We start from the raw sequence: 540,984 nt of genomic DNA on the forward strand, positions 1-540,984 counted from the left end.
GTTCCTTCTATCTGGGGAGTTGAGTAGTCAAAATCAGAAGGCTGATCTTCCTGGCTGGAGCCTCTCCCACTCCCTGCAGTTTCCTGAGCTCACCTTGCCTTTCACTGCAGTTTCCTGAGCTCACCTTGCCTTTCACTGCAGTTTCCTGCTGCCCTCCAGTAGGCCCCATCCAGGCTGTTAACATGGCACAGGTGGGCTGGAGAAATTTCTTCAGTAACCAGGTTAAGCTGGCCCGTTACAAACCGTAACAATGGCCATGGAAAGAATGTTGGCCTGGAGGTGGAGGCTGTGGCATGCAAGGCGGTCCAGACGTAGATGGAGTGGAAAGCGGGCTGTGGACACAGTTCTCAGGAGGTCATTGTCAGGCCATGTGATGCCTCGGTAGGCATGTCTGACAGGGCTTGGTTTGGGACAATGGTTGTGTGTAGCTCCTCTTCTTATACAAATAGATTGTTCCCTCGTCTGTCCCTCCAAATGATGTGCTAAGTGGCTGATGTGGGGTAGCTCTCTAGAGCAGCAGCTCAGCATATCAAGGGAGTCGTGTGTGTGTGGGCTCCCACATCTAGCCATCATCTGCATCATATCTGCTTCTTTTTGTTCTTCGACCCCGCTGTGTGAAACAGCTAGCTGTGGTGGGCATTTCAACACATTCCTTGTATATACCGTCTGGTCCTTGCTGTACACAGAGTGTTGCCTGGGGCATTGGCCAACTGTACTTGCATCCTTGTTTTGATGGTGTGGTGGGGACATGCCCGATGGAGTCACCAGATCAGTAGTCATCCCTGGAATGACTCTTTATCCCCAGCATCTTGTTGCTGTTGAGTGGCATTTTTGAAGTCATATAGATGACTGCAGGCCCCCGGTAAGACGTTTAGTGGCATCCAACAAGCAAATGGATGTTTGTAGCTGGTTACTTCCAACCAGCCTTCCTGCAGGGATGACTAGTTTCCAGAGTCATAGATGGCTGCATGGCCATAGCCAAGTGCCAGGTAGCTGGGGGTGGGGTAATGGAACTGTCCCTAGGATGAACATCTGGCATACTTTGGTCTTGCTTGCCAGCACTGTTTGTGGCATGCATCTGCTATGGGTCCTGTGAGTTCTGGTTGCAATTCAGAGCTGTGATGTGGTGCTATCCTGTAGTGTGATTTGTCAATGATGCTGTTGTGTGTTGGGATTAATAAGAAAATGTGTGTTTGTAATCTGTGGGGGTGTCCTATTTGAAGTGGTACTGTGTGTGTAGACATGTATAATCCCCAAGACCTCCTGTAATGTGGGATTTCAAATATGAAAGATACCTTGCTCTCTGACAACTGTGTATACAACTCTTTTTTGACTCATACAATAGCAGAGCTCAATGGGTGATGAAGCCCAGAACTGTATGTGCAGATTCTGGTTACTTTGTGGTCCTGGGGTCTACCTGCTCTACCTGTTGGAGGAGGAATGTCACAGGACAGTTCCTATGACCCACAGCAGATTTGAAACAAACAGGTACTATAGAGGGCCCATGATGACAGAGCATTTAGGTGGTTCTGTCTGGTGATGCACTCAGATGTCTCATGGTCATACTTGGTGGTATGCCTTTGTGTTGGTGTCTTGCATAGCTGTTAACCAGGTGATCATTTTGTGCATGAGCTGATTGCAAATGTTGGCAGAGGAGGAAACATCTGAGTGGCAGAGTGGACATCATATGCAAAGTGAGTATCAACTCAACAATTACCAATCCCAAATTGCTGCTTCCACCTATTCTCACACATTCACAGCTAGTGAAAGTTGAGGTGACCTCAGTTACCCTGATGCATATCTTCTATGATGTATAATATCACAAAGCACTGTTCTGTTCACATTTACCTTATTGTGTTTGTCTCTGTAAGGCTCTTATGTAAAGGCTGTGCTAGGCATGGGATGAGAGCCAAGATTTTGCAGGTGTGTGATATAAATGCTGGAAGATGAGTTATAGTAAAAGAAAAATACAATCAAGATGGTTGCTGATGTTTTAAACCAGGACTTAATCACTTTTTTTATTTGCAAAAAATATATTTAAGGAATAAAATTAAAGACTATTTTACCCCAGCTGATCTCGAAATGTCAATTTCTAAGCATAATCTCAATCACAGGAAAGTAGAAAATCTCTCAACAGGATTTTGGCACTCCAGTCCATTAACTATTTACATCTACAGGTGGACACTGGCTCACGGTAAGGGTGAAAATTCAAGTAGCAAAAACAACACTTGTAGCTCTGTCACATGGAATGTCGTTTAGTTCTTCCCCAAAGTTCAATTCTCTTTGTAGTGAGCAGCTGGGCCAGTCCACTCAGCAGCATGATGAAGATGGTGAAAACCATCACAAGGACATAGTGGCTAATGCTGCAACAGAGAATGTTACAGGTCAGATAAGACAAAAATATTTTAAACCCTTGTAGTAGAAAACTACATTAGTCAAGTAGCCTTGGTAACAATTTTATTACGTAATTATGGGTCCAATCATGTATTTTTAGTAAGGCTTAGAGGTGAGCAATTCCAAGGAGATGATACAGTGTATTTTTAAGAGAGATGTTTTATCTACATATATGAAATTGGCTACTCTTTGGTTCATATTCCTATTAGTAGCTCATCTACTTCACTTTCATGTTCCTCCAGCACTCTTGGATGAACATTATACAGCTCTGATGACTCACTGCAATTTAAATTATCACTTTGTTCTGACTCCTTAACTTAACAGTACCTAAAATTTATTACCTAACCCAGAACTACTCTTTGAAGACATTTCCCCCACTGGCTTGTGTCAGACTTCATCACAGAAGTAGTTTAGCATCTCTCCAGTGTCTTTTTCCTGCACAATCATTCCCTTTGCTCTCAGATAGTCTAGCAGAAACACTAACCCTCTTGCAGGTTTCATACTTCTGATAGCATTTAAGATTTTTTAAAATTTGTATTTAGGTCCTTGGCTAGTTGCCAAGTGAGACCCATGCTCACCTCTTTTTGTACCTCTAACATGCATACGTGTGATAGTATCAGGGCTAGAAATAAGCATGTAAAGGGGAAAATCTGCTGGAAAAGGAATAAAAAGATATTAACTGAAGATAAACACTAATTTTAAAAAGATTTAAGTGGTCCTGACAGTTAAGGAATCCACACAGCTCCAAATGTCTGTTTTTTCCAGAGGTTTGGGGTGATTACTATCAGTCACAGTGAGCATTTCTATATCTACATCTTGAATAATACAGTTGGGTTTGGGTTACTAAATTCAAATCCAGCTCTTCCCAAAATTCTCAGGAGCTCAGATCTGGAATTTGGAGTCCGTCCATTAGGGAAACAATGGCCAGCTATGAAGCCTGAATCAAGAATCAAACTTTCCCAATGTTTTGGAACTAGTGTGGTTGAGGGCAAAGGTTGCTGGATTGTGAGCAGGAGACCTGGGCTTTATTCCTAGCTCTGCTACTGACCTATTTTGTGACATTGTCACTTCACCTTTCTGTGCCACCACGTCACCTCCCACTTTTTGCCTGTCTTGTCTATTTAGATTGTAAGATCTTTGAGGCAGGCAGTGTTTTGTAAGTTTGCACAGGGCTCATGCAATGGGATTGTTATCTCAGTTGGGATCTCCAGATGCTATTGTAATACAAATCAGGTTGGGAGGAGCGGTGAATCTGATGTGGCTATCTTCATATTCTTTCCCCAGGATTATAAGTACAGCTCCGTGTATTCCATAATCATGGAATTTACTGCAGAATCCAGCCCTTGCCACAGCACTGTACTCCAGAGTTTAAGCTCTCATGATTAAAAAAAACAAACAAACAGAGGTTAATCACGTCATACAGTAACTGGAGTCCTTTGAGATGTGTGTCCCTGTGGTTGCTCCACTTATGGTGTGCCTGTGACCAGAGATTTTTGGTAGCAGTGCTTGTTCAGCCCACGCATGCACCCCGTGCCTCATGCTAAGGCTATTTGGGGCTGTATGGGAGAACCACCCTGAGTTCTTTCTCCACTGCAAAAACCCACAAGGGAGACTCCAAAGCAGACAGGAAGGAGGGTGGGTAGTGGAGCACCCAAAGGAAAACATCTTTCAAAGAACTTTAGTTACTACTCAAAGGGAGTAACTTCTCCTTCTTTGAGTAGTCCCTTTGTGGGACTCCACTTCAGGTGACTCCCGAGCAGTACACCCACGTGAGAGATTTGGAGCAGAGTCCAATACAGAAGAGAGAACTGCATTGCCCACAGCAACATCTGATTTTGCCGCAGGTACCAAAGCATAATGATTAGAAAAGATATGAACAGATGACCAATTTGCTGCTCTACAGATGTCTGCAACTGATACATCCTTAAGTAAGGCTATAGACATAGATCACTCTGAAAGAGGCTTGAACATGAGTTCTGTCATAACAAATATTAATATAACCAGAAATCCATTCTGATAACCTCTGTTTCGAAATTACCAAACCCTTGCTTCTCTCTGCAATGGATACAAATAGTCTAGATCTTCTAAATGGTTCAGTCCTATCTAAGTACAGGGCTAATGCCCTCCTGATACCTAGGGTATGGAATACAGTATGGAGCCATACAGTACAGCCAGTACAGTGCAGTTTTGTTTGGGAGATGAATGGTTTAATATAAAATTCTGTGGACACCTTAGGTAAAAATCTTGGACATGCCTGTAAATGAGAGGTCTTGAACACCATATAAGGGGAGAGTTGCCATTAAAGCCCCCAATTCTCCCACCCTTCAGGCAGAAATGATTGCTACCAGAAAGGCTGCCTTTATTGATAAATCTAATAGAGAACCAATAGCTAGTAGCTCAAAAGTATGTTTCATAAGGCAATTAAATACTATGTACAAGTCCGAGCTTGGAGTAGGATTGGTAAAGAGTCTCAACCAACCAATGAACAAGGTCTTACAGCATCCAAAAGGAAGGAAGTGGAGTAAGATGTTGCAGCTGTATTGCAAATTCGGAAAAGGATCGGGATATCCTCCAGGGAGATTTGGATGACCTTGTAAACTGGAGTATTAGTAACAGGATGAAATTCAATAGTGAGAAGTGTAAGGTTATGCATTTAGGGATGACTAACAAGAACTTTAGTTATAAGCTGGGGACACAGCTTAGTTATAAGCTGAGGAGGAGAAGGACCTAGGAGTCCTGGTTGATCAATGTGATGCGGCCGTTAAAAAAGCTAATGCGGTCTTGGGATGCATTAGGCGAGGTATTTCTAGTAGGGATAAGGAGGTGCTAGTCCCGTTATATAAGGCGTTGGTAAGACCTCATTTGGAGTATTGTGTGCAGTTTTGGTCTCCCATGTTTAAGAAGGATGAATTCAAACTGGAACGGGTACAAAGAAGGGCCACTAGAATGATCCGAGGAATGGAAAGCCTGTTGTATGAAAGGAGACTTGAGGAGCTCGGTTTGTTTTCCTTAACCAAAAGAAGGATAAGAGGAGATATGATTGCACTCTTTAAATATATCAGAGGGATAAATACCAGGGAAGGAGAGGAATTATTTCAGCTCAGTGCTAATGTGGACACGAGGACAAATGGATATAAATTGTCAGTCAGGAAATTTAGGCTTGAAATTAGACGAAGGTTTCTAACCATCAGAGGAGTGCAATTCTGGAACAGCCTTCCGAAGGAAACAGTGAAGCGAAGGACCTCCATGACTTTAAGATTAAGCTAGATAAGTTTATGGAGGAGATAGTATGATAGGATAACGGGCTTAGTCAATAGGTCAATTAAGTGCCACACTGGTAATTAGTACAATGGGTCAATGAAAGGATATTGTTAGCCTTTTTCCAGAGGGTATGGCTGGAGAGTCTTGCCTGCATGCTCGGGGTTCAGCTGACCGCCATATTTGGGGTCGGGAAGGAATTTTCCTCCAGGGTAGATTGGCAGTGGCCCTGGAGGTTTTTCGCCTTCCTCCGAAGCATGGGGCAGGGGTCGCTTGCTTAAGGAGTGGGTGGATCGGCTTATGTGGCCTGCATCTTGCAGGAGGTCAGACTAGATGATCATAATGGTCCCTTCTGATCTTGAATTCTATGATTCTATGATTACCAATCCTACTCCAAGCTCTGACTTGAAAATAGTATTTAATTGCCTTATGAAACATACTTTTGAGCTACTAGCTATTGGTTCTCTATTAGATTAATAGATTGATTAACTATTACTGGTTAAGACTCTTGACCAAGCCATTAAATCTGTTGCATGGAGGACATGGATGGCTGAGAAGATGTAGCTGAAGATGAAGGAGGTTTCTTTTTAAAATATCTTCGTCTATTGACTGGGGGGTACAGAGGGTTTATGATATGTTGACTAGGGGGCTGGATGTGCTCTTTGTGCTATCTGGACCTACTAAATCTCCTTTTATTTACAGGAGTGTAAATATCTAGGGATTGCAGTATGGTTCTCGAATCCTTTAAAGTGTGGAGAGATGGATCCGTTGAGTCCAAGAGCTTGCAACTATCAAAGGGGAGGTCTTTGACAGTACTCTGAACCTCTCTTAGAAAGCCTGACAGTTGTAGCCAAGATGCTCTTCTCATGCCTTCTGCAGTGGAGATAGACTGTGCTGCAATATCTGCCACATCTAAGGAGGCCTGGAGCAATGTTTTTGCCAGGAGCTGACCCTCTTGAATAATGTTTTTAAACTGGTTCTGATGTCCTTCTGGCAGATGCTCAATAAAAAAATTGAATGTTATAATTTAAGTAGTCATATTTGGCCATGAGCACTTGATGGATTGCTATCCTGAACTGACGTGTGTCTGAAGCACAGGGTTCACGACCAAAAAGACTGAGCCTCTTGTGGTCCTTTATGTACAAGTTGGACTTTGAGTTATGTTGTCTGCATCATTTATTAATGGTCTCCAACACTAAGGCATTTGGAGCTGGGTGAAAAAATAGAAAATAGAAACTCCAGTTCCCTAGCTAAAACAGAATACTTTTTATCCACTCTCTTGCAATAGGCAGTGCGGTAGCAGGGGTTTTCCAAACCATCTTAGCAGGCTCCATAAGAGCTTCATTCACTGGAATAGCAATCTTCAAAGATGTCGAAGTGTGTCAAATATCTAGGAGTTTATGTTGTTACTCCTGAACCCCCTCAAAGGGACTCTGCAGTCTGTCAGCATCCTGAAACTGCTTGACCTCATCTGCAATAGAAGGTGGTGAAGACATGATAACTTCATCAGGAGATGAGGAGGAAATATTAGTAAGTGGTGTCACCTCCTTATCGGCCCTTGCCTCTTGCTCCTCAAAGGTCTCTTCCTCTGGCACAGGTGATGGTAAAGGGGATTCAGGAGAATGGGCTCTTCTCTGTTCCCTCCGGTGTTGTGAGGACCTCAGTGTAGATTGTTAGTGACAGCATGCCCATGGATCCCAGCAAGGCTACTGAGGAGGCACAAATGGCATAGGTGGAGGCAGCCATCTTTGTCCGGCCATGTGAGTGTCATCTGAGGTTTCTTCTCCTGGAATATGTCAGGATGGAGGGAAAGTGAGGTGTCCTAGAATAGGTAAGGGAGCCCTACACCAAAATTTGAGTTTGATGAGTACTCTTCCACATTCTCTAAGCAGGGAGATAGCTCTTTGGCTTGCAGAGTAGATGAGGGTGAGTGCGGTGCTCTACATGATAGAGGGTTTGGTGACCTAGAAATCTTGACATTGTCAAATCCCCTACGCTTGTTAAGAGAGGAAATTCTGGCTCAGGAGAGATCATCAGATCATTAGGATATTTAGACTCTTGTGGTATTGATGGTAACAAAGACTGGACCAAGTGGGAACCTGTGGAAGATGGTTTCAGTACTGATGCAGCTGGTACCGAGTGCTTGGTATGGGATTCCCTTGGTACCATAGGTAGATGAGCTGTCTTTGGTATCATTAATTTTCTTATCAGTACTGAATGTTGTTCAGGGATGGGCTTGATCTTTTCAACCCTATCTCTGCCGGTATGGGTATACAAACTCAGTAGTGAGTCTGTTTTAGATTATTTACACCTCTTTGCCTCTGCAGTACTGGCCTCACACAGAGTCTTCACTGAACACCCCTGGGGATCTGAACTATTTGTAGTCTTCTTGTAAGATGGTGACTGAGAGCTTCTTGGAGATATACTCCTTACCTGCTTCTGCTTAGTGGCAGATGTAGATCAGGAGTTTGGTAATGTAAATGTGCCTGGTTCCACAGTACCACCTACCTCTCTACCAGTCTCCAGTGACAGAGATATCAATGGAGATCAGGCATGAGCTGAACTATGTACAGGAGATTCTCTGCTCCTCGATCCAAAGCTGGACATAAGTTAAAACTCCTAATGATGGAGCAAGCTTTAATTCTCTACTTTTTCAGGATCTACCCTTGAAGGAAGTGCAGATCTTGCACATACTGGGGATATGAGTATCACCCAGACAATGGAGCGTCTGTCACTTATTCGAATCGCCTCCCAACAGGAGAGGCACCTCTTGAATCCTGGAGAGCCTGGCATTCCGAGCAAAACTAACAAAAATTTAACCCTTAGAAGAAAAAATCTCCTAATTATATAATTATCTCTGTGAATGAAAAGTTTTGTTTTTGTTTTCAGAAAGAAAAAAACAGGAACAATTGTTCCATCAACTATAACACTATAAGGTATCTATCTGAGAAAAAACTAAGTCTTAGAGAATAGGCACATAGGAGATTCCTTCTCAGGTCAAAGGTAGCTAAGAAAGAACTTTGAGCAGTTGGCCTGCACGCCCCCATATAGCCTCAGCACAGGGAGCAAAGTGCATGCACAGGCCAAACGGGCACAGCTACTAAAAATTTCTGATCAAAGGAGCACGGCACAGGCACGCTTGAAGTGGAGCACCCACAAGGATACTACTTGACAAACTCTATTTCTTATCCTCACTATTGCGAGGGAAACCTCAAAATGAACCAGATGTAAAGTGATAAACATTGCTTTATACAGTCTGAAACAATGGCACTGAGGTGATTTTTGGTCTCAACAGTATATTAAACTCAAACCTAGAGATGACAATTTAAGCATCAGCACTTAAACTCAGTGCTGATCATTTTAGCAGAAGCATCCAGCTAATATGTTTATCACACACAATCAGAACTTCCCTCACCTTGCATGATTTCAAATGCCCCAGCTACTGTCTTGTACTTAGTTACCAAATCCTCCAGCTTCTCCTCTGGCAAGTACTATGATAAATTATGGGTTGTCAATACAAAATCTTTAGCACACTGGAAATGTTGAGACAGTATTAAATACACTAAATTTATTACCAGTCAATAAAGGCTCTGATACTGATTGTGCTATTCATTGATAAATTGTTTTTTAATTCTAAGTGAAGCAGCTGCAGGACTTTTAGTTTGCTACAGATCCATGATGCAAAAGTTAAAGCCAGATTGCCATTGAGCACACAGACCTTAGTTATATGGCTATTTATGGCAGCTGAGTTTTAGTTATCTAGAACAAAGACTATAGTAACAGTGACAGGCAGTGATTTAGTGTAGTAGTTCTTGAGGTAAACCACCAATCATCAACAGATGTGATGAGTTTTCTAAACTCATTAACATTTCAAACTAAGGATTTATAAAAATGACTGTTCACCTATGTTTACTATGGTATTCAGAGACATCAATACTTTTGCAAAAGGACTATTGAAAACATTAGTGTTTTGTCTTTATAGACATCCCTACCTCCTGGTGCATCTATTTCTCCATCTCCTCTCTCTTTCTATCTCTCAACACAGATGGTTCTTCAGAAAGGGCAGGTTAACTTCAAATTCCATGAAGTCTGAGTTTATTTACAAAAAGGATTCCATGGACCACTTGGACGTTTAATGATCTGGAATTTTTGCCTAAGGACCCATTTTATTTGACACTGTAGCAGTGAAAGAGCAGTGAGGCTCACCATCCTGATGCAATCAATTTTTAAGACACCCCCCACCCCCCAAGGTTGTGACGACCTCAGTTCAAGACTTGAAACCAATGGGGCATAATTTAGTTCTGTGAAGTGTAGAAACACTGGATCTTAACTTGGAAAGCCTGGACACTGACCAGAATGGAAGAATAAAACTATTACCAAGGTTTCCATTGAGAAGGAAAATCTACAAACACCGGGCTATGAATACCTGCAGGAGTTGGTCTACCCAAAACTGATCCAACTTCTACCATACCAATTTTTTTCTATTGCATTTCAATTAAATAAGAGATAATAATTGCCAGACTTTATATTGCTCAAAATATGTATAAATGAAAAAAAATCAACTAGCACATATAGCCGAGGACTCAGTGATCACAGTCCAACTGAGCACCCTACTTTACAAGTCTCATAAAACTGCAGATTGGATCTGTGCAAGCTACCAATCACACATACTGTAATTAAAATATAAGTACTTCCTAAAGTGAAATAAATGGCAACTCACTGAAGGTTTAGATTATGTACGAGGAGCCATTTGTCTCATATTGTTTCTCTGTAAAGAAAATACTCCTCCCCACCCCCCATTTTAGCTAAACAGACACTATACTACATGTTTTATGCCCCTGCTATGCTTCTACAGAGAATGTGCAAGTTCAGAAGCTGATAATGTTAAATCTGCTTTGTCAAAGTGCACACGGCATTACTTAACATCCCGGTCAGCACACTTTGGACTCTGCCGTTCACAGGAACACTTGCAATATCCAGATAACATGACTCCCTCTCAGGAGAAACTCCTAACCCTGGCTAATCCGGCTGTCTGTATTATATACTTGTTCTAAGTTTCAGTGTGGCAAAAGAAAGTACTGTAATTAAAAACAAAACAATCACACTCAAAAAGCAAGAAAACAACTTTTCTCAACATTATAAACTAAAAGCTGAATCCTAGCCCTACCTGCCTCCACGGTGTGGTGCTTGCCAGCACTGATGGACTGTATGACCCCCTCCCCACCCCAGATATAGGCACAATCCTGCTCAGGGACAGCCCTATAGCACTTTAGTGTTGCCAGTTCTTGTGATTTTATCACAAATCTCAGGTGATTTTCTTAAAGCCCTAGCCCCTGGAGTCTTGTGATTATGTGAGAATTTTGGCTTTCATGGAAAAGAAAAATGAAAGTTTCTAGCCCTTGCAGAAACCACATAAAGAAACATAAGATTTACTATTTCAGAAATAATTTTTAAGCCAATTTCAACATTGTGTGGAGCCTGATTCATGATTTCTCAATGCTCGGTGATGGCAATACTGCACTTATGCAGTCACTTTATTCTTCCCTACTGCTCAAAGATTGAGTCAGAGGCTTTGACACACCTGGTTGCTAAGAGATGATGTTGCGGAAGCACAGGACATTAATTCCCTGAACTGACTGATACGTAGCTAAGGAGAAACACTGCACACCACAGATTCTCCAGTCACGCCCAGGTGACAGCTCTGAAATAGAAGACAAGGCACAATCTAACTGAAGGATCCCCGTATCCCTGGTGACCAATAATTATAGAGGGGAGAAGAATTGACACAGTAATAGCCACCTGCATAAAATATTTTCTACTTTTCATAATATGGGCACTTGGATACCGATTGTATCCAATAATTTGGATACCTCCTTTCTTGCCCAGATGCAGCTCCACAGGCATTATTACAGCCTTAGTGCAGTAAAATAAATGAGCTCAGCACAAGGAATGGGAAGGACTAGGACATAGGGGGCTGCTTGATGGGGCAGAAAGCTAATTTATTTGAACTTCTGGGCCTCTAAGAAACTCCCTGTCCAGGACTTGAGAGTGAAGAATAACGCCACTCTCTCCCCGCTTTGCTCTGGGATTGACCATCCTCTCCAGCATCAGCTGACTCAGCACAGTCAGATTAAATGGCAATAAGAGGCAAATACATACTATTGCATAGCTGCTTACACCAGACCAGGACTTGTCTCCAAGGGAACTAGTGTCACAAAAAAATGATTTTTTTTTTTTGGTTCCTTTCCATCACAAGAGACTGTTAGTTAACACTATTTCTAGGCTACAGATGAAGGACTCTTTCAAAGTTATCTTTGAAATACACACATGACTACTAAATGCAATAGATAAAGTCAAACTACAGTTTCAGGGTATTAGCTGCTTTCTTTTCTCCATAGTGCCAGCCCTTTAAAAAATACCAGAGATTGGTTCCTTCATGCATTTGTAAAGAAAGGAAGTGTACGTAGTACTATATCCATTCCTTGCATGTTGCACTACACTGACTGAATGGCTGTACTTCTTAGCTAAAATATCAGAGATTTGAAAGAGGAAAAAATCATGCCCCAAATACAGTGCACTGCTCTAGCCAATTAAAAGCAATGCTAGTCCAATTGTTATCACATACTGGCACTCTGCCAATATATCTGAGGATATCAGCAACTAGTACTGCAGTGATGCAGAGGCAGCTCTGCTTGGAAAATTAGTTTAATGCTGGGATAATGTTGTTATTTTAAAAAAGGAACAAAAATTTCCAGAGTGAAAGGCAGTATTCAAGCTGTGACAGTGGGGAAAGTCTTAATATCTACATGCTAAAGTGCCACATACTTGACTGAGTCTGTGGTTACAATCTATGACTGGTAATAGCTAATACAAAATTACTTCATCTGAGGCTAATTCAGAAAAAATAACTGTGGGGTTTTGGGCTTCAGGTGAGAGATCCTATAAGTTAAATATGTGTAAGGGAATAGTATGCAGCGTTGCTGTATAGTAATAGGACAGGATCAAGATGTGGCAATGCTTAGAAAGAAGAGAGGTCTAGACAGAAGGGTTGGGATGGGAATACAGTCATGGCAATGGAAAGAAGGGTAGAGATGTCTGGAGGAAAGGCTTAATGAGAATGGGGCCAAGGGCAATATGATGTAAGGAAGGCCCTCTCAATATAAAGGTGAGTGTCTTGGAATGTGATGATCAGGGCTGAAGACCAAGGCTGGGGCTGGGCAGAAGTCTAGATAACAGGAAGGGGCACACAGTTGCCCTGGGAAGTAGAAAGGAGACACTCATCACAACAGGTGCTATTCAACAGTCTGTCTTCTCAGGCCTGGTCTACACTAGGCGTTTAAATCGGTTTTACGAGCGTAAAACCGATTTAACGCCACAACCGTCCACACTAGGAGGCACCATATATCGATTTTAATGGCTCTTTAAACCGGTTTCTGTACTCCTCATTAACGAGAGGAGTAACGCTAGCATCGGTATTAACATATCGGATTATGGTTAGTGTGGACGCTGATCGACGGTATTGGCCTCCGGGAGCTATCCCACAGTGCACCACTGACCGCTCTGGACAGCAATCTGAGCTCGGATGCAGTGGCCAGGTAGACAGGAAAAGCCCCGCGAACTTTTGAATATTTCCTGTTTGCCCAGCGTGGAGCTCCGATCAGCACGGGTGGCGATGCAGTTAAAAATCAAAATAAAGAAAGAGCTCCCGCATGGACCATGCGGATGTGATCGCTGTAAGGGCAGGCAAATCTGTTCTATCAGCGCTCCGTTACAGAAGACGAAATTCAAAATCATTTTTAAAAAATCTCCAGACAGACGCCATAGCAGGGGCTCAGCGCACTGCTGCGTGACAAACGTAACGGAAAGCCCAAGAATCAAATGGACGCTCATGGACTGGAGGACTCAAGCTATCCCACAGTTCCTGCAGTCTCCAAAAAGTATTTGCATTCTTGGCTGAGCTCCAAATGCTTCTAGGGTCAAACACAGTGTCCGCGGTGGGTCAGGGCATAGCTCGGCAATTTACGCACCCCCCTACCCACCCCAGAAGTGAAAGGGAAAACAATCCTCTCTTGACTCTTTAACATGTCACCCTATCTTTACTGAATGCTGCAGATAGACCCGATGCTGCAGCACTCAACACCAACATCCTTGCTTCGCCCCGCCATGGGTGGCTGATGGTGCAATAAGACTGGTACCCGTCCTCATCATCAGCCTATTGGCAAAAGGGGCAGTGCAAAAGGACTGGTAACCATGATGACCAGCATCTGTTAGGTCGATCAAGGGTGCCTGGTCCTAATTTTTCATGGTAGATGGTGCAATATGGCTGATAACCATCATCGTCATAGAAACGGGGCTGAGCTCCATCAGCCCCCACCCTTCATGTGTAAAGAAAAGATTCAAGTGCCCCTGAACTAGCAGAGGGATGCTGGGCTCCTCTCCTACACACTCCTTACTGTCCTGTCTGGACTATCATAGCAGCTGGAGGCTGCCTTCCACTCATATCTCACTAACAAATCACTGTGTCTTATTCCTGCATTCTTTATTACTTCATCACACAAGTGGGGGGACAATGCTATGGTAGCCCAGGAAGGCTGAGGGAAGAACGGAATCAACAGGTGGGGTTGTTGCAGGAGCACCCCCTGTGAATAGAATACAGCTCATAATTTCTGCAGGATCTGACACAGAGCAGCTGTGCTCTCTGGTTCTATGATACACTGGTTCTCTAGTACACTTGCCCATATTCTAGGCAGGACTAGGGGACTTGCCCATATTCTAGGGGACTTGCCCATATTCTAGGAAGGACTGATTCTATTTTTAGATACCAAAAGGAGGGATTGACTCAGGGAGTCATTCCCAATTTTGGCTTTTGCGCCCCTGGCTAAGAGCAGCCAGGGGCACTTATGACAGCAGCAAATGGAACAGTGCAAAAGGACTGGTAGCCACAATCATCTTATTACCAATTTATGGTATGGTAGATGGTGCAATATGGCTGATAACCATCCCTGCTATCATGCAAAAGCAAAAGCATGCTGCTGTGTAGCGCTGCTGAATCGCCTCTGTCAGCGGCATCTAGTCCACATACGGTGACAGTCACAAAAGGCTACACAGGCTCCATGATTGCCATGCTATGGCATCTGCCAGGGCAATCCAGGGAAAAAAGGCATGAAATGCTTGTCTGCCGTTGCTTTCCCAGCGGAAGGAGTGACTGACGACATTTACCCAGAACCACCCGCGACAATGAATTTCTCAACCCGGAAATTCAAAGGGGCGGGGGAGGGGAGGCGGGGGAGGCTGTGGGAACTATGGGATAGCTACGGAGTAGCTACCCACAGTGCAATGCTCCAGAAATCGACGCTAGCCTCGGACCGTGGACGCACACCACCGATTTAATGTGTTTAGTGTGGCCACGCACACTCGATTTTATAAAATCTGTTTTACAAAACCGGTTTATGCAAATTCGGAATAGTCCCGTAGTGTAGATGTACCCTTAATGTCATATAACAGAGCTGGATAAGGGAAGGGGCGAGAGATAAGCAGGGAAATGAGGAAGGAAACAAAAGGTAGAAGAGGAGAGGATATAGACAAGGAGGAAAAAAGGAAGAAAAGAGAAAAATGGAGAAAACCCATCCTGCTCAGAACAGCGTCAGGCAGCCACAGCACCATTTTTTCTCAAAAACAGCTGACTCCAGTATCACGGGTAGTAGGAGAGATAAAGCATAGGCCTTACATAAAAGATATAAAAACTGGAATTTTAATGAAAACAAACCAAATGGATAGAAAGGAGGGATGTCCATTTTTTTTGTTCATTAAAAGTTTCTACATGACATATTTTTAACATGTGGATGGGAATGAGCCAGGGTCCTTACTCCAGACCGTGATTGTGGATTCTAAACCTACCACAATTTCAGCTTCTTACCTACTTTGGCCCTTCCACCCACTCACTCCCCCAACCCCAAGGAACCCCCATTTCACATGAAATTAATTGCAAAGCCAGTGTCTGCCAAATGTTCACCATAAGCTAGTGATGATCCAAAGTTCACCACAAGGGTTCTCTTGTTTCAGAGATCTACTGATAAACAGTCTCCGACTCCTTTCATCAGTTTCCCATTTTAAAACCTTCATTGTAATAATCAGGTCTAGAGTTTTCAATTTCCAAAATTACAACTACTTTACTATGCATACCAGTGAGTGTAGTGCACAGACATCTGCTAGCTATTTTACTGAATTGTTAAAAAAACATGAATTCTACTAAAGCAATGGTCTCCAACCTTTTTAAGCCCAAGATCACTTTTTGAATATAAGGGCAACCAGGATCTACCCCGCCCCATCCCATCCCAGAGGCCCTGCCCCTTCCTCAAAGCCCTGCCCCACTCACTCCATTCCCCGCCACCCTCTGTCGCTTGCTCTCCCGCACCCTCACTCACTTTCACTTCCAGGCTGAGGCAGGGGGTTGGGGTTCCGGAGTGGGTGTGGGCTCTGGGCTGGGGATAAGGGGTTCACAGTGTGGGAGGGGGCTCTAGGCTGACTCTGGGGCAGGGGGTTGGGGTGTAGGAGGGGATACAGGGTGCTGGGAGAGGGGTCTGGGCTGGGGCAGGGGGTTGGGGTGCAGAAGGGGATATGGGATGCTGACTCTGGGATGGGGGTCAGGGCTGGGGCTTGGGGTGCAGCAGGGGGTTTGGGGTGCAAAAGGGGGTATGGGGTGCTGGCTCCGGGAGGTGGATCAGGGCTGAGGGTTGGGCTGCAGGAGGGGGGTTGGGGTGCTGGCTCTGGGAGGGGGCTCAGAGTGGGGCTTGGGGTGCAGGAGGGGGTTCAGGGTGCAGGCTCTGGGAGGGGGCTCAGGGATGGGGGTTTGGGTGTAGCCTCCTGCTGGTCAGCACTTAGCTCCAGCTGCTCCCGGTCAGCAGTGGGCACAGTGAGAGTAAGGCAAACTCCCTGCCTGCCCTGGCCCCACACTGCTCCTGAAAGGGACCAATGCACCCCTGTGGCCCCTGGGGGGGCAGTGGAGGGAACGTGGCTCCATGCACTGCCCCTCTCTGCAAGCACCACCCCCGCAGCTCTCTCGGCCAATGGGAGTTGCAGGGGCGGTGCTTGCAGGCAGGAGCAGCGCACAAAGGGAGACCCCTGCATCCCCTCCCCCGGGGCCATGGGGCAGCACTGGCTACTCCTGGGAGCGGTGTGGGGCCAGGATAGGCAGAGAGTCTGCCTTAGCGGAAGCCACAGTGCACCACCAGAGATTGTGATCGACTGGGAGATCCTCTAGGATCGACCAGTCGATTGTTATTGACCGGTTGGTGACTACTGCACTAAAGCCACTTCTAAAGCTCTTCCATAGATTAAGGACATGTCTACACTGTTGCAGGGGGGGGATGGTCCCAGAGCTGAACGTCTACACCACAGTTAAACATCCCCAGAACCTGAGCCCTGTAAATCTGACTCAACTGACACTGGTCAGCTGTGGGTTTTTAATTTCAGTGTAGACATATCCTTTGCTCTACATTGCTCAGTGGTGTGAAAAATCCACATCCCCTGAGTGATGCCATAAAACCGACCTAGCCCCTGGTGTAGACAGTGCTTTGTCGATGAGAGGTGGAGTACCTAGGCCCATGGGAGAAGCCCTCCCGTCAGCATAGGCAGTGTCTTTACTGAAGCGTTAGCAGTGCAGCTGCTCCACTGCAGCATTTTAAGTGTAGAACTGCCCTTAGCTACCCTCACAGAGACCTAAAAACAGCTTCCTGCACTGCATCTATGCCCCATGGATTTTGAACCTGCAGTAGGAGAGTTTAAATTATATCTATTTCTGTAACTTCTGGCAACCCAGTTTTACTATTGTAAAAACAGGGAGTGGCTGTATAGTGTATCATATAAAAAGGGATTTATTCTTTTATTCCTGACAATCCAAATAGTCAGCTATTTGTGCATACTGTCGGTGAATGCCTTTTAAACATTAAGACATTCTCATTGCAATTCAAAATAAAAAAATGGAGATGTTCTGTACTCTCTCTGTAAGGCTGTTATTCAAAATATGAGAATCTGTCAGAATAAACTTCACATGTGCACACTGCAGACAGATCAGGACGCAAATACATGAAAAGGCACAAAAAGGCTGTAGTTTCCTAGAGGCAGAACTTTAAAAAAAATGTAATGAGGGTTCCAATGCACATTATGCAGTTTATGAATATCTCAGAGTTCCTAGGGTGTAGGGTTTAAATAAGCCTTCTTGTGCAGATCATAGAGCCTGTCACAGGAAACTATTGTTAAGAATTCTGTGGGATAGCTTCAAAGTTTTACATTAGTAAAACCAATTAAAAAAAAAAACAACCTATGAAATCCTCCTTGCAAAACAAATTCAAATCACCTTGGATCTGAATATTAAATGAGAAAATGGAAACTTTCTAAAAGACAGTAAACAAATAAGGTAGTTGACAGTTTACTGAGCAGGGGGAATCTGTGAAACTGACAATTTACTGAGCGTTGTGCCATAGGGATCAATGTGAAGGTCTGCTGTCTCTTAACATCTTCATTAATGATCTGGAAGAAGGGAGTAAAAAACAGCAGCCTAGTTAAATTCACAAATGATACTTAATTGGTAGAGGATGCAAACACCAGTGAGGACAGAAACATCGTAAGGTTAGAAATGCGGATAGGACAAAGATAAAATTATTTGCCATTCGGGAAAATTCAAGCTAATACCTATGTAGTTTTTGTGGGTTTCATTAAACCTCAACTAAACTGTTGTGACCTCCACCCTTCATTTAAGATAGCTGTGAGTGGCCTCACCTCAGACAAAGGGGATATGTGTCAGCCATCCAGTAATTTGGACTTTTGTGGGTCAGGGTCTGTGCAAGACACAGAGAGACAGAAGCTTAAGCTGAAGGCCCACATAGGCAGAATCAGATGAGGAAAAAAAGGCCAAGCACACACAGCCTGGAAGGAATGTATGTGGCCCTAGAAGAAGCTGAGAGAGATGTTATGGGTCAGAATATTGGCTCAAAGAGTTTGGTGCTATGAGCAAGGAAGCGGTCTCCTGTGTTAGGTTCCTCCTGTGTTTGGAGAAGCAGGCCTTTGGTATTCTGCCTGATGCAAACTTGATCAATTTCTTATCACTCTAGGAACAGTCTACAGGTCTCCAACTTTAACTATCTGTTCATATCAAAAGGGGTACCATAACCATAGGTACAAAATGGGGAGGGACGAGAAACATGGGAAACTTTTATTGAAAAAGATCTGGTGTGATAGTGGCCAGCAAATCCGATATGGATATAGTATCTGCAATGGGATATGGCAAGAGAAAAGACAAATGCAATTTCAGGCGCACACACTTCATCTCTTAAACAGAGATGTAATGCTGTAGTCCCTTTCTAAAGAACTCTGGTGAGACCACTCCTGGAATACTGGACTCAGTTCAGGATAGTTCCCTTTCAAAGGGATATGGACAAACTGGAGGGAGATTAGGGAAGACTGAATAGTTTGACGGTGGTGATTTGACTTGTGAATTAAAATAAAAATAATATTCTTGGCAAAACAACAATGTTGATGGAATTGAAGGGAAATAATTACAACTATGCTGATGTTCTCCAAATGTACACATACCGTATAAAGGCCACACACACACTCTTCCTGGGGTTTGGCTTTTCTGGTAACTCAGATAACAGTGACAGAACATGAACCTCACACAAAGCTCTCTCTCCAAGTTTAGGTATTCCCTAGGGTCTCCATGAAAGAGTTTCCCTCTGACAGTCATTCCAACCCCCTTCAAACAACCCCTAGATTGGTTGTATCTGCTGTAGCCTCAGAAGCAATTACTCTGCATTAGAGCTGGTTGGCTGGGAAAAAAAGAAGGGAAATTTTGCAAGCTTTTCTTCGTGCTTGTGCCACAGACAAAAATTACAGGAGGAGCTAATAATGACCCTTATATAGTTGCCTAACACTTTCCTTTATAGAAGATTCTTGCAATCTTTTTTTTCAGCAGCACTAATACCTTATTGTTTGCAAAAGGCCTTTGAAATTGACAGGGGGTAAAGCCCTCAGGTTAGAGAAGAGTCTTTTCTTTGTCACAAATTTCTATCCATGTTTTGAGGGGATATAAACTATTGAAAATCATGATTTACCTAGTCACACTTGCATTTCTCAAGAAAATTTGTGCAGCATCCAAATAATAAGTGAACATGGATGTTCCAAGGCTAGGCTCATGCTACTACCAAAGCAGCTGCAGAGGGAGGGATGAGATAAAGTGAGGCAAATTATCCTCCTCCCCAACGCTCCCTGGCAGTCTTCCTGAACCCAGCAGGTGACCCCTGTCATCCAACCCTTCTCTGCAATAACCGCCTTCGCCTGCTCATGTATTTAGTCTTGTAGTTCAAGTGGCAGAGGTCTATCCTCAGTGCTCAAGGTTCGGGGTTCAAAACACCACTGACGATGCATGGTTGGGGGACTGTTTCAGTTGGACATAATAATTCACCTTTTTTCTTAAAACCCTTAGGAAGTTACATACAAAAAGACTAAATTGAAAAAATGTAATTTAGTTTGCAAAGCCAAGCACTCAAAAGTCAGAAAATGCAAAGTTTAAGGTTGCCTGTCCATTCTGCCTGATTGTGCATATGCTTTATGATACAATCTTTAATTACATGGCCACATATGATCTTTTCCACGGGACTCTTAACTCACTCATTACACAGGATGTATACACAAAGGGGAGGAATACAGGTTGTATGTAATCAGCTCCCGGATGACACCCCTCACCTCCTGCACCAAATATAACATGGCAGAGCAGAGATTCGGGCTAAGACAGGTACAAGAACATGAAACAGCTCTAAATGCTATGCTCTGAAGAACACAGAAACAATAAGGTGATTGACTTTTCATATTTTTGAGAGGTGGTTTTTTTTTTGGTCACTCAAAACAATCTATACTTTTGCTCACTGAATCCTACAAGTCTTATTATGACACTAACATTCTTGTTGCCATAAACAGGGCATCCCTAAGGTCTTTCACATCTCTCTAGAAATTCATTTCTAAGTCCACGTGTGAAATTAAAGGACCAAAGGAAGAGACCATTTACTCAATCATAAACGGAGAATATGAAAGTATGAGGGTAAAATACTCTTTCCACTATTTAATCTACTGCAATTTACTCACATTGGGAACTTTGGAAATGTGGCTAAGTGCAAAGGCTCAAACAGCCCGAAAATAGGTGGAAGGGGGACAAGAGTCAATATACTTGACATAGCATGCAAAATATTAATAGGTCACTGTTCAACTTTTATTTGAACAAGGGTATCATGTGATAATTAGCAGGGTTCATAATGCAACATAGTTTCTATTAAAGACAGACTAACAAGCTATTTCCGTGATTTACTTAGGCATTTCTAATACTACTAAGGAAGTCTACATTGGAAATTTGTACTCTTAATGAAATACTTCCTTCCATTCTGTGTATGCTGGTTTTTTGTTGCAGGAGTGGCCACAAATAAGGCTCCATGGCCCCTACGCTGCACTGGAATCTATGTTAGGGAGACTAGCATAGATCACAAAGGAGGACTTGGGGGGGGGTGTCTATATTAGTCAGAGCCCTGATTTCTGAGACAAAAACTGTGACTTACTTTTCTTCCCCATGAAAAGCCATGGTATTTGTCATCCTTTCCAGCATGATTCCTGCATAAATTTGGACCTATAAATGTACAATGTAGGAGTGTATGGGATTTTAAATAGTTGCCAACTATTAAATGATTTTTAACAATTTTTATTGTAAAATAAAAGATTTGACTTCTTATAATTTCCAACGATAAACAATAAGAGAGGAATTTAAAAATTGTGTGCCATGCCTCTTCTATTTAAAAAAAAACAACTCATATTTTTTGCCATGCTAACCAATATTAAACATGAGTTCTAGGATGATGACATTACTAGGAGTGAGGAAAGCAGCAATGAAACGCTTGCTTTGGGGGAGAAGGGCAAGCAGTTGGAAAGAATTGCAGGAACACTAACAGATAAATAATAACTGACTAATCTTTGGCACATACCAACCTGAGGCTATCCTTTTAAGAAAGCACTGGAGGCAAATATACTGTACCTTGTTCCAATATCCAGCCAGCTTCCATAATCTTTAACCAAAAAGAAGAAGTGCTGTGAAATAAGAAAATAATGTTGTTTAGTATATAAACATTGCACAACTTGAAAGACAAGACTAAAACCAATGTTTCCAGGTTGTTTACTCCAGGTTTCTAACTTTTCAAGTGGAACAAGGGCAAGACCTTTCACGAAATGTTCATTTGGACTAAACTAAACAATATTCGAGGAGCTAGTGGAATCAAACACGAACAGCTAAAGAGGAACAAAGGGTGACTAGTTCTATCAAGATGTGCTCTGAGGAGCACAAAGGATTTCTAATACAGAGCATTCTTCAAGAGAAGAAGCCCCCAAACAACTTTATTGTTTGGGACACTGGTTCTCAAATTTGGCAGTGACCTCAGGATAGGCTGCATAGCTGTTTTATAGGGACTCTAGCACAGATATCGTGTATGACCATGTCTCTCTGTGTGCCTCAGTTCTTCATCTGCAAGATGGGAATAATAGTACTTCCCTACGTCACAGGTATTTTGTGAGGATAAATTACACTGAAGAGTGCAAGGTGCTCAGCTACTATATAATTGAAGCCATATAACTATGTAAAATAGATTTTTTTTAATAAATTGTCCTGATTTACAGAACACCTTCATAAAGCAAACAGTTGACTTAATTAGGGTAAGCAGATACTCAGCAAGGAAGACTGTGCAACTCATATAATTTTTCATTGTATATATGTACATACACACATACACACACACACACACATATATATAATGCTCTTCTGTTTTTTGTTTAATATGTGAAATTATCAATTTTATATGGACTAAATGTCAATATTTTCCCACCTTTGGCCATGACTACCAAATTTAAATAATTAACCATTACTATACATTGCATTGTGGGAGATTTGGGTGAAACAACAAGAAGGATTCTGGGATGGAGTCTAAAGGGATCTGGGATATAGAGTAACAGAAGAAAAAGTGTGTCATGTTGGGGTCACAGGTGAAAATGTTTGAAAAGCTGTTTTACAACACAGAGAATGTGTATATTTGTCCGCTGTGAGATACACAGATACCTCAGTCCCTCTGACTTTCCCCACCCACACCTAATGTGATGTCACCCTGTTCCTTACCTTTTACCTCTACGCAAAATAAGAGACAAAAGAAAAACCAAGATCCTCCCAACTCCCTATGAAGCAACAGAAAAAAAACCTTGCCCTGACCCCTCCTTCTTACTCCCTCCACCCCACAGAGAGGCTAAAGAGTTTCATCCCAGGGCCTGATTCACACAGCTACCAAGCCCTGGCTGTCTGGTCTCCCCTTTTCCTACCAGTTAGACAGTCCTGTGTGATCTGTCCTTCCCTAGTGACTCTCAGGCTAGAGATACAAGTTGGGAAATGGCAGCATGGAGAAGGGGGTCATGTCCTCTCAGTGAAGGCGGTGCACGATTCATCAGAAGCAGAGATTTAGGGCAGGTAAGGACTAGTTTCGCCTCCCAGTGACCAGAAGCCCTCTTTCCCATTGCTCACACACAACAATCTTTAGTGACCAACAAAAAAACTTTAGCAATTAGCTGATGTACATCTTAGGTTAAACTAGCTTCTTAAAGATTATTTCAGACAGAAATCAGGGCAGAAGATTAAAATCAGAGACTTCACCATCTGAAAAGGAGCATTTAAAGCTGGTGGGTTGAGTATAGCAAACCTTTAAAAAAATAAACTCAAAAGCTACTTTAAATTTCTAAAAACTGCGTATTTTAAAATCTTTCATAAGATTGCACAACAGAATAATGATTCTTGATACTCTCCCTGAAGTGAGGTATGTAAGGAACTCAATCCATTTAAAGGATCACGCTGAAAATCTGCTGTATTTATACTGCATTTATAATGCAAGTTTAGCAAATAACTCCTTATTCAAATAAGTACGTCCAATACTTTTGTCTTCTTCTCAGAATTTGGATGCTACCTCTACTAACTGTGTGGTCAAACACCATTCTGGGTATATGCAGACAAAAGAACTTGCACCTGCAAGGTTCACCAAGTAATATCACAACAAAGAAAAGATTCCACACAGTTAGTGGCTGCATTAAGTGTTTGGTAAGAATAAGAACCATTACCCATTCCACTTTATTTTTGTTGCTATAGTCGTCTTCTTGTTTCATAAATATATAGATGTGTATATGTACATGCATAGACCACACACACAATTTCTGCATGTCAAAACTCTGTAGTTCATTGCATATGTGTAGTTTATTAATATTTTAATTATTTTCCTTCTGAAATTATTAAATAAAAAACAGTTTATAATAAATCTGTATGTGAAAATTAGATAAAAATACTTTTAGGACTTCTAGGGGCCAGCCTGCTTGTTACTCTAAGATCAAACTAGACATCCTGATGTCTTATACCTGCTATTTCTCTTATATGGTAAAACTTCTTAAACCACACTGCAATGTGAAATGACATAACACAAACAGCAGGTTTTGTCACTTTGAAGTATACCTTCCAAAACAGAATGTGGGAAGTGAGAGCAAAAATAGTATAACTCCCTGCCTACTGCTTTCAGCGTGTTTCCATTCCAGTCATGGTATAATATAGCAATGCACTGCTACTGTCGAAGACACTTTTGGGGGAATTAATTGTGTCTCTTTAAATTTATAAAGATTTTTTTTTAAGATGTCTCTATTTAAATGATTTTGACCATGAGTCTACAATTGGCTGGGATGAATTTTCCCCACTGCCTCACACAAAGGATACGATTGCTCTACAAAAGATACCTCTCATATATTTTCCAGCCTTTCGCTGATAATTCTGACAACAGGTTTGAAAAATCAGTTCAGTGTCTGACACATTTCTCTCTCTCTCTCTCTCTCTCTCTTTTTCATCTTTTTTCTGGCAGCAGGCAAGAAACTGCTGAAAAATTAACTAGACCAGGCACCCAGGTAAATCTAGCATTCCCTTGTGCTCTCATACTTTTAATTTGAACATTTGATTTGCAATACATTAAAAACCAGGAATACTAGGTTTAAAACAGCAGAGTGAAAGAACTGAAGTAAAAAAAAATTACACCTCTTAAGAAGCATTCCTTACATGACATACAAAGCATGAAGATGGGGATTTTTATCTGTAAATTATACCAGGATTTTGATTCAATTCACTGCCCTAGCTCTAAAAACTTTGAAGTCTGAAACTAATTCAGATATCTCTTGATTGAATTAGCTGAGCACTCTGCTTTCTTGATCTTATTTGTACAGAATGTCCAATGGTAGCTTACCAAAGCCATAATGTCTGAAATCACAAGAACGATGAGAAAAAGGCTGCAAAAAAGGAGAGACCATAATTCTTAACTCATAGCCACAGATGCAATTACAAAGTTATTAAACCCCCAAGTACAAATATGAATTACTATATTATATGACTTCTGGCTTTTTCATTCTCTGAGAGATACATTTCCAATGCACTTCATGGGAGAAGTTAACACACAAAACAGGGCTGATATGCCTAACATGTTTGGAACATACAATTTTATCATGACGTTTTGACAAGAGACTTATTCATTAATGTAATTACAGTTTCACAATAGGGTACCCCAAAAATGAGTTATTTACCAGCAAACCTGAGTGGCTTGTCAAATGATAAGTGCTCCCGATATATTCAAAGAATATTAAAAACAGTTTAAAAATCTGTAACTGTGTATACCATGAATGCACAGTGGGTGACATCCACTCCTTACTGCACAAGGCCTATGCACCACTTCAAAACCTCAGAGTAGGAAGGCTTGGAATCTCCAGAAGGATTCAAGAATGACAAAAATGCTTGTGAGCATAAAATTATCTTGAATATTCTTCAAAAAGAGCTGATCGAATCTGTGCTGACAAACCAGTCTTACAGGGTGGACAGCTGCTAAATGAGATTACATGAGCCGCTCCTCCAGCTCCTTGACTGACTGAGAGTAAAAGTGCTCCAGAAGTTCCCAAAAGCTTTGGGAGAGTGCTCCTAAATCCCTTGAATGCACAAAAACCCAGGAGTGTGAACCTACAGTATGTAGGATTACTTTTGGAAAAGCAGATTTCAGTAAGTAAAATGACTAAGAGGGAGGAAATAGAGCTAATAAAGCTTTTTCATTTTCTTAATATTTTACTCTGTACATTAAGGTTTTGAAATAGTAGATCACATGAAAGCAGTTATTAATGACTGGCTTGTCAGTTAACGGCATTAGAGCAATGCTGCAAAGAGCTGACCCACCACTAGCAGTCAGGTCATTAACTGTAATAGTTTAATTTATACAGCATTATCATTATAAAATATAATCAATTTACAGTGTGAAACTTCATTAGAAAACATTATATCATAGTGCTCTGCAAGCATCTGCCCTAAAAACTGATTTATCCCTTTGAGAAAACTGAATTTAGTGCTATATTTTCTAGCACTTTCTTGATAAATCAATTATGCTTCATTAGTTAATAAAGATGTGGCAAATTCACTATTTTCTGATTCATCTACAAGCATCTTTTCCATTGGAAACTTAGTATTGATCTAAATAGCCAGCGATGTCACAATCTTGCAATATCTAGCAAGCACTGAGCTAAGGTACCACATTGACGGGAGATGTATAAGAGCCTACACAGACAGAAGATTCTCATGAAGAGCATGAAGTATGCTTCCAACAATGAGCAGAGAGACTGAAAAGCTATTCATGTGACTACCAAAAATCTTGCCTCTTGATATGTACAAATATACCTACCTGGAATGCAGCAAGGATTTCATAAAAGAAGAACAATGCTAATCTCAGTGCTCTCTTTTCAAAAAGAGAAAGTTAAAAGAACACTATTCAGGTTGCAAAGTCAAGCCTTCAGAAGTTAGGAAATGCCAGAATTAAGGTTGCCTGTGGAACTTTAATTCGCCTCCTTTGTGCATATGCATTCTGACACAGTCTTTAATTACACGATCACAAGCTTTTTTCCCCATAGAACATATGTCCCATTTAGTGCAGAGGATGGACCTATACAGGGGATTATTAGGATTATGTTGTAAATGGGGCTGTTGTCATATCAGAAGTTGGAAGGCATATTATGAATGAAACAGGGGGCGGCAGAAAGAGAAAGGATGGTCTCGTGGTTCAGGCAGTTAAATGTGGATCTGGAGAACTGGATTCTCTCCCTTCCACTGCCACCAAGTTCCCGTGTGAGCCTGGGCAAGTCACATAAACCCGACTTTTCACAAGTCGTCACTAATTGCATGTTCTGCATTTTTTTGGTGCCCAACTTGAGACTCTGATGTCTGATTTGCAGAAGTGCTGAGCAACTCACACCTGCAAACTGAGAAAGTGAATCTGTGCTTTGAGTATCTAATGGTAAGTACTCAGAAAAATCACATCTTTGTCTCAGACTGAGCACTCAAACAGAGTGGAAATGTTTTACCTTAATAATCACCATACCTCAGCTCTCCATCTGTAAAACAGGGATAATAATGCCCTCTCACCTTACGCGAGTGTTGCAGAGATAGACTGATTAATATTTGTGAAGATACTATAACGATAAGCTCCATAGAAAAGCCCATGGGAGGATATTAATAATTCGCTTTTCAGGGCAAGGTTGGAATAATACACAGTAAAATAAGGCCTGGAACCACAAACTGAACAGGCAGGTGTCCTGTGGAAAAAATACCATGTGAAATGTATTTAAAGATATCAGAATGCATACACACACAGGGGGTGATTAAAGTTGCACATGTAACCTTAATTCTGATATTTTCTAATTTCTGAGGGCTTGATTTTGCAATCTTACTAGTGTTCTTTTAATGTAGCCTTTTGTGTGTAATTTCTTACACAGGATCATTGGCAGGGTTGGAACCTTTAGATCCACCACACAGACCTCTACCACTTGAGGTAATGGAGTAACTGCTAGTAGTAGGTTGATATCCTCTATGTTAGCCAGCACTATAGTGGGTGAGACATATGGGTTTCACATATATTTGCTGACAGCAGAGGAATGGTGAGACTCAGGAATCTGGGTTCCCATTCCAGGCTCTGGAGGCGAGTGTGCTCTAGTGGGCACAAACTTCTGCTTGTCCCTCCCAAACTTAACCTCTTCTGCTGTTCTGTCTCTTAGCCATCCGGGCTCCTCATCCTAGTCCCATTCTCCTTGCCTACCCAGTCCCAGTTTCCTCTTCTAAGGCTTCTCATTCCAGTTCAGTCTCCTTGCAAAGTATGTACTAGTCTTTCCCTCTGGGTTTCTGTTCGGGTCCCAATCTCTACTCTGCCAACTCCCAATGTCTCCTCCTTCCCACACCCAGTCCCAGTTCTGCCCTGCCAGTTCCCAGTCTGATCTCCCCTTCCATTCCACTGGCTCTCAATCCTTGTCTCTCTCCTCAGGCTCCTCATCCTATTTCAATCTCTCCTTCCCTCCCCACACACTCTCTCCTGGGCTCCTTGTCCCAGGCTCTTCATTGAGCCAGTCTCAGTTCTCCTCCAACACCCAGCTCATTGTCAAATCATTCTATTTCCCCCCTTTACCCCCATCCTCTCCACTGGTTCCTAGTCCCAGGCTCCTTGTTCAGCTAGTTGTAGTCTCCCCCACCCCTCCCAGACACTCGCCCAATCTCCGTGCTCAGCCCCCAGTCTGCTGGCTCCCAGTCTGTTCACTGTTTCCTCTCCTGCTCCCAGTCCCAATCTCCTTGCCCCACCAGCCCGAGTCTTCCCTCTCCCTCAGCTCTTAGTCTCCTTGCCCAGTTGGTCCCAGTCTTGTTTCTCTCTCCAACACCCATTTCAGTTCCAGTCTCACCAGTCTCCTTGTCTCAATCTACTCCTTTCCCTCCCCGCATCTGTTTTTTCTCCCTTCTGCAATTGAATTAGACGTCTTTCTCCTCCATTCTGCTCTCACTGAAAGCACAGGACAGACAAGCTCCCTGTTCTCACTTCTGGAGCCCAACTCCACTATGGCCTGGAACAGCTGGGAGCAACCATTCCCAGGAAAGTCTAGCTTCACCCCTGTAGCCCTGGTCTGGAGCAGTCCAGTCACAGGGAGGCGCTGTCTGATCAGCACTAGCAACTATGATAGGCTAGACCAGGGGTCGGCAACCTATGGCACAGGTGCCAAAGATGGCACGCGAGCCGTTTTTTAATGGACGCGACTGCCTGCTGGGACTCCGCGAGCAGGGAGTCTCATGGTAAGGGGTCTGGGGCCAGGGGTTGGGTAAGGGGTGGGGGCAGTCAAGGAACAGGCAGCAGGGTGGGTGGGATCCCGGGGGTAGTTAGGGGGAGTCTCTGGAGGGGGCAGTCAGGAGCAGGGGTTGGATGGGGCATGGGAGTCCCGGGTCTGTTAGGGGTGGGGTGGATAGGGGTCAGGGCAGTCAGGGAACAGGGAGCAAGGAGGGTCAGGGGGGCAGTTAGGGTGGGGGTCTCTGGAGGGTGCTCAGGACACAAGGAGCTGGTGAGGTTGTATGAGTCGGGAGTTCTGGGGGGCTGTCAGGAGGAAGGGGTGTGGAGAGGGGTTGGACAAGCAGGGAGCGGGGCGGGGGGGTTGTATGGGTCCAGAGTTCTGGGGGGGGTCCTGTCGGGGGGCAGGGAGTGGTTGGATGGGACATGAGAGTCCAGGGGGTTCTGTCTAGGTGTGGGGGTGTGAGTAAGGGTTGGGGCAGTCAGGGGACAGGTAGGGGGTAGGGTCCTAGGGGGGCAATCAGGGGACAAGGGGCAGGGAGGCTTAGATAAGGGGTGGGGTCCCAGGAGGGGGTAGTCGGGACAAGGAGTGGGGGGGTTGGGGGTTCTGGGGGGGCAGTCACCCAGCCTTCTGCCCTGAGCCCTGATCGCCCCTCTCCACACAGCCAGTCCTCTGCCCTGAGCTCTGCACCCCCCCACACACCCCAGGCCCCTGTCCTGAGCCCTGTACCACCCAGCCCTCTGTTGACTGCTTCACCCACCACCCATGACCCCAGCCCTGACTCTGGCACCCCCACACATACCCAGCCCCCCTACCCTGACACCTGCACCCCCCACATCCCCAGCCCCCCCACATCCCATGCACCCCGCACATCCCCACCCCCACCCTGAGCACCAAACGGGAGCTCCTGCACCCCCACTCACATTCCCACCTGCACCCCTCACACCAAATGGGAGCTGCCCAGGTAAGTGCCCCCACACCCAAACCTCCTGCCCCAACCCTGAGCCCCCTCCCTCATTTTAGCTCCTGGCCAGATCCTTCACCCCCAGCCCTGTGCTCGGTCCACTCCCACCCTCAACTCAGTGCAGAGAGAGGAAGAGAATGGGCCAGAACCAGGGAGAAGGTAGCTACCCACTGTATGTGGGCAGGGCCAGGACCCCAGACCAGCAGCGGGCTGAGCGGGTCTGGCAGCCGGGATCCCGGCTGGCAGGAGCCAGCAGATGGAACCCCTGAGTGGCAGCGGGCTGAGCCGCTCAGCCCACTGTCGGTCTGGGGTCCCAGCTGCTGGCCCCGCACAGCCCACTGCTGGTCTGGGGTTCTGGCTGCCAGATCCTTCCCAGCTGGGGTCCCGGCCGCAGGCCCCAGTCAGCCCACTGTCGGCCTAGGTGAACAGAACCCCAGACCAGCAGCAGGCTGAGCAGGCCAGTGGCGTAAGATCAACATTTTAATTTAATTTTAAATGAAGCTTCTTAAACATTTTGAAAACCTTGTTTATTTTACAATACAACAATAGTTTAGTTATATAATATATAGACTTGTAGAGAGAGACCTTCCAAAAAACATTAAAATGTATTACCGGCACGCGAAACCTTAAATTAGAGTGAATAAATGAAGACTCGGCACACCACTTCTGAAAGGTTGCCGACCCCTGGGCTAGACCATGCTCAGAGACGACAGACTCCTCAGATATTTTGGCTGTTAAATCAAGGAAGTCATTTAACTCATATAGATCATGTGATATGAGCTGGATTACCTGCACTCACATCTGCCAAGAAAGACCAAACATGGGAGGGTAGAAGATTGAGCAAGGAGTGCAGTGTCTTAAACGTCAGGCTAGCATTAAATTACTATGGAGGGGCAGAAAGAAATCCATAATGAAAGTGTCTGGTCAAAGACTTGTTTGAGTCCCTTTTTAAAAAAATGCAATTTGTGGTAAGGTCAGTGCTACAAAGTTTTAATTTAGCTGGCTTGTACATACAGACGCTCCCGGGTTACGCAAACCCGCACTTACGGAAAAAGTTCCATAAGCTCTTTTTTTTGGGGGTGGGGTGAGAGGGTGGGGGACAGCGTAATTGTCAGGTACACGTCCCCAACTTACTCAAAATTCGACTTATGCAAGGCGTTCCAGAACGGAACGCTTGCGTAAGTCGGGGAGCATCTATATATTTTAAATAAACAATATTTCTACTACATGGAGATGCAATTTAAAATATGAAATTCTAATTTAAATATTGCTTACTTTTTCTACATAAAGAAAAAGTTTGTTTGTTTGTTTCTCTCTTTTGTGTTTTAAATGCAGAAAACTAAATGTTTGATCATTCATACTGGGCCAAACTTTAAAAATCACCATAATTTTTTACTCATTTGTTACTGAGGTAAATTCCCACTGAAGTTAAGGAAGTTTCAGCCTGTGTAAGGAGTGAGCAAAAAGTGAGCTAAGTCATCAGAGTGGCTCATTGGTTAGTTTAGTCTGAGATCTGATAAATCCAAATTCTTTCAAAGTGAGTGAACTGGTGTACAAATGGAGTCTGATTCAGGGTATTTCACATCCTTACTAATTATACTGTTTGGCTGATTTCCATAATCAAACCCACTCCATCTACTGAAGTAATAAAACATTTGCTGTACCTTTTAGAAGATAACTGGGTTGTGACTTGAACAGCTTCAAAAGCACATGACACAAGAACAAAAGGGATTACAATCTGTTTAAAACATAAATTGCATTATGGTTTAGAGCAACATTTGTAAAACAGCCTATCAGAACACCACTAATGGTCATGGAAACATTTTCCAGCTTTTCAAATTGCCATTATGGGAAGCTTCATTGTAGCACATGTTATAAAAATGAAACATTGGCAAAGAAAGGGTGAAAACTCATTTGGCAGAGAATATACTTAGTAAACTGATACAAAATCTATGGCCATGGCCTACCTGAAGTGAAAAACTCTGAGGCACCATGCAACTCAATGATTAAAACATATTAATGATCCTTGTTTCAGCTGATCCAGTCTAGCATTCATGATAAATATTTGAGCAATGCTGTAACACATAGAATTTGCAATATTTTACATGGTAGTTCCCAGAACTCCCAGTGTGAAAGGGTGATTTCAGCCCATGCACAAATGCCTGGATGTGGGAAGAATTGAGCCAAAAAAAGAATAAATACTCCACTCACTGTCCTCCAAGAGGACACAACTAAGTCAACCTGCACAACTTAATGAATTAAAAAAAATAACCTCTGAAACGTGTGCACTGCATTTTCTTTTTTTAGAACTGACCCACACTTCTTTAAGGCTAGAAGTACACAAAGAATCCACCTTTTAAAGACTGAACCTGTCATTTCTCAGCTCCTGCCTTTACAGCTGTTGGAAAGTACAGGTTGGGATGCAGATGTGGTCACATCTGGGGCAGAAAGGCAGCTGCAATTCCGCTAATGGTAAATACTGCCCAGCATCCAGCAGGTTTGGATTCAACAAAGCCCTGGACCAGACTCTGGTTGCTCCTCCAACCAAGTCTTCTCCTTGGGAAAAGAGGTGGCAGCGTGAACATATCACTGACTTTAGGCATAATCTAGCAGCAGGTTGTCTGCGCTGCTGTCCCTTAGTGCTGTCTAATGATTTCTGCCCTAGATATCATCAGAGAAGCACTCCTAAACATTCTCTTCAAACAGGGAATGACAGCATGGGCAGGGAAATGGGAAGTCCAATCTTTAAGAGACTATTTAATTTGTTTATTTTAAAAAAAATCAGATAAAGTTTGCAAAAATGACAATAGTAAAAAAAAAATCAATACATTTCTATTTAATACAATCTGGATGAATGGAGATAATATATATTTTCCCCACTTCCATTTGGGTATTATAAACAATGGGGAAAACATAATGTTTTAAGTTATTTAATATCTATTCAATGCTTAAAATTCCGATTTAAATATAATAAAATATATTTATCATGAGTCAGTCATGTATTCTGTATACTGAAGTCAAACACCCTTTATGGGTTTTATTTTCAGAAATTCTGTAGAAGCAGATAGTTGCACACAGGATAAAATGGGTTAATGAATCTCAGAAACATATATATTTTGTAAATTGAAAAAGAATTCCCGCATGCATGATGTATTTGAGAGAACTGCACAAAGATGCAATTACTAACCTTCCACACCAGCAAGCTTCCCATTACAAAGGGATTGAACACAGTCAGGAAGCAATAGATAGAGGCAGGGTCAAAGCTAGAGAACCATGAAAATAATAAAATAAAAATTATTAAAATGCATCTTTGCAAACAGTATTTTCTATAAAAAAAAAAGCAGAACATTTCATTTTTCCTGCTAATGAGACATTTTAGATTTTGTTCAAAATATGAGCATGCAAGCCACTGTTGTTCAATTACTATTGTCCAAGCTCAAGTACAGTATTACTTAGCCTATGTATCTCAGCTTTTTCTTTCTCTGTGATTATTTACAGCCCAATTCTTCAAGGTACAGAGCTCTTCCTCAGGACTGAGTGCTCTCAACACCAACTAACAACTAATAATAGGAATTAAGGCAACTCCGTATCTTGCTGGACTGGTCCCTTACACCAAATACCATAGAAAATAATACTTAAATACAATCACCACTAGATTATTACACTATTCTTATTATTTTGCTTATGTTGGGCTGTTTTGCTAGGCATGTGCTATTTGAGTATTTTTTGCACTGTCTTCTCTTTTGCACTCAACTTCTCTCAACAGCATCAATAAGATTTACCTGTTAACAGAAGCTATATTTCCAGTACCAAAAAAAGCCGTCACGATGAAGAAAACCTAAATATGGCTAAGGAAAATCCAACACAAAAGTTACATAAAAGATCAAATAAAAACAACATGCTGAAAATTTCTTTTTCTATACCTGCCAATCCAGCACTATGAGAAGCTCATTTACTATTGTTATAGATTGACATTACATTTAAAAGTATGAAATCAGATATCCTTGCCTGACTGAATTTCCAGATCCTGACTAAGTCAATTCTGACAGAGGGGAGCCCATGTGCAAATCAGGTTAGTGACCGGTCTGTCCCAAAACCTGTCTGAGAGACCTAGGAGTCAGCATTTTTTCTTGTTCAACTGTGAAGGGGATACACTTCTTTATAACAATACAGTTACACATTCAAACGTATGCACTTTTGTACATTTTCATGTGAGTGCTGTCCATATATCAATGTATACACATTTGTCTTTGTTGGGGAATTAGCTGTGGTTGTTGGTTTTAAAAATAAGACTAAATATTGCCAGCCTACCCTTCGACACTTGTTGTCCATATACCACAGCCCATCCATTATCTCATTGCTGCCTCTTACCTGCCGTTTTTCCTTTCTGCACATTCCACAAATATAGAGACAAGAGAGGTGGGGACAAAACCCTGATCTGATGGAATCTGTGTAGCTAAAAGGGTCTAAGGCATATTCTTTTCATACAGGTAAAACCTAGCTGCTACATAACCCCACGGAAGGGTGAGGATGGAAGGTTCCTACCTCCCCTTAGTGGTGAAGCCAAGGAGGTATCGTTTCTCATACCTCTTTAATCTGGCCACAGTTCCAGCAACCTTCCCCTAACTGTGAAGTGGGAAGGTAATGAAAAGGGACTCCTGCCTCCAGGATTCCCTGTGGGAGAAGGCAGAGGCTGGGATTGCCTCTCCTGACCCTGTCATGGAGTATTAAAATATCTCAGTACAAAAATTTCAATATTAACTATTCAATAGGGTCTTCAAGAATTTGCAAGCACATTTTTGGAAGGAATATGTGAGCACAAATAATGCAATTCATAGCATCTAACTCCCAAAAGAATCACATTATTTCAGGTTTAGTAATCTAACAGTCTAACAATATTGCAAAATTCTTCCAGTTCAGATTTACAACAGCTACAGTTCTCTAATAAAACAGGAAAAAGCCCAATGGGCTGGGCTGCCGCCTAATCAAGATGCTAAGCATATGCAATCTGAATCTCCTTCTGGAAGATCAGGCTAACAAAGGCCTGAGGCTCCTCAATACAGGCCAACTCTCAAGCCCTAATTGGGACTCTTGATATGTTCTTTTAATTTAAAATAATTTCATGGTAGCAATATTACAGTTCAAGTTGAGAAGTCATTTCTTTCTTCACCACTATATAGTCATTAATAATATTCTAAACTAAAAAAAACCCTTTTGAGCTGAAATTCATTGTACTTGCTCTCATTAAAAAGGTGAACATTTTATTGAAACTGAACAAAATATATTCAGTTCGTTTAGTGTGCCAAAGGAAATACTACATTTGAGCTTTAAAAACTGTTCAATATTTTTTTGCTTAATCAAAGAAAAGCTTATTTTTAAATTTTCAAATATGACACGAGGCCAGGACTAAATACCCCATTAATTTTGCTAAATTTTAAACGTTTTGTTAAGAAATAGCAAAGCTGTAAAGGAAAAAGATAACCTTACTGTACAGTAAATAAAGTTGCTTTTAAAGTACCCACCTAAATCATATTCAGGTTCAGGATGCTCTCTGAACCCAGAAAACCATTCGCTCATTCTTTCCTTAGCTCTGATTTTCCTCCACAAGGACAGCATCAAACCTCCTGGACTTTCTTCTGGGCCCTGGTGTTCTACAACAATGGCACTCACAGCTGTACACAAGTTATGCATGGGGCGTACCACTGGCAGTGGAGAGGAGCAGCAGCACTGGCCGCCCCACTGCTACTCAGCTTTGGTCCCACCAGTCCTCCAGTGTGACAGGGGAGCTGCGGGGCCAAACCAGAGTAGTGTTGTGAGCCCCCCGCCCCCATCCATGGAGGCCACAACACTCAGTTTTGGCCTCACGGCCCCTTTGTCACAACAGAGGAGCTACAGGGCCAAATCTGAGTGGGCACACTGGGCAGAGGGGCTGCCAACACTGCTCCTCCTCACCACCAGCTCCTGCACCAGGGCTCCCTCTCAGTGGCCTGTCCAGACTTGCCCCACTTCCAGCAGCCCATGTCCCCTCTCAGAGATGGCAAGTGACAGTACATTTGGGCAGGTCAAGCTGGAAGGCAGGGGCTGAGCATTTGGTAGCAAGGTGGAGTTTCAGCAGCTTCAGCAGGGTTGGCTCCACAGGGATTGATGGTGTATACAATGAGAAACATTTGTTTTGGGGCACTCCATTCTATGAATTCAAACTTTGTATGCTCTGGGATTTTGGTTTACCCTCCTCAGACTGGTGCCTACAAATGAAAGTGCTGTGTACTCCATTGAGCACAAACCAAAGCTCGGGAATCAGGCTGCCAAACATGCCAGGTTCTTTCTAATGTAATAAAAAGTATGCTGGGGTCCTAACTCTTTCTTTTCTCCTCCCTCAGCCCCACCCACTACGATAAACCCATTTCCCCACTGACCTCATGCTAATTCTTCCTAGAAAACCCTCTAATCTTTCTTGTAATTGACAAATTCACTACAATGGATTTCAAATCTCCCTCACCTACCCCCAACCCATTGACAATCATATCATTCTTTCACAGCTACCCCGTCTTCACAATAAAAAAAAGAGGAAGGGGATTATTAGAAACAATTTAGTTTTAGGAATGTTTAGTGTCTGAAGGATCCGGCCCTATGTTTGCTTATCATCCCATCCACGAGAGTCAATTTGTGACATTAATAAATATAAATATAATATAATATAAAAACAGTAATAATTTTAGCATAAACCTTTCTTAAGGGACAAAGAAAGGAGTTTCAGGTGGGTACAGTTTGAACCAGCCTGTGCATCAGCAGATCAACTGAGAAATTAGCCTGGTATTTTGAACAAAGGCCTTTAAAAGAAATCCTTCTTTTAAAAGACAAGACCTTCTAAAAATCTTTAAAAGAGGCTGTTTGTGTATGAATTCAGCAGTAACCCGAGCAAGATTGCTAAATACAGTACATTCTGAAATTGACCATTGTGCCACTGTCCAATCTTTTCACTGGAATCTAAATTACTGTGTCATAATCACTGCTTTCCAAACAAGGCAAAAGGATACAAAGAAAAAAGATCTGCGGATATCATCCAGGTGGAGTTGCCGAAACTGAGTTATATCAGTAGTATAGGAGAAGTTGAGAACAGCAAGCTGTGAAGATAGCAAGAAGAAATCAATACATTATGTCAGGTGGTTCACTTTGATACTAAGAATATATTTTAGTTGATTCAATGAAAAATTAACTCACTTCCTTCTCAACAGACAGATCCATTTGTGATGAAGCCTGTAAACTTTTCCTATAGTTTTCTTATATTTTAATGAGTCTGCCAGAAAGATATTGTATTAAGTAGAGTGACCATTGATCAAATGAACCCAGCAGAGCTTCTGATGCTGTCTTCGGTAAGAAACAACTCCCCGACCTTTGGTTTACTATTTTGCTCCCTTTTCTTTTCCCCTGTCCTAAGTGTGTGTTTGTTTTTAATACATTTTCACTGCCCACAAAAACAGGTAGATAAAGATCTCCTAATATAAAGACTGCAATTATCCCCAAGGTGAGGTATGGTGTGAATGAGGATACTGAAAGAGTCTTCAGCTTCTATACGCTGCTCTCAACATGACACCTCTTGACCTGGGGAGAAATTGTCTTCAGAGTTTAAGAGGGCAATGAACTTCTTTTCAATGGAAAAAGAAAATCCCATGTGATGGATCTGAAATACAGGCCACCTATTGCTTAAAAATAGTCTCACATCAGCAGAGACCTGACTGGATTCCTAAACGCAGGACTTTTTGGCAAACATTAAAGGTGGGGCTCTAGAGGTGTTGTGTTGTACTGCTGTTGCTGTTTTTGTTTGTTTTAAGAAGACTAGAAAAATAAAGTGAAAGATTTCTTCTCACTGAAAGCAAGACAAAGGTCACAAAATGTAAAGGAAAAATGATAATGCTACCAAATCACTGTCTCAAGCTTACCTATATTCTTTTCATTCATAGTCGATTCATATGGTCTCATAAGCAGAACCCAAACCATGCATCTTTCACACTGTGCTTGGATTTCTACTATTTAAGCTTTAAGGAAACAGGCCCATGTGATACATATAAGCCTCACCTTGTTAAGTTATGTAAACAAATGTCAATATTCACCATTTGCATTTCTAATGCTCTGCCTTGTATCAATAAATGTTATATCTGAAGTTTTAAAATTGCATCCCTGCAGGTAAAAAATACAGTAATTGCCAGATCAGCGCTTCTGAATGCTTCTGCCTCAATTTTACCCCCTGACTTTTCTCCCTGACTAAGGCATTATTAATCTCTAAAATCTGCTATCCCAGTTTGTAGCTCAACATGGTATCAATATGCCACTGAGCTGACTACATATAGACTACAAAAGCAGTGAAGGCTCAGAACTGTAGCTTCCCCTCTACATAACTCTGGCAAATTCCAAAGCATCCTTGCCATTGATTCTCTATAACGATCATCAATGACGATAGATTTCTGGGAAATAGGGAGGGCATGGTATTATACCTCTTGCCCAGCTCAGAATGGCTGCAGATCTCTGTAATAGGCATTTTGGTTCTAACCAACTCAAGGGCACAACAGCAGCTTAGACAAAGAGTGGAATTGCAATGTGACCATAGGTTCAGAGCATCACTGACATAATAAATCTCAAAGGCAAGGAAATTATATTGATACATAGTGTAAACCCCTTCTGAGGGCAAATCCAAGAATTTGCTAGCGTAAATTCAGTTAGCAGCACTGTCTGCCTGATCAGAAGTATAAGACCACACTGATAAAGACAGGCAGGCAGAAATTAAATGACTCTACAAATATTTCCTTTGGGTAATTTCAGAAATCAAATGACTATTTCTTCTCAGCCTCCGTCACCATACCCCTGTGCTAGTCATTTTATTTATTTAGAATTTCACATCTGAAAAAACAGACAGTATCATTATACTTATCCTAGGAGGACTTTCACTCCTTATTTTGAATTAGCATTAAACTCAACAGTTCCAGCTCTAACCTACAGAATATACTACTTCAGTCATATTGATTTCCTTCGGTCTTAGAAATAGCTCTACTATGGACTATATCAAATAAAATATTTTATAAATCTCTTTTATATTTCCTTAGGAGATGGACACCTGATATAGGTTTTCCATACTCAAAGAATATGTATGTGAGCTTTGCTACAAACTGTTCAACAAAAACTGCTAAAGATATTTAAAAGAACATAGTGTGCCTAAAAGAAAAACCATGATGAAACAACTACAGCCATCACTGGGCAATCACTTCATACTTTTCTAGTGGAGCAGTTTTTTGATGATGAATCAAGAATAACTGTCTTGAAATGCTACCTTTGGTTTAAGTGAATCGCCATAGTGCTGTAGTACTTCTTTTTCCATATATATCCAAGAAAACATCAAACCAGATAATACCAGGGGAAAGAGAGCTTCATATCTGAATAAAATGATTAACATAATATTAAATATATACATATAATCATAATAAGCATAACCTATTCAATTATACAAATAATGTATGTACTTTGAGATTGACTCCCTGTTAATCTGAACTATATCATGTCAGAGATCTATAAAACACTTTAATTTTGTCTGAGGGGAATGCACGGTGGGAATTTAAAGATGCTGGAGTCAACTAGCTGGAGGTCAATTGACGTGCAGTAAGATGGGAAGAAGATGTTAGTTTGCTTTGGACAGTTTATGTTTTGCAACTTCTCTGTTATTATGTTTTTAAATGTATGCCAACGGTATACATTTAAAAAAGAGAGCCCAGGGCTTCAGATGGGCACCTTTTGGTGTGAACTTTCTTTAGAAAGAAATTGAAACAACATAAATAGAAAAACATCTCTCTCTCTCTTTTTTTTTAAAAGGTTTGGATGGTATTTTTTGCTAGTTCACTAAGGCTCTAGAATGCTCAAACTGTCTTAAAAGCTACCTCCACTACCTAGTCAGTCTGATCATTTATGGGTGCAAGTGAGTATTTGAGCACCCTGAATTGTTGAGATTCCATCTAGGGGTACAAGAACTATTTCTAACTTATACTTCAGTCTAAATTTGCCAAAATTATTCCTACGGGCTTGTCCAGAGGTAAGCTGCTATACTGAAATAACTCCCCATCTAATCACTTGTATTTCTGAATAACAGTGTCCACACGGCAATTGCAGCTCCAGTCAATTTCCCCAAGTAGACTCGCCTAAAAGATTATGGTTTTTTTTGCAAAGTGTAATCCATTCCCCATTAAATATGCCCTGAACAGGATAGTGAGACAGAAAAAATGTGGGACCCTTATGACTGGCCAGTACAAGGTCATCTTCATCCTGAGGTTCTGGAGAATCATCTTTTAGATATAATGCAGGCTACTTTCTTAATAGGGTCTATCAGTCCTTTGAAAAAATCTGACTTCACTGGAAACTCCCCTTGGAAGAGATTTCCCCCGCCTTCAAGATCATCTGTTCCCATCATGCTCCATTTAAGCCAGGGGTCTCAAACTCAAATAACCACGAGGGCCACATGAGGACTAGTGCATTGAACTGAGGGCCGCATCACTGACACCCCCCCTCGCTGCCTCTGGACCTGCCCCCGCTCCACCCCTTCCATTAGGCCCCACCCCTGCCCCACCTCTTCCCACCCCTTCCCCACCCCAATCCAACTCCTTCTCCGAAGTCCCCACCCCAACGCTGCCCCCAGGGGGTGCAGAAAGGGTGCAGGGTGCTGCGGGGGCTCAGGGCAGGGAGTTGAGGTGCAGGTGGTGTGCAGGGTGCAGCAGGAGCTCAGGGCAGGGCGTTGGTGGGTGGGATGCAAGAGGGTGAGGGGTGAGCGGTAGGTGGCTCAGGGCAGGGAGTGCAGGAGCGGAGTGGGATGTGGCAGGGGGCTCCTTCCCCCTCCCCACCCGGCCCGAAGGGGCATGCTGCCAGCTGCTTTAGACAGTGGTGCGGGGCTCGCAACGCCACAGGGAGCAATCCCGCGGGTATGCAGAGGGGCGGGGGGCACGCAGGGAGCTTGGCGGGCCACACGCAAGAGCCCTGGTGTTTGAGACCCCTGATTTAATCCATGGCTACACATGAATGTCAAGCAACTCAGAGAGGAAAATTCCTTTTTCTGATTGAGGATGCACCAGCTTTAGCCATGACAGAAAGACTGGATTCAGCACTTCCATAAATCTGGGTCTGAGATGACAAAGAGAAAGATATAGGAGGGACACTGACTGACATCATCTTGGCCCACTGAGGAAAAAACTAAGTCTGTGGAGCCCAGCAGGACATTTCAATCCAGAATTGTTTAGAGGATGTGCCATGACTTTCTCTACACAAGAGAAGGTTTAACCACTGCTCTTTTATAAGGACATTACACAAACATTTTTCGCTCCTTTGTTTTGTAGTTGCACCAAAATAACAAAAGATGTAAATTAAAACCAATTTTGTTATTTCGGTCCAAGTTTGTATGTGTACACATCCTACAACCCACTGCCTCAGGAATGTTGGAGAAATAAAGTGCATGTAATTTAAGAGAATTATCAGCATTTTATGTAGTTCATTCAAAAGGTAAACTGTGGATTTTACTAGGGAGCAAACTTTCCATCTTTATAAGAACATTCACAGATTTAGTAACTTTTTCACATTCAACACTTAAATATTTTATTAGGACAATATGCACCAAGCTGTAATAAAAAAGGAAGTACCCTGTGCTGAGGAGCAGGTAGGGTGACATCAAAGAGAGAAGTATGCTAAGCAGTCGCTGGAAGAAAAACGTGGGACTCAGTAATGGCACAAACAAGGATGAGGCTGTAACAAACAGAGAACCATATGTCATTAACACAAGAATAAGAGATGTATTATCCTATTTACACTACAAAGACAAAATGTCACACCTTTGCAAATATTATGCATGGAGGTTCAAGCCAGATCATATTTGCCCTGGTCCATTTTCTGGAGTTACTTTTGCTAAATAATTTAAGGTACTAAATTATTTAGTTTTTCTTAACATTTACTAAAATAACTCTGTATTCTCTATCATATTAATTGTTGAAGAATATTGTCAAATTTTGAAAATGCTATTGAAAACATTTTATGTGTGAAATAATATCTATTTATCAATTTTCAGTCTCGAATGAGCAAAAATAGGAATATTTAAAGAAGCTACTGGTGGCACATGGGAAATTGTAATGAACAAGCCTCTCCCTTTTGAGACCTGGATTAATATCAAAATTATTTCCCTAGTGAAACAGGTGACTTTCTTCAACCAAGTATCGAGTCCACTTTCAGCCTTGCATCGTAACTTGTGGGATTCTATGCATAATGCAAGCTCTGAACAGGGAGGAGGGCAGGTCAGGACTGGCAGTAAGGAAGTAAGCATGGCACTTGCCCTCATTTTACCCATCTCATGTGATTACAATGTTATGGTTTTACAATGTTAGGAGAGATTCCTTTCCCTATCATGGATGGCACTGAATGCTTGGCAGACTATGTTTTTTATCACATCTCTGAAACATCAAATCAAGTATTATCATTGATGGTGTGACAATGAAAGTCCAGACACCCCCAAGGGCAGAACTCAAAAACTGAAACCCCAGAATAAGGGTTACACCAGCTGACTGAATACTGTATTACCGTACTATAAAACTATACCAAGTAGGGTCTTTTATGAAAAGCTTGTAATGTGCTGAAGTTAACTGTCATTATGAGATCCGTATGCAGGTTATGGTTATGAATGTATGTGTATATACAGAAAATTGTAATTGTGGTGCAACTTCAGCAACATGTTGGCTGGACAATTGCTAGGGCTTGAATCCAATCTCTTCTGGTTAGAGAGGCAGTCCTTCCCTGCCTACCTCCCCAGCCCGAAGTGATTGGATTCAAGTGCCCAGCCATTGTCCAGCCAAGGAAAAAACAAAACAAATAGGAACAGCTTGAATCTCAAGGCTTATCTACACTATCTACGCTGACAGGAGGGCACCTCCCATTGGCATATGTTATACACCTCCCTGAGAGGCGGCAGCTAGGTCAACGAAAGAATTCTTCCGTCAACTTAGTGTTGTCAACAGAGGGATTTAGGTCTGTTTAACTACGCTGCTCAGGGATGTGGATTATTCACAATATTATGGTTCTGCTGAAATATTCAACACATCTGTAGTACAGGATATGGAAGAATTTTTGTACAATTAGCTTTATTTTTGTCATATAGCCACCCACTCCACAAACATCATCCTCTAGGGTCTAGGCACATGAGCAGAGGCAATTTCTAGCATGTCTTTCCTTGTAATTCTAATAATCTACCCTCCTCTACCCAACTGGCTTCCAATTTAAAAATATTGTTCTCTCACTTGCTGCTGTGAGTAAAAAAATCACACAGAAAACAAGCTAAGACTGCAGTCCTGCACTGAGATCACTGCAGGTGGACCCCAATGACTTCAATGATTTTCTTCACTGGTAGCGATTTGCCCACACAAAACTCACCACAGAATTGAGGTCTAATTTATAATACAAGATAAACAGGAGAAAGGATGATAGTACTGTAAAATGCTCAAAATAAAACTGAAAAGAATGAGAAAAGCATATCTTCCCTAATAATGTTCAGTTGTACTAATCTTAGGTATTATTACTGTAGACTATTAGGTACATAATGCGCAGACAGAAGCATGATTGTTAAAATTGAAAGTGTCTCTTTAAGATATAGCAATTTCACCAATATAAAAATGCATACAGCATATAAAACATCAAGTAACCAGACAACAAAGGTCAACATTCTAGTAATAAACAAAGGTTACATTTTTGTTTTTGAGTTTTAGCAGAAAATTGCTATCAAGCCTTAAATGGGATTATTTACTTCTGAAACAAATCCCTACATTCCTAAATTACTATAGTCATGGATAAAGATAATTTTGAAGTCTCCCTCTACCAGAACGTCTACAAATGCCATTGGGAGATTACTATGGAGATTACTTTTATAACAGAAAGACTGATGCTTTCATGTTACTATATTTCACATTATCAATAAGTACAACTGCTTATGGTCATCATAAATTCTTAATGTTAGGATCATATGAAAATCCACAGAGTTCTATGTTGTTTGCTCCTTTATTAATGATATTAAGCCTTTAACAGATGTTTAACATATACTACTATCTGACCACAAATATTTTCTGAGGCAGTTTTGAACAGTTCTACCACGTGCTCACTAATGCACCCAATTTTCTTTGCTGTAATGTTTCAGTAAAAATTGAAACCACAGCTGATGCAAATAATTTTCCCTGAAACAACATTGTATCACTTTGCTTTGTTAACTGTTTTGCATGTAGACTGTCTTAGATTGCTTTTCCCTGGCTACAAGTTTTAAAAAAAAAAAGCTGTGTAATTACCAGTAATTTGTTTTAAAAAGGCATAACTAGAGCTGTGCAAAACTTTCATAAAATAAAAATTATTTATAACTCGAGGTTTTCACATTTCATTATGAACTTAAACTTGAGCCATTTTTGTAGAACGTTTTATTGTTTCATATTTCCTAGGGAAAACTGACCAATTTTAAAAATAAAAAAAGGCCTAGATTTTGAGCAAGGATTACTTTTGCAGGATGAACAGAGCTACATAAATTTAAAGTATGGTGTGGTCAACAAAACAAAATTCTAAAACAAAATTTACAAAATTACATGAAAACAGAAAGTGTTAGTACAAAGATCAGGGGGAAAAAATCTCTTCTCCTTTTCCTGAAAATTATCTGTAAACTGGATCTGGATAGAAGGTCGTCTTACCTAGTGTTGTCCAACTAATGATTTGATTAATTACAGGCAGTCCCTGCTTATGATGAAGACTGCTGTGGGTACTGTTCACAACATATGTTGAAAGTGCTATGCTCAGCATCTAAAAGGAAAAAAATACTTCAGACTAATAAAAACAGACAGTTAATCTGGTGGGTTCTCCTAAACTAAATGAAGAATATGTAAACTATTGTTTCATGCTTGAATAACTGCCTCGCCCAGATCAAACCGAATCATTATAAGAGAAGGGAGGAGGGAATGTATGAGAGCAAGACAGATTTAAATATCAAATATTAAAATAAAGATTTATAACAATAGAGGTACCTTTTGTGTTCTTATCTTTATAGATCAGAGAAGTCTTACAGTGGATCATCAAGCAAGAGTATTTAACATATTGTTTTATACTCAGTTCCAATGAGTCCCTAATGTTTGTCCTTACCTCTGCCCTATAAATGTTGGACTTTCATTCTAATTACAAGAAAAATGGCTCTACTTATCTCTTGCATTCAAAGTCTACCAAGGCAGCATTTTCCCTGTTGACATTTAGTTGTACTTCGGTTTATATAAAAAAATATAAAAGTGGGTGGAGGAGTCCTGCAGTGCTTAAGGTGAGATTCATTTTTAATCTACTCTCCCCCAGCACCATCAGCAAAAATCAGGGTGGGAAATGCAAAGGGAGAAGGAACTACTAGGTTACAAGAGGTAAATTTCTTGAACTGGCTATTCTTTAAAGATTGGTGTCCTTTGATTTGCTGTCAGATAGCTATAAAATAACACAAGAAAACTCCTCGATGACCTAACTAAAGATGGCTGTGTTACTTTGGAACGAGACAACAACGAATCAAAGAAATCATTCCAATTTGAATTTCAATTATTATTATATAGTAGCAATATTGTGGTAGTGCTAAAAAGCAAAATCAGGTTCAGCAACACAGTGCTAGGCGTTTTACAAGCAATATGAGTTTTAAATGATATTAAGCCAAGTGAAAGAGAGATGCTAATTATTACACCATAGTATTGCTTATTGTTTGCTATTGTAGGTATCCTTTGAATATCTGCCATTCACACGCCATACACAGTGACATCTAGTGGTAATTGCAAAAATCACATGCTTCATAATAGGGAACTTTTATGGCCTGATTTTCACAAGCGCAGAACACCTGAAGGACCTATTTACTTTCATCATTTTTAAAAGTCAGGCCATAAGCGTATACAAGAGATATAAAATACATATATATTTCTGCATACATCTATACTGGCTAGTAATAAGTGGTAGACCTCAAAAAGCTCAGAGGATCAGCTCAGTCAAGCATCCATACATTGGAAAACACTTGCAGGATTTAGAGCAGCTTGATAATCCCCCTTCCCTTTAATATTCTTCTTCTTCAGCTTGGAAAATAATTTGGTACCCTAGGGATTTGGCTGCCTTTCAGCCATGCCCTACTCACTAGTGAAATCAAATCACACCCACTAAGGGATATTCCCCATAGAGTACACGTCACACCTCTGTGGTGACCGGGGCAAGTGAGTAAACCTGCCAGAATGGCATCAAAGTGGCATCAAAGCTTTTGGGAATACCTAATTCTGGAGACATAAAAATGTTCAGGCCCGTTGCAGCTTTCGTTCAAAAAAAGTTTCTAGTGCTTGTGAAAACAACTTTGAAAATGTAAACACAGAGCCAGAGTTGAAAAGCTTGTCCTTGATTTTTCCTAAAGCTCACAGGTTATTCATGATTCCAGCCCTACAGCTGCTCAGAGCTGGCCTCTGGGGTCTGTAAAAAACACAGCCAGAGGTCTCAGCTTCTGAGAGGACACCAGACCAATTCAGGGGTAAAGAAGGTGGTATCTGAGCTACTACTATTGATGCCTCCTCCCAGTCAGCAACTGAGGCAGTTCGTCTGCTAAGCAACCAACATGATCTACAGACACAAGGAAAGAGAATGGTGCAAAAGAGAGCTTGGAGTAAGCCTAAGACTGGTAGCCAAGAACTCCTGTGTTCTACTGCCAGCATTGACAATGACTTCTATTGTGGCCTTAATCAAGTCACAGTCTTTGTTAATTTCCCCATCTGTAAAATGAGATTAATAATTTACCCGTTTCACAGGGAATGTGATACCTTCACATCCACATGAAACTCAGGTCTCTTAGGAGCCATAACTGAGCCCCATGTTAGTAACAAATGGACAAAACAGCTTCCTGTACTACACTGGCTTCTGTACACAAATCTGCTGTGACACCTCTGTGATTAATTTAAACTAATGTGCACTCCAGTGAGAGAATTTTAAGAGATTCAATAAACACTGTATAGTTGGCAAATGATAAGTATCCCACATTTTTCCCCATTCCTGAAGTCTTATGATTATTGATTTTTTAAACACAAAACTGTATTAAAAAAAACAATACCCTACTCTCTATATTGAACAAAGTGGTTTAACACCATCAACAACAAACCTTTGTTTGCAATTTTTATCTTTATAGACTACAAGGGAGTAATTAGTACTTTATAGCTCAAATAAACAGTGAATCGTATCAAGCCGGAGAATTAGGCCTAAAACTGAAGTCAATACAAGAATAGGGCTCAGGAGTGGAACAAAAGGGTCTATCTTTGAGAATTATCCTGCTGCCAGACAGGAAGGAGTGGGTTGACCACAAGGATGCTGCTAGAGATAAAATACATGCTGTCACTGTTTTTACCTACCCTGAGACTCCTGCTGCCAGATTGTAGAAAATGCTGATAGTAGCTTCCTCCAGTGACCTATTGACATAGGTGGCACCAAGTCTCCACATGGATCTTTCCTGCTGAAGTAGAGAAGTGGGCCATCAAGGCCTGTCTGCCACCCCACCACTCCAAAAGGTCCAGCTGACAAAAGGTCCAGCAGTTCACCAGCGTATTCCTTATCCCTCAAAAATCCATGCTGTTTGCAGGCATGGAAGGCTATGAGTGCATAGGCTCACAGCACCTCAAAAAGCTAAATGGTAAGAAATGTGCCACAAGACAAAGCCAGACTGCAGGGTCCTATGTCAAAGTGCCAACCTAAACAGGGGAAGGGAAGTGGTCACAGTGGCAGCATCTGCAGTAAACAGTGGACTAGGAAGATGGGATGTACTGGAACGGGAAAAGAGTAGGAAGATATTTGAATCTCCTGTCCCCCTCCTTAATAAAGAAGGTTGATTCCCTAAGATTTCTTCAGTCTGGGCACTGTCTATCCAAATGCCACCAGAACATCCAAACAGTAACGATTCATGAAAGTATACAAGAATCATGAAGTTCCCAAACTCATCCACTAAGGCTGGGTCTTCTTTGGACACAGAAAGGGCAACAAACCAGATGTAATAAGCCTTGATCCTCTCCAGAGATGTTACCTCAACTTTCTAGCGGCTAGTCCTGAGCCACTTGGGCAAATTAGTTCTGTGATGTACTCTAATGATTGGTTCCTATGTAGGAAAGCTTTAAAAGTCCTACAGAAGTATAAATTATGCCCAATCTTTCATTTCTGACTTTTGGGTTATGACACACACTGGGAGGGAAGACATCCTAATTCAGATGAAATTCCAAAACACCTGCAGCAGTAAGGTCAAGCAAATAAAAATATCTTCCATGCCCTTGTGGAGAGTATTACAGAGTTCTTGGCATGAAAGCAGCTCTCTTAACCAAACAACAGCAGAAGAAATCACCACAAGAAACTTTAAGTCAGTTGAAGTCAAAAGACTCAAAAGGGGGTGCACATAGCCTCTAGCAAAACTGCTAATTAAGAGAAAGAGGCAAAGGATGAATGACAGGATTTAGGACACCCAGACTAGGAAAACAGGATCAGGAGAAGAGAAACCGTCGTCTCTGACAGATCCATCTGAACAGAAGCAGGAACATGCTCCAAAAAGCAAGAGGCCTGAAGAGGGAGAACCACCATTCTCTGTTGAGAAGAGAAATTCTGCCCCTGCTGTTTAACTCATCAGCTCTGGAAGATGCTGGCAGAGAGACTAAAAGAATCTTTAGCACATGATTAAAGCTGTTGATGGTCAAAGGACACAGAATTTTTTTCTCAGCTGATACAGGTACCTCAATGAACCAATTAGTAGCTGATAAAGAAATCTCGAGGAACGTAGCTGTGGCAAACTGAGCCACCCTGCCCCTCAAGTCAAAGATCCTTCTAGAAATATAAACAAACAAAAAAACAACCTATGTCTTATTCACTGGGTCCTATAGAGAAATGTTGGTGTCCAGAGGAAAGGAGGTCTAGCTTTTTCTGCCATGCTGTTACCATGGAGTGCACTTCCTAGGACACTAGACAAGAAGCTGGAATCTACTACTGAGTTTGTACAGTTTGGAGATGATATAGGAAGAGGTACTTTGGAGCCCAGAGTGACAGAGGTTTGTCTTCAAGATTCTGTTCAGAGAGATGAACAGGTAAAGCTGTTTCTCATCTTCCAGGAACACCAGCAGTCTTCTGAAATCCTTTTTCCTTTTGAGCGCCTACAGCTTGATAGCAACTAATACATTTTTAACAATGAAGAAAGATGCATTTGTGAAAGTCTGTGTAAGGCCTCTGTAATCTGCTTTTCCAAATCCAAGTCTGAATTAACCTCTCCTTTCTCACACTCTGAGGAAGAATGGAGGGATGAGAACCATGGTCTGGAGAGAGACTGGGGAGACTTTTGAAATAAGATCTAATGGAGACTACTGATTAGTTATTAATGAAATGGAGGAACCACTACTCAAATGGAGGAACCACTACTCAAATGGAGGAACCACTACTCATTTGGGGAGCTCCGGAAGGTCTTCACTGAACAACCAGAGAAAAGTTACCTATCTCAGAGAACTGGAAGGGACCCTGAAAGGTCATCGAGTCCAGCCCCCTGCCTTCACTAGTAGGACCAAGTACTGATTTTCTCCCCAGATCCCTAAGTGGCCCCCTCAAGGACTGAATTCACAACCCTGGGTTTAGCAGGCCAATGCTCAAACCACTGAGCTATCCCCCTCACCCCCGATGAAATCAAGTGTTTGAGAGTGGGTAGAATTTCCTGAATTTGCTTATCTTACTCACGAGTGGTCTGGCATTTTCTTTCCTTTCTAACTCCAGGTCCGCTTCCATGGGATCCTCCACTAGCCCCTATAAGGCTGCATTTCCAGGGACCTGGGGTACTACAGCACTTGTTTTGAGACATGCAACTGAGAGAGCCACTGCCTGCCAAATGACAGTTATGAGAATTTTAAATGTTTAAATGTGGAGCTAAAAAAAGTGGCCCTGGAAATTCACACACTTCTTTTCATGGCACTGAGCCAAAGAGGCAAAAAATGTTACCTTTGTGCACATATGCACACATCTTTTAAAGAGCGACAAAGAGTCTTGTGGCACCTTGTAGACTAATAGACGTATTGGAGCATAAGCTTTCGTGGGTGAATACCCACTTCGTCAGATGAACACGTATTCACCCACAAAAGCTTATGTTCCAATACGTCTGTTAGTCTATAAGGTGCCACAGGACTCTGTCACTTTTTACAGATCCAGACTAACACGGCTACCCCTCTGATATTTTAAAGAGGCATTTTAGGCACCTGATTTTTTAGTGTTTTTTAATCTGTACTGTTCAATCTTCAAGATTAACTCCATGATGTACTGAATGCATTGTTTAGGTCAGTAAGAAATTTCAACAACGTAAAATCATTCATAAGGCTTAAAAAAAATTATTAGAACTTAAGTCGGGGGTAGGGTGGGGGACAAATGCTGTAATAGATTTAAAAATGAAGACAACAGATGTGCAAACTTTCAAAATCCTTCCTGTAATTTATAATTAACATATATTGTGAAAGAAATACCCAACAATTTCAGAAAGCCATAGGTAATTCTCAACTTTGCCATGATAAAATAAATGGATTTAACCAGCAGAAAAGAACTAAATTACAGATTCATGTTATTCTTCAAGTTCAAGCCAGAAATCAAAAAGACAAACCCTTATGACCATACTGTGTCCTTGAATCAGCAAATGTAGTTTACTCAAAGGTCACTGAAAGTTACACATGTGGATTGAAGGTAAGACATTGACCTTGAAGAGGAAGGCATATAAACATATGTAAATGTGTGTGCGTACGTACACGCATCAATATACACACACAGAGAATGAATATCTGATACTGCAAATATTACCACATTTAAAAGTGCTTACTACTATGAGTATAGTCTCATTAAAAAGTAGTCAATTGGATAACTCCTGATAATAAACAGAACTTCCTGATAGAGTTTGCAGGACTGGGTCCTTAGACAGTACATACAAATATACATATAAAAATTATTTCAAATTTATTGAAAATTAGCAACTGACCTGAAAAAGGAGTATTGTCAGATCTTTCTTAGGCACATATTTATTTTTGCTTTTACAAAGACATGCCAGGGAGAGGGAAGAGATCAGGAGAATCACCAAACCTGCTACTGTTCTGTTAAACAAACAAACAATTATTAAAATGTCCCTCTTTATAAAATTCTCATAAGAATGATTTTCGTATAGGATTTTTCTCACAGGAATGAAACTAGTCATCTTACAAAATTACAGCTAGAAACATTCAGAAAGCATCTAAAACCCATCTTTGGGAACCAGAGCCAAGGGGTTAAAATTAATGATGTGACAGATGTTTTTTGAAGGCTTGTCATCCATAAACATTCACCGTGGCCTTCTTTTTTCTCTATCCTAGGTCTTTGTTTTGTTTGTGTGTCTTGTTCATCATGTTAACATAACACCCATCATTCTTCGCTTTCTTTGAATTACTTCCTTTGCAAGTCTATGAGTTGAATTACAAAGATCTGTGATTTAAAGTAATTTGCTTCAAGGTTTTTTGGGTCACATTAAGAAATTGCATTTAAATGATAATATATATTAGTGGTAGTACAACACTCTGATTCTGATAGAAAGAATGTCACTATTCATCATATGATAATTTCTTTTTTCTTAAAAGACAGTTTCAACTCACTTGAATAGAATAATCTAAGTTTTGTTTTATTTTACAGTAACTCCCCACTTAACATCCTCTCGCTTAACGTTGTTTCAATCTTACGTCCCTGCTCAATTACAGAACATGATCCATTTAAAGTTGTGCAATGCTTCGCTATAACGTTGTTTGACTGCCTGCTTTGTCCATAGCAGGCAGCCCCCCATCAGCTCCCCTACGCCCCCCTTCCCCAGCGCCTCCCACCCGCCGGCAGACACCGTGGATCAGCGCCTTCCCTCTCCTTCCCCCACCTCCTGCCCGTGGCAATCAGCTGGCTTGTGGTGTTCAGGAGGGAGAGGGGAGGAGTGAGGACTCAGCACGCAGGCTCCCCCTCCCTCCTCTGCTTCCCGAACGCCACAAACCAGCTGATTGCTGTGGGCAGAAGGCAGGGGAGGGATGGGGGAGGTGCGCGGCATCCTCGCTCCTCCCCCGTCCCTCCTGCTCACGGCAATCAGCTGGCTTGCGATGTTCAGGGGAAGGAGGGAGGGGGGAGGAACAAGGACTCAGCACGCAGGCTCCCCCCTCCTTCCCCTCCCTCCTGCCCATGGCAATCAGCTGGCTTGCGTCGTTCAGGAGGCAGGGGAGGGAGGGAGAGCCTGCGCGCTGTATCCTCGTTCCTCCCCCCTCCCTCCTGAACGCTGCAAGCCAGCTGATTGCCACGGGCAGGAGGCAGGGGAAAGAGGGGGGAGGAGCAAGGACCTGGCATGCGGAGTAAAGGGGGAGGTGGGGGGGAAGAAGAGGCTGGTTAAGGGTGGGGGCTTGGGGGAAGGGGTGATGTGGGCGGGCCGAGGGGATGAGTTCCCCCACCCCTGGTGCTTGCAGAGTAGGGGAAGCTGCCGCTGGAGCTGCGCAATGTGCTTAGGGTTAGTCCACAGCACCTTCAGCCTCCTTGCCTGCCTCACTGTCTCCAGTGCCAGTGGGCTGTGCCTGTGTGGGGTAAGGCGGGGGCACCTCCCAACTATAGTACTGTACTGAAAAAAAAATTTCCTGGACCCTTACCCCCCTCATTTACATTCATTCTTATGGGGAAATTGGATTCACTTAACATAGTTTCACTTAAAATCGCATTTTTCAGGAACATAACTACAACGTTAAGTGAGGAGTTACTGTACTGTTATAAAAATGAATGAAAATTAAAAGAGCCTGACTGACAACAGGGACAACTGAAGTTCTCCACTTAGTCATAAATGTAGTTAAGTTTAACACCCTTGTAAGGGGCAAAATACCAAAGAAACCCACCACAGTAATATTTAACTTCCAAAATGGGAATGACACAAAAATTAGGAGGCTAGTTAAATAAAAATTAAAAGGAACAGTCACAAGAGTGAAATGCCTGCAAGTTGAATGGAAACTTTTTAAAATCATCATAATAGAGGCTCAAACTGGATGTACATCCCAAATTAAAAACAAATAAACAAACAAAAGAAAAAAACCACAGTAAGAGGACCAAAAAACCCACCACCATGGATAAACAAATACCAGAATGGCTAAACAACAGAATAAAAGAGGTAGTCAGAGGCAAAAAGACATCCTTTAAAAACTGGAAGTCAAATCCTATTGAAGAAAATAGAAAGGAGCATAAACACTGGCAAGTCAAATGTAAAAGTATATTTAGTCAGGCCAAAAAAAAAAAAAAAAAAAGGATTTGAAGAGCAACAAGAAAAGGACACAAAATCTAACAGTAAAATTTAAGTACATCAGAAGCAGGAAGCCTGCCAAACAATCAGTGGGGCTACTGGACGATCAAGGTGCTACACGAGTACTCCATGAAGACAAGGCCATTGTGGAGATGCTAAATGAAGTCTTTCCATTGGTGTTCACAGCAGAAGATATGAGGAAGTTCCCCACACCTGAGCCATTCTTTTTAGGTGGCAAATCTGAGGAACTGTCCCAGATTGAGGTGTCAATAGAGGAGGTTTTGGAACACAGTGAAAAATTAAACAGTAGTAAATCACCAGGAAATACCCAAGAGTTCTGAAGGAATCAGTTAGGAAACAGCAGAACTTACAACTGTGGTATATAACCTATTGCTTAAATCAGCTTAAGTCAGATTGGTGGATAGCTAATGTGACACCAATATTTAAAAAAGGCTCCAGAGATGATCCTGGAAATTACAGGCCAGTAAGACTAACTTCAGTACCGGGCAAATTGTTTGAAATGACAGTAAAGAACAGAATTATCAGACACATAGATGAACGTGATACGAAAGAGTCAACACAGCTTTTGTAAGTAGAAATGATGCCTCACCAATCTACTAGAATTCTTTGAAGGAGGGGGTCAACAAATGTGCCCCAGGGTGATCCAGTAGATACAGTGTACTTGGACTTTCAGAAAGCCTTTGACAAGGTCCCTCACCAAAGGCTCTTAAGCAAAGTAAGCAATCATGGGATAAGAGGGAAGTGTCCTCTCATGGATCAGTAACCAGTTAAAAGATAGGAATAGAAATAAACAGTCAGTTTTCACAGTGGAGAGAGGTAAGTAGCAGAGTCCTCAAAGGGTCTGTACTGAAACCAGTTCTGTTCAACATATTCATAAATGAGCTGGGAAAAAGGGGTCCACAGTGAGGTGGGAAAGTTTGCAGATGATACAAAATTACTCAAGATAGCTAAGTCCAAAGCTGATTGTGCAGAGTTACAAAGGGATCTCACAAAACTGGGTAACTGGGCAACAAAATGGCAAATGAAATTCAATGTTGAGAAATGCAAAGTAATGCACATTGGAAGACATAATCCCAACTATACACAAAAAATGATGGGGTCTAAATTAGCTGTTACCACTCAAGAAAGAGATCTTGGAGTCATTTTGAATAGTTCTCTGAAAACATCTGCTCAATGTGCAGCGGCAGTCAAAAAAGCTAACAAAACATTAGAGATCATTAGGAAAGAAATAGATAATAAGATAGAAAATATCATAATGCCACTATATAAATTCATGGTACACCCACACCTTGAATACTGCATGCAGTTCTGGTCACCTCATCTCAAAAAAGATATATTAGAATTTGAAAAAGTACAATAGAGGGACAACAATAATGATTACGGGTATGGAACAGCTCCCATATGAGAGATTAAAAAGACTGCCACTGTTCATCTTGGAAGAGAGACGACCAAGGGGCAATATGATAAAGGTCTATAAAACCATGAATAGTGTGAAGAAAGTGAATAAGGAAGTGTTATATCCTTTCACAACACACAAACCAGGGATCACCCAATGAAATTAATAGGCAACAGGTTTGAAACAAACAAAAGGAAGTATTTCTTACACAACACACAATCAACCTGTGGAACTCATTGTCAGGGATGTTGTGAAGGTCAAAAGTATAACTGGGTTAAAAAAAATTAGATAAGTTCATGTAAAAGTCGACCAATGGCTATTAGCCAAAATAGTCAGGGATGCAACTCTATGCATTGGGTGTCTCTAAACCTCTGACTGTTAGAAGCTGGGACTGGACAACAGGGAATGGACCACTTGATAAATTGTTCTGTTCTGCTCACTCCCCCCGAAGCATCTGGAACTGGCCACTTTTGGAAGATAGGATAGTGGACAAGACAGACCACTGGTTATGTTTATCTTTATGTTCTTTTTCTTGTAGCAAAAACTCAGCAAGGGTAGAAGTACTGCAAGTGTCCCTGGACTATTCCTACAACATGCCTTGATGTAAAGGATCAGCCATAAGTAGTAATAAAGTTGTACAGTTCTAATACCCACTCATTCCCTGAACTCTCTGCAGAGACTACCAACAAAGAAACCTGTCAGACTGGTTTTTGTGATGTGGACCAATACACAACAAGAAACGAACACACAACAAAAAATTAACTCAGGCCACTGAACTGCCATCATGTAATGACTTTCAGGTACTGATAATAACCAATATTGAAATTACACGAGGGCTATCTAGTTTGAGTTTTCAAAATACTGAAGGAAACTTGATCTTGGATTTGGGGCTGCTGGGGTCATAGCTTTGGAACGTGTGCATTTTGCCCACACAGGTGTAAAAAAATCACCTGGATCTCAGTGAAGCTCTGGTTTATTTATCTTTGTAATTTCTCTTCTATCCCTTCCCTTAGCTTCATGTGTTCCAGGAAGCCATGTATATTTTCAAAATCCCCAAAACCCAAGACAACACTCAAACAAGCACAAAACATTTCAGAGCTGTAAAGACGAACTGGATGAGGGGGACCAAAAGGATACCCAGCAAGGGCCAGTTGCATTAGGGATCACTTGCAATGAAAAAGCAGGGAGAGAAAGAAACTGGAGTGACTGGAGGAGCAGAGTAGCAGATAGAATCCAATGTGCATAAAAAAAAAATGAACTAGACTGGATTGGGGGAAATGTATGCATACATATGCAGCCAAAAGATGCTAATAAGGTGTGAAAAATCCTCTTACATATTCCTAAAATGCCTACCACAATGCAAAAGATGAGTGGGTAGGCAGTAGATGGGGCAGAGTTGGATCGAAAATCTGTTAGGATGGACTAAAACTCAATGAGCAGTGTTGGAATTACGTCTGGGAAAAGCATCAATACCTCTGAAAATATTTGGGATCATAGCTCTTCCCCCACCTTCCAAACATCATGCTGCATAATCCAGGTATCAGAGCTCTAATGGTATCTCTTACTCAAGCACAGTGACAGCACGCTAAAGTGACTCCATTAGGCACAATGTGTTGAGCAGAGAAAGAAGTGTTGAGTGAAGTTCAAATCAAGCATTTTCTTTCTCTGTATTAAGTTCTATACTACATCTAACCAAACCATGCTGGGCCAATCAGTGGAACTGGCAAGCAGACTGGTGAGAGGTGATGCCTGCAAGATGAAGTGGTAGTTCACAGTGAGAATGGAGTGGATGATGGAGATAATAGAAGTACACAAGAAAAAACTGACAATGGCTCAGTGGGGGAAGAGACAAAGGAAAGAAGAGGAGGAAACGCACAATATGGGAAGGAGATGCCAAAGAGAAAATCAAGAAGGAAAGGATACAGGAAACAGGAAAACAACAAAGAAAAGCTACATAATATCTACATAATAAAAGAGAAAAAAAATCCATCCCATTAATGTGAGTACTTCATAAGCTACAGACTTTTATTCAATGACAAATTACTTAAAATTAGATATGAGAATTTAAATTTGTGAATATTAAATGGAAAAATAAAGAGCTTTAATCAACAAAATGTACTTACACCAGAGAAATATTAGGCTCTCTTCCTACAACAGGCATCAAGGGAAACATTGCCAAGAGTAAACATAATAGAGTCCAGCTCAGTGTTGTTACCTAGAACAAAGAAACAAAGAACAGCATCTTTGGAAATCATGCCTGCAGACAAAACTGACTGCACAGAGAAAACATTTCTGTATTTGCTATAGTGAGCTAATAGTATATACAGCCATTGGAATCCCCATCAGAATAAATGGTTGCATGCATCATGGATAGGATAAACTGACAAAAATTGACAGGGACATTTATACTACAGTACTTTGACGCTGATTCAGGCAAGCATTTTAATAATGTCTAAAGTCCTACTGAAATCAAGAGGAAATAATGTTAAGAGTGTGTTTAAGTTCTTTCCTGAATTGGGGCCTTTGAGCACAATTTGTTATTCAGAAAACCGGGTTGATCTATAACTTTATGGAAATCAGTGAAATGCAAAATGAGATCCCAATAAAACTAATATTATCACAGATATTCTATACTATAACTACTCAGAAGAACAAGTAACCATTAATTGTCTTAAATACATTAAAAAATAATTAACAGTCAAATAGAAAGCTGCCACCTGGACAGTTTTACAATGCAAAGCAAGACTCAGGAATCTCTCTTATTTGAATACAAGAAAAAACAAGGATTTTTAGAGTTGTCATAATACATTTTAAAAATTAAAGTTTGCTATGTTTTTTTAATTAAAAAGGGTTCTGAATAAATTAACAGTGATGGCTGACATTGAAAGCTGCAGCTTTCCCATGCATTCAAGTGGAAACAGTGCCACCTGACTCCCACCCCACAGCACCAGAATAGAGTTTTTGCTGAGAAACTTTAGTACAATGGCAGCTTCAGAGGTGAGACGAGATACACTGTTTGGTTACCGAGATAGTGAAACAGTGACAGATGATTATAATAGCTATTTTAAAAATTAATTTTCAAGAAATATTTGTATTTAGTAAATAGCTACATGCCTACAGTATTATGACTAATCATTGTAAACTTCCTTTAAGGACCTCAATGTTTATAAAACTGTTACATTTTAGTAAAATATCTGTGCATGTTTCATGACCATTTTCATGGGATTTTATCCCAAGTACTTTTAATTATTACATCACAGAATACAACAACTGAACACTGGTAACACTGAAGCTAGCCTGAAAACAGGTTGGCAACATGACACAGCTAACTGGGACACTAGACTTCAGCAGAAATCTTGGATTTCCCAACCAATTTGTTGGACCATTATAGTGACTACCAAAAGCAGTGTAGACACACTACACACTAGGATGTGGAAAAATTGGAAAGAGTCCAGCGGAGAGCAACAAAAGTGATTAGGGGGCTGGAGCACATGACTTATGAGGAGAGGCTGAGGGAACTGGGATTGTTTAGTCTGCAGAAGAGAAGAATGAGGGGGGAATCTGACAGCTGCTTTCAACTACCTGAAAGGGGGTTCCAAAGAGGATGGATCTAGACTGTTCTCAGTGGTACCTGATGACAAACAAGGAGCAATGGTCTCAAGTTGCAGTGGGGGAGGTTTAGACTGGATATTAGGAAAAACTTTTTCACTCAAAGAGTGGTGAAGCACTGGAATGGGTTACCTAGGGAGGTGGTGGAATCTCCCTCCTTAGAAGTTTTTAAGGTCAGGCTTGACAAAGCCCTGGCTGGGATGATTTAGTTGGGAATTGGTCCTGCTTTGAGCAGGGGGTTGGACTAGATGACCTCCTGAGGTCCCTTCCAACCCTGATATTCTATGATTCTATGATTTCTACAGTCAAGATCAGCTTACAGTCAAGTGTCACGATAGCGCTGCTCGGTCAGCACCCTTACTGCTTGGCCTGTGAAACTGTAACATCAATAGATCCAGGAAATGTGGCATTATCTTGTCCTGCTTGATGTTAGCCATTACAGTGATAACAGGAAGTGCATTACAGGAATGAGAATCAGGAGACCACAGTCCAAAAGAGGAGACTAAAAGGTAACCAACTACCAATCAATTTAATGCCTTTTGGCAAATCATTACTGTACCTTTGCCTGAGTCCACAGTCGTGTGATCAATGGCCAGCCAGCAAAGGCAATGAGACCAAAAGTAAGTGTAGAGCGATAAAAAAAGCTGAAAACCTAGTAAAAAATTTCAATAAGAAAATGAAAAACAAACTTTAATAAAAGCAACATTTCCTCAAGCAGATAAAAAGCTAGCAATGAGGTCCTTTATAAATACATATTAATAAAGTACTTACTAATATTTCAATTCCTAGAGCACCAGCTAGTAAGAATCCAATAGACTGACCCAGAGGAAATACCAAGACCAATGACGCAAGGTCTTGAATAACTCTGAATCTGTTTAGGAAGATTGCACAGGATAATCATTATCTTTAGTTAAAACAAATTAGACAGAATCACTGCCATAAATTAGGAGGTTTAAGAGTGTAAGTGCTCAGAAGCAGCCCTCATTTTTTTAACTTTACACATTATTTTAACATCATCAGAACTACCTTCATCTCTATGGACTACTGAGTTTACGATTATTTACATTAAGTTCAGCATCCACTGAAACTGATGAAAAATTCAAAAGCGTTGACAAAAATATGCCTGGTTAGCTTTATTAGTGTTTACTTAAATAGGTCATTACAAAAAGCCAACAGGAGCATGTCCAGTTTTCTTTGAATAATACAAACAGCAATATGTCAGGCAGGTAATGGCAACCGCAAACTTACAAATATTTCCATAAGCGAGAGCATTTTTTCAGCATAGGCCAGAACCAACAACCAATTTTGTAGAATTAGAGCCTGATCCTGAATGGTGCTGGGTGTCCTCAACTGCAGTGGGGGTTGAGAGTGTTCAGCACTTTGGACCAGACTTAGTTTGAAAAATCACTGAAAAAAGGAACGTTTTGCCCAACTTATGAAATCAGTTTCTGCAAATTCCACTCCAACACATCAGGAACTTGCTTCAGGGGTTAGACTCTAGGGGAAGCTTCTCCCACATCCTGCAATGTTATTTTGTTTTTGGAGAGTATGAGACCATTTTTATTGGTCAAAATTTTTTCCAAACAGAAGAGGTATCTACTAGAAGGGCCAAATATAGCTGTCAGTTTGGAAACCCCACTTCACCTGCTAGGGAGAGATAAACCAGAGTGTCCTGGAATGTCCTGGAAAATGAATACTTCATAAAAGGAAGAAAAACATTTCTCAATGACTTTTGCATAATTTGATTGTCAACAAAGGGTGGGGCGGAGAAGACAAGCGAGATGAGTTTATGAATCAGCTTGATTCTTTACTTACTCTTTCACAACTGCATACCATACTGGCACCGGTAACAGACAATATATGTAATACGTCCACGGACAGGTTTGAATCAGCAGGAAAAAAGCTATTAATACTCCAATAGCTGCAAAACCATACAAGAGGAGAACAGTAGATGCCTGAAATGCAAATGATTCATATAAACATTCCTGAAACAGTACTCTAATATTTCAAACTCCAAAATACTATTTCCCAGTTATCTGATGCACAGTACATCAAACATTATTCCAAGAAAGCAGCTACACTAATGTAACAAGGCAGCTCATCAGCGAAACGTATAGTGTTTCCAGGCAGAAAAATACTTAGGAGTGGCATTTAGACATGTAGGGCTGAATTTTCAAGCAAAGGGACTTACAGTAAACTGCATGTGAAAAATGTCTCTCCACAAACTGGTACATACAACACTGATCTGTGCATGCACAACATACTTGAAAATCGAAGGGAGTTACAGTTACTCAGTATTTTGGAAAATAAGGACACTTCTATTTAGGTGTCTAAATATGCATTTAGAAAAATAAATTTTAGCACCCAAGTTTGCATACCATTTACTATGTCCAAAAGTTTCAACGTAAAATTCCATGTGCACATTTGTTTCTTTTGTGTAAGAAATTAGTAATCAAACTGGAATACAATTCTTTAATTACTATTGGAAAATCCAACCCTCTTTTCAGGAACTACGGACTGATTCTCCACAGCCTTCTCTTATGTGAGTAAGGTTTTTCTGTGTAAGGCAGGTCTGCAAGAAGAGGCTTCAAGTTTGCATTTATTTGTTGAAATTAATTTATTTGGTATTAATTCTCTTTTTTCTAAACCTTTTTGGATTTTGATGTTAAGAATATAAGAACATAAGAACGGCCGTACCGGGTCAGACCAAAGGTCCATCCAGCCCAGTATCTGTCTACCGACAGTGGCCAATGCCAGGTGCCCCAGAGAGAGTGAACCTAACAGGCAATGATCAAGTGATCTCTCTCCTGCCATCCATCTCCATCCTCTGACGAACAGAGGCTAGGGACACCATTCCTTACCCATCCTGGCTAATAGCCATTTATGGACTTAACCACCATGAATTTATCCAGTCCCCTTTTAAACATTGTTATAGTCCTAGTCTTCACAACCTCCTCAGGTAAGGAGTTCCACAAGTTGACTATGCGCTGCATGAAGAAAAACTTCCTTTTATTTGTTTTAAACCTGTTGCTTATCAATTTCATTTGGTGACCCCTAGTTCTTGTATTATGGGAATAAGTAAATAACTTTTCCTTATCCACTTTTTCCACATCACTCATGATTTTATATACCTCTATCATATCCCCTCTTAGTCTCCTCTTTTCCAAGCTGAAGAGTCCTAGCCTCTTTAATCTTTCCTCATATGGGACCCTCTCCAAACCCCTAATCATTTTAGTTGCCCTTTTCTGAACCTTTTCTAGTGCCAGTATAATGTTCATACAAGAATCCAAAGAAGGTGGCTATTTTTATTTGTATTGTGATAGCTCCTAGAAGCCCCAGCCCCATTGTGCTAGCAACTGCAAAAACTCATCACAACAAAGATGAGCCTTGCCCTGAAGAACTTACAATCTAAGTATAAGACTATAGACAAGAGATGGCTATAGCTAACTATTGTTTAAAAGCTTCTAGACACAGCTAGCCCTGTTAATGATTTAAAAAAATTGGGCTTCTCCAAAGAATTTATAACCTAAAGAGAATATTCCTTTTAGTAGGTAAGAGAGAATGCAGTTTGTTTTATCATGCTTGTTTATTGCGGAATAAAGGGCCTGTACGAAAGAGGAATTTCAGAAAATATAAAACTCTGATGTACATTTAGAAATGGATGAAATTTTCTAAACTGGTAGGCTACACTTAAAATAGCACTAGTGCATATCCATCACCTCTATGTCTACAAAGAGGAACATTAAATAAACATTTTCCTTTCTTGTCACAGCTTTTATTTACACTGATTCAGGAACCACTCACTGTACTCTGGGAACATTCTGATATTTGAAAGGTTAAAGTTTTATTAAATCTTTTTGTTCTGAAGCCCATTACAACTTGACATAACATGCAAAAGCCTTAGGATCCAAGGGCAGTCTTTGGTACATTTTATGCTGACAAAGCCTAAAAAAACCAACAACCCTATCTATTTTTTTTCTTCTATAAGTTGTGTCAACTTCTTTGAAGGAGTAAAAATATATAAAAGCAGCAATGAGTCCTGTGGCACCTTATAGACTAACAGACGTATTGGAGCATGACCTTTCGTGGGTGAATACGCTCTTCGTCAGATGCATGTATAAAAATATATAGTGGGATATGCAAACATATTAAACATGTAGGGGAGAGCAGCCCAGGTAGCTAGTGTAAAGCATTCATTCCTCTTCCTTCCCCTGTAATTGACATAAAACTGTTTCCATCTAAACCAGAGGTGGTCAAACTACGGCCCACGGGCCACATCTGGCCTGTGAGGCTCTCCTGCCCGGCCCCTGAGCTACTGGCCCCTCCGCCCCTCTGGAGCCTCAGCTCACTGTGCTGCCGGCATGGCTGGCTCCAGCCGGGCGGTGCGGCTCTGGTGCAGACTTACAAGTGAACACAGGGTGCCCTGGCCCGGCCCCCCAACAACAGGGGGCCCCAGGGCCGAGCACTCGGGCAGCTCAGCACCGGTGCACCCTCCGCAGGGGTTGGGGGTGCTGCACTGCGGGGGCAGGAGAGCAGGCAGGCAGTGCGGGTTGCAGGACCCCGTGGAATGCGGCCGGAGGACTCAGGAGGAGCACCAGGTGGCTGTGCAGCCGGCCAGAGAGAAGTGGAGCTTTGAAGGGGGACCACCGCTTCTCTTTGGCTGCGCAGATGTCCTCCGCCCATGTTCACAGGGCCACATTCTGAAAGGGGCTTGGGAAGGGGGGGTGGATAGGGGCTGAGGTCCCAGGGGGGTGGTTAGGGGCAGGGGGTCCCGAGAGGGGGCGGTCAAGGGACAAGGGGCAGGGGGGGTTGGATGGTTCAGGGATTCTGAGGGGGGCAGTCAGGGAGCGGGAAGTGGGAGGAGGCACACTGGGGAGGCACAGCCTTCCCTACCCGGCCCTCCATACCGTTTCGCAACCCTAATGTGGCCCTCGGGCTAAAAAGTTTGCCCACCCCTGATCTAAACTGACAGGAAGTATCAAATCTAAATGACTTTTAAAATAAAATTTCTGGTATGTTATGTCATCTTAAGTTAGGATAAGATATGTCACATTGAAAACTGACCTAATGCAACTCATTGTGTCAAAAATGTTAATATATATCTGTCATAACTATAAAGGGAAGGGTAACAGCCCTCCTGTGTACAATACTATAAAATCCCTCCTGGCCAGAGATAGCAAAATCCTTTTACCTGTAAAGGGTTAAGAAGCTCAGGTAACCTGGCTGACACCTGACCCAAAGGACCAATAAGAGGACAAGATATTTTCAAATCTTGGTGGTGGGGAAGGCTTTTGTTTGTGTGCTCTTTGTTTTGGGGTTGTTCGCTCTTGGGGCTAAGAGGGACCAAACATCAATCCATGCTCTCCAAATCTTTCTGAACAAGTCTCTCATATTTCAAACTTGTAAGTAACAGCCAGGCAAGGCGTGTTAGTTTTATCTTTGTTTTCTCAACTTGTAAATGTTCCTTTTGCTAAAGGGTTTACCTCTGTTTGCTGTAACTTTGAACCTAAGGCTAGAGGGGGTTCCTCTGGGCTCTTTGAATCTGATTACCCTGTAAAGTTATTTTCCATCCTGATTTCACAGAGATGATTTTTACCTTTCTTTCCTTAATTAAAAGCCTTCTTTTTAAGAACCTGATTGATTTTTCCTTGTTTTAAGATCCAAGGGGATTGGATCTGGACTCACCAGGAATTGGTGGGGGGAAAGGAGGGGGAATGGTTAATTTCTCCTTGTTTTAAGATCCAAGGGTTTGGATCAGTGTTCACCAGGAATTGGTGGAGAAGTCTCTCAAGGCTACCCAGGGAAGGGTTATAGTACTTGGGAGGGAGATATTCTGGGGGGGGAAGTAGACAGAGTTTCTCAAATAACTCATAATTTGAGTGGTGGCAGCAAAACCAGATCTAAGCTGGTAGTTAAGCTTAGAGGTTCTCATGCAGGTCCCCACATCTGTACCCTAGAGTTCAAAGTGGGGAAGGAATCTTGACAATATCTTTTGGCTCCACAACTTGGTCCCAAACTGCAGATGAAAGGAGATTCACATTTTCTGTGGATGTTTAAAAATAGGAAAAACTGATAAACTTAGAATTCTTCCTAAATTAAATAACACATTGTTTTAAGGGAAGTGTTTTCGTGAGGAGCATAAAAATCCACACACAGTTTTAGGAGATGTTTAACATAAACAGTCCTATTAGTCAGTCTGGATTAACAATCAAAAGATATTTTAATATTAAATAATTAGAATTAAGGGCGACTATGTATTTACACTGCTATGTTCTTCTGATGTTAAGCCAATATGAAAGAAGGGAGAAGTTAGTTTATATTCTCCTACCTCATACAGCATTACCAGCAAAATGGTTGTCACTAGCATTAAATAAGAAAGGCCAATATTAGGGAGAATTCCCCCAAGTGCCAATTTAAGCCTTCATTTCCAAAAACATTGCCCAATACTGTACATGGAAAGAAATGTGTCTGTCTGAGTGTGGTTTCAGAATGTGACTGAGCAAAATACAAATAGTTTTCCTTCAATACAACTACACTACATTTCTAACACATGGTCATGAATGACAAGCAGTGGGAAATATTGAAAACACAATCAGAGAACCTCTGACCAAAATTCATCTCAGTAAAATAATAATAAAAAAGAACAAAAGAAATCTGGTAAAGAGGAGGGAAAAGAGCAGTGTCATGAAAAGGCTAACAGAGTCTCCACTGATGTGTAGACTGACCTGGTTAAATATGGATACATGGTCTGTATTTCTTCACTTTAATGAATCAATGTATACCACAGTTGCTGTGAACTACAAACCTACTGCAACTAGAAGCAATGGAATCTGTCCAGTTGTCCTCCTCATACGTTACACAATGGCCCATCTTTTCAGATGTCCTGAACCATACCTGCAGGTTGGTGAGGGAGATTTCCCTCAAACTACAAGTAGTTTCTGCTGGCAAGGATCTTTTACTCCAGCTTTGCTTGTGGTGGTATCAATTGGCCTACTGTTTTTGTACAAATAATACTATGCATGTATAAACTGCTAATTAACCGGGCAGCAACATCACTGCATATTTCAACCTACCTTATCGTGGGTACTCCTAGTCAGACCAGTATGTGTCTTGACAATCAGCAAAATCACATAAGATGTCCAGCCCACAAAACCCATGACAACACTTATGCCCAAGAACAATCTGTCGTAAGTATGGTAATATGACAATCCTTCCAAAGCAAGGCTAATCAGGGTTTTGCAAAGAGATACCTTTAGAGAAAAACAGAACAGATATCATAACAATTTACAACATAATCATGTAGAACATACTCATAAAATAAACTTAACAAGAAAACATATAGCAAAGAAAAGTTTCTTATCTTACAGTAACTAGAATTCTTTGAGATATGTTGTCCATATATTCTAATCTTGCTGCACATGCACCCCCATACACTAGACATTGGAGTCTTTTGGCCATCAGTATCCATTGGGCATGAGCCCTAGGTGTTCTGCTCCCATACTGAGGGCATAAAGGACAGTGTGGACCCAACTGCCATTCTGTCCCTTCATCACCACAGAACCCAGATGTTTCAGAATTCTGTAATAGTGGGGGGGGGGGGGAAGTCATGGAATATATACAGACAACACACCTTGAACTCCAGCTACTGTAAGTTAAGTAAGTTTTCTTTCCTAAAGTGCTTGTCCACAAATGTTCCACTCTGAAATGGAAATGCTTTGCAAGGCAGCTGCATAATGGAGTGAGTCCTAATCTGAGAGGAAGGATCTAACCTAACTAGCTCATAATAGACCCTAATACATCACAATACCCAGCTGGATAGTTTCTGGGCTGATACCGCGCTACCTTTCATTCTGTCAGCAAATGCTACAAATAGCTTTGAGGAGACACTGAGGGATTTGGTCCTTTGTAAATAAAAAGGCAGGGCTCTGCAAACACCTGAAGTTTGAAGCCCAGTTTCTTCCCCTTGTTTAGAATGTAGCTTATGGAAAAATACTGGTAAATGAATCATTTGGTTCAAACGGAAATCCATGTCTCTACTTCCACACTACCTTGGGTAAGAACTTGGGATGGTGTGTGAGTGATACCTTATTCTTATGAAATATTATACTAGAAGGGCCTGCCATCTGAGTTTGCATTTCACCAATTCTTTTAGTTGATGTGACTACTACTAAAAAGGACTTTTTCATATATAAATAACAGGGAACAGCTTGCCTGTGGTTCAAATGGAGGGCTCATTAAGCCTTCTAGAACACATTATGGTCCCATGGAGGAAGTTCCCTTACCAGTGGAAAAACATGAATAAAGCCCTGAAGAAACTTAACTATAGTGGTATAGGAAAACACAATATGGCTCTGGAGGTTGTGGTCATATGCAGAAATGACTGCCAAATACAGTCAAAGCTTTTTCTGAAAAATTCATAGCTAATAGTCCAAGACAGCAGGGATGCAGGAGTTAACGGGTTGTAAATATCATTATTCACACCATAACCTGAATCTCTTCTATTTAGCAGCATACGTTAATGTGGTGGAATCCTTTCTATTTTGGATCAAGGTGTTCCGGACATCTGAGGAACATGATCTCTCTGACATCGAGCCAATAGCCAAGTGGTGAGGTGGAGGGAGATTGGATTTAAATGTAAGACATTCCCACTATCTATTAAATCCAGTAGAAGAGATTTGAGTCCCTTTGAGATTTACCATGACGACAATGAGACTTCTCTTGAGTCCATTAGACCCCGTGCCTGATGATGGCCCAGATGTGCTCTCAACCCAGAAGGGACATACTCATCACAAAAATCTTGGTTGAGAGAGGCAAAAAAAAAAGGTACTCCCCTGCACATCTGGTTAGGATCTTACTATCTGTTTATTAATGTTAGAATGTTGTGAGGGATTAGTAGAGTGATGTCCTTATAGTGTTTGCTTGGCATGTATATCAATTTTAGCCAGCCAATAGTATAGCACACTGTGTGACGAATGTGCAAGCGGCCATGTGCCCAAGAAGTCTTACCCAATTCCTTACAGTAGTATGAGGATGCTTTTGAAAATAAATGATGAGGTTAGACATGGCTTCAAATCTGTCTTGGGACAGATAAGCTTGGGCTATTGTGGAGTCTAATAGTGATGACTGCTAGATCATTGGTAAACACCACTGGCACTGCAGAAAGACCACAGGGCAGTACTCTGTACTGATAATAGTTCTGTCCCATCTGAATTCTTGAATACTTATAAGGGGATGCTGGAAGTATGGAGATTGGAAGTAGGCATCTTGCAGATCAAGAACCCCAAACCAGTCTAGTGAATCTAGTGATGGAATTGGAGAGGCTACGATTTCCATTCTGAATTTGAATTGTCGGTTGAAGGTAATGGTCCCCTCTCCAAATGCCAAACTAGTTGCCACCCTGACTTTTTCTTCAGTATTAGGAAGTAATTAGAATAAAAACCCTTCCCCCTGACTTTTAGCTAAATCTCTTCTATACTCTGAGAGACAGAAAGGACTCCCCTTCCAGATGTAACAGTGTCTCATGAGCACAGCCCCTTAAAAGGGAAGGAGAAGGGGGTAGGGATAGGTATAGTATGCATCTGTAGCGAATATCTGACTGAGGCTATTTCAAGAACCCAGCAGCCCAAGGTTATCAGGTTCTATGACTCCTTGAAAAACTGTAGATGATTCCTAAGTGCGGGCAAAGAAGGGTGTAGATCCAGTAGACTGACAGTAGAAAGACACCTTACCAATCTGTCAAAGTGATTATTTTGACACAGACACAGAATGGGATGAAGCCATAGCAGAGGAGGAAGGTCTTTTTAAAAAAACTCTTTCTTGTAGGTGCAAAGGCTCTTTTTTGGAAAAAGGTATCAAATGATGGTCTCTGTCTAGCATAAGTGCATGGTCTTCCCTGTTTTCCTTCAGAAGCCAGTATATAAACTCCAAAAGAGAGGGGAGTGTGGCCCAGGAGTCCTTCAATAAGAGAAGAGCTTTATCAGGTTTTTGTACTAAAAAGACCCAGGCCTTTAAAGTGAAGATCTTCCATGATCAATGCATCTCTCTCAAGATGCCAGAATTTGGGACCCAGAATAACAACAGCTATCACCATGGATCAAGAGGCAGTATCAGTAGCATTCAGAGTTGCCTGAGAAGACATCCTTGCAATCAAAGATTGCCTCAGAGATCAAAGATTTAAACTGCTCCCTGTTCTTTCAAGGAGTTTGTCAATAAATTCTGAATTTTTTGTATGCAGTGTTGTTGTAGGTCCCAGGATATTACAGAGACAAGGTGGGTGAGGTAATATCTTTTACTGGACCAATTTCTGTTGGTAAGAGAGAGACGTTTTTGAGCTTACACAATTTATTATAATTTAAGAAGTCATATCATGCCAGCACCACCTGATAATCAGCAATTGAGAATTGCAGGCTGCAGACAAATAATTCATGAATGAACAAATCAAGCTGCTTAGGTTCTTTATCTCCCAGAATCATCCTTGGTTGTTATTGTCTGCTCTTTTCGTAAGCTGCCACAACTGCTAGCTAGCCAGATACTGGATGAGTGTAGATACTCATCCCTGGCCGACAGCACCTACTACCTCTTATCAGCTGTTAGAGAGAGGTCAGAGTTACAGTCACTGGCGTTTGCCAGATATGCTTTGCCAGCTGTAACAAGGCTTTATTGATGGGAAGTGCCAAAAGCTCAAGCACAGAGCCATGAAGAACATTCAAGAGCTTATATAAGGTCTTTTGTACCTCCTCTCCTTGTGCCTGGTATCTCAAGAGAACTGGCTATATGTCTGAGCCGATCTTGGAAGCTTCTGTAGTTATCCAGGTAAAACAGGAGCAATTCCTCAGCTGGGGATGAAGACGACATAGCAGGGGATGAGGTTTGTACCCTAGAAGGTAGTGCAGAAGTGTAATGCCTTGTGCGGTGAAGACCCCAGGTGTGCCAATAAGGCCATTTTGGAACATTATATGGAAAAGGGCCTGGGTGCCAGGGAGAAAGATACCAGGGCATATGCCTACTCCTATACCTATGCAATCTAGCCATGTAAGAAGACCTCAACTTTCTTCAGACTCATAAAACTCAAAAAAGGACCCTCAGAGAATATGTACGGGATCCCTCCCCACTGTGATGGGAGTCCAGCTTGGAGTCTTCTTCGATTAGGAGCAGTGAGGTGTCTTGGACCTCGTTTGACTGGGAAATCTCAAAGGGGATGTGCCCCTGCTCTTCCCTGGGGAGCAATATTCCCCTCTCTCTGAAAATCTGACTTTTTCAGTCCTACGCAAGTCTGAAGCTAGGCCAGCCTTTGATGATGAGGCCTGGGAGCTAGTGGAACCAGAACTCAAAGGGGCACTTTCTGGCCTGAGATGGAACTTGTCCAGAGGGGTTTGCCCCACCTGGTTTAGAGGTCAGCTGCCTAAAGTAATCTAATAAAATGATTAGGCATGCCTCTCTCACCTTCAAAGTCCTTTTAGAAAAGGACCTGCAGACAGAGCATTTGTTGGAGATGTGAGCTTCCTGAGACAAAAAAAGCAACTGGTGTGCCCATCACTGATTGCCTCTCCAGAGGGACAACACTTAAAGGTGACTTAGGATAAGACATCCATAAGGCCCAGTACAGGGAAGAATTCCCATATCAGAGTAAAATAAAAACAAAGTTGGTAAACTACCAAAAAATCTTTCTGATGGACAAAGTATCCTAATTAAAACTACTCCTAAGTACACTAATATATATAAATGTTTACAAAGGACTGTGAAAAAAATTGCAGAGACTAGACACTGAGGAGCTCCATCTCACAGCTAGGGTCATCAAGAAGGATCTGAATGGTGGTTAGACCCAGACTGCCATTTATGCCCTTGATACTGGATCATGAGGATACCCAAGGAATATGCATGGCCCCAGTGGACACTGATGGTCAAAAGAGTCTGATCGCAAGGGTGTGCACACCAAGAGCAGAAGAAAACATAAAAATAAGCACTCGGTGTAAACTTGTTATAATCTGGGTCTTCCTTATACCAGTTAAATCTACAGACTATGGAGAAGTTAAAATATAACAGTTGTATCAGGTGAGGGAAAAAACAAACAAACAGGGATTTGTGATCAGAACATGGCCCCATACATTCTTTTTTCTAGATATGCCGCTGGTTCAGTGTGTGATCTTGGGCAAATCCTTTAACTTTGCTGTAAAGTACCCATCTGTAAATGACATTTACCTACTGTATCTCACAAGAGTGCTGTACCTTATATCTCACAGGGTTGGTTGAAATTCTTGATTGAAAGGTACTATGGTTATTTTTTCATATCTGAGCACAATATATCCACCACCCTTCATAAAACACTGAGCCAAATTCATCCACATGTAACTGCACTGGCTTCAAAAGAGTTACACCAAAAATAAATGTGGTTCGTTTGGTCAGAAACATCAGCAACAGCAGCAAACAATTTAAAAATATTCAAAAAAACCTGTCACTTTTAATATGCAATCAAAATTATTGTTTATAATTGAATGAATGGAACTGTGAGGCTATGGAGACTTACAATAGGATGAATTTTATGTTAGTAAAAGACGAGTCAGTAAAAGGAAAAAAAATCAGGCGGCTACTTAAATGGAAAATAGAAAAAAGACAATGGAAGTCCAAGATTTATTCTAAGTTTTCAAAGATTTGTCACTGTATGGTGATGATTCACTTACCGCCTCATGATATTTTTCCTGATGAATATAAGATCTTGCTTTTCTTAAAATGTTTATCTGTTCAGTATCTGAAAGCAACCTATATCAAATACAAAAGGTCCATTTAAAATAAATGTTGCTTTTTTGGTGGGAGGGATTGGGAGCATGAAGGAAAATAATGTATCTAATTTAGGAATCTTAATATAAACTCACTGGCCACTCTGTTAAAAGTGTACCATATACCCCCAAAAAAACAGAGCAATTTAATCACAGGACGTCCTGAGCCTTTCTCTACCTGCATGCTGATAAATTAGTAAATTATGTTGATACTGAATTCACTTTGAGAATCTGTATTAAAAACATTTTCTTACTTTAGAACTTCCACATAAATGTGTCGGTGGACATTCCCTGCACCATTTGCAACACGTGCATTATTACTGTTCCTGGCTGGGAGCACAGACCAAAAAATAAGAGAGTCAGTCATACTTCTATTGGCTGTACAGATGCTATAGACCAGTGTTTCCCAAACTTGGGACACCGCTTGTTTAAGGAAAGCCCCTGGCAGGCCAGGCCGGTTTGTTTACCTGCTGCGTCCGCAGGTCCGGCTGATCGCGGCTCCCACTGGCCACGGTTCGATGCTCCAGGCCAATGGGAGCTGCTGGAAGCAGCACGGACCGAGGGACGTACTGGCCGCTGCTTCCAGCAGTTCCCATTGGCCTGGATCAGCGAACCTTAGCCAGTGGGAGCCGCAATCAGCCGGACCTGCGGACACGGCAGGTAAACAAACTGGCCCAGCCCACCAGAGGCTTTCCCTAAACAAGAGGAGTCCCAAGTTTGGGAAACAATGCTATAGACACATCTTTAAATGGCAAGCCCTTCAAGGCAGGGATTGTTACTTTTCTACGTTTAAATACTGCCCATAGTAATTGGGCCTGAATTCCAATTTGGGCCCTCTGTGCTCTATGCTAATAATAAATGATATTACAGCAACGAACCTTTTCCTTGAAGAACTAGCATTTATCTTCACTCAAACATAGCGATCCTCTAATGGAGCCTAAAAACTGCAGGTGAAATACTGACTCCATTAAAGTCAATGGCAAAACTCTCATTGATTAAGGTGGAGTCCTGGCTCCATTGAAGTCTTCCTGAGAATTTTCCTGTCACAGCAAGTGACACAATACAAAAGAGGGGAACGGAATGGGATGGAACAGAGTGAGCCCTAGCTCATTTTTTTCAGGGTGGAGCACTGTAATGGATCAGAGAACTTCCATGCCTGATTACTGAGCCGTCCCCAACTTTTATTACTCAGTGAACTTCCTAGTGTGTTCTGCCACCGCTCCTTCATTTGCTTATACTACTTTCTGCCTATTTTATCCATGTCATCTTCAACTTCAACATTGAATAAGTTAAAAAAGCATTCTTTTAGTCTTTTATTTTTATCTTTCACTGCAGATCATCCCGTAGAGTCATTTAGCCTCTAATTATTCTTTAATTCTCAGTGAATAACTTTATTATTAATAAAATTGCTATTAATTGTCTTTGCCTTTTTCTTGCTTCCTAGATGACAGCTCCCAGGATCCTCTGCATATGGAATGGGTACAATAGAATAAATGGAGCTTTCAAGCAGTACAATTTTTGTAAATCGGTGCAGAATGCAATTATTTTGTAGAATGAGGGTAACATTCCTAAGTGCATTGTTAATTTGAATAGACTGACTATAAAAACATACCCTAAATATTACCCCACTTCTGCACAAATGCTTTTATAAGACACCAGACTCTGTTTACTGAAGTGCCAATGAAGATGTTTCAAATAAATATGGAGGCACTTTGAATTAGGTGAAGTCCTGCAACTGATTGACTGGCTGCTGGTGCACCCATCTATATGCATGCTTAAATGAGACTCTGCATGGGTGCAGGGTGGCACTCACATGCAGTCAGTTGAAGAATCAGGGCTGTGAGAAGCAAGGGAAATAAATATAATGAATCCTAAGGAGAAAACTAAGCAGTAAGTTACTAAAAACCTAACAACATAAGGAAAGGACTTTAAATGGAACTCATTCAGGACAAAAAATAGTAATGCATTGCATGGAAGGAAGAAAAGGTGATCAGGTTTGGGCAGGACTAGGGTTCACGGATGAATAATTACTATGATTAGTTTTAACAGAGCTTAATACATGCTGGATTTCAGTCCAAAAGAATAAATAGCACAGAATCATCTGATCCCATGTGATTTCCACCATTTGGAGCCAAAGTTCATGGGAAATGCTGAGGTTTAAGCAATATCTGAACATGAACTGGACAATAGGTCAATTTGGTTTTGGATCTGACTAGAAACCAAAACCACGGGATGGATTCAGATCTGGGGATTCAAAACCACATATCCCCCCAGCCTCAGCCCTGACATTTTAAGGGTTTCAGAGTCCAAAACAAGCACATTTATTTTGGCCACAATCTGAATCTCAAGTTATCCCCACACACTTAGTATGTAATGGGTCACACATATGCTGCAATGACAGTGTATATTGCGTGCTTTTATTGTTTGCTTTCCCCTTTTTATTACATGTTTACAAGTAATGTATTTTAATATTATTCAAATAGCTTATAAAGTGACTGGTTTCGCAAAAACATTGAGCACTTGAAAAAAATTTAAAAATTAAAAGATATAGCTTAGTGGCCCTACCTACCAACACCAAGCTTGTATCTTTTACAAGCTAAGATGAAGAGAGGGGATAGTACATCAGTTATATTTTGAAAATGAATCTATCCAAAAGGTTAAATTAACACAGAAGAAATTTGTTTTTTCATTCTTTCCCATGAAGTAACAAAAACAGAACATGCAAAGAGAATGAGGACAGTGGACTCATTCTTTCCTCCACTCTTCTCCAATATTTTTGGGAAGAATGAGACCTGTAAAATAAACCAAAAATGCCTATCACAACTTCCTATAGCATAGAACTCTGAGGCTTAAACTCATGAAAACAAGAGCTCATAGGTAATTGTACATATGTAATAATATACAGTCTTGAAAGAGTTGAGATTATGTTCCCCTGAAAAGGTTCAAAAACAAACACGCAAATAACCAAGAAATAGATTTCTACTTCAAAGAGGACAGAGAACAGCTTCATCCATGTATAAACACAATTAATTATGTAACAAAGCAATTGGGCTAACTGTGCAATTACTTGTAAACTGTCCCTAAAGAGATGTTAGCTACTCTTGCCATTAGTAAACCTGACAAATTTAGTATTTCCATCACATCATTCATACCTCACAAAGAATGGTGCTTGACAGCATTAATACAATGCTGCGATGAAATGAAGCTACTGCTGTTATCTCAAGGGGACTCTGTTTGGCCAGTCAGTGATTCCTATCTATCAACATTGTTCAGAGGAAACCATCTCTAACAGCATAATTCCATTTATGTAAGACATTGCAATCAAGCTACGAAATAAAATCCCAGAAAAGGAGTCACTCACAAGTACATCTGAATACACCAGTGCTAGTACACCTCTTCCTGGATATAACGCCACCCGATATAACACGAATTTGGATATAACGTGGTAAAGCAGTGCTCCGGGGGGGCTGGGCGGTGCACTCCGGTGGATCAAAGCAAGTTCAATATAACATGGTTTCACCTATAACACGGTAAGATTTTTTGGCTCCCAAGGACAGCGTTATATCGAGGTAGAGGTGTATGTTTATTTTATTATGCCTGTTTGGGCATTTATTGATATAAACATTATTGTACAATAGATTTTCCAGAATTAGGCTAAAAACTAAAACCCTATGAATGCAGTAGTAGAGCAATGATATTAAAAGGATCCTGAATTTAACAATGAATGACAAGATGAATGACTAGGGAGAGAGGTTAGCGGAATGGTTTCCTTTGCAGTACTTGTATTGCTGACACTGGAGGTATATATTCACTGCATGGTTAATCAAAATGGTCGGCATCCGGCTTAGCCTAGCCCAGGTGTGAGAATCCTCACAGCAAAGGCCTACTTGAGTTACTGTGTCTTCATTGTCTCTGTCTCACCCATACGCATCTGCATATTCCATGACTCTGTGCAGAGATGCTCTAGGATTCTTTCCCAGTCAATTGTGTCAACTGCAGGAGAACCTGTCTGTCTTTCAGTGGGACCTGTGGGAAGGTCAGTGGAGGATCAGCATTTGAGTGATTTTCCCTGCATCCTCACTGAAAAGTGGGCTGATGCCAGCTCGAGTTAATCTGTAGCCTGGGGTCTAACCTATACGTCCAGTCAGGTCAGCTAGCTTAGGCTTAAACATGGGCAAAAGGTTTTTCTGTTTGCACAGTAGAGGGGTGTGGGCTAAACTCTCAATAAGAGCTTTGGTTAACTGTGCAGTGAACCCCTAGCAGTTTAAAATATCTTTACCTCAGCTGCTTCACCCCCCCCCCCCACCCCACTCATTCATTCACATGGACAAACACGAACAAAACCATACAAGTAGGCTATAAAATATTCAACTATTTCCACTAGAGCAGAGGTAGGCAACCTATGGCACGGGTGCTGAAGGCGGCACGCAAGCTGATTTTCAGTGGCACTCACACTGCCCAGGTCCTGGCCACCAGTCCAGGGAGCTCTGCATTTTAATTTAATTTTAAATGAAGCTTCTTAAACATTTTAAAAGCCTTATTTACTTTTCATACAACAATAGTTTACTTATATATTATAGACTTATAGAAAGAGACCTTCTAAAAACGTTAACTTTTTTTTAGAGTGAATAAATGAAGACTCAGCACACCACTTCTGAAAGGTTGCGGACCCCTGCACTAAAGGGTGAGAAAGAAGGCAAGGTTACTTTTTTTCTATTCCTAAATACTTGGAAGATACAATAGTGTTGAAGGCTATATAATCTATCCTACCACTCTCCACTCTACGTATCATCTCTCATTCACTAGCGAGATGCTGACTCATGTCTCCGATAGGTCCATGAAGCCAACCTAAATCACCTACCTACTTGTTAAATTTTCAAATAAGCACCTCCGTGCTTTCTCCCATGCCCCTCATGCTTGGGAGTAGCTCCCTGTAAACAACCACAAAACAAATGCATTATCCTCCTTCAAGTCTCTGCTTAAAACTCATCTTTTTCATGATGCCTACAAAAAAATTTGACAATAGCAACGTTGCTGTTCTGAGACCACCATCTATCTTGCTGACCAATATTGTTTCACTGTTTCTTTATACACTCCCCTGTCTGTCTGTCTCCATGTCTTATATTTGGAATTTAGACAGTTAGCTCTTTTGGGTTAGGGACCATCATTTTTGTTGTGTTTGTACAGCACATAGCACACTGGGGTCCTGGATCATGACTAAGACTCCTGTGTGCTATAGTAATACAAATAATAAAATAATAAAAATAACAATAATAATAATAATAAAATAAAATAATAATAAAGTAGCAGTAGATTGTCATCCTATAGCTACTGCATACTTTTTGCCAGGTCTCTAATATGTGCTGCGTTCAATCCCTTTGAACTACCAGCCATTGCATTCCTGTTGCTAACTCCGTCACACCTCTTTCAACTATGGTTGAAACTATGGTTTGCAGCTTGAGTATCTCTATAAAGACATCTGACTATGGAAGGAATTAACAGTGTAGTTATAAACTGGCTTATTTTTGTCACTGCATCATTTATTTTAATGATGTATGCCAGATGCCATACAAGTTTGGTGTGAGCAGGATCGAATACATGATGTAAAACCCTGACATGTTTCCACCAGGAGCAGATGATCTTCATAAAAAGATAAAATCGCAAATGATGCTACACAGTCATAAGATCATTCAGTGAACTGTGGAAAACCTGGTGAAATAAATATTTCAAAATCAAAGTCAGGAACTACAGTGCTTATTTTCAATCAAACTTCTTGTACAGTACAGTTCTTGTTGTATGGTGCTGTGACACAGCCAGACCAGTGGGGTACAGGAGTCTGGTCTTGTTGGTATCCAGGAAGTGGCTGAGCTCTAAGGACCTCCCCCTAGTCCGGTAGAAGGCAAATATACTGGCCACTACATAAATAGTTTTCTGTTCCCTGAGTGACCAGAGCAGGGGCTGCACTAGAGTAATCAGGAACCTGCTAGAACCAATTAAGGCAGCCAGGCTGATTAGAACACCTGCAGCCAATCAAGGCAGGCGAATCAGGGCACCTGGGTTTAAAAAGGAGCTCACTCCAGTCAGGGAGGGGGAGCCAGAGGAGAGGAAGTGCGTGTGAGGAGCTGGGAGCAAGAGGCGCAAGGAGCTGAGAGTGAGAGGGTGTGCTGCTGGAGGACTAAGGAGTACAAGCGTTATCAGACACCAGGAGGAAGGTCCTGTGGTGAGGATAAAGAAGGTGTTTGGAGGAGGCCATGGGGAAGTAGCCCAGGGAGTTGTAGCTGTCATGCAGCTGTTACAGGAGGCACTATAGACAGCTGCAATCCACAGGGCCCTGGGCTGGAACCTGGAGTAGAGGGTGGGACCGGGTTCCCCCCAAACCTCCCAACTCCTGATCAGACACAGGAGAAGTTGACCCAGACTGTGGGGAAGATCACTGAGGTGAGCAAATCTGCCAAATAAGCACAGGACTCACCAAGGTAGAGGAGGAACTTTGTCACAATGGATGCAGAGTTGTTTTGTTGAATCTGTGTGGAACACTAACTTCATGAGAGGTGGGAACCCTCCCTTGCTCGTGTTAATGGCGTGTTGCTGATTAATCATCCTGGATCGTGACCACTGACTCCTGGAATCTGTGCAATTCTTGTTGCTGTAAATCAGCCAGTCCAGCTGCATAGCTATACTCAAATAGCTCTGTGACTCAGTGCTTCATTTTACTAACAGTTTACAAGTAATGTTGACTATAGCAAACACTGTGAAGCAAAGTAACAAGCAGATTAACAACTGGAGTAACAAAACAATAGGAATTAAAAAATTCTGTTTCAAACTCCTGCTATTCTATTTCATAGACCATAGTGGTGTGAAAATAGGGGGAAAGTACTTCTAGCGGTCAACAAGACCCCAAGAGCATCTCTATACTGTTCTTTCTAAAGAGAGAGAGAACAGTAGGACATAAATGAAATGCCATAAAATGGTCTGCCAGATAATGGTATAATCCTGGACTTTCAAATTCTACAAATTATATTTGGCTTTTCATTTCCCATAAATCAGTGTCCATGATGCAGCATATTCATGTATTCAGTAGTAAATGCCTCAGGTGACTTCTGAAAGTCCCTTGGATAGCTAAGATAAGAGACAGAAAAATGTGCAGGCATGTTAAACAACCTGCTGCCAACACACTGATCAGAAAGAGACAATTAAGATGGTTGGGCTACATATTTGCATATTTTGTATGCAAACTAGTATCACAAGAGTTAAGGTCAACTGGAGGCCAGGAGGAAGAAAAACACTCTGTGTAGCAACTCCTCTGGCCAACTCAGAAACAGAATTGATACTCCAGTGGAAGATGGATCTAGCTGTTTTTAGCCCGAAGGATAGTAGACAGGATGTGGGACCCTTGAGGGTGGTTGAAGCTTAATGGGGGAGTGGAGGAAGATCCTTGCATGATGGAAAATGCATTTAAAAAACTATAATTTAGTATTATAAAGGTCATGTGCTGGCTGGCTCATTAAATAAAATGGCTATACCATTTAAATAACTAATCCTTGCTTGCTATAAAATGAAAAAGTAAGCAAACTGTATGTGTATAAAGTTATACTGGGGATACATTATTAGATACATTATCTCTTTTGCTCATTCTCAACCTTACCCTTTTCCCTATTTTATTGTAAATCCAATTGTCACATTTTTCTGTGCTGGCCAAAAGCAATTCCCAGTGAGCTTTTCCTGTAAAAATTAAAAGCAGCTACAAAGTGCTATTGAAACTGGAAAACATCAGGAAGCCTGATGTGTAAGAGGGATTGTTTCATCCCCCGTTGAAGGCTTTGATTCAATGTTATCTTTTAAAACACTGCTTAACTGTGAGCTTTATGAACAATGTATTAAGTAAAACAGATACTGACTGACATTTTTAGCTGTGGTTTATGCACATTATAACCCACTCACTCATTTTTTTTCAACCCAGGAGGTAATCACTCTCACTTTCAAGAGTAACTTCTATCAATATATTGCAACCATTTTTAGTTAACCCTTTTTGTCTCTCAGGACAATATGGGAGTCTCCACAAATACAGAGATGTTCTCACAACCTGGAAAACAGTGAAGAACTGCCAACCTACTTCTGCAAAGACAGCAGGATAAAGGTGAGCCTGTTGACCAGCTTGCACAAGGCCAGCCAGCACAGAGAAGCAAGCTAAAATCTGGGTCCCCACTTTTTAACAGGGTGAAGAAGAGGCCACACAAACAGACTACTGGCTCTCTTTCCAGAGATAGCCGACAATGGGGAAGCACCCTCCCCTCCATCTAGAACACCAGCTGACTCCCCTGATAAATTAATCTATTTGCATCCCAAAGCCTTCACATACATGGAGTTGGACTGTACATTTTTATTGCACTGTAAAATGAGAGGCAAATAGAAGAGGAACAGTTCCTGCATTAAGAACATTTCTCTCTGTTACAGTAGCTTCTTTCTCACTCCTGTTTCTTTCTGACACCCCAGAATTCTTCTCACCAGCTGTCACAGTGCATTATGGGAAGTGCCATCTGTACTGGCATTTCCTGAATTAAGAACCACCACAAGATCCTCTTTGTTAATACTAGAGTGCTTCAAAGGAGGCACCAGCGGCTCTGGTACCTCCAAGGACACAATCTCAGATTAAAAGGATAGAAAAAAGTCACCACCTTTTCTTTGCACCAACTGTCAATTTTGCAAGTATACCATACCAGTTTTGAAAGAACATCTGACAAAAGGGAGACAAGGCAGTTTTACATCTTCAGCTGTCAGATCAAGAGTAAAGACAGAATAAATGTGTCTGTGTATATGGCATTTCTTTGAAGTTCCCAGATTACTTCAAAGGTGCACTCCACATTATAAAATCCCCATTTTCTTTTCTGTAACCATGGCAAATAATGCATAATTCTGCACAAAGACTCGCTTTGTGTGATCTAACATTTTCTAGGTTAAAACCTGGCATATATTTAAGAGTGTTACATTTTAAACTAATACTGAAAAACAAAGACCGAGGGCTACATTTTCAGTGTGGTGCATGGTGAGGTATGGACCCAATTCTCATTGAACTATGGTTGTGGATTGAACCCTGCATGCACTACACTAAAGGTGTACCAGATTACTGATCTGTTTTTTCTTTTTCTTTTTTTTTTAAAAGATCTCTGTGGTATACCTAGGTTTAAGATGCCAACAAATTCAGTGATCTGAAGATTATCATATCAGATGTGAAAATATCTCATATGCAACAAGATATATGCTTATTGTTAAATAGTACAAAATGTCTGAGTTATTTCCCAATGAAGAATCCTATTTACTAAAGTAATATTACTGTAGGCTTTAAACAAGAAACTTGATTACTGAAAAGCAAGTGGCAATTAAAATTCACCTAAACTTCTGTTCTTTGTATTGAATTCCTAAATTACTGCTCCCTCCATCTGATTGTGAGGCAATCAGAAAGCTAATTGCTGGAAGCAGGATTTTTCCTGAAAATATTGTGTACAAACAGGCACGTGCACAGACAGTCCTATGCTTTTGGTAATTTAATATTTTAACCTCTCACTTGTCAGAATAATAATTTACATTTATCGAGTAAGAAGGTTTTAGTGTGGCACTTGATCTTCCATCTATTCATTTCACTATATCAGTCTTCCTGCTGTGCCTTTTATGAATACTTCCTGCTGTGCCTTTTATGAATACTTTCCCAGCCAGAGATGCCAACCTTTGAGTATTTTTGCAACAGTGGCATCTGGTTCCTTAGCACACTCCTATGGCAATTGTGCCAGCTTTGCTCTTCTGCAGTTGCCTCAGGGAACATCAAATGGTCAGACTGCTAATGAGATAGATTGACAAGGTGGATGAAGTCAGGGGGGAGACACTCTTCTTCACGTCTCTTGAAAGCTTGTCTCTCTCACCAACAGAAGTTGGTCCAATAAAAGATATTACCTCACCCACCTTGTGTCTCTAATATCCTGGAAGTGACATGGCTACAACCACATTGTAATGAGAGAGACTGTTTCCCCGGACATCAATTTTTACCTGCTAGCAAATCCTGGGATTTATTTTACTATTCCTCTTCCTTTTATTTTTAGTATCTAGCACCTTGTTACCTTCCTTTCTTATATGCAAAAATCAAAAGGTCAGAATTTGGAAGCATGTGAATAATAGGAATGTCTCCTGTTTTGCTAAGCAAACAGCTTTTGAAGATTTTTCTTCTGGATGGGAGGGATGGGGGGGGGGAAAACTCTACCTAAGAAAATGGATCTTTTCTTCATGTGACCTAGAAGTCTAAGAAAATAATCAAAGGGATTTCCAGTGGCATGAACCATACAATGACTTTGCACACAAGTGAGAGACTCTATCAATAACATGATTCATTCTTGTGGAAGCAGGTCATGGTCTTGTTCAATCTGCAGCAGACTTGTAATTGGCAAGTAAGTACTTCCTGAGTTTCACACTTGTAACAGAGTCTCATAACTAGACTCAAGGTATAATTTTGTTCAGATTTGATCCTCTGTAAAAGTGTCTGCCAGACTTTCAGGTGTGAACAATATTGTATCACTTGGAGCCAGATGCTTCCTTATAAATAGCTAGGGCTGTCTGAGAGTTCTAACTCACCTCAATCTGGGCATGCAGACACCGCTCAAATTATGATGGCAGTGCAGTGTGGTCACATCTGTCCTCCGCAACATTTGACTGCTGAATCAAACAAAAAAAGTGGAATTGGGATCCACATGCAAAAGGGCAGAGTTACAATCTTCCCTGTTATCTTCTGAACATTATGCTAGCCACAATTTTCCTAGACAATAGATTACTTGTGGAAATCAGACGACTTTTGCTTCAGTTCAATGTAATCTCTCTCTATTGCCAAAAGTTAATGTAAATTGGAGTAAATTTCATTGAGTTTGGACTCTGTGTCAACATTAAGTGATTAAAGGGTCTTAAAGCTCTCAACACTTTCATATTATTATATTCAGCAGCACAGAATATATCAGACTCTAGCTTTTGAAGCATGAAATCTGGAGTTGACACCCAGGGCATTTGGTAACAAAGTATCTGGAAAGTAGAGCTGGGTGGAAAAATGGTTTCTTTTTCCATAAAAAGCTTGACAAAAATAAAAAAAGTTTTCTTTGAGAAGTCAAATTTTTCAGATGCTTCCTTGAAACTTTTCAATTTGTCAAACTAAATTTTCTGTCAACAGTTTCAAAAGAAAATGTTTGACTAGCCCAATGGGGAAATACAGAATTTCTTAAGCAGAAATTTCTGATTCAGATCTGTTCCAGAATTTCTGAAAATTCAGTTATATGGAACAACTTTAAAAAGATTTCAAATCCATGTTCCTTGTGGTATGGGCCTAATATAAACACCCACTCAATCACATCCTTAAAATCATTTTAAAAGGGACTTATTAAAGAACTTCCTACACAGACATTAAAGTTGCTTAAAATTTACATTAAAATGAATAATATTCCAAAAATGGAATATTAACATTTTGGATTTCTACACTATCTTTCAGAGGCTCTCAAAGCACTAATTAATAATGACTCACAGAAGGCCTATAAATTAGGTGGAAGTAGATTATTTAATTGGTGTGCACTCTTTTTCTGTATTGCAATTTTCAGATTTTTAGCATCAGAAATAAAATGCAATTAAATCCATTGCACAAATTCACCACCCATCACTGAATAGTGGGGGAAGGGAATTATTCTTACCTTAATGAGAAGGACAGTTGTGCCTGGAGGGAATGCAAACACAGAACCCTGCTTATCTGCAACAGCAGACAAGAGCAATCAGATTAGCACAATCTGTGTGTAAATCTTCCATTAACTCCCTACTTACATCTCCAAATACTGTATATTTTCAATGAATTTTGAGCCATTGGGATGCAGCTGTACCATTTCCAATTACAATCAAATACAACGTACCAATAATTTCTTACACCAAATACATTTTGACACACTCATCTGTGGCAAGTACCAGAGGGGCAGCCATGTTAGCCTGGATCACTTTTTACTCATCTGTGGGACAGCACAGAGGTCAAACCACCCCAGCTTTGCTATTGCTAACTCTAGTCCTGTAGACCAGGCTGCACAGAGGTTTTTGGGGGCTTGGGGCAAAAACTGAAACCAAGGCACCTCACCTTACTCACCCTAAAACTGAGGCCCAAAAAGGGGGCAGGAGTTGACTGCCCCGCACTCACCCCATATTGCCTGTGAGACTGGCAGACCAGGTCATGCTAAAGTGTATTCAGGCCAATTCGCTTGTGTATTAATATAGATCAAAGTGATTGTTGAAGGTAGACGAGTGTATTTAACTTCATAAAAGTCATAAAGACTACATAAAACTAGTGGGAAGTTACTTGCATTGTTTTCACTTGTCTGTATCCTTTTATAATGCAGAAGCAACCTTTTACATTGTGTATATCCCTTTAACTACATAACCCATCAGAGAAGCCTTGTGGAATGCTAATGAAGGACTTTAACAGAAAAATGCTAATTCTAAAACAAGTAGCCACTGTGTGTGATGACCAGAGGTCAAAAACTCTAAGTGCCATCCTCACTCACTGAAAAAGCTCATGTTGTTTTTTCCTGTCAGAAGAAGCTATAAATATGGATTCAAGGAAAGATCCTTCACCTCTGGACTGATTCTTACCTGTATTTTGTGTATTGTATTTTGTAGTTATATGTGTGGAGGCTGGTAGGGGCAGTGTGCTGGGAGAGAAGCTGAGCCCTGACTAGGGGGCGGGGCTTCTCTGCTTAGGGGTCCTATAAAGGTAGCCAGCCAGTCTGGCAGTGGCATAGACAGCGGCACAGGAGCCAGCAAACAGAACTGTAAACAGGGGAGTTTCAGTGGGAGTTTGGGGGGGAGACTAAGAGACCTAGGCAGAAGAATTGACAGGCTACTGAAGGGAGGGGGTGGTGTTCTGTCGGTGTTCTGGTGCCTGTTCAGAGTTTGTTTTGCTGTAGGTGGTGGTGGTTTGCTTTGGTTTGTGTTTCCTGGACTAACAGGTTTTAGGTGGGAAGGCTACGACCGATACAGAGGCAGCAGTGAAAGACACAATGTGGATGACTGGATGTGGAAGCTGCGGCATGTACATGATCCTGGAGGGGGTACCTGAAAAGAGTTCCGTTTGCATGAAGTGCCACCTGATAGAGCTGATGGAAGAAAAGATCCGAGGACTGGAGATGCAGGTGGAAACTCTGGTTGAGTTTAGAAGGGGGTTCGAGCAGATGATGGAGCAAAGATATGAGGAGGCTGAAGGGATAATCTCAGACTTGCAGATGGAAGCAGGACCAAAGAATTCTGAGGGGAGACTGCTGGGTGAGGAAAGTGGACGGTGGAAGCATGTGACTAAGAGAACCAGGCAGAGGAAAAGACGGGCCAGTGAAGGAGAAATAGAACTCAGGAACAGGTTTGCAGAGTTGGAAAATGAAGAAGGCACAGCAGGTGGTCGCTGAAGGTGAGAGGGCAAGGAAGAAGAGAAGAGCAGCTAGTCGTATAGGAAGAGGCGAAGAGTCAATGGAGACAACACCAAATATGAGCCCCAGGAGGGTACAGGATGGGTTGCAGAGGATTGCAAGGGACAACAGAAATCGAGAGGACTTGTAGCCAGAGGGAACAGGAGATAGACTGGAGAATTGCACTGTCACCAGGAAAAGGCAGGTCTACATGACTGGGGACTCCTTACTGAGAAGAACAGACAAGCCTGTAACTAGGGCTGATCCGGAGAACAGAAGGGTGTGCTGTGCTAAGATACGGGATGTGGACCTGAGGCTGAAAAGGATCCTAACAGGAGCGGGAAAGAATCTGCTGATTGTCCTTCATGTGGGAACGAACGATACGGCTAGATTCTCGCTGGAACGTATCAAGGGAGACTATGCCAGACTGGGGAAGACGCTTAAAGAAATCGAGGCTCAGGTGATCTTCAGTGGGATTCTGCCTGTTCCTAGAGAAGGGTGACAAAGGTGTGACAAGATTATGGCGATCAACAGATGGCTCAGACAGTGGTGCTATAAGGAGGGCTTTGGGATGTATGGCCACTGGGAAGCATTCATAGACAGAGGACTGTTTTCTCGGGATGGACTTCACCTGAGTAAGGAGGGAAATAGACTTCTAGGATGGAGGCTGGCAAAACTGATTAAGAGAGCTTTAAACTAGGAATTTGAGGGAGATGGTTGGGAGATGTCCAGGTAATCTCCACACCGGAATTTAACATTGAGAGGGAAGAAAACAAAGTAAGAAAGGATACAGCCATGGGTAGGAGAATGGACATAAGTAGATACCAGTCTAATAGGTGATACTGGTGGTAGAATGTCTGTGCCTAATCAGGTAAAGAATGTCAGTGAAGCCAAACAGCAAAAATTAAGATGTTTGTACACAAATGCGAGGAGCCTAGGTAACAAAATGGAGGAAATAGAGTTACTGGTGCAGGAAGTGAAACCGGATATTATAGGGATAACAAACATGGTGGAATACTAGTCATGACTGGAGTACAGGTATTGAAAGGTATGTGCTGTTTAGGAAAGACAGAAATAAAGGCAAAGGTGGTGGAGTAGCACTGTATATCAATGATGAGGTAAACTGTAAAGAAATAAGAAGTGATGGAATGGATAAGACAGAGTCTGTCTGGGCAAAAATCACATTGGGGAAGAAAGCTACTAGAGCCTCCCCTGAGATAGTGCTTGGGGTGTGCTACAGACCGCCGGGATCAAATCTGGATATGGATAGAGACCTCTTTAATGTTTTTAATGAAGTAAACACTAATGGGAATTGTGTGATCATGGGAGACTTAACTTCCCAGATATAGACTGGAAAACAAGTGCTAGTAATAATAATAGGGATCAGATTCTTCTGGACGCAATAGCTGATGGATTCCTTCACCAAGTAGTTGAAGAACCAACAAGAGGGGATGCATGCCATTTTAGATTTGATTTTGGTGAGTCGTGAGGACATCATAGAAGAAATGGTTGTAGGGGACAACCTTGGTTCGAGTGATCATGAGCTAATTCAGTTCAAATTAGATTGAAGGATAAACAAAAATAGATCTGGGACTAGGGTTTTTTATTTCAAAGAGCTAACTTTAAAGAATTAAGGAAATTAGTTAGGGAAGTGGATTGGACTGAAGGACTTGTGGATCTAAAGGCGGAGGAGGCCTGGAATTACTTCAAGTCAAAGTTGCAGAAACTATCAGAAGCCTGCATCCCAAGAAAGGGGAAAAAATTCATAGGCAGGAGTTGTAGACCAAGCTGGATGAGCAAGCATCTCAGAGAGGTGATTAAGAAAAAGCAGAAAGCCTATAAGGAGAGGAAGATGGGAGGGATTAGCAAGGAAAGCTACCTTATTGAGGTCAGAACATGTAGGGATAAAGTGGGAAAGGCCAAAAGCCATGTAGAGTTGGACCTTGCAAAGGGAATTAAAACCAATAGTAAAAGGTTCTATAGCTATATAAATAAGAAGAAAAGAAAGAAAGAAAGAAGTGGGACTGCTAAACACTGAGGATGGAGTGGAGGTTAAGGATAATCTAGGCATGGACCAATATCTAAACAAATACTTTGCCTCAGTCTTTAATGAGGCTAATGAGGAGCTTAGGGATAATGGTAGGATGACAAATGGGAATGAGGATATGGAGGTAGATATTACCACATCTGAGGTAGAAGCCAAACTCGAACAGCTTAATGGGACGAAATCGGAGGGCCCAGATAATCTTCATCCAAGAATATTAAAGGAACTGGCACATGAAATTGCAAGCCCATTAGCAAGAATTTATAATGAATCAGTAAACTCAGGGGTTGTACCGTACGATTGCAGAATAGCTAACATAATTCCTATTTTTAAGAAAGGGGAAAAAAGTGATCTGAGTAACTATAGGCCTATTAGTTTGACATCTGTAGTATGTAAGGTCTTGGAAAAAAAGTTGAAGGAGAAAGTAGTTCAGGACATTGAGGTCAATAGTAATTGGGACAAAATACAACATGGTTTTAAAAAAGGTAGATCGTGCCAAACCAACCTGATCTCCTTCCTTGAGAAGGTAACAGATTTTTTTAGACAAAGGAAACGCAGTGGATCTAATTTACCTCGATTTCAGTAAGGCATTTGATACGGTTTCACATGGGGAATTATTAGTGAAATTGGAAAAGATGGGGATCAATATGAAAATTAAAAGGTGGATAAGGAACTGGTTAAAGGGGAGACTACAATGGGTCGTACTGAAAGGAGGTTACTAATGGAGTTCCTCAGGGATCGGTTTTGGGGATCTTATTTAATCTTTTTATTACTGACCTTGGCACAAAAAGTGGGAATGTGCTAATAAAGTTTGCAGATAACACAAAGCTGGGAGGTATTGCTAACACAGAGAAGGACCGGGATGACCTTGTAAACTGGAGTAATAGTAATAGGATGAAATTTAAAAGTGAAAAGTGCAAGGTCATGCATTTAGGGATTAATAACAAGAATTTTGGTTATAAATTGGGGACACATCAGCTGGAAGTAACAGAGGAGGGGAAGGACCTCGGAGTATTGGTTGATCACAGGATGACTATGAGCCGCCAATGTGATATGGCCATTAAAAAAGCTAATGCGGTTTTAGGATGCATCAGGCGAGGTATTTCCAGTAAAGATAAGGAGGTGTTAGTACCATTACACAAGGCACTGGTGAGATCTCATCTGGAATACTGTATGCAGTTCTGGTCTCCCATGTTTAAGAAGGATGAATTCAAATTGGAACAGGTACAGAGAAGGGCTACTAGGATGATCCGAGGAATGGAAAACCTGTCTTATGAAAGGAGACTGAAAGAGCTTGGCTTGTTTAGCCTAACCAAAAGAAGGCTGAGGGGAGATATGATAGCTCTTTATAAATATATCAGAGGGATAAATATCAGGGAGGAAGAGGAATTATTTAAGCTTAGTACCAATGTGGACACAAGAACAAATGGTTATAAACTGGACACTAGGAAGTTTAGACTTGAAATTAGACAAAGGTTTCTAACCATTAGAGGAGTGAAGTTCTGGAACAGCCTTCCAAGGGGAGTAGTGGGGGCAAAAGACATATCTGGCTTCAAGACTAAGCTTGCTAAGTTTATGGAGGGGATGGTATGATGGGATAGCCTAATTTTGGCAATTAATTGATCTTTGATTATTAGCAGGTAAATATGCCCAATGGTCTTTGATGGGATGTTAGATGGGGTGGGATCTGAGTTACTACAGAGAATTCTTTCCTGGGTGCTGGCTGGTGAGTCTTGTCCACATGCTCAGGGTTTAACTGATCGCCATATTTGGGGTTGGGAAGGAATTTTCCTCCAGGGCAGATTGGCAGAGGCCCTGGAGGTTTTTCACTTTCCTCTGCAGCATGGGGCATGGGTCACTTGCTGAAGGATTCTCTGCACCTTGAGGTCTTTAAACCAAGATTTGAGGACTTCAATAATTCAGACATAGGTTAGGGATTTGTTACAGGAGAGGGTGGGTGAGATTCTGTGGCCTGCATTGTGCAGGAGGTCAGACTAGATGATCATAATGGTCCCATAAGGTCCCATAGACCTTAAGTCTATGAATCTATTTATACCTGCCTCTGGAAATTTCCACTACATGCGTCTGACGAAGTGGATATTCACCCATGAAAGCTTATGCTCCAAAATGTCTGTTAGTCTATAAGGTGCCACAGGACTCTGTTGCTTTTTTCAGATCCAGACTAACACGGCTACCCCTCTGATACTTCACCTCTGGACTCTTACCGGGATGTGTACCAGACACACAGCAGAAATCCCCAGAAACAATTTGGGTACCCTGAAAAGACTTCTGGGAAACTGGAAGTTTATTATATCACTGCCATCATTTGGAATTGCAAACTGTTATTCACCTGTACATATATTTTACCTGCTTTAACCTCTCAGTAATTGCTCTTGGGACTGGGAGCAACCTGATGTGGTATGACTTTTGGTTAAGTGACCATTATCAAAAAGTTCAAGTTCATCTGGGTGGCAAGGTAGGCTGGAGAGTGTGTGACTCCATGGTGAGACTGGTATAGTGATCCAGGAGTTCACACTTGTTACCAGCTTGGTGAAATCTAATTATAAAACATACCACCAGCTTGGGGTATCTGCTCTGTCTTCTGACAGTCTGCCCTGAGGTAGGCACTCACACTATCTGGAGTCTCTCACAACTGTGACAGTGGAGGTTTCTGTCCTGCAGGGCTGCGCCCAGGTCCCCTCTCTGACCATTGTGACCTGGCACCAAACCTGAGTGGTGCTGCAACCCTGTGTGCCAGGTCACAGTGCCACTCACTCAAATTCCATGGACTGAGGGCCCTCTCAAATGGGGGGCCTGGAACAAACTGCCCCTTTTGCCCTTCCCTCGGGGCAGCTTTGCCTGTAAAAGGTAGTTTGTGCTTGTGCAATTCGTTTCCCACTATTTCCAAAAATAGGAGGAAATATAAACAAACAAAATGTTAACTGATTTTTTTCAGCTCCAAGGATTTTTTTTCTCCTAGTACAGAATATTAATGTAGCAGTAAAATGTACTTTTTGTGAAATCTTATCCAATTTAAATACGTATGAAACAAGAAGTACTGTGTCGTCAGCTACTGATAATATGTACACTGCAAGACAATAGTCACGCTGCCTTTTGGGGCCTCATTCCTGAAAGATGCTGAGTAGAGGGTCTCTAATCCAATCAAGCACGTAAGCACATGTTTAACTTTAAGCCACAAAGTCTATGAGGCTACTCATATGGTTAGAGTTTAGCATGTGCTTTGCCAGATCAGAGCCAAAGTGATGAGCACACTGCAGAATCAAGCCCTGGTGTCAAGTAACCTACCTAACGGTAAGTTTTTAGGTGGAAGACTCTTGGAAATTTAGAACTATTATGAGAGCTGGGTAGTGATTCTGGTCAGGCTTTTCAGCCTCCTCCCCTAGAATGAAGTTGGAAAGATGATCAGACCGTAGATCAGTGCACTCATCTTCAATACCTCAACAAGACAAGAATATTTATCTTTAATATAGTAAAGATGAAAGGTTAAAAAGATCCATATAACAAACTGTCATGTGCTAGTCCAAAACCTTTCACCATGCAGGCTATTTGCATGCTCATTTGCACATTTATAGGATTTTGTTTGTTTATTTTTAATACACACAAGAACCCTAGAAAGTCATTGATGATTAGAATTATTACTGAATCAATTGAACCAGATACTATTAAAGAGAATCTCAAGAAATCAATCGTTTGTTCTGTTTAATGTTACTTGTACAACAGACTGTACAACAAAATTACTACAGGCTCATATTAAGTTGCAGAGGAAAGGGAGGTCTGGTCCTCCCTACTCTCCATGTGCTGCCACAACTCTCACTAGGAAAAGCAGCATAAAGGAAAAAGAAGAACAGGAAGAACATTCCTCCCACTCCCACCCCCACCCATATTTGTTAAATTAAAATCCCTGGGATTTCCACTTACATTGATCCAAACAGATACAAAACACTGGCCTATCATGAAATCAAAAGCATTTATATCTTCCTTAAGGTACATTCAGCATTAACGTAAGAGAAAAGTATCATAATACAGAACTGGACAGGTCTTTCTGGAAAAAAATAGAAAACAAAGGAAATATTCTCATGGCAGATCCAGACTGAAATAAAAACCTAAATGCCCCTCCTTCCCATATGGCATTTTTGTTCCACGTGGATTCACAAATTCTCTGATAACAAAACTGTCATTTCTAATCAGAATTAGATTTAATTTGATTAAAACTTTTTTATATGCTTTTGAGACTGCTTTGACTGGGGTCTGAAAGCTTAAAGATCCTGAACCTTTCCCTTTGAGGAAGCTGTGGTATAAAATACCACAGCAAATAATCTCTGTCTACAAAGACAGGAATCTTATTTAACAAATTTAATCTACATCACAAAAGAGATATTTAAAGCTTTTAGGATTTTACAGACTCCAGTTAAGTCAGTCTCATTTCCTGAAGGAAAGGCAGCTGCTCCAAATGACAAAACATTTTTGGAGCACTCCAGCAACTGAATACAGAACTAAATATTACTGAAGACAATCTCATGGACCTAATTCAAGACTGAAATCCTTCGGGGAAGAAAGTAGCTTGAACTGAGTGTATAGTCAGACTGGCCCCAAAGCAGATTATTCTCAGAAGCACAAACAACCTACAGTAACTCCTTGCTTAATGCTGTAGTTATGTTCCTGAAAAATGCTATTTTAAGCGAAACAATATTAAGCGAATCCAATTTCCCTATAAGAATTAATGTAAATGGGGGCTGTGAGGGTGTGGTGAGGTTCCAGGGAAGTTGTTTTGCCAGACAAAAGACATATATATATATATATACACACACACAGTATACGTTTTAAACAAACAAGTTAATACCGTATACAGCAATGATGACTGTGAAGTTTGGTTGAGGTGCTGGAGTCAGAGGGTGGAAGAGGGTGGGATATTTCCCAGGGAATGCCTGGCTGCTAAATGATAAACTAGCATTCGGCTAAGGCCTCCAGGGTTAACACATTGTTGTTAATATAGCCTCACACTCTACAAGGAAGCATGAATGAAGGGAGGAGACAACAGAATTTATGTATGCTGACCCCACTCTAAGTACACTACCTTTTTAAGTAGATCAGCAAGTTGAGACAGCAGCTGCTGCCAGCAAGCTCTCTCTGTCCTGAGCCCTGTCATGTCCCCACCTTGCTCTGTGGAGATGGGGTACAGGAGCAGGGGGAGGAAGACACCCTGACATCAGCACTCACCTTCCCCCCCACCTCCTGCACAGCAAGCAGGAGGCTCCCAGGAGCAACTCCAAGACAGAGGGCAGGAGCAGCACACAGCAGTAGGGAGAGGGACAGCTGAATTGCCCAGCAATTGATAGCCTGCTGGGCAGCTGCCACACAGGGAACTTAGGGGAGCTGATGGGGGGCTGCCGGCCCACCCTGGTTCCAAGCCCCCACCAGCTGGCTCCAATGGGCTGCTCTTCCTGCAAGCAGTGGACAAAGCAGCCAGCTGCCAAACAACGTTATAAGGGAGCATTGTGCAACTTTAAACGAGCATGTTCTCTAATAGATCAGCAACGTAACAACGAAACATTAACCAGGATGATGTTATGTAAGAAGTTACTGTATCTGAGAGGAAGGATTAACAGGTGAATGGGTGTATGCGCTAGAACACATCAAAAGCCACTTCAGAAGACCCTACATCGCTCTAGAAATGGAAGTCCTACAGAGAGACTGCATCTCTGTGGGTTAATGCTTGTCTGTCATCCCATAAATTCTTATTAAATACTTATAATTGAAATACTTACCAAAATGAAAAATAAAATATTTTTTATTCAGTTAAAATATAAAAAATTTAAAATGCACTTACTGAAAAGGTGTAAATAGAAATGATAATGTAGTTTCCTTCTTCTGAGTCATCTTAATCTGCAAACAAATTACGAAATCAATGAACATAAAAGCTGTAATTAGAAATTAATGTTAGTGAAAGGTTCTTAATGCTGTAAAAAAGCAACAAAGGTCAAATTTTTACCACAATGGATGGGGTTTTGGGTTTTCTACTCTTGTAAATAGTTAAGAGTTCCATACAACTCCTTGCACAGTGCTGAAAGAGTACCCCTAAAGATTCAATCGTGCTCTTAGAAAGGCAAATGTAAGCCACCTACCAGAAATTCTCACAGTAGGACCTCCACAGTTTACAAGGTAAGAAAAAATAATCAATGTTTACTGGCTGGCTCCACTTTGAGCACAGAGTCAAAGCTAAATACAATCAAGGAATCAAATCAATGATTTGATCATACCAAAGCATCGGTGTTGACTCCAACAGACAGGAACTAATGCACTGCTGTAAAGACGTGAAATGGTGCTACTGGACTTCTCAAACTGGATGTGCACAAAAATGGGAGGCTCTGATGCAATCATAGTCACTCAGCCTGGAGGACCTTGAAAATATCTTTCAGGCTTCCTGCACCAGTTTGACCTGGGGCCTAATGGATGCATACAAGAAGCAAGGGAATTTCTAGTATACTGCTTCCAGGATCTGACAGCTTGAAGCAACAATCTCCTACATAGCACACATCCATTCAAGACAAAATCCTCCCCAGGAATACAAGTAGTGGTCAGGTCTGTCCATCACAGGAAACTTACGGATTATGGACTGTAAAAGTAAAAGTAAGCATCTCTTTAAGCTGCTGAACTACAGCTGAACTACTTCCCATTAATATTGAGTTATCTTACTTTTCCTTCAAACACACACAACCTATGCCCCTAGCAAACAGGAAATTTATCACTAGAAAAAGACAGGGTAAGAGTTAATCAAAGCCAAGAACCAGGAACAACTTTGGGGTGTGGGAGGAAAGAAGAACACCCTATTAACTAAAAAGGTGAATTTACCTGCAAAAAAGGTGACGAACACCATCAATACTATAGAAATAATGGTGTTGTGGAAAGAAAGAAAGAAAAAGAAAGAAAGAAAGAAAGAAAGAGGCTGGTTGAGACACTTACTGGTCATTATGAGCAGATAGGTACTTGTTACCTTCTGATTAAGTTGTTTATTGGCCCTGAACTTTGAGCTTGGAATATTCCAACCCAGTTGCATAGAAAACAGATTCCCTACTCATGATCTATAGCAACCTACTTTCTTTTCAGATATCACAATTAAATTTAGGGCCAATTTCTGCCCTCACATAAGCAAGCATTGCTCTCATTGACTTCAATTTGAGCTGCATACACAAACCCAAGGTCCAGCTGGACTCTTAGAAATTAAATTCTCTACACCAGTATAATTCACAATAATTATTACTGAACTTCATTTAGGCTCAGGGCAATAAAAAGAATTATTTATTTAAAAAAGTTAACGTTTTTCTTAAATTTAAACAAGAAATTTCCAATCTCACACAGATCTGCTTTTTATCTATTTCATATCATATAGTATGTACATGTGATTTCCCTTTTACTCTGACTTCCAATATGTCATCATCAAAATGTTATCTTAGCTGTATATACTATACTGTAGTACCTTTAAAATAGAGCGGTATGAAATATTTTTCATTTTACATGTTTACTTGAATGTTAATTTACTTACCTTAAATTGCTCAAGAATCTGAACAGCATTTGTAAAAATGCTCTCAGCTTTGAAATGAGCACTATTATTCAGATAGTTCAAAGGCAGAATTCCCTGCAAACATTAAACATGAATTAACAAAATTAATATTTGGTCAAATAATCCAAAACTAGACAAAACAAAGTAAAACTAGTTACAATTACTCAAATACCTATTGTTATAAATTACAACAAATACTCTTCCTATAATTATTCCACTGTATCAGACCTAATCAATATAAGAAGTATAAGATCTATCTTTCTCAAACCTCACAGAAAAAAATTCTGAACAGAAGAACATATATTTTATATTATATAATTTATATGCAACAAATTAACAAGCCAATGAAGGCTGAAGAAGTGAAGCTTAAAAGTAACTAAAGACAAAGAATGATCTTTTGGCAGAGAACTGGGATGCAGAAGATCTCGGGGACAATCCTGTTTCCATTCAAGTCAAAGAAAGCTTTCACCAATTTCCTTGATTTTAGGATTGAGCCCCTGGGGGCTATTACTGATTGGCCACATATTTGAAGTGGAATATCAGGTAAGTCACTTAACCTCTGTGCCTCAGTTTCTCTATTTGTAAAATAAGACACAGCACTTGCACAGAGATCATCATTTAAAGGTCTCTAAGCACTTTACAAAGATGCATAGATATCATTATCTCTATTTTACAATTTGAGAAAGTGACATACAAAAGAGATTTTTTTTCTTTTTTTAAGCCCTATGGAGAATGTGTATATTTTACTGTAAATCTGTTGTGTATTTTTGCATCTTCATATGAAATCTCTCTAAAAGACAAAGGTCCAACTTTTTAACTAGTGAGCAGAATCTTTTGTTACACTAATACGAAGTGACTATTTTTTGTTTAATTATTACAAGTTCTGGGCCCATTAATATTCTCTCTTTGTTCTCCTCCTCCTCCTTTCTTAATAAATCCATGTACCATCTACACTATGTTTCCAAAATGTATCTGTTTCCCGCTAAAGGTTCAGATTCTTTCCTTTGCCAAGATCCATTTAGTGCAATAGAATGGAGCCAGGCTGGAAGGGAACTGTTATTGCTCCCTAAAGGCTTGTCTACACAGGGAAATTCATCAGCATAGCTTATTTTTGTAGAATAACGTCATTTTTATTCCCACACAGAATGTTCACTTGGGGGGGGGGAAAGGGTTATACCAACATAGCTACAGTGGAACAGTTATTCCTGTATACCTATGTGGTCAATTTCCCCATGTAGAAAACCCTAATTCTCAACCTTGTGAATCTCTAGCCCCGGCCCCAGCGTAAATCAAAGAATCTCATATGTATGTTTTCTAACCTACAACATCAGCTGGCAATGGTCCTCAGAGGTCTTCCAGTGACACCCTTTACTTGGGTTGAGAGGAAGAATGGCATAGGAACTGATTAAGCTAGCTTTACACCAGCAAAAAACTCTCCCAGCACTAGGGGAAGTTTCAGCTGACCACATATGGAAATGGAGCACAAAGAGGCAGGACCAGAAGCCAGAATCTGTCCAAAGTCTCCAGAAAAGTTTTTTTATGATTTTTTTTAATATACACATTTGCTTTTTCCCCTCTTAACTTTTGTTATGTACTGTATATGCATATGTGAGGTAAGCAATATAAAAGCAAATTAAAGCTTTATTTGTTAATTAGGGCTAAATAAAGAAATTTTGTTCTGTTATATGAGACAGCCATTGAGCGACAGAAATAACGAATACAAATAGATAAATTACAAGGTTAAAAAAGATCTATCCCAAATAAGGAATCAAATCATCAATTAACCTAATGAAATAAAATATCATCTCAAAATATCTCAGTAAACTAAATAATAAGATTAAAAATAACTTGACATTAAACTTCAGGAACTATTTTTTTTAACAGTTTCAGCTCTTACAATTAAAAATAAGGAAAAAGAACAATACCTCATACCCTATTGTATCCTTACAGAAAATTAACAGAGTATTTGCATGGTTTAAGTAAAAAGGTGGCTATTTAATACTTTCAGAATTACAGGTTACAATGGATCAACTACTTTCATCATTTAAAATATTATGTTACACATTATAAAATAATATAAAAGAGGCAGATTGTATCTACTTAGGCCTTAATGCTGCCAATACTTATTCTTATGCTTAATTTTACATCCTTGACTAGTCCCCATAAACTATGGCAAAAGTTTGCAAATTTATCTTTTTTTCATCTTTTTCCCCCAAGAACATGCAGCCTTTTTTACTTTTTTTTATTTCTTACCACAGAATTAAGGGGAAAAGGAACACCAATAAGCGAAGCCATCAGCGGTGCTATATCAGCCTGTGCAAACAAAAATGTTCTCAGTTGAGCATGCTTCAAAATGTTTAAAGTATTCATAAATTTAGATTAATTTTAAGACTGTATCTGTATTTTGAAATGTGAATAGCATCCTATCTGATAGAATCTATCACAGCATTAAAGTAGTCCAGCAAAGTAATATTTTTCAATGTTCAAAGTAATGCTCTTGATTCTGAAGGGAATCAAAATTTGAGTTTTCAGAACAAGTTTTAATGTTCTATCAAATTAAACCCGTTTGATAATTAACAGATTTATATATTAAAATTTCACATTTAAAAAAAAATAAATTCACTTTTAAAAGTCCATTAAAAACCCTACATTTTTTAAATTCAAAATTCGATATCTCCTTCACTGTGTTTTATCAGAGAAATTTATGGGTTTTTTTCATTATTTTCATCAAAGAATTATTTTCTTCATACTTTTTTTTTTAAAGTGGCACACCAAGTATAATATGTAGAAAAAGCAATTCTTAATCCCTTGTTTTTAGAATGTCAGCTATTGACCAACTTTTACTATTTAGGGCTAGGTTCCAGTACCCTTAGTCATGTTGAGTTCCCTCTTATTCCATGAATTGTCCCTTAACTTTCAATAGGACTACTCATGGAATAAGGTACTATTCATCATCTGGATCTTAGTACTTATCATTTCTATTTTCCTTAACATAAAAAGACTAGAAATCAATTTCCTTAGCTACACTGGTGTAAATCTGGACTAACTCCACTGAAGTAAATGGAGTTACTACAGATTTACCTATGCACCAAAGGAGAATCTGAGTCACTATTTATATAAGTAAAACACACAAAGTCATATCGTACCATTGATTTTTAAGCAGAATTTTTCACTGGAATTTCCGGAAAGGAGTAATGCTTAAAATAATAACATACTATTTGTCACAGACAAAACTAGCTTTATGTTTCCAAGTCAATTATCAAGTACACATTGAAACTGAAAAAAGCGGACTCTTTGCCGCTTTTTACAGATCCAGACTAACACGGCTATCCCTCTGATAGTTGAAACTAAAGACTCCTTTCTACACTTATGTGGAGAGAAGATTTCATAACGCTTACAGACCTAAGGACTAAAGTTAAATAAATAAATAAAAATAACTCTTCACTATGTTTTTTCCCCATTACTACAAATTTCTTGCTATGTAATTTATTAGCTATATTGCCAAAACAGCTGGGGACAGAGTAATAAAATTTCAGCATGAAAACAGACGTCACTGAGAAATACCTTTCAGTACTCCAGTGAAAAGTGGTTTTGATTTGACAAAGATAGCAGCATTTGAAAATTACATGCAGCACATGCACTGAAATGTGCAGTTTTTGAAGGCCACATTGCACAGTCAGGCATGGCAAACTTCTTTGTATAATACGGATGATCATGGGCTGAGGCAATTACCACATAACATCTTGCTTCAGTCCCTGGGTATCTTTGTAAGGTGGGCAGGGAATGAGCTACAGACTCAGCCAAGCAGAACCTGTAAGTTTCACAATGGTTGGGGAGCACTGCCATGCACTTCTTAAGATCTGCAGGTAGAATCCCTTTCTGAAGCCCTAGATGTTATGCAAACTCTATATGAGTGGAGTAGAGGGATTCCATACCACAGACTTTTTACGGTTCATGAGACAGGGTATTCACGTGGTATGGAATTTACATAAATTATTGCTACTGTTTTTAAAGTTTGCCTGTGTCAGTATCATCACACAGGTCTTGTATTCATTCAAAAAGAGTATGTGATCGTGTCCTTAAAAACTGCAATGTAATGCATCCAGAGAAAGGGAAAGTTGCACGTAGTGGTTGCATTAATTGATGCAGATAACAGCTGTGAGTGTCTGAGGGTGGAATTTTTCCCAGACACATGTAGTTTCCGAGGGCAGTGGTCTATGTCATTTAATATTTAAGCGGCAAACTCTGGAAAAATATTATGTTAGCACAATCACTCGTTCTTTCATAAATTCCTTTATAAATCTGGTGTGGGAGATTACATTAATTCAAAGAGGAAAGTTAATGAGCTTTTGAGTAGGAAATATTTAATACCTGGTTGACATCCAGCCTCTTCCATTTCTCCAGTTTCCATTCTAAAAGCAATAACAGAGCACATAAGCAGCTGATCCAGGCAGATTTTAGAGCAGTGATACTCACACTGAGGCTCACGAGCAACAAATGGCTCTTTAGTGGGTCTCCTGCAGGTCTTTGCAACACGTTATTAAAACACTGTGTGATTTAATTATTAACCAGTCTAAGTTATTAATCAATCAGGATGCTTTTACTATGTTATTAACCAATTGTAGTTGATAAAGTAATACTATTTGGTCAGTTATTTTGCTGTGAGAATAATATAACTAAATATTTCTGCTGTCATACTGTTTAAATATGAATATATAGCACTATAGTAAATGAAACTATCAGTTCACACAACTGTGGCTCTTTTGGCTCATGTTGATGGCTAATTTGGCTCCTGAATCACTGGCATCTGAGTATCACTGTTTTAGAGAAATAATTAATTTGACTCTTAATGAGTTTCCAGTACTTTCTGTAAGGATTCTTTCCTCCTAAGAGAGATTTATACTTTGGCTTCAGTGCACAGGTCCAAGGGAGAGTACAGGCAAAAAGAACAAAATCAATTTCTTTCAGACTAAATTTTCTTTCACCCACAAGGAAAAACCATTGGCTGTACTTGTGACTACAGTCATCTGAAAGAAATCTCTCGCCGCCCCCCCCCACTAAAAAAAAAACCTATATACTTGTATAACAGGAACACACATGCATAACTTCCTGAGAAAACTAAAGGATTCAAAGTGAGATTTGGAAACAGGGTATCTATATCTCACAGGCAGCCCTGAAAATGTAAACCTCTAACCACTAGAAGCACCTCCTTAGCTCACAGGCACTGAGGGGTAGATTCATTATTATTTGTGGCAGACAGTCAGACAAGGCTCAGAAAAATCCTATTGTTTAACAGCCCAGGACATACCAAAATGCTGGTCTGGACAAAGTCAGATTTAATTATTTACTGCTAGCCAATTAAGCTGATGATCTCATATAAAGGGCTCTTTTTCCCCCTGGCCCCAAACAACCTCTAGTCTATTATATCTACATTTGCCTCTTTAGAAAGAAAAAACTGGGAGGGTGTTTGGGGGCCATTTTAAAACTTAATTTAGCAATTTATTTTTTCATCACTGCCTTGGTTTCTAATTTTTGAATTAGTCCTCCTAGCAGTGATGTCACGAGCAGAGGAGAAGAGGCAGTTTGCCCATCTTTTTGCAGAAGTCTTCCCACAGTAACAGAAGGAGAAGTAGGGGGAAAGTTACAGGGGTTAAAAAGAGCTGTAGACTGCAACTAGCATTTTAAGCATGATGCCATGTACTCAGTCAAAGCAGGTCTCAGACAAGGTCTCAGACAGGGTGTTAAAATGCCAGTGGTAGCCTCTCTATTCTAGGGAGCTGAACTAATGGCAGCAATGGGGGAAAACCACTTTAAGTTCCCTCAGCATAGACAAAGCCTGAATAGACCAGATAATGTTTTCCATCTGCACATGCATCTTCCACTGACATAAATGGATACCACACAGAGATCAAAGGCAGGATTCTGTCTGTTACATCAGATGAGTCAGACAGAATCAGTTCACCTTCACAATATTTTCTATTTAATAAAGTTTGTAACTAATATGGTTCTTCATAAATGAAAGCATAAATCAATCAAATTTATTACAACCATCAGAGAAGCGCGGATATAACATCATGAACAGTTCTAGCTCAGTCTGTTATTTATTGTTAAAATAAATATTAAAAATCCTAGTCAAATCCTCCCAATGTCGCCTATGTACTCTATCTTCTTCTAGCTTATTTTCAGCGCTTAGTTCAACCAGTGACTATATTGGGGGGTCTGATTACACTGCTCTACAGCCAAAATGCTTCTGAAATAAATGTAGTCCAACTTTACTAATTCTGGGTCACTGAGAATGAAAATGATGCTTAAAATTGTTGATTGGATCTAGTTTTCAATATATGCTATTGGGTCGGTATATACGACCCTTGACTTGGGAATAGCAGAAGATAAGTGAGTTATAAAGGGAAAGGATCTCAATTTAAACCAGAAATGACTAAAATACATCTTTGACTGGATCTATGAATAAATCTATGACTGGGTTTGGACAGTACTTGCTTTTTAGGCAAAACAATGAATGATGCAATCTGAAGCTGGTATTGCATCATCCATGATATGAATTGCATCATGTTATTCCTAGAAGCCATGGATGATGCAATCGTAACGAAGCTTACATCACTCTGCTGAACAAATTGCCCTATATCAGCTCTAGAAATCATACAGTGTCGTGCTCTCTTATTTGTCAATGTTTGATTTTGCAAAGGGACACATTTCTGTTTAGCCAAAGTGAGCAGAGATGCCTTGTACTTGTGTGAACAGTGCAGATAACTTCTGCTATGTTTGTGGTGAAGTGACTTTTGCATCACAAAAGCGCAGTATAACCACTATGGTTAAGAAAGCCTATCACCTTTATTTTGGCTGCAAAATTGGAGATCAGGACAAGAGGTGGGCCCCACACATATGCTGCAACACTTGTGCAACAAATCTTCGCCAGTGGTTGAACAGGAAAAGGAAATCTATGCCTTTTGCAGTGCCAATGATTTGGAGAGAGCCAACAGATCATACCAGCAATTGTTACTTCTGCATGGTGCCTCCAGTTGGGAAAGGTGTGTCAAAGAAGAAAAAGTGGACTATGCATTATCCAAACATTCCATCAGCTAGACGCCCAGTACCCCACGGAGAAGGACTGCCGGTTCCTGATGCACCAGAATCATTCTCACTTGAGTCAGACGAGGAAGAGGAAGAGGATGAAACTTCTGGTCCTGAAAAATCAATGTCACAGGACCCACATTTTCTCCCATCCTCCTCCTCTGAACCACACCTCATAACACAAGGTGAACTGAATGACCTTGTCAGGCATTTGGAACTACAAGAGTAAGGCAGAGCTGTTGGGCTCCAGACTACAGCAGTGGAATCTCCTGGCAGGCGATGTTAGGGTTTCCATGTTCCGTGACCATCAAAAGGATCTTGTCCCATTCTTCTTCATGGAAGGTGATCTTGTAGCCTGCAACAACATCGATGGTGTGATGGCAGCCCTCAACATCGTTCACGATCCAGATGAGTGGAGACTGTTCATTGATTCCTCGAAGACGAGTCTTAAAGCTGTTTTACTGCATAATGGCAATGTTTTGCCATCAATTCCAGTTGGTCATGCAGTCCATATGAAGGAAACCTATGACAACATGAAACAACTTTTGAGGTGCATAAACTATGACCAACATCAGTGGCAGCTTTGTGGTGATTTGAAGGTTGTTGCTCTCTTGCTTGGTCTGCAGACTGGATACACAAAGTACTGCTGTTTTCTCTGCGAATGGGATAGTCGTGCAAGAGATTCCCACTACATCAAGAAAGATTGGCCACTCCGACAGTCATTGGAGCCTGGGAGGAAAAGTGTTCAGCATCCACCACTTGTTGAATCAAGGAAGATTTTGTTACCACCCTTACACATCAAGCTGGGTCTGATGAAGAACTTTGTCAAGGCCATTGACAAAACACAAGCAGCTTTCAAGTACCTCTGTGGAAAATTTCCAAGGTTAAGTGAAGCTAAGATAAAGGAAGGTGTCTTTGTTGGTCCTCAGATTCGTGAACTTCTTCGAGATGATGCATTTGACCATGCACTGCGTGGCAAGGAAAAGACGGCATGGAAAGCCTTCCAGTTAGTGGCAATAAATTTTCTCGGAAACAACAAGGCAGACAACTACAGGTTGTTGGTGGAAAACCTCCTCAAGGCATACAAAAGCCTTGGTTGCAACATGTCACTAAAGATACATTTTTTGCACTCTCATCTAGATTTTTTTCCACTGAACTGCAGAGCAGTGAGCGACGAGCACGGCGAGCGATCTCACCAGGACATTGCAACAATGGAGAAACGCAATCAGGGCAAATGGAGCCCATCAATGCTTGCAGACTATTGCTGGACAGTGACAAGAGATGCTCCATTTAATGAATACAAGAGACGAGCCAAGAAGCGCCGAGTAGACACTGAATAGGACTAAACTATGTACATAATAGTTTTTTGTCTTTTGTTTCATAATAAATTTTATTTATATAACCCTTTTGCTGATTTTTGAAGTGTTACATAAACAGGACAGGTGAAATATTATCATGTAAAGCAACCATAAACACATGAAAAGACCTAGGTTTACAATTTATGATTAAAACTCCACTATCTACACAATATACATAGACTTAAAATGTAAAAACTTAAATATCTTAGAAACAGTAGCCAATCAGTTGTTTTAATTGTCATATTTGAATTCAGCACATCAAAATACATAATAAATAGCACATTTTATCTCTGAAGCAGACGACTTCTCAAAAATTGTAGACCAGTGTTATTGGTGTAAGTTTTTCAAGTGTCTCTGCTCTCAACTCATATACAACAGCTATATAGCTTAACAGTAAGAAACATATTTACAGCTAGTTCCGGTAACACATGAAGTGTATTATCAGTATTAGTCATATATTCATAATGATATACTTGTATCAAAATAAACTGAATTAATTTCCATGAGACTCTCACCTATATTTCTTTTCCCTGTTATGTAATAGAACAATTTTGTTTTCTCATAATAAGAACACTATAGTGCAGAGGAGACACAAAACTGATGCATTGACTACTCACACTGCAGTTCATGGAGGCTGCTCTATTAGAAATTTTTGAAGCTATGAATGCAGTACTTTCCCAGGAAAATGCTTCCAAAGATACAACACTATTTATCTCTCTCTCATAGCTTTTTATGGCACCCATAATTAGTTAGATCCAAGAGCTGCTGGGACACTGGAGGGTACCTGCAGAACTGGCCACGGTAGGGTTGGACTCACAGGAGCACAAAAGAGAAACACCTTGAGAAAAACACCCTCCCATCTAACTGCAAACTCTGCCTTTTTTTGTTCTTATCTGCCATTTCAGGTGAATAAAGCATGGGCTCAGTATAAGGTACCCAGAGCAATTTTCTTGCTCTTGGATACGGCTTACTGGTGGACAGGATACAAACACTCTTACCCTGTTCTCCAAATTTCTAGCTGAGGTCTGCTGGGCAGTCAGCCGCAAAGGGAACAGAGGGAAAGTAGTGTCAAAATAAAGGGGGCGGGGGGATGGACGGAGTTTGCTAAGGCCCATCCAATCCAAAGGAAAAACCCTCTATAACATCCTGTAGATAGGGCACAGAGTTACTGTGCAGAAACAGTGAACCTGAGCTCCCTATATAAGGGGAAACTCTGGTTCCAGAAGCTTCTAGCAGAGCTGCCTCCAGAAGCTGCAATAGGGAAGGACAACCCATCAATTCTCTGTTTCCTTTGGAATGGTAAAATCTGTATGCGAGAACAACATTCTGCTCCTACTGAACTCAATGCCAAAACTCTAACTGACTTCATTGGGAGCAGGCCCTAAATCTGTGTAACATTCATTTCACCAAGGAATCAGAGAGCAACTTTTCAGAAAGAAGAGAGTTATACAGGAGTCATTATGATAGCCAAACAGATAATGTTATGCTTTGCACAAAGCAGACACTGATATAGGTGTGCTGTCAGGATTCTTGCTAAGCCGGTAATCTGATCAGCCTCTAGGGGAGGCAAAATACAGGTGAAATAACTGATAAGGGAAAGGCTGTCATCTCAGAGCAAGCAGTGTGCCTTCTAGCCATATGAGAAGTACACCAATCATTCCATACCAAATTGGATAGGGTAACTCTCTGTTGCAGCCACTGCCTCAGGTAACATCCACCCTTGATGGGGGTGATGGGACAAGGAAAAACTCACTAAACGGCCAAAGAACTGTTTGCCATAAACAGAGAATAAAAAGTTTGCAGGTATTAAAAACAATTGTGTTGTCTCCTATGGATTCTTGTATATTTGAGAAATTCAAAAGGATTGTAAGCAGTTGCATGAAATTATGCCTGTGCACCAATGTATGCAATCTTTGGGGGAAAAAAATCACAAAAATATCAAAATGTTCTAAAAAAATACAAGGATTTTAGATTTTCTCATTTTCTTTATGCAACCTTCTTAAACTGTTTTGTTTGTTTGTTTTTGGAGGGTGGGGAAGAAAGGGGTCAAGAGAACTGTTAAATTCAGAGATCTTTCCTTTCACATAATATAACAACTTTATTAAAACCACATCACTGGGTATAATAGCTTAGTGGTGTAGCAGAGATGCTCTGTATGAACTTACAGGAGAACATTTTACACTTGTATTCTTTACTTCTCAGCCCACCAGGAGTTGCTGTGTAATGCTGTCGAAGCAGAACACTGAGCCACAAGGAGTTCTTATCATGCAACAATGATTATTCATGGCAATTAAGTAAATTAAGTAAATGCAGCTCCAAAAGAGACCCATCCGGTGTTCTTTGGTTAGGAGATTAGTGACTACAATGCAAGCCCTTCAATGAGGGAGTGTTTGAAGAAGTGTTTCAGGGGATTGAAGCATAAAAGCGGAGGAAACCCCTCAGATGAGAGGACAAAATATTCCCCACAGTCAATAATCATTGTCTTTCCTCCTTCCACAGCAGGGTGTCAATTTAAGTACCCAATTCACCCATAGTCTATTTACATGCTCCAATACTTCCATCAGAATTTCAGTTAAAATGCAGATGTTTATACTAATTGAAAAGAATCCGAGAATTAGATCAGGCAAAACTGGGATAGCATATACCCAGTTTGTAAAACTGGTCTTTTACAGTAAAAATTAATGTTATTAGGGCTATACATTTTGTACTTAGAAGTAGGAAGTGTCCTTGGCGTTTCTAAGAAAGACAGGATAGGTGAGCTAATATGTTTGGCCAGCTTCTGTTGGTGCAAGGTACAAGCTTTTGAGCTACACAACATTCCTCTTCAGATCTGGGACACACTGATTTACTTCCACAGACCTGAAGAGGAGCTCTGTGTAGCTCATACGCTTGTACCTTCCATCAACAGAAACTGGTCCAATAAGAGAAGGTTACTCATCCTTTGCAATAACTGTGGTTCTTCAAGATGTGTGTCCCCATGGGTGCTCCATTCTAGGTGCGCATGCACCCCACACGCTTCAGAATCAGAGATTTTAAGTAGCACTATCCATTCAGCTTGTGCATGCGCCTCCTGCAGTCTCAAGCCCTGCATTACGGCTCTACAGAGCTACATGAGTGAACCGCCATCAGTTCCTTCTAGACCACAGAGCTCCACTGTAAAGAACTCTGAAGCATGAGGAGGAGGAGGGCAGGTAGTGGAACATACATAGGGGAACTCATCTCCAAGAACCACAGTTACTGCACAGGGTGAGTAACCTTCTCTTCTTATCTGAGTAGTGACCCTGTATGTGCTCCACTCTAGGTGACTACCAAGCAGTACCCTCAACAGAGGTGTGGGATTTAGGAGTCAAGTCAAAGACTGAAAATAGTACAGTATAGCTAAACATGGCACCAGAAGGTGAGGCATGATAATATATGAATGGAGGTCCAAGTCACTGCTCTACATATTTCCATGCCAGGAACGTTCTTAAGAAAGGCTATTGAAATAGAGAGAGATCTCATGGAGTGAGATAATACTCTAGAAGGAGCTTGAAGATTGTGAGACTGATAGCAGTAGGTAATGCAGTCACATATCCATCTAGAGAGTCTTTGCTTAGAAATTGGAGATTCCTTAGTTCTGTCCACAATGGAGAAACAATCTGGGAGTTTTTCTAAAGGGCTATATAAAAGGCTAATGCCACCCTCACATCAAGTGTATGTAATGCCACATCTCCTTTATTCTGGTGTGGGTTAGAGACGAAAACTGGACGATAGATAGGTTGGTTTATGTGAAAGTCCAAGGATACCTTTGGTAAGAACTTGGGATGTGGTTGCAATGTGATCTTATCATTAAAACAAGACTAAGGGGAGAGGGATATCAGAGCCATATCTCTCCAAATCTTCAAGCAGAAGTAATGTCTATGAAAACAGCTTTTCTAGTAGCCAAGTGTAGAAGGAAGCAGGTAGCCATAGTTAAAAGTAGGGCCTGGTAAGGCATCTGAATGCCAAGTTGAGGTCTCATGCTGGTGCAAGGCATCTAATTTGTGAAAAAAGGTTCTCCAGTCCCTTGAGAAACCTCCTTGCTGTAGGATGAGCGAAGATGGAGAAACCCTCTACCATATGATGGAAGGCCATAGTAGCTGCCAAGTGTACTCTAACGGATCTTAGAGACAATCCTGTCATTTTTATCTCTAGCATGTAATCCAATATAACTGATAGAGAGGATGTAGGTGAAAGATATCTTAGGGGGTCACGCCAGTGACTGAATCTTATCTGCTTTTGCACATAGGTACCACAAGTGGATTGTTTCCTACTACATAACAGCACTCTCTTTAAATCCTCAGAACAGGTTGTTTCTAAACCTGCATACCATTTATTAACCATGCCTTAAGTCAAAGAACCTTGAAGTTGGGGTGAAAGATTTGACTGGTATCCTGAGACAAGATGAGGAATGGCCCGGTTGACAAAAGAGCAAGTTGGGTGAGGTAAGGAAAGCATGTTTATGCCATGTCTGAACTACTAGAATAACTCTGGCCTTGTCTTTTCTTATCTTGAGCAGCACCTTGGCCATCAAGGGAATTGGGGGAAATGCATACAGCAGGCCTGAACTCCAACAAAGGTGAAAGGCATCCCCCGCAGGGAGTGGTGACGCAGTCTGTCTCTCAGACAGACCTGGGAGCACTTCTTGTTCTTAGCTGTGGCAAACAGGTATATCTGCGGGATGCCCCAACATTGAAATATCTGGTGGAGTATAATGGGATCTATCTCCCATTCACAATCTTCCAAGAAGCACCGGTTGAGGGCAGTTGCTGTGATGTTTTGTATGCTGGGAAGGTAAGCTGCTGAGATATTGAGCTGGTTTTGTGTGCACCAATTCCAGAGCCTCACTGCTTTGGCACAGAGGGAGTGTGGTCTTACTCCCATGATGGTTGATATAAAGCATTCATGACATACTGTCCAGCATGATCTTCACATATTTGCCCAGTTCAGCAGAAGGAACCAGAGACAGGCATTTGACAGCTCTGAGTTCCAGCAAGTGGATGTGCAGAGAGGACTCGAGAGGAGATCACCTGCCTTGAACAGTGTGAGTTTCTAGGTGGGCTTCCCATCCCAATAGGGATGCATGACATTGGAGATGGATGAGCAAAGGAGACCCCCGCACAAACACCGTGAGTATCCTTCCACCAGTCAAGGGAGTTTTTCATGACCAAAGGCATCAAGGCTAGTTTGTTCAAACTGTGTTTGGTTGGTGAATGAACAGTTCTATGTCACTGATGAGGATAGCCTCTTGGCATGAAAGGAAGCATTTAAAACCAGGAGAACTGGGCATGCCCTCCCAGCATTTAAGTTCCCCCGAGGGGAGAAAAAAAATAGTCACAAGGACAACAGTTCCTATCATAAAAGTAAAATCTCTTCTTTTTTTCAAATATTTTTGCCATTTTTATTTTTTTTAAGTTATAAAATTAGTATAACTAACACAAAGTAAACATTAAAAACTACCACTAAGTAACTAGTAAGATACAAGAAAAAAAATACAGTTGAGGTAAGCTCAACTCAGACACTGCTGAGACTCCATCTCAGGCCGAGGCAGTTGAGAAGGAACCGAGGTCAGTTTGCCCATGCAGCTCTATATAGCCACAGGCAAGAGGCTGCAGAGGACACGTGCACAGACCGAATGGATACTGCTACCTAATATATCTGATCTGAGGCACCTAGAGTGGAGCATCCTCTCGAAGAAGAAAAGATTATCTCACCTACCTTGTCTCTTTCTTATCCTGGGACCAACATAGCTATAACTATACTGAAAACTACTTGACGTTTCCGGCTGTTCAACCTAGGCCTCAAAGTCAGCCATTTTTGCTTACTGTCAATATATTATTTCGTGGCTTATTTTCAAACCTATTGGAGATGTAATAATTTTGTGCAAATACTTGATTCTAAAAAGTGAAATGTTAGCACCATCTATACCCAGAGTAGTCAAATTTATTTAGTCTCTGCCACCAATACTCTTCTCAAGCACATGCAGAAAGAAAACTTCAGGACTGCTCATTTTTGCCTCCTTACTCCCCTCTCTAATGTAGCCTGACAAAGAATACAGCAACATAGAAACTTATTACCGCACTGATCCTGAGCAGTCTTAGACCCTTAGGAAGTCTTGAGAAATGAAACAGATACAAAAATGGAGCACAAGGGAAAAAGAAAAGCAAGCCAAGTGCATGATGTACTATCTCAAAACATACATGGCAACACAGAACCGCAATGAAGTTTCAATAATCCAGTATATTAATATACCATGTGTTTAGAATATTAAATATGAACTTTTCCATACTTCATATATTAGCACTTTGCAAGGATTGCATAATTTTTCTGAAATAAAAAAAATTTTAAGTGAAAAAAGAAAACATAAGGAAGGGTCATGGCAGTACTTTCTTCTACTCCAAAAGCACAACTACCTTAAGTTCCACTATAGCCACACAAAGGAAAATGAAATTGAAGAGACCTCAATTTGCAGAAGAGTGTGGGAGGAAAGCAGTGTTTCCATGGTTCAACGATTTCAACAGAGAATAAGGAAGTCTCTCTGTGCAACAGACATGCATTTGGGGCTCAGGAGATTTGGAAACCGTGGGCTGTTGTCAGGAAGGGCTAAAGCCAGAAATATAGCCATACTCTCCATTGTATTCTGTTCACCTGGAAACCTGCAGGATTACCCAATCAGTATTTTATGCAGGCCACTCCATCCTTTTAACAAACCCTTGGGGGTGGGGAGTATACTCAGGCCATCGGCAAAAAACAGACCATGGCAGCATGACTACTGCTATGCTATGGTGGGGCTACAAGAAAGTCTGGAATCAATGTAGAAGTATTTCGCTTCTGTGAAGATAAATTAACCTCAGAGGCATCCTCAGAACCATGCTTCAGCTGTGCCAGCCAAAGTTTTTGGGACATGAACATCCTTGTTGCACTGTTCGGAAGCCCCTGATACGATGATTGGAAGGAAACTCTGCAAGTGTGATTTTGCTCATGAGACAAGCCTTCCACAACCATCACCACATACTTCCCCAACTACCCCTTTTTCTTGTAATGTAGAACACAAGGTCTCTGCGGCAAATTCTGCCTTTGTTTTCTTGCTTACAAACCTTATTGATCCATAATTTCAATGCAGTTTAAATCCGATGGATGTGAGGTTCAAATATTGCCTTTTCCATTGAAAATTAGTGCAACAAAACAAAAAGTAATTTGGTGATTTGTTTACATACCTTTTAAAAAATCATCTTCGAAGAACTGGGATGTGACTTTCTGTGGATAATTCACTCCAGCTCCCCAAGCAATCAATGGTGTTAAAGTCTCTGAGGGATGACCAGCCCCATGAGAGCCTACAAATATGACAAACCAAAAGCACAATGACTTGATAAGCAAGGCAAATAGTGCTCTCACAGAGCCAAGTTTAAATTTCTGCCTAGAAAAAAAATCCTGGCTATATTCTTCAGGCAGGCTACACTAGAACCACATGTTATTTTACTGCAACGACGAGACATTTTAGAAACCTTTCTTTTAAAATTTGCACCTATGTAGTGACATCTATTTGAGAATCACAAAGCAATTTACAAACATTGGCTAACTTCAGTTTCACCACACCCTCTGAAATAGATACTTTTCTTCATTTTAAAATATGTGGAAACCAAGGAACAAGGAAATTCAAGTAAAAAATTTCAAATTTGAATGCCCAAAGTTAAGCACTTAGTCTCCAAACCTTCAAAAACATATACATGTGCCTAACTTGCATGTGCCATTGAAACCAAAGGGATTACTCAGGTGTGTAAAGTTAAACATGTCTATAAATCTGGGCAAGTTTGGGATCTTAGGCACCTAAGTGACTTGATTTGCAAAGGCACAAAGTATCTGCAGCCTCCACTGCCCTTTTCCAGTGGTGAAAGGTGCCCACTGAACAAGCTGGGGAATCATAGGTGCCCTGTCCTGTTCCCAGTATATCTTACAAAACATATTCTACAAGGTGTGTGTGTGTGCGCGTGCGTGCGTGTAATGAGAAGGGTTTGAAAGAATATCAAATTTAATTACCGGTATGTAATTAAAGATGAAATCTTAATGTATATGCTCCAGAGATAGAGTTGAGGTTGCATGCGCAACAACTGCTAGGATACAAATGAAAGGTTAAAGTTTGCTAACTAACTCTGCTTTCTTTTAAGCCACTTTGAGCCTAAAAACCTGCAGGTCTGGGAAGGATTTGTGGATTTAAGCCCCGACACACAAAGTTCTTCTGCTTCCCTGTTTTGATGATTGAATCAGAGCTTCTTGTTAATCCAAGAAGGAGAGCAGGTTGGGTACAAAAGAAACTAACTCTGAACGAGAGGGACAAAAGTGCAGGAGCAGGGAAGAACAGATGCTGTTTATCTGCATGGGCTCACTAAGGGAGATCTTCTCCCCTACCTGAACTTGTTTAGATTTTTTTCTCATAGTGCAGGTCTTGGCAGAGAGCAGACTGGCAGAGGTTCTAAAACTCCTCTCTCTGCTGCTGTCCCCAATAGACCACAAACTAGCAAACTGTTTTCTAGCAGAGTGAGAGGACTGGCTCATAATGGAAGCATGATTATCAAGCAGAGAAGTCAGGTTGTAGTCAGGTGCTAAGAATACCCTTCTGAATCCCTTGGTGTATCCCAAATCCATGGTTCAGCAAAGCAGACGGCTGCTAAGCAGCTGGCTGTGGAAATAGGTCACCTAACATCTCCCTGGAGTGGTAACCACCCTGGGAAGCTTTTGATGCTAGGAAAATCTGACCCAACCACTGCATTCCCTTCCAGTGCAAGATTTCTTTTCTTTCTGAGTTCATAAGCATGAGCCTTTTGAAGTTGCTGCAGCAACTGTTCAGTTTCTACAACTACTATAAGGTCTTGGGATGTACCACTAGGATTTGGAAGTCCCCAGACCCCCACATTAAAGGATGTCCAAGATTTTCTCCCTCCCATACAAAACATTTCCAGTGGGAGGGGGGGGGGGAAAGAACAATATTTTTCAGGGGAAAGAATTCCTTGAAAAATTTCTCGCACAGCAAGCAGAAGAGGCAACATTTGCTCTTCTCTATAGAGTATAGAGACTGGGAAAGGACCAGATGGGGAATTTTCAGTTTCAAAAAGGGAGCTCTGCCTCCATTCATCAGGCATGAGCTAGGACCTCTCTCCAGTGTAGTGAATCCATCACAGGAGAAAAGCAAATTTTGGGGTGCATTTTTTTAAACCCACTGCCTCATTCTCATTATCCCTTTCCTCGTACCCAACTCTTTGCCCCTTATGTGTGTGTCTCTGACCATCACTCCTTGTGTCATGTCAAAATTAGATCATAAGCTCTTTGTGGCAAGAACAGTCTCTTTACTTGTTTTTGTCAGGTGCCGAACACATTTTGAATGGACTCAAAATAAATAAAAGCAGAACCGTTAGTATTACAGCTCTAATAAAAGCACTGATCTAAAGCTTTTAGACTCCTGGCTATGGTCCGGATGTGTTTTTTTCAGGCTTGAAAATCCTGGAATTATTAAAGTCAATTGTAAAGCTCCAACTCACTTTAAGGTATAGGATCAGGCTTTTTTATAAAGAGGGACAGGAGAAATCTCTCAAAAATGCAAAGGAAACCCCCATTTTATAGAATCATAAAAAAGTAAGGGTGGAAGGGACTTGGAGAGCTCATCTAGTGCTGAGGCAGGACCAAATATATCTAGATCAACCTCAACATGTATTTGTCCAATCTGTTCTTAAAAACCTCTAAGAATGAGGATTCCATAACCTCCCTTGGCAACCTATTCCAGTGTTTCACTATCTGGAGTTTTCTTGTAATATCTAACCTAAATCTTCTTTGCTCCAAATTAAGCCGATTACTTCTAGTCCTACCTTCAATGGATACAGAGAACAATTAATCACCATTCTTTTTATAAACAGTCTTTAACATATCAGAAGACTTATCAGATTCTCCCCCTAACCCTAACCCCCCCACCCCAAGTCTTCTTTTATCAAAGCTAATTATGCCTAATTAACCTTTCCTCACAGGTCAGGTTCTCAACTTTTTATCATTTTTGTTGATGTCCTCTGGACTCCCTCCAGTTTGTCCACATCCTTCTTAAAGTGTGGCACCCAAAGTTGGACACAACACTGCTGAGTGCAGCAAAACAATTACCTCCCATGTTGTATATACAACACTCCTTTTAATACACCCCAGAAAGATTTTAGCCTTTTTTTTGCAACTGCGCCACATTGTTGACTCATTTCAAGTTTCTTCCTTTCCTTCTACTTTCAAAAGGCCTTGCGTAGTGATCAATAACCTCCAAGCTAAAGAGAGCTAAAGACAGCTTCCTGCAGAATCCCTAAATATTTTTCCAGGATTCCAGAAGCACTTTCCACAAAGCTAGTTAATTTTCAGCTAATGAAACAAAAATCAAAAATATGCATTAACAAAAAAGCTAAGTCAGGCTTAGGAAGATGATAGTGACACCCAAAGTCTTTTTATTGTGGTGAATGCTGCCTGTAAGAACAAAAAGGAAAAAATTTATTCTAAAATTCAAATGTTCCAATATAAATGTCAGCTAGCTCAACAATAAAATGTAATATTCAAACAGACCTTTGTTTTGCATATGAGCAAATGATAATTGGACTGATTGCTTTAAAAGATAAGTATAAATAAACTCTTATAATATCTGATGGATTATTAGGAGTAAACAAATCCTGTTATTCCATCTCTGAACAGTTTGTAGTTTTATGCAAAAGGCAATAATCAAACGCTGTATTTTACTCCTGAACTGTACCTGAAGCATCAATGATTCAATGATTCAAAATACCTCATGCTAATAATTATAAATATACTGCTATTCAAAACAAATAGCTTCCACAGATGCTGGGTAGGAAAGTCTCCATGGCTTACCACCCACTAGAACAGAATCTTCCTTCGAGGGGATTAACCTTACCTCAGAATTACAGAATGCTAATGGTAATCATTTTTCTGCCATACTTCCAATTGGACACACATAGGACTGGCCCAGTGAACGCTCAAGTAAACCCACATTCTGCATCCCAAACACAACTAAGTAGTAACATATAAAACCAAGAGATTGATTCAAATTGCAGTTTTTCTTTTGTATGAAGAAAAGATATTTTCCACATAGTGCCAGCTTGATACACAAACCTCACTTGTGATATTTGGCAACAAAAATACAACATAGTACTCAATTTGATTACATTTCTGAAACCAGATGATTCTTTGCTTGAATGGGCTACTCACAACAAGAGAAAACCTTAGAGGAGAGCACACTCTCCCTTTACCCTTTTTAGTTTATGCTCCTCCTCAGAAGGCTATTAGACGATACAGATGCTTTTTGGAAGAAAGATTCTTTACTGGAAAGTTGCAATTTCTTTCCCCTGGAAGTCTGACTGTCACCATAGTGGTACATTTGACCAAGGTCCTCCAAAAAGAAAGACTAAAGTTTCTCTGAATCTCATATTCCTACACTACAGCACAACTGCTGCCAAGACCTTAGACTGGTAAAATGTACCTCCTTTTTGGCAGCTGACATGATTATTTTATGGTAATTAATTTTGTTGGGGGGTGGTCATATTTTATCAATCTTTAAGAGAGCATATCGCCAAGCTTTTTCACACATAAGATGAACGTGCCCTTTGGTGTAACTGATAACAACATGTATTAATAGGACTTTCACCACACAAAATATTTTAAGTAGAAAATGTGAAGTGATCAGAGGACATATGCATTAACATAGCTTTTCGTATGCAACTGGAAATTAAGGCTAGGTTTGTCCCCTTTAGTTGACAGGACAGTTTTTGACTTTCACAGAAAGGTCGGAGACTCATTTAAATGGAAATTCCACTACAGTAAACTCTCCCTCTCCATCAGTCCTGAACTCCATCACTCCAGAATCTTCTCCTCCTCAGCCAAAGTTGCAGTGAGTCATTTGGCCCTGTACAAATTAAGCACCTGGCACAGTGGAGGCTGCAGAGCTTTCATGGTGAGTGAAGCCCTCAAATCTGCTCATATTCTAAATAATCAGAAACTTGCCAATAATCTCAACTGCTAAGTAACTTTAGAGATTTAAAAAAAGTGTCACCCCAATCTGTCATTCCATGGTCAGAAGTTAAGATAAAGGCAGTTTTTCCATCATTTCCATAAAAATCCTCAAGCATTGAGACAATGTCATTTATGCCTTCATCAACTTTTCTGATATTGTCCTTGTATTCTCTATAACAAAGAAAGAAAAATATATTATTTGACTTACTGTGACCTCTGAATTACAGATGGCAGAATACATTGTATATGATAGAGTACCCATTGTCATTAAGGCAAGCCTCTTGATTAGGGCCAACTTCATGATTTACATGGCCTCAAGCTGTCAAAGGGAATCTAGAGGTGCCTCTCACTTAGCTTGTTAAGGTAGGCATTTAGCTTGCATTTTATCTTGTATTTCTTTTGTAACCAATCCTGACCTTATGCCTCATTACTTGCAGTCACTTTAAATTTTTCTCTTCTTTCTGTAGTTAATAAACTTGTTTCACTGTTTTATCTAACCAGTGTGTTTTGATTAAAGTGTGTGGGAAGCTCCATTTGGGATAACAAGGCTGGTGCATATAATTTTCCATTGATGAAATGATGGACTTTATATGTGCTTGCATTGTTCAGTAAGGTGCTGGGCAATACAAGATGCACATTTCTGGGGACAAATCTGGGACTAGAGAATCTGCTGGTGTTCTTCTGCAGTGTAATTCATGAGTGGCTAGCTAATAGCACTCAATAATGTGCAATTGGAAGCAAGTTTCATGCTGGAGCCTGTGTGTTAACTGACCCAGAGTGGCTGTTCACCAGTAAGGCAATGTAAAAGGCATCCCAGATTGGAGAGCTGAGAACAGCTATTCAGCAATCCAGATTGTACCTGTGTAATGTTACAAATAACTATAGATACATCTCACAATGATTATTAGTCTTGATAAGTTACACGCTTTCTGTAGATACCTTACATGTTACTCCTTATGGATAAGTACCCTGCAAGACATGTGTTTGGTGCAGTGCCTTTGTCCACTCTGAGATAATAGTTCTTTGTTTGCAAAGAACAACATTTGGCAGGTGGTCTCCATGTCACAATAATTTAAAGGTGAACTGCAAACCTTTAAAGAATAAAAGTTTTAAAAGAGCCCAATGTATTAACACAGCAATTATAGACTTACATGTGAAAATTTTAAAATTATTTTTTTAAGTTACTATACATATCAATAATTGATTTCATGATGTAGTGCTTGTCTTCAGATTTTGGTGAGCCTTGGATTCTGTGGGCCCCAAACACCCTTGTGTGTCTGATGGTTGGCCATAAATCAGTAATTTTTAAGGGGGGGAAGCCACAATGACTAGCTTAGCACCAACCAATCAATTCACATTTTTCTAAAAGGCTAGAAAGTATATCCTTTTAAAATAAAGACAGAGAGAAGCACGAACACTTTGATTTAGAGGGCTCACAGTCATGCGGTTTGCCTGCTTCAAAGGTTAGCCCAATTCCTTGCACTGTCTCAGGTGGAAAAGGGAAACACAGAACTCAAGAGAAAAATCAATGGGATTGTCATAAATTTTGTTTCAAAATGTTTTTGTAATGATGTATGGCCTTAAAACTTTTTCTTTTTTCAATTGTCAATCCAAAAAACTCTGCAGTTCACCTACAGTAAGGCTGCAATATTAGCCTTGTTATTTCTGGATTTCCTGTTTAGTGTGGAATTAAGAGGGACTCTGAACTTAATTTTGGGCAAAAGGAAAAACAAAATCTGCCAAGTTTGCTACTGTCCTTGATAATTAGAATTAAGAGATGTATGGTGTGACCCTAAAAAACCCACAATGTCAACTAGGCAACTCTATGACAGCAACTCCTAACAAGCCAGACAAACTCACTACAACTAGCACACCACTTTCATGGTATTTATCCATGAAGATATCATGTGAGGTCTTAAATGAAGGCCGGTGTTAAACTGGTTATGAATATTGTTGTAAGATGTACCTACAGATGATATTTAAGGAGCTGTATATCTACTGAAAATATACGTTTTGAAGTCTGTCACCAACCAAAGAGAAAAACAGGGTTCTTCCAGACAGGAGATAAGATGTGTATCTCCCTGTAAAATGTAAATTAAGCATTGTAAACCAACACAATGAAAGCCTTATTTATATATGGAGTCAACAGGAAAGGAGCACATCAGAAAATGAACCACCTGGGGTTGCCCTGTCTCTGAGGCAGACAATGACTTTGAGGAATACAAGTGGAAAGCAAAAAGGCATCCTTTTATCCTGCACTACAGGAAGTAATCAAGACATTGTGATTACATTAATGAAAACAGGATCCCAACTTGTCCTGGTTGGAAGCACTGTAAAAGACACTTGGGTGAGACAGACTTCCTTAGACAGAAGATAAGCTTCTTAATTTAATCTCTAGAGAGTGTGTTAAGATTTTGTAACATTTTCTGTTTTACATGTAACATTTCTGTTTCCATTATCATTACTCTCTATCTCTTGAATCTTAACCTTTGATGATAAACTTCTTATTGTTTTCACTAGAAATCTATTTCAGTGCTTTGATGTTAAATAGTACCTGATTTGGAGCTGAATCATCCAAAGCAGTTGTGTACTGTTCCCTTGGGGATAGCCAACCTGGTATTTCTGAGAGGGTTCAAGTGCATAAGGGGCTGACTACTACAGAGAAATGCTTCAAAGGGGCTAGGGACTAGGATGCAGCTATTGTTAATCTGCAAGGCAAAGACAGGGCTGGCATAGCCCAGAGAAAATTGTTTAGGTGCTAACAGACAGGAGGCGTCAGGGAGCCAGCAAATCTCCCTCTTGCTGGAGGCAGGGAGGAACAAGGTGAATCTCAGTCCTTGGCAGCCTGAGAACAGTCAATTATGCTAATATATCTGTATATGCTACAGTAGCTATATGCAAATTAATGAAAACTTAAAGTTTAATTTTTCATGGCAACTTAAAACTTTACCCCTTGTAAAACTGCAAGCCCTTTATGTGGATTGGTAAATATTGTTGCAGAGAAAAAGTTGACTTAGGACAAAAAATGTTGTGTGTTAAATACTAACAAGAAAGTTATATTTAGCATGTCAAATTACCTGGAGTTTGGCCGATGAGCATGTCCATTTGTGTCTATCCCTAGCAAATGCAGGAATAGAACTACTTTTTCTTCATTTACTTTAGAGAACAATGTTTGATTACTTCTGGCAGCGTGGAAGAAGTTCTATAGGGAAGAAACCATCAAAAGGTTATTCTGAGAAACATGGAAAAAAAGGAGAGACAGCTATTAAAATGCAGATTTTATTTAATGTTTGTATCAGAGGAGTTGTATTGTGCAAAACTATGAAACAGCAAATTAATTACTATGTAATTCTGCTTATCTGAAGATACTATTCCAGTAAAATTTTCACTGCTGGGGCTCACCGAGAGCAAGACTGGCAGAAATCTTCCAGTTCTTAAGCTTTTACGGTCCCTATGAGCAGTGATAGCAGGTAGGATTGAGAGCTATCCTTTCCTTCTTTCTTTTGCATTGGTGGTCACACACTATACTGAGCTTAACTGCTGCTTTGTAACCTTCCACTCATTTCTTGATATGAAATGGGAAACACAGGCATCCCAAAGAAGAGTGAGAAATGACTCTTCCTAAATGACCATTATTAAAGTAAATGTTGGTGTTAGCTGTCACATGACCATTATTTTTGCATTCTAAACAGCAAACTCAAACAAGGAACATCCCAAACACAAGAAAAATTCTAGGGAGTGGGATGATTTGGGTTCTCCTACTTTGGAAACAGGTTTTGCAGGACTGACATACCAAAACATGGTTCATCTCCAGAGACCAAATCAAAGCAACAGTGTTTTGTAAATGTATGGAGTGTGGAACATGCATCTGCCTTGCATATGTCCGAACAGAGACTTCCCTGAGGCATGAACTGGAATTCATTCTGTCTCAGAACAAATGAGCCTTGGCATGGCCATCTGGTTTTACCCCAGCCATATTACAGTAATGTGAAATGCAATCGGACAGCCATTTTAACGTGATCCTCTTAGTGAGACTGCACTGCCCAGGGAAATAGTGTCAAATGAAACAAGAAGCTGGGTAGACTTTCTAAGGGTTTTTGTCTAAGAAGAAGAGGGTTTCTCAAACAGGGGTCACCACTTGGGTGGGGAAAGCTCCTGGCGGGCCAGGCCGGTTTGTTTACCTGCCCTGTTCGCAGGTCCAGCCGATCGCGGCTCCCACTGGCAATCAGCCAGGCCAATGGGAGCTGCTGGAAGTTGCGCAGGCCGAGGGACTTACTGGCCGCCGCTTCCAGCATCTCCCATTGGGCTGCCCCCTGGGTTCTCAGCTCCCACTGTGAGGCAGGTTGTGCCTGCCTAGTTCCTTCGAGGCTCCCAGCTCTCCACTGGGTTGCTGCCTGGGCTCCCCCCACAGGCAGTCCAGCTGCACCATGCCTCCCGGCTCCCCGCTGGAAGCCCTTAAATTGGCAGGGGTTTGAAATGAAAGGCAGCCAGAAAGAAGGCTGGTGGAAGCCTAAGAGAGACCTTGTGCTTGTAGGCAGGCAGCTACTGGTGTCAGGGCTCTGAACAAAAGCTGCATAGCACAAAAACACCCAAGATTACAGGCAGGAGCGGCGCCAGGGTTTCTGGCGCCCTAGGCAGAATTTGGGGGGCGGCATTTTGTGCGGTCCCCACGGGGCACGTGGGAGCTTCCGGTTCCGCTCCCATCGCGCCGCCGAAGAAGGACCCTCCACCGAAATGCCGCATGCGACAGCGGCAGTCATTGAGCTGCTCAACTGCCTGCCACTGTTTTCCACGGCACGTCGGCAGAAAGTCCTTCTTCGGCGGCGTGACGGGAGCAGAACCGGAAGCTCCCACGCGCCCGTGGGGACCGCACAAAATGCCGCCCCCCGAATCCTGGCGCCCTAGGCGACCACCTAGGGTCGCCTAATGGAAGAGCTGGCCCTGATTACAGGGCAAGCAGTGACAGAACCCATTACTGGTCTGGATGGTCCCCAAAATATTACATCCACTCACTTAAATCTGCATATAAGTGGCATTATTATATAGTCTGCTCCTAAGTCCTTAATCAAGAAAACTATAACTGAAATCACTGGGTATTTAAAACATGAAACAAACAATAATATATATTGAATAGGGACACTGTAACTGATGGAATGCTTCGTTTGCCTGCTTTCTACAAACAAATTCTTGCAGGGGTCCACCTGCACATATTTGATTGCAGGATCAGAACTCTTGCAAGGACTTCCAGACCACAGCTGCACTACCAGTGCTATATTTGAACGTAGGAAAGAGAAAGCCTGCTTTTATGACTTAAAAAAAATAAATCAAGTACAAGGCAAATTTAAGTTTCAAATTCCTGAAATTAAAAACTTCTTTAAAAAGTGGATAACGTTTCAAGGCAAATCCTTTCAAGGTCTAATTAGCCAGAATGCCATCTGAAAAGAAGGAAATATAGACCTGTGGTTCTCTCTTTCGTTAGCTGAGTTCCCATGACATTTCAAAAATCTCAGAGAAAGTCTGATGGTGGGGGGATGGGGGGAGAGCGATGACATACCAGCAAATACTGATTTATAATGAAAAACAGTTACCAACAATTTTCTGGACACTCTTTTCTGCAACTTGGCAGTCACCACATTGACATTCAATCAATCTAATAATATGGAACAGGGTAGAGAAGAGGAGCCATGCAGCTTTGAAGAAGTGTTAATTTTCCAGATTTAAAGTTTCACATGCATTCATATGTAAGAGCAGGGAAAGCGTGTTGAGTGTGGTACTAAGGAAGTGTAACAGGAACAGGAAGTAAGGCTTATTTTACAAGTTCTGGGGTGCACATTCCATCTAGCTTTATGTGTACATTACGTGACATTGCACAGTCCGAAATCAATGCAGGGTTACACATAAGTGTTACAACAAAGATAGGGAAGAGTTAACGTTTCACAGTTTTGCAAAAAAGTGGGTTACAATTTTTAATTCAGGTTCACCTTCTGAATTATTTATTAATACATTAGTTGCACATATTAACAAAATATATAATGTTATCAAATGGATTAGTAACAGTAACAGAACTTCTCATAAGTCATAACTATGTGGATTTCGTTGAAAGGGTATATATGCCTGTTTAATATAGAATGTAAAATTTCAAGCACCATAGCTCTATTAAAGTTTCTCAAATTTTTCTGAATTAATGAATTTCTAATTGAAACTTTGATAATTACTTCATTGATTTTTCCTATCAATGTTTTCATTTGAGAGCCAGAATACTGTAGATTTGTAATATGCTTTTCTTTTTAAAAAATTAAATCAGCTGGTGATCAGAAAAAAGTAAAAATTCTTCTAATTAAGGAGAATGGAAAAGGCATTAAGTCATTAATACAACCTTAACCAACAATCAATGAATTTACATTGAAATACCCATCTGTTAAAATATTCAGGAAAGTGATGTGAACAATGGAAATAAATTAATCCACCCACAGTGAAATAGGCAGATAACTTGTTATCTTGTAAAATGTGTTAAATATTTGAATGATCAACTGGAATCACTCCTGCATTTTTAGTAGTTTAAGGTTCTGTGTCATATGTCATTGCAAAAGATATTCTGTGTCATATGTCATTGCAAAAGATATGCAGTAGGAGAAACAGTTTTTTAAAACTGGCTTTAGAAAAAGCACTAGAAAGTTTACTGCAAGGAGCACTCTTACACTGACAAGGGTATTTTCTTCTATTGCCCAGTTGCAACCTGTGTCTATAATGCATAAGTGATATAAAACAGAGAAAAATTTATTCACCTTAACATGGTCAAAAACCCAAGTGTCTAGTTTAGTTGCATCTTGTGCTCCAAAGTCTTCCTTTTCTGCAGTGTAACAGTATGTATAAACGTGATCCCCACTGGCACCTGCAAAAACAATACAGATGCAATATTGGGTGGAAGCAAGAAAATTAAACTTTTTTTCCTTAATAAAAAAATATAGATTGCATGTTAAAATACAGGACGCGAGGGTGAAAAATATCGATAAACCTATACAAAGACAAGAAAAGAGATTAGAAAGAAGAAAATGCCTCTTGAATAATCTTAATTTGCTCCTTATTTTATGTTCTATTGTTTCTTGAGTTGTATAACTATTCTCTTATCAGCCAGTGTATCGATAGTACCAACGTCAGAGATGTCCTTATGCCTGAAGTTCCTTCAGTTCCTGGGAGGAAATAATGTTTGGAAAAGCAAAGATTGAGTGAAATACAATCCAATTTTATCAAAATGAAATGGGCAATATAGAATTTATTAGAAAAACAAGAGTTTGGAAAAGGGCTTGTCTACATGAACACTTAATTCATGGTAAACTGGGGTATAAATCTACCTCACACTAGCCTGCCATGCACTAAACAATATGCCTATACATGGAGATGGGGATATGATTCCCAACTCCAGGAGACTAATTCACTTTGGAAGTGAATTAAACTAAACAGAATTAAGGACATTTTACTTCTGAATGAGAGAGTGTACACACAGGGGTTTAATGCAGTTTAATTAATCCACTTCTAATTCACACCTTTAGTTAATTTGGATTAACCTTCCTCAGCACCCCTATCTAGACAGCCCCTAAGAAGACGACTTTTTCACATAAATAATAAATGCTTGGTGTCGTATTTGAATTTAGATTTTCAGATCAAACAGATTCTACTGGACTGCTTCTATCACTCTGACACAGATTAATAACCGGAAATTAAGAAAAGATTAAGAGAAGATATACCCAAAGGCCACTAAAATGCCATTTTACCTCAGATGTTGCACGATGCTGGTCAAGAGGTCAAAGTGCAGATCTCTATTCTGGAATTGGTGATTAAAGGTGCAAAAATCAAATATAAAACATCTTTACCTCTAGCTTTGATACACAAAGTCTTCTAACTTCCAGATATTAAACCTAATGTGAGACCAAGTGAGACAATGCTATATCATCGAGACTTTAATACAAGAAATTATAACACTCAGATTTAAACAGAAAAAAAATGGGTAAAGAAAGCTCAAGGAAGGATGCAGATTAGTTATTTCCAATCAGTAGGGCAACCCCACTACTGTAATATGCAAGGATAATTTGGGAATGGATTGGGACCTGCACAATCTTCAAGGTCTTTATCTTTAAAAATTAGGTCTGATTCATAAAAAAGGCAGGCCTCACTAAAAATGAATGCATTTTTCTGAAAATTCTCAAACGTGCACCACCGTGTCCACTGATGTGGAAAAATATAGTATCTGGACAAGACAATCTCATTTTGTACACATTAAAGACTATACCATGCTGTCCTGTGAAACAGAGAAAAGAGAAAACACATCAAAATACTGAATTTTTGAAGTCCTGATGAGATCTGAAATCAGGTGGAACTTATAGAAATTCTGCAGTCTGGCTGAGCTGTTGAAGTCACAGGGCTCTAAACAAGGCTATTTCTATTATTTCTGCATAAATTCCCAATGGGGAAATGTTCTTCTGTCAGTTCATAGCAACATAGAAACCAACTGATTTGTTGGTTGTTCAATTATATAGTGCAATTTCCAGGCTTGAGGGTGAACTAACATATGAAGTTCAAGAGCTAGCATTTACCTGGATTATACTAAAGCCTAGCTGAAGTGTCACACAAACTTCAATACCATTACAAAGGGATTTTAGGACAGGAACTTGAAAGCTGCAGAAGACCTTCATGCATCATCCTTGTTTTGCAATGGGGTTTATTTAAAAATCCAGAACAGAGTTTGCTGAGTTGCTGTCAGAATAGTGAGTAGAGTACTCTAAGGCACTTTTAAAAATCTGTTTATTACTGTCAATGGAGTTGAACTGAATGGATAAAGTATACCAAAAAAGGAAGCAGAGCGCACCAGCCTTGGTGGCTGTTGCAACCGTCCTTGTTGATATTATGTGATGATGCATTGTTGTACCATCTTCTGGTGATGGGATACAGCAAGGGAAAGAAATTGGGGCTCAATCTGAAACAAGTTCCTGTCCCTGAGAAGTGCCAGCACCAGGAAACCAAAATTAAGTATGTGCAGTATGTGGGCTGATTAGAGGTACACTCCTACTACTCCCCACCCTAATTTCTACCCGGATGAAGAATTTGCATTAATGTAAAAACAAATAAAACAGAGGGTGCAATGGTTCCTTCCATAGAAAATTTTGAAACACTTCACTGCATTTTAGATTCTATTATGACACTTCAAAAGAGATGATATGAAAAATATCTACTGTGTATTAAGTACTGTATCTATCTTTGGAGACTGAACTGACAGAAGAGGGAAAGCCTCCTTTTCCCTCTATTCTGCTGGAGGGAGGAGGTGGCAGGGATTTGGGGAAAAGAACTTCCTTTAGAAGAGATGAGAAAAACAGGGGAAGCTCAGCTAGAACCCTTCTTCCAACCATGAGCTGTTGCTGCTCTTTCCACTAACTAGACAGACTGGGAGCCCCAGAAACTACCCAGCAGGTATCAGCTCCTCCCACATCAGATTTCCCTGTCTGATGTGTCTTCTCACTAATTGCATCCTCATGGTAGTGAGCAGAGTCCTATTCAAAGAGCACAGAAGTGGTTTGCAAGGTCAGCATCTTAGGGGGTGATGCATGTCAGTGTTCAAGCTGAGAGCCGTGTATCTAGTTCTGCTAGTCATTAATAGCAGACTCATTAGGCATCACCTGCTGTTAAAACAGTATGCCAGGCATGCTATATGTGAACTGGCAAAGGGTAGGACCCTTCAAGGAAAAAAACCAGCAGTTACTCACATAGTAAGTGTGCTCCTTTGAGATGCTTGCTTTCATAGATTGCGTGTCAGTGATGCAACTTGGAACTTTTGAACAGCAGTGTTTGCTGAGGATGCCCCAAATGCAGCCTGTCTGTATCTCGGAACCCCACAACCATAGTTATTATAGTTAGCAGCATTAGAATTCTTGGCCTCATCTAGTCTCCATCAAGGCTCCAATGAGTTGTTCACATATTATTGCAGACCTACCTAAGCATGGACAAAGCCAAATATAACATTATGTCACCTGAAAAGTAGAGCTCCTCACTCTGTTACTGCAGCAGTTCTCTGTCTGATGAATTCCCCATGGTTCACCAGCGGAAACACCGCTCTAACAGGACATCTATGTGCCCTGGAGTCAGGAACTGATAGGGAGGAGGCACAGATAGGATGAAGGCAATAGGCAGTGGTGAGCTGGAGCCGATTCGCACCGGTTCGCAGGAAGCGGTTGTTAACTTTAGAAGTCCTTATAGAACCGGTTGTTCCAGGACAACTGGTTCTATAAGGGTTTTATTTAACAAAAGCTCCGGCACTCCGCCCCGGCCCCAGCTCACTTCCCGCTCCTCCCCCGAATGCTCCGCCCCCCTCCTCCTCCCCTCCCCTGCTTCCCGCGAATCAGATGTTCGCGGGAAGCCTGAAACAAGCAGAGGGCAGGTAAGCTGGGCCGCAGGGGGAGGGGAGGTGTGACTGGCTTAGCAGCTCCCTCCAGCCTGGCACCCCCGGCCGAGCGCCCCCAGCCCCAGCCCGGTCTGGTCCCGGCCCCAGCCCCAGCCGAGTGCCCCTGGCTCCAGCTCCATGGCTACCTCCGGCCCCGTCCTGGTCCCAGCAGAGTGCCCCCAGCTTCAGCCCCGCGGCACTGGTGCTGGTTCCTGGCTCCCGTGGCGCCAGTGCTGGGTCCCGGCCCTGTGGCTCTGGCCAGCCCGGCCCAGCCTCCGCAGCGCCGGTGCTGGGTCCCGGGCCCCGCGGCTCTGGCCGGTGCTGGGTCCCATGGCTTGCGCCGGTGCTGGGTCGCGGCTCCGGCCGGCCCGGCTCCCGCGGCACCGGTGCGGGGTCCCGGCCCCGCGGCTCCGCCCGGCCCGGCTCCCGTGGCACCGGTGCTGGTCCCGGCCCCACGGTTGCGGCTCTCGGCCCGGCCCGGCTCAGGCCCCACGGCATCGATGCTGGTGCTGGTCCCGGCCGAGCGGCTCCAGGCAGTGCGGTTAGGGGGCAGGGAGCAGGGAGGGGGTGTTGGAAGAGGTCTGGGAGTTTGGGGTTGCGGGGGTGGATAGGGGTGGGGTGGTCAGAGGGCAGTGAACAGGGGATTGCATGGTGGCACGGGTCCTGGGGGGGGGCAGGCGGAAGGAGCCGGGGGTGGATGGGGTGGCGGGGGGCAGTCAGGGGCCGGGATTCCAGGGGCAGTCCGTGGACAGGGAGAAGGGGTGGTTGGATGGGGCAGGGGTCCCTGGGGGCAATCAGGAATGAGAAGAGGGGTTGGATGGGGCGGCAGGGGATAGTCAGGGGACAGGAAAGGGGGGTGGATGGGGCAGGAGTCCTGGGGGTGGGGGTGGCCACGACCACCTCCTGGGGTGAGGAGAAGGGAACCTGTTGTTAATATTTTGGCAGCTCATCACTGGCAATAGGCACTTAGGAACACAGGCTGTCTGTGATGGAATGTGAGCCAAGGGATCCTGGGCAGCAGAGGAGAGCTAGCATCATCTAACAGAAGTATCTGATGGATCTGAGCAGTTGTGTTTTCTTGGCATAAAGTAGTAATGATGGACTAGGAGGGAAAAAAACCTGCTTTTTCAATTTAAAATTTGAGACGTGGTCTGTGACTGATATGTACTGAAAATGGGTGAACTGGAAGTTTGGGGCTCATGGGGACTGTGGTGGTTTAGCTAGTTTCAAGGCCAAATTTAAAGAGGACCATTTTTAAAATCTTTCCTTGGCAAAAATTAATATATATTTGACACTAAAATATTGTAGAAACTTCAATTATTCTCTGGAAAAATAGTGTAAAATTCCAAGACTAAATGCATTCATTAGAGAGAGAGAGAGATTTTAATTCTGCAAATATATTGTTCATTAAAGTACAGAATTGCTATAGGCATTTCAATGACCAATGGAAAATAAAAGACTAAATCACCTGGGTCAAAAAATCTTTCAGAAATTCAGATTTCTAAGGATCAGTATTTTGGTATTTAAGAAAAACAACAATTAATAACTACACCTGTACCTCGATATAACACGAGACGCTATAACACGAATTCGGATATAACACGGTAAAGCAGTGTTCCGAGGGGGCGGGGCTGCGCACTCAGGTGGATCAAAGCAAGTTCAATATAACGTGGTTTCACCTATAACACGGTAAGATTTTTTGGCTCCTGAGGACAGCGTTATATCGAGGTAGAGGTGTATTATTTTAGTTGGGGACAAAGAATCTACTACATTTAGTTGGGGTCAAAGAATCTACTGAAACATACAATAAATCCTTTACTGTAATGCACTTTTCTGACAAGACAAGGAAATGTCCTGGCAAACTATATTTAAGCATTGTTGCAGATAGAGCTTTGCTAGCTAGTATTTTTCCCCTGGTTAGCTTAGATTGGAATAGACAACCATTGTGTAGAAGTTACATTGAAATTTGGATGATCATACAAATGTTTGAAAAGTCAAGGATAATTAATTCAATTATGGAAACTATAATCTAACTCATTGATGATTATTAGGCAGCAGGCTTTTTATGTGAGTATTCTGACTACTTAGCTATAAAGCTGTCAACAAGTGGTATAAAGGACCATAGTTTGATATTTTATATTGTTAGCATATAAAACAAACATTTATAGTAAGCATTTACTTTGGGAAAATAAATACCTCCACTAATATATAAAGGTGAATTAACTCCTTAGAAACTACTTATTCCAACCCATTTCCCAGAGTTGTATATGCTCCTTAATGACTTCAGTGTGTGATTGTACCACAAGTTTCTCAAGTGATATGGTAAATAGCCATTTACCTTCTTTCTCAAACAAAGCCAGTGGAAGATAACACAGTACACTAAAACTGAATTCCACAAATCTTTTCCCAAGAACACATGGCTGCAAAAATGTAAACAATCTGCCAATGGGCTGGATGCCACATTCTCTTCCCATCCCCCCCAAATCCAAGCTTCAAGCAGAGGTCCTGGGAAAGACAGATTCCCCAGAAGAGATTATTTTGCAGCTAATCATAAAACTGTTTTTCAGATTAACGCAAAAGTGGAAAAAAGGAGGGGGGTGGGAAACCAAACTATTCTTTCTTAATCCAATCACTGAAAATAATGGGGTTCAGGCAAAGTACAATTATTGTCATCATGAAATATATTTAAAACAATTCTCTCAATTCTAAAATTATCTAGGAGGAGGCAACACTGGAGTTTACTTTATTATTCTGGTTTCATGGATTTCAAATTTAGCTACAACAGTAGAATGTACATTCTTCTTGGGGGCTGGGGGGATTCTGCCACATCCTTTTCACAGTCCCCAGGATCCCCAATTTGTAATTCCCTCTCAATCTCCTGTTTATATTCCCTACTCTAAATCCCCAGAGCGTAGCCACCATCCTTCTGAAGAAGACCGGGTGGAATTTCCCTTACAAGTCCCTTAATTGGCTGACACATCACCTGAGTGAAATGCAAACAATATGTAGGACCAAGCACACTGCTTCCAGTGTACTCCCAGCCTTTACCAAGCCAGGGACTGAGAGTGCAGCACTAGTAATCTAATCCTGAGCTCAAGAATAGCATCACAACACTACATGTTTGCATTTTCATATACTGTATTCCCACTTATATTTTACTAATCTAAAATAGGAGTGAGAAAACGTATAGTAAATCCCATCTCCATTTAATATGGAGGCACAGGAACAACAAAATGAGGACAACGATTGTTAAACTCAGTTTCTTAATGAAAGTCATAGCTATGTCAAATTTAACAGTAATTTTTTAAATTACAGAAGTTTCAGAATTGCAACAATATATGCAATTTTTATATCACACTCATACTGGACCAAAAAAACTACACTTGAGGCTAAATTGTGTTAGGCCTGAATGAAAATATTCCAGGCAAAACAGTTATGCCAACCTGACTAAAGTCAGGCTAAAAGAGGTTTCTGGGTAATCCCAGAGTGGAAAAGTACTGAGAAGCAGCATTGTATTACAGAGCCTTGGAAAACGTGAGATAAGCCTGAGATAAGCCAGGGATTGCATTCCTGGCATACCATTAGCTGTGCTAAGGACAGTGTTTGAAGAACTGATGATAAACTCTAGCATCCCACGGTTCAGATTCTAACTCTTTGGGTGAGTTATAGGTTTGTTTAAAACTCCCCTGTATTTCTAACTTTTGGGTGTTGTTAAGATATAATTAATAATCTAAAGTTGTAGACATAAAGTCTAGGCATGTGTGTATATTAAAAGTGTCTAGTTTTAAGTTGTTAAACAAAGGGGGGTGGGTTTTGCTCAAGTGAGTGATGTATGACGTAATAAAACTGTCTATATAGGCTAATACTAAGCTGAAAAGTGTTGCTGGTTCTCACTGGAGACGAGCAGCCCTTTGTTGATGCGTGCACTTGTCAATAAAGGGCTTTTGATCGGACCTTGCTGGTGTTGCCTGTCTCCCTGTGAACAGACAATGAATTTCGCTGTCGGGGTTAAAGTCCCCAACATCTTTGGCGACTCCGCCGGGACTCTGTCTGACTCTCCGGCGGGGGATGCAACGCAGCGCGCATCCTCTGGTTTAGAGGAGCCTTGCCTGGTAATCTGATCTCTGCGTCGGTGATAAGGCGAGTCCTGTGAACCAGCTGAAGCTCGTAGAAATCCAGCAACATCCACCTACCCGTTGAGTAGGGTCAAGGTTGCCTGGGTTAGAGTCCCAGAGCAGATTGTCGGGGTTCGAGTCCCTGACAACTTAGGTCTGGGTTACAGTCCCAGTCCAGGTCTGCACAGGATCCAAGTAGTCTGGGTTAGAGTCCCAGCCTGGGTTTGAGTCCCAGTCCAGGTGTTCGAGTCCCCTGGAGAGGTAAGTGAGCGCTCGACGCGGGAGGTGGGGGTTAGAGTCCCTTTACCTCGACACGGGGAAGAGGGGTTAGAGTCCCCTTACCAAATGGGACAAGTTGGCAGTAAGTGCCTGGGGGACGCCCCATTGTCTCTAATACTTAAAGATTGAAAGAAGATTTCTGGAACTGGGTAGCTTTTGGAGCTGTATGTTTAAAGCTGTATGGAGAGCTCTTGTAAAAAAAATCCCCCAGCTTATGCCCCAGAGCCACACTGGGAGGAAGACTGTCCGTGTGGACGTCTGTCTCTGATGGGCTCATGCCATCTGAATTTATTGACTGTGCAGTAAGATAAGATGCATCGTGGTAATAGGAAATAATGGCCTTGGTGTGTGTGTGTGTGTGTAAGTGGAAAATGGGGGAGGGACAGTCTAAACATTCCACCTAACCCCCTAAGGGTACCCCAGCATGTTACATGTACGTACATTATGGTCCTAAAACCTGCAGGTATTTAGAAAATTGGAATCTGTACACGCGTGAAAATTCATCTAAACAATGCCCATTAGAAGGTACCTTCAATCTAGATAAGATCATATATCTCAGAGGAGCTTTTAATCACCAAAGAAAAGCCTCTGACACGGTGTGAGCAATTTGTCTAGGAATGGGTTAATTTGAAACTCAGCTAAGCCCAGAGATAAAGAGAGAGCTGCTCTGCGTATAAGGTTAAAAATCAATGCAGACTATGCTAAGTACAAAGAAAAACCGCTTTTGGCCCCAGCTGGCCGTGGGAAAATATAGACAGAGGTAAACTAAAGGCAATATAAGTTACAGAACTGAGATTGCATTGGCAAACCTTAACTGTTCTGTGAGAATTAACAGTCTTTGCAACCCCAGAGCTGGTGTGGCTTGGTGACCTGAACTGGAACCTCTGAAAGAGACATTGCAGGAGATTCCAGGGTGTAAAAGAACAGCTCTCCCAAGAGTGGAAGCATGTTAGAAATTCTGGACAAGCTGTATACAGGATAATCTCCCGTCCACTTATTCCCCTTCTCTGAACGTTATACAGACGTGGCCAGTTTGGACATGTGTGAGTATTAAAGTGGCTTAATGGTTGAAGTATTCATGTTTTTCCTGAGTGATGTGGGAGCGTTCCCAATACTCTCCATTGTTGTTTTATTGTTTTTAATGAAGCTTTAAAGTTTGGTTATATGGTGTGTTTTATCTTCCCCCAACGTCCTGCAGTAGATAAATTGGTAACAGATTTGTCACAGTTTGGTGAGTAATTGAGAATCGGGGAGCCCTATAGAATTTACACCATCTATCTGTTTTACCTTTGTTATTTTGTGTTTCTTTTGTTTGGTACTGTTGGTGTTATATGCTGAGGGTTGCATGATTAGAGGTGAGCCTACTTTCAGCTGCAGTAAGTCTGAGAACTGGAAAGGGGTTTAGTACTCCTCTCTCCACCCTGGTTGACCGGCAAGGGTGTTAAGTGGATCTATCCCCAGTTGTAGCAGGACTGGGCAATAGAGTAGTTGGAGAAAAGGGAAGAGATGTGTACTTGATAACTAAAATTGAGCAATTAAGAGCATAGATCATGACCCAGGCAGCAATTCAAACCTGCGCCCAGGAAAAGTTGCAGGCCTTGAGACAGGATTTCCAGTTAGAAAAGGAAGCCCTGGCTAAGCAAGTACCAGTCCTTCAGGGACTTGCCAAAATTTAACTATTTGTGCTCAGCATACACCGTAACAGCAGTGTGTTTGCTACAAGAGGAAATTAAATAATTAAACACCAGTGGACCATGCGTTTTGCCCAGGTGGCAAGCCTCACAAGGGAGGACTCGGGTAGTCTTGTGAGTTAAAATGTTTTAGGGACAAGACCAGAAGGGTGGGGGCTAGTTGAGAAGCCAACCCCCCTAGTTAAAACTGGTAGTGGAGCAAATTGGTGTCTATGGAAGGAACGGTTCAGCTAGAAAAGAAGGATCGGGCCCAGGCGGACAGGTAACAGAGAGAGAGAGATTGGAAAACAGGTTGGAAACTTTTGAGGGTCTAGTGGAAGAAAGGAGTAAATAGGTATAAATATGGGGATTTCAAAAACCCAGGAGGATACTTGGAATGGTGATTTAAAGTTGAGAAAAGTGGTTGTTGGAGAACAAGTGAGTGATTTAAAGGCAGAGTGAAAAGTTAACTCCGTAGTTGCTGGAGGGAACAGCAGTTAAACTTTGTAAAAATGCTAAAGAGAAAAATTCATGGTGTCTTTGAAATGTTTGTAAATAAATTCAGGCAAATAAATTATTAGATTGCAATCATTTGGTTATGACCCATTTAGTTGAATTATCTAAAGAATGTATATAGTGCTATGTAATTGAAATCTTATTAGGCTCTAAAGGCACTATACGTGGTGATGTTTTCTTTCAGTGTTTAAAAGCAGGAGTTAAAAGTAAAAAAAGCAAGCCAGAAAGCATCTGTGATGATTGACTGCCCAGAAAGGGTAGACTTCTGTTTTTGTCTTTTAGATAATCAGAGAAAATTGATGCTAGCTGAACAGCATTCAACATACCATGCCTTTGATGGCACAGTAAAAATTATGTTTTGTGTTCTATGTTCTGTCTTGTGGTGTTTGTCTCGTGGCCAAAATTGTTTTGTTTAATATTTTTATGGGATGGTCTAGTTTGAAATCAGGCGAAAGGGTTAGATTGGAATGCAAATACTTGTTTGTTCAACTTGGAATACAAAGTGTTTGGATAAATTAGGAAAATGTGATATACTAAAGCCTAATACATTTCCTTAAGTAAGAGAAAGAGAAACTTTATTGGCCAAATCCTTTAATTGAAAATTGTTATTAGAATTTGCATACCAACGGTCTTTAAAACCAGCGACATAAAAAGTTAACCCACTCCCCATATTGTACATGGGATCCTTCTGGCTACCTCAGACTTCTAGCCAGAGGGCTGGGAATGGTGAAAAGCTATTGGACTAGAGTTTGTATTGAATGAACTCATCAAAGTGGGTGTGCTTGTCTTGGTTTGTTGTTCTAAAGTTCTGTAGTAAGGTTATTTTCGTGAAAGGGTATATGTGACATACATTGCATAATAAGACTGATGTACTGTATAACAGCAATGTATATGTGTTCATTGTTAGAAAAGGTGTATAAGTGAAAACTAAGTTTCCTTTGTAGGTTAAAAGAAGCCAAAAAGGAAGAAGAATGAGTTAACTGAGGAAAAATAGCTAACATGCTCAGTTTAAGGATAGGGCATTGGCCCCGCTCAAGGACACTGTTCTCAGCTAAAACTTAGCTAACAACCAAGAAAAGGGGGGCTTAAATGTGCCCACATAGCTGTAAAGTCTGCAAATCGCTGACAGGCACTAATGAAATATGTTAGGTTTCTTTTTTTACAGGTAAAGATGCACTACACAAAGACCCTAGAAAGCCCTGCCACTCCTTGGAACCAGGAAACTGGATTAATGTAAAGATCCACTAAGCGAAAGACTGCTTTGGCTCCACGCTGGAAAGACCCTTATTAAGTCCTGCTGACCACCAATACCATTATGAAGTGCCAGAATCCAGGATTTCCTGACCAAAAAGGACATTAAGGACTGACCCTGGTGAAGAAACAAAGAATTATACACTGGCAGGAAGAAATTTGTGGGACCCTTGTTTGGGAATGTGGTATTGATTGGATTTTGTGGTTTATTCTACAGGCTGCACCCTGTGTTTTGGATAAATCCTTCAGCATGTATTGCCCTCCCTCATTGCATTTTAAATAACATTGTCCTTATCCAGTTTTCAGATTGCTTTTACATACCCAGATTGCTCATAAGGGGCTGCCATTAGATTAGTATAACAGAGAGCCTGGGCTATTTCCTCTGGGGAAAAAAAAAGGGACCTGAAAGCCAAGAACATGATAAGAAATTGGGCCAACTAGAAAAGGCCACTAGACTTGTTTTTAAAGCTCAGCTATCCCAAGTACAGGCTGGAGTTGGTGAGTTGCATGTTCTTTCAGCCCTTAGTTCTGTGACCCAGAAGTTACTGCAAGAGATGGTATTAAATATCACTGAGGCTGGGAAGGTACTGCAGTGGGATCTAGTATGTTTAGAAATTCAGGCTTTCCTGAATGACCAGCTGATGGCCATTCCAATTGATCTTGCGCACCAGACTTGGCCCACTGCCCTTACAGACACCCAGGAGTACCATCTGATCTGTGGTCATGGAAACATACTTGGACACTTTCTGGATGAAAGTGTGGACATCACCAGTGCTCCTTCCAAGCATATGGACCGGTTAGGGTGGGTGTTGGCTCCCACATACCAAATCCTGCTGGGTCCATGGGGAGGATGCATGTGGGACAGAATTACTCACCGGGACATTTGGAAACTTAAACCACTTGGTATACCTCACTGATTTATAGTCAGTCAGTGCCCCAGACCAATGAACTGTTACCCCTGAAGGCAATTTAAAGCTTTGTTTGCAACTGAACAAACCGTAACTCGGTTGTGCACTGCCAAGCGGTAATTTGTTGTCCCAAGAGTCCCGTTGGTCCTCGAGGGACAAAGGGGGGATTGTTAGGCCTGAATGAAAATATTCCAGGCAAAACAGTTATGCCAACCTGACTAAAGTCAGGCTAAAAGAGGTTTCTGGGTAATCCCAGAGTGGAAAAGTACTGAGAAGCAGCATTGTATTACAGAGCCTTGGAAAACGTGAGATAAGCCTGAGATAAGCCAGGGATTGCATTCCTGGCATACCATTAGCTGTGCTAAGGACAGTGTTTGAAGAACTGATGATAAACTCTAGCATCCCACGGTTCAGATTCTAACTCTTTGGGTGAGTTATAGGTTTGTTTAAAACTCCCCTGTATTTCTAACTTTTGGGTGTTGTTAAGATATAATTAATAATCTAAAGTTGTAGACATAAAGTCTAGGCATGTGTGTATATTAAAAGTGTCTAGTTTTAAGTTGTTAAACAAAGGGGGGTGGGTTTTGCTCAAGTGAGTGATGTATGACGTAATAAAACTGTCTATATAGGCTAATACTAAGCTGAAAAGTGTTGCTGGTTCTCACTGGAGACGAGCGGCCCTTTGTTGATGCGTGCACTTGTCAATAAAGGGCTTTTGATCGGACCTTGCTGGTGTTGCCTGTCTCTCTGTGAACAGACAACGAATTTCGCTGTCGGGGTTAAAGTCCCCAACAATTGCACTATTAGGTAGGCAAGATTAGGAACGCATCAGAATAGACCATAAACAGTAGTGAGAAGTTATGCTCTATTTAAAGCTTGTTTTCTTTACTGGTCTGTGATGAGGAATTTTTCCACCACACTCCCAAATTAACAGGCTTCATACTAGAAAAGATGTGTTAGCATTCACAGTGTTAATAAAGTCACAACCACCATAAGCCATTGCTGGAGAATTTGATTTACCTATTGTAAAAGACCAGGACTTATCCTACTCCTCTCTGTAGTATTTCTGTAAGGTTTTGTTTTTATAATTTGTATGTAAAATGTAATTTATAATAATACAAACAAATCCCTACAGAAATACTAACTACTGATAAATCCTGCAAATACCTCTCTGACTAATGTACTTAAAAAACAAACAAACGTTTAAACCACATCATAACTACCAGTGTAGTGTTTATCAGCTAATAAGATGCACCCCATTTAAGCTTACCTTTAGCAAACATAGGTAAAATATCTGGACTTCCCCAGCTCCAAGTATATTTACTTTCATTGAAAACTGAATCAAATTCCACTGGGTTCTCCTTCCATCCTGTCAAAACAAACATTAATGTTAAAGGGGTTGTTCAGGTCTAACAGAGGGCCTGATTTGGCCCATTGTCTAAAGAGGAATAGTACTAGAAAATAGGGAACATTTTAAAGTCTTTATTATAATATTTAATAGTAAATGCTAGAGTTAAGATTACATTTGACATCCATTGAAATCCCATTTGCTTATGCTCATAAATCTGGGGGTGCTTTTTTGGCTTTGTAGTTGGTTTCTTGTGTCAACGGTTTTAGTAAGTCTAAACAACAACCGTCCACTTTTTTTTCCATTAAGCAAGGATGACAAACAAAATTACTCATTTTTTTCCAAAGTAAGATAATTTAAAGACTTTATTTTGTGCACGCATAATTCAAAAGTGGTTGAACTTTATTAGTACCCACGGAAGAGTAACCTCCAGGCTAATAACTGCATTAATAAAAGAGTTATAAGTGATTGAAAGTTTGGTCTTTTCCATGTGTAGTACAAAGTTTCTACTAAGTTGAGAGTTCAAATATTACCTATAGGACTGGAGAATAATGTGAATATCTGATGAACCTTATAGCATGACTGGAAAACTATTTGTTGCCCAGGCATCTAAACAGAGGGGGAATTTAGAAAGAAGGGAGGGGGGGTACTTCCTATTAGAGCACTAAAGGGTATGTGTAATTTCATTCACCTTTAATGGAACAAGCAATCTATTTGTTATAGGAGTTAATGATTGGAGATAAATTTTAAAAATTGTCAAGGCATGTAGAGCACTGGCTAGATGCTTGTTAGTTAAATTAATGTCTTCTAATAAATTTAAAAGAATAAATAAATAAAACACATAATCTAGTTGTTTTATAGTGATATGAATGAGGTTGATTTGCACAGCTGTGTACTGGTCTATCTACATAACTATGGAAGTACAGAGTGAAAGCTCTGCAATATGTACTTTGAGGATAAATCCCACGTCAGCCCAATGGGGATGGATTACAAGACTCTGTTTTGAACAGCACTGAAAAAACACTGCCAGCACTCAAAAATTAATAGTAGTCTTATTTCTTTCTAGCTTCTATAAATGTCTTTGACACAATCAAAGGGACACAGGGAAGAAATGAAACAGTTTGTGCCCCTCTGACACTGGAAACTAAATAGTATTTGTCTCATCTCCAACAATCTGGGGAGACATAATTGGGATTTCCCCTGCCCATACCCTCAGCTCTTATTTTTATAAAGTAAAAAAAACAAAAAACACAGCTCTTGTCAAAAGAGCTAGACTGATTGCCTTGAAGACTGAAGCCCTCAGTACATGTAATTTAGCCCTCAGTACATGTAAAGCAGTCAGAGGCAGCTCATGCTTAACCCAGGCTATCCTGCCAATGTACCTCAACTCTGATCTGTAGGGACTAGTTTATTCACCATGTCCATTCAATTCTTGGCCTCTCTGCTGAGACTGAATCCAAGCTTGGCCAGTTGTGAATAAGGACACCTATTCATTAGGATCAGGACTAAGACCATCAACTAATTTTATTTAGGCAGAGGTTCAAATGAATAAATAAATAATCATTTTTAAAAGATCAGTCTTTATAATAGGTTTGCCATCTGGCTCTCCTTGAGGGCCAACAGCCTCCTGTATTCTATGTTCCTGTCCCTTGACCTTTGGCCTCAATCTCTAGATTTCTAGTGAGTAAATCCCTCCCTGTGAGGCACATCACCACTGAATTTAGAAGAAGCCACTTTGTGGGAATAGATTAATGATGAGTGGTACAGCAGTGATGAGTCCACTAAATTATCCCTAACTGAGAAGCTCAGTTAGCACTCCCAAAAGCTAAGTCTCAGAAATGACATCTATGCTTTCCTCTCATACTGGAAAAGCCAAATCATACTTAGTTACAGGCTGATTGCATATTACTTCTGTCTTTATATTTGAATTTTAATACTTTAAAGAGCTCTCTAGTACAATAATTAACCCTAAAGCAGGAATAAAAATATACAAATCCTATTTTCACTAATATTAATAGTGGAAAATTCTTCAAAAATGAATTCATGTTTTTCAGTCTATTATGTAGACATTTAGTGACCAATTTTGAACTTTACTATACCACCAAAAGATCTTATGGTGATATAGTAAGGTTGTTATCAAATTTATTGGAACCTGGGACTTGCATACCTTTAGCAACTGCACTGACATCTTCATAAAATCCAGCTATCAGTGCCACATGTCCTGGTCTAGATTCTGTTGGAACATGAGTATGAGATACTCCCCAGCTGCCGTTGTATTCTATGATATTCCTGAAAAGAAAATACAAGCAATTACTTCACAAAACTGTGTGTGCATGCACAGAGTAGTTTGTAGAAGAAAAAGTGATGACTAGATGCTGTTGGCATTAAATTCAAAACTCTCAGATTTAGTCAGATTTAGTCTTGAACTGTAACTGTTAAACTACAAAGTAGTTACCATAAAATAACTAAAACACCCACCAGGCACAATTATCACTATAGTCAGCCACCATCGTGAAGATAGGAGGTTAATTGGTGTGATCATACATTACAAGTTAATACATTATTTTATTTCTACTTTTTTTCCCTAATAGGGGTTATTCATTTTTTTCTTGTAAAGGTTATTCTTTTTTTTTCCTCTCAGAATTTTTTTTCCTAGTTTTTTCTCTCTCTGTTCCTTCATTAAACCTGTAAATTTCCAGATTAGGGTTTTTTCTCCTCCTCAATAAATAAAATATAGCCAATTATCTGTAGTTCTTGTGATAGTGTCCTTTTTCTGGGCTAAATTTCAGAACTGAAAGGGGTCACTGAAGAGGGGCAGGGAAGGGAGGTAAAATGGAGTAATCCAATTTATAACCTCTAACACCTACTACTTGGATGTAATCTTCTCCCATGAAGATTGAAAGTGGGAGAAAAGTTCCCAAAGGGAGAGAGGCAGGTAAAATGGTGCAGCTGGAGAACCGAGAAGCAGGGTTGTTCCAGACCCTTGACCAAACCATCAAAACTGATATTTTGATTATTATTGTTGAGTAGTCAAAGAGGATATAGTGGGTGGACTCCCTTTGAAACCTTGTTTTCTTCTTTTTAGGCAGCTCAGTAAGTCTCTGGAAACCAGAAAACTGGATAGGGTGGGGTCTCTGAGCCATCTGGGATCTACTATATCTTTGTTTAATTACAGGCATAAAAATCCCAAACTATTGCAAAGCAGGCCTGGAGTCCTTCAATGTGTGCAATGTTTCATCGGCGGTATCAGCAAAGAGTTTCAGAAAAGGGGAGATTCTGGATAGTATTTTGGTGCTCTCTAGAGAACCTGGAGTCAGGATGCCCAATGCATGATGATTGCCATGGAGATGGAATGCACTGCAGTGTCAGTTGCTTCTAGGGAGGCCTGTAATGATATTTTAGCCAGAAACTAACCTTTGGCTATTATGGCCTGGACCTGCTTGCAATGTTCTGCCAGAAGGCATTCAAAAAACCTGGTGAACTTAGAGTAGTGTGATTGTATTTCATCATAAGAGCATGGTAATTTGCAATCCTAAACTGATGGGTCGCTGAGGAGTAACTCATGGCCAAAAAAGTCAAGGCGTTTTTTGTCCTTATCATACTGGGTAGATTAAATGTGGTGCTGTCTGCCACATTAATTTACTGCTTTAACAACCAGGGAGTTAGGAGAAGGATGTGAAAATAAAATTTCACAGTTCTCGGCTGGAACATACTAATTCTTAATGACACATTGGCACGTGGGTGGTACCATTAGTACGGTCTGCCAGATGGTCTTGGCAGAATCCAGGAGGGCCTCATAAATGGACAAAGCCACTCAAGCAGAAGGTATCACATGCAAAATGTCCAATCACTTGTGCTGCAATTCTAGGACCTCCTCTAGGAGGATTTGCAGTGAGTCCGCAACACATTTCTTTAGCTCCTGAAACTGTTTAAAGTCATTGGCCACAGAAGGTGGAGAAGGCACAGCAACCTTATCTGGGAAAGATGAGGAAATACTAGTTTACAGCACAGAAGCCTCCTTGTCTGCTCTGGCCTCTTGCTCCTCAAAGTTTTCCTCCAATTGTTGAGGTAGTGAAGAAGGAACAGATGGAAGAGGAGACTGCCTCCCAGTGGTCCCGACTAGAAAGGCTAGGAGCCTGAGAACTGTTGTCAATAGGTAGCTAAGGGCCCCGATATGACCACTAAGGAGTATCACAGGGTCTAGGAAATGGCTTCCACTGCCTGAAAAGAAGCCTGGATTTGTCTCTCATGTGAATCGTCCCTATCCTTGAAGGCATCATGGAAGGAGCCCCTATTTTGATAGGTAGGGGAATCTTACACAGAAATATGTGAATTTGAAGAGATATCTTCCACATCATCCAAAGGGGGAGCTCTGCCCAGCTCAGATAATTGTGGGGAGTCAGGTGCTACCAGGGAGCAAGGTAACACTACATCAATTTAAACTCAGTTCATGGTTTAATTATTTTCTTCACAATCATGAAGGTTGAATTTTTATTCATTTATTTTTGTGGAACATAATTCTGCAACATACTGCTCAGCCCTGGAATCACAGAGGACCTGGGTATAAACCACCACTATTTCTGAGGCTGTTTCTCTTCTCCCTAAGAGAGGCAATTTGGTAAAATGTTTAATGGTTAACTTACACCATGACTTACAATTTTAGGAATGGAAGTGTTATCAGACACACTTACCTAAGGTAAGGTGCTTGAGGAGTACCATTATCATCTAATTCATACAGTGCATCTGCCCGCAAGCCATCAGCAACAAAAAGCACTAGTCGCTTTGCAGGTGGTGGCAATGGAGTACGCTGAGGAGTCATGCCATGAACCAAAGGAGAGGTGAAGTAGATGTCAAAAATGGAGGCCAAGAACACACAATGCACAAGGAGACCAGCAATTATGAAGATCAGCATATTCATGGTGACAGGTAGTTCCTAAAGCAAAGTTCAACACTGAGAGGGGGGAAAAAAAATACAGGAAGTGAGTTTAGTCAGTCAAATGAAACTTATTATATCAATACTTATTATGGAAAAGCAATAACCCCACCATAGTTAGAGACACAACCAGCTCTCATTATAAATCCCTACTATATAGTCTGCTCCTCTCTCCCAATAATTTTAGCCTGAAAATTATCACGTATTCTAAAAGCAAAGAAGAATGTTTCAAAATGTTTTCGAGTTCCAGGTCATTAAAAAGCTATCCTGGTTTCCTCAATAAATAGATAAAGTGTTTATTGTCTCAATCAAAAATACTAGTTACTATTCCTTCAAGATTTTCATATAGTTACTAAGTTTTGGAAATTCATTTGTGGTCTGTAGTTTGAGATCCAATGATTTCAGTGGGAATGCCAAGCCAAGCCAGCTCCTGTTAAATGGAAAAAGACCTCAAATGAAATTATGTCAGTGACATCAGGATAAAATGCTACATATGTCTGTAAGAATTGTGTAGGTGCAAAACATTACTAGTCACATATTTTAGATGAGGTAGCTCAAACACAAAGAAGTTCAGTGACTTCTTGGTTGGGAGGCACTGTGACCTTAGCTGTGGACCCAGAGACTTATTCTTGAGTTGGACATTTTAAAAAGTGCATAAAAAAACCAAACACAATTTTTTATTAATGTTTGGAGTTAAAGTAAGCTGAGGTGCACAGGTATGCATTGTTAGAAACATGAACATGAATATTTTGTAGGTGCACGCACACCTCATCCAAAGGCCTCATCCAAAGCCCACTTAAGTCAATGGAAACATTGCCTCCCCATCCACCACCTCATCAACAGAACAGGGATGTTGACCCTGAACAGCAGGGGATGTGACACAGTGCCCAGAAGGAGATGATGCTGCAAGAACACATGCTTGGCAAGATTAGGGCTGGCCCCTTCCCTTCCTCAGGTCCTTTGCCTTCCCATTAGCTGCAGCAACCATGATGGCCACATATCCCACCACCATCTATACTCTCCCTGGCTTTTCAAAAGCTTTCCACCCTCCTTCCCCTTAGGATATGTCTTTTCTTGAGCTGGAGATGTCATTTCTAGCTTGAGCAAACATATGTGCACTTTGATCACCCTAGTGCACTAAAAATAGAAGTGTAGCTGCAGCAGTGCGAGTGGCAGGATGGGCTAGCAGCCCAAGCAAGCATCCACCATCCTGAGAAGCGTTGTGCTCAGTGCAGGTAGCTCATTCCATTGCCTGTCCCGCCGCAGTTGCATTTCTATTTTTAACACAGTGGCTCAACAAAGCTAGCTCGGGTAAACATATACACATTAGAAATTACAATTCCAGCTTGAGTGCAGGTGTACCCTAATTGTTCTGCAGAAGCTGCATTTTCAGGATGCTACAAGTCTGACCAATTTTGGGGGGCTCAGGAAGAATTTTTCCCCATTGTGCTAAATTTTCTGAGGCCCAGAGGTATTTTTTTGCATGCCTCAAAGTATCATGGAGACAGGATCGGGCTGCACCCTTCCTGTGTACATTGTTCATTCTCTAAGGCCTGGTCTACACTGGGGGGGGTGTGTCGAACTAAGGTACGCAACTTCAGCTACACGAATAGCGTAGCTGAAGTCGAACTACCTTAGTTCGAGTTACTTACCCGTCCTCACGGCGTGGGATCGAAGTCCGCGGCTCCCCCGTCGACTCCGCCACCGCCGTTCGCGGTGGTGGAGTTCCGGAGTCAACAGGAGCGCGTTCGGAGTTCGATATATCGCATCTAGATGAGACACGATATATCGAACTCCGAGAATTCGATTGCTACCCGCCGATCCGGCGGGTAGTGAAGACGTACCCTCAGTATATTAATCAACACCTACTGACTTTAATGGACTTTGAATCAGGGCCTGAATGAGGCATGGCTCTGTAGGAACCATTGTCAGCAGGTCCCAAACTTCTCACATTTGTATTTAATATAACAGGTGGTCTGTGCACCCTCTTAAATGGTGTCTTTATTTACATACACAAAAGAAAAGATAAAGATGTTAGGAATAACACATGAGCTGGAAAATTCCAAATAAGAAAAAAATAAAACCACTTTCAAAAACCAATTAAGGTTGTTAAATGTCATTTTTCACACCATTTACAAAACCCAAACATTTAGAAGCAATTAAATGGATAGAAAAGGACATCAGAAATCTTACATTAATTACATACTTAGAACAAAATTCTTGTTAAGTAAAAAGAAATGCACATTTCAATAACTTCTGACTAAAATAAATTACTATTCTTTTATCAGGAATTTCAAAATAGAAAACAAAACCATCCCTTATAGAAAATATTAAAGATATACGTACACTAATGACATATTGATCAACATGAAATTCAAGTCTACTTACATAGTACACAAAAATCCACCATCACTGATAATTTTATACATTTTCCCTATTAAACTACATATACAGCAATATTCAAGGAATAATAACGAGTGTTTGATCAAAAATGTTAGTAGATAAATACTTTAATATTTCCCATCTAACAGAAGATATGTAGACTAAAAATCAAGATAACAAAATAAAGCATTAAAGAGAGAAAATAAATCCAGGGATCACAATTAAGGTTGCTGTGTTGTAATTAAATAAGCAATTCTTGTAACTAAACAGAACAGTTTAGTTCTTACTGTGTAGGCAATGTAAGATTTAGAATATTTCCATTTCCGTCCTTTTAAGTGCTTGGGTTTTGTGTATGATTCAAGAGATAAATCTGTTAGTTCCTTAGCAACGTAACTGTTTCTTTTAGTGATGATCTTGGTACTGGAATATTTTAAAAGGAAATACTTACGTTTAACTACAAACACATGATATACCAAAAAAATTATCTCAGGGTATATCTACACTGCAATTAGTTACCCACAACTGGCCTGTGCCGGCTGACTCAGACTCGCCAGGCTGAGGCTAAGGGGCTGTTTAACTACTGTGTAGGCATTCGGGCTCGGTCTAGAGCCGGGGCTCTAGGACCCTGCAAGGTGGGAAGGTCCCAGAGTTTGAGCTGTTTTTAATTGCAGTGTAGACATACCCAGTGGTGAGCTTGAGACGGTTCGCGCGATCCGGTTGTTAAATTTAGCAGCCTTTTTAGAACCGGTTGTTCCAGGACAACCAGTTCTATTAGGGCTTTATTTAACAAAAGCTCCGGCCCAAGCTCACTTCCCCCTCCTCTCCTGCTCCGCCCCCCTTCTCCTCCCCTTCCCCTGCTTCCCGCGAATCAGATGTTCGCGGGAAGCCTGAACAAGCAGCAGGCAGGCAGGTAAGCTGGGGCCCGGGGGGGAGGGGAGGTGCGGCTGCCTCAGCAGCTCCTGGTCCCAGAGCGCGGCTCCCTCCAGCCTGATCCCGGCCCCTGCTGAGCACCCCCAGCTTCAGCTCCACAGCTCCAGCCCGGGCCCCGCGGAGCCAGTGCTGGTCCCGGCCCCCGCGGTTGCAGCTCCGGCCCAGCTCGAGACCCGCAGCTCCGGCCCGGCCCGGGGAGTCGGGCCCGGCGGCTCCGGCCCCGGTGCCGGCCGAGCGGCTCCAGCCCAGCCCGGCCCGGGGAGTCGGGCCCCGCGGCTCCGGCCCCGGTGCCGGCCGAGCAGCTCCAGCCCAGCCCGGCCCAGTGCCGGCCCAGGGAGTCGGGCCCTGCGGTTCTGGCCGAGCGGCTCGGCCCCGGTGCTGGCCCGGGGAGTCGGGCCCCGCGGTTCCGGCCGAGCGGTGCCTGCTCTGGTCCGGACGGGCTCGGGGAGTTGGGCCCCGCGGCGCCGGTCGTGGTCCTGGCGGAGTGGACCCGGTCCCGGCTCCAGGCAGTGTGGTATGGGAGCTGGGAGGGGGTGGGTTGTGGGGGGTTGGATAGGGGTCAGGGCGGTCAGAGGGCAGGGAACAGGGTGAATGAATGGGGGCAAGGGTCCCGGGGAGCAGTCAGGGAAGAGCCGGGTTGGATGAGGTGGTGGGGGCACTCAGGGACAGAGAGAAGGGGTGGTTGGATGGGGTAGGGATCTTGGGGGGCCCTCGAGAATGAGAGGAGGGGGTGGGTGGGGCGGCAAGGGGCAGTCAGGGGACAGGGAAGGGGGGGATGGGTCAGGGGTCCCCGGGGGGGTGTGTCAAGGAACATGAGGGGTTGGATGAGGCACGATCCCCCCTGGGGGGGGCGGGCACGACCCCCCCCGGTGGGGGGGAGGAGGGAACCGGTTGTTAATATTTTGGCAGCTCATCACTGGACATACCCTTAGGGCAGTGGTTCCCAAACTCTGGGGCGCACCCTACTAGGGTGCAAAGGAACTTTCAAGGGCACAGGCAGTGGGGCCCGAGATAGCTGCCATGGGGAGCGAAAACCACCCAGCTCTGCTCCGATCCCAGCCGCAGCTCTGTTCTACCCCCAGCCCAGCTCCTCCCCCAGCCCCAGTTCAGCCCCCACCTCTGCCTTTAACCCAAAGTCATCAGCTGAGCCAACTGTGCAGTAAGGGAGGGGGGGATGCAGACAGATTCCATTACTGGTAAAGGGGGTGCGACAGGAACAGTTTGTACACCACTGCCTTAGGGGTTTGTCTATACAGGGACACCAGAACGGTAAAACAAGTTAACTAACGATGCAGTTAGAGCACATTAAAGCACAGACAAACATAAATAGAGAAACGTCATCAAATTGAGCACATGGCCCCACTTCTCTTGATTAATTAAACTCTGTCCCGCCCTCCCACCCCAATTTTATATGATTTAAATTGATGTGTTTAAATACCATACTCAGTGGAGAGGTCACTTTAATCAGATGCTGCTGCATCTTCCTAGTGCTCAGATTCGACAGTGATGGGACAGAGTAGAAGAATTTAAATAAAATAGAATGCTGTTGTAGTTAAGACTAATAATCAGTTACATTACCACATTATGATTTTCAGCACAAGATGACACATTATTTCCTTAGTTCTTTTCATGCATTGGGTCTGACAATCACTATGTAACTACTATTGTCTAGTCAGATTACTTTAATCCACAAAATTAATTCAAATACAATTCTTTTAATTTATAACCACAGTTTAAATTACATTAGCTCAGACTATACCTTTAGGCACAACACATCCAATTATTCATCGTTCTCAGAAGCCTTCAAGACAGGCAGCTCTCAGTGCAGTTCTTCATACTACTTCTCTCATTCATTCACTTCCTGCTTCTAGTCTGCTCCAATTTACCCTCTACCTGTCGCAGTGCTGTATATTATCACTCTAAAATCAAGGTATCAAAGCAAGCCTTCATATTACACTTGACTTGACATATATTTTACACCTTAGGGGAAAATTATGATACACTTGGACAAATTCAAAAAAGCTCTTAAAATAATGCTTAATTTGACTTCGATAAGATTTAAGCATATACTTAAGTACCCTTCCAGAATCAGGATGTTTTCCTTAATCTGGGTCTTAATTAATAACTAGCAGGAAGTTGTATTAGGGCTCATACATTGATGCACTTATGAGCATAGATAAGGCCTTAGTTATTTAAAGTGAAAGGACACAAATCTTTTAAGAACCGTCAACACAAGAAGGTTACTCACCCTGTGCAGTAACTGAGGTTCTTCAAGATGGCTGTCCCTGTGGGTGCGCCACTTGAGGAGAATCTACATCCCTGCATCTGCGATCGGAGAATTTCAGTAGCAGTGCCTGGATGGGTCACACAAGTACTGTCACTGTCCCGTGCTGCCTCTGGCAGTTACATAGCGCTGTATGACCAAACCCCCCTCAGTTCCTTCTCTACTGCAGTGTCCCTAGCAGGAAACACCAAAGTAGAGGGGCGGAGGGTGGGTAGTGGAGCACCCATAGGGACAACCATCTCGAAGAACCTCAGTTATTGTACAAGGTGAGTAACCATCTCTTCTTCTTCAAGGAGTGTCACCGTGGGTGCTCCACTTTAGGTGACTGTAGAGCAATGCTCATCATTGGAAAGAAGGGGCTTTGGAGTTGCATTTGTGACAGATGATAAAACTGCAAGTCCCTGGAGAGCATCTGATGTCAAGTCCTGCTCTACTGCATAGTGCTCTGTGAACATGTGGCTGATGCCCAGGTTGCTGCTTTGCAGATGTCCGTGATGGATACATTGTTGAGGAAGGCTATTGACGCAGAAAGCGATCTGGTGGAGTGTGTGCGGGTCCCCAGTGCGGGTGATAGAAGATGTTGGCAGTAGCAAAGGTCAATGCACCCAGAGATCCATTTCAAAAGCCTTTGCTTGGATATGGCAGCTCCTTTAGATCTTTCTGTGACAGAAAGAAAATAACTTTGGCGACTTTCTGAAGGGTTTAGCCCTGTAAATGTAAAAAGCTAGTGTCCTTCTGACATCCATGGTTGAAACGCTGATTTTTGTTTGTTCCCATGAGGTTTTGGGAAGAACACTGGGAGATGGATAGGCTGGTTCAAGTAGAATGAAGAGCTATTTTAGGTAAAAATTTCGGATGTGGCCTTATCTTGTTTTTGAAGAATACTGTGTATGCGGGGTGTGCCACGAGAGCCCCACGTTCTACTCATCATGCAAATGGGATAGTGATGAAAAAAGCCACCTTCATCGAGAGGTGTAGAAGTGAATATGTTGCCAAGGGCTCAAACGGGGGTCCAGTAAGGCATCGAAGCACTAAATTAAGGTCTCATGGCTTGTATTTCATGATAAAGGTTACGAATACCTTTGAGGAATCGTTTAGTGGTAGGGCAAGTAAGGGCTGAGAACTCATCAACTTTGTGATGGAAAACCGTGATTGCTGGGAGCTCATTATATACTGGAATTTAAGAAATCAGGTCTATCAATCTAATACCATTGGTAAAGGAGAGGTAGTCGCCACTGTTTGTCTATTCTGGCACCATATGTGGAATCTCGTCCATTTGTGCAGGTAAGTATATAACGAAATAGACCTTCTGCTATTTAATAGTATGATCCTTACCTCCTCCAAACAGGTCACTTCATTGCCATGGAACCATGGAGAAACCATGCCTTCAGGTGGAGTATTTCTGGGTTCAGGTGGCAGACCTGGCCTGCATCCTGAGACAGATGTGGAAGAAGAGGAAGAGTGCATGGTGGGCATACCGCCATCTTCAACAGGTCAGGGAACCACATTTGTCTGGGCCACATGGGGGCGATCAAGATGACTGGATTTGTCTGTCCTTATCTTACGTATTGATCTGGATAGGAGAGGAGTGAGGGGAAAACATGTACAGTAGAGGTGCACCACATTTGAGGAGAAAAGCATCCCAATCCTGCTCTCAAGCAGAAGTGTGGGCACTTGTCATTCTGGGCTATAGTGTAGAGGTTTATAGTTGGAAAACTCCAGCTTTGATATCCTCTGTAGTACCTTGGTGTTTCTTTCCCATTCATGGTCCTGAGAGGATGTTCTGCGCAACATATCTGCAGTGATGTTTTGGCATCCTGGTAGGTAGGAGGCTGAGATATTGATGTTGGATGCATCAGTTCCATCATCTCATCGCTTCTGTGCACAGGGAGTGCAACCAAGCCATCCCTTGTTGGTTTATATTAAAACATACAAGCAATGTTGTCCTCTTCAACACTTTTATGGTCTTGTTCCTGACCATGGGCAGAAAGTGTGAGCATGCACTGCAGACTGCTCATAGTTCCAGTAAGTTTATGTGCAATGTTGATTCTGAGGGGGACCACCTGCCCTGGATTGTGCAAGTGTGCACCTCAAAATAGCAGATAAGTGTCCATTGTAAGTATAATTGATGGGGTCTGTGCGAAGGGAACTCATGCACAAACACTGTGTGGTCAAGTCCACCAGTGAAGAGTTTTTTACTCTGACTGGCAACTATCACTGTTTTCTGTGATTAGGCTCAGAGAACTGAGATTATTTCCTCACTTCTCTCACAATCAGGAAAATTCCAGCCAAGGAAATTTCAGCATTTTTGTATCCTTTCATATCTTCCTGGGCACTCCACCAGTCAGTTACTTCTGTAACTATAAAGATGGAGTCCTTATTCAAGGAAACTATTATTCTTATTCAATGTTAATTTTAATGCATCATTTAGTAGTTTAGAGGAAAACATATAACTTGACAGACCAAAAGAGCCTGCTGTGTTTTCCAGCCCCACTACACGCAGTTCTAACATATCTAATTGGCATAAAATTTCCCTTACTGTCCAACAGAACACAGAAATTGCTATATTCTGGATCAGACCATTAATCATTACTGTGGTCTTGGGCAATAATGGATGCCTCAGATAAAGATTTCTTCTTCTCTCTGGCCCTTTATTCAGAATGTCCTAAACTGTATCCAAACCTAATAACAACATAGTCCAACCTTCACTTCACAATACTGGAACAGGTTTGACGTTAAACACAAAAAGTTAGTTCAAAACTTAAAATGACAGATGAGCTGACGACTCCAGGCTGGGCTTAATTCTTTGGTAGAGGAGAGATCCTCACCAATGGAAAAGTTCGCCATTGAACAATTCATTGCAAGAGGTGGAAAAAGCAAGTGGCAGAAGATTATCACTACTGAAGGCTACAAAAAACTATGGCAAATACAGTGCCTACAACCTCTCAAATTTACTGGATTCCATTCATTGTTGTATATAAACATGGAGAGAAGAAGAAAAAACACTGTGAAAAAGGAAAGAAAAAAGCCACCAAGAACATAGAGACCTACCAGATGAACACTAGACTAAGAACAGTGATGCTCACCAATATGACTCATTCAGCTAAGGCAAAAAGACAGCCACAGAGGTAAACAGGAGGTCCCTGGGGCAGATATGGGATCTTGGAAGTACAAGGTGTTCAAACAATTACATTTAAACGTGGCAGACAGGCATAAACTTTGGGATAACAAGTGTTAAGTGGGTTTCCTGGGAGTGGTTAATGTATAGTCCACAACGCCAGTTATGCAAAACCTCAGTCTTTTGAAGCTACGTGCTGAGGAGAGAGCCATTGACTAGTCATTACCTGTTCCTGGAGACTAGATATCAAAGGTCGGAGCTGTATAAAGAAACAGCTGAACTGTCCAGTTTTGGTTCTGGTTCCCAATCTAAAAAACTGACATGAACTTGTAACCAAGGGGACAAACCCAGTTGTGTGGTTTAAAAAACTGACACCTACCAGAGCCTAGTGTTGGAGTTGCAGGTAAACTCTAGTAAACTTTTAGCATGCATCCAAGTTCTTTTACTGTATTGTATGTTTTCTCTGTAATGCTTTTTATCTTAAGAATAAAAGTGCTTGCTTAGAAAGAGCTGTGCGATAACCTGTAACTGCTGGCAATATCCTGTTCATAGCCCTCAAAGAGAAATCAAAGCACTGGCCTTTAGGCAGACAGGCTTGCTGGGGATATCACTGCGTAAGGCAAGGAACTGTACAGCCTTAAAACCACCTGATCTGAAGGGAGTGAGACATGGGTCCCTACTCAGAGACAGGTGTCAGTAAGACACCTGAGATCTGACTAGGAACTCCTGGAGTGTACCACAAAGGGAACACAGGTGCAGTTACCTGGAAACTGTTACAGTCCCAATAAACACTAGAGGGCATCACAATGCTGAGACTTCACTGGCAGTTACTTCCATGAGTGACAGGAAGAAGGGAATGAACCTAAGATGGTGGCAGCCAGATCACACAGAATTAAGCATTCTAGCTCCTTTCAAAGAGCAGTGTAATTCTGCACAGCCCAGTCTCTATAAATTGATATCAGGGTCTTGAGAATGGTCATGAAAGAACTCACATTCTCAGCAAGTTTCATGCAAAGTATATGGCTGACAACACTATGTGATAGAATGAATAGGTCTGCCAAAAAAGTAATATTTAATAACTAAGTTTTATAAAAATTCAACCAAGACAGGTGAAACCACCTTACTCACCAAACAATGGGACTTCAGAAACCACTTTACTTGATGAGCAGACTGGTCTCTGAAACACAGTCTCTAAGATGGGCTTTTAAGCATTTGAAAAGTAGCTATCAAAGGTTGCTGTATCCTCCATCGACCATCTTATAGTCCTTAGTGAAAGCAGGAAGTCCAAAACTCTAATGTTTATGTAGGTCAGGGGTTGGCAACCTTTCAGAAGTGGTGTGCCAAGTCTTCATTTATTCACTCTAATTTAAGGTTTCGCATGCCGGTAACACATTCTAACATTTTTAAAAGGTCTCTTTCTATAAGTCTATAATATATATACACAACTAAACTATTGTTGTATGTAAAGTAAAGAAGGTTTTTAAAAAATTTAAGAAGCTTAATTTAAAATTAAATTAAAACGCAGAGCCCCCGAGACTGGTGGGCAGGACCCAGGCAGTGTGAGTGCCACTGAAAATCAGCTCGCGTGCTACCTTTGGCACACGTGCCATAGGTTGCCTACCCCTGATGTAGGTAATAGGAGAAACTCAGTTTGGAGAACAGGTGCAGCTACCCTAAATAGTGGGAGGGGGGTCTGGACAAAGTGATACAAAGTAAGGAAAAGGGGGAGTAAGTATTCTGGAGACCATGAAAGGAATCTTTCTCTCAGGACATCTTGGAGGTTAAGACCCTGAGACTGGGGCCACAGCCTCAGATTGCTTTCTGTAATATGTAAATAAGAACTTGTGTTTCCGTTGTGTAACTTAAGATGAGACTGCATTGCCTACTTTATCTTATGCAGTATATTAACCCACCCTTTTCTTTTTTGGTTTTACTCCATTCTCTCTCTTTTTCTAATAAACTTCATTCTTATTAAGAAACCTCTTGTTGTGCAGGAGAAATGTTCACACAGTCCATCCTGGAGGAGAAGAGACACCTTGCAACCTCAAAAGAGGTATGGGACTCAATACACTTCTGGAACCCAACTCCTCACCCCACCCAACTTCTGTTAATAAGGCACAAAGATGTGATGAAAAGGGTTGTAAATACCCAGTGCCATGTCAACATGAGAGTTAGCAGTGGAGTCAGGTAACAACTAGCGACAGGGCAGACTAGGTCCAGAGGCACTGCTGGAGGCATTGCGGCCCTGCCTCACAACCCCCCCCACCCTTCCCCCAAAAACAGCAGAGGAGAAGTCCTCCAGGCAGCCTAGAGTGGCTCAAGGGAAGCAGCCAATCAGAGGCCAGAAGGGACATGTAAAAGGAAGCAGCGGAGGTAGAGCAGTCAGTTGTTGCCTGGAGCTCAAATAGGGAGCATCAGGTGCCTTTTTCTTCTTTCATATGGCTGGTGCAGAGCAGCAACTACAATTTCACCTGAAGTTGATCGAGCCAGATGGCTACATCAGGAGTAGCAGAATTTATTGCATATGCCTCCTCTTTCATATTTATAAACTGCACAGTAGGTGGTGAGATGTTTGATGGTCTGTCATAGGAAGCCACACACGCACCAAGGAGTCCTTAATTTTCCATTTGTGCATTAGATATCCATATCTACTATGGTTGGTTGGGATTCAGTTCAGAGTTGACCAAGATTTCCGTGGAAGGTCAAACCCGGGAACCTTTGTGGGATCCATCATGAGGTGCTTATTTTTAAAGTCTTGTTTAGCCCAATATGCTTTCCAAGCCTCCTTCTGATCCTAGCCCGACTGCATGAGGCTAAGCAAATGTTCCCAGAAAGGCTTGCGGGACTTAAGACATTGGGGGGAGGGGGACACATTGTCAAGTCTTGGTGGATAGGAAAACATCTGTTTTCCAGGATTCGCTGAGCTTCGCAGAGTGTCGCAGCAGTTTGGCGTATCGGTGGGGGAGTAATGTTAGACAGAACAGGTAGCCATGGTGTTGGACTCAACTTAAGGGTTCCAGTGACGCACCTCATCACGTATTCAGCTGAGTTTCAACAAGTCGCGTATGGCTGCATCTACTCCATATGATTGACAATATTCAGTTACTGAATATACAAGTGCTATTGCAGATGTTCGCAACACTGATGCCGATGCACCCCAGGTTGTACCTGCTAGTTTCTGAATTATGTTGGCTCTTGTATTTATCTTTACAGTTGTCTTCTCAAGGTGATCACGGAGGGTGTGGTTGAGTTTCACTCTGAGGTATATTGGGGTGTGATCATGTTGCACATTTTTATAACAGAAAGCTACTTTCAGTTTGTTTTTGGCACTTATATTATCAAGATGAAATGCACTTCTTATGGTTTTTCCAGGGTTTGGTTTGAGCCTCCATTTCTGGAAGTACTATTCCATACTTTGGAGGTCCTCAGCTAATGTTTTCTCAATGTCATGGAGCTTTGGTGCTTGGGTTGTCATGGCAAGATCATCTGCATATACAAATTTTACTCCAGGTGGAATTCTGGAGTCCACGCATAGTTAATGAGCCCTGCAGATTTCTATTTTTTGCACAGAAAAAAAGCTTCTGCCAAAATGTTGCTGCAGTTCTGCCTTTTCCCCACCAGAAAGCGCTGTGGCACTAGAACAAAGCTGCGACTCCCCACCAGCGAGGGAAGAGAGCTGCCTTAGCAGCGCTTGTCATGCTAGTTCAGGAGACATGGTCTGTGGGGTGCTTGGGGTGGAGCGGTCAGACAGGGGCTCATAAGGGCTAGTGGAGGAGGACAGACTGGGGCAGGGGCTGAATGAGAGTGGAGGCAGAGGGCCACGGGAGGAAGGAGATGCAGAGACACATGGGGACAGGGGGACGTGGGGCAGAGCTACACAGAGACAGCGGAGTGGCTGAGTGAGGGCACAGAGATACATGGGGACAGGGGCAGATGTGCCTGACTGAATGGGAGAGGCTAGGGGTCAGCCAGGGTCTACATAGGGGAAACTCCCTAACAATCCCTCCCACACCAAAAAAACCTGTTCCATACTTTTCCCACCCATACTCAACAGCCCTCCAAGTTCACACCCAGGCTTCTGCCCAGCAATTTACTTCCCTCCATTACCCCTGACTCCCCCAAGCCTTTGCACTGCTTCTGAGGGGTGTGGGAAATACGGTTCTGCATTGTAGTTTAAATGAATTATTACTCAGAGTTCCGTATTAATATGCCTAGTAAGGAATCTATTTGTCAAAAAACATTGCCTGGATCCTTTTTGTCATCTGTATTGTTACAGACATACTTGCTGACAGGTATTTTGAAATAAATGACCAAAAATAACTGAAACTGATATGATTATACTGGGTTATTTTGACAATAAAATATGCAGAATTTTAAAATATTGTGCATAGAATTAAATTTTTTGTTGAGGAATTCCATCAGGAGTAAAATTTTCATGATTTAATTGGAGGCATGTCACTTATGTAAATATTAAAAAGTGTTGGTGTGAATTCAGGAGCCTGTTGTTTATGATATGGGGTGAGCTGGTCTTATTATCCAGGTACCCCTGTGGACATGTGCTATTTAGTATGGTCCACAGCAGGCAAAGTGCTTGGTAGCAAGATATAATTTTTGCAAGTTTCAGCATCAGGCCTTAATCCATACACTGTCATACACAGATGACAGATCGACAAATACTGCAGTCTTTACTTTTTTCTGATAACCAGCCTCAATGTGAGTTCTGAGTGCCAGAACTGGTCGCAACAACTACGCTTTGGCCAGAAGCCTGCCTGAGAGGGATCATTGGCTCAGTAAAAGGGCGATATGTTCAAGAAGTTTATAGGTCATGCATACTTGATAAATTGGCCTGTAGCTTCCCACTTCATTAGTGGGCTTCCCAGGCTTTGGAATGGCAATTACCATTCCTCACATCATATTTCAGGGATCTCAATTGTCCTTAAGGTAGAGGGACTACAACGTTGCTAGCCATTGGAGTCCTTTGGGGCTGAGATGGTGGAGATGAGCCCCGGGAAGGCTGCCAAAGACCGGGTGCTGGGCTGGCTGGAAGAGCAGCAGGACCATGAACAGCTCAGTGCGGGCAGACTGAACCCAGGAGACTGAGACCAGAACCTAGACAGACTGGGCGAGGGTACCGTGATGGGCCCTGTTGGTCTGGTTGAAGACTGAGCCCAGGGAAGGCTGCTGAAAGAACACCAACTGAGGGCACCCAGATGGACCCCTGCTGGGCTGTTAAAAAGGCAGTGTCTCTGAGAAGGAAGCCTTAGTGCTACAGCCCCATGCCAGGGCTGTAAGAAAGAGCTAGTGACTGTATACCCCAGAAGGCGGAACAGTGTGTGTGACTCAACTGGAGAGCTGAGTTGCTAATGAACCACAGCACAACCATTGGCCAGGGGGCGCTCCATTGTAAGGATTGAAAGAAAAGCAGGATCACACCATTGTAAAAAACTGAGTGATTGCAGGCCCTCATCGGCCATAAGGGGGGCACTGGTGGAAAGGTAGGTGCTGATGCTGTTACACAACCCTACTCCTAAGGTCTGTGAGAGTAAAGAAGAGAGGGCTTTTGGCAGAAAGATTTATTACTGCTCCAGAATAGAGCATTTTTGGTAGGATGAGTAAAGTTTTTCAGAGCTCTCATATGATAAAAGGTTGAACCATCCTACCACCCAGCCTCGTAATTGGAAATGGGAAAGGCCCCTTCCCCTCCACACTTCCAAGGTATTAAAAACAAACACACCAAAAGTCCATATTGCTGTGCTATAGGTCTGTCAGTTTCCTTACCTGAAGTCACATAGCTATAAAATCTGTATTAACTCTTATAGATTGTATATCAGTTGGGGGGGAAGAAGAGGGGCAGAGTCCAAATAATCAGGACTGGAGGCAATCATCTTATTTGCATGAGCTCTCCTCTTTCCAGGCAGTTCCATAACTTGCTCAAGTGAAGTGCTCTGCCTGTTACAGAAGCTATATCCTCAGCCTTGTGCTGAATCAGGTTCTTTAAGATTAAAGTTAAGGCAGCATAAGTAATTAAATGCAGATCTAGTTTCCCCAAAGCCATTAACACCTAGTGTTGTAGTTCTTTGAAATTTTAATCTCAAAACAATATTGATGCTTATTTTGCCCAATTTAAAAAGAGCACAGTGTAAGTCTTTGGAACAAATAATGTAATATTTTCTATTTTCTGTTTTCAAATATGTGGTGACACATATACAAAACTCTATTAATATGGAATTTGTTATGTTGGTGGGAGGATATTTTTAAAAGGTAATAAAATGTCAAGATGAAGATCAGAAAACTTTAGTCATCTCTTTTGGAAGGAGCATGCTCCACTGAGCATTCTATGCCTGTTGTGTAAAATTAAGAGGCTCTATTTGGAATACATTTTCAATAACTATCAATGGCTTTGGCAAGTATCTTTTAAGGAGCAAAATAAAATCGGCAAGACTGACTGTGCTATTTTTCTGGATGACAGATACATTTTTCAGCTAAACACGATTACATAATATTTAATTTAGATTGTCAAAAAGAGTAGCTGTACAATTTGTCCACACATAAAAATGATCCAATCTACCTAGGTAGGAGCAGAGGGAGGGAGTGGAAAACTCTGGTGCAGAGAGGGTGGGATTTTACATGGCATTGGGACATTACATAAATATTTAAACACTAAATTGGTTCTCAAATCCAGCACGCTGCTTCTTTTTGATAACTTAGACATCAAAATTTCATACTATGCAAAAATGCAATTCATTGACTTTTAAGGTCACACAATATATGCCTATTGACAGTAACACTGAATTTATATGACTGAAAACACACTTACCAACCAATCTCAAATTAACCTTCTCTAGGATCTGTATGCAGAACCCAAACATATTAAATTGAAATTTGTCATCTTAACAATCCAGAATTACACTATGAATAATATTGGGATGATGATCAAGCCCCTTTTTCCCTCCTTTTCAGAAACCTGATTTTCTTTTTGAATTGAGGCATAATACACAACTCTTTGTCACACAATGAAACTGCAAATATAGTATTTCTACTTGCTTTTACATTTAAATATGCTCGTGACTCAGACCATCTGCTTTAAATTATTTTATGTTCAACATTTTCATTGAATATTTTGTACATTACAATAACAAATGACAACTGTTTTAAATTGTAAATGTGGTTCAGCAATGCACAGCTAAACCCGAGGCAAAAAGTTCACGGAGAATTAAATATTCTGTTTAATATCACTCTGATTATCAAGATAACTCTGCATCACTAACTCCTATGCAAAATCTCCAAGGGATAAACATGATTATCAGCCAGTCTACCTTGTAGGTCATGAAATACCAGAGATGTCTTGAACTCCTGGATTTCTATAAACCATTTACAACAATGGCAACCTAGCTTTTCTCCAATCCCCGCTGTAAACACTGGAAATAGGTTCCCTATAGCAGCAGTTCTCAACCAGGGATCAGGGGCCCCTTGAAGGACCATGAGCAGGTTTCAGGGCAGCCCCCAAGCAGGGTCAGTGTTAGACTTGCTGTACCCAGGACAGAAAGCTGAAGTCCCACTGTGTGGAGCTGAAGCCCGGAGCTCCCAGCCCTGCCACCTGGAGTTGAAGCTGAAGCCTGAGCAACTTTAGCTTTGTGGGGACCCCCTATGGTGTGGGGACCTGGGCAATTGCTCTGCATGCTACACCCTAATGCTGCTTCTGGCTTTTAAAGGCAGAAAAAGGGTTGTGGCACTGGCAGGCCGTGGAGTTTTTACACCATCCGGGGGGGAGGGGGCTCAGAAAGAAAAAGGTTAAGAACCCCTGCCCTATAGGACAAGGGTTGCAGATCTCCTACCCATATGGCTGAGAATAATGCTAAAAGGAAGATAATTTTGAGGGTACGAAAATGTATGGGTACTTCCCTTGAGAGGAAAGGATTATATTAAGAGTGAAAGACTACATTACGGCATCCTGAAGGAACCAAACGCGCCACCCTTAGGTGACGTTCACTTACTACTTGGGAAAAATGAACTATTAGAAGGAACCTGTGACACTGCACCCCATAGTCATTATAGTAATATTATAATATGGTTATGGCATAATTATTATGCATTTTGTACAAGATAAGTCACGTGAGGGGTCATTGGAAAAGTTATGATTTGCTGAATATGATTATCCTATTTGTATGCATGTATCATTTTTGTATCTGAAGTTATAAATACTATTTATCTGTACTTCAAATGTAGTTATAGCTGGGTAACACCTACTAAATAGCTGGTTGTAAAGGGCCTATTGAGGGTAATTGGCCACTAGAAAGAACAATAGGCCTTAGGAGAAGCTTATCCCACACTGGGTTAGCCTTTCTGAGAACACTCCAGACAGCATGTAAGTAATGGCTATGACTCTACAAGGACATGTGACCAGGTCACATGATCCTGGACTCCATCGTGGGATGTCAGTATTTTTCCACAAACTGGTCTGGGAACCAAGCTTTGAAACAAAGGTTTCCTGCCATATGCTGAAGTTATACAGGGCAGGGTGTGATATCATCTGTGGTTCTTCACTCCCCACACAAGAGAACATTTGGAAACACCTGAGGAATAAAGACTAAAGCGGGGGAAGTGCTGGACCCAGGCTAAAGGGCTTGTGTATGAAAGACCTGGGGATTCCAAGCTGTAAAGTAAGTGCAGCTTGTCCCATAAGAATCTGCAGCCCACCTGTATCATCAGCCAGGGTGAGAATTTGATAGTTCATATCCTATCTTTCTAATATCTTAGACTTTGTTTGCATTTTGTTTATTTACTAGGTAATATGCTTTGATCTGTTTGCTATCACTTAACATCTATCTTTTGTAGTTAATAAACTTATTTTATGTTTTTATCCAAACCAGTGAGCTTTGACTGGAGTGCTTGGGGAAAATCTCTGCTTGGTTACCACAAATGTGTATTGTTCTCTTCACATTGAGGGAGAGGTGCACTGGGTATTAAACCCATATACTAGCCAGATTTGACAAGGGCAGGATGGTACTTCACTGAGATCCTAGCCTGGGAAGCTGGTGGTTAGAGAGCCTGTGTGTAACTGCAGCTGGGTGTGTCCCTACCTGTGTGAATGCTGATGAAAGTGCAGGCTGGAGGGCTTTACAGCTTGTCACGGCAGCATAGTGTGAGAGGGAGCCCAGGCTGGTGGGTCAGAGGGCTCAGTGGTACCCCAGTTCCCAATGGCATCCCAGAGGGAACCCATCACAGAACCTATCATATGAGACACTGCCTCAATCTGCACACAGTTAAGGCTGCTTACTGAATCTGAAGAGAACTAGCCCAGATACCCTTACCTAAAGTACCTTACAACAGAACAAAATTTCTCCATAACTGATAAAAGACATGGAACATTCATGAGATTGCAAAAGCATGGAAGTCACCCAGCCAGAGCAGCTTTGCTGTCTCCAATGAGCCATATCAGACAACCTAGAACTCTGAGCCCCTCAGACATTTTAAATGTTACTAGCCACTTCAATCAGCTCTTCATATTACTACTCAAGCTATCTCATCAGCCTGCCCTCCCACAAGTACTGATATCAACAAGATATTGTGAAGTGCATGAATGCTGCAGCCTGCTTTTTTAGTCTCCTTTTTTCTGTGCAGTGCAGCATGTGGTAGTCCCAAGCTATGCAGAAAGAAGGCAGCTGGAAAAGAGGCAAGCCCACTCAAAAAGTGAAAGAATGCAGGTGGCACAGCTCCTTCCTTATAGACCAGAATGGATTGGGGGAAAAGCCAAAATATTCTTGTGAATGGCACAGCAAATGTGAATGTAGAGTATGAAGGGGGCAGAATGGAAAGAGAGTGACCCCAAGTGGCAAACAAGAATATGGTGAACTCACCTCAGATCCATCTTGTAACAGAAAGTAGAACTAAAAACTTCAAGTGACTGCACATCCCACCTTGCAATCATTTAAGAACTATTCTAAATAAATACAGGAAAGAAAGTTACTATATATGGAAGAGAGCACTGGTTAAAATGTGTTCTATAAGAGCTAATACGCAAGAGAGGAAAGCTTTAAAACAGAGTTTAAATACAAATCTACATATCTAATTTTAACCTCATTTTCTTATTAATATCCATTTTGCTTATTACCTAAGATGAATATTTAAATAAGTAATTTCTTCTTATTAGCCTATTTTTTCTACCTAATGAATCTTGAACTAACATTATAATGGTAATATTGTAAAATCAGTCATCTTCAATATCAAACAGCAAGAGAAAAGGGCTGTGAGAGAGAAACTACCATTAATTCGCTAACTTCAATAACAGCAAGGGAAATACAGAAAATAGCAACTAAGTAAACTGCTGTTTGCATCTTCCTTCAAGTTTACTTCAACGTAAAAATTGCTCAAAATTAAATTCTCCCAGTGAGGAGGAAAACAGTAATATTTATAAAATGCATACCACCGTTTTTGAGAAACATAAATAGGGTCAGTCCAAATTTGCATGGGAGGGAAGGGAGGAAGAGGGCTTTTGTTTTGTTTACTGAACACAGATAAATAGATAAAGACAGTATTACAGCTTTCCACAGTGATTTTGCCCTTCATTTTTTACTCGAAAAGCAGTACTTTCATGGGGGAATCAAGGGAAACAGTACTACAACATCTTTTTTGAATAATGTGCCCAATGAATTTCATTTATATAATTGTGCCTTTCATAAACATGTGCATGTGAATGACAGCTTGTTGCTCTCCAAGGTCCTAGGACTCGCTTTGGTCTCTCTGAATGTGAGCCGCTGTCCCAATAGTGACAGGTTTCAGAGTAGCAGCCGTGTTAGTCTGTATCCGCAAAAAGAACAGGAGTACTTGTGGCACCTTAGAGACTAACAAATTTATTTTAGCATGAGCTTTCGTGAGCTACAGCATCCGAAGAAGTGAGCTGTAGCTCACGAAAGCTCATGCTAAAATAAATTTGTTAGTCTTTAAGGTGCCACAAGTACTCCTGTTCTTTTTGTCCCAATAGTGAGGTTTAAACAAACTGAAGTGATTCATTTTTTCGGGCTTTGCAAGATACCATAATTTAGGACCTAATCTAAGAGTATTTGGTATTTTTGAAAGCTGGGCCACTCTTTTTATTAGTCCATCATCTTGTACAAATTTCTGGATGCAACAAAGGCACCTTTGTGCCCTACAAATATGATAGGTGTATCAAAGACATTTTACTCCTGAGGGAATTCTGCACCAAAAAATTTAAAATTCTGTGCCAAAAATTAAAAATCAAGCACACAATATTTTAAAATTCTGCAAATTTCATTTGTCAATAAATAAATGTGGCTCCTGCATGGCAGTGGGGAGCACAGGCCATTGGCTGTATTGAAGTGGGAGATCACCCTGAAGCCCCAGGGTACAGGGACTTGGCAGTGAGGCTGCACCTGACCCTGGCACAGTGCAAGGGCTGGTGTTGCCCCAGAAACACCCTGGGGGAGCCTGTTCCTCTGCGCCAGGTGTACCAGGTGTGGGTGGGCAGACTCAGCCCTGCAGGAGCCAAGTGTGGAGGGTCTTAGTGCAGAGGGATCCAGATGTGGGGTGAGAGGTTTCTGTGTGCGGCAATCTGGGTACAGGCGGCTCAGTGGGAGATCTGGATGCACAGGGGCTCGCTGGGGGGTTCTGGGTGCAGGGGCAATGGAACTCTGCAGGGGATCCAGGTGAAGGTGGTTGGGGCTCAGTGGGAGGGTCTGGGTGTGGGGAGAAGGGGCTCGGCGGGGGGATCTGGGTGTTGAGGGACTCAGTGGAGGAGTTTGGGTACTGGGAGAGTAGGGCTTGATGGGGGTGTTCAGGTGCAGCTGCTTGGGGATTAGGCTGAGGAGACGCCGCATTCTGGGCTCCTGCTTACCCCCCCATTTGCCCTATCCCCTTTACTTCTCCTTCCCCCTCCCCTCACTCCCACATTCCCCTCCCCTTGCCCTATTCCATTCCCTTTCCTTCCCTACTGCCTCTTCCTCCTGCCCCCTCATCCCCCTTCACCCAGCCCCACCACCAGCACTCACTGTTGCACAGAAAACAGGAAAGGCTCCCAGCATACAGAAGGGGAGCTCGACTGGCACTAGGACCCAGGAGGTAGCGTTCAGCTGCAGAGTCAGCAGAATTGAGACAGCCTCCTTCAGCTGGGCAGCTCTGCGTTGCGCAAACAAGGGGGGGCAGAGGCATGTAATCCCATGTGCCCCCTGCCCATGCCTCGTCTCTGTTTGCGGGGGAAGCAATCTCCTCCAAAAAACTACACCCATGGTCATTCCTCCTGTGCTTCCCTGCAGTTTTCTGCAGGGAAGCACAGGAATTCTGCGGGGGGGGGGGGCATTTTCTGTGGGTGCACAGTCAAGCAGAATCCCCCAAGGAGTAAATTTGGACAACAGACAGAACTCTAGACTGATTCAAATGGAAACTTTTGTCTTCAGAACAATCCTTGATAAGACTTTGCTTAAGAGTGTGTTTGGAAGAAACTACAAGATGTGTATAGAAAAAGCCTCAAATTCAACAACTCAACAAGCAAAACAAATGTTACTAGGAACTCCAGAACGAAGGTTGCAAAATATAAGGGGGGAAAAGGGTGAGCGGCTTATACTAGCTCCAGACAGTGTTAAAATTCCATGCTGGCAGAAGAACATTAATCTCATTCTGAATCAAGGACAATGCTTTGAAGATTCTTAAACTATTTTAATGCAAAGAAATGGTCTTCGCTTTGTCTCCTTGGATAGTAGTAATAACTGCTGAGTGCACTTTTTATAAATGCTGATACAAAACATTTTTCTAGCTTTGCATAAACCCTAAAGCCAGAATATCAACTATTTAAGCCCGAAAGTTTCCTACACATTAGAATAAATCTTTATTTTTGCTCAATATAACAGTCAGTTCTCACATGGAGACTAATGTTACTCATCATTTACCAGCTGTGAAATGATAAGCCCGCCTGGGTTGAAACGCTGCACAGCTTATATTAGCAGGCTTTAGAGCTAGTCCAGAATGCATTTCCATTATAGACAGATATAGATGTTATTAAGCTGCTGTATCTTATAGGGAGACCATGCAGCTAAAAATCAGTTAACGCTATCTGAGGAAACAATGAAAAACATGGGCTGCCCTGTAAAAGTACAGCTAAATGGTTAAAAGTTAGATCTTGCTAACAAGATCCCAGACCTAATGAAATACATTAATATAGTCCATAAATAAGAGAATATTAGTAAAGCCCTGCACAGATACAAAATCTGTATCACATCCAATCCGTGATCAGCAAAAATGGTCTGTGGATATTCACAGATTTGCAGGGATCTAGTTTTTTGGGAGCTACCAACTAGCTGTGCTACTCCACACCTGTCACATGTGGGTATTGTTAACCTACAGTGAAACCTACCAATGGGTTTTGAAAGTTTCACTTTGCAGCTGGGGCACAGAGTACACACTGTGGAAAGCAGTTGGAAAAATTAGGCAGAGGTAACAGGGCAGATGTACAAACCTGGAGAATGTAGAGGGGAAAAAGAGAACAGAACAGAAAGGGGAATATTGCTCAAATTTTTATAAAAAGAATACTAATTAGAAAGAATTAATAAAAATGACTCCGTTCCCTGCTCCCTAGGCCAGCAGTAACTGGTAATGCTGAAAGGCAGCAAGCTCAGCCCACGAAAGGAAGATTTTGATATCACTCTATAGCCAGACCCTACCTTTGTATTTTTGGATGGACAGATGAGGCAATATTTGAGCCGCTCACTTATAAACATGATGTCCTGGCCTCAGTCATCACATAACTATACACATGGCTAGCATTAAGATTATAGAGAAAGTTGATTATTCAGTTCTTTGTAGCACTCCCTATACTTAACTAACTTCTCCTGTAGTAGAGAAGCAGTACCCAGTTGTTCATGCTTGGGTTTGTATCATAGTTGTCAACATTTATAAGTGTTTCAAGTTAAATTCTCCAAAATATTTAGGAGCTAGGGAGCACTAGGTCTCGATACTACAGGGTTACAGGCACACAATGTTGGCTTGTTCCCAAATTTCCATAAAATATTGTTGAGTAACCATGAATATGCCTGTTTAACTGACTTTTTCCCCCTGTCAGTACACCACATACACTATTTCACCAAAATTATAAAGAGATACTGAAATGGAGGAATTCTTTGCTATAGGATAGAGATTAATTTTGTACTCCACAGCAGTTTTTAGCCCATGGGGTAAAATTCAATGCTTAGTGTAAGCAGATGCATCTCTGCTGATTTTAGTGGAGTTATGTCAATTTACAGCAGAGCTGAATTTGCTTTCCAGAAGTTAGCCAACGAGTCTAAAGTACAGGTTAAAACTGCAGAGTGCACTGAAGGCCACTAGAAGATGCTGCAAGTTGAGACTATTTTTTCTTTTCAATTTTCACTTCAAAAGCAAACAGTCACGATAACAAATTTTGAATACATTCAGTGTGTATACATCGTCACTTAACTCTGCAGTGTTGTATAAACAAGCAGTATAAAACTTCTGCACCAGTAAATTATATATTGATTAAAACATGCTAAAACCAGATATAAAAGCCAACACACATTCTGACTAAATACGTCCCAGGATTCCCAACTTCATTAAAAGAATTCCTCACTTCAATTCATGTCCTCTGTTCTCTTTGTCAGTGCCCTCTTAGACCTAAAAGTCACTATTTTTAAAACAGAATTTTCAGGATGCTGTCTTTTTTGCAACAAGTGCATTAAGGTGCATTATTTTCTGGTCTTTTAAACATTGCAAACATGTGGCCTCCAATAAACTTATTTTAAAATTATGAAAATGTATTATATTAAGCATACTGGATTGTGTGTGTGTCAGAAGCCATTATTTTAAGTAAATATCTTAAGTAGACACTTCAGTTCTTTTACATTACAGAAAGAGGGTATGGATTGACAGTATGCTACCATATTCTTAGAAAACTATTTTCCTTGTTATTAAATACATTTCAAAATGCCCTAAGGATGGGAAATTAAGTTAATTCTGTACTAACCTAATTTGCACAACCATAATTTGCAAACATTCAAAAACAGCCATATCTTCTTACTTCTCAGCAAAAACTTCATACTGTAGCCAACTGCTGTAATGAAGTCTTTTATTACTAAGGCTTCAGGCCCAATCTTACACCCACAGAAGAGCAAAAATTCTATTGAGCTACCTTTACAAAACAGAATACAGAACATTTGCTAGTATAGTATAAAATACAGACAGGGCTTCATACTGGAGGAAACATGCAAGGAACCAAATCTACCAGTGCTATATCGTGTATCTATTAAGTTTAAATTTAAGTCAGCACTCCTCATGGAGGAAGAGAGCCTGTCTGTATGTAGGTTTGCAATTTGGGGGTCTTCATAGATCCTTAGATGCTCAGGTACTAGCTGTGTCCAAGAGCACTTTATTCACTGTCTAGCAAAGAAAGTGAGCTTTTATTTTATATGTGGAACTTGCTAGTTAACCATTCCTTTTGTCAACTCTAGCTTAAACTTCTCTAATGTAACTCACATCGAGCTACACCTTAAAGGCATTCAGAAGATTGAATTAGCCGCTTCCAATACACTAAGCAAAGCTTTTTGAAGACAGAACTTTATAATGCTGTGCCATAGTTAACTTATTTCTGAGTAGCTTCCAGGGGGAGTCTCAAATGTTGATTTTGACTTTACAAAGACCTAAACATATTGGGACCTGACTAATCTATGGCATGTCTACAATATGGAAATTTTCTAACCAATTTTAAAGACTGTTCAGCCAAACCAGTTAGAGTCGTCGATTTTAACAGCAGCTAGAGCCAGAGTGTAGCTCCAGTTTTAAGTGATTCTGTAACTATAGGTCAGGCTGCCTGGAGTCATCAATACACAGATCCACCTTACAGTGCTAACTAGTTTTAAAATTAGTTTAGCTGAACTGGGGGTTTAATACTGGTTAGAAATCATCCCCCATATAGCCTCTTCAAGTAATATCTTCAGTGTTGTGATCTTTAAGAGGCGCTCAAACAGCTGCCAATTTACAGTTCTTGGAACCCAATCAAGTAAGGATTGAGAATTTGTCTATACTGAGAATTGGCACCAATTATAGCCACCATAGATAGGTCCACTGGTGCACATCTTTTGGGTAGGCAGGCCAACATTTGTAACTAATACAGCTTTTTTACTTAGCTAGATCAGAAACAGTCTGTGAGGTGTAATGAACAACACTTTGGAACATACCTGCTATTTGACTGTTAGACACTATTAAAACTAGAGGGTCACACATTTTGTTGTGTACATAGGCCAAACTATACACCCAATAAGAGATTGGGTTAGAGATTTCCTGTAATGTACAGGCAGAGAATGGGGTCACCAAAGCTATTCCTCTGCCTGTAACACGCTGGGGGCCTGAATTTCCTTTCACTTACACCAGTGGAAATCAGGCATCAAGTTTTCCAATTTTCACCAAAATGAACAGATTTGTGCCCCATGCCATCTAGAATATTCCCTGAAATTTTGGAGTTGAGGGGATGCAGTGTCCAAGTTATTACATTAGTCAGATGAACAGAGAAAGATTGAGTTGAGCATAGACCTCACTTAGCTCAGGCAATACTGAGCAATCATGATATTATCATAGTTTTCTTGGGGAAAGGCAAGTGTGGAAGATTTGATGCTTTTATTAATTATTTTTACCTCTGCAAAACAGTCATGAAAATTTACCAGTTCTATAGGAGAGTGAGCTGGCCTCCACTAATAGTGCATCAACAATCAACAATTCTTTCCTATCAATTTTTACTGTAGTCAATGCAGCTGAACAAGCATCACACAGCACACATTTGGGTCTGGAGAGATCTTTATTACTGGTGATACAAAAAAAGGAAAGAACCCAGCTAGACTCTCTGAGCCTAAGCCGAGTTTGTAGGAAAGGAAGATGGGGGGGAACCAGCTCTGGTGAGCAGGACAAATTTCAGCTTTCAAATTTCATTGAGAAAAGCAATGTGTAAGCACACTGCAGCAATTTAGCTCAAACTGCCACTTTGCTTTGGCCCTCCAGCTAGTTCTCACTGTAACCCAGGGAGCAAAACTCTACCTGCTCAGGATAGTTATTGATTTCTGGACATCTGTAGTGTTGTTGGAGCTGTGTTGGTCCCAGAATACTAGTATCGGCTGGTGAAAGAGACAAGCTTTCAAGCTACACAGGCAGGAAGCTTGACAAGCTTGTCTCTCTCGCCATCAGAAGTTGGGCCAATAAAAAAAAAGTGTTACTTGACCCACCTTGGCTCTCAGTTATCATGGGTCACTGTAACCTCGCCCCTCCATCACGGCTGCCAGTATCACAGGGCTGCCTGTATCCGGGGGAGGGATCTCCTGCATGGGCAGCACTCATGCCGGGTTATGTCTGGCTGCTGCTGCCATGCAAGACCCTAGGGCTCGTGTCCAGCGCCGGGCACCCTGCGGGGCTCTGCACAGCGGTCCCCCGAGGGCAGCTAAGAGGCTGTCTCGGCGGCGGCTCCCTGGCTGCCCGCTCTGAGGGGCGATAAACCGGGACACTGGGGATGAGCCTGAGCCCGCAAACCAGGCGAGCAGCCGCCTCCCGGCGCTATCCGGACAGGCAGCAACGCTCGTCCCCGCCCCGCCCCACCGCTAGCGACCGAGCCAACCACCGCCCCGGCGCCGCACGCCCGGCCCAGCACGAGCCGCCCCGCAGAGCGCGCGGGAGGCCCAGCGGCGCGGCTGAGCTGCTACAGAGCAGGAGGCGCAGCCGCTCCGGCGCCCCACTCCCAACCAGAGGAGCGAACTGCGCAAGCGCCGACCCCACAGCTACTTACTAGCTCACGGGCTGTCCGCGCCGGCACCAACGTTCGCCCCACGAGGCCGTTCCGGGTTCGCGGACACTCTCGCGAGACCCAGCAGCCTATCGCTCCGCCCCTAGCTTGTCTCTCCTCCCAGCCACTGATCCCGGCTGTCACCACCCACCCACTTCCGCCTCCAGGCCGGGTCCCTTTCACTTGCAAAAGAGGTCAGTCCCCTTCCACAGGCCAGGCCCCGCCCCTTTACTGATCCCGCTCAGCCCTTCCCACGCTGCGTGCCCCTCTTAACATAAACTCCGCCCATCGCCCCAATATTTCCTTATGGCTCCAGCCTCTCCCGTGTCTCCGTCACCCGTAGGCCCCGCCCCCTTTGCCCTAAACCTCGCCCTTCCCAGGCTTCGGCTCAGGCCCCGCCTCCACCTGACAGGGGAACGGGGCGGAGCCTCCGATTCCGGCCCCAACCGTTGCCTGCGGTTGGACGGGGAAGTCTCGCGAGAGTTGTCACGCGGAAGCCGGCAGAGGAGGGTGAGGGAGACGGGAAGAGAGTCGCCGCTGCTTCCTTGCTAGTGGCGGCGGCGGTGTCCGTAGTAGCGACCGGGGCGGCGCGCCCGGGGCAGGTCCCGGCGCCGCGGGGCTGGAGAGGCGGCGCAGCGGCAGGGGCCGGGGTGTCGCTGGGCCGGCCAGGAGGGCGGAGGTGGCTGCGCGGCCCGTGTCGCGCTGTAAGATGGCGGCGGCGGCGGCGGGCGGAGGCAGCAGCGTGAACCCGTTCCTCAGTGACTCCGAGGAGGAGGAGCCGGAGGCGCCGAGAGCCGGCGGCAGCAACGACCCCGGCCTGGGAGGCCCGCTCTCCCGCAGCAGCACGAAGAGGAGGAGGAGGAGGCGGCGGCGGTGGGGGGTCCCGGGGCGCTGCCGGGACTGCGGGCGGCGGCCCCCGGGGCGGCCGGCTGGGCCGGGCCCGGCGCAGGAGAGCCCCCCCGGGTGCCTATGGACGCGCTGGCGGCGCAACTGCTCCGGGACCAGTTCCTGCTGACGGCGCTGGAGCTGCACACGGAGCTGCTGGAGAGCGGCCGCGAGCTGCCCCGCCTGCGCGACTATTTCTCCAACCCGGGCAACTTCGAGCGGCAGAGCGGCACCCCGCCCGCGGGGGGAGCCCCGGGCCTCTGGGGAGCTGCCGGCGCGGCGCCGGGGGGAGCGGCAGCCAGCGGCAAGGAGCCCGGCCCCGGGCAGCTCAGTAAGTGACCTTCGCTTGCCACAGGGCAGAAGGGACGTGTGCCCTGCTGGAGTTTCTGTGAGGCGGGAGTTGGCGGTGGGAGGGGTGCGACGGGGGCCTAGAGGGAGAGATGTCTGGTGGCTGGACCTAGGTGTGTCTGGGGAGCGTGCGGGGGACTGGGTGTGTAGGGGGCTTGACGTACCTGGGTGCTGGTATGGGCGTGGGTACAAGGGTTGGATGCTGCGCAGAAGGTGCCTCGTGGAAAAGACTGAGCATGAGACTGGAGGGGATGAAGTAAGCGGGATCATGGGGGGCGGGGGCGGTTGCTAGTAATGCAGCAGTGTTAAAGCCAGGCTGTTATATTTTTCTAGTGTAAGGTCAGCAGGACTCAGTAGAAAATCTCTAACCATGTTAGCGTAGAAGTCATCTTGTTTTAAGTTGGGTGTGATTAAATTTTATGGCAATCCTTGTGGGGAGAGAGAGAGGTAGGCATTTCTGCTTTAATTCCGGCCCATTCTCATGTTTGGTTTTTCTTATCTGACACACCAGTCAGATCACACGTTCATGGTTCCACTGGGAGTGAGTTTTTCTTGGGCTGGGAATAGGAGGAAATATATTTTGGCTTATGACTGACGATCTTAAAGTCTATAATTTCCAACATGCACTGTCAAAGTTTACTATGAAAAGGTCGATGTATTGACCCTGGCAACATAAGAAACAACGTTCGGAATACTCTAATACTTTTATTAAGTTTCAGGGGTCTTAGCTGTTGAACCACAGAGTACAATGACTTCCATAATTAGTGCTAGCAGGTTTAGAGAGCACCAACGGTCTATGTCCTGTCATCTCTCTAAAATGTTTCGGAGGGAAGTGTGTATAATCAGTATTGGGTGGATTTTTTGTCCTGTTGGTACCCAGGGAGTGGGCAGGCAAAGATAGTGTTTGGGAAGTTGTCATAGACCTTACTACTGCTAAGTATCACTGTCTGTCTTTATTTATGGATGAACAGATGAAACTATACTTGCGTTACTTACATAAAATACCTGCTTTTCATCAAGACTCTCATGGCGATGACATGAGGTCTAAAACACAAGTCTTTAAGCTAACTAAAAGATCAGATGAATTCTATAAGAAGAAATGGTTTCCCCTCTCTCAGTCCCTTGGCTTTTAATTTGTGATTTACTGAAATCTTTATATTAAATGAAAGGGATGAAAGTGTTTGCGGTTAATAGAAACTTGGATGCTATATACATATGTTCTAGTTCAAAAGAATATACATCTTGTGTGTAAGATGTCTCCCAAATAATGGGGCACCTTCATAAATAACATTACTGGCACAAAACCATGTTATAGACTTAAACTTTGGAAATGGCTTTTGGGTTTTCATTTAATATCTCAGCCACCCAAAAATTAAATTTGTGAGCTTGTACTGCTTATTGTAAGAAGCAGACTAATACATGATTATATCTAAAATTATATCATCGCACCCCAGTTATTGTATTATTGCTTTTGAATATTATTTTTGAAATATTCAAGACATTATTTGCTTCTTGACAAGTTTAGTGGGTTTTACAAAGACTTGTGCTTTAGGGCCACATAGATGCTAAATTCACTTCCATCTGATTAAAAAGTGCCCATTTTAGAAGTCTAACTAGTCAGATTACTTAATTGATTTAATAGTCTCATTGCTTTGTTAACATGAAATCTGGTTACTGTTGGAGATAGAATACTAGACTAGATGGACCCTAAGTCTGATCCAGAAAGTTAAGCAGGGGCAACTTCTACTGGGCAAGATAAGCCCAGCCCTACCCGGTAACTCAAGTATGGGGTTTCTGCCACAATGTGAAGGGGGAATTCTAGGCCATATCTATGGTGCTGCAGCTGGGCTGATGTAATGCTGTAGGAGGCATCTATGCTACATTGACTGAAGGGGATTTTCCATTGAAGTAGAGTATGTCTGCACTTAAGACACACAGCTGCACCACTGTAGCACTTCAGTGTAGAGGGTTTCTTCATCAACAAGAGGGTTTCTTCTGTCACTAAAGGTAATCCACCTCCCTGAAAGGCAGTAGCTAAGTTGATGGAAGAATTCTTCCATTGCCCTAACGCAGTCTACACTAGAGACCGGGTTGGTTTAACTGCGTTTCCGGGGGTGTGGATTTTTCACACCTCTGAGACAGCCATGTCAATGTAACTTTTCAGCATAGACTAGCCAGAGTTAATTCATCTCCGAGATGTGGTAGTGAGGCCACCAGAAGAATTCTTCCATTGACCTAGCTGCATCCACACTGGGGGTTAGGTTGACTTAAGTGCTTGGGGGACACAATTTTTCATAGCCCTTTACAATGTAATTGGATCTAATTTCTAGGTTTAGGCCAGGTGGCTTCACTTGCAGGAGATCTCAGTTAAAGGGGAGCCAAGTATGGGTGAGTAGCAGCTTTAGATTTCCTTTCCTGGGCTTTTAGTGCTTTGAGAGCAACCCCTCTAGAAGATGCTGAAAAAGACTAGCTAGAGAGAGAACAATAGTGTTTTGACCTAATTTAAGAGAGCCCTCTAATACCTCTGGCGAGGCCTACACTAAAAATTTAGGTTGGCACAGCTACATTGCTCAATTAGCCTAATCCTCCTCCCCCCCTCCCACCCCCCCCAAGTGTAGACAGCATTAGATCAGTGGAAGAATTCTTCTGTTGACCTAGCTACCACCTCTTAATGAGGTGGATTAACTAGAGTGACGGCAGAACCTTGAAGCGCTACAGTGGAAACTGTTTAAGTGTAGACATGTGGTGATGTAGAAATTGAGAGCGTGTTTACACTTAAAATGTTGCATCAGCACAGCTGCACCTCTGTAGCACTTTAATGACGACACTCTAAACCAGTGGTCCCCAACGCGGTGCCCGCGGGTGCCATGGCGCCTGCCGGGGCATCTATGTGTGCCCGCATACTCCTCGGCGGACGAGCATCCACTGAAATGCTGCTGACAGCAGCAGCATCCAGAGGTATTGCCACAGAAATGCCGCCAATTTTCGGCGGCGATGCCTCTGGATGATGCTGCTTGTTGGCGGCGACGTCTATTGACATTGCCGCTTCTTGGCGGCATTTCGGTGGATGCTCATCTGCCAGCCACGGTAAAGGTTGGGGAACACTGCTCTAAACCAATGGTTCTCAACCCGTGGGCTGCTTGTGGCCTGATCAGCACACAGCTGTGGCCCATGTGGCAGCCTCAGGGCAATTCAGGTAGTATATGTACTGTGTGGATCTGGCCCACGAACCGCACATAGAGCTGCATATGGGGCCCACAGTGGTAAATAGGTTGAGAACCACTACTCTAAGCCAATGGGAGAGAATTCTTCTGTTGGCGTAGTTAATCCACCTCCTTGAAGAGGCAGTAGCTATTTCAACGGGAGAAGCTCTCTGGCCAACAGAGCACTGTACACAAGAGGTTAGGTCACTATAACTACATAACTCGGGGTGTGGATTTTTCACATTCTGAGCTACATAGTATACTGATATAGGTCGCTAGTGTAGTGTAGACTTGTGTCTCTAAAGCTATGTCTATGATACAATTGCACATCTTTGGTGCTGCAGGTGTGCTGCTTTAGTGCCATAGTGACGACACCTGCTACAGCAGTGGAAGAGGATTTTCCATTCAGTAGTTAATCCACCACTCTGAGAGGCAGTAGCTAGGTTGAGAAAATTCTTCCATTGGCCTAGCAACATCCACCCTGGGGGTTACAGAAGCTTAATTAGGTCTTTCAGGGTGTGAGGTTTTTCACACCCAGGTGATGTAGCTAGGTCAATCTAAATTTTAGTTGTAGACCAGGCCTAAATCACTCATGTTTGGTGATCCATTTGAAAAATGTGTTTCAACTTGGCCAAATTTATTAGAGTTAAAAAGGTACTTTGCTTATGCACTGATTTTTAAATTGCAACTGGATATATTTTACCAACCCTCAAACGTTCAACTCATATTATGCAAGTTACGTGAATTTCTCATTCTGTAGCAATCTCAGTGTTTTATTGGTGAGGTGACGGAGTACATAAGAAAGTTGAGTGGAATTTCTCAATGTGCAGATAGATGCATCTCTTCTGCAGTCTGAGAGGCTTTGTACGGAATGAGGCAAGGCTTTATAACAGGGGTCGGCAACCTTTCAGAAGTGGTGTGCCGAGTCTTCATTTATTCACTCTAATGTATGGTTTCGCAAGCCAGTGATACATTTTAACCTTTTTAGAAGGTCTCTTTCTATAAGTCTATAATATATAACTAAACTATTGTTGTATGTAAAGTAAATAAGGTTTCAAAATGTTTAAGAAGCTTCATTTAAAATGCAGAGCCCCCCAGAGCAGTCGCCAGGACCTGGGCAGTGTGAGTGCCACTGAAAATCAGCTCGTTTGCCGTCTTTGGCACATGTGCCATAGGTTGCCTACCCCTGCTTTATAATATGCATGTATATAGAATAAGATTGAGGGCCTCAATAATCATTTACTCACTGAACAAATATATCCATTTAACGACCCAAAGATTAAGTATGCAATGGAATTTGGTTTTTTTCACATTTCTTTTCATAATGAAGAAATTCTTCTGCTCAGAATAGCCCAGTCAACCTTATATGGAAGACTACTGTTAGGATAATGCAAAATAGCAGCTGGAAAAGACAGCTAGTAAGTAGCCTGTGGCCAGTAACCTGTCTGTTGTTCACCAGCAAGTACTTTACAAACCACTGGACCATAAAAAAGATGGGAGCTTTTGAGTTTTCAGAAACTTGCTCTGACTTCACCTGAAACTGGTCAAATAGAACTCCCAAAGACAATTAATATTCAAATGGTTGCCGTTTTATATATTTCTGAAATAGTGTTCTCCATTATCAGGCAGCAACAATGTATTAGGATGCAGCTGTAAACAATGAAATAGAAACAATGGTACTATTAGAAATTCAGATGCAGACATTCTTTGCAACAACCCTGCCCTTTCCAGATTGTTAATGAAGATGCCTACATGAATGTAGAGCTAACTCTATTACTTGAAGTACACCACTAAGGGCTTCACTTTAATGCTTTACAAAACTTCATTACCCTTTACAGTCCTCTGATTGGTTTTCAAGCTCTGTAACAGTGCTCACACCCAAGCAAACTCAAGATAATTTTGCACCCACAGTCTTCTCTGCAGCAGCACTGCAATATCAGTTGAGGCATACTGAGTTTACATAAAATTCCATTTCCGATTCCTGAATCTTGTTTTCCACCCCCACAAACTTTTGGTGGCGCCTTTGAGGAGGCATGGTGTTCACTGACAGCCTTAACACCAGTGTACCTTGAGAACAGCAGGTCAAGAAATAATACTGACTGTGTGGAAAAACTGTGCTCTTCAGTGATGTTTGATGCATTCTTTCAACAAAGAGCCCAGAGAGCATTCAGCCTGTAATGTTTGAACCAGCTGGAATCCTAAAAACTACCAGCAGGTTTCTTATGGTCATGGCTATGCAAAACTGCCAAATCTTTACAGTTATAAATTTTAACAAGGGACAGATTTTTTTTCTGCTCCTTCTCCCCTAAAGTGAAATTTGTATGCGTTTTCCAACAGTCATTTCAGATTATGGCAATATTATGAGTTGTTAAATCTACTACAAACAAATACAGGCTGTTAACACCAATTCCATTCAGTAAATTCTTTAAACTGCTTTTTCAATTGTTGTGAAATTCTCTGTTTCAACACTCAGGGTCTTCAGTCCAGGGACTGCACCAGGATAGCTATGATGCTATAGTTATATCAATATAACCCTGTAGTATAGATGCAGCATACTGTGATGGAGGGTTTTTTCCATTCATGTGGGATCACCAGCTCCACAAGCATCTGTAACTGGGTTGACAGACTCATCCTTCCCTTGACCTAGCTGAGCCTACATTGGTGGTTCGGTCAGCATTGCTACGCTGCTCAGAGGCATGGAAATTTCACACCGTTGGAATTATTAATATCTGAAATTATTAATATTTGAAACCAACAAACACTACAGTAACCATAAATTCCTTTTTAAATGCAAAGGCCAAATGATATTTATACAATTGCTCTAAACATGCCTGAAAAGTCTAATAAGCAATCTACTATATCCAAACAGTAACACAAGAATTAATTATTTGAATAAGATACTTACAAATAGGCTAAACCTGGGGGTGCTTTAGACCCATATTGGCTGGCTCCAACATGGTTGGCAGGTATTAGGGCAATGAACCCTTTAAGAGTTTACTACTTATACCCTTTAACAAACAAGTGATGTCATTGCCAATTACTGTCTTCAGCTAAAAAACAATTTGAATCAGTTCACCCTTTTTTCCAGTCTTAATCCAGATAAGATTTACAAACTCCTTTTTTCCCAAGGCTCTTCCTCCTTATCTCTTCCCCACCTTCCTGCTAACCAACAGTTTTTCTTTGCACCTGGGTTTACATATGTTTTAACACTAGTGTGTGGTTTAGGGAAGGGCTGTGTTGGCTCATTTTAAAACAGATTCTTTGTTTTAATTTAAAACCATCTGCAGTCACCCCTGTCAGTCAGCGGCCTTCTTTTTCAAAACTTCACCCTATTCATTAGTTATTTTTTGAACCAGATATCCTCCCTATTTCATTCTTTTCGACCTTTATAATTCATTCTTTTCAAGGCCTTCCTTCTAGTCAGGGCCCTTCTTTACAACACACACATTTCCTTAACCAATAAGCTAACTTTACTTCTTTAATTTTATACTTATCATACAACATCTCTGACTGACATAGCTGTGTCCAGCTACATTTTATGCTTAGATCAGACCTTAGCCTCTGAACTCCAAATGAGTGGTACTGAAAACGATGAAAGAAAGCAAGAAAGGTGTGAATATGCTGTAAGAAGAAAGGAGTGTTTTGCTGGACACTTTCTAGTAACAGTTCTCAAACCTAAATCATAGGCAAAGTGATTGAGGCGAGTACATAATTGTAATAATTGCTTTATTGTGCTAGGCATTGTACAAATATATAGTAAAAAGTTTCCTCTCCAAAGAGTTAACAGTGTAAAGTTAAGCTGTAGAAAGTGGGTGTAACAGTCAAAGGAAAAAGGAGCAGATGAAGGTAACGGTGATGGTCACTTGTCATTGCATCAGTGACCTATATGCAGTTTTTGATTATTGTCAGCTTTTATGATAAGTGAGAGTGTGCTAATAAAATTTGCAGATGACACAAAGTTGGGAGATACTGCAAATATGGAGGAGGACTGGAATATCATACAAGAAGATTTGGACAACTTTGTAAAGTGGAGTAATAGAAATGGGATGAAATTTAATAGTGCAAAGTCATGCATTTAGGGACTAACAAAAAGAATTTTTGCTATAAGCTGGGGATGTATCAGGTGGAAGTAACAAAGGAGAGAAAAACCTGAGTGTATTGGTTGATCACAGGATGACTAAGCTGCCAGTGTGGTGCGGCCATGAAAAAGGCTAATGCAGTGCTAGGATGCATCAGGAGAGGTATTTCCAGTTGAGACAGGGAAGTATTAGTACCATTATACACAGAACTGCTGAGATCACACCTGAAATACTGTGTGCAATTCTGATCTCCCATGTTTAAGAAAGATGAATTCAAACTGGAACAGGTGCAGAGAAGGGCTACAAGGATGATTCAAATTAGAACAGGGGCATAGAAGGGCTTAGGATGATCTGGGGAATGGAAAACCTACCTTATGAGAGGAGACTCAAGGAGCATGGCTTGTTTAGCCTAACCAAAAGAAGACTGAGGAGAGCTATGATGGCTCAATAATATCAGGGAAGAGAGGAGTTATTTAAATGAAGTGCCAATGTGGACACAAGAACAAATGGATATAAACTGGCCATCAACAAGCTTAGGCTTGAAATTAGGTGAAGGTTTCTAACCATCAGATGAGTGAAGTTTTGGAACAGCCTTCAGGAGGGTATAGTGCGGGGGGGAAAAGCCTAAGCTTCAAGACTGAGCTTGACAAGTTTATGGAGGGGATGACATGATGGGACTGCCAATAATGCCAGCCTCAATTCCCCATTTGTCCACTTGTCCCACAAGCACCTAACAGCAAATACCTCCAAGGGCTGGTGAGGGGACACTAGATGGAGAGGACCCTGTTTCCCAGGTGTCTGGCTGGTGGATCTTGCCCACATGCTCAGGGTCTAACTGATCGCCATATTTGGGGTTGAGAAGGAATTTTCTCCAGGGTCAGATTGGCAGAGACCCTGGGGGTTTTTCGCTGTCCTCTGCAGCGTGGGGAATGGGTCAATTGCAGGTTTAAATTAATGTAAATGGTTCATTCTCTGTAATGTGAAGTCTTTAAATCATGATTTGAGGACTTCAGTAACTCAGCCAGAGGTTATGGGTCTATTACAGGAGTGAATGGGTGAGATTCTCTGGCCGGCAATATGGAGGTGGTCACACTAGATGATCATGATGGTCCCTTCTCACCTTAAAGCCGATGAGCCTAATTGGCATTTTCCTATAGAAATTGTAGCAGCAATGGGGCTTTATTGACTCATTTGGGGAGGGCATTTCATTCATAAAGGGCAACATGGAAAAAAGTGAAAAGGTGATTGTGAGAGAAGTGGATAAATGGGGAATTCAGGTAGGCATTATTGGCAGAGCAGAGCAGGTTGGAGACCGTGTAATAAAATAAATAAGGGGCAGAATTGAGACGGGTGCAGTGTTTAAAAGGTGAGGATAAGAGTCTTGAATTTGATGCTGTTGTGAAAGAGAGGGAGGCATTTCAGAACAGTCTCAGCAGCATTTTGAATGGACCTGCAGAGGGTTTGAGGATCAGGAGGGCCTGGAAGTGGGTGAGGCTTAAGGGTATGCCTCTACTGCAGTGTAAGCCCAGAGTTTGAATACAGGTTTAAGCCTAAACCTCCCGTCTGTCTATACACACATCACAGGTCCAACCCTGAATCAAGACTCGACCTGGGGTTCTAACTCCTATTGCTTTGCAGTGTAGATGCACTCTTACTCTGTGAGTCCTCCAGAAGTCCCATGGGCCAACCTTCTTTGTCCTCTGAACAGTCAAGTTTGATGGACAGTCAAGTTTTTCCACACTGTGCTACAAACAAAGGACTAGAGTGGCCACATTTTAGGAGGACGCCTGGGGATGTGTATGGTTGCACTTGGGCCCACACAATGCAGTGTAGATGCTGGAGACCCAGGTAGGGACCCAGGGTTCAACAATCCCTAACCTGGGATTACAAATGAGTGTAGATACTCAAGCCCTAGGTTAACAAACCTAGGGTCTGCTAACTTGAGTTCTACTAACCCTGGGCTTACATTGCAGCATAGACATAGCTTAAGAGGGAAAATTCAGAGATAGAAGCAAAGTTATGAACCTGAGTGACCGTTATACGGATGGTGTTAACTAGTGGTGTTTTGACAGTGTTTTCCCCTGTCAAGTTTCAATTGACGTACATTTACAAGGAGATGACTGAAAGACCAGGGTTTTGGGTATGAGGTTGGAGGTAGGGTTTCCAACTCGGTAATATTTAAAAATCAGACACTGCCTCTTCCCCTGAGGCCCTGCCCCCATCCACTCCTCTCCCCCCGCCCCAATTGCTGTTCGCCTCCCACCTTCACCCCACCACCACCCAGGTTAGGAGGTACTTGCCTGCAGAGCCAGGGCTGGGAGCTGCAGCCACCAGACGAAGGTAGGAGGTGGCGCTGGCTGAGTAGGGGCTGGAACAGGTGATGACCCAGCACCTCTCCTGCTTGCCGTAACCAGACTTTGGGTGTCCAGTCAGTATATCTGACCAGATGCTGTCAGGTCCCCTTTTCGACCAGACTTTCTGGTCAAAAACTGGGCACCTGTCCACAATAGTTGTAGGAGAGGAATTTGAGGCAACAGTTGTATAAGACACATTCCAGTGAGTTTAGAGATGAAAGGAGAAAGTAGCTGAAGGAGCAGGTGGGTTCAAGGGTGGTTTTCTATGATGGCATGACAACAACATGATTATATTTTGAGGGGAAGGAATCTGAGGGAATTTTTAAGAAGAAATTCGAAGGAGTTACCAAGAGAAGTCAGCCAGTGGGAGCGAATGAGCATACTGAGCAGGCTTAGGGGTTAAGAGAACTGCAAGTAATCTCCAGGTTGCAAGGGAGCAGGTGTGGTTGGGGGAGGTGACATAGGATCTTGTCAGCCTTCTTTTAAAATATGATTGGGGGTTGGAAGATTTTTAGAAAATAGGCAGCTAGAATTGGGTGGGAGTCAGTGACCATGAAGAAGCAGTGCTGCTTGAACAGGAAGATGTCCTCCCCCTTCAGTTCTGCCAAACTTGTTGTGGATGCTATCCATGTATTATTATTTGTATTGATCACAGCATTTTATCCACAGATCCTCAGGAACCTTTGTTTGTTTGTTTAATAAATGAAAGATTTTAATATCAAGAAGGTTTATTTTGCAGTATTTGAACTTGTTAAAGTAAAAAACATAAAGTGGTAAACTAAACATCAAGACATAAGAATTAATAGAAGAAATAATGCAATTCTAAAAGTTATTCTACGTAGAACAAACATCACCTTTCACTTTAAGGAATATATAGCATAGTGTATGATGAATTGTGTGTGATGAGTGGGGAGTGGCATGGTGAAAGAGTAAAGAATGGTTGACAGATGCCTGGTCTTATGCAACACACCAAAAAAAAAAATGCTTCCGAGTATCCAAATACTATTTACATAACTTACTCGTTTTTCTCCCAACATTGGGAACTCCACACTCCTAACAAGTACATTTATCCACAGATCCAAAATAACACCTCACTTCAAGCATTGATTCTTATGCTGTGAAAAATGAAATCTCTGTTGACAGCAATAGAATTCTGAAACATAGCAGCTTCAAAATGTGATCTGTTGCAGTGAAATGAGTCAAATGCATTGCTTTTGCCAGTGTGACAAAGTTACAGGAAGACATTCACTTGTGCTGCTGCTTGTTTAATGGCAAAATCTAAAAAAAGAGACTTGACAAATAACCCCTAAAAGCAACCTACAGACTTATATTTTGCAACATTTACTGTCTGATGTGCATCCCTCCCTACCTCTTACTCTTGGGAGCAACTGTAACATTTTTTACTGTTGCCCCACATATCCCAGAATTTCCATCTGTGGAAGAAATGCTGACTCTGTATGCCTAGTACTTCGGTGCTGCCTGGTTAAAAAACTACATTGCAGCATCCAATTGAGGCTTCTGCACAGTACACCTCAGTTACATCCAGGCAAGGCCAGGGTGGTTCATGTCATCCTTGGTCATCTCTGTGCCTGAGCAGCTAATAATTTTTATAACTACAGTGGGGGAGACAGAAAAGAGTAGAGATGGAGGCAGCTGTGTTGGGCATAACATGAAGAGACTTGGCAGAAGCGTGCCTGCTCACCAAACCATCTCACATGGGTTGCTACAGTGAAAGCTTAGGAACTACTGGGATAAAAGCACTGTCATTATTTCATCGGGGAAATATTGCTCCCCTTTAGAACACTTACGTGAAATTTCATATGAAGTAAAACTTTGAGAAAATTAGAAACTAATGACATACTGCCTAGTCATTTTCCAGAATGAGGAACTATTTTTGCCATTATTTTTCTCTTTCCAAAACAAAGCTTTGTGTAGTGACACCATACTTGCACTGCTCTTGGGTGGTGTAATAGAAGCAACAGATGAGTTTTATAGCCAGGGATGAAAAAATTATTAATTTATATATTTCTAAATGTTAAACTTTTTAATCAGTTGGCCAAAATAATGTATGTTGGACAACTCAGTCTCCAATATTCAGTTACATCGTTAGTATGATTTTTTTTATATTTTAAGGGGAGGGGAGCTAAAATCTTTTTGGATATCATATTTGTTAAAAGAACTGAAATGTTTTGTAAAATTGTTAAGTTGCGATTATAGTCTGACAAACAACTCGGTGCAGGAGAGTTCCGAGTTTAGTGACCCTAAGACATCTGTTGTGCTTACAAGAGAAAAGATGTTCTTTCTGACTGCCAGACCTACAAACACAGTGTGCGTTCTGCATCAAGCTGTGCTGTCTCCGGCATATGCATCAATAGTTATAAAAATTCTCCCCTGTGTTTCACTGGGATTGCTCAAAGTTTGGCTCAGTAATTGGAATTTAGATAAGAAATCTGTTTGTGCCAGAATGGAATTCAGTTTGCATTCTTAAAGCTGTTTTGTCTCTGCAGTGATACAAAATACGAAGTACTAGAAATGTACGTACAAACTTTGCATCTTTAAAGGATGCAGTATTGGAGTTGTGTTGGTCCCAGGATGCTAGAGAAACAAGGTCGGTGCAGTAATATCTTTTTGATCTAACTGCTATTGGTGAGAGAGATCAGCTTTTGCACTTAGCTCAAAAGCTTGTGTCTCTCACCAACAGAAGTTGGTCCAATAAGATATATTACCTCACCCACCTTGTCTCATCTTTAACGTAAGAAGTTATTACTGAGTACACACCAGGTTGAACTTTCTTTAATATGAAGATTGTTTAGAGCAGGGACTTTTTTCATATTTGTCTGTAAGAAACACCCAGCAAATGTCTGCTGCTGTACTTTAAAGTTGGTTGAATTGAAGCCTACTCACCCTAGACTTCAGCTGTTAGACTGTGTAACAACTTAAGGCTGGAACACTTTTCTTTTATAAATCGCTCCTCCTAACATACTTTTTGTCAGTGTGAATTTGTAAGTGAAGTAGATCATTTTAAAAAAATGGTGATGGAATGTAATCAGCTTCAGAAACCAAATACTTTGTGGTTAGAGTTGTACTGGTCAAATGGTAAAGCTTCTTGGACAGTCTCTCTACTCTGTGCTCTTCATGTTGTCTACTTAGAGTAGACTCTGACTAGTTATTTAGCAGGCAGCGGTAAATCAGTGTCGCTATTGCCTCTCCAGAGCAGGATGCTAGTGTGAGCTACTACCTGCTATCATACAAAGTTATTTTTCATTATTGCTATGGGTTATTTTGGTTCTGACTTTGCCCCATATGCATCAGGATTTAAACCAAACTGTCTTTAGGAAACTACTACTTCGTATGATCTAAAACTTCTAAAACGTGTGATGACATTGCTTGTTTGTGGAGTACTGTCATTTGCTTTAAAGGTTTTAGTACTTGGCAGACTCCATTTTATGTTCCATCCCTAGGGATGGAACATGCCCTCTTTAAAATATAACCATTTGTCTCTTTTTATAATTGGTATCTTGTGTAACCATTAATTCTGTTACTCTTGTCCATAAACAATCATTAAAACGTGCCAAAAATAGTAAGAAAAATAATATGCTCTTGATCAATGCATTTAATCTAATCTGGAGTGGCTATCATGGACTACTATCATTTGACTAGCTTGAAAGAAACCCATGGCCCTTGAAAACCCTTTATAGAATTCCAGCCTGTTAGTAGGTGGCTTGCTAACTTTCATCGCTGCTCTAATTGCTCAAAAAGTTAATTTCTTCTGAAGATTTCTGAGGGTTTCTCTTCATTTGCTTCTGTTTTAAAAGTTTTGGCTCAGTGACCATCTAAAATGAATACAGTAACTCCTCACTTAACGTTGTAGTTATATTCCTGAAAAATGCGACTTTAAGTGAAATGATGTTAAGCGAATCCAATTTCCCTATAAGAATAATGTAAATTGGGGGTGGGGGCTAGGTTCCAGGGAAATTTTTTTTAGCCAGATAAAAGGCATTATATACATTTTAAACAATTTTAAACAAGCAATTTAATACAGGTATAAGTTGCAAGCCATTTTAAAGAAACAATCATCATTGCTGAGCATGAAGCAATGGGAGGTGCCCCCGCCTTACCCCACACAGGCACAGCCCACTTGCACTGCAGTCGATGAGTCAGGCGAGGAGGCTGAAGGTGCTGTAGACTAGGAGAAGCACATTGTGCAGCAGCTGCAGCTTCCCCTACTCTGCAAGCACCAGGGGTGGGGGGCTCAACCCTCGGCTCACCCATTCCACCCCTTCCCCCAAGCCCCCACCCTTAACCTTCCTCTTCTCCCCCAGGAGACGGGAGGGGCAGGGAGCCTGCGCGCCAAGTCCTCGCTCCTCCCCCCTCCCTCCTGAACACCACAAACCAGCTGATTGCCGCGGGTGGAAGGAGGGGGAAGGCACTGATCGTGGGGTCTGCCGGCAGGTGGGAGGTGCGGGGGGGGGGGGGACGGGATGTAGTGGAGCTGATGGGGGGGCGGGGGGGGGTTGCCAGCTGTGGACAAAGCAGGTAGCCAAACGACGTTATAGTGGAGCATTGCATGACTTTAAACGAACATGTTCTGTAATGGAGCAGCGACATAAGATCAAAACAATGTTAAGCGAGAGGATGTTAACTGAGGAGTTATTGTAGTATAGTATCTTCTAGTCTTGCAAGTCTTGCACCCTGACCTTATATAACAGAATGTCCTAGACAGGACAAAACTGAATTCTGCATTTACAAAATAAGGGAGGTTCATTGGAAGCTCAGTAACAAGTTAGCATTTATACCGTGTTTATCTATATTGCTGAAACATCCATAGAATTCACCATCTTCAGTTAATGAAGATGTTAAATGACACAAATTGAAAAATATTGCACACTTCTAAGTACAGCTACCTAAGGTTTCTCGGTAATTTTGTTTTCACAATTGACTTTTTGAAATTTCTATCTACATTTAAAGCCTGTTTCAAATCTTCCTTTTGAGAAGAGGGACTTGTTTTTTAAATAGTTTTCTTCACTTAAGTCTAGTGTTTAATTTACGTTGTGTAATGCAGATATCTATTCTACTTGCTATTTAATGTGGCCAGACAAATTCAGGCTGAACTAGATTACTTTGTCTATAATGTTATTTATTTGTGAAAATTACATATGTACTTTGTGTGAGTTATCTGTGATATGCGCCTCTTCCACTCCCATTAAATAGTTTGAGTGAAACCCCATTGAAGCTTTTTTTTCAGTTTTGTATCTGTGGCAGATTCTATCCTTGCTTCTAATTCAAGGATTCTCAAACTGAGGGTTGGGACCCCTCAGGGGGTTGTGAGCTTATTACATGGGCGGGGTCATGAGCTGTCAGCTTCCATCCCAAATTCCGCTTTGCATCTAGCATTTATAATGGTCTTAAATATATTAAAAAGTGTTTTTAATGTATAAGGTGGGTCGCACTCAGAGGCTTGCTATTTGAAAGGAGTCAACAGTACAAAAGTTTGAGAACCGCTGCTCTAATTCTCCAGAGCAGCATTCAACTGCTTTAACATGCTACGAGCTTTTCTCTTCTTCCAGTCCCAGGCTCATTCACTACACGTTCCAACTTCTGCAACAAATGAAGCTGGGGTCCTGTGGGTGAGAAGAAAATAGAATGTGTTAAATTAAAGACGGTATCATAATGCAGACACACAAGGGGGCTGAATTAAGAATGCATAGGCAACCTTCAGTGTGTCACTTTCTAACTTTTCAATGCTTGACTTTGCAACCTTCATGTTCTTTTAACAGTTTTGGTATGTAACTATAAATGTGTGACTTTAGGTTGCAAATATACAGTAAGCATACAGAAAAAGATGGGTTTTCTAAACTTTTTTTGCAAAATGCACACATTAATCTTTATAAAAAGTTTCCTGCTGTAGAAATTTTCTTAACTTTTTGCTCCCATTCTCTTACGGTGGTTTTGGTGTTGCCTATTAAGGCTTGTCCACACAGAACAGCAATGAGCACTATAGAGAAGCATTTCTTCTGATTGCAATATATCTGTTGAACTGCCTCAAAACATTAGAATAGGGAATAAAGTAAAGGATTCTAGCAGCCACAAACCTGCATCTCACTAGCAATTAAAATTTCTAATGCAAACCGAGCTGGTATTCTTGAAATCCATTACAAAGTAATTAGACCATATGTATAACAGCAAAAGGATATAAACAAAAAAAACTCTGTGGCACCTGACGGAAAAAGGATTGCTGTATAGCCAACAGAGAATTAGTTTTTTCCTGACATACTTTATTGGAAGCAAGAATGTTACATTTTTTCCCCTCCCTGTTGCATGTTTCCCTATAGTCAGGATAATCTTGCTGTAGTGCTCTTTTTAAAAAAATAAATAAATAAAAAAAATCGAGCTCTTAAATATCTTGTTTCGCTATTATACTACTTTTTGTAAACGTTTGAAGGTTTAAAAAACAAAAATTTTAACCATACACAATACTTGAGTAACGATCTATTTCAAAATTTCTAAAACCCCCCCAACATTTATTTTTTGTTCATTGAACTGTTGCAATTTTTAGGACTTCTTACAAATGATTAAAATCCTGTTTCACCTCTTGTAGATCGAGCTGGAAGCATTAGTACCCTTGATTCCTTAGACTTTGCAAGATACTCTGATGATGGAAACAGGGAGACAGACGAACGCGTAGCAGGTGAGTAGGCTTTTGTGTGGGATGGGAGCCCTAGAATACTAGGGTTACCGTATGGCTTCATGGGGGTTTTTTGGGCAGCAGCATTTCCTTTCCAGCAACATGTTAAATATTGTACTGGATTGTATTTTACTATCTCAGGTTTATTCCAAATCATCTTTCAGTTAGCTCAGCTGAAGTGCTGCTGTTAAGTAATTTTAGGAATGAAGAGGAGCAAAATATATCCCCCTTAATGCCCTGTACCCAGAATACATGAGATTCTATGCTGTACTGCCATCTCCTCAATGTATTGTTTGCCACAACCACAGGGGTACTTGAAAATTGTCAAAACCTGCACTATGAGAGCAACCATTGCTTACTGATGATTATTCCTGTGTTAATTTGTCACTGACAGGTTACCAGTAAGTGACTAGACAGTTAATGCCAATGTAACCCCAGTAAGTATGCTGGTCATAAATTCCCCCTCTTTTTTTTTAGTTCCCAGACAACTGTCATAAGGGGAGACTTCATTTTTCTACTACCCATTGCTGTAGACACTTAGTGTGGTGGTAAGAAAAGGGACCATGTTAAAAATGGCAACTCTTTTCTTTAAACAGATCTGCTCTGCCCAAGTATTTGGTACCTGCTTGTATTAAGTGACACATACCTTTTCTTGTCAACGATGCAGAGCCAATATAACATTGGGAGTGTGTACTGGATTATTTTTGGTCTTACCCAAAACCACCCTTTTAATTAGGTTCTAGTTGTGAAATGCATTAGTGATGCAGAGCCATGAGGGGGAAACAACCTAGATTTTCAGTTGTCACTGTTTTCAGTGTCAGCAGGTAGAAAATTGGGTACTTGTAACATAAGAGACTTGATATAACAAATCACTGAGGCATATTGTACCCAACTATGATATGTGCATCACAGAGTATAAGCCTCATTTTAAGATAATGGTGAAGCCTAAAATACATTCTTAAAATGCAGCTGTCTCCTGTAGTCTTATCACTAGATCATTTTCTTGTTACTGTTATATAAGCTATGCAATAGTATGGAATTAATCTGACCTACCTTCTCAAAGCTGGATTTCAGCAGATGAGCTATTTAATGAAGACTAGCTGGCCATAGCAACCTTATGAAATTAAGGATCTGTGTTTATCTACCAGGTACTTTCTATCAGCTTAGCCTACACCCAGGCCAGATAAGCATTATCTAAATAAAAAACATATATATGAGAGGTTTCTCTTTGATCCCAACCTCAAGTGTAATTGATATCTTTGATATCTGCTCTTTTCTGTGAATCACAAGATGTTGGATGAGGGAAGCAACAGGAAATGGCAAGGATAGCTGCCCCTTTTTAAGGATGTTTCTCTACCTTTGGGGGAGGGATAGCTCAGTTGTTTGAGCATTGGCCTGCTCAACCCAGGGTTGTGAGTTCAATCCTTGAGGGGGCCATTTAGGGAACTAGGGTAAAAATCTGTCTGGGGATTGGTCCTGCTTTGAGCAGGGGGTTGGACTAGATGACCTCCTGAGGTCCCTTCCAACCCTGATATTCTATGATTCTTTTATCAGAGGGGTAGCCGTGTTAGTCTGGTTCTGTAGAAGCAGCAAAGAATCCTGTGGCACCTTATAGACTAACAGATGTTTTGCAGCATGAGCTTTCGTGGGTGAATACCTACTTCTTCGGATGCAAGCATTAGTCTATAAGGCGCCACAGGATTCTTTGCTGCTTCTATGATTCTTTTGTTTGCAATCGAGAGGGGTCTAGAAGTAGGTCCAGCTACAGTTACGTGATCATAGAGCAGCAATGGCCAAGATTACTTTTTGTTTTTTTACGTACGGTTTCAACAGCTTCTCTCAGATGTGACGCATGTTACTGTCTTTTTACTTTGAAATTAAACCGCTGAGGTGTGTGTCACGCTGTCTGGAGTGACTCACCACTGTGAGTGCCAACCTCAGAGTAGACTGCCAGGAAACAGGGCAAAAACTCCAAACTGGTTTTATGTTCTGTAATGAGATTTTGCCAAGCCTGTAACAAGTTTATAGTGCTTTAGGAGTATAAACGTAACAGTCTTACCATGGGGTCACAGACAGACTGGAATGCCCAAGGCGACTATTTTGCCACCCAGGCAAGCTTGACTTTGTGATAGATGGTTGCTTTATAGAAAAAAACCCACAATAATACTCAGATTACCCCCAGTCCCAAAGGATGAGTCACTTACCCTGGGTCAGTTGTACTCAGATCTCAAACCAAGGACAACACTTATCACCAATCCTGTAACAAACCAACTAAAGATATATTTAACTAGGAAAAAGAAATGAGTTATTTACAAAGTTAAAGCAGGTGCACATACACACACACACATGAGTGAGTCACCTTTCGAAAGGTGACTGTAACTTCTATTGTAAGCAGACTCTGTATACCTATAGGGCTAACCCAGCCAAAACAGGTGGGGACTCCTGGTTATCCTTAGAAATTCTTGCCCCTCCGAGTTCAAGCAGCATAGGAATAATTTCTCCTTAACAGGCATTTTACTTCCTTCCCACAGTGTTCAAGCTGTGACAGGATAAAGGCTTGGGCACATACCCTCTTCAGGGCTGTGTGGGAAGCAATCAACAAAATCTTTTGTCCGATGTCTGTAGACCTGCTTTTGTTGGGGAAGAGATAACATCTCTTGTGGTGAACTAGTATTTCACACTTGGTAATGCTTCTCCCCTGACTGGATTTACAGTTTCAAAGCAAACATTTTTGCAATTACAGAACAAACACTAAATGTTACCTTATAGGAAGGGTTACAAGTACAATAAGCAAGATTAATACATGTAGCAATTTACAAGCATTTCATAAAGTCTAAACACATTGTTACAAGTCTAATACCTATTTTAGCAATAACAATACAAAGGTGAGTCAAACTGGTTTCCAGCTATGCATTTGATAGTATAAACTTGAGACCTAGGGACTTTGGCATGAGCTGGCACTGGTCTACCAGTGTCACAATATGCTGTTCAGAAGATTGTTGAAACTGGTGCAGAATTTGGCAACCAACTTGTTGAATGGTATTTCTTGCCATGAGCATATTGCACTGGTCAACCAATTAAAGATGGTGGTTGTCTGTCTGATGGCCATACTTTGCTACATACACACTACAAGTTTCAGTTTCTATTATGCATTTAGAATTGTTATCCTTCTCAGAATGTGTTACAAATAAAGTACTCCAGAAAGCCCTGACATTTGTAGCTGGTGGGGTTTTTTTGAATGAAGAAATTGAATGGATAAAGTTATTTTCCCCCCAACCCTGCTGTTGAGAGAACTACTGTGGACTTTGCCCAGTTTTATCATACACTCCAGAACGCATAAATTGCGTAAGAGCTACTTGAGGAGAGATGGGGAAATTTACCCCAATCAGAGCATTAGCTCTGTTCATTCACAAAAAACTACTTTAATACGGAGATAAGTTTGCTTGATGGTATATTGTCCCTTTGCAAAATATTAAGTTGAGTAAAACTTCTGAAAACCAGGAAATGCACTGTTAAGGTTGCTCATACAGCCTTAACTCTGCCTTCTTTCAGCAATGCCCCATTAATACAAATACCTTTATTCTGGTACCTCCCCCTCCAGTTGCTGAAATGTATAAGCTCTTCACCTTCTTCTACAACCCATTCACTCTCATCCCCAGGATTCTAGCTAATACTTTTCAAGGACAAATGTGAGGGGCAGGGAGAAGGGGGAAGGTTGATCATGCCACCCTCTTCGAGCAACTTCTCAATATGCCTATATTCACACTGGCTCTTGTCACTGTAGGCATCAGGAGGTTACGGATCCTGACATACTCGCACATTTAGCCAACCCCCCAGAAAGATTATCATGCCTATACAATTTAAGAATCACTTCACAGCCTTTTGCATCTCCCTTACACTGCTTCACAGGATACTATCTCAACCTTCCGTTTCACTTAACAAGCATTAGGTCATCTCATATTCCATCTCACTGCGGACAATGTCCTTTGTAACAAAAGCTCTGTGCCCTGCTCCTGAGAAAACCTATGCAGTTCTGCAGAGAAATGATACCTGCTGCATGCTGAAGGTAAACATGCACCTCTTCCCTTTCCTCACAAACATGATAATGGAAAACCTAGATCTAAGGCCATAATTACAACTGTGTCATGCACTCCAAGTAATTCACAGATCTTGCAAATACACCTCTACCAAGCAGAGCTAACTACTGCCTCCATCATTCAGCATAGCTACACCAGGGGTGGGTAAACTACGGCCCGGGGACTGCATCCAGCCCTTCGGACATTTAAATCTGGCCCTCTAACTCCCGACGGGGAGTGGGATCTGGGACTTGCCCTGCTCTGCGCGGCTCCCGGAAGCAGCGGCATGTCCCCGCTCCAGCTCCTATGCATAGGGGTAGCAGGGGGCACCGCACGCTGCCCGTGCCCCAAGCAGCGCTCCTGCAGCTCTCATGGGCCGGGAACCATGAGCATTCGTGGCCTGTCATATAATTTCCATACCCAGATGTCTCCCTCAGGCCAAAAAGTTTGCCCACACTCACTTTACCTGGAGTGCATGCAGATAATAAATGCTTAGACTGCTGTCATATCCCAACTCGCTACTCAGTATCCTTCATGCTAATACCCCTGTACTCTGCTAATTATATTATGTACACAAGTCTGCACTGAAATGATGCATTCTGCATCCTGAAGGTACACATGTAGCTTTTGCCTTTGCTCAAACACATTGGAGTTTGCGAAATATAGATCTCATAGTCTAATCAGAGCTCTTACACATGTCAAAGTAATTCACTCAAGTCCTCATATCAAACACATCTTTACAAAGTAAGCCCAACTACCGCCTCCACTACATAATGTAGGTACATCTAGTGCCTAACACACTGACTGCACATGGAGTGTATCCAAATAATTCCCATTGGCTACTGCCAGATCCAGGGGATTAGAGGGAAGGTGGCATGAGCTGTTACTGGCCAAAGATGGCATCTGGAATTACAGGAATATATCACATGCCCTTACATAGTTTATAGCGGGTGGCCATTGGCCCCTTGAAGTCTGAGGTGTCCTCAGGAAGAGCCATCTGGGCTGGATGAGTTTCTTCTCTGGTCCACTGTGAGGCCTTTGATAGGCCATCAATACATAGCTGTCTGGCCCTAACGTAAATTCTATCGGGTGGGTGTTACCCAGGAATACAACACCTTTAAAATACCAGTACATAGCCTATATATAACTTCAGATACAAAGATGATACATGCATATAAACAAGGTAATCATACTTAGTAAATCATAACTTTTCTATTGACACCTTACATGACATACTTTGTTCAAGATTTATTGCAATTGCATATTGTAATATCAATTATATAAATGGTCATACTCAATCATACAGCATCATACTGGCATTACCTTCAGTAAAACTCCACAGGTTGAGACCATTTTGATGCACATCAAATCCATAGTTTGATCTCTGGTGTGGCGCAAAAAAAACCCCCTAGAAACTTTTTGAAAAAATGGCTACTTTTTTCTGGGCTTATATCACTGCTGTCCTTAGTTCAAATGAACCCAAATTTGGATCGCTAACCATACCTTTCACCCTCCTGAGCTCATGAAATTCCAAAGAAATCTGAGTAAGTATGTAGATTTTAGAGGTTTCAATGTGGTCAAATTTTACACAGAAGTCTTGATGCAACCTTAACTATAGTGGTGCTAACACACCATTATAATACTGCATCAGTCGCTTTTGATCAGAAATGATGGAAGGAACCTTAATTACAGAAAATTTGATAGCACTCCAATGTAAAATCTAGAAAGCCTACTCCAAATCAAAGTAAAAATTAAGAGTTTTTAACTATAGCAAGGGGCATTTTTTTAAATAACTGAAAGAAACTCAGATATTTTTGGGCCTTCCTTGTAACTTGGTATTAGTGTAACAGATCTCATTGGTCCTTCTAAATGTGATGTTACAGAAATGGACTATAAACTTAAGTAATAAACTAGTAGCACAATTTTGCATGACATTACTATGTCAGTGGTAATGTATACAAAATATTTTTGTCTTAAAAAAGTGACTTAAGAATTTTGGAACAGGTGCAAGTTTGAATACTGATCCTTTGTGGCTAGGACCATTTAAAGTTTTCAAAAAGATCCAGTGAGTTTGAATCCTAGTTTAGCTAAAGGCAGCACAAATCTCTTTCCCCTGCTGCTGTGTGAATGATCCACCCAAATGATGATCCAACTGTACAATATGCAGTGTTGTTGTAGCTGTGTAGATCCCAGAATATTAGAGACACAAAGTGGGTGAGCTAATATATTTTATTGGACCAACTTCTTTTGAGAGAGACAAGCTTTCGAGCTACACGGTGATGCACAGTTCTGTCAGAAACACACAAAATAAACTACTATAAAAGATTGAAAATAATTTTATTTAATCTTTAAGTGTTGTTTTAGCATAGGGAGAACTGTTTCCAGCACTGGACTTTTCTTTCTTTTTTTTAAATTTTCAGTGTCCCTTTAAATAAAATCTGAGCTACAATTGTTGTTCTTAAAGTACCTCTTAGTTGCAAAGACAACCTGTTTTTAAATTAGCAAAATAAACTTGACTAACTTAATCCCTCTTCTTCTTCTTCTTCTTCTTCTTCCTTTCGCTCACTTTTTCTCCTCTTGTCTAAGGAGACACTTTGATATCATAGCCCTGGTCTACACGAACTGGGGGAACTGCGAAGCCAATTCAGCTACGTGAATAACGTGCTGAGCTAGCTCTGTTCGAATGACCAATCCCAGGGCTGCGGGGAGCGAACTCCGGCCCATAGTGCTCTTAAGAGTTTGAATTTCAGTCTTGGGAAGAAGTGAGGGCATAATCTAATATACAAGGCTCCTTTTGATAATAGTTCATCCCAGCTCTTGGAATTAACTACCTTTTCATACTGCTATCCTCCCTTTTAAAGATTTCTCTAGACAGAACCTATAATTTCTGATTTTATTGTTGTGCCCCTTTGAAAGCAGTAAGAAAGAAAGCCATTGTATTCATCAGTAGCTAAAATAAACTGGTCCCGATTTGTTTGTAAAATCAGAATTGTGCCATGGCTAGTTACTATTAGAACCCACTTTGCTACATTCAAAGAATATAGTGGCAAAAATTTGATACCTGCCAAATGGAAGTCCTTGTATTGCTCTTCTTGCCATAATATACAGCACTCTCCTTATTTTCAGACTTCTTATTGTAATAGTTCAAGGCATCTGTTTATTTGTCTATTCCAGTTCTCAGTATTGATGTTCAGTCTTCATTGGTGAATTCTGTAAGCAGAAAAGAAAATGGTCTTGTGCACTTCAGTTTTGCCCATCCATTTGATCCTATCTGTAGTTAAAGTGGCTGGGGGCGGAGCGGAGGGCAGGGTCTCATATGAGCTTATCTGGGGAATCTGATGAAGAGGACCTGTACTGTGACTGAATTTTTTTCATCTTCATTTCTTTGCGGGGTGGGAAAGAAGTAAGACGTGAAAATTCATCAGGCCGGTTATGTGGATTTTGATGACAAACCAAATTGCAACTTAAAAGAAATCCATTTTGCTGCTTAGACCCCTGATATAATACATCAAGACCTGGGTATCAGAAATTACCTATATACATATTTAAACAATCCAAAAAGAGTGATCCAAAATTCATTTGTCATTAAAGCTTGTGGTATTAGGTGAAAATTGCCAAAAGGTGACTCATTTTTCTGGAAAATTGATTCAATTATATACTTGATTTTTCTTTCACCTAAAATCATGGTTTATTTTAAGTGCTTAGTTAATTGAAAAAAATTAATAAAAGGTAATGTTGAAGAGATGATAGGGTTTAATATTCCTTCTCTTAACATTCATTAGGGTAAAATAACAAGCTAATGAAAATAGGTTTCATTTCTACAGACTAATAAAGAATGCAAATTTGCAATAAAAAACTATAGCATCCTGTATTAAGAGAATGGAATATATGAAATGAGGCTTCTGCTCCATCTTAAATTTTCTCTGTGGTATAGAAATATTGTAGTGATTTGAAATTATGTTAATTGGAGTTTGAAAAATGTATCCAATAACTACTAAACTATACCTGCTAGAGCTGTAGGTTTGGAAATTTTAGGCATGTGATGCCCTGATTTGTGTAATTAATGAATGTGAACTAACTCAAAAAATCAATCCCAACTGTCAAATCTGTCAGTTCCATTCTTCCCTTCCCTATCACTCTTTTTTTTCTGTCTAGTTCTCCCTTCCTCCCCGCATCTACAGGATGTTCTAGTAATCTCATTACCACAGATGAAATGGTCTCTTACAGTATGTAACTATTTATGCTAAATAGTCCGTTCCACCTTGTATTTAGCTGTGACATGCTGAGTATCTTTCCCTGCTCCTGAAGAAGAGCGCCGTATAGCTCGAGAGCTTGTCTCTTTCAGCAATAGAAGTCGGTCTGATAAAAGATATAACCTCGCCCACCTTCTTTCTCTCTAATATCCTGGGACCAATGTAGCTACAGTAACACTGCAAACACAGTGACTTCAGAAGATACAGTATGAAAGAAATAGAGACACTTGCCTATATAGTAACTGCCTTTACACTGTCATATGTGAAATACTATGGAAAAAGGCTGACAAACTCTGATTCAGAGAGAAAATATTACAAATGTCACTGAAGTAACGTGAATTGTACTAGAAGCATGTATTTGATCCAGTGGCTCTCCAAGAACCAGGAACCAAGCTGGTTATAGTTCAGATATTTATTGCAACTACTTTATTTTCTTGGTGCAGAGAGAAGATTAGTAACATAGCATAGCCCTGCACTCCTTCTGCCTGTCCCCCTGCCTTCTCAGAAGTACTCTCTGGCCCTTACTTGCAGAGTGTTTTTAAACTGGAGTTCTCAGCCTTAGGGTTAAGAGTCTCAAGTGTCTAATGATTTTGAGATTCTTAAAGAAGCCTGGTTTTTAAGAAAATGTTGAGTCAACCCACCCTGAAAATCAAGCCTCTTTAAGGTGTCTCAGATTAGTCACCCACAAATTGAGGCACTGAAAATAATGGTGGGTTTTTTTAAATCTTGACCTTAGTTACTTACTTGGAAGGTTCAACTTCACTAATGCAGACTCAGTGCTTTCCTAAGGCAGCTGAAGGCAATCTGAGCTCTTCTTCCTTGCAGGAGGAGCAAGCAACCCCAGTCTCTTGAAGCAAATTCTACCTGGACAGTTTTGCCTTCCTGACTTGGAAGGCGAATAGACTACAGAAACCATTGAATGTTAAGGCACAGTGCTAAGTTCAATGATGTCCTCTTGTAGGGAGATTAGCCACATTCTGAGCTCCAGCTTCTGAATCTCACAGAGGTGGGAGGAAACTCAATTTCTTCCTTAAGAGAGCTGTCTCACGCCAAACACTTAGACTAATCCGGATTGCTCTTGATAAGCCCTCCCTCCAGGTTGCCTAATAGCTGGTCCATCAAGCCTGACACTTAAAGCAGTCCAATGGACTGAGTCCATTGGATGTATTTATACATGCTGCCCTTAGATCACAAGAGAATTAAACTCCCTGACAACAAGGTACTGATACCATACAATGGTCAATATTTGCTAAGTTATCAGGCAGTGCAATTTTTCTCTTAAATAAAGTAAAGATCTCCCCAGCTAGAACTATTAGCATATATTGATGTTGGTGCTGGCCATTGTTGTATGATAAAGAATACAGTAACAAGACATAATGAAATGAAGCTGCATGTTGAAATATGCATAATTGTCTCTCTCAAAGTTAATTCTGAATGATATTTTTAAAGATTAATCAATATTCTGGACTAACATTTTACAAATCATGCACAGTAAGAAAAGGCAAATGCTGACAAATGTGCACTTTAAATTTTTTTTAAAAAGGCAAATTTAGGTTCCTGAAAACTGAAATTTTGTCAGCTTGGTGGGAGCTAAAATAGCTGAGTTGTACACAATAAGAAATGAGGTCTGAGACTTAACAGTGTCAGTTTTATTTTGTGCCATATAATGTGGTTGTTTTGACATACTGTAGAGCTAATGCTCCTCAGATATTTGTCTCATTTAAAATCTTAAGCCATTTAAAGAGAAACATGCAGCAGAGTAACCCATTTTGGTAGGAACAAGCAGGTAAAGTCATAATGGTTGTTTTTTATTCCTTCAGCATCATTGCAGTTCACTCAAATTTTAATTCTTGCCGTCTGACATGGGTTTGTCTGACATGGGTTTTTTGGCTTTCTATGCCTTCAGTCATATGTCTCTCTTATTTCTGCTTCAGTTTTCCTCAGTGGGATTCCTGAGTTTCTCCACTTTGTGTTTTTTACCAATATTCTTTTACATTTATATCATTCTGGTGCAGGGCACTTCTGATCTGCAATTGTTCTGTAGTTAATTTTTTTATCATTTTATAATATTTTAAAGAGATCCAAAAATATGAATACATGCTCACTTTTTGTTAAATGATTATTTTATCTAAATTCAGTCAGTTACATGATTTATTCAATATTGAAAAATATAAAAACCAACACATTACTATTTAGAATCTAACTATAAACTTGTGTGATATTCAGATGTTTAAGCAAATACTAAAAATGATTAGTTATATGTGTAATTTTCAGTGAAAACATTTTCTAACTTGGTTGCACAGAAATGTTTGCAGATCAGCATTGCTGACTAAAGAGATCTTTTACATACTTTCTCATCATATCCTCAGTTGTGCTTTTGTACTGCTGCAGTAAAATTCTGTGCATCAAACAAGTTACTTTCATATAGTAAATGTGATGTACTGTAGTTACTACTTCAGTTTTGATGGATAAATGCAAACTGAGTGAATCTTTTTTCCATGCACTCATTTATAGTCAAGAGGCTCTTATTAATGACAGTCCAACAGGGAAACTGAATTATTTGTACACTTTTATCTAGCACTGAATAATACATCTTACAAACAAGAGCCAATTAAATGAAACAGTTTGTTCATGGCATTGTCATCTAAAATAGTGTTTCAGAATACTCCAGTAAAGTGTTTCCAGGCAATGAGTGTGTGAAGAATATATTAAACTTATTTGACAGAGTTAAAGCATTTTAACATCGGTATTAAAATTAAACTAGTTTAGACCATCTCAGCTCTCCAAAGTAGTTTAAGCTAATACTTAAGTATATAGTTTTATCGCTTATAGTTAAATACTGAACTACTTCTTTTTCTCTAGGTAATTCAATATTTGGTATTTACCATAAGTATAATTGCCTACATTTGATATTCAGACTAATGCGCATACTCTGTACCTGGCTGAGTTGAATCAGTAAGGTGTCTGGACGCTGGTAACTCCCTAAATAGGTTCCCTCAAAAGATTTAAATATAAATGTCTATGAAAAGGAAAGTTGTTTAATCCTTTTACAGAGGTTCAAAGTATATTTTAAATTGGCAGCCACTGTATATCTGACCTTGATTTTTATAACTTTCAAGGTAGCGGCACTGTACTCACATTTAAAAAATACTAGTTCGAGTAAACTTTATTGGAACATTGTTAGGATAATTCATAATGGAGACGTTGAACAGCTCAATTTTATTATAGTCTTTGAATCTCCAATTTTGAATCTGAGTTCAATTGACCTTAGTTTTAGAACTGTAGTATAAGTAAAGACTTTCAGAGGAAACATTACTTATGAATAAGTGAGTGTATTGTAAGCTTCCTCTGAGGACTCTGAGATATATAGGTCTTTCATTTAGCAATGCATATCTAAATTTGTTTTTGACTTGTTGCAGTAGCTTCACTTTGTCTTGTTAAAGTGAAAAATCCAATTCTACTTCTAGAAAATAACAGAAAACTCATAGCAATTTTAACAAAAAACCTTGTAAATGACATTTTGGTAACTGTCTCATAGCAAAAAATACAGCGAGATTCAAACTTTGAGATGTCTCCATGGCATTCATTCAAAGTAGCAAAATAGTGTGTAGTTTCTTTATTATAAAACAACCTTAAATAGTTTAAAAGGACAATAATACCATGGCATTCTAAATTATTTCAGCTTTGCCACACAAACTGCTTCCACTACCTCTAACTCTAGCTTTTTAAAAAAGTCGCCCTTTGTTTTATCCCAAAAGATCACAGCATATTGGTTAGTAGGATTTGGAGAGGGAAGAGGTGGAAGCATCACAACATTTTCCTCAACTTAATGCAAAGTTAAGATACACATTATATTAATTTTATTAAAAACCTACAGCGATTCCTTGTCAGACAGCTTGAACTTCCAGTTTTGTTAACTGTAGACCGCTATGATTATGGAAAATGTTCACCAGTTTGCTTTCAGGCCAACTCTGCTGCATGTATCCATGAGTTCCATAAAGACTGCATGCTTTCTGTTTAATACAAACTGTATATTTTTTTTACACCCATCCTTGCTTTTTATATTTTATTTTTGTTTCCCTTTCCTTGGTTGGATGCCTGTGTGTGTTTAATCCAAATCCCTGTCCAGTCCTGGAGTTTGAACTACGGAAAGCCAAGGAGACCATTCAGGCCCTCCGAGCCAACCTGACTCAGGCTGCAGGTGGTGTACATAAACCTTTTTTTAAGTCTTTCTACTTTGACAATGTAGAAGTAGCTGAGCTCTTTCCAGGTAAAAGAGAGTAAATTTTATGTTAACTTTTTTTTTTTTTTTGCAGAAAATGAAGTTCCTTTGCAGGAACGAAAAAATTATAAATCAAGTCCTGAAATTCAGGTAGGTGGTTGACAGAAATTGAGTTAATAACCCACATACAGCTGTAGCATAGCAACCATAAGGAAGGTGAGCATAAGATTTACAGTTTTTATTGTTTTCTTTTTTCCAGGAGCCAATCAAACCTCTTGAGAAAAGAGCTCTAAACTTCCTAGTCAATGAATTTTTATTAAAGAATAGTTACAAGCTTACTTCGATAACCTTTTCAGATGAAAGTGATGATCAGGTAAAGTTTGGTTAACCTTTCTGATAACAATGTTTGCCTTCATTTCTTGTTTTCAAATCTAGGTTTCTTAAATTTGTTTTTGATGTCAGAATAGTTCTTGAAATGAGCTCTGGTTTTGCAAACTCTTACAAATGCACTAAATGATATGCACCTGAGTAATCCCAGTGAAGTTAGTGGGACTACTAGCATGCATAAAATTAAGCATGGTCATAAATATTTTTCTGATTAGAGCCATAACTTGAAAATACAGGAGCACTAAGTAATGCATCAAAATAGGCTTTGTTTTCAAAACGTGTAAATAAGGGGCTGGCGAGCACATAACAATGGGTAGAACTATATTTCAGAGCATTTTATAATTTGGTAATCCATTATCCAGTTATAATTTGTAAATGCAAAACTACCATATATTTTCCAACATGCTGACACAAACACACAATGTCACTCTTAAAAAGTGTGTTGAAGAATTTAATTGTAAAATTTTGAACATTATCTTCTGAAAACCTTCAGTTGATCAATTTTTATTACAATAACCATTTTATGTATCAATGTCATGTGTATTCTAATTATAGCATATAGAGAGTGAAATGAGAAATTAATTTTCTAAACAATTTGCTATGCATTTGTCATCAGAAGTAACTATATATGGAGAAAAAATAGCCCATCAGAGTAACAATTCGAAGCTTGTCTAGTGATTTCCTCAGTTTAGCATCTTTAGAAAAGTTTGATTATCTGCTCGTTTCTGGGTTAATGTAGACAGTCCCCAAGACTTACAACCAACATGCAGGGAAAGAGTTCGGGTCTTCTACTTGCTTAATACTTCCCAGCCAATCACCATGTCAGTAACGGAATTATGACCCACAATGGAAGCTTTACCAGTAGGGGAAAAAACAATGTTTTCAAAAATTCAACTTTATTTTACATGCCATGAAACAAATACTAAGAAAATGATCATATTCTGCTTGCTACTTTGAAGTGAATTTATCAGTATGTTTAAATAAGGTAAAGCAAGCAATCCTTCCCCAGCATAAAATATTGTGCATCAGTTTTCATTAATTTATACAATACCTATTTCTCAGTCAAACTGTGTACAATATTAAATCTCAGAATTTACTTTCTGTTTTTAAGGTTTGATAAAAATGAAGTAAGGGATGGGAATTACTATTACATAGTATTGGTTAATATTTTGTAAATCCATATAGCAGTGGACAAAATGCACATCTTTATGGAAAAACTTAAATGCTACCACATATTACATGAAAATTTCTGTAATGTTGAAATAGTGTGCTACAGAACTGTTTCTCTCTCTAAAAGAATTCTATGAGGCTCTCTATTAAGTGCAGTGTCTTTAATGTGCATTTCTGCTCTTCAGATAGACTCCATAAAAATTGTTGGTTTGCACATGTTTCTCATGTTATATACCAGATGTGTTCAGGGGAAGAAAATTTTAATGGCCAACCCTGCAAACTCAACCCAGTCTCTGAGAGTCAAGTTGGATTTTCTGATTCTCATGCATAATCAGCAATAACAACTTATGTGGGCCAAATTCTGCCCTCAAAGGAAAAAATAAATCCTAGATCTCTAATATAAAACAAGAAATGTATGCTTGAAGAACAGTGGGAAAGAATTGTACAAAAATGTCAGCATTTAATACCTTTGAAGATGCTCTTTAAGAGTGTATCTGCACAGCTGCTAGGAGCATGCTTCACAGCATGTATAGACAGATGTACACAAGTTCTATTCAAGTTAGCATGCCAAAAATAGCAATGTGGCCACTATGGCATAGTTGGTAGCTTAAGCTAGCTACAGGTGTCCATACTCAGGCTTAGACAGATTTAGGTGGCTAGCCCAAGCTGTCATGGCAGCAGCCACATTGCTGTTTTTAGTGTATCAGCTCAAAAAGAGCTATTGCCTGCCCATCTCCCTACCCTGGGAAGCACAATCCCAGCTGCTGAGTAGACAAACCCAAAGTGACACAATACTTTTGAATAATCAAATGTATTTTAATGTCTTACGCATGTTCTTTCCTTTTCTTACGTTAGTTATTTTGAGCATACTTAATAGTGGAGATAGAAATAATGTAGAATAGTCAAACAAGAAAATAGAGAACTTTAGGTGATAATCTAAAAAGGTAAATGGTTCCCAGGTTTTGAAATGTACACAATTACTATGATCGAGTGCCCAACATGGGTGGCGTGTAATGGAGACTAAGCTTCCCCAAACCTCATGCTGGAGGGGAGGGGCAGTTGCAGATTTGGGTGTGGGGGGAGAGAAGAGATGGAGTAGAGGTGGAACTGGCTTGGAGCTCCAGCCGTGGCCAAGAGCTCAACCCAACCAGGGCCTTCCGGGGGGCTGAGAGCAGTGAGTGGGGGTGGGGCCTTAGCTGGAACAGGTGGGGCAGGGAACTTCCTATCCTCCCCAAGGGAAAGCCTCACCAGCCACCCATGATACCCAATATCGAATGTGAATATGCACTCAAATAACCAGTTATGTAAGTAATGGATTATTTGTGCGCACAGTTTTTGCGACTTTGCATTTTTGAAAATTTAGGCCCCTGTATTATTTATAGATAGATACATAGATGCAATAAAATCCATGTGTATGTATGAGGTGGAATTTATTTAATTTGTCTATTTAAACTTTGAGGGGTAAAAAGACCCTTGCATCAGTAGTACAATACCCTTCCACCAGCTGCCTGCTTTATGCTAAAAAATTGCCTGACTGGTATACCTGATAAAATCCACACACCTTATGAAAAAAACAACTACTAATATTGCCAGATGTGCATTTTGGAAGGCTTCCTAATGCAGATCTTAGAAGTTTCTTTGGGGTAATACTACTTTCTGCCCTGGAGCAGCAACTTTGACTTCTTCTGTTTTTCCCTTCAGTTGGGTATAAGCAGCTCACCTTGCATTCTCCAAATTACCTTGACATTTTGGCATGTCTTTTTCTTATGCAGCTATATACGTGTAATGAAGTGAACAAAAATTCAAGAATAAAAAGTGTGCCATAGGCTTCTGACTCTGCTTTTAATCTTTTCAAGGATTTTGAACTGTGGGATGATGTAGGATTGAACATTCCAAAGCCTCCAGACTTGTTACAACTCTATCGTGACTTCGGAAACCATCAAGTAACTGCAAGAGATGTTGTGGATGTAGCAGTTGGTGTTGAAGAGGATGAGTTAGAAGTTACCACTCCTACATTAGGGAGCGTTCCTGTATTTGGAGTATCACAGTCAATAGAAGTAAGATTATAGTTAAGACACTTATGCAGGTTTGTTATGTACCGTCATAAGTGGAATTTGCTAAATTGTTTTCATTATTTTTATCTTGCATTTAGCAATGCTTAATAGTGCAAAAATTAGAAGATCAAATTAATGCATTAAACAGTGAGAAATGGTCTTTGATGGAACAAATCCGAAGACTTGAGAGGTATGTATCTTTGATTTTGCAGCATTTTACATAAGAATATATGTAAAATATTTAAAACAAAAATCCTCACTAGTTGTTGATAGGGATTGTCTCTAGAACTGACAGAATCTTACCTTTAATATATGGTATTTTGTTAGAACCAATAGAATATTTCAAATTTTTAGAGCTTTTTAAGAGCTCCTGTTACATACAGGTTGAACCTCTCTAGTCCAGCACACTCTGGTCGGATAACATCCGTGGTCCAGCACAATTTTATTTTATTGTTTTTTATGCTTTATCTACTTATTGCCTTGTACCAATACAGTAAAATTGTGTAACAACACTAACACTTTGTTATGAAGAGAGCCAGTAAGCCTTGGATAGGTGGCATTGCAAGCATTGTTCCATTTATTCGCCTCGGTGAGATTAAAAATAAAGAGACATGCTCACAACAATATTAACCTCCCATGGTTCGGCAAATTCTCTGGTTCGGCACCGGTCAGGTCCCGAGGGTGCCAGACTAGAGAGGTTCAACCTATGTAGTAATTTATCTCCTGCATTTATCAATCAGAGAAAATTAAGATGACACTGTTAACTTAAATATAGATAGATAAGGAATCTTATTTAAATTAGGGATGTAAACGGCATTTTAAAAAAGTAACTGTTTATATTATTACAATTGTATTGGTTAAATGTTTTACCGTTGACAAGTTCACAACATAGGCGTGTCGGGTGCTGCAGCACCCCCATGTTTTACACGAGGTCCTGGCTGCTGGCCCCGCACATTAGGCATTTAAACATTAACTGAAGACATTACCGGTAAGACTGATGCTTATTGGTTAACCGGTTAACATTTTACATCCTTAATTTAAATATGTTTAAACAGTGAAACTAAAATGAACTTAAATACTTTTTGCTCTTCACCGTTGAACTATTTGTGTTTGCATTTCTCTCTGCGTGGAAAATGAAAATCTTGTTTCACTTCGGTCATCAACACTGCTGAGGGGATGTTCATTTTAACAACTTTCTCCTTTTGAAATAAAAAAACCAAACTATTAGTCTTGCACCAGCTTTTATGTATCCCTTATGTTACACAATAAGATTTCTTCAGAGTATGTATCTATATATACAAAAAGTGATATAACCTCTCAGTCATTTTGTCAAAGTGTATAGTTACCATTTCAGGGCAGATGAAAGTATATTAAATATTGAGCTCTGAAATTAGTTCAGAGCCAAAACATCTTAAATATTATATTCCATACAGACATGTGCTTCTTGACACTTTGTGTTTGTTGAATTCTTTGGGCTCAGCCCAGAACATACAAAGATCAGTCTTTCTACCCTTTTATCTTTAAGATCTTTCTGGCTACACCACTTCATTTTCCTTTACAAAAAAAGGGTATACCTACGCTGGAAAAAAAACCAAAAACTCACTGTGGCAGTGAGTCTCAGAGGCCATGTCAGCTGACTCAGGCTTGTGACTAAAAATAGCAGTGTAGACATTCTCACTCAGGCTGGACCCCTGGCTCTGAGCTGCATCCCCCTCACCGGGGGGCGCATTTTCCCATCCCGAGCGGAAACATTTGCACTGGTATTTTTAGCCCTGTAGCACAAGCCCAAGTCAATTGGTCTAGGCCAGGGGTAGGCAACTTATGGCACGGGTGCCGAAGGCGTCACACGAACTGATTTTCAGTGGCACTCACACTGCCCGGGCCCTGGCCACCGGTCCGGGGGGGCTCTGCATTTTATTTTAATTTTAAATGAAGCTTCTTAAACATTTTTAAAACCTTATTTACTTTACATACAACAATAGTTTAGTTATATATTATAGACTTATAGAAAGAGACCTTCTAAAAACATTAAAATGTGTTACCGGCACGCAAAACTTTAAATTAGAGTGAATAAATGAAGACTCGGCACACCACTTCTGAAAGGTTGCCAACCCCTGGTCTAGGCTCTGAAACTTGGGTTGAGGTTTTTTTTTTTCTGCAGTAGATGTACCCTCTGAAAGGCGTGTCAGAGTGTTCACCGACACATCTCGTATGATATAAGATGAGACATTACTGAAGTTGTAAAAAAGAATTGACATAGCAGGGTGTTCATTTACATCACAATATTTTCATATTTCATTTGCCTGATTCAGATCGTTTGAAAAGCTGCAATGTAACTTTTTTTTTTCTTTTAGTGAAATAGACTTCCTCAAGAATGAAAACTTTGCTGTTCCAGTGGTTTGTGACTTAGTCCACGTGCCTCTCTCAGTTCCAGAGGACAATGGGCGTTACTTAGATATCAAGAGTTCAGACAATGACAGTAAACATGGAAAAACTGAGGAAATAAGCCTTTCCATATCAGCCGAAGCAGATTCAAAGACACCTAAAGATGATACACTAAATTCTCTCCCTAGCAAAGAGAGAGAGAAATTGCCCTCTTGTGCTCTATCAAATAAAGCTGCAATACACTTTGATAAACCTAATAGGTTAGTGATAAAAGTTTTAAACTGAAATGCTTTGTTTCACAGTAGGGAGATTTTTATTTTTATTTTTTTTCTAAAAGCGCAGTGCTACAGAGTTCTTAATTCTTTTCTACCTCTTGCTTTCTAATTTCTGGTCTTTATTCCCTTCATTTAAGTATAATAGATGGCTTTACAAATTTCTGTAAATTCTTTTGTATTTTGGGGAGGGTGTGAGTTCATTGAGTACATTTGTTAAAGATGTTAAATTACACATTTTCAATTTTAAAATTAAATATTAAGAATATATATATTTTTTTAACTTCTGTCCACTCCTAAGTTTGGAATTGTAGGGAGAAAACACTGGTATCGAAACAGTGAATGAGGGAAAGGGGATGTTACTATTTCTTTCCTATGTTCCATCTCTTTATAAAATCTATTTTGTTCTTCCTCCAGGGAGATTGAGGAGTTTTGTATTTAGGCATTGTTTAGACAAATGCGTACCAATATAACTAAAGATGTTGACTATATAATTACAATTTAAATATCAGAAATCTATGCATTTTACTGTCCTGTCCTTTTAGGAAGGCTGTCCCTAAAAGTCCAGTGACATTCAGCTGTTGGAGATTTGAGACTTGGGTCTTGTCATCACTAGAAACGTATTAAAATGCAGCCTTAAAGCACTGTTAACTTATGTGAGATTAAATAAGACTTTGCAGTCAGCATATACACACACACACGTTGTGTCAGCTGGTAATGGGTAAATCCTGGTTCCAGTACGGTTTATTCATGACCATCTGATATTAAATTAGGCTATTGATTATAATATGCATACAGAAACTTGATGGAACAATGATGATAATAAGACACTGTAATAGCGGGGTACAAAGTATATATGAATGACAGAGTAGGTTGTGCTGGTCGGAGACTGGCACTATATGTGAAAGAAAGCATAGCATCAAGTACATCACTACCTCAATATAATGCCACCCGATATAACATGAATTTGGATATAACGCGGTAAAGCAGTGCTCCGCGAAGGGGGGGATGGGGGAAGGGGCTGCGCACTCGGGTGGATCAAAGCAAGTTCAATGTAACATGGTTTCACCTATAACGCAGTAAGATTTTTTTCGGCTCCTGAGGACAGTGTTATATCGAGGTAGAGGTGTATTGTAAAAATCTTAAATTAGTTAAACTGTATTGTAGAATTTCTATGGATAGAAATTCTGTGCTTGAATAAGAACATAGCAGCACAAATATACTGCTGACCACTTGACCAGAATGGAGATGGTGATTATGAAATGCTCAGGAACGTTAGAGCAGCTACCAAAACAGAGAATTCAGCAGTAATGGGGGATTTCAGCTGTCCCCATATTGACTGGGTACATTGCCTCAGGATGGGATGCAGAGATAAAATTTCTAGCCACTAGATAAAATTTCTAATGACTGCTTATTGAAACAGCTAGTCCTGGAACCCAGAAGGAGAAAGGAAATCCTTGATTTTAATCCTAGATGGAGCACAGGATCTGGTCCAAGAAGTGAATATAGCCAAACTGCTCAGTAATAGCGAACATAATGTGATTAAATTTAACTTTTTTGTAAGGGGTGAAATGTCAAAGAAACCCACCACAGTTGTATTTAACTTCCAAAAGGGGAACTACACAAAAATGAGGAGTCTAGTTAAATGGAAATTTAAAAGGAACAATCAAGAGTGAAATGCTTGCCAACTGCATGGAAACTTGCTGTATGCATACCCCAAATCCAAAAAAAGAAAAGAAAAAAAAAAAAAAAGTTAGAGAACCAGAAAAATGCCCTGATGGGTAAACCAAGTAAAAGAAGCTGTTTGAGGCCAGAAGGCATCCTTTAAAAATTGAAAGTCAAATTCTAGTGAGGAAAATTGAAAGGAGCATAAACTCTGGCAAGTAGAGTGTAAAAGTATAATTAGGCAGGCCAAAACGGAATTAGAAGAGCAACTAGCAAAAGATGCATAAACTAACAACAAAAATTGTAAGTATGTCAGAACCAGGAAACCTGCCATACAGTCAGTTTGGCAAAGCAAGATCATTGCAGAAAAGCTAAATGAATTCTTTGCATTGGTCTTCACTGCAGAGGATGTGGGCGAAATTGCTACACCTGAGTCATTCTTTTTAGCTGACATCTAAGGAACTGTGCCAGATTGAGGTGTTGTAAAGAAGGTTTTGGAACAAATTGATAAATTTTTAAATAGTAGTAAGTCACCGGGACCAGATGGTATTCGCCCAAGAGTTCTGAAGGAACTCTGATACAAAATTGCAGAACTATTAATTGTGATAGTAACCTGTCTCTTAAATCAGCTTCGGTGCCCGATGACTGGAAGATGGCTAGTGGAAAGCCAATTTTTTAAAAAGTCTCCAAAGTCAACTTTTCTGAGCTATAGTCCTAGTTTCTTTGACCAAGATCTTACTTTTTCTGAGATAACTATGAAATTTATCCTTATCACACTGATATTTTTGAGCATTGTAATAGTTGGGAGAAAGAAACATACATACGACCAATAAGAATATTGTAGACCAAAAAAGCTTAGTAAAGGAGTTAATATAACTTATAAGTTATGGTTCTCATACAAAAACAGCTCTGAGTAAGATTGTCTTATGAGTTATTTCAGCTCTTCCTCCTTTCTACATGGACCAGTATCCATCCTACTTGCTTTTATTATTTTCCTGAGCTTTCCAGCTATTCTAGTAGTAACTGATGCAGAAATGTTGTAGGTGTGTTTATATTAATGGAATTAGTTTCCATCTAAAGTTTATTCCTTTCAGTTATGTACTTCACAATATAACAGATATAGGAGCTCTCTCACTTGTAGTAGTTAATACCTTTTTTAAAGTTAGTTTAAGTGTACCACTTGATTCTGTATTTTTATCAAGCTGGTCAAAATTTTCCAGACAAAATATTTTCATACTGTAAAATGCTGAAATCATTTTTTTAAGGGAAAATGCTGTCAGTTATATCTGTCTATTTAATGGAAAATTTCAACACTGAAATTTTCATTTGAAAAACAACACTTTTGGAATTCTGCTTTTGTTCTCTACATTATTTTCCTCTTGCCACAGAATGCAGTAGAAATTTTCTAGGATTTCTGCTTTTTTTTCTGAGAGTGAGTATAAGCTGTTGATAAGTTACTGGCAGTAGGAAAAATTAATCTGTAGTTTTCCCACTCTAACTTTTCAAAAGTTGTCAACATTCTGAAAAGTCAGAGTGAAGAAAGGAGAGAAATGAAAATGTAGGTGAGGACTCTGGGCATTTGTCTTATTGCAGCTTGCCAAAAAGGTCAGGACTCACTTCTTTTTAAACACTTCACTTTTTCTTGCAAAAAAACAAATTCATTGTGGATCTGGTAAACTGGAAATAACTTCCTTTTTTTTTTTTTTTAAATTGCTGCTTCATATTTTGACTAGCCTCTAATATTTTTCTTGAATATCAGTGTATTTCTTCTTCAAAATGTAAGACTAAAAAATTACTATAAAGTTCTAGTAAGAATAATCTTAACTTGCAGAAATTAAAATGCCTTTAAATGCTAGGTTTTAGATACAAACCTTCATTATTTTTAAATAAAGTTTTTAATGTGGAGTTGAACTCAGAATACACTTTTCCATTGGATGCACTTAACTTAAACCGGAAGGCATGTTTTTCTTTCTAGGGAACAAAAGTAAATCACTAGCAAAGGTAAGGTTAACAAATTTAACTTTAAAGCTAGAAACTAGAATACCTGCTCCTGCTTTAGAAGAACTTTAGCTTCCTTGGTCTGTCATTTTTCAATCTGAATAAATACAGATGGATAGAGATGGTTTGTAGTCCTAATTTAGGCCCTGGTTCTGAGGAACTTTAGTCAGGCAGAGCCTTGAAACCACTGAGTCCTACTGACTTCAGTGGTCTGCCTGTACCGAGCCTATTCCAGGAACAGGGCCTAAAATCAAACTTGATTTTGCACTCAACAGAATAATTTATACTTAAAGGTAATATGTAATCCTCTCTTGGCAAAAGCAGAATGGACAATTTAAAATAAAGTTGGCATTGCAATTTCAGCTGAACATCAGTCTTTTTAAAGGTGTTAAAAATATCTTATGGAATTAGATTAAAAAGAGCAGTTTTATAGATGTCGAGTTTAAACAGTTAGTAGTTATCCAGAGTATTAACCCTAAAGGTTAAATATAGGTTTGCCAAAAGCTAGGATAAGTTGAAAACATGCTAGCTTCAAATCCTGTTACTTAGTAACTTATCTTTACATAGATGAAATTAAAGGAATAGTCAGTGCCTACTGTTAAAGGAATAGTTGTATTGTTAACAATAGGTTGCTATTCAGTATTCTGAGAATTCCATCATACAGTGGTGTCTGGATCTGTTCTAACAATTAGTCTAAATTAGTTTGAAAGCTACTCGTCCTAACTAAGCAATTGTCAGATTGGAAGAATTAGATACTATTCTCCTGATTGTTCTTTCACTGCCAGTGTATGGAAATTGCTAACTGTATTGATTTTGGAAGGAATTTCAGTTGCTGATTTAAAAAAAAAATCCTTGTTGAAGTCCACTACCCCTAGTTGGGAGGGAAAGCTGAGACAAAATTAAGATAGTGAGACTTTTAAATACTGAACAAATCCAGTTCCACAATCACAAAATCAGTCACGTGCTGAATATATGTGTAGCAACTATCTTTATACTGAACTGGCAATAGTGCAGCAGTAAAATGTATTAAGAGGGTAGACTCAAGGAAAAGATATGTCCCTAGCTATAGATATACCCAGCCTACTTCTAGACTTTAGCAAGTTAGATGGGGCTGCTTATAACACGTGGCTTGTAATGATGGCGTTGTCTAGCTGGCTGGAAGTGATTATATGAAAATATACAAATTGAACTCTTTCAAAGCCGTGTTAGAACTACATGGAGAAAATCCTAAAATCCCTTACGACAACGGTAACTGTGCATGTCTTGCCGAGATGGGGAGACAAAGAGAGCCTGCTTTGGATCATTGCCATTGACACAAAACAATTTTGAACCTGGAGAGTAGTTGGAGAAATGCCTTGTATAACAGATTGCAGTAGAGAGCTGGACGTGGTTTGAGTTGAATGCATCACCAGTATTTACCTGATGACTCTTTAAGTGTTCAATAGTTTTGAATTAAACCTCAAAAGTCCAGGATACTTGCATTCTTTATATGATCCCGTTAAGCTTGCCCTTGCCAGTAAGTAAGCTACTTTCTGTATTTGTTCTGTTAGTTATATATTTACTTTTTGTTCTTGTTTGCAATACCTTCTTAGAATTTAAAATAAATCTTGAATACTTGTGTTTATCAGCCTTCAGAACCAAGCCTATCAGTCAAAGCCTTCAAGGATTTTACCAGATTTGATAAAACAGATTCTAGAATCTAAATGTAGTCCACCAATTGTAGTAGAATATATCTTGTTTGCCAAGAGCTTGCATTCTAAGTGCTGTTAATCACGCCATTAGGAAATTTAGTGACAACTTGTCATAAATACTTCTGAATCTCTGGGAAACAGTGATAGAATTTTCATCTTAATTTAAATTTTAAAAAATTTCAAGGGGATCTGAATCTTGACACTTTCAGAAATGTCTAAAACAACCTAGCTAGGATATGACCCTTGAAGAAAATATTAACCAACTTTGAGCAGCTAGGCATTAAAATCTCAAATCTCAATACCTTAAAGTATCTTTGCTTTCACAGAATAAGGACAAACAAGTAGTTTAGTTAAATCAAGGTCATCACACAGTTTAACGCTTCCTGCCTCCTAGATTTTTTTACTAAATCTTTTTCATATTTCCTCCCCTTACATAAAATGTATCCTTTTTTGAAATGTAATTGACAATGTGTTATGGTTATTTATTCTGTGGTGCTGTAAACCAAGGATGGTTGTCAATCCTTACATTTTATCAGGTATTCTGATGGACTGTGTAATTACACAATCTGTGGAATACTTAACAGGTTGTTAAAAATTATGTAGGCAATCCAAGGACACCTCCAGTGTCCCTAGACTTCAGGAAAATAAATACTCACATTCCAGATCAGGAAATATCAAAGATAAATCAATGGGAACACTTTATAATTTCAAAGCTCTACTTTTTGGTTTAGTGGTTTCTCAAAAGGTGTTCATATGTCTTCATAATTCTCATGCACTCCTAATGGATGGTAATAGCTATTTGCCATTTTCTTGATGATACTCTGATCAGAGAAAGTTCAGAAGAGCAAGTCAAGTCTAAGAAGTCCTCTTATTATTTTTTAGTTTAATAGATTCATAATTCCAAACAATGCTAAAAAGGGTCAGTGATATGGCGTCAGTTTTATTCACTCATTGGCCAAGAAGGCCATGGCTCTAGATGCAGCTCTTTTATCAAAACCTCATTCTCCCACTTGTCTAATGAGAAATTTCCTGACCAAAAGCTTAACTGTTCCCATACGATGACCCCTATGACTGACTAAAACTAAAAAATTATTGGAAAAAAGACTGAAAGCTCTTCTAGTTTCAAGGAAAATTGTATTAAAGAAACCTATGCCATAATATGTATTATATTGAAATATCTGTGCAAGATAAAGCTCATTCTAAGGTTTTACAGATCCTGGCATTTCTTCAGGATAGTCTCTCTTAAGCAAACTCAAAGCTTCAGCTTGATCTAGAGTGATAGGAGTAAGTGGGGCAGGTTTTCTTTTGTCAGCCCTATAGCATAAAATCTTGTAAAGCAATTTCTCTAAACCCACATCCAGTCCCTATGCCTATGCTAAATCCTAAACTGAGTACAGCAAACCAAATATACGTAGACATTCTCAGTTTAATTACAGAAGAATTTCTAAATTTGGTAAGTTATCCACCAAACAGTTAGTTTTCATAAGAAAAGGCAATCCCCTGAACCAATAAATTAATACAAAAAAAATGGGATGGAAGATGTAATTCGAGACATGGCTCAAACTGAATGTAGGGGCAAGCACTTAGAAAAGATTAGAAAATATAAGACCTTATTTCTGTTCTATTCTATCCAAGTGAAAAGTGCTTGGTTAGGCATCAGCTAGTTTGCCGAAATGCTAAATCTCGGAATAATGCAAAACAAGATGAAGTTCAGCTGTAAGGCACCAGTACACTCTGCCAGATAACCACTAGACCCCAAGAGGTTATAGGCTTCCTACAAAGAAACCTTGATGGCAACAACTTAATCCTGTGTTTATACTTCTCTGATGTACAAGTTACACCTGCAGTGCATTTGGCTGAAAACAGAAGCACACTTTAGTGTCCCACTTATCCTCAGCCTTATAGTACAGAAATGTGTCTAAATTAAAGGTGCTTTTCCTTCCAGTATAATCACATATTGTTGCCTTCAGGATTATTGGACAAATATGTGCTTAAATAAATGTGTTTACCAGATTTCTGTTCTCTGAAATGAATTGATATCCATCATTTTTAAGTTTTTACCCAGGATGGGGTATTTCTTTTGTTGATAATTTGTGGTGTATCATATCTTCATGCTCTAGGGGAAAATATTGTTCATCTTAAGTTCTTCCCTTTAAAAGTTGCTTTTAGTACAGGATTAGTAAGAAATGTACAACCTTGGAAATTCTTTCTGGCTGCATTTTCCAGATTATTGGAGTTTAGTGCTGAGGGTTGTAATTGACTTCTCTAGTGTTGGCATCATTCGTACGATATGTTGGAAAATGTCTCTGAGGCTTGTTAGATAGGAATATGCACAAGAAAATAAATTGAGGCAGAAATAATACTTTTCCCTTGTCATTTGGCAGTTTGCAAAGATTATATTTTTTTTGTATTGCTGCTGGAGTTAACATAGCTTCATTTTCCTCACTCTTTGAATCGTATTTTTGTCTGTACAACAGTCATCATTCTCTAGCTTCAAGTATGTGAGCCCTGTGGTAATAACTTGTGAATTAGAAAAATTACATTTTTAATCCAATCCAAAATGGCAGTTAATTTAAACAAAAACTAGGGGTTTGCTGATTTTAAAATCTAGCTCAAATATGACTTTAAAGAAGTTGAAGTTGCCCATATGCAACACCGAAAACATGCTTTTCAGATGTCACAATATATATGACTAAAACTGAATGAATAACTAGGATTCCATCAGTGTCAACTCTGATCTATTCTTTTCTTTTCTCCTGACAAAATTATTTCAGGACGTTGTCACCAGCTTTCCATCAAGCACTACTATCTTTTTGTCGGATGTCAGCAGAGTCTCGTTTGGGATCAGAGGTATATTTTCCTTATCGTTAACAGAATACCCTTTTTAATCTTCTCGCTGTCTGACTTCCATTAACCAACCAGTAGCTCTAGCTTTTAAGAAGACTTCATATACATATATATTTTATAATAACCCTGTACACAAGTATTAGGAACAAAGCGTATGATTTGGTGAGATTTAAATGATAGATTCTAATTTTGGGTGTATTTATGCTCAATCACTAGTGATTATCACTAGTTCTTGGGAAGTTTAGTCTCTGCTGAAAAATGCTTTAATAAATGAAAAAGGTTGCATTTCAGTTGCTGAGTCTCATAAAAAATAATTGAATTTCTAGGTGTCTCGGATTGCAGATAGTGAAAAAAGTGTCATGTTAATGCTGGGACGTTGCCTGCCACACATTGTTCCTAATGTGCTGCTTGCAAAACGAGAGGTGAGGAATCCAAAAATGTTTTCTATTTATTATTTTCATCTTGTTGCCATTTTGATCATTTTGAAGTTGTAGTGTTTTTATTTTTTTTAAAGTCTGTTACTTGCAATCATATTCTTACTTTTGTGCATGCATCTCTGCTCCTAGAGAATGGTTTTACACCTCTGTCAGGTGAGTTCAGTAAAACTGCATGGTGTATTGTAATATTTCCTTCTATGCTTAAGACACCCATTAGCATTCTGCAAGACTTAACTGTTACTGTAGGTCCATCTGTTTGTCACTAACTTTGATGTTTTATATTAGATAGGCCTATTATTAATGAGTATTCTTTTTAAATCAGTTGGGATTCAAATCTACTGATATTACAATATGGGATTACTTTATCTCAAAAGATAGCAAGGATTAACTCAAGTTCATTTGGAATGTTAAATACTTTTAGTATAAACATTTCAATTTATTATTCAATGATTTAACTTTATGTGGAAGAAATTACTGTTCAGTCTTCTTCAATATTAAACTAATCTTCCATACATTGTTTAAATCTGTAATAATAATTTAAAATTGAATGAAGATGTGCTATTAATCTTGACTATAAATAGACTTAGGGTTCTACATAATCCCAGATACTGTGGCAAACTCAAATAGATTAAAGGAAGATAGACAACCTTGATGTGGATGTTTGCATTATGACATTCATTGTAAATGTTACACATAATCACAACTACAAAAAAGTCAAGCAATAGACAGTCAGTTTGATTTTTAATACTTGCAGGTAAGGTTTGGTCTTTTTTAAAATAATATATGAGGGAGAATGTTCACTATTCTAATAATGACATTCAGTTTTAGTGTTTATCTATGGGACCTACAGTATGGTAGGTTTATAGTAATGCATTTGGCTTAAACCCATAAAAGGCTTTATTGAAAAATCTTTAAATCCAGAAATTTGTACTGATCCTTGAGTGACATAAGTTTCTGTAAATTGAGTAGTTTTCTGTGGTTGATTATAGTGCAATACCAAGATGCATGGCATCTGAAAGTTTCAGAAAAATTATCCCAGGAAAGTCTTTTTATTGAATGTTCTGTATAATGATGCTTCTGTTAAAACACCATTGCAAAATAATTCTGTGGAATGTGCCAGGATCAGTGCTTAATTTCTGATATTTGCAGTTCTGCGTGGCAAGTACTCCAGCTTCTTTTCGCAGCTTGTAGCATAAGCAGTGTAATATGTTAATATTTTTCTGACCTGTTTAGCCTATTTCCTACCTACTTTATTCTTGCAAAATCTAAAGGAATAAATGATTAAATATATTCTTGCATTAAAAAAATCACTTCAGAATGCTTCTTTTCAATATGGTTGAAGACTTTACAAGAAAACTGTAACTGTATTGCATGGAGAGTTTATGCTGTATATTTCATTAAAACTTTTGCTGTAATGGGTATTAAGACAATAGTTTCTTCAGTGCAGCATTCTCTGAGGTAGGATCCTGGAATCAAAAGGAAAGATTAATATAGTTTAACATCAGTAGTTTTATGAATATTAATATTATAGTAGTGGCCAGAGGCCCTAAATGGAATCAGGATCCTGTTGTGCTACACACTGTGCAAGCAAAGATAGATATTGCCCCTGTTCAAAAAAAGTTGACCATTTTAAGATTTATGAATAAAATTTATGAATGTTTGGCAATGAGTTTTTTATAACCAAAACCATGTTTAAAATATACAATAATATTAATGTTGGCGTTTTTAGTGTTTTATGCTTCCTAGTATCTACTGAAGGCCCAAAATATCAAATTGAAAATTAGTACTTTATTCTGTTATGCAAAAACTGAGTTCTTGTTCGCTAATTTGGCGATCTTTATGTGCGCATTCAAATTTAGCAAAACTTGAAGTCATTTCAAGGCTACCCAAGCAGCCCACTTAAATCTTTGTAGTAACATGAGGTCTTGATTTTATTCCCTCAGCTTGGCTTAGAAGAGCCTCAGGGTAGTAACAGTTGCTTTCTGGACAATCACTTAGCAGTGACCTAGTGGTTAAGATATGAAGTAATATTGATAGTTTCAGAAAATTATCTGTGCTGCTTTGGTTGCTGTGATTTAGGCTCTTGTGGCAAGGAAGATGAAGAGGAAAGGGAAAATTAAGGGAGTCTCAAGCATTCTGAGTTGGTAGCTGACATCAACCAAATTTATATCTTAAATAGTTTTTTTTTTAAAATGAGCTCAACTAGATAATAAAAACAGAAGTTTAAAAACCTGATAAAATACTTGAACGCCATTCAAATGCATGAAACTTGTATGCAAATTGCTATTCATATTTTATTTCTATTGAGGATTTCCAGATAAGTTTCAAATACAGGTAATTACTTGAAAATACCCTAGTCTTGCATTGCATTCAGACACAAAGTATTGTTAGCCAGATGCTGATTGGGCTGAAATGTAATGTTTAGGATGTCAAGATTTCATTCTGCAAGGACCTCTGAGCAGGTATAGGGCCTGCCACCTGGCATTCCTTGCAGGAGCTAGGCCTGAAATCTGTTTGGAGATATTTCTTGGATTGGCTTTATTCATTTTAATTAAGCATTTAAGCTGGTTAGCAGCTGTTCAACTGCATTGATATTTGGCTAGCAATAATACCACAAAATGAGATTTCTTTGACTAAATCATAGCCAGGGAACAGCGATAGCTCTTTAAACACTTAAATAAGAAAGTACTTAATGCAGATTTAGTCAAAACTAAAATTTTTCTCACCCTTTACAAGACATAAATATAAATAATTCCCTGTGTAGAACTGTGACACTGATCCTGACATTGCTGTGTGTATGCTCTCCCGTTGACTGCAGTGGGAGTTCTCTGCACAAAGTGCAGACAGGAGAAAGCCCTTTGGCTGTAGCATCAGGATCTTACTGCTCTTCTTTTTAATTAAAAATGAATAAGGTGTACTTAAACCTTCATACCTTTAAATTAGCATACTGAATTGTTTTAGTAACTGTAGGTTAACTTCAAAGATTTTGGTGGTCTGTAAGTCTGTATACATACAATTTTTACTGACTTGAGGGAGAAGGATACAGCTCATTCCCTTTCAAAGAAAACAGAAGACTCATCACTGACTTATTTTTACCCTTATCTCTTAAAAACAAACATTTTTAATTCAAATTACCAAATAACTGTGCCCAACTTTTTTTAAATCATTCTCTTCAAACAAGGTTCCATGTAACCTACAGAGGGCAGCAAAAACAGCTATACAGATACTGCAGTCAATCTATTGAATCTTCTCACATTTTCTTACAGCATGTTGCTGTCTTGTGTGAAGTTGATTTCTGAAGAATGCAACTCTGGTGTTGCTAATTATTTTCTCTTTATGGAAATGGGGAGGAAATGCAATGCTGAGATCTTGCACAACAACCAATGTAGAAGGGGTGCCAATCTTGACAATCTGGGAAAAGAACGTAAAATATGCTGTATATTTAAAAATATATTTGCATGAAGATGTAGAAGCTACTATTTACAGTTGTGTTGAGACACTTTTTCATTCTCAGCCTTTTTAGGCACTTAATTCCGAAAGCAAAAATCATATGGGCTGAAATCTTGTTGATATCTTTTCAACTAATCTGTCTGTCTTGGAAGTCTGATTTAAAATATTGGCATTTGTTTTAAAACTTTCAAAATGTCGTATAAAAATCTAAGCATCTAAATAAGTGGCCCCTCAGAGGTGACAACTCTATGGGAGCGGCCAGGGAGCCGGCGCTGGACACGAGCCCTAGGGTCTTGCATGGCAGCAGCCAGACATAACCCGGCATGAGTGCTGCCTATGCAGGAGATCCCTCCCCCGGATACAGGCAGCCCTGTGATACTGGCAGCCATGATGGAGGGGCGAGGTTACAGTGACAATCTGGCTACTTATTTTGATTCATAAATATATCTGTGGGTGCCTAACTTTGGGTTCCCAAATCTGAAATTAAAATTTTGGAGTAGTTTAAATAACAGAAACTAGTCAAGTTTGCATCAAATGTTTTTAAGCATGTGCCCAGGTGCAGAGTTAATAATATGTATCTGGAAATACATGTATTGATATTTATGTAATGTATTTGTTTGTTTCAGTATAGCACAGGGTTGTCAGACTCCCAGCCTGTAGACTGGTTCCTCTCTGCTTAATGTGCTTGCCTCCCCCATCCTCTAATATCACCCTGTAAATATAAGCAAATATAACTGTGTTAGACAGAAATAGCTTTGAGAGGCATGAAGAATCTCAGTTCATTTCAATGTCATGTTAACTCTGAAACTTGTTCCCTTAATGGGTTATATTTTCTTTTTGAAATGTATATATTCATAAATAAATCTGAGCAAAGTTGAATTTTGCTTGCTTAGTTACCACAGCTGTATGCATAAACACACAAAGGATGTAAATAAGTGATCATAAGTATCCTATATCAGTTTTTCCCCCACTGACTCTTTAACTTATGTGCAAACCTCCTAGTGACATCCATGACAGACTTCATGTGGATTAATAGATCGTGTTACCAGCCCGTGAGCCATAATTAGGAATGTAATTGGTTTTCTCAGTAAAATGAATGTGACATACCTCTCCTCATGTTGAATGCGTGATTAAATTGTGGCATTCTTCGAAAAACTATCACGAAGGTTAGAGATACAAATATATGTGAAACACTAGCATGAGGATATCAGTCGTGTCGTATACACTGCAATTTCAGATATTACAATCAAGCAGGTTTTATTTCCTTTACCCCTTTTTGAACGGAGTTTCAGCAAAAAAATTGCATACAACATCATTTGAGAATGTAAACATACATGAGTAGAAAAATCTTAAAAAATATGGTTCTCATCCTATCCAGAGGTAAAAACACTGAAGACAAGGCATGTTAGTTTTACCATGAGGTAAACTAGGCAAGGTCAATCACTGGTGGGACTATAGGATTGACCTCACCTTGTTTTACTTTGTGATAAAACTAATGTGCCTTGTCTCCACTGTGTTTTTACTTTGAAATAGCTCATGCGCATGTTATCCTCTGGTTTTAAAAAAAAAAAAACACACAAAAAAACCCCCCAGCTTTTCTTAGCATTGAAGACCAGGCCTCTGACGTGTGATGTTACATTTGCAGTCGCATTCATTATGTCACAGGTGTTGGGAGTTGGGCAGTGACAGTGTGCTCAGGAATCTAAAGGGAGAAGTGTCTCACTTCTGAAAACCATCTCTTTTGGTAGTGTTGACTGGCATCAATAAAAGTTTAATCCAGTCCTCTGTAGCTAGAGAGGGTGCAAAAAGGAGGGACTTATCAGGGCTGAACAGGGGCATTGAGGACCCCAAGTATAGAGCAGATGAAGAAAGTAGGAAAAATCTTTGAAAAATCACAATCTTCTCACATTTTATCATTTCAGCACAAGTGGTATTCCTTCCTGAGGAAGGCAAAAGATTATTTTTAATAACACTGGAAGTCCCTCTCCTTGACTGCTAGGCACTATATAGTCTCCATAGTGCTAAACAACTTTCTCTAATGTTTTTTATTGAAATTAGTAGCCTGGAAACTTGGCTTTGTGTGTTTCCTGCTTGGAAAATTTAACATTTTCTAAAACATTTCTGTGCCATTGTTGCAAATCAAAAATCTTAGATGCTTATGGTCTTTACTGAATAAATATCCATCCAAAACATAAGAGCTAGTAATAGAAAGAAGTTTCTGCCTGTAGGATAACCACTCCTGTACAACTGTTTTCTCTCTTCTCTTTTCTAATTGACTGGAGAAGGATCAGCCATTTTTCAAGACTTTGAGAGACTTCACTTGTCCTGTGCTATCCACATGCAGCAACTATTTAACTCCTCACATCCCCCACAGGAAATCACCTCTTACCTCCACTTGTACTCTCCCACTCATCTCCCTTCCATTAATTATATGGGAAAACACAATAGGACACCACTACTCAAGAAGATTTCTCACTGTTTCTCCACTCCCCTTAATAGAAGGAAGTATAGAAGCACTGATGCAACGATGCAGAGAACGCTCGATTCTCCCATAGTATGCACGAAAGAATGTGACCAATGGACAAGGAAACACAACTAATTCCATCTGCTATAATAACCAGCTTTCTGCAAGGTAAAGAATTAGCCTTGTATCTGCCCCATGTCAATGGTTTTAGGTTCATCATCAGTCTTAGATACAAGAGTAAGATAATATCTAGCTGTGTATTAATGGCCTGTCATACCCATTCAATTTATAAATGATCATTTTAATCAAATTTTTCAGTTAGTTTCCAAAAAAATAAAAATAAATTATTTTTTAAAGAAGCTGTAGAAAGAGAGATTTTTCTCCGGGCACTTAGATCAGCCAAATGAGTGGAAACTCCACAGATCTTCATTTCTCCAATAGACCATCATAACAGTAAAAGATCCAGCATGCAAAAAACCCTATTCCTCCATTCTCAATAGTTTTTTAAATAAAACTAAATATTCTTTTACACAGGTCAAGGAAAGCTGAAGAATTAATGGGCAGCAAGTATCAAGATAACATTGGCATATGGCAGAATGCAGGAAAATCTTTTTTTAATACCTATTGTAGGGAAATTGTATCCTACATACTACAAAATCTGATCCAATTTTATTATCCTGAAGAGATCCCAAATTGCTATATAGTTTATTAATACAAACTACCATTTTTTTGAAGAAGGGGGAAATATGACAGCCATCATGGTAAAATCTGTTTTTGTAATACCATTTTAGAATCCACTGCATCAAGATAGGAAATCAGATGCTTTATTTTTCCTATATGCAGTACAAAACAAAAATATACAACAAACTCCTTAAAAAAAATCAGAATTTTAAATGGGGGAAAATCCCAGAGTCTTTAGTATATAAAATAAAATCTAGCATTCAGAGTTCTAGAAGGGAATGAATTGTCAAAGGAAGAAAGTTACAATGGGTATAGCACAAAAGCTAATTAAATAAAAGGTAACTTTAACAAAGTGCACATATTTTTGTCTTGGGCTATAAAAAGTACCTGTTCACGTCATTATCTGACACATGTAGTAAAGGAAATAGCAAACTGGACAAACCTGCTTGTTATCTACCCCCACTCTCCTTTGGATTTTGCAAGAGTAGACGAGACACTCCCATGTCCCCTGCAGCCTGTATGAATAAGAACCTGTTTTACTTATAGTTCCCCAAGCTGTACCTCGTTTGGGATAAATTTTACCTGCAGTACCTCAGTGATGTGTATTTAATGTATATATGTGTCTCGTTGAAATCTTCAGGTGAAAAGCTGCAGAAGTGCAAAACATTTTTATTAAATCTGCCTCACAAATCAAACTGCAAAGATAGCTCTGCCATTGTCAGGAATTGGCCAATTTGTACAACAATCACAATTTTTAAAAGTAAAATCTACTATCAATAGAGAATTGAAAAATCAAGAAAAGTGAGCTTGTATCGTTGCAATCTTATCCATCCCATCATAGCTCTAGTCCATCAGTGTCATTTACTGAATTAGGAAAAGCTCCCATTCAAAAAGTCTGAATCAAGCAGAAACTCAAGTCTCCATGCAAAGTTACTTAGAGCAGCAGTATCTTCCGATTTCTGTTCTTTATTCTTGCTTGCTCTTCATTGCTTGTTAATCTAAAAATTGCTGAATGAGCACACCAAAGGGGAAAAATGAATTACTTGCATGTTGCGAGCCCTTTTCATTTCTTAATATTATCTCAGCAGACACTTCTTTCTCCATCTACCCTGCCATGAAGTTTCTCTCCCTAACCTTCATTTTGAATTAGGTAGCTGTTGTGCTGTTTCCAAGTGGGGCCTAAGATGACTGAGGTCAAGGAAAGGGATTTCCAGTCCATATTTTTAAAAACTGTTTCCTCTGAGAATGAAAATAATCAGATTTTGAGGAAAGGAAAGAAGTTCCTACAACTGTGAACAGCCTTTTGTTTTCTTTTCATTTAAGGTTTTTCACAGTGTTTTTTTTAAAACAGAAGTTTGTTTCTATGGGAATTTTATTGCTCTGGGAAGAGAATTCAATTTCAAATTTTTCCTTTTTATTGAAAAATCCCTTTTTTAAAAGCATACTGTACTTCATATAAATACCATAAGGGCATATCTGTGCAAATTCCTGCACCCACATATTGCTTCGACATTTTGATTCAAATGTACATACAAAATTGTGTGGGTGGCTAATGTGAATGGGACACTCTTTTTCTCTTTAACTCCATGTTGATGCAATTAGCCTCTCAGAATGAGCTTTGTGTAAGCTTTAAAACTTTTTAACCAACTTATTTTGTTCAATTGATTAAAAGTTCCTGCAGATAATGTAAATTAAACTTTAACCATCACTATCTTAAAATTATTAATAGAGATGAGCTACAAATGTTCATACTAATAATCTTGGTAGGGTTTTAAATTTTATGTGCTGAATTCCCCAAATCATGACAAGGAGGCATTTAGCACATAATTTTCTTAGGTCTTTTAACATTTTCAGGTCACTTTATAAGAGAGAGACTTCAATTAAAATGTCTTCTGTATCTGTTTTTCTATTGTGTGGCTAGATATATCTGTTCACTTTCTTTAGCCATTAATTAATATTTTCCCAAAGCATTTTTACTTTGTTTGGTTTTTCCTCCACCCATAATTTTTTTAGGAATTGATCCCACTCATACTGTGTACAGCCTGCCTCCATCCTGAACCCAAAGAGAGAGATCAGCTCCTACACATACTGTTCAATTTGATCAAACGACCAGATGATGAGCAAAGGTGTGTGTGTGTGTGTGTGTTGGGCCGGGGCGAGGGGTACTTTTTTCTTTTGACAAAGATGTAGATTTAATGGAAACTGGATACTCTTAGAGGGCTATTGCTTGATTTCCCCCCCCCCCCCCCTCAATTCAGTTCACATTGTATTAACAAACTCATGTGGACTTCGGGACTTTCCATTTCTATGACCTGCACTTTCATGTATAATTTAGTTACTGAAATGTAAGAATACACTCTGCAAACTTCAGGGTAATATTTCAGTTCCTTTAAGAAAAAGGGTGAACTGAAATGTTTTTTAAAATAAGCTTAAGATCATAAATCTAATACTTGTGGCGGTTATATTGATATGCCAGTCTTTTAAAATTAGTTCCTTCATCACTTACCTGTCAAGATCCCTAGGTCCTTAGTTTCTCTCCAATATTTAATGACTTCACTGACACCTAAAGTAGTGTTAGGAAAGCAGTTCCTGATCTTCAGGGATCAGTGATGTCAGCAGTTGCAAGAAAATTTCAGAAAAACCTAGGGTCTAAAGTCTGGTTTTGGCAGGTAAGATGTTTTTCACTTAATCTTGAAACTGTTTTTTGTAGTTCTTAGCTTTTATATATGTGTTGTGTTAATAATTTAGGATCTCATATAATACGGTTTTTTGTTTGTTTTTTTGTTTTTTTTTAAACTTCAGTTCTCTATTAAGTAGTACTCAGGAAGTATTGCTTTGTGTTCCCTTTTACTCTCTCTTGTTAAGATTATCCTTAAGGTTGAAAGACAGTACTCTGGCTGGTATGTTTCCTTCTTTAATAGAGGAAAGATTTTTCATAAGCATTTGTCTGGAACATTTCTCTTCCATTTTTTTCATTAAAAAGGCCTACTCTAAAACATTTTGATCTGTCATTGCTCTGTGCAGTCTTCTCCTGAGTCAGGTATAAAGAATTATTTTCAATGTGTTTACTTAAATATTTTCTCTGCCATCATAACATTTTCATGTAACAAAGGAGTTTTACCTGTGTCAGTTGTTCACATGATATATATTAGTGTCTACGAGCAGTTGATAGTGAGATGTTTCTCTGTCCACAAAACCTGGAAATTGCTTCCTACGTCACAGTCTCTGAAAGTAAGAGCGCCTCTGTATGTAAAGGGTGAGTCCTTGTTCCTTTTCAGGATCTTCAGGCATGTGAATTCTACCTCCAAAATGTACAGTGCTATCAGCTAAAAAGTTTTGGATGTCCCAATACAATTTGTGTTGCTAACATTGTGTACTTTTTTAAAATAGAGGGCACAATTTTGTTGTAAGATTTTAGTCATTTGTGATCCACACCCTCTTTACAGAGGATCTGGGAGCCTCTTTACAGCTGTAACCAGACACCTGATTTCCAGGTAGTAAAAGTGAAGTGAACCAACAATATTTTGCTTAAACTTTCACATTCAGCCTTTTACTATAAAAATATGGAGTGATATCTTAAAATTTCAGGTGTCAGTTTTCCAGCAGAAAATATCAGAAGAAAAATTTCCACAATACCATCCAACAAAGTTTGTATCTTAAAAGTAAAGTTAGTAAACATTCTTATACTCAGCAGATTAGTTGATCTCTGTATTCAAACTTCAGTTGTCAAATTAAATCTCAAATTTTACATCCCTAGAATCCTAACAAATGTATTGAACCCAAATCAAAATAAGGGTCTGAGTGCAAGCAGGAAAGTGTTTCCTCTCCAACATTGACTCCACTGTCAACATTTTACCCAAATTTTATTTGTATTATGTCTAACGGTGTATAACCACCTGTCAGTAGGATCATGCAAGTGGAAATAGTCAAAACCATTCAGACATAATTATTTGAAATGATGGTGTCAGTCTGCTCTGTTAGGTATAGTGTTCATAAGCTACTCAAGATCAACCACTGTGTAGAGACCTACAGTATACAATATCTCAAAAGGGTAATGGATGGACTTTCATAAGTGCCTTGGAGGGTGTGTGTGGGTGGGGGGGTTGGTGTATCAGTTCAGCAGGTTTAGTTCCAATTTTTTTTTATTTAGATAAAAAGATAAGGTGAAATGTGACATGCTATAGTGTGATCCCATTTGTTATTGAACTATTAATAGCTAGTTAAACATTGGTAAATTATACTTATTACATACTAACTATATAGTGTAACTGACAGAGGCTTTAATTACGTATTCTTGTCTGTGTACACGCTATCCATGGGTAATAGGCACATTAGCCCATAAACCTGTTGCCACCACATATGTATTCATCATACATACATGGAAGAGCTTGTTTTAGTTTATTCTTAAGAGCAGTGAGGCTCTATATACAAGAGTGTATAGGTTTTACCAAATATTTATTAAATATCTGTATGGAGCTATTTCAAACTTCTATTTCTTGACAATTTTAAAGTTGTGTTTTGGGTGCCTTTCATATTAACTTCAAAGACAGTTTCAGGAAACTCCTAAAAGTATTCATATTTCCATATTCCCTCTTGAAGTGTGCATTAAAACTCAGTTTCCAAGCTCATAAGAGATGTTTGGATCCTGAGCTAACTTGGTTGCAAGTTTAGGAGGGCACAGAATTGGTTTCAGGTGAACAGCTGAGTTAAAAACATAAAGTAACCCTTCCTAGTATTGACACACCTCCAGCACAAAGTCCAGACCTGCTGTATTCAAGTTCTATCACAACTGCATATTCTGATACTGCAGTGAAACTTTTCATCAGTGTACTCTCTTTTTTTTTTTTTTATGTTGAGGTTGCAACTGTGTGGTCCAAGCTGAAAGAAGAACCAACTGCAGACCCTTGCAAGCTGCCTTACTATTTTGTCATATCTCACAATCTTAAGATTCTTTGGGGAAGATCACTACTGCATCTCTCCTAGAGATCAGTTTTGACTAGTTTGATTCTTACTTAATAATTCTTTCCTTTTATCCTCTTCCTTAACTTTGAAGGTCTGTCGTATGTAGTAGAGACTAAAGAAGAAAACCAGTTCACTCTGGCACTAGGTTTTTCCCACCATTCCTTACTTTCCTTAATACATAACATTTCCTTTGTGACATCATTCTGATATGGGTGTATCCCTCCTTTTTAGAGGACTGGGTGATGGATTAATGTGTAGGTGAGAAATAACCAGCAGAACCCCTGCCTTTCAACCTTAAGGACATATTGTGAACTGCATCAAGAACTTGTAGGCATGACAATAATTAACATCATAAATTGATGCATTCTTGATTGTTTTAGTAAATTGTGTAAATTCACAAGGAGAATGATAAACTTACTGAAGGGGGATGGTATTATATTCATTCTATGCTAAGGTGTTAAAATGTACAGATTTATTTTGGCTGCTGAATTGGTTAGTAGAATGTAACATTCTATCAAGAGCAGCTATGAATGTAATCAGTATATTACTTGCAAAGTTAATACCACACCATTCTTATCAACTCATGCAAAAATAGGCAAAGTTGTAGCAAGATAGGTGTCTATTACGTGCAAGTTGGAATGTCACAAGTGCTAGCTAAGGAGAATCCACAGGTGCTTGTGACTTGAACCTCTTGTGTCTTCTGGAATCAGATATCAAAAATACTTCCTTACTGATGTTGCACCATAGTTCTGTCTCTTGTCTCTATCCACACCTCCTCTTTAAAGGATAAGGAGGCACATACACATACTGCATAGATTCTGGTTCCATATGTACATCATTGGAAAAGGAGAAGATTCTTGAAACCACAGTTAAACTTGAACTCAAGTATTGGAAAACATTGCATTGAGGCTGTGGTATCCCCAAGTGGTTTTTGAAGAATTTTCCTATCCTCCTACTTGCATGGTGCATCATGAGCTAGCTTTACATTTTTAAAATTGATTTTTCTGGATGTAGGTGTAGCCATTCAATCAAGAGCCATAGGAAGGAGGTAAAACTTAAACCTTTTTCAGTAAAAACTTGAAATATATAACATTTTTGCAGCTCTGGGGAGGAATAGTTTTTTGCATTTTTAAACTGGGTGTATGGATAGAGCTCCCTAAAGAAATTCAGATTTCTGCTCTTCAAGTTTTTAAACTGAAGTGATTGCCTAGTCTGATCAAATTCTCTAATGAGTTATAGTTTTGTCAACCTTTACAAACCTGAGTACTTCTGAAGTTTTCAGATACCTTTCTGACTGAATAATAGGATCATTCTTTTAAAAGCCCATGTGACTAATTTGTGTTAAAAGCAGTAGATTCAATAAAACCTTCCTAGTAACTTTAGATTTTACTTTATTTGAGCTGACCATTTTCAGAAAACACTAACAAATACTTCTGTTACAAATAGCTTTTCCATGTCCGCCTTAATTCATAGTCTGACATATTATACCATCACAACAGTAAAATATTAACATTCTCTACTTTCAAAGTTAGACAAAACAATTACTTTGCAAATGTTTCAAGTTCTTGAAACATAGAATTCCATACTTCCAAGTTATAAGTACTCTTACCAGCCTACTGACAAGAATTGAGTTCATATATTGTGAACCAGAATTTTATCCACCTAAAAATAAAAAGAAACCACTTCTCAAGGAAAATTCAGTTACTGCTGTTAACAAGGTTCACCAAGCATTTAAGGCACAAAATGTTATGTAGTAGTGCACTTATTTTACTAATGCCTTGATATTCTAACAATATTAGAAAACTAACATATAGTAAGGGGACTTAATTATTGATAATGTATATCTGAGAATAGGTATCCTCTAAATTATAGGTTCTCAGCCGTTTTCTTTCTAAGGCCCCCCTCAACATGCTATAAAAATGTCATGGCCCATGTGTGCCACAACAACTGTTTGGTTTTTTTCTGCATATAAAAGCCAGGGCTGGCATTACGGGGTAGCAAACAGGGCAGTTGCCTGGAGCCCACACCACAGAGGGCCCCCATGAAGCTACATTACTCAGACTTCAACTTCAACCCAGGATGACAGGGCTCAGGGTTCTGGGCTTCCGACCCATGCAGTGAGGCTTCAAGTTTCCGCTCTGGGCCCCAGTGAGTCTAATGCTGGCCCTGCTTGGTGGACCCCCTAAAGCCTGCTCACGGGACCCCAGACCTCTGGTTGAGGACCACTTCTCTAAATAATCCTTTCAGCCTAAAAAGCAGATATAAAATGGAGGCATAAAATATTTATTGTAGGGAAAACATTTACAATGTAAACAAGTTTAAGATTTTGATGTTTTTCAGACAAATGATATTGACTGGTTGTGTGGCATTTGCTCGACATGTTGGACCAACACGTGTAGAAGCTGAGCTCTTACCACAGTGTTGGGAACAGGTAACTGAATATTTCATGCTTACAACAGTAGCTTTTCTGCAGTTTACTAAGGATTTGTTTTAAACCTGCTTATTATGCAGATTTAAAGCAAACAAGGAAGTATTTCTTCACACAATGCACAGTCATCCTGTGGAACTCATTGTCGGGATGTTGTTATGAAGGCCAAAAATATAACAGGATTCAAAAAAGAATTAGATACGTTCATGGAGGATAGGTCCATTAATGATTGTTAGCCAAGATGGTCAGGGAAGCAGCCCCATTCTCTGAGTATCCTGTGGCAAAGTTCCTCCTCTCCTCTAACAGGTCCTGCGCTTATTGGCGGATTTCCTCCTCTCAGTGGTCTTCCCCTTGGATGAAACCCATAGTCTGGATCAACTCCTCCTATGTCTGATTAGGAGTAGCGAGGCTTGGGGGGAACCCGGGCCCGTCCTCTACTCCGGGTTCCAGCCCAGGGCCCTGTGAATTGCAGCAGTCTCTATAGTGCTACTTGTAACCGCTGTTTGACCGCTACAGCTCCCTGGGCTACTTCCCCATAGCCTCCTTCAAACACCTTCTTTATCCTTACCATAGGATCCTCCTGGTGTCTGATACTGCTTGATTGTATGGTGTTTCCTCAATCCTCCAGTAGTACACCCTCTCAGTTCTTGTGTCTCTGGCTCCCAGCTCCTCATACGCACTTCCTTCCTCTGGCTCCTCCTCCCTTGACTGGAGTGAGCTCCCCTTTTTATACCAGGTGCCCTGATTAGCCTGCCCTGATTGGCTGCAGGTGCTCCAATCAATGTAGCTCTCTCCGGTGCCTTCTAGAAAGTTCTTAATTGGCCCCAGGTGCCTTGATTAGCCTGGAGCAACTGCCATTTTGGTTCCCATGGTACTAGGGATTTGCTTAGCCTGGGGCTAACATACCTGTTCCTCAGTACTTTCCTATAGCCATCCGAACTTGCTCCATCACAATCCCTAAACCTACATGCTGGGACTAGACAAGAGGGGATAGATCACTTGATAATTGCCCCGTTCTGTTCATTCCCTCTGAAGCACCTGGCACTGGTCACTGTTGGAAAACAGCACACTAGCCTAAATGGACCATTGTACTCCCCCAGTATGTCCCATTTTATGTTCTGAAAATATTTTTGATATATGGAGACTCTTCCATCTTATTTGATAACATATTTTTGTGCAGCATTGATAGTGCAAGAGCCAAGAAAAAGGAAGCCAGTCAGAGAATTGGGGGATTCTAGTCATCTGTAACATACTACAGAAAAATAACTTATTAAAATGCAAATTATGCTTTGTAGGACAGGCATTACAGGGAATCGGAACTTGCATTTCAAGTATGTAAATTATCATTTCCAATATAGGATTCTCTAAATTCCATACCTTAAATATTTGATTGAAATATTCTTCCAATTATTTTCGTCCATGATGTGTCATCTGATACTCCAAGAATGTTCATTATAATTAAAAATCTCTCATTTGTAAGAGCCTAACACTATAGGATTACAACAGAACAATTTTAGAATTAAAGTAGATATGAAGCTGGACAAAAAAGCTTTTAATGGTATTGTTCTTCAGGTATGTTGGTGTAGGTCTCACTGTAAATGCAGATGTGCCTCGTAAACCCAAGCTCTAATTTTTTGAATAGCAGTGTCTGAGGACCGCACATACACCCTGTGATTCCTTGTGCTCCTGCATGAAGGCATAAAAGATGGCATGGCTCAGTTCCCTCTTACCACCATGGCAGGAAGATGGAATCCAGTAAGTGCCTGACCCTCTGACTCTCTTCAGAGACTCTTGGACTAGTTCTTTTCCAATCTATTGGATGACAAAATCTTAGTTTCAGTCTGATTCCGCTGTACATCTTCCTGTACAGCAGCGTGAGGCACTTTGTGCCAAGCACCATCTCTCATGGCAAAATACATGAAACCTCAGGTTTCAAATCCTGTCCATCCTGCAACAGACTGATCCTAATCAAAGATGTCAAAGCTAGTGACTCTCCTGGCTAAGAGAGAGCAGCATCTTGGACATGTGCTCTATACGTAAGTTCTTCTCTGTCAGGACCTGCAAGTCCAGTGACTCTCTGCTCAAGCTACATCTGTTTGAAAATGTCCATGCAGGTCACTTTGGAGTGACAGTTAGGACCAGAGCAAGGCCAGATAAACCACCATTGGCTAGCACTTCCTGGAGTGCACATCATGGTGTGGGTTCAGGCAGTGGAAAGGAAGTCCAAGAGGGCACTGGCAGAGTTGGCAGAGACAGCCTCGGTGTTGACTGTCCTAGTGCAGGCTACTCTAGCTCCTATACTAACTTCCTCAAAACGAGCACCTCAGTCATTAAACTTGATACCTACACCCGCTCCTAAATGGGTCACCAACTCAGTCAGACCAAGCTAAAATGACTCCAAGACCAAAGGGAAATAACTTTTGGTGAAGAGAGAGCTTGATCTTTAGAGACCAAAGGGAAATCCCAGAGGGAGAACACAAGACATCACTCCAAGAAGGGCAAAGCCCCAGGCAGTCAGTCAGGGCGAGACACCCAGTACCAATATGCAAAAGAGGTATCTGTATAGTCTCCAGAGATGTTCCTGGTATGCTACCTTTTAAAGAAGGGATACTACTCTTTGCCATTGCTAACTAATTCCTTGTCTCCAACATCAAGCAAAATCACTCTGCCTTGTCATCAGAGAATGATGCAAAGAAGGGTATCAAGGAGCCCCATTCAGAGTACCTGTGCAGGAGTGATATTTGGCTAACCAGTCTCACTATGCCAATACACTTATAGCATGCCACATAGACCCCAGTGGTTTTATTGGAGACTATCCACCCATGTGTCAGAGCAGATTAGCCACTCCCATTTCTGGGAAAAGGAAGAGATCATGCACTCTGGTGGCACCACACACCAAAACCAGACATGGATCCAGACCCATGGGAACAGAAGATGATAGAGGGACAGTGACACCCGTCATTTTCTCCCAGCGAATCCTCGTCACTGGATGCAGTAGTAGCACCAGCAGCAACAGAGGACTTCAAAGACTTCCAGGACCTCCTGTCTCAAATTGCGTAGACGCTGGAAATTAAGACTACATTCATGCAAGAAAAGTCTCACAAGCACTTTGGTGTCCTGAGCATGCTGACACAAGCCAGGATCAACAGAACTAACCCATTCATATTGTTACCATGTCTCTTTCTAGCCATAGGTAGGCACTCTAAAGATCAAGCTATCTCTTCACCAAAAAATAAATAAATCTATATTTATTTTTTTACGTTACCAGCTGACTGGTGTACTTTTCCCAACAAACTTCCAGGCCCACTGCACCAGAATGCAAGCAAGATTCTCCACCTGCTTCAGAAATCTGTAAGGTGATGGTGTGAAGTAATCTGCTGACCCGTATCAAGCACTAAGCCTTGGACTTATCTGCTAAATCAGCTATCAGGTTTGAGAGAGAGGTACTACAATCATTGTTTGGCTGATACTGCTGATATTCTTCATTCTCCGGCCCCATTGGACACTGCTATTCAAAAACATCTGATATTGCGTGCCTGAGGCTCATGTGTGCTTATAGTGGGGGATCCACTCTGACAACATCTTGAAGAACCATAGTTATTATAGAATAAGTAAACATTCCATTTCTCTTCACCAGATCAATCACAAATACCCAGAGAGACGATTACTAGTGGCAGAGTCCTGTGGAGCTCTAGCACCTTATCTTCCTGTAAGTATTTGTATTTTCTGCTAATACCTTGTTTGTTAGAAAGTAAGAGGAAAATATATAGCAGGGGTGGCCAAACAATCTTCAGAAGTTTTGAGAAATGGGGCAAGCTTGCCAGGGCTTGTGGCTTCAGTCCCACTCCTGCTGAACCCTGAGACTCTTCTCCCCCTGGGACAGAAGCCCCTAGACCCACCACCCCGCTGCAGGGCAGGAGTCCCAATTTTCCCTCCCTCCAGTCTGATAGGCAGAGAATGGAAAGCGGGGGGTGCTCCACAAGCCTCACTTTAACTGTAAAAGAGCCACATGTGGCTCACGAGCCACAGTTTGGCCACCCCTGAACAAGTGACTTTGACGGTTATCCTATCACTTACCACTTTCATATTCAAAGGAGAAAGATATCTTGAGGGATGATGTGTGTAGATGCATAGATATTGGTGGTAACATGTATTCTTCTTTGAGTATAGAAGTGCTCCACTATAGGTGCTCCATGTCAGGTGTGCTCACACCACTTGCACCTTTAATTGGAGATTTTTGGTGGCAGAGCCCATTTGGCTCATGCGTGAGCCCTACGCTTCCTTGTGCCCTGCTCTGAGGCTCTATAGGGCTGCATGGGCAAATCACCCACATTTCCTTCTCAGCTGCCTTGGCCTGAGACAGTGTTAGTATGCCTTACTGTTCAAAGCTGACAACTTTGTCTAGTTATCTATCTTTATTATTTATTTTATTTTCTGAAGTGGTTTAGGGGGAGTTCCCATTCCCCTTTTCCGGGGGACCTTATCCTATCTAGATAACCATTGCCCTGGTGTATGCCAGGCTTTCTGAGCTTCAAATGGCATGTCTCTTGCTGGGAGGCCATCTGGGTCAGTGACATGCATTCCCATTGTATCTGCTGTTTGAGAAAGTCTTATATCCCGCAAAAGTGCTCCATTTGCTCCACTTTTAAGGGCAGGGCAAGGTAGAATCAGTCATTAAAATCGAGACGTTTAATGATGGAAAGTTTCCTCCAGCTGGCCTCAGATCCAGACCAGGAGACACTTCCCCGCCCCCTCGGGCATCAGTCTCTGAGTGAACACAATGCCCCCTCAACTTCAGTACGTTCACTTAGGTCTACCTGAGGTAAATCCATGAATACCCATAGAAAGAGGAGCCAAGAAAAAAAAGAAAACCTACCTTGGTCCCTGCGAAGTAAGACTGCCACAGAGATCTCTTGCCCACTCTGGGTACAGCTGAGGCACCAGATGCTGTTGGTATCAACATCCTGTCTGGAGCTTCAGGCTCCTCTGAGAATAAGGGCAACAAGCATGCCTCAGTACCAAAATCTTTGACATCATAGAAGCAGAACACTACAACAAGAGAAGAATCTAAGCATTCCAGTTCTAAGAAACAGTCCCCACAACTCCTTCAGAATTGTCTGTATCAAAATTGACCCTCTAAAACTGCATTGGTACCAGGAAGATGCTACACTTCTCATACAGTCTCAGTGCCTCTCTAGGCATACTCATCAGTACCGACTAATTTGGCTAGAAGGGACTTTCCAGATCAACTTATACCCTCAGTACTGATAGTGGAACAGGGCCCCATTCTCCAAGCCCACCTGGTACCACAGGAGTTCAAATTCTGTAGGGTTTATTTATTTCAGAGGTATTAGAGTCTCCCTTGTTAATGGGTTACAAAAGATGGTCAGTACTGAATTAGCCATAGTCTCCAAGGTAGACCTTTTCCCCACTACTGCTTGATTCTCCAACACCTTCAATAAGTGCTGGGGCTCCCTACCTTAATGAGGAGGAATTATCCTCCAATTCAGATGTCTCAGTCCAAGATTCCCCTATTCTTCAGATAAGGGAACTCCTTCCTGACACTTCTGAAAAGAGTAAGAAGTTACATCAAAGACAGACCTGTGTTCCCACAGCCTGGTTTGAAACCAGTGATGCCACCTGATGCTTTTTGGACTCCCCAGTGGCGATACTGTGATCCTTGGACTGCATATTAACAGCAGCTTTCTCTTGCCACTAGTCTTTCTTATGGGGTCAATGGGGGGAGATGCTCCTCTACCCTCAATGTCCCTCCTCCATTACCTCAGGCACAAGAGTCCTTTGAGGAGCTGGAGGCCAGGGCAGATAAAGAGGCCAGTCCTCAAATATTTCTTCGTCTTCCCAAGATTAATCTATGATTATGTGGTTATTCCTCCCCCAACCGTCTATGGCTGATGACTTCAGACACTTCCTGGAGTTACTGAACTGCTCTACAGATACTCTTTTGGAAGAGGTCTGGGAATCGCAGCATAAGTTCCTGAATATTCTTCAACTGACTCCCTTTACCCGAGTTGCCCTGCCTATTAACAAGGCCCTGTTGGATCCTGCCAAATCCATCTGGCATACCCCTGCGACGATACCACCAGTATGCAAATAAGCTAATAGGAAATGTTATGCTCTGGCTAAAAACTCAATTTTTTGTTCACCCATCTGGCACTGAACTTTGTGGTTATGTAGGCACTGAATAGGCATGGTAGACAACACCACGGAAAGGCCATACCATATAATAAAGACCAAAAATGTCTTTATATATTCGGCAGAAAAACATACTCATCTGCGACTCTTCAGTTTAGGATCGCCAACTATCAAGCTCTGACTAAGTACAGTCATTCAAATTATGCCAAATTCACCACCTTTATTGATCATCTGCTGGCTGATGAGCGTGAGCAATTTCAAGCTCCTAATTAACAAGGTTCAGCTGTTAACTAGAACAGCGGTTCTCAAATTGTGGTCCGCGGATCACCAGTGGTCCGCAAGCTCCATTCAGGTGGTCTGCGGAAAGTTCCCTCTAAGGTGGAGTCTCTCCCTGTCTCTCCCGCCATGGCTCCACTAATTAGGTGTCTGGACCCTGGAGAAGATGCACATGTAAGGTGCGATGGTGGCCTTGGGGGCACTAGGGGGTAGGTGGGAGGGGGCAGTGGGGTGAGAATAGGAGGTTGGGGAGAATTTTGGACATGCAGGGCTGCGGTGGCCAGAGAAAGAGGCAACTTTCCCCAGCTCCAGGACTGCGGCTGCCCGGGAAAGATGGCCCTCCTTCCCAGCCCCAGCTTGGGGGCTGCCACGGCGGGGGAGAGAGAGGGAGAGACCCCGCTCCTTCCCAGCCCCAGATCGGGGGCCCTCACATCATGGGAGAAAGAGCACATCCATTGCATTAGAAAGGTAAGACTACTGATATTAAAATATGAGTTGTGTGCTTTTATTTGTAGAACAAAGAAACATTTATTATTACTTTTTTTATAGCGCTTTTATCCAAAGCACTTTACAATAGCGAACAGTACAAACAGAATTTGGAAAGATCAATAAGTGGTCCACCGAGACCCTCAGCAATTTTCAAGTGGTCCGCAAAAAAGAAATTTGAGAACCACTGCGGCAGAGCATTGAATCCAATGAGACCTGTAAGAGTCAACACTACCACTTGATCCACCCTTTGGATTTACACACCTGCAAACAGTGGATCCCAAACAATAGAGATCCCATCCCACTTCATTCTCAGAATTCCAGAGATGTTATGAATTCTACCCAGGAAGAAATCAAGGTTCCAGAGAAAGAGATCACCTGCTTCCTCTGTGTCTGCTACTAAGCACTTATCATTTTAGCATCAGTTTTGATGTGCTGGTCGTGGGCCCGGAACACCGCAAAACAGAGCTGCATCTACACCATTCTGTGTACCTTCTGCCATTTGTAAACACTTTCTTCTATTTTCTGTCCACATGGGGGAGAATCACATCAGGCAAATGGTGCTGGAGGTTATGAGTTCAGGGTATGCAATCCATTTTACCTCCCTCTCCATACCTACCCTGACAAATAGATTAAAATAACCAAAATTCTCACTGTCTTCAGGACAAAATGAAAAACCCATCTCTCTGATTTACTTTCAGTGGGACCTAAGCAAATGTTTAAGTGCTTTCCTGAATATAGACTCTTCTGAATCAAGACCTATATCAATTGATTCTGAAAAACGAATTCCACCATTAGAGGAGTAGTGATATCAGTCTTACAACTGTAACTTATTTTTTCTAAGTGGCTCAGATACCATAATGATCGTGGTAGAAATATCAAGAAAGTAAGTGTTCTTATTTGATGTGAAGAGAAGAACTATTCTACTTCAGATGCTACTACATGTTGATTGCTGGCAAATACTTTTTTAATGTTGACCAGTGTTTTAGGTTAAAATCTAAGGGTTTTTTAATCTGACATCCAACTGCTTGGATAAACCATGTTATAGCACAATTTAGATGCTGAACTTTTTTTGTAGCCCAAACTGCTATAATCAGACCAATATGGTAAAGGCTAAGAGTTAACAACATTTAGTAAAGTTGTATTGCATTCCAGGATATGATTTATATTATTTCTAGATTTGTCATCAGAAAAGTCAGCAAGAAGTTATTACATGCTTTCCATGTCTTCACAATATGATTCTAGTGGGCAGTTAGAGGACTTGGGTTCTATGGTTAGATTCACAGTAGACTTTATCGTGGGACTTGTGGAAATTGCTGGTGCTCTATCTCTATGCAGCATTCTTATCCATAAAAATGACTAATACTTAATCACAAGCATATTGTGAGAATAAATTTCATTGTTTGGAAGTTACTATATAGGTGCAGACTATTTACTCAATTTACATATTTAACAGATATATCTTTCTCTTTATATTTAGAAAGAGATTCGTAGTTCATTGGTGCTTTCCATGCTGCAACAGATGCTAATGGAAGATAAGGCAGATCTGGTACGAGAAGCTGTGATCAAAAGCCTGGGTATCATCATGGGATACATAGATGATCCAGACAAATACCAACAGGTATCATTCAGGGCTAAAGTCCATATGTATATAAACCCTGTTACGATGTATCCATGCTTCAGACACTTTTGAATATAGTATTTTTCATGTAAATTACTCACAGTTAGTCACTGTGACCAAAAAAGGAGGAAAAGTTACATTTCCAGCTATCTGTAGTACCTCAGGGATGAGCTTCATATAGGTACTTTCTTCAACTTGTCCTTCTGTTTTTCACATCGAAGTCCCCAATACTTATCTGCATGAGCCTGTGGGGACAGTGCCTAAGCATTATATGTTAAGGTTCTAATACAACTTTTTAATCACTTGCAGATATAATCCCTTTTTGTGGCATAATGTACCTAGCGAAGTTTCGAAATGAAATACAGAAAATATATAGTGTAGCATGTACAGAAAATATATAGTGTAGTATTTATATTATATAATAGCAGCAGAATATTTTCAGAATAGAATGTTTTCCAGTTGTATTTTTTTAAGCAAGTGTTTAAAGTCTGTTCGTATCCATCATCTTATGCGCATGTCTTTTCAACTAGCTAACTTCACCCCAGCTAGTGTTTGGGAATTTAGCTTATACTCACTATTTTTGTTTAAACAGTAAACTAAAGGAGGGAAGAAAATTACTTGTTTGAGGGTCACTGATATGTATCAATTTTGTAGGTCATCCATATACTACAGTGACAAGTACTTTTTCTTTCAGTTTAATAACTGTAACATAACAGATGGTAATCTAACCCTTCTAAATGCACATTTCCTCACTGCTTGAGATATATTCTATTTTTTGTAATCTACATTTGGAAAAATGATATATACACAACATTCCTAATATGTGTTTTACTGTGTTCTGCCAGGGTTTTGAACTGCTGCTTTCAGCTTTGGGAGATCCCTCAGAACGGGTAGTTAGTGCAACACATCAGGTATTTTTACCCGCCTATGCTGCCTGGACTACAGAACTGGGAAATTTACAGTTGCATCTTATACCTACACTTCTTAATAAGATTGAAAAGTTACTCCGGGTAGGTGTTCAGTTTATACAGCTCTAATTAGATTTCTTTCTATCTGATATGCACACTTAATTTTCATATCACTTTAAAAAAAATACCAGTTCCTACAGCGGTTGTGGGAAGAATTTGTTAGGAGATTTTTATGTTGGGATTCCATAGCTTTTGATCTTAAGAAAAGATAATTAGATTGTGTTTCAGACCTTGCAATCAATATGCCTAAATTTAACAGAAATGGTGAGAAACAAACATTTAAATGGACTGAAGTAATCAAAGTGGATAGTACTAAAATAAAATGAAAACATTGTCAAGAAATAAATAGCAAGATAGGCCTCATTCTTATCTCAAAAGTGGAGATCATGTATTTTTGAATTCTCAACTAATGGAAGGGTTTGTGAATTCATGTCCAGCACCCGTAAGAAAGTTGCATTCTTGAACTATTAATCTAGATCCTTCAGAATATAAGAGTGATCATAGAACCTAACCACTTTCAGAACTAAATACAAAACTTATTTATTTTTATGTAAGTCTCCTGTTTTTTCCAACACATACAGAGGTAGACACGCGCACACACACGAATTGTGAAGTAATGAATCTTGCTCTTGCAGGTATGGAAGGAATGTGCAAGGAGTGTTTCTGTTGAACATTCTTGAGAGAGACTAAAATACTGTGGTGATAGGGGATAGATAATTGCCATTATCTAATTGACATTTAATTGACATTAAACCAACAAAAAATATGAAAACCCTTAAAAGACCTTATACTTATCTTTCAGGAAGGAGAGCATGGGTTGGATGAACATAAGCTACACATGTATCTTTCTGCTTTGCAGTCCTTGATTCCTTCACTGTTTTCACTGGTACTACAGAATGCACCTTTCACAAGCAAAGCTAAGCTCCAGGGTGAAGTGCCACCGATAGAAGGTATCTAATTCATTAAATACCACGAAAACTTTCTCTAAAATCCAAGCAAAGGTTAAACTGATAAATCTAACATCAATCAATATTAAATACATAGAAAAAAAGCTAGAAACTCTAGAGGGTCAGGAGAAACTAACATTGAAATGTATGTCTGTAGGGTTTTTATGTAGACATAAACTGTAGAAATTGTACTGTAAACTTTGTAGCTTTATATAACCTCGCTATATATTTAGTATTGTGGTTTAGGTTTCCAAACCCAGGAACCTTTTTTAATCTCCAACTTTTTCTTGTAGTGTCACTGCAAATCTGTTTTAGTAGTACATCTCTGGGGTTGTCTGAATTTCCCTTAATGTAACCAAGCCAATTGAGAGACTTATTTGCTCCCAGTACTACTAGCTTGTGAAGCTTTGTCATGGCCTTTTTCTCTTTGTTCGTCTCTCTCTCTTTCTTTTTTTTGGTGAAACCACATCATTTTTTTTTAATTTTACTTTAGAGTTCAGATCTAGTAGCAGCAGTAAGCTAGTATGTTCAAAGAAACAGGAAAATTTCAATGAACTATAGAGATTGTCAATAAAAAGAGTCCAAAAGGGTAGCCATTTGTCTAATAACAAAATATTTCAGAGAGATGGTAATGGGGGTAGGAGGCACTTGCTGTTGAGCTGTACAGTTTAGGGCTAAGCCAGCCCTGATTACAAGATGCATCTCATGTCAGTTAGGTGATTCTAACTTAAAAGGCAGCAGGAAGCTGCAGGGAACGGGTGTGGTTGAGAGTATCAGACTGCCAGAGGCAGGAAGCCTGGAGGATGCTAAAGAAGCAGAAGCCTGAGAATCTATGGCTGGCTTGAAGAAGCAGCTGCAGGGAGCAAGATGGGCGTCTGCAGTGATAATGAACTATGACCCAGATAAGGAGCAGAGGCTTGGAATCCCCCACCCCCAACTATGGGGAGTGACACACTGGACTGGGGTTGAGGCCTGGTGGGAAGTGTTCCTGTAGACTGAGTAGAGTTCATTTGAGGATCCCTGTGAAGCACAAAATGGGGTGGGGCACTGCAAAGCCATCCCAATCACAAGTGGGGGATCAGAAGATAGTATGCACCCACCGTGCTCTACAGATGATTTTTAACTGCTAGTTTCATTATATGGTTTTCCTTCGCTTATCCCAAACTAATACTTTTTCCCCCTCTCACCTGTGTAAACCAATTACATAGTGTAATCAAAAGCTGTCTGTATTTCATGCCTGTTTAAAGTAGGCAATTTTTAAACATAAAAAGTTTAACAAGCAACCATAAAATACTTCTTTCATGGGCTTCCTGATGATGGCTCTGAAGAATAGCACACTTCCAATAGCCAATAATAGGGAAATACATCTTAACTGCTTTAAAGTCTTCTTTTGTTTCATTGGTTTCTCTGAGTCGGGAGGTACAATAATGTAAGTGGTAAATTTTTCACACTGAAATAGTAGTAGAGGATAATAGTGCAGGACCTTCTCCACCTATTGCATACCTACGCAATGTCTAGACAGGCACTGAATAGACTGGACTGTAGATGCACTGTAATCAGCCCTCTGAGGCTGTAAAATATTTTTACATTATATTAATCTTTTGAGGCTTTACTGGCAATACTGGCTCTGTAGGAAACTTGGGGATGCTGTACATAATGCTTGGATTGTTACCCTACACAAACAGTAATGTGCCGTGTGTACTTGCAAAGGATGTGTGAATATTTTAGATATTAAAAATTCTAAGTTAACTGAAATATGTACATCTGAATTGTAATTTTTAAACTTTCTTACTGCCATCAGTGACTCAGATGAACATTTACCCTAAGGCCTGGTCTATACTACAAGTTTAGGTCGAATTTAGCAGCATTCAATCTAATTAACCCTGCACTCGTCCACACAAGGAAACCATTTACTTCAACATAAAGGGCTCTTAAAATCAAGCTCTGTACTCCTACCTGACGAGAGGAGTAGCGCTGAAATCGACATTGCCAGTTCGAATTAGGGTTAGTGTGGACGCAATTCGACGGTATTGGCCTCCGGGAGCTATCCCACAGTGCACCATTGTGACTGCTCTGGACAGCAATCTGAACTCAGATTCACTGGCTAGGTAGACAGGAAAAGCCCCGTGAACTTTTGAATTTAATTTCCTGTTTGCCCAGTGTGGAGAGCTGATCAGCACAGGTGACCATGCAGTCCAAGAATCGAAAAAGAGCTCCAGCATGGACCGTATGGGAAGTACTGGATCTGATCGCTGTATGGGGAGACGATTCCGTGCTAGCAGAACTATGTTCCAAAAGACGAAATGCCAAAACATTTGAAAAAATCTCCAAGGCCATGATGGAGAGAGAGAGACCACAATAGGGACTCACTACAGTGCCACGTGAAAATTAAGGAGCTCAGACAAGTGTACCAGAAAACCAAAGAAGCAAACGAACGCTCCAGGGCAGAGCCACAGACATGCCACCTCTACACTGAGCTGCATGCATTTCTAGGGAGGGCCGCCACCACTACTCCACCCCTGACCGTGGATTCCGAGGAGGGGGTACTCTCAGCCATGCCTGAGGATTTTGTGGGTGGGGAAGATGAGGAGGAGGAGGACAAGCTTGTGGAGAGCACACAGCACACCGTTCTCCCCAACAGCCAGGATCTTTTTCTCAGCCTGACTGAAGTAGCCTCCCAACCCTCCCAAGGCGGTATCCCAGACCATGAAGCCATGGAAGGGACCTCTGGTGAGTGTACCTTTTTGTAAATATAAAACATGGTTTAAAAGCAAGCGTTTTTTAATGATTGATTTGCCCTGAGGACTTGGGGTGCATTCGCGGCCAGTACAGTTACTGGAAAAGTCTGTTAACATGTCTGGGGATGGAGCGGAAATCATCCAGGGACATCTCCATGAAGCTCTCCTGGAGATACTCTAGAAGCTTTTGCAGAAGGTTTCTGGGGAGAGCAGCCTTATTCCATCCTCCATGATAGGACACTTTACCACGCCATACTAGTAACAAGTAATCTGGTATCATTGCATGACAAAGCCTGGCAGCGTATGGTCCCAGTGTTTGCTGGCAATCAAGCAACATCTTTATCTCTCTGTATTATCCTCAGGAGAGTGATATCATTCATGGTAACGTGGTTGAAATACAGGAATTTAATTAAGACGACATTCAGAGGTGGCTGTTCCTACTGGGCTTTTTGCCTGTGGCTGAAAAGAAATCCTCCCCATAGTTAGCCTGGCGGGGGGGGGAGGGGGGTACTGGCGCTGAGCTGTTCGCGTTTGGCTAGCAGGGATCTTCCCTGATACCAGCCACATGGTGGGGGGGAGGGGTAAAGCGATCATCCCAGAGATTTGGATGGGGGAGGGGAGATTAGTTTGGTTGCTGCTGCTGCTGCATGTTAACATGAAAACCGCAGCACTCAACAGGCTTTGCTTGGTATGGGAAGAGGGCGCTGCTTTTATGAAGGTTGCAGAAGCCGAAAGACTATGGCCGCATGCAAGCCGAATTCTGTTGCCTGGCTCTACGTCTGTGATCTCTAACACCAAAGCCACAGGCACTCAATATTAAGATGCAAAATGCGACCTTGTACTGAAATCACATATGCTATGTAATGTGAATAGTGTTGTTCACCATGAAAGAGTATACTCATTGTTTTGTAAAATGTATATTTTTAAATACTTCTCTCCTTTTTTTCCCCTCCTGCAGCTGCAAATTTTTCAAGCCTCCTTCCTCCGTCCCAAAGGCTATCTCAGATAAGGTGGCGAAAAAAAGCACGCGCGATGAAATGTTCTATGAGATCATGCAGTTAACCCGCAATGAAAGAGCTCATCTGAATGAGTGGAAGTATCACAGTACAGGAAAGGGCCAATGAACGTGAGGACAGAACAGATGAACGTGAGGACAGGAGGGACAATCGAGATGAGAGGTGGTGGCAGGAAGATCGGAGGAGGCAGGATGCAACGCTGCAGCTACTGCAGGATCAAACGGACATGTTCCGGCGTCTGGTGGAGCTTCAGGAACGGCAGCCGGATCACAGAGTGTCACTGCAGCCCCTGTTAAACCGCCATCCCCCCTCCCCAAGTTCCATAGCCTCCTCACCCAGATGCCCAAGAACGCAGGGAGGGAGGCTCCGTGCACCCTGCCGCTCCACCCCGGTGGACAGCCCAAGCAACAGAAGGCTGTCATTCAACAAGTTTTGAAGTGGCCTTTTCCTCCCCTCCTGCCACACCCCACCCGGGCTACCTTGTCAGTTCTCTTCCTATTTTTATAATCAATTAATAAAGAATACATGGTTTTTAAACAATAGTGACTTTATTTCCTTTGCAAGCAAGCTGTGATCGAAGGGGGGAGGGTGGGTGGCTTACAGGGAATGAGTCAATCAAGGGGGCAGGTTTTCATCAAGGAGAAACAAACAGAACTCTCACACCGTAGCCTGGCCAGTCATGAAACTGGTTTTCAAAGCTTCTCTGATGCACACCACTTCCTGGTGTGCTCTTCTAATCGCCCTGGTGTCTGGCTGCACGTAATCAGCAGCCAGGCGATTTGCCTCAACCTCCCACCTCGCCATAAATGTCTCCCCCTTACTCTCACAGAGATTGTGGAGCACACAGCAAGCAGCAATAACAATGGGAATATTGGTTTGGCTGAGGTCTGAGCGAGTCAGTAAAGTGCTCCAGCGCACCTTTAAACGGCCAAAGGCACATTCTACCACCATTCTGCACTTGCTCAGCCTATAGTTGAACAGCTCCTGACTACTGTCCAGGCTGCCTGCGTATGGCTTCATGAGCCATGGCATTAAAGGGTAGGCTTGGTCCCCAAGGATAACTGTAGGCATGTCAACATCCCCAACAGTTATTTTCTGGTCTGGGAAGTAAATCCCTTGCTGCAGCCATTTAAACAGACTAGTGTTCCTGAAGACTCGAGCGTCATGAACCCTTCCCGGCCATCCCACATTGATGTTGGTGAAACGTCCCTTGTGATCCACCAGTGCTTGAAGCACCATGGAAGAGTACCCCTTGTGGCTTATGTACTGGCTGCCCTGGTGCTCCGGTGCCAAGATAGGGCTATGGGTTCCATCTATCGCCCCAGCACAATTAGGAAATCCCATTGCAGCAAAGCCATCCACTGTGACCTGCACATTTCCCAGAGTCACTGCCTTTGGTAGCAGCAGCTTAGTGATTGCTTTGGCTACTTGCATCACAGCAGCCCCCACAGTAGATTTGCCCACTCCAAATTGATTCCCGACTGACCAGTAGCTGTCTGGCGTTGCAAGCTTCCACAGGTCTATCGCCATTTGCTTCTCAACTGTGAGGGCTGCTCTCATCTCGGTATTCTGACGCTTCAGGGCAGGGGAAAGCAAGTCACAAAGTTCCATGAAAGTGCCCTTACGCATGCGAAAGTTTCGCAGCCACTGGGAATCGTCCCACACCCGCAACACTATGCGGTCCCACCAGTCTGTGCTTGTTTCCCAGGCCCAGAATCAGTGTTCCAACCCATTAACACCATGATCTCCAAAGCGCCGGGGCTCGCTGTTTGAGAGAATTCTGTGTCCATGTCCTCATCACTCTCGTCACTGCCGCCTCGCCTGGTTTTGCAGCTTCTGGTTCAGCATAAATTGCACGATCATGCATGAGGTGTTTACAATGTTCATGACTGCTGCGTTGAGCTGAGCAGGCTCCATTCTTGCCGTGGTATGGCATCTGCACTGAAAAAAGACACAAAATGATTGTCTGTGTTGCTCTGATGGAGGGAGGGGCGACTGATCACATGGCCTACAGGGAATTAAAATCCACAAAGGCGGAGGCTTTGCATCAAGGAGAAATGCAAACAACTGTCACAAAGAATGGCCCCCTCAAGGATTGAACTCAAAAGCCTGGGTTTAGCAGGCTGTTGATTTCGTGGAGGGATGGGGCGGGGGGCAAATGAATACAAAACAAATCTGGTCTATTTCTTGTTTTGATCCACTCCATCTATCTTTTACATCTTAGGCTGACAGCAGACAGTGCAGTATGACTGCTAGTCATCGTCATCTCCTGGGGGCTTAGCAGAAGATGCTCCATTACGACTGCTAGCCCTCATCATCTCCTGGGTGCTCGGCAGAAGATTGGAAATGACCTGGCTGAGTCACTCCCATGTCTGTATGATGACGGTGCATTAGGCCTGAAAGCCATCATCTGCTGCCAAAAGGCAATGAGCTGCTGCTGTGTAGCAATGCAGTCCCACGTCTGCCAGCACCCAGGAGACTTATGGTGATGGTCAGCTGTGCAGGCTCCATGCTTGCCATGGTATGGTGTCTGCACAGGTAACCCAGGAAAAAAGGCACGAAACGGTTGTCTGCCATTGCTTTCATGGAAGGAGGGAGGGAGGGTGGGGGGCTGACGACATGTACCCAGAACCACCCGCGGCAATGGTTGTGTTTTTTTTTTTTGCCCCATCAGGCATTGGGATCTCAACCCAGAATTCCAATGGGTGGGGGAGACTGCGGAAACTATGGGATAGCTACCCCCAGTGCAACACTCCGGAAGTCGACACTAGCCTCGGTACTGTGGACACACACCGCCAAATTAATATGCTTAGTGTGGCCGCATGCACTCGACTTCATACAATCTGTTGCAAAAAATCGAATTCTGTAAAATTGGAGTAATCCTGTAGTGTAGACATACCCTAAGTCACTCCTGTCTACGCCTAGAATACTATAAAGTTTCAGAATTTAGCTAGAGTGACAATTTCTCCTTACATAAAGGGAAAATTAGAGAGACAAGGTAGGTGAACTCAAAAGCTTCTTTCTCACCAATAGAAGTTAGGAGATCCAATGGTCCAATAAGATAATACCTCATCCACTTTCTCTCTAATATCCTGGGACCAACATGGCTACAACAACACTGCATGCATAAAGGAAAAATCTCATGTTTGCAATTTCCATTGATCTAGTAACTTCTGATGGAATCACAAGTGTGTTCTTTTTGGGTGAATTCAGCAATAGTGGGACATCATGTCCTTGTAGTTGAACTTTTTTGCAGGGTAGCGTTATATACATGCTTATGAGAATTTGAGAGTGTAAAAACAAAATTAAGTTAATATAATCCATAACCATTATGTTAAAAATATTGTCTTAGGTTCATAGGCGTACCTCCAGAATTCTTTTAGCCCTCTTTTTATGTTTTGTAAATTGATGAATTTTAGCATCAGAAGAAGTTTAGTGATCAAAAACATAGAATTCCCTTCAGTTTAATATGGAAAGGGAATAGTCTTGTGATTTAAAGCATAGTACAGGGAATCAGAAGACCCAGTTTTCTATTCCTTGCTCCTCCACAGACTTGCAATGAGATCTTTGGAGAATTTTTTAGTCTCTCTACTTTCTACCTCTGTTTCCCCATCTGTAAAATCCCCACCTACCTTTAAGACTTAGACTTGACCTATTTATTTCTATAAAGCACTCATCCTTAGATGGAACATGCTGTAGAAGTTCAAATTAATAATTACTATTTTTAATTATTGACATCACATCAATGTTATCTTTTGCTCTTTTTTTTTAACACATGGTTTTGTCTTCTGCTGTTAGTGACTAGATTCCCTCGGCCTGTCTCACCTCTTCAGGATGTGGCTACTATCATTGGAAGCCGTGAACAGCTAGCAGTGCTGCTGCAGCTTTATGATTACCAACTGGAACTTGAGGGTACCACAGGCTGGGAGACTTTGCTATGGGTTGTCAATCAACTGTGAGTGTACCTGTTTTTCCTGCACTCCTAATACAAAACTTTCATGCCTTCTAAACAGTTAGTAAAAAGTTCAGGTTCTTTTCATTATCTTAATATTTAAATGACATTTTTATTTACTTTGCATACCTAAAAACTCTAGAATTCCATTCTTTGATTCGTTCTGGAAAAAATATAGCCTTTAATGTGTTCATACATTAATAGTATTTGTACCAAAAAGTTATGATTTCCTCTTTGTGCTGATCTAGAAATACATCATTATGTAAGGGAGTGAGGATTCTTGCATTTTAAGACAATTGCAGAATATGGTATTCCACAATAAAAGGGGGTATTTTGAAACTCAAATGCCAAACGCTCCTGGGAGATAGTATACCACTATCCCAAACAAAGGGAATTCTAGCAGGGATTGTCTCAACTGTTAATGTTATTGTATTGCTGGGATTAAAATTGGCAATGTTCAAGAAGATCAGTGATATACAAAGTGCAGTCAGTTTGTAGGGTGAAGTGAAATCACAGAGAAGGAAATGTGCAGAGTAACTTTTAATGTGCTGCTACTTCCTCTTCTAGGTTACCACAGCTTATAGAAATAGTTGGCAAAATCAATGTTGCCTCAACTGCCTGCGTCCATGAATTCTCCAGGTTTTTCTGGCGGCTTTGCAGGACATTTGGGAAAATTTTCACAAACACTAAGGTAATAGAATTCTTCTGTATCTAGCTTAGATGAATTAAATATAGAAATAATTAATAATACAGCATCATATTTACATCATGTGCATACATGAGATATGAGTTACAGTATTTCATTCCAGGGTCAAAAATCACTGACACATTTTCACTTACCAGTCTTAAACCTGCTCTTGGCCACGTTCTGTTTTTTTTTTCTCCATTCGTCTTGGATTCCATTTGTGTCTCTCACCTTTCATGATGTCTCTTTATTCATACTACAGGCAGGGATTCTGTTCCCAGATTGCCATCCTACCCAACTTGAAATGGGGAGGAGCCCACTGACACACTACTTACTCTTCCTTGGTGGACACATTGGGCTGGAGACTCTGGCCTAATTTCAGTGAAATATGTCATCAGTTTTCCTTTAGTGTATGTAGTACGTTATACAGTACATTTTGTGTGCCAAATCTTATTCACATATATATCTGCATGTCCTCCTTTCATTCATATTGGATTGTTGATTTAAACTAAGTATTCTCCTTGTTCAACATGTTTAAGGAATGCAAGGCAATGTCTATTGAAAATCAACAAAGAATAATATTTTAAAGGATTATAATTACTCAATAAAATTTTAGAGATGTGAAGATCAGCTGAAAAAATAATTGTCCATTTAAAAAATATTTTACAGTGAATGTTTGCACTGAATTTATTTCTATCTTTTAAAGGAGCATTTACAAAGACTGACACAGGTATTTTGGAACCGTAAGAAGAGTCTCCATAGAGAAGGTTAATTCCAGGTTCTAGTCTAAGGTCACTTTTGGACATGAACCCTAAACTCGTAAAGCCTTTTGGTGTAAATTGTCATCACAGGCTGGGGGAGAAAATTTTGGGGAAGTTTCAGGGAAATCCGCCAATATACTTGTGTTGGGTTGTAAAACTTGTAAATCCTCCTCTTCCCCCCGACCCCCTCAGCTTATGCAGTAAGCATAATTTTTGTGGTACTGTGCAGATCAAATAGAACCTGGTCCTGCACATTGCTGAATGCCTTATGCATTCAAAGTCAATGATTGATGGTGTTTGCCCCTTCATTTAATATCAGGTGCTCAGTATAAGACTTGGTTTTGTGAGATTACACTTCCCTTGAGTTTTGATAAAACTTGGGGAAACTTTCAAAGTATTCTGTCAGTGTCTCCAAAATTTTTGTTTCTCTGGTATATACCTCTTTTATAAATAAACTGAAACTTGTTACAGATTTGCTTAAATTGGGTACCCATCTATTCTGTAGGTAAAACCGCAATTCCAAGAAATCTTAAGACTGTCTGAGGAAAACATCGGTGAGTAGCACATTCATTTTTATTAACATGAATAAAAATCAACCTCAGCCTGAACTGAGGAAAAATTGTAAATTACTTGTCTCTGGAATCGGTCTGTAAAAGTTATTAGCATTAATAAAAAAAAGTCTGTAATCAGAAGTTACTTTGAAAGTAAAATTCATTTTAAATTGACATGGCTGCCTTAATTATGTTTTTAAAATGAAAATAAATATTTGTATAATACTGTCTATTTTAATGAAAGGCCAAAGGAAACTGATTGCTCAGTGCTTTTGAAAATCAGGTCACTTCCTTAGGTGACTAAATAAAGATTTAAAGATAATTTTAGGCACCCATTTTTTAATATCTTGGCATGAGTCTGCAGCCGGAACTGTCTAATGTATTTTGACCTGTTTGAACACTCTTGTGCACCTTAAAATAAATTGTTAATGCTGCTACTGAGCTACACGCCAAACCTTCCCACAGTTACTAACACCAGTTCAGCTGCACCACTCTTGGTAACATTGAGTTACCTAGTGTAGATGGACCATGGACTCTAGCAACTGTTTTCAGCACCATTTTGATTAGATGTGCCTTATTTAATTGGTCCATTGTTGAAAATGCCTGCTGGACCAAAGAGCCATCTACGCTAAAGCTGAACTGACATGAGCAAGGGGAAGAATTTTCAATAAATTCCCTAATGAAGGAATTGTTTACAGAAGCAACTATATCTCTCCATTGTTTTTCTTCTGTCAAGCCTAGAATGTTACTTAAACATAGATCTCAAATGTAGTCCTCTTTGTATGCTGTCAAAATGTTGAACATGTAAACTTAATGAATCACTCTTAAAGGTGAACATGCTGTAATATTGCCCAAAAGTAATGAATTGCAAGATAAGGAATTAGGTTTTAAATTTTTCTGATACATTATATCAATGACTTTTAGATTCCACAGCAGGGAATGGGGTACTAACAAAAGCCACAGTTCCCATCTATGCAACAGGTGTCCTTACATGCTATATTCAGGTAAGAGTGATTTTTTTTTTTTAATTTAGTATTAAAATGTAGAACTCTCTCTACAGCCCTTTGAATAAATTACTGTATGTAAATAAAACTTCAGACTGTAAAAGAGGATGGACAGATTACCATGATAAATATCTTAGAGGATTTCTGTTATGAACAGCAAAAGCCCGGTAATTTGTAGTAGCATCTGAATAAAGATTGATTTATAATTGCGTAACTGTGGTATTTTTGTTCAATGTTGGTAAATAAAGAAGAAATTTTGATTTCTTATAGCTTTTTTTTTCAGCTGCTTTATCATGTATAAAAGAATCGAAAGGGTTTTTTTCAAAATAAGGATTTTTTTTCTTTTAACCTTGGAAATTTGGGTTTTTTCTATCCTTGAAACTTTAGGGTGACTGTGGCCATGTCTCCACAGGGGAAATTTGCCCAAAATAAATTCCAGTCTGTGTTATAGCAGTTTCAGATGAAAGGATGTTAGCATTGATTTGAGAGCGCTAGCATACACAAGTCTCCCAAACAGACTTTGTATACAGTCCTTCAGTCAATTTTGAAATCCGGTTCAGTCAAAACAGTTGTAAAAACAGGCCCAGTTGAGGGAGGTTTTTTCCACACTCAAGGTCCCACCAGTACAAATATTAAGTCAGCTAAACCAGTGGCTAAAGCTGTAGATAGGGGGATTGTACATTTTCCTAGTGTAGAAGTGGCTTGGATGTCTCAGTTTATGACCAATATCATGGGAGGAAGTAACATTTGAATGAGATGATGTGACTTTTTTCTTCAGATAAACTAGAATTCTTCTAGGTATTTTGTTGACCTCTATTTAACTAAAATATTTGAGCAGAAAGATCTCTTGTTAAGGATTACATCCCTTCATTCTAAGGGCTAAGAACTCCTCTAATACGTACGTGGGTCATCCATAAAATGTACTCTAGCAAAACTGCGAGGACCATATTTGATGCTCTTAAGGTTGAAATCAGGTATAGAAGTTCTTCAGAGAAAGAACCCTTCCAGACTTTATACATAATAAGGAAACCAAAGAGGGCACATTTTCTTATCCTATACAAGTCACCTTTAAAGACCACAATAGGGGTTTTTCTAAGTTTTACGAATTGGCAACTCAGTGAATGAGATCTGCTCCAGCAGCATCCTTGATTTATCATGACTTGTGCATTTTTTTCCATTATTGTGGAACTATTTTCTATTTATTGATTATTGGATGACTTGGTCTCTCATTTTTCACTGAGTTCTCTCATATTAAGAAAAAATAGTTAATTCCAAATGTAAAATCTTTACAGCATATGACAATGTCCTTTACAGTGTCAAGGTAATAAAGTGACTCTTGGACATCGGAACATGGGATCACAAGGCAAAAGTACATTTATTAGGAGGATGCTTAACTTTAATGTTATGTAGCACCCTCTTTAATCTAAACAGGTTTACTGTCTGTCAAGTTTAAATGCAAAAATGTCAGCAAACTGATTCAAATTAGCAGATTTTTATTATCCAAGTACGTCAGAGAATTATTTAGTTGGTTTAGTGTGGTATGTTGCTGCTGGTAAAAGTCTGGGCAGTTCCAAATATTTAAGGATGCCATGGTCTTCAGAAATGTTATATAGGTAGCGCTAGTAACACCATCTATTATTAAAGTTGCCCAGCATTTCTCATTATAAGACTCTGTTTTCAGTTGCTTATAACTGTCAACTTTTAACTATTTGGGCTTATATTTCTCATTTTGAATGTCTGCCTCAGACTTTTTTTCTTTTAAATTTCACCCAAAACAATTGACATTTCCAAGAATGAAAGTAGGGGAAAAGACATTGTTTTGCCCATGTTTTTTTAAAAAAAAAAATTCTGGTGACATTTTATTTGAAAAGCTCTAGCACCCCTGGCTTTGAAGCAAGGACTTGAAATTTGGTAGTGCGGTAGCCTTTGTCAAGGATGTGCCTTTGCCCTTCCTGTGAAAATTTAGGTATAATCCTTTGAAACGTCTCAGTTTGCACATGCTTAGTAGAAGCTTCTTTGCTTTTAGTGATGGTAGGCAATTCTTTTAAACCAAACTCTTCACAGATGGCCACTAATTTCGTTTCTCAGTTTCTGGATGGCTGTTTTGAGACTGGGGGAAGGGCTCTGATTTGCAGAAGCACTGAGCACTGACTGCTGCAACTGAAGTTAGTGGAAGCTTTGCTTTGAATATATGAAGTAAATGCTAAGTATGCTGGAAAATCAGGTCCTAGATGTTTCAGTTGAGCACCAAAATTAGTGGCAACTTTTGACTTTAATCTCTATTCATCAGCTCCCCACAAGGGTATTGGGAAGACATGTTTATGAAACACTCAGGTACTACAGGGATGAGCACCATAGAAAAGTCCATGAGCAAATTAATAATTCTGTCTTCAGAGCAAGGTTTAAATAATGTGCAGTAAGTAAGGCTTGGGGCCATACATAGCCTAGTGTGAAGAAAATGAAATGCTGAATAGCTTCTCATTAATTGATCAACATTCATTCTGTGCACTGCATGAGACAGGGTTCCTGTGGCAAAAATATAGTCTCTGACACTATACCAGAATGCATATGGGGACAAAATTAAGCAAGCTTAATTCTGGTCTTTCCACTTTTCAGAGCTTGATTTTTCAACCTCACTAATGAGTATGGGGATGGGGGGGGGTGTAAGTGTAATAATGAAATTGTACACTGAGTGGTACAGGTTTATTGCCAGTCAGACATCCCTGATGTGTAGATAGAGCACTTACAACTGCTTAACCCAGAGCATATTTATTTTGCTTTTTTAATGAAAAGGCAATTTAAGAATACCTCAAGTCTTAGTAGAAACTGTTTTAAATTAAAAATGAATCTATGGACTGCAAAATTAGTAAAATTTTGTACATGGAAGATGTGAAACATTTTAGATTTTATTGAACAGATTTAAGATTGACTCCTCCTTTAATTTTTTTTAAAAAGTGGTGTAAAGAAAGCCATTTAACATTTTGACATGACTCTCTAGTTCCCCACTTCCCAATTAAAAAAGGTTAACGTTTTGCGTTACTCATTTTACATCTTAATTTAGAATTTATTCCATTGGAAATATATAGTCGTGTATTGCATAACCAAAAACAAGAAGTCTCTTCAGTCTTCGTTCAGCCTGGAATTCTCAAAGACACTTTATAAAATTTAAAATTAATGTTACCTTGGTTAGGAGTATGGGTAGCTATAATTAGTATCCACCAAGCAATTTAAAAGAAATATAGGGCAAATGCAATTGACAAATATGTCAGATTATGAAATGCAAACCATCCAGTCAGAGAGTAGGACAATGGCAACTGTCCAGGCCCTAGAAAGAGGGCACTCTTAATGCACCCTTAATCTGCTTATTGTTTATCTGAACTCTCCAAACCTCTTATATTCTACCCATTGCTATTTAAGGCATGCTTTTGTCATGTCCTTAATATGCTAAATGGTCCATAATAGTATTGATCAATCCTGAAACAACATACAAGTGTGTATGCGTGCACTAGCACACATTCTGAAGGAAAAACCATTCATTACATATACTTTTAAAGGGATAAGGGTACATGGACACTAAGAAATATTTCAGAAACTATGAAAAATACTTTGATAGTATTCTTTAAACTGTTTAATTGGGTTTTTGTTAAAATATTATTGGTTTTATCTTGGATATGAATATTAGGTTGTATAATTAAATATTTAAAGGTTAGACATGTCAGTTAAAATTATTTTCCTTTATCCATTCTGTGATGCCCTTGCCTTTAAACTTACTTAAATCTTTAAGTCATAGCATAACTTATAAAACTAAAATGAATGTTGCATACTTTCTTTTAGGAAGAAGACCGCAAACTGTTAATTGGATTCTTAGAAGATGTAATGACTATGCTTTCACTATCACATGCTCCTCTTGATAGCCTGAAGGCTTCTTTTGTGGAACTGGGGTAAAGTACATAACATGGAATTAATTTTAAATGGTTTAATATTTACAAAAAATTTCATAATGTCCTTTCAGTTATAAGTATAATTGCAACAAAAGGTCAGGTGAATTACGCATATAAATCAGCTTTACTTGATTAAGTTAAAAAGTGGTAAATCCACTGTATGATTAAGCCAGAATGTATTCTATATTTGAACATTGCAATAAATATTTTGTTTGCGCCTTATGTAGCTTGAAAGCTTGTCTGCCTCACAGACGGAAGTTGGTCCAATAAGATATTACCTCGCCCACTTTCTTTCACTCATACATTTTTTGTCAATGTATATCGTTCAGAACAAAAAGTGGCTTTCCTGTCATCTGTTTTCAAAGGATCAATTGCATGATACAGCCCATTTCCCCACCAGCATCAATAAAGCTGATTTTTAAAAAAGACTTGCACAAATGAATGTTTTGAAGTTTAAGTGTTTTAAAGAGTGCACATTTCTACATGCCATTGAGGACTGCCTTTGCAGTTTGTAATCATACCAACTCTACACACAGTGTTAGCTTGACTTTTATTTTCTTTTAGTGCAAACCCAGCATACCATGAACTGCTGTTAACTGTACTGTGGTATGGAGTTGTTCATACTTCAGCTCTTGTTCGATGCACAGCTGCTAGAATGTTTGAGGTAAGTGAGTATCAAAACTCTGTTACATAGAGCCTGAAATTGCAGTGTATTTAAAATATATATATATTCATCTCAGTATCTGAATGTATGTATTGTGTTCTACATATAAAAATGTCTCTGAATAGGTTGTGTACTGTGTGATGGAGCAGCAAGTTATTGTGTTGGACAGTTTTGGTTCTGCATCTGTTGCATATTCAAGTTAATTAAACAACATTGATGCTTTATCAACTGCTCGCAAGACATTTTTATAGTAATTTGTGTGTTCATCTTTGTTCTGCTGCTGACTTCAATGTTACATTTGATCTTTGCATGCTGAAAAATATTGATTGGATATGAGAAATCATTTCAGTACTGAACTGTGTTCAAACCGGTTTTATATACCTTGTCAAATTAGGAAATGTGTTTGCATAAATCTGTATGTAAGCTTTGCATGCGCATCTTGAACTTGTTGATCCATTTGTTCTTTTTGCACCTTGAACACACTTATTTCATTGATGGCATTCACAGGTTAACTGTATTCATAACCTTATTCCTATACTCTAATGCTTCAGAATTGTATTGCAAGCCAATTTCTGTCATTGCCTGCTATTGAGAGAAAAGCATATGCATCGTCAATAGTATTCATAATACATTGCTTTATAGTTTTATATTTGTCACATGAAGCTATAGAGTAACTCTTGTGAGCTCTCCACATCTGTTTTCCTACGGTGCAAATTTATAGAGATTCTAAAGAACCTCTAAGTTTGCCTGAATTTGCCATCAAATCTAAAAATATCAGAAGTAGAGAAATACAGTAGGATGTCCCAATATTTCTTTTCTCGGTTGCTGAAAGTACAAGGACTTTTGTGCTTTGCACACCTGAAAAGTGTATTTATCTCTCTTATAATCGCACTCATTCCTTATGCATGAGACTCTGGTACTTTACTTTGTGTCATTGCAGTATATGTGGCTCTCCACATGAGTGCAGGGATCTGCACACTTGGATCCAGGTGCAAGATCAGAGCCTAAATCTGCTCTGAGTAGCAAATAATTAATTAAATCATAGGCAAGTTTTAATATAAATAGCTCATCTCCAGCCAATATAATGCTTCTATTAATACTTTTCCCTCGCTAACCCCTTTAGTAAAAGGCAAGTAGTATATGAAATATTTTTCTTTGGGGTCATATTTTGTCCTCAATTATACCCCTGCAATCCCTGCTATTCCATTTGGTGTAAATGTATTGTACTGAGTGGGGTGGCATCTACAGCACCTAGACCAATGGGCTCACAACTGTGGCAGGGACCCACCCTCTATGTGCTGTTGTAATAAAGATGTTTTAGAACTCAACAGGATCCTAAGCCAGCAAATAGGCCTAAAGGTGAAGCAGCAAGCAGCATGGTTCTGGCACTGGATTGGGGGCCAAAAGACCTGCCTATGCAACCTTAATTAAGTCACTTGATCAGTTTGTGCCTCAGTTTCCCCCTCTCTAAAATAGTGATACAGATGCCCACCATTAAAGCACTTTCAGATAGTCTCAAATGTTATAAAATCATTCTGCTTGTCTTACCTTTTGGAATATTGGAATCTCACTTCTCTTTGCTTGCTGGAGGCCCTTGGCTGTGGCCTGAACTGTAATGTTTCTTCCCAGCCCCAAGTGAGGGGCAAAATAAGTGATTTTTGAACAGTCTATTTTGTCTGACAGTAAAAGAAATTATAGGGGGGGGGGAACTTTCTCCTGAATTGCTGGACAAATGCTATTGCAGACATTTTCCTTAAATATGGAAATTTTTAAATTATATCACCATTATATCACTGTTTTTAAAATTATATTACCATTTCCTAAATGTCAATAGCATGTAAGTAGACCAGGGGTCAGCAACCTACAGCACACGAGCTGATTTTTGATGGCACTCAGTGGCAGGCTGAGCAGCTCAGCCCACCGCCGCTCTGGGGTTCCGGCTGCTGCCCCGTTGCCAGCCGGGGTCCCGGCCACCGGCCCCACTCAGCGCCCACTGCCGGTCTGGGGACCCCAGGGAACCCCAGGCTGGCAGCGGGCTGAGCAGGCCGGCGGCTGAGACCCCGGCTGGCAGGAGCCAGTGGCCGGAACCCCAGACCGACAGCAGGCTGAGCAGGGCCTGGGATCCTTGTCTGGGGTTCCAGCCACCAGTCCCACTCAGCCCACTGCCAGTCTGGGGTTCTGCTCACCCAGGCCAGCAGGAGGCTGAGCGGGGCCGGCAGCCGGAACCCCAGACTGGCAGCTGGCTGAGTACTGCCGGCACCCCAGACTGGAAGCGGACTGAGCCACTCAGTCCCCCGCTCAGCCCGCTGACGGCTGAGTGAATGGAACCCCAGACCGGCAGCGGGCTGAGCAGGGCCGGCGGCTGGACCCCAGACTGGCAGCGGGCTGAGCAGGGCCGGCGGCTGGACCCCAGACAGGGATCCCAGGCAAGGATCACACTGAATTGATTAAGATCTGCATTTTAATTTTATTTTAAATGAAGCTTCTTAAATATTTTAAAACCCTTATTTACTTTAAATACAACAATAGTTTATATAATATAGATATAGAGAGACCTACAAACGTTAAAATATATTACTGGCATGCAGAACCTTAAATTAGAGTGAACTTGGTACACCACTTCTGAAAGGTTGCCGACCCCTGAAGTAGACCTTGCATTCTCACATAAACATTTGGGGTGAGATCTTCATCCTTGCTCTGATACGTTTACTCTACGTAGGAGGGCTGGAGTGAGGTAAATGGATCCTCAAAGCCCTGATTTTGGCCATTGAAAGATTCCCTTGGCACAGGCACTACGGAAAACAGTAAGGTGCCTTCTGAGGACCCTGTCTCAAGCCCTGGTTTGCCGGAAGGAGAGCAGGTTTACAGGGGCCAGACCACTGCATACAGCACTGCTGAGGTTCTGAGCAGTGCTGTGTTCCATGGGGCAGCCCTGGAAGGTTGTTGTAAGTTGGACAGGCCTCTAGGACTGTCCAAGTTACATTGAGGGCCCCAACAGCAGTCGAGGATTGGGAGAGTACGAAGGTGACCTAAAGCCATCTTAGCATCCACCCCACTCTCCTTGGACTGAGAGTTCTGTGTTGCATCTCTGTAGGCTTAGTATGTGTAGACAGCTACAATAAGTAGGTCTATAAAGGAATTAAAATAGAGTAAAAATCAAAATATTGTGTTAGTCTCACTGTGTAAACTTGTTTGCTGAATATTACGTGGCTTCCCCCTTTCTGCTTTTCTATGCTTTTAATTGTTAACATTTTGTCAGTACTTTCCAGTTTTGAGTGTTAACCCAAATTGGACTTGTGCTGGTTTGAACACTATTCATGCAGAGTTGGGTTATGAGCTTTGTTGGTCTGTATGATAGGTTCTAGTTCAGGAACAGTTATAATTCAAATATAAATTGTAAAAGAGAGCCTCTTTTACCTTCAGGTCAAAAATATATTTTATTATATTTTAATGGAAGTGTTGCTCAAATTGTGATGGAACTGAGATCACGTTTATCTCTTCACTAATGTCAGTCCCAAGCTTTCTTGTTGTAATTAGTGTATTGCCTCAAGACCATTTAAAAAAAAAAGCTGCAGTGGGTAAAGAAAATTCAGGTTTTATATTAGCTCACAAAATTATAGGAATTAAAAGTAAAATATGAACATTGTGTGTTCATTAAATGGGAAAATGGTCATCTGATCACTGAACAAAAGTTCTTCAACAAACCGTGGCCATTTTTAAAGAGCTGTACTTAAGATGAGCATTTCAGTGACTTTTTCAGTTGACCTCATAGTAGATAATCAGGGAAGTAATTATGTAGTTGGAAACCTCATTTTTTTTGTGCTTTGGGGAATTTTTTTTTAGTGTTGAAAATCAAATCAAATTTTAGATTAAAGAAAACAGTGTTCATACCAAATGGAGAATAACCAGTGCAGAAAGTTGTGGGATTTAGCCCAGTTAGTTTTCCTCTATGTGTACAAATTATCCTGAATTCCTTTTGGACTCAAAGCCCTCCACCTCCACCCCCAGTGTTTAATAGATCTGTAAAATGCTCAAAAATATAGGACCCAGGCCTCATTTTATTACTACTGCACATCCTTGGAAAGCCAATTTTCTCCCACTATTTCATCATTGACTTCAGAGTTTAACCAAGTGGGATTCTGAAAAGTAGTCATATCTGTCCAGAGAAATATTTTTAACGGGGATTAATTCATAATTTTGAAAACGGGGACAATTTGGGGAGATTATAGCAATTGAGAGGTGGGTGGGGATTGTGGACATAGTGAACCAATATTGCAATGACCTAGTCTGTTCCCTGCATCATCATCCTATAAAAGTTGAACAAAAAAACATTGCTAGTTCAGATTGCCTTCCGGGTTTTTCACTGTCATCCACTTTCTCCACTGTGCTACTGTATATATTGGTGGAGCCCAGTGTACGGGGAGCATAATTCCAAGTAGTAACTGTGGCAAAGTCCCTCCTCTCCTCTAGCTTATTGGCGGATTTCTTCCCCTCAGTGGTTTTCCCCTTGGATGAAACCCATAGTCTGGATCAACTACTCCTATGTCTGATTAGGAGTAGCGGGGCTAGGGGGGAATCCGGGCCCGCCCTCTACTCCGGGTTCCAGCCCAGGGCCATGTGAATTGCAGCAGTCTCTATAGTGCTACTTGTAACCGCTGCTTGACCGCTACAGTTCCCTGGGCTACTTCCCCATAGCCTCCTTCAAACACCTTCTTTATCCTCACCACAGGATCCTCTTGGTGTCTGATGCTGCTTGATTGTATGGTGTTTTCCTCAATCCTCCAGCAGTACCCCCTCTCAGTTCTTAGTTCCTTGTGTCTCTTGCTCCCAGCTCCTCATGCGCACTTCTTTCCTCTGGCTCCTCCTCCTCCTCCCTAGACTGGAGTGAGCGCCCCTTTTTATACTAGGTGCCTTGATTAGCCTGTCCTGATTGGCTGCAGGTGCTCCAATCAATGTAGCTCTCCGGTGCCTTCTAGAAAGTTCTTAATTGGGCCCAGGTGCCTTGATTAGCCTGGAGCAACTGCCATTTTGGTTCCCATGGTACTAGGGATTTTGCTTAGCCTGGAGCTAACATACCTGCTCCTCAGTACTTTCCTGTAGCCATCCGGCCTTGCTCCATCACATATCCCCCCCCCCTCTGCTCAACACCATAGGGTTGGGGAACTTGGGACACCAGGCAGTGTGCTCGTGAAAGACCATCAGCGTTGCCGTGGTGGCAACCAGCCCTATGCCGTATACGGAACTGGAATGGTTGGAGGGATAAGAACCACCTGGTTACCCTTGCATCCTTTTTTTTTCCTTATTTCTCTGCATCCACTGGAGGGGTGCGTGGTCTGTCACAAGAGTAAATCGCCGGCCCAAGAGGTAATAACGCAGCGTCTCCATGGCCCATTTGACAGCGAGGCATTCTCTCTCAACTACTGCATACTTCTGTTCTCGTGGGAGCAGCTTTCTGCTTAGGTAGAGAATCGGGTGTTCTTCATCTCCAATCATTTGTGACAGAACTGCCCCCAACCCCACCTCAGAAGCATCTGTCTGTAAAATAAATTCCTTGGTAAAGTCTGGGGCTATGAGTATGGGGTCATTACAGAGGGCCGTCCGAAGGTCTACAAATGCCCCCTCTGCAGCGTCGGTCCACTTTACCATGTCTGGACCTCGAGCCTTCACCAGGTCCGTTAGAGGACTTGCCCTACTGGCGAAGTGGGGAATAAACCGTCGGTAGTAGCGTACCACGCCTAGGAATGCACAGATCTGCTTCTTTCGGGTTGGCCGGGGCCAGTTTTGAATCGCTTCTAGTTTATTAGTTTGGGGCTTCGCTATACCCCTTCCTACAATATATCCCAGGTACCTAGCCTCTGCTAGTCCTATGGCACACTTAGCAGGATTAGCGGTGAGGCCAGCCCGCCTTAAGGTGCGTAGCACTGCGTCAACCTTCTCCAAGTGGGTTCCCCAGTCTGGCATATGGATGATGACATCATCTAGGTATGCAGCTGCATAACTAGTATGGGGGCGCAGCAGCTTATCCATGACTATGCGTTCAAATGGTACCTCTATTATTGGAAGAGGTATCAAAGGGGCCCGTAAGTGTGGGCAAGGGCTATGTAGCTGACACTCTGGACAAGAGATGCAGTATCGCCTGACATCTTCATGTATTCCTGGCCAGAAGAACCTCCGCAGGATCCTGGCCTGGGTTTTCTCTACCCCTAAGTGTCCTCCAAACAAGTGACTGTGGGCGAGGCTCAATATGGCTTTTTGATGTTTTCGGGGCACCAGAAGTTGATGTATCTCCTGCTCCTGCATTTGCACCACACGGTACAGGAGATCTTTCTTCACTATAAAGTAGGGTACTGGACCTCTGACCTTCCCTTCCACTGCTATCCCATCTATCTCAGCCACCTCTTTCCTGACGTTATCATATCTGGGGTCCTCTGCCTGGTCCCGTCCGAACGTCTCTCTCCCAGGACTAACCTGCCTGAGCTCCCAGGGGCCGGCTTCTGCTTCTTCCAATGGCCTGTCGCCCTCATGGCTGGGGCCAGCCTCCAGCTCACCTTCCATGTTGGTAGTTTCTCTGTTGGCTGCTCGTGCCCGTCTGCCTACTAGCGCAGTCTTCTGGCCCTGGGTCAGGATCTGGGTTCCCAAAGCCTTCACAGCCTTCCTTTCTTTTTTTCTCTTCCGGGCCTTTTGCGGGGCTGAGAATAGATCTTGAGAAAACTCAGAAAACATGGGGGGTTGACAGTCCCCCAATGATGAGTCGCTGTCAACAGGGTCTCCACTTCCCTGCAGCCTCTCAGGGGGAAGTAAATTATCAAACCCTGGATAGTCTCTCCCAATAACTACAGGATGTGGGAGTTTAGGTACAACGCCCACTGTCACCTCAATGGGGTTCCCCTGAACCTCTATCTCCACTGGGATGGTGGGGTATTGGCTCATGGCCCCATGCACACATGTCACTGCTACATGTTTGGCTTGCAGCAGCTGGCTCCTTTTTACCAGCTTACCTGATATAAGGGTGATAGCACTTCCTGAGTCCACCAGTGCTGTAGTCTCTGTTCCATTTATCTTCACTGGCCTGGTATAGTTATGTGGGGCTAACGCAACGCCCGCAAGGTGGATAAGGGAGCATGGGACCTCCCAATCCCCCAAGTTGCATTGCATAGGCTCTTCGGTGCTGGGACACTGTGCTGCTATGTGTCCCCACTCCCCACATGCATAACATCTATAACTATTTCTAGTCAGTCTCCCATCCTGCGAGCTAGGGGGTTTAGTCCCAGGGTTCCCTCCACTCAGGCCAATCCCTTCCTTCTGGAGTCTCTGTTGGTTTTCAGCCCCCCTCTTCCTCCACCTAGGACTCCTCAGGGGTTTGGCTGTCCCTCCTTCCAGGGTTGGGGTTGGGTGTTTGCTACGGAAGGGGCTTTCCTTGCGTAGTTGGGTCAATTCCCTGGCTGTCATGCGTCTTTCTACCAGCGTGATCATCTCATCATAGGTGCACGGATCGTTCTGGCCTACCCATTTGCGGAGATCTGGTAGCAGGGCCCTCATGTACCAGTCTATGACCAGAACCTATAGTATCTCTTCCGGACTCCGGGATTCTGTTTGCAACCACTTTCGTGCGAGATGGATGAGGTCATATAGTTGGGACCGCGGGGTTTTGTCTTCCCGGTACCTCCACTCATGATACCGCTGGGCCTGTACTGCAGATGTTACCCCAGATCTGGCCAAGATCTCTGCCTTCAGCTGGGAGTAGTCTGCTGCAGCTTCTTCAGGCAGATCATGGTAGGCCTTCTGGGCCTCCCCACACAGGAATGGGGCAAGGATGCTAGACCACTGATCTCGAGGCCAGGCCTCCCGTAGGGCTGTCCTCTCAAAGGCCAGAAGGTATGCCTCTACATCATCTTCCCTTGTCATTTTCTGCAGCCAATGGTTAGCCCGTATGAGCCGTGTCCCATCATGCCCACGGTTCAGCTCTGCAAAGGTCTTTACCTGGCTTACCAGTTCTTGCAACATAGCTCGGTCTTGAACAGCTTGGTCCATCAACAGGCGATTAGTTTCTTGCTGCAGCCGCACTGCTTCTTGCTGGGCAGCTGCCTGGACACGGGTAGCCTCCTGCTGGGCCGCCGTGGCTTGTATCAGTGCCCGTACTACATCATCCATTGTGGTAACAAATTGTAAACCCCCTTCTCCCCCCTTTTTTTTTTTTGTTATTAAATCACCCTTCTTCCGCCGCGCTGTGCACACCAAAGATCCCACCCCTGACACCAGTTGTGGCAAAGTTCCTCCTCTCCTCTAGTAGGTCCTGCGCTTATTGGCAGATTTCTTCCCCTCAGTGGTTTTCCCCTTGGATGAAACCCATAGTCTGGATCAACTACTCCTATGTCTGATTAGGAGTAGCAGGGCTAGGGGGGAACCCGGGCCCGCCCTCTACTCCGGGTTCCAGCCCAGGGCCCTGTGAATTGCAGCAGTCTCTATAGTGCTACTTGTAACTGCTGCTTGACCGCTACAGCTCCTTGGGCTACTTCCCCATAGCCTCCTTCAAACACCTTCAAACACAGGATCCTCTTGGTGTCTGATGCTGCTTGATTGTATGGTGTTTTCCTCAATCCTCCAGCAGTACCCCCTCTCAGTTCTTAGTTCCTTGTGTCTCTTGCTCCCAGCTCCTCATGCACACTTCTTTCCTCTGGCTCTTCCTCCTCCCTAGACTGGAGTGAGCGCCCCTTTTTATACTAGGTGCCTTGATTAGCCTGTCCTGATTGGCTGCAGGTGCTGCAATCAATGTAGCTCTCCGGTGCCTTCTAGAAAGTTCTTAATTGGGCCCAGGTGCCTTGATTAGCCTGGAGCAACTGCCATTTTGGTTCCCATGGTACTAGGGATTTGCTTAGCCTGGAGCTAACATACCTGCTCCTCAGTACTTTCCTGTAGCCATCCGGCCTTGCTCCATCACATAACTTAGTAGGTACTCATCTAGTTGGGCTAAAAATAAAACTCATTAGAAAAGATGGAATGTCTCCTGATAAAAAATTATAACTTTCAAAATAAAGTTTAGGTGCCTAATGTTTCCGGAAGCTTTAATTTTTAACACTTTTGAGTCTAAATTAAAATGGGCTCAAATTGCTCCTTGGCACCCAAGTACTGAGATAAACACCAAAATGCAGAAATGGGCTCCCAAGTGATTAATTGAGGGTCAGAAACAGACTGTATTTAACAGTGCTTCGTATGCTATAAATTGTTTAACTTGTCCTATACCTACATCGCCCTTCTCTGTCCTCTGGTGCCACTATTTGGTAAAGGCAAGAAATTTAATTTGCTATTTTGGTGAAGTTGAAATAATTACTATATCATTGAAATATGCAGTGTAGTTGTAGCCATGTTAATCCCAGGATATTAGAGAAACAAAGTTGGCGATGCAATCTCTTTGATTGGACCAACTTCTGCAGTTGGTCCAATCAAAGATACTACCTTACCCACCTGGTATCTCTAATATCATTGAAATTTTCAGAAGATGAGTCAAAGTTCACTGAAGAGGTACAGTTTAGCATTGTGCATTTATATGCTATGAAGGAGCCAGGGTGGATTAGGATTTTGTGTGGGCCCCTCTACACCCCAGCCCCCCACCACCCCAACCACCACCTCCCACCCTTTCCCCTCATCGGTGCTCCTGCTGGGGAAATGGGGTTGGGACATGGGGGCTAGCCCCACTCTGCCCACCCGCTGCGCTAGCCAGGAGGCAGGGCGGGGCAAGCTCCTGCAAGCCCCCATGGGAGTATCGGGCAGAACATGACCAAGCCCCCGCACCCTGACCCCACTCCCCGGCTGGAGCACCGGGCAGGCAGAGCATGGCCAAGCCCCTACGCACTGATCCTGCTCCTCGGCTGGAGCACCGGGCAGGCAGAGCATAGCCAAGCCCCCACGCCCTGACCCCATTCCCCGCCTGGAGTACTGGGCAGAGTAGTGTAAGCCCCAGTGCCCCGAACCAGCTCCTGGGCTGGAGCGCTGGGCAGGCAGAGTGGGTTGGGGTGGGAGGTCACCTGTTTTTCCAGGGGCCCTCAGTTGGCCAGGGCCCCGGGCATGGGCCCTGATGGCCCAGTGGCTAATCTGCCACTGGAAGTGGCACATAAAATAAAATTGTGAATTTTCTTAGGTGGAGCACAAGATAGAAGAAAATCAACAATACTTCCACTTTTTAAATAATGCAAATAAAACACCCATTTGAGTAATCATGGAAGAAAGTTTGGGATTTGTCATTTATGAAACACTTAGCATTTTGCCACTTGGCAAAATTAAACCCCAATGAGCAAGCAGCACGGTTATTTCTGAAAAAGGACCTTTTAAATTGAAAGGAGTTCCAGATATTTGTGGGCATAGGAAAAAGTATTCATACACAACAGTTTCAGATTTGGGATTTATTTCAATAATTAAATCTATAGTTTTCATATTGGGAAGTATTTGAAAATCTCATAGTTAACTGATTATTAGATTTTTACTTGCCTGGACCAGCAAGGACGATTTTAGGATGTTTGGGATTTTTCACATGCGCTTCTTGATGGCTCTAATATCTAAAGTATTCCTAAAATATTATGAGGAAAGCCTAGTGGCATCTGGGAAGGTGCTTGTTATGCCAAATTTAAAAAGTGTACAGTTTTTAATAGTAGTGGACCTACAGCTGCAGTTTAGTGTTTGAAAATTGCATGCATTCAGTCTGGCAAAGCAATTCATTTTGCACCTGCCAGTCATATATTAGCAATGAAATATAATCCCATTGACTTGGAACTGCATTCAATTATGCTTGAATTGCCAAACTCAAATGTGCATCACTTAGGTATTTAAAATGATTTGCAGTCTAACAAGTAAATTACAAGTTAGGCTGTTTGTTTCCTTTAATGGTCATCTGCATTTCAAAATAGCAAAAAATCTGGAAAATATATAAACCAAGACCCTTTGTTTGAACAGCCTCCATCAGGTTTGAACTGACTGCCAGGCCAGTTGAGCTTTCTTCATGCCCTCTGCATATATAAAGCACTAGTGTAGCTGTATTTGCTTAGCTTCTAATTTTGGTTTGCTTTTTGTGTTTTTCTTTCTCTCTCTCTCTTGGTTGTGCCACTCTTCTTCCCATGATACTGTGCTCGCTCTTTCCGTGCATCACCTGTGATACCCCCCCTGCTCTGACCACTCAGCTGTTGGTGAAGGGGGTACATGAAACTCTGGTAGCTCAGAGAGTTGTTCCTGCTCTCATTACTCTCTCCAGTGATCCTGAAATGTAAGTTTACTGATTGCCTTATACATTAAGCATCCCTCTTAATATTTGTTAAGAAATAACCATCAGTTTTCTTTAATATTCCAGTGACAAAAGCTTTCTAATTGAAAAAAGCATGTTGCATTTAAAATGAGTCCCTTTCAGTTGCAGGCAAAAACTAGATTGACTGCAGTGTCTAAAAGTAAAAATTATTTTGGCAATAACTAGAAGATAGTAAAATTACAGAAAACTAATTTTAATTTGAAAATTGTTACACATGTACATTAATTCTCTTAAATAAATAAATGTTAATGTTTAATATATTTGCAGTCAACACCTGCAGATTTCAGTTATCAGTCTTACTGCAGTGAATCAAATGTGGCGAATATTCCTTATAGTGCTACCATAGTTCGCTTTGGGAAAATACATAAACAAGACTCAAAATATTGAAATACCAAATAATCTGTTAGATCTACCACATAATCTCTGATAAGTAACTGTAGAAGTATCGTGCCTGTGTACACATTTCAAGGGCCAGCATACTGATGTGATATTTCTTCCAAGATGTGGAGGGATGCTTTTGCTAATCTCACTAACAGGGTTGTTACCAGTAAGTGCCAGAGCATGAACAAAGAGCTTTGACCATTTTAATGTCTTGTGTGAGTGACTTAACCAACAAAGGCCCGTGAGTCTGCCTGCCCATCCTCAGTCACAGCTAACCCAGTTCTCCTTCCAGTTTACCAAACCATTTTTTATTGCATGTTGACTGGTTTACAGCTGACTCTTCGAGGCATGAGTGAAGCCTTAGTTGACAAGCGGGTTGCTCCGGCCCTTGTTACCTTGTCCAGTGATCCTGAATTGTGAGTTTCAGACTGAGACCTTGAGTTAATCAAGTCTTTTGAGCATTTTTCCTCATCTGCTTATTTTTTTCTTTTGCCACTGCTAGAAACTAATGTATCTTAAAGTACTAACTTTGAATTTTCATTACTTTTAACTCTATTCATTCTTAAGGTTAAACACTGCTTAAAGATTTTTTTTTCTCTTCTTATAGCTCTGTAAGGATAGCCACAATTCCGGCTTTTGGTACCATCATGGAAACAGTTACTCAGAGAGAGGTAGGAATACTGCATATCATAAACAAACTGAACTATTAAGCATTGGTCAAGTTATTGCTCAATCATGTAGCAGACGGTTGAGTTTGACAAGTATAGTAACTTACTGCCAAACTGTGAGCAAGAGATACTACTTATAAATTAAGTTTCTCTCACAGCAATGTTTAAGAAAATCTCCAAATTCCTACGTTTTGCAAAACGATAGATTTACTATTAGAAGAAATTCTTATTTCAGTCACAAAACTCTGTCTTATAAAAGGATAGAAGCAGAAGCTAGCTAATTCTTCTGTGCTAGGCTTCAGGATTTTCTACAGTGATGCTCTTTGTGAAGACATTTCTCATTATAGCACAGAAATCCAAAATATCAGCCTGATGGGAATCAATAATAGTTTTATTCTGAGTTTTAGAACGTTAAGAAAGAACTTTAGAATAATAGTACATAGGGATATTGGATATTTTGGTGGATTGATAAGAAGGCATTATGGCGTTTTCCTGAGTGAACTCCCTTCAGTTGTTGTCAAAGTATAAATATTACATTTATTTACCCTGGGTTTACAAGACCAAGCATAACTTAGAACATAAAAGTGGATTTAACAGAAAAGAAAATAGCTGACAAATTAGCTAACAGATGTTGGTAATCCAGCACTAAAGTCAGGTACAAAAAATAAGTGGTTTTTATTTAACTATAAAATGCTAATTAGAATCCTTTAAGCAGCCAACAATTAAATCTATTTGAGCAATACTTTAATTGCTCATATAGTATTTTTGGTGTTAAATTAATAGATTAAAAAATGTTGGTGAATATGATTAACAGTTTTATAGTTTTACAAAAGTTAGGAATATCTGCCAGCAGGAGGATGTATACTTCATTTTCCTTAGTGTGTGTACAATAAGAGGTATTAAAAGCGCACACAACTTTCTGCAGAGCTTGCATTCTTCCTGTAATTTCAACATGTTCTTAAATCCTAAAATAATGTGTTTTGAGGAAATGTGAGTAAGAAGTCAGTGATGACTCACAAGTACAGTTTTTGGAAGAGGGATAAGTAGCAACTTCATAGTTTGGAATTCATGTTATATATTTCATTTAGCTAAAAAGGCCTTGGTTAACTATCTGAAATAAGTATATTAATTGTTCCCATTATAAATCTCTCTTTGTAACATATGTCATCCAGAAGCCTACCATAGAAGACCTCTGACCAGGAGAATGTTGCTTGACTTTTTATCTGAATGCTTTTAAATGCTATTCAGTCCTTTCAAGTTTGAGTGCAGAAAAATTTGCTAATTTGTACATATTTATCTGTTTTAATAATGTAAAATGCTTTTTATTTTTTTTCCGGTCTCTTGTCCATGTGCTCTCTTTATTTCATTAATTATTTGTAAAGTAGTTACTTCTGGTTCTCCCCACATCCCTTCCCTCCATTTCTCACCACTTTAATTCTGATATTAAAAACATTGATAGGGCATTTAATACTTCAATTCTAACTAAATAGAAAAATTAAAATAATTGGGGATGAGGAAATATAATAATGGAGCCTTTGGGCAAATATATATAGAAGTAGGACATGTGATAGTATCCTAAAAGGCAGGACACAGAAAAGGAGTTAAAATATCCTGTAATAGAGAAGAATTCTAGGTTAACCAAAAAAAAAAAATCAATATTTTAAACAATTATCTAAATAGATAGGAAACAGAAATATACTGTAAGTGACTGAAGTTTTCTGACACCTAAACTTTTTTGTTAACTTTTACTTTTTTTGTAACTATTTAAGCTACTGGAAAGAGTGAAAATGCAGTTGGCGTCTTTCCTGGAAGATCCTCAGTATCAAGACCAACATTCTTTACACACAGAGATCATAAAAACGTTTGGAAGAGTCGGACCTAATGCTGAGCCCAGATTCAGAGATGAATGTAAGTTGCAACTTAAGTAAATGTTCCTTACCTAAAAATAACAATTGAAAACAAAATATGAAATACACTTCCTAAGTTGGTTACTGTTTGTTAAATAGAGTAACATTGATAGAGAGCATTAGCAGAATGCGAACAATAATACTGAATCAATTCATGTTGAGAAATGTTTTCTATAAATTTACAACTCTTCATATTTCAGATATATATATAATGTGAGCACTGTTTTTAATACTTATGGTTTTTTTAATTCAGGAGCCAACATTCTGCTGTTTTATTTGAAATACATTTGCAACATAGTAATTGAAACCCCACTAGCAGTCCCACTAGAAGCCACCATTTTACCAGCCGTTACCATACATTGGTTGCTGAGATACTTCAGATATTTGTTTCTATATCAGATACCTCTTTTAACAGCTGTTGACAAATACTTTTTCAAGAGGCTATAGTACATTGTTTTTTTTCTCCTTAACAACTGTCTGGTGCCATTACTATTGCATAAAAGGAAGGTGGGAATTGCTTATCATTTTATCATAAAAGCTGCCAGAAAAAAGAGAAACTTCTTTGTAAGTTAGTGTATATGTGGGGGGGAAGTTTGTGAAAGTCAATGTAAAACAATAATTTGACTCAAATATTTACTCTTCCAGTTGTTATTCCGCACTTACACAAGTTAGCCTTGGTCAACAACCAGCAGTCTGTGGATTCAAAGAGACTGGACATTGCAACCCATCTGTTTGAAGCCTATAGTGCTCTTTCCTGTTGTTGTATCCTTGTGTGGTTATGGTTTTAACTGTTTTCATCCTTTTTGTTTTTTAATATTTGGGAATTATAAAATAGCTTGCTCCCTTGGAGTAATAGTAATAGTATGTGAGGTTTCTCAATAATCTAAAAAGCAGATATTCACAATAGATAGAACTGAAAATTATTTTAAAAAAACCTGAGATTTTTATAATTTTTTTTTAAAATCTGCTTTTGGGATAGGGAAGAACCCTGAAGATAATTGTGTAGATATATCATGCTTAAATGCCTTCCATCCTCAATTCCCCTTCATTCAGCATCCTTTTGACATAATGATAGTAGTGACATAAATTGGTTCAGGTACTTTTCCATATATATATTTACCACTACTACTCTTTGTCATACCTGTTACAAAAATAACATAGGGAATAAAAAGAGTTTTTGATGGCAATGGACTGTTCCAATTAAATTCCAGACACTTAAACTATTTTATTTTTGTGTTGTGTCATGTTTAATAAACTTGATATAGTGAACCAGATCATAGCAAAAATATTTTAAGCCTTGTCTCGCCTCCATTCTTTTTCCTTCTCTCTGTCTTCTTCTGAACCTGGTGCTACATATCTCCTGTTATCCAGGATCAGGCCCTAAATATTTTTACATTTAATGCTTTAATTTATTATTCTCATTTTGACTCTGTTTTGGGTCACTTAATATCAAATTGCTAAAATTAACCAAAACCTGTGAAACACTTCACAACAATTAGAATAAATGTTAGTATATCTTTGTAAGGTAATTTTTTGCGTCTTGCCTTGGGATAGAACCACATAACATCAAATGATTATTTTTTTAAATGCCTTAACTGCTTTCCTGTTAGTTATTTCAGAGGATTTAATGGTCAATCACTTTTTGCCTGGACTCAGGTGTTTACGAACTGACATGGAACATCTCTCGCCAGAGCATGAGGTAAGCAACTGAAGTTACCATTCTGGTTTGAGGTACAGATGGCAATAGATAGAGGAGATGTTTAATCTTTAGCCTTAAGTAGTTAGCATTACAGTAGTTAGTTGTGACTATTGGTTCAACTGTATATCATACCATCGTTTTCTTGTTAGAAAAAAATTAGTGTCCCTTTGAGATGCGTAAGCTGAAAGGATTTTTGTAAAACGATTTTCTAAAATTGGAGTAAATGAAAACTTGAAAATTTTCAGCACAAAGTGATTTATTTTTCCTGATGAAAGTTGGAAAAGAAAATGCTGTTTTACCATGTGTCGTTTCTTAAACAGTCCAAAAAAAAAAATACTAAAATCAGGAGCCACAACACATTTTAGAAACAAACTCAATAGAAGGGAGATATTTGGAAAGCGGTAATGCTGAAAGGATCCAGCAAATGAGACATGTTTGTAGGGCGATATGGCAGCAAAAAGACTGGCAAAATTTTGAGATGCAGCTCTTGAACCACCCTTATTTGGAAATAGTGTTCATTTCTTAGCAGTTCATTACCCAAAAGATTGATAAATTGGAGGATGTTCACTGGAAAGCAGGGGAAATGATCAGGTGGCTATGTGCGCTGACTTGAGAAAAGGTTTTAAAATAAATGTAACTTGGCTAAAAGAGAACTATGCACATATTTAAACAAATACAAGTACGTAGGGACAAAATTAGAAAGGCCAAGGCACAAAATGAGATTAAACTAGCTAGAGACATAAAAGATAAGAAAAAATTCTACCAATACATTAGAAGCCAGAGGAAAACCAAGGACAGAGTAGGCCCGTTAATGGGGGGGGGGGGAGCAATAACAGAAAATGTGGAAATGGCAGACATGCCAATCTATTAAAAGGGGAATAAGGACAACCCGAGGAATTACAGACAAGTCAGCTTACCTTCAGTACCCAGAAAGATAATGGAGCAAATAATTAAGCAATCAGTTTGCAGACACCTAGTAGATAATAAGGTGATAAGTAACAGTCAGTATGGATTTGTCATGAACAAATCATGTCAAACCAACCTAATAGCTTTCTTTGACAAGGTAACAAACCTTGTGGATGGGGGTAAGTGGTAGATGTGGTATATCTTAACTTTAGTAAGGGCTTCGGTACTGTCACACATGACCTCCTCATAAACAAACTAGAGAAATAAAACCCTAATGGAGCTACTATAAGGTGCATGCATAATTGGTTGGAAAAGCATTCTCAGAGAGTAGTTGTCAGTGGTTCACAGTCAAGCAGGAAGGGCGTATCAAGTGGGGTCCCACAGAAATCAGTCCTGGGTCCAGTTCTGTTCAATATCTTCATCAATGATTTAGATAATGACATAGAGAGTACACTTATAAGTTTGCAGATGACACCAAGCTGAGAGGGGATTGCAAGTGCTTTGGAGGATAGGGTTAAAATTCAAAATGATCTGGACAAACTGGAGAAATGGTGTGAAGTAAATAGGATAAAATAGGATCTTGGGGGTCATAGTGGATCACAAGCTAAATGAGTCAACAGTGTAACACTACTACAAAAAAAAAGTGAACATCATTCTGGGATGTATTATCAGGAGTGTTGTAAGCAAGACAGGAAAAGTAATTCTTCCGCTCAACTCCATACTGAATAAGCCTCAACTGGAATATTGTGTCCAGTTCTGGGTGCCATATTTCAAGGAAGATGTGGACAAATTGGAGACAGTCCAGAGAAGAGCAACAAAAATGATTAAAGGTCTAGAAAATATGACCTATGAGGGAAGATTGTAAAAATTGGGTTTGTTAGTCTGGAGAAGAGAAGACTGAGAGGGGACATAACAGTTTTCAAGTACATAAAAGGTTGTTACAAAGAGGAGGATAAAAATTATTGTTCTTAACCTCTGAGGATAGGTCAAGAAGCAATGGGCTTAAATTGCAACATAATTCAGCCCTGGGGGAATCCCAGGAGACTCTCTTCTGTAGGAGTTTTCAGCCTGTTCTTGAATACTTAATAATATAAACCCTGCTCCTGGCTGTATTTATATTTTAATAAACTTTGGTGTATCTTTTTCTGGTTTTGGTTCATGGTCAATAAAATGTGTATCTTTATATAAGAAATAGAATTAGCGGTGAAGAATATTAAGATGGGGGATTTTCTAGCTTTAGAAGGAAGGAATCTGACTCTGACTTCGGAAGGGTGAGTCAGGAGTGACAGTAACAATCTGAACATCAGTCAGAGGTGACAAGAGTTGCACTTCCCTTACCCCAAGTGCTCTTGGAAAGGATCTGGCATGGGTCAGTCAGTGTATGCACAGAGTGAGTTGAATGATTGTAGGGAGTGTCTACAAAAAAGTAAAGATAAATTAAAAAGCTGCAGCAGATGAAAGTTGTGTCTAGTTTCATTTCCTCTCAACCATTTTATCATATTCAGTAATGGTTTATATTATCTGAAAAAGTAACTTTTTGAGGAACGTATCTAGGATTAAGATAAAAGATTGCGTGTTGCCATCATTGCATATAGTTGAACCAATTAGTTTTGTTTAGGTTTATGTATTAGTTTACAGAATGTGTAAAGTTTAGGGCTTTGGTAGGTTGAATAAGAGGCCTTAAATTGAAGCTAAAGAACTTGTGTACACAGATTTGGTTCTCATGATCTGGAAAAGACTAAAGAATTCAGATTTGTATTAGTATGTCATAACTTGGAGCAATTTGATCTTGAGACCTGCTCATCAATGACTTGGCTTTCTATCAACTGTGGCCATGTTGTCCAACATACCACTTCAGACACCAGTGTGATCCGTTGGATCACAAGGGCATGTCTTTGACAACAGTACATTCATTTTGGCTCTTCCTTGGCTTATTGGTCTGCAAGAGAGTTGCTTTTGTCTGCTAGATGAAGTGACAAGCTCCAAAGTCAACATACATTGGTATATCTTTAAGATCTCCAAGAAACAGGGTTTCTAAAATCTGTTATCATGCTCCATCCCACGGCAGATGTTTGCCTTGATGGATAATATCAAATGCTTTATTTTTCAAGGGTGAACACAGATTTGGTCTTTCCTCTAGTGTAGACTCTGATCCATGTTAGTAGGCCCGCATACTCACCCAGTCTTCCCCAAAGTCTCTCAGATTTCTGTAGGCATAATTAGACTTCCTGAGTTTGATGTTATTGAGTTACCTGGATTGGACAGAACCATTTGGCTAATGTCAGCTTGCTTGTGGCATTTAGGAACAAGTTCAGGAGTGAATCACGCTCTGTTCAGATTGTCTAAAAGGCAATCCTGTGTCGTAATGCCAGATGAGCTGTGGGCCAGTTCCACTTGGTTTTAGGCAGCATCTGAGAAATGTCTCTGACTCTGAAATTCCTGAAGTTGCCACGTGACACTCTATTTACACATTTTTTTTCTTCCCTACTTGTTTTGGGAAAGAAGTCCTCTACTTAAGACAACTAAATATTGACAAATGTAATAAGTGTTTGTTAGTATACAAATGCAAGAAGTCTAAATACTAAGATGGGTGAACTTGAGTGCCTGAGGGTATTGATATAATAAGCATCACAGAAATTTGATGGAATGATGATCAATGGGACATGGTAATACTAGGGTACAAAATATATCAGAATGATAGAGTAGGTCATACTAGTGGGTGGCGTTAATATTTGCGAAAGAAAGCGTAAAGTCAAATATAGGAAAAAAATCTTAAATTAATCAAACAGTACCACAGAATCTCCATGGATAGAAATTCCATGCTTGAATAATAAGAGTATAACAGTAGGAATATTCTTGCAACCACCTGACCAGGATGGTGATGGTGAAATGCTCAGGGAGATTAGAGAGATTACAAAAACAGTTAAAATCCCCAATTACTGGATTTACTATCCCCCATATTGACATCCTACCTCATGAGATAAAATTTCAAGACATCGTTAATGACTGCTGGTTGGAGCAGCTAGTCCTGGAACCCACAAGGGAAGAGGCAATTCTTGATTTAGTCCTAAGAGGAGTACAGGATCTGGTCCAAGAGATTAATATAGCTGAACTGCTCAGTAATAATGTAATTAAATTTAACATCCTTGTGGGGGGGAATACCAAAGAATCCCACCACAGTAGCATTTAACTTCCAAAAAGGGGAACTACACAACAATAAGGAGGCTAGTTAAACAGAAGTTAAAATGAACAATCACGAGTGAAATGGCTGCAAGCTGCATGAAAACTTTTTTAAAAACACCATAATAGAGGTTCAAACTGTATGTATACCCCAAAATTTTAAAAAAGGACCAAAAATGATGCCACCATGGCTAAAAAACAGCGTAAAAGAGGTGGTTAGAGATAAAATCATATCTTTTAAAAATTGGAAGTGAAATCCTACTGAAGGAAATAAAAAGGAACATAAACTCTGGCAAGTCAAGTGTAAAAGTATGATTAGGCAGACCAAATTAGAATTGGAAGAGCAAAAGAGACAAACTAACATTTAAAAAAAAAAATTTAAGTGCATCAGAAGTAGGAAGCCTGCAAAACAGCTAGTGGGGCTACTGGCGATTGAGATGCTAAAGGGGTACTGCAGGGAAACAAGGCTGTTGCAGAGAATCTAAACAAATTCATTTCAGTCTTCACTGCATAGGATGTGAAAAGCCATTCTTAGCCATTCTTTTTAGGTGGCATATCTGAGGAACTGTCCCAGATTGAGGTTTCAGTAGAGATACATTGCCCTGTTCTGCTCATTTTCTCTGAAGCATCTGGCATCTCTCAAGACAGGATATTAGGCCAGATGGACCAATGGTCCGACCCAGTATCCGTTCTTATGTTTATGTAAGTAATCAGCTCTCCATCATGGGGTTATGAATCAGTCTCTTGAGAGAGGATCTGCAGAGGTGGTTTACCTATAAAGTCCTAAAATGTTTAGGTCCTTCCTGCATTAACCCATGCCTCTCTCCTTAGCCAATACCATGGCAATTGTGGTCATTCAAAGTATTAAGGCTGGAGAAAGTGGGACGAGGCTACTGATCACATATTTAGTGAGGGGTTCCCTATTCTGGAAAGCATATGGAGCCCTGGCTAGGTGCTCTTTTATATATTTATAGATTTGAATGCATTTAAGATTTTGTTCTTTTACTTATATAACTTATAATTGGTACAATTTAGAAATTTGAATACACTTTTTTGTTCAAGATAGGAAGCCTGCTTACCTTTTAATTGGAGTTCTGAGTATATTGCCTCTGCACATTCATACTTTCATATTTAGTAGTCCTCCAACACTAGTATGTTCAAAATAACGGAAGTCAACCAGAACCTCAGTCCTGCATATAACTTCATCCCACAGTTGAGGACTGGAGCTATGTGTGCCTATGGCCCCAATGATTGCTCCTTTCCTAATGGTGCCAAGACCTCTGACACTCAGGTGTATGCTCCCAGTGGTGTGGATCTGCTGAGATAACATAGCTCTCAGAACTTCAGTACATTTTGTGTCAATCTCCAGCCCTGTTTTATCCTTAAACTCTCTAAAACTGCCAACAAGGATATTGGTAGCGATAGTGACTCTTCTGATGCAGGCACCGTATTGCTGCATATTTTATCATTCAATCTTCCTAAAGAATGAATGATTTCATCAGGCTTTGGCTATGTCTGAGGCTTTATGATTAACTCAGTAGGAACCAAGAAGTGAATCAAGGAAAGTCCTTGGCTTTCTGCCAAGCCATGAGCCAGTGAAAGCTTCAGGTGATTAGTTTGTGCACTAGATTATAAGATACGTTTTTTAATGTCAATCCATGCATTGTTGCTGATTTGCATAACTGTTCCAACTGCAGTTTTTCTGTTATGTTAAAGACAATACTTTAGTGTTTCAGCTTTCATTTGAATTATCTGTCGCAAATGTGTTGTATGCTTTATTCCAGAACACAGGATCTCTGCTAAAACTGACTCCTTTTCAATCAGCCATATTCAATGCCTAACATTTGCGCGCGCGCGCACACACACTAAGAATGTTTCCTCACTTTAGAAATACAGAAATATTAGTCTACTTTTTTCCACGTTCAGTCTTAAAGATTTTCTGTAAACCTCTAAAATAAGAATTTTTAAAGGAGGTGCTGACGTGCCTCAATTTATAGCAACACTTGCAGACACTATTATAATGATGCACCAGCTTACAATAACACTTCCTTTCAATAAAAGAACTGTAGCACAGGATACCATCTCAACTTTTGTCATCTTTACTTTGGTACAAAACACCTCTAACGATAACTTTAAGGGTTAATTAACACTATAAGCCAAAAAGTGAGAGGGCAGATGCAAATTAATTATAAAGATTAATCTGTAAAGAACAGAAATATAATATTTTGTATAAATGTTGCATTGAAAAATGAAGCACAGCTATGGTCAAGGATGAAAAATTAGTGGTTGTGCTTTGATTCATTACAAGAAAGGCATCTTTGAACACAGTAACTATCTAAATAAAAATGTCTTCCTTGAAACTTTTGAATAGTCTTGATGCTTATAACCAGAGAACACTGTCATTAGTTATTTGTGTTTTAAAGGTTCTTGAAAATATAATGCACCCTTTAAGATTCTAGCTCTTCCTTAGCTTATGCTAGCCTTAGAGGTTTTTTGGTTTAGTTTTAACCAGAAATATTAATGTTAGAAGAACATACCTTTCAAATCTTATTTCCTTCTTTGGTGATTTTAGGTTATTTTAAGCTCCATGATAAAGGAGTGTGAACAGAAAGTGGAAAACAAGACTGTCCAAGAACCGCAAGGGTAAGGCATCCACTGCTTTTTGGGGAAGGGTGAGGGGCACTAGTCCCTTTTTTTTAAATAATGGTCAAAGAATTCTGTGGGTGTCTTCCTGAATGCTGCCATTCTCTAGTCCAAGGCTTGCACCTGTGAATCCTGTTTTCACATGATCTATATTTAGAAGCAGTTTGTTGCTGTTGCGTATCCAATATAAAATGTAGGGCAGTGCACTTTCATCTACTTGGTGGAAATGAAGTTCTTGTTTTCGCATGTTATTTTGTTCTTATGCTTCTGGCCAGGGCCAGTGCAACCCATTAGGCAACCTAGGTGGTCGTCTAGGGCACTAGCATTTGTGGGGGGGCAGCATTTTGGGTCCTTCGGCAATGACCGCAGCGGCCGGATCGTCACACACCGCGGTCATCATCGGCATTTAGGCGGAGGGACCTGGGGTGGAGGGGCGGAGGGAGGGCCACCTGCAGCAAGTAAGAGGGGGTGTGGCACGCAGGGGAACCGCTCCCCGCCCCAGCTCACCTCTGCTCCGCCTCCTCCCCTGAGCACGCCGCCCCGCTCTGCTTCTCTCCCTCCCAGGCTTGCGGCGCCAAACAGCTGATTGGTACCGCAAGCCTGGGAGGCGGAAGAAGTGGAGCGGCGACAGCATGCTCGGGGAGGAGGCAGAGCAGAGATGAGCTGGGGCGGGGAGCTGCCGCACAGCTCCCCGGGCCGGGGGGAGCTGCCGGGGGGGACGCCTCGGAGCAGTGGTGGGGAGCTGCCGCGAGGGGGACGCCTTAGGGCGAGGGGGGGGCGGAGAGCTGCCACAGGGCTGGGGAGGGGGGGCGCAAGGTGGAAGTTTCACCTAGGGCATGAAACATCCTTGCACCCACCCTGCTTCTGGCCCATCAGAAGCAATAATTGAAATATTGTCCTGTGTCTAATAAGGCATAGATGCTAACTGGCTACTGGAAGAAATACTTTTGAACACAGTCAATGACTATTTTCAGGACTGAATAACTTTTTCAGCATAGTAAATGAGACTCTTTAAGTTATGGGAATTCAGCAGTATTGGCTGGAAAGGCTTATAAAGAGAGAAAATAGTCAAATGGCAAAGAAAGAGATTTGGGAGTCAGTTCCCAGCGCTGACACTGATTTTTCAGTGTGACTGAGCAAGTCACTTAACCGCTCTCTCTCCTTATCTGTAAAATGTTGGTAAAAGAACACCTCTAGCCTGATATAATGCTGTCCCTGGGAGCCAAAAAATGTTACCGCGTTATAGGTGAAATCATGTTGTATTGAACTTGCTTTGATCCACCGAAGTGCGCAGCCCTGTCCCCCTCCCTCCCCCCCCGAGCACTGCTTTACCGTGTTATATACAAATTCGTGTCATATCAGGTGGCGTTGTATCAAGGTAGCAGTGTACTTCTCAAGGTGACAAGGCTTGATTCTCAAATTACTTTGAAAATTAGGAAAGACGGAGTTTGTCAGTGTATGTTGCTGAATAGAACTATTTTTGATGTGGGGGAAAATAGGCTTCAAACACATCTGGTATAGCCCCTGGGACATAGCTATTAGTGCTTACGATATTGTGCACTGTTGGTAGCTGATAGTGAATAGATCATATAACGAGAATTGAACAACTCCTGCAGCGGTTAGCATCAGACCAACACTTGAAGACTTGACTTTGAGTCCACGGAGACTTGAAACAATGCCTAGGTTCTAAGCCAACTTTTTTCTCAGTACTAGTCGTAGTGTATGAAAAGTGAATTGATTCTGGCTAGTCATAGATACCTCTTATAAGGGAGAAGAAATTCAAAGACTTTATAATCTTTGCAGAAAGAAAGCAGCATTTAAATTTTTGTACTTTTTTTTGCTCTCCTAACAATATGGCTAAAGATAGGAGAGATCATATTGGGCTAGTAACCAGTATATTTTCTAGGCTCAAACCTGCCATGTGCCACACTACATTAGTAAACTGAAACCAAGAAAGTAGCCTTTCAGAGCTTTATTTCACTGTGCACTCTTCATCTTTCATTGTGCTCCTTCACTACCTCCATCTCTTCCTATTCCTCTGGGTGAAATCAGCAGAACTGGGAGGGGAGAGCCAGGCATGAAGTGAAATAATTCAAAGTACAGTCGTTCTTCAGTGATCTTAATGTTCCTTTGCTTGTGAAGAGTAGCAGAGGGTGGAGGAGCAAAACAACAGGCAACAAAGCAGCAAGGGAGAGAGAGGGAAGTAGCCTCTCCTGTCTGCTTTGGTGACAAAGCACTGGTTCTTGTGGTTAAAGCCTCAGGCACGTTCTCCTGTTTCAGAAAAAGTAGTAGAAAACCAGACAGGAGGGATGGGGAAAGCACTTGGAGTGAAGGGCTATGAGGAGCTGAGCAACATAACAAAAAAATAGATCAGAGAAAAGATAAGGAAGGCAGAGGTGACAAAAACTTTGACCAGAGAAGAATGAGAAACTAAAAAGACAAAGGGATACATTCAGAGATATCCCTGGTGTCTTTTTTGGGTAGGACTAAGAGGAGAAGCTGTGGGCCTGGCTATAAAGCATTTTAAATAGTAGCTCTTTGCTAGTGATTCACTCCTAGAGTCCATGCGCCATTATAAGTGTTGGTTGCAGCACCAGTGATAAGAGGGCTTAGCTTGGCCCCAGCACAGTCTGCCACAATACCTCCTTGGTAGATTTTGAAAACCATAAACGTGATAGTTACCCCCCCATTCAGCCAGTCCTAACTTCATTTCACAATGAGAAGCACCTGTTTTACAAATGAGCACTCTTTACCAGGGGCTTCTCTTCACTCTGTGCCCTCTGTACCTTTTAGCTTGTGCCAGCAGCAGCCACAAAGGGCAGTTAGAGCACAACATTTTGGTGTGCTATGCAACTCACTCCTGCAGACTGCGCTGCGATGTAGTGTAAACATAGCCTACGTTCCTTTGGGAAAATGAGAGTTGGCCGTAAGTCAGAAGCAACTCTCTTCACTTAGAAGCATTGATGGGCTGCTCTTTTTAATTGAACAGAGAGAGGAGTTACTTTTGGGGATGATAATGTGTTCTCTTCTAAGTATCTCTCTAAGTGGACAGGGTTGGTTTTAAATAAGTCATACTGTTTTATCTTTCTGGAGCTTTAGTCTAAGGCTTGTTTTAGATTAACTGCAGTTTTAAAAACAAATTAGTAAACAGCACCGTAGTAGCAAAAAACTTAAATCAAAATGTAATATTTTACAACTGAAGAAAACATTTTGATACCACATTGAGTACTTCCTGTGCAGCGTGGATACAAATGTAAGTATTACGCGTGAATCAGTGACGCTGCATCCAATTAATTTCCTTCTTGAATGCTAACTACTGAGAAGTAAGATTGAAAAAGAGAAGTTTTCACAACGTGTCACGCTTGTTTCCTTTGTTTAACCTTCCCTTTTTTGTATCTTTTCAGTACTAGATTTTTGTTGCAATATTTTTTTCAAAAATGTGTCGAAATTTGATAGAAAATATTTTATGACTTAAGATATGTCCACACAAACTTCTCAGTCCCCCTAAAGCGAAATCTAAACTTGGTCATTTTATTAGAAACTTTAGATAACCCCTTTAGTGTTTTTGTTTTGTTTTTTTTAAATACATTTAAATCCTTTATAAAAATGTAACCAAAAGACAATCAAGTTACCAGTGTCCAGGAACGTGATGCAAGGACCACTCTATCCAAATACATTTACAACAAATAAAATTAATCAAAATCAGTTGTAGACATGATGAGCCATAGTGTATAAATATTTTCATCTCTTATATTAGAAATGTTGATTAGTGAGATTCTGAGATCACAAAAGGAATATGCTTTTGTGATTTAAAAACAAAACATATAAAGTATTGTAAATTCTAAAGCTGTTTATAGACAGTTTTTCTTAAACCCCTATTTATATATGACAAAAGTTTGATCAAGTGACCAACTTTAAAAAAAAAAAACAGGAGTACAAAGTGATTTTACAAAGTGCACAGTAATATGAACAGATTTTCTGAATGTTTTGGCCCAAAGCCTCACCATAAATTGAAGGGAGTACTGTATTGCATGTGATACATGTAGACATCAGTCAAGTTAATGTTTAAACACTACTTTTCTGTGTCATGAATTATATTTTTATGATAAAACAGAAGAACTGTTGCATGGCTGCATCATTTAATAACATAAACTACTGGCTTTTAAGCTGTTATGATTTTAAAAAAAAAACCCTCAGACCGTTGAACCAAATTATAAAGGTTTCTCACCTGATCAACACATTTAACTATTTAAACTTGGTAATACTAGACATGTTTCATAGATATACTTGTTTTTAAATGTTTCCACCTGTCTGGGTTATAATATTGTAAGAATGTTATCTGTGAAAATCTGAACTTTAATGTTCCCAATTCTGAACTTGTTCTAAGTTCTAAAGCAGAGGTCGGCAACCTTTCAGAAGTGGTGTGCCTCGTCTTCATTTATTCACTCTAATTTAAGGTTTCGTGTGCCAGTAATACATTTTAACATTTTTAGAAGGTCTCTTTCTATAAGCCTATTACATATAACAATAGTTTAGTTATATATTAAGTAAATAAGGTTTTTAAAATGTTTTAAGAAGCTTCATTTAAAATTAAATTAAAATGCAGAGCCCCCCGGAGCGGTGGCAAGGACCCAGGCAGTGTGAGTGCCACTGAAAATCAGCTCGCGTGCCGCCTTCGGCACGCATGCCATAGGTTGCCTACCCCTGTTCTAACATATTCCAGAAACTGACATTGTCTTAAGCTGTGACACTGAGTACGTTTCCCAGATGTGAAGAGCTCTGTGTAAGCTTTTCTCTCTCACCAACAGAAGATATTACATCACCCACTTTGTGTCTCTAAAGTTCTGAGGTTTCCCTAAACCTTTGTTTTCATACAAGACTTTCACAATGAAAATAAAATGTCTTTCAGTGCGTATTGATTAGTTCACTGTGTAGCATAGGGCCCAATATCCCTCCGTTTAAGACTGGTTTTCTTTTGCTGTCTCCCAGCCCCAGGCTTTCTTCCTCTTCTGAAGCTAGCCCAGTGCATTTCCTTTCACTGTTAATGTGTGGAATACTCTACTTTCCCTTCTAAAGCAGCTTTTTCTGGGATAGACTTGTATAACATAGGTTGAAGTGACTTCTAGTTCTTGAATAGCTGGTATTAAGTAAAAGTTTTGATTCTTTATATAATCATTATCCTCTTCTTTGATAATCAATATCCCTTTGATTTGACTATGAAATCCAGCTTGCATCTTCACAACACAGTTTTCTTAGAGCAGCTAAGCTAAAAGCAAAGTTTGCTACCAGTGGTTCCCAGACAGCTCTGCAGATTGCTGCTGATCCACAGAGCTGACTGGTCACATGGCTCTCTCCATGTTTTCAGACTGCTAAATATCATTAAATGGCCGTTTAAAATGTATTAAATACTTTCCTAATATTAAAGCTTGAGACTTTCAACTGTTGCCAAAAAGATTTTTTTAGATAACTTTTCACTTTTGCGAAGTTACAAATCATGAAATTATGCTAAATTGCTTCATCAGTGTCAGATCAGCACGATATCTGCAGAGCCATTATGTAAGAAGGTGATTTTTGTCATATGCTGACTAAAGCAAGACATACTGTGAGCCCAGGTTTAAAACTTGTGTTCTTAAATGGACATCTAGACATCCAAATACAGATTTAGGGGCTCAAATGCAGAATTGGACATTGGGAAATGTTAAGTTTATAGAATAATATTAAATAGAATAAAGTTTAAGAATAATTTTGGATGATTTGATGTTTCATTTTATAGCAAATAAGTTTTTTCAAAGTATTCCTACAGCATATGAGCATATGTATGTAGAGGCCCTAGTCATGGGTCAAGGCCCTATTGTAGCAGGCACTATACAAACATATAAATAAGGCAATTCCTGTCCCAGCACTTAGTCTAGGATAATAGCAAGACTCAATAGCTAGAAGAAAAAAGATCAAAAGAAAGAACAGGGTTGATAGGATGCTGCAATAGTAAAATGAACATGTTATGTATAATAAACTAGTTTTTATAGCGTAAGTGATAATTTTATCATTTAAAAATGCATTTCTGTATTCAAGCAAGTGAGGATGAGATGTAAAGTATTTGCATGGATTTTTGTTTGTTTATGGAGAAAAGAAAGAATATAATGTCTCCTCTTTGAGTGCCCCTCTGCTCCAGGTAAAGAGTATTCTTCTTCGAATGTTGGTCCATATATGTATTCTAATCGTGGGTGTACATATGCGCCATGCACCAGAAGGTTTTCTTAGCAGTCTCTGTTGACCTGCATGTGCATTGTGCCTCCCCTCACACTCTCAGCTGAGGGTATAATAGGCTGTACGGGTCGACGCCTCTCCACTTCCCTCTTACTGCCGCATGGCCTGAGTCAGAACCCCTGTTCCTTCACACTGTTAGTCTTTTAACTAAGAGAGTGACTTCAATAGTTTATCATTCTTGTAGTTGTGCTTTTGTTTTGTTTTTTGGTGGGTAGCATAGATAGTTGTATATAGTCGTAGGTAGTGATAGCAAAACACTATCTGGGGTAAGCTTTTCCGTCCCCCCACCCTCCCGGGACTGCTCCGAGGTTTAAAAACTGTTTCTTGTCCATGCTCATGCTCTATGAGCAATGAGCACCAGCAGTGTATGTATTGTCCCAGGGAGGCTCACATTGCAACTCATTGCATGATTTGTAAATCTTTCCCACCTCAGACTGAGGAGTTTTGCCTCCAAAAAACATCTATTGGAGGAAGCCATGAGGCCACGTGCTCACTTGGATCCGGAACTGTCAGTGCCATGTCCGTCCCTGGTGGTGAGCACTCCTCCCAGCCCTCCACACGCCACGGTACTGGAGGTCAAGGAGAAGCCCGAGCATGAGAATAAGAAGCACTCTCATGGGCATAAGAGCAGGTCCCCGTTGAGGGCTGCTCCTAAGCACATCATTTCCCCCCCAACCAGGTCGGGTGAGATGTCACATGTTGACTCAGCTGTCCAAGCTTCCACAGATGGAGGGATGGAGGTACCTACGGTCATCCCTACCCGCCCACCTGGAGCGGGAGCACCGCCCATCCTGCTGCCACCTCCATAGCACCAGTGCCACAGACACTGCCTGTGTGTTCTGGCATCTCCAAGGGTACTCCCCGGACTCCCAGCCGCTTGGAGCTCCTTCTCCTGAAGGAGGAACTGGTGCTGCCCTAACCACCCTCTCCAGCAAACAAACTGCTTCTGCTGGACAGGCCTCTGTTGGCACTGCACCACGGCTCACTGGTTCCACTGCTGCCTTCTTTAGAATTGGAGAAATTCTCAGAGCTGGAACCCTCCTTTTCCCTAATGTCTCTGCACAGCTCCGACTTGTGTCCCTGGCTGCCTTATCCACCAGCATACAACCCAGCAGCAAGGGTTTGGTACTGCACCCCTAGGGGGCCCATCCCTTGGCCAAACTGAGCGCCCTGGAACCCATACACCAGCAATATCCACCCTACCATGCTTCCCCCCGCTCTGTCCAGGCTCTTCCACCAGCACCATCGAGCTCTGAGGAATAAGTGGATATGGAGCCGTACCACCTTTTCCTACAGCTGCTTACTCCTTATCGGATGAGGTTCTCATTTCTCCCTCCCTGTCTCCCCCAGACAATCACAGGCAGTATCAGGACCTGTGGCAGTGGACCTGGGCAAACCGCTGGAGGAGGGTACAGTACTAGGTCCCAGACATCCTCCTGCCTCAGGGACCATCTAGGGTGGTGCTCCCTATCAATGATGCAATCCTTCAGCAAGCAAGGGTAGTGTGCACACTGCTGCCTCCTGTACCCCTGCACCGAAGTGTGCAGAGCAAAGGCACGCCAGCACACACACAAGTACACTCCTCCAGACTGAGCAGCCAGACGACTGAACTTTTGGGGGAGAAAGTCCTGTTCCTCTGCCGTACTGCAATTTCAGATGGGTAATTGTCGGGCCCTGCGAGCCAAGTATAGTTTTAATAACTACCACAGATAGCAGAGTTCCGGGACAAGCTGCCTCCAGACAAGCAGCAGCAATTTCAGGTGTTAGTGGACAAAGGGCACCTGGTTGCCACGGTGGGCTTCCAAACAGCAATTGATGTGGCTGACACATCCTCTCACTGCCTTGCAACTGGCATTGTCATGCGCTGGGACTCGTGGCTCCAGTCATTTGGCTTTCCTTGGAAGGTACAAACTACTATAGCGGACCACCGCTTTGATGAGGACAAGTTGTTTTATTCAAAGACTAATATGTCCCTTCACTTGTTGAAGGACTCCAGAGCCATGTTACAATCACTATACAACGGCTCTAAGGCACAAGCAGCAACACCAGCAGTTCCTCCCCCACCTGTATGCCCCTCCCTGGCCTAATACCAGCAGTAACAGGAAACCCCATACAGACGACACCAGTCCCAGCAACAGCGATGCACAGCCTCTGCCATTGCTACCTTCTCGACCCTCTCCCACCAACACCGCAATACCCAGTTTTGATATGTTGATCAAGACCTGCAAACGCCTGGGGCCTCATGGCCTCTTCGAGGGGGCCGGTTTGCCCTGTTTGTCCACAATTGGGGCAAGATCACCATGGACCGTTTGGTACCGGAGGTCATCCACCATGGATACTCCATAGAATTTCTTGCTTGTCCCCCACCTTTCTCCCCTCCTTCCACCCCCATCACTTCCTTCTCCAACAGGAAGCAGGTGCTCTTCTCACAAAGGGAACCATAGAGTATGTGGCACCTCACTACGCAGCGAGAGGCTTCTACTTCCCATACTTCCTCATCCCAAATTAGGGTGGAGGGCGCCCACCCCATTCTAGATCTTTGGCTACTAAACATCTTTATCAGAAAAGCCAAATTCCATTTGGTGATGCTGGCATCTGTTATCCCTTCCCTTCTTTGAAAAGTCATGGAAGACTGGAGAGATTCCAGACAACTGGAAAAGGGCAAGTTTAGTGCCAATCTGTAAAAAGGGAAATAAAGACAACCCGGGAAATTTCAGACCAGTCAGCTTAACTTCTGTGCCCGGAAAGATAACAGAGCAAATAATTAAGCAATTAATTTGCAAATATCTAGAAAAGGTGATAAGTAAGTCAGCATCGATTTGTCAAGAATAAATCATGTCAACCCAACCTGATAGCTTTCTTTGGCAAAGTAATAAGCCTTGTGGATAGGGGGAAGCGATAGATCTGGTATATCTTGACTTTAGTAAAGCTTTTGATACTGTCTCGCATGACCTTCTGATAAACAAACTAAGGAAATACAACCTAGATGGAGCAACTAGAAGGTGGGTGAAAAACTGTTTGGAAAACTGTCCACAGAGAGTAGTTATCAGTGGTTCACAGTCATGCTGGAAGGGCATAATGAGTGGGGTCCCACAGGGATCAGTTCTGGGTCCAGTTCTGTTCAATATCTTCATTAATGATTTAGATAATAGCATAGAGAGTACACTTACAAAGTTTGTGGACGATACCAAGCTGGGAGGGGTGCAAGTGCTTTGGAGGATAGAATTAAAATTCAAAATGGTCTGAAATAAATAGGATGAAATTCAATAAGGACAAATGCAAAGTACTCCACTTAAGAAGGAACACTCATTTGCACACATACAAAATGGGAAATGACTGCTTAGGAAGGAGTACTGCGGAAAGGGATCTGAGGGTCATAGTGGGCCAGAAGTTAAATATGAGTTAGCAGTGGAACACTGTTGCAAAAAAAGCAAACATCATTCTGGGAGTGAATGAAACATTAGCAGGAGTGTTGCAAGCAAGACATGAGAAGTAATTATTCCACTCTACTCTATGCTGATTAGGCCTCAACTGGAGTATTGTGTCCAATTTTGGGTGCCACATTTCAGGAAAGATGTGGACAAATGGGAGAAAGTCCAGAGAAGAGCAACAAAAATGATTAAAAGTCTAGAAAACATGACCTCTATGAGGGAAGGTTGAAAAAATTGAAGATTTGTTTAGTCTCGAAAAGAGAAGACTGAGAGGGGACATAACTGTTTTCAAGTAAACCTCTAACCCTATATAATGCGACCCGGTATAACACAAATTCGGATATAACGCGGTAAAGCAGTGCCCCCGTGGGGCGAGGCTGCGCACTCCGGCGGATCAAAGCAAGTTCGATATAACGCGGTTTCACCTATAACACGGTAAGATTTTTTTGGCTCCCGAGGACAGCATTATATTGGGGTAGAGGTGTACATAGTTGTTACAAGGAGGAGGATGGAGAAAAATTATTATTCTTAATCTCTGAGGATAGGACTAGAAGCAGTGGGCTTAAATTGTAGCAAGGGAGGTTTAGGTTGGACATTAGGAAAAACTTCCTAACTTTCAGGATGGTTAAGCACTGGACTGAATTGCTTATGGAGGTTGTGGAATAGCCATCATTGGAGATTTTTAAGAGCAGAGTAGACAAACAACTGTCAGGAGTGGTCTAGATAATACTTAGTCCTGCCATGAGTGTAGAGGACTGTACTAAATGATCTCTCGAGGTAACTTCTAGTCCTGTGATTCCCCATAGGGCCTAGTTTGCTGCTCTTGACTTGAAAGACATCTACTTCTACATCAGCGTTCACCTGACCCACTGGAAATTTCTCCATTTCCAGGTGGGACACTACCACTACCATTTCTGAGTCCTCCCTTTCAGAATAGCAATGGCTCCATGAGTCTTCACAAAGGTCTTCACTGTTGTGGCAGCTCAAATGCACTGCCTCAGCTACTTGGTATATCCCTACCTGGACAGCTAGCTCCTTGTCGCACTATCCCAACAAGAACTCATCTCTCCCAGCCTTGCCCTTTGCGCTCTCCTGACCTCTCTAGGTATCTGCCTCAATGAGGAGAAATTGGTGCTCATACCTACACAATAAACTTTATTGGGGCGTGGCTTGACTCAGCTGCGGCACAGGCCTTCCTTCCAGCAGACTTCTTCACAACAGAGACAGCCATAGTTGTGGAACTTCACCACAGCCCACACACCACAGTCCACCATTGCCTCTCCCTCCTGGGATATATGGCAGCCTTTATATCCATGACACTGCACACACATCTACACATACGTTGCCTCCAATTCTGGATCCTCTCCATCTACAAACTCCACATGGACCATTTGGAGGCCAGAGTCACTGTTCCTCAGACGGTTCTGACCTCCATCACATGGGGGACCAACCCTTCCAAGGTTATGGTTGATACCCCCTTCACCTCTCCCATCCCGCAGGCCATCATCACAAGAGACATCTCCTTGGGGGCTAGGAGACCCGTCTAGACCATCACACAGCCCAGGGTGTCTGGACGCCAAAAGAGGCCAGAGTGCACATCAATGTGCTTGAACTGAGGGCAGTCCATTATGCATGCCAGGTGTTTCTTCTCATTCGATCCCACCACATTCAACTATTCTCCAACACCATCGCAGCGGTAGTGTACATCAACAAGCAGGATGATGCTAAGTCTCCCCCTCTCTGTTCATAGTCCATCCATCTTTGGAACCAGTGCATCAAACACTATGTGAAGCTCCAAGAACTGTACCTCCCTGGCACCCAAAATTCCCTGGGATCTCTTTGCCACTCATGAGAACTGCAAGTTGCCCCTTTATTGTTCCAGGGAAGCCATGGTGGGAGGACTCACAGGGTGACACACTTCTCCTGCCCTGGACAGGTGACCTCTGCTATGCCTCCCCCATTCCCATCCACCCGTCAGTGCCACACAAGGTTCAATGGGACTGCGATGCTGTAATACTCATAGCCCCATTCTGACCCCATCAGTTTTGGTTCACAGACTTCTTCAGACTTTTTCCACCTGAGTACTATTCCACCTCAGAACACTCAGGGATCTCCTCACACAAGATCGGGGCCAAGTCCAGCATCACAACCTGGGCCCTCTTCACTTTGCAGCCTGGTTTTTGCTTGGGGATCGTGCAGGGTGCCTCTGTTTATGCACCCTACCACCATCCGCTTCATGAAAGGTCTCCTCAATACCTTCCCACCAGTACTCTGGCCCACACCCCGGTGGGACCTTAATCTGGTTCTTTCCTCCCTCACAAGACCACCCTTCAAGCCAGCGGCAATGTGCTCCCTCTCACATCTCTCCATGAAAGACATGTTCTTAGTGGCCATTAACTCAGCTAGATGGGTCAGCGAACTGGCAGCCATGATGGCTGGCCCCCTTCTCCCATCTCCCCACTGTATTCCATATGGATTGTTTCCTTACAGCTACTCCTTAAGTTCCTGCCAAAAGTGGTGTCAGAGTTCCATCTTAATCAGTACATCCACCGCCCTGTATTGTGTCCCAAACCACACACCTCCCATGCACACAGCGTGCTGCATTCCCTCAAAGTCTACCATGCGTTGGTGTTTTGACTCTACAGAACCTGCGCCTTTAGTGCACCGGCCAAACTGTTTGAAACCATTGCCATCCAGTCCACGGATCAAGCCTTCTTCTCCCAACGAATCTCCAAATGGGTCTCTGGATGCATCAACGAATGATACACACTATCTGATGTACCGCCGCCTGAATGCAGACAGTCACATCAGTCGGTCTTGTGGACATCTCATGGCAAGACATCTGTTGAGCAGCAATGTGGCACTCAATACACATGTTCATATCTCATTACGTCATTGCCCAAGGGGCGGCTGTGGATTCTGCAGTGGGCTGTGCCATACTGCAGACTGCACTTCCTCATACAACCTCACACCTTCATCCACACTAATCACTCTCGCTACTCACCCATGTTTGGAATACCTGTAGGGACCATCACTAGGAGAAGAAGAGGAGGTTACTTACCTGTAACTGCAGATTCTTCCAGATGTGTGGTCCCTATTTGTATTCCAATACCCGCCCTCAATCCTCTCTGCTGTGAACTGCTCTATTCAGGAGTAAGGGGAGGGTCACTGGAGAGGCATCAATCCACACAGCCGATTATACTCTTGGCTGAGAGCACAAGGAGACACACTTGTGGGTCAACTGACACTGCTAAGAAAACCTTCCGGCTCTGGCACATGGCACATGTGCACCCACATTCGGAATACCAATAGGACCACACATCTCAAAGAACCTTTAGTTACAGGTAAGTAACTTCCTTTTTGGCTTATGGGAGAACAATTCATAACTAACTTTCACTTATTTGACCTGCCTTGACATCCAGGAAGGTTTGAAATGTTGGTATTGTTTCTGATTGCTATGTGTTTGATTTCAGGAAATTCATTTTTATAGACTTGGATGCTGTAAGCACTTTGATAATTATCAAATGGTCAGAGTCCCTGCCGAGCTTTGAGGACTCCATTTTAATTTTAGTAAAACGTGGTGCTGCATTATGTGGAAAGAAAGTTTGCCTTGACATTTTAACCACAAATGTCTTGATGTAGTACAGGAAGTGCAGCACATTTATTAGCACTTCTGCCTTTTGTGATACTAATTTATAGGAATGATCTGTCTTGTGACACATTTCTACTGTAGTGACAGTTATCTGTTTGCTGGGAAGTTGAACACTCCAGTTCATTAGAAATGCCAGAGGAGTGTCTATGTGACTGTATGGCTTTTTAAAACCTATTGCCACACACTCCAGTTTCTTACGTTCAGTAGTTTTAGCTTTATTGCTTTTCTGAATCTGATTTGAGATTAGATGTGGTCTTCCAAATGTATAGTACTTGGACAAATGAAGGCTTAGAGTTTATATTTCCAACTAGAAGGTGACAAAGTAGATGCTTCACAAAGGCATTCATCCTTGAGAAGTAATCATCGAATTATTAAGCTAACATTAACGTGAGAACTTCTAAAGATATTAAAAAGAATATGCAAATGCATTTTAAAGTTCTTCAGTAGGACTCTGAAGGACCTCTAGGGCTACTTTTTCCTGGAACTATGAAAACTACCATTTGGGTTGAGTGTGCTACCGGACCCTGAGGTTCACAAGTAATATAGAAGCTTTGATGGTACTTGAAACATACTACCACTGTGGAGGCTGGAAGGAAATTGTTGTTTGTCTGGTATGTAGACTTGTCAACCAAGTGTGTCCTTGGGTTTGGCTTTTTCATAGCTATTCATAACAGCCTAGTCTTTTATGATTTTTAAACCATGAATGTGCTGATAAGACACTTATGTTGCCTATTAAACAGCAAACCACAACATTCTTTGGGGTTTTTTAGTTCTCTTATGTAACTAATCTCTTAACCCTTTCCTAGCTCAATGTCAATTGCTGCAAGCCTTGTGAGTGAAGATACAAAGACCAAGTTTTTGAACAAAATGGGCCAGTTGACTACATCAGGTGCCATGTTGGCCAACGTGTTTCAGAGGAAGAAGTAAAATTTGGAAAAGAAATTCAAATAAACACTAAGATGGACCTCATGCAGACTGGTTCCTTGTACTTGAAGTACTTGCCTTTTTATTTCCCCTGTCTGATGTTCTTGTAGTATAATTTTATTCTAACCTCCAAAGATATTTGCACTGCTTTTGAATATCGCTGTGTATCTGTTAATTTTTGGGTTAACTGTGGTTGATATAAAACTGAATTCATAGTCTGTACCAAGTCCCTGTTCTGTGTTCTTGTCTTTCCAGCATTTTTTATATAGTGAAAGGTATTTTTTATTTTATTTTCTGACAAGATATCAGCAAATATCTGTATTATACACGGAGCTATTACAATGGTACTTAAAATAATGTACATTTGAAGTCATTGTCATAAAGTAATAAAAGTGGAGATTACTTATGTATTTAAATTATGAAAAAGTAGTGCAGAATTTTTTATGTTTCTAAAATGACAAGGAAGAGCCACCAGCACTAGTCTCTGCTTTTTGGATTGTGTTTTTGTAAGTACTGTACATCTCCAGTCTAGCGGAATTGCAGCACATAATGTATAAAACTGCTTGCACTGCATTGATCCATGGGAAACATTCAGCATTTCAGATGCTTCAGTGCGTATTCTGTAAGTAGTGTATCAGATTCTCCAGATAAACCTCTTCTATCTGTTGGGGTTTTTTTTACTTTAACTGAAGCACTTTAACTATTAGTCTACCTACTGAAAGGCACATGCCCTGATTAAAGAAAGTAAATTGATGATCAAGATTAATCTTACCAAGTAGTCAAGCTTAAATGGTCTGACTCCTCTTGTAAGGGTCTTGTAAGGTCCTCAGGTCAGAGCCAATGCACTGCACTAGAGATGTCTACAGACAGAACCATACGCAAAAGCAAAAGAGCGATCTCATCTTCCCCTCACTGCATAGTAGTGTGCAGTATGATAGCTAAAAGCAATAATTAGATTGGTTAGCTTATCTAACTCAATTCAGACTTGGAAGAAAATATTTTAAATAAATTAATGAGAATTTGTGACATACAAAATGTCTCAAATATTCTGAAGTAGATTATATACATGTTTATAAAATCCATATACCTATTTTTAGAGAATAAAAGCAATCTTTAAAAGCAGTGTCTTTAACAATTATTAGGGTTTTTTTAACAATGAAACCTTGACAAAGCATCTTCACAAATTCCAAGTGTGTCCTTGTTCTTAATGACACTTCCACTATATTTTGGTTAACGTAAGCATCTGAATGTAAACTGAAGTGCACGTGTCAAACAAAAATTCTAAATGGAAAAAGAGATTCTCTGAAAGTGTCAATACCAGTAGAATTTGACGTATTAACTTTTTTGGCATTTGGGGAAGTGAAAGGAGTGGATAGATAAAAGGATAGATTTCTGAAACAGAATGTGGATGTAGTGTTCCCCATGCACATAGCTAATACCTACTACTAATATCCATAACTACTTTGTATCTTTGTCTAATGGCACTGGATGCACATTGCCCAACATACTTGCAAAGTGAGAACCTGCTACACCCACATCACAACAGTCCTTTTTACACTGTACAGAGAGGCCTTTTAACAGACAGCTCAGTTCCTTCCCATAGTTGTTACCATGAAATAACTATGCTCTTACACACTATCTGACTGTGAAATGATGAAGACATTCCTGAAGAATTGGAAGTGGCTAACTTTCCTGTCAATTGTTCTGTTATAAATAAAGAGTTTTTTGCATACGAGCCTTGTATGTTTATTTCTAAGCATCACAAAGAAAGATTGCTACACCCAAATGGCTGCAAGGAATCTCCTCCGTTTCCCTCCAATTTCTATTTTTTTATACACACGTATGGAGGGAGGTGGGGTGTACGTGTACCTACAGGCATGTGTACATTATTAGTTTACCTGATCTACGAAGTATGCCTGGCACAGATGTGGGCCTCATCTTGAAAAGGCAGGAGATGGAAAGTCACACAGGAATTGCTTTCCTGTAGCAAACCTCCACATTTGGAGAGACTGGAAAGGAATGGGGCACAGCTTGCAAGGTCCATCAAAGTCCTGAATGCTTCATGAGGTCCCAAGGACGCCTGTCAATTATGTTTTACATCTAAGCAAATTCTAAGACATGGGATCTGTGTGCAGCAATACTGACATAATGGGAGTCAAATGGAATGTTTGTGAATCATGAGAAATTACAGCCCTCCATATACAGTCTAGTCAAGCATTAAGTAGTATTTTTATGGACTCTGTATGATTAAATAGGCTGGAATCTGGGCAATACCTATATAATTAAGAGTGAAGAATTAAATTTTTGTGACCAGAGATAAGTCTGTTTGTGGTGGATGGGTATGCCTGTCAGTCAGGGCAGTGCTGTGGGTGCACAGCTGAGATGTTTAAACTTGTCTATAATTACACACACAAAAACATGTTGAAAACATTCAAAGGCGCACAGTCAAACATTGAAAAGTTAGGAAATACCATAATTAAGGTTGCCTGTGCATCCTTAAATCAGCCATGTGCGTATGCATTCTGATGGTGTTTATGTGATTACGCACTATTTTTTTCCACAGGTACCCTGCCTCAGTCAATGCACTGAAGGAACATTGCTGTCAATTAAGGAGCAACTATTCCATATTTTATTTTCTTGTTCTGTTTTACTGCACACTATTCAAACATTGCTCTGAATAAAGACATTAATTTCCTCATGTTTTTTTCTGTGGTGCTCATTACTACCGTATCTGAGTGCATCACAAACATAATACATTTATTTTCACAACACCTGTATGAGATGAAGGGGGTATTACCCCCATGTTACAGACTGGAGGCACAGGGAGGTCAAAAGTATACAAGATTTTTCAAAATATACAGCATTAAATAGCACATTTTATATGTTCAAAGCACAGCTCCCATTGATTTCAGTTGCAGCTGTGAGTGTTTAGCATTTCTGCAAATCAGAACCTGCATTTCAGATCACCCAGAAAATGAGGAACACACAATTAGTGACCACAAGTGAAAAGTTTGGTTTAAGTAGGGTGACCAGACAGCAAGTGAAAAATCAGGACAGAGGGTGGGGGGTAATAGGAGCCTATATAAGAAAAAAACTGAAAAATTGGGACTGTCCCTATAAAATGGGACATTGATCACCCTAGGTTTAAGTGACTTGCTTAGCATCAAATAGGAACTCTGTCACAACCAGGTATAGAATCTAATTCTTTATGGCAGCATTTAACAGCCTTAATCATGAGACTGTCAGTTCTCTGTCTATAATCCCCTGCCTCATTCACTACACCTTCCAACTTCAGCAACATACCAAGTAGAAGTTATATAGATTAGTCTGCATTACTACAAATGCTGATTCATCTCCAGAGCAGATTCATCCTGTGCACTGAATGAGGCAGGGATCCTGTGGAAAATGTGTGTGATCATGTAATTAAAGTATCAGAAGGTCTATGCACAAAGTGGCAGAATTAAGGTTGCATTTGGCATTTCCTAACTTTTTCAGTGCTTGACTTTGCATCCTTAATGTTCTCTCAAAGTATTTGTATGTGTAATTTCCTAGGGATTTAGAAAAACAACCTGAAATCCCATAATGTGCTATTATATTGACACCCCCATGGGTCATCAGCAGGATTGGGATCTTTAGATTCTTCACACAGATCTCTGCAAGCTGAGCTTACAGTAACAGTAACCTCAGGGGTTCAGAAACCAAATTAGCGATCAACATTACCCAAAAAAGCCACAGGAGCATTCATTCATTTAACATATATATAATAGCTTTGGTTAATAATTAAATCAAATAGTGTTTCAATATTATGTGCTATAAAGAGCAACAGGAGACACATTAAAGAGCCACTTTTGGCTCCCAAGCCTCAGTTCTGAGTATCACTGCTCTATTTGGACTAGCATTAGAGGGGAATGGAATGTGTTGTCAGTGGGTTTCAGATATTTGCTGACAAAGAAATGATGAGATTTGACTCTTGAGTTCCGAGGCCTCATACTGCCTCTAGTAAAACCTTCTTGGAATGTCTAAACATTATAGGTACCTTTTCCAGAGGTGGAAGTAAGCCAGTATGGTACGGCATACCGGCAAGAGCCGGTACGCCATGCTGGACCGGACTGGCGTCTCCAGACTAGTGATTTAAAGGGCCCGGGGCTCCTGCTGCTGCAGGGAGCCCCAGCCCTTTAAATCACTGCCAGAGCCCTGCCTCTGCTATCCTGTGGCTCCAGCAGTGGGGCTTGGGCGGCACTTTAAAGGGCCCAGGGCTCCCCACAGTGGCCAGAGCCCTGGGCCCTTTAAATCCTCACAGAGCCCTGCCACTGCTACCCCGGGGGCTCTGGTGGCACCTTAAAGGGCCCAGGGCTCCTGCTGCTGCGGGGAGTCCCAGCCCTTTAAATCACCGCCAGAGCTACCTGCTAGCAGAGTCCCTGCTACCCCGGGGCTCCGGCATCGGGGCTCAGGTGGCACTTTAAATGGTTCCAGCAGTGGGACTTGGGCGGCGATTTAAAAGGCCAGGGGCTCCCTGCAGCCAGAGCCCCGGGGCCTTTAAATATTTAATTAAATGCCCCACCTCTTCCAATTGAGGCCACGCCTCTGTCCAGGACTCCAGTGTACCGGTAAGTCCTTTAACTTACTTTCACCCCTGACCTTTTCCAAACAAAGTATGGGTAATTCTATATTAGATCTCATTCTAACAAATAAAATGATCACAGAACTAAAAATTTGTGGTTGCCTAGGTACAGGTGCTCATGACCTAATTATATGTTTTGTGCTAACCAAATAGGTCTGTTACTAGACAGGGATGGTAAAATAGTAAATGTAGAAAAGTCAGAAGCATTCAAAAATATGTATTCTTGTATCATTGCAATGCTAATTGAAATAATTGCCATTCCAGCAGCAAGAGAGGAAGTTAAATAGCAACTGCTAACAAATACTTTAAATCTGCAGGGCCAGATAACTTGCACCCAAGAGTTTTAAAATAGTTGACCAGGGAGCACTCTGACCCATTGATGTTGATATTTTACAAATTGTGGGATACAGAGGAAGTTCCAGACTGCAGGAAAACAATGAATGTGCCAATATTTAAAAAGGATTAATGGGAAGACCTGTGTATCTATAGGCTGGTTAGCTTGACATCAGTCCTGAACAAAATCCTGAGAAGTCTGATGTGGAATGGAAGCAGTAAAGATTTAAAGGTTTGTATTGTTTGTATTATTATAGCACCTAGCAACCCTAAAAGCACCCCATTGTGTTAGGAGCTGTACAAACAGCACAAAAAGACAGTCCATTCCCCAAAGAGCTTACATCATTGCTGCCAATCAACATGGTTCAATGGAAGTAGGCTTTGTGGAACTTGATGGGGGGTTTTAAGATATGTTTGGTTGGCAAAGGTAACTGGTGCCATAAGATACTTGGAGTGCTGTAAGGTATTTGACTTAGTGCTAGTTTTTAAATCAGAATGTTATGCAGTACTATCAGTTCAGCACCGAGCTGAGATTGGGAACTGGGGGAAATCAGTTCAGCACATGTTATATGGATTAACTGTCTGGCTGATCTAAAAAAATGTAAATAGAGCATCATTATCCATCATCATCAGTCCCCTGCACTCGTTGCAGGACTAAGTATTATCTAGACCAGTGGTCTCCAACCTTTTTACACCCAAGATCGCTTTTTAAATCTAAGGGCAACTCAGGATTTACCCTGCCCCTTTCCTGAGGTCCCACCCCTACCCCAAAGCCCCGCCCTGCTCACTCAATCCCCCTCTCTCCATTGCTCGCTCTCCCCCACTCTCACTCACTTTCACTGCACTGGGGCAGGGGATTTGGTTCAGGAGGGGGTGCGGGCTCTTGGCTGGGGCCGAGGGGTTTGCAGTGTGGGAGGGCTCTGGGCTGAGCCTGGAGGTTGTGTAGAAGGGGGTGAGGGGTGCAAGCTCTAGGAGGGAATTTGGGTACAGGAGGGGGCTCTGGGTTGGGGCAGTGTTGGGGTGCAGGAGGGGGTACAGGGTGCTGGCTCTGGGAGGGGGTCAGGGCTGGGGGTTGGGGTGCAGGAGGGGTTATGGGGTGCTGGCTCCAGAAGGGGGCTAGGGTGCAGGAGGGGGTTTGTGGCACAGGAGAGGGTATGGGATGCTGGCTTGGGAAGAGGATTCAGGGATGGGGGTGGGGTGTGGCCTTCTGCTGAGCAGCACTTACCTTTGGTGGCTCCTGGTCAGCGGCAGGCACAGCGAGTCTAAGGCAGACTCCCTGCCTACCAGCCAATGGAAGCTGCGGGGGTGGTACTTGCAGGCAGGAGCAGCATGCGGAGGGAGATGCGGGGCTGCAGTGGCCGCTTTTGGGAGCAGTGTGGGGCCGGGATAGGCAGGGAGTCTGCCTTAGTGGCAGCCACACTACGCTGCTGCCGGAAATTGTGATCAACAGGGAGATCCTCTAGGATCGGTGAGTCGATCGCGATCGACTGGTTGGTGACCACTGATCTAGACCATTCCTGACAAGTGTTCAGGGCCACTCAATGAGGGGGCAAGTGGGGCAATTTGCCCCAGGCTCTGGGCCTCACAGGGGCCCCCACAAGAGTTTTCGGTGGGTCTTCGGCGGCAGGTCCTTCAGTGCCACTGAACACACCCTGAGCGAGTGAAGGACCTGCTGCCGAAGACCCGGCGCTTCTTCCGCTGCAGGCGGCAGTTCAGCGGTGAGGGCTCCTTCCACTCTGGGTGTTCGGTGGCAGTTCGGCGGCGGGTCCCAGAGTGAGTGAAGTGCCACAGTGGAAGGACCCCTGCCGCCGAAGACCCCAGGCCCCCTGAATCCTCTGGGTGGTCCTGCAGGTGTTTTTCTAACCTGCTCTTAAAAATCTCCAATGATGGAGATTCCACAACCTCCCTAGGCAATTTATTTCAGTGCTTAACCACCCTGAGAATTAGAAAGTTTTTCCTAAAGTCCAACCTAAACTTCCCTTACTGCAATTTAAGCCCACTACTTCTTGTCCTATCCTCAGAGGTTAACAACAATTCGTCTTCCTCCTTCTTGTAACAAACTTTTATGTACTAGAGTACAGCTCTAGGCTTTTCTGTATTCTCCCCACCACTACACGCTACATATTACCACTACTACCAGTTGGTGGGGCGAGAGGGGTGCTCCCCTGTTACTAAAGCTCCAATGGAGCTGTGCTGCCAGAGGAGGTGTGGTGGCACAGAGCCTTTTGTATGGATGGCCCTGACTTCCCATGCACCCCTTGTCATCTGCCAGGTTTGTAGCTGGAACCTGCAGCCTCTTCCACTAAGGGGCAAATCTCACCTCTTGACAGGATAGTATGGGGGAATCTCCAAGAAGGGGACCCCCCTGCCCCAGAAGATTTCTTCCAACATTTGTAATGTGAAAGGAAGCAAATTGGCCCACACATGTATAACCAGAAAAAACCTCCAGTCCCTTGCGTAGGCAGATGCCTGTTAATACTATCAGTTTAAATACTTTCCTGAATACAACGAAGACGCTGTCACAATGTATTTGATCTCTTCTACTACAAGAAATCGAGTTGGATCCCTAGGTCTAGGCCCCTGCTGTGTTCCAGAATCAGGAGAAGAAAATCTTTGATTCCCAAAGACAGGTATTCTATAAACTCCATTAGGAGCCAGAATGGAGCCAACAAAAGAATGGCATTTCCATAGCATTTCTGGTTAGTGTATCTTAAATTACTATTAAATGTTAAACATTAGCCAAATACAAAAGGAGAGTGTTGCCTATAGCATAATATTATGCATTAAAGCTGGAGGTGAAGCGTATTTGCTGACCAGCTGCGAGGAGCTCGTGGTCCCAGCCCTTAATGCCTAGTAAATATCCTGCAATGAGATATTGGAACTGGAAGTGGGGAGAAAGAGGTGAAGATTTTGAGACAATAGGGTTTTCATTGAATAGGGTCTCCCTAGAGAATAAGTATACTGCACTACTCAGTCAAAATATGTGACACATCTTAATATTCACTGTTGGTTTTGTTTTGGTTTTTTTCTTTGTCATTTTTACTATTCAGTTGATGTTATATCATAGTTTTATTGTTATTCTTTGTATGTAATTGAGAAAACTAAAGAGTATGGGGGCCAGCACAGACCACTGGATGGTTTTGGAGAATGAATAATGGGACGTGTAGCTTTCATCGTGGCAGGTTGTTACTCTAAACCAGCCCAGTTGAAATAACTGTAACCACCCAAAATCTAGTGTCAAATGAGATAGTCATCTCAGTCTTCTTTCTTGTTGAATCCATATTGAAAAAAATCACTATCACAGACAGGCTCAATACCACATGGGCATAGAAAGTGATCTACCCTCACATATTGAAAAAGTCGTACCCCCAGATCAGAACTGAGGTATATTAGCTGGGAACTATAACAGAGCTTCCATTATTGTATCCAGTGCTGTTCTTGTTCTTGTTGATTAAAGAATTTCAGCTCCTAATTTGTTTTGTCATCAATTTCGGTCTCCAAGGTCATCAAGTTGGTACCTCTTAGGAACACTAAAAATGTTTAAAAGTTTAAAAATTAACCAACAATTAACATTTCCTACCAGGAATACTTCGGTATTGTTATAGCCTCAATGTTCTGAGTACTAAGCTATCAGTTATGCATGCCGGTATGTTTTTTTAAATAAATACTTCACACACTAGCAGCAGATGATTGCAAGAATTTAAGTCTTTAAGAGGGCTGCAAACATCATTTTATTGACACAGTTAACTCTAATATGTTCTTGCGGGGTTGTCAAAAACATCTCGAGTGTAAGCCACTCTATGCATAATTTACAAACTCTTGTTATAAAAATTACTCTAATGGTAATAAAAAAATATCTGTTCTATTTAAAATCAGAAGGCGAGACAAGGTGGGTGAGGTAATTTCTTTTATTTGGACCAACTTTTGTTGGTGAAAAAGACAAGCTTTCGAGCTACACAGTTCTTCAAGAATGTAATAGGGAATAACATGGATACACTAACACTCCAAACTAAAATCCTAAAGTAAATTGAACAGAACAACATTTACTTCACAGCAAGAAAAAATCTTTTCAAGTTGTTCTTCTTGTGACACCCTGGCACCTCAATATTCACCACTGTCATGTAATTAGGATGTGTTTTGTACAAAGTATGCCTTGTGAGGTATCATTCTAAAAGTCTTGATCTGCTAGACATTAATAGCTCATTGGATTGTAGGTGCTATCATCGTATATGAAGTTAGGAAGTTTGGCTATGTATGTGTTACTGAAACATGCTGTGAGGTTGAAAACACCCACAAGCAGCCCTTCAGAGTCAACAGTAAAAAGGCCAAACAACATTAATAGCTTATTGAGGAAATGCCCCCAAGTTACCCCAGGAACTATGTAAAACAGAAACCTCTCAGAGATAGCACTGCACAATGGCAACTGTTTGACCCAGGTCACAGCAAAAGAGCTTTCCAGCAAGTGGGAAGAAGATATAAAAGGGGGGAAATGACATCATGAGGGGACCTCACTCTCCCTGTAACAACACACCTGGAAATGCCTGAGGAACAAAGACTTAACAGGGGGAAGTGATGGTCCCAGGCTAAGGGATTACTAGTCTGTGTATGAAAACCAAGGAAATCCATGCTGCAAAGCCAAGGCAGCTTGTGCCTTAAGAATCTGTCAGCCTGTTATCACTCAGGGTGCGAATTTGTTAATTCATATCCTACCTATCTAGTATGTTAAACTCAGTTTGCAGTTTTGTTGATTTACTCGGTCATCTTCTTTGATCTGTTTGCTATCAGTTATAATCACTCAATCTATTCTTTTGTCATTAATAAATGTATTTTATGTTTTAATCCAAACTAGTGTGTGTTTGACTAAGGTGTCTGGGGAAAGTCTCAGCTTGGTTACCACAACTGGGTCTGGTCCTCTTCACATTGAGGGAGAAGCGAATTGGGTGTTAAACCCATATACTGGCCAGAATTGAACAGGGCAGAGACTCCCTGCCCTGAAGAGTTTACAGTCTCAAAACCCCCCAATCCTGCAAAGATTACACATGCAGGAATGGTATCTAAAGAGACATGATGGAAGTATAATGCCCATTTTACAGATGGACAACAGAGGGATTAAGTGATATGCCCAAAATCACAGGATGTTTGTGACAGAGCTGGGAATTGAATCCAGAACTCTAGAATCCCATTGCAGTGCCTTAATTACAGGACCATCTTTATCTTCACTTTTATGCTAACAATTTTTTGATGAGAGAAAGAAAACTGGCTCGTTTTGCACACAGATTAATCATTCTTTACCAAAACTCCTTGAAAATAGCAGGCATTTTTTCTCTAATATTAAGATTTCATTTTCAGCTCCTTTAAAAGCTTTTAATATTGTGTTTACTGTTGTGCTCTTAGTTTTAAACTATTGGTGTCTGTATAATTTTTATTTCTCCCTCTCTCTCTCTCTCCTCCAAGATGGTTGGACTGATCAACTGTTAAAATGTTTCATAAATTAGATTTCATGGTATGACAAATCTCACAAAGCGAAAGGTTTTGGTAACAAGGACCAAATGACCTCTCATGCTTCTGCCACATCCTTAGTGAACAAAGTGCTAAGCCAACTCCCTTCATTAAAAAAAAAAGCGCATCTTCAGCCGTACACCATGTTTTCTGCTTGGATGAGGCAATCAAGCCAAGTTCCTACATATGGGTTTATTATAGCTCATTATTTAATTTTGTTGGCATCCCTTTGATCTCTTCCCTATAAAAAAGGTTCCTTGAAGTTAATAGCTTGCCCATGACTGCCATTGTTCGTGAGGGCTATGTTGGCCACTAGGAGATACTACATCTGTGCAATGCTTGTGAGCCACTGCCAGGACATTTCTTTTCATATTTCCTGGTGATTTCTAGCCTCTCTACTTCACTTGTGATGTCCTTTATTGGTATGTGCATTCACTGCATGTGCCTCTAGTCTGTTTATCCCAGAAAATGTATATTAAAAGCTGGTATTGGTATTCTCAAAAGGGGGGGGGCTCTATTAATAAAATTTGAAAAAACGTGAATCCTCGAAAATATTCCAGCTTCTTTGACAGATGGAAAGGAAGAAGCAATTAAAGATTTACAAAACTATAACTTACCTGACATCTGTTTCTTCCCACTTTCAAGTAAGAAAGCTGTCATTTGTTGTGGTTAGTCTTTTTTTCAGATTCATAGCATCAGCATAATGGCATCCTTTGAAACCAGACCTATTTACCCACATTTATAGTTCATTAGCGAGATAATTTTATATTTAAAAAATAGAATATTATTGCTACATTAGACTGCAGCATAATGTATATTCCCAATGAGACAGCGTTAAAGTTGTGCATTCAACTTTACGTTTAGCATTTCATGATTTTCTAACTTTAACCATGCAATCTTAACACTGTACTTAATAGTTCTAAGATATGGGACTTTTGGGGGCAAGAGTAGAAGCCATTTCACTGCACAGTCAGTTGTGAAGGCATGCCTGGAGCTGGGCTTTTTCTGTGTAAATTTTCAACAAAAATAAAAAAGTTAATTTTGGTGTAAAAACTCAACAGAAATTTTCTATTCAGAAATGCTACGCCAGTGCCCCAAGGGAGGGTGTAGTTCAGATGCCTCATGTCCCATTCTCCTCTATGTGCTTAACTCCTGGGCCAGGCTACATTTCCCATGATGCACCACAGCCTCATCTTTTACTATAGTGCATGAAGGGAGCCCCATAGCAAGTGAGGATCACTGGAGATGTAGGCTGGCTGAGGCATCCAGACTATAATGGAGATTAGACGCATGCAACATCATAGCAGCATTTCTGAACTGAAGTTTTGGTTTGGGGGTACTTGGGTTTTTTGACAAAATTTTCCATAGAAAGTTGACATGTTTTAAAAAATTGTATAGTTGTGAACCCTATTTTCTGTCAAACAGTTTTGATGCAAAACTTTTGACCAACCCTACCTAGAACATCTATGTCTAACATTATCATTTAAGCTTTGACAAAATTTCCTACTATACATTTGCCAGTTCTTATTTTTCAGACATTCATAATTGGATTTCCAAGGCTCTACTGCACTGTACAGTCAGTAAGAAGACACCAAGTGATTCACTGGGGTTTGGATCAGTTTCATAGCATGTAAATCAATAACAAATGCCTTTACTCAAGCTTTCAAGAAATAATTGACCTTCACATGGAGACAAAAGTTGCAGGCATGGAGTGGAAATTTCATCTGCAAAGGTGAATGTTTCAGGAGGAAACAAGCATCTGTATAGAGGAATTATAATAGAAACTGTTTTGCAATGCTGGGCTTCCTAAAGTCCTTCTGGCTTTCTCCTGTAAATCTGTGGCCTGAATCAGCAGCTGGTAATAAACAGTGCTTACAGTTTCAGTATTGTGCATGCACGTGAAAAGAGGAAGGAACTTAACCGATTGTTCTATTTAAGAGCGTAGGCGTGGGAAGTAGGGGTGGGGAGGGTGCTGCAGCACCCCCCAGGTTTTATGCAGGGTCCTGGCTGGTGGCCCTGCTCCGGGCTGCAGGGGATGTTTCATATCTCGACTGCTGGCCCCGCGCCTTGGGTCCGGGCTGCCGGCCCTGTTCCCCGCTGTGCACATGGGGTCCCGCATCCCGGCTGCCAGCCCCACACCCAGGGGTCCTGGCTGCCAGCCCCGCACCTCACAACACACGCGGAGCCCCGGCTTCTGGTCCTGCACATGGGGCTCCGCTACTGGCCCCACACCTGTCCCCAGCCTCAACCCTTATCCTTGTCTGTGTCCTTCCCTCCTGGAGACATGGCCCTACCCCCGGCCTCAGCTCAGAGAGTGGGGGAGGTACAAGGTAAAAAGTTTGGGGATAGTTTTGCTGACTTTCAGCACCCCCACTATAAAAAGTGTTCCAGCACCACTGTTTAAGGGCAACATTTCCGTGCATCTTAAATATGATCATTTAAAAATACTCAGTGCAAAAGACTGAGGATTTCCAGCATGAGGGGTGTGCACAGCTTCTTCAGAAGAATTTTCACCCACTGCTGTAATTCTGTTCTGTTAGTACTATTCCAGAATACTTTCCATACAAATACAGCATTCTTAGTGATCAGCCACCTCTTTTACCAATTTCTAATGTATACAGGGTCTCCATGAATGCTTCCCTCACAGCTAGCTGGGAGGGGGAGAGACTTTGGGTGTGTTTATGTAAATACAGTTTTCTCCTGCTCTACTTACATATTTAGAAGATATAGCGGTGTCAAAGTGATCAATTTTGGCTGGTGTTGGGTACAAATCACCTTAATACTAAATGCAGGGGTAGTGAAATATGGTTACCAATGTTGTAATGATTGTAGGAATACAGGAAAGCAGGACTGTGCTTAACCTTTCCCAAATGAGGGGGCCACCCTCGGTTGAAAGAACCTCGTTAAGCCAGTGGCTCAAATGTCAGCGCCCTGTGAAAATAAGAGGGGTGGGGACAGGCATCTCAGGAGGAGGCTGCACACCCTTCCCAAGAGTCTTCCCCGGACTGATTTAACCTGTTCTCCCCCCCCCCCCCACCCCGTGTTCACAGAAAGAGCTAAATAGGCTTCATTAGGAGCAATGGTCTGCCCTGGTATAACAATTCCAATGTATCTAGTGACCAGGTCTAGCACCTTAGTTGGCAATATAATTACAGCTAAAGTATTGAACAGGCTGAGAAAGTGAGCTGTTGCTCTCACCCCAGAGGTAGCTTCATCTGGCACAGGATGGAGGCACAAGGGTGAGAATCATATGCTGCTGCTTCCCTTGCTATATGTATGGGAGAGTGAGGCGGGTGAGGTAAAAAGCTCTGTGTAGCTCAAAAGTTTGTCTCTGTCACTAACAGAAGTTGGTCCAATAAAACGTATTGCCTCACCCACCTTGTCTCTCTAGTGTATGTAATGCAGAAAGAGCAGACTTTGGCCTCTAGGCGTGTCGAGCCAGCCCTTTTCACAAGCACTGAAATGTAAAAGTAAATTCAAAATTCCTGGGATTAGCAGGCAGGGGAGTGTCCCTAAACCATAAGAAATCACTACTGTTTAGAGAGGAATACCAGCATATTTATGTCCCCACTTGCACTGTTATTACTATGTGCCTTTGGGTGCTGAGGTGGTGTGATTTCAGAGGCAAGCTGTGCCATGCATGATACCTTTATCCGGATTAGAATGCTGTGAGAAAAACCTAATGGCCAATTTTCTCCTCACACCCAAGGCTGTTTGAAAGGGTAATTCATCTGCAGAAGAAACAAAGAATAGTGCCACAAGCAGAGCACGGGTTCCCTTTGTGTCTGATCTTTTGTATGTGTGGAATAACCTATAAAGCTATGTTCCTTCTGGTCATGGGCCAAATCTAAATACCCAAGAGAAAGAGTAACTTCCTTATTAGATCAGCTTAGAAACATATTCCCCACCTCCACCTGCCCTGGTGCAGTGCATATACACAGAAAGACAGCACAGCTGAAGATGTGTCCCACTGGTTTTAGGAGTTTTGTTGTTGATAAAGAGGAGAGGGGTGTTGCAGTGTGGTGGATTTGATGCCTATCTGGTGTAATTTTCACAGAGCCAGAGGCAAAGGGCAGGAACTTGCTGGGTCCAGCAAAGGCTTGTTGCAGGAGGCAGTGTGTGAGGGGGGGGGGGCAGGGGGCAGAAAGGCAGTTTCAGGAAATAGTGGAAGGGAAGGGTCACCAGGAAATTGCTGGATGGAGCAGGAGGAAGAGGGTGGCAGGAGGCACTGGAAAAAACAGGGCAATAGGAGGTTGCCAGAGGCAGTGGAAGGAAGGGGACAGCAGGTTGCTTGAGAGATTGAAAGGAAAGGAGCATCAGGAAACTTCAGGATCAAGCAGGATGCAGTGAAAGGGAGGAAGCAAGCAGGAGGCTGCATGAAGCAATGGGAGGAGAGAAATTATAAGATAGGGCAAGAGGGAAACAGGGCTCCGGCAGTAGGCAGTGGGGTGGACTTGGAGAGGGAGAGACAGTGAAAGCAGCACTATCAGCAGGAGGAAGGACCACAGGCTTCATGACTAAACTTCTTCTAACAGGGAGGCGGGGAGAGGAAAGGGAGGGACAACAAGAAAAAAAAACCTGCATGTCAAGTCCTGAGGAAATGCTTTAGGGACTACAGCCAGACTTTTTTTTTTTGCTTTTGGTATGTTTGTTTTCTCCCCTCATGTAACTGAGAGGAAGGAAAGGAAGAAAGAGAAGTAACTAACTCAAATGTGCCTCACTCGGTTGTGGCTGGGGCTAGGGGATTTGGTTTGGAGGATCTAATTTCTGGTCAGTGGCAGCAAAAGGAACAGGAAAGGCAGGCAGACACACACACACGGACATGTCCATCTCAGCAGCAGGCTGTTGGCTGGTTCTCTGCCTTTTCATCGCTGACAAACAGGTAAGGCTCTATCACCAAGGCGATGTAAATTGTGAGGGGGAGTGAGCATATGACCTGTGTAGAGGTTCATGATTCTCTATGCACTGAAAAGAGCCTTATGTAGGGTTTGGTTTCGCATAGCTACTGTTGCTGAAAGAAGAAGGATTAACAGAAGTCTCCCCTGCCTTTTTTTCTTAGTTTGCTGCCTGGCTGTTTTTTTGACTTGCCCTGTCTCGCAAGCCTCCAACTCCCCCCTCCTTTAAAAACAAAACCCCAAAACGAATCCAGAAGATCTGTAGGAAACCCGCCTGCTCCTGCCCACTGCATGTGTGAGAAAATATTTGCAGAGGGGTTGTGGAGGGTTATAATTTGCATGTAGCGAAAAACAAGGCAAACTCCACCCAACTGAACAGAGTTTACTCAAAAGAGGCTGCTAACATTTGTCTGGAGTTTTGTATTCTATAGAATCATAGTCGATAGACATGGAACAAACCTGCAAGCTCTGCCAGCCAGTCCATCTCCCACCACTGAAGGATTGTTCCCCTTTGGTATCTTTGCAATCTAGCTAAGGTACCTATCTGAGGGCTTCACAAGCTGTAATAGTTTTATCTTCCCAACACCCCTGTGAAGTATGGACGAGCCCCTTTCACAGACTGGGACCTGAGGCACAGAGAAATTAAATGAGCCGCCTAAGGTGATGCACCAAGTTTGTTATACAGCAGGGGATTAGCCCCTAGTCCAGGGGGTCAATCCATGGGGACATCCTTTCTATTTAAAACCAAGACTATTCACTGTGTCTGTGATAGACTAAGTGGGTTTTGAATCTGTGGCCACGGGCATACAAAGCATAACACTTGCCACAGCTCTACTGGCGTTCAGTCTAACATACTCTTAGGTGTTCCCAGTGGTGGGACTTCCATCTTTTCACTTAAGGAGAGTGTACCACAGCCAAGGAGCCTTATAAATATCATAGAGTGATCAGAATTTTTCCCATATAGCTTAAATTTTCATGATGTCACTGTTATTCCTACTTATACCTCTGTGCAGCACTCTAAATTATTCCTCTCTTTCCTTGGCATTTTGACCTTTCAGATATTGGTAGACTATGATCATGTCCCAACTTCATCATCACTTAGGCAAAGCTAATTATATACATATAGTGTTTCCTCCATAAGTCAATTCCTGCCGCTCCAGAATCAATTTTGTAACTCTGATCTGAACACCTTATATTTGTCAACATTTTAGTACTTCTTATTTTAAGCATCATTTTCTTAGAATTGCAGCCTTGCCCAGAGTTCCGGTCTGCGACTGGTGCTTCTGCTGTGCTAGGCACTGTACAAACACAGCACGAAAAGCTGATCCCTGCCCCAAAGAGCTTACAATCTAGTGATTTAATGGCAAATACTAGGTGCTCACTGGCATTTCAGCTCCATGCTCTGATATTTCTGAATATGAAGCCCAAACTGCATTGGCTACTATATATATATATATACACATATACACACACACACATAATTTCCTGCCTACCCTCACACCTGAGGTATCTTTCAGAATTGCTGCTAAGTTTCTTCCTCCCCTTGCATGTGTGCATTAGCCTGCACTTTTGTGAGGTCAATCTATTTTACTGTTTTCTGATCATGTTTTTAATCTCTCTAGCTCCTATTGTATTATTTTTTCTGTCCTGATGGATGTTCAGAGCATCTGCCAATGTGGTATCATTTTCAAATCTCATTGATGTTCAGTATAGTTCCTCTCAAGATCATTCACAAAGAAATTTTGTTTTCCCCTCAAGTGATTTAGTTTTGAGAAGATTGTTTCCTATAGCCTGGTATCTATTTGTTGCTTAGTTGAACCCGGGCAATGCATATAATTTGGAGTCCTTTGCTTAGGTCTCAACTTGCTCCAGATCCCCAAAATGAACATTCAGTGTGTTTTCCCCCCATCCCCCAAATTTGTTTCCCCCACCAAATTTTCAAGACACACAAAAAATAAGAGGAGGATGCTTTGGCACTGGTTTAATAACATGTAAAGCTTTCTGTTGCACTTAAGCATGTGCTTTACTCTAAGCATGCTAGTAGCTGCTTTGTCAGATAGTTCACAACCTTCCGTGGCCAAATGTTGGATAACAAAGATCCCAATGATCCCCATCACAATGATACGAGTCCCAGGAAAAGCTGTAGTGTGGGAAAGGTTAATATTCTGTGGTGCTTATTTTGTTTAATCATTAATTTTTATAATCTCTGTACACTATTTGCCATTTTCTGACATAAATAATTGACAATAATAGAAGTGGTTTGTCTGACATACCAGTACATTTTTGTCCATAATCAACGACACTCCTCTTAATTGGGAACAGTTGAGAGACATTAATATTTCAAACTTTTATCATGCTTTCCATCTGAAGATTGCAAAACCTTTGGAAACAAAAATTGAGCCTTCTGACCCTAAGAGGTAAGCAGCATCTTTATTGTCACAGATGGGGAAATGGGCCCAGAGAATTTGTAATTTGCCCAAATTCACACCAAAGATCTGTAACAGAACTGGGAACAAAACCCAGACCTCCTCTCTCCCAGTCTTGTGGTATAACCATGAGACAATTTTTCCAAGACATTTGCCTTATACTGTGTCTGAATATACAGTACCTTCCTTCCTGACACATGATCAGTGCAGCTTGTTTGTGGAATTTTATATAAAATTCATATTTTCCCATTATTTGCTTGATACTTGTAAAATGCCTCATTCAGATAAGGGAACAACGATTGTGGGAATATGCATTTGTCAGTATTATACAGTTTAACTGCCAGGCTTCCTTTTTTGAGTGTCAATGAACTGAATTCTCCTCCCAAACCATACACAATACTGTGTCTGGCCATGTGGAGTGCTTGTTCAGCCCAGGCAATCAGAATTTTGAGGGCTTTAGAGAAGTTTTAAAATGTTTTTGCCCAAAATGTAGATCTTCTCCCCATCTCAACCCCCCTCCCCTGCCCCCAAAAAGTCATGGTATTTATAATGGAAAAAGGAGTAATGAAATAAAGCAAAGCTGCCATGAGGCCTCAGTCTAAAATTTTGGATTCTTTGCCATTTGAATTACAGATATACACTATAAGCTATTTTGATTAAATTAACTGGCTGGTCAACATGTACTCTCAGAAAAGGGCACTGGCAGGGAAATCAGAGAGATTTTACTTGCTTTGCAGTTTCCCGGGGGAGGGGTGTGTGACAAATCTAAACTAACTCTCCACAGTGTCTCACATAAAGGAGATAATTGTGTGGCATATGAGGCTAAATAAAACCTTTACATTAACATGAAGTGTAACTGTTGGACAGCCACAGTAAGTGTAGCGTAATGTATGATTACTGGATTTTCCATCCATATTTTGAAATAATCTATCAGCTCACCATTAATGTAAAGCTTTCTCTGACACCCCACCCCCATGCAACCAAACATGCTTACGCCAAACTTTACAAGTTAGTAAAAATACAGAGTATTCTAATAATTGCAACGTCATGAAAATATACTGGATCTTGTAGCTGGGGTGGGAGGCAAGATTTTTTTCACCATATATCAATCTATCAGGATGTGAAGCACAATTCAAACACAGTAATTCCAGCTAAGCCATAGTGATGATACATCTACTAGTGTTGCACTGGTACTACCACCTCCAATCATTCACTAACTCAAAAGAGAGAAAATTCCAAGAATAGCTCTGCAAAAACAAATAGCTGGAGATTATGAAGAATTCACACTCTGAAACAGGATGGATTGATTGAAATCAAAGTCATTTAAATTACCAATATAATAATCTCAATCAGCAAGCAGGAAACTTTGATTTAGATAATTTATTTTAATTATGTTTTGCATTTATACTTTTTAGTTATTTTCACGAAAGAAAGATTGTTTGTTGGTAACCATTAAAACAGTTGATTTTCAATGAAATATAACCTTTACACTAAATTTGGTGCTGCTTCCTTTTTTGCTAACCAATAGGATACACTATATCTGTACATATTTATTTAAGCCATTATATAGCTTAACTTACACATCAGATTCTTAATTTTTTCACTTTTTATTCTGTTAGAAAATTATGAATGATGCATTTCTTATTTACTAGATGATTAATTTTTTATTTGTGATTTGTATCAAGCTCTATTTAGATGGAAATTCAAATTCAATGTAAAATTCACGAAAACTGCATTTTATTTGTTTTTTAAATTAAACAAACTACCTTAAATAAGTAAAAAAGTTTATCAAAACATCTTTTGCATTTAAAACTGATTTATTAAACAAAGGAAGTATTACTGTACTTACTGAATTGAACTGATTGTTTCTGATCACCATGTCCATCAAAATTTTTAGAATTAGTAGATTTCATCCCCTCACAACTCTTCACTAGTTTTTATTATTAGATTGGAAGAAGAAAATAAACTTTCTTTTTTTCAGCTCTTATTGGTTTCTTAACTTTGAATGAACTAGTCATTGAATTGAACTAGTTGAATAAACTGAAATGAAGAAAATATTCTCTCTGCACCTGCAGAAAAGGCTACTGTTCTCCAAAGATGGTTTAGCACTGTAATACTTAAGTCTAATCCAGGTTATTGGGCTCAATACAAGGATAATGGATATGGGTTTAATGCCTGTGTTGTGCAGGAGATCAGCCTACATGATGTGATGGTCTCTTCTGGTGTTAAATTCTGATGCTGTAATAATTAGGAGCAGACATGCCAAACCTGTGAAAAAAATGCAGAAATTGGGCTTGTTTTCAGCTTAATTGGCTTGGGAGTTGCTTGTTGACTAGTTTTTGGCTTGTAGCTTGTTGCCTTTTTTTTTTTTTTTTGGATTGGTTCCTGGCAAGTAGGGGCAAGGGGCAAGTGGAGGAAAGAGGGGATAGAGTCAGGGGTTCACAGCGGGCCCACCACAGTCCCAGACTGCACGCCGGGGGGATCTAGTCACATAGAGTGGTGGAGTTCTTAGGGATTGGCTTGTTTTGGCCTTGTTTTGAAATGGAATTAGCTTGATTTTTGTCTTATTGTGAAAGTTGGGGTGCTCATTTACCGTGTGAAAGTTGACAACTGTGCTTAGGAGTCCTAGTCACAGACCAAGAACCCATTTGTACAGGCTAGGCACTATACAACACAGAACAAAATATGGTCCTTGCCCCAGAGCACTTAGAATCCAACTATAAGACACGAGACAGTAGATGGAGATGAACAGACAGACAGGTGAGGGAGCATAAGGAAACAATGAGACATTGGGCCATCTCATGCCATGTCTAGGATGATTGTTCTTTTTCTGTCTATACTGAACTGTGGTCAGACACATGGTTCATCATTTTCTTCAGCAGCACTGTATTTCCCGGAGATTATACTTAGTCTTTGACTGGAACCTTGGTTTGTCAAGTGGCACTGGATAATATTCTGGATACTGCTGTTCACATTCAATTTTAATTATGCTCAACCTGGTATTGGTTCCTTGGAAAAGTTAGTGCACAGAGAATGGTTAGTTATTTAAAATGGAAGGGCACAAATAGTGAGAGAAGCAAATATTTGAGTGCCATTCATGCAGTATAAGACTAAAAAGCAGTTTAGCTAAATTGCACTGTGGATTTAGGCTTTACTTAATACAATAAATTAATCTGTTTACAGTAAGCGCAGTACTCTCCCCTTTTATGACTTACCTACAGTTGGTAGAAAGTACAAAGTTCAGGGACTCATACTGTAGAACAAAGATTTTCATGAGTTACAGCAGCAACTGCTGAAAACTGCAGGGTTTGCTGTGGCAGAGAGCCCAATAATGTAGCATAGTACACTTTTCCTTAATGTTGCTTCTAGTCCAGTGGTTTTCAACTGTAGGTCTGCGGACCCCTGGGGTTCCACAGACTATGTCTAAGATTTCCAAAGGTGTCTGCACCTCTATTTGAGATTTTTTTAGGGATCCACAAGTGAAAAAGGCTGAAAACCACTGGTCTGGGGTGTCTCCATTGCACTGCAGGAGGTTGCATGAAGTTTCAAAGCAGGGGAATGCTAACCTCCAGTTTTCTTCTAGTTCACTTTCCCCCACATTTAGGTTTTATTTGTGATATGTCTTTACTGATAATGGGAACTCCGGCCCAGATCAGAGGAGTGAAGCTGATTTACACCACCTGAGGATCTGATCCATAATATCCTGATATTGTGACCACTTTACTTGCATATTGCACCCCTTTCCTGTATTTCTTTTCTGTCTGTAAGCTCTTCAGGGTGGGGACTTTGCCTTCCTTTGTGTTTGCACAGCGCTTAGGACATGTGGGTGCAACCAAAACCAAATAGACAGTAGTAATAATAGGACAGGGCCTTAACTTGCTCCCACTGAACTCAATGGGAGTGCTGCCCTAAGTTCAAACTGGAGCAGTTTGGGGCCCAGAAGGGAAGTGTGTGAATTCTACCCAGGGTTGAAGGCCATTTCTCCCAAGAACTTTTTCACATGCTGTAATTCCCAGGACAACTCACTTTCACTCCCCATGGCCCTCTCTGGGGGAGCCCTATTTAGATGCTGCCCAATAACTAATATTTGATTCTATTCTCTGTCAACATTCTAGACAAATGGATGAGCCTATCTTTCATGTTTTTTTAAAAACATTTGTTTAACAGCAGTAGGCAAAGTTCATTTATGACAGGAGCCTTGCCTAGTTTCCAGAAAACAGGGAGTTAATCTCCCCACCTCCCTCCAGTTCAGATCTTACACAGATCGGGGTGGGGGTGGGGAGGAGCAGTGAAGCTGGGCTAGGAAGTGAACACCTGGTCCAGCTCTCAAAGTGGAGCCAGGCAGCTGCAGCTCCTTGTGGCTTTGTTCACTTCCAAAGTGAATTAAGCTAAACCGAATTAAGGCCACTTTTAATTCTGAATAACAGCATCCATACACAGGGATTTAATAGTCACATCTTTAGTTAATTTGAATTAACTTTTCTGGATGGCATGGCCCCATGTAGACAATCCATAAGATTCAAATATAGCTATGGAGAAAGACCTTCGCTCAATAAAAGAGTTTCTTTTTCTTGCAAGGCTAGATAGCTCAACCCACCCTACCAGTTTCAGATACTTGATAAGCAGGAAGAAAATTATGTAATTTGCCCTCATCACTTTGTGGCAAAATAAATAAGTAAATAAATAGGATCTGTTCATGAACAACAAAGAATTACATTCATGACTGCAGGTTGGTACAGAATGTATTTAGGTGTGGCAAACTGTTTCTTCTTGCATGTTTTATGTTCTTCAGTATCTTCTAGTATTGTTGGAATAATGGTTTAGGAGCTCAGGACTTAAATCTGCCTATGCTGATAAATCAGTTTTAAGGTAATGGAATATATGGTAAAACTGATCCAAAGGGTGTGATCCAAAACCCACTGAAGTCAATGGGAATCTTTCCATTGACTTCATTGGTCTTTGCATCATGCTCTTAGTACATAGCAAATGGCAGACTTGGTTCTTTAGGATGACTACTAAGGAATAAAGGCCCAGATTCTCAAAGGTATTTGGGCTCCTAACTCCCATTAAATCAATGGGAGTTTGGAACCTAAATACCTTTTGAGGATCTGGGCCAAAGTAACCAATGAGCTCAGTACTCTGTTCTGACTTTACTGTTATAAAGGCAGCAGGATTGGGCTCTGTGCTGCCTGTTACTCTGACAGGGAAGAAGTTATAGATCGTGTAATTCTTGCCCAGATGATCAGACTGTGTAGTTTATTTCAAGACAGGATCCCCTGAGTGTGTGAAGAGCACCCATTTTATAAAACCATCTACCACAGGAATGGCTGCATCCCTGAAAATACCTGTGTTACCGCTGCCCAAAGAAGCATGCCCAAATGATCCACCATAGAATTCCGAATATTAGAAGGCAGGAAGTGACAAAAGTCAATAAGCCTTAGCAGCCAGCTTCTCAGATACATACGCACTCATGCTACCCTTGGGTTCCAATAGGAGCTCTGTGAGGGTAAGCTTGCAGGATTATACATTAAGCTCTTATAGTCTAGTGCAGTGGTCCCCAACCTTCCAGACGAAGGACCATGGTGGAGGTCGAGCATCCGCTGAAATGCCGCCGAATTTCAGTGGCATTTCGGCGGCGGCAACACCTCTCGATGATGTCGCTTGTCGGCAGCAAGCGGCGTCATCGAGAGGCGTCGCCGCCGAAATGCTGCAGAAGTTCAGCGGCATTTCGGCAGATGCTCGACCGCTGGCCAGGACACGGGTGCATTTAGATGTCCCTGCGGGCACCATGGCACCCGCGGGCATCGCGTTGGGGACCCCTGGTCTAGTGTATTACACTGCACTCTGGTAGCCTATTGAGCAATAGGGTATATGACACTATACTTACCATCACTCAATAGCACATACTTGTCAAGAGTTCTTTATTGCTAATTTTAGCTTTTCTTTTGTGTGTGTGTGTGCATTTTATTAGCTTTCCATAAACATATAAAATATATCTTTGCTTTTTGTACATAACCAACACACCCAAATAACTTCTGTTAAATTTCCTGTGTGTATTTATAGATTGATAGACTTTAAGAGTAGACGAAACCACTATGATCATTTAGTCTGACATCCAGTTTAACACAGACGTGGAGTTCTACTCAGTAATGCCTGCATCAAGCCCTTAACTTTAGGTTGATTAAGCAAAAAATAACACCTATACTGTAAATATATATAAAACAAAGCAGGAGCCTATCACAGTAGCTGATGACTCTGTGGAGCTTCTTTAAGGTGACCTTAAGGATCACCCAGTGTCTTAGGGATCAGGTTATTCACTCTAAATTGTATATGAATTATATATGGAAAGAAGCAAACATAGAGCTTCAATTCTTTTGTTTACACTTTTTTTTTAATTTTAAATAGCTTTGCCCATGCAGGCTTTGCAAGATATTGGCTTTGGGAGTTTCATTTCTCTGTTGCTTTGCTGTAAAAGCATATTAGTAAAATTGTGATTTTTTTTTTAACCCCTGCTTTTATAATCTGTAGATTTTTTTAAAAAAATACTTTGACAGATAATTTCAAGCAGTCTGATTAAAAGTAAATAATTTGAAAAAGAAAAAATGCTTACAGGTAGCATGGTCTATTGCATGGTTCCCAACCTTTATTAGTTCATGTACCATCTTCTTAAAAAAATTGCAAATGTCTCCTTTTTGTACGTATTTATCTTAGGCCTTGTTAGCCTTAACCTAAGGATTTCTGGACTCTGAGGTAAAATAAATGCCTAAAGAAGCCTAAAAAGTTTGATTATAACTAAGGCTGGCTAGGGTGGGTCTCTCTGTCTAGTTTGGACCAGAAATGCTGGACCTGAGAACTTCCCAGTGAAGATTTGCTTGAAACTGATACTTTTCCATGTAAAGTTTTGGGGTCATGGAATCAGCATTTTCCACTGAAAAACACTTTATCGAGAGGTTCCTGTCCAGCTGTAATTATAACTTCCTTTTTAAACATCTCTAGAATTTTAGACAGCACATTATAAAGAAACTCAATGAATCGGCCATTATTTGTCTTCCGTGTTACTCAAATTACAAGAAACAATTAAGTATGTCACAGATGATATCTTGATATATTTCGTTACATGCTGGAGACCTACGTTCAGTGGTCTGACTTTTTAACTCATCTAATTTAAGTGAGAAGTTCCTCATATGGATTGCTGTTGAATATGAGCCAAAGTTTACTTTGCTTCCCTTTTATAAAAATTAAATAAACAGAAACATAAAATATTTGAAGTAGCAATTGGATAAAACAAAGTGCCATTAAAAAGAAGGGGTGGTGAAAGAGAGAGAGAAAGCGGGTTCAGGCAGTTTCTTTTTATAACTGTGATTTGTCCTGTTAGTGATGGTCATTTTGGGGGTTTGGTTTGAATTTTTTATTTAAATAAAAATGAACACAAAGGGATGGGTGACTCTGGTTGTGTGTGTGTGTAGTGGGAAGAGTGTTCAGAGAGGAGAGGCAGGGGAGTCTTAGCTGGAAGTGGGGTGGGGCTTGCCCTCTACCTGAACATTGGGCAGCTCCAGCCTGGGCTGAAGAGGTGAGAGGGCCTCAGATGGCAGCCACCCAGCTGTTCTGGCCCTTTTATCCATTGGACCTGATTGATCACCCCCCACCTACCAACTTCACTGCAGAGATGGGAGAGAATTCCCCTTGTACCCCCCTCCCTTCCAGCCTTACAGGGGCCAGGTTGCAGCCTCTGTGAAGCAGGGAATGCAGAGAATGCTCCTGTGTGGGGGCCCTTTGATCTTGGGGTTCCCAGTGGCTACAGGTTTTGCAGTCGCTCTGAACTGGCCCTTTGTGCCTGTCTCTTTTTGGATGAGAGGAGCTCTGGCAGCATGAGATGAAACGTCACAAGTTTGCCTCAGCAACTTGAGTTGTGTGGCTCAGCACAAGCAGAAAGCTAGGCCCAGCAGAAAGCCAGCCGGCTGTGTGCTGGATGAGAGAGTGCAGCGCCCAGTGACAGCCGCAGCATCTAACGCACTACTAAATAACACTACTATGTCAGTGTGGTTGGCGAGTATTAGTCACCATTATGGCTGAAAGCAGCCAGAAGAGTGCATTTTTGCTTCTTGGGCATTCTCTGCATGCCCAAGAAGCATGCGACATCCATCCGTTTGAAACTGAAAGGTTTGTTGTTGGTTTTGAAGGGTTTTTGGCATAGGATCCCCTTCTCTAGTGAATAGGGCACTAGACAGAGGACCCAGCAGACCTGGGTTCTATACACAGCTTTGCCCTTACAGTGCAGTTATTTCAGAAGTCACTTCAACTCTCTTTCCTTTCCACCATTTGTTTGTCTTATCTATGTAAACATTAGGTTTTTCAGGGCTGGACTATGTCTGTATATGGTGCCCCCCCCCATAATGGAGCCTGAGCTCACCTAGGGGTTCTGGGCACTACTGCAGGCAAAGTAATAATATTTAGACTCCCTAAACAACCCAGTGAATCGAAATAAGCATTAAATATATAGACATGTGTATTGACACCTGTCTGATTGTTATCTGATGATAATCATACGGTGGATGAATGTTACTCATATGATAGGGAATTTTTAATTCCACTGAGGAGCTAAAGGAAGGTTAGTTAACTCACAGAAACTGTAGCCATCTCAACACTGATCAATCTATTGTTTGTTTTATCTAATCTAACCGACCAAGGTTCTTATCTGCCCTCCCCCACCATTATAAGATATGTTTGGTCAATGCCACCACTTCTGCTCTTTTGCACAGTCTGCCTAACAAAAATAACTCTGGAGGGTTTGTGATTAGTTTATGGTTCTTCATGTTGATAAAGTTCTGTCATTGGTCAGGTGATCCCTCATAACTGGATTTGCTGTGTGCTGCTTGTTAAAAAGATCCCAAAGGAACAATTACAGTATGCAATATGGTCATTAGGGAATTGGACTTTTTCAGTGCATCTCTCCATTACCTGTCAACAACGTACAGATATTTTTAAAGTCTCCTTATTCATGATTGTCTTTACTCTATGTTCTTTCTTACCACTTTGGGTCTGGAAGGTTTCAAGATCTAGCAAGTTTACAAGGATTCATTTGTCAGAGTGAAATACCATTCAGTCTTCATTCCGCCTTTGCATTTCCTGACTCTGTTTTACCATCTGATGGTGGTTGTGATGTGGTTTACTGGTAACTGGAAAGTTGACATCACAAAAACCATTTCGTTCACAATCTGAATTACAGTCCTTCATGAACAGCTGGAACTGCCCAGAGTCATGTATGTCCTTTGTGACTGGATTTTTATCAGCAGTCAGTTAATATTTTGTGGAAGGATGTGTGTCCATCTAACTCAGATTATGCCTTTTCAGTATAAATCTTTCATCTCCTTTTAATCTCTATAATGCAAAAATATAATTGAGGTCTTCTGTAAATAATAAGATAGTATTTCCCCAGGTGGAGTTGCTGAGTGGTCCTTGAACCAGGAAAGTGGCAGAGTTGGCCAGTAGCCTTACTAAATTACCAGTGCTTTTAAGCCTCCTCCAACAAAATAATTTTTCTGGCTAGTGAATCACTAGTTGGAATTGCTCAAGCAGATCAGCCTCCAGGAGGAATAGGAAACCTGAGGCTGTATTGTGCCATCTGTATTAAGCCAGAGTTGCCCATTGATTTCATATTAGGGCTTCGTGATTTGAGTTAGCATATTACTATAGTTCAGCCATACATGACTTGGATGCCAATTAAAAAAATAAATAAACCATTTGTTATCAGTTTCAGACTCCTCCTAGCAGCCTGGTGGTTTTGGTTCTTTTGTGTTTCATTGTGAGACAACAAGAGATTAATGCTGCTGTGATGCAGCTTAGGACTATTGCCGAAGGAAGACGGGAACTGTTAAGCAACATTAGCAATGTGGCAAAAAGGGTAGGAGATACAAAACTTTTAACTGTACAGTGAAGGGATGGCTTCTTGTCTCTGAAGAGGGGATAAGTGTATTCTTTAAACAGAAAAAACTATTGCAGAGCCAGTCCCAGCTGGAAAACAAGATGGCTGGTTTAAATGGCTATTGGTCAGACGTCACTGGGCAAATCCTCATCCTCTGGGTGAAGATGCTCGTGCCCAAAGAACAGTAGACTCACCAGAGTTCTGCTTCATGGACAACTGAGGGTCGGACCATCAAACACTTTCTCATGCTTTTAATGTCACTATTAATACCAAGCTCATGAGTTTAAAAATCAGTTGATGTTGTGTGAGACAGGATACAACATTTCTCATGTTTCTATATTAGGTCTGCATTCCAAAGAGAAGTAAAAATGTGATTTGGTCAGTAAAATGGTCAGCTATGACTTGAAGACCCTTTGGAAGCAGATATATTGAGTAAGAAAGTGCCATTTTTAAATAGTTACCCACCATCTATAACTACACTTTAAACAAATGTTAGCTTCACAAATCTGAGAATATCACAAACAATCCACAGTGAGCCTCAGGTTTTTGAAAGAAATGACATTTTAAAAAAATACTGGAAACCCCCTAGCTTGTTCTTCCAGATTTTTTTCTTTTGAAGCAAAGGGGCCCATGTAATTCTATCCTCTCTCTCTGATATGTCTGTCTGAATATTCATTTGAGCGAGAAAGTAATTTTAGCACCTATGACACACAATTTCTGCTGCCATTAGATTGCTCAACAGCACTAAAAATAAATATTTCTTTAAGCCCGAAGACAGGAATTTGAATTCTGTTAGTCTCCCCTTCAGAAGCACCTGTGTGTGCTTTTACATGTCTGACTAACACAGTTCAGCTTTATAGCCATGATTCATTAAAGCAAATTCATTAGAGCCTGCAAACACTCATACACATGCTTACCTTTGAGCACGTCAATGCAACTTCTCATGTGCTTAAAGCTAAGCATGTGCTGAAGTGCTTTGCAGAATCGGTGGCCTTATGAAAACCAGAGGGAAATGTTTCTTAATTCTATGTTCTGTCCATCTTTGGAGATGGACACAGTTCTGAGATGATACATATTTGAACAGGCAGACTGGATTACATTTAAGGACTACAGCAAAAAACGTGTGTTTATCCTATAATTAAAAATATGAAAAATCTTTTTAAAATATGACTTCTCTTAAATGTTAATTTTCATATGTCCATAAACTCCAATGAAAAGATTCACCAATACTGACAATGGCAAAGGAATGACTGAGTTTGTTGAATTTATTTCAGATTAGGTTTCCAGATTGTTTTTATTTATTTTTATTTGATATTTGTAAGGTTATGTACAACCACCTGTGGAAATTTGACCCTCTTTCTATACACACCAATACTGTGTATTATCAGAATAATCAGGATTTATATGTACAGAATTATTATTGACAGAGAGAAAAGATGGCCCGGTGATTGCTTGGACACCTGGGTTCAGTTCCCCATTCTGCCACAGGCTACTTGTGTGACTTTGGGCAAGTAACTTGGTCTCTCTGTACCCGTGTCCCCAAGCTATAAAAAGGAATATTCAAACCTCCCTACCTCATAGGTGTTATGAGGATAAATCCATTAAACACTGTGAGGTGGTCAGGTACTACACTGATAGGGCCATATAAGTAAAATAGCTAGATTCCCTCAGGCAAAAAAAAGCTTATGTGCAGTTTGGCACTCAGGTACAATCCTCCTGCAGACCCTTCCGTGAGTAGCTCCATTGGCTGCACTGGGATTGCTCACAAAAGGTACCCCTTACAAATACAGATTTGCAATAGCCAACCCATTTAAAAAAAAAAAGTTTCTAACCCCCAATTTGACAGGGAAGACTTCTATACAAAGTCTTCTGTCAGTTTGAAAGTATAGCTTCATCCTGCCTCACAAATAGAAGTTCTCCTTAGTTGGAAACACCAAGGACTAAGACAGTGGGTCTCAAACGTTTGTACTGCTGACCCCTTTCACGTAGCCTCTGAATGCGACCCCTCCTTATAAATTAAAAACATGTTTATGTATTTAACACCATTATGAATGCTCGAGGCAAAGCGGGGTTTGGGGTGGAGGCTGACAGCTCATGACCCCCCATGTACGAACCTTGTGACCCCCCTGAGGAGTCCCAACCCCCAGTTTGAGAACCCCTGGACTAAGACTTCCCAAACACAATCTAAAATAAAAGCTCCTTTCCCCAGCTGCGCTCATTTAGCTTTTTATCTTCTTTTGCACCCCAAATGACATGCTCTATGGCATAATCTGATACACACCCAGCATCCCTTCTACCCTAGGACAAAGTTCACACTCACACCCCATTATGTGGCTAGGTTGCCAGAGATGCATGTAAGAAATTTGGCATGATTTTACTGTTTACCTCACTGGAAGTGTAAATAAGAGAAGATGGTAGCAAGGCTTTTTAAATACTAGGACGCCACCATAGAACGGTGTTGATTGTCACAATGCGAGTATACAGACTGTGATAAATAGCTGTGGTGAGATATACTGGGAATGTAACAATAGCACCTGTGTTATATATAGCTCCCCTGTTTTATAATAGGTAACTAAATAACCAGCACTTGGTGCTGATTCCAAACATAAGAGGAACCACTGAAGAGTTATCTGTATAGGTTGTCTGTCCATTCATGCTGTTTTATTTAAAAAAATGATTCCCCACCCTTTGGCTCTATGGTCTAAATTAAATTTCCATATCCTTCCTTAAAATTAAAGACTGTCCTCGTTTAGCAGTTCAGTGATTTTAAGTCTCCCATCAAAAGAGGAACTTTCAAACTGGAGCAAACAAGGAAGAAAAGAACTTTTTGCACACAACCCAAATGACTCAACCAGTTGTATGCCACGTTCACAGATGGTTGTGAATAAGAATTTATTCATGCACAGCCTTTATCTTTTGCACGATCCTGCAGTGAAGTCACAATCCTTATCTGGTGATAGCTTGGCCTTCTACCACATTTCAACGTAATGTCATAAATTCAATAGATTGCAAGAACATGTTAGAACATTGTCCACAAGATAGTGAACAGCACTGTCATTCAGCCACTGGGCTGGCCAGGCCTGTTTTACTACATTCATGGGACTACCTAACATCTTGCCAGGAATGTACACAGCCCTGACTGCTAATTATTCAGGGGAAAAGTATCATGGGGGTACAGTAGTAAGACCTATTATTCATTTATATTGCAGTAGGAGCTCTGGTCATGGCCCAGAACCCATTTGTGCTAGGTGCTGTACAAACAGAACAAAAAAGATGATTTCTGCTCCAAAGAGAATCTTACAATCTAAGTAAAACCTCAGAGAAAACAGGAGACAGACAGGGGAGCACAAGGGAACAATGAGACAAAAGCACTATGTTTGCAGGACTGCACCCTTAATTTGCCTCAGGATTATTATTATTTATTAGTGGCATCAAACACTAGTGGCATTTAGCCCCATACAAGCATACCCAAAGACATCGTCTTTGACTTAAGGATCTTACAGTCCAATTCAGATGCAGCTCGTACAGTTTAAAGCCACAGAAATAATGCACCAGAATTTGGTTCAGACTCAAAACAAGTGAGTCGTGTGGAAATAAGTGTTCTTTAAGCAAGAGAAGGAGCTTATCTGGCACACAAGGCAAGGAGGCAATTCCAAGCAACAAGACCCACAAGGTCAGATGGTGCAAGGTCCAAGCGGGAAAAGGATATCAAAGCACTGGAGATTAGAAAGGAGGAAAGGGAACAAAAGGAGGAAACAAAAAGAAAGACGTGAGCAGGGGAATGGAAACTGATATAAATTTCACTCTACAGTACCTGTGCACGTGGTGCTTTTATCACATGCTCTATATCGAAAGAATTACATTGCCGGCAGCAGGAATGCCAACATGCTTTCCTCAAAGAAATATTCCACATAAACAATATTTCAGCAGCTACATCCAATTACAATGACGAATCAATCACTATAAATAAGGGTTTTGAAGTGTCTTAAACATTATAAAAGCAATAATTAACAATGGGATGGCTGCTTTCCTCTCAGGTGGCAAAAGCAGGAGTGAGTTCTGCAAGTCATTCGGTGCGCTAATAAAAACAAGATACCCACACTGCTGTGTACTCTCTCTATGCTTCTTACATGACCATTTTTTTATGGATGCTAGAATTTTTGCTTAATTTCATTGTAATTGAGGCTCCTCTGAAGCCATGTTCTGTATCCCAGTGGGAAGCTGGGAACTTCTCCTTTTAAATCACTTGTCTCCAGCTCTCTGCCAGGTTGCCAAATGTTGGACTTTAAACCTGTCACTGGTCCAGTATTAAATCTTGCTAGACCTGAGTCTTGGGCTGGGTTCATTTTAGTGGAGAAAGAGGAAGTATTTCTGTTAGGTTGTTTTTTATTTGTTTGTTTGTTTTTGTTTATTAAAATAATACTTATTTGAAGCTGTTCATGGGGTTCAAATGTTAGAATACAGTGCTGGGGGAGATGGGTTACTGGGTAAGAGAAGAGGTCAAAAATGCATGATAAATTGCACAAGCATGTTATTTATTTCTCGTATGGCTGTCAAGCTCTGCATGTGTAGATATTATCAAGTTCACATTACTTAATTTGTCTGCAAAGGACTTTTGATAATGAAACGTACAATGTCTGTGCTGCGTAATATTTACTATTTTGCAATATGAAGTGTTGTAACTAATTAGTGGAGCTTTCCTTCCACTTATCAGAAGCATGAGTAGGATTTTCTAAAACTATTTCATGAATAACTCTCAAGGTATTGTTTCTCTCCTTCTGTTTCCCAGTTATCACTACAAATCTCTCCCGCCTGTGAGAGTGAGCAACACTATGAGTATTCTGGACGGTGCTGCACAAAGTGTGAGCCAGGTAAATATATTCTAGTGCTCTTATTTTTCAAAAATGAAAATCTTCTTTATGAAATTAGCATCGGGTCACTAGGTCATTTTGCTTTTTTCAGTCCCTGAGCAGGCCCTCTCAGAGATCCAGAGAGGCCCGGGCCACTTCCAACTTTTGAGGCCCCTAACCATAATAAAAAATAAAAATGATGACACATGAAAACAAAATGAGGCACCAAAAAAAGAGTGACATCATTTGAATATATTTTTTTTTAACAAATGCTTTTCTGGTCCGATAGGGATGCTCATAAAAAAAAGTTGCAAAGCTTATCAAATGCCCAAAATTAACAAGTGTATAAATTTGAGGTCCCCTTTGAGCTTGAGGCCCAGGCCAAATGGCCCTCCTGGCCACCCCTCTGATTGGCCCTGTCCATGAGTCTAATTGCACAACTCCTAGCAAAGCATTTAGGAATATGCATGATTGAAAGCATGGGCATAGTCTATACCACTGACTTCAACAAAAGATGCACTAGATACCTGGTTTGTTTGAGATTTTTCAGTGCTGGAGACACACAGTGATATGACTCTCACTGATTTCAGTGAAACTATTCATGGGCTTAAAGTTACTCAGGTGCTTTAAATGCCTTGCTAAATTGAGGCCAGAGTGAGGAACTGGGATGACAATAGGCAAAAACCTTCCTAAATCCAGTGGCATCAGTCGAGTAAGACATGGGCTAAATTTGGTCTATTATCTTTAGAGAGCATCAGTGACTGATAAGTGACCGTGGTTTTTTTCCTCTTTGTTCAGGAAAGTACATGTCTGCCAAATGCACTGCCACTTCTGAGACTGTGTGCCAGCCTTGCGGCCCAAACGAATACATGGATGTCTGGAATGAAGAAGACAAATGTTTACTACACAAAATATGTGATGAGGGTGAGTTGTTCATACTGAGGCATTACGTACCTTTGAGTCCAAACTATCAAAGTATGAGGATGGGTGAGTGGATTTAGAACAGGGGTAGTCAATAGGCAGACTGCGGGCAAATCCCAACCGCCAGATGCTTTTGAACACACCCAGAAATCTTTTTATTTATTTTTATTATTATTGTTGGTTTTTTTATTATTTTTTCTAGAGTTTGGACCTTTACTATACCTTGATCAAGAAATTTGGACCTTGACAAAAAATAATTGACTATCCCCGATCTAGAACTTATATTTAGTTCACCAAAATAATAATTGAGAGAGGGATTTTCAAATGACCTAACAGAGTTAGGTGCCCAACTCCCAGTAAATTTCAATCCCCCAGGCTCTTTTGGAAATCTCAGCCATAACCCTTATGCCACCACTAGTGAATCTTCAGTGCAGTGCACTAGGGTACTATGGGTGAGCACATAGAGATTCCTCCTCCCGCTCCCTCCCAGCATAAGGTGCACACATTTCTTGAGTCTATTTGTCTCCCCAGTGTAAAGATTCAATTCAGCTCCAACTGAAGTCAATAAAAATGATGTCACTTTATGTTTCTAAACAGTGAGGCGTCTCATACGAACCAACCATCTACCATGCTCTACAAATATTAATGTGATGCCTAACAAGAATGATTCTGCATCTGACACACAAGAATTGTGGACATGTGGGGAGTGAGGCTGGCCATCCCAAATTATGTTGAAGGAGAGATTTTTACTTCCATTTGCTTTCTCATTTAGGGAGAGGTTTAATAGAAGTGAATCCAGGAAATAGGACGTTCCAGCGACAATGTGCATGTACACTGGGATACCACTGTAACGAAGACTGTGATTTCTGTCGGCGAAATACAAAATGTGCTCCAGGGTTTGGTGTTCAGCATCCTGGTAAGATATGTAGAGTGGACAACTAGATGAATGGAGTCACAGCCTTTAAAGAGCGGGTTGATTGTGATCTCAGGCCAATGTGAGTGGGAGAGGTGTGTTGTAGGTATAATAACTGATGTACAACCTTCACAATCTGTTTACGTTTTGAAGGCTGCCTTTCAGAGAGTCATAGATTCCAAGGTAAGAAGGGACCATTGTGATCATCTCATGTGAAATCCTGCATAACACAGGCCATAGAACTTCCCCAAAATAAGGAAGAGACTTGAGCATTTTTATTTTGACTAAAATCTCTTAGTTGAGGTGGACCTTGCAAGTTTTTTCTTGAATTCTATAATTGTCATGGAAGACTTCACTGCACTCCGAATGCTAAGGAATTTGACTCTGATTAACTTTAAAAATTTAACTCCAATATTCACAAAATGTGCTCTCGTGATCTCAGTGTTCGGGTTAAGTTGAACTGAATGAACCATGCTAAGTTCAATTTTATAGCATTAGGCGAAGGTAAAAATTATGAACACCTTTTGAAAATTAACATAGTAGTTTTGTATGTATTATAACTCAAGCAGTTTCATGGATTTACTTCAGATGTGACAAAACCAAATCACCTTTGACATCAGACTAGCTGTGAAATTTCAGGCTAAAAGGAGGTAGTTGGTTGGTTTGTTTGTTTGCTTTTCGGGAGTGGAAATCAGAGGGGGTCAAAATCAGGTTTATACTGGACATTGGTAAGAAAGGAGGCCATTCCAAGTGGTGGGAACAACATAAAAATGGTACAGGACTGACTGCTGGAGTAAGTACTACATCTGGACTCAACACAATGATTTATTCTCCACAGTAACTGGTATTGTGAACACCCACCATAACTATGGCGTCACCACTGTGGCTCTGTAATAGTGGTGGTATAAGTTACTGACATAATTAATGTAACTGCATTAACACAAGACTGGTAGTTACAATGGAATTAGCTCCTAACACAGTGTTTTTTCACAGAGCTGTGCAAATCTCTCCAGTCGTTTCTGTTTCTCGTTTTGACTCTATAGAGACCTCATTTACCACTACTTTCTGCCCAGATTTAACTCCAGTTGTCTCCTTTAATATAATGTAAGATCTTCCTCGTGATGAAAGGATTTTCAGGGGAAAAAAATCTTCTCCAAGTCTGAGATGAAATTACAGTTGCTCAGCTATGCTGTTTGTTTCCTCTACCACAGTGCAACGAGACAAGGATATTGTGTGTGCACCATGCCGCTGGGGGTACTTCTCAGACATCTCTTCATCCACTGATGAATGTAAATCCTGGACCAAGTAAGTGCACCTCTCCTATAACATAACTGTGAGATAACCACAAAGCTGTAAGAGGCCTGGACAAATTGATTTTTCAACTGAAGAATGGGACATTCAATGGACTGTCAGTGAGTTTCTCTCTTTGTAGCACACTGATCAGCAGCCATGCAGCATTGACAGCAGAGCCGGTGCAACCTATTAGGTGACCTAGGTGGTTGCCTAGAGCACTAGGATTTGGGGAGCAGCATTTTCTCCAGCAGCGACCGCAGCGGGCGGATCTTCGGCCGCCCCAGTCGCCGCCAGCATTTAGGCGGAGGGAGCAGGGGCAGGGGGTGCGGGGAGGGCCGCCTGTGGCAAGTGCGTGCTGCCCCCCCGCCCAGGGAACTCCCCACCCCAGCTGACCCCTGCTTCGCCTCCTCCCAGAGCACGTCGTCGCTGCTTCACTTCTCCCACCTCCCAGGCTTGGGACGGGTGGGGAGCTGCTACGGAGGGGTGCCTCAGGGCAGAGGCGGGGCGAGGAGCTGCCACAGGGCTCGGGGAAGGGGTGGTGCAGAGGTGATCTGGGGTGGGGAGCTGCCGCACGGCTCCTGGGGGGGGAGCTGCTACGTGTTTGACTTTGCAACCTAAGTCAGGCTCTTGTAATCTAATTTTTAAATATGTAATTTCCTGAGTTTTAAAAAAGAAAAATAACGAATTCTGCTATGTACAACCTTAACAAGCCCTCGTAGCATGTGATCAACAGCCTTTGAACCCTGAACCTTCAACACTGACTGCTGCTACTTGAGTTACAGGACTGACTATATTAATGAGCAGCAGGAGAAGGCTGTTCTCACAGAGGGGGGAATGGGCCACTAACACTGTGTACTGAGTCCAGGAGCGGTCAGGGGAAGCCTGGCCTAGCCTGACACTCTCGCTCTCTCTCCCCCTACCCGCTGGAAGTAGGGGGCTTGTGCCCCAGGTGGTGCTCCAGAGCGGGGAAATGGGATGCTGGGACCATGTGCTGGGAGGATCCTGGCCCCAGTTCTCCTCCTGGCCCTGGGTACTGAGAAGGGAGTTTGGGGATACTGAATCCATGCACCAAGTCCAGTGGGTGGAGTCAAAAGTGGTGAGCATACGTTGGCTTTTACCCCTTCCCATCACTATAGCTGCTCCAGCAGCTCCCACATGTTCCCAGTGCAGTATTATCTGCTGCTATTGCAGCTGCTTTGGTGAGGTCGGGGCCTGGCACTTTAGAATGTTCCTTTTCTTTTGGCAAGCTGACACCATTTTCCTGAGCAACACAAGCAGAGGAAAAGCCATAGTGGCTGTTAGTTTATAAATCCACAAAACCTCAATAGAATTTTATAGGACAAATAATATCTTTATGTTGAGGGCTTTCTGCCTGCCAAATTTCAAAGGAAAACAATGGAGGTGTTAGAGATTATTAAAAATTAAAGGCTCTGAGAATCTCTTATAATGCAAAGTGTTAGGCAACCTAAATATAGGTGTCATTGCCAGTTCTCTACATGATCAACCAGCTTTTTTTTTTCTTTATTTTTGTAGCTGCACAGCTCTGGGAACTGCAGAAGGAGTTCCTGGGACTGATCGGTCAGATGCAGTTTGTTTGGAGCCGACAATGTCTGTACAACCACAAGATGGTATATTTCATCATACATAATTATCCATCAGAAAGTATAGGGTAGGATTTTCAAAAGGGCTCAGTGCTGGCATAACTCTGTTCCCACTGAAGCTGGCTTTAAAGGAAGCAGTTGGGCCAATTCTGAGCCTTTTTGAAAATCCCCCTCAAAATATTTTGATATTAAAGATTATTTATGCCATTCTGAATTAGGGTGATCAAATGTCCCAATTTTATAAGGACAGTCCCGATATTTGGGGTCTTTTTCTTGTATAGGTGCTTATTACCCCCCACCGCATCCTGATTTTTCACACTTTCTGTCTGGTCACCCTATTCTAAATTGCAGCACTTTGTGAGAAATCACAACTACAGTCTATGTTCAGTGCTGTATACAGTTTTATACTTTTTATTGAAATTACATACCAGATGAGACTGTTGTTATAATACCCATTAACCACCATCACAGTTGCAGTTCTGACTTTTTTGCATTCCTCTAATGTTTAACTATTTTAAAAAAAGCTACGGCTTCTGTCTGGGTACTGTTGATAGCTATGGATACTGTGTCAGCCAAAGGCAGCCCTTGATGTCTGATAATGAGGCCCATTGCCCTTTTTATCTTTAATGTGGATGTGCTGCCCCAGTGAGACTACGTGTTTCTGCATGCAGTGAGCCGTCATGATCTGAGTCTTGCATGCTGGGGCCTGTGTAACTCATAGAAACTACCTTCACAGCCTTTTCAGGAAAATCAGGTGTAGCTTTTGGGCTCCTGGCAGCTTACATATGAACCCTTCAACTGAGCAAAATTTGGGCATGCCTATATTGGGCTGTCTTCAGAGTTCAAATCTGTAGTTCTTTTTAAGATAGCATTGTAAAGCATGGGCTTGATCAGTCTCCTTGTTACGCAACATAATGTGTTATAAAGCTATCAGGGTTATTTTAGAAATCTAAGTTCAAATAGAAAAGTCTTACTGCATCCAAGTAAGAAAAGTAAGCAAGGATTGTATCATTGCTAAGTATAAGCTGCACACTGATGTGATATTTTTTTTTCATCCTACAGAAACAAACAAGATCTTGTATGTTCTGAGTGTTCCAGTCCTCTTTGTGATATTGACCAGCATTATCATACTTATTATATATTACAAAAATAAGGGGAAAGCACTGACAGGTACATTACAGCTAATGATTTTTAGGAATTCAACTTAATGTGAAATCTGTATTTTTTTTAAACTGTGTGATTCGACTTTAGTGGGAATCATCAGGTTAAAAACGCATGCATTGTTTGGAAAATTATATGCTCTACAGTTTACGTATTTTAGCTGGCACAAAGCAGGACTTTGGATTCCCTTTCTCTAGGCCAGAAACGTATTAGGCTTATTGCTCTGGTACCCTGTCAAATCAGCTATTGTGCAGTAACTGGTTTGTCAGAATTAGGTGGCTAATATACAGTCCAATGGAGTGCTGTTTATGCATGCAAAGTATGTATTGTGTGGCCTGCATGCCTGACAGCTGTGCTTTAGCCAACTGGCGGCCTGTGGACTATTCTGTCCAGACCCCATGGAGAATTCCATTTTGTAATCTTGGTGTCTTCTTCACAATGTGACCTCACACACACCATACATGCGAGGTCACACTGAATGGAGGATGCAATTTTGGACTGCCTTATTAAAACTATCACGGCATGCCACTAGTACAATCATATATCTGAGAACGTGATCAAGCTTGTTGTTTGGACTAGGGACTTGATAGAGTATTGCTGTATTAGTGGAGAAATGTGATTTTCATGTGTTGTCAATGGCATTAAATATTATTAACATGGGGGAAATGCTGCAGCAATTGCTGCATGGATGTGGATGCATCTGCAGAAACTCATTTTAACCTCTACGCATTAGTTGATTTGAGCAAACTGTTATTACTCCTTTTGCATTTACTTCCTCCTCCTGGAAATCTTTTTCTCATCCGTCCTTTTCCCCTTTCATTTCCTCAGCCCCACCTGCCTGGGTTTTTTGTGCCATTCTTCTCCTGCATTGTTTAAATAAACATTTAAATAGTGTTTTATAAGTTAGCTACCAGTTCCACACTAAATGCCTGTCACCCTAAATCAGGAATCCTGTGGATGGGCTGGAGATAATGGTGACCCTCATAGTAAACCAAACATTTTAGATTCAGCACAGGTTATAGTGGAATCCTCTTAATCCGGATTTCCACCACTCTACAGCCCGCTCTACAGTGAGTGGCCTTTCATGCCCTTTAAGAGAAATTCCAGATGGACAGATGATACCACTTAAATGGCAATACTGCTGTCTGAGCTCTGCGGAGCCCCATCAAGTTAGTGCCTTCTCCCAGTTTCTGCAGGCCAGTATCTACAGAGGAGCGGATACTAGGTGTGTGTACTTGGCATGAATGGGACAAACTAATAGCCAAGATCAGGCAGTGGCTACATACTTGATGTGTGTTCCACTTGCTCTACAAACACAGAGAACCAGCGTGATATAAAAGGCACACAAGGCCCAACACTACAAAATCCCCATAAACTATAATTACTGTCCTCGTAAAGCAGCAGTCACTGTTATAAAGCCTCACTGGGTTTAAACCTTTTCCTTCAGAGATGTTTTAATTTAGTACGTTTCCCAATTAAACACATTCCGATTAAGTGGAACAGACTGTATTCAAAACTGCCAGCCTGTGGTGGTTTCAAGGTGTGTGTGCGGGGGGGTGGGGTTTCCCCCTTTGGTCTCCTCATTGCTATTTGGGCCATTCATGTGACACCTCTTGAAATAGACTAACCAATTGTATGGCTGCAACTGGGTCGATCTGAGGCCAGTCATAGCTTGTTGACATGTGACCAGAAATAAAGCCCCATTTGATGTGGAACATAGTTTAACCACATTCTATTTTAGGACCTTCTAGACATTTGTTCCATAAGGATATATCCAGTTCAAGTTATAATGAATGCTCAGCTAGACAGTCGCTGGCTTGGTCTTTTGAGCAGAGTCAATAAAAACAATCTGGACAGTTAGGTTTAATTTAATGCAGGGGATTATGGATAACTGTATATTATTTGATCTGTGATTGCCTGCTAAACACTATTTTGTTTCCCCTACAGCAGACCTACAGAACTGGGCTAATGAAGTATGCAGCCAAATAAAAGGGACGAAGGTAAACGCTAATGTTCTAAATTTTTCCCTGTGGTTATGCTTTGCTAATTCCTTTCCTGACCCTCATGGCAGCCTTGACATGTATTACAGACAAATGAGGCCACAGAGTTCGCTCCCACCATTCAGTAACTATTGTACCACTAGCACACTAGTAGGTGATCTGGTAGTTACAACAAAGGACAGAGAACTTATAGCATTCTGGCTTTAATTCCTGTAGACAATGAGCCAAGTTTTGCCCTAAGTTACACGAGTGTCACTCCTATGAGAGTGACACTCATGGTAAACTGACAGCAGAATTGGGCCCATTCACTCATTGTGTGACCATGGGCATACCATTTGAATTCTCCCCCCGCCACTCTACATAGCTAGAAGATAAAGACTTCTCTTTGCATTCTACAGAAATAGCTATTCTTTTCCAGTTCTGAACACTAGGGCTGATTTGCCTATATTCCTTTTTATTTTAAGCCCTGGGTGTCTCAGTTAATTGTTCTCGTGTACTAGGGCTTTTTAATCATTGGGTAATCCCAGGAAAATTCCTGTAAATGCCATTTTTATGCTCATCGTAGAAAGTAGCCAAATGAAAAAATGGAGGGAATTTATGAGCAGGATCATTAACATATAAGGCCTGAGTCTTCTCTCACTTCAATCTAAATCAGGAGTGACTCCATTTATGTCAGAGGAATTGAAGGTGTGTAAAACTGGTGTAAGTAAGAGAATAATCAGCTCTTCCCTTATAAAAATGAGGGAGCGTATTTAAGGTCAAATCCTCTGCTGAGGTAAATGGTCACTGCTACATTGACTTCAATGGAGTTTCACACAAAGAAAATAATTTGACCCTTAGAATTTAGAGGATTTCAAATCTAGTATAGGTTAGACCTGGGCATCAAACTTTAAAGAATAGCCCATTATTAAGAGGAAAACCTCTTGTGCTTCAAAGTGTAGCTTTGCTCTGAAAAGTGACTGTAAAAATGGCATCATGGATTCCGTATTTATTGTCTCAACAATTTCCAGGTGATATGTGCTCAGTTCACAAGTAAATGTTTTTTGAACTCTCTGCCTTGCAAGCTCACCCTGAGTTCTGAAAGCCAGTCTGGATTCTTCCTTCTTCATGCATCACCACTGGACCTTAGTAACAATTCTGTCAATGAGACAGAAGGAAGACTAGAATCTAACTCACTCTTTCTTAGCTGTTTTGGCTCTTTAGAACCAACGGGAGCAATAACCACTTAAAATTTATTTTTGTCACTTGCGGGAGCAGATATGACTGTGAATACACACAAGGAGCAGACTTGTCCAGTAAGATCCTTGTCACATATCCAAGCAGAATTACATTTTATGGGTCAGAAATGTAGATGGTGCTGCTCTAAGTCAGCAACTGCAACTCAAGACTATTAAGTTATCTAAATATCATTTCTGCTCTGCTAAGAAAAATAATAGTTTGATGATCTGTTTATTAAAAAAATTTTCTTTTGGATTTTGTTTAGGAATCCCCCAGAGAGCCATTTGTTAATTCAAACATGGTGAACGCTGCAAGTCCTCAGCCTTCTGAAGGAATATATTTGCTAGCCCTTGATGACTATATTTTTTCTGAAGACATGGGTTGCCCAAAGGGGCACACTCGCTATGGGAAAGGCAGCCCAGACACAATCCACTATGAACTGGGAGAGAACATCCCAACATTGTCTTTAGCAACAGAGTCTGAGGATGACCACTTCAGGCAGATTCCCATGGAAGACGAATATGTAGATAGAGCTCCCCATGCCCATGGTTATTTACCTTTACTGAGTCGGCCTGACAGTAAATCCGTGTCACCATTTTCAGAGCCACTGGAGGTGGGGGAGAATGATAGCTTAAGTCAGTGCTTCACAGGAACTGAAAGCATGGTGGATTTAACAGGCTGCTATAGCTCTGATCCTTCATGCAGCCTGGACTGCATCCATGTCTCCTCAGACAAATACCTACAGAAATCTTGCCATTGCACCTGTAGTCGTATGAAGGAGACAGAGAGAAAGGACACAGATCACTTCCCAGTGAACCCTGAGTCAGTGAACAACTGCGTGGGCTGTGGGGTTTCATCTAGGGAATCTCCTAGGAAGTGGAGCGAACCCCTTTGTGCAGCAGTTGACCATACCACAGCCTCAGCGGAAAATGGACTTTATCCACAGTGCACCTGTGGCTTGGACTTTCCCTCTGCAGGTCAGAGTACTTTAGCAAGCAATCCTGGCATTGAAGATACTCCCTCTGAAGGTACTGGCACAAAGTACCAGAAAACAAACGGAGGCACTTCTGGGGCAAATTGTAGCACTTCAGAACTCCCACAAGCATCGGGTAAGCAACCCCTCCAGCAGGCTTGCTCTACATACTATCATATAGAATTATCCTTCCTACTTTCCCCATATTCTTTTACTCTGAATCTCAGTGCAGGGCATGGTTTGGGGGAAGGAGAGATTAAGAAAATGAAGCTTTTTTTTTGATTTGCCTCGCAGCTACTTTCAATGACCAGGATAAAAAAGCCAGAATATTTGTTTTCTATTGGACTCTGGAAATGGTCTAGACCCAATGAGGTTTCATGCTGGTGCCTGTGGTTATTCTCCACCCAGCAAGGAAACCTCCATCCTCTGGCTCCCGCTACAGAGCCCAGACAGTTTATGCTGTTGTCTAAATATTTTGATGGTAGAACAAAGTGAATTCATTGCACTTTCGTCTTCTATCATGAAGTTCTCAGTTAAACACCAATCAGAAGCATGAAGTTTGCAGTTAAACACCATTATAGCTGACAAAAAAAGACAGGCCCAAAGTTTCTTTAACTCTTTCTCTTTATTATTTTTAACACATCAAAATGAATTTTAAAATAATTTGATGCACACTGTTGTTCTGCCCACACACTCACTTCTGTCTTCTTGATAATTCTGGAACCCAGTTATTTAGTATATTCTTAAATAGCCAAATGACAAACCGGAAAAAAAATGGAATACAATGACTTAGGGGCTAACACCTGTCCCCCAGTAGTGACCCTTTCTGAACTGATTCCTTAAGACCCACTACACTCTCCTGCATCAAACTTCTCTTCAGTACCCACATCTAGGGTGAACAGATAGTAAGTATAAAACATCAGGACAGGGGGTAGGGGAGTGATAGGCACTTATATAAGACAGAGCCCAAATATTGGGACTGTCCCTATAAAATCAGGACATTTGGTCACCCTATCCACATCTGCTACCATAAGAAATCATCTATTTAGGATGGCTCTAGGGGCAGATGTTGTTCAGTTGTTCCATTTAAATTATTTTTAGGGGGGGGAGTGTACAGAGAAACTATATATGTATATTTCTGTCTTCCCCCCTTTCATGTGTCACTAGTAGTTTCAGACTGTAATCTTTTCAGGGCAGCAACCCTGTCTTTATACATTTTTTTATGATGTCTAACAGAATGGGACCTTGGTCTTGATGAAGGCCTCTGGGTACTATGGTTATTCAAATATTAATAATAGGCAATTGCCCTTCTATAAATGCATATTCTACCTTAGAGTAGTGTCTTGGGGCATTCATGTCAACCTGCCAAGGCCCAAATGTGGGCTGTAATGTGTCAGAGGCCCCCCCAAAAAATGTTATCCACACGGGAGACTTAAAATACTGCAGGATTCATTCCTCTGTTATAAATGACTCATTCTGTTACACATGACTTGTGTGGACCATAGATACCTTTGTGGCTAAAATGAGGGACATCTGAGGTATGCCTAGAGGTCAAGTCCTTTTTGACACTAGCAGAATGTTACTCCTCTCTTTAAATCCAACAGCAGAATGAAGAGAGAGATATTATGGAACAGAGGGGCAGGGGAGATTAGGGATTGGGGAGCTGGGGGAAAGGGGAGTTTGGACTCACACGTGAAAGGAAGTGTGTCTAATCTAGTCTGCTATTTAATTCTCTTGGTGTAGTTTTAGTTGTATAGGCACCACTGGGTGCCTTCACGTACTATAGTGCTACCTGGTGAAACCTGAGCATGCATACTGTGTTATTTATTTACCATAAGCGACATATGACTGCTGTGAGGGCCTTTTAGCCAATTCTAAAATAGTAATTTTTAATTAATCAAACTCAAAATGCACAGTTCATGTGTTCTTTTTCTGCTTATGGAATGGGAATGTTCTGAGGGAAATATCGATGTGTACATGTGAACTGGAATAGGGCTTAGTAAATGGTTCCATTCTGAGTCATGCTTAAGAACTAGCTGTGGGTGTATAAGAAGCATTAATGAAATCCTCTGTGAAGTGCTAGGACAGAAAAAGACACACAACATACATTTTGTAACTGTCTCAGTATGGATTGGCATAGTACCAGAACCATATAGGTGAGTGAACAGGGGCAGCGCCGCCTCTTCCTGGTGGGGGGGGCTGAGGCGAGGTAGACAGAAAATTGCAAGGCTGCCCTATACATCTTGTGGATGCACACACTTATTTTTTTAACAATATGAACTTAAACATGTATATTATCTATGTTATCCTCAAAAGGAGAATAAAAATATATACAGACCAGTTTTAAACTACATCTCTGGCAGCTCACTGGTGCAACATTTATTCACAGAAAATCAATAGGAAAAAAACTAAGCCAATAAATAAATAAGCTAATAATACTAATAATATTAACAATAAACATGTAAACTTCTGGGAAAAATTACTGGTTAAATAATACTAATAGCTAATTACTTTAAATCAGAGAATACACTGTATTATATTTTTAATTAGCCATTTGCACACGCAAACAAAGCAAAACACCACACACACTATTATTTAAAACAAGATAAATACCAACCAACCAAAACTAAGTACACCTTTTTTCCTTAGCCAATCAAGCCCATCTTTCCATTCCAGCCAAATCAAAACCCAATTAAATACAATCAGAAAATTCAAACCATTTTAAAGCTGTTTTTTGGAGGGGTGGGGGTCACTCTTGCTTTAACTGTTGTGCACCCACATAATTCACAGTCTTTGTAAAAGTAACAAAAGCAATTGAGTTCTTAACTAAATGAACTGCCAATTAATACAAAAATAGCACAAAATAAATAAAGCACTACCAATAAAGCACAAAAACAGCATTTGACAGGCAGCAAAAAACATACATTGTGGGGCAAGTGTTTCTCAATGTTTCCACTAAACCGGTGAAAAATTGACATACATTATGTTATGAAACAAAAAAATGCATGTACAAAGATTGAGATACTACTTACTGCAGAGAAGCCATTTCACTTAAGGACAATCATCCATTGCTGTGATTTGCAGCAAAGGAATTGGTGGCATCATCAGGGGAGGCCTTAGGGGTGGGCAACTGCCCAGGGCACCATAGTTGAGGGGGGCACTTTGGTCAATGCCCCCCTACACACATAGTCAGTCCAAGGCTCCTTTAACCTCTAAGAACTGGGCCCGGAGTTGGGAGGGACACGGCTGGGGGCACTCCAGCTGGAGGGTCTTACTGTGTGTCGGGCTCCAGGTGCAAGTCCTGTATGGGTTGGGGCTTCCTCTTCCCCTGCAAGGGCCACTCCTGAGGCCAGGTCAGACCAACGTCTGGGAATCTCCTGGTGGCTGCAGGAAACTTTGCAACCCTGCACTTTCCTGCAGCCATTGCTCCCCATCCATGGGGGGAGGGGTCATTGTATGGAGAGCTGCCCCCCCCCCCATTTGCCTGGTGCCATTTTCCCTCAGGCCAGCCCTGGACATCATCAGCATTCAGAGCGGGGTGGCTGGCAGCAGCAGCTGCTGCCTGGGTGCCCAGCTCTGAAGGCAGTGCCACTGCCAGTAGCAGCGCAGAACTGCATAAGTAAGGATGGCATGGTATGGCATTGCCATCCTTACTTCTGCGCTACTGCTCGCAGCGGTACTGCCTTCAGAGCTGGGACCAGCAGCAGTGGTGCTGGCCGACCAGCAGCCACAGCTCTCTGGCTGCCCAGCTCTGAAGGCAGCGCCGCCATCAGCAGCAGTGGAGAAGTAAGGGTGGTAATACCACACCATGCCACCCTTACTTATCATAACAGACCATTGCGCATGGAGGAGTAGGGGGCTAAGGCAAATTTGGGGGGTGGACGTAGGTCCAACAACTGCCCCCTACCAGCACTGCCCCTGTTTGAGAGTTTGTGGCATGTCAGCTTTGTGAAATAGAACTGGCTTCAAAATGGGGGGAAATTGCCACAAAAATTCCAAGGAAATATTTGTCTCTTTTACTCATTAATATTCAAAATGTAAATGAAATATGTTGAACTGCCCTATCATGAAAGACTTTTGGCATGTAAATATAAATCTGCAAACCAAAGTATTTAGTTACATGGGTCTGAGCCTTCAGGTGCCAATTCATAATGCTCCAAATTTCAGAGTTGAAACCTGTAGTGTTAGTTCATGCCCATCTATGGTATTGACTATAAATAGAACTTTTAGAAACCCTTTGTGAACCTAGGACACAGAATTTGAGGGGACCACCTGGGTCATCAAGTCCAGTCTCCTGCTATCACAGGCAAGCCCCCTTCTGGAGGATTAAGGGCTGAATGCTACAAAGGAGTTAGGCTCCTAACTTTCTATTTAGGTTCCTAACTTTCATTGATTTCAATAGAAGTTAGGCGCCTAACTTCTTCAGAGCATTCACCCCTGAGTGACTCAAGAATTAGGAATGGGATACAGAGTCTTTTACTTCTAAGTTCAAATCCTGTCCACGTCAGTAGCAACCAACAGTCATTACCACATGAAAGCTGCTTGGTGGCTTGTGCAAAGTGAGTTTGTGGCCACCTTCCAGTTCTCAGTAGGTAATTGTAACAAAAAAAAAAACCCAGGAACCCTATAATCTTGATTGGCAGCAACTGGCAGTCTTGGTAGAGAAACCAAAGGACTGAATACTTGTGGAGAGTATCCCTATAGGTCCAGGTTTTATATATATTTGGTAGGTCAAAGTGGACAGCATTCATTAACACACTCTGGGGAAAGAGGATTTCAGTATTCACCTCTTCTAGCAACCTGGCACCTTTAATAAGCAGTTAAGAATCCCATATCACATTCAGCTAAACATTAACTGACTTCTATTTAACTTTCATGTAGTTTATCTAAAATTGCTGTTCTACAAATAAACACTGGTGAATGTTCATGCAGTATTTTGGATGTAGCAAGCACTATGGAAATGCTAAGGGTTATTACTCTAACCAAAAATCCAGCATTTGTGACATCAGCATCATGTTGATGGCAGGGAATTGTGACACCTGGATTGGGCCTTCACCGAAGAAACAGCTCGGGCAGGAAATAAGGCAGTGCCTAAAGGAGAGAACTTTTAGTCATATATCATGGTACTCAGTGATAATTGAAAAGAAGATACAGAAATAGTGTAGTGGTTTTTAGTTAAAGTAAATAATATTGCTAATGTGAGCCTTTAAAAAAAAAAAAGTCCAGGTGCTGCCAAACTGTGTTCTAGATGTACTCATGTATGAATTTATCAGCATTTACTGGAATTCAGTCATGGCATGCAAACATCACTGTTTACTGAGAACACCAGGGTGTTCTGGGGTAGGCCATGCCTTATAAAGGGTGATTGTAAGTGGTTTCCTCTTTAACATTAATGAATAACTGCAGTGACGGGGTTATAAAAATTGCTGATTTTAAAGTATTAAAAATGCCAATAAAACATCATGAATTTCTAAAAATCTCTAGGAGCTGTCCATAAACACTGGTTAAGTAATCTGTAGTAGGAAGAATACCTCTGAGAGAAAGAGAGAGCGAGAGAGAGAGAGAGAGAGAGAGAGAGAGAGAGCACTGTTGAAGCTGTTTTTATTGCTTTATTTGTTTGAACTTAGGGAAAGTTAATTCTTCTCAGCCTTTCCCATAATTCTTGTATGAATTTTGAAATTTCAGGGCTTCATCCTGCTCTTATTAAAGTTAATGGCAAAATGACTCATTGTCTTCAATGACACCATGATCAGGCTCGTAGGATAAACTCACCTTTGCCTGCCATGCACACCTCATGGCCAAACCTTTTAAAAGAGGTTTCTATTATCATTCTAGTAGGATTTTGAGACACAGGCCATGATCCCGCAATGTGCTCATGCAGAGCCCCATTAAAGTCACTGAGTGTTTCGCCAGATCTGGGTCATAGAGTATAATCGCATGTGCTACTAGGCTCGCCCCATCCATACGCTCTACACTACTGGACTCTAGAAGGTCTGTTATCCATGGGTGTATGGCATGGCAATAACCTTTTTAAGTCTTTCAAATTTTATTTAGTTAAATTTACTGCATAGTCTGCATAATAATTTCAATCATTTGAAAATCACTATAGTGACTGGTAATCTATAAATATCTAAAACATAGCTATATATTCAGAAAGACAGACAATGAACATTTTACACATAGATTATGTGTGGAGCATTTTCCAGCATAATCTGGGTTTGTGTACTTGAGAGCAAATTCAGGAGGGTTTGCTGCAGGTAGCTGGAGGAGGAGAGTATATAGCAAAAGATCTCTCTCTTGCTTCCAGGTGATGAGTTTGAAAGGGAGAAATTTTCCTACCATCCCAGCTAGACACACTTGGATGACAGGTTTGGTGCTGGGAGGGAAAATAACAGGAATCAAATTCACTCAGCTAAATATTCATCTCATGAGACAAAATTCTGACAGAAAATATTAATCACGCATATATGCTTTTTTCCCTTCCCTTTCCCTAGGAAATGTGACTGGAAACAGTAACTCTACGTTTATATCAAGTGGACAAGTAATGAATTTTAAGGGCGATATAATTGTTGTCTATGTTAGTCAAAACTCCCAAGAGGGGACAACAGCTACTGGAACAGCTGATGAGAATGTGGGGAGTCCAGTGCAAGAGGAAAACCTGAACCGCTGCGAGACTTTTGCAGGCAACACCCAACAATACAAAGAAAAATATGCTGGTGCTAATCCAGCCTGCCCTGCAGAGAACGAAGGACTAAATAGCACGGGGGAATATGAGCGAAGGCTTGGGCCTGTGGTTCAAGAAGAGAACCAAGACAGCCAGGACAGGAAGTGCTGCCACAGTGGGGCCTTTCAACCTGTGCAAGAGGAGGGAAGGCCAGGACAATTTTCAGATAAAGCATTGCACTGATGGGAATCGACAGCTGTTTGCTCACTCTTAGTGTTTGACTGAAACACCATTAATTCTGTGGAACTGTATAGCAGCCAATGAATGACATTAATGGTCTGCACAGTTGTGTTAGCTGCTCCGAGGCCAGGTTGCCGTGACTGGTTCATTAGATCTGAGACCTTTATTATTCCTGGTGTCTCTTGGGGACTTCATCAAATGGAACCGACAATTCCACAGTAAATGCCTGTGATGCTATCACTGTGGAAATTATTAGTGGAGACAGACACAAGTGTAAAGCTGCTATCATTGCAGAAATATCTGATGGGAAGGAAATCTACTTACCCACAATTGTACAGGTTGTTCAAGACTTGCTGTCCATCCCCTTATCCTTGGGACATAAAGTGGAAGACTAATTAATTTAGATTGTAAACTCTTTGGGACAGGGAGTGTGTGTGTGTGTGTGTGTGTGTGTGTGTGTGTACACAACACCTAGCATATTGTAAATGCTACTAGAGTACGAATACTAATTATGATTAATATTCAGAAGGTAAACCATAAGTATTGACCAATATTTTTCCCTAATGACATCCGGACAAGAACTTTGGGAAAGATTAAGCCAAGCCCTTGTGCATGGCCTTTCTCTTTCCCTATTCTCTTGCATTTCCCATGAGAACCTTCCATCTAGATTTAATTCAGCCTTATCACCCTGAGTATCACTGTGCAATGATCCTATTGGCCTCATGTGAAGATGAACCATGCGCTTCCATGATCCACATGATCAGAGATCTCTTGATTAGAGTGAGAATCACCTGTCCACCAGGAGGAGCATCTTTCACTTGAAGATTTCTTGTTAGGAAGGATCTTCTTCTGAAAAGCTCTAAAGCCGCCAAGCCTTCTGTGTAGCTGCTCCAGTTTGCAATAACATTTCTGTAGGTGACGACCACCTACAATCCTGTAAGCAGGTAGTTTATTGAATGTCACATCATCATTAGATGCCCATTCATAGATAAAAAGAAAGGGGGTAACCCCCTTGCACATTGCTTGCACAAATGGAGACCACACATTTTTCAGCCCTCTTAAAAAAAAAAAAAAAAAAAAACTATGTGGGAGAATTCCAGTTTAGAGATCTGGGTTGGCTGAATTCTGCTGAGAAGGAGAATTCCTCCACTCAGTCCTTGGTAAATTATCTACTTAGACAGAAGGAAAAAGACAGTGGTTCAAGAAGGGATGTGTGTGTTTCAAGCTTCAGTTACCCCTCTTTCCATTGTTTGTGTGTGCCGCAATGGAAGGGAGAGGGCTAGAAAGAGGGTGGTAAAATCATGGCTCTATTGATGTCATTTACCATTGACTTCAGTGGCACCATGATTTCACCAGAAGAATTCAACAAGCTCTTTGAATAAAGTGTGAAAGAGCTTCAAACATAAGTATGAAAAATGGGTGTGTCAGCCTGGGTGCTGTTATGACTCCATTATGGGAAATTTAACATGCCAGAAGGTACAATGCTTTTCCCTGTTCCAGACTGAACCCAAAGTGAAGTATCCATTCCATGATTACCAACATTCTGCTGTGCTGCTTGGGTTCCCTGCCTTGCTGCTCAGTCACTGACCCTAAAGTAATTTCTGCATCTATGTAATTTAGTTTGTAAGCACTCTGGGGCAGGCACTGTTGTTCACTATGTGTTTGTACAATGGGACCTAACATACTAGGATCCCAATGTTGATTGGTGCTCTGGCTGCTGTTGTAATACAAATAATTAATAATAAATTCCTAAAGATCTTTTTCAGCAAAAGCACAATTTTATTACATTACATGGAGGAAATTAAATTACATCATATCCTCCAATGTCATTTTTGGCAAAAACTCAAATGTGAATATAAAAATCCTCCCACTAGTATGCCTAGGCAATACATGTCCTTTGTTGTTTGGTTGTCACCTTGTGCCCTAGTGATTCCCACAGGAACAGCATTGGGTAACCTGTGGAGCTGTATATTGACAGTCATACCTTAAGAAAGGAAGAAAAGAAAAGAAATCTTGGCTTTTTAGATCTCAGCTCATTAATATACACACCGTTATACTCTTATAGAATCATAAACTTTAAGGTCAGAAGGGACCAATATGATCGTCTAGTCTGACCTCCTGCACAACGCAGCCCACAGAAACTCACCCACCCACTCCCGCAACAAACCCCTAACCTTTGTCTGAGTCATTGAAGTCCTCAAATCATGGTTTCAAGACTTCAAGGTGCAGAGAATCCTCCAGCAAGTGACCCGTGCCCCATGCTACAGAGGAAGGCGAAAAAAACCCAGGGCCTCTGCCAATCTGCCCTGGAGGAAAATTCCTTCCTGACCCCGTAGTTCAAAGCAGTATGAGAGTAAAAAATGGGGCTCTTTATTTTAAAGGTTGATATTTTAGTCTGTGTCTTAAAGACTATTGGTGGTCTGTGTCATCTCGGATGATTCCTTCTTGTGAGTTGAATATGTATTATAAACTGTATGGAATGCAGAGTGAAGACTCTAGAATCTGATTGGCTAAGATGCAGAGCATTTATCTGAGTAACCACGCAGATTTTAGAGCACTTAGAAGAGTGGAGCTTTAAAAAGAAAGCTGGTCTAAACCTTAACTATAGTAGACCTAGCATTCCATTATAATTCTCTAGCAATGCACTGTAGATACCAGTTGAAACTTTATCAACTAAAAAATAATCAATGCACCTATTTTTTAATCTTATAAAAGCAATAACAGCCTATCCCCCTGGTATTTCCAGGGGAGGTAAAGCTGTCCAGCACAGTACAGTGATGTCTGTAGAGAATCAGGAGTCAGGGTTTCTGGATTCTATGCCCAGCTCTGCCATGGACCTACTCATTTCACTAGGAGCAATTCACTTAACCGTCCTGTGCCTCAATTTAACCATCTGAAAAACAGAGATACTACTACTCACCTATCTCGTGTGAGTGTTGAGAGGCTTAAATAATTAATATATGTAAAGCACTTTGAGATCCTCAAACGAAGGGTGCTATATAAGTGCAAAATATTGTTATTGATGGAGTCAACTGCATCTTGGACCATTAAGCCTCCCAGCTGATAATTAAGATCCAGGAAATGTCATCTGCTGAGACAATTATAACTTAAATATGTCATTCCTTTTTCAGCGCAGTAACACTGAGAGGCAGAGAATGGATCAGTGCTTTGTTGAACTACTTTGCTGCATCCTAAGCCATATCTCAGATTGCCATAAAAGTCTCTCAGCCCCATCTGCAGTATGAAAGCAGCCATCCTGAGGACCAAGTTATCACATGGTTCCCTCTTGTGGTATAGATAGACCTTTACTGCTACAGCTCTGAATATGGTGAGCTCCTAGCTACACTACAAGAAGAAACTATATTTTAACCATTTCAGGGTCAATTGTGTTATAATTGGGTCTCCAACGGGACTGTTTTCATAATGCAGGTGTGCCCTAAATTAATGGGTTGGGTGAAGCTCTAATCTGAACTCCTGTTTCACTCTTTTCCACAGGGAAGGCTTTTGGTTGCTGAGAGAAACTAAATAACCTCTTTGTCCATAGAAATGATTTAACAAAAGGTGTGTCTTCCCCCAGTACTTATTATAATGCAAGAAAAGATAAGATAATAAAAAAGATAGTTTTGCAAAAGTAGCGATGAGTATGATATTTCACTGGTGGGATTTTCGAAGTCACCTAGGAATTTAGACATTCAATTCCCATTTATTTCTAAAGTAGCCTATGTAGCATTTATCCCTATGAGGCTACCTATTACATCTTTCTCCCTGAAGGATTCCGACATGCATTGCAAATTATGTACCTATTCAGTGCTCCTGGGCTGGAAGTGCACCAGCCATTCAACATACAACATTGGGCAGGGGAGGGAAATTTTTGACCATGGACACTGGGACAAACCCCTCCCCCTCTGAAAAATGCCATGAGGTCACAGGGCCTGTCCACCCTTTAGCGACCTTGAGTCTACAATGTTACACCCTTGGACAGAGGCTGACTATGGTGTCATGAGAGGTTGTGGCATCTCTGAAGGGAGCATCCTTAATATAAAGTCATTTTTACTTATCAGTTGAGTTCCTATAGTGTGCTCTTCAACACGGTAGCTGAGCAACTAAGCTGTTCTCCATGCTACAAGACAGACCCACATTTTAACCATATTGGGGGACAGTCTTGTTGCAGCCAGGTCCCCAGCAGTTATTCTCGTGCTGTACACCCCCACCATTCAGTTCACACAGAACCCCTCTTCTCAACGTCATCCAAAACAAACAGAATTCAGAGCTGCTTTACACAGACAGAGCCAAAATCCATGGTAAAATTAATATAAAATCTTTGTATGAGAAAGTTGCTTCAGGAACACATACTACATGTTATTAATCTGGTATTTGACAAAAATACTGGTGACACATTTCTTCACAGTCTGATAAAATGGGAAGTGTGAGGAATTTCACAGCAAGAGCAGGTCACCCGCTGAGTAAACACTACAGAATTTGCCACCCATCAGCAATCATTGTGGCTAATAGAGGAAGAAGTACTAAGCTCAAAATGGGTGAATTATGGGAAAGACAGAGTTTAGTTCCTTTTCAGGTGTCATTCAAGACAGCTGCCTTCTATTTATATCCACTATGGGCCCAGTCCTGCAGCCTGAGGTTTATCAATGAAAAGCGCTATGTGACAGCTAAATATTATTATTTAAAAGGGGTTCTCCACATAATGCAGCAGCAGAAACAAGATTTTCCTTAAGTATTTTTAAAATACCTGCAGTACATCTTGATTGCTTTTGTGTTTCCTTTTTCTGGTGAATTGATGGACAGCACTCCTTCATGGCACTGTTTTGCTATCTTACAGTATGCATTTATTTTTATTTATTTGCCAGAGACTGGTGAAGGACAGGCTTGTCCCAATTTGGGGATAAAACTGTATTTCTAAAGGAGCTCATAGACACTTCAGAAATGCATGAAATAATAACCACACTGCAAATAATAGTATTGCATGATAGAGCTGCTGCTAAAATCCCCACTACATGATTCAGATCCCTGAATTCTATTACTGCATCTATTAATTAAATAAAATAATACACATTTATATCTTGCTACAGCACGCAGCTTTGCTGTGTATGCAAAACCAAAATCAACATGTCTCAAATCACAGTTTAGTTGTCTGTTTTTATTCATTGGGAACACTGCGCATTGCAAATTAAAAGGGGCAGAAGCACAGCTGCACAAATGACTAATCACCAGCACCTAGTGTTACATGAACTAAATCCCTTATGTTGCTCCTTTACCTGACACACACAGCTCTGCACTGCTTTATTTTTACTAGAATGTGCCTGTTAGAGGGAACCCAATGGAGTTCTCATGCACTCATCACCATACGCAGGACTTCAAAAGTAAATGATTATATCAAAAGTAATTAGTTCTCAGGATTACTTTTGTAATCAACATCTGATTACTTTTCAAGCTGAAAATTAACACTCATTTATTTCTTAGGAAACTTGTCATTATCTTCTCAAGTGTGAATGCTGAGGTCATAGTGGTATGTGGTGACTGACTCACTCACCCATCTGAGATAAAACTAAGTGATCTGTAATCGATGTTGCTATGAGAAAATAATCAGGTTACTTTTTGTTCCATTTATCAGTGATATGAGAGAGATTTTTTTTCAGTCTTTAACAGCCTTGGATAGCTGTGTCTGCAGGAAATTAAAACAGTACCTACATGAGTGTTCCCGGCATCTCTTCTTCACCTTCATTGTAATCCCTACCACAGTGCCTTTTCTTGCTCTATGAGCACAAAGGCTGCTCTGGTCCAGCAAGCTACTGATGACACTATCCCAAGAGGGCTTGGTGTCCTTACCCCAGCCTCCTACATGCTGGGGAAGAGCGCTGTGAGACAAAATGACTCCAGGAGCTCTTGCTCAGTGGTGCACCGCCACACTGGCAATTACAGAGGGGTTTACTGTACTGTGACAACAGAGCACCACGTTTTTCTACCAAGCTACAGAAAGAGAGAGATTTCATACTTCACCTCTCTTCCGCAATTCCCCTGTCTGTAAAATAGGGATTGTGATATGTATAAGTGATGGTCAAAAAAAAGATAAATACATTTCATGAAAAATTTCAAAACACTTTTTTGAAAAAGTTTAAAAATATTTCAAAACACTTGTGTTTTTTTCAGTGGGAATAAAACTGACTTGCTCTAACTTTTATTTTTTTCTTCTTCTTTCTACTTGAAAAATTGAAAAGTGAGAAAAAAATATTTTTCTCCATGTTCTTTCCCTTTTTTGTCCACCCACCTTTTTTTTCCTCATTGGAAAGAGGGGAGCAGGGGAGAATAAGAAAGTGAGAAAGACAAAGATTTTCCCCACCAAAACTAAACAAAAATTCAAAACTTTTCATCTGGAAATTTTTAAAAAACCCACAAAAACACATTGTGTCCCAACATTTTTTGTCAAAAAAAGTTGACCAGCTTTGATATTTATAGTTGTTTGTAAAGCATTTTGAGGTCTATAAATGAAGGGTGGATATATGCATTCATAGTTACTTTATTACAATAGGTATATTCATAACAAACATCTGCTAGCTACAGCAACTTGTCCACTGAGAACAGGACAAGAAGTAGTGGGCTTAAATTGCAGCAAGGGAGCATTAGATTAGACATTAGGAAAAACGTCCTAACTGTAAGGGTAGTTAAGCACTGGAGCATGCAGGGGAGGTTGTGGAATCTCTGTCTCTGCCAATCATCAATTGGCAAGAGCAAACCTTACTAATGTCCAGTTCTGCTAAAGAGAAAAAAAAAAGGTCGAGATGTCTGGGGCAAGGCTTAAAAAGGGGACTGTCTTGGCCAAAACAGGATGTATGAACACCCTAAATATCAGATATTTCTTATGAGTTGGGCATAAATGCAACCAGTGCACCTCACTTCCCACTGCAGCTTATCATTTATATGGTCACATATAAAAATAAAGTTTATTACACTGCCAACCTGATGTACCATACGCTCGCTCTGCTCAACCTCCATTCAGTTTCCCAGTTGCAACCAGGTCCACTAGATGGAGCCAGATGGAAACTTGTGCATGAGTGATTTCTTATTTCAGAATACTTTTTAACAATATGTGTACTTTAAAAATAAATAAATACGTTAGTTACAGAGAACTGAAGATTGCTGCTCTGCCTCAGCATAGAACTTTGACCTGCTGTGCATGGCATCTGAATGGCACCTGTTATGCATTTTCAACAAATATTTAGCACGGGATAAGCTCTTCTTTCTGTCCATAGAGCAAAAACTCTCAGCCAGTGGTCATACTAGATTATCACATTGGTTCCTTCTGGCCTTAAATTCTACAACTCTCCTGTAGCCTCCCCAGCACTGATATTGTCTAAAGCTGTACAAAATGCAGTTTTTAATATCTTTCTCAGCCTTTGGTCTGAGCACATGCTAAACATTTAAAACGCACACCTTTTCAAAAGACAATGGTATCTGCTGCCACAAAGTCTGAAGAAGCTCTATAAATACACTAGCTGAGATTTTTTTTCAAAGCAATCTAAGGAATTTAGACATGTAGTGGAAGATGTGTCTAAATCCCTTTGGCTGCTTTGAAATTCTCAACCCCACTGAACCTAAACAACTGACAAAGGAAACCCAGCTGCACTGTAACTGGAAGGAATAATGATTTACAAAATGATGCTGATGGCCTTAAAATAAGATAGTCAGTCAAAGCAATCAATGTTGGTGGGACCTTGGATTGTGTGCACAAAATGGGCATAAATCATCTTCTTTAGCCTTCTGCACTCTCAGGTGCATGGAGTGTCCACCAGTTTCTGTCATTTATTTCCATCTTGTGCTGGTCTGTTCAGGCTTCCAAGCATCATGTTGATAGATTTACCTTCTTTCTCTACATAATGTTCCACATAATGTTTTTGAGGTAATCCTCTTTTTCTCTTTCCAGGTGGTGTCTTGCCATGGAAGTTGTGTTGTTAAAGCATGTCCTAAATACAGTATATCTATCATCATCATCTTGCCATATTTGATGCTTTAAGTTGGTGTGCTCTAGTGAAAATTTCCCGTGTTGTAATGAACTTTTTCTAGTGAACCCTGAAAATCTTCTGATGGCATTTACTTTGGATTGAGTTGATCTTCTTATCAATTGCTGTCATGGATTTCCATGACTGTGCTCTATAACAGAGGACAGATATGATGATAGTGTTAAATTCTAATTTTGTATCAGTGCTAATCATGCTACTTTTCCAAATCTTTTCAAGTTTATGAAAGTTGTTTGCTGCTTTTGATATCCATTGCTTGATAACTAGTATGGTGTCACCATCACTGCACATCTCACTGCCCAGATAGTGTTCTAGTGTTTCTCCGTCTTCTCTGCTGGTTGCCTTTGGAATATTAACAGACATATATTTTGTTTTCCCCTTGTTGAAGAACAAACCAACTTGTTTTTCCGTGTCTGCCAAAAGCTGGATCTTTTCTTCCATTAAGTGATGTGCTGAACTGAGCAACACTATGCCACCAGCAAAAACAAGGTAATCAGATTGTATTTTATCCTTTGCCATAAAATTTCTCTGCTGCCTTCTGCAGTTAATTTCCTCTTGACATTGTCAACGACCAGTAAAACAATTCTAATTATTTTGCTGGTATTCTATATTATGCCATAATTTTCCAGAGACTTTCTCTATTTGCACTATCAAAAATCTCCGGGAAATCTATACAATGTATCACAAGAGATGCTTGCCACTCTGCATTTTATTCTATAATATGCCTGTGAGATCAACAACATGGTCTGCAGATGACCTCAGCAGTTTAAACCCTCTGTGCTCCTCTCAAAATTAGAAATCTTTTTGTTTCTTGATATGTTCCAGGATGATGTTGGACATGATATTCCCAGGCACTGAGAATGTGATTCCTCTCCAGTTACTGAAGTTGGCATGGTCACCCTTCTTTGGGATTTTACTATAAGATCTCTCTTCCACTGGGTTGGGTTCTTTTCTGCATTTGATATTCTATTCAAAAACACAAGGGGAGTCTGGATGGATGTTTTGTCACTTACTCTGTGCACCTCCCCAGTAATAGTACCCTCTGTTTTCCCATTTTTGAGTTTACTGATGGCTTTTCTAACTTCTTCCACTATAGTGTCTCCTAAATCAATCTTAAGTTCTTCAATTAACTCCATTTGAACACTGAACCTATTCTTTAATTCAAGCTGAAAAGCAATTTTTGTGTTTGGATCTTTAAATTGTTCACTATTAATGCACAGTCTTTGACCTTCTTCATCCTCTTTAACTTCATCTTCAATTTAGCAATACAAAGATTATGCCCACATCTGTGCCCTTGTACACATATACATGTGCCAACAAGCTATGAAATTTTCTTGAAATCCAGTAGTGATCTCTCTGATGCTTTCAGAGCAGAATTATCACTCAAAGTCCAACCAGGCTGGGGGCACAGCACCATTTAGAAAAGCACTTTAAAACCTGAAAAGGAGATTAATGGTTGTGTTGCTTTGAAGCCCACTGGAAATTAAACCTCTGAAGTGAAAGACTGATTGTACTAGCATTAAACTTGTCTTAACTAACTCTTGTTAAAGAGGGGCTAGGTTAACAGACAAGTGATATGCATTGAATATGTAGTATGTATACACCATTTATAGCCACCAGTTAAAAGACGGGGGAAGAAGGGGAACACAGCTTCTCTACTAAAAGTATGGGGAGAGTTCCATGTCATTCTTGGCTGGTGCTGCACTAAGCTTAGGGAGAGCTCCTCTTCCTGGCTGGCTGGTTTGCTGAGAGCTCCTTCTTGTGTTTCAGTCTTCTTTAACCACTCTTTCCAATGGCGCTAATTAACCTTGTGGAGAACAGCTTCATCTTCAAATACAGTCCTGGAGAGGATCAAAATAATCACTGAGTGGCATCTGTACATTGTGTTGCTGTATCTGTTTAGTGACATGACATTGTTGTCTCAACATCATCAAGTACTGATGTAACATGATGACAGGAGCTCTGCAGTGTAACCTCAGGATGTGATTATGTTGTGGCTCACTGTGATTCCATTCAGCATCATCTTCTAGTCTCCTCCTTTCCCTTCTAACTGCTTGGAAGGACAGAGAGTAAAGGCCTGAAGGTCAGCAGTGGGTGCCCCTTTGTGTGATCAGCTGTCACCCTGCAGAAGAGCCTCTGCCTCGGTTTCCCCTCACCCAGGGTGTAAACATGTCCAAGCAGGCCTTTCTTTATTAAGAGAACACTTCTTTGGAGACTTTAATTTATTTAATAGGAAAGGACAAAATTAAAACAAAAATCAAAGCTGCCAACAGCTATTCTACTGGAAACTCTCTGCCCTGGGGTTAATCAGTCTTACATCTTGCCCCTGTAGCCACACAGCACTCATAGGCTAAATTCCCTGCCTGGAGCTTGGGGTGTTCAGCTGGATCGCACTCTTCCCTCAACAGTGCATCACTCTTTGCAAAGCAAGGCCCTAGTAGCACCCCAAAGGTCCTACACACAGTTCATTCTCCCGGGCTGCTTGGTCCCTGACCTGGGAGCACTTTCCCTCTGGGCCTGTTTCTTCTCTCAAAGAACCACTTTTCTCCAGGGAGATACCACTGAGAGTAGCCTTCTAACTCGCTCCCCTGAAAAGCCGATCCCTTCAGAAGCTACCTCTGTTCTAGGGTTTCCTGACTGAGCCCTCATATGCCTTTATTAGGCCCAGGAGCTCCTTACCTAATTGACTTCTGCCTAACTGCTTAGGCAATTAACTATGCATAGGTGGATCTGGGTTGGCTCATTCTCCTTAGTGGAGCCTATCACAGGTAGCCTGGGTGCCCGACTCCCTCAGGGTCCAGCTATCCTGTGACACAAGGAATTCCTGCCTCTCCTGTCCATTTCTTCATTACTACTTGGGTTCCCTCATGTACAATGAGAGGAGCTCTGATGTGTGGCTGCCGGGCAGCTGACAGGGGACTGCACTCAGTATTACTAATATATAATGTGGGATGTGTGACCCCACCTATGATAAGAGAGCCAAATAAGGCTTTCAGAACCTTAAGTTTGGGATAGCTGAACATCTTCACCATTAGCATGTGAGGCAGGACTGTTGTGCATTCTGCACTTGCCTCTAGTTTTACAGAAAAGCTATTTTGGAGCCTTTAAAAATTGGTATTGGTGCTATTTTTTTGGTTCCTCCACCTATAACATCTGGTTGCCTTAGTTACCTCAAGTAACAACTAGCTTGTTACAGGTGGAGAGACCAAAACAGCATTAATAAATATAAAAATTAAAGGTGTGTTTAAAAAAAAAAGTTCTCCTGTAATATGAGTTAGGAGCATAGTTGGCAGGTTCCTTATCAGCTGTGTAACTTACCCATCATCTCCCTTCTTCACCTCTTCCTCGGCCACCAAAGTGTATGGAGCTCATCCCAGTTTCCTACCCACCTACTCTATTCCCTACCATTCTCTGCTCAAGCCCCTAGTTCTCCCAACTATTCACCCTGCATTCTCAGACAGCGGCCACTAGGACATGGCCTAAGGGCCCACTTCCTGACAGGGCCAGCTCCAGACCCCAGCGCGCCAAGCGCGTGCTTGGGGTGGCATTTTGCTGGGAGGGCGGCAGGCGACTCCGGTGGACCTTCTGCAGTCATGCCTGTGGGAGGTCCACTGGAGCCGCGGGACCAGCGGACCCTCCGCAGGCATGACTGCAAGAGGTCCCCTGGAGCCGTGGGACCGGCATGCTTGGGGCGGCCAAATTCCTAGAGCCGCCCCTGCTTCCTGACCACTAGAGAGGACTAGGGTGTGTCTTGAGGATCTGTGCTCTGGATAGTTAGCGAGGGCCACTCCCTCCTAATCTACAGAATGGAGGAGTGTTTTGCAGATCCTTTCACCCCTCCCACAGCTCAGGTGCAGTCAGTGCTGTCTCTACCACACTGGTAGAAGAGGCAGTTGCCTAAGTCAGCAAAATACAATAGGCTACAGCAAGTTTAGTGTGCCAGCAACTGTCAGCTTGGAGCAGTGAATGTTTACAGTTGACACAGAGCTGCAAAAAATCTGGTGCTGGGAAATTTGCTTAAAGATAATAGCATATACCTAATCGCCTGCCTTAGATGGTGAAAATAAGAACATGTCTTTGAGGTAAGTTGGAGAGAATCTATTTTCTAAGTGGTGGTTGATGGTATATCTGGTGGTTTATAAGATCTTTATCTTTTCATTGTTTAAGGGGTAAATATGTCATTCAATACATTAGGCAGGTGATCTCTTCTCCCACTTGATTCAGGAGCCTGCTAGAGTTGGGAGAAAAACACAAAACATTTTTGTGCTCAATTATTTTTCTTTTAAAAATGGCAACTGTTCAAGATTCCCCTGGCGGTCTAAATGCTAGAGGGAATCCTGCTGGAGATGGGTCTGTGGGCAGGATGCAGGGGAAACAATCAAAGGTGCATGGAAAAATAAAATGTATCAGATGGCTGCAAAAAAGAAGAGCTTGTCTATACCTGGAAATGTACTATTCTGGAACAGTTATTCAGGAGTAACTCCCTGAGTGGACACTCTTATTCTGGAATAAGGGCATCCACATGAAGGTTCATACCTAAATAAGTATCAGTGAATAATTATTCTGGAATAGCTATTTTGGTAAACTTCCAGGTGCAAACAAGCCCAAAAATAAATTTATTTCATAGAGGTCATACTTGGGTGTCTGTCTGTCTAACTAAACTACCTGTAAAATAGCCCTTATTGAGCTATGTCCAGTACCGGACAAGAGACAGAGAGGGACATAAGTGGTTTTATGAAACTCTTGTAACTGGCTCTGACCAGGAGCTGGGCCAGCTATTATCTTCAGTCTGGAAGATTTAATTTGTGCCCAGTTGTCTATGATCCCAAGAATCTATTCCAATAGGACTGCCAGATTACAGGCGCACTGCAGCCACGCCTCCTTGCTGGGAGAGGGGAAATACACAGCTCTATAGCATGTGAAAATTCCCATCCTGCACAGGAAGAAGTTCCACCAGGTTTCTGGTTGCTTTGCAGTGTGAAAGGGCTGGAGCAGCCCTGAGAATCGTGCCCAGCTTATAGCACGTATGTGCATATCTTCCACACCCAGATGAACACAGAGCCCAAATAATTTTGTTTTAAACCTTAAAAAAAAATCCAAGACAGAAACAGTTCAGCCATTTTTAGATGCAGATGATATAAACAGCAATAACAAAAAAGGGTGAGCTGCATGAATGGTTAAACTGACCATGTTAAGCTTTAACAAAAGCTTCTCCATAAAGAGATTTAAAGTAATTTTTTAAAATGTTGTCACTATTCCTAGAGAGACAAGGTGGGTGAGGCAATATCTTTTATTGGACCAACTTCTGTTGGTGAGAGAGACAAGCTTCAGAGCTACATGGAGCTCATCTTCAGGTCTGGGAAAAAAGAGCTCTGTGAAAGCTTGTCTCTCTCACCAACAGAAGATGGTCCATTAAAAGATAAGGTGGGTGAGGTAATGTCTCTCTGACATCATGGGATCAACACGGCTACAACTACACTGTCATTATTCCTAAGCATTTTAACTTACAGCTGTCGTCTTTAATTCTGTCTTTTTCTGAGGCTCTGTAAAAGTAGCTTCCTCCTGAGGTTGTAAAAGCACAAATTAGACATAACACCCTTCTATGGCAGTGTTCTCAGGATTGAAGGAAGTGGGTGTTTAGTGTTATGTTAATTTTAAACCTATAATTAGTGTGATGTAAGTCCTGGCCAGGTTCCAGTTGAGTTCAATATTATTCTCCCTACTTGAATTCCCTTGCAACATTCATTGGGATGCAGTGGGCCAGATTCTCCAGACTAGCATAGAGGTGTGTCTGGGTGATCCCTGGCTACTGAAGCTGCCTCTGTAAGCCATCGACAGCTGGTATAAGAGAGATCAGCCTTCAGGCTGCTCTGTCTTGTGCTTAACCCCAGGTTGATAGCCACCCACCCTCAGATCAAAAATCCTCTAAAATAGCTTAATGCCATCTTTGCTGTCCACTTCTGTTGTGCCTTCCCTCCCGCCATTTGCACCATGTATACCTCAGCTAGTCCAAAGGATCTAGTATTTTTTACTTGCTGTAAGAAACTGTTGTGCAGTGTTCTTGGGTACTGTTAAAGAGTTGCCTGTAGTCCACCACTAAGATGTTTTCATCCCCCTGTGGGAGTTGGGGGCATTCTGTCCATCTCAGGACATCCTCAGCTCCTTGCAGGATCAATCCCAAAGTTTGTCAAGTGTTCTGACAAGAATGAAATATCTTAGTGTATATACATGTAAGAGATTATTATCACCTTCTGTTTTTACGTGTTGTCTGAAAATAAAACACTAAGAGGAGCATGAAAAACAAAAAGGACAAACTGAGTCATTATCCCAAGGGGCATAATGAACAGAGTTGCTTAACCCGTGGAAACAAAGTAAAATCACCATGACGTCGTCTTATGTGTTCAGAAGGTCTAAAATGCAATGGATATGCCTGGGGAAATATTGTCTTAATTAGTTATTCAGAACCACAGCACTTCTGAAACAACTGCTAATGAGCAACACTAACTGTCAAGGCTATATTCCACCTTGTGTGCATGTTTATTCCATAGGAACTTGGGTGGTTATACAGCAGAGAACTGGAGCAGTTATATGGGTTGAACAGCTGTGGATATATGGCTCTGTGGATATAATACTACAACACTGTACAACATTTGTGACCTAGGCACCTCTTGACGCCAGGAGATCCCCTCAGTCAAGTATAAGCACAATAATTCACCAAAGGGTGACATGTAAGGTGTCAGAGAACCAGTAGCCCACTGATCATCATGATCATAGTGAAATATATGTAAGGATAATCTGTACAAAGTTATGTATCTATATTGAAAATTATCTTCTTAGGGTAAGGCAGGTCACCAATATGTGACATGACTTAGGTTCCACCAGGCAGGAGGTAATAGTAGTTTCTGTCTGATTATGTGTGTTTTGTGTATTGTTCGCTTCACAATGGAGGCCTATTTGCATTACTGAGCGTGTTGCTAAACAGGAAATTGCGAATTCAACAAGAGAAGACAGTTGCAGGAAAAAACAAAAGCAGCAGGGGGTATCCTGTTTATGAGTAAAGACAGTGAATTTGGGGGATACAGCTGGGAGTACTGAGGTACACTCTGGATCTTTCACCACAGAGATAAACTGACAGCGTGTTCTGTCTTATGAAGGGACGGTCACAGCCAACCTGGCTGAAAAATGCTGCAAAGACTTTGGGTGAGATAAACTTCATTAGATGTGAGATTGGTGTCTAGGCTTTAGAATTTACGTTATTTTATTTTACATTTAACCATTTGTTTCCAATACTTTGACTGGCTACATCTCAAATCTCTATATGTTGTTAAATAAACTTCTACTTGTTTTCACTATCAACAAAGCTAAGTGGTGTGTGTTAAACTGACCAGTGACTCAAAGGGAAACTGGTAAGCTGGGGTATATAGTTTCTTTGGGAGCAGCAAATCTGTGAACTCTGCAAGAGTTGGGCAAACCAGGGGCTGGACGCTCCAGGGGGACATTTGGAGATCGATTGGAGTGTGCCTATTGCTAACCTGCGGAAAGAGAGCGGGGCCCGTGTAGGGCTGGAGGGGAGTGTCAAGCTGTTTAGAGTGCCTCACAACCATGAGTGCCAACCTCAGGGAAGACTGTCAAGAAGCAAGGCACAAACCCCAAATTGGTTATACATTCTATAATTAGATCTCATCAACTAAGTAACAAGTGTGAACTCCACAAGCACTATAACAGCCTTACCATGGAATCATAGACAGTCCCCTTGGGTACGCTGATCTGTCTTGCCACCCAGGCAAGCCTGCCTTTGTGACAGATGGTCCCTTACACCAAAAATCACAGCAATATTCAGGTTACTACCAGTCACTTATTTCAGCTCAGTCATACCCCAGAGCTCACACCAAAGACAATGCTTGCCGGCATCCCTGTAATAAACTAACTAAAGATTTATTAACTAAGAAAAGAAATAAGAGAGTTATTTATGAGCTTAAATCAGGTAAACACACATGTTCCAAAAGGTGTCAGTAGCTGCTATATATATGCACGCTCTGTATGTCATTTAGGGCTAGCCCAAACTAAGTCGCTTGGGGATCCCTTGCTTATGCTTAGAAATATTGCCCTCTCCAAATTCCAACAGAATAATGATAAAGTTCCTTCTGGTCAGGAATTTTTATTCTCTTCCCCCAGAGTTCAAACTGATAAAATAAGGGTCGACACCAGTCTCCTCTTCATGGGTATGGGAAAGGGGGAAGCAGGCAATCAACCAAGTCTTTGTCCTTTGATGTTTCACAATGGCTCATTTGGTTTCCGTGTGCCTTCTTGTGTGCAGGAACAGCACGTTATGCTAATTAATGCTTCTTTCCTGTTTGTTGTGTTACACAGTTACAGAGGTTTACAATACAAACATTCAGTATAACTTTATACCATGGGCTACAGATGTTACAAGTGAGATCAATACATGCAGCATCCTACAAGCATTTCATCAGGTCTAAACATTAATAACATTCTTATCAACTTAATATCTATTCTAGAAATGCTAACACACAGTAAGATAGACTAGTTTCCAGCCATTCATTTGTGTAGCAAGGGGGCCTGGCCTCTCTCCCAAACAGACCCGGAGACTCCCAGGCCACCCCCTTGTGGGCAGCGCCAGGGCATTCATACTCACCCTGCTGGAAATAGAAGGGCGTGACAGAAACCGGAAGTACAAAGGGCAGACCCTCAAGCTCAGCTGGGCCTGAGCCACCAGAGGAGGACATCTTCCTGTCTGCTGCTGGAGTTCGAGCCTAATGGATATCACTACATCGCCAAAGTCCTGGAGGACTTGCCAAAATTGCTGGTGCAGAGGATGCCAAAGAGCGGTCAAGGCTGCCATTAACTGTCTGCTCCGGGGAGATGGATGACAACCCCAAGACCCAGGTACCCCACAGCGGGAGCATAGGAATCAGATGATAGTCCAGTTGTATTGTGGCCTGAAACTAGGTTAGCATGTTTCAGGCAAATCCCCACTGACCCAGTGGCAGAACACTCTGCCACTGCTAGGGCCCTCAGCTGGGACTTGGCGCAGTTGTGTGGGCCCAGGTCCCCCTACCCCCTGCCACTCCACCCCTGGGGTGGCAGCCTCCCCACCTCAGGCCAAAGAGCTGGAGCTAGAATGTCAGACTGTTTGCTGTCTGTCCTGACTGCAGGCCAGAGCCCTCTAATTGTTTGGTACCCCACCCTACCTGAGGGCCAGGGCCCCTTGAGTCTTGGGGTACCTAACTGTTTGGTGCTCCATCCTGCCAGAGGGCTCGAGCCGCCCGTGTTAATTTCCCCTGAACTTGACCCCTACGTAGGCACTGTAGAGAGGGGGCATGGCCTCCACAAATGGACAGGGAGGAACAACCCCGACCTCCTACAATTTGTCAATGTTCAGTGAGGCCTAGAGGCCTTGACATGAGCTGGCACCTGGTCTGCCAGCATCACAAGGAGTGCTTGTGTTGATCATCGTCAGTGGAGCTGGACAGCTGACCCCAGCAAGCACAGACAAGGTCTCCACACGCTTAAGGGCAGGGTGTAGTGAGGTGCCTCATCACAGCCCTGGGTGCCTCTTGGAAGCATCATCACTTTATAGACCAATCTTATACTCTGTCATCAAAAGTCCGTATGACTTTACTATGAGTTTTGCCCAAATAAGAACTGTAAAATTTGACCCTTTTTTTGTATACAAACTGTTTTCCAAAACATGTTGCAGATGTGAATAGTAGCAGAGGGAGAAGGGAATAAAAGGCACAGAGGAAAAACAATACGGTATATTTTAGCTGAGATTTGAAATGAACTGAGTGCTCAGTGAGGCAGAGAGATACAGGAATGCCATTGCATGTGGCAGGGGCCCCTCGAGAAGGCAGTTGTACTAGTCAAACTGAAAGGAGATGAAGATCTGTATGGGCATTGTGGAGGGAATTCATGGAAGGCAGGTTTATTGATTTAAGGTCTGACACATAGTACCTTACATTCCTGTATCAAAACATAACTTACTGGATATATACTGTACTGGACAGAGTATAGATCAGACTTGCTCAAGCAACTACTACTGATTAGCAGTTCCCTCTACTGGCTGATCTAATTAAACTGTTTTTTGCACTCTACAGGCAGATGTCTGCTTTCACAAGTATGTGGTCAAGCTGACTCCCATGTGCATGTAAATGGACACAATCACTACCATAGAAAGGTGACACAGGGGAATTGTGACACATGATAAAAATGGGCCTGTTTCTAGCGTTGTCAGACTCTTTTCTCTGATAATAAGACAAGCAACATGAGTAAGGCTTTTCATTCTAGGGACCCCTAGAAATAATTCCAACATATGATTCACGGAGATAGCCCAAGCCTTTTCTGCTAACGTTTTATGCTGGTTTGTTTGCCTCTGTGTCATTTGGAACATGATGTCTATTTGTGTTACACAATTTTTTGTTTGCTGAGTGTGGGGGTGAGTCTGACCTTTAGCCTGATAAATATTACATGTTTGAGAGACTGTTGTCCCTACTACTTGTCTATGCTGGTGAGGTTCTATACTGGTGAGGTTCTCTCTATTTTTTTTTTAAGTAATAAAACAAATTATTGATTTTTCTTTTACGAAATACCCCCCTCTCCTCAACAAAAGCGAGATGATGGCTTAGATCAAACAAACGGTGAGTTAGTTGTTAGAAAATTCAGAAGCCTTATATCATCCTTAAATAAGTAATGAAACAAAAAACAATGTTTAAAATACCAGGTAGTCTGAATCTAAGCCTGTGCCCTCCCAAAGTGAAATCTTCCCATCATGAAGAGACAGTTGTAGACCTTTTTTGAGGGGGGAGGAAAAGGAGCTCACCCCACAGCTCCATCCTCCAATCACAAAGACTAAAACACCGGAAAAGATATCACTGGCAGTCACAACTCAAACAGTGATGTTATGAAAACACATTAGCAAACAATTACTCTTTACTAGCAATATATGGACTTGGCTCTGCTAGCTCTCAGTGTGATCCAATGGATAGGCCACTGTTCTGGGAGTCAGGAGCCTTGGGTCCTATTCACAGCTCTTCCATTGATTTGCTTTGTGATACTGGATACCTCTTTTCTGCCTCCATTTCTCCATCTGTAAAATGGAAATATTAACCTACCTTTGTAAAGCACTTTGAGAGCTAAAGATAAATCATATATTATAAGTAATTATTATTACAGGGGGAACTGGTAGCAGTCCTTACATTTAAGTTGCCTTATACTTTTCATTATAAAAGATTTAATTAGTGTGATTTTTTTATAAGAAGCTCTAACACCCGTTTACAGCAGACCTTTGCAATCCAGCAATTAGAAAGCCCTCAGGCTAGCAAAGTAAATTTTTCCCCCTCTGTGAAATTCTGTTCAAGTTTGACTGAGTTGTAAACTGTTAAAACTCACCATTTCCCTGCTGTGGCTTGCTTTTCTCAGGAAAATTTTGCCAGCATCTAAAATAATAAATGAAGATGAGAATTCTAATGCAAGTCCAGGCCCACCCTGCCATCAAAGCAGCAACATATACTGTACTGGAATCAGGGCCGGCTCCAGGCACCAGCTGAGCAAGCTGGTGCTTGGGGCGGCAGATTCTAGGGGGCAGCATTCCGCCCAATCCTAGGGCGGCACTGACGCATTTTTTTGTTTGTTTGTTTGTTTCTGTGCTGCTCTGGCCGCCCGGTAGGGGGCAGAGGAGGGGAGCGCCCTGCAGCAAACTTGGCAGGGCAGCCCGTGTCCTTCCCTCCCCACCGACCGGAGCAGCGCGGAGCCCTCCTGGCAGGCGGCGCAGAGGTCAGGGCCGCGGGGTGAGTGCCCCCATGAAGCCCTGGCTGCCCCCCTTCTCTCTCTCCCCCCTCGCTCCCTCCCCTTCTCCCCCATTAGACCGGGCGCGCACTCTGCAGCACAGGGAGTCCCCTGGCTCCGGCCGCCCTGGGGTTTTTTTTGTTTCGTTTTCCCCTGCTTTGCCGGCCGTGCCGTCCCCCACCCCCGCTTTGCCGCTCCAGCCGCGCTGCAGGTTGTTTTTTTTCACCTGCTTTGCCGCTCCAGCCGTGCAGTTTTTTTGTTTTCCCCCCACCCTGCTTTACCGCTCCGGCTGTGCTGCAGGTGGTTTTTTTTTTCTTCCCTGCTTTGCCATTCCAGCTGCGCCGTTTTTTTGTTCCCCCCACCCTACTTTGCAGCTCTGGCTGCACCGTGTTTTCTTTTTTTTTCTTCACCTGCTTTGCCGCTCCAGCACCCTGTTTCCCCCCCCCTTTACCACTCCAGCCCCACCATGGTTTTATGTTGTTGTTTTGGGTTTTTTTCCCCCTGCTTTGCTGCTCCGGCTGTGCTGCAGTTTCCCCCCCTCCCCCTTTGCCATTCCAGCCCTGCCGTTTTCTGTCCGCCCCGCTTTGCCGCTCCGGCCCCGCTGTGGTTTTGTTTTTGTTTTTTTCCCTGCTTTGCCGCTCCGGTGGCCCCCCCCCCTTTTTTTTTTTTTGCTTGGGGCGGCAAAAAAGCCAGAGCCGGCCCTGACTGGAATGCCTGGGAACTGCCAGAACACTTGCATCAGAGGGTCACAAGGGTGGAAGGAGAGCCTAGCCAAGCCAGACTGGACCAGCAAGTTGTTCCCCTACCTTTGGGGGCACCACACAGGGCAGGAATCCTCCATATCCCAGGGAAGAGAGGTACTCCCTAAACCCAGCACACGGTGCCAGTGGCTCAAATTCTCCTACTGTGGGATAACAACCTTCTCTTGCTGTTAGGGTGACCAGACGTCCTGATAAAATCGGAACCGTCCTGATATTTAGGTGTTTGTCCCGATATTTCGCTCTGCCGGCAGCACTGGGGGTTTTTTTGCTCCACCGGCGGATTCTCTCCCACCCCCGCAATGTGTTCCAATATTTTCTTCCTCTCATCTGGTCACCCTACTTGCTGTTAGCTAATGTAGTTAGTCCTGCACTTCTGGAGGAACCAGTCTGTGGTGAGTGTTCCAGATTCAGACCCTCCTAAAGATGAATGAGAAGGGAATATTATATTTGTACATAACAGAATTTGCTTTTATCTTTTTACTTTCTTAAAAAAAAATTAAGAAATTACCTGCAAAACAAACTGCATTAAAATAACATTATGTAGGCTGCAAAGTCAAACATTCAAAAGTAGAGGTGGTTGAAAAATTTTCAATGGATAGTTTTCCATCAGAAAATATAGTTTCATTAAAATTGAAACCGTGTGCAGCAATGTATTGAGTTTTACAAATTTTTCTCTGGAAAAATGTAAAAAAAAAAAATTTTCAACTTTCTCATTTCATTCTGATGATGTAAAAGAGGTTTATTTTGATAAGGTAGAAATATTTCATTTTGGCCTTAACATTTTGAGCCATTTTGTTTTATTTTTTATATTCTCTTAATGTTATTTTAATAAAGTATTATATCTCTTGATAGTTGATTTAATATTTTATATTATAATGTTCTGACATTATCAAAATGAAATATTTTGACATTATAGATGTAAAACAGGTAAATGTTTCTTAATTAATTTTTTTCAGAATTTCCATTCTGTGGGAGATTCAAAATTTTGACTTTTCATTCCAATTTGAACTAAACAAAATTTCAATATATCAGAATTTCCCACCAACTCTACTGAAAAATTAGGAAATGTCATTGTGACAGGTTGGATCACAGAAAACCCCTTGGGAACTGCCAGCTGATGTGCCGAGACTACCTCTGAGCCTGTTTTCCCTGGCAGCTTGGGACTTCAGTGCCCTGCCTGGTTTGAGCCAGACACGCTAGCCTGTTACAAACCCAGACCCAGGTCTGAACCACGTCCCCCAACAGCTGCAGGCTTAACTGAAAATGGCTTAAGAAGTGTTCCTGTCTCCCAACACTCAGATGCCAAGCTTCCAATGGGGTCCAAACCCCAAATAAATCCATTTCCCCCTGTATAAAGCTTATGCAGGGTAAACTCATAAATTGTTCACCCTCTATAACACTGATAGAGAGATATGCACAGCTGTTTGCCTGCCCCCCCAGGTATTAATACATATTCTGGGTTATTTAATAAGTAAAAAGTAGGATTTAAGTGGTTCCAAGTAATAACAGACAGAACAAAGTGAATTACCAAGCAAAATAAAACAAAACACGCAAGTCTAAACCTAATACAGTAAGAAAGTGATTACAGATGAAATCTCACTCTCAGAGATGTTCCAGTAAGTTTCTTTTACAGATTAGCCTCCTTCTAGTCTGGGTCCAGAAATCACTCACACCTCTATGGGTACTGTTCTTTGTTCCAGTTTCTTTCAGGTGGAGAGGCTATCTCTTCAGCCAGCTGAAGACAAAATGGAGGGGTCTCCCAGGGGCTTAAATAGACTTTCTGTTGTGGATGTAGACCCTCTCCTCTCTCCTGTCCAGAATTCGGCTCCAAGATGGAGTTTTGGAGTCACATGGGCAAGTCACATGTCGATGCATGATTGAGTTCCTTACCTAACAGGCCACATTCCTGGGAAAACTCAGATGTGGATTGGCATCTCCAAGTTAACTGTTGGCTTAAGTATTTCTTGATTGAGCACTTACTGAGAATAGTCTTTTCTCAGGAAGCTGAGCAACTGCTTCACTGAGGCTACTTAAAATTAAACAAGTACATAGCCAATATTCATAATTTTGAATACAAAAATAATACATGCATACAAATAGGATGAATATATTCAGTAGATCATAACCTTTACAGAGATATGTTACATGGCATATGTAGCCTAAAACATATTCCATTTATGTCATATATACATGCAGAAGCATATTCCCATAAAACATTATGGGCTGCAACGTCACAGTCATATTTATGGTTGCCCAGGCAATGTTATTTCTGCCTCATTTTACAGATACATTATGCAATAACCTTTAATTACACAATCATATACTATTTTCCCCCACAGGGCCCCTGTCTCATTCAGTGCACAGGATGGATGCACAAGGCACAATTAAGGTTGCATGGGCAACTGTCAATAGCATTTTCTAATTTTCAAGTGCTTGACGTTGTGACCTAGATAACTTTCTTTAATGTACATTCTGTGTATGTAATTATTATTATAAGTCAGCCAGAGTACAATGAGAACAGAGTTACACAGGTGACCATTATTAGCTTAAAGCATCAAACTGCCAAATTAAGGAGAAAGGAGTAAAAGCAAGTGAAAGAAGCCAGGTAAAAAATGGATCAAACTAGGGTTTTACACCTAGACATAAGACATCACAGTCAAAGATATATTTGTGTGAGACTAGAGAGAGCTATACTTTGCATCTAACCATTTGCTTTAGTCTCACGCCCAAGAGGCCCAGTGCAAAAGCACAGCTAAAAACAACATGTGAATCTCATTATTTGCTTGTAAGGAGCTTGGCTTGTGTCCTGATTTATTTTGTTTGAATATTGGTTGGTTGGAGGTGGGAGGATTCTACTGGCAAGTAAGAGATATGCCTCTGATTTTCACCTGAGCCCTTTCCCCTTTTTCAGTCCCTCACCAGGATGTCCACTTAATGTTAGTAGAGAATAGATCACAGCTACTCAACTGACCAAAAATAATTTCTGATTTACTGAAGCAGGATCAAGGCCCCTTTTACTTGTAACTTGATATCGCTTGGCTATTTGACCATTAAAAAGTAAAATCGCTTTCCCAAAGAACATCTTACTGGCTTTGTTCTGTTTGCTGTATGGGCTAGTTTCATTACAGAAAAGAGAGAAAGTGAAAACAGATATTTCATTGAAAAACAGTGACTAGAAACAGACTGTGTGTGTGTGTGTGTTCATACCCACACACAAAACCTACTTAGGCTAAAGGAATCATCATTTTCCCCCTACAAAACATGTTTAATAAAATTAAATATCTGCACATCTCCTGGTAAATACCACAGGGGCAGCTTCTGCCACTTTTCCTTAGACTGAGTAGTACTTTACTTTGTGAGGAGTCCCAAATCAGAATCCACCGTGCACTCACTTCACCTTGAAAATAACTTTACAAGGTGTATGGCAATGGTGAATCAGGCTTGTACAGTCTAGTCCTGCAACACTTATTACTGGGCACATGCTTAAAGTTAAGGACATGTTTAAGACTTCTGCTAACTTGGAGCCATGATGCATACTAATATGAGTGAGTAGGCCCATTGGCATCAATGTTCCAGTTGGTTCAATGAAACTAATCATATTAGTCAAGCAATGCATCCAGTGGAAAGTGTTTGAAGAATTGGATCTTTAGAGCCTGATTCACTATGACCTTGGAATTGGATTAAGCTAATTCAGAACAAGAGAATCCATACATGGAGTTAATAGATGGAGTTAATGAGGAATAGTTAATCCACTTTAAATTCACACCTTACTTTGTTCTAGATTGACTTTCACATGTAGACAAGCCCTTACTCCAGTTTTTATGCCAGTGTAACTTCACCCAGAGCTGTGGAATTGCACTAGCATAACAGTGCAGCAAGACAGTGGCGAATCAGGCCCTCGTAGTATAACTAATGAGTTGCTCTTTTAGCAAGCAGTATTAAAAACAGGACCTTTATGTCTTCAGGAAGTTTATGCAATATGTTGGTCATCCAGTAAATGTACTTCATTACTATAGTTGCAAAAACAAATTCCAAATTCTGAAAATATGGTTGACAAAGCTAAAAGAGCTAAGAGTAATTGAATGATTCAGGGCTTGTATTAGATTAACAAATACACTATGTGAGAAAGACCTAGTGGGATGCATAGATTTTTAACACGTTTTATAACAACATATATATGCCTATTAGAACTCATCAGCTATACTGTCTCTACTGTATTCTATTCCCTTATCTTTTTAGAGCTCTTTAAAATTAATTATTTCTGTCTGTCATAACTAAGGACCCACAGTTATGAGTTATTACTACTTAAGAATTGCCCAGGCATCAAGGTTGTTTAGAAAATGTAGGCCAGAGGAATGAGAGAAAAAAGATCCCACAGTCTAATGGGAAGATTTCTTCAGATGTCTGAGCTGCTGCAGTCTTTTGCAAGAGTGTATTGCTGAGGCAGCTAGAGAGATTTCCTGTTTTTTTCCTGTCTGTGAATGAATGAATTCATTTTTTTATATCAAATGCATATTATATGATGTGCCAGATAAAGTAATGAAAAATAGGGAACTTGATAGAATCTAATATTGTGATTAAACGAAGTTTATCTGTACAAAAGGGAAGTCAACTATAAGTGATACAGCTTTGGGCAAAATGCTGTAAACTTTAATGGCAGGGTTTACGACCTCATCGGCAATCCTGCTAGGGAAGAAGTGGTTGTGTTTATATAGACTTTTTGTAGTTTAAGTAATAAAGTGAAGAACTAAGGCTAATACTTTCACTCAAACATTCTTATGTTATCAAGTTAATGAAATACACCTGTGCTGAAAGAGGCAGTAAATAAAAAGGAACTGAAACTAAATAGGGTGTTTATAAGGACACATGATCACAGAGTAGAATAATCAAAAATATAACTGTTTGATTAACAATGAACAGACTCAGTTCAGCCATATGTACCAAGATCCCACCATTGTTGTTAAAACAAGGAGAACAAGTATGGAAGATGTATACAGCTGTTCCAGCCTGCTGGAAAACAACAGTCTTTGAAGAGACTTTGCATTTTATAATGGACTGTTAAAACAAGTTTAAAGAGCATCAAAGAATATGGAAAGATTTTGTGTAAATTGTTTAAACTGGACATTTCAGTAACTAGCAGAGCGTTGATGGAGAAACTGCAACTTGAGCACACATAACTGAAAAATTGACCAAAGAATGCACTAGAGAGGGGGCTACAGAAAGTGACTTGCAGAAGTCAGTCACTGACCAGAGCAAATCAATCAGTATTCAATGTATGCCTCAAGATGGCTGTAGCTTAACATGTCTTACACAAGCTGGTGTGACAAGATGTGTTGCACAAAGAAACTAGAAAATTCTAGTCCCAGTTGCAAGAACTCAAAGGTGATGCCTCGTTCCCTGAATTGATGGTGAGCAAGAACAACTCTCATTTTGATTGATCAGGTGGTTTCGCAGTTTCTTTGAGAGTGTGTGGCACTCTGAAACCTCTCATTTTGATTGGACATTTTAAATCTTTGGAAGACATATGGATCACTTTCTGACTGTCCACATCAGCATCTCCAAAAAGAGGAAACAAATTGGACCACCCAGCAGAAATGGGATAAAAGGCCCTTTTTTCATTCAGCACACTGCTTCCTGAAAGCTGAAGACACCTGGAAGGGAGAAGACTGATGTCCTGGGTCAGATACCTAGGAGTTCTCCTTCTGACATCAAGTACCTATCTCAGATACCTTTAACTGCCTCTTTCTATTTTCCAGCAATTCAGATTGCCTGCTAGCACACTTGGAAAATACTATAGTCGTGTCCGTCGTTCACCTGTTTTTCTGTGTCAGTTCCTGCTGTGAACAGTAACTGGAGCTTAAAGCTAATGGCTAAGCAAAGATCTGATGATGAGTAACACACAGACTTTGTCTTGAGTGACTACCTAAGTTAGTCAGTTGAACACTCCCTGAAACTGTGTACCCACTTAGTAAGGAAATGTCTATGGCTGTTTATGCACTTTAAACATTGTCACAGAGTTACAGGGTGTCCCCTTGTTTTGTAACAGGTTCCAAACAAGATTGTAGTAGTTTTGAAATTGAGCAAGGTACTGTTAACTAAGATTGTAGAATATTGTACATATGTCTACCATAGTTAATGCTTTCATACTGCCTTTCAAGTTTTCTGTGCATGTAGACATAAAACAGACCAACTTTACATGACTCCTGAACATCTATTCTGTCCCTGTGGCTCTCACATAAAAAAGCATTCAGATAATCCATTGGCATCCTTTTGCATAAAAGCATTGCATATGCTTAGGTTGTCACATCCATATCACTGAAAATAAGGCTAAACGTTAGTTAAAACTAACTAACATTTTAGCATTAGAGATGGACTGGCATTCAGACAAGAGCATATGCTTCAATTCTAAGCAAATGAAAAATCCATATAAAAGAGAGACTGCATGGCTCAGCTCATCTGGAGAGAGAGCGAGAGCTTTTCATCTCTAGAACACAGTTCAAATCTAACTCAGTGGTTAGTAGTGACTAAAAGTGACCCTCTGTTGTCTCTTGGATGTGTAAAATGAGCTGTGTTGGTCTCAGAGTGCTTCCCAGTGAACAGCTGTCCAAATCTCAAAAACTAACACAATTGGACGTAATCTGCAGGCTCAGTAGAAACCTCTTAGATGTTGAGTCACTTGTGCAGGGCAGTGTGGGGACACCTCTTCCCTCGGGCCTGTTATAGGGCATCAACAATTACTCAGCACTCTCTTTGGTGCTGCACTTTCAGTCTGTGTCTAAATCTTCCTGCGTCTTCCTACACAACATCTCTAAGAGCCAACCTTTCCTCTCCAGCCACATGACTAAAACCCTTATTCAATCCCTCATTATTTTGCCCCGTGTTCAATATTTTTCTCCCATAATTGGCTGAGCCTGGTTCCCTTTTGGTCTCCCCTCTTCAGAGGGTTGGTCAATGCTGCACTTATGGGAAGATGCCTTTGGGATCTTTTGTCCTCCTAAACAGGAGACTAAATACACAAGCAATAAATTCTTACATGCAAAAGTTATGAGATGGAAAAAAATACAGCACCTAGTATCTGCTGTTCTCCTTTGGGTTACAGAGTGCTGCAACTGCTGATACGTCAAATCATCATGCAAAGAATGAGGCAGGCACTATTCGTTTCAGTTCTCTTTATTTTGCTTTGATTCTCAGCGTGCTGTATACTAGCACTTCAGCTAGACTCCCTTACACACTACTTGGTATACAAAGCACTAGGTATAGCTGTAAAAGAGTAGCAAATATTTATATTATGGTAGCATGTAAAGGCCTCAGTAAGGATTGGGCCCCATTGTGCCGGGTGCTGTACATTTAGGGTTTGATTCTCATTTACATCACTCTAGTCATGTCAAGGGGCCTTAAATAGGTGGTGGTATAATTTGTTGCTCTGTCCATACGACAACAGTTGCATTTCATGACAACCTTTGAGGTTTCCAAGTTTGTTTTCATTCCACATTGGGGAAAAAAAACAAAACACCAAAACATGTCCAACATTTTCACTAAACTGAATTGTGTTGAAATGTTCATTTCCAAATTGAATAAGTCAGGTTTTCAATTCATCTCTCTATCACTGCTCAGAAGTGACCAAAGAGTTCTGGACTTCAGAGCCTTCCTATCAAAAACGTTATAAAAATAGATAGGTATCCACAAAATCTTTCAGCTATGATGAAATAGCATATTTCAACCAAAATACATTTTGTCAAAAATGTTCCGACAAGTTCTAATAATTTGCTCTCACTTTATGACCCATTTTATACCACCAGAGTGCTGTCATGTGGCCCTAGGGTAGATGAGATTCGAGGCCTTATGCTAATGCCATAGAAACTGTACCTGGGGATACATAAATCATGCAAGAATGTTCAACTCTCTGCTGCCCCCGAACAGCCATAGCCAAGAACAGCATATGCTTATTCTGGCATATTCCACAGTGAAATCATTTCAAATAATATTGCCCATGGAAGGTGTTACTTACAGGAAAGACCTAGCACCAAGCAAGTGGCACAGAAGACATTGCAGTATCATTTCCAAAAGTTTGAAGGCAGTTTTGTGCAGAAACAGCATCAAAAGCAATAAGTGCTCCCAGTAGAGTTTAAAAAGGTGGATACTTCTTGGTGGTAAGTCAATCCAGGTATGCACCCGGGAACACAGTCCAATACTATCTCATTGGCAGAACTCCAGCAGCTGGGTTCACACTCTGCAATTACTTGTACACTTGCTGATTCTACTGCCAGCAAGGTTCTCCAGTTATAGCTATAAGGTAGCCTTAGCGAGGAAACACTATTATAGGGAGGTGTGTAACAAAATACCAGGCCTCACCCATTGGGTCTTACAACCAATACGTTTCCTAAGTCTGACATTAATGTCAATACCTTGCACACTTTTCTTGTTTAAACCACTGTAAAGACATGCAATAGTTAACATACACAATGTATTTGGGAGGTTGCATAAGTATTATTAGATCCATTTCACAGGTGGGAAAAATTAATGCAGAGAGGTGAAGGAGGTGTGCTGTTCCAGGAAGCGTGCTGCCTGCATGGAGCCTGCATCCAAGATATTATAGAAAGGCTCATCCAGCCCTCTGATTACTATGCCATGCTGATCATTCACATGGGCACAGGTCTGACCCTGACCAGATCAGCAGTGACTACAGGGTTCTAGGAAGAGGCACGGTTAGTATTTTTGTCCATCCTCCTAGGTGAAGGTAAGGGCCCAGGCAGGGACATGCATCCTGGAGATGAATGCACGGCTGCAAAGATGGTGTTGATGAGCGGGCATTGACTTCCTTGATCATGGGATGCTGTTCCGAAAAGGTCTGTTGGGAAGAGATGGGGTCCAAATGACCAAGAAGGTGAAGACCATCTTCATGCATTGACTTGCCAACTTGTGAGTACAGTTTTAAACTAGGTTCTAAGGGGGCAGATGACAAAAGCACACACGTAAGTACAAAAAAAGGAGACTTTAAAAGAGAATTAGATGTTGGGGGAAATGGAATGTTACAGAAGGTCACTGGAGCAATAAGAGGGAAATGAGTGGTGGAATCTGGTCAACATCTTAGATGTCAATACACAATGCAAAGAGTACAAGGAAATAGAAATAATTTGGGAACCTCTTCCTGATCTCAGAGTCTAGGTCCATGGCAACTGGTTCCTGCCTTATAAGCAGGACTACGGCAGTGATTGCTGGACAGCTAGGTAGGGCAATGCATAGGCCATCTACAACAAAAAATTCCTGGGATGTTGTCTTCTCTCCAAGTTTTCCTTTCATATTTAATGGAGACTATCCTGGGCCTTTCATACCTCTTTTGGCTCTGAAATCACTGTTACTGTGTCTATTTTGAAGTCTATTTTATACTTTTGCAAAATGATCCTGGTGATCCATGGTGGTTCTTTTTAGTCATCTTCTATGGCTCTAAGACATACAATCCCAGTATCCTTTGGGTTTTCTTCTTGAAAGACATCTGCTACCATACATTTAGACCAACAGACTGCTACATAGTGTCCCCTTTTTAGACATTTCCTGCATGTGGTGTCCCTTACTGGACAAAGCTGGTTGTACAACCCACTCCACTTCCAGAAAGATGGAACTCAGCTGGAAATAAATTCAAGAGTGAGCTGGGGGGAGGCATTAACCACTCTTACCTCAATTTCCCCACCTTTAGAATTAGGATTAAAATATTTATCAATCTCTTAAGGGTGCTGAAGATTAAGTAGCTAATATTTGTAAAGAACTTTGAAGATGAAAAGTGCTATATTACGTATAATTAAGTACTTTCAGCTCTTCAGTATGATGGGCTCTGTTATTAAACGGCACATCATAAATCAGCTTCAACAGATTTTTCTAATGACTGCAAACCCATTTAAAAGAAAGACAAGTTTTCACTTTTCCAGCACTTAAATTTTAAAAACTATGTACCTAACTAAGGTTTTGCGGTAGCATTCACTACTACAGTATCTCAGTGCTTAAAAACACAAATTCCTGACATGTTTTTTAGGGTATATTTTTTAAGTTATTCAACCAGGGCTTTTCAAAGGCATTTAAGGGAGTTAAGCACCCAACTCCCACTGAAATTTGTTGAATGCTGGAGTTAAACTAGGCCTCTCTTTACAGAAACACATTGGGCTGACTACATTAACAACAGTTTAAAGAAGCCCATATTTCATAGGTATTGAAAGTCTCTACCAGAATGGTCAGAAATGAGAAAAAAATATCCCCACAGAGTCTCTACAATGGGAAAAGAAGAGAAAATAAAAACTGGATAAAATTGTCTTCAAACTGCTTCACAATGTTGATTACCATTTCAAGTGGCAAAAATGAAACATTTGAAATGGCCTGAAACTAGAAAGAGTATACCTGTCACAAGGACTTGGAGAGCCTTTTTTAGGAGTGCTGCCAATGGTTTTGACATTAATACATTTTATTATTTTATTTAATTGATTATGCCGTGTTTTTCTGTTTGATTTTTGCTGGCTTTTCTCTGGGAGGTGATACGTATGGTTGTCAAGACAGATAAGAACTCTTCATTTTGGAGTAGCTGTTTTTGATTATTGTCTCATATTGATCTGTGCGGTAGCAGTAGTGAATTCCACGCTCGTCCAAATTTCTGATTTATAGCTTCTATCATTACTTTTTTTTTCTGCTTGAGGAAGATTCAGGTTATTATGATTTGTTATTAATATAGTGCCTCAAAGCAAACAAGGCACTTTAGAGATCTAGAAGATAAGACATGACCCTCTCCTGAACAACAGATGCTTTATTAATATGGTAGCCTCTAGAAGCCCCAACCAATGTCAGGGCCCCATTGTGATAGCCACTGTACAAATAAACAGTGTGAGAGAGAGAGTCCCTTCCCAGATTATTTAAAAATCTAAATAGATAAAACTGGCAAAAAGTGGGAGAAAGGAGGTGCTATTGTCCCTGTTTTACAGAGTGGGAACTGAGACACAGAGAGATTAAGTGACTTACTCAAGGTCCCACAGGAAAAATCTGTAGTGGAGCTAGGAATTGAACCCATATCTCTCGAGTCATAATCTAGTAATTGCAGTGGCCATTCAGAAAACAAAATTTGAAATTTTCATGGTTGTCTCAAATAAAGCCCTCGTCTGATCCATGTACTTACAACAACAACAAAGATTTTGGTCCCAATCCCACTTATGTTGAAGGCAATGATAAAATTTCTATTTACTGCAATGGCACAAAATCAGGCCCTTTGTTTTCATGCAGACGCCCTCAGGTGTTAACATTGTGGGAAGAGAAAAAAATGAAAAATACGATGATATAAACTGAGGCTAACATTTTCAAATTGGGGTGTCTAAAGTAAAGCTCCTAAATCTATATTTAGGTACCTTAAAACTGGACTGATTTTTTTTCAAAGGTGCTGAGTGCCCAGTGGGACCAATTAACTTTCATGAGAGCTGAAACTTTTGGCCAGAATTATTAACACAATATTTTCCCAAGACCATCATAAAGCACCTGCAGCTCATTAAAGTCCAGCAAATGCTGAATATAATAAGGGAAGAAAAACAAATTGTGAATCAGAGAGACGTGTGGACAAATTGCAGGAGGTCTGAAGTTAGTAGGCCTTGGGTCACTTAATTGAGAGCCAGATGCAAAAGCTTGAAAGCATTTTTTTTTTATTTTGCTTTTCTTAACAGAAAAACTTTTTATTTAATGTTTGGGTTTAAAAAAATTATTCTGGTGATTTATTAGCTAAGCCTCTTATTTCTTCACAGCCAGCTGAAACTTATCAGCTCTCCACCTTCCTTGGAGTTCTGGAAAAAAGGACGTACTTAACATCCGTACAGCTGGATGGACTATGTTTTTTTGTTTGGTTTTTGTTTTGTTTTCCCTGTGCAAAATTTCAGCTTTTCAGCAAAAAATCAAAACCCAAAAATTTTCAGCCAAAATCTTAGGGCTGAACTGAAATTTTCAGTTATGAAATGCTGCCATGGTGCATCATGCCTCCATTCTCCTCTAAGCACTGAAGTTTACTGGACAGACTACTGTATATGTCATATGATGCACCACAGTCTCCCCTGCTAAGCTGCTGTGGGGCATCATGGGAGTCCCTGGCTGTGCTGCATCATGGGAGATGTAGTCTGGCTGAGGAATTCAAGCCATAGAGAAGAAGAATGGTTCATGAGACAGTGAAAATACAACTCCCGTGAAGCATGTTTCCAAACTTGAAATATTTCTGGTTTGAGCCAAACTTTTTTGGGTTTCAGGTGTTCGTTTTTTCAATGAAAAGTCAAATTTTCCATGGAAACCAGGCATTTCATGAAAAAAATTGTTCCGTGGAAACCCCAATTTTCTATAAAAAAAATGAATTAAATGGAAATGTTTTGACCCACCCTATTAACAGGTATTTCTATCCCATATGATGATTAACAATATTTCAATGAATGCCAGAAGAAATAAGGAATAACTAGCCCATTAATTATTAGACTTACTAAATGATTTGTGGATGATACATACTTTCGCCCTTTTTTCTCAAACAGGGGTTTTCACTTGAAATGCAATGCAATAATTTCAAAACTCTGAATTTGGAAGTATTTACTGGGATAATTTGTAAGTTAAGACAAAAAACGAACATGGCCCTGGGCTACTTTAAATCCATTTAAGTGGATTTAAATGCATGGGTTGCCCCAATCAGCAGTCCATCTCTAGTCAGTAAAGCAGTTAAACACATGCTTAACTTTAGGCACATGCTTAAGTTCCAGTAAAGTTATGCATGTGCTTGCTTTGCTGAATAAGGGGTTTGCTTATCTGCGGGGAAGATACCCACTACCCAGCATAAGCAGATCATCCCACTTCCACATGGAAGAGGGACACAATCACTTCTAAGCTCCATTCCCACTCCAACCTCATGGAGGCATCTCCGTAGGATGCCCAGGTCCTTGTGAGGGTGAGAATGGGGACTGTGTGAGCTGGGGGCAGCAATGGTTATACCCATATCATCCCTACTGACTGCAGTAGTGGTCCAGCACTAGAGGGGGGATACAGTGGGTTTCACAGATATCTGCTGTTAGTGAGAGTCCGGAATCTTGGATTCCTTTCCAGGCTCTGGAGGGAGTGTGCTCTAGTGGGCACAGACTCTTCCTCCCATTCCCCCCAAACCTGACCCCTTCTGTTTTGTCCCCTCCAATCTGTCCCTGTCCCAGTCCTGTTTCTTTTCCATTCTTGGCTCCTCGTCCTATGCCATTCTCATTGTTGACCCAGTCCCACTCTCCACGCCCCATGCTTCTTATCCCAGGCTCAGTCTCCTTGCATGGCCAGTCCTAGTCTCACCTTCCCAGTTTACTGTCCAAGTCGCAATTCCCCTTGACTATCAACCTCTCCCCCTTCCCACACCCAGTCCTAGTTTCCTTGCCCAGCCAGTCCCAGGTCCCATCTCCCAGTTTTTCATCTCATCTGTCTCTCCTCTCCCCCTGCACTGCCTACCAATCTCGGTGTCCTTTCCCCTTTTCTTGTCAATGTCATCCAATCTCAGTCTCCCCCTGCATCTCTTCCTGGGCTCCTTTCCCCAGTCTCCTTGCCTGGCCAGTTCCAGTTCCCTCCTCCCCACTCCCACCCAGTTCTTATATAATCTGTGTTTCCCCACTACCAATCAACTGGGCCCCAGCCTCCCCCTTACAACCTCTCCCACAGTCTCTTTTCCCAAACAATCCCAGCCTCTCCCCACCGCCAGTTTCCAGTCCCAAGTTTCTTGTCCAACCAGTCCAGCTGCTCTCCATCCACTGCTTCCAGAACCATCCTCCCCATGCAACTCCAGTCCCAGTTTCACCAGACTCCTGTTCCAATCTACTCCTTTCCCTCCTTCCCTGTCTGGCTCTTGTCTCTTCTGCATTCAAATCAGATGGCTTCCTACTCCAAGCAGCCTGGGCAGCAGCAGCAGCATTGAGAGCACAGAAGAAACAGGCTACTGCTCTCATTTCCAGTGCCAGCTAGGAGCAGCCACTACAAAGAAAGTCCAGCTTTGCCCCATAGACTTGGGCTGGAGGAAGGGTGCTCAGTCTCTCTATAGGGATAGTGCATGCACAGTCTGGTCCATACACAGGAGCTGTGAGGGGATGCAACATGTTCGGTTGTTCTGTGGAGATGACATTTTCACAGTCTGGTCAGCACTAGGAGCTGAGAGAGGCCCAAGCATGCTCAATGAGGACAGAATCTTTGGAGATGTTAGTTACTAAAATAAAAAATGTCTCTACTGAGCATGTACAAACTGCATTTTTTCAAAGGCTTATGACTTGGCCAAATTGGTAGCGTTTTTCTCAGGGACGGCAAAAGCTACAGCTCTGACACAAAGGCCACTCACTCCCCTGCCAAATTTCAAGACTCTCCTCCAGAGCATTGCGGGTGAACGTGTATTTTGAAGAAAAGATCTAAAGAATTTTTTTAACTTACGCAAAACAATATATTTTCCCCTTTTCTTGGAAATGGCTGAACTATTTTGGCTGAAAATTTTCAGAGAAATTCAGCCTGAACCAGAAACCTGGCATGGAAATTTTCAACCCAAACTGTAAGGCTTCACAAAGTTACAAGCAACTGAAAACAGGGTCTTATAATGGGAAATGTCAGGCAGCCATAATAATAGATGGTGTTAACAATCCCACATATAATGATTTAAATTAATTAACTGGATCACTAAGCTCCATTAAAGCAGAACATATTTTTAAACGAGATAATGGTGTTTCCCAATTCATGTTATTTCTGCTCTTGTGCATCCTCCAATTTAAATTTCTGATAATTTTCTAAAATACCTTCATTGGAAAATAAGTTGTTGTATAGATTTCTCTAAAGATTATCTCTGTCACCTTGTCTTTGCTCAAAAATAAAAATCTTCCATAACATTCTTCAGAAGTTACAAATAAGCTGTTGAAGACACTAGGGCCTGGTCTACACTAGGACTTTAAGTCGAATTTAGCAGCGTTAATTCGAACTAACCGCTCAACCGTCCACACCAGGAAGCCATTTAATTCGAACTAGAGGGCTCTTTAGTTCGAATTTGGTACTCCACCCCAACAGGTGGAGTAGCGCTAAATTCGACATGGCTAGCTTGAATTAGGCTAGGTGTGGATGCTAATCGAACTTAGTAGCTCCAGGAGCTATCCCACACTGCACCACTCTGTTGAAGCTCTGGACAGCAGTCCGAGCTTGGATGCTCTGACCAGCCACACAGGAAACGACCCGGGAAAATTTGAATTCCTTTTCCTGTCTGGGCACTTTGAATCTGACGTCCTGGTTGGACATCGGGGCGAGCTCCGCAGCACCTGCAACGATGTAGAGCTCTCCAGCAGAGGAGTCCGGGCAATCCAAGAATAGAAAGAGGTCCCCAGCATGGACTGACCAGGAAGTCATGGATCTGATCGCTGTGTGGGGCGAGGAGTCTGTGCTCTCAGAGCTGCGCTCCAACAAGCGGAATGCAAAGACCTTCGAGAAGGTCTCCAAAGCCATGATAGACAAAGGATACAGCCGGGATGCGATGCAGTGCCGCGTGAAAGTCAAGGACCTGAGACAAGGTTACCAAAAAGTCAGAGCGGCAAACGGACGCTCCGGAGCACAGCCCCAGACATGCCGCTTCTACGAGGCACTGCATGCCATTCTCGGTGGGTCTGCCACCACTTCCCCACCAGTGACCGTGGACTCTGAGGATGGCATAGTGTACCTGGACAGTTCCTCGGCGATGTTCACCGATGGGGAAGATGAGGAAGGGTTTGTGGAGGACGGCGCAGGCGACAGCGAACACAATACCGCTTGCCCTGACAGCCAGGATCTCTTCATCACCCTCACAGAGATCCCCTACCAACCGTTCCCGCCCGTTAACCCGGACTCAGAATCAGGGGAAGGATCAGGCGGTAAGTGCTATAAACATGGAAACATTTATTTTTTAAAAAACAGGTATAGAAAAAATAGAAATACTATATAAAAAATTTTAAATGTCAAACTATATAAATAGTAGGTCCACACATATAGGGATTGAACAATAATCCTCTTGGGACAGTTCAACAAAGCTCTCAGAGAGCTGCTTGAAAAGCCTCCGCAGGAGGTTCCTGGGGAGAGGTGCCTTATTGGGTGCTCCGTGGAAGCACACTCTTCCGCGCCAGGACATCCTAATGTAGAGAGGAATCATCGCCTCCACCAGCATTGCTGCATATGGTCCTGGTCTGTGCAGGGCTTCCCTTAGCATCCGCTCTCTCTGACTCCGAGTGACCCGCCTCAGGGTGATGTCGTTCTGGACAGGCTGCATCTAAGTAGGGCAATTAGTGTTTTGTTACTATTGTTAATGGTTTAAAATTAGGTTGCATAACAACGACCCTCGCTTAACAGCCACGTGCTGGAGGCCACAGAGAACAAGCATACATTGATCTTTCCCGTGCACTGGCGGGAGGGGCTGGAAAAGGCTCAGCCTTTCTGCTTTCCAGATTGCCTTTAGCAGGAGAGCACAGCTATCCACTAACTGATAAGCATTATCTACTTTAAGGCTTACCAGGACTGTCTGCAAGACAGATTCAGCTGTCTCTCCCCGCTTGTCCGCTCTCCTGTGCAATGGCGCCGCCAATGAGAGCGTATTCCGAAATCTCGAACTTGTCCTGAGATCTCGTGGAACTTGGTGCCCTGTATGGTCTTGTTCAGAGAAACTGACTACACTGTGTTCACTGTTCGCAAACATGTATCTGTTCAAGGAAATCACTTACTGTTTCCCATCACACAGCTTCTGCTCTTTCCCGGACTGCCTCGGCATCCCCCTCGCAGAGGCTGGCTCAGATTAGGCGGCGAAAGAGAAAGACTAGGGACGAGATGTTCGCGGAACTGATGGCCTGCTCCAGAGCCGAGGTGGCCCAGCAGAGCCAGTGGAGGGAGACCCTCTCTCAGCAGCAGCGCTCACACAGCGAACGGGAGGACAGGTGGCGGCAGGAAGACCAGCAGGCGACTCAAACGCCGCTTGGGCTAATGAGGGAGCAAACGGACACGCTCCGGCGCCTTGTTGATGTTCTGCAGGACCGCAGGCAGGAGGAGAGAGCCCCCCTGCACTGTATCTGCAACCACCCTCCAACGCCAAGAAGTCCTGTCCCCCCCTCACCGAAAATTACAAGACGGAGGGGTGGTAGGGGCCGTGAGAACTGTCACTGCACCACAGCTGAGTGCTAATGTACCACACACCTCTGACGCTATAACTGTGTAGAAGCGCTTCCCTTACAGGATCACCCAGTCCCAAATCCAAGTTTCATCACCCCGCTATGTAGTAGATTAATAAAAGCTGTTTGCTGTTGTTCACTCTTTCCGTCACGTCTTTCGTGTCAGAAGACTGTGTGTGGGGCAGGGGATTTATAATTGCAGGATAGCCTACATTAGCAGGGTACAGACTATCGGGGGCAGGATCAACTGCAGGGCACACACAGACTGCAGTCAGTAGTCACCAGGGTCACTCTGTGTGGTGTATGCTGCCCCGGGTCATTCTGTGATGTGTACGCTTGTCCACGGTCCTAGCGCCTGCCACCCCCTAATGTTAAGGCATGCTGCCCTTACCATGCACTTCCACCGTAGGCGCGATCCTCTCCGCTGCCCTGAGCCCCAACAAGAGCCCTCATCCACGGACAGATACTCACCCTTCCCCCACACCCCTCACCCCTTCCTACGCCCAAACCCACAGCCCAGAGCTTGCATCCAAATCCCTATCCAAAGACGGCACCACTCGCCCCTTCCTGCAAACCCACCCCTACATGCACAACCACTTGAAACCGTCCCCCACCCCAGAGACCTATGTAGGAGCAGGAGGCTGTCCGTCCTGTATTGTACAAGCGGTCTGTACATCAGTGCACACCGTACCCAGCACAGTATGCGTCCATGTTTCAAACCCTGAACAGAAATGCAAAGTAAAAGAAAGATTTATTAACAATAACTGTTCCGTTTAATTTGTTTTAAAACGTGTTTTGGAAGTGGGGGAAACTTGGAGAACGGGGTATGTAACCGCAGATCTCACTCAACACATAGAGACACAGGCCCAGGATCAGCTTCTCTTAAAATCAAGTGGAGAGTCATAGGTTACCCTGCTCTCCGAGGAAACTTGCTTTCAAAGCCTCCCGGATACACAGCGCTTCCCACTGGGATATTCTTTCGGCACAGGTGTCTGGCTGAGCGTAAACAGCAGCCAGGCGATTTGCCTCAACCTCCCATCCGGCCAAAAAGGTCTCACCCTTGCTCTCACAGACATTGTGGAGCACACAGCAAGCAGCAATAACTACGGGGATATTCTTTTCGCTGATGTCCGAGCGAGTCAGTAAGCTCCGCCACCTCCCCTTAAGACGTCCGAAAGCACACTCCACCACCATTCTGCACTTGCTCAGCCGGTAGTTGAAGAGTTCTTTCTCACTGTCCAAGGCGCCTGTATAGGGCTTCATGAGCCAGGGCATTAGCGGGTAGGCTGGGTCCCCGAGGATCACTGTAGGCATCTGCACATCCCCAACCGTTATTTTGTGGTCCGGGAAGAAAGTTCCTGCCTGGAGGCGTCTAAACAGACCAGAGTTCCTGAACACGCGCGTGTCATGAACCTTGCCCGCCCACCCGACGAAGATGTTGGTAAAACGTCCCCTATGGTCCACCAGTGCTTGCAGCACCATTGAAAAGTAGCCCTTTCGGTTAATATAGCCCTGGCTGGCCTGGTGGGCTGGTGCCAGGATAGGGATGTGAGTCCCATCTATAGCCCCACCGCAGTTTGGGAATCCCATCGCGGTGGAGCCATCGATGACGACCTGGACGTTTCCTAGAGTCACTACCTTTGAGAGCAGTTGCTCAACGATTGTGTGGGCTACTTGAATCACAGCAAACCCCACGGTAGATTTGCCCACGCCAAAGTGGTTCGCTACTGACCGGTAGCTGTCTGGCGTTGCAAGTTTCCAGAGGGCTATGGCCACTCGCTTCTGCACACTCAGGGCTGCTCGCATCCGTGTGTCCTGGCACTTCAGGGCAGGGGCCAGCAAGTCACAGAGTTCAAGGAAAGTGCCCTTACGCATCCTGAAGTTTCGCAGCCACTCTGTTTCATCCCAGACCTGCAGCACTATGCGGTCCCACCAGTCCGTGCTTGTTTCCCGGGCCCAGAATCGCCGTTCCACACCATGAACTTAACCCATTGCCACCATGATCTCCACTGCGCGGCGTACCCTGCTTTCTGAGAGGTCTGCGCCACTCTCCTCACCGCGCTGCCGGAGCCTCCTTGCCTGATGTCTCAGCAGCTGACTGTGGAAGAGGTGGACGATAAGGTGCGAGGAGTTGACAATGGCCATAAGTGCAGCGATGATCGCAGCGGGCTCCATGCTCACAGTGCTGTGGCGTCCGCGCTGTAACCGACCAGAAAAGTGCGCGAACAGATTTCCCACCGGCGCTTTCATGGAGGGAGGGCGTGATTGACGGTTCGATGACGACAGTTACCCAAAACCACCCTCAACACATTTTTTCCCCCAGCAGGCATTGGGAGCTCTACCCAGCATTCCAATGGGCAGCGGGGACTGCAGGAACTGTGGGATAGCTTCCCACAGTGCACCGCTTCGAAAGTCGATGCCGGCCCTGTTAATGTGGACTCAGAAATTCAAATTAGTGTATTTACTGTGGATACACAAATTCGACTTCATAAGGTCGAATCCACAAATTCAACTTAAGTAGATTCGAAATAGTCTTGTAGTGTAGACAAGGCCTAGGAAAGTCCAATAACTCATCAAAACTGAACAGCAATGCTGCCATCTCTTATGATTTTATTGCAATTCTTGGATTATTTGGTATTTTTCTTAAAACCCCAGATGCTTAAATTATGACATTGCATGAGAATCTCAACTTTATTTTAAAAAAGTAAGCTCCGACTTCTCATGGTTTGAAGGAAAAGCTTGAAAATATGAAGCAAGTGTACCCTAAAGTATCAGAAGGCAAACAGAAAAAGCAAAAATGTATTTTAAAAATATAATTTCATGATTTTTAACAAATCTCATGGAGCCTGACTTTTTAATAGTGTTGATACAGAACATATCTAGCATAATTGAAGATTGTCAGATTTTCTCAATGAGTCTGAAGTGCTGTCCAAACATTCCTTCTAGTCTACTAATCTTTATATATTTATTATTTTACAACTAAAATAGACTTTTATTAACAACCTGGAGTGGGAGTTTGTGAAGATAAATACTTCTTTTCAGTTCATAATAAAATAAAGTGGAACCAGTTGTCTCAGAGATTTGGTAATGGGATATGAAGACTTTCATCTATAAATCACTGGTTTGGATCTAGTGCTAGCCAGTATAGGCATGCAGCAATTCTCCAAAAAGGCCATATTTTGGAGTATAAGGTACCCACCCTACACACACTCAGATCATATATAATTTGAAAGCTTATTTTATTTACATTTAGTTGAGGTCTAATGTGGAGCTGTTAAGTCATACTTTACGCCTGTATTGCTGTGAAACAATAATGTCCAAAACTAGAGAGCATCGTTTTTTGCACAGTTCCAGAAACACTGCAACATGACTATGACTACAGATTTACTGTTTGTTAATTTCAATACCTTAATTTTTGCATGGGCAAGGTTTTTTTTCTTCAGAAATGATTAGGCTGTTTAGCATGTGGCAAAAATGGCAAATATCAACATTTTGCAATATACTTACATGAAATGTTTTCACATCACATATTTTTAATTGTCAAAAGTACCTTGCAAGTGATTATGAGTTTTTAACATTTTCAGTTAATATTTGCTGACCAGATCTGTTATATCCTTGGGGGCAGCTGGTTTAGGAAGAAATCACTTGAGGCCAGAGAGCAGATAGCTAACAAAACTACCATTTTATTTACAGACACAGAGAGCTCACTCAGCCGGCCGAAGCTGGCTGAGCTATCCCCTAATAATCTAACTCAGTTGCCATAGGAACAAAAACCATGACAACCAAATACACAACATGTTCCTCCCCCCCAATAAGAACATCCCCTAAATAAAACACACACTAGACTAGAGAAGGAGGGTAGACTGCCTCCATTCCCAGCTAAACCCTGGGGATTATTTTGCCCCATAACCATGGGTTCGCCCTAGCTAAAGATCCAGCCGATGAGGAGGCCTTCTGTCTCTAGGTGGATTACGGCAAACTTCTGGTGTTGTTGCACCCGAAAGTACCATGGGCTCAGGGTCCGCAGCACGAATGGGTGAGGAGGTGGTATCAGCTCGTGCTGAGCAAAGGGGCATCTCAGCCGACGGCAGTAATGGAGGAGAACAGTCAGGAACAGGTGATTCATGATTCGGTGTCTCACCAGAAGAGGTGAAATCAGACCCGTCAACTGCAGATGTGTCCTGAGGACTGGCATGACCTGGCAACAGCTGATCTACATGTCGCCGCCAGGTAAGATTCTCTGCAGTCCGGACTGTGTAGGAAACAGGTCCTGTTTGAGTGATGACTGTGGCCGGGACCCATTTAGCTCTGGAAGTCTAATTCCGAGCCAAAATTGGCTGTCCCGGGCTAAAGGTTCAGTCTTTTGCTCTGGGTGCCCGTCTGATGACTTGATATTGCTGCTGATGTTGCACAGTTTGTCGGGGTTCAGAAGGTTTCAGCAGATCAAAGCAAGTGCGCAGCTGTCGTCCCATCATTAGAAAGGCCGGGGATGCCTGGGTCGTAGCATGAGGTGTTTTTCTGTAGGAAAGTAAGAAGGTATCCAGACGCTTTTGAATGGAGTGTTGTCCCTTTGCTGATTTCAAAGCGTTTTTCATTGTCTGCACAAATCTTTCAGCTAATCCGTTGGTGGACGGATGATATGGTGCTGATGTGGTGTATCCCATTTGCCTTCATAAAATTTTGAAACTCCTGAGAGACAAACTGCAGTCCGTTGTCGCTCACAAGTTGTTCTGGCAGACCAAAATGACTAAAGAGTCCTCGTAGTTTTTGGATAGTACTCTATGCAGTAGTGGACTGCATTAGAGAGACTTCTGGCCATTTAGAATGGGCATCTATTGCCACCAAGAACATGCTTCCTTCAAGGGGGCCAGCAAAGTCAACGTGAATACGTTGCCACGGGTTTTCAGGCCAGTCCCATGGGTGTAGGGGTGCCCACTGGGGTGCATTCTTCACACCCTGACATGACATACAAGCTTTTGCCTTCTCTTCAATAGCACTGTCCAATCCAGGCCACCAAAAATGTCTTCGTGCAATTTCCTTCATGCGCACTATTCCACAGTGACCAGAATGTAGCTGTTCTAACATCTGTGATCTCAGTGGTGGTGGAATAATGACACGTCTCCCCCACAACAAACAACCAGATTGGACCGATAACTCCGTCCACCTGGACTTGTAGGGAACAAGGTCGGATGAGACCGGAGAGGTTTGTCGAGATTTTCCATGCATCACCAGGTCCATAACTTGGGACAATACTGGGTCAACACGGGTTGCCTTCTTTATCTGAGCAGCAGTGATGGGTGTATTCTCTACCTGTTCAAAGTAGAAGATTTCCTTTTGGGCACTATCTTGATGTTTGACCAGCAAAGGCAACCTTGAGAGACCATCTGCATTGCCGTGCAGAGTGGATTTCCGATATTTGATTTCATATGTGTGTGCTGAAAGTAACAATGCCCAACGTTGCATACGACTAGCAGCTAATGGGGGAATGCCTGTGTAGGGTCCAAAAATTGACGTCATAGGTCGATGGTCTGTGAGAAGAGTAAACTTTCGCCCAAACAGGTACTGATGAAACGTCCAAATTCCAAAAACAATTCCTAATGCCTCACGTTCGATTTGGGCGTAGTTAGTTTCTGCTTTGCTTAGAGTGCGTGAAGCAAAAGCAATAGGTCTCTCTTCTCCCGAGGGCATAATGTGTGACACGACTGCTCCCACTCCATAAGGGGAGGCATCGCAGGCCAACTGTAGGGGTAAGGATGGATCAAAGTGCGTGAGAACTTCAGAATTTAGCAATGCATCCTTAGCTTTGTTAAATGCAACATCACAGGCTTCAGTCCACTTCCAGGCCTTGTTCTGCCCAACGAGCTCATGAAGTGGTTTTAGCAGTGTGGCTAACTGTGAGATGAACTTTCCATAATAGTTCAGTAGTCCTAGAAACGAGCGCAGCTGGCTTACATTTCGAGGTGGGGGAGCCTCCACAATAGCTTTAACTTTTGCAGGGGCCTTATGAAGACCTGCAGAATCAATGATGTGTCCCAAATATTCAACAGAGGGCTTGAAGAATTCACACTTGTCTTTGCGAACTCATAGGCCATACTCTTCCAGTCTTTGTAGGGTAGCTCTAAATTGTTTAAGTGATCCTCTTCATTTCTTCCAGTGACCAGGATATCATCCAGATAGCACTGAACTCCTGACAAGCCACACAAGATCTGGTCCATAGCCCTCTGGAACAGGGCGGGAGCCGATGTGATTCCGAAGGGTAGGCGACAGTATCGATAAAGCCCCTTATGAGTCACAATAGTCAACAGCTCTTGGGACTTTTCATCGACGTGCATCTGTAAATATGCTTGACTCAGATCAATCTTACTGAACTTTTGTCCCCCAGCCAGGCCTGCGAAGAGGTCATCGATGCGGGGAAGCGGGTATTGCTCTGCACACAACACTGGGTTGACAGTGACTTTAAAATCACCGCAAATCCAGAGAGAGCCATCTTTCTTCACTATTGGAATGATAGGAGTGGCCCATGAGCTATGGGTAACTGGTATTAGGACTCCATTGGTGACCAGGCGCTCCAGGTCTGCTTCAACTTTTGGCCTGATGGCATATGGCACAGTTCGGGCTTTTAGATATTTCGGTGGACTGTCAGGTTTAATGTTCAGTGTCACAGTGATTCCCTTCATACCTCCCAAATCATCTCCAAAAACAGCAGCATGTTTCCTTAGTATAGGGGTTATACTGGTTTCTTCTTTAGTCATCCGGTGCACTTCTGCCCAGTTCAGCTGAATCTTCCCAAGCCAAGACCTACCCATTAAGGCTGGGTAGTTACCTCTCACCACAAACAGTGGCAATTTAGCCGCCTGTCCATTGAGTTCCACCTTAACATCAATAGTGCCCAACAGGGGCACAGCTTCTCCCGTATACGTCTTCAGAACAGTTTTTGTTGCCTTAAGCAGAAGATGCTGTAGCTTTTCTTTATACACAGTCTCAGAGACCAGCGAGACGGCTGCACCGGTGTCCAGTTCCATGCGTATAGGTTTGCCATCCAATAACGGGGTTACCCAGTATTCATGTGAGCCCACTGCCAAAGACAAAACATGCAGTGGCACTTCCTCTTGCGCTGAGGTGTCACCTTGATCATCCTGGGTCTGCTCTAGGGTATGCAAGGTTCCTCTTTTTGTCGGCCAGACCACAGGCCTCTTTTTCTTTTGTTTACAGGCACACTCAATGTGTCCCTTTTTGCCACTGTGTCGACACACCAGGTCCTTACACCAGCATTCTGATGCCTGGTGACCCAGCTTACCACAGCGGTAACATTCTTGACTCTGCACCGTTTTGTGGGTCAGTTCTTGTGACACTTTTTGCACCCTAGGGGATGCACCGATGTATTGTGCCTCCCTTGTAGCCAGTTCCATGGAGACAGCAATATCAACAGCCTTCTGTAATGTAAGCTGAGCCTCTGTCAGTAGGCGCTTCCGTATAGCTTCACTGCAGAGGCCACACACTAACCTGTCACGCAGGGCATCATTTAACATCTCTTTAAATTCACAGTGTTCTGCTAGCTTTTTTAAAATGGCTACAAATTGTACAACTGTTTCATCTTCCTTTTGGTCTCTTTTGTGGAACCTATATCTTTCAGCAATTACCAGTGGTTTTGGGGAAAAATGGGACCCCAGGATTTCCACAATGTCACTGTAAGATTTAGTCTAAGGCTTAACAGGGTGTAGTAAGCTGCGTAGCAGGGAGTAGGTTTTAGCCCCTACAACACTTAAGAATATTGGCACCTTCTTCACTTCTGTAATGTCATTTGCAATACCAAAAAGCTCAAAACGCTCAGTATACACATGCCACTGCTCTATATTCTCATCAAAAGGTTCCAGTGGCCTGGTCAGAGTAGCCATGATTTTTAGTTTCACTTTCACAGTCAGTGTAAACAAGCAGTATTTTTCTTTGTTTGTTCTTTACCTTGACTTCTACTTCCTTCTGTTACTGGAGCAGCACCAGGATCCCATCCATCGTCGCCACTTGTTATATCCTTGGGGGCAGCCGGTTTAGGAAGAAATCACTTGAGGCCAGAGAGCAGATAGTTTTGTTAGCTACCATTTTATTTACAGACACAGAGAGCTCACTCAGCCGGCTGACGCTGGCTGAGCTATCCTCTAATAATCTAACTCAGATGCCATAGGAACAAAAACCATGACAACCAAATACACAACAAGATCAGTCTCACACTGAAGATTGTGCACCAGAAGCAATAGCTTGTGTGCCCATAGTTTGTACTGCATAGTGAGTAGAAATGACTGAACGTCTTCTACATACAATGTCCCATCTCGTCTGTCTGGTAGAAGTTTTTAATTTGTAATTGCCTGTTCATGTAGTACAGCCTTTGAAATATTCTGAAAACTAGCTTTTTAATTCAGTGACGCTTATGCACAGGTATTAGTGTTATAGATGACAATACACAGCTTCATATTGGGCTTCAATCAAAGTGCTCGCTAAACAAAAATGGCAATTTTGATACTACCATATAGATCTAATTTAGCACAAATCTGCATACTTGTATAAAATGAAAAATAGTGGTAGTCATGGTGGTAATGCTAACAATATACTTTAGGAATTTTACCTCTACATTTTTACCCTGTGATGTTTTATTGCATGCATTGAGAAATTGTGGGGAGATGCCAGATTGTTAGACCTTCTTGTCGATTCTGGTGTGCATGCAGTTTGCACTGCAGATCAAATGCTTGCTGGTAGAGCACAGTTGAATCGCATATGGCTTGACTTTAGCATTTGAGGCTCTGAGTGCTCTGAAACTTTATTCATTTGCTAAATGGTGTGAGCAGCGAGGAGATACTCATGTAGTTCCAGCATTAATCCGCAAATGTTGGCTGACTCTCAAAAGGTGTTTGAGTCTGAAGACACTGAGTCCCTATAGCATGTCATTAAAGAGCATGATGATGCTGTCACTCAGCATATGCTACCACTACTGGAGGAATATCAATCATGGGGGCATGTCCAGACTCCTACATTCAAGTTCTGGGATCATTTTTTCCAGGTTATACAGATACTACTTCTAAATGCATCTGCTGAGCGAGAGGATGATTAGAAATTTCACCTACACACAGCATGCCATGCTTCCATAAGTCTTACTGCAAACAGGCCCAACTATGCCAGGTGGATACCAATCTACAGTCTTGATATGTTAAATCTCCCTAAAGAAATACACAGTGCCTTTGAATCTGGGGAATTTGCTGTGCATCTTGGAAATGGGAGTGACTTGGGAAAAGAATCAAAGGGCAGAAGTGGGATTGTAGGACTGACAAGAAAGAAACCTTATCAGCTGGACCCTCACAAGACATATTCTGAGTGAATATGCAAAGCTAGGAGCAAAAGAAGGGGCCTAACAAGAAGTAGAGGAGAGGGATACCGTACTGAAGAGCAATGAAGAGCACATTATGGCTCTTACCAACTATGTCATCAACAATATGACAAACTTGAATCACATCCAGAAATACCTATCAACGTATCTACTGGACTGCATTTAACATCAGATGTGCAAGAAAATAGCATACGTTGGTGAAAAACAAAGGGAGAGATTTGTGAGAGGTGCACTTGATTCTGATGAGATGCATAGCTTCTTCAGCCCAGTCAAGAAATCTGATGTCAAAACATTTGCTGATATGGCCAAGAAGACCAAATTTAAGCTTGGCAAAGGAGGGACAATCACAGCAGCTTTCACTCCAGAAACTGTTTTCCGCAGAGCCCAGTCCTTAACAAGATACAGATGTTTCAATGGCAACTGTTCTTAGGTACTCAATAGGACCTGTGCCTGTCTCCTTCCATGCTGATGCAACAATGAAAAGGTGAACTAGGGCATCCATAGGTTCCAGGGTTGGCGCACTCATGGAAAAAAATTAGCAGATGCTTAGCACCCACTGGCAGCCAGCTTCCCCCTCCCTTGCAGTACCTCCCATCTGTGGGCAGCCCCACCAATCAACTCCTCCCCCTCCCTCCCAGTGCCTCCTGCCCACTGTGATCAGCTGTTCTGCAGCATGCAGCAGATGCTGGGAGGGAGGGGGAGGAGCGGGAATGGGGCACGCTTGGGGGAGGGGGTGGAATTGGGTGGGAAGAGGCGGGGCTGGGGCAGAGCAGGGGCGGGAAGAGGTGAGTTGAGGAGGGGGGTTGGCAAAAGAGGTGGAGCAGGGGCGGGGCCTGGGGCAGAACATGGGCAGGAAGAGGCAGGGCAGGGGTGGAGGTATGGGGGAAGGGATGGAGTGGGGCCGGAGCCTGGTGCTGAGCGGGGTTTGAGCACCCCCGGGCAAAGGAAAAAGCCAGCGCCTGTGAGCACATCAACTGGAAGCTTAAACTGCAAGAATCCATGAGCTAAGAGAATGCACCAAAGAAACCACAGTGTAAATCAGTGATGCCATGGATGTCACACAAATGATGGTTAGAGACAAATTCCACACATTCGATGAATTGGCTGCTGAGTACCTGAGGCAGGTCCTAAAAGGATTTGACAAAGTTCATTCTGTAATCAAAGTCTTTGCTAGATATGACAACAATAACTCTGTGAAAACTGTAGAAAGACAGTGCTGGACAGGATCTAAGGTTGGATGAAAGAAATACCAGGTGATTGATGGACACCCTGTGTCTCCATGGAAAAAGTTTCTAAACGTGGCATCCAACAAGCAGTCACTTGTAAAATTCTTCTGTGGATATATGGTTCAAAATGCACCTGAGAATGTAGGAGCACACCCAACACAAACACTCCTTCTTGCTGGAGGCTTTTCCAATTGTGAAGTAGAAAATCCATCACCAGTAAAGGTGTTGAAGAAGCCCAAGACTTATACAGTACTCAAGGAGAAATAGACACAAGGATGCTTCTGCAGGCTATCTGTGCCAATATGGCTTTTGGTGTCAAAGGAACCATAGTAATTAGGTCACTTGATACACAACACAACTGACAAGAGTCACTTCACACCCGTGCATGCAATTTATGACACACTCACTCCTAACTTCTGCAACATACTTCTTGCTGCACACACATTAACAGGATGTGACTCTGCATTATCCCTATTTGGTACTGGGAAAAAATCTATTTAATGCTGTCAAAACAAAGGGAGCTTACCACTTCAGAGATCTTGCCACACATTTAAAGGGCATCCTGACAGAAATTACTCAAAAGAGATTTATTCTGAGGGGATTTGCCAGCCATTCTGTAAACATAGGATGAGGAGAAGCTTGTGACATATACGCAAAACATTTCTCTCTCCCCTCTCTCTTTCTCTCTAGTTATACTATAAATCATGTATTCTGGGAATATGGACAGTGAAACATCTAAAACAATTAGTCAGTTGTCTTGCTTTTGACCTGAAAGTCCAATTTCAGAGGTGATGTGTAATTACACCCTCTTCTACTGATGATTCCTTCATATACTCACGGAGTACCTTACTCCCACCTAAACTACTGCAGTACTGCCAACCTCAGGCATTCAAAAATCACAAGTTAGTACCCAAAAATTATGAGATTGGGCTAAAAACCATGACATTTACAAAAGGGATTCTTTTAATTTGCTTTATAGTTTCTGAGCATTTTGGGGTACAGTTGGGTTATGTTTTGGGGCTTTTCTCTGCAAACCTAAGGACTACTTTAAAAAAAAAAAGCCAACAATCTCATGTAATCTCTTTTCTCTGGGAGCTGTGGCTTTAAGAACAACATCAAATATCACAAGACACATGATAAATCATGAGAGTTGGCAACGCTGCAGCGCACTTTAACATCAGATCTTCTAGATCCTTGGCGTGGGACACCAACTTAGAGTAGTAGAGAGCAGGTAAGTGGTCCATCTCACTGGGAGTGAGGTAGTCTGTGTTGTAACACATCAGTCTAACACATCAGTTCTTGAACCTGGTCTTAAGAAGGAAAGTGGTTTTTTTAAAGCTATAAAAGGAAAAAAATAAAGCTTTGTGACTCACTATTTGTTTCCTACTCTGCAACAAAAGTGCATCCATCTCAAGCTCTGCATATCCTTTATAATCTCTTAAAAAACACTTCTGACAAACAAACCCAGTCAATTATTCCCAGACCATAATATCCTTGGAATGATATAAATATAAGAAAATATACTAATTCTCACCAACAAAAACCCTGTCAGGGTTCCTCCACCACTGAAGCCTAGTCTCACTCATCTCCTTATGGACCAGGTTTCCTGGATCCTTAGTGAACAGTGTTAAGAAATGGACTGTGGGAAATTCACAAGCAGCCTTGTCCTTGTTAACTGGTAACAAATGTCCATTATCAACTGAAAGTGAAGCTAAGGGCCTGATCCAAAGTGTGTTGATGTCAATGGAAAAGCTTCCATTAACTTCAATGGGCTTTAGATCAGGGCTGAAAGGAAGAAATGGAAAAACCTAGGGGACAAAAGAGAGAAATGTATGGATGGTGTTTAAATATATTCATTGTTTCTCCCTTTAGTTCAGTTGTTCGCTCTCTAATGTATTATATTATATTTTTCTTATGATTCTCTCCCCCCTTTTTAATGTACTGCTGGAAGTTGTTCAGCTTTTCAGTACAGGAGAATAAAAATACCACATGGCTGATAACCTTTCTGCAAGGCCTTTGTGAGAGAAATTGTTACAGTCAAAAAGATGCATCATCCAAGGCTGCCTGTGTAAGGTACTGTGAGATGCAGAATGCACTACAATAAACAGGAAAATACATCTTGCATTTCTCTGGTCACTCTTTGCCCCACATTTATCTACACTGTGAAATTGTTGGTAATGTACCCAAAAATCATCTCAGGTGTATATAGATAAGAGCCCTGTGCATGACTAACCACAGTGGGGTCTGGACAGCCAAATTCACAGAATGATATAGCAAGGATGAAAACTTGGCTGGGTTAACAGCGGCGCCTGCTTTCAATGCCGGCATATCTGCCTCTGAAAAACATGTGAACAAGCACTATGAGGATATAATAGTAGACAGGCAACTAGAAGGGATGGAAGAAAGATTCAGCAAGGAAACAAGGAGAACCCTATTGCTACAAATGTAGCAGTCCCACAGTAATCAACCCAATCCTTCTACAGTAAAAGCTGGCTCTTCATCACATTTCCTGCCCTCGAATGAGTTTGTACGTGACAGGAGCCCTGCTGCACTCAGATATCACTTGCTACAAGAATAGCCCGTAGCTTCCATGAACATGAAGACAGAATTTAGAGTATCCATGAGGCTGCTCTCTATTGCATTGGAGCTGAGCAGGTCCACCAGATTGGGAGGAGGATTATAGGCACCTTTGCACCCCTTCAGTTCCTGCATAATGTGCAGCTTGGGCAGACATAAAAACATAATAGCTGCCATACTGGATCAGACTAAGATCCATCTTGCCCAGTATCCTGTCTCCAACAGTGGCCCATACCAAAGCTTCAGGGGGAGTGTGCAGAACAGGGCAATTATGGAGTGATCCAGCCCTGTCTTCCAGTTCTGGCATTCAGAGATTTAGGGTTGCGCCGAGAAGTGCCGTAACAAGGGCAAGGAAAGTGAGGCTCTTGACTCGGGGGCGCAAAGCGGAGGGGCACAGCTCTATCGCAATCGGTGGCACTTCGGCTGCAGCTCTTCCGCCGCTGCTTCTTCAGCAGCAATTCGGCGGTGGGTCCGAGTCCCTCTTGGAGAGAAGGACCTGCTGCCAAATTGCCACCAAAGAATGAATGAAGTGGTGGCAGCAATTCGGCAGCAGGTCCTTCCCTCCGACAGGGACTCAGGGACCCTCCACCGAATTGCCGCTAAAGAGCCTGGAGACGGCCCTTGCCTCGGGCACAAAAATTCCTTGTTACGGCTCTGGCACCGAGCATAGGGTTGCATCCCTGACCATCTTGGCTAATAGCCATTGATAGATCTTTCCTCCGTGAACTTATCCAGTTATTTTTTGAACCCATTATACTTTTGGCCATCACAATATCCCATGGCAATGAGTTCTACAGATTAGTTGTGTTTTTTGTGAAAAACTACTACTTCTTGTTTGTATTTAACCTGCTGCCTATTCATTTCACCAGGTGACCTCTGGCTTTTGTGTTGTGTGAAAACATAACATAAGAACATAAGAAAGGCCGTACCGGGTCAGACCAAAGGTCCATCTAGCCCAGTATCTGTCTACTGACAGTGGCCAATGCTAGGTGCCCCTGAGGGAGTGAATCTAACAGGCAATGATCAAGTGATCTCTCTCCTGCCATCCATCTCCATCCTCTGACGAACAGAGGCTAGGGACACCATTCTTACCCATCCTGGCTAATAGCCATTTATGGACTTAGCCACCATGAATTTATCCAGTCCCCTTTTAAACATTGTTATAGTCCTAGCCTTCACAACCTCCTCAGGTCTCTATTCACTTTTTCCACACCATTCATGACTTTAGACTTCTATCACATCCCCCTTTAGTTGTCTCTTTTTTAAGCTGAGCAGACCTAATCTTTTTAGTCTCTCCTCATATGGAAGTCCTTCTCTGAACCTTTTCCAGTTATCCTATATCCTTTGTGAGGTGGGACGACCACAACTGGACACAGTATTCAAGGTATGGGTGTATCATGGATTTATATAATGGCATTATAATACGTTTTGTCTTATTTTGTGACCCTTTCCTAATAGTTCCTAACATTTTGTGTCTTGTTGATTGCTGCTGTACACTGAACAGAAGTTTTCAGAGAACTATCCATGTGACTCCAAGATCTCTTTTTTTGTGTGTAACAGCTAATTTAGACCCCATCATGGTATATGTATAGTTGGGATTATATTTTCCAATGTGCATTACTTTGCACTTGAATTTCAACTTTGAATTTCATCTGCCATTTTGTTGCCTAGTCATCCAGTTTTGTGAGATCCCTCTGTAACACCTTGCAGTCAGCTTTTTGGACTTAATTATCTTGAAAAATTTTGTATTGCCTGCAAATTTTGCCACTTCACTGGTCACCCTCTTTTCCAGATCATTAAGGAATATGTTGAACAGCACAGGTCCCAGTACAGATCCTTGCAGTCCTACCACTGTTCACCTCTCTCCATTCCAACCCTGTGTTTCCTATCTGATTATTGGCTCCAGTTTCGAGAGATGAAAGGCTATTATATTAACTCACTGCTCTACCTTGTCATCCCCCAAACCAACTATTACTATTAACGTCCAGAGACTGTATGAGCTGCACAATAAATTATCTGGTGCATGTCTACTTTGCTAGATAGAGTGAGCTAAATCCTGGTCCTGCTCTGAAGCATATACAAGTTTTGTCTTACTTCATCAGGATCAGCATTTGTTTTCAGTGGGTATATACTGTGTGTTAAAATTTCTTTTCCAGCTTTAAGGACAATCAGATTTTTTTAAATAATAAACAGACTACTCAAGGGAAGCTGGAACCATTGTCACTGCTGAGTCAAATTTTGTAATAGCCTCTTGTGTTGTTACTACAGACTCATCGGTATACCTTCTTTTTTTCTCTCTCTTTTCTTTTTCATTTTCCTGCTGTCTCTGAGTTTCACTTTCATTTCACGTTTCTCTCAGACACTTCAGTTTCATTTCTGTTTCTCTATGCCTGTGCCTTCCCATTTTGTTCCTGTTCTCTCTCCCTGAGCCACTGGAATATTGTCATGTTCCCCTTCTTACACTGACTTTCAATCTCCTTTATACTGTTTCATTTTCTTATTCTCTTCCTTTCCCTCTTTCTCAAATTTGGTTTTTTTCCTCTCTCTGTTTTTCCATTTCCGTGGTTTGTCTGCTTTTCCCTAAGTGCTACATTTTAAAACAGAACACAATAACAAACAATTTGGAATACTCCTGGATTAAGAGAGGCTGGGGTAATCAGTGGAATGTAAGCGTGTTTAAAGTTAAGCATGTTTGAGTTCTGTCCTGAATAGGGATGGATTTAAACACATGCTTAAGTGCTTTCCTAAATCAGGGACGATGGGTATGTCTAAACAGCATATAGCAGTGAGCTGCCTGGCCCAGGTTGACAGACTTAGACTAGCAGGGCTTACACTAGCACTCTAAAAGTAGTTTGGAAGCTTGGGTTGGATCTCAGGCTCTGAAGCCCATCCCTCTCCCTACGCTTCAGTGCTCAAGCCACAGCTTCAAAGTGCCATCTACACATCTCTTTTTAGACCGCTAGCGCAAGCCCCACTAGTTCAACTCTGTGAACCTGGGCTGGAAGGCTCATTGCCACAGGCTGTGTAAACATACCCTAAATTACTCATTACCAGCCATCCAGTCCACCATGTACATATGCAGTTTATCATAGAGTAGTCGATTTATGAATAGGTCAGTTTGGGGTGAATCTTTTCTCTCTCTCTCTCTCTCTCTCACACACACACACACAAGTGTTTTACTACTTTTCCCATCAAATTGTTATGTATTTGGAATTGTCATGTGTCAGGTTCGTATTGTATCTAATTAATTATTGAAGTACCAAAGATTTATTTCTGTACTATACTATACTATACCTATTTCTACTAGTTATATACATGTGGGCCTGATCCTGCAGTTTTCACTCAGGCAAAACACCCACTGACATTATTAGGCTGAAAGTTCAGGCCCTGTTTTTGCATTATTATTCTTAATTTGGCACATCATGCTATTCTCTGTAAAAAAAATTTTAAATCATCACACTGAATATATGAGACCCAAAAATGTAAACACTACATTGTATATAAATGATCACATCAGCCTAAATTTTCAAGTGATCTAATAAAATTCCAGAACAATGATTTCACAATGACAACATAAGGAAATTACCATAGTGTTATGGTACCTGGATTGATTAAAGAATATATTTGTTGCGCCCAGTCTCTGGATCTGGCCAAGCTCTTATCAATGTAGGACCTAAGAGGGAAAAGGATAAAGCACCTGTTGCATCTTTAAACCGTGCTCAACTCCCAGATCCTGGAACCAGTCAAAGAGCTGTTCTACCACCAAGAGATCATACCGCAGTGCACTGTTCATTTCCGCTTCTCTGCCACATCCCTTATATCAGGAGCAGCAGCAAGGGTGGCTGACATAGGGCTGCTGATACCAGCTCTGCCACTGGAATATTCCCCTATGTAATGGGAACTCTTCACCTGGCCACCTGGGTTAGCATTAAGTCCACTTTTCACAACTGGAATGGGCCAAAGTTGCCAGGATGTATCCTTGACTATACAGAATACAAAAGTTTCTTTTTTATAAAGAACAACTTGCGGAGTAAATATAATAGAGAGATACTTTAGCTTATAATTAACACTCAGCTCTGAACGAATATTCTGTGGCAAGTCTGAATGATGTTTATAAAATCACTGTAACCTGCATGACATTTACTTAGGTGTTTAATAAATAGGTTCTTTCATTATTGCAGGATTAGTTTCTGCAAGGATAAATAAGGCTTTTTACTATTAGCATTCTATACTTTGTAATTATAAGCAGTTTGAGGGTGCTGTTTTGCAGCCTGTTGGAAAAATCATAGTGCTAATGAAGCCTTTCCGTATTAGGCCTGAGTAAACCAAAGTTATGTTATGCTTGTCCAAACTGTGTTGGAAAGCTTACAGAACTCATTAGACTGAAGGCCGTGTATCTACCTAAGTCAGCTATTTCGCTTATCAGTTTTGTTTGGCTCCCCAAGTATATGTTGGCTCCCCAAGTGTATGCAGCTGCGTTCACATGTATGCATCCAAAGTATCTAGTACAAAGGGTCAACGGATGTATCTTGTGTCCCCTTCAGAATGACAAATGTATCCTCAACAGCTGTATGTCTCTTGTAGCCCCCACAAAATGATATATGTATCCTGCGTACCCAATTATCCACAGGGTCTATAGGTCAACCAAATGACGTAGACAAACGTAGGCTAAGTTGTTTGTTACCGGCTATAAAGGTAGGCCGTTTGGCCATGAAAGGTGTGTCTCTTTCTCTGGCACTAGCCGAGAGGAACACCCGCTCAGCTGACCGATCAATAAAGGGTGTGGTACTCGTCTTCCTGTCTCCGTGCCTCCTTGGTGTAATTAGGTAAGCTCCAGGGGGAAACGAGCCCTTTTGGCTAACAAATGGCGACTCCACGCCGGGACTTCTCTCCCTGTTGGGGGCGCTGACCGGCGGCCGAGGACGGCTCAGGAGAGTGGCCACCTTGAGCTATTGGTTTGCTCAAGCTCCGGGTCGCCGCAATCGGCCGGGACGGCTACGCCTCCATAGAGAACTCCAAGCGACACGGAGGCAAGACAGTACCAGAAGAGGGAGTCCACCTGCCAGACGTGGCCACTCCGGGCGTGGTAAGTGCGTTACCTCCTGGGTTTGAGGATTAACGCCTGAAGTGCGGGTTGGGACCTTGGGCCCCTAATAGTAAAGGAACCCACAAATAGGAAGGTGTGTGGGTAAAAGCTTTCTGGTTAAGGTACCTAGGTTCAGACACGGCTAATGAATAATTCCATTAACTCCACGAGTCCGTGGGCCGTGCTGAACAATTACTGGGACTTAGAGCAGCCCCAGGGCTGGCTTTTCTTTTGGTAGGGTACTTTTGTTTCTTGTTCTATTGGTATGCTGGAAGCCAAAACTGTAACTGGGTCTAGGAGCGTGTGAACCCATCTTCTCTCCCCCCCCTTCTTTTCCGTGTGGGTAAGGGACAGTCTAAACATTCCACCTCACCCCCTAAGGGTACCCCAGCATATTATATGTACGTACATTATGGTTCTAAAACCTGCAGGTATTTAGAGAATTGGAATCTTTATACGCGTGAAGATCCATCTAAACAATGCCCATTAAAAGGTACCTTTAATCTAGATAAGATCATATATCTCAGAGGAGCTTTTAATCACCAAAGAAAAGCCTCTGACACAGTGTGAGCAATTTGTCTAGAAACGGGTTAATTTAAAACTCAGCTTCGCCAAGAGATAAAAAGAGAAAGTTGTTTTATGCTCAAGGTCAAGCAAACCAAAGGCAGTACAAGTTACAGAACTGAGATTACATTTGCAAAGCTTAACTGTTTGGTGAGATCCAACAGTCTGACTTTGTGACGGATGCCAGTGCTGGTGTGGCTTGGTGACACTGGAGAAGCCACAGGTAGCTGACCTGGACTAGAATCTCTGAAAGAGACACCGCAGGAGATTCCAGGGTGTAAAAGAACAGCCCTCCCAAGAGCAGAAGCATGTTGGAAATTCTGAACAAGCTGTATACAGGATAATCTCCCGTCCACCTAATCCCCTTTTCTGAATGTTATATACAGACGTGGCCAGTCTGGATATGTGTAAGTATGGGGCATTTATATCTTTCTTGAGTGATATGGAAGCGTTCCCAACGCTCTCCATTGTTGTTTTATCATTTTAATGAAGCTTTAAAATTTGGTTATATGGTGTATTTTCTCTATCCTCCTGCAACGTCCTGCAGTGTCAGTTTGATCACCTGACATGAGGCATAAATTGGTAACAGAAATTGGTCACAGTTTGGTGAGCAATAGAAAATGGGGGAACCCTGTAGAATTTACACCATCTATTTGTTTTACCCTTGTTGTTTTATGTTTGTTTTATTTGGTTCTGTTGGTGTTATATGTTGAGGATTGCATAATTAAAGATGTGCCCATTCTCAGCTGCAGTAAGTCTGAGAACTGGAGAAGGGTTTAGCATTCCTCTCTCCACCCTGGTTGACCGGGATGGGTGGCAGGTGGATCTACCCCCAGTCATAGCAGGACTGGGCAATAGAGTAGTTGGAGAAAAGAAAAAAAATGTGTATTTGGTAATTAGAATTAAGCAATTAAGAGCATAGATCATGAACCAGGCAGCAACTCAAACCTGCGCCCAGGGCAAGTTGCAGGCCTTGAGACAGGACTTCCAGTTAGAAAAGGAAGCCCTGGCTAAGCAAGTACCAGTCCTTCAGGGACTTGTTAAAATGTAACCATTCGTGCTCAGCATATGCCGTAACAGCAGTGTGTTTGCTACAAGAGGCAATTAAATAGTTAACGCCAGTGGGCCATGCGTTTTGCCCAGGTGGCAAGCCTCACGAGGGAGGACTCGGGTCGTCTTGTGAATAAAATGTTTTGGGAAAAGACCAGAAGGGTGGGGGCAGAAGCCCATGAAAGAAACGGTTCAGCGCAAAAAAAAAAAAAAAAGGATCGGGCCCAGGCGGGCGGGCAACAGACAGAGAGCTTGGAGAACAGGTTGGAAACTTTTGAGGGTCTCGTGGAAGGAAGAAGTAAGTGAGTATAAGCATGGGGATTTCAAATACTCAGGAGGATATTTGGAATGGCGATTTGAATTGGTAAGTGGCTGTTGAAAGACAAAGCAAGTGATATAAGGAAAGAGCAAGTGATTTGAAGGAGAGTGAAGAGTTAACTCTGTAGTTGCTGGAGGGAATAGTAGTTGAACTTTGTAAAAATGCTAAAGAGAAAAGTTCTTGGTGTTTTTTTTAAATGTTTGTAAATAAATTCAGGCAAAGAAATTATTAGATTGCAATCATTTGGCTATGAACAATTTTGTTGAATTAGCTAAAGAATGTATACAGTGCTGTGTAAATAAAAATTTATTAGGCTCTAAGGCACTATCAGTGGTGATGTTTTCTTTCAGTGTTTAAAAGCAGGAGTTAAAAGTAAAAAGCAAGCCAGAAAGCATCTGTATTAATGCAAATTATCTAACTGATAAGGTAAAAGCCACTGAAACCTGGGCTGCCTATAAAACATATACAAGAAAATATGGGGTAATTCCCCTGTTTTGCCTAAAATCAACAAGGGGATTTGTATATTTTAAGCAATAATTGACTGCCCAGAAGGGGTAGACCTTTGTTTTGTCTTTCAGATAATCAAAGAAAACTAATGCCAGCTAAACAGCATACAACATACCATGATTTACTGGCAGAGTAAAAATTATGTTTTGTGTTCTATGTTCTGTCTTGTGGTGTCTGTCTCAAGTGGCCAGAATGTGTTTAATATTTTCATGGGATGGTCTGGTTTGAAATAAAGCAGAAGGCTTGAATTGAAATGCAGATATTTGTTTTGTTCAACTTAAAATACAAAGTGTTTGAATACATCAGAAAAATGTGATATACTAAAGTCTTATGTATTTTCTTAAGTAAAAGAAAAAAACTGCATTGGCCAAATTGCATACTAACAGTCTTTGGAAGCAAGGACATAAAAAGTTAACCCACTCCCCATATTGTACATGGGATCCTTCTGGCTACCTCAGATTTCTAGCCAGAGGGCTGGGGATGGTGGGAAGCTATTGAACTAGAGGTTGTATTGAATGAACTCATCAAAGTGGGTGTGCTTGTCCTGGCTTGTTGTTCCAAAGCTCTGTAATAAGGTTATTTTAGTAGAAGGATACATGTGGCATACATTAAATAATAAGACTAATGTACTGTATAACACCAATGTGTATGTGTTCATTGTTAACAAAAGGTGTATAAGTAAAAAGTAAAAGTTTCCTTTGTAGGTTAAAAAAGGAAGCCAAAAAGGGGAAAAGGAAAAAGAACGAGTTAAATGAGAAAAACTTTAACTAGCAAGCTCAGTCCAAAAAAAAAAAAAAAATACACTGACTTCGTTCAAGGACACTTGGCTAACAACCAGAAAAGGGGGGCTGTACAATCTGCAAAGACATTAATGCAATGTGTTAGGTTTCCTTTTTACACAGGTAAAGACGCACTACCCGAAGACCCTAGCAGCCCTGCCACTCCATGGAACCTGGAGACCGGATCAATGTACAGGTCCACCAACAAAAGACTGCTTTGGCTCCACGCTGGAAAGGCCCTTATTGAGTCCTGCTGATTACCAACACCGCTGTGAAGTGCCAAAGACTGACTGCTTGGACCCATGATTCTCACTGCAAAAAGACCCATCCACATAAGGAGAACTCGCCTATATGATTAGCCTATTCCTTCTTCTAGCTCCACTGTGCCTTCTGGACAGCAGGGAAAAAGGACAAGGTGACGTGCTAGCTAACCTCTCCCTTGTCCGCTGACAGACCTACTGTGCCTTTGAACTTTTCTAGAAGAATAAAAAACCATTACAGGGTGATGTGCTGATAATCTCTCCCCTGTAGAATGCTAAACTACAATTGTTTTGGGAAAGGAGAAGGAACGCTCACTCCACTGACATTGCCAAAGTCCAGGAATTCCTGACTAAAAAGGACATTGAGAACTGACCCTGGTGAAGAAACCCGAGGAATTATACACTGGCAGAAAAAAACTTGTGGGACCCATGTTTGGGAATGTGGAATTAATTGGATTTTGGGGTTTATTCTACAGGCTGTGCCCTGTGTTTTGGATAAATCCTTTAGTATGTATTGCCCTCCCTAATTGGATTTTAAATGACATTGCCTTTATCCAGTTTTCAGATCACTTTTACATACCCAGATTGCTCACAAGGGGCTGCCATTAGATTAGCACAACAAAGAGCCTGGGTTATTTCCTCTGGAAAAAGAAGAAATTGGGCAGATCCCTGTGGGCTGGGGCTAACACTGTAACAGCCATTTGGAATATTCTTAAAGGCCAAGAACATAATAAGAAATTGGGCCGACTAGAAAGGGCCACTAGCCTTATTTTTTTTAAGCTCAGCTATCTTAAGTACAGGCTGGAGCTGGTGAGTTACATGTCATTTCCACCCTTAGTTCTATAACCCAGAAGTTACTGACAGAGATGGTATTGAATATCACTGAGGCTGGGAAGGCATTGCAGTGGGATCTAGTATGTTTAAAATTTCAGGATTTCCTGAATGACCAGCTGATGGCCATTTGGAGTAATCTTGAGTACCAGACTTGGCCCACTGCCCTTACAGACACATCTGAAGTACCATCTGATCTGTGGTCATGGAAACATATTCGGACACTTTCTGGATGAAAGTGTGTACATTTACAGTGCTCCTTCCAAGCATATAGACCGGTTAGGGTGGGTGTGGCTCCCACATACCGAATCCTGCCGGGTCCATGGGGAGGATGCATATGGGACTAAATTATTCACCGAGACATCTGGGAAATTAAACCATTAGGTATACCTACCTGAGTTATAGTCAGTGCCCCAATCCCTTAGTTGTTCAATGAACAAGGTTCCACTCTTTTGTCCATGCATTCATTCCTGGGTTGGGGTGACTAAGCTTAAAAGAGCAGTTGTAAATATTTCTGCAGAGCTTCATTGCTTTTTGGCTCAAAGTGTGAGAAAACTCAGCCAAAAGGTTTGGTGAGTATTCTCAAAGGGGGAGTTGTTGGAAAAATCATAGTGCTAATGAAGCCTTCCGTATTAGGCCTGAGTAAACCAAAGTTATGTTATGCTTGTCCAAACTGTGTTGGAAAGCTTACAGAACTCATTAGACTGAAGGCCGTGTATCTACCTAAGTCAGCTATTTCGCTTATCAGTTTTGTTTGGCTCCCCAAGTATATGTTGGCTCCCCAAGTGTATGCAGCTGCGTTCACATGTATGCATCCAAAGTATCTAGTACAAAGGGTCAACGGATGTATCTTGTGTCCCCTTCAGAATGACAAATGTATCCTCAACAGCTGTATGTCTCTTGTAGCCCCCACAAAATGATATATGTATCCTGCGTACCCAATTATCCACAGGGTCTATAGGTCAACCAAATGACGTAGACAAACGTAGGCTAAGTTGTTTGTTACCGGCTATAAAGGTAGGCCGTTTGGCCATGAAAGGTGTGTCTCTTTCTCTGGCACTAGCCGAGAGGAACACCCGCTCAGCTGACCGATCAATAAAGGGTGTGGTACTCGTCTTCCTGTCTCCGTGCCTCCTTGGTGTAATTAGGTAAGCTCCAGGGGGAAACGAGCCCTTTTGGCTAACAAGCCTTCCCATTAAAATATTTAATTTTGTTCTCAGTTTTACCACCAGTATGTGAAAACAGAAACAGAAGCCATTATGTGTTTTAGACCAGGGTTTCTCAACCCAGAGGTCGAGACTCAAAATTGGGTTGCCAGAACGTTTCAAATGTTTCATGGCAGCTCCTGTCCCTGCTCCAGGCACTGCAACAGCTGGGGTCCCAACCAGCTCCACTCTGGTTTGGCCCAGCCAAATTTGAGTGAGTGGCACTGCAACTCCATGAGCCAGATCACAACTTCACCCGCACAAATTTGGTCTAATCAGGAGTGTGGGGACAAACCTGAGTAGCGCTGCAACCCTGGAGGTTGCAATGCCCGGAGTGGAGAGCAAAGCCCAGCCAGCCCCACAGCACAGGAATTGCCACTGTGGGGTGAGTGCCAGGCAGGACCCAATCCCCCCACAGGGCAGGATCTGACCGAAAGCACCCCAGGGCAGGGCCAGGGAGGCAGCAGGGAGGGAACACCTCCTCCACCCCTGACAGCAGGCCTGTCTGAGTTGGGGGGGGGGCACGATCAAAAAATCGGAGTGGGGGGAGGCACATAACCCCTCATGCCTCCCCATGTGTTGCCTCTGGTACAGGGCACAAATAATGCTTGCTTGCCCCAGGTGCTAAAATGTCTAGTTACGGCTCTGCCACAGGGCCTCCACCCCCAGAATATTTACTGGGTCGTGACAGTCCATAAACATTTACAAATAGGTTCAGAGACAAAAAAAGGTTGAGAACCACTGTTTTAGACAACCCAAAGTACTGCCTGATCTTACATAAAAACACAATTATAATATTTGGGAATAAGATGGGAATAATACAATGGCCTTATTTTAGTCTGATTTTCCTTGTTTATTTAAAGTATATTCTTCATGTTTTTTACCCTGTAAAATCTAAAATAATTTGCCATTAGAACTCAGCCCCACATGACATTATGGCCAAGAGCTGAGTAAGATTTTTTAAAAAGGATTAGGCATTTTTAATAAGTAATAGATTTAATTACCTTAACTAGAATACATTTGTAAAGGCTATAAACAACCATGCTTCTGAACCTAGCAATTTTCTGTTCTTTGAATGGATAGAAGTTCATACCCCAATCCTTTAAACTACTCCATGCAGATAAACTCCTGTGCGTGGTAGAGCCCCGCTAACTCAATGTGAAACTCCAGGTAGGCCCAAGAATCTTTTTGTGGAATAAGAGCTTCCACACATGGAGCTAATCAGGGATAGCTAATCAGGAATAATTTCATGTGTAGACAGGCCCTCTGAGAGATTAATTTTCCCCAGTTATTCAGCCTTATTCTAACTACAGATAGAAGCTGTTTGTTTTTGCCCATTTCACCACTGAGGTGATTGGATTATATCCAACCATGATATAAGACCTGCACAAGAATACACAATTTGTATTTTGTGCTACAGAATAGTCATGTTGCTGACTGGGCATTATAATAATACTTTGCACTTCTACAGAGTATTTTGAACAAAGATATCATGGGGTTTTAAAACAAATGATTATGCTTCAATTAACTAATGCCTCTGAGCAGCAGGTGTGTATTGAAGAATCACAAAGCAGCTCTTCTGATTTCCTTAACAAATGCTCAACTTTTATTTAAAAATGAAATGGTTTACAAGGCATGCTGAAGATCAAACAGTAGTGTAACCAGCTTCCTAAAAGCTACTCTCCTCCACTGCTTTCAAGCTGTGCTGCTCAGTCTGCAGAATGAGTAATTAAATGCAGGTGCAGGCCAGGATATTAGCTATACCAATGCATCATCTCCTTGTCTATTTTCTGGTGCTTCTACCAGTAGGAGTACCTGAGGCAATAACAGTTAGATTCACTGATGGACTAATGTGTTACAACCCTCAGAGTGGCAGTGCCTAACTTTTAGGTACCTTACCATGCAATGGAAACCATATCCCTGAGTCAGGTGCTTTGTCTTTCTAAACAATGCTTAGGGAGAGTTGGGTATTTAAAAATGGGATCCACAAAAGCCAGCAACCTGAGGGGGGAGCCACATAAGCTAGTCAGTAGGAAATGCTGAGAAGAAGGATGTGACCTAAGATTCCCACCCCTCTTAGGGAGCCTATCTCTGCTTAGGATTCTCAGCCATGACCCCTCTCTAGGAGTTAAGGCCCAGCTCCTCAACAGTATTTCAGCTCCTAACTCCCTTTGAAATCAATGTGCTTAATATACTCTTGTTGGATCTGGGCCTAGGTGCCTAAATTGTTCTTGGAAGTCACGTTTGAGGGAGAAAGGCAGGGCTTAGGCTTCCCTTATAGACCTTAGCCCAGGGGTTAGGGTACTCACTCACCTGGGATGCGGGAGAGGCCAGTTCATTTTCCCCCTCTGCCTGCTGAGAAGGGATTTGAAGGTAGGTCTCCCACCCGCACTCAGGTGAGTGCCCCCCCGAGCCGTTCTCACACTCCCATGGCCCAAAGCATATCCAGCCGCGGTGCTGAAATGTGATAGCTGATTGTTATTATCCCCATTTACAGATGGGTGCCATGAAGCAGAGCAGTTCAGCGTGCACATGAACAATCACGAACGCAGCCCGGCATTGAGGCCAGGAGCGCTGTTCCCTAGTGACACGCTCCTGGGGCTCCTCTCCCCAGGCAGCCTGGGGTTCTTGCATACCAGGAACAGGCTTCCTGGCTACGGCCGGGGTTTCATGCCCTGGTCTGTAACACACCCCTGCGTGCAGCAGGGACGGGGCTGGAGCAGCGGCGTGACCCGCCCTCCCCACCGCCTGGCTGCAGCGAGACCCCGCCCCGGGCTCTTTCAACTGAAACGCGGGGCCTGTTTAGGACCCGGCGGAATCCGGGCGGGGGAGGTCGTAGAAAGGAGCCGACTGACGTAAGCGGCAGGCCACCAAGCTGCCCGCTGATAGGCGGATACCGGGCGTTCCGCTCTTCGCCCCGCCCCGCCAGCCCCCAGCCCGTGCTTAGTCCGCGCCGGCGAGTGGCGGAGAGAACAGCGCCCGGGCCTCGCACCGCGCACGCACTGAGGCGGGGGCGCGCCGGGAACCGACACGTTCCGCCCCGCGCCGCGCGCCCAGGGCAGCAGCAGCAGCAGCATGAGCGGCTCCTCCGGGCGCGCCAGCCGCTGAGCCGCGCCCGCCGCCGCCGGGGCCTCTCGGATGCTCGAGGCCCCTCCGGGCTGAGGATGCTGAAGATGAAGCTGCCGCTGAAACAGACGAGCCACCGGGCGGAGGAGGCGGCGGGGCTGGGGCTGAAGGAGCCCGGCAGCCGGGACTGTCACCTCCAGCTGCAGCAGGTGCCCCGGCCACCTCTCCGAGGCGGGGCGTCGGCGGGGTGCGGGCGGGAGCGGCCCAGCCAGCTGCCTGGCTTGGGCCCGGGACCTGGGCCGCCGCCGGCTGCTGCCGCGGGCGTGGCGGCCTCCCGCACGGACAAGGAGACGGTGTACGAGTGGTTCGGCCTAGTGCTGGGCTCGGCGCAGCGGCTGGAGTTCATGGTGGGGCTGCTGGACTTGTGCAACCCGCTGGAGCTGCGCTTCCTGGGCTCCTGCCTGGAGGACCTGGCCCGCAAGGACTACCACTGCCTGCGCGACGCCGAGGCCAAGGCCAACGGGCTCAGCGACCCCGGGCAGCTGGGAGACTTCCGAGACCCGGCCGTGCGCTCCAAGCTCATCGTCTACCTGGCGCTGCTGGGCTCCGAGAACCGAGAGGCCGCTGCCCGCCTCCACTGCCTGCTGCCCCAGGTGGACTCCGTCCTGAAGAGCTGCGGGGCTCGCGTGCGGGAGGAGGATGGGCCCGAGGAGGACATGGAAGGGCCTGGAGAAAACGGCCAGGCCCTCCCTGTTGAGAGTCTGGGCTTCGGGGCGCAGGAGGAGCTACTGTTGCTGTTCACCATGGCCTCTCTGCACCCCGCCTTTTCCTTCCACCAGCGGGTCACCCTGCGGGAGCACCTGGAGCGGCTGCGGAGGGCCCTTTTTGGGGACCAGGAGGAGGATGCCTTCGGCCCTGCAGCTCAGGTACCAAAACTCCCACCCTAGTTTCCAGACAGCGTCCTATTCCCCCCCTTCCTATGTGCTGTCTTGGGCTCTTCTCTCCCTTCTGCCATCATCCCAGATGGTGAAGCTGCGTCTTCTCCCATCCTAATCTCCATGCTGCTATGTGGGAGGCCCTCACTCTCCCCATCTTCTGGTTGCTGCTGTAGGAATTTCCCCTTGTGACCTAATAATGCCCGAAGGTGGTTCTGGGAGGAAAGGGGATTCTCCCTGGTAGCTGTATTCAGAGCTGACTGCAGCATATACTAACTAGTAGGGGGCAAAACAGCACTAGTGCAGTCCAACGAGCTCTTTATACACCCAGCCTGGAGCATTAAAGTCTCCACCATGAATTATACTTATGATCCACATAAGCTGTGGCTAATAATATCTAAACCTTTGGCCTGCTTTTGAAAAGGCTACTGCTAGAGGAGATTGCGGATAGTCTCTAGTGATACGTCCAGTATGTTGTAGAAACTGAATGTCCAAATGCCAATGTGAATGTTGGCAAGAGATCTGGCTTTTTAGTGGGACAGCGGGTTCTGTGTTAGACTCAGACACTTGAATTTGCAGGGATCAGGGGTATAAAACCATGTCTATGTTGGAGACTATGCAGGTGTAGCTATGCTGGGAGAATACCATAGTGTAGCTGCACCCTATGCCCATGGTGAGGGTTTTGCTGTCAGTGTAGAAACACCATTTTCCCAAACAAAATTGTCTACATTGACAAAAGTAGTTTTGCCTTGACATAGCTGCATCTATCCTATGGGTTATGTTGGCATGGCTATGTCATTTGGGGTTGTGGCTTTTTCACACTCCTGACTGAGATAATTATGTCAACCTAACTTGTAGACCAAGCCGAAGACTGGCCTCTGGACATCAACATTGTGTAAGTTATGTTAGGCATGGATAGTGATCATTTTACTATGTGAGCAAATGAAAATGTCAAAACTAGAACATGTGTTCAAAGTGGATAGCTTAGATTCCTAGATGGGACACTTGTTGCTGCATTGATGGTTATTTCTGGTAATAAAGCCTTTCATTTAATGGCACAAGTCATCTTTTCATAAGAATCAGCTATTGTGAAACTCAGAATTTCACTAGGTACCCTTAATTTATGCTCTGTGTTCTTGAATATTTTTAAAAATGTTTGTTACAATTTCCCCTTATTTATCTGACAGTGCCATCTTTTTATGGGTCTACAGCTTTTGGTCTCCAGATGGCTCCTGGCTTAAGAGGAACAAAGGGTGTGGGGAGCATTTCTTTGCAACATGTTCCATGTATAGAAATGATCTTATGTTAGTTTTTTCACTGTAGGAGTAATGAAATATTAAGGTGTTTCATGACTACCTATGACACCATCAGTATACAGCCACCTCTGGGATAAGAAGGCAGCAGTCAGGCAAAAAACTCTTTCATGGCATACTGAACAAAAGAGAATAAGGACACCAAAGCCAACTAACTCTTATGCAATGTGTCTTGGGATATTTAAGGACCAGACGGGCATCAATTTTTAAGATTTCATACATCTTAAGTAAACACTCAACTCTGGCTTTAAATTATTCAGTTGGCAGGTCAGCAGCAGAGAGTGGATGTTCTGATGCTGAAATCTTAATGATGAATTCACGTAAGCCGTAAAATAAAGTAGGGAAGACGAGGTTTGTCTTATTTTGACGAATTCATTTGCATCAAGTCTGCCTATAACAAAGACCTGCCAGGATTCACTTTGTGGGGGGAGAGGATTATGGTAAGTTAGCTGGCAACTCTTTCTGTTGGATGTGAGTGCTGGTAAGTAGGCATATATTTTTCCCAACTGAAATTAGAAGATAAGTAAACAGTTATATAGACTAGGTGATGTGCCACAGATGGCACTAGAGGCTTAACCAGAGTATTAAGTTAGGGTTCTTATTCACAAGGGCCGAAGTCCACAACAGTGCCTAGACACCTAAACACTAGACTAGGGTGCTCAAGTTTCAGTTTTGGCTCCACAGCTACAAAACTCCTGGCAAACCATGTAGGTGCTTATGTTTCTGCCTTTGGGCATTCATGCTGTGTGTGTCTTTGCCCCCACACTGAATGTCCAGATGCCTGTTTCCCAGCCTATGTCCCAGAGTGATTCACAAACCTGGCAAAGATAGGGGTGTTTGCTGGCCTGAGTGGTTTGTAGGACTTGATCTAGTAGGCATGCTTGAGGCTGCCTAGCAGATTGGGTCCCATTCAAAATGTGGCCACTGGAGAAGGTGATATTGGTGATGCCCACCTTTTATAACTCTTAGTTCAATGGTTAGAGCACTCAGCTGAGATGTCGGAGACCCAGATTCAATTCCCCCCTCTGTTGCAGGGGGAGAGAGCATTTGAAGAGGGATATCCCACCTCTGAGTGCTCTAACTGAGCTTTCGGATAGTTGAGGGTCCCTCAGTCTTCCTCGTGTTGAAGCCATTCCACAGTGGATAAAGAATGAGCAATTGGAGCATGGGGACTGGACCCTGGGTCTCCCATCTCTGAGGTGGATACCCTAATCCCTGATGTAGTCACTTTTGACGTGTGTGCTCTGTTTAATATTCAAGTACACCTCTACCTCGATATAACGCTGTCCTTGGGAGCCAAAAAATCTTACTGCATTATAGGTGAAACCGTGTTATATTGAACTTGCTTTGATCCACTGGAGTGCACAGCCTTGCCCCCTCGTAGCACTGCTTTACTGCGTTGTATCCAAATTCATGTTATATTGGGTAACGTTATATCAAGGTAGCGGTGTATTTATCCATAGTAGATCCTTTGTTGGGCCAGAGACAATTCATTGTATAGGGACCTGGGCACCTAACTTGGCTTTGTGATCATTATGTTCCCATGATTCTCTTGGGGCCTTAGATGCTGTGATGCTCAGCATTGTAATGTTCAAGTCCCTTTGTGGAGTGTATCCATGGAGGCTATTCTGTATGACTGTTTAGCTTAAAAGCTATAGTTAAAAAGCCCCCACTTTGCATAGTCTATTCATATAAACCATCCTACCTAGAATGCAGTGATAGCCAAATCAGCTTGGCTCATCCTACAGGTCACTTTTTTTAGCCTACACAGCACTGAAGTTCTGCATCACCGTTCCCTAACAATTTTTATCATAAATACTACAGAGCACTTCCTGGGATTGGCTGTCTGGGAAAAGTGGGTGGATGGACCTTACCTAAAAATGCTGTCAGTTCCCAATCAAATAGCTTGCAATTAAACCAGGGGAAGCAGTGTGATTGGAGACACTGGTCTGCCATTGATTTGCTGTGTGGCTTTGAGCAAGTAACTTGACCTGTAGGTGCCAGTTTACAAATGGGAGGTAAATACCCTTTGTATCTCACAGGGGAGTCATAGGTTTGTCTGTGCACCTCTTCTAGTAGGTGAGGTGCTAATTAGTGAAAACGTAAGGGAACATGTGCGTGCTTGATTTTTATAAGCTCCAGGGGGTAGCATTTCCAGTAGTTTGTGCAGGGAGTTTCTAGAGTTAGTTCCTGCCAATTAGTTCCACTGCTGCAGCCATTCAGCTTGTCAGTTACACGTGGGAGCCCCAGTGGCGGCAGGTGTTTTACCTCTGATCCTTTGTCCTAGGGGTGGAAAGCTACATCCATGATCTGTCCAAAACTAATTAAACTAAAACTAGTTCCCCCATGATTACAAGGGCAGACATCTCGGTGGTGGTGGGTGGGGGGCTAGCAGTACCAGAGCGGGAAAGCGTAGACCTTTCAGTTGCCACACAGTGGGAGGACCCGCCAAGGGACAGGAACCTGCTGTCTGAGGAGGGGTGCTGGGAGGAGCCCGATCTTTACCACCCGGCTGCCCTACAGAGGCGATGCCTGTGGGGTAGGGTGGCCGCGTCTGAGGCAGGGAAGGACCTTCTACCTGTGGGGAAGGAGGTGACGGGGGGGGGGAATGCTTCCTTCTCCTGTGTGTGGAGGGGGCACCCTTTTGCCTCCCGCCCCGTGTCTCTGTGGAGGAGTTTCGCGCTGCCCTGTCGCCGGGGGAGGGGCGGGGGCGCAGAGTAAATCGGTGACTAACGGTCGTTGTGGCTTCCCGCCCCGATTCAAAATGGCGGCCGCGGAACCGACGCTCCCTGTCACGTGACTTCGGGCCTGCCCTGGGGGCGGAGTCTCCATTCATTACATAACGAGCGAGATGGGTCTGGCTAATTCTGATGGGGCCCGGCCTCTCGCGCGCTTGCCGTTTGCGCCCTGCGGGGATGTGGGAGGGAGCAGTGAGAACGTTGCGGCAGAGGGAGCCGGCCGTTGGGATTGGGGCACGCGGCCAGCCAATGGGAGGGCGCAGTGTCGGCGCGTGCAGGTCGGTTTTTCGGGGTGAGGAGAGCGACCGTGAGTCGCGAGGCGGGGACAAGCTCTAAGGGGAGTTCGCGGGCTTAAAGCCGAGAACCTGCACCGCCCCCTCCGGGGACTGCGTCATAGACTAGCCGGGGGCGGGCGGCTGGGCGGAGCCCCCAGCTCTGCGGTCCGTTGTCGCCGGGTCTCCCCTGAGTCCCGCGTGTCACCATCGTGCCCCGGTGGCGTGGAGGGGAGCAGCCGTGCAGCAGGGACTGCGTCTAAAGCTCTGATCCCGCCCGGAGGCGGGGAGTCTCCAGCTATCGGGCGTACAGCAAGTGCAACGGGGTCTGTTCCCTTTGTCTCCCAAGCGCCTCGTCCCACCCGCTGTAAGTTGTCTCCCTCGATCATCTCCGTGTGTGCAGAGCCCTGTAAGTGTAGCAGGCTGCAGGAGAGCCTCTCCTAACCTGAGTCATGCTCACTGGTATCTAAGTCACCAACGATATCTAAGCATAGAAATACGGACAGCCCCCAAGGACTACAATAGCAATCATTCAGCGTCCCAACAGGAATCAAATTTTGTTGTCCTAATAGATAAGAGGTTTTGAAATGAAACTTTGTATTTTAGGTTGGCAGAATTTAATTTTTATTTTTGTATAGTTTTGAGAGATAATGTCAGCACTTATTTGAAAGCATTTTTATATTGTTTTATATTTTCACAATTGCAGGAAATTGTGGATGGTCAGACAATTATGTAATGACTGTAGACATTGACATTCAAACGGTTAAAGCTTTGTTACTATTAACACAGAGATTGTATATTTTGACATGTGATACTGACAAAGTATATATCCTTGTCAAACATCAGTATTACTGAGGTTCTTGGTTTGAGAAGTACTTTTGACATAGAGTACAATGAAAATACTTTGTTGCTCATTCTGATCTTCTCTGTGTAGGTTCTTGTACCTTCTTATACCTCACTTCTTACGTTTGTCAGTGAAGAAAGTGAGGGATAACTTTACACTGCAAAATTAGCCTATAGAAATCACTACCATAGGTAAAACTGAGCTGAGTAGCTGAACAGAGTTTTAAAAAACTGGTATATTTAGAAAATATATGCATCATTATCCCTGTAAGCCTATTTTATTAGAAGCTAAAAGTTAAAATTATTAAAACCTCCTATATGTTAATCTTGTAATATCAGTCTTACTGGCAAACAATAGGACAAATGGTAGTGAGAACTTATCATATATGTACTGTATCAACCAGTTTTCTAGAACAAGATGGATAGATCAGTCATCACATTTCTTAACTTCCATTTATAGCTTGAGATGAGACTAGCTCCTCAACTTTCTCTTCCTTGACTTCTCAGGTTTTGAATAAATTAGTATAAGTGAAGGCAGTTCAGTCAAAAACACTTTTAATAAAAATATTTCTCTTATAATGCTTTTTGTCAGTGATCTCAAAGTGCTTCAGTGTACAGTAACTCTTCATTTAATGTTGTCCTGCTTAACGTTGTTTCAATGTTGTGTCCCTGCTCAATTAGGGAACATGCTCGTTTAAAGTTGTGCAATGCTCCCTTATAATGTCGTTTGGCTGACTGCTTGTAAGATTCTGTGGAAGAGCAGCAACTTTACAAGGAAGCATTGCACAAGTTCCGCTTCTCCACCTCCTCCCCCTCCTTCCCAGCTTTTCCCCCACTGCCAAACAGCTGTTCAGTGGTGCTTAGGATTTTCTGATGCAGGGCTTCTCCGCTCCTCCCCCTCCTTCCCAGCACTTTGTGCTTAGGACTTTCTGGGAGGGAAGGGCAGGAGCAGGGAAGGGCTGTGTCTCCGCTCTTCCCCCCCCTCCCTCCCAGAAAGTCCTAAGCCTCACCAAACAACTGTTTGGGATGTGGCGTGCTGGAGAGGAGGTGGAGTGGGGGTGGGAAGAGGTGGCTCCGAGGGAACAGGAAGAGGAGGGCCTGGAGCATTCCTGGCGAAGTCCGAGCCTGTTCTTCTCCAGGGAAGCTGCTGCTGCAAAGGTGCTTCCTAGCGTCCTTGCCTGCAGTGGGGTGATGCCTGTGTGGGGTAAGCCAGGGGCACTTCCCAGCCACAGTACAGTACTGTACATAATGCCTTTTGTCTGCCCCCAAAAAATTTCCTTGGAACCTAACCCCCCGCATTTACATTAAATCTTATGGGGAAAATTGGATTCATTTAACTTTGTTTCACTTTAAGTTTTTTAAAGAAAAAATTAAACCTAGAGCAGACTATTGACAAAAGAATGTTTATGTAAGTTTCATTAAAAGGCAGAGTAGTTCACTAAATATAAATGAATGTAATGTGGGCCAACCTGTAATACTGCAGGCATAAACATACAAGATGGGAACAGTAGTAATTTCATAGTTAAGGTTATAATCAGCTTTTATTAAGCTAAATTTCGATCCCTTTTCCTGCTAATGCCTCAGAAAACCTGTTTAACTCTCTTGCATTTTGGTCTCCTTCCAAGTGACACCTTACAAAGTTGAGGTTTTCATTTTGTTGGCATACTGTATTTTAAAAACTTTGTCTGAAAACTTGTTCTTGTTGAGAGCAGCCTCTTATAAAGCTAGTAAGCATGGGGGTTATATTTGGAATAGCTTGCAATGCATTTGCCGTCTGAGGATTCAAGCTTAATATTGTCAGCCTTATGGCATTTGAATTCCACAGGCCTAGTCTGTGGACTTGAAAGTCTGGAAAAGAACCAGTCAATCTGAATTTGCTCTGATTTTGATTCTTTGCAGTTCATGCCTGTAGCTATAGCAGGGATACAATTATTTTTTTGTAAAGATCCAAATTTCTTGGTCAAGGTATAGTCAATGTCCAGACTCTAGAGGAAAAGGGGGGCGGGGGGATAAGTAAATACAAAGATTTTGAGGTCCTTTTCAAACTTGAGGATAAATAAACTCAAAGGCTGGATTTATGGTTGAAGCATGGAGGGACATGAGAAATCTGAGTTCAGGCCAGGCTCTGCAACAGGTTCTGTGCATGGGGTAAGTCATTTAATCTCTGCCATGGTTCCCTACCTGCAAAAGGGAAATAATACTTCCTTTTTCTTGCCTGTTTAGACTGTAAGCTCTTTGGGGCAAGGACTGTATTTTATGTATACAGCATTTAATACAACACATTGGTTGGGTTTTCAAGGTGCTGTAATTCATAGTCAAAAATGAATGTTTTCTTCAGCTACTAAGAATTACCTAATACGCATTCATTCAAGAAACTGCAAATAATGGATTATTTCAATGTTTTAATTGCAAAACATAGCTTGTCAAAAATTCAGTTAGTGTTGTGTGGAATCCCAACTCTATGTATTAATGCCCATAATCTATCCAATAAAATTTTACATTTATCTATTTTTACAATATAGACCACAAACTCCATACTTTACATACCATTCTACAAAAACACCTGTTGCTATCACTATCATACATCAAATTGAGTAACAAAACATAGGGTTTATTTAATGGAACTTTCAACTAACCTTGGCTGTGAATTGACCATTCAAATTAATTTTAGCAAATATTGAGCTATTCCTCTTCAGACAATGTTTTTTTCAGGACCTAAAACAACCATTTCAGCACCTTGACGTGATATAATAGAAATAATTCTAACTAGCATATATTGTAAGTAAGGCTTAGTCTAGATTCTTGAATATTTAATCAGGATTGATTAATGACAGTACTAGAACTAAGATTGTTTAGTTAAATAGAACTTATTTAATATCCTAGTACTCTGATAGGTGCTATGATTAGCTGGCTTAAGGAACCACTTTCAGAAAATTCCTGTAAATCAACTTGTAAACAAACGAATGGTTTCTATTTACAGATTATTTTGCTTAACAACTTATGGCAAAACACAACACCGTTTCTGTGGCTAATCTTCAGTGACTTATAAGAAAGCAAGATACTAGTGCTTAATTGTCTTAGAATCTAAGGGAGTTTTTTGTTTTGAGAGAGTAAAAAACAACCCAGTTGCCACCATGCTGCACATACAGTTGATGTATACTGCCAGACACACCTACTTAGGTACTTATCACTTGTATATCTTCTGAAGCAGGTTTAAATTGGAAGACTAGAAAGGTCAGTGTGCTACTGACACTCTTATTTCTTGAAATGTTTTTGTGTAGTCTATTGACTTTACATTTCAGGCAAACTAGTATATTTTTGCCTAATATAGTTTCTTACATACTGGAGTGCAAAAACACCATGGCTCTTTCATGGTGACCCTGACCCATGTGCTTGTGGAAAAGAGCACTGCTTCTGGATAATAGTCCTCAGGCTCTATGAAGGAGCTAATGGTCTCTCGGGGGGTTAGGGGGGAGGGAGATAGGTCAGTACCAAACTGAATGTGGTACCTGTTGGGAAACAGACTGTACATCTTAGTAAATCGCTTTACGTAGAGTAGTGTTGAGTGTATGGTGATTATAAAAAAAAAAAAAAAACCAAGTAGACAGTAAAGAAGGTGAGTAGTCTGGCTTGAGTTGCTCTGTTTCAACAAGGGGTAAGAAATGAAAATGGAATACAGAGAGGTTGGGTAAGTGACTAATGTAGATAGACTAATGAGAACAATGTAGCCTTTCCCCTCCACAAAACTTGTATTACTTCCAAAACACTGGTAAGCTAATATGAGTACTTGTGTTTAAAAAAGGTCTTGTAGACAGTATGGGGCTCCACTGATGGACAGCAGAAAAGGTTTCAGAGAGCAGTGGTAGACTGGCCATATCTCAAACCCTTGCAGCTATGGAGTTCCCAGAATTAAACCATTGTCAGATACACTAAGGCCTTGTCTACACTACTGCAGTAAGTAGACCTAAGTCACGCTATTCCAGCTATGTGAATAATGTAGCTGGAGTCAACATAGCTTAGGTCGACTTACTGCAGTGTCTACATCACACTGTGTCAACGGGAAATGCTCTCCAGTTGACTTACCTCAATCTTCTTGTTCCGGTGGAGTACTGGAATCGACCAGAGAGCACACTCTGCAGTAGATTTAGCAGGTCTTCACTATGCCCACTAAATTGACACACACACACCCCCGCATTGATCACAGCAGCATTGATCCCTGGTAAGTGTAGACATGGCCTCAGTTTCTTTCGTACTGGCTCAGATAGAGACCAGGTGTTTTCAATGAGGACATGAGTATTTCCTCTCCCTTTAGGGTCTGGTTTTCCTGTCACATGCCCCTAGTTGTATACAGGGTCTTAAGTCCTTTTTATGCTGTCAGCAGAGACTGGAGCTTGTAAAGGATAAGCTAAGAGCTGTGGTGGTGACCACCTATGAGTTCCCTATCTCCTGTGTTACCTTTCCCCGATCTTTAACTCCCATCCTCTTTCTTATGCTGCAGTGAGTTGTGGAGCTGAAAGCTTGTTTAAAAAAATTTCTCATCTCTTTTTCTATTCAAGAGATGTTAAAGCATTAAAAATCAAAACAATACAAGCTAATTCTTCAAATAGCTGTATTTTAAGAAAAAGAGCAAACTGTCAGACTTTGGTTTTAAGTATGCCTCAGGTTAGACTGTATTAAGGGAGTATGTTGTAGTATATTTTATCACAAATTTTAATGTGTGAATATCTTGGGTCTGACATGTAAGCAGAAAGCCAGTTCCTACTCTTGTTTGTTTGTTTGTTTTAGGTCAATTTTAGAAAATGCTGTTAAATGCAGAAAGTACAGCTTTCTAAAATGAATGGTGCTATAGCTTTTCACTAAAGCTCATGGTTGTAAAGTAATGAGTTTATTTTATTATAGGAAACCACATATTAGACAGCTCTTCCAAAATGTTAATATAGAGTCATTCTGCTGCATGTGGTAGAGCTAACTTTTATATCTACTTTTTGTATCTGACAAGGCATTTGGCTAGAGCTTAAACAGGGCCTAGTTAAAAATTTTCTGGCAGCTGCATTGATCTTTTGAAAGTTGAGTCCAGGCCTTTGGTTGGATCACAGTAAGGCACTTTCACTGTCTGCCAAAATACACGCTAAAAATAGTCAGTTCAAATAGCTTGTTCAACTGCATCCATAGTTCTTGCGCTACCAATTTCACATCTGTGAAGGACTGTGAAATAAGCCCTTCCCTGCAAAATCGGATCTTCCCCTGGTTGCTGGGAGCACCCCAGTGAGGTGGCTCCTACTTGCAAGTCCTAGTTGGGCTCAGGAGGGAGAGGATTTGTCCTTCCTGTGCACAGCTGGTCTCACTCTCAAGGGGAGATCAGACCCACCTCTCCCATTGCTGCATGAAGCTCCAGCCCTGGAGGTTCCTACAGCTGGAGGAGATTTGTGGAGATGGGTAGGATATTCCCCTGCTCTTAGCTGTGAGTTCCTGCTGGGATGGGGAGGGATAGGACATGGCAGCTGGGGGGTGGGAGGAGATCAGACCCACTTGTAGGTACTTTTTGGGTTGGGACCCCCAGGGTTACAACACTGTGAAATTTCAGATGTAATCAGCTGAAAATGTGAAATTGACTAATTTAAAAACCCTCTAGCTGTGAAATTGATCAAAATGTTTAGTGTCTGAGAGTCTCTCAAAATACTTCTATCTATCCAAAATATTTTTATTTCTAATTGTAGAAAAATTGCAAATAATAAAGCTGTTAAAACGCCAATTAGTTCAAATACTCATATTGTGATCAGAATTTATTTTAAATCTCAGCAGGCTGAAATGATGGGTATTTATCAGAGGAATGGGCTATGGATTTCAGCTGAATGATTAAGTATCTGTCCAAAGCATTTTAATGTTCAGAAGACTCTCAGTTTTTTCCTATTAATAGGGAAGTCATAAGTTTGAAAACTGAGATGTTCCTCAAAGCCTAATGAAGCCCACCAAAAACAGTCCAAATGTAACAATAGTACATTGGTTTAAATAAACACTTTGAGTTTCTGTGCCTCTTAAATTCTGTGCAAGACAGGAGGAGGGATGCCTATGGTAGCTTTAACCCACCTTTGTGCTTTTCTGATTCTGGACTGCTTAGCAGCCCTTGACATTACTGACAGCCATTGTGGGGTGGGGCTGTCTAAATTACTCAGCTTGTCCCTGTCTGCTTGTGGGCCGTGGCACTGCATGGACCCTTGCTTTTGCTCCACTCCTGACATGCATGCCTCCTTTTGAAATATGCATGAATGGGTCCTTACAAGACCACTTTGTGTTTTGGGCAAATCCTCTTCTGGATGAATCTCACATTTTTAATATTCCTTTACACCACTGTGGTCCTTTCTGCCTGCATAAAGAGGCCATGGCAGGGTGCGCATCTTGCTCTTTGTATACATAGTGCATATAAAACTGTGAAATTTGTAGTGGGAGACTTCATTGTCTGCCTCTGACCGAAGGCTGAAGGAAACATGATTCTACACACCTATTTTCCCTGGCCTGTAGTATATATTTGATCTTCACTCTTTGTGCTCTGCTTATCTGAAGTGGTGGTAACATACCTTAGGAGATCTTTATTTTGACAACTGCAAAGAAAGCCAAAACAGACTTTGAGTGTGATCAGTATCCTATGCATTTGAAAACGTGGATTTGGGGATATGTGTAAAATCAGAACTGGAGATGGAAAGTAATTATATTTAGCAGGAATTCAGTCTGCAGGGATGAAGGAGCAGAGGTAGCAGCATCCAGGCTTGGGGGTAGGGGAAATATATCTTGTGAATAATCAGCATTTCAAAGCTCCTTACAGCTGATCACTCAGTCTTCTGACTTTCCTGTGTGAATGGCAATTGGAGTGCAACTCTGAATATTAATATCAGTTCAGCATGTTGGGCTTTAACACAATGCATCTTTGGTTCCCTTAAAATGTATTCTGGAGTTGAATTCTCAGGTACCTCACTTCCAGTATCTCAAAATATAAGAAAGCTATCTCAGGATTTTGTAAAAAGATTACCCTGATAGGGGGTCAACATGTTGCTTCCACCAGGAGCACAACAAACTTAGCACAGTTAAGAACACTTAAAAAAAAAAATAATGTGAAAATGACCCTTCCAGACCTTTTTGAAGTATTTCTATTCCAGTAAGCTTCTTTTATCCAAGAACAAATTGAAAAGACAAGACTTGTGATGTGCATGACAACAGATGCTCAGACTTCTATGCTACAGTGAAATGGCCAATCTCAAACTTACTGCACAGTCTTTCCAGATGCCATACTTGACATTTGATAGTCCCTTTGTTCAGTTCACTTGCCCTAGTTACTGTGTTATTTGAGGCATACAGGTGTTTTATCTCCTAGTTTTAGGATGACTTGGGCAACTGAGCTGTATACATATTTTAGTAGCAAAATCATAACAAAGTAGTATGCGAGGAGTGTTTATACACTTGTATTTGAGAGAGTGCTCAGAATTAAGTGAACAAATTACTTAAATCTGCTGCTATGGTTAATGCTAATCTATCACTTATGGTAATTATTACATTTTGCCAAGGTTTTTTGAGAGAGACTAGTGATCTTGAGTGCCCAACTTAAGACATCTTAAAGGAATCTGACTTTCAGAGGCTGTGGGGGCGGGAAAAAGTCCTTTTGAAAATGTTTTGTGTTGAGCACCTGGAAAATTGAGGTACACTGTCACTAGTCACTTCTTAAAGTCTCAGTCTTTGTCAATAGCATGTACTGTGCACCTGTAGGAAAAGATAAATTGCTTGCTTGCTTGGTTGTGTTTTTCTGTTGACAGCAACCTCTCAGATTTACAAAATTTGGCCTGCATAATTTCAGGTGTTTTTTTTGAGAATATGTATTGTTTAAAGGAACTTCTCTATTTTTCTTCCCCCATATAGAATGACTTTTCCCATAATGACTGCATGCCAAGTAATGAGAACAGTTTGGATCACATCACACCACCTCATGATGGACTTTCGATGGCCTCTCATAGACTTCAGCGGGAAGGTATGTAAATAAAATTGTTTAGAAGTTTTTGGTATTCTTTGCAGGTTAAATTTAACCTAGTGTTATGGGACTCCTGTGTCTTACTCCTCACTCAACTGAGGAATTGACTGCTCCCTAAGTGTAGCTGCTTCTGGACCAGATACACAGTACTCTCCAATCTGGTATGAGCAGAATGACAGGATTGTATAATTCTAGTTAGTTTCCTACTGCAGATATCAGAATGGATAGAGATTAATTGCTGGTGGGTCAAGAAATAAGCTTCCCCTGAAGCAGAGATGGTGTATTGGGAGGAGGAAAATAAACTTAACATGAACTGACTTTATCCACAGTATTGGTTGCTATAGTGATGCAAAACATTTTGTGAATTGAGATGTCGATACTGTGAAGTAGTGAATTGTTACTTGCTTGGTTCACTCCTTTTACCTAAGACTCATAGACTTTAAGGTCAGAAGGGACCATCATGATAATTTAATACAGGGGTGGCCAAACTGTGGTTCATGAGCCACATGTTGCTCTTTTACAGTTAAAGTGCAGTTCACAGAGCCTCACCCCACCCCCCATTCTCCACCTATCAGACGGGTGGAGCTTGGGGCTTCTGCCCTGTGGTGGGTCTAGTGGCTTCTGCTCAGTGGGGTGGTGGGTCTAAGGGCTTCAGCCCTTGCAGGAGGAACCTGCCAGGGCTTACGGCTTCAGCCCCACTCTTTCTGAAGCTATGAACACTGGCAGGTGCCTCCCATGGGGCTGAAGCCCGAAGCCCCAAGCCCCCTACCCTGCTGCAGGGCAGAAGCTCCGAGTAGGTGACCACGGCTCTCAAACTTCTAAAGATTATTACATGTGGCTCGGAGGACCAGTAAGTTTGGCCACCCCGATCTAGTCTTACCTCCTGCACATTGCAGGCCATGGAACCTCACCCACCCACTCCTGTAGTAGACTCTCAATCTCTGGCTGAGTTACCGAAGTTCTCAAATCATGATTTAAAGACTTAAAGTTAGAGAATCCACCAGTTACAGTAATTTAAACCTACAAGTGACACATGCCCCATGCTGCAGAGGAAGATGAAAAGCCCCAGGGTTTCTGCCAATCTGACATGGGGAAAATCCCTTCCTTGCCCCAAATATGGTGATCAATTAGATGCTGAGGCTGTGGGCAGGACCCATCAGACATACACCTGGGAAATAATACTCAGACCCTTCTCATCTAGTGTCCAATCACTGGCTGCTGCTAGCAGTTGCAGATCAGATACATGTCATTGTAGGTGGTCCCATCATACCACCATACCAAAGACTTGTCAAGCTCAGTCTTGAAGCCAGTTAAGTTTTTTCCTCCCACTGCTCCCCTTGGAAGCCTGTTCCAGAGTTTCACTCCCCTGATCGTAAGAAACCTTCATCTAATTTCAAGCCTAAACTTATTTATGGCCAGTTTTATATCCATTTGTTCTTGTGTCCACATTGGCACTCTACTTTAACCCCCCACTCCCTCTCCTTCCCCCTTTTTTTATCCCTCTGATGTATTTCTAGAGAGCGGTCCTATCTTCCCTCAGTTTTCTTTTAGTTTGGCTAAATATAAGTCAAGCTCTTTGAGTCTCCTCTCGTAAGGTAGGTTTTCCATTCTTACGATCATCTTTGTGGGCCTTTTCTGCCTCTGTTCCAGTTTGCATTCATTTTTCCCTAAACATAGGAGACCAGATCAGGTCTCACTAGTGCCTTGTATAACTTACAAATGTAGATTATTTTTTTAATTATTTTTGTTTACATAACTGCACTTAAAAAAACAAAACAAAAACCTGTAAAACTTTTTAAAGCCTACAAGTCCACTCAGTCTCCTACTTATTCAGCTAAGACAAACAATTTATGGGAGATAATGCTGCCTACTTCTTATTAACAATGTCACCTGAAAGTGAGAACAGGCATTCACATGGCACTTTTGTAGCCGGCATTGCAAAGTAAATACGTTTTTTACATTGTTTTATGTATGAGTGCAGTTATGTTTAAAAAAATAAATAAATCCTACATTTAAGTTGCACTTTCAGGATAAAGAGATTGCACTACAGTACTTATATGAGGTGAATTGAAAAATACTATTTCTTTTGTTTTTTACATTCAAAATACTTGTAAGCAAAAATAATATAAAGCAAGCACTGTACACTTTGTCTTCTGTTGTAATTGAAATCAATATATTTGAAAATGTAGAAAACATCCAAAAAGATTTAAATAAATGGTATTCTATTGTTTAGCAGTGCAATTAAATCTGCTATTAATCATGACTATTTTTTAATCTCGTGATTAACTTCTTTAATTGTTTGACAGCCCTTCTGCTTTCTCTTACAAAATTTGTTTCAAGACTTGTATATAATAAAGGTAAAACTAACAGTTCTGTAGTATTCCTGATCACTCCTCTCTTTCTCTCTCTTCCCCCCCCCCCCCTCCCCCCGGCCCTTAAAAATAGGAACTATATTAGCAATTCTCCAGTCATGGGGCATGACACTACCACCCATACTCGTTTACAGATTACAGATTTATTAAAAATCCTTGCTATTGGTCTTGTAATTTCATGTTCCGGTTCCTTTTAATATTCTTGGATAGAAATTATCTGCGTTCCGCCCCCTCCCACTTAGTCACATTAAGTTGTTTCTTTTGACTTCCACCTAAAATGTGGTAATTTCTACTTCCATATTCTTGTTCAGTAGCCACCCTACCACTACCCCTAAGCTCTTCATTACCCTTGTTAAAAACTGAGGCAAAGTATTTGTTTTAGATGTTGGGCCATTCCTACGTGATTTTTAATCTCTTCCCCATCCTCCGCGCTTAGCGGTCCCACTGCTGCTTTGATTTGTTTTCTTCTTTGTATGACTATAGAACCTTTTATTGTTTTTAATTTCCTTTGCAAGATCCAACCCTACTTGGCTTTTGGCATTTTTCACTTTCTGATCTCTAATAGGAATCTTTCCCTACTGATCCATGCCATCTTTCATTCCTTGTAGGCTGTCTGCTTTGGTAAAAATAACCTGTTAAAGATGCTTGCTCTCGTCCAGCTTGGTCTGGAACCTTTCCGTATGAATTTTTTCCCCTTGCTTGGGATGCAGGCTTCAGTAATTCTAAGCCTCCTCCACATTTAGATCCTTGAGTTCTTTAGTTCAGTCCACTTCCCTAACTAGTTCATTTTAAGTGTGCCCCTTTTAAATCAAGGACCCTAGTTGCTGATCTACTTTTGTTTCTTTCCATTTGGTTTAAACTGAATGAGGTCACTTGAACTGATTGTAGGGGACAACCTTGGTTCTTTTGTGAGGTCCTCATTACTCACCAAAACCAAATCTAAAATGGCATTCCCCCTTGTTAGTTCAGAAACTATTGGAAAAAATCTGTCAGCTATCACATCCAGGAAAATCTGGGCCCTACTATTATTAGTAGCACTTGTCCTCCAATCTACATCTGGGAAGTTAATCTTCCATAATCACACAATTCTTAGTACTGTTTATTTCATTAAAAACATTAGAGGTCTCCATATACGAATCGGATCCTATGAGTATCATACCCAAGTACTATCCTTGGGGAAGAAAGCTACCAGAGGTTCCACTAAGTGATTTTGACCCAAACAGGCTGTTATCCATTCCATCATTTCTAATGTCTTTGCAGTCTACCTCATCATTAATATACAGTGCAACTCCTTCACCTTTGTATTTATTTCTATCTTTCCTGAACAGCACATACCCTTCAATACTCAAGTCATGACTACTATTCCATGATGTTTGTTATCCCTACGATACTTGGTTTCACTTCCTGCACCAGTAGTTCTGGTTCCTCTATTTTGCTCTCCAGACTCCTTGTATTGGCGTACAAAAATCATACACCACTACCCCGCTATAATGCAGTCATGGGGAGCCAAAAATCCCTACCGTGTTATAGCTGAAACCCTGTTATATCGGGGTAGGGGCAGCAGGGCTCTGGTAGTGATTTAAAGAGCTCCGGGCTCTAGCTGCTGCGGGGAGCCCCAGGCCCTTTAAATCGTTGCTGGAGCCCCACTGCCACAGCCCTGGGGTAGCGGTGGCAGGGCTCCGGTGGGATTTAAAGGGGCCAGGGCTCCCAGCAGCAGCTGGAGCCCTGGACCCTTTAAAGCACCGCCGGAGCCCGACTGCTACCGCGCTATATGTGAACCCGTGTTATATCGGGTCACATTATAGTGGGGTAGAGGTGTACTTGTTTCTGCTTGACTTCGCCCAGATTCCTCACCCAATTGGGTACAGTCATTCTACTGCCAGTACTGCTTAGCTTCACTGGCATTGGCACTAACAGTCAGGTATCTTTCCTCTTAATGTCCATTCTCCTACCCATTGCTGTTCCTGTCTCCATTGCTGTATCCTCTTACTTGGTTTTCTCCTCCTCCTGCTCAATGTTATAATCAGGTGTGGCAATTACATGAGGGTTTTATTTGGAATGTTTTTAGCTTAACAAAATACGTAAATGGGAATGAGTCTTCTGCTTTTCTTTACAACTCCAGTTTGGAGTTTTAAAAGTGTAGTAGTGAAATACTGAAGAAAATGAGTCGCACTTGACTACCATCATTGAAAACTAGACAAACTATTACTCTATTGCATTCCTCATTAAAAATGCCCTCTTTGCTTAGGGAGTATGTATATATAGATACTCCGGGGGTAATTCTGCAACAAAAACTAAATTCTGTGCACAATACTTTAAAATTCTCCATATTTTATTTGTCAATGCAATATAATCCTGCCAGTTGCAATTATTTTGGTAAATTATTTAAACTACAATACAATGGATGGAGAATGGGATTGTAGGGAATTGGAGGAAATATCCAAACCCCCTTTGTCTAATAGTAACGTAGCTAGGTTTGACCCTTTATTTCTAGTTTATTAGTCAACAAATTATATGCAGCCATATGCTCAGTATTACATCATAGGCAACTGGAGAGCAAGTGAAGCCTGGGGAATCAAACTCACAATTTATATCGGCTGCCGACCATTTTCAGAAAGGTTAGTAGTAGACAGTTCATACAGCACATTTTGATCAGAAAATTTTTCAGTCCAAAAAATTAGACCAGTTCTAATCACTGAAGCACCATAAGCATTTATATGGTCATACTGTCTTTTACAATAAGGCTCCTTTATACCTCTCTGGCAATGTAAAGGAGCCTTAAAACTTTTACACATTTTATGCTCCTGGGGGGGGGACACTAAGAATAGGAACAAATCACTAATAGTGGGACCAACTAAGTAGTCAGGCTGCTACGTTATATTCTGCCTGAGAGTACAGAGCCTGCCTCCAAACACCCCAAAGCCCGTCCATGCCAGACATGCTGCAATAGTGAGCCAGAAGGACAGAGTCTCTCTTGTTCATTCAATTGCATGCCTGCCCAGTCCCACCCCCTGGCATTAACTGATGTCTCCCCACGAACGTCAGCCCTCTCCCACCCCCCACGCTGATTTACGTCTTCACCGGCTGCTCTGAGCAGTGGTGCAGAATTCATCCAGGAGTGTGTAGTGCATCTTCCAGGTGGGATCGCTGAGTAGAGTTCAGGTAACTTGGAAACTTGTGGCAATCATATCTTATCCAGTAAACCCCAGTTCTTCTCATATAGATGACTTCAGAACTCTGTTTTCAAGCAAGCTGTAAAATATATTTTTGTTCCTGTATGTATAACTCAAAAGGCAAAGCAACACTGCAAGATGGGGTAATTAGACTGTAGGGAAGTTGAGTTTGGAGGAAAGAACTAAGGCATAACTATCTTCATATTACAAAAACATCTCAGAAGTCCTGTCTTGGGTTTGAAGCCCCATTGTGCTAACCACTATAAGCGGTTAGAAATTGACTGGGAAAACAAGAGATTTTAGCTTCTAGACTTGGTTCTGGTACGTAATTTGATTGTAGCTAAGTGTTTAAAACGATGTTTAGAATGATGGTAAGCTGTAGAACGCACACATGCATACTAAGTTGACATTCAGCATGAATATGTATTGTGTACAGAATGAGTCTGAGCTATGTATGAACCATTATCTTAGCCAGTGTTACTTAATTTAACTAGATGACCAATCCATCCACTTACTTAAACTCTTAAAAACACTGACTCTGGAAGAAAAGTCTATTTAAAAACATAAATAAAAAAGCAACATAGGAAATTACAAAACTAAGTCTTTATTTCAGAAACACTTAGAGGCTGCTGAGAGGTAACTACAATGTCATCAATCAGAGCACTAACAATCTAAAGCATTGAAAAGCAAGAAAATGACTAGTAAAGGACATTACACATCTTACACTGCCTACATAATAAATACATCATAGTTATTCCTTAAATATTATAAATATTTCAACACAAGTCTTAAATAGCCTAAAATAAAATACTAGTTTCTTTTTCAAGATTAATATCATAAATGTGCACACACATAGTTAGGATCAGCCTCAAATACTAGTCGGCATACTTTCCCTACTAAATCATAAACGCATGGTGAAATGTCATAATTACATGTACATCATTATCAAATGATTTTAAGAATGTAAACCAAGAATTCTTCTGTCTGTATGCAAACGTTAACTGGTATTTCCCATTTAACCATAACTCTTAAGGACCCTCCATGGGCCAGACTCAAGGTATTTATGCAATGCATATTTCTTTATAATTAAAAACAATGCATTTGTTAACATAGGCAGTTGAAGATTTTGCAAGGTTAACTGTTCTGTTATCTTTAAGTTCTTGAGCAGACTTAACTTTTGAAACGTTTTTGTTTAATTTTTGGGCTAACTTAAATGTCTATGTATTAGTGGGTAGGGTCACTTTTTTTCCCTCTTGTTACTTTGAAAACAAGTTGCTCTCACAATTTAAAAAAAACACACACAACTGGGAAATGACATTTAAAATTCCTAGCTATAAAAGATACTCTGTTTATGGTTTGGAAACTAAGTATTTCAGGAGTTGTGGGATTATAGGATTTCAGGTTTGTGTAGTTGCTTATTCCAGTTTATCCAAGATTCAGTTACTAATTTAGCTGTTTAAGTCTGGAACTGGCATTTACAAATTGATGTCTAACCTACTGAAACTTTTAAATTTAAATGCAGTATGAGCAGAAGCTGTACAAGTTATATAAGGTGATAATATTGCAGCTGATTTGGCAAGAATGAATAACCCTATTCTAATGAATATATGCAAGGAGGTTAATTAAGATTCCTTATCTCTGAATTACCTAACATTTTAACAATTTCAACCTTAATTTTTTCAGTGATGAAATAACAAGCTTGCTACTTAATAAATTAAAAAAAAAAGTGAGCAGAACAAGAGAATCTCCAGCAGACAGAATTGTACAAAAGATCCACGTCTTTCCTTCTTCAAGGTCGCTGATACAAATGCTAATGTTGTGACCTTACTTAACTTATGAGGTCTGTCAAGATCAGCCCATGGTTGTAAGGAAATGGATTCTTTATATTGATACATACTTGGGGCATGTCATGCTATGTCCCAAAATCACTTTTATTAGGTCGACTTACTGCCAGGGCAGGAATTACTGCAGTGGCTGATGTCTCCACTACCCTCCTTTTTTGTCAGTGGTGTGCATCCTCACTAGACGCGCTTCCACCAACTGAAGAGAGGCAGTATGGGAGCCTGAGAGCCAGAGCTCTCAGCCCTGCACAGCTTCATGCTGGGAGCCCAGTTGCTGCCTGGACTTCTCGCCTCCCAGCATAGAGCTGTGAAATTGAAAAGACACTTACATCCACTTTTGTATAACGCAGTGTCTACACCAGGGGTCAGCAACCTTTCAGAAGTGGTGTGCCGAGTCTTCATTTATTCACTCTAATTTAAAGTTTTGCGTGCCAGTAATACATTTTAAGGTTTTTAGGTCTCTTTCGATAAGTCTGTAATATACAACAATAGTTTAGTTATATGTAAAATAAATAAGGTTTTTAAAATGTTTAAGAAGCTTCACTTAAAATTAAATTAAAATGGAGAGTCCCCCGGACTGGTGGCCAGGACCCGGGCAGTGTGAGTGCCACTGAAAATCAGCTTGCATGCTGCCTTTGGCATGCATGCCATAGGTTGCCTACCCCTGGTCTACAAATACACTGTGTCTCCTTAACTACACTGACATAAGCGCTATGCCTCACATGGAGGTGGAGTAGTTACACTCTACGTCGGCGGGATGAGGCTGTATTGTGTACATGGACATAATTAGGTCAATGTAAACTGCCCTATGTCGACCTAATTGTAGCATTGACCAGGCCTTAGAGAAACCAGATAAGAGGAGCCTCTCAGCTTCATAACAGCTTTATACAGAATCTTTCTTACAAGTTACATCCTGAAAAACACCGATTCAAGTTTTGAGTAGTAGTTGAAGTCTACAACACCACATCTCCTTAACAAGTATCAGCAAGGAGTGCCCCCTTTTTCTCGGGTGTGGGAGACCATGTGGAGGGTTCAGAGGGTGTATAGAGCCTGTAGCCCACCCTCTCCAATGCAATGTAGTGAAACTGCCCCGGCCTGTTACTGGGTCTGTCTGGGTGCTGGAACTATTATTCTCAATCTCTTCAGCTCTTTTTTCAGTAATTCTGCGTATGAACAAGTTCAAAATCTGCCAATATAATATAGTACTTCTCTCTTCCAGTAGTCTCACCATCCTTCTCTCCTCCCCACCCCTTTTCTGTTCATTGACTTGTTCATGCTGTCATACGTCTATCAGTATTCTACATGTTACCTCTCTTCTCGCTTTGACTTACAAACCCTGCCTTCTGTTTAGTGGGCCCTATTTCTTGACTCCTGCAAAATGGGACTGCAAGGCACAGGAGTTGACTGTTTTCAGTTAGCTGCACGGAAACATTTTGCTATAAATGCATGATTTATTTTACAATATTATTTTAAGGCTTTCTCTTCACTGACAGTAATTACTGGATTGACTGTGTAAGGTTTTATGCCCACATCTCTAATATAGTATAATACATCTGGACAGAAATACACAAAATGGTGGCAATCAGTATTGAGAATCTGGTTTTGAAGAGTGGTTTTCAGACCAAAGAAACTTATTTCCTTGAGCAGCAGGATCTTGAGCTTCTGCTCCTATTTGCCCAAGAAAAAGTAACTGGCAGCGAGGATGCATGATTCTCTGATGTGGTGATGCTGTCATAACAGATAAATACATTTTCAAACCAGACCTTTACCTAATACAACAAATTGTTGTTTTTTCTTTCAGCTGTACACATTGAGAAGATAACACTGAAAGGAGTACCAAGAAAAAGGGCTGACAAACATTTGGAGTACACCTTCAAAGTAAGCAAATAACAGCTGGCTTTTAAAAGTACATCTTTTTAATATGAAGTTAACACCGCTTTGGGATATACAAATTGTTTTTAAAGTACTAGTGTTTAGTGAGATTTCTCTCCCAACTAGTTCTTTTAAAGTGGTGTCTAGTATTCTAAGACACATGCTCTTTGCCTCCTTCATTAAGGTATGGCGCAAATGCTGCCTGTACTACCAGGCCTGAGGTTTGAAGATACAACATACTGAGCACCAGTTAGGCCTCTTCTAAATGTAGTGTGTGTTACTCCAGAGGGATGATATACCTGAAAATCTTGGCCTCTTTGGGTCTAACCCAGATTTGGAGAGCTGCATGCTTGTGATAATTCTAAAACAGAGTACTAGTAAAATATTTAATACTAAAACTGTTTAATTACTTAGTAAAAATACCGAATAGGTGTCCTGAGGTTTTGTCTCTGCAGCTGCCAGTAGTATGGAAGTCAGGGAGGCGTTCAAGGCCATGTGGCCCTTTTATAACTATATTCTGAATGTTTGGTACTACTAAAAGGTGGCCCTGACAAGCACTGCTTTCTGGAACGTCTACCTGGTGCATCCCACAAGCATGAGAATATCCAGAGACAATGATCTGATGGTTACCAGGGGTTGGGGGTTGATTACAGAAATGAGTAGTGCTTTGCTACTAGTTCAGAAAAAGAGCTTTTTATACTGAAGTGCATTAAGTTAGACCAGTGGTCCCCAACCTTTTCGTCTGGCAGGCGCCAGACAAAGGACCGTGGCGGCGGTGGAACATCCGCCGAAACGCCCCTGAATTTCTGCTGCATTTTGGCAAAGACGCTGCTTGTCAGCAGCAAGCGGCGTCATCGAGAGGCGTCACCGCCGAAATGCCGCAGAAATTTGGCGGCATTTCAGCGGATGCTCCACTGCCGGCCAAGACGCGGGCGCATTTAGCCCCGTGGGCACTGCATTGGGGACCCCTGAGTTAGACTACTAATACTGTGTATCCGTGAATTCTGTAAACTGGTGCTACTTTGACTAAATGAGGACAACTTACAGTTTGTCCCTAGTCAATGCTATGTAATGTGGCCAAGTACATAAGGCACTGGATTGGGACTCAGAAGGCTTGGGTTTGATTCCTTTCCCCATCTGTAAAATGTGGTGGTGATACTAATCTTTTGCAAAGCATTTTGAGATCTGTTAATAAAGTGCTATATAAAAGCAAGGTATTTCAGCATCTAACCTTATGGGCCACTGACAAGTAGACATGAAAATGTACAGTAACAATATTCCCAGGCAAAAACTTAAGTTTGGAGCTAAAGTTTTTAAAAAAAAAAAAAATCTCACTTGTGTTTTGGGGGGACAGAAAACCATAATGTTGTAGAGCATGTTAATTTAGAATTTAGTCTGCAAAATGTATAACACACTGCAGATGCACAGGTTGTTATTATTGAAGCAATCTTAACCGGTGTAAAAGTGGCTCTCTGAGAACAACCAGAAACTTGGGCTATGTCTGTTTCAGCTGGGAGCAAGCCTCCCTGCCCAGTAGACAGACTTGTGCTCTCTACTTGAGTTAGCATGCTAAAAATAGTAGGTTGGACACTGCGGCATGGGCAGCTGCTTGAGCTAACCACCAGAGTCCAACTCTGCCTACCCCTCTGGATCTGAGCTCTGATAGCTAGACCAAACTACTGCCTGTGCCACAATATCCACACTAGCAGTCGGCCCCACCATGTTATGCAATGGACCTTTGACAAAATTACTGTACTTAGTGATGGACATGCCATTCAATTTTTTAAAAAAAATTACTGCAGATGTCAACATTTTTACTGCAGAGACGTGTGTCCATGTACAGACATGTTGCTGACCCCTGCACCCACTGCTACTTCTAACACACTAGTTGAGCAAAGTTAACGACTGGGAGGCATGCTCCCATCTGCAGCATAGACATACCCTTTAGACAACCATCTCCAGCCATTGCATAATCATTTCATTAGTGACATAAACATGAGTAACTCAAAGGTGTTTCAGAGAGCCAGTCTGCAGGTTGTCATGATAGCAGTCTGGAAATCCCACATGAAGTAGGAAGGGAGCAGAGACTTGCTGGAAAGCATTTAAGTGAATTCTCCAGCTCCACTCCCTTTGTACTCTTAGGGTGGAGAATAGCTCCTTCTCCAGCACATCTGGGAACCCAAACAACTAGATCTTGGCTATTCAACTTTTTCCTTTTGCTCCAAACCACTTGAAGGGTCTGCCTTGTAAGTTCTTCTCTACCCTTCAATAAATATGAGGTTCTAGAAACTGTCATCCTCCACAATCATAGCAGCTTACAAGGCTTTCCAGGATCTGGATTGAAAATGGTAGTGGTTAGATCCACTCAGCTATTGCTAAATACTCTTATTTTGAGCTATCAGCTCCACTTCCTGGTATATAGGATCTTCTGAAGTTAGGTCTGAAGCTAGAAAACAGAGCCATTTAGCAGAGGAGGGGAAAATAATTTACTCTTCACTTAAAAAGTAATTATATGGAGGCTTTATTTTGCTGTTCACATATTGGCTAGTGCAGCAAAGCATGGAGAAGCACTGATACAGTGTATAAACACATACCAGAATATGGAATCTACTCCATAACTTCATAACATTTTTTGATGCAAACTTTTGCAATACTTATTGCATTCTACATCCATCTCTTGTATGACTTTTTAAACATTAAAACTCCTTAACTTTGAGAGAGCTAAATATATCATTTTACAGTTAGAGTAACTGAACAGAGGTTTTGACTTACCCAAGTAGGAATAGTGGAACTAAATTTTGTATGCCTCACTTGGAATCCTCTTCTCTAAAGAAACTGTGGTTTACTGGGCTTGTGTCTGGTACTGGGGGCCAGTGATTACTGAGCACTAATACTGCTGCTTCTAGTAATTTAGTTGTATAGCCTCAGATGCATAATTTAGGCCCAAATTTTCAAGTGTGTGCTAATCTTGTGTGTCCAGCTTGATTTCTCTCTCTTCCCCCAATTCCCCCCCCCCCCCCCCAATCACACTCTCGCATTCTGGAGATGATTGATTTATTGGTGCTTGTTCCTCCCAACATGCTGTAAAACTCTATGGCCCACCTGTGCCGCAGCAACTGGTTTTCTGCATATAAAAAGGGGGGCCAGGGTTAGGGGGTAGTAAGAAGGGCAATTGCATGGGGCCCCTATGCCACAGGGCCCCGCAAAGCTAAGTTGCTTTGGCTTCAGCCCCAGGTCATGGAGCTCAGGGCCCTGGGCTTCAGCTCGATGCAGTGGGGCTTTGACTTTTTGCCCTGGGCACCAGTGAGTCTAACACTGGCCCTGCTTGGAGAACTCCCTGAAACCTGTTTGGAGCCCCACAGGGGACCCCAGACCCCTGGTTGAGAACCACTATTTTAGAGGATATCCAAAGTTTAGTAGTCTCCTTTTGAAAGTGTGGCCCTTACTATCTATATTTTGCCAAAATGGATATTAATACTTAATTGCAGTAGTTATTTGTATACCATCTTGAAATGGACAGTGCTGTAGATGTACTAAACATATTTAGTATAATGCAAGGAAAGAAACATGATGTAACTTTCCTTTTCTTCTCCTCTCCCTTCCTATCAGGTAACCTGGTCTGATCTTTCCGTAACATGTGTAACAAAAACACATCAGGAGCTGCAGGAGTTCCTACTAAAAGTATGTATTCAAGTGTAAGCAACCTACAAGCAGAGTACTGTACATCACACTACAATTTCATGGGATGGGGCACTAGTAGACGATGATTTTGGCTCTTGAGCTTCAATGACAGAAGCTTGAGAATATTACCAGACTCTTGGCTTTCAGGAAAGCACTGATTGAATGAATACCAATGTATGTTAACCATTCCATTTAAAGGAATGTATATTGTATGGTGATTTCTTTCCAAAGTATGTTTACCATCCTTCTGCTCAAGCAGGACTAGAAGGTATGGTTCTTATCAAGAACCAAAGGATAAGATTCCTTGGTTGGCAGGAGACGGTAGTTTGAGATGGGAGACAACCCTTCCTACCCTTTTGGTTCTAATTGAGCTATTATAAAGCTGTAAGGCTGGCTTTCTTTATGCTCCCAGGGGAGCTTGGAGCTAACACTGGACATGGTCTACATGGATGCTAACAAACATGTTAGTACTGCTCTAGGAAAATAACTTAATTACTGGTGCAAAGCCAAGAATACCAAACTTCTTACAATTTTCTACTTGGTGTTGTAGAGACAAATGCAATCCACTTCCCTGAGGAGCTCACAAAATGTGAGCAAACTAGCAGATATTTATGCTGTATGTCCATTGTGCCCTGTAAAATGGGTTAAAACAGTACTATCATCCTAGCTACTGTGGTCTTCCATCCATTCCTCAGTGGCTATTCTTGGGTTGTGCCTACCCTGGGGAATCTTCCTTTACCTCTCCCAATGATTCAGAGCGTTAATGAGAGCTTGGCTCGAATAGCTTCTGGTGTTACTGTTACCCTGTTAACTAGAACTGTGGCACATGTAACTTTATACAGAGAGCATCTCGATGGACCCCAGTGCATATGAATTATCAGTGTTTGGAGCTCCGCTACTCTAAAAGGGGAATAACAGTTAAGTTCCTATTGGAAAACCCTTCTTGCTCAGCATACAATTCCAGACTTTTTTGAATGTTATACACTTTTTTCATTTGGGAGACTTCTAGATCTGTAAGAGCTTGTGTACATTACCCGCGGGATCGACACACAGTGATCGATCCAGCGGGGGTTGATTTTATCATGTCTAATCTAGACACGATAAATTTACTGCTGAGCACTCCTGTCAACTCTGGTAATCCACTGGAGCAGAGGCGCAGATGGAGTCGATGGGTGAGCTTCAGCCATCGACTCACCACAGTATGTTGACTTCATCTACTTGAATTGCATAGCTGAAGTTACGTAACTTAGCTCTCCCCCTCCCCCCACTCCCAGTGTAGACCATGCCTAAGAGACCTTCCTCAGCTTTTTAGTAATCTCTCGAGTGCTAAGAAGCCTGTTCATGTCTGCTTCCAGGTGCAGAGCTAAGCCTAGAGATTTAGCTATTAAGAATCCAGCGGGTATGGATTTAGTTGAAGTATGTGTGACCCTAATCTAGACTGGTTGCACAATGTGGTACAAATGATTGGCCAGCACCATAATGGTAAAATACTGTCTCTAACAAATAGAGAGGGATCCACACCAAGTGACTCTGCAAAGAGGCAGTGGGTCTCGGAGAGTAGTGAGGCACAGGATAGCTGTAATGATATTACACTACCTAATAGGGATGATCAACATCCTGGTAGACTAACTCAGACAGAATCTGTGGTACCAGTATGATCCCTGAAAGTCAGTTGCAGCATGGATATTTTTCTGGTGGGTATACATCTGTCTGATGTTATAACAAGACACGATACCAATGTCAGAGGTTCTGTTCTAGGCCAGATGAAGATGTTAGTCACTTCAGATGCTTTTCTGCCAAATTGGGGAACAGATCTCTATTGCCTCCCTCTTCTATCCCTTTGTTATCAAGCATGTGGAATAAAGTCTGGCAAGAAAGGGCACTGCTTTTAGTGGTTTCCATTGTTCTATTGGTGCAACTTCCAATAACAGTGTGACTGTACAGTTTTACTGGTAAGTAACTTTCATATACACATACTCATGCTGCTGCTTTTGTATTTGATACCTTTTTTGATGAGTTATCTTGCCCCTAGAGCAGTTCAGAGACGGATGAGTGATTACGGTCATGGAAAAATCCTTGTATGAAGGATTCCCAGTCTTCTTTATGTTAGAAAAACAAATAGGGGGGATATGATAAAAGTGTATAAAACCTACAGTAGAACCTCAGGGTTACAGACCCAGAAATACAAACTGACCAGTCAGCCACACACCTCATTTGGAACCAGAAGTATGCAATCAGGCAGCAGAGACCAAAAAAAAAGCAAATACTGTACAGCCCAGTGTTAAATGTAAATTACTAAAAAGGGAAAGATTTAAAAAAAAAAATGGACAAGATAAGGAAACTTTCTGTGCTTGTTTCATTTAAATTAAAATCCTTATAAGCATCCTTTTTCTTCTGCATAGTAGTTTCAAAGCTGTATTAAGTCAATGTTAAATTTTGAAAACAACCATAACGTTTTGTTCAGAGTTATGAACAACTTCCATTCCTGAGGTGTTCATAACTCTGAGGTTCTATTGTATACTATAGAGTAGGTAGATAGAGAGCTTCTGTTCTACCCTCATAGTGCAAGAATAATTGGACATTCAGTGAAACTAATTAAAGGAATTAGACTCACAGGATGTTGCTGAGGCCAAGACATAATTCACAGAGGGATTCAACATTTGTATGGCTAACACAAACAGTTTGTTAAATTCTGAAAGGGATAACTGGATAAGCATGTGGTCTGGTAGGTAGTCATTCTCCAAGTAGTAGGTACAGTGAAACCCCACTATAATGCGATAATTGGGGTCCACAAAATTCCATCACGATAAATGCAGGATCACTTTATAGTGGGGTTATGAAAATTTACCATTTCAAGCTGGTCAGTTTGTCTTGTTTTAAAAAAAAATAAAAAAATATCCCGGCATGTTTTAAACACGAGTAGTATTTAATTACATGTACATGAAAGAAACATGTGAAATCGACAATACTAATCATTGCGCAGAGTGCAAAGTCAATGTGGTTGCATGACTCCATAATTTTAAATTTCATCTCTTCTTAAAGCTATCTAGTGTGGTCTGCTTATTTGCCGTGGACTGTTGGCTTCTAGCAAAGTCAAAAATACTTCTGAGTTGGAGGATTTTGACGCTGTCCATGTCTTGAGTTTCCAGCCACCTCAAACTGGCTTCTAGGTGCTTTACTGCCTCAGATGCTTTTGGTGGGGGAGTTGAGGTGCTGCCGTCATCATCGTCATTAGTGCCACTGGTTTCGGGCTCTGGTGGTGCAGCTTTATTCTTCCTGCTGACCTTTGCAACAATTTCATCGTCTGAGATGTGTTCATATGGGGCAGATGTCATCTGCTGAAAACCAGCTGAGGATATCATGACGACTGTGCTCATATTCTCTGAGTGCTTCTTTGGCTAAACATATGTTGTCTTCAGTGAATCTTGTAAATTCAGGCTCGTCGTTACCATTGTGTGTAGATGACGGAAAAGCTGGATCAAGACCCTTTATCCAGCATCGTTCAATGCAACGTGCAGAGATAGCAGCATCCCAGGCTTTCCCACTGAGGTGACAGACTTCTTTCAAGTTGAGTGACGCCAGTGATGTGTCGATGGAGGAGTTGTTATCCGCTACCATCTGCTTGATCATTTCACGACTATAGTTTTGCCTTGGTCCAGTGGCTGGATTTCTGACAGTGTTCTCCGGGAGATAAGAGACATTAATCTTGCCGTCACGACTGACAAGATTTTACACTGGGGGGGTGGGCAGGGCAATTATCCAGCAGGAGAGCTTTTTCCTCCTGCTTGAGTTTTCGCAAATGACCCAGAACGGCTGGCACGAAAGTTTTATGGAAGCAGTCTTTAAATATGGAGCTATTCATCCATGCATTCTTGCTGTTGGTGTATTCGAAGGGAAGGGCCTTCATATTAACATGATGAAAACATCTGGGAGACCTCGCTTTTCCGATCATCAGAGGTCTGACTTTGTGGCTGCTAGACTTGTTGATGCAAAACAAGAGTGACTCGGTCCTTCCTCTGCTTAAAGCCTTTTCATTTGTGACTATCAGTCCTGGTTGTGAGGGTGCAATCGGGTAACATTTTAAAGCCTAAACCAGTCTCGTGGGACTTGTAAACTTGATCGGCTGTGTAGCAACCTTCCTCCAGAAACTTTTTAATCTCAATTGGGTAGGAATCGGCAGCCTCTTTATCAGCTGAGCGGATTTCCCCAGACACAAGAACTTGGCTTATAGTATGCCTTTAGAGTGGTCTGTCCCGCCAGCCATTGCTCTCCTTAAATTTTGGATTCTTTTCCATTGATAAGGCGATCAAATTTCTCTGCTTGATCTTTCAGAATAGTGCCAGAAATGGGAACTCCTTCTGAGTGAGCCTGGACAAACCATTGGTACAAGGCTGAATCTAGGCTTTTGTCATTAGCAAACTTGACCTTTTAATGCTGTAAACCAGTTTCCTCTTCAAGAATGCAGGGTAGGTTACCGAGCTTTTCTTCTTTTTTCCACCCTTGAAGAGTGGACTCGCTAATTCCTAGATCTCTAGCAAGCTGAGTTAGTTGTTTGTCCTTCTTTAGTTGATCCAGGGCGTACAATTTTCTCTTGGGCAGAAAACTACTTGCATTTGTGAACTGGCGTATCCATAACTGTAAAATATTTTTTTAAAATAGGAAATTAATAACAAGTTCATAGGCAAACACCATACACACGTACAACCCGAGAACTAAGTGCAATGGGCCTGCAATGGCCACGAGTCACTTTATCCTATAAAACCGGAAGAATGCAGTTTATTTATAAATGTCATTTAAAAAAAAATATTCTGGCAAAACGCGGACAGTATTACGGCCTTAAAGGGGAGCCAACTTATGATTGCATTGTATCCGAATTCGTGTTATCATGGGGCACGTTATTGCAAGGGTTGACTGTATTAGATGAGACCTTAGTGAGGACAGTCTGTATCTACCTGCTGCAGGGTTTCTTGCATCTAGGTTTGGCTTCTCTCAGATAGGACATTGGAATAAGTAGATCATGGATTTAATGCTCTTTCCTGTGTTACCTAGACTAATAGTCTTCAACACTCACTTTCAAAGTTTCTTGAGAAACTCATTTAAAAGGTTCTAGACTGTTCAGTCGCTGAAGTCTAGAAGAAAATGTTCACTCCATCAGTTAGGCAGTTCAAGAGGGAATTTTGCTCAAACGACAAGCCAAGATGAGCCATTTCAAGTTTTCCACTCTTCAAGGTAACAGAAAAAGAAGCTCTGCTTCCAAAGGGAAATGAAGCTGTGCCAAGGCTGCATCTGCAATCTCCATCTCAAACTGCTACATGATTCCCTCACTTCAGTGGCCCAAGAAAGCATAATGGGGAAATTTCATCATTTTGCTTATCTATGCACCTCTACAATGTCTGGTAGGGGAATCTTATTAATTCCATAGGGCTACTCTGTGGAATAGAAATACCCTATTTAGGACAGATTAATTCAGTCCCCTTCATTACAACAAACCCTATAAAGCAAAGGACTATTCGGGTCATTCTAATACTTCCATTTCATCTTGGAAAGATCTCATTAACTGAATCTCCATGAGAACTTGCAGTATATTCAAATCTGTACGTCCCCACATGTGTCATGATGATTGACTTAGGTATGTTTTGGAAATTTTACTAAGTCCTCTTTCATCCAAATTCCCTTTTTACATAATGGTTTCAAAGCAGGCACTTCAAGAATTTAGGTCTTGACCAGTTAAACTGTCATTTAAGGTGGCATCCCTGGATACATGAACACCTATCAAGATTTTTGTGCTGTGGATCTCTGCAAGCCTTCCCCAGTTTGTAGATTTCCATTCTGGTCTAAGACATTCCTACTTTCAACACTTGATTTGAGTTTAAAGTTCGTATTTTCTGTGGTCAAAATCTCCTTTCTCGTTACCACTAATTTAGCACCAAGTCTCTGATGTCCGTATCTTAAAAACCAAACACCTATAGAACACAAGCTGTTATGAAAGCACCTAGTCCTAGAGATGAAGACGGGCACTCTACTCACACTTGACTTAGGAATATTATATTTCATGAGTTTTCATGTTTCCTCTGCTTCCACTAGCTGCTGTGGTCTAGTCCATGAGACCAATGCCCACTTCATGAAGTGGAGAGTTTAAAAAAAAAAAAAAAACTCCTGAAATTTGCCACTTTTTTCTATGCCTTCGTTACTCTTTGTGTGGGATGTTAATTTGCAGGTTTTTATTTAGAAATTCTGATTGTCAAGTTTTGTAAGTTGCTACCTAGCAGTTGCGCACATTGCATTAAATATGAGGTACCGATAGTTCTTCATGCAGTGCAAGGAATTCTTAACTCCTGGCCAGTGAATAACATGCAGTTCCCAGCTAGCACTCTGACTTCAATCTCTTCAAATATGCTGAAGGATGCTGCTGACAGACAACTGCTTCTTTGTAAACGGTATAACCTAGTGATCATAACTGTCACTAGATGTTAAAAGGTTCAGTATTGCTATTCAGTTAAATTTTGGAAATTGACATTGGATTGCTAGCATTTCTCAAATAAAAATTCAATAACTATCTTTTTTTCTTAGACTTTTTTTATTAGAATCTCATCTCATGCTTTCATATTACAGCACATCATTTCGAAGCTTTAGTGTAAAGAATATTAACAAATTTTTGTTTCCAACTAAATTGGAACATCTAAGTGGCCTCGGATACTTTAATATTCACAGTTCTCTAACAAATTGTTTTGCTGTTAACCGGGGCGCACACTTCTAGAGCAATGAGATTTGTTTTAAAAGTAGCAAATCCAAGCTCAGTGCTGCTAAGTACATGCAATTATACTTCTTATAAAGCGTACTGTTGTCAAGTCTTTGAATATGAAAGTGCATAACTCATATTTGGAATCCTTTCACCAGCTTCCAAAGGAACTGTCTTCTGAAGCGTTTGACAAGACCATTTTACGAGCACTAAATCAGGGTTTCCAGAAGAAGGAAGAACGGCGGCACCCAGATCTAGAGCCAATAATAAGGTAACCAGCTGAGCAGACAAATTATTTTCTTTGAAAAAAACCACCTAAGTTAAGTGAGCTGTCAGCAGCATGGCATTCTGTGATAAGACTTCCTCAGGCTCTGGGCTTCTTCAGAAAAGTAATATAAGATATGAGTCGCATGTGGAAACCTATTGTATCTTATTCTGTCCAGTTTCTCTTAATTTCCTTTTTTGTTTTTTTTTCTCTCCCCCCCCTCCCCTTAACTTTGAAGAAAAGAAAATAGATTCCTCTTTTTCAGGTCAAATGAGCATTTCCTTCCCTCAACCAGTGTTCAGTCATTTTTTTCCCCATTGAACCTATTTTCTATATGCTTTCTTCCCTCCCTCTTTTGTGAATATGTACTGCAGAATGAAACTTTATTTCAAAATCTCCAGTGGCTACCAGACTCAATCCATTGACTTTAGTGGGAATTGGGCTCATGGAGCAGAGCATTTACAGGCAAAATGGACTTGCAGTGGCTAAGTGAAACAGCAACTGTTTTATCTTTGAGAGCCTGGTATTCAACTGAGACACTCTTAGGAAGATACTCTTAATAATTAGCTGCTCTACTCAAGAAAATGCTTGTCTTGAGATAACATTATATGGTAGCGTTATATCCAGGGATCAGATCTCCATTGTATTAGGAGCTGTACAAACACTATAGGAAGACAGTGCCCCAAAGGGCTAATAGTTTCATGTAAGATAGGAGGCAATGAGTGACAAACAAGATGTCTTGAAAGAGAATGGATAAGGGTAGTATCATGTGAAGATGGAATTAAATAGCCTAGCTATATGTAGAATTTGATAGTCCCAAATAATCCAAATCCAAATTGATTTTAATAGAGATTCCAAGACACACACTCTAAAATAGAGTTCAGATTGGAGTATACATATCTTTAAGGCTAATAGCATGACACGGAGGCTGTAATGCAGGATTATGAAAGAATTACAAAGCCAGGAAATTCTGTTAAGGTTACACTTAAAAGAAATCCAAACATATTATGGTATGGAAATGTAGTTAAGATACCCACGTTAACTGTCCTGTGGTGCCATGCATTAACCATATAATTATGGCATTGTGGTTTTTGTGGTTCCAGGTTAGATTAAACTGACTTTTTTTTTCCCCCTCGTGGTGTCACTGCAGGACAGAGTTAAATTTTTGTTTGTTTTAAATGCAACACAACTTGACGTTTTTCAGCAATGGAAAGCATAGATTTCTGGAAAATGGAACTGGGTAATACTCTTCAGCAAGCAAAAACTGGAACTTGGGCTGGATTTTCAAAGTACTTGATGTTAGCCTAAGCCTTCTCTTACTTGAAGGCTCATGGGTTTCATTGCTGACTCAGTGGGAGCAGATTTAAATAAACACAGAGTGCTTTTGAAAATCCAGTCCTTTTTCATGTTTACCTCCAAGAATATTCAGACTACTACTCTGACTTATTTCCATAGACAAATTTAAATCTACACGTAAAAGAATAAACTGACTGGATTTGGTAGCACCTTGTGCTCAGTTTCAAAAAAATTTAAGATGCTGGAGCACTAATTCCATGGTCTGGTAGCCCCAAGTCTTGCTTATGAATGTTACAGTCAGTTTAAAAAGTTCAAGCTAGTCTGAAACCAAAAATGTGGAATTTAAAAAAAAAAAAAAAAATCTATATGAATGGATGTTTTTAGATGAACATTGAGACTTCTTTACAAGTCATGGTTGGTTTTGCTTTTAACTATTCCTTTGCAAGGTCTGTACTCTAACAATACTGTACTAGCTCAAAGACAAAGATGGATTTTTTTATATTGTCTATACCAAATTAAGTGTTAATGAAAACTAAACTTTGTTTCATGGTTAATTTAGGATGATTTTAAATGACTTATGGCTTTACGTTAAAAACCAATGTCTTAAAGTAACTGAAAACTCTTTTATTTCAGGCAGCTATTTTCAAATATGTCACAGGCTTTTCTGCAGAGTCAGAGAGTGTACAATTTCTTCCAGTCAATTTCATCAGAATCTTTGCACACTCACAGTAAGAAATTTCTAAATATTCTTTTGTATAATACGAAGAAGCTGTAAGACTTTTTTTCTTCCTGCCCCCAAGTTACTTTATCCCTTTTATGAACTTTGTATCCATTGCAGAAGTGGCTATTCACTGGCCCCCCTCTCCAGAATACAAATCTAGAATGAGACTGAAGATACTGTAGAATGTTTTGTTTTCTTTGAGTTTCTAGCAAAGGGGCAGGTAAACTTTTTTTGGCCTGAGGGCCACATCAGGTTTCCAGAATTGTATGGAGGGCTGATTAGAGGAGGCTGTGCCTCCCCAAACAGCCAGGCGTGGCCCAGCCCTGCCCCCTATCCAACCCTCCTGTTCCCCGGACCCTACACCCCTGATTCCCCCCACCACCACCACATCCAACCCCTGCTCTCCTTCCTGACTGTCCCCCTGGGACCCTGCCCCCATTCGACCCCCCCCTTCTCCCTGACTGCTCCCCCTGCACCCATTCAACCCTCGTTCCATGCCCTCTGACTGCCCCGACCACTATTCACACCCCTGACCACCACCCTGACCTCCCATGCCCTCTACCCAACCCCCACTGCTCCCTGCCCCCTTACCATTCTGCCTGGAGCATCAGTGGCTGGTGGCACTACAGCTGCGCCACCAAGAGCACCAGGACAGGCAGCCGTTTCACCTGCTGGAGCCAGCCACACCACTGCACAGCACAGAGCACTGGGTCAGGCTGCGGCTCTGCAAGAGCCCCGCCACCCAGAGCATTGCGCCAGCAGTGCAGTGAGCTGCAGGCAAGGGGGAACAGCGGGGGAGGGGCTGGGGACTAGCCTCCCAGGCCAGGACCTCAGGGGCCAGGCAGGGGGTCCCACGGGCCGGATGTATCCTGAGGGCTGTAGTTTGCCCACCTCTGTTCTAGCAGACTGGCAACACTTAGTGTGTGCAGCAATTTGAGGCTTCCTGATTTTGGGTACTCCATAGAATCTCACTTATTTATGGCCTGGTTTCACCTCAATCAAGAGGACCACTGGAGGTATACAAAATTGAATCAGACTTTTTTCTTTGGATCATATCAGTCAATGGTTGATCCTGCTTTTTGGGAGGGAAATCTTTTTTCCTCCCATGCTATTATGCAAACCAGTGCATAGTGTGCAGGCTTTTTGCCCGTGCAGACCTTTCCATATATTTGTAGAGATTGAGTAAAGGACTGCAAGGCACAAAGGGAAAATATTAACTTATTGTGAATTATTAATTTTTACATTTATAATCTTTACTACCCCCCCAAAGCCTTCTGTATCATGTTTATAGCCCTGTAAAGTGAATGACAAACACCTTCATAGACTTGGAACAAAATATTTATGGATTCAACTGGGCTGACTTCAGATCAGCTTCAGTTTCTTATCTCTATTCCTCATGTTTTGCTAGATACCTCAATGCTGGATGCTTCAGTGCTTAAAGTAGGATTTGCACCGTGTAAATGTTGGGGCAAATTGATCTCCAAAAGATATTGAATCTTGTCCAGAGTCTCTTTTTGGCTCTCACCCCTGACAAACGTATTTTGCAGTAGCTTTCCCTGGTGGGAAATCTGTTATGCAGCATAAGTTGGTCATGCAGCCTTCACTTTGTCCCCTGGTGCAAATGCATTAGGGTACAGCCTAATAATATGATCATGCCTTTTTCCAAAGGACACCCTGCTGCATTCAGTGCACAGGGTGGACCATGTTTGCGTGGTGGTGGTGGTTGGGGGTCTAGACTACTGCCTCAGTTGTTGCAGAAGTTTGAAGTTAAGTTGCAAATGAGGCAGGATACCCCAGGAAGCAAAAGGTTAATGTTGTAGTTAAAGCAGTTGAGTGCTACTCTGAAGTGAATTCTCTCTCTTCCATAGTTCCTACGTTATGCTGGGGAAATTACGTAAACCAAAACTTCCTGGTGACAGTTTCTTTTTGGGGTGCCCTATTTCGGACACCCGTGCTTTGACTTGCAGAAGTGCTGATTATTTGCAACTGAAATCAGTAGGAGTTGTGCTTTGAACATCTGAAGTGCTATAATAAAATTAGTGGATACCTTTGACAACCTTGGCCTGAATCTCTGCCTTAGACCCTCACTCTATAGTTGGGTAACTGAATATCTTGCATCACAGGGCTGTTTTGAAGATAGACTAATGTTTGTGAAGCACTCTTATGTAACAACGGATAAACACCATAAAGTCCATGAGGAAATTTTAATAAATTTGCATTCAAGGCAAGTTTTGAAAGGTGTGCAGTAAATAAGGCTTAGGGCCATGCATAGAGGGTAAAGATATTGAATGGCTAACCATTCAGTGAGCAGTCATCCACACTGCCTGAGACACTAGCTCTCAGTCCTCATTCTCAGTGTCACAGCGACCATCTCCCAGCCGACTGGAGAAGCACCAGCAGCAAAAGGCCTACTCAGTCCCAGCCTGGATTGTGCTTTGGGGGTAAAGCATGCTCAATATTGACAGTGTTCAGGAAAATTGTGTTGCCACTTCCCATAAGCCTCTAATCCACATGTGCAAACTGTTTCCAAAGACTTACAGTTCAGCCAAATCTTCATGGATTTTCCTGGACAGGAAAAAACAATGATTCCAGAGCAAACGCTGTCAGATTTCCTGTTCCAAAGCATGAGAGTACTTTTTGTTTCTCAACAAAACAACTGTTAGAATTTTTTTAAAACTTTTTTTCCCCTATCTCCCTGTCCCCAAGAGCAGAGCGCAAAAAGGGCAACCTCAAGGCAGATACCTGATATAGAAAATTTTAGCTCACGTGGCTGGCTTGGCCGTTATAAGTAATTGCAAATTAGAGCTTGCAGTGGAAGGTATTACGCAAACTTAACTATAGTTAATGCCACATCACTTTCACCTATACTTGTGAAAGGATTAAGAAATAACTCTAAACTTGCAGAAATGCATTTGAACCCATTTCAAAGAGATTTTAAAGTAGTTTGTTTAACCATCTTCATACAGTCAAAGCTGCACCATAGTTTTAAAATGACACACTTATTCACTCCTTCTCTCAAAATAGCCAGCCCTGGAAGGGTTTGTTGTCCTGAGAGTATGTTACTGGTATAGTTCACGTTGATGTGTCATAGTTGGAATTTTAAGGTGTTAGAACTGCAAAGAAACACAACTTCTTAGTCATTTATAATGTGTGCTGAGTGCTTTTATTTGCATTTGGCACACCTGTGTAAAGTATGCTTTTGGTTTTCATGATATTTGCACATAACTTCACCTGCTATTCATCTAGCTAAAATTAAGATGGTATCTTTAAGTTGGTATAAAAGCCCCAAGTGTGTGTTCTCTCTCTCTCTCTCTCACACTTACTTTTCCCTTAACATAGCTTCTAGTTTTCTGTACCTCTTGCAGAAGCTAATTTTTTTTGCCCTGAGTTAGTTGCTGTAATTTCCTAGAAAACTACATAAAACTTATTCTCAACAGGTAACTTACAACCCTCTTTGAAGACAGCTAAGGCATCAGAACACTTCAAGGAGGACAGTTCAGAGGCTTCAAGTCAGGAGGAAGGTATTCATATATTCAAAGGTTCTATTTATGAGTAACATTTTTACCAGGCTGACAGTCACAGAAATGATGTATTTGACTGACTGACTTCTACCTCTTGTAAAGTGCTGAAGACTTTGGATGAAAGTTGCTATATACATTTTAATTTTTGTTACTGCACGCTTTCAGTAACTTGATACGGTTATTACATTTTGTGAATAGGAAGGCTTTGGAGGTGTGGTTGCTTTTTGAGTTGTTTGGAGAGGCTGGGGTGAGCAGCTAGGAAGAGTTGTGAGGGTTTGTTAGTACACAGACAAATATTTGTGACGTCCTCATGTGTCTATTTTTTTTATGACCTGGTTAATGTTGAGTGAGTTATTTCAGTTTTAGTTGATGCTTATTTATAAAACATCTTAAATATGAAGATCCTCTATCTGGAAATACCTCATTCCTCTATTTTTATCTCAAAGCTGCACTTCTGTAGCATTGTGACCAGTTACTAACAGTGACTCTAACCCTTCTGATCTGGGTAATGAACTCCAGATATGGGAGTTGGTACTTCTCAGATACCATGATAAGTTTTGATGGGATGTACTAGCCCAGTGGATAAGTAGTCTCATTTTGAAAAGAATGCCAAGCCAGTTTTGAATCACTTGCGCAGTATGCTAGTTTGACTTTTCGATTAGGCAAAGGAGGGCATGCGATGCCAAGGACTATTAAGCCATACTGTTTGCTAGTGCACAGTATTATCATTCCTATCCTCTTATGCAGACATGCAAGGTGGAGTGTGATGTACTTTTGGATGCAACTTTTCTGACTCTCTCTTTTCAAATAAAGAAATGTGAAAAAAGACAGCAGCAGCTTGGGCCGTCAGGCAGGAATGCTAAAGATACAAGAAGACTAAATTCCTGTTCAACTTCTGGTTTCATAAGAACTTGCAATAGGTTGCTTGCTCCTTCAGTAGAAATGTTACTATCTTTAATTTTAGCTATTTCACCATAGTACTGCAGTAATACAAAATAGCTATTTTTCAAAGTATCCATTCCTTTCACCAGTAAGCTATTTGGTCAGGTCCCTGTTAAGGAGACACATTATCCAGTGGATTCTCTGATTGTGATTGTGTTGCAATGCATTGGCAAAATGTGATTCTTAAAGTTCTGTACTGTAAAAGCCAGGATTGGTTGATTTGTGTCAAATTTTGTTCCCTTCAAGGCAGAGAGAATATCTTCTACCACTGGAAAACTATGCAATTCAGAAAAGCTTTTATCTGTTTTTGAAAGAAAATGTCACCCATTGCGCTGATCTATCTTAAAACACTAACCAAACTCTGGAATGCATTTGAAAATACCCCGCTACCTCAATATAACACGAATTTGGATATAACGCGGTAAAGCAGCGCTCCGTCGGGGGGCCGGGCTGCGCGTTCTGGCGGATCAAAGCAAGTTCGATATAACGCAGTTTCACCTATAACGCGGTAAGATTATTTGGCTCCCGAGGACAGCGTTATATCGAGGTAGAGGTGTAGTTCAAATTGTCATTTTTACATTGTCCTTAAATGAGAACTTTTTCCACTTTAAAATTTCAGATGCATTTGAATACATGCTTAATGCCATTAGTGTAAACTTTTGGTAATGCTCAAGGCCGGCTCCAGCTTTTTGCTGCCCCAAGCAGCGAAGAGAGGGGAAGGAAAAAAAAAAAAAAGCCGTGATCAGCAGCACTTTGGTGGCTGCTGTACCACGCCGCTTCATTTTTCGGCGGCAATTTGAGGCCGGTCCTTCTTTCCGAGAGGGACCGAGAGCTTGCTGCGCTGGTGCCTAGAGCCAGCCCTGGTAATGCTTTTAAACTTCGTACTTTCCAAATAATTCCAATTCTCACTCTGCCTTCAGTTTTTTCTAGTTGGATCTCTATTTTGATCTTGTTCTGAACTGCATCTTTAAGGGAGTTGAGGTAAATGATAGCAACTTTCAAAAGAAAAATAGAAAAACCCAGAAATGATAGCAAAGGAGACAAAGATGTTACTTAGAAGCCAAAGATCAGCAGCAATTGGACCGTAGAAATTTTACTTTTGGCAGTATAATAAATATACAGTACTTCAGAGAGGTAAAAAGACAAGGTCACTGCTCCAAGGACTTGTGGTTAAAAATAATCATTTTTCTACATATACATGCTATTACTTGTAAGGTTTACTTAAATTGCAACTAATCTCAGGTTCTAAATGCAGGAACTTACTCATTAAGCAGCTGATAACTTACCAGTACCGTATTAACCTTCTGGGGCAATATCCAGGAGTTGGAGAAAGGAAACAATTTCCATTTTTCCTTTTGATTTGACTGATTTTTTTTTCCCCTCCCCCCTGTCCCATTGAGCTACATCTGGCAACCTCTAATGACACAACCAGGGCACCTATGGTTAGTCTGTTGGTGAAAAATAATTCCAGTTGCTTATGAAATGTACACTTCTCTCCCTGTGCTTTTTGGTATTTTTGTGACTTTTCTGGGAAACTGAAAGGTCCCCAGTCCTAACCTTCTGATCCATGTCAACTGACCCCTGCTTCCATGCATTGTTTGACTTGAGTGGCCGTCTGTGCAAGTGTAAGGGGTCCATTCATGTTGGACCAGATTGTAAGACTGGGATCTGTATCTATAGTAGCACTGGTCTTTTTCCTGTCACTACCAAAACGTTGCGTGAAATATAGTCAAACCTTTACTGAATGGGTTATTTTCCTGGATTGACTTATAATAGAAACAATTATTACTATTGGCATTGCTGATTTGTGTTCTTTTTTCCTCCAGATGTAATGCAGCACACATCAGTCCATAAAAAACATAATGGGAAAAGTCCTGTTGCCAAGTAGGTATTAAGGTTTGCAAAATGAGCATGTCTACTTTAAAGTCAAACTTAAATAAATCCATGTTTATTAGTTGCTTGAAACTTTAGGGACTTGCAAGTTTCCTTTTGGATCAAGGCTTTTTCAAACTGTCATAATATTAAGACAACTTAATATACCTTAAAACTTTTAAAGAAGAAAGCAGTTCAGTTGGAAGACATCCCTGGATATTCTTCCTAAAACGTGTTTTAAAAAAATGTACGTTAGGCAACTACATCAGGTAACTCATACATTCCTTTTCCAAAGGTAATCCATGTTCCTGGGTATTAAGACTTGGGAATGAGATTTGAAAGATGACTAGCTGGCTCCAAAGAATTTTGGGACTCTCTTACGAAAAATGGCATTCTTATTCAGGGAGCATACAGAAGATCATAACCACAAACTAGCTTTTCTTTTTCTCCAAGGTTAGGTCCTTGCCCAGTAGGGGCCAAGTCTTTTACCAGTAAAGGTTCACAACTTTTCTGGCATAAATCAGATATTAAATACTTACTTAGTTGGTGTATAAGACTCCACACATCACCATCCCCGGTTTTCAGTAATTCCTCATATTGTTGAATCATCCCTCTTGTGTAGCTTTTCAAATTTTTCCTGGGGGGGGGGGGAAGTATAGTTATGATCTCCTACAATAGTCCAACTAAAACATTGAAATCTTAACTTCTGTTTATGGCCCATTGTAAATTTAAACACTTTTTTACAAACCCAGTCTAAAAAAATCTTAGACATGCTTTCCATGTATATTTTAGTCCTTGAATTATTAATAAAGAATGCTAACAATAAGCCTATCCAGAAATTTTGTGGAAGGTATTTACTCAGGAATGACCATACTGGGTCAGACTAATGGTCCATCTAGCCCAGTATTCTGTCATCTGATAGTGACCAATGCCAGGTACTTCAGAGGGAATGAACAAGTTAGGACAATTGAGTGATCCGTCCCCTGTTGTTGAGTCCCAGCTTCAAGCAGGTTTAGGGATACCTGGAGCATGGGGTTGTATCATAGACCATCTTGGCTAATATGGAGCTATCCTCCATGAACTCTAATTTTTTTTGGACAGTTACATTTTTTTCATTGTGTAAAGTAGTACTTGTATGAGGAGATATACCTATCTCGTAGAGCTGGAAGGGACCCTGAAAGGTCATCAAGTCCAGCCCCCTGCCTTCACTAGCAGGACCAAGTACTGATTTTTGCCCCAGATTCCTAAGTGGCCCCCTAAAGGATTGAACTCTCAACTCTGGGTTTAGCAGGCCAATGCTCAAACCACTGAGCTATCCCTCCCCCCTTCCTTATGTTGGTTTTAAACCTGCTGCCTATAAATTTCATTGTGACTTCTTCTTCTTGTGTTATGTAAAGGGGTAAATAACACTTCCTTATGCACTTTCCCCACACCATTCATGATTTTATAGACCCCATCATATCCCTCCTTAATCATCTCTTTTCCAAGCTTAGCAGTCTCTCTCTTTTTAATGTCTCCTTATATGGAAGCTGTTCCATACCCCTAATAATTTTTTTGCCATTCTCTGTATTTTTCCAATTCTAATATATTTTTGGTATGTGACTGATACCTATATATTTTGTGTCGTGTACTATTGTTTATCCTCATTACATCAAGTTTCCATGGTATATAGTCTACCAATATCCTTGTTTAATGCCTGGCACTCTGGTTCATCCATCTTAGTATCTAGACTTACAGCATTTATATATAATGGTCTTTTTACAGCAGCTTAGCTTTCCCAGAAAATCTGTATGTGAGGTGCCTTATAGCCTGCCACTTTGTTCTTCATTTCTATATATAAATTTTATTGTATCTTGGCCATACCAAAAAAAAACCCAAAACCAGAAACTGCAAAATATCTAGCATAAGTATCAATATGTATCTTAAATTCTGTGGCTCCTGGCACAGAGTAAGAAGAGAAGCTGATTTTCCATTTTACTTACTTACATACATACATACATACATACATACATCTATCATCATGCTCCATCTAAATTTCCCTCTCTTACTCTGGAAACTATAACTTGTTCTATGCCACACCTTGTCTGTAGACCTAATTGATTAGGACTAAACTAAACCTATTGGATACATAAGATGAGGGTTCTGTTAACTTAAAAAAACAAAACCAAACAAAAAAGCACTTTGCTTAACCCAGTTGCTGGGATGGTATAGGGGTTCAGGTAGTAGCAATCTGAAACTTGAAGTGCCCCATCCGCAAGTTGATGGAAAAGAAACTTTCTCTTCTCTCCCACCTTGAATCTGCTGGTTTCTGTAAAATGGGGGAAAGGTCTTAACTTCTCCTTCCTTGCAGCAGCCAAGCAGATAAGACAGGGACAGAAGTAATCTTGCTATTCTAAAATCTCTTCCCGCCTCCCCCCCCCAAGTTGTCTCCCCTCCTGTGGATAACTTCAGTCTTTCTCTTCATGTGTTCAAATATGAATGGCGTCTCCTAGGTGAAGTAAATTTTTGTAGGTCAGTTCTTACATACTCATCCATATGAATCTGGTGTAAATCTTGGGTCAGGAAAATTATATCTCTGGAATAGTGGTGGTACACTGTAGAGAAGCTTATATAGTACCTTCTGCACATTCTGGCTTAAGTTCTACAATCACTCTTTCTTAGAAAAAGCGCAAATTGGTTTAAAGAGAAGGTTAGGAATCTGAAGTGAAGACTCAAAATAGTCTTAAAACTTACTTGATGTATTTGGAAAAGCAGCAAGGGTTACACTGAAAACAGTCCCTATCCTTAACCCTTTATCAGCTGACTCTCTTTAGCAGAAGCTTCCAAAGTACGCCTGTACACATTAGTTGTGGACCTTTCCTTGTGTCTATTTCAAGACTCTTGAAGACTGAGTTGTGATCGAGGTTTACTCGAACTATTTCCTGAGGATTCATTGAAACATTTAACTCACTTTAAAGCCTCTCCTTTAATATCTTCCAGAGGTGCTTGGTAATGAGCAACTGAAGCTCTCTAGTATCCCTATCGCCTTGGAATGCACTGGAGTGACACCATCCCAAGAATGGAATAAAGTGTTTTGTATTGCAGTGCTTTCCTGAAGCGGGCAAGAACAATTAATTTTAAAATATATTTAAAAGCAAAATGTCATATACATTTATTACCAATATTTTGCTATAAGACACATTATTATTTTTCTTTTTGTTCTCAGTCAAGAGTGGGGCACATCTGTTGATGACAGATGAAGGGTGGATTATAGGTCCATGTGGCCTGGTGACCCCCATCAGAAATCTTGTTCCAAGAGCCCATGTTGACCAATATGTCTATACTTAGTTACAAATCAATCAGACTGGCTATTGCCACATGTGGTTTGATTGGAAAGCATTGAGGCCCAAAGTAAATGCCAAACATTAGTTTAGATTTCTCAACACTCTTCAAAAGTGGCTAGTGTGAGGACAGAGAATATGCAGCCAAAGGAATAGTTTTAAATTCTGCTTTGTGGTTGTAGAAATGAGCACAAAAGTGGTTTGTAGATGGTCCTACACGGCTTTTTCTAACTTTCTTGTATATTTTAAAAATAACGGTATGTAGTCACTTTTTCAATGTTTTTGAAGTTCAGAGGAGAAGGAAAACAAGTTGTTTTTTTTGTTTGTTTTTAAATCTAAATCTGGAAAACTGCTGTTTAACCACTTGCCCTTTTTAAGTGTGAAAAAAGGCAATGAATCATGAAACATTTCCATGAGCTATTAGGATTTGTGAGGTTGTATATATCCTAAATTTTGTCAACATAAGGGCTTGTCTATACAGTGTGATAATACAGCAAATTAGGGTTCTTTAGAAATCACACTCTCTAATAGAACACATTTATACTCCTGAGGGCATTCTGCGCACAATATTTTAAAATTCTGCAAATTTTATTTGTCAAATAAATGTGAAGGCACCATCATGGCATCGGGGAGCATAGGCCACTGGCTACACAGAGGTGGGAGATCATTGTGCAGCTCCTTTTTCCCCCTCCCCTCGGACATGGACTCAGCAGTGAAGCTGCACCCAACCCTGACACAGCACAAGGACCGGGTCTGCCCCAGAAACACCCAAGGGCCCTTCTCCTTCATGTGGGCAGGCAAGCTCAGCAATGCAGGATCCAAGTGTGGGGGGATCCCAGTGTGGGTTGAAAGGGTTCTGTGTGTGGGTGGCTCATTGGGGGATCCAGGTGCGGGGAGGGATCTGGATGCACAGGATCTTGTTGCGGGGGTTCTGGGTGCAATGGTAATGAGACTCTGCGGGGCGGGGTCCATGTGAAGGTGTTTGGGGCTCAGCAGGGTGGGCTCTGGGTGTGGGGGGGATAGAGCTCTGTGGGGGGGATCTAGATGCTGGGAATGTGGGGCTCAGCTGGGTGGGGCTCAGTGGGGTGGGGATCTGGGTGCAGGTGGCTCGTGGGGGTGGTACAATGCAGGGGGAGTGGGGGCTCATCAGGGGAGTTTTGAGTCTTTGGGGGTGGTTGGCAGGAAAGTGAGTATGTGGGGGTCTGGATGCATGGGGGTTGGGCTGATGAGGGAGCAGCTCCCTGTACAGGGGTCCCTCCCCCTGTAGCTGAGGAGTGATGGGTACAGGATGTGGAGTGGGGGACTGGGGAGTTTGCAAAGCTTCTTGCAGCTGGGGGAGAAATCCAGGGGTGGGTCTTACCCAGCCCTGGATGCTGTGCAGGGGAAGAGGAAGTCCTGTCCTCCCCAGCCCAGCCAGGAATAGCAGGTGAGCCTGGCGCAGGGTCTTCTCCAGTCCTGCCTCCTGCCCCACAGTCATTTACCTCGGGCACACAGAACATACTGCTGGGAAAGGTCGCGTGACTGCTTTTGTGACTTCCCTGTTGGTCATTTTTCTGTGGGGAAGCAAAGAAATCTGCAGGGGACATAAATTTTGCACATGTGCAGTGATGCAGAATTCCCCCAGTAGTAACATTACCCCACATGTACACACACCTTAAGTATCCCTAGTATATAATTGCCTGTTAAGTAAAGTAAATTTAAGGTTGATCTAGCTTAGAGCCATTTTTGTGTGTTTACACACACACACACAATAAACATGTTCCACCTAGAGATCTATTGAGAGATTTAAATTTTTCTGAAAACACCTGTCTTCCCAATATGTTACAAAATTGGGAATGCTGTTATGGAAATCTCAGAAGTTTTTTATACTTGTGTAATGTGTTTTTCACCAGCACTGGCAGTACAAAATGTTCTTCACTGGATGGCCTTAACATAAAACACTCTGAACAGAATGGGGTAGTGGATTGGAGAAGAAAAAACTGCACTGTTCAACAGCATCCAGAGCACTGTACAAACTTACTTGATCAGGTGAGTGACTTTCATTTAGTTCATAATGGTAGGTGAGGATATTACCCAGAGCTCACCATTAAATTTTACTTCAAGGCTAGTTATACACACTACAGCATTAATTCTTGAAACTGTTTAAGTTCAGCTGATCCATAATGTCCTAATGAGAGAGCTCTGAACAGAAAGGTCAATATTCAGTTCCACTCAATTTCCTACAGGGAACACCTTATTTTAATGAGTTCTCACTGGATACAGTTCAAAGCTTGAAGATTATTTTATACCTAACTGCAAACAGCAGGATAGAGTAACCTGTTTGGTACTGTTTAAATGTCTCAACTGAGGGCACTTAGCACTTTGTTCGTATCCATTGTATCACACCTGCATTGTATAGGCAACTAAAATGCTATTATCTTTTTGCTGAAAGACAATTGTAGTGACATTTATTTGTGGCTAGCCAGTGTCCATCCCCTTGATATTACAGTGCAATTCTCCAGTAACTGTCAAACAAGAGTAACTGTTACAGAAGTGGAAGAACTAAATTGGTAGATAGTTACACATACTGTACTTAAAATTTTCATGAGTCATCTGCCTCGTTTCTGAAAAAAAAATTGTATATAGTAACTAATACTTACTATGGTATATCTCAATAAATGGAATTACATTTATTTTTCGTCCAACATACAGAGTTGGGTATTGACAAATATAGCAATATTGTAAGCCGAAGAACAGCTTTGTGGGTCTTGCAAAATACACAGTGAACTAATGTTTCCTTCAAAGTAATTCTATAAATCTTGCAATCTGCTAACTTTTTCTACTTCTTGACTTAATAGTATATAAGCATGAGACTGTAAATATTAAATACTATACTAGAGCAGGTTAAACACTACCTACTATTTTAAGGGGAAGGATGAATACACCATAACTGCAGACTTACTCTGAATTGTCATAACTAATTTTCACTCATTCACCAAATTATAGAATCTTATTTACAGTTAAGGAGAGTGTAGCTTTCTTTTGGTTCATTGTACCAGTCTGGATAGATTGGGGGTAGTAATTGGGAGAAGCATCCTGTGAGAGCATAGATGCCATATTCCTCTCTGACGTACCTATGGCTGGTACCCAACAACCCAGACTGGGGAAAACTGAAGGTTGTTTCTAAATATTGGTCTCCAGTATGAGTGGTGTGCATCCAAGTGATGGAGTAGAGTAACTTGCAGCATGTAGACACTCTTCTGAATAGCCAATAACGTCATTCACTCATGAAATTAGCTCCTCCTCTCAGCAGTGTCAATAGACATAAGAATTGTGAATAACTCTGGAGATCAAACTGGTTCTTTTCAATGAAGGAATTGTTAGGTGTTGCCAGTTGAAACTCTTCTAGTTTCACTCAACAGGAAAAGACCAACACTCAAATCAGCAATTTGGTTCATTCTTCCAAATATTTGCTGATACTAATAATCAACATTTTTTCACTGGCTAATACCATTCAGCCAAGGCAGACCACATGAACGTAATTCCTGGCAATTCTAAATTAAGAAAACATCATAAAATGCTTTGGGATTTCTAAAAACAAGCTTGTTACCATAATACTGTAGCACCTAGGAGCCTTAGCCATCAACTATAAATGGGGAAAGACTCTTGAGATTTCTACCTCTAAAGAACTCTTATTAAACTTTGTGGACTTCATACTTTTTGTCCAATACAAGATGTAAATGTACATTTTGCTTGGTTCTTGTGGAGTTCTTATTTTCTAACTACCATCATGGTATTTGCTCCCTAGCATGCAGGAGAGAAACGGGGCTTATCTTCAATAAGCAAGAAGAAAGGAAAGCCACAACTGGAAAAGTAAGTTTTAATTTCATATAACTAGTAACTAAGGACCTAAATATAATGCATGCAACCAGAAAATCCATGGTTAATCTAAGTGTTTTAGTTTCCATTAACATTGAGATTTGAAGATTTGTATCTTATTTCCAGCAATTTTTTTAAATTTGATTCCCTCTTTTGACTGACTGTTTTGACCTTCATTCTGTGCCTTCAAGATATAAGTTTTAAAATGGATTCTGTCAAATGTAGGCATGCAAGCTTACTTGTTTTTTTTTTAAATGATTGCCTTTTTGTAAGTGTAAATACAAGGATGAATTGGATGCTGTTCCTTTTTCATCCATTTGTTTCAGCCTGGAATTTCTGGATGATGATAGGCATGTTATGAGTCACATAAACATACAAATCCGTAACTCCTTGTTGTAGTTTGAAAAAAAGAATATAATGAATAATAGATCTGTAGAAAAGAAGCTAATTCTTCCATATGAAGAGAAGCTAACATATACAAACACTTTTGAGATCTGTCACAAAATTGCAACTTAGCCAAATGTTCAAGGGATGGAGGAAGGACAAAGCGTAATTCTATGTCTACACTACTACTTTAAATCAGTCGATGTTAGGTCGACTTACAGCCACCGCATTAATTACTGTGGTGGCTGATGTGCATACTACCCTCCTGTCAGTGATGTGTGTCCTTACCAGGAGCACTTCCATCAGCTGAAGAGGGGCAGTGTGGGGGACTGAGAGCCAGGGCTCTCAACTCCACACAGCTTCCCATCAGGAGCCCAGCTGCCTCCTGGGGCTTCTCAGCTGTGAGCCGGAGGCAGCTGCCAGGGGCTTCGTGCCTCTGGTGGAGAGATCCACACCCAGAGTGCGGTTGGCTGTTGTGCTCCTGGCAGGGAGCCAGGACCTCAGTGGGCAGCAGGGCTTTCAGCGGGGTGCCTGGGCAGCAGCCCAAGCCAAGAGCCTGTGTGGCAGCCTGGCTTCAAGTGGAGACCCAGCAGCAGCCACTGGAGCTGTGAAATTGGCAAGAATTACAGCCAACAGCGGATGTAAGGAACGCAGTGTCTACACTGCGTTGTCCTAACTGCATTGACATAAGCCTTGGCCTCTCGTCAAGGTGGCTTTATTATGTCGGCATAGCAAGGGAGTTACATCGGCGGAAGAAGCGTTTCAGTGTGTATACCTCCACTGTTTTGTTGACGAAAGCTGACTTCAACTATATCCTGAACAGATATAGGATTTCCTTTTTCTTAACGTGTGTGAAAGTTAGAGGCTGTAAAATTATCCAGGACACGTCATTAAAATGTTCCTCAATGTGACATTGCTTAGTGTACAGTAATTTGGTGAAGATGGATGTCTTTAAATTAGCCACCATTTCAGCTGTTTCTGTAAGCTAGTAGCCCATCAGTATATGTATAACTGGTTTAAGTTTTTTTCACAAATTGAAATCATATGCCATTTTGTAAGACAACCTGGTATGTGCCTCTGCTATATTTCTGTTATGTACCTGAAGAAACTTCAGTGCTAACTCCAACTTCCCATCCATTTTCTCATTTATCTTTACTAAATATACAGAATAACATGGGTTGCAATTTTGACCTGTGATATATCCCAAAATTGACTTCTGTAGGGTACTGTTTTCACTGATAAGCACATTTGAGGTCACAAGTAAATATTCCAGTGCAAATAAAAGTAATATTATATACCTTTTGTAGTACACTTGGTTATCTTTGCCAAAACTACCTTCCAAAAATATTCTTTCATTCTGCCTACATAGGGATAAAATAAAGAAAACTGACAGCAGATTGAGCAATAGGATTAATGGAGTTAGAGTTGCAGCAACACAGCACATCCGTGCAGGGGCAGTAAAAGGTAAGACATTCCCTTCAGGAAAAAGATTCTTATTAACTATAATAAAATAGTACATTATACTAAGGAAATCTGTTAAAGCTGCCATATCTTTTAATCTAGTCCTATTTTTTTGCACAATTACTACATGCATGTTTAAGAGTGCCCAGTGTCCAGATCCTCTGCTAGTGATTGCAATAGTTAGGAATTTATTTAATTTAATATTGAAGGGCAATTCCAGTATGTATCTTTTTTACTGTTATCTAAAACTCAGTAACTGTTTCCCTCTCCTCTTGTGCCCCTCTGCATCGAACACTTTCCCCTTATCTCCTTATTTGTTTTGGACAAAAACCTGTTTACTTTTATCTCCCATGTCAGCACAACTATTGATACCATATTTGTTAGCTTGTTCTCTTTTGCTGGCTTCCCCACCTCCTTCTGTTAGCATCAAAGGAAAAGTATTGTAGGGTAGGCATAAGTGGCTGCTTAAAACACAAGCAGTAGAGTGAAATGAGAATTTCTGAATCAGCACAAAACAGCAATTTATTATGGTTTATTTATATATACGTTGAGAGGAAGGAGTCCTAAGTGCTGCTGTCCCAACAACCTTTGTCTGGCTAGCATAATGATCAGTAAGATTGAGGGTAGTGCCGTTTGAGGAAGTAAAGAGTAAAAGTGGAGAAAGGAATGAAACTTTTACTAGTGCTAACCTGCTCATCGTGTAGCAGCAGAAAGAAAAGCAGTAAAAAATATCCATCAAATCATACATTTGCTTTAAGGAAGATTGGTTTATGTCTAAATAGTTCAGATGTCTTATTTCCTAGTGTATTGTCAATATTTGAATATTTTAACAAAACTGAAGAACTGCAGAAATACCAACTTTTCACTTCAAATGGGAAAAGTGTGAAGTCTTGTATGAAATGCTTCTACTCTATACTTCAATATAATTGAACCAGTAGAGGAGCTGAAACCAAATGTTGAGCACTTCAAGAATTAAAGTACATAGTAATTGAACATTATCAGAGGGAAGAGGGCATTTTATCCCATATAAATAGTAGCTCAAACAGCAGATTACGTGAAGTACAGCTGAGGGAATTCTGCACCATTAAAAAATTTTGCACAATATTTTAAAATTCTGCAAATTGTATTTGCTAATAAATAAAGGCTCCAGCATGGCAGTGGGGAGCACAGGCCACTGGCTGCATAGAACTGGGAGATGACCTTGCATGTGCGCACACCTCCCTCTCTCCGGGATAGGGACCCGACTGAGGCTGCACCAAACCCTGTCGCACACAAGGGCCAGACCTTCCCCACTTCAGAAACACTCTGCGCCAGATGCACCAGGTGTGGGCGGGCAGGTAGGCAGAGCCCAGCAGGATCCAAATGTAGTGGGGCTTAGTGCGGAAAGGATCCAGGTGTGGGGTGAGAGGTTTCTATTTGGGGCAGTCTGGGTGTGGGCAGCTGAATGGGGGAATCTGGATACACGGGGGTTCGTTCTGGGGTTCCAGATGCAGGGACAATGGGACTCTGCAGGGGTGTCTAGGTATGGGGGGATGGGGCTCAGTAGGGGGGACCCAGTTCAGGAGGAGTGGGGCTTGGGGCTGGAGCTCCAGGTGTTGCTGGTTGGGATTCGGGGGGGCTCATCGAGGTGGTCCAGACGCAGGGTAGGTGGGGCTCATCAGAGTGAGGGTTCGATGGGCCTGCTTAATGGGAAAGCCCCAGATGCTGATGGTGCTGATGAGACACTGCATGCAGAGCTCCTCCCCCTTCAGATTTCCCCTATTCCCTTTTCTTCCCATCCCTCTCTCATGCCCTTATTCTACCCTCCTTTCTTCCCCCCTGCCACTTCTTCCTCCTCCCCCCCACCCAACCCCCCCAAGACTACACCCATGGGCATACCCAGGCCTGTTAAAGTAACAAGCCCCGATGTGGCTTCCCTTCACTTTGCCATCACTTTCTGCAGGGAAGCAAAGAAATCTGTAAGGGGACGTGTTTTCAGTGTGCATGCAGTGGTACAGAATTCACCCAGGAGCAAGTAAAATCAAGGAGGGGAAAAATGGGGAAGGGGGAGGTATACCCAGCAGTAGGAGGAAGTTCACATATGGGTCACATTCAGCTGTTCGACTCTGGTTATTCCAACCTCAGAAATGACTTTGAAAGTGAGTACAATGGTACTATATGATCATATGACCGTTGCAATAGTCAGCTCTTCTTTGAGTGCTGGTCCCTGTGTGTATTCCACACATGGGTATACATGCATGTCATCACCCAGCTCTGGGATTCGTAAGAAGCAGTTCTATTGGCCCACATATGCGCAGATGCCTTCCTTGTGCTCCAGACTTAGGGTGTAAGAGGCAGTGCAGGCCAATGCCTCTCCAGTTTCTTCTTACCAGTGCATGGCCAGAGTCGCAATCCAGTGTCCCCAGATTTCTCCAACTTCTTTTTTTTATAGTCTGTAAATAGCTTTTATATTAGTTAATATAGTTTGTTCTTCAAATGATGGTTCCTATGTGAATTCCACACATGGGATATGCATGTGCCCCCTGCACCTGGATGTAGTGCGTCTGTCTTGCCTGCATGTGTGTCACAGCTCTCCTCATGTGCCAAACCAAAGGCATAAAAGATGATGTAGGCTGACACCTTTCCAGTCTATAATTATGCATGCACAGGGTTCAAAAACTGTTTCCTGTCCTCATTCATTTCAGTGAGCAACGAACATCAATGCTGCCTCTATTGGCTGGGTGAAGCACATATTTCGGTTAAGTGCGTCATCTGTTGCTCTTTCACCCCAGAACTCATGAAAATTAGGAACTGAGACTCGGAAAATCTCATGGAGAAGACAATGAATCCCCAACCAGAGCTGTGCCAGGGATGACCTCCCCTCGTTCCCCTGCCAAGTACATCAGTCTCATAGAGCAGGCAGAGCCCCTCCAAGCACAAACTTGGGAGCCAGAGGCTAAGACTGTGAAGCCCAAGGAGAAGGTGTCAAAGAAGTGCTGGGAGCACTCTCATAAACATAAGGACAAGCCATCTTAATTTAAGACTGCCCCGAAGAGAGAGTGTCTTTTCCTGACCCACCAAAGTTGGGAGACCTGGTACACATAAATACCTCCTGGTGGTCCCATCCACTTCTACAGCCAATGGACTACCAGTATGAGACAGCCCCAGAGAGAGCCAACTGCCATGATGACCAGGGAAGCACCAGTACTGACAGCTATGCCAGTGGATTCTCATTGTTCTCCAGGGTGATCTAAGACCTACATTTCCCCAGCGGACATCTTTGCTCAATCCTATCAGGACAGTCTCTATTCTGGGACATTGTTATAACAGAGGAAAAGACTGTCCTATTACGTAGAGTTGTTCTCCTATCCCACCTGCCAGTGTTAAGACGCAACTGTCAGTTCCACTGGAGATGAGTGATATGGCTTTCTCTTTGGATGAGTCTTAGGCCCCACAGAAGTCTGTGCAACATCAGGCAGTGACATGACAAAGGAGCCCCAGATAAGATTCCACAGGAGAGAGGTGGTATGAGGTCCTCCTCTGTCAGTTGATCCATCATGCTGGCAATAATAGGGACCATGAGAGCCCTACTCTAAACCGCCAGAATTGGTGCAGGAATCCTATTTTGCCATTGCCTGGACATCCACAAATGGCACTATTGGAATATACAGAACGGGAAGGTGAGCCGGATCCAACAGTTTAGCGAGCAATCTCATAATCTTCACCCAATGAGTTGGTTACTCTATCTTCTCCATTTCCACCAGACAACTTTAAGCAATATCAAGAGCTCATGCCTAGGGTGGCGCTGGAGCTACAGATACAGCTTGATGAAGTCCCAGTCAAGTTGCCCTCCCCATCAGCAAGGCCATTATGGACCCAGCAAAGGCGGTTTGGTACACTCCTACTTCTTGTGCTCTCATCCCTAGGAGGGCAGAGAAGCATTAGTTTGTTCCATCCAACTGGTGAGGGTTTTTATTCTCACCCACCGCTTAACTCATTGGTGGTGTAGGTGGCTACAGTGATCTATGCAACAGCAACCAAAGGCTACTCCCTCTGATAAGAGAGACCAGCAGCACAACCTTCTCTTCCACCTCTCTCCAGTTCTGGATCTCTCATTACTAGGCTTTCTTGGCCAAATATGATTTTACTAATTACACTGAGTGTATGGAATTTAATGACCAGCTCCCTGAGGAGAATAGGTCCTGTTTCCAGGCCTTAGTGAATGAGGGCAGTTTGGTGGCCAAAACTTCCCTCCAAGCACAGGGGAGGCAGCAGATACTGCATCTAGGGAGATGGCTACAGCCATTGTTATGAGAAGAGAGTCGTGGTTGCAATGCTTAGGTTTCCCTAGAGAGGTGCAGAGTATCATCCAAGATCTGTCCTCACAGAATAGGCTGATAATATCAAAGACTAATGAGTCTCTCCACTCCCTCAAAGGCTCAAGCCCAGTGCTTCCCTCACTGGGCATTTAGACCTTTGCCTCTGAGAGAATAGATGTTCACACCATTTTCAGACCCCTCTACTGCCATGACCTCCACCCATTCCCACCCACTTAAGGGCTACTTTTGACACCTCAGTTATAGAAATGGTAGGCATCAGTCTCCCCATTTTTCTTTTGGGCAGTCTCACGTTTTGCCTACACTTGGGACTCTATCATGACAGACAGTTGGTTGCTAAAAATTATCCACCATGGTACGCCATCAAATTTCTTTTCCCTCTGCACTCTTCCCCCCCCCCCCCCCCCCATGAACCGCTCTCACAAGGAGATTCTTTGCCAGAATGCAGATTCTTTTCTTCAGCAAGGGGCAATAGAACAAGCAAGTACCACCTCAGTATCAAGGGAGAGGGTTACTATTCCCCATGCTACTTAGTCTCCAAAAGAGATGTCGGGTTGGGATCCGGGACCCCCTGACAACTGAACATCTTATTCAGATTCAGGTTGGTTACCCCTCCCTACAAGATGTGAATGTGATTCGTAGTTCTCGATATGAAGGACACTTTTTTTTATGCAGATATTAATCTGTCCTACAGAATTGCTTCAGTTCCTGGTTAGTCAGGAAACATTACTAGTTCGGAGCCCTTCCCTTTGGATTAGCAATAGTGCTCAGGGTATTCACAAAGGCTTTCCTCTATGGTGGCAGCCCATCTGAGATGTCAGTTTTCCCCTATTTTGATGATTAGCTCCAAGTAGTAGGTCACTCCAACCACACAGTCAGATGAGTGACTTTGTTCCTGCTTCATCTTGTGGCGAAGTGCAGTGTTTACATGAACAAAGAAAAGTCTATTTTGGCAGCACACAGATGATAAAGTGCATCAGTGACACTGGACTCGAGTTTCAGCAAGAGTTTTCCTCCTACTCTCACCCCCCCCCCCCCCCCCAAAAAAGAAAAACATTTTATTCAATGGGCAATATATGCTTTCTCAGCTAAGCCACGTGGCCTTGTGTTCTTGTAACACCATTTGTCAGACTTCATTTATGCTGCCAGTAGGCCCGGCTCTTGTCCTTCTACTTGCCAGATGGGGACCACGTAAACACCAGAGTGACCATTCTCGCCAGGGCCATCATATCTTTGACCTGGTAATTGAACCCAGAACGAGTGTGAGTGGGCCTTTCTCCTGCTCATGCAGTCATTCTGTATCCAAGCAATGTTGGACAACATCACCATGGTCTCTTATATAAAAACAAGCAGGGTGGTGCAAGATCCCTTTCCCTCTGCCTGGTAGCAGTCAGGCTTTGGAATTGGTGCACCAGAAACTATATCACTATCCAGGTGTTCAGAATTCATTAGCAGAGAACCCAAGCAGGCACTTCTCTGCAGACCATGAGTTCTGTCCTGAGCAAGACATTCAGTTAGTGGGAACACCTCAATGGGCCCTCCATACCCCCAAACTTCCCCAATACTGCTCCAGAGCATCTGTGGGCAATGACTCTCAGGGTGGGTCTCTCCTGTTCTCATGGGCGGACCAGATGTGTCTTTCCACCCATTCCCCGCTATCATGGGTCTTAGGAAACATCTGTCGCAAAAAGGCAGGAGTCATTCTCATAGCACCCAACTGGCTCTACCGTTTTTGTTCCCGGACCTTCTGAGGATGTCAGCCCTTCATCCTATCAGGATTAACTTCTCTCTGAATCTTCTAATTCAGGAAGATGACAATCAGATGTCGCATTGGCCCATGCTGCCTTTTAGGCCCTCAGTCTGGAGCATGAGGAGGGTGGGTGGGTGTGTGTGTGTGTACACACCAATGGACATTGCTTGTTGAGAATCTCTGGACTCAAGTGCATGGTGTTCATCCATACTTGTGTGAAATACAGATGGGGACCGTACATCTTGAGGAACCTCCCTATTTGATCACTTCAGAGGTTTCTTTACACTCATAAAAATATTGCTAATGGGCCTTTTGAAGTGAATTTTTTTTCCTTCCAGAGGTGACTTTAAACTACCATTTTTTAAAGAACTTCTGTCACATTATGTTGCCATCTTTTGGAAGGTATAATTTGTAGAAATAGTTCGTGCTGGTAAACTATAATGTGCTGATTTGTTATCTGAAGACTCTACTATTGTATTCTCAGTTGTGTTCATCTTGTTTAAAGATGAGTAACCAAACTTCTGGAAAAATGTTTGATGGAGACCACTGATGAGGACTTGGATTGTTGAACAGCCTCAACTGCTGATGGAGTTAAGGCACTGCAGGAATGTTTTGCATTTTTAGTAGGGCTGTCAAACGATTAATCATGTGATTAAACAATAATACAACACCATTTATTTAAATATTTTTGGATGTTTTCTATATTTTCAAATATATTGATTTCAATTATAAAGTGTACAGTGCTCACTTTATTTTTTCATTACAAATATTTGTATTGTAAAAAAAAGAATTTTTAATTCACCTAATAGAAGTACAGTAGTGCAATCTCTTTATCATGAAAGTTGAACTTACAAACGTAGAATTATGTACAAAACAAAACTGCATTTAAAAATTTAGAGCCTCCAATCCACTCAATCCTACTTTTTTGTTCAGCCAATTGCTCAAACAAACGTGCAGGAGATAATGCTACCCTCTTTTTATTTACAGTCACCTGAAAGTGAGAACAGGCATTCGCGTGGCACTATTGTAGCCAGCGACGCAAGATATTAACGTGCCAGATGTGCTAAAGATTTGTATGCCCCTTCATGCTTCAGCCACCATTCCAGAGGACATGCATCCCTGCTGATTTCTGCTTAATAATGATCCAAAGCAGTGCAGACTGATGCATGTTCATTTTCATTATCTGAGTCAGGTGCCATCAGCAGAAGGTTGATTTTCTTTTTGTGGTTTGGGTTCTGGAGTTTCCGCATCTGAGTGTTGGTCTTTTAAGACTTCTGAAAGCTCGCTCCGCACCTCATCCTTCTCAGATTTTTGGTAGGCACTTTTGATTTTTAAGCCTTGGGTCGAGTGCTGTAGCTATCTTTAGAAATCTTACATTAGTACTTACTTTGCATTTTGTCAAATCTCCAGTGAAAGTGTTCTTAAAACGAACATGTGCTGGGTCACTGCTATAACATGAAATATATGGCAGAATGCGGGTAAAACAGAGCAGCATGCATACAATTCTCCCCCAAGGCATTCAGTCACTAATTTAACAATTTTTTTTTAATGAGCATCATCAGCATGGAAGCATGTCCTCTGGAATGGTGGCCAAAGCATGAAGGGGCATATGAATGTTTAGCACATTTGGAACGTAAATACCTTGCAATGCCAGCTACAAAAGTGCCATACAAGTGCCTGTTCTCTCTTTCAGGTGACATTGTAAATAAGAAGCGGGCAGCATTTTCTCTTGTAAATGTAAATGGACTTGTTCGTCTTAGTGTTTTGGTTGAACAAGAAGTAGGACTGAGTGGACTTGTAAGCGCTAAAATTTTACATTGTTCTATTTTTTGAGTTCAGTTGTGTAACCAAAAATCTACATTAGTAAGTTGCACTTTCATGATAAAGAGATTGCACTACAGTACTCGTATGAGGTGAATTGAAAAATACTATACTTTTTACAGTGCAAATATTTGTAATAAAAAATATAAAGTGAGCACTGTACACTTTGTATTCTGTATTGTAATTGTAATCACTATTTAAAAATGTAGAAAAAATCCAAAAATATTAAAATTTAAATTGGTATTCTATTGTTTGCAATTAATCACAATTAATTTGAGTTAATCGCGTGAGTTAACTGCAATTAACCAATAGCCCTAATTTTTAGTCTTAGTTTTTATTCAGTTGTCTTGATTTGTGGTTTGCAGATGGTAAAGGCACTTTCCTTTTGGATTTGTGCCTTATAACATACCTAAAATGTGTGCCAGGTGTCCATAAGTATCCTGATGCCTCTGAATGTTAAAAAATGAGATGTCTTAAGTGAATGCTGTCATCTGCAGCAGCAGTAGTGGTGTACCTGCCAAATGTTACTCTCTGAATTCCAGAGAACAGGAAAGCATCCTGTCATTTTTTGTTATCTTCCTAGTGTATAATGTCTGTTACTGCATATTGACTGGAGTAAAGGTCACACCTGTCTGAGGTCACAAAGTCCCATAACTTTGATTTTTGTTTCTATATAAAATTTGTAGGCCTGTACAAGCTATAGGTATTGCCCCTTCCTCACTTCAGTTGTGCTTTCTCCTCTTCCCCATTGGCCTCTTGGCTACCAGAATACTTTCATGCAGCTCTAATAATCCTTCTGTGCCATTAGAGTGGATTTGCTACAATGGTAAGACTTGTAGAGCAATTGAAATTGCACATTCAAACTAATGCCTTCAAATGGAGTGAGACTTCTTTTTTTTTAACCACCTCTGCAGTTCATGTATTCTACTAGTTGGTAGTCTGGTTCCTAACTGGTATGATCAGAGCTGCTCTGCCATTTTACTCCTGAAGGAATTCTGTGCCGCTGTGCAATGCAGAATTTCATAGAATTCTGTTTACCCCCTCAGAATTTCTGGCTGCCACTAGAGGCTGCTGGACTCTACAGAAGCCAACTCTCAGTGAGTGGAGCCCCCAGTTTAGTGGGGCTGGAGGCTGCATACTATTTGATCCTTATTCTCCCAGGGATAGGAGAGGGCCTGGGAGACCCAGCCAGCTCTGGCAAAGGGGTAGAGTTGCCAACTTTCTATTTGCACAAAATCGAACACCCTAGCCCTGCCCCTACCTGAGGCCCCTCCCCCCACTCACTACATTCCCTCTTCCCCACCTCACTTCCACTGGGCTGGGGAAGGGGGTTGGGGTGCAGGAGGGGGTGAGGGCTCTGGCTGGGGGTGTGGGCTCTGGGCAGGGAAGAGAGATTTGGGGTGCAGGAAGGTGCTCCAGGCCGAGGGATTTGGAATGTGTGAGGGGACTGTGGGTTGAGGCAGGGGGTTGGGGTGTGGGCTCCGGGTACTGGCTCTGAGGTGGGGCTGGAGATGAGGGGTTCAGGGTATGGGAGGGGCGCAGGGCTGGGGCAAGGGTTGGGGTGAAGGCTCTGGGGTGCAGGAGAGGCTAGGGGTTGGGATGCAGGAGGGGATATGGGCTCTGGGCTGGGGGATGCTGGCTTTGGGGTGGGGCCAGGCAGGAGGGGTTTGGGTCCAGCTCCTAGGTGGGAAGCAGGAGGCTCTGTGTTTCGCCCTGCTCTCACCTGCAAGTACCGCCCCCAGATTCCATTGGCCAGGAACCGGCTAATGGGAGTGCGGAGCCAATGCTCAGGACAGGGGCAGCGCATGGAGCCCCATGGACCCCCTGTCTAGGAGCCGGACCTGTTGGCTGATTCCGGGGTGCAGCGTGGTGCCTCAGGACAGGTAGGGACTAGCCTGCCTTCGCGTCACAGCACTGCTGACCGGACCTTTAATGGCCCGGTCAGTGGTGTTGACGAGAGCCGCCTGGGTCCCTTTTCGACCGGGTGTTTCAGTCAAAAACTGGACACCTGGTCATGCCAGAAAGGGGGTGAGGAAGGGCAGGGTCACATCACACCACGTCCCCTAGTGGGACAGTAAAGAAGTTGCGGGAGAGTAAAGGCTCCGGGGGTGCTGCTGTCTGGGCCTGGGGCTGCCCCGTGGCTGGGCTCTGTGAGGAGGGGCATGCTGCTATCTGGGCTGAGGGGTACCCTGCACCTGGGCTTTGAAAGGATGGGCGTGCAGGTGTCTGAGCTCGGGACCCCACACAGCCCCATCTACCCCCTGTCCAACTGGAATTGGGTTGTTGTAGGGGTTTCTTTAACTCTCTACTCATGGGGGAATCATCTTTGCTGTTGTCTGTATTGTTGACATGTTGACAGGAATTTTTGAAATAAATTACCAAAATAATTAAAACCGGAGCAATTATATTCTGTTTTGACAAATAAAATGTGCAGAATTTTAAAATATTGTGCACAGAAATTTTAATTTTTTGGCACAAATCTCCCGTGGGCACAAATCTCCCTTTTCACTTGTGTACTTTCCCCTCCTCCTCCAGCTATTGTTGTTGGGAGGGGGGCGGGAGTAGGCGGGGATAAGCATAGTTGGAAAGCAGGATTGTAATATTAGAGGTAACACTTCAGCTTTTCATTAACTACTTTCCCTTTTTATTCTCACTTTCCTCCTTAGTGAAATTTTAACACCATAAATCTAAACTAATATCTCAATTTTAACTTGTTTGTTCCTAATCACGCTTCTTCCCCATCTTTGCTATCTTTCTTTTTCCCAGGCTCCTAATCTGTCATCTAGTGATTATTTAGATATATGGGAGAAAAATTCAAAGTCACATCTTTGCCATTTCAGATCTTCCCTCTCCTTACTGTTTAAGTCTTCTGTTCACCCACCCACAGTCTGTCCAAAATGCTACTGCTATATGCTTGTCTTGCTGGTCTTTTCACCTTTGTCTTCTATCAAGAATTCATTCTCTCCTCTTTTTTCTCAGCTTTAGTAACCCCATCCCTTTCCTGTCCTGAACTGTTAATCCTGTTTGTTGGAGGATTCTCTTACGAGACTTAAGTAGACATTGAAATTTCAAAAATGACTGTCAGTGTGTGAACTTCCCTAAATCTGTGATGTTTTCAACCAGCTCTAATTGTAAGCTCTCCAAGTAGAGAACATTTCTTATGTTTTGGAAGGTAGTGTTGTTCAAGTGATGTCCCTGTGGGTGATCCATTTTAGGTTTTCATGCACCCTTACTCTTGTAACACTGCTCTACAGCCAAAATGCTTCTGAAATAAATGTAGTCAAACTTTACTAATTCTGGGTCACTGAGAACGAAAATGATGCTTAAAATTGTTGATTGGCTCTAGTTTTCAAGTTATGCTATTTGGGTCAGTATATACGACCCTTGGCTTGTTAATAGCAGAGGATAAGTGAATTATAAAGGGAAGGGATCTCAATTTAAACTAGAAATGACTAAAATACATCTTTGACTGGATCTATGAATAAATCTGTGACTGGGTTTGGACAGCACTTGCTTTTTAGGCAAAACAATGAATGATGCAATCTGAAGCTGGTATTGCGTCATACATGATGTGAATTGCATCATGTTATTCCTAGAAGTCATGGATGATGCAATCATAACGAAGCTTACATCACTCTGCTGAACAAATTGCCCTATATCAGCTCTAGAAATCATAGTGTCGTGCTCTCTTATTTGTCAGTGTTTGGTTTTGCAAAGGGACACATTTCTGTTTAGCCAAAGTGAGCAGAGATGCCTCGTACTTGTGTGAACAATGCAGATAACTTCTGCTATGTTTGTGGTGAAGTGACTTTTGCATCACAAAAGCGCAGTATAACCACTATGGTTAAGAAAGCCTATCACCTTTATTTTGGCTGCAAAATTGGAGATCAGGACAAGAGGTGGGCCCCACACATATGCTGCAACACTTCTGCAACAAATCTTCGCCAGTGGTTGAACAGGAAAAGGAAATCTATGCCTTTTGCAGTGCCAATGATTTGGAGAGAGCCAACAGATCATACCAGCAATTGTTACTTCTGCATGGTGCCTCCAGTTGGGAAAGGTGTGTCAAAGAAGAAAAAGTGGACTGTGCATTATCCAAACATTCCATCAGCTATACGCCCAGTACCCCACGGAGAAGGACTGCCGGTTCCTGATGCACCAGAATCATTCTCACTTGAGTCAGACGAGGAAGAGGATGAAACTTCTGGTCCTGAACCATCAATGTCACAGGACCCACATTTTCTCCCATCCTCCTCATAACACAAGGTGAACTGAATGACCTTGTCAGGGATTTGGAACTACCCAAGAGTAAGGCAGAGCTGTTGGGCTCCAGACTACAGCAGTGGAATCTCCTGGCAGGTGATGTTAGGGTTTCCATGTTCCGTGACCGTCAAAAGGATCTTGTCCCATTCTTCTTCATGGAAGGTGATCTTGTAGCCTGCAACAACATCCATGGTGTGATGGCAGCCCTCAACATCGTTCACGATCCAGATGAGTGGAGACTGTTCATTGATTCCTCGAAGACGAGTCTTAAAGCTGTTTTACTGCATAATGGCAATGTTTTGCCATCAATTCCAGTTGGTCATGCAGCCCATATGAAGGAAACCTATGACAACATGAAACAACTTTTGAGGTGCATAAACTATGACCAACATCAGTGGCAGCTTTGTGGCGATTTGAAGGTTGTTGCTCTCTTGCTTGGTCTGCAGACTGGATACACAAAGTACTGCTGTTTTCTCTGCGAATGGGATAGTCGTGCAAGAGATTCCCACTACATCAAGAAAGATTGGCCACTCCGACAGTCATTGGAGCCTGGGAGGAAAAGTGTTCAGCATCCACCACTTGTTGAATCAAGGAAGATTTTGTCACCACCCTTATACATCAAGTTGGGTCTGAAGAACTTTGTCAAGGCCATTGACAAAACACAAGCAGCTTTCAAGTACCTCCATGGAAAATTTCCAAGGTTAAGTGAAGCTAAGATAAAGGAAGGTGTCTTTGTTGGTCCTCAGATTCGTGAACTTCTTCGAGATGATGCATTTGACCATGCACTGTGTGGCAAGGAAAAGACGGCATGGAAAGCCTTCCAGTTAGTGGCAATAAATTTTCTTGGAAACAACAAGGCAGACAACTACAGGTTGTTGGTGGAAAACCTCCTCAAGGCATACAAAAGCCTTGGTTGCAACATGTCACTAAAGATACATTTTTTGCACTCTCATCTAGATTTTTTTTCACCGAACTGCGGAACAGTGAGCGGCGAGCGATTTCACCAGGACATTGCAACAATGGAGAAACGCTATCAGGGCAAATGGAGCCCATCAATGCTTGCAGACTATTGCTGGACAGTGACAAGAGATGCTCCATTTAATGAATACAAGAGACAAGCCAAGAAGCGCCGAGTAGACACTGAATAGGACTAAACTATGTACATAATAGTTTTTTGCCTTTTGTTTCATAATAAATTTTATATCACCCTTTTGCTGATTTTTAGTGTGTGACATAAACAGGACAGGTGAAATATCATGTAAAGCAATCATAAACGCATGAAAAGACCTAGGTTTACAATTTATGATTAAAACTCTATCTACACAATATGCATAGACATAAAATGTAAAAACTTAAATATGTTAGAAACAGTAGCCAATCAGTTGTTTTAATTGTCATATTTGAATTCAGCACATCAAAATACATAATAAATAGCATATTTTATCTCTGAAGCAGACGACTTCTCAAAAATTGTAGACCAGTGTAATCGGAGATTTATAGTAGCAGTGCCCAGTTGGGTCGCACATGCGCTGTCCTCATCTCGCGCTGCTTCAGGCGGTTATCTGGCGCTGTGCGACCATCCCCCTTCAGTTCCTTCTTTGCCTTTTGCTGTCAGAGCATTTAGTAGTGCCTCAGAGCTTACTTAGCATAAGACAACCCCCCAGTTATTTCTTTCTGAGTGTGTCCACTGCCTAGATGAGACACACATACCTCAATAGTGTCCACACTGCCATAAGTAAAAGCCAAGACTAGGAAAGCCAGGGACTTGCAATTGAAATTACTCCTAATGGAGAAGTCCCACAAGCCAGCATCTGAGCCAGAAGCACAGACCTCCCCTCCCCCTGGGGCAAAAGTCAACCCACAGCAGCCTCTGACAGAGGTGGTTCTTCTAAGGCTCAGACAACCAACCACCCAACCAAAAAGGTGGCTAAAAAGTGTACTTTGGGTTCACCAACTTGGGAAATGACCAAGAGACGTCAGTCCCCAAGCTAACCCATGCAGTTGGTACTGACCGCACCAGAAACTTCTACCACTGAAGTTGCGGCACCCTCTGGTACTATGGGTACCACAAGAGAGCTAAGGACTCCAAGCGAGCCAGCTCAGATATAGACAGTAAGGGGAAAACAAAACCCATGCCATCAACACCACCACTCAGCACCAAACAGCTCCATGCAACTACAGGACATGCTGCCACCTACCATCAGTCTGCCACAACCAACACATACAACTATACCTGTTTCGAGTTATGTCTCTGAGGGACAACTGATTGCTGGAATGGCATTGATTATAGGCCACCTTGGACTCTGCACACATGGCAGTGTGGTCTACAGCTACTGCGATAGTCATGAGGAGAGCTTCTTGGTTGCATCTCTCTGGAAAAGAGATGCAATTGACAATTGAGGATCTGTTGTTTGAAGTGCCCAAACACTTCATGGTCAAGACAGATAGGTCTTTACACATCCTCAAGGGCAACACTGAAATTCCTGGGAATTTATACTCCTAGGAACAAGAGAAGACAGAGTAAATACTATAACATGCAGCAATTCCGGTCTACACCATAGACACAAACACTTAGACAGTATGAATCACAGGGCCAAAAACAGAGGCCTGCAAAGAGATGCCAGCCTCTACCTCAGTATGCTATATCTCACAACCATCCTCCAGACAGTAAGTTTGATGTGTTGGTCGAGGGTCAGAGAACACCACATCCCTCCCCATCTCTCAACCATTTGCAGACTGTCTAATTCCATACTATCCAGTCTGGAAGTCCATCACAGACAAATGGGTACTGGAGATAATTGAGGTTGGATACTTCATCCCTTTTACTCCCCTTCCCCCCCATTCTCCCTCTCTCTTCAGGGACCCCTCTCACGAAGCCCTACTGCAACAAGAGGTAATCCACCTCATACATCTAGGAGCGGTAGAACTGGTACCAACAGAATACAGAGGGAAAGGGCTCTATTCACATTATTTCCTCATACAGAAAAAAAACAAGAGGGTGGAGACCCATTCTCAATCTTCCACTCAACTTCTTTGTGAAAACCCAACACTTCAAGATGGTCACGTTAGCCACTGTAATTCCAGCAATAGGACAGGATCATTTCCAATACAAGATCCTACCCTTCGGCCTATCCACTACTTCTCTCTTTTTTTCAGAGGTCCTTGCCATCATGGTTGCCTACCTCCACAGGAAAGGAACTTTGATATTCCCATACTTGGATGACTTCCTGCTGAAAGCACCTACAATAAGCAGCATCAGAGTGCACCAAACAGACGATAGATCTCTTCATGAGGTTTGGCCTCCAGATAAATGCACAAAAATCCACACTAACACCAGTGCAAAAACTAGAGTTGATTGTCACCTCGGGAGAACTGAGGTAGGCTCCAGCCTCTCTACCACAACAATTTCTCACCTTAACCAACCTGATCTCCACAGCACGAAACAGCCTGCAAGTCACTGTCAAGAGTTGCTTGCAACTACTAGGCCACATGGCCGCCACGATGTTCGTTGTCAGGCACGCAAGACTACACATGCATTATCTACAAGCTTGACTCCAGTCAGTTTACATCCCACACACAGTATAAAGCACCTCACAATGTCAAACAAAATAAGACTCCCTGCTCTGGTGGACACAACCAGACAGTCTGCAGGGGTTCCTCTTGTACAAAATTCCCCAACAATGACCATCATGACAGACGCGCATCACTCCTGGGTTGGGGGGCACATCTGAACTCACATTCCATCCCGGGCCGTTAGTCCCCAGCAGAATCCCTTCTCCACATAAATCTTTTAGAACTACGAGCCATTCACAATGCTTGCACCAACTTCTTACTGATCATCAAAAACAAGACCACACTGTCCCTGCCAGCAGGTAGGGGATCTTGGGGGACAATTACTGCACTAGTGGGGTGCAAAATAAACTTTATTAAGAAAATGCAAAAACAGGGAAAATTCAATAGTGAGGGGTATGGGGTTTGTTAAGGTAGACAGTTGGGGAGGGGTTTCTTTTGGTGAACAGTATAGGGGGTTTCAATAGTGGGGTACAGTACAGTAGGATACAATACAGTGGATAACCAATTAACACAGCAATATATGATGTAACAGATAGCTAACAATTTTCTATGTACAGGGTGTGTCACAGCAGCATATAACCACTAACCGTTATGGATAAAATATGTTAAGTAGCAAACAGTTCTAGGTAAAAATGTGTCACAGTGGTGTAAATGTAGAATGTGAGGTGTATCAGAGAGAAAAAGTAACCAATGGGGTTTTATGCTAGACTTCCGCAATAGGAGCGGGGTGAACACGTGAGGGAAGGAATTAAAAGAGAGAGCATGAGGTGGAGGGAGATTTAAACTCAGGGGAAGACAGAGAACAAACAGACTAAGTGGCTGGGGAAGCCCGGGGGGTGGGGGGGGATGGTGCTGACAGTGGGGAGACGGACTTAATCACAATTATACAGAACACAGCAAAATCTTATCTATGATCTAACTTAACCAAGACTACACAAATTAGTAAGTAACAAAACACAATGCAACAATTCTCTAAGCCTAACTTACAGAGTACAATGCTAAACCTAACTTAACCACAGCTATGCAAAATTAAATTACAATTTATCTAGACTAAAGGCTAAACCTAACCTAATGAGTGCACCTTCTACTAGGGGTAGTTCTCCAAAGGTGTGGCTGCAGCAGTGGGACAACTGTAAGTGGGCTGCCCAGGATAGAACCCAGGGAGGCACAGCTTGGCAGTGGCACAGGTTTATTTCCAGCAGCACAGACCACGGAGTTAGCTTAGGTCTGTCTGCTGGGGAAACAGAGCCAGCAGCCAGGACGGGGGGGTTTGCAAGAGGGAGTTCTTACCAATCCCCAGGACAGCAGCAAAGGCAGAAGCAGGCACAGCAATTTCAGCATCAGAGGACTCAGTTCGCTCACAATAATCAGGAGATCTCCAGGCAAAATTAGTTGTTCGTGGGAGGGGAGTTTAAAAACGGGGGTACGCTCAAAAATAAAACGAGAGCGGAGAAAGGACCTCCCCCCCAGAACCCCTGGCTGATCAGACCAGGCAGCAATGCAGGAATCTTTCTAAGGTCTGGTCAGAAAATGTCTGGTTATAAAGGCAAACTTAGGCAGTTTCCCGCCAGTAACTTTGATTGGTTCCCCTTGTTAGAGGGGAGGAGAGGAGACTTCAGGTGGGCACAGACATGTCTGAGCAAGTTTTAAGCCACAGGCATGACTCATATGCTCAGCTATTTGGCCATATTAGGTCTTGCATACCTGGGCAGAGCACCTCTACACGGAGCCCAGGTCTGAACAAAGGAGCCAAAAGCCCCCCTCCCCTGAGCAGAGCAATGGCTCCAGTTAGTCTGCACAAGTCATTTCCATGAACAGCAGGTCCAGGCTGTGACTTTTGTTAGCCCAAGGCTGGGAGGGGCAGACACAGAACAACAGAAAGGAGAGGAAAAAAAAGGAATGCAGCAGGCGGGGACAGCTGTAACAGACACACACAAGTCCTCACGGACAACATGGCATGAATGTTTTTCATGGGCAGCAGGGAGCGTGCTCACACTCGCTATGCAGAGAAGCCATGCAGCTCTGACACTGATGCATCTCGCACAATATCACAGCAGCATATTTACTTGGATGCCAGAACACCACAGCAGATGCACTAAGCAGGAACTTCTCTCAGGAACATGTGTTCCAAAATGTTTTCAAGCATTGGGGGTTCCCAACTATAGACCTGTTTGCAACTGCACAAAATGTCAAATGCCTGCTGTTTTGTTCCAGGGCAGGACTTGGTCCCCACTCTCTAGGCAACAACACCTCCCTCATCCAATGGAACACTCCTCTCCTATATGCTTTCCTTCCCATCCCCCTCGTAGCTCAAGTGAGCCACAAGATCAGGCAGGACAGGTCCAAAGAAATCCTAATAAGCCCCATGTGGCCTCCGAAAACCTGATACCTTTATCTTCTCAAGTTGGTGGTGCATCCACCACATATGCTCCCACTTCTGCCTTGTCTTCTGTCGCAGGACGCAGGTCACATCCTTCACCCAGATCCCCAAAGACTCCACCTCAAAGCATGGTTACTCCGTGGCTCAGGATCTGAAATGACATGCTTGGCAGAGGTACAAAACACTTGGTTAAACAGCTGCAGAACAACCAACCGTCACGTGCACCTGCACAAATGGAGGCGATTCAATACCTGGTGCCAACAAAAACAGATTCTATCAATCTCAGTCCCCTTGCCTCTAATATTAGACTATTCGTTAGAACTTAAATCGGGCCTCTCCATGAGCTCAGAGTACATCTCTCCACTGTCACAGCATTCCACCATAAAGTAGATATCGCTCTTTGCCCACCCACTCACAAAACCATTCCTTAAAGGCATCATCTACCCGCAAGTGCAAAATCCTACTCTACCATGGGACCTCAGCCTAGTCCTTTGAGTTCTCACCAGCCCTCCATTTGAGCACATAGCGACATGCTCTCAACTGCATCTTTCCATAAAGGTAGAGTTCCTTGTGGCCATTACATCTGCCAAACGAGTGGGAGAGTTGGGAGCTCTCATGGCAGACCCACCAAAGACCTACAATCTTTTTCAAAGATAGTTTACCTGAGACCATGCCCCAACTTTTTGCCTAAAGTCTGTCTATCTACTAACATTCTACCCCAAACCCCACAAGGTATGGCACTCCTATTACGTACCCTGGATGCACGCAGGGCAGTAGCCTTTTAAATAGAGCTAAATCATGTTGTAAGTCCCCAAAACTATGTATCTCAATTACTGAATGATCCAAAGGGGATGCCATATCTAAACAGAGGCTATCCAAATGGATTTTGGATTGCATCAAACTGTGTTACCATCAACATGACTGGCAACCCCCTGCAGAGATTCTCACACATTCCACCAGGGCCTTATTGGCCTCCACAGCATTCCTTAACATTTCCGTTATGGACATCTGTAAGGCTGCAACGTGGACCTCAGCCCCTACATTTATTCAACATTATGCATTAGAACAGCATGTAACCTCTGATACTCTGTTTGGACTCACTGTACTGTCATCTGCCACAACTTCAACTCCAAAGCTCCCTCCTTCCACTGGAGGGCTCTGCTCTGAAGTCATCTAAAATAGAGCACTCACAGGGGCATCATCATTCGAAGAAGAAGAAAGTTACTCACCTTATGCAATAACTTAGGTTCTTTGAGATGTGTCCCTGTGGGTGCTCCACTTTAGATGTTTTTGCACCCACCCCAGCATGCAGAATTGGTAGCATGCCCGGTTGGATTGCACATGCACAGTCCTCATCTCGCACTGCTTGAGCAGGGGTGGCTCTAGGTATTTTGCCACCCCAAGCATGGCAGGCAGGCTGCCTTTGGCGGCTTGCCTGCGGGAGGTCCCTGGTCTCACGGATTCGGCAGCATGCCTGCGGGAGGTCCGCCAAAGCCGCAGGGCCAGCGGACCCTCCACAGGCATGCCGCCGAAGGCAACCTGCCTGCCGCCCTCGCGGCGACCGGCAGAGCGCCCCCCGTGGCTTGCTGCCCCAAGTATGCTCTTGGCGTGCTGGGGCCTGGAGCCCCCCTGCGCTTGAGGTGGTTATTTGGCGATGTGCGACCTTCTCTCTTACCCCCCCCCCTTCCTTCTCTAGCATTATTATGACACTCCGAAGTAGAGGGGAAGAGGGAGGGTAGTGGAGCACCCACGAGGGACACATCTCAGAGCACCTACACTACTGCACATGCTGAGTAATTTTCTCTTTGCTGTGCACATTTTTGGTGTGTGTGGTTTTTAATAAACAAAGCTTGTCACGTAAAATGCACTCTGTCTCAGAACATGATAGGGAGAATGTATAATTTGGGTAGTATAAATGCAAAGATAAAATAAGAAGGCATTGCCACGTACCATATGTTCTGTTTCCCTATATATGCCTTCTATTGTATAGATCTAAATATTGCTTGACTGGCAAGTTGACGACACCTGTAAATGCAGATCAGTGTTCTCCCTGGCTGATTAAGGCTATTGGAGAAGTGCTTGATCCACAGCTGATGAAGGAGACTAATTTTTCTTGAATAGGTGCAATGCTCAGCTGTCTTCTGGTTAGCCCTTGGGACAGTTTTTAATGTAAGGTGTTGTCAATTAAACGTCAGTCAGTCCAGTTCAGTTTGTCATGGCATGAACTATGGACAAAAAAAGTCTGTCCTTGCTGATATCTTTGATTGCAATTGATCATAAGGTATTGGTACCACCTAGTGGCTGAACTCAGTCCTGGAGGAGGTCTCAAAGTGTTGAGGGATACTTGGTTGACTGACATAATTCATTCTTGAAATGCTACAGACTTCTATCTTGGGTCCTTCTTTTCATTCTCTGTGACCATGCTAAGGTATGTTTTGATCTGCAGGAAAATATTTTAATGAAGATGATTACTTGTGTCCTTTGTCAACCCAACTGTACACTGTGGTGGCTGTCTGACGCACGTTTTTGTTTGGATAAGAGAGAGGTGATTTAAGTTTTAACCCAGATAAGATACAAGTAATATCCTGTATTTGAATATTGTGGTGGTTTGAGGAAATGGCAAGCAGTCACTTAACACTGTAAATTTACATGGTGTTTTATACAGCATAATACCTGCTTTGGAGTGTTTACTGTTTAAGACTGACAAGACATATATCAAGAATTCTGTTAAGGGAAATTCTGGGGTATTTTGGTGAGAACAAGTAAGGGAGTCCAGAGCAATGTCTCCGAGAGGTTCAGAAGTTAAGGCATGTCTGGATTGTTCCCTTTGTATGGAAGTCCATAATGCAGTAGTATTCTGGAGGATCAATTACCATTTGAATGTTGCCTGACAGGGACCGTCGCCAAGGTGATAACCAAATCACAAGTGAACAAGTAAAGCAATTTGCTTTTATTTGGAGTTGTGTCAATTTCAAGGTAATAGTTACAGAATGTGCTTGCCTGCTTGTTGCTTAGCGTATGGCAAGAAAGCTGGTGGTGTCTACCCTGACTTTACTGAGTTACTTGAGGCGAGATGGTCATTTGTATTCTTCCCAAACATTTGTGATCAGCCACGTTATATTTGCACAACATACTAAGTTGCATCTGAAACGGGCTCAAAGGCAAAGCTCAGTCTGTGAAGAATGTCCTTCCTGAATGGCATGCTGGAATCCCTCTGTAGCTATAACCAGGCATGGTCTAAGAATGTTCTGTTTGGGTTGGTAAAACTTGACCACTTTTTGTCTTTCATGACATCTCCTACCTCTGATCTTTTGTTCTTGTTTCTAGTCTTGCCATGCCATCAGTTAATTATGTTGTAGCTTTGTATACTGTCAGATACTTCTGAGATTCCACTTAAAGATTTTGTTTTCAGTGACCAGAGCAGCAAATGTTGACCTTTATCGCTAAGAGAACATTAGACTACATTGGTTTTTTTCAGTCTTATTTGAGTGAATACAAAATTCTCACTCCCAAGAAGACTGCTAGCACTTGGTTGGGTAGGATGGGTGAGATGATCTGTCATGACTCTGTTTTACTACATAATTAACTATTAAAACTCCCCAGGAAATTGAGCTTTCTCCCAGTAAGTCTAAGGTGGGGAAGTGTGTGTGTGGTTGAAAGTCCTCCTAACAGTATATTTGATAGAAATTCAAAAGAAAGGACATGATTGTTATACTGCAGTTCAGCAAGGGACACCATTTGACTGAGCATTTATCTTTTCTTTTGGTTCTATGTACATATAGAAATTAAAGTCTGAACTAGTAGGGTGTGAGCAATCCAAAATAACCTAGCTGCCATACAGTGTGATACAAAATAAAAAGAGAGGTTCTTTTTATTTTTAGATCTGAATTTGGACGTTGGATCTGGACATGACACATGTGGAGAAACGTCTTCAGAGAGTTACAGTTCTCCTTCTAGCCCACGACATGGGAGGGAAAGCTTTGAAAGTGAAGAAGAGAAAGACAGAGGTTGGATTTGTGCAGTGGTGTGTGTGTGTGTGTGTGTGTGTACATACGTACTTGTTTGAACACCTCAGTAGGGCAAACATTGAGCTTGACCACTTACTCTGGAATGCTCTAACAACGGTCTGGTTTAATCTTTATTCCTATAATCTGTAAGTAGTGTAACTGATTGCCTCAGTCCATATATTTGATTACAACATTGCCAGTTGGTCAGGATTCAAGTTTTCACTGCTATTTCAAAACCTTGTTTTGCAATGTTAAATAACTCACTTCTAGGTATACTCAATTTGCCAATTGACTAATTTTATGCCTCCAAGAAAAAAGTATTCCAAAAATTTCACTAAGGTTTTTCCTCTTCTTTTTAAAACACCAAAGTTACTTAATAACACTTCTTACGCTTAACTTACATCCAGATATGTATGTTTGTTTGTGTTGATGGTAGAGAGTACCTAGGTGATGCATTTTGTAGTATTGATGCCTGAAGGCAAGAAATGCTAATCTTTGCTTTGCAATACTTAACTGATACGCTTCATTTTATACCATTATAATAACCCCTTCTCACACATGCAGTCATATGACAGTAGGAAAATGTGCTTTATATACTTCAGTTAGCAACATCATTGGAAGACACAAGTTGTCTATTTACTGTGAAGGAGTATGGTGCATGTCACATTGCACCTTCCAGAAAGCAGTGAACAAACAATAGATCTCCTGCAGACACAATTCTGTAACAAGTTATGGGTTTACTTTCAGTAACGCAACAACATTTTGGCAATTTCCAAAGCTTTTTTTAACTGATAAGGAGTTCCTTGGAAATTACAAAGTTATGCGAAATGCGATGAGATGATGTACAGATATCGCATTTGTTCACTGCAGGCTTGAGGTGACTACATAGTCTGTATTTGAAATACGTTTTCTGGAGAATGTTCTGCTGTCAGCCTTCCTGAGAGGGGCTGTTTTCAAAAGCTTTTAAAAATAGCTTTGAATTTTACTTTAATATAAAACATACAAAAAAATCCCCAAGATAAATAAATTGCCACTAACATACACCCCAGGAAAAAAGGAGCAATGCTCAGCCTCATGCCGCATATACAAAGTCCCCACATTGAGATTCAGCTGTAAGATTCCAAATGTACGGCACAATTACACCTTGTCATGTTTTCAGCTGTAACATCTTTCAATCTGATAAGTTAAGAAAAACTTTCCACTTTTGGTGAAATTTTTCACCTTCTGTAATTTTGTATGTTTGCTTGTAAGAGACTTGGAGCTCCTCCCTGCCTCATGCTCCTTGCATAGCATTTTCAAAACTCTTCCCTTGTGCCTTGTAATTAGCCCCACTCAGTGCCTTATACTCTTCTTCTACGTTCAGCTTTTTAAACATAAAACGAAATGCGATGTTGAGTGAGGATATATGCAGTCTATTGTGGAGCTGGGCAGTGGAGGCAGGATGAACACAAGGATGGGTAGGAGCCAGGGATGGGAAGGAGACCATGTGGAGTAATGCATGGTGGCATGGGCTGTATAAGAAGGACTACACTTTTTATGTAGACACTTCGTTGTTTCATGGTTTGTTCCTTTGGATTGCCTGACTATCCTTTGGTTAAGGCAGACCATCTTAGGTTTTAGGAACATTGTCAAGGTAAAAATCGTTGTGTATATCTTTAAATATCCCTACCTGAGTTGTTAATACCTTAGTGTTTTTTTCATCTTAATTTATTTTTCACTATTTACTTATGCTTTTTTATTTTCTTTGAATGATGGGCTAGTGGTCATGTTTGCTGCCTCACTTTCATACACTTAATATTGTATTGGGGCTCTTAACAATTAAGAGACTTGGTTAAATACAAGAAATGCTTTCTTTGAAAATTGAGAAGTGACACATGAAAACTTTTTTTTTTTTTTAATTTAGCAAACCTCAATGCTAACCATGTTTGTTTGTTTTCAGTGCTGTAGATCAGTGGTTCTCAATCAGGGGTCCGATGCCCTCTAGGGTGCTGTGAGCATGTTTCAGGGGGTCTGCCAAGCATGGCCAGAGTTAGACTTGCTACGCCCCAGGGCAGAAAGCCAAAGCCCCACTGCACAGGACTGCAGCTGGGGCCCCAAACCCCTCCACCCCGGGGCTCGGGCTGAAGCCGAAGCCTGAGCAACTTAGCTTTGACAGGCCCCCTGTGGTGTGTGGCCCTGGGCAGTTGCCCTGTTTGCTACTTCCTAAGCTAGCCTTGTCTTTTATATGCAGAAAAACAGTTGTGCCACAGCTGGGCCGTGGAGTTTTTATAGCATGTTGAGGATCTTCAGAAAGAAAAAGGTTGAGAACCCCTGCCGTAGATTACTTGTATTTGACAGTGCAGTAGATGAAAATGTTTTGACTGTCCTAAAAGCTCAAGGAGCAGAAAAGTTGTTTAAATATACATGGTGTGCCTGAGCTCTTTCTCCTCTTCCCCTGCCACATATATTTTGAGAATTGTACCAGCTGGGGGCATAGTGATTTCACATCTTTCCAGGTAGGTGGGAGGAGCTTAATTTGTTCTGTGCCCTCCACTTATACATATGTATATAGAAGTCACAAACACAAAATAGCAAGTGGATGATTTGGTGTTAGCAAAGAATGGAAAGCAAGGCAGATATGCCCCTAATTGAAAAGAGAAAATCAGTCCGACTCAAGTTGGAAAGGTGGATAAACAGTCTTTAATTTATTCTAAATCAAGATGAAATAACACTTTAGTGCCATTAAAATATAGTAAAACCTCAAGTTTACATTTTTAATTTTTCACTAATGCTTTATCTTCAACAGATACAGACAGCAATTCAGAGGACTCTGGGAATCAAGATGCAGCCAGGTTTACTGTTTATGGTGCTGTCAGTCCATCAAACATCAAAGCAGCAGCTCAGATTCCTTCAGTGAGTAATGAGAATGGAAGTATTTCAGAGGATCCTTTAAATTCAAAGTTTCAACATATTTCATTTATGCCTGCCTTACACTGTGTGATGCACAATGGTGCACAGAAACCTGAAGCTGTAGTTCCACCACCCATATCTGCTGATGGTAAAACAATGGGAATGCTTGTTACCACTCCTGTCGCTATATCACCAATGAGAGAATCTGCAAGTTCAACTCCAGTTGGAATAGGGCCAGTGACTTCTGGTGAATCTGAAAAACGCCTTGAGCTGTTGGCTTCCCCTCTACCAGTACCATCCACTTTTCTTCCACATTCTGTCCAGCCTGGTAGCCCAGCTTTGCACTTGGCAATACACAGATTGAAAATACCCTCTCCGCAGGGATCATCTGAAAATTGCACAGTTAATGGATCACAGCAACCAACAGGAAACTTAAGCATTGGCTCACCAAATACTGCCTTTATCCCAGTCCACAGCCCAGGTAGTTTTCCAGGATCCCCAGTTCCTAATACAGATCCCATCACAAAACCTGCATCCCAAGTGGTAGGACTGAATCAAATGGTGCCTCATATTGAGGGGAACACCGGAGCAATCCCTCAGCCTACCAGTCTAAAGGTAGTTCTTCCCGCAGCTGGTCTTTCAACAGCACCTCCACCAACTTCCTATACTTTGCCAGGCACTCCTCATGCTACCAGTGTGTTGCCCAACCAGAATACAAATGTGCTGAACACTGTAGCAACTTCCACACCTCCTCAATCAGCTGGTTTAGGTGTTGGTCAGATCCAGTCAACTATTCCCCCTGCAATACCTACCCATACACCAGGCCCTGCCCCTAGCCCAAGCCCTGCTTTAACACACAGCACTGCGCAGAGTGACAGCACATCCTATATAAATGCTGTTGGAAATACTAACACTAATGGGACTTTAATGCCTCCACAGCAGTTGGGGTCTGGGGCTTGTGGTTCTTGTGGACGTAGATGCAGCTGTGGGTCCAATGGAAGCCTTCAGATCAATAGCTATTTTTATCATAACCCTATTCATGGACAAGTCTACAGAGTTCCACCTTTCTTCACTCTGCCATCTATTTGCAATGGCAGCTACCTCAACCAAGCACATCAAAGCAATGGAACACCGTTTCCTTTTTTCCTGCCTCAGACTCCATATGCAAATGGACTGATGCATGACCCAGTAATGGGGAGCCAAGCCAACTATGGTATGCAGCAAATGGCAGGATTTGGGAGGTACTATCCTGTATATCCAGCACCTAACGTAGTTGCCAACACAAATGGATCGGGGCCCAAGAAGAATGGGAATGTTTCATGTTACAATTGTGGTATAAGTGGACACTATGCGCAGGACTGTAAGCAGTCATCCATGGAGGCCAATCAGCAAGGTAATCATGATAGCTCACAACGGACTTGCTTTTGAGTTTACTAGTTTCTCTTTACCTTACTGACCATGCTGTTTCTGTTCTTGCAGAAAGGTGTGTGCGTGTGTGTTTGTATAAATGTACGTTGTGCACTAGTGATCTGCTATAAAATTGCAAAGAGGCTTATCTAGGCCCAATGATTAAACACTGGGGGGAAATGGAGTTCACAGGTACTAAACTAAATTTTAAAAGGGTATGAAATGGGGCTAGGAAATCAACCCATCTCTGTTCTAAATTGTCATTCTTTTCTCTAGGCTTTTGGCAGTATTTTCAGACTTGCATGCTATTAATATCAAGTCTTCCACTCCCTTTGATGTTTTGGTAGAATTCAGTTGCAAAAAGGATTGGAAATTGTCAGGTACTATATACAATACATGGCTTGGATTTCTAAAGCATGTGAAGATTTGGAAAACAAACTGGTCATTCTGATGTATTTTTTTACTTCTGCATAACCAACTATCCTCTGTATAACCTATTTTATGTAGGTGGGATTTGTTTGAAACCTGAGACAGTTGCAGCAGAAAGACATTGAAATAAGACACTAATAAGAAATTAAAATTTAACAAATGACTTCAGTTTTAGAACTTCCATCCTCTTTCCATTCAAAAAAGAGGGGGAAACAGTGTTTGTACCTGTAGAACATTAAATACATTTTTCTTCCATCACCTCCTTTCTGATCCTCAGTGTGTGTCTGCTCTGACCTTAATCATTTTTGCCAAACTTGAACAAGAAAAATTAGTCTTGGTGTTTGGGGGTTGCTTTTACTTTGCATTTTTCCAGGGGAGGTATTGTCTTACATTTTTAGGTTGGATTTCTTTTATGCTGACACTTCATCAAGGAGATGAAAAACTATGAAGTTTGAGCCCTCCTTTTTAAATAAGATCGGAGAACAAGATAGTGCCTTTTCAAGAGCATGTCCATTTTGATACCTTGTAGTGCTTTGTAATCTGTTTAATTGTAAACAGTGACTTAGTAGTTCTCTTTCCTGTTTTAGGCACTTACAGACTGAGATACGCACCTCCCCCTCCCCCTTCCAATGATACGTTGGATTCTGCAGACTGAAACAAGTAAACATTGCCTACATAACAAACTGAAGTTTGGGGAATTGGGGGGGAGAGGGAATGTTTTCTGTGGTCTTGCATTTGGGATATTCCTGGTTTTATATTCTTTTGGAATTTTTCATTGCTCTTGCACCTCTGTTCAATACAAAAGAAGAAAACTGAGTCCCTGATCTCCTGAGTCTGCAAAAAGCTTACATAATGCATGCAACTCAAACACACAGCCAAACAATCAAAAGAGCATTTGAACCATACTTTTGCACTGAAGACTTAAGACGTGCAATGTTTACTGCATTTTTTAAAATGTCCTTTGACCTCTGACATCACTGGTGGAGCAGCCATATGGTTGAAAGAAGAAACTTGGTCATGTTCCCTCACAATCCCCCCCTCTTCTGTCCCACCCCACTCCACCTCCAGCCTGTTCTCCTTATGCTGCTGTTTTTGTTTTTCTCCCACCTTCACTGTGTGTCCACATGGTTTCATTGGACTGCATGAGTATTTGGCAGTTTATACAGAGTTTGTCCATACTATAGCAAATTGTTATGCTCATGAATTATATGGGGAAATTGTTTAGTCTTCCTGTGAGGAGCAAGACTAAAGACTCACAGAATTGTGTATATATGTAATATCTTGTATTATACATACACACAGCTCTGGGTCCAGAGTAAATGAAAATACTTCAAGTGGGAAGGGAATGAAACTTTGTGGACTTGAACAGATTTATGAACATGAACAAGCTTAAACTGAAAGATCTTATTTCCATTGTGATGTTTTAGCCTGATTGATCCAAGAGAAAAAGGCGGGGGGGGGGGAATTGGTATGAATGTTGTATTCCATGTGTTTGCATTTCTAATGAAAGCTGACAGTGAGTCCTTTTTTTAAAAGCTATTCTACTTCTGTGTCAACACAGAATGAACATTACTTGATTTTGATTTTTCCCTAAACTATTAGTGTTGCATTGTATTTAGAATGTAAATGGTTTATTTCAGTCTGAACAAAAGTTATGGTTTTCTACAAAATAAGTATTCGTATTAGGACCAGTCTACCAAATAGCAAAGTCACTATTTTATAATAATTTACCACTATGCGTGATTATGGTATAATGTGAAAGACTGAAATGCGTGTGCTAAGATGGTATTAATCATGTTGGTGTCATGTCAATAAGTTTTTTAATGCTGCTGTATTTTTATTTTTAAAAGCCAATATGTACTAAATTGCTTCCAGGTAATATTTGATTTCCTAAAGTGCACTGAGGTTATCTGGAAGATTGAGTGTATTTTTCATGACTGCTACATTCAACACCGATGAACAATTACCACTGTATATCCATAGGTTTTTGGCATTCCTCACAGTTCATAGCAGAAATGAAAACAAGATGCTGGTATGCAGTAGGGTGACAAAAGTAAAATTGTCTGGGGGTTCAGCTGCCTAATTGCTAAACAAAAACTTGAAGAAAAAAAGCTTGATTTACTAAATGTCTTCATAGGTAGCATTTATATTTATAGCACCAGTATACATTTCTCCCCCTTGGGGTGGGGTAGGGTAGATGAAAGCTTTACTTTAAAAAGAAAAGAAAAAGTAAGTAGTAAATGGAAATTATTTTGATTAAAAATATTTTATTTGATCTGGGTATTTTTGGACCGCATTATTAAATGAATTAACTACATTTGAGTTTAAGTGAGGGTGTTAAAGCACCAATGGACTCACATTGTGAATTACCTGCCAGTTGTACTTTATGGAACTTATTTTATGATTTAAAATACTGTACTGTAAATAGGAGGTATGTTACCTTCTCTTTATTTGTATGTTTACCATATACTTTGATATTTGAAATGTTATGTACTGGAAAGGTCACTTATATTTCTAGAACAGATTGGATTTTATGCAACCTTTCTTCCTTGAATTAACAGCAATAAAAAAGGAAAAAAGCGTCTCTCTGCAAGTACTGTACTTTATCGCTCATAACAAAACTAATGAAAGTGGTGCCCTGCCCTATTATGTTGTTTTTAGCAAGGTACTCCTTTGGCTGGAAAGTGGCATATATTGGACCATTTTGTTAGTGGAAGTATGAAGTACTTTGACTAGTTGAGATAAGAACAACTTCATAGCCTAATTCAGGGCCATGATCTCTTGGACTGGGTAAGTGAACTACCAGCTACTATGATTCATTGAATTATGAAAATAAATGAAGGAATGAAGTGATCTGGGGCAACAGTGGTTTAAAGCCTCAGGGATCTCAGTAAAACTTAGCTAAGTCTAGGCTCTGTTGGCTGCATGTCTTGGGCTTAGGGTAAGCCCCTGTTCTGATATGCTTCGTTGGTCCAAGTGAAAGCTCAGAGTCCCTAACGCTCTGGAAAAATCAACATACCTAGTCATAATACCTGGAAAGGGAGCTGTCTTCATGTCATTTTCTTCATTCTGCTGTGGAGAATAGAAGGCAAACAGGCCTGCAGTGGCTGAAAATCCAAGCATCTGCCAAGTGGCACGTCTGTTAACTCCTTAACAGGATAACTTGTTGGGCAAGCCTAAGTCAAAAATGGAAGGAATTATGCTCCATCTGTCACCTGACTTTCCTTTTTCATATCCAGAGCACCACAGTTCCAGGCCTTAATAGCAGCTTTAAAACAATACACCTTGTTTACACTAGACACTTAAGTCCACCTGTGTTAGGTCAACCTACAGCCACTGCAGTAGTTACTGCAGTTTTTCATGTCCATACTACCCTCCTTCCGCTCACTGGGAGCACTTGCACTGACAAGTGGGGAAGGGGGTGCTCACAGCCCAAGCAGTCAACCTTGCGTGGGGCTTACAGCTGGAGCCTTACTGCCAGGTGCCAACAGCCCAGGCTGTCTGCTCTGCACAGAGCCCCGCTGCTGGACACCGACAAGTGATGTAAGTAACGCAGTGTCTGCACAGATACTGCGTTGCCCTAACTACATCAACCGAAGCACTATGCCTTTCATAGAGGCAGGGTTATTAGGTCAGTGAAGTGAGGGACTGCAGGCCAAAAGGTTTGCCCACCCCTCTCTAAACCAACATTTACTCATCAGAAAATGTGATCTGACAAACCTGTTATGGTATGAGACTAGTGTGGAGTAAGCAACTCCCCACTCCTTAAGCTCCACAGTTAATTGTTCCACACATTGAAGGAATAAGTCACCAATGGGGGAATCCAGCAGTTGTCCCTGCAAGAGAGAGACCCAAAAAAAAATGTTCTGCAAGTACCATAAGGTATCTAGGTCCAAAAAACTTGTGCACTAACACCAACTGTCTCAGGCAGCGCTCCAAGACTCTTCCACGTGGCTTGGCCTGCTATAAATTGCCAAGTGCTCCAGGAGCCTGTTTTAAAGTGCTAACTTGCCCTGTTTTTAGTTACAAGTACATTTGCCAGTTTCTGATTAGAAAGGGAGTAGAATGAAGAGCAACTTGACCAGGATTACTAGGTGCTACCATAATTCAAATAATTTTATCCAAACCCTTGAATTGATGATTGATAGTAAAATGCAAGTCACTCATCTGCTTCATTTGCACTCCACTGGGTTTATGATCTGAAAAGACCTTCAATTGTAGAAGAAACTTATTGTAAACACTGTATACTAAAGAGACCTCAAAGCACTGCAAGCCCATCTTAACCTATTGTGAAATAAGCATATTTTCAGTTCATCTGTGCTCTGTGCAGCAGTATAAACCTAGCTGAATATACTGCAGCTTCTTGTGAGTTTTTATATAGACTTGAGCTGACCATGTTTTCAACATCTTCCTGCCTTCAACGTAAACTTAATCGTTATTAAATTTTCATAAGGGGCTTCTTTGGTTCCCAATTTTGACAAGCTTACTCCTCCAGAGTTTTAGTATATAATACATTGCCTAGCATGCTGGGTATAGTACTGTTGGCTTTCTGGCAACAAATATCAAAGATGTTAGTTTATTAAACTCCTCTCTAAAATCTCAAGTACATGGAGCTCTTGGTGTTTTCATAGTGAGGCTTGAAGAATTAAGAACAGTTGAAAACAAAACCTGTATCTTGGGGACTAGCAACACTTGGAGGGTTTTTCATATAACAAATGCACAGATGTAATGGTGGTGGTTTGTGTAGACCTGTTTTTTAGAGAGGTAAAAAGTAGCATTGCCTTAACCTTCAAAATGGTTATTGGAGGACTTCTTTTGTCCTTTCAGGAGAGGTTTTCATTTATTCCTCCAACTGTATATTCATAGCCTTAGGGTCCAGTACAAAATAGTGTTTACAACCAGATTGTACATTTGCCAAGTGTTGATCCTGTGCAATAATGTACCCAAAAAAAAGAGACCCTGTGTATTCTCTTGATACTGGTATAACTAACTTGACTAGTGTGAGTGAACAAGTGAGCAGAAAGTGTCCCGTATAAATGGTTTTAAAAAATCCTGTACAAAAAGCAGGTTATTGCATTGACATTGAATAAATCATTTAAGTTGGTAAAATACAGTAGCTTAATAGCTTTAGTTGAGTGCATTGTAGCGGCAATATCATTGATTCCCTGGCTTTGGAACTCTTCCTGGGTGTAAAATAGTCCTGCTTTATCAACTTTTATGCCCTGTTGCAAGACATTCTCTCCCCCCCCCCCCTCCCAAATTGGAGGACTCCGGTTGCTATTTGAAGATCAAGTATGCTTTAAGCTACTGAGTAATTAGATAATTGAGTGAAGGGGGGTCCTGGAGTAATTAATGCATGTTAAGTAGCACTTAGAACAAAGACTAGGCACTCCTTTTATTGAACATCTGTAAATTGAAAGCTTAAAGTTTTTACTAACTTTTCTAATAAGACACTTTTTCCCTAACTGTTCTGATTGGAATTGATTCCAAACTTCTGAAATAAATCCGATTAACTTTGTAATGCTAGTACATTTCAGTGGGGAATCTAGAGTTAATTATGCATTACTGTATAAAAGTATCCTTTGCTTGTTTCCAACATCTTTCATCCTGACTGGATCCTGAAATTCTTTACAGCATATACATATACCCCAGCGCTGAAATGTGTTTCTGCAGTATGGACACACAACCTTTGTTTTTAAGAATTCATCCAAAAAGCCCCTATGATCAGTAACGGTCATGGAACTGATTATTAGCTTCTGGAAGAGGAAGGGTTGAATCAGCTCTTAGAAACTATTAGAAGTATAAATCTCAAGAATTAGACCATCAAATTAATTAGACCACTAAACCATTCCTTCAACATAACAGAATTCTTGAATTATAGCTTATGCTAACTTTTGGCGTGGTGCAGGGGTGGAGTTGGAGGTATTTAATTTTTTTAAAAGAGGGTTTGAATGCACAGAGATGAGCCAGTCTTTCAGATTTCATTAGACGTTTTATGCATACCCAGATTTAGTTATTGGCAAAAGTTTTAAAACCAACAACTGTATCAATTAGGTATGCAAATAACTGAACTATGTATTCGTGTAATCAGTACAGTTAACCATCTCAGATACACATTATCTTGTTGAATAGATTAGCACAGTATGCAACCTATGCTTTTCAACAGATTAAAATCCATAAGAACTGCCATATTGAACCAATGCAGCATTTAGCCCACAATCCTGTCTCTGACAGTGGCCAGTACCACAGCTTCAGGGGAAGTGTACAGAACAGGGCAGTTTGGCAGTCAGTCTCTTAAGATTGCCCTGAACAGGCCCATAACCAGGGTGAGGGAGTGGGGAGGTGGGAGATGATGAAAAAACAGTAGGGGATGCAAATGTGCTTGCTCGCTCTGGGTGCTAAATTGCTTGGTTACATCTCTGGCCCTGAGCACAGGGTTGCATCCCTGGACAGCTTGACTAATTGCCACTGATGAACCTATCCTCTGAGATTATCTAGTTCTTTTTTTGAACCCAGTGATGCTTTTGGCCATCACAATATCCCATGGCAACGAGTTCCACATGTTAATTGTGCATTTCGTATGAAAATGTACTTCCTCTTGTTTGTATTAAATCTGCTGCCTATTAATTTCATCGGGTGACCTCTGGTGGTGGTATTGTGAGAGGGTAAATAACATTTTTTTTCCACACCATTCATGATTTTATAGACTTTCATCATATCTGCCCTCCAGTTGCCTCCTTTTCTAAGATGAACAGCTGCAATCTTTTTAGTCTCTCCTTATATGGAAGCTATTCTATACTCTTTATCGTCTTTGCCCTTCTCTGAATCTTTTCCAATTCCTCTATATCCTTTGAGAGATGGGACAACCAGAACTGGCCACAGCATTTAAGGTGTGGGAGTATTACAGACTCGGTGGCATTGAGATTTTCTGTCTTATCTATCCCTTTCCTAATAGTTCCTAATATTGTTAGCTTTTTTTTGACTGCTGCTGCATGTTGAGCGGATGTTTTCAGAGACCTGTCCACATTGATTTCAAGATCTGTCTTGAGTGGTAACTCATTATACATACAGAATGATGGGGTCTAGTTGGGATTATTTTTTCCAATGTCCATTGCTTTACACTTATCAACACATTGAATTTCTATTGCTATTTTGTTGCCCAGTCACCCAATTTTGAGAGATCTTTGGGAGTCATCATTTTTCTCCCTTTTTTCATAATTATATAATTTATAGAATGTACTATATTAGAAGGAAAGGGAGGAGAGACCTTAGTTTAGAGAGAGAATTGGTCAAAAACTCAACTATTAATGCTAGCCAAATAAGTTTGTAAGTTATGGGACAGAGGAATATTGCTGTGTGCATGTATTTTCCCAGATGTACTGCTTTTTTCACCAATTAAGATCATACTATAACTTTATTGTCCTCTTTAAGAAAAACAAAGATTATTAAATGGCTGTGGTACAGTTTGTCTATAGCAGGAGTTGGCAACCTTTGAGAAGTGGTGTGCTAAGTCCTCATTAATTTAAGGTTTTGCATGCCAGTAATACATTTTATATTTACAGGGGCCAGCGGACGGAACCCCAGACCGGCAGCAGGCTAAGCAGCTCAGCCTGCTGCCAGTATGGGGATCCATCCACTGGCCCCACTCAGCCCGCTGCCAGCCTGGGGTTCAGTCCATCCAGGCTGGCAGCGGGCTGAGCGGATCTGGGACTCCAGACTGGCTGCGGGCTGAACATCTGTCTGCCAGTCTGGGGTTCCGTCCGCCGGCTCCTGCCAGCCGGGGTCCCAGTTGCCGGCCCCACTCAACCTGCCAGCCTGGGGTTTCGTTCATCCAGGCAGTGGGCTGAGCGGGCCAGCGGCTGGGACCCCAGCTGGCAGCAGAGTGCCACTAAAAATCAGCATGTGTGCCACAGGTTGCCGACCCCTGATCTATAGGCATCAGTTTTCTCCACCGTACCTCCTTGATATGGGCCCAAGCACATATAACGAGTAGTTGCAAAAACTCCAGCTGAATAATAGGCTTCAGAGTGGTAGCCGTGTTAGTCTGTATCAGTTTATGCCCAAATAAATTTGTTTGTCTCTAAGGTGCCACAAGGGCTCCTTGTTGTTTTAGCGAGTAATAGTGAGACAAACAATGCATGTCCTGATTAGGGGTAGGGTAGCAGGAGTCTTTAGACTGCTGCCAAACACTGATTACCCATATTTTTAAAAATAGGAGCCTAAAGTTGGGCTCTACATCCTCTCGGCACCTAAGTGGCCTGATTTCCAATAGTTGGAGTCAATGGGAGCTGCAGGTGCTGAACACCTGAAAGATTAGTTTCTGTAGTTGACGTACTCTCTAGTACTGTTCAGAACATCTCCCGAGTAGCAAAGGTGAGGGAGGAAGCAGTGTGTTTGCGTTCTAAGGGATCTACTCAGCAACAAATATATGCAGCTTTCTGGGTCATGTATGCTGACTGTATGGTGTTCAGACTTGCTCAGAGAAGAGGACCTGGCGTGCAACAACTGAAAGGAGTCTTTGAATTAGAGAGCTGTGAGCCCCCTAAGAAGCACTACTGCAACTCTATCACAGCTTGTCTCCTCTTTACCCCCTCTTCCTCCCTGCTCCCCATGCTTCCTTCCTTCACAACCTGGGGCCATACAAAATCAGCTGGAGCTTCTCCAGCTATACGGCTAGAGTTACTCTGCAACAATGGAACTTTCTCCAGCATAGGATGAAGGTTGGGACAGGAGAGAGCTATCTCAGGTACCGGTCCAAGATTAGAATGTATTCCCATGGGAACTAAGGACCACCACAATTCTGCTCCAAGTTCAAGGTGGGTTTCTCTGATCTTGGCTTCTCTAACATAAACATGCCTATATTTAAAAACAACAAAAATACCTACCACAAACATTCCACTGCATTCTTGTTTGCCCCTGGAGGGGTCGGAGAACACACCCTACATGGCAGTTGCTCGTCACATCCTTTATCCCTGCTTGGGCCACGGTGGAAAGGGGCTAGCTCCTTCTGGACCAGTTCCTTTCTTTTCTCATCCCTAAATCCTGATGCTTTCAAGATGAAAGGAGCTAGTAATTTTCAAATGACCATTCTTCAGTTTGAGTTATTGAGCAGGAAAACTGCATTGGACAGCCATTTACAAGGAGAATTACCACTTTGAAATAAATCAACCTTCAAAACTGCAAAACCCAGGAGGCCTCGGGAGCCACAGAGACTTAGGACAGGTATATGGTAGAAGACTGTACCCCATCTCCTAATTTATTAGGCTCTTAACAAATGGGGGAGGGGAAGTTGGGTGAGCTTTTGCAGTTCATCTAGGTCAACAATAGTATGTGCGCCTTAGCCTAATGAATAAATAGACGTACATTTTGAAACACCATTTTTTTTTAAGTTCCAATTTGCCCCTCAGTCTCACTTCACAACACTATTTCCCTTGCAATAGTTATTGAGAAAAACTTTGCATGTCTATTTGTGCCTTCTCTTTGGGGAAAGTGCTTCCCAAAGATGGTTTCAACATCCAAGTGTACTAAGCATCTCCATAACAAACATTACAAGTAGTTCAGGCAGAGGCTGACTCACTTAACCAAGGTGTCACAAGAAATCAATGGCAGAGCTGTAAATAGAATCAAGGTCCCTTCACTCAGTACTGTAATCACACCATTGGAACACCTTCTTGTGGGTTTTCACTCAGCAGTTTTCAACACACACGTCAAGAGAACACTGGACCTGGCAGGTAAGTGGAAAGGAGGAATTTTTTAAAAAATACTCTAATTTAAAAATATTAAGCTCGCACATATATTTTGTATCTATTTCTTAGCAACTAAAAGCATGCTAGGTGCTTTACAGTAACTAGTCAAGATATGATCACTGCCCCAGAGATCTGCAGTCTCTGTCTGTAAAATATTGAAAACAAAGAAAATCCATCATCTGTAGCTATTCACTGCAAGGCAATAGAATATTGTGTGTCTGGATTCCTGGGTTGTCTTGTCTTCCATAGAAATAAAGGTGATCTTAACTCAAGTTAGCTATCTCAAGGTAAAATCCTATTGAAGATGAGGGAGTTTGCAGTCTCCACACAAGTTAGCAGGTTGAGGTAAAGACTAGGGGCCAGACTTTCAACTTCGTGTAGATGTGACAGGCACCTAGTGAGCTTTTCAAAAGTACCTAAGCAGGTTAGGCACCTAACTTCCATCGCTGTCAACGGGAGATAGGTGCCTAAGAGGATTTCCCTAAAGCACCTATCTTCATCTTTAGACACCTAAAATACCTTTGATCATCTAGCCCTAGTAGCCTCCCCTGTGGTCTTTTCAACCACATGGAAACTACAAATGGCTTTATCTTCATTAGGATTTTGTAACTCACAATATTAATGCATCTTTTTTCCCCTAGCAAACACAGGGTCTTCCTAGCTTTTTTTTTTTTTAAGAGGAGTTTGGTCTACAGATTAGAGCAAGGGGTTAAATGGTAGACATCTCTCCTATTTGTCTTTTAATCATGTTTTGTATTTACATAGCATAAGAACGGCCATACCGGGTCAGACCAAAGGTCCATCTAGCCCAGTATCTGTCTACCGACAGTGGCCAATGCCAGGTGCCCCAGAGGGAGTGAACCTAACAGGCAATGATCAAGTGATCACTCTCCTGCCATCCATCTCCATCCTCTGAAGAACAGAGGCTAGGGAAACCATTCCTTACCCATCCTGGCTAATAGCCATTTATGGACTTAGCCACCATGAATTTATCCAGTCCCCTTTTAAACATTGTTATAGTCCTAGCCTTCACAACCTCCTCAGGTAAGGAGTTCCACAAGTTGACTGTGTGCTGCGTGAAGAAGAACTTCCTTTTATTTGTTTTAAACCTGCTGCCTATTAATTTCATTTGGTGACCCCTAGTTCTTGTATTATGGGACTAAATAAATAACTTTGTCCTTATCCACTTTCTCAACACCACTCATGATTTTATATACCTCTATCATGTCCCCCCTTAGTCTTCTCTTTTCCAAGCTGAAGAGTCCTAGCCTCTTTAATCTTTCCTCGTACGGGACCCTCTCTAAACCCCTAATCATTTTAGTTGCCCTTTTCTGAACCTTTTCTAGTGCTAGAATATCTTTTTTGAGGTGAGGAGACCACATCTGTACACAGTATTCGAGATGTGGGCGTACCATGGATTTATATAAGGGCAATAATATATTCTCAGTCTTATTCTCTATCCCCTTTTTAATGATTCCTATTAAAATAGGAATGCTAAAATAAAATGCTAATGATAGCATCTCTAGGTTTCAGAACACTTTTCAAACATGGTTATGCAGGAGCAGCCACACTTTACAGACAGCGTAACAACCCCCAGTACGGCTCATCAGCCAGGTCTGCATTATGAACCTCATGTTAGCCAAGCACACACATTCAAAATGAGCATGCCAAGAAGTAGTGCATCTAGGTACGTGAAACTGGTGGATCTGTCATTTTAGAGACTTGGGTTCTGTTCCCAAATCAGCCAGAAATTACTTTTTCTATCTCCTCTAAAGTGTGGGGAATTGTATACTTGTCTGCCTCCAAAGGTTGGAATACGTGACCTTTGTACTACGGGTTGTGAAGTGCACAGAATTAACACAGTAACTTGTGGCTTCCTGGCTCCCAGCCCAGCATTTCTTTCCTTAGGCTAGAGAGGAAGAGGAGGTGACAAAGCTTCCAGCTCAGTGCACCTTTCTGGAGAAGGAGGAATTTTGCTTTGTGCTTCATCTGAAACGCTGTAGCTCTATCTCAAGGTATTTCTACACAGCAAAGAAAAACCCGCGGCTCGCCCGTGCCAGCCAACTTGGGCTCGTGGGACTCAGGCTCTGGGGCTAATTCATTGCTGTGTAGACATCTGGGCTGCGGTTGGAGCCTGGGCTCTAGGACCCTGTGGGAATCTACACAGGAGCCACACAAGCCAGGGTTAACTGGCACAGGCCCACGGTGGGTGGGTTTTTTGCTGTGTAGGCCCTCAGGGGCTTACACCTACACTACAGGAGAATCAGCAGGGTTTGGGAGTATGTGTAGTGCAGTTGGAATGTTCAGAAAACTAAGAACTAGCAATAGAGCTCTGTAGATGGCGATTTTTCAGAGATTCAGAACTGACCAAAACTGGATGGGTTTTTTCCAGGGCACCAGAAATCCTGGGGTCAGAGATGACAAACTTTCAGTTTTTGCTCCTAATCGTGGGCGTGCTAGAGCTCTTCAAGAATTTTTGGCCACTGGGCCTTTCTACCTATTTTTCACAAGCCTCATTCTCACCATTTTTGCTCAAATTTTGGAAAAAAAAAAACAAAAACAGTTTGGGAAACTTAAACCTAAGCTATTAATATGACAACTTTAATATATGTGTATATGTTGTTAGTAAATAGGATATTTGATTAGTAATTTGAGCTCTTAAACATTTTTTTCAAAACTCGTTTATTAATCCCTTGATGCTTCATGTTTTATACCGGGGTAGGCAACCTATGGCATGCGTGCCAAAGGCGGGGCACAAGCTGATTTTCAGTGGCACTCACACTGCCCAGGTCCTGGCCACCAGTTTGGGGGGCTCTGCATTTTAATTTAATTTTAAAGGAAGCTTCTTAAACATTTTAAAAACCTTATTTATTTTACATACAACAATAGTGTAGTTCTATATTATAGACTTATAGAAAGAGACCTTCTAAAAACGTTAAAATGTATGACTGGCACGCGAAACCTTAAATTGGAGTGAATAAATGAAGACTCGGCACACCACTTCTGAAAGGCTGCTGACCCCTGTTTTATACCTTAAATTCACAGCTTAAAGGTTTTATTTTTGGCTGTTTTAGATTATATCTGGTTCAAATATTAAAGCTTTAGATATGAAAATATTCAGAATTCATTTAAAAAAAAAAAGCAAGGCTACATGATGCCTCTCATTTGCTCTCTTCATTTCCATATATTATTTGCCCCATATTGTTCAGTTTCTTTGTTTAGAAATGCATCGAATTTCCTTTTGAACTCAGTAAAGCTGCTTACTTCAATGACCAATGTGGGTAATGTATTTCAGATGCATGTTTTTCTTTCGTTTGAAATGCTCTTTTAGTCTCTTTCTTTGATAGAGGTATACGTGCAGGAAGCCAAGCTTGTTCTAATGCTATTCTAACATCTGGGCAGCTCCCTTAATTCTTTGTAAAAATTATGTTCAAAACGTGTTTCTCTTTCTCCTGCTGTACATAATGCTACTTTGGTTTGCTTAGGTGTTTGCATATTCTGTAGTAATTGTTTATCTCCGCCAGTACATTATTTTTACAGCTGGCCGTGCCTTTGATATAAGCTGATGATAGAGTTCCGAAGGAGAAAGAAAATGATTATGGGAATCAACAGCAATTTGCAGTATTCCCAAACCCTAGCAGAAGTTAAGGGGGAGAATTTGTAAGCCCCTCTCTGTAAATGGAGTTGTTCTTTGCAAATCTCCCTGTGCAGAAGGAGCAAGCAAATTATGATCTTGGGGTGGGGGGATTAAAACAGCAAAGTTGGATGCTGCCAATACAGTGAGTAGAAGTTGTTTTCTTAAAGACTGAACTGCAGCTCTGGGCATTTTTGCTCCAACATCAATAGTTACATGAATGAGAAATTGAAGTAACAGTGGTGGATCTGGTCTATTCTGTCTCCCCAGTGAAGTAATGGGGGTTTGTGTATATATTGTTTTGGGTAAAGATTTCTGCAGGATCACAACAGCAATTAAACTCTGTGGTAATGTGGTTCACTGCTCAGCTGAGGACTATTAAAATAAAGACACTGCATGTTAAGGCTGAGGCATCAAGACAGGTTGAGGAGGGGAGCCTTGACTACAGATTGTTCCTGCCTTATCTGAGGAAACAAAATAAAGGCAGAGCAGTCAGCTTAAAAAGTCCTCACTTGCCACATCGTGATGTCTGAAATGCCAGTTTCCCCTTCCTCAAAATCCAGTAGCAACTGCATTTGTACCAGTTTACAAATATAAATGCAAATGACTTTTAGTGGTGGCTATTATGTCTTCTTAAGCATCTCACACCTGCCTCCTCTACCAGAATGTGGTGGTGGGGAGGAGGCGGAATACATTTTTAACGAATTAGGCCTGAGTCTTGGTTGAGGCCTGCAGATGCTGCTGTAATACAAACAATAAGGAAAATTCCCTGACCAGGTATCTCCATTTCTACAATGCTGTTTGTTCCGGCCTTCTTACAGTCTCTCTGCAGTTATCACTGTTGGTCCCAAGCCATCCAGTAGGCCAGGGGTCGGCAACCTTTGGCACGCGGCTCGCCAGGGTAAGCACCCTGGTGGGCCGGGCCAGTTTCTTTACCTGCTGTATTGGCAGGTTCGTCCGACCGCAGCTCTCACTGGCCGCAGTTCGTCCCAGGCCAATGGGGGCGGCGGGAAGTGCCGTGGGCCGAGGGATGTGCTGGCCGTGACTTCCCGCTTCCTGCATTGGCCCAGGACGGTGAACCGCGGCCAGCGGGAGCCGCAGTCCACCAAACCTGCTGACACAGCAGATAAACAAACTGGCCTAGCCTGCCAGGCTGCTTACCCTGGTGAGCCACGTGCCAGAGGTTGCCAACCCCTGCAGTAGGTCTTGTTATTGCTTTGCCTTGCTGTTCATGTGTTACCTCCCTTCTGTCATCTTTACTCCTTTGTCTCCCTGTTTTGTCAATGAGGTCATCTGAAAATTCTCAGTCTCACACTTAATGCTGTTGCCCAGATTGGGCCCTTTTAAACTTTTTCCTCTTCTGAAGGACATGGCCTGAAGCAAGGTTTCTCTCTGAAAGTAGCATAAGCATAGGAGGAAATTGGCTAGCAGGAGGAGGGCCAACAGCTGGGCCAGCAGGAAGCAAGCTGGAGGGATGTATTGTACTCTGAGCTAGAAATACTGCCCCAGGGATCACTTCAGTACCGTAACTCCTCACTTAACGTTGTAGTTCTGTTCCTGAAAAATGCGACTTTAAGCAAAACGGTGTTAAGTGAATCCAATTTCCCCATAAGAATTAATGTAAATAAGGGGATGTTAAGTTCCAGGGAAATTTTTTTCACTAGACAAAAGACTATAACATATAAAATATATACCTACAGTATAAGTTTTAAACAAACAGTTTACTACTGTTCACAGCTATGATGATTGTGAAGCTTGGTTGAGGTGGTGAAGTTAGAGAGTGGAAGAGTCAGCATGGCAGACAGAAACAGACACACACCCTGTGTGTGTGAGAGAGAGAGAGAGAGAGAGATGTGCATTTCCCCTTTAAGTACATTGTCTTTTTAAGTAGATCAGGAAGTTGAGTTCCTGCTAGCAAGCTCCCTGCATCCTAAGCCCTGTTGTGTCGTCCTGTCCCACCCCCTCTATGGAAATGGGGTAAGTGGGGGCCAGTAGGAGGGGAGGGGAACACCCTGACATTAGCCCCTCTCTTCCCACCCTGCACAGCAAGCAGGAGGCTCCTGGGAGAAGTTGGAGCAAAGGGCTGGAGCAGCACATTGCAGTGGGGAGGGACAGCTGAACTGCTGGCAATTGGCAGCCACCCAGTAGGCTATCACTCAGGGAACTTAAGGGAACCAGGAGCTGATGGGGGGGGGGGGAGCTGCTGCTCCACAGTGGTTCCAAGCCCCCACCAGCTAGCTCCAACGGGCTGCTCTTACTGCAAGCAGTGGACAAAGCAAGCGGCTGCCAAACAACGTTATAAGGGAGCATTGCACAACCTTAAACTAGCATGTTTCATTGCTAATTAACAATGTTACCTGAGACCAATGTTAAGTGAGGAGTTACTGTGTATGATTCAAATGGTCTCTGTCAAATCTGGCTCCATAACAAGCACTGGGAAATGCTGGTACTTGTACATGAACAGGTAAAGAAATCTTTGATTTTGTTTTATGTTGAATGGGTTGATCTTTGAGGTTGGGGATAAAGTGTCCCAAAGCAACTGTCATCCTCTAGCTTTGTGTAGGGGGATGAGGGGCTGCTCCTCTATCAGGAGCTTTAATGATTCGTTTTTGCTTTCTAAAAATTCAACCAAAAAAAAAACCTTTTTCATTTTTTTTTAAAACTAGACTGGCAGTTTGCCGCTTCTCAGTTTGTTTATTTGTCCTGGGTCTAAATCTCATGTCCTCACGTGAACATCTGATGAGAACAATAGAGCAGAATTAATAGCTCTCCTGTGAAAGCAGCAGAAGTAGCCTGAAGAATCTAGTGCATTTCCCTCCTCTCCAATTTTAAATGTGCTGCATTGGAATGGCACCTTTCACTAGCAGAGCTCAAATTACTCTTCATGCATCACTTCATCACAACACTCATAGGAGATAGGTAAGAATTGTTCCCATTTTACAGATGAGAAAACTGAGGAACTGTCCAGGGCAGCCCAGTGAGTTGATAGGCAGAATATCTAATGTTGTCTCCTACGCCTAATCTTTGTTCACTAACTCACTCCTCTGTTTTTCTGAGTTCTAAGAACCCAAAATGTCCCCCTCCCCAGGTCAAGGCTTCCTGACAACTTCTCCAATCCAGTTACCCATTGTTATACCCAAAGCCTGCAACATATTGAAAATCTGGGGACAATGCAAAATAAATTGAACTTGATCTCCAGATAAGGATGGCCAGGGGCGGCTCTAGAAAATAGGCTGCCCCAGGCAGCGCGGTGTGCTGCGCCGCCCTTCCTCGGTCCCACGGCGGGTCCCCTCTTCCCACGGCTCCGGTTGAGCTCGAGCAGGTCCACACCGGGCCGGGATCAGCGGACCTGCGCAGGCATGACTGCGGCGGTTGGGCGGTCGAGCTAACGCAGTCATGCCTGCGGAGGTCCAGCCGAGCCGGCGCCCCTCCGCAGTCTTGCCTGCGGCAGGTCCGTCGCGGCTCGGTGGACCTCCTCCACCGGCCCAGCCTGCCGCCCCCTAGATTTGGCCGCCCTAGGCAACAGCTTGGTTTGCTGGTGCCTAGAGCCGCCCCTGAGGATGGCTGACCTTGACTGGGGAATGGAGCTGTGAGTGGGAAATGGCTTGAGGGAGGGCAGAGGTAAATGGGCGCCTGTCCATGTAATTTAAGTCTAATGTGCCAAGTAGGACATGAGGTCTTGGCACAATATACTGGAAAGTATATAGGAACCTTCAATCTCCTTATGTAGAAAAGAAATTGGGTCAGTAACTGATTTAATTTAAGAGTTCCTACCTTCCCTCAAGTCTGCCTTTTAAAAATATTCCTATGCTATTACCCAGGTCACATGCTCTTGGGAAGTATCTTGCAGCTGATGATTGACTCTTGTGATCAAGAGAACCAGTTTTTATTTAATTTACCCTCCCTAGTTAATTTCCTAGCACTGACCTCCCTGCTGCTGTTTCCACCCCGTGTGTTCCTTTGTACAAGTTCTGCTATTTTTACTTTTGACTGTCAGTGAATAGTTTTGCTATGATCAATGACGTACCTTTCTTTAAACAACCCTTGCTTCTTATCTACATAAATGTTCTTTTAATCGCTCTTCTCATTCTGGACTGCACTTCTATAATGGGTTCCTATTTTTTTAATCCACTTCTTGCCTTCTCTATCTGAATTGGCTCTGTTATGTATGAGAGCCAGCAGCTGGGAAGATGAATACTAAGCAGCTTTGTCTGTCTTTACTGCACCATAACTCAGATACCGTGACTTCATATCAATATAGACTTATTGGATGGAAGATATTGGTGGAGGACGCTGGGGGAGCTATCACGTAAGAATGAACCTACTCTACCTGAATGGAGCTGGATGAAGGTGACCTTTGAGATCTCATCTAGCCCAAACATTTGATTTTAAAGCTGTTTTCACTGTCAGGCTTGTCAATTCCTAATCTGCAAGTCACTGAAACCCAGAAGACTGAATTTTAAGCTTATAATTCATTCAGTTTTTGTCAAGCACTTTTATCTTGTAATAAACTGTACCCTGGGGAAAACATCCTGAAGGTGAAATGCATTAGTGTGTGAAACCTCCCTGTTCACTTGTGGAAGCCTTATCAGTTGAGCCCTTTAAAACATGGGTGGACAAAGCATTGGAAAACCCTGTAGGGAAAGAGCCCTATAGTGGCAGGGACATGGACAAGGCAGACTGAACAGGTGTGCACATCTCCTATAAGAAAACCATTATCTTTGTCAGTTTCACTAGCAATGATGGGAGAGTAATGGTCTGTACCCACGTTACAACATGGATAAGTATTAATATCCCCATTGTGCCCGTTTCCCCATCTATACAAAAGTCAAATGCCTCACCCAGGATCACACAACATGGTGGTGGTAGAGCTAGGAATAGAACCCAAGTCTTAGCTTCCCAGTCCTCTCTTCTAACCATTAGATGACACTGCATCCAAGTTTAGAGATCAGCAGAGTAAGGCAGAAAGTCCTTCTAGTCATAGGACAGGTCTACACTATGGGGAAAAGTCAATCTAAACTATGTAATTTGAGTTGTGTTAGTAGCTTAGATCTACTTACCATGGGGTCCACACCACACTGGGTCAACGGGAGAAACTCTCCTGTAGACTCCCCTTAATCTTCTTGTTCTAGTGGAGTACCGGAGTCAATGGGGAGAGCAATCAGCGGTTGATTTAGCAGGTTTTCACTAGACCTGCTAAATCGACCCCGGTGGATCGATCGCCACAGCATCAAACCCACTGGTAGTGGAGACAAACCCATAGATCTTTTTTATTACATCAGCAAGATGCAGCTGTATCATGGCTCAGAATTCTTCTGGATCAAAACAAGATGACAGGAGACATTTTTCCTTTAATTTTCTGACCCCATTTCAAAATTTAATAATGCACAATTAAATTTATTATGACTCAGTTACACCCTCAAGTAAATCTTATATTGCTTGCTATGATATTACAGCTGGTGTATTCCAAATCTTTCCATTATGCCTATGTCTTCTCTTCCCCAATTTAGTTCTGCACATATATGTGGAGCCCACTCTGTTTCCAGGGCTGCACAAAAGCTGCCCAGTCCCTTAACTATTTTATCAGTGCAACCATGTTCCCTCAGGTCTCATAATCTCAAATTATAAGAGGTTTGTCCTTTGACCTTTGGGGGTCTCGCTCTATATATTCTGTCTAAGAGTTCTCTAAATTGAATGCACTGCTCCTTGTCCTTTGTATATTGAATGTTCTCTGAGGGTACCTTCATCTTGCTCACGGAGTTCCTTGTTTTAAAGCTAAGGCTGGCAGCTCAGCGCTTTGTTTTTATTGTTCTCCAGCTGTTTGGTTGACTATTGTAAAGAGCCAGGCTGTATGGCACTGGGCCTCTACCAATTAATAATGGAGGAAAATTCCTGTAGGTTATAAAAATATTAACAAGGGCTGTCAATTAAAAAAATTAATCTCGATTAATCACGATTACAAAAATTAATCTTGATTAATTGCGTTAATGGAATACCATTTATTTAAATATTTTTGGATGTTTTCTACATTTCAAATATATAGATTTCAATTATAACAGAGTACAAAGTGCATAATGCTCACTTTATTTTCTATTTCAAATATTTGCATTATAAAAAACAAATAATATTTTTCAGTTCCCCTCAGACAAGTACTGTAGTGCAATCTCTTTATCATGAAAGTTCAACTTACTTTTTGTACATAATTCTACATTTGTAACCACATTCAAAAATAAAACAATGTAAAACTTTAGAGCCTACAAGTCCACTCAGTCCTACTTCAGCCAATCGCTCAGACAAACTTGGTTACAATTTGCAGGAGACAATGCTGCCTGCTTCTCACTTTCAGGTGACACTGTAAACAAGAACAGGCATTTGCATGGCACTGTTGTAGTTGGCATTGCAAGATATTTACGTGCCAGAGGCGCTAAAGATTCATATGTCCCTTCATCTTCAACCAACATTCTATAGGACATGCCTCCATGCTGATGACGGGTTCTGCTTGATAACAATCCAAAGCAGAGTGGACTGATGCATATTCATTTTCATCATCGGAGTCAGATGCCACCAGCAGAAGGTTGGTTGATTTTCTTTTTTGGTGGTTCAGGTTGTGTAGTTTCTGCACCTGAGTGTTGCTTTTTTTTAAGACTTCTGAAAGTATGCTCCCATCTTGTCCTTCAGATTTTGGAAGGCACTTCAGATTCTTAAACTTGGGTCGAGTGCTGTAGCTATTTTTAGAAATTTCACATTGGTACCTTCTTTGTGTTCGTCAAATCTGTTGTGAAAGTGTTCTTAAAACAAACGTGTTGGGTCATCATCCGAGACTGCTATAACACAAAATATATGGTAGAATGCAGGTAAAACAGCTGAAGACCTACAGTTCTCCCCCAAGGAGTTCAGTCACAAATTTAATTAACACATTATTTTTTAACGAGTATCATCAGCATGGAAGCATGTCCTCTGGAATTGTGGCCAAAGCATGAAGGAGCATACGAATGTTTAGCATATCAGGCACATAAATACCTTGCAACACCAGCTACAAAAGTGCCAGGCGAATGCCTGTTCTCACTTTCAGGTGACATTGTAAATAAGAAGCAGGCAGCAGCATCTCCTGTAAATGTAAACAAACTTGTTTATCTTAGCGATTGGCTGAACAAGAAGTAGGACTGAGTGGCCTTGTAGGCTCTAAAGTTTTACATGGTTTTGTTTTTGAGAGCAGTTATGTAACCAAAAAAAAAAATCTATATTTGTAAGTTGCACTTTCATGATAAAGAGATTGCGCTACAATACTTGTATGAGGTGAACTGAAAAATACTATTTCTTTTGTTTTATCATTTTTACAGTGCGAATATTTGTAATAAAAATATTAAATGACCACTGTACACTTTGTATTCTGTGTTGTAATAGAAATCAATATATTTGAAAATGTAGAAAAACATCAGAAAATATTTAATTTCAATTGGTATTCTATTGTTTGAGTGCAATTAATCGTGATTAATTTTTTTTAATCGCATGAGTTAACTGCAATTAGTTGACAGCCCTAGTATTAACATGTGGAGATGGCAGAATTTGTCCTTGCCTGCTCCAATTGTTTATTTATACAAACATAAGCTGGCTCAAACATCCACACGGGCAATGTAATGCATGATGTCAATGTTGAGTAAAGGTGCACTGGAATGAGGTCATGAACCATGTTGAGCTGAAGTCCACTTCACTCTGATAGTGTTCAGAGGGAATTTGTTGCAGATCTGTATAAATCAGACCACATGGAAGTTGTAAAACCTGGAAAGGGGAAGAGGATTTTGAGTGGCATCAACACCATTAGCCACTGTGGGACAGAAGCAGAGTGAGGGAAACAGCCCAAGATAAACTAAGCTATGTCTACACTATGCACCTTTTAGCTACACAGCTGTGCCACTCCAGCTGTACCTTAGTCTAAAAGGTGGACAGTCTAGTAGCTCTGTGTCGGCAGGAGAGAGCTCTCCTGCTGACCAAAAAAATTCCACCCCCACCAAGCAGCGGTAGCTTTGTCGGCAGGAGAGCTCTCCCGCTGACAAAGTGCTGTCCACACCGGTGCTGTCGGGAAAACTTTTGTCAGTGGGGGGAGGGGCTTCACCCCCTGAACGACAAAAGTTTTACTGATGAAAGTCCAGTGTAGACAACTTATACTCCTTGTATGTATTTAAGGAAAAAAAGAGGTGCAAATATGTGAATTAAGAATGACAGTGCGGCCCTCGTTTTCTTTCACAAGCACCCATAAGAGCAAGGAAGGGGTTTGTATTTCAAATGGGTTAAGAGGGGTTATGAATAGAGCTTTACCCAACAGCAAAGATGCGGTTAGTCTGTTTTGGAGAAAAACAATAGGCAGTGCAGGTAGCAAACACCTATAGTTAAGAAGTTGCCGTAAACTTTTTCTGTTTATAAAACCTTGTTTTCAGTTGCTTAGAACCTTGCCAACCTGAAACCATTTAGGCTATTTTCCAGGCTGAGTGCTGGCCTCAGGCTGCATTTGTTTTTATTTTTAATTTTCAGCCAAAATGATTGTTACTTTTGAGACTATTGAAAAACACATTGATTTGCTCATGTTAAAAAATTCTTAGAACCGTTTCATTAAAAAGCTGTAGCATCTCCATGCTCTGGAGCAGGGTCTTAAAATTTGGCAGAGGGATTGCCCTGAGCATGTTACTCAAACCATTATTTTCACAGGTTTGTGCTCCTCATTTTCTGGGTGCCAAACTTGAAAACCTTGGGTCTAATTTGCAGAAGTGCTGAGCGCTCTCAACTGCAGTCACCATCAGGAGGAACTGCACACACAACATATGTAATAGTACTCTGAAAATCAGATCTTAGGTTTCTCAAATGGGCACCCAAATTTAGTGTACACTTTTTTGACAATTTTGGCTTTAATTTGTCTGTTTCCTATGTGTAAAAAAGGGACTAATACTCCCTCCCCTCCCAGGGGAATTATGAAGATAAATCCATTAATGTTTGTAAAGAATTAAGATACTACAATGAAAATACCGTAGAAAAGTCCATGAGAAAATAACCATTCTGTATTGTGGGCAGCATTTGGAATTCTTGAATAACTACCTATTCAGTAAGTACATCCATCTTGTGCACTTAATGAGGCAGGGATTCTAGGGAAAAATAGTAGGTGATCGTATAGGTAAAGACTTTATTATCAATTAAAAATCACACCTTAACAGGGCTGGATTACCACATAGGCAAACTAGGCACATACCTAGGACCCAAATTTGTGGTGGGGTGGTAATTACCAATGTAGATTTGCACACAAACTAAAAACTTCACTTGAGTGAGTGTGAGATACACAGAGGCCCTTTGATATCAACTGGCAAAGGCTTCTGTTCTTTTGGGTTTTTTTAATGAACAATTCCTGTTTCAGACCTGACAAACTCACTACATGTAATACACTACTTTCATATACTGTTTTTAGCATTACAGCATACAGACCCAGACAGTATGGATTAGAAGTCCCAGAAGCTGTATTAAATGTAAAAGTTCCTTGTGGCCATCAGTGCTTGGCCTCTGGTCTGTTGGCAGCATACGGTCTAGGTGAAGGTGGAAGAGGAGAAATCAGCTCTGCTGTTTATCATGCCTCTGCATCCTAGCTCAATATTCCGTTAATATATGCCTGAATTTTCCCCCACTCCTGAGAGGTGAAATTCACAAGAATCTGAGAGACACCTGGGCAGGGCAAATTTCCACTGGAAGCCTACAGTCAGCTGTTTGTGTGTGCAGTCCTGTTGCTTGGACTCCCTCTGCTGTGAGGCTGGCTTGAGTAAAACTTTGAGAAATTATACGACTTGAATGGCTGAGGCAAGAATACAAATAGAAGATCCGTAGCAGGAGTTGGTTTGCTTGCTAAACAGAAAAACTAAAAAGGGAAGGATGCAGTAGCTGACCTTGAAAACATAGTGGCAGCAGGGACTGCAACTTTGGACACACAACCAAGTACTAGTGGAGATCAGTGTGAACAAATGAATCTAAAGCTAGATGATCTGGTTAATCAAACTAGATAAAATAATATTAAGACATTGGTAGCCAGTGGGGGCCTTGAATTCAGCAGTCTGAAGGATTTTTTTTCCCTCTAAATATCATACTGAAAGTTTAAGCATGGACAATGATTGATTGCATCCTAGATTTAAATAGCAGCTTTGGATGCTCTGAATTTCTGAAAAATCAGGCCATCTGTTTAGGTGTCAAATTAGGTACCTGCATCTATATTTAAAGTACCCAATTTTTAGAATGTTGACTTCAGTAGGTGCAAGCCTGGGATCCATGATCTTTAGATATTTTTTGCACCATCAGGATTAATACATCCACACCAACAAGATATTGCATAGCAAGAGATTTGGCTATATTTTAGAAACCTTAGATGGGTACAAGTGCCATCTGCTGGTGGTGATTTTATTCTCCCTTCTGACACAAAATAAATTGGTGTAATCCCTGATTTATAAATCCAGGATGATAAACCAGAAGTAAAGATGAATTTGAAGTGCCAGTGGATAGAGACTGAGAATCCCCCAAGGAGACATTTTGGGGGTTAACAATGTTTATATTGTAAATACCTTGGGGCAAGGATCTTGACATGTCATGTCAGTAAAACAGCAAGCATATTGGTAGTTCAATATAAATAATAAAGCAAGATGGCCTGTATCTTTAGCTTCTAAGCCTGAGTGGAAACTTACCTTTGCCAAGACAAGCAAGAAAGATTTGGTATGTGCATATATTAGGAGAGTTTATCCTACCTCTGTACACACCTGGAGTTGGGCGTGTGAATATTATATACACTCTGTAATTTTGATTACCTAATGGCATTTGTTGGTACTGGTGGGGAGGAGAGACACTAAATAATGTAATTGGAAGGTATCTTTAGTGTTGGACAGTTAGCCACTATAGCATATTGTCCACTATCAGGGGATGTTGGCTAATTGAGGTTAGCAAATAGAGTACACTGCATACACCAAATACCTGTACAATGTATGTATCTGTATATACTGGGAATGGGTTCTCTCTCTCTCTCTCTCTCTCCAAGAAAATAACCTGTTCTTTGCCTCAAATGTAATACATGTTTTCATAAATCAGGGACTACAGATGATTTTTTTTATATATGGGGATTTCCACGTAGTATGGTATGAGACTCTTCGCTGCCAAGTCATACTTGTCCACATCTGATGGCTTCCAATACAGCTTTTGAAGGAGGTCCTCTTCTCTGGGCTATGGAGAAAACCAAAGAAATGTGTCAACCCTTGATAAATGTGCCAGATGTTAATGTCTCTTTGACAAAGCGAGTCCTTACGTTTGCTCATGTCTGTGCCTATATTTCCCAGTTTGTATAGCCAAGATGGGTCATTCTATCTAACCTGCTTTCCCCAAGACTCATCTGATGCACCATCACGGTGGTGATTGTACTGTAGAATACTGTAGAGATGCCGTACTTCCTGTGCCATTTTTGGGTTTCCTGTGACACACTCCGTGCTGGGGGCCAGAAACAGAGAAGCCCAGGACAGGGCAGTTGCAGGTTGCTGCTTCACAGAGTAGTCGGAAGTTTATCTAGGGTGACCAGATGTCCTGATTTTATAGAGATTTTTGGGTCTTTTTCTTATATAGGCTACTATTACCTTCCACCCCCATCCTGATTTTTCACATTTGCTGTCTGATCACCCTAAGTTTATCTCACTGTCATGCATAGTGCTGGTCATAATAAAGAACTTAGCCTGACACCAGTCTCTGCTCATTTGTAAGATACGACATGGCACCAGCAGTGGAAGGTGCAGTGGGCTGGAAGAGACCCAGGGAGAAGTAATGTTGCAAAGGTTGCTCCAGCGCCTATGCCACTGCATATAACAACTCCACCTGGCAATCAGGGGAAATGCAGAATGGTTCAAACATACGTTTGAGTTGTAAATGAAAGCCACAGAGGAAAATTAACTGGATGATGAGTCAAGGATTGTTCTGCTTTTAACTGTGTCAGGCACAGAAGCCCTGGATTTAGACAATGTATTCCATGGGAGGGAAGTGATCCAGAAATAATGAAAATGTTTGTTTCCCTGGAACAAATTTTACTTTTGAAATATATATATGTTCAGAATGAAGGGGAAACAACATAGGAGTTTTTTACACTCTTAAAACTAAAGGGTCAGTCCTGTGCCATCTTGGGATATAACAATAAGAACATAGTAACCATTCACCTAAGAGAGATGGATCTGACACTAGCAAGGGCAATATGTCTCTGCAAAGCAGCAGAGCAACCTGAAACAAAATAATACGCCCAGGAAAAGGCACGGAGTATACAACTGTGAGTAGCATAACTAAATCAGCAAGGGAAAAGTTAACAGAAATTAAATTGGCCAGGGATAGAAAAATGGAAAGTAGGAAACAATGCCAAGAATGTGGCATTCAGCATAAGTATAGGATATGCCCAGCATTCTGGCAAAAATGTAGAAACTGCACTAAGCCTAACCATTGTGCTGACCTATGCAGAGAAAACAGGAAAGTGCACATATTAAGTGCAAAACTGGATTCTTCAAGTGAAGAGGAAGAGCTGTTCTTAAGCATGATAATGGAGGAGGCTGAAAACTCAAAAGACTGGCTAGTTAAAATATGGAAACATGGCACTTGTGGCACACAAGACAGACACAGAGCAAAGCACGAGAAAATGTAATCATAGAAACTGAAATGGAAAGAGGTAAGGAGCACCTAAAAGCGGATGAATTAAAAGTATCGGTGAAAGATAACAATGGAGGAACAATTCCAGTGTTGGGGGAGTGCACAGGGACACTTAACTAGAAAGAAAAAATGATAAAACAAGAGTTTGTGGTGGTATGCCCAGGCAAGCAACCAGTCGTGGGCCTACACATACATGAGGTGTTTGGTCTCATTAAGATGATGTATGTGAGCGGGGGAGACACTATAGAACCACATATCAAAGTATTAATAGCATCATATGAAGATGTATTCACAGGAAATGGGTAACACACAAGTTAAGAGAAGATGCAGAAGGTTTGGTACATGCTACATGGAAAGTTCCATAAGCCTTAAGAAAGAAGCTAGAGCAAGAGCTGAGAAACATGACAGCAAATGGTATCGTTTGGACAGTAGAAGAAAAACAGACTAGGTTCACTCCTTAGTAATTGTAGACAAAAAAAAGGAGGGGGCCATGGTTGTGTCTAAATCAGGGGTGGGCAAACTTTTTGGCTCAAGGGCCGCATTGGGCTGTGAAACTGTATGGAGGGCCGAGCAGGGAAGGCTGTGCCCCCCCCCCAAACAGCCTGGCCCCTGCCCCTGCCCCCTATCTGCCCCCTCCCACTTCCTGCCCCCTGACTACCCTCTCCCAGGACCCCCATCCCAAGTGCTCCCTGGGACCTCACCTCCTATCCAATCCCCCTGCACCCAGTCCCCTGACTGCCCTGACCCCTATCCACACTCCTGCCCCCTGACAGCCCCCCTGGAACTCCACCCCCTATCCAATCCCCCATTTCCTGTCCCCTGCCCCCCCGAACCTCTGCCCCATCCAACCGCCCCATGCTCCCTGTCCCTTGACTGCCCCCCCCAGGATCTCCTTCCCCATAGCCAATGCCCCGGTCCCCCGGAGCCAGACATGCTGCTGCACTGCCCTGCATGAGCGCACAGCCCCCCTTGCCCCGGCCCAGAGTGCTGCTCGCGCAGTGGTGTGGCTGCAGGGGAGAGGGGGCAGTGGAGAGGGGCCGGGGGCTAGCCTCCTCGGCCGGGAGCTCAGAGGCAAGGCACAGGCAGGATGTGGCCCAACTCTTGTCTAGATCCTAAGGAGCTGAATAAAAACAAATAAAACTAACACTTTCGCTTGCCCCCCAAAAGTGAACTATTGTCTGAGAGCAGAAACCAAATTCTTCAGCAGATTAGATGCATGAGCAGGAGTTTGGCAGATCTCCTTGGACATTGAGAGCTCCAAGATCTGCACTTTCAACACACCGTTTGGCAGATGCAGCTTCTTAAGACTGCCTTTCATAATAGGTTTATCTCCAGAAGTATTTCTGTAAACAAAATGCTAGAGGATCTAGTTCAGGGGTGGGCAAACTTTTTAGCCCAAGGGCCACATCTGGGTGGGGAAATTGTATACAGCACCATGAATGTAGGGCTGGGGCAGAGAGTTGAGATGTGGGAGGGAGTGCGGGGTGGGGGCACAGGAAGGGGCTCAGGGCAAGGGGTTAGGGTGCAGGAGGTGTCTCAGAGCAGGAGGTTAGGGTGCAGCAGGGGGCTCAAGGCAGAGGGCTAGGGGGTTAGGGCAGGCGGTTGGGGGCAGGGTGCAGGAAGGGCTCAGGGTGTGGGCGGGGTGAGGCAGGCTCTGGCCTGGCGCCATTTACCTCAAGTTGCTCTAGGGTGGCAGTGGGGTGCAGCCGGGCTAAGGCAGGCTCCCTGCCTGCCCTGACCCCGTGCTGCATCACGCCTGGAAGTGGCCAGCATGTCCAGCACTGGCTCCTGGGGGCGGGGTGGGGCAGGCGGCTCTGCCGCATGCTGCCATCACCTGTGGGTACCACCCCTGAAGCTTCCATTGGCCACGGTTCCCCGTTTCTGGCCAATGGGAGCTGTGGGGGGCGGTGCCTACAGGCAAGGGCAGCACACAGAACCCTATGCCCCACCCTTCACCCTCAAGGCTGCAGGGACATAGTGCCAGACACTTCTGGGAGCAGCGCAGGGCCAGGGCAGGCAGGGAGCCTGCCTTAGCCCAGCTGCACCATGGGGCTGGCAATCCCACAGGCCAGACTGAAAGCCCCGGCAGGCCAGATCTGGCCCGTGGGCCATAGTTTGCCCTCCCCTGATCTAGCTGGTGTGAAAGTGTACATTGATAACATAATTTTGGGGCAGTACAGCCATTGAATATTAGGAATGACTGAGGAGAGTACTGGAAATTGCAAGAGCTAATAACCTGAAACTGAATAAGGCTAAATCTTAGCTTCGAATAACAGAAATAACACATGTGGGAGAGAGAGCCTGATCTCCAAGGGAATTTTGCCCAATGAACCACAGATTCAGGCAATACTGAAGAGGCTGAGACGTGAAGATACAAAGGGAATTCAAAGGCTGCTGGGCACATGGCATTATGTCATCAAGTTCATATCTAACTATATGGCTCATACAACTCACCTAAGACATCTCCAAACGTCACTGAATGGACATAGATGTCAGAGCATGAAAGAGAGTTCAATCATTTAAAGCACATTCTGACATCAGCTCCAATGCTGCAATTTTTTGACCCATTGAGATACATCAGACACTCAACAGATGCCTCAAAAAGAGAGCTGGGAGCAGTACTATTATATGGAACTGACTGGTTGCCACCAGACATTCCAAACCCATGGGAAAAAATGCAGAAATGGGGCTTGGTTTTGGCTTAATTGGCTTGAGTTACTTGTTGGCTCGTTTTTGGCTTGTAGCTTGTTGCTGCTGCTTTTTTTTTTTAAATTGGCTCCTGGCAAGCAGGGGCAAGGGGGTGAGAGAATCGGGGATGCACAGTGGGCCCACCACAGTCCCACCCAGCATACCAGGGGGATCTAGTCACATAGAGTGGTGGGGTTCTTAGGAACTGGCTTGTTTTGACCTTGTTTTGAAATGGGATTAGCTTGATTTTTGGCTTATTGTGAAAGTCGGGATGCTTATTTACCGTTGGCAACTGTGGATGCCACGCTCGTATGCATCGAGGGCTCTAACAGCTGCAGAGATGGTGTACACACAAATTGAAAAAGAGACACTAGGTCTGGAGTATGGGATGTACACGATTTCATGATTTTCTCTATGGTTTTGCTTCAAAGCAGAAAGTGATCACAAACCACTGACAATCTGGAAGAAGATGTAAACATACATGTGAACATGGTAAGTGTCATGTGCTGTCTCTCCACGCATATGGGATGAATTGGAGCCAGAGAGATGAAATGCTGCTGTTGTGATAAAGGAAAACAAATCAACACTTCCCATCTGCCTATTCCCACTATAAAAAATGAGCTTTCTGTGATCTCAGAAGTTCTCTTAAAGGGGACATAGATTGTGGTTCCACATTGATGAGAAGAAAAACATTGTAACAAATACATAAAGGGCATCTAGGAATGACCAAATCTAAAAGGAGAGCTAGAGAAGTTGTATTTTTGCCATAGTGATAACAAAGAAATGGTGAGCAGGTGGAACTTGTCCGAAGTATAGAGATTCCCACCAGAAAGAACCAAAGATATTGCATGAACAACTTGAAATTCCACAGTACAAAGTTGGAACTGACACATTCAGCCTGGGAAGACCTGATCACCTGGTTATAATAGACTACTAATATCCCAGAAGGAGTCACACTTGAAGATACATTAAATCTGTATTTGCACATCATGGAATTCCAGTACGGTAATAAATGGCAATAGTCCACTGTGACCCTAAGAGCATCCCTCCCCTCAAGCCAGATGGCCAGAGGCTCCTGGTATTTAACTCTAAATCTCAGCTGGTCTGACCCATACCATAGTCTCACCTCACACACAGTAGTCATGATATTTATTTATTTAATACATTATCTGAAAACTATCACCACACTGGTCATTAATATCACTGTGAAGTGTAAGTGAAATTATGGATTTTCTGATGTTCTGTTTTGGAGTCTGAAAACAGACAAAGGAGGCAAAACAGATCTTTTCTAGAGAAAGGAAAAAGGCAAACCTCTTTGTGGTACAGCTGTAAATTGAGCCAGGTGTGGTCAGGGACCAGGACAATGGGCTATTCATTTATGCTGGAGATTGCGGGAAGATCATTTGCATCTTAAATCACAGGAGACTGCAAAATGAACATGGTGTTGGCTCCCTAGCGAACACAGGAAGCTCAGCCCCCAGGAGGGCTTCCTGAGTTTGAAGACAAAGATGAACTTTGGGGATATGAGGAACTGTTGGAAGAGTCTGGGATACCTGTCTACTGAGAGAACAAAAGCCAGTGCTTTGTATCTATGAAAGATGGGTCCTCCCGCCAAAAGAGGCAAGAGAATGTTGACAACTTGGTGTGAGCAAAGAACTATGTTAGGTATAGCTATATATCGTGCTATAAAAGTAAGTTTTGGACACTAGAAAATGGGTTATTTTTGCTTTGTTTTTAACCCTTTCGTGTCTCTTTCACTCTTGCTTGAAATCACTTAAATCTCTGTTCTTTGTTAATAAACTTATTCTTAGTTTTACTACAAACCATCTCCAAGCTGTTTATTAAGGTTAAGTGTATAACCCCAGCTGGGCTAACAAGTGGCTGTGTGTACTGGCTCTTTGGAGGCAGCAGTGTTACCTCTGTGCGAGTGTCCAGGAAGAGGGACTGGATGCTGCAGGGGGGATGATTTTGGCAAGACTTGGGACCGGAAGAGTTATAGGGGGCACCCTGCAAGGAGTAACTGGGCTAGTGGAAGCCAGGTGGAGACCATGGTGCTGTGAGCATGCTGCTGGTGTCAGGGCTCCAGGCACGGAGGCCTTCAGGGTTGGCAGTGACAGAACCCCTTATTAGTCTGGATGAACCACTAAAATGTCACCACCACATTTCAAGAAAAAGGAATACCTGGACCTGGACTTTGCTAAAATGTACGGCTTTCATCATGAGACATTTAATTCCAAATATCCTCAAGCCAATGGATTAGCTGAATGTGGAGCATATGTAATGAAGAACTTGCTCAAAAAAGCAATGGATGCAAGAGAAGATCCATATTTAGCACTACTCAGCTATAGAGCTACACCACTGCAGTGTTGAAAGTAACGTGCTGAACTCCTCCACAACAGGTGTATAAATACTCGATTACTAGATATGGGACGTTATATGATTAAAATACGACCATGTAGATCATTGTTGCTACCACTGTTATACAATTGCAACAAATCTTTGTACAAAGTATGTCATGTAAGGTGTTGATGGAAAAGTTATGATTTGCTGAATATGATCATCCTATTTGAATGCATGTATCATTTTTGTATCTGAAATTATGAATATTGTCTGTATACCTGTATTTCAATGTGTTTGCTCCTGGGTAACACCCACAAGGTATTTACATCCAGTCTAGCCAGCACACTGTGAAAGAAATGTTTAAGTTGATGGCCCATCAATGAACATGATGGGCCATGAAAGAAGCTTATCCCACCTGATGGACCCTCCTGTGGACACTCTAGCTATAATATGGGTAATGGCCCCTGCTATGACTTATCGAATCACGCAAGGGTATGTGACTAGACTCCATCTTGTGTGCCTCCAATTTTCCACAAACTGAGACTGAGAGTTTTCCCTCCACAGGGCAGAAGCTATAAAAGGCCCTGGAAACATCTCCATTTTGCCTCTTTCCTGCTCTAATTTGTGGACTATGGACTTATACTAATGGAAGCATTCTAATCAAGGGACCGAGGACCTTCCAATCATTTGGAAGCAACCAGAGACTTAACAAGCCAGCAGCTTATTCCATCACTGCTATGAGCCTGAACCAAGATCTTTGCATTACTGTATGTATTTGATTCCTTTAACCAATTTTAATTCACATTTCTTTCTTTTTATAAATAAACCTTTAGATGTGATACTAAAGGATTGTGTGATTATTGGGTAAGATCTAAGTTATATATTGACCTAGGTATGTGGCTGGTCCTTTGGAATCTGAAGAACCCTTTGGTTAATTAAATTGGTTTTAAATAACCACTCATCATTAAGTCTAGTGGGTGTTGAATCCAGGACTGGAATACCTAAGGCGGCTGCATTTCTGACTTCTTGATAGCCACTGTGGTGAGACAAAAGTTTACTTCTGTTGCTGGTTTGGTATATCTTATGGAAGAATAACCACCAGTTTTGGGTATATCTGCCCTATTTCTCAGCAGCCTGTCCTGAATTTGGTATTCTCAGTTGTGACCCACTGAGGCACCGTGACAATGACTAAAGAGTCTGTGATAGTGAGGAAAAGACTGGGAAAGTACAATCAGACAAAATATTATCATAAAGGAACAAGACCTCGTCCACTGATAAAAAATAATAGATTCACTGAGAATTTGGCAAGATGGACACTGACCAGTGAAAGCTCCAGTGATCAAAGAGGAGTCACCTTGCAAGCAAAGCTGCCTGAGCTAAGAAACGTGTTGGCTTCCAGTTGGAATCCTTCCCCCCTTGCTTCTGACAAGCATCTTTGTAAGTCCCTTTAATATCTTTGAGGATACAGCTGGCATCCCAGTAGCCTGGATAAATACCTTTGGGTATTTGGAGGGAGCTGCCATCATCTAATATATCTCTAATGGATTTATCTTGGGCAAAGAGTAGCCAAGGTGAGAGCGCTACAGTTGACTGTGAACCCCAGACACTCCAGACTAGTGTTGAAAATAGGGGTTCAAAATAGATTTAGCAGAAGGGTTGAAAATATATTTAGCAGCCTTTCTGCCTTGGCTGCACTTGAGAGATTGTCTAAATACATTACTCTCCAAGTAGCAACTGAAATAGTAGATACCATGATTTAACAAAAAACACCACCACCTTTGGGTGACACAAAGATCAAATGCCATGACTTACTCCAGGAAATCTGAAGTTGCTTGTTCATAGAATCATAAAAGATTAGGGTTGGAAGAGACCTCAGGAGATCATCTAGTCTAACCCCCTGCTCAAAGCAGGACCAAGCCCAATGAAATCATCTCAGCCAGGGCTTTGTCAAGCCAGGTGTGACACATGGCTAGAAAAGGTTAAACATCCTGCAAAATAAATAACCTTCAAAAGACGTGGGGAGATGATGTTTGTGTTTTTGTGTATTTACATATGTATGAGTAGGGTCAACAATGTAATCAACAGTCCCTGTCTATACTGTATTCTGATAATTCAGAGGTCAAAAGAACATCCTATCATTTAAATTAATTGTAAACACAGGATATCTCAGTATTCATCTGTCTTTGAAATGTACTGTGAATGGTGGAGGAACAAGCAAATGGCCTTTTAATTCTATAGCTAAGTACCGGTGATGGACCTCCTTCAAAGTCATGCTAATTACCTTTTGAACTCCTAACTTGTCAAAAGACATGAAATTGTATAAAAGATCCTTGGGTCCTCAGATCTGCTTAGGCTTCATCAGGGGAAGTTTGAGTTGCAAGATGAAGTCCCAGTTATACTGGTCCGTCCTGAATATGATATGTGGTCATTGGACTATAACCTACGAAATATTTCTGAAAGAACTCTTTGCAACTACAAAGCTCACAATCTCTGCTATGAATCTGCACCTCAATTAATTGAACTCATATCTGTATGTATATTAATCTTTTTACCATACTCTCTCTCTTGTTTTTTAATACATTTTAGTTTAGTTAGTGAGAATTGGCTGTAGCATGTATTTGGGTAAGATCTGGAATATTCAATAACCTGGGAGGTAACGTGTCCAATCCTTCGGGATTGATAGAATCTTTTTTTTTATATGATGAAATAAGATTTACAGAATTTTTCATCATATTTGATGTGGGTACCTGGATGGAGGCCTGAGGCTGGATCACTTTAAGGGAACTGTGTTGTTTGGACTTCTGAGTAACCAGTAAGGTAATAAAGAAGCTGTTTTGTGCTTGCTGGGTAGATCTAAGTATTGGTATATCTACCATTTTTATGGGGATTGTCTGCCCCATTCTTTGGGATTCACCCTAATTGAGTGACCATAGCTGGCTCCCCACTAGGACCCCGGTCACACCGGGCCTTAAAACCCTCTAAGGATGGAGATTCCACCACCTCCCTAGGTAACCCATTCCAGTGCTTCACCACCCTCCTACTGAAATAGTTTTCTTAATATCCAACCTAGACCTCCCCCACTGCAACTTGAGACCATTGCTCCTTGTTCTGTCATCTGCCACCACTGAGAACAGCTGAACTCCATCGTCTTTGGAACCCCCCTTCAGGTAGTTGAAGGCTGCTATCAAATCTCCCTTTCACTCTTCTCTTCTGCAGACTAAATAAGCCCACTTCCCTCAGCCTCTCCACATAAGTCACGTGCCCCATCCCCCTAATCATTTTCGTTACCTTCCGCTGGACTTTCTCCAATTTGTCCACATCCTTTCTGTAGTGGGGGGCCCAAAACTGTCCACAATACTCCAGATGTGGCCTCACCAGTGTCAAATAGAGGGGAATAATCACTTCCCTCAATCTGCTGGCAATGCTCCTACTAATGCAGCCCAATATCCCGTTAGCCTTCTTGCCAACAAGCATGGGGACAGACAGACACAGCTGGGACAGACAGACACAGCTGGGGTGGGGACAGACACACACAGTCGGTGTGGGGGGACAGCCAGCCAGACACAGCCGGGGGTGTGGGGGACACAGAGACAAGGACACAGCCAGGGGTAAGTGAGACAGACAGAGGGAAGCCCAGCCCATTCCATTGTCAACCTCATGCTCAAAGCAGGACAACTCAACTAAATCATCCCAGCCACGGCTAGATCCATCCTCTTTGTAACCCCTAGGTAGTTGAAAGCAGCTAGCAAATCCTCTCCTCATTCTTTCTTCTCTCAGACTAAACCCATCCAGTTCCCTCAGCCTCTCCTCAGAAGTCATGTGCTCCAGCCCCTAATCATTTTTGCCACTTCTGGGAAGTGCATGGGGTGGAAGGGGATGCTGGGATGCTCTGGAACCACTCCTTCAAAGCCAGTCAGGACTCTGGGGAGCCTCCTCTGAGCAGACTGTCTCACACCTTCCTGGGTCTGACCTCAGAGCATTCAGCATGCCCTTCCACACCATGCTCCCTGCACCCCAATTCCACAGTCAGATGTGACTCTCAGCCAGACAGTAAAACAGAAGGTTTATTAGATAACACAGTTTAAACAGAGCTTGTTGGTACAGAAAACAGAACCCCTCTGTCAGGTCCATCTTCCTCTGGCCTCTGTGTCTCTTCGTCCCCAACACCTTCAGTTGGCATCTTGCAGGGGAAACTGAGGCACCCACACAGTATTCAGAGAAAATATTAAGAACATTCCCACTTCATCACAACAGGTGCAACAAAATATAATACTGTATATTGAAGTAGGCAAGTGCTGCTTCTGACTTTCCACTTTTTGACCCTTGTAATGACCCTTGTATGCCAACAAGGGCACACTGTTGACTCATATCCAGCTTCTCGTCCACTGTAATCCCCAGGTCCTTTTCTGCAGAACTGCCACTTAGCCAGTCAATCCCCAGCCTGTAGCAGTGCATGGGATTCTTCCGTCCTAAGTGCAGGGCTCTGCACTTGTCCTTGTTGAATCTCATCAGATTCCTGCCAATGCTGTGGGAGCCCTGTACTGGGATCAGATGGGAATGGTAACCAAGCAGGACATTTCAGGGTCTTGAATTAGAGCCTCCTAGAAACTTTTTGTGAGGTCGTGGGTAACCGTCAGCCATAGATTTAAATACTTACTTACTGACTTAGTGCCTTACTGAGGAGGCTGGAGTTCTCCAACATGGGGAAATCCATTTATTTTGACAGCTTTATTTATCCCTACAGCTGTAGATTGAAACTCATTCAAGTACAACAAAAGACTTGTGTCAGGATATACCATATAATAGTAACCACTGACATCAGTGGATGTTGATCCTCTGTCATTTGATTGGGGGTTATGAGCTTTAGAATCCTAACCCAGATCATGTCATATGACTTGGAATATGAAATAGTTTTTCTTCCTTGGTAGCACCCTGCCTGTGTGTCAAAGCCTTATTACTGAAGTGACCATATGTCCTAGTTTTACTCGGACAGTCCCAGTATTTCATATGATGTGCTGATGTCCCAGGAACTCTGTTCAGGTTATCAGATAAGTCTCTGTTTTTCATTTTATCATCAAAATGGTAAGGTTTCTTTATTATAACTACAAAGTATTTGTTCAAAACATACCGCTACACTAGATAGAACTTGCTCTCTGTATTTACCAGGATCTGACAGACCAGGGGAATTAGGGTTCAGTTTGATGAACAGTGTGTGAAATTTAGACAAAAGTCAAATGAGTGTAGAAAAAAAAAAGCTGTTCTTTTGCTCAAAGTGCATGTTAGTGACACTTGTTTGGTGTTTCATGGTAAACTGATTTAGAATGCTAACTACTTGGGAAAAATCCTCTGTTCCAAGAAATACACATGTCACTGAGCCGCAAGGTGGCAAAAAAAAAATTGCAGGAAATATTTTTTACTTTTTTTTCAAAATTTTCTGTTTTAATTATTTTACTTTCTTTGTTATCAAAAACTAAAAAACTTCAAAAACTTCTTTTGATTAAAATTTTTCACTTTTGAAAACCTGAATATTGAAAAATTTTACCAAAAATATTTGGTTTCGGGTTATCACAAAATACCAGAAAAAAAATTCTAAAATGAATTTTCCGTGGTTTTCATTTTGGTTGAAAGCCTTTTTATTTAAATGTTTTTGTGAAAAAAATTTCAACCAGCTACATTAGCATTACCAGCACACTTTGTGTATGTGTGCACTTCATCTTTTGTATCACTATTTCATGCTAAGGAAGGATTGCATGTAAGTATCCTGTTCTTGTTTTTCATTTTTAAAATATGGTCAACTTATACACTTTCATACAATTGGGAGGAGGAAGACTCTGCTTTTCATATGATAATGAAAGCTAATGTGATTTTATTCCCTATAGTATAGAATTTGCTTAAATGTAAAATAGAGTACTTGCACACTAGCTTTTTTAAATATGTATTTCATTTTTAAACCTATAGCATCTTGAAAGAAAAAAGTCAGTTGATCTAATCAAGTGCAAAATGTGGGGGGAGCAGGCAGGAAGGGGATAAGTTAATGGAGATCCGAAAAGCTGCCTTAGGTTGAATTTTAATTCACACTTTATAACAGCTCTCAAATGGCAAGACTTATTTTTTGTGTATTTCCTTTAGCTGATATTTGTATTTGCCAAATTTCACCCCTAAGTACTCTTTTCCAATAGTGTTTCTAAACACTGAAAAGCCAGGTTTCAATGCTATTGCTGAACCAACCTGGCTTATAAGAGAACTGCATCAACAATGCCATTGTACTTATAAATATGTTTAATTCATTGTAGACTTAGAAACTGCTAACAGAGCAACAACTACTTTTCTTTATAAATTTCTCAACAATTCCTTCAGAAGATTAGTAAGAGAACTGGCAGAAACTTCTATTATAACTGGAGACAATGGTCTTGTATGGATCTGTCGATAAGTTCAAAATCAATTATTTAGATTCTCTGAGAAGCAAAAATCTTTGCAGTGCTTTGGTTTTAAAATGAGATGGTAGCTACTAGTAACAAGAAGAGGCTGAGTTCCATAGTTTGAGTCTGGAAAACAATTTAACTATGGTATGTTTTGAGGTTTATGCAACTTGCTGAGAATGTCACCAGGGTTCTCTCTGCTCCTGGCCAAATCCGCAGTTCCTAATCAGGCAAAACTTCTATTAATGTAGCACTTTAGAGTGGGACTGTGAAACAGTTCTTACTGTTCTGTCTCTCCCCCCAAAACATAATTGACTCCTCTTCATCATTAACACTGTGCTATGCACAGGGTCAATTTAAAGATTTTGTGGCTGGTTAGCAAGGTAATTCTTTGAGGTACATCTCCGCAGAGTTGCAGGGTCTGATGTTCTGCCAGTGATATGAGGGTATGTCCACACTACCCGCTGGATCAGCGGGTAGCGATCGATTTATCGTGTCTTGTCTAGACGTGATAAAATGATCCCCAAACACACTCCCATCGACTCCGGAACTCCATCAGGGTGAGAGGAGGAAGCGGAGTTGACGGGGGAGCCACGGCCGTCGATCCCGCGCCGTGAGGATGGGAGGTAAGTCGATCTAAACTATTCTCGTAGCTGAAGTTGCGTATCTTAGATCGATCCCCTCCAGTGTAGACCAGGCCAAAACCCACCCTTATTATGACAGACAGCTTCCCAATAGGGGGCGCTGTGGAATGCATCTATACAGGGTAATGTCTAGGTTCTGTGGACTTACTTTCAGAAAGTGCTTGATGGGCAAGTACAGCATATGTGGGAGGAAGAAGTAAAGCCTGAATGTTGCACTGTTTTGGTTCTCTCTCTTCTTATGCTTGAACGTTGAACAAACCTAATCTGATATGCTGATGGAAGGAGAGATGCCCCCAATGTGCACTGCTGATGGAAAAGGACAAAATATAAAGTGTGTTTGTATTTCCAAATACATATATGAAGGTAAATATAACCAAAGAAAGGGCTCACACTCCTCTGGTAGAGCTCTAGAGAGGGACAAAAAGCAATTCAGAAGTGATGCACACATGGCATCACCAAAATGTTATCCTGCTTCTGCATGCACCGTACTATTGTGATTTTCATTAACTTATAATGTAAAATGGCTTTATGACTCAACTCACCTGACTGATACAACATTATAAAGATAAATAATTTTTTGTTAGCTAATGGTGGAAAAGGTAAAATGGCACCAGTAGACAAGTATTTTCTAGAATCGAGGCCTATTACATGTAATTTGCAAGCACAGGCATCCTGGTTTTGCAATAGCTCTCATTTTAATTTCCCCTGAACAATAAATCACCTTGCCTACATTAAAATAATCCAGCTTCTTATTGAACTCTTGTGCTGTTACTCAGCTCTGCCATTGCTAGTGGGGCTTGGGTAAGAGTCAATAAATGTTTAACTCCAATGATATTTATGGCCTTAAGTAAAAAATCTTCTGGCTGACACTGATACAGGAAATGTATTTAAGTTTTACTCTTTTAATTATTGACTGGAGAAGTTAGGGTTGTTTTTGCCTACTGGCATCAGGGCTACTATAAGCGTCATAAATGTTATATTCAAGTTTCCCTTTACTGTTACATGGTTTTGATCTTATAGCACACTGTATATCAACACAGGGAGTGCTTCAGAACTGAGGGAGGCTCTGGGCAATTCTTAAGAGATAAAGACCAGCTCTATAGGCTTATACTTTGCTTCTATTCCAGCACATGTGGCCTAATGGCTAGGGCACTGGTCTGGGATTTAAGGATTAAATTCTTAGCTCTATCACTGGCTTGCTGGCTGACCTCGGCCAAGTCATTTTCCCTGTCCTGTGCCTCAGTTTCCCCATCTATAAAATGGGGGAAATGATACTGACATTTGCAAAGCACTTTGAGAGCTACTGAGAAAATCATAGAATCATAGGCCTGGAAGGGACCTCAAGAGGTCATCTAGTCCAGTCCCCTGCACTCATCACAGAACTAAATATTATCTAGACCATCTCTGACAGGTATTTGTCAAACCTGCTCTTAAAAACCTCCAATAATAGAGATTCCACAACCTCCTTAGGCAATTTATTCCAGTGCTTAACCACCCTGGCAGTTAGGAAGTTTTTTTCTAATGTCAAACCTAAACCACCCTTGCTGTAATTTAAGCCCATTGCTTCTTGTCCTATCCTCAGAGGTTAAGGAGAACAATTTTTCTCTCTCCTCCGTGTAACACTCTTTTATGTACTTGAAATCTGCTATCATGTCCCCTCTCAGTCTTCTCTTCTCCAGACTAAACAAACCCAACTTTTTCAATCTTCCCTCATAGGTCATGTTTTCTCAACCTTTTAATCATTTTTGTTGCTCTTCTCTGGACTTTCTTCAATTTGTCCACATCTTTTCTGAAATGTAGCATCCAGAACTGGACACAATACTCCAGTTGAGGCCTAATCATTGTGGAGTAGAGCGGAAGAATTACTTCTAATGTCTTGCTTTCAACACTCCTGCTAATACATCCCAGAATGATGTTTGCTTTTTTTGCAACAGTGTTACACTGTTACCTCACCGTTGAGATCCACTATGACCCCCAGATCCCTTTCCACAGTACTCCACCCTAGACAGTCATTTCCCATTTTGTATGTGTGCAACTGATTGTTCCTTCCTAAGTGGAGTACTTTGCATTTGTCCTTATTGAATTTCATCCTATTTACTTCAGACCATTTCTCCAGTTTGTCCAGATCATTTTGAATTTTAACCCTATTCTCCAAAGCATTTGCAACCCCTCCCAGTTTGGGATCAGCTGCAAACTTTATAAGTTTACTCTATATTCCATTATCTAAACCATTGATGAAGATATTGAACAGAACGGGCCCCAGGACTGATCCCTGCGGGACCCCACTCAATATGACGTTCCAGCTTAACAGTGAATCACTGATAACTACTCTCTGGGAATGGTTTTCCCACCGTGATGCACCCACCTTGTAGTAGGCTGTATTTTCCTAGTTTGTTTATTAGACGGTCATGTGAGATAGTATCAAAAGCCTTATTAAAGTCAAGATATACCACATCTACCACTCCCCCTCACCATCCACACGGCTTGTTACCCCATAAAAGAAAGCTATTAGAGCGGTTTGACACAATTTGTTCTTGACAAATCCATGCTGTTACTTATCACCTTATTATTGTCTATATGTTTGCAAACTGATTGCTTAATTATTGCTTTAATTATCTTTCTGGGTACTGAAGTTAAGCTGACTGGACTGTAATTCCCTGGGTTGTCCTTAGTCCCCTTTTAATAGATTGGCACTATATTTATCCTCTTCCAGTCCTCTGGAATCTCTCTCGTCTTCCAGGTCTTTTTGAAGATAATCACTAATGGCTCAAATATCTCCTCAGTCAGCTCCTTGAATATTTTAGAAGGGATTTTTCATCCCTGACAACTTGAAGGCATTTAACTTGTCTAAATAATTTTTACCTTGTTTCCCTATTTCAGCCTCAGATCCTATGTCATATTCACTGGCATTCGCTACATAAGATGTCCGATCGCTACTAACCTTTTTGGTGAAAACTGAAACAAAATAGGCATTTAGCACTTCTGCCATTTCCACATTTTCTGTTATTGTCCTTCTTCCTCATTTAGTAATGGGTCTACCCTGTCTTTGGTCTTCTTGCTTCTAATGTATTTGTAGAATGTTTTCTTGTTATCTTTTATGATTCTAACTTGTTTAATCTAATTTTGTGCTTTGGCCTTTCTAATTTTGTCCCTACATGCTTGTATAGTTTGTTTATATTCATTCATTGTAAACTGACCTAGTTTCCATTTTTGTAGGACTCGTTTTTGCATTTCAGATCATTGAAAATCTCCTGGTTAAGCTAGGCTGGTCTCTTGCCATACTTCCAAACTTTCCTACGCTGCAGAATAGTTTGCTTTTGTGCCCTCAACTCTCTCGAACTGTTTTCCCCTACTTGCTTCCCATGGAAACTTACCTGAAAACTCCCTGAGTTTGCTAAAGTCTGACTTTTTTAAATCCTTTATTTTTCTTCTGCTGTTTTCCCTCCTAGCCTTCTTTAGAATCATGAACTCTATCATTTCATGATCACTTTTACCCAAATGACCTTCCACTTTCAAATTCTCAACCAGTTCCTCCCTGTCTGTCAAAATCAAATCTAGAACAGTCTCTCCCCTTCTGAAATAATTTCCCCCCATCTTCTTATTTCAGTAGCTGGGGTGGGGGGGGAGTGGATTATCTCCAGTGCATTCCAAGACCTTGTTGGATAATCTGTGCTCTGCTGTATTATTTTCCCAACACCTGTCTGGGTAGTTGAAGTCTCCCATCACCACCAAGTCCTGTGCTTTGGATGATTTTGTTAGTTGTTTTTAAAAAAGCTCATCCGCCTCTTCTTCCTGATTAGGTTCTTTATAGTAAATCCCGACCATGACATCACTCTTGTTTTTTACCCCTTGTATCCCTACTCAGAGACTTTCAACAAGTTTCTCTCCTATTTCCATCTCAACCTCCGTGCAAGTGTATACATCTTTGATATATAAGGCAACACCTCCTCCCTTTTTTCTCCTGCCTATTCTTCCTGAGCAAGCTGTACCCTTTTATACCAATATTCTAGTCATGTGTGTTACCCCACAAAGTCTCTGATCCCACTATGTCATAGCTGTGTTTATGTACTGGTATTTCTAGTTCTTCCTGTTTATTCTCCCTACTTCTTGCATTAGTGTACAGACATCTAAGATACTAATTTGATTTCCCCTCTGTGCTCCCTCTTGTCTCTCCTTTGTCCCTGCTATAAAGGCCCATGCTGCCCCCAGACTGACCCTTCACCCGGGTCACCATGTTATTGACTTACCTGTGGGCTTTTGTCATCCCTTCAGACTGTCAGAGAAGATGCTGGACACTCTGTGCTGCTGTTCCCCCACCTCACCTTGATAGCTCCAATATCCCCATCCTTCCTCCCCATCTTTCTAGAGTAGAGAATGCAGTACCCTCAATTTGTAGCAAAGCTTCTTTCATGGTGGTAGTTGATGGCAGATCAGTTATGTGCTGGAGGGGGCTTTTAGGACCCTTGTCAAACTTTTACCGCCAGGAGGAAAAGAAAATCAGTTTAATTTTCCTCTAATACTCTTCCCCCTTTTTCAGGCTACTTTTAAATCATCCCCGCCAGAGACAGCTTATCCCAGGTGCTCATGAACAGTGCTTCTGAAGAGCAAACGTTTTGTCTTTGGAATGGCCCACATGGTAATAAATAGTATTGTCCAAAAACAATTCTAAAAGGAGGGAGGATCCCCCACTTTCATCCCCATTCTCATCTTACAATGGTAAAAATGGAAAAGTGTTGTGGCTTTTACTATACTCAGTATAGTAAACAAGAACAAAGGACACACTTCTAGCAAATGCAGGTAACATGTTTGCGAAGTGGTGTTGCCTCACTTCCTAATGATCCATTCCCTCACCCCTTCTGTCCACAAGCACAAGAACTTCCGGTCTTTATCACAAACCAAGGAGGACATTTCTGTGGAAGCCCCTACTTAAAATGTTGGTTGCACAACACTGAGGCAGGTGGCAAGGGCATTTAGGCTAAAGAGTTCTTGAATGTTCAGCTGCTTCTGTAGTGTGTGAATGTGAGCACATGGGTCCTAACACAGCAATCTGATGCATGTGACCATACCTGAAGGAACCCCATTTTGAGTCACAGAGAATATGAATTTATTTAAAAAACTGGAAGATTAATTTTGTAGATCTAGCCTATAGGAGAGATTGTGAAAATGTAATGGAATAATAGCCATCTCTTACATACCAAAAGTCATGGAAAATGGGAGAGATTCCTGAGGACTGGAAAAGGGCAAATATAGTGCCCAATCTATAAAAAGGGAAATAAGGTGGTGGACGCAACTTGACCTCTGAGCAGCTCTTGACTGACTGCAGTGTGTGCCCTTGGGGAGTGGAGCGGCATGAAAGGTGCAGAGAATTTGGGACCTAGCACAGCTTATTGTTTTAAACCAGCCCTAGTTGGAGGTAGGCTTGTTAGATCAACCAGTCCATTCCCCACGCAATGTAGGATTGTTTCTTAGTGGGTTCTCTGGTGCTTTATTTGAAAAGTCACAAGCAATGTGGTTTGGGAAGATTATTCCAGTTAAACAGATCTCAACAGACTATTGAGAAGCATTGGTCCCTGTAGCGGGGTGGCTACCCGCTCCTGCCCTTTGGGGCTTTAAAACAGCCCTGGGAAGGGGCTTTTGGCTGGGCTGATTGGGGAAGTGGCTGCAGCTGGGGCCACGCCCCAAACAGAGCAACAAGGCCTTATAAGAAGGCAGGGAAGCCAGAAGCCAGACAGTCTCTCTCTGCCTTCAGAGAGAGAAGGGCCTGGCTGCAGGGAATTGAGACAAGGTACCTAGGGTGAAGCAGGGCTGGGGAAAGGCTGAGGAGCTGGGGAAGCTCCAGCCTAGAGAACCCCAGGCTGCGGCCTAGCATAGGGCAAAAGGTACTGGGGGTTGCAGGGGGCAACCTAGGGGTAGGCAAAGGCAGCAGGTCCAAACCCCCTTTGCTGATGATGAGTACTGGATACTGCAGTCTGCCCCAGCGAACGGGGGCTAGATAGAGACTGGGCAGTAGCCACTACTGAAGCGAAGTGGGGATAGTAGGGTGGGGGTTCCCCTGGGACAGGGAAACCCAGTTAAGAGTTAAAGGGGCACCGGGGTCCTGGGAGGGACACAGAGCCAGTAGTGACGGACAGGTGGATCACCGGCCTGCAGAGGGCGCTCCTGGCTGGAACAGAGCTAATTCCCCAGAGCAACCAGTAGGAGGCGCCGCAGGGGTGAGTCCGACCCTGTTACAGTCCCTTTCAATATATTGTCTGTAAAATTAGAGTATAATAAGAAAAGAGGAAACATGCAGACTTTTTAAATAAGATCTTTTGAACATTCACATAAAACTGTAGTGAGTGGGCCAGAAAATGCTACTGCTGTCACTTAAACATCTGCATAAACCTGTATGAAAATTAGACCGGGGAAAGAGCTGCTGGGATTTGATTTGCACATAGTTATAGCTGTCTTTAAAAAGGTGTATTTATGGAATGCTATGAAAAATCAGTTTTATAGTTTGGGAAACGTGGGCACGTTTTTGTATTGCATTTTGTGTTGTAAAATGTAGGTCAGGTACCAGAAAAGTTAAGGCTTACTCTATAAGCTCTTCAGTAAGTTCAGCCAAATGTTCTATGCTCTCCAGTTGTAGCTAAGAAGAAAAACCTTTTCGAGTCAAGAAACACTTTAGCCTTGTCCAAATAAGTCAAAATAGACTAGGTGCCATCAAAAATAACGGACAATTCTGAAAGATAAAACACAACCACGGACAGTATTTGATAATTCAGGTTTCAACATAATCAGATACATGCCTCCCTAGCTGAGTGGCTTGAAACACATATGAGAAGGGGTAGCAATGGTTCCTTGAATAAAGAGCCATTTTTCTTCTCTACAACATCATCAGAATGGGTTTCTTGCCAGCCACAAAGAAAAACGAAGCAATGAGGAGGTGGCAGAGAGTGAGGGACTGACCATTTTCAAAGCTCACTGTTATATCCAGCAAGGTGCAGATAGCTACCCCAGTTTGTGTTTGTAAGTTTGCTCCAAGATGGGTCCTGTATCTTAGAGTTCCTACAATTCCCAGGAGACACCAGAGGAGGAGAAGAATGAGAGAGAGAGAGAGAGAAGGGAAGGAAGACTGTGAGTGCTGTGAAAGCATGAAAGGAATAAACCTTACCTTTGCTGTTAACAAGGTTTCTGAAGTTTCCTCAAAGGGGTTCAGGTACAAAACAAACTGGCAATGAGCATAAGACAATCAGAGACATAGAACTCTAATTTAGCCAAGCGCCTCATGATTCCTGCTGCTGTGATCTACTGTTGCTGCTCCCAGGGAAACTCCACAGGCCTAAAGCCTGCTGTTCTCTGCAACTGTAGCTTGCTGAGAAGAGAAATTTAAAGGGGCAGTGCCTCTTTTGTCATAGCAGCTGGGAAATAGAAGCACTAGGTACCTCTGCAGTCCCGAGTACCCCAGCTTGCTTCCACACTTACCACCATGACACAACTTCTGCCTCCACCATTCTTCATACTTACCCCATGAGATCATCCACTCCCCTGGGAACAATGGAAGTCTCACTTCAGCAACTATATGCTTGCTATAGAAACTTCTGCTTACACTCCAGAAAAGCTGAAAATCTTACTGCTTTATTGCCTTGGTCCTGAAGGGCAATGAATCTTCAAGCATCTCCTGTTACCAACTTTCCACAAGATGCTCATTTTAATCCTCTACTAAGTGTTATTGCCGAATGCTTCAGGTTCTGTTTCCATGTACAGATGTCTCACGAGCCCGTCAACCATTACATAGCTGCATTACATGAGTTGAGTGCAACCTGTGAATTTGCCATTTTCTCAGATGAAATGATCAGGGATCAAATTGTCATGAAGACGACCAGTTCCAAGATGTGCGAACGACAGCTCATGATAAAAGTCCTTACCTAAAAGAAAACTGCAGAAACTGCTCAATGAGTGGAAAGCGCCATCTACTGTGCTAAGTCACTTTCCACAAGACCAGATGTCTTCCAGCCTGCAGAGGTTAGTGCAGTCCAATAAAAGTCTGCTACCTGCAAAACTCCTAAGTCTACATCCACGGTGCCTTTATCCTTCCACACACCACATTGCTACCAATGCTACAGATGCAGTGACCTTGGTCACAAGGTAGACTTTCAAGGGTGAGTGCCAAGAAATCAGTAAACAAGAAGTGGAAGAAAAAATAACATTTTGCTAAAGTCTGGAAGTCTGCCGTCATTGTTGTGTCTGGAGTTCTCACAGATAAGGATGATGGCAAAGTGAATGTGACAGGAGATCACCACACCACGGCACATGGCCAAGAGCAAGACAACTGCCATGAGATAAGCATATCAGTGGGTTCTGCTTCACCTACACTATAACTCTCAACCAACTCTATGCAGTTCTATATGCCAGCTCCCAAAGTGAATTGCATCCTCCAGACATATACCCTGGAGGGGGAGGGATAGCTCAGTGGTTTGAGCATTGGCCTGCTAAACCCAGGGTTGTGAGTTCAATCCTTGAGGAGGCCATTTAGGGATCTGGGGCAAAAATCTGTCTGGGGATTGATCCTGCTTTGAGCAGGGGAGTGGACTAGATGATCTCCTGAGGTCCATTCCAACCTTGATATTCTATAGTGGATCTCCCATCCCCATTAGTGGCCATTTTAGATACCCTTGAGTACAAAGGCCAAAACACCCAAAGGAAAATGCATGTGGCCCAAAAGGGAGTTTCTATGGCATATTGGGAGAACTTCCTGCTCCTTTCCAGGAGGTACCTCTGCCCTCCCAGCAGGAAGTTTCAGCACTGACTGAAACTGGGAGCACAAGGCAAGAAGAGAGGAGGCAGCTGGACTGTAATGCTGTTCTGTTTCCCCTTACAGAATAAATCTGTGTTCCTGGTGGTTTGTCTGGTCTGAGGTGAATATGCACTGACACACAATGCAGAGCACATAGAGGGGCCTCAGGCCCAGTTTCCTAAAGTCGTGTAAAAAGCCACAAGACAGACTTACCTTATCTTGAACCTAAGGTGCCGACTCCGTGGGTGCTCGATGGGGGGAAAATGGTGGGTGCTCAGCAGCCCTCCTTTCAGCACCTCCCTCTTGCCCCCAGTGCCTCCTGCCTGCCGGTGGGCCCCTCCAATCAGCGCTTCCCCCTCCCACCCACCGCAATCAGCTGTTTCATGGCATGCAGGAGGCTGGGGAGGGGGAGTGGAGGAGTGAGGACACGGCATGCTTGGGGAGAGGGGATGGAGGGGGGTGGGAAGACATGGGCGGGAGTGTGGCCTTGAGGGAAGGGGTGCAGTGGGTGTGGGGCCTGGCTGATCTGGGGGTCGAGCACCCCCCAGCACAGGAAAGTCAGCGCCTGTGTCTTGAACAACCTCATACTGGGCCAGCGAACAAAGGGAGGAGTTACACAATGAAACTATTTATGAACGTGTTAAGAACAGACAGGAGGTAGATCTTAAGAAAAGTACTGAACCTGAATAAGTTTCAAATTGGAGATTTTGTTTGTGTGACACTGCCATATAGAGTCAAAAAAGGACATTCAAGATATTCATGTCCTTTGCAAATAACAGCAATCTTAGGAGATGTATTAATAGATGGAAAGAAATGGAACAGTTCAAGATTGTCTGCAACTCATCAGCCAGCAGCTGAAGAAGAGAATGCTGACTTTCACCTGGGACCAGAGAACATTGGTGACACTGATATTAATGATAGACCATCTATAGCTGTAGGAATTGCTCCACCACCTACTCTTGTTCCTGACTCATCAGGTATTAGGAAAAGTGTCAGACAAAGGAGACTGTCTAAAAAAATTGCAAGATTTTGTTACTGGACTCAAGTGACAGACTGGGAGGTGACTGTTTAAAGTTTTATAATTGTTATTCTCAAGGGGAAGTGTGTGTTTTAGCTAGCCAGGTGCATATAGCTACCCCAGTGTTTGTAATAAGTTTGTTCCTAGATGATTCCTGTAGCTTTAAGTCCAGAAACTACAATTCCCAGGATGCACCAGTGGAGGAGGCAGGAAAAAAAGGAGAAGGAAAGGAAGAATGTGAGCTCTGTGAGCCAGTGAAGGGAATAAACTGTACCTTTGCTGTTATCAAGCTTCTCACCAAGTCCTCCTCAAAGGAATTCAGGTACAAAAATCACTTTGCATATCTCTATAATGGTGTGGAATCCAAGATACCTCAAGATTTCAAGCTCTTTCTGACTTTTCTGACATGACTATGGAAGTTGCAAGTGCCAGAGCTGTAAATAATGCAGCCATAGTAGTGACATTGATAACAGTTGAGGGAGTAGGCAGTTTCTCAGGAAGTTCCCATTTTCGTAATCTGCACTCAGGGCTGGATTAACCTTTTGTGGGCCAGGCGCCAAACATATTTGTGGGCCCCCATGGAGGCAGTGAAGCATGGCGCAGGGAGGTCAATCCCCAGACCGAGGGGCTAGCCAGAGTCAATGGGGCAGGGCATGGCATGGCAGGGGTGGCCCCGCTCCACCCAGCCCAGTGCGAGGGCACTATTTACAAACTGGCAGTTGCCTGACGCACAGTGGCCCACCTGGCCTTGTGCTGCCAGCATGTCCCTTCCCCTCGGGGGCAGGCCTATGCCACGCCACACCCCCCACAACCCCACCCAACAACTCCCCAACTGCCTATGGCCAGAGCCCCCCCGGACTCACTATGCCCAGTGCTCCCCCACAAATGCATAGCACCCTGCACAAAACCACCCCTGCCCACTGCCCCCCTGCCCACAGACACACCACAACTGCCCAGCACCCCACATAGAACCCCCACTCCCTAGTGCCACAACACACAGATCCTCCCCGCCCCCTCAGCCCAACCACCCACCCTGACCCCCTGGAGATCCCCTCCCCCACGCCCTGCCTCCTGGCCACACTCACCGGCCCTGCTGGGAGGCGACTGTGTCTGACAGGCTGAGCCGGCAGAGTAGCCAGGGCTGGTCCCTGGTCAGGAATTACTCCAGCCCCTCAGGAGTGGCGTGATCAGCCAGGCCAGGGCCTGCCCCGGCCAGGATTCCTCAAGACACAGTTGCCTGGAGGGGCCCAGCCAAGCGCCCCCCCCCCCCTCCCAGCTGAGACTGGCCAGGCTTCTGCACCAGTCCCAGGTGGCTCAGCTCTGGGGAGACAGGCAGGCCCCCACAGGTGGTGGGAAGCAGAGACTGCCCGGAGCCGGAGGTGCACTGGGGTCCAGCCAGAGGCCAGAGATGAGCAGAGGGGTGGGGCCAGGAGGCGAAGAGGAACCCTTGGTTGGTCAGCGGGCAGGTCGAGAGGAGCAAGTGGTGGGCGGGGGAGCCAGCAGGGTCTCGGGGCGCAGTGTAAGCGGAGCAGGCCGGGGCCCCTTCTGAGCATGGGCCCAGCTCCATGGAGCCACTGGTGCCATTATAAACCCAGCACTGTCTGCACCAACTTCCCATTTCCTTCTTTCTGATAGTAACCATGGACTAATGTTCCCCATTGTCAATGAACCCTTTCAGATACAAATGTCTCTTCTAAAACTCTTGCTGCTATACCCCACTATACAGGCCTGTTAGCTGCACCATTTTAGGGCTAATAAGTTCTTATATAGTAAACTCTTTATGGTAAGGATCATTCTTCCTATGTATTGGTACAGCACCCAGCACAAGGAATCCTTGCCTTTTGTTATGGTCTCTGGACACTACTGCAATATAAATATTAAATTACAATTAATAAGAATTGACTAAATAACGCATTTTAATTGTTGCACCATCTAAAGATTTCACAGTTCTCTATTCCTATGATGTAACAGTGCTGAAGAGCGAAATATATATCTTTATGGAGCATAGATACCAAACGCATTGTTGTGCATGTAACTATGATGCCTATTTTGTGTACTGCACCTTGAAATTTCTATGAAGCAGCCATTTTGTTGTCAAAATGGCTGCAACTTCTACAGACACACACATGCACACCATACTCTCTTGTGGAGTCTTCCCTTTTATTCTTAATTGTTTTTTTCTTAATCTAAAATAAAGCTATTTAGACCAAAAGTATATGTCTACTCCTTGTGTTTGAGGAAAGCTCATCAGTGCACAAAGTAAAAGTCTGTTACAGTGCATTAGCAGACAAACACCATACCCCATGATGCATCCTACTCTAGAATAACCCCTTTGGGTCTCAGATCATGTAGGATCTACAGGTGAACTCCAACTTGGTGAAAAGGTTGAGCCTCCAGTATTGCTAATTCCAAATGTTCCAAAAAATCATAAGTAAGGCCCTAAAGAAACATGAGATAAGCTTAATCATGGGACTATATAACCCTAAAGTTAGGTTCTCCCTTATTTGCCTTTTGTTTTTTGCCTTTAGGATGCGCGTTGATTGCATTTTCAAGCTTTTCTTAGCAGCCTGAGGGCAAGAAACATCCTTTCCTTTTAGATGAGTGCTAAGGGTCTCACGTAATCACAGGACCTCAGGAGCTGGAACTTCAAAAAAAGCATCAAATATTGTGGGACTCATGATAAAATTGCAAAAGTTGGCAATACTGGGCCTCACTCTGGCTGCTTCCCCATGAATGTGTGAGAAGAAGCCTGAATATGAATTTGATTTACAAAAATCTTTGAGTTTTTGCTTTCTTAGGTGTTATTAGTAACAAAAGTAAAATTGAAAATATCTTGTCAATGTTGATACTGCCCCTTTAAATGATATAACTGTATGCATGGTGTAGATTACACAATCATTTATATTCTATTACTGGTGTGAACTATGTACTGTAATTACACTTTGGGCCCTAACATTTTCAAGAGCTAATGAGAGGAATTTTATAATCATGCCAATGGGGACAACACTCTAGTTACTATGTAACTGAGACATTTGGTCAATATAGAAGTGACAAGGGTATTATTTCCTAGTTAGTTCCTTAGAAAACTGAAATTATTTACAACAGTGGCATTTGATATATTGTATTTGCTAACACTACATTTCACTGTTATAGCCATGGAAATCAAGAATCTTTAATAACCCAGACTTTACAATTTTAAAATGTTTGATTCTTGATGGAGGCTTCTTGTCTTATTGTGAACAATAATGTGTGCAGGGAATTTACTTTGTACCTGTGAAGTGTATTTTATTATATTGAAATTAAATTGATTTAGCCAATTTAGTGGCTTTGAGTGTTTCCTCCCTGGCAGCATCAGAAGCCACTCCACCTCATGACGCCACCTAGCAGGTGAGAGCCGATCAAAAGTGGATTAGTGTGGTAAATCAGTCAAGAGTCTAGAGTCCTGACCCCTTGAGGTGGGGCATGGCAACTGGTAGTCTTTAGCCCAGCTCCCGGCTGGGGCAGACAACCACCACGGTCAGGCTCAAGCCCTCCATGTAGGGCAGAGCAAATCAGTCTGTAACCAGCCCCCTAGCTGGAGCAGACAGCAGACAAATGCAGGTCATCTGGCCTAAGGTGAGGAGGCTGCCACCCCAGGGGTGGGGTTGGCAGCAGGGGGTAGGGTCCCACCTTACTCAGTCCCACCTTACTTCACCCGGTTCCAGCCCAGGGTCCTAACAGTGCGGGGAATCCTGCCACTGGGTAAGTGGGAATCCTGCCAAAACCTGCTGAATGTGGTTTCAGCAACACAACTGGACTAATGTCTGGTGTCCCTGAGCTACTTCTTACCCCTACCTGTTTGTAGGGCTTCATCGCTCACGGGCCCTCAGACTCCTCAAAGTACTTGGCAGCTGGCAGTTCCAGCTGCTCCTCAGGGCATTCCTCCAGAGACAGGTTGCTACAGCTTGGTCCCTGATTCAGGGGCCAGTAGCAAGGCAGAGGCATCCAACTCCTTCCCTGGCTCTCCCTCACCTGAGCTGGAGGCCCAGCCTTGCTCTTCCCACTGGGGGCGGGGAGTGGTTCCTCCCTGTCAGCATCCGAGGGAGGCCAGTTCATCCCACTACAGCCATTCAGAGTTCAAGAATGCTGTAAAGTTACTGATATAGTTTCTTCTCAGTTATGTGGTTCCCTGCACTCTGATTTGCATACGATTAAGGGGTCAGCATTTATTTATATTACAATAAGGTTATTGCTTTGTCAATAGAGTGTATCCTCAAGTTGCAGGAGTCAACTTTGTGTTCCTATATAGTACCTTCCATCTGTGGATCTCAAAGCACTTTGCAAATCTTAAAGGTGACTTGAAAAGGAGAAGAACAAAACATTAGGCTCATGACCCAGTCTATCCCTGAAAACTGTATGATGACTGGAGAACCAGTGTATTAATGACAAGAATTATGAGAGTGAAAGCTGTTTGAGTGAGAAGGGAAGGGATTTTTAATGGGACAGTTCAAAACTGTTTTCTTTGTGGGTTTTTTTAACACCTAATTAACTTAAATGAGTAGCATGTTGGAGGAAGGCAGGCTTTATTATATGTTCTTCCTGGCCACCTCTTTGTTTTATTATTTATGTTTTTACTTTTCCCTCTACTCATCCTCATCACGTGTGAGAAAGGAGTTAATTGTGAGAGGGGAAAAAGAAGACTGTGTGTGTGTGAGAGAGAGCTATAAAATATACAAATACAATGTAATTATTTATTTTATTTACAAATTAATTATTGGGTGTGAGGATTACAATGATTAATCTTTCATAAATAGCAACTGGGACTAGGGATGCAGACTGAAAGGACCAAAGATAGATGGGTTGGTGGGTGGTAAGGGAATGAAAAGTTCAGGTAACTAAGTTTGTTCAGGTATATTGATCTGTGTAGAAGCTGTAGTGAATCAGAATGTATATTGTAATTAGAAATAACCATACAGTCATCAAGTGAATCTGCCATTATGGGCCTGATTCAAAGCCCACTGAACTGAACAGGAGACTTTCTTTGACTTCAGTGGGCTTCATGATTGGCTACTGTTGGATGTAAGTATTGTATTATTGTTACTGAGAAATTGCCACTGGTTGTTGGTCAGTAGAGCATCCCATTGTTCTGGACGGCTGAGATGGCCCCATTTCAGTATGATTCTCTTTAATCTGTAGTAAATACAGAATATTATGTAAATGAACAGCATTCAAAGGAAGGAAAGAAATCACAGGAAAACATTAATGACAAGATCCCCTGCTGTTCTGAAGCAACTCTCTCTCACTTTTTCTAAAGTAGGCTGCATAAATATTGATTTTCCCTGGGTATGCCCTACATTCATTTGCACAGACATGATAAATGTGCTTGAGAATGAAAGATCAATCTTACTTTCCTGCACAGTAAATATATACACATTTCAGAGTGCATGTAGATAATGCAAATTCTCAATTCTCAAGCCTGCCACTTAATCATTGAGTTACATAAGAAAAATATGTTATTCTTAGCTATTCAATATTTTAAAATATATTTGCATTAATCCCACTAAAAACCATTTAAAATGTATTCAATTCACATTTCAATTATAATTATAATGCCAAAGTTTCCTGTATTTTCCCCTTATTTTTAGTCATCTTAATTTTTATAAAATACTCTATTTTAGTGAAGTTGTAACCCAAAATATTAATATAACCTTGTTGCTTTACTACTAGTCTTCCTTAACTGTTGTGGTTTCTATTGGTTTGATGTTATGGGCAGCCATCCTTGACTCCATCCAGCACACCTCTCTCATCCTCTATTATTCTCCCTCTCATAACTCAATATGTTCAATAAATTGAAAGGGAACAAATTCAAAATTGATAAAAGGAAATACTCGTTCACAGAATGATGTGCCAGAACTTGTTGCTACACAATATCATTGAGGCCAAGATCTTAGCAGAATACAGAAAAGAGCTGGATAACAAACATATCCAGAGTTACAATAATAAATATTATTAAAAAAAAAACCAAGAGTTTTTAAAGGGACAGACACCCTCATGCTTCAGGGGACAAGCCAACCTCCAACTACAGGTGTTTTGGAAGAAGTATTTTGTGGGCAGCTCATTCCACAATTGCAGGGTTTTTTGCACCTTCCCCTGAAGCAAATGTCACTGTTGGTGACAGGACACTGAACTAGAAGGACCAATGGTCTGATCCAGCGTGGCAATTCTTACTTTTCTGAATAGAAAGGTATAGTATTTTTTTCTTTCTGAATATTGATATTCTTCAAATTTATCAAAGTGTGGGCAAACGTGACTACACCTGAAGGCACTTGAAAACTCCAGCTAGTGCAGACAGCAGTTGCCCATGTACTTTGCAATCCCTCATTATACTTGTGCTCTAGAGACTGCACTGACTTCTAATCTATTTCTGAGAGCAACTCAAGTTGCTGATTTGCTCTGTAAAGCTCTTCATGGTTTTTATTCTGTGTTCTTGGAGACTGCGAGTGAAATACTGATCACACTGAAGTCAATGGAAGTTCTGTCACTGACTTTAGTAGAGCCAGAATTTCCCTCTGCCGCTCTCGTGTGATACTGCAGAAGTTCAGAACTGGGACATGCAAACTAACAGCCCCCAGGTTTGACTGTCAGGGGGCTGAGGCAGAAGATTCCTAGGGGAGGACCCTGATTTGGGATTTTACTCCTCCAGCCTCTCTTGGTTCAATAAAGCTAGAATGTGTTGCCTTATCTATTTACTGAGGGTTTGAGAGGTTTCTGGGGAGCTGTATGTATGGGGGATGTTAATTGTTTTATTGTCATTAACTGGTATATTGATAGTTAGTTTTTTTTTACTTTGATTTTTATTTAATTCACCTAAGTATGAATCAGAAAGAATCAGAATTGACAGAGAACAGTTAATGCATCTTCTCTTCGCTGACGACTGTGTAATACTAGCAAAGGACACAGCAGAACTGGAGAACAAATTGGAGCAACTGCAAACACTTTCGCATGACATTGGGTTGGAAGTGAACAGATTGAAGACGAAGTGGATGCGGAATGAACATTGTGCAGAAGGAATCATCACTGTAAATGAGAAAGAAATCGAGGAGGTGGACAAATATATTTACGTGGGTCAGCAGCTGAGCAGAGAGAGCTCATTCGAAGGGGAATGCTGTAGGAGGAGAAAGATGGGGTGGGCAAATTTCAACAAAATAAAGACGTCTCTAACGGATAACGAACTGCCAATGAAGAAGAGGAAAGAACTGTTTAACTCCACTGTTCTGCCAGCAATGATATACGGAACAGAAAGCTGGTCAATGATGAAAACGGAGGAAGAAAAATTAGCGGTCACCCAGAGAGCAATGGAAAGGTGAATGTGTAAGATATCGCTCCGTGATCACATACCGAATGAGGAGATCAGAAGGTGTACAGAGGTGACCAATGTAGTGCAGGTGATGGGCGAAGATGGGCGGGTCGTGTAGTCTGCAGGCAAGACAATAGGTGGATAACACATATCAGGATTGGATCCCCAAAGATGACAAGTGATCGCCGGGCAGACTGAAAACGTGCTGGGCCAATCCCAGAACAAAACTCTTTGGCCAGAAATGGAAAGAACGTGCTCACAACAAAATAGCATGGTGTGGCGTCAACTTGTGTTCGAGGACGAGGACAAATCTGATAAAGGTGAAGTATGAATATTGTTTTATATTTAAGTACCTTTTAATAAGGTGTATATTTTATGTGCTTAAGCAGCTAAATAAAAATAACTTTTGAAAATGAACTAACTGATGCATTTTGTCCATGCTTTTAGTTAATTATTGTAGAAGCAGCTGGAGGTGGGTAATAGGCACCTTGTACAAACGAAAACAATAAATAAACATTTAGAATTTTTTTCTTCAATTGTGCCTACTCTCACATCATAATTTACTCTATTCAGATTTAAAATATGGGAATTTCTAAATTGGAAAGAAGTCTCAGTTATTAACATGATCAATTCTTAGCACTAGAGATTGTGACATGAATGATTTAAGGAATTTGCTTAATGGAAGCTTGTGATGCTATAGTGAAAAACTGCCGAATACTGTGGGTCATTCCAAACTTGCTAATGGTCGCTGTTCAGGTTTATCGCTGATATTGAAAACAACTGTGTTTGAGTCATTGTGTGAGGTTATAGCTTTCTGAATCCACATTAATCCTGTTCAGATTTATTAATGATGAACTTGTACTTCAGGGAATTGTAGTTCTGGAACACAACAAAAGTTTGAACAAGCAAATACCAACCTAAGGAGAAAATACTTGAGGTAGAAAAAAGGGTGTTATAAGCTTTTGAAGAAGAACCTTTTAGTTTTTTAACATGCAATGGGGAACAAAACTTTTTTCCCCTTTAAATAAATAAACAAACAAATCTGTATTTTAAGACAGGAGAGTGGACGGCTGGGTAAGAGGATTAGTGAAAACTTTCTACCAATTAATCTTTCAGCTCTGAAGTCTGGGTTTGAGATTAATCCAGCACAAATTAAAAACAAAATATTTAATAAATGTTGCTTTCATTTTAAGACAATACTTACTGTAATAATTTAGAATATTTGATATATCATCTAACATACTCCTGTAGTTCATAAGTGTTTTTTTTCTTTCTGAATTTGTTTCTGCAGGTGCTGTTTTTAATAGCATCACAATTCACCGTCAGCTGCTGTCTCAAACAACACAATGAAAAAATTTAAAAGACACCTGATGTTTTATTTGTAGCTCTTTAAATCTCTCCCTATACATGTGATGTGACGCTGTTCCTAGCGCTGATAAAGGATCAACATCTTTGTTTTGGGAGTGATAGATATAATCAGAATAAGTTGGGGCCTTCTTAAATTTGCTAATGCAGCCACACTTCTGAACTACTTCATTACAATGCTAACACAATATTACAAATAATTACATATTAACAGTCTAGCACAGTCTGGAAAAATACAATTGACAATGCTGATTATTTAGGAAATCCTTGTCTCATTGAAAACTATAAGATCTAGCTATAACGAGGACCAACTTCAAATACTGGTCTTAGCCTCAAACTGGTCCCTCAGTTCCTGTGACTGGTGGGAACTGTGGGACATTGTAGAAGCAGCATCCTCCACTCTTGGGTTAGCGGGAGCCTTGCATTACTTAACAGAGACCCCAATAATCAGAAATGACAATGATGAGCCTCTCAATGGAGCCCTATCCAGCCTGCCAAGTCAGAATGAAGTTAGTGACATGGGCCTGGATCCTTAAATGTATTTAGGCTCCTAACTTCCATTGAAATCAAGGAGTCTAAAAACCTTTGAGGATCTGGGCACTGGTTCCTATTCAAAGAACAGAGGCAAGAGCCATATATTCACTTTCTCCTATCTAGATTTCACAAGTGATAAACAGAGGGCCTGGAATCTACTCCCAGCTTTGAAACTGACTCACTGTGTGATCATGGGAAAGTCACTTAACCCATGTTTCTCCATCTTCCCCATTTGTAAAATGGAAATAATTATGCTTATCCATCCTTTGGTAAAATGCTTTGAGATCTACAGATGAAAACTCTTAAATACTTTTGTAAGCTAACTGGGTTTTTCAGCCTGGAAGAGGCTGTGGATTTGAAAAGGTGGGCAAGCCATTGCCAGAAATGTTTGTAGATGTTAGAAACAGAAAATAAATACTAAACAAAATTTCAGAATCTCCCCCGCACCCTAAGGATACAAATGCAAGTATAGAGTATTATATAATATATGGCCTAATTCTTTTAGACCCCAATTCAAGAAAGCATCCCTGTTGAGGCATGGTTCTTAAACTGATGCTCAACTTTAAGCAAATATTTAAAATTACATATGTTCTTACGTGCTTTCCTGAATAATGATGGACTTATGCACCTCAAGTACTTTCCTGAATTGGGGCCTTAGACTATTGATAACACCTTTCAAATGAAAATACTGAAATGCATTTACAAAAAAAACATTAAATTGCTTTATTTTATATGGCCTCTCTTCTCATCTTTCCCCTACTTCTTGGATTATTTTTTACCGTTGGAAATGCCTTGTCTTCTGCTGCAACATGTTAACACTTAAGCAAGCCTCTTGCCTCTTTCTCTTTAGGGAAATTCTCTTTCTCTAGCAAAAATAGGCTATTAAAAAACAGAGCTGAACAAGGCTCCAGATACCTTAGTACAGAGCTGATGAATATTAATTCCTCCTTTCTGAACTAGATGCTATTTCTTAGCTCCCATATTTTACTTCCCCCCCACCCTTCACTGGGATCACTTCAATTTTTTCCCCAACCCTTTATATCCCTCCCATTCTTAAATATAGATCCTCATTAGCAGCAGTATTAAAACCTACTTACAGCAGGGAAACTATTAATATGATCTTTCCACTAGTATCTGCCAGTGTTCACCTGCTTTTGATCCAGCACTGACTCGACAGTAAAGTTTTATTTATTCAAGGACTGGAGAATGAGCAACTCTTGCTCAGTGAGGGCACAGTATTATACCATTTTTAAGTTTAGTATTTAAAAATAAAGTAATAATTGCATATGCCATATAACAATAAACTTCTTTTTTGAATGTAGTAAATTATCAAACTAATTAGTTAACAAGGACTACATAATATATACTATTCTGTTCCAATGGATAAAAAGACAGGATTGAATTGCACATCAAGACATTAATTTTAGCTAAAACTAAGAACTGTACAATTGCAAGTGCTGTAGGTTTAATAGAGTCAACACAACAAAGTGGCACTGAAGTGGGTTGACTGTGGGCCACATTCTCCAATCTATTTCTGCAGTCAAAGAGGAGCTAAACCCCTAGAAACCAACTGGTACCCTTACTATGCCCCCTGTATGGTAGAAGCACCTCCTATAGGTGTACTATAGTCTCAGGGCTCCATACAGATTTGTGGGAATCAGAGAGTAGCTGCTGTGCTGCAAACTTCATAGATAGATGAATGGGAGTTAATACTACTCTAAGCAAAACTGATATGGCTGGGTCCCCTCCCGAGGTACTACTGTGTAGCTACAGGAGAATGCAGCTGATGGCAGCAAGCCTTATATAGCCATGCCGCCACAGCAGAGGTAGGACAGTAGGGAAGTGCAGGGAGTATATTGGGCCTGGTCTACACTTAAAAGTTAGGCCGACATGCCTATGGTGTTCGGGGGTGTGAATGATTCACACCCCTGAGTACTGTAGTTATGCTGATGTAACCCCTGGCATTGACATGGCTAGGTCAGTGGACAAATTCTTTCACTGACCTAGGTACCACAGCTCAGAGAAGAATTTTCTGGATTAACTATGGTGCAGTTGAAAACCCTTCTGTCACTGTAGGAAGCATCTACACCAGGGGTCGGCAACCTCTGGCACGTGGCTCGCCAGGGTAAGCACCCTGGTGGGCCGGACCAGTTTGTTTACCTGCTGCCTCTGCAGGTTTGGCTGATCACGGCTCCCACTGGCTGCAGTTCACCTCTCCAGGCCAATGGGGGCGGCAGGAAGCCATGGCCAGCACATCCATCGGTCCGCGCCGTTTCCCACAGTCCCCATTGGCCCGGAGCGGTGAACCGCGGCCAGTGAGCGCTGCGATCGGCCGAACTTGCGGAGGCGGCAGGTAAACAAACTGGTCCGGCCCGCCAGGGTGCTTACCCTGGCGAGCCACGTGCCAGAGGTTGCCGACCCCTGAGCTACACTACAGCGGAACAGCTGCAGCCCCATAGCTGTGCAGCTGTAGCACCCTAGTGTAGACATGTCCTCTCATGAAGCTACTGGTCCCAGCCAGGGCTTCCAAACAATCTTATGTCCCCGTTGTTGCCTCTAATCCTCTCTCCCTCTTGAGAGTTGCATGTGAAAGAAACTCTAGCACAGGGGTGGGCAAACTTTTTGGCCTGAGGGCCACATCTGGGTATGGAAATTTTATGGTGGGCCATGAATGCTCACGAAATTGGAGGCTATGTGAGGGAGGGGGTGAGAGCTCTGGATGGGGGTGCAGGCTTTGGGGTGGGGCCAGAAATGAGGAGTTCAGGGTATGGGAGGGAGCTCCGGGATGGGGCAGCGGGTTGGCATGCGGGTGAGGGGAGTGAGGCTCTGGCTGGGGGTGCGGGCTTTGGGCTGCAGGAAGGTGGGACCGAGAGGTTTGGAGGGTGGGAGGGGGATCAGAGCTGGGGCAAGGGGTTGGGGTGTGGGAGGGGATTGCGGTGCAGGCTCCGGGCAGCACTTACCTCAAGCAGCTCCCGGAAGCAGCGGCATGTGTCATTCCCCCCCTGGCTTCTACGTGGAGGTACGGCTAGGTGGCTTTGCATACTGTCCCATCCACAGGCGCTGCCCCTGCAGCTCCCATTGGCCCCATTTGCTAGCCAATGGGAGCTGCGGGAGCGGCACTTGGGGCGGGGGCCGGCTGCCCCTACGCGTAGGAACTGGAGATGGAACATG

The 540,984-nt window shown here is 41.7% G+C and overlaps 4 protein-coding genes and 1 long non-coding RNA gene across 18 annotated transcripts; 4 read left to right on the forward strand and 1 right to left on the reverse strand.

Moving 5' to 3' along the window:
• Positions 1 to 1,986: 1,986 nt before the first annotated feature.
• Positions 1,987 to 166,706, reverse strand: PIGN (phosphatidylinositol glycan anchor biosynthesis class N). 10 transcript variants are annotated; one of them, XM_039526037.1, is made up of 31 exons: positions 166,518 to 166,702; positions 158,593 to 158,675; positions 139,780 to 140,039; positions 137,256 to 137,377; positions 135,011 to 135,109; positions 121,358 to 121,464; positions 117,650 to 117,774; positions 114,613 to 114,743; positions 109,751 to 109,867; positions 98,440 to 98,480; positions 96,322 to 96,381; positions 94,051 to 94,143; positions 92,338 to 92,393; positions 81,606 to 81,686; positions 70,893 to 70,971; positions 65,289 to 65,465; positions 60,031 to 60,170; positions 58,987 to 59,086; positions 58,775 to 58,867; positions 56,730 to 56,821; positions 50,892 to 51,003; positions 44,569 to 44,677; positions 41,503 to 41,605; positions 39,159 to 39,261; positions 36,874 to 36,960; positions 33,619 to 33,674; positions 33,024 to 33,099; positions 31,501 to 31,574; positions 24,990 to 25,032; positions 21,722 to 21,774; positions 1,987 to 2,363 (listed from the first exon to the last, which is right to left on the reverse strand). In XM_039526037.1, the coding sequence occupies exons 3-31, from the start codon at positions 140,004 to 140,006 to the stop codon at positions 2,240 to 2,242; spliced, it is 2,880 nt and encodes a 959-aa protein (XP_039381971.1). In that variant the 5' UTR covers positions 140,007 to 140,039; positions 158,593 to 158,675; positions 166,518 to 166,702; the 3' UTR covers positions 1,987 to 2,239. The 10 variants fall into 10 exon arrangements, 7 of the variants coding, with proteins under 7 accessions (XP_039381971.1, XP_039381969.1, XP_039381972.1 ...); XM_039526041.1 differs by lacking the exon at positions 158,593 to 158,675 and adding an exon at positions 21,252 to 21,319 and having other exon boundaries at positions 2,233 to 2,363; positions 166,518 to 166,704; XM_039526042.1 differs by lacking the exons at positions 1,987 to 2,363; positions 158,593 to 158,675 and adding exons at positions 18,164 to 18,180; positions 21,252 to 21,319 and having other exon boundaries at positions 166,518 to 166,704.
• LOC120398537 lies at positions 65,811 to 79,847 on the forward strand. Of its 2 annotated transcripts, none has more exons than XR_005594512.1 (5): positions 65,811 to 65,871; positions 66,722 to 66,849; positions 72,433 to 72,508; positions 75,612 to 75,672; positions 79,029 to 79,847. It is a non-coding gene; the product is annotated as an uncharacterized LOC120398537 (long non-coding RNA). The 2 variants fall into 2 exon arrangements; XR_005594513.1 differs by having other exon boundaries at positions 65,819 to 65,862.
• Positions 166,707 to 166,798: 92 nt separating the features above from the next.
• On the forward strand, positions 166,799 to 289,956 carry RELCH (RAB11 binding and LisH domain, coiled-coil and HEAT repeat containing). Its single transcript, XM_039526034.1, is given in 30 exon segments — positions 166,799 to 167,349; positions 167,352 to 167,730; positions 183,982 to 184,071; positions 196,527 to 196,598; positions 196,714 to 196,769; positions 196,879 to 196,992; positions 200,033 to 200,233; positions 200,329 to 200,420; positions 202,585 to 202,875; positions 211,016 to 211,091; positions 211,415 to 211,510; positions 220,134 to 220,246; positions 225,423 to 225,513; positions 229,148 to 229,219; positions 233,906 to 234,046; positions 234,892 to 235,056; positions 235,817 to 235,964; positions 243,514 to 243,670; positions 244,235 to 244,358; positions 245,619 to 245,667; positions 246,589 to 246,668; positions 250,503 to 250,609; positions 251,174 to 251,273; positions 263,278 to 263,360; positions 263,552 to 263,615; positions 265,382 to 265,520; positions 266,165 to 266,281; positions 267,130 to 267,218; positions 273,877 to 273,947; positions 288,104 to 289,956. Coding segments are annotated over 30 exon segments (3,624 nt in total). The 5' UTR covers positions 166,799 to 167,223; the 3' UTR covers positions 288,225 to 289,956.
• A 13,342-nt stretch (positions 289,957 to 303,298) lies between these two features.
• Positions 303,299 to 338,150, forward strand: TNFRSF11A (TNF receptor superfamily member 11a). The gene is made up of 10 exons (XM_039521346.1): positions 303,299 to 303,556; positions 320,707 to 320,788; positions 321,566 to 321,691; positions 322,461 to 322,604; positions 323,813 to 323,906; positions 325,428 to 325,522; positions 326,558 to 326,665; positions 328,604 to 328,656; positions 330,140 to 330,983; positions 337,342 to 338,150. Exons 1-10 carry the CDS (start codon positions 303,497 to 303,499, stop codon positions 337,752 to 337,754), a joined length of 2,019 nt encoding a protein of 672 aa, XP_039377280.1. The 5' UTR covers positions 303,299 to 303,496; the 3' UTR covers positions 337,755 to 338,150.
• Positions 338,151 to 402,124: 63,974 nt separating this feature from the next.
• ZCCHC2 (zinc finger CCHC-type containing 2) lies at positions 402,125 to 483,210 on the forward strand. Of its 4 annotated transcripts, none has more exons than XM_039523256.1 (15): positions 402,127 to 403,284; positions 416,365 to 416,473; positions 425,661 to 425,737; positions 429,341 to 429,412; positions 436,310 to 436,422; positions 438,346 to 438,434; positions 441,871 to 441,954; positions 444,723 to 444,780; positions 449,981 to 450,116; positions 451,876 to 451,940; positions 453,700 to 453,794; positions 475,776 to 475,901; positions 478,687 to 480,183; positions 480,474 to 480,577; positions 481,214 to 483,210. In XM_039523256.1, the coding sequence occupies exons 1-14, from the start codon at positions 402,457 to 402,459 to the stop codon at positions 480,542 to 480,544; spliced, it is 3,420 nt and encodes a 1,139-aa protein (XP_039379190.1). In that variant the 5' UTR covers positions 402,127 to 402,456; the 3' UTR covers positions 480,545 to 480,577; positions 481,214 to 483,210. The 4 variants fall into 4 exon arrangements, with proteins under 4 accessions (XP_039379191.1, XP_039379190.1, XP_039379188.1 ...); XM_039523254.1 differs by having other exon boundaries at positions 402,130 to 403,284; positions 438,346 to 438,440; XM_039523257.1 differs by lacking the exon at positions 475,776 to 475,901 and having other exon boundaries at positions 402,125 to 403,284; positions 438,346 to 438,440.
• Positions 483,211 to 540,984: the final 57,774 nt, after the last annotated feature.

This window comes from Mauremys reevesii, linkage group 2, assembly GCF_016161935.1.
Source record: "Mauremys reevesii isolate NIE-2019 linkage group 2, ASM1616193v1, whole genome shotgun sequence".
NCBI lineage: Eukaryota > Metazoa > Chordata > Testudines > Geoemydidae > Mauremys > Mauremys reevesii.

Coding starts and splice junctions, on each gene's coding strand:
- ZCCHC2 (XM_039523254.1), top strand. CDS start 402,457: ATGCTGAAGATGAAGCTGCCGCTGAAACAGACGAGCCACCGGGCGGAG. Junction 403,285..416,364: donor CCTTCGGCCCTGCAGCTCAG/GTACCAAAACTC, acceptor TCCCCCATATAG/AATGACTTTTCCCATAATGA. Junction 416,474..425,660: donor TCATAGACTTCAGCGGGAAG/GTATGTAAATAA, acceptor TTTTTCTTTCAG/CTGTACACATTGAGAAGATA.
- PIGN (XM_039526035.1), bottom strand. CDS start 140,006: ATGAATATGCTGATCTTCATAATTGCTGGTCTCCTTGTGCATTGTGTG. Junction 58,868..58,986: donor CTCTAGGAATTGAAATATTA/GTAAGTACTTTA, acceptor ATTTTTTACTAG/GTTTTCAGCTTTTTTTATCG. Junction 41,606..44,568: donor CATTAGTTGGACAACACTAG/GTAAGACGACCT, acceptor TGTTTGTTACAG/CCTCATCCTTGTTTGTGCCA.
- TNFRSF11A (XM_039521346.1), top strand. CDS start 303,497: ATGTCCATCTCAGCAGCAGGCTGTTGGCTGGTTCTCTGCCTTTTCATC. Junction 303,557..320,706: donor TTTTCATCGCTGACAAACAG/GTAAGGCTCTAT, acceptor TCTGTTTCCCAG/TTATCACTACAAATCTCTCC. Junction 321,692..322,460: donor ACACAAAATATGTGATGAGG/GTGAGTTGTTCA, acceptor TTTCTCATTTAG/GGAGAGGTTTAATAGAAGTG.